At 40.9% G+C, this 487,587-nt stretch overlaps 3 protein-coding genes and 1 long non-coding RNA gene across 4 annotated transcripts; 3 read left to right on the top strand and 1 right to left on the bottom strand.

Annotated features, from left to right (window-relative positions):
- The first annotated feature begins 12,770 nt into the window (after positions 1-12,770).
- On the top strand, positions 12,771-27,550 carry LAMP5 (lysosomal associated membrane protein family member 5). The gene is made up of 6 exons (XM_070421444.1): positions 12,771-13,386; positions 13,901-14,073; positions 14,446-14,577; positions 14,697-14,802; positions 16,101-16,289; positions 26,667-27,550. Exons 1-6 carry the CDS (start codon positions 13,323-13,325, stop codon positions 26,843-26,845), a joined length of 843 nt encoding a protein of 280 aa, XP_070277545.1. The 5' UTR covers positions 12,771-13,322; the 3' UTR covers positions 26,846-27,550.
- Positions 27,551-33,968: 6,418 nt separating this feature from the next.
- On the bottom strand, positions 33,969-275,768 carry PAK5 (p21 (RAC1) activated kinase 5). Its single transcript, XM_070419915.1, has 10 exons — positions 275,495-275,768; positions 178,995-179,145; positions 118,592-118,806; positions 74,840-75,625; positions 58,172-58,663; positions 55,577-55,710; positions 52,602-52,728; positions 40,624-40,749; positions 38,539-38,673; positions 33,969-36,167 (listed from the first exon to the last, which is right to left on the bottom strand). Exons 3-10 carry the CDS (start codon positions 118,793-118,795, stop codon positions 36,012-36,014), a joined length of 2,160 nt encoding a protein of 719 aa, XP_070276016.1. The 5' UTR covers positions 118,796-118,806; positions 178,995-179,145; positions 275,495-275,768; the 3' UTR covers positions 33,969-36,011.
- Positions 275,769-353,386: 77,618 nt separating this feature from the next.
- LOC139013697 (uncharacterized) lies at positions 353,387-376,437 on the top strand. Its single transcript, XR_011472110.1, has 2 exons — positions 353,387-353,782; positions 372,777-376,437. It is a non-coding gene; the product is annotated as an uncharacterized lncRNA (long non-coding RNA).
- Positions 376,438-388,979: 12,542 nt separating this feature from the next.
- ANKEF1 (ankyrin repeat and EF-hand domain containing 1) lies at positions 388,980-410,800 on the top strand. Its single transcript, XM_070421442.1, has 10 exons — positions 388,980-389,199; positions 394,385-394,775; positions 396,994-397,193; positions 397,914-398,063; positions 399,308-399,431; positions 403,497-404,319; positions 406,037-406,263; positions 407,673-407,839; positions 409,290-409,427; positions 410,249-410,800. Exons 2-10 carry the CDS (start codon positions 394,430-394,432, stop codon positions 410,405-410,407), a joined length of 2,334 nt encoding a protein of 777 aa, XP_070277543.1. The 5' UTR covers positions 388,980-389,199; positions 394,385-394,429; the 3' UTR covers positions 410,408-410,800.
- The last annotated feature ends 76,787 nt before the right edge of the window (positions 410,801-487,587 follow it).

Raw genomic sequence — 487,587 nt, 5'->3', positions numbered from 1 at the left:
AACATATGTTAGGCAGAAGGAGACATATCTTAAGAGATTTGTTGTGAGGAATTGGCTTCTGCAAGGGTCGGGGTTAGCTAGGTTGTCTGAATTTGAAAGGCTCCTGGGAAAGACAGGCTGTCACTCACAGGCAGGGGCTGAAGCGTGTTTCAACAAGCAGATTTTTTTTCTGTAGAGAAGCCTTAAAGCCTTCAGCTGATTGGATGAGGCCCTTCATCACCTAAAAGGTCTCCCTTGCTTAAATTGATTCTGGACCACAGTCATATCTACAAAACATCTCCACAGGAACACTTAAATTACTGTTGTATGTACTACCTTCGCCTAACCAAGTTGACTCATCAAAAGACTGTCATGCCCCAACAAGACCAGCTTGCATGGTCTGTGGGAATAAAAATGAAGTGGATTCAAGAGAATGGGAAGAGAGAATGTGGAGATAATGAGTATAGAGAATTATTTCTAAGAGTCGTGCTAAGAAGGGAAGCAGAGAAATGGAGCAGTGACTGGAAGGAAATTGGACCATGGATTAAGTGGCTGATATAGGATGCTAGATGAGACCGTTAGTGGATAGGAGCTTGATGAGTTAGAGGCTACGGTGTTAGAGAGTCATCTCCATGGATACAGAAACCACCATGAATAAGTAGGAATGACAGAGTGAGAGTGAATCAGTAGCTAACATATTCAGAGATGAGACATGCTCCAGGTTTGGGATTCAGCAACAGTGCATGGTAATATCAGGAGGAGGAGTGGAGTTACAACCTGTTGACATCAAATTCAAAGCTGGGGCAGTAGGGGCCTTAGGGGGGGAACAGAAGTGAATAGTCTGGAAGAAGCAATGAGAAGCAAAGAGAACACACACCAGACTTCAGACCCAGCATCAGGATTTGGGGAGATAACAGCTCCCTCTTGAGAGCCTGCACAGAAAGGAGTGTCTTCATATGAGCCAGATCAGAGTTAGAGCAAACAGGTGAGGGAAATGTTCAGGGAAGCTGAGGGCTTAAGGAAATTTGCTGATGACTGATCGTGAGTTTCAGAAGATGGGAGGGATGGGAGGGATGGGAGATGATGTCAGTAAGGGATTTTTCAGAGCTGTATTAGGAGGACCTGGGGGCGGGGCCCTGGAGTGCCTGGCATAGGCAGGGATAAAGGGCACATGAGGATTGGCTCCATGGTTTCTAGGGGCGTGCTGGTGGTGAAACTGTGAGTGTTGAGGAATAGGAAAGGGAGGCTGAGTCTTGCCAAGAGGGCAACACGTTCTCAGTCCCTGTTTTCATTTTTACTGGTGGGGATGTAAAAACTGGAGCAGGCAAGATGTATCCCAGCACCTCATCCCTCCAGGCCTCAGTTTCCTCCTTGGAACAAGAATTGGACTGGAGAAATTCTCCTCTGTGGCTCTTTCCAGCTATGTCGCCCTGTAATTCTAAATCAGTCTTTAAAATTAGCTCCATAAATTTGGTTTGGCCTAAAGACCTTTGATTCTCAGGACATTAACTTTTTGCAACGCTTTGGCCTTTTGTCAAAAGCACATTTTAAAAATATATATATTTTGTATTGATTTTTTACAGAGAGGAAGAGAGAGGGATAGAGAGTTAGAAACATCGATAAGAGAGACACATCGATCAGCTGCTTCCTGCACACCTCCCACTGGGGATGTGTCCGCAACCAAGGTACATGCCCTTGACCGGAATTGAACCTGGGACCTTTCAGTCAGCAGGCCGAGGCTCTATCCACTGAGCCAAACCAGTTAGGGCTCAAAAGCACATTTAACCCCTTCTTGACCTCATCCCATGACAGGATTGAAAGAAAACAAATACACTACATTTGTTCTACACCAGGCTCCGCTAAGAACAAGAGGGCAAGCTTAGGCACCAAAGAAGTGGTTACTTTCTTGTTTTATGTATTTATAAAGCTACATAAAACTTCTAAATTCTATTTTATTCAGACCTCAGAAAGCTGTGTCCAGGAAATTAAAAGCCCCTTACTGCCCTTTCCCTGCCCCCTCTGATACTTCAAAAAATTCTGTCTCTTTTAAAAAGTTATCCTAGAGCCCTGCCTGGTAGTTCAGTTGGTTTGAGCATCGTCCTTATTTACCAAGGTTGTGGGTTTGATCCCCAATCAGTGTACATATACAAGAATCAACCAATGAATGCATAAATAAGTGGAACAACAAATCTCTCTCTCTTTTCCTCTATCTCTCAAATCACGAAATAAAAAAGATTGAAATCTTCGTTCTACTGAAATTAGGCCAGACAATAAATACTATAAATGAATGCATTTTGCAGTACTATATTGGGTTGATTCTAAGCCATCTAAGGTGTGTTTTTTTTTTCACTTTAATACCCTGAAGTCAGAATGAGTCTTAATAAATGACATATCATAGCTTAATTGGCAGCATTTTTTCTTTTCTTAGTAATACATAAAATGATGGTGTGTCTCAATTATGCAACACCTTAGATTTGATGAAATACAGAAGGTTAAAAAGTTATATGTTGTAAGGGAAAGAGTCAAGCTAGGAGGAGGGATGGGGAGTATAGCTGTGGAGACAGAGAGGATAGCACTGGAAATAGGATGTTCTGGGAAGACCTCATTGATAAAGTGATATTTGAAGACAGAACGGATGGAGGTGAGTTATGGAGTCATGGAGATGTAGAGGAAGAGAGAAGGGCATTCCCAGTAGAAGAAATGGCAAGGATCGAGGTGTAAAGACAGAAAAATGCCTAGTGTCTTATCGATCTATTTAGAACAGTATCTGATAAATACCCATAAATGTTTGTTTATATAATGTACCTCAACCACCAATAATGTATGAATCCTTATAAAACATTATGAATACAAAGTATTTTAATTTCATGCACATGGTGGACAATAGACTCCTGGAAGTAACAAAGTCTATCAGAAAACCTTACTGTGCATCTGTGATGTTCCAGACCTTCTGATAAGTGCTGGGGAGATGTATAAATTTAATACAGAGTTGTCCTTAAACTAGCAGGGAAAACAGAAAATTAACCACGGTATAATGTTATAAACATATAGCCGGAGATATGTGAACTGTATTATTATAGCCACATAAAAAGGAGCAATATCTGTTTTCAAGGTGTATTTCCAATTTCATCCTTTTGGAGGAAAGAAATGTTCAGCCTTTAGCAGCACTTGGGTTAACTACTAGGCTGTGAGAAGTACATCTACCATATAGTTTTCAGATCCAGAGACTATATTTTAATCATTCCCACCACAAAAAAAGAAATTATAATTATGTGACATAATAGAGGTGCTAACTATCACTACAATGGCAATCATGCTACAATATATAAATGTATCAAATCAACATCTTATACATCTTAAATTTACATAATGTTACATGTCAAATATATTACAAAAATAAATAAAAATAATAAAATGTGTCTACCAGAATAGTTAAACTTATAATTGTGGTTTGCATTATATTTCTATTGGTCAGTGCTGCTGTTGAGATTTCTACGAAAGCAGACCATTCATTTGGCATTGTGATTCTCAAACTGTGATTCCCTCAGACCAGAAGCATCAGCATTATTGGGGTTTGTTAGATATGCAATTGCTAGGCCCCTCCCCAAACCCTACAGAATCAGGACCTCTGGGTGGGGCCCTGCCATCTGTCTCTTATCAAGCCCTCCAGGATTTTTATTCAGTGGCTGCGGTGGTGAGACACAGAAATAGAAGCACACTTCATTCATGCTTCTAAAACAGGTGGACTGGGAATACAATAATTGGAAGTAGAGAAATCAACTTTCTCTGAGGATCAGGTTTACTAAATTGCTAAGTGATTTAAAATATTAGTTTTCATGTATAAAATGTTTTTTAAAATAGGTTTAAATATTGAAGCAAGATTAAGCTGTTGTGCCCTGAAATGTGGGGCAGGTTGGAAGGGAAGTGAGATAATAAGTAGTTTCCCATTATGGTTTAAAAGGAAAGATTGAGGAGCTTGACCTCATAAGTTAACATTTCTTAAATTTTATTCTAAATGTTTGACTCTAAGTCTGCACCACATCCTATGTGGTAGGCATTATTATTAACTTCATTTTACAGATAAGGAAACTGAGCCAGCAAGGTTATTAGCTAGTCAAGCCCACACCTGCTGAAGAGGGAATGAATCAGTCCAAAGAGCCCAGAGGCATTAACCTTTGTACCACTCTCTTGCATACAGCTCAGGTGGTATCTGAGCTCATCTGTAAAAGTGGGTATTTCTCCATTAGTTATTCCTGGTCGCTGTTAGAATCACCTATGGACTCCAGAAATGTACTGCTGCCTGGGCTGCACCAACTGGAGATTCTAATGTCACTGGGTCCAGGTGTGATACCTCCGAAACAACTTCCATTTGATAGATGATGAAGATGAGGCTGGGAAACGCACAGTGGGACAAGTCGGCAGTGGCTAAGGTTAGGCTCTCTAAATTAGGCCAGGGCTTCTCCAACGTAGAGGCACACCCCAGGAGAACCATTTTAAATGCAGATTCTGATTCAGTAGGGCTGCGTGTGCCCTCGGGTTCTGTAGGATCCAAGAGAAGGTGTGGTCCTGTCCAAGGACCACACTTGGTCTAGATGCCCTGACCCATGGGACGCTGTCTTGGCTCCCTACAGAGTGGTGACTTTCCCAGCAGTGGGTTGAGTGTGGGAAGGGGGTGGGGTGCTTGGCCCAGATGCAAAGTTTGGGTTTCCAATATCACAGACCTGATCCCCTGAGCGTCCTCCCAGGCCCAGCCCAGGGTGAATGCCTGGAGCAGAGTGGGAGTTCAGTTGCTGAGAAAACTTCAGGAGCTGAAAGAAAAGAAAAACCTCACAATTTTGACCCAGAAGCAGGATCCCCAGTGACCCCACCTTCTCCAGTCAGCTGTCCTCTCATCCAAGCCCAGCAGCCTCCTGCTGTCCCTGGGCTCCTCTCCCCCTCCCACTCCCGCCTGAGATGCCAGGACAGTGACCAGCAACTTTGCCCTCCCAGGACCTCCTGGCTTCCTTGGCCACGCTGGAGGGTCGCCCAGCAAGATGCAAGCGTTTCAATGTGCATTTTCCACCCACTTTTCTACAACAGCCTTCACCGCCACTGGGGCTCTCAACTCCAGTCCCGCTGACTTCCTCATGTTCCCCGCCCGCGAGAATCGGACCTTAGATGGACCCAGAATGGAGGCTGTTTGCTCCCTGCACTGCGGCTTTCACCCTTCCCTCCACCCCCGCCCAGGGCTCTTCCCAGGCACGTGGAGGCCAAGCCCTGTCCTCTCAGCCTCCCCCGGGAAAGGCTGCCCACAGCGCCGCAGGACGCCGCAGCCCCGGGGAGAGGAGGCGGTGCGCCGCCGGGAGCCGGGGACCCGCAGCACGCAGCCCCGCGTTATGGGGACCGGGGTGGAGACGCAGCGCGGTGCCCGGAACAGAGCACGGGAAAGGGATAACTGCGCCTTAGTGGAAGTAGGGTACCCGGGCCTTCCTTAGTGATATGTATACCGCCGCCCCGCCACCCCACAGACAAAATTCAGAGCCCAGAGCCCTCAACCCCATCCCCGCCCCCCGCACAGGACAATGCGCTTCCCTTCCCCCACCTCCCGCCAGCCCAGGTTCCGGCCCATCAAGTCTGGAAATGAGACGATCCATCAGCTGGCCCACAGTGCCCGCCCGAGGCGTCCCCCATCTGTGCTCCTCCACCAAGGCCCCCGGGAATGCGGCGCAGTGGCAGCCAGCGAGGCCCCCGACCTCCGGGGGGCAGGGGGCGGGCGGTGCATCGCTCCCAGTGGCTTTGGTCACCCGCGCTCCAAGGCCTGTCTGACTTGGGTTGCTGAGTCCAGAGGCTGTGGGCGAGGCGGTGGGCACAACCTCTACAGACCCAGCTGTTTTGCTGACAACTGAAAGAAAAGGGGAAAAAAGAACAAAACAAAAAACAAACAAACAAAAAAGAACGGGCCCCGGGAGATAGGAAACACAAAGAACTTCCTGGGGAAGAAATAGGTTTGGACCGCGAGGCCACCCGCAGATGTCACCAGGGCTGCTGGGCCAGGCGCAGCTCCAGCAGACAAACCTGGGGAGGCAGGGATCTGGGGCTCTCACAGGAATGGGCAAGGCTGGGGCACCCGCGAATTTGCTTTTGAATTAAAGATAACATGGAGTGGCCAAGGAAAAATCTGGATGTCGTGCTTTCATTTCCTTATTTTCAGACTTAGTGTTCGTTTTATTTTGAAGAGATTATCAGGAGGGTCCACGGTGTTTCAGGTGTGGGGCCTCCCCGAGTCCTTACCTGGCCTAGTCCCTGGGAGAAGCGGGAAGAGGCGGGGACAGACCACCTCAGGCAGCCGAGAGACGCAACCTAAGGGGGCTCCCGGGGGGGGGGGGGGGGGGGGGGGGGCGGCGGTGTGCAGGCCTGGGCCTGGGGTCAGCGTCTGTGGACTTGCCTCTGAGAGATGGATCGTTTATTTGTCGCTGGAGACCCTCATTAAGATAGATGATTGGGGTTTCCTTCCAGTTGCTTAATTTAGGGTACATAATGCCCTCCGCGCCGGTCCCGCACCCCCAGATTAAAAATCAAAACCAAACCCGAACCTCCGGCCCTGGGCCTCTTGTAGGCCAGACCTCGTCGGGTAGGTTTCACTGCCCCTTCTTCCTACCAGAGCTTCGCTGGGCAGCGGGGACCTTTACGAAGGGGCCCCGAGAGTCAGTCCACCACCTCACCGCCGGTTCCGGGGTTCCCGGGTCCGAACCCGCCTAGATCCCAAGCTCCTGGCAACCCCGCCAGCGGGGGCCGCCTCCTCCCGGCCGCGCGCACGGAGCGGCCGGCGCGCCCTGAGCCTCGGGTCTCAGCCTCACTTGAACCTATTCTCCTGGAAAACCCCGCGCGGGTCCGGGAGGAGTTGTCCACGGACCCACTGGTGGCCAGGATCCCCGCGAGGCCCTGGGCCTGCAGCGCAGCATCCCCCCGACTTTGGTCCTGGAAACTGGGCCGCTGGGAACTTCGGGGTCATTTCCTTTCCGTGTGGATACAGCACTGGCGGTTTAAACATGAAAAAGAGAGAGAAGGAGAGAAGCGATAGCGATGCCTCTGTAACCTGTCTCCTCCCTCTCCCTTGTTTAACACCCTACACCCCCACCCCAAGTTGCCTGACTTTTCTTAGGGCGGGAGCAGGACCCGAAAAGGCTCGAGGTCCAGAGAGCGGCGGGATCACACCGCCTACTCTCCCCGCCCCCAAGCAGGGTTTGTGGGGACTTCCTGGGCGTGGGCGCCCCAAAGAAAGTCTCTGCCAGGGGCTTTCTTCCTCCTTTTTCTGGTCCTTAAAAGCCCCTGTCCCTGAAGCCGGAACTTGTCCACCCAGCACCCTCGGGATTGACCCGCCTTTCCCGCGTCGGCGCCTGGGTGGATCTCTTTGCAGCTGGGCAGGGGTTTTCTCTGCCACCTCGAAACCCAGAGCAGCTGCGCGAATGTGCCGCAGAGACCACCCTGGTGCCAGGCATCAAGGCTTCCCAGGCTGAGGTCGTCTCACAGCTCCATTCGCTCCCGCAGAAGATTGCAGGCCTGGAGTCCGCGGCCCCAGCGCCCCTACAAGCTCCTAGCCCTGTGCAAGCAGGCCCACCTGCGGAGGTGCCACCCAAGGTAATGCCGCCGCAGGCCGCAGGCCATGGATCCTGACCAGCGAATACTTCTTGCACATGGAGATACTACACTGGAATTCCCAGCATTGCCTCCTCCCCACTAAAGGAATTGCTCAGAACACGCCCCAGCTAAGGTCATGCCTGGTATGACATGTAGTCCTGGAGGGATCCTTTAGGAAAGGCATGTTGAAGCCACTCCTCCCAGAAGTTGTCGCTAGTGGGGTAATAAAGGCATAACTAACATATTGCTCCTTAAGTTACTATGCCAGCCCCTTTCCAATACTGAAGACTTTCCCCATTCCTGTTCTTGGTGGGGGTGCGGGGGGGAGGCGTCTTGCAATATTTTCACAAAAACAGTCATAGAAACAAACCAAGCTTACAACATCCGAACACCCAGGGGCATCTCAGGACCTCAGCTGTGCACCAACAAAGCTTCCTTTGAAGCACAACAAACTGGCTACCCCACTCTCTCCCTCCCCGCACCTCCCCGCCCAGGGTAATTAATACCAATTTTCCTTAGTTCCAACGCATCTTTAAGTGAATATGCAGATAACTTCAAATAGATAATTAAAAGAGTAGTTAGCTGGGGACTAGGGACCCCTGTGTCACATCATAAAAAGATTTTAAGGAATTTCATTATCTCAGAATTCAAGTAGCAAACTATTTTAAATGAGCCACAGCCTCCCTTAACTTAAGGCCCATTGAGGTAGTTGTTATTTCTTAAAGAAAATACTTCTTAAAAATATTTTTTTAAAAATTCTCAATTGGCTCTTTTATTTTACAGAAAGGTATTCTGCCCTGAATTAACACTTCCGTCCCTGCGAGGAAAGCAGAAAGGATGGTACTCCATGGCCTAAAAATTTACACATTGAAGCTAGTGGTAACCAGCTTAAAACTGATCAGAACAGTAAACTAATTCCTAGATTGACAGAGAAAAATCATTTCTTTACTATTGAACTTTTCGGGAGTGATGGCCTGGCCTAACCACCTGCTTATTCAGGGTTTGTTACCTGGACATTGTGCCCTGCATTCCAGCATGTGAAGGCATTTATTCTAAATGAACTCACAAAAGGACATTTTCTAAGAATTTAGCATAAACACACTTTGACAATGAAAGAGAGATTTTCTGGCGCCTTGTCTCCTCTGCTGTTACCCTTATTGCAGAAACAGCTCTTGTTTCATTAAAGTGGATACAGGAGAGGCCAGTGAAATGAAAGGATGAGGGAAATTTCATCAAGGACATATGAGCTGAGTGCATTGGAGGCCCAAACTCCATTTTCTGATTCTTTCCAAATATTTTAGCACTTTGCAATCAGCTTTCTGATTCTTTCCAAATATTCCAGGGTTTGGCAATTTATGCACAAAATATTATTGCATACACTTATTACTTTTCAGTTCCTATCCCAAAAGGGTTTCTATCCTAGAAAGGGTTTCAAAGGCAGTGATTAAATTAAATGAAATAATTGTTCAATGATAAGCTGAACACAAGAAAATGTTTTGTTAAGTAGTAATTTTGGCCTCACAGCTGTGTGCATCTCGTCCAGTGTAAATTATCCCTGCTTCTGTTATCCATGCATGCTTCCATATTCTTTCATTTTCTCAGTCTTTCTCCCTTCCTCCCTCCCTCCCTCCCTCCCTTCCTCCCTCCCTCCCTCCCTTCGTGTGTGTGCGCGCGCGCGCGCGCGCGCGCGCGCGCGTGCGTGCAGATAATTTCAGATATCGCACACACACACACACGTGTGTGCTTGCTGGTGCTAATGGGGACAGTGGGGACAGATGCATTTTTATATTTCACTGTGGACTGAAATATCAACAAGCCAAATTTCTACTGCAACAAAGCCTAGCTTTACCCTTTTGAATCTTATAAACATGTTTTCTAATTAGCATTTGTTCCTGATTTTTGTGATTTTGTTTCTTGATTCTACAAATGCGAATCAATTGCTTGTACAATCCAGTAAAAAGAGGTATACCTAGCAATTTAAATATGTGATTTTATTGAGGATACTTTTTCACATGCTATTATTTTGCATATGCCATATGTAGGTAAATTGCCAAATAAATGGGTTAAGTAGGGGTTATGTAGTCTATAACGTATTATGGGATAAATATGGAAGGATAAAGAGTTACATTTTTGCACTGACTCTCCTATTTAACATATATTTCTTCCATCTGCATTGTCCCTCCTTGTTTTTCACACCAGGACAATATTTCTACTTCTTTCAAGGGTAAGTAGGTGACCCTGGAGTTCAGAATGCTCATGCCACCTTCTCCAAGTGGCCTTCGTTGGTTGATTCCATCCCACGCAGGGTTAGGTATCTTACAGTTTCTTTCTCTAAACATTGCTGTACACCTTGTGCCAGGCAAACCCATATCTTCATATACCTTCTTCTTTTCCCTCATCCACATTGAAGTTTTACACACTCAAGGGACTTTTCCCCACTTATATAAAGAAGCAATCATTGAATGGTATGAGATTCACAAAGTCTAATTCAATAAGTATATGAATTGAAGAGAACCCTTCAAAGGTCTTGCAGTGGTCCTCAACCTTCTGGCCCTTTAAATACAGTTCCTCATGTTGTGACCCAACCATAAAATTATTTTCGTTGCTACTTCATAACTGTAATGTTGCTACTGTTATGAATCGTAATGTAAATGTCTGATATGCAGGATGGTCTTGGGCAACCCCTGTGAAAGGGTCATTCGACCACCAAAGGGGTCGTGACTCACAGGTTGAGAACCGCTGTGACTTAGAGGATCTAGAGGAGATTCAAAAGCCAACTTGCTTGGTCATACTTACCTCTGATATTTCATCAGCAGCAATGATGAAAACTGACATAGCCATCATCCACATGAATGTACATGTTTATATCAGTTTCTCATACTTTCCTACCCCAAAAATGAAGAATGAAGCAAATTCTGAAACACTTTTTTACTATTTTAAAATATAATTTAATGGTAAGTTTTGCTCCTTTATCGCCTCTTTGGTAATTTAAATAACTGAAGTTTGTTGTTGTTGTTGTTGTTGTTTTTTCAAAGGGATGATTAGAAAGTTGTGTAATTGGTGTAGCTGAAAGTTGTAGGTATAATGGTTTAATTCCCATTGCAGCATAAGAATCACTAGGAATAAAATGAACAAAATAATGGGTAATTGTTAACTATGTTTAAGATTAAGCACCTAAAAGGTCATTAAATTAATTATGTTTGAAGACTCCCAGGAAGAAAGGGTTAAAGTTGCTTTGATTTTGTTCTTTTAACTCTTTAAAGTACTCTCTTGTGTCAGATATGAAGGAAACCATTTTCAAAGGAATCACCATTGATATATAAATCAGCTACAATAATTTAACATTAATGACCAATGCTACTTCCCATCTAATATTTTATTTTTTAAAACAGATAGTCATCAATTAATTCAGTTGATCTTTTAACAACTTATAAAGTGAGTATATCTATAATAATGTTTTACAAGAGAAACTGTCATAATCTTTTACAGATATCTCTCTTCCTTGTATAAATAGTACTTATTTATCTGTAGGTTTCCAAAGCATAATGTAGGTAGTAGGTATTCAGTTAATATTGACAGGCTAAATTGATTTGTCTTTCATTTTGAATGCTTTGTATTCAATGGCTCACTTAGCCTATCCAGCCATCTCATGAGCAATTATGCCATTTTTTAAGATGAGGAACACCAAAATCCATACAATAAAAAATAGTGAAAACTGAACTAAAATCTATTTGTTTCTTTTCTCATTAAAGTACTGGAGGAAGAGAAAGAGAGAGCCAGAGAAAATATAGAGGCTTCATTACATATGTCTCATTGTTTTCTAGTTTTTACAGAACTACAGGAAAATAATAATTGCTAACATGACAAATTGTAAGGTATATACATTTTATAGCTTCCACTCTCAACTGATGATAATTGATTTTATATCAATCACAATTTGCCTCAATTATTTTATATATAATAATTCATGAAAAGTTCTTGAAAAATGTTTGGCTGAAATATCAAAATGCAGATGTAAAATAAAGATGTTAAATTATTGTAGCTGATTTATATATCAGAGGGTGATTCCTTTGAAAATGGCTTTCTTCTTATATTACATAAATAATTTCTTTGTTGACACAAGAGAGTACTTTAAAGAGTCAAAAGAAAATATCAAAATAAAGATGTAAAAATGTGTATCTAATTATTAATAGAGGAATAGGTTTGAGAAAATAATCATATAGACATTATGGAGAAAATATTATATCAAAATATTTATTTATTTAAAACAGCATTCTATACATTTCATGAATGTGAATTAATGATAGAGTTTAGATTTCAGCTTGTTATTTGGTCACCGAGTAAAGATTTTTATTGAAATAAAAATATGGTATATTTTGGAGTCAAAGTATTATATAAGAAAAAATAAAGATGATCCCTACAAAGTCAAAGCATGTGATTTTTCTATTTTAATTCTAACTGACCATGTGACATTTAGGAAGGTCATTTAATTTATCTGAGCCTTAGTTTTAGGATATATACAACCAAAATAAGGTTTGTCTTCCCTTACCTGCCTTCTAAAGCTGTAGGAGTATCAAATTTGACAATGATCCTTTATATCCTTATTTTATGACCTTATATTACTGATTATTCACAAAATGAAACCCTATAAGAAATAAAATATTTAGAGATCACTACAATTGATGAGGACTGCATGTCTGTTGCTGAAATAACTGTATTCTGATTCTGATTTACAGGGAGAAAAAAGGTTAGCTCAGTAGTATTTCTTTTTCTGCCCCACTAGATGCTGAAGAGTCATATCAGTGTGTGTGTGTGTGTGTGTGTGTGTAGTTGTTTGTTTATGTAACTATGAAACATTACTGTCCTAAGAGACCCTAAGTAACCCTCCACAAACTTCAGAGTAAGTATTCTTCTTGGCAGAGTAAATACAATATAATGAATGAGGGTAAGTAAATGACCCTAGAGTTCAGAGTGCTCATGCAACCAGACAGCAGAACTCACAGGATGTAAGCCCTATGGATATGCTGCATTAACTGACAGCCTTGTTTGGGGAGGCATCAATTTAACTTTAAACCCATGAGCTCATTGCAAGCAGGGAAGAGAAGGAGATGTCTCCCAATGCAGGAAACGGTTGCCATAGCATTTTCCTTCCCTCTTACTGCCTACTCCTCCACTCCTAAAGCAGCAACAATTTGTGCTCTACTATTTTCTTTCAGGAGCCAGATGCATTTTCAGAAGCCAGGACTCCAGTGATGTGATTGCGATAGCTACACCACCTACTAACTGTTTTCGGTAAGGATATCAAATAAATCCATTAAGTTTCTCAGGACAGAATCCTCTTTGCGGATGGAACTGCCGAACAGGAAACAGGCTCAGAGAGAATTTCAACCCCCGCCCCCAGTCTCATTGGCCCTTTGCACAATCCAAGCCACAATCACTCCTGCAACACAACATATTCCTTTCAGCACTCGCAGCCCTGGACAGCTCCCTCGCCGCGCGGTTCATTCCCCTGCAGTGAGCAGAATCCTGTTCAGCCTGCACCGGTCCGGTGCGGCATCCGACACCAAGTCCTCCCCAGAGCTTGCAGAGCACGCGCTCCATCCCTCCTCCCTCTCGGCGCCCCCGCCACTGGCTCACCCCAGCTCACTCCAGACGCGACTTTAAGGGATTCCCTCTCGGACGGCCTCTGCTGCAGCACATCTGGCCTCATTCGCTGCAAGGCAACCATGGATCTCCGAGGAAGAGCCGTTCTCAGCTTGAATAGACTTCGAGTTCTCCTAATGCTGTTCCGTGAGTAACGTTTTGGCGATCGCGAGGGCCGAGTACATTCTTTGCAGAGAATAGGGCCAGCATAGTAAATAAAGTCCGTAGCTTAAGATGTGGCCCATAAATTTCACGTGGTATTTTAGAAGGGGGGGGGGGGGGTGAGGATAGGAGTGGAAGGAGGGGGCAGAGGGCTTCCCTGCTAGGAATTCCCCAGAGAGCCACACACACACCTGTATGCCATATCACAGAGAGTGCTGTACCGGCCTGTTCGTGGGGTCAGAGCATTGGTAAGAAAGATTTGGTTTAAAATCCCAAGATTAACAAAAAAGCCAGTATGGCTATAAATGAGTAAAGGCTTCATTTTTTATTTTATTTTTATTATTAATCAACAGCAATGGGCTTGAATTTGTTGGCACTAGGTTAGAGAAAAGGCTCGCAGGTCGCACAGCAGTCGTTGGGAACTTTGTCACCCCCGAGCCCGCAGACCAGGATCTCCAACCATGGAGCCTGGAACCCATAGGATTTTTCCCCCCCGCAGATACAATGGCTCGAGTCACGGCAGAACAAGAAGTGGAAAATCTCTCAGGCCTTTCCACTAACCCTGAAAAAGATATATTTGTGGTGCGGGAAAATGGGACGACCTGTCTCATGGCAGAGTTTGCAGCCAAATTTATTGTCCCTTATGATGTGTGGGCCAGCAATTATGTCGATGTAAGGAACCTTTTCCTTCCCAGCTTGCTCCTAGGGCTCCAGGGGCGAAGGGCACCCACCCTCAATGCCCTATGAAGGCCTGGGTCGCCTGCCTTGCCCCCTTGGTCCCTGCAGGCTGCTCCCGAATGCTGCATGGGGGTTCCGGCTTGTAACGCCTCCTGCTCGCTCTGCCTGCTTTGAAAGTAACCCCCTCTCTCTGCTTCCCTAACGGCGGGGTCTGCACGTAGAGCATCTAACCGCATGTTCCCAGACCTGGGATCACGCGCGCAAAGGAGAGCCCAGGCGTGCAACCTGGAGTATGGACGCGCCACCCTTTACAGCCCCCACTGGGGCCGGGCGCGCTGAGGGGGTGCGGGGCGTCTGTGTTCCCAGCTGATCACGGAACAGGCTGAAATCTCACTGACCCGGGGAGCTGAGGTGAAGGGCCGCTGTGGCCACAACGAGTCGGAGCTGCAGGTGTTCTGGGTGGATCGCGCGTACTCGCTCAAACTGCTGTTTGTAAAGGTAATTCGGAGCCCAGGGGGGCGCAGACTCTCCCGGGAGGGTGTGGGCAGGGGCCGCCCCTCAGTGTCTCCGCGCAGAAGCTGCAGGGGCCATTGATGCGCGCCTTCTCCGCTGGGCAGGAAGGTCACAACACCTCCAAGGGCCCCGAGGCGACGTGGAGGCTGAGCAAGGTCCAGTTTGTCTACGACTCCTCGGAGAAGACCCATTTTAAAGACGCAGTCACCGGTGAGTAGAGGTCAGCAGGGCTGGGGAGGGAGCCTGGGGGAGCGCGGACCCCGCAGAAGCACAGGCACGGAGGCCGAATTCCTCAGGAAATTCGGAAATGTTCTGGAAACAGATCCTGGCTTTGCGCTCCCAGGCGTGTTCTCCAGCGCAGAGAAAGAGCAAGCGCCAGTGGGTCCTCCTGACCTCAGGCCTGTACATGCGCGAGGAATCCGGGCTGAGGGCCAACCAGGCACCCCTGGCCTGATGCCAGATGAAAGTCTCCTCTGAGGGCCTGACCTCCCCTGGCTGCCTCGGGGCGACCCCTTAGGACCTGTCCTACAGAGGGGCGCAGGGAAGGACAAAGCTGCATAATGTTCTGCTCCCCGGTTTTCCTTCTCATGCGCTGAAACTTGAAGGGGGCAGTATGACTTTCCCGTCAGGATATGATGCCTTCGGTATCTTTTTGCGCAGGGCGGCAGGGCTCCCAGGCCCGTCTGCAGTCCTCGACTGAAGCCACCCGAGTGCATTCTGAACCGTGGCCTAATTTATGAGCTGTTTCTGCCCATCATTTTAACAACTCACCCAGATTCTCCAAAAATATCGTGGCCAGAGGAATGTCCATTCCTCAAGTAGCAAAGTTTGTACTTGCAGGCACTGTCAAAGACCACATTTAAATGTATTGATTGGTTTTCTCAGTTGTCTAATCTATTCATAATGAGGCCTTCGATCACCTGAGCACCTGGGCTGGGAAAAGATTTGTATTGATCACGTGAAGGAATATATATGTCATCTTTCCCTTCTCTCCCCCTTTATCATCACAGTAAAAAAAAAAGCATTTTTTTTTATGTTCATAAAAATTCACATTCAAGCATTTTCCCAGGGTGTCTGCCCAGGACACAAGAAATCCTGCTTTGTGAGGAAGATATTTTATTCTTTGGGGACCAGTATGAAATGTGGAAAACTGAGTCACTGTTCTGGGTCTTTGGGATCTGCGTTGTCAGGTTTTATAGAGTAAAAAGGGTTGGGTTTTTAGGTATCATGCTCCTTTTCTAAAAAGAAATTCCAAAAATTTCCCAAGTTCCAAATGAATGTTTATGGAGCTCCTGCTCATGAAGGAATAGGTGCATTTGTCTTTTGACACCACCTGATGCCGCAGGCAGAGCCCCAGCTCTGGCGAGGTGACACTGCCTGGCTGCACGGAGGGTTGGACAAGGTCTGGAGCTGACAGGCAAGAGCCATTTTCCTGGCTGGGGAGGTTAGGAGCCAGGAGGGTTCTGCCAGCCAGAGAGGCCTAACCATTGCTTTGGTCTTCCCTGCAGCTGGGAAGCACACAGCCAACTCACATCGCCTCTCTGCCTTGGTCACACCAGCCGGAAAGTCCTATGAGTGTCAGGCTCAGCAGACCATTTCACTAACCTCCAGCGATCCGCAGAAGACAGTCACCATGATCCTGTCTGCAGTCCACATCCAGCCCTTTGACATCATCTCTGATTTTGTCTTCAGTGAAGGTAAGTTGTGGGGGTGGTAATGGGAGGAGAAAGGGAGGAGGTAAGAGAAGGCTGGCATCAGGATGGATGTGGAAGGGGATCTGCCAAGGGTCCCAGGCTGCACTTGGCTTTCCTCTAGGCTGACATGACACTACTAGTATCTCCTTCTGTAATGTTTTTCTAAGGCTAAAGGCTGTAAACTGCATCATACCAACTTTCTTCAATGTCTCTTTCGTTTTTCTTCCCTCTCTCCCTTCCTCCTTCACTTCATTCTTCCCTCCCTTTCTTTAGTTCCTTATCTTTCCCTTCCTCCTTTTCTTTGCCAAAAGGGGAACCTTGGTAGGGAGAGAGGTAAGAAAATCAGCTTGAAAAAATATATACAATTTTGGTTTAAATCTTTCAACCCAAAAGCAGCTAAAAATCTCAGGTAGCTACCCAGAGAGCCATAGGTTAGAGAAGGGCCTTCGCTTCTGTGGCCTCAGTTTCTCCATGTTCTCTCAGACACTTCCAGCTATAGTTTCTACTACTATTAGTCCAAGATTATGTGTTTCTAGAATGCAATAGGTGTGTGTGTGTGTGTGTGTGCATGTGTGTGTGTGTGTGTGTGTGTGTGTAGGTTACATGGAGACCACAGAGAGAGAAATGTGAAGAACTGCCTCCATCCAGCACTCACTGTGTGGGAGGGATACCCACAAGGCTCCAGAAAGGCCTGGGTCCCAGACCTGCTCACTCTGGGTTGTAGAGGAAATGTGCTTCTCAGTCTGTGTTAGTTCCTGAGAGGGCATCTCGCAGGTCCAGGGCATCTCCATTCTCCTGGTTCTCCCAGCAGAGGCAGGGCATGAAGAGAGCTCACCTTTATGCAATTTGTCCAAGTCTAGCCACAAGTTACACTGGGCAAATGTAGGGCAAGTGAAGTCTTCAATTCATTTGTTCTCTCTCTCTTGTCTGGGGGAGGTTGTTAAAGACAGGTACATATTCTGTTGACTCCTTGTGGTTAAAAAATGGGGAGAGATTCTGATTGCTTTATGGATGACTTTTTTGGGGCTGGGGCTCCCCAGGCGAATACAGTTATTCCAATGTTCAGGATATTAGGGAGTCCCCATCTGTGTCACACACAAACCACTGTCATTTCCCAAGGAATCCAGTTTTGATAAAATGCACCTCCCACTCAAACCAAACTAAATAGATCCACCCCCCGCCCCACATACACACATACCACCACATGATCATTTAGAAGGCATTTGAGAATTCCTATGTTCTTGAGAGAAGGGCCTGCTTCTTTTTCATCCTTGTATGGTTAGCACCTAATACAGTGCTTGGCACATTGCAGATGCCCAGCTAACTTTGGCTGAATTGATATTCTGAAGCTGTGCGCTCAATTAATAGAGACTTCCAAATGCCTCCATGCCAGGCAAGTCAGAATCTAATTGATTTAGTAAAGCAGCACCACACTTAACGGTCCTCACAGAAGGATGGCCTATTTCATTTCATGTATTTTCTTCAAAATTGAAACTAAACTCTGAGTGCAGACCTTAGTGTGTTTTTTTTTAAAAAAAATCTGTTTGATTACAGAGTTATTTATACCTGTAATAATGTCTGTTTTAAACTGAAAATATTAAACATAATTAAATGTAATTGGATTTGTGATTATTGATGATCAGGAATTTATTATGAAAATATTGGATTGTGCAGTATCAGTCCCAGGCTCCCTAACATAGATGCTTTTGAGTTTATATGGGTCCTTTCAATAGTCTTTATTGCCTTTTGTTTTTTTTCTGGTCAGCTGTTCTTAGGCACTTCATTACTTCTTGGTACTACTGGTGCTGTAGTTGCTGCTTTTACTAGTTTCTTGTCAAAACCTTGCCCTAACCCACTCTGGGCTAATTCTAAGTTGTTGCTTATTATCATCCGTGCACTGAGAAATCAAATCTCAGTTCAGATTTTTAGAATTGTGTACAATGTCAGAGTAAATGAATTCTGAATAAGGACCAGAGCTACTTTCCTCAAAACTGCTGAAGTTCATGGCATGGACTTAATGACATCTTTTGTTTGAAAAGCAGTTTCTTATTCACTTCCAGTTCCTAGATGGGCGTGACAGTCTTGGAGTGTTTGTACCTAAGCCCATGTAACTTCCTAAATGCAGATATATTAAGCACAAGAAAATTGCACCTGTCTCACCAGGCTTCTCTGGGTAATAATTAGGATGTCCCCTTCTGTATGGTGCCCTGGGGTTTAAGCCTTGTAGCTTAGGGAGCAGACAAGCCCCATTCAGAGTCACTTACTGGATCGATGTGCCTTTGTATGGTAAGGGCTCTTTTGTTCCTGGCTCCTCCTTGCCAGAGCCTCTCAGGCCATTTTATTCGATTTTGTAAGACACCATTTTATTTGGTCCCCATTCCCCAGAATAGACCCTCAGGAGGCCCTGGCCATGTTGTGGATGGCTGTGTGAGTGTGAATGGAGCGTGCCTGTGTGTGTTTGTGAGTGTGTGTGTGTGTGTGTGTGTGTGGGAGGGGTTATCTGGTCATATATCTGTATGCTCACTGCAGGGTGTGTACATGCAGTTGGTCATGTGTGCGCAGGACCCACAGCATCAGGGTTTCCAATGAAGAACCTCTTCCCTGTGTAAGGGGGCATACCTGGCAGCCTGCAGTTTCACACTTGCCTGCTTAGACTGAGAAAAACAAGGAAGGAAGGGTCAGTGAAGTGGATTAGTGGACACTCGCAGAGGCTTCTCTCAGCCCAAATGTGGGTTGACATCTTTATCACACAAATCCCTTTGGAGCACTGAGCTTGGTTACTACACCAATCCCCAGCGAAAGTCTCTGAGCCCAGCAGGGTCTACAGCTGCAGTGCACACACGAATCTGCTGCAAGGTGCACAGCTGCGGTGATCTTGCTAGCATGCAGAGTCTGGCTCAGTAGGTCTGGGGCAGGGCCCATGGTGCTCCATTTCTAGACAACCCCTACTCCCCCCACCCCCCATCCCCCACCATGCTCCAGGCCTGTGAAGTACTATGGAAAATATACGACCATGGGAGGCAGTAACACACAAGCTTTACTGGTGCTTGGGCATGGTTGCATGAGAAGGGAAGCTCCTCACAGCATGAGACTGACCAGAGGGAGGTACCTAAGGACCACCATCCAGAGGGGGAGGAGTATTGAAGAGGGGGTTACCATGCCTAGGTGATGTCTGTCACTGGGTAGCACAGTGAGGAGTCTCTGGGTCGGAGAGCTCTGAGGGGCAGCGAAGAGGCTCCAAGCCATATAGCTACAAGGCCCTAGCTTATCAATGGGTAACAGCTGTTGGTTGAGGTTTATTATGCGAAGCAGGTAGGCTCTAAATGGCTAAAAATCTGCTTGTTTGGGCTGTTTTAAAAAGAATTGGATGTGTAAAAATTTGAATTTGGCACCAGCAGGTTTTTCAGCTAATGGATCTCAATCTTCAGTGGGGAAATAAACCACCCAGGGGCCGATATGCGGCAGCCACATTGACTCATTTCCATAACAAATACACTTCGTGTGCCATCTACCTCCCAGCAGTTCAAGGCACCCCTGTTGTTCAGTTGGGGTGGATTAATTTGTCCTCCCACAGTTAATTCCTTGTGTGTCCCTTTGAGGGCCCCAGGAGATTCCCGTATGTGATGGGGTGGGGGATGCGGCACTGGGAGGGGACGATCAGCCTGAGCATTGTAATGGCTTGAACTAAAGGCAACTTTCATGCATAATGACAGAAGAAACATAATGCAACACAAAGGGTACTTCTATTCCTCTTTATTAAAAATTCAGGTTTCATTTACACGGTACCCCATATAGGCTGGTTCCTTTTTAATTCTCTTTTGAGGAGAAAAAAAAACAAGCAAACCAACCCGTGAAGAAGGTACTGAGACACCCCCCCTCCCCTCTTTTACAGTGGAGAAACTGAGGCTGGGAGAAGTGAAATTATTGGTGAAGGCTGCACTCCGACTGGCTGCTGGGGCTGGGGCCAGAACCTGCCTTTGGGTATCAGGTCCTGTGCTCTTAGCCTCTGAGAGCCTCTGCTGCTTCTGCTCAGCAACTATAGCCAGCATGTGGAGGCAGGAGGCACCTTTAGGAAGGTCACCGGGTACCTTGGACTCATGAGCTCTTTGTCGTTGCTGCTAATGACATGAATGGGAGATGCCACCTGGTCTGTATTTTACCCAGAGCTATGGGAAAAACAACTTGTGTTCTAGTGGAAATGAACGAGCCTTACCTTTCTCTGTATGCCACCCCCAGTAGGTGCCCCATGGCTAGCTGCCATGCCACCAACCCACCGAGGGTTTGCTGATGCTCATCCCGGGGGATGTGTGGCACCTCCCAGTCAAGAAACAGGTCACCCTGGGTAGTTGCTCCTCAGGGCCTCCTGTATAAGCATCTGAGAGATAATTCTGTTATTATAGTAACACTACTGAGAACTGCACTGAAGGTTGGAATATGGAGCCCGATGTAGGGCCACGTTGCTGGTCTTAGTGTTCCTGGCACTGTACTGGGGCCCAGTGCTTTAGTGTGGGTTCCCCAGAAGCAGATCCTGAGGGAGTGTGTAAGGACAAGTGTTTTACTTAGGAGGTGGTTCTGGAAAGCACTGGCAGGGGATTGGGGAAGTGAGATAGGAAGGCAAGGCAGCTGCACAGGTCCATCAGTGAGCAGATTACTACTGTGGGCACGTGGGGTCACGCTGCTGGAACCTCTGGGAGAGGCTATAGGACCCACTTCATGTATTCCACCTGAGCTGGGAGGGGAAGGGGAAGTAAGGAAGGGGGCCAGCATTTACGTGCCAACTCCCACGCACTCCATTGGGGTAAAACACAGATTAGGTGGCATCTCCCAATCATGCTGTTAGGAATTCTAGAAGCCATGATAAAAACTCACGAATTCAGCGTGCCAACAATCTCTCCAATGACTGCTGGGGTGGAGGGGCAGGCATTGACTCGGGGTCATCTAACTGCCTGGTAGTCAAAACCTGTGGGAATGTGTGGCAATGGTGAATGCCAAGGGGACAAGACATGGTCCGTGTCTGCTATACCTTATTACTGGGAGATATAAACTTCCCCTGGCCTGGGGGAGCTTACAGGCTGGTGGGATAGAGTTTACACATATCCTTCTTGTGCTTGCCCTATTCCTGACACACAGAGGCATAATTAGTATTTAAGATTTCCTTCTATTATAAATGAAGGTGACAACCCACAGTAGTATCAGTAATTCCTGTGACATTGTCACAAATAGATATCGTATTTTCATCTCACATTAGTTTGTACAGATCTTGCAAATAATTATGCTTCTCACTACTTTGTAAATCACAGCCAGCATACACGTGTATTAACAAAAAGTACCTATAGTATTGTCTTTCCAATTATTTAAAAATATGTTGATAGCTGCATTTCAGTGTAATCTGTTTCCTGTAAAACCTTAAATGTTTTATTTTTATGCATTTATAAGCATTATTCTAAGAAGGGTGTTACAGTTTCATCAAACTAGTACAAAAAATGATTACAACCTATGGTCATCCATGGTCTAAATATATTAAATGGAAAATTCCATTTAGTAGGTCATGGCCAGCACTGTTTATTTATTTTATTTGTTTTTTTTATTGATTTCAGAGAGGAAAGGAGAGGGAGAGATAGAAACACGAGTGATGAGAGAGAATCATTGATCAGCTGCCTCCCGCATGCCCCCTACTGGGGAACAAACCCCCCAATCGAGGCATATGCCCTGACCAGGAATCAACCTGTGACCTCCTGGTTCATAGGTCAATGCTCAACCACTGAGCCACGCTGGCTGGGTGCCAGGACTGTTTTAAATAAAAGAGAATAGAATAGGGTATAAAATTATTTGAAGCACAAAGTAAGGATAACTATTGTTTTGTAAAATTCCGGTTTTAGTTATATATATATATATATATATATATATATATATATATATATACATCTGTTTTGACTTGTAATATAAAATTTTTTCCCTATGGGTTAGAGGCAGTTTGAAAACACTGGCTGAAGCCTAAAAGGGAAATGGGAATCCTTTATGGGTTCACAATCTCTCATCTAAAATCTTTGACAATTTTCAGAATATTGTAGATTTTAGGAAAACAGATACTGTGATTTTGCTTTCCACAATTTCAGTTACCTATGGTCAACCATGGTCTAAATATATAAATGGAAAATTCCAGAAATAAACAATTCATAAGTTTTAAATTGTGCAATGCTCTGAGCAGCATGGTGAACTATCTTGCTTTCCTACTTTATCTCACCTGGTCTGTGAATCAGCCCTTTGTCCAACATATCTACATTATCTGCCATTAGTCATTTAGTAGCTGTTCAGGTTATCACATTGACTATTTCATATCACAGAGCCCTGTGTTCAAGTCACCCTTATAGCCCACATCTTTCACCTCACTTCACCTCATCACTTGGTCATTGTATCATCTACATCATCACATGAAGAAGGGTGAGTATATTATAATAAGGTATTTTGAAAGGAGACCACATTCACATAACCTTTAGTACAGTATATTGTTATAATTGTTCTATTTTTAGTTATTGTGGTTAATCTCTTACTATGCCTAATTTATAAATCAGTTTATTATAGGTATGTCTTTAGAGGGGAAAAAACATTATCCTATATAGTAAAAGGCTAATATGCAAATTGTTTCCTAGACCAGAAGTTTGACTGGGAGTTTGACCAAGGGACAGGGCCGGCCCACCAACTTCCCGCGGCCTCTTCTCCTGGCCAGCCCAGCCTGATCAGCCCCAATCTGGCTGGCTGGACCCCACCCATACATGAATTGGTGCACCAGGCCTCCAGTATATATATTCCAAGACCCTCAGTGAATGTCTAAAATTGTGGAGAATATATATATCATATCCCCATGTATAAGAGAGACTATTGTATTAAGAAGACCCCAGACTCTGATTGCGGTCCCCTGTAATCAAATATATTAACATATCTGTATCTTGCAATGAAAAATGTGAATATTCACACTAGGTAGGATGAATGAGAATCATGAGCAGGCCAATGGTAACTCAAGTCAGGTTTTGCTGCCAAATGAGTGATAACAAAGTACTTTTGGTTTCCAGAACTTTGTGGGTTTTGGAATGGTGGATAAGGGATAGCAGGCTCAGGAATTCCCCTTTATTTGACCTCTTAGTGGAAGGGGATGGGTAAGGATGGGGGGATTCAGTATTTTTCATGACACTTTTTGACATCCTCTTATTTTCCCATGATTATTTTTGAAATGTCCATAGTTTAATACTCCCTTTAGAAACCACTTCCTGTGCTGTGTTTAGTTCATATTTTTTTTTCCCTAACGCAACAAAAAACTTTGTTAAGAAATAAAACACAGCCTGGCTGGTGTGGCTCAGTGGTTTACTATTGACCCATGAATCAGGAGGTCATGGTTTGATTCCAAGTCAGGGCACATGCCCTGGTTGGGGGCTCAGTCTCCAGTGGGGGGCATGCAGGAGGCAGCTGATCAATGATTCTTATCATTGATGTTTCTAGCCCTCTTGTCCTCTCCCTGAAATAAAATTTTAAAAAAAGAAAAGAAAAACAAAAAACACAATAGTAATTTAATTTGGCAATGTATTCATGCCAAAATACATTGTGCTTTTCTCCTCTGGAAAAAATATGGGATATAAAATGTTATTTCTCATATCTACACCAAAGTTATTATCTATTTAATAATAATATATCTGGCACTACGATTCTGACACCAAATCCAATATTAGTGTTTTTTTCCCCAACCAATTTTTTTCCCAAGCAATTTTCTGACACTAACTGGGAGTCCTACAATTCCACTCAATTCTGACATGATCCACCTGGAGATACGATCAGATCCCACAGGTTAAGAACTCAGCCCTACAAGACTACCCCCTCCCCACTTCAGACAGCAATCTGACCAACCTGCTATATATTGGAGGTTTCCTCCTTCTCCTCAGGTCTGATTAGTTTGTTAGAGTGGCTCTCAGAACTCTATTAGATCATCCATTTATCAAAGGTCAGGGCACGTGCCCTCTCTGAGTGTGCCATTCTCCCTACATATCCTTGTGTCCACCAACTAGAAGCTCTGTAAACCAGTCCTTTTGGGATTTTACTGAGGTATCATTGCAGAGGCAGGACTGATTATATCACTGGCAATTGGTGATTGAACTCAATCGCTAGGGCAGCGGTTCTCAACCTGTGGGTCGCGACCCCTTTGGTGGTCGAACGACCCTTTCACAGGCGTTGCCTAAGACCATCCTGCATATCAGATATTTACATTACGATTCATATCAGTAGCAACATTACAGTTATGAAGTAGCAATGAAAATAATTTTATGGTTGGGTCCCAACATGAGGAACTGTATTTAAAGGGCCAGAAGGTTGAAAACCACTGCTCTAGGGCCTCTCCCCTCCCAGAAATCAGGGTTTGGGGTCCAAAAGTTTCAACACTTTAATCACAGGACTGGTTCTCCTGGCAACCAGCGCCCCTCCCCCCCCCCGCCCCCATCCTTAGGTGACTGAGGGACCTTCCCAAAGTCCCCTTATTAATATAAACCCAGGTGTGGTTGAAGGGGGTTTGTTATGAATATCAAAGTATGAATTTGTGGCCAGCACATGGAAATTGAGCAAACCCCATAATTTGTGTTAACATAACATGAACAACAGTGTGTTTTAGTGAGGAAAACAACCTTTGTTGTTAACAAAATCCCTACTCCAGGGATTCCATTTCTGTTCATTGTTCTCTTCAAAGATAAAATAGGATTGTTATGGAGATTAAATGAGACAATCTTTGTACTTAGGACTGAAAATTAATTTAGGAACCAGGCATGTTAAGTATGAACTTTTAGAAAACTGTATATTTGCCTGTGATTTTCCAGATTCTTTTTATTGGTCTCGGGTGAGTTGAGAGGGAGGACTGTATCAACAGGGATTCTGGAGCATCCTGGCACATAGTAGTTGCGCAATAAGCACTCACTGGGTCATTTTTACTTAAGAACTTGGTCTTTATAAACAGATATCTAAAGCCTGTTTTATCCAGTTGTGGCTCATAAGTTTGGTGAAAGGCCAGTCATTACCCACAGGGAGCAAAGGAGCTCAAGTAAACATGTACTGTTTGCTAGGAATGCACTTCTGGTCACCTCTACTAAGTATCTGACCACCAGGTTTCCCCAAAATTGCTTTTCTGGTTCTACGTGAAGATGGAGACCTGGGGCTATGAAAGTTTTGAATTTTAAGAGAGTAAGATTGAATCACCCTGTGTGCTGGTAACATTTTCTTTCTTGATCTAGGTGCTGGTTACATGGGGTATTCATTTGTGAAAATTCACTAAGCTCTGCACTTTCTTTTGAAAATTTAGTATATTTACATATATTCAAATGCACAAATCTAAAGTATTTATCCCAATGCATTTTTATTTTTTGATTTTTTAAAATATATTTTATTGATTTTTTACAGAGAGGAAGGGAGAGGGATAGAGAGTTAGAAACATCGATGAGAGAGAAACATCAATCAGCTGCCTTCTGCACACCCCCAACTGGGGATTTGCCTGCAACCAAGGTACATGCCCTTGACCGGAATCGAACCTGGGACCTTTCAGTCTGCAGGCCGACGCTCTATCCACTGAGCCAAACCAGTTAGGGCAATCCAATGCATTTTTATCTGTACTTGCAACCAGGTGACTCTCACCTAGATCAAGATAGAGAATATTTCCATCACATCTGAAAGTTCCCTTGTGCCCTGTTTGCCAGATATAAGCACTTTTATTATTTTAATCACCATAGATTAGTTTTACCTGTTCTTAATGTCATATAAATGGCATCACACAATATGTACTCTTTTGTGTCTGAAAGGTTTCTTGGTCTTAATTAGAAACCATTAAACAGTTTTACAAAGTGTTTGTACCATTTTCCACCAATGATGTATGAGAGTTCCAATTGCTTCATATAGTTGCCAACACTTGGTACTTTCAGACTTTTTAAAGCTGTATATTTGTGTACAATTCTCTATGTGTACATTATACTTCAAGAAAAAGTTATACAATCAAACCAATAATAAAAATGATAGTGGTTGTTTCTGACACTCTGAAAATTGAAAAATTCATCTGAATATTGTTGACATTGCCCAGAATTCAATAACTGAATGTTGCCTTATTTAATTGGTGTATTTTTATTTTATATTATGCAAAAATATTGTGATTCAGCCTTAGGGTTGGTTGGAGAAATATTGTTTCTGAAAACACACGCACACACACACACACACACACACACACACACACACCACAGGGCTTCCCAAAGTTTCCTTGAAGGAGATTTTCATCTCCATTGCCTTTAAATTTTGGTCGGAGGATGTATGATTTAGTGCCTTTGGACAGGAGCTCACTGCTTTTCTTCTTCTTTCCCATTTCAGAGCATAAATGCCAGGTGGATGAACAGGAACAGTTGGAAGAAACCTTGCCCCTGATTTTGGGGCTCATCTTGGGTCTCGTCATTGTGGTAACGCTGGTGATTTACCACATCCACCACAAAATGACTGCCAACCAGGTGCAGATCCCTAGGGACCGGTCCCAATATAAACACATGGGCTAGGGGCCATCAAGCAGGCACCCCCAAACCCCTGTGCCCCACCTGGATCAGATAGAGACACAAAAGCACTTCACCACCTTGTACATGGGATACACCAACATAGCTACAATCTGGCAGTCCTGGGTATCCCAGGCTTGCTTGGCCAGCGTCCATGCTTAAACCCAGGGATGGAGGGATTCTTTTGGATGCAGGAGGTGAGTGGCAGTTGTTCTCTCTATGCTGGGGAATGGGAATAGAGGGGGTCAGCCAGCTTTCGTGCTCATGGTGGCTTGGCTTTGACTCTTGAAGGAGCAACACATAAAAGTCAGAGGGGTATCTGGCCCCAAACTTTACAGATTGGAAAGACACTCCCTTTGGGAGGACACCCCTTTAGGTTCAGAGGAATGGGGGTGCTTTGGTCCCTTGAACACAGCTGGCTTACCCTACACAATTGTCAATGCACTCGAAATACAACCTCATGCTCCCTGCGGCAAGACCCCTGAAAGTGACCCATGCTTCTGGCTGGCATTCTGCATGTCTAGTGATTGTCTTGGGAATGTTCCACTGCTACTTGCACCCAGTGACTTCGCAGCACAAGCACCTGGTCAATGCCACTCTGCAGAGCTGTTTGGACTTCACAGTGTGCCAGGTCCAACTAAGGGGACCTGAAGAATCAATCAATCCATGTGAGTTTGTTTTTCAGAATGAATTAAAACACTACAGTCTAAAGTTTGGCTGCTTTCTTGAAAGAAGAAAACAAACCTAAAATGGTTTCTTTGGCATCCAGAGGAGGGAGGGCAATGATGAAGACAGGGTATTCATTTCTGCAGGAGGAAAAGCAAAGGATGGGCAGGAGGCATCGGAGGGGATGTGGGCCTTTCCAAGTGGCAGGACATGAATTTCTTTGGCAATTATACATCGTTTAATGATGGCATCTCTTAACAATTGGTCTGATATTGCCTCTGACGCTTCTTGGTCTTGAGTTTGGTATTTCACTTTGGATAAAAAGCTGGACTGGCCCAGCTGGGTGTGGCTCAGCAGTTGAGCATTGACCCAGAAACCAAGAGGTCACCAGTACAATTCCTGCTCAGGGCACATGCCCAGGTTGCTGGCTCAATCCCCAGTAGAGGATGTGCAGGAGGTAATCGATTGATGATTCTCTATCATCATTGATGTTTCTATCTCTCTCTCCCTCTCCCTTCCTCTCTGAAATCAATAAAAAAACAACAACATTAAAAAGAGGGTCTGAAATTGGTAGCCTAGGTGGAGTTTTATTTGAAGTAAAATGTAATTTATTGAGACATCATTATTTGAATTTCCCTCATTTCCTAAATAATCATTTTTCAGAAGATCTAAGTGGGGGAAGAAGAAGTCTATCTTCTGATGTTAGGGTGGACATCCCCACCCCCATGCAGTCTCCACCACTTAAGAGGCAGCACGAGCCCATCCCCTCCAGCCTTCAACTGCTGGCAGTAGTGCATCCTTAGAAGTCCAGGATCCCAGCAAATCTTGATAAACATCAGCCAATTGCTGTTGTTCCCCATGTGTTTGCTGCTCTTTCAACCTCAGTCTTTCCCTCTGAATCAACTTTCTTCAGTGTCTGTCTGGTACCAGTGAGGAAAAAGCCCCAATTTCTCATAAAAGTTGCACATTTCACAGGGAAAAGGAGCTGCCTTTGATGCGTGTGAACATCTCCCCACGGGTTACTCCATTCTGCTATCATCTGTGATCATCTTACCCCCTGGCCCAAACTTGACAAGCCCTTTCCTTTTTAGCATCCCATGTATTTTTTTTTTTTTTTACAAACTTCATTATTTAATGGAACCATCCAAGGATTTGGGGACAAATGGACCCTTAGATATACCAATAAGTTAACCTTAATTTCTGTAACCCCTTCAGAAAAACTTTTAGAAATTTGAGCCATACATCTGAAAATTCCACATTTACTTTCACAACAGTAAATTTGTGTTGTTTTTTAAAATTTACTTTCACAAAACATAGGAATCATTTAATCATTTATTCAACCGTTTTTGAGTACCCACTGAGTGAGTGCAGGGTAAGTGTTGGGTATACAGTAGTAAACTTGACAACTTAGAGTCTATAGTGGAGGATTGACAAGAAAACAACACGCAGGTCATTCTAAAAAGAACACAGTGCCCTGGCTCTTTTCAAAAAGTTGTCATGTGGCCACATCCCTGTGTCTAAGCTGACTAATTAAATCTTTCTAGGATCCCAATTTATCATTTTATTTTGTTTTTATTGATTTCAGAGAGAGGGAGAGAGGGATAGAGACATCAATGATGAGAGAGAATCATTGATGGGCTGCCTCCTGCACACCCCCTACTGGGGATCAAGCCCACAACTGGGGCATGTGCCCTGGCTGAGAATAAACAGTGACCTCCTGGCTCATGGGTCCATGCTCAACCACTGAGCAACACCAGCCAGGCTAGGATCCAAATATCTTAAATCTCAAACTTAAGACTGATTTTTCCACCTGCAACATGCAGTATGCATAAAAGCCGTAGTGCTATGACTATCACATCGTATTTTTGTAGCTAGCTGTATACGATGAGGTCTCAGGTTCAGCCTAATTTCTTTGCTCCTCACTTTATTTCTCTCAGCCATGTCTTCCTCTTCATTATCAATTTAACAAAATTGGTGTGGGAGGCTGCTGTTTGGGCAGGGGTAGTGATCTCTGGGCAGGAAGGCCAGGAGTCCAGAGGCACTGAATCAACCCCCACGTCTCAGTCCTGGGCTCCTTTCATGGCCGGAGTCACTGTTTTGCATTTCACAGCTGCTACTATACCAGGAACAAGCTGAGGCTGTAGCTCCTCTCTCTGTGTTGCTCCCCAAGCTCAGAGATGAGAGAAAACAAACAGACAAACCACAAATGCTCAATAATCCCTTTAACCGTCATTATTCATTTTTTACTGGAGTTTTAAAAACAAATGCCTCTGGGCACAAAAGGATATTGGGTCAGGTTGCTGGTCTGCCAGCCTGGAAAAACCTGGCTGGAGGAACCTTATGCAGGTTCTATTGGGGAGCATGAGTTTCATTGAAATTCTGAGTGAGGTTCTTTGCAGGGTTCCCCTATATTTGGGAAATAGCTCCCTGGAAGCTTTCTCAGGGGCCAGAGGAGACTTTGTTCTCCAGTCTAAACTATGACCACTGTCATCTAGCCAATTGCCCAATGTTTCCATGAACAAAGAGGTGGCAAAGCCGCGTGGGTGTGGGAGGCAGCGGAGAAAGGTGGAGAATGGGAAGGGAGGTGGTGGGGATGAGCTGCAGCATCGGGTGGAGGCAGCCTGCTGTGTGGGTGCACGGGGGTGTTTTACCTGGAGGTCATCCAGGCTGGCATTGGGCACAAACACTTCCCGGGAGGAAACACCTCAGAAAGAGGCAGACACAGCTTTATGTCAGTGTTAAAGTGCAGTTTGCAAGCAGCCTGCGTCAGCATCATCCCAGGGACCACCGAAAAAGAAACATCAGTTCTAGGACATCATCCCAGACTGAGAATCTCTGGAGTTTATTACCCTCTCAGGTAATTTTGTATAACAATATAAAAACTGGTTAATGCTCGGCCTGTGTGGCTCAGGGGTTGACTGTCGCTCTATGAACCAGGAGGTCACGGTTTGATTCCCAGTCAAAGCACATGCCCAGTTGTGGGCTCGATCCCCAGTGGGGGGCATGCAGAAGGCAGCCAATCTCTCTCTCCCTTTCTCTCTGAAATCAATAAAAATATATTTTTTAAAAATCCTTTGCTATTAGCCAAATTATTGGGCTTCTCTGTGCTCATATTCTCATCAGATAATAGAGCTCATATGCCCATGGCTACAAAGTTATTTGCAGATTCATGATAGTGCATTAAGTCCCTTGCCTGGTGCACTGGAAATGCTCCATAAAAGGTATTATTGATGAAATTTTCCTAGCATAATTCTTAACACATCTATTCCAACTTTACCTTCCATACAAGCTCAAGAAAGACCCAATGGGACTAGTGCAAGGGTTTTTAATCTGGTATCCACAGTTTTCTGTGTCAGTTTATTTTGATTTTAGAATGTTTATGTGCAGGGATTTCTCCCCACCCCCAGCCAGAAAACTACTTAGGTGGAGAAGTCCATGCACTTGGATGGGAAAAAATTACACCTTTGGTTTTTACTAACCTCCTATAAAAGGTAGCATTCCCTCAGTTCTGAACACAAGCACCAAACCACTGTAGAATACACAGAAATCATTACATTACATTGGTTGGTGATATCTCAAAGTCATTTTTACTCCTTACTTTGAAATTATGGTAGATCTTCCCAAGATATTGTTATTTAATGCTTGATAACCATAACATTAAAACATTTTGATCATTGTACTTTAATTGGTTTCCTTTGTAAGCTCTTGTGTTTTACTTGATGCATTGAAAACCATTTTCTTAGAATGGTCCATAGGCTTCAGACAGGCAAGAAGGTCTAGGGTGGGAATTAGGCTCAGAGCTCCAGGCCTATTGGCTGCCTCAGTTGTCATTTAAAGTGACCATACCTTTCAGGTTGCCTGCTGGGACAGACTCACAAAGGTTCATATCACAAATGAGATAACAAGTATTTGCTAGTACTGAGCATGTGCTTTCTAGACCCTGGTATGGGTGCTAGGGACACATCAGTGAACAAATTAGGTAAACATCCCTGCCTGCATGGAACCGAAATGTGTGTGTGTGTGTGTGTGTGTGTGTGTGTGTTCAGGTATTATGATGAATGCTGGGAGCCTTGGTTAGTGCATTTAAGATGGATCATATAAGCCCTTGAAGTCCTTTCTAGCTTTACATTTTATTAAATGCTGACAATGATGAGGCATGATTTTTAAAACATTTGCTACCTGAGCAAACTTCAAGATAAGGAACAGCTTTTCTTAGAAAGCAGTACATTTTGATCCAGAAATCAGTAATTCTCCTTTTCTTGAGTCCTCTTTTTGTCCTTCACCAAGTTTGTTTATGTAGGAGATGTTGTTAGGGTCCCACCTCAGCCCTTCCTGAAAGTCACTGGTAACGGTTTCTGTATATACCCACGGCTTCCCATGCCTCCCCCTCTTCATTAGAGGGAGCAAACTGCCAGGTACAGGTCGAGATGGAAGCTCTGGGAGTTGAGGCTGTAGGAGCACCTCTCAGCCAATGAGGGATGGGAGATGGTGGACAAATATCCAGCATGTCTCTCCAGCAGGTCTCCAGTGGGAGCCCCAGTCACCCGTTGTGGTAACCCATTCATTAAAACATTTTTCCCCCCAAATTTCCCTCTCCTCTTTGTGATTTCTCCACTCTGCCATGATGAGTGAGCTTCTTGGGATCATCTCCCAAATAAATTATTTGTGTCAAAATCTTTGGTTCTCTTTTTGGCAGAACTTACATTAAGGTGATATATTAATTTGAGTGGAAATACAACTCCAGAATGCACACATTTTCAGGCTCAAGTTGACCAACTTCACTGCACAATTTCAATTTGTACGATGTTATGTCACTTTCACAGATGCTTCTGCTTGTACATTTTGTACCTACTTAAGAACAAACCTATTTTTTCTCTGGAATCACATTACATTTCTTTGATGACACAGTACTCTTTTTTGAAAAACCAGTTTGAGCAAGGAGTCTGACTGAACTCCTTGAGTTCTTAACTTCATGGAATAATTTTATTTTTCCAGTAATTTCTATTAAGTGTGTTCTTCCCAGTGGGTAATGAGTAACAACCATAACTCATGATTCTGTCTAATCCATTAAAAAATCATTTCATACCTGGCCAGCATGGCTCAGTGGTTGAGCATTGACCTATGAACCAGGAGATCATGGTCCGGGCACATGCCAGGGTTGCAGGCTCAATTTTCAGTGGGGGGAAGGGGAGTATGTTGGAGGCAGCCAATTGATGATTCTCTCTCATCATTGATGTGTCTCTCTCCCTCTCTGAAATCAATAAAAATATATTTTAAAAAATAATTTCATTCTAATTTAAAATAAATCCCCTCTCCTTTGCTTGGGCTAAACTTGTATCAGAAAAAGATAAGGAGGTAGCAGTGGATAGGTAGGGGCAGGAAACAGGATATGTGCTCTTATTATCCTTTCTTCTTTCCAAGTCCCTTCTCCAAATCATGGGGTCTCATACTAACACATGGCTTAAAATTATAGGGAGCAGTTGGGAGCAGAAGGAAGGTTCTGGTAACCCATCTGGTTTCTTTGGAGATGCTGTTGGAAGAAGAGAAGATGCGTGCATCTCATTTGTGTCAGCCTGAAACCTCTGTCATTTAGAGTGGTCTTGATGAAGATGGTGCATGTAGTTTTTAGAATCAGGTTCAGCTCTACCCTGATGCCTTCACCCTGCAGAAAAGCAGCCATACCTCCCTTTAGTTCCCTCCATGGTGTATGCCTCCAATGCATTATCTAGGTTGGGCATCCCAATGCTTAGCTAAATGGGTTGCCATGTTCCCTGTTCCTTTTCCATGGCCCATCACCACCAAAGGAAGCTGATGTCTCCTTCCATGCCCTGTAATGGTTTTGGGGACCTGCCTGGGGAAGGTTACCTCCATCTTTCTCTTCCCTGGAATACAACAACCTTTCCCATCATGCTACCTCAAGCTGTTCCCTGAGGGTTTTCACCTTCTGAAGTTTCTAGTTGAGAAATCAACTCTTTATAGACAAGTGTCCCTCTCAACTTCATGGTTTAAATATTAATGTCTCCTTTGTCACCCAATCAAGAAGGGGAGGGGGGGACCCCCTTTCAGGCTATTAGAGACCTCTCACCACACCTTCTTTAATGCAAAAAAATCTCCTCTTTATGTGTTGTTGTTGTTGTTGTTGTTGGTAAAAGCCTTCAGATCAGTTCAGCATCTTTGGAACAGGGAAATGAAGTGGGTGTCTTTAGCTATGAATCTGGCTTTCCTTGAACTTGGCTTCAAGAATTTAATAATTATTTTTCCTCAATAGTGGTATCTACAACATAGTTTTACATTCTTTGTAACCTCTGGGGATGGGAATATTTGTCTTTGGCTTATGTCATCATGATGTTACACATAACTTTATACCAACTCAGTTGCATTCCCCAAGATCATAATGAAACCATTCTTGATTACTCAAGAAAACAAACGTGGGAAAATCAGTAGTTTCTAATAACAATGCGAAAAAAGGCAAACATTTATTTTTATTTGCAAGTGCAGTTTCTGCCAATAGTTAGTGCTCACAAAACCTTAAGCTACAGTAGCTTTCGGTAAACCCAACGAGTAGTTTAAAAAATACCCAGTGATAAGAAAATTACAGAAAAATTTCCAATACACTGTCAAAATGTTTGGAATCCAAAATCCACTATTTTCTGCAATTGTTTTAATATTTGTCCTGGTTAAAAAAGAGATTTTCTTTTTCTTTTCTTTCTACTACATAGTCCTGCCTAAATTAATACAATATGTCCCATGAATTTTTAGGGCTGCCATTTTCTGAATTTAGATTGTTTTTATTCTTACATATTTATATTAATATCTTAATATTTTACATAAAACATTGACTTTTGAGTTTTATGAAATAAAATTACAGATTCTATTTATGATTAGGCATTTTCAGTTTTGGGGAAGACTGAAAATCTAATCAGTAGAAAGTCATTTTATGCCTTTTTTCCCTTTTAACTATAATAAATAATTAGCAACCTATTAATTACAAAAAAATCTTAATTATGCTTAGAGCAACCAGAGCATTTTCACAAATTTAAATTCGTATTTGTTACAGTATGTGAAGTCATTAAGAAAAGCCTCTGGTTTTCCGGTTTGGTAACAAATGGCTTTTGTCTGATGCATAATTAATGGAAACTAATGATGACTATGTAGCTCTTTCAGAGTTTTAAAGGCAAATCTACATTGGCCTACAATTAACATGCAAATTCATCCAACAAGCAACACAAAATGTAGTAGTCATTCATTGCTATCAACATTTGAGGAGACCTAGTCAGCAGCACAACTCTCCTATGTCAGAAACACATTATAACATGGTCACCACTGGAGTCAGGTCCCACCCTTCCTAATTCACCCTCTAGAGTCAGTTCAACTTCCAGCACGATACATGAACAACAGCAATCAACACTGCGGTACGAAGGTAAATGCAGACAAGAGTTTGGTGTGCTAGCATACAGAGTTTTAAACAGTGACAAACGAAACCAAACATCCTGCCCTGTTCTAGCTCCTTTCCCTTTGTGAGACTGGAAATCTCACGGCCTTACTGAAACCTTCAACATGGGGGTCCCAGTCAATGATCCTAGCACGGAAATTGTTCCTTGAAAGGGAAATTTGCCCACAAGGGGACGTCATACTCATTTGAGACAGGACACAGGGGGAAATACCCGCTGGGCAAACACTGGTTTGTGACTAACAGCCTTAAAGGGAAATGTGATTTTTCCAAACATTTAGCTTTATCCCAAAGAGTAGTTTGGTGGTCTCCTGTGGCTCAAATCTTATTATTTTTGGTTGGATAAATGAAATGCGCACCACCATCACCATCACTCTTAGTGCTTCTTCCATCACATAAGACACTTGTTAAGATAAGAAAGATATTCTACTAAAGCTGACGGTGATTGAGAGTCATTCAATATTCAAAGTTCCTAAGAATCGTTGGTTCTCTGAAAGGGATAAAAAAGTAGGAAAGGCTTTGTTCAAACTCTTGCTAGTAAACAAGTATTACTTCAACTGATACAATGGCTACGCGACATCAAAGTACTATAAATTATCAAAACTATCGTACAGAAAAATTACAAATTCATTGCAAAATACATTACACTGCTACCATTAAGAAAAAAGTGCTTTTTGTTTTCCTTCCTTTTTTTTTTTTTTGCCAGAAAAGTATTCTTTCAATATAGAAAATCCTATGTGTTACCCTGCATGTGGCTAGGATGTGTCATAACAGAGTTTGTACTGAATCCTTCTGATTTGCTGGATGAAGGGCTGAAAAATATAATGATGACTTATGAAAGCCGTGTTCCCAATGAGCATGCCAGCTGTCAGTGGAGAGATGCTGATTAAGACACAAGAAGATGCCCTGGTCTGTTAAACCCTGCTGGTCATCACACTGTCCCACCGATCAGCTGGTTAGAATGCACAGGCCTTTGCATGTTCTGTGGTTGCCTCATGTTCTCCTGAATTATTTTCATGTCCTCCTCTGGCTTTGTCGCCTGTATGGATCCTCTGCTCAGTGATGCCTGTACTGTCTCATGAGGGGAACGATGCAAGAAGGCGGACCTGCCAGTTTCAAGAACGGATGTCCAAGGAGTTCCTGGGCTGTGGCTCTCTGAGAGGGCTCCCTCACCAGCATCAGGTCCAGGAATCCCCGGAGCACAGAAGAAACCTGTGAAAACAGTGACACCATCCTGAGGGCTGACACAGAGAGCCCACCCACTTCCCCTGAAGTGGTTTCCCAGCGAATTCCCAGAAAAATCATCAAATTCCAGAAAATCAGCTTGAGGAGAAAGATGTTGTGGAAGCAAAAGCAGGTATTACCATTATTAACACATGATGTTTTCCTTACCTTCTTCATGTTTGAAATAATAGGAATGAATGGCAATGCAATGAAGAATGACAATTTATTTACTAAATAAAAATATAACAGTAAGAGTGGCAACAGCAGCTGTTATAAGTGCTTACTATGTGCAGCGCTGGTCATACTTGTTGGATAAAGTTGGTATAAACACGGACTAGTTTTATTTTTCTAACAACTACAACCATCAGGTCTTTGTGAAATCCCCTTTTGTGAAGAGAAAAAAGTTCCTGCAAGGATATTTCTCGAGGATAGCATTTTTCCCCTTGAGTTTCTTTCCATTTAATTTTGAGGAATAGCTTACATACATTCAAGTGCGTAAACATTAAGTATATATTTCAGAGTGTAGTTTTTTTAAACATATATTTACACCTATTTACTCTCCATCTCGATACAAATACAGAACATTGCTCATTTTAGGAGGGTACCGTGGGCTCCTTTCCCATCAATACCCATTTCCCTGCAGAGGCTCACCACCATCCCGACCTCCAATCGCACGAATTAATTTCACCTGCATTTGTCCTTTACAGAAATGGAGTCATATAGTTATAGACTGTCAACTTTTCTGTCTGGCTTCTTTCATTCTTCATTGTGTCTGTGAGACTCATCCCTGTGCAGCAAAAGTCCTATCCTTCTCATTGCCGTCTGGTATTCACACACCACATATTATGTATCCATTTGGGAAACGGCCTGGGGCAGTTTCCAGGTTTTGACCAGTTGGACTACAGCTGCTCTTGTACTTGAATTTGGAAAACATCATACTCATTTATAGTGGGTGTGGGGCTATTTTGATGCCATACTATTTTAACCACATTTCATTATTTAAACTTAGCCCAATGCATGAAGAGTTTCAACCTCCTGTTCAATTCAGCCTCCTTTTTTTTTCTTTCTTTTTGCCTGGTCCTCACAACCTATATGAGTAATTCCATTGAGGCTCCTCCCTAAGATTTAGGGGAGAAGGAAGAGGAAATGCTATCATTACAAACCAGTCTTCTAATCTCCCTACAAGGCAGCTCCATCCCCCCCACCCCCTCTTTTTGCTGTGAGGGAGATGGGAGGGGAAGTGCCTGTGGGGCCAGTGTTTAGAGTACTGGTGCTGTGGAATGACCCTCTCAGAAAGCCCTGCCCCCAGTGGTGGCCACCTCAGTGATGGTTCTTCAACTTAGCATCATTTTTCCTGAGCGTGGCCCTACTTGGAAAACAGAAAAGACTACATCATCCCTTGACCATGTCCTTCATTGCCCTGCATGGTATAGCCCTGCCTACCTCTCTGACACTATCCTTTCTCTTTGCTCACTTTCTCAGCATATAAGCTTTCCATCTCGGCTTGGGACTTTGCACTTGTCTCTCTGCCTGGGACATGTTTCTCCCAGGCCTTTGCTTGGTTTGCTCCTTCTTTCCAATTTGGGTGATCCCTCCCCAGAAAGGGCTGCTTTCACTCTTTTTTTTTTTTTTTTTAATATATTTTATTGATTTTTTACAGAGAGGAAGGGAGAGAGATAGAGAGTTAGAAACATCAATGAGAGAGAAACATCGATCAGCTGCCTCCTGCACACCTCCCACTGGGGATGTGCCCGCAACCCAGGTACATGCCCTTGACCGGAATCGAACCTGGGACCTTTCAGTCCGTAGGCCGACGCTCTATCCACTGAGCCAAACCGGTTCTGGCTGCTTTCACTCTTTAACCTAAACGAGCTCCCAGTGCCCTCACCTGCACACTCCATCACATCACAGTGCTTTACTTGCTTCATGGCATGTACCAATCTCTGAAATTATTTTGTTCATCCATTTGTTTGTATATAGTTTATCTGGCTTCCCAACTAGAATGCAAGCTCTATGAGAGTCAGGACATCTGGGGTTGTGCACTGTGATATCCCCAGCAATTAGAACAGTCCCCGGCATGTAGCTGGAGCTCAAGGAGGGACTATTGAGTTTCCTCTTCTAGCCAATCCCATGAGAGAGGAGCCAACCTTGCCCCATTTTACAAATGAACTTCAGAGATGGGGAAGCTGAATCCCTTGGCTAGTGAGTGAACAGGGAGAGCAGATATTTGAATCCAAGTGACTCTAATGGAAAGTCCCTGCCCATACTCCTCAAGGTGATGTGCCAGTCTTTACAACGTCAGGGAGACTGATAAAGCCAAGAAAGATTTTGAACTTCAGCAACAGATGCCGCCTCTCACCTTGTGTAGGTCCTTCACTCGAGGAGGTAAACTGTCCCGGATCCTCCGCATTGCCTGCAGGGGAGGCTCGTTGAAGTAGGGGGGCTCGCCATCAATCATTTCTATCACCATGATCCCCAGAGACCAGATGTCCACCTGTTAGGCACAACCCACTGGTTATTTCAGGCAAGGAGAACGTATTGCAATGTTGGATGTGTCCAGGGAACCAAATAGATTTATATTTATTCATAAATTAATGTGGTTTTTAAAAAATATATTTTTTATTGATTTCAGAGAGGAAGGGATAGGGAGAGAGAGATAGAAACATCAATGATGAGAGAGAATCATTGATCAGCTGTCTCCTGCATGCCCCACACTAGGGATTGAGCCGCAGCCTGGGCCTGTGCCTTGAACAGGAATCTAACTGTGACCTCCTGGGTCATAGGTCAACGCTCAACCACTGCCCAGGCTATGTGTTTTTTTACAATATTCCAACATTTCCAACACAGACTCACTGGCTGAATCACTGAGTTACCAAGTATTTGCTAATGGACTTCATTTGTTGTTTTTTTTCCTTTATTGATTAAGATATTACAAATGTGTCCTTATTCCCCCATTGTCCCCCATCCTCCCACTCATGCCCTCATCCCCCAGTGTCTGTATCCATTGCTTATGCTTGTATGCATGCATACAAGTCCTTTGTTTGATCTCTCCCCCTTAGCCTCACCCTCCCATGCTTTTCAGATTCAGTGAAGACTTTGATAATTAGGTACACATGAGTGTCCTAACATTCTGAGGCTTTGAACTTTATTTCTTTACCCTGTTGACTTTGGTGGTTAACTGTCTATCAGGGCAGGCAAGAAGAACATGCAAAGTTTTGTTTTGAACAAAGAGCAGAAAGTAACATTTAAACTGTAAAAAAAAATAAGGATTTTGGACATATTCATAACAAACTGCAAAAAAGCTACATTGCACAACACAATATATTCTGATTCTTGTATTGATTTGATTTTAAAAAATAGTTCTCCCCCACACATACACTTTGGGGCTCTTTCTTTTGAGTCTTATCATTTTGAAGCAGCAGGCACAAAACCCTGTTTTATAAAACCATTTTCAGGAAATGGAGAAAAGAAAAGGAGGCTATGACAAGCAATTCTTTCTGAGTAAAGAATGGGGAGCCAGGACAATGGGAAGCCCTAGCTGTATCATAAATCCCTGTTACAGTCTCATTACACCACTTATCAGTGAGCTGCATTCTTGTTTTAACCTTTGCAGTGACCTTCAATGAGAATTTATGCTCTTGGGACCACAGTGAGAAAAATAAGTTGAATGCTCATCCAAGGGCAAGCAAACAAGGGAAAGAGAGCAGAGCCCACCTTAGCTTATGCCAATATCCTCAGCCCATGATCCATGCCACCTCTTCTAGGCTTCTCCTCTCTTAGGATCACCTTCTGCACCATAACATGTGGGAACACTGCCAGCCCAGGAGTGAGCCCTTTGTTGTGTGTGTGTTCCCTTGCATGCTTCAGAGCTTCTCCTCATACTAGTCCCTCTCCAGAAGGTCCCTGTTGTCATGTGGCTAAGCCTGATCCCTTAAAAAAAATAATGAGCAATTGTTTCCATTCCAGAGGAAAGAGAAATTATGCCATATCTTGAAATGTCATATTCCTATATGATTTTTTTCTACAGAAAAACATTATTGCTCATCCAATTATTACCTCCATTTTGTGGAGCTTTCTCTGACCCTCTATCCTTTGAATCATCACACCTGCTCATCTGTGTGTGTATCCGGCCACTTTTCTAGTTGCATTACCTTGCTCTGTGTATGCCTGCCACGGAGGGTGGGGTCAGAGTTTGAATCAATCTCCCCCAGTGTCCATGGTAGGATCTCAATAAACTCTTGGTCAGTGTTGTGGCAATATTCTCAGTGCTGGCCATTCTCTCTGCTGCAACCTACTCTGTAACAAGTCCAGTGAATGGGGGTCACATGTAGAGTCAAAGGTCATCACCCTGATCACTTCTGGTCATTAACACCCTCAGAACTACTATATCCCATCCCTGAGCCTATCCAAGCTCTGCCTCTCTCAGTCAATGTCATCCCCTTACCTCCGTCCCGTACGGTAGTCTAGAAATCACTTCCGGTGCCATCCAGTAGGGGGTGCCAACCAATGATTTCCTCTTCGGTACCTCTTTGGAAACTTGAGCACAGAAACCAAAGTCAGATAACTTTATCTGGAAAGGAAAGGAAAGCAACAAACTTAAAAACGCAGGCTTGGAGATGTAGAAACATATAGAAACTTTCACATTCAAAACAAAACAGTCTCATTAATAGGCCCCGGGAATACTATTGGCAGAGGGGTTGTCAGACCCTTTTATTGGGAAAGCATGAGCCATTTTAGTAGAATAACTATCATGGCCCCACCATGAGAGTTTAAATCTTTACACTCCTGCTGCTTATATCTTTTATAAAATAATGAAACCAAAAATTGACTCAGAAAATACACTAAAAGCAACAAATTCGTTAAAATTCAAACACACAACTTCAATGTAATAGATGAAGTTTAAGTAAATTGCTATTCTCAATGAGAGTTTTGTACAAACTGTTACTACAGGTAAGGTTCTTTTGCATTGAACACATTTATTTTTTTTTTAATTTTTTTTTTTTCGCTGAAAGTATTACAAAGGGTATTACATAAGTGTCCTTTTCCCCCCCCCACCCTTGACAAACCCCTGCCCTCTCTAACCCCCCAGTGTCTTATGTCCATTAGTTATGCTTATATGGATGCATACAAGTCCTTCGGTTGATCTCTTACTCCCCTCCCTCCTGTCCCCCAACCCTCCCTGGCCTTCCCACTGCAGTTTGACAATCAGTTTGAGGCAGCTCTGCCTCTGTATCTATTATTGTTCAAAAGTTTGTAATGGTCTTTATTACCCATGAATGAGTGAGATCATGTGGTATTTTTCCTTCATTGACTGGCTTGTTTCACTTAGCATAATGCTCTCCAGTTCCATCCATGCTGTTGCAAATGGTAAGAGTTCCTTCTTTTTTACAGCAGCATAGTATTCCATCGTGTAGATGTACCACAGTTTTCTAATCCATTCATCTACTGATGGGCACTTAGGCTGTTTCCAGATCTTAGCTATGGTGAATTGTGCTGCTATGAAGCATTGAACACATTTAGATTTCTACAGTAACATGAGAGATTCAAATAACCAAACTTATTTCTGTATGTGAATTATTGTAAGGCCTCATTTACATAGGATGCTTTAAATATTGGCTCCCCTTTTCTTTTTGTTTTCCTCCTTTGTTCATGACAAAGTTACCAATGTGCACATCAGCCTTTTCTCTGGCTCTACATCTGCTGCTTATACCTTAAATATTGGGCTACCTAGGGTTCAGGTCCAAACTCTCACCTCTTCTCTTTTTACATACTTTCGCTGGACACACTTTTGCCTCCCATGCTTAATGCAGATTGCTCTCCTCCATTCTAAACCTATACTTCATCTAGTGTATGTTTTCATATGGGGTTAATTTTGGTGAAAGATATAACACCTGTGTCTAGATTTAATTTTTGCATGTGCATATCCAGTTTTTCTGCAACATTTGTTGAAAAGACCATCTTTGCTTCATTGTATTGCCTTTACTCTCTTGTCAAAAATTAGCTGAATATAGTTTTGGGGCATATTTCTGGGCTCTTTATTTTGTTCCATTGGTCTATTTATGTGTTCTTTTGCCAATACCACCTAGAAAGCTGACAGTGTGGCATTGTCACTGAAGGTGGGTAGTGTTAGTCTTGAGATTTTGTTCTTATTCTTCAATATTTGTTTGCTATATATTGTATTGATCTTTTGCCTCTCTGTATAAACTTTCAAATTGGTTTGTGAATCTCATAAAATAACTGCTGGGATTTTGACTGGGATTGCATTGAATTTATAGATTAAATTGGGAAGAGCTGCAACTTGACAATATTGACTCTTCCTAACCACGAACATGGAATATCTCTCCATTGATTTGTTCTTTGATTTCATTAATCAGTTTTGTACATATAGATCAAGTATATACTTTGTTAGATTTATACCTAAGTATGTAAATAGCATTGGTTTTTTTAAATTTCAAATTCCACTTGTTCATTGCTAGAATATAGGAAAGTGACTTCTGTATATTAACCATTTATCCTGAAACCTTGATATAATTGTTTATTAGTTCCAGGGGTTTTTCTTGTTGATTCTTTTGGATTTTCTACGTAGACCCATCATGTCACCTATGAACAAAATTAATTTTATTTCTTTTTTCCAAATCTGCACATATAGGGTGTCCAGAAAAAGTGTATATATACATTTTGAATAATTATAAAGGCAGTGGTTTATTAAAATGCACTTCATTTTCAAAATTGAGTTATTAGCTGTGAATGTGTATACACATTTATTTTTTCTTGTCTTATTGCATTAGCTAGTACTTCTAATATGATGTTAAGGATTGGTGAGAGGAGATATTTTTGCTCTTTCCTCATCTTAGTGAGAAAGCATATTCAATCCTTATGCATACCTAAAAGTCTACTTGCCCCAAAATTTTTCTCAGGAGCCTATATTGATCTCTCCTTTTCCAAATCTGAGAGAACTCAGCACTCAATCTTGAATTGTTTTCTGATGTTGATTTTTGTCCCTCTGGATAGAAATGATATTCCTCAAGGGCAACAGCTCTGCCTTTCACTTGTGAAGCCTCAAGAGTTGGGAAAGTAGTAGATACTAAAAACACATGCTACAAGATAGATTTGATTTTATATTGACATACCCACACACATATATATGATAGCAGGTCATTAATAGACACATTGGTGCTCTATCATCATTGATTTACTTATTGAAGACAGCTGTTTCTAGAATCAAAGTTAAATCACAGATGAATTAGGGTAATGTTTTGGAAATTATTAACATGTTTTTTTTCTTCTTCCATTTCCTTATTCATGATCTTCTCCTTAATCAGGCCAATATCAGTATGGTGTGATTTGGAGTGGAAGGAGATTAGATTACTTCAGATACATGCTAGAGAAAGCTGGTTTAGTGGAGAGATGATTTTATCAATTGCTTTGACACATCAAGAGCCAAACACAGATTTCCCTGTGGTATGAAGAAGAGAGCTCTGGGCCATGGCAGTTGGTCTATAATCCTTGTGGCCCTATTTTAAAAGGAGTCTACAATTCAGAGAAGTAAAAATTCCTACACTCCATCCCTTTTAGCCTGGGATGATTTGCAGAAGAGAACAAAAGAGCAGCAATTTGATTATGTCAGGCCTCAACTCTTTATTATACATCACTTCCCACCACTCCAACAGATGATGGTGGGCTTCAGATCTATCTGAATAGTATAAATCCCCATACGAAGAAGGAAGAGGAAAAGCCACATGCATCTGTCTTCAGAGGCAATATTCAAAATATTTACTAACCATCTTCATCTAGACCAATCAGAATCTAGGCATAAAGTTAAGTGGTATCCTGAAATTATCTTGGGCATTACCATACTTAATGAGGCAAAGGGGGTCAGATACTCCAATGGCTTGAAACAGTGGACAATAACCAATAAGCATGAAAATATTGCAATATTTTAATAATGAATATAAATATGCTAGTTAATACTAGTTGAACACCAGCCTTGGCTATGCCCAATATGACCTCCATGAAGAGAGTGGGTGGAAGTGAATCTAAAGCAATGTTACTGGTTCCCATGAAATCATCATTAACTTATTTAAGGCAGCTGTTTTGATCATTAAATATCTGAATAGCATACACCCCCACAGAAACAAAGGAGAGGATCTTTGTGTAGTGTGCAAGAATCCAGAAGCTCCACCAAATCTGTGAATGGGGAAGTGCCCAGCTCAAGTCTATGGTTGACATGAGGAGGCAGCTCCAAGGATGGCTTTCAAGTCTTGTGGCAGGAGGCTGGAGTTGTGAGGTACAACAGAGGCGCTCTCCTGGAAAGCCCAGCAGTTGATGGAACCTGTTAATCCTCAGTGGTCACTTCTCCAGGTAGCAGAATAGGCCAGTTTTGTCAAGGCAGGGACCAGAGAGGAACAAGAAGATAGTCTATCTACTTCACCCTGAGGTCCCATAATCCACATTTGTCCCTAATTCTCCCGGAACTACCTTGAGAAAGATGGGGGTTCTAGGAGTGAAGAGATAGTAGGTGGTTTTAAAGACTGAGGTTTTAAAGGTAGCACTTAAACCTTATAATAATGTGGTTGAACTTTGATAGACAATTTAAATATTTAAGCATACCAAATCTAACTGATTGAAATTTAAAAGATTTTTTTAAAAAATCTAGCCCATGGAGTTTTATTTAGAAGTCTAGGTTAGTTTTTTAAATCAATGAAATTATAATTGTGTGTGTGCCTGTGTGTGCAGTTATTTCCAAAACCTGAGAATAAGTAAATTTGTAACCCTACTACACAGATGGAAGAGGAGGAACAATTTGGCCAATACATTTTATTTGCCTGTAAATTTAAGAGATCGACATAATTAAGGAGGTGAATGCATTTGCATTTTGGTATTGGCAGTCTTTAATGTCACTATCTCTAGAGTGGTTTTCTCTTTCCGGACATAAAAAAAGGACCCCAAACCTGCCAGACTAGTAATTATCTCCCTGACAAAATGTAAGATGAGAAATGGAAACTCGGCACTTGGAAAGCTAGGCCTGTTCTGTTGTGGGAGTCTAAGTGCTTCTGCATAATTTTTTTTTTTTTTTACTCATCCAAGTACATAAAAAAGAAAATTTTCTAAAAGAACATAATTACACACAACATTCGTCCAAATAAATCTGCAAGTAGATAATGAGAACTCAACTAATGACTATAATAAGGCATTGTAAGCAGATCTTAAAAGCAAATAGCATAGACTCTAAGCTGAGCCTCATTTTATTGTACAATGTGTCTACATCAGAAACCATCTTAGTCCACTAATGCAGTTAGGCTAAGAGAACTGTAACTAGCACACTGTCTGCCCCCTAAAAGGAGAAGATGGAGATTATTCCATGGGGGCCAGACATCGAACTTGAGCTTAGAGCTCAGAGAAAGCTGCTGTTTAAGCCTGAGAACCTATCCATCTCCATGTGTCCTGGCTAGGAATCAGAGGCCCCACAAAAATATGGAAGGTGGGGCAAAAGAGTCTATTCACAAGATAGCTACAGGTTTACAACAGAAGGTAAACCCACATTCTGTAAATTGCATACACTCTACAGAATTCTTGTGGTGCAGAAGATACAGTTCCCTTCATTTATGTTTGCCTTTACTGCCTTTGCCTTTGGGGTCAAGTTCATAAAATGTTCTCTATGACCAAGGTCCATAAGTTTGGTACCTATATTTTCTTCTATGTAACTTATTGCTTTGGGTCTTTGATCCATTTTGAATTAGTTTTTGTACAAAGAAACAAAACAGAGGCAGCCAACAGGGAGATGATATTTGCAAACAGTAGCTCCAGCAAAGCTTTCAATTTCCAAAATATATAAAGAACTCATAAAACAACACCAAAAAACAAACAACCCAATCAAAAAGTGGGCAGAGGACCTAAAAATACACCTCTCTCAAGAAGACGTATGAACAGCCAATAGATATATGAAAAAAAAATGTTCAACTCACTGGCAAGTAGAGAAATACAAATCAAAACTACAATGAGATACCATCTCACACCTGTTAGAGTGGCCATTATCAACAAGACAAGCAATAACAAGTGCTGGGGAGGTTGTGAAAAAAAGGGAGCCCTCATTCACTGCTGATGGGAATGTAGATTATACAACCACTATGGAAAGCAGCCTGGCAATTCCTCAAAAAATGAAGAATAGAGCTACCATATGACCCAGCAATCCCTCTCCTGGGTATATACCCAAAAAAACTCGAAATCAGGTATGTATTTGCAAAGATATATGCATCCCTATGTTCATTGCAGCATTATTCATGGTGGCCAAGAGATGGAAACAGCCAAAGTGCCCTGCAATAGAGGACTGGATAAAGAAGATGAGGTACATATACACAATGGAATACTACTCAGCCATGAGGAAGGATGAAATAGCACCATTTGCAACAACAGGAATGGACCTTGATAACATTATGCTAAGTGAAATAAGTCAGTCAGAAAAAGCTGAGAGCTATATGATTTCACTTATATGGTGACAGGAGAAGATTTGATTTTGGGTGGTGGGTACATGGCACAATATACAGATCTTATAACTCACACCTGAAACCTATATGTTCATGTTTACCAATGTCACCCCAATACATTTAATAAATAAATTAAAAAACATTTTTGCATCTGCTCCAGGTTTTTGCAGGGATGCTTTTGAGCCTGGCTCCCAAGGGCTTCATATAATGCAACGGTACACAGTGTGCAGCGTCAGCATCCCCTGGAAATGTGTTAGAGATGCAGATTCTTGGGTACCACCCAGGATGACTGAATCAGAATCTCAGGAGGTGGGGCCCAGAGGTTTTGGCGTTCACTAAAGTTTGAGAACCGTTTTAAGAAGAGCAACGACCCAGGGACAGAGGAACAGAGAGGTAACGAAAGAGGCCAGACTGATGATGATGACCCCAGCTAAGGCCCACTTCTTCAGCTGCCAACCCCAAAAAGAGAGGGAGGGCAGCACGGTGGCTAAGCTGGAACAGCACGGGGGCCTCACCCAGTCCCTCTGCCATTTGACAGAGTGCAGAGAGCAGTAGAAACTTGCCCGATGCTGCACAACAGTATTAGAGCGAGACTCAAACCCGAGCTCCTGACTTCGCCTGCTGTGCTTCCTGTATTAGGAAAAGTAACCTCTGTGGAGTGGCGGGGAAGTGGCACAGCCAGAGGTTGGGTGTATCTCAGATTATTGGAAAAGAATGCATTTAATTTGTTACTACACAACCAGCCCTACATGATATACTAGATGAGCTTTTCAGGATGGAAGGACACTAGACAGTAACTTGTATCTACACAAATAAGGAACACTAGTAATTATGATAGATGCAAGTTAAAATACAGAATAAATGTATTTTTTTTTTTGTAAAAAAAAAAGTGATTTAACATGACCAAATCTCTTTAAGAAGATCATTTGGGAAATAACCATCAGGTCTTCTTCTAATTATACAATTCTAGTTATTTGAGAAACAAAAAACTCAAATGTCTAAGGGAGCCAGGAAAATAATATCAATGAATTAAATGGCCCATGTGGAGACAGTGGACAACAGGGGTACACAGCCTTGGTAAAGAGACACTGACTTCCAGCTGATTATCAGGGGCATAGTAAAGAGGCGTGGGGCAGTCATAAAGCGCTGGTTGCCAGTCTATGCCCCTTACCTATCCCTTACCCTCCCTTCAAATCCTATGGGAGAGAGCGCGCAGACATGGTGCATTGTCTCTGGACATTATGTTAGTTTGGGTTCCTGCAAAACACACCCCAAGTCAAGGTTTCAGTGCTGGGGAGGTACAGGGGACACTAGTGGTGAAATGGAGAAGTACAGCAGGGAAGGGAAGGCAGTCAGTCAAGGGTTAAGTCATTACCAAGCAAGTTACCACAGTGTGAATTAAATCTCAATCCTGCTGAGGAAGTCTGGGAGATGGTGGAGGACATGTGCCTCAGAGCTATTCCATCCAAAGGCAAGGCCTGTGGTTTTTACACACCAACTCCCATCATCCGTGTCTGGGCTGTTCCTGGGAGTGTTGATGTTAATTCCCTGGAATTTCCAGCCTGCTTTGAGCTAGAAAAGCAATAATGGTGGTCAGGGAAAGAGATGCAGGTGGTGGCATTTGGAGGTGGAGCTAGTGAGCACTGACATAGGAAGTCATGGGTGGGGGACCCGCAGTGTCTGCTTCAAGTGCCACTCACCCTCATCACGCCACCTCCATCATCGCCACGTGGGAATTCAGGCTCTGTTGTCAGATACTTTGTTTGTAGGGAAGACAGGAATCTGAAATTTCATAGGAAACCTCCCAATTTTTAAATTGTGGCAATCAATTCATAGTTAAAAAAAAAAAAAAGACCATAAAGATCACTTGTGTGTGTCCCTTTTCAATAGGTGCACTGGGCTTGATAGGTTTGAATTTCATTCCAGCCAATGAATTTGATAAAAGTTAATCACTCACTGTCTAGTGGCCCCTGAGTATCATCTCTCAAATGCAAGCCCCCAGCCAAGGGCAGATTATGGATGAATTTACTCAACGCTTAATTGCAAGGGTGGGGTGGGGACTGCCCTCACCCTTACTTCTGATGGTTTTACACAAATTACTTCATGTAACTCTTGCAACCACTCTGTGACATGCTATTTATTTCCCCCTTCAAACCCCAAACACCACATTCCCGTTGCTTAAGACAAAGTAGTAATTCACTAGATATTATTTCTGCCATGGAAAAATAGTGAATGATTTACTTTCAGTTGATAGCAAATAATTTCCCTTCAGATCTTTGAAGAGGCTAAAAAGAATTTATCCTTTTATTTCTGAATAATTTCACTGTCTTTATTTATTTATTTATTTTGAAAATAGAGGCCCGGTGCACGAAATTCATGCACTGGAGGGGGGGAGGGGTGTTCCTCAGCCCAGCCTGTACCCTCTCTAATCTGGGACCCCTTGAGGGATGTCTGATTGCCCATTTAGGCCCGATCCTTGTCGGGGCAGGCAGACATCACTCTCACAATCCAGGACTGCTGGCTCCCAACCACTTGCCTGCCTGCCTGCTTGATTGTCCCTAACCGCTTCTTCCTACCAGCCTGATCACCCCCTAAACACTCCCCTGCAAGCCTGACCGATGCTTAACTTCTCCTCTGCCTGCCTGATCACCCCTAACTGCCCTCCCTTGCTGGCCTGGTCGCCACTAACTGCCCTTCCCTGCAGGCTTGGTCACTCCTAACTGCCCTCCCCTGCAAGCCTGGTTTCCCCCAACTGCCCTCCCCTTCTGGCCTGGTCACCCCCAACTGCCCTCCCCTGCCGGCCTGATCACCCCCAACTGCCTTCCCCTGCAGGCTTGGTCACCCCTAACTTTCCTCCCCTGCAGGCCTGGTTGCCCACAACTGCCCTCCCCTGCAGGCCATCTTATGGCCCCATGGGGGTGGTCATCTTGTGTTTGGAGTGATGGTCAATTTGTATATTACCTCCTTATTATATAGGATCATTAGAAGGTAGCAAAGAAATGTGCACCCAACCCTCCCTAATGTTAGTATCTTATACAACTACTAGAGGCCCGATGCATGAAATTCGTGCAAAAGTAGGCCTTCCTTCCCCTGGCTGCTGGCACCAGATTCCCTCTGGCACCCGAGACCTGGCTTTCCCTCGCAGCCCTGGCTTTCCCTCGCAGCCCTGGCTTCATCTGGAAGGTCATCCGGAAGGACATCCATTCTAATTAGCATATTATGCTTTTATTATTATAGATAGTTCAATATCAACACCAATAAATTGATGTTGGTACAGTCCCTAGAGCTTATTCAGATTTCATCAATTATATCTGAACTCATGAGTGTATTTAGAATATGTATGTGTTTATATATTCTGTAATTTTATTACATTGCAGCCTTGCATAATCATGACTACAATCAAGTATCCAACTGTACCAAAACCATAAGACTCCCTGGTGCGGCCACTGTAGAGTCACATACTCCTAATCCCTAAACCCTGGCAACTGCTAATTTGATGTACATTTCTATGATTATGTTATTTCACAAAGGTTACATAAATGAAATTATGCAGTGTGTATCCTTTAGATTGGCTTTTTTTCCCCCACTCAGTATAATTTCCTTGAGGTTCATCAAGTATCCACTTACTCATTCCTTTTTTTTTTTTTTGCTGAGTGGTATTCTATAGTACAGATATACTACAGTCTGTTTAACCATTCACCCTTTCAAGGACATTTGGGCAGTCTCTTGGTGGGGGTTATTTTGAATAAAAATGCTGTAAACATTTGTGTGCAAGTTTATGTGAAGAAATAAGTTTACATTGCTCTGAAGGGTATGTCACATGATAAGTCCACTGTTAGTTTTGAAAGGTAATGCCAATTGTTTTTGAGAGTGGCTGTACCATTTTACATTCCCACCAGCCATGTATAAGTAAGCGGGGTTATCACTATTTTTATTTTAGCCATTTTGATAAATGTGTAGTGGTATCTTGTAGTTTTAATTTGCATTTCTCTAAGGGCTAATGGCATTGAACAGCTCCCAACCCTTACATCTAGGCTTGACTGTGTGACTTACTCTGACTAAAGAGACATTAGCAAACATGATGCAAGTAGAGGGTTCAAACTCGTGTGTGCATTGGGGCCTGGCTGTCTTGCTGCTCTTGGGAACCTTGCCACAGGCAGCACATGAATAGGCCTGGCCTAGTCTACTGAGAGATGAGTGATGCCAAGCCGTTACCTCCACTGCCCTGGCTGAGTACCAGCCAAGTGCCAGACAAATGAGTGAGGCCGTCAACTGCAGACTGATCACAAATAAAAAGTGAGCTCAGCTGATGCTCTCACATGGTGCAGAGATGAGCTGTCCCAGCTGAGGTCAGCTCATAGGCTGACTTGGAATTATGAGCAAATATATAGTTGTTGTTTTAGGCCACTAAACTGTAATTTGTTATGTACCAAAAGCTGACTGCTATATACTCTCTTTAACAAATTTTTTTTTAATTAAAGCAATGCAAAAGCAGAATTTTAAACTGCCCATTAAACATAATCCAAAGTTTGCAATTATATATACATTTATGTGTGTGTATACACACATACACACACACACACATTATTACAGCTGTTCATTTGGAAAATAATACAATAATTAATAAGTAATACCAGAATAAACTGTATCACATACAACTGTAATATATATATTTTATTTATATGTATGAACAAAATTCATATATATATATATATTTATATATATAAGAATTTTCTGCAATAAAATTGACAATCTTTTTACAAGAAAACCAAAGTGCTTGGGCATTTTCTTCTGGCTGCCCTCTGACCATTCATGGGCAAATTCTCATGTGACATGAATGTTTTTCACATGGCTGAGCTTGCTGGGTTGTAACAGACAGGTCATTAAAGGACAGCTGGCTGCATTCATCCCAGAACTATTACCTCTGGTGGAAGTTTCAGGGAGGTTAAAAGGACCTAAATAGTGAAAATCTATACTTCGAAACTCTTCCATTTTAGCCTTCATTGGAATATCAACTCATTCTTTTCTTGGCTGTGGAATTCTGTGTTCATTTGTACCATGGTGAGCTGATGAGTTTCATTAGCATCCCTTGAGTAGGTTGCAGTGATGAGAAATGCAGAAATCTGGGGCTGGAGAGATGCTAGTGTGATGAATTATCTTCCATGTTTCCTTCTAGATCTATTCTCCTACCTTCTCTGAGCCCTGGGAGGCCAACCTGTGTTGACTGCATGGATGACCTCTGATTTGCTTTTGCCAATAGGTAGCACCAACAGGAGACTGAACATTAGGAACAGAGGGAGGTTGGGGTCCTTATACACCAGCTCCCATCCTGCAGGTTCCCTGTGGTCTGGCTTCCACCAAAGATCAGACTCCTGCCATGCATCCCTCTTCACACAACAACCTCTATTTCCAGGTTCTCGTAACCAGTTCCCACCTCACCCCTTCCGATAAGAGTGGCGCTCCATTCTTGAGCACCACACTAATCCTCATGCGCTTTTCTCATCCCTCACTTTTCTGCATCTGCCCACACCTTATTAAACGCTCCTCAAATTGTCCACTGCAGTTTGACATCTGTTTCTTGCAGGAATTCTGATGGATACTGCAGATACGCATAGTCACTAAATAGGGTGGACAAAGCCCTAGAAAAGGTCTCCGCCAACAAAAACAGGAGCATGGAAAAAAAATTCTATAGTTTCTATTACTGCCTACACTCATTGTTAAGGTGAAAAATTATCCATCAAATTCAAGTCACAGGTAATTCTGACTAACAGGATGACACAGAGGATGGTAATTTCCTTTTTGTAAGCCTTCTGGGAAGGGCAGTGGGCGACTTGTGACTAAAAAATTAGTGTTATAAGAAGTGTTCATAGGAGAACAATACCTAAGACAGACAAAGTGACAAGGCAAAGCATGGCGGGGCCAAACAGGAAGATCTTACCCGTCCATCGCTTGTCAGGAGGATGGAGTCACTCTTTATGTCCCTGTGAATCACTCCTTGGTTGTGAAGGTAGGAGAGAGCTCTCAGAACCGACAGACACACAGTAGCTATCTGTTCTTCATTCATTCTAGAAAGGAAACAACATTTAAGGAACAAGGACAGATTTAAGAACATCCTTGACATGATCAAAAGAGGCAGCTCTCTTGAGTTCTAGTAAATCAGCCCATGCCTGGAAAACCTATAGGCAAAGAAAATGAAGTCATTGGCATCTGATTTGCAGAACCTAAGGCTGGGTACCAGGATGCCAGGGACCAAATATAAGCCAAGGGCAAGAGACCTCCATTTGCTGGCTTCTGGGTCATGACTGCAAATGCACAACCTTGGACACCTCTAGGTAATTCCTTAGGTATTGCCAAACCTCTTGGGTCCTTCAGAGGGAGTGCACTGAATAGAACCAAGGTTCCAGCTGTATCTGCTAGGTGACCTTGAGCAAGTCCTTTAATATCCTCGGGTCTATTTTTACTTACCTTGGAAATGGGAACAACCATGGTTTTCACCAAGGCTGGACTCAGGCAAAGTGGCCTTTGGATCTCTGAGACTCGCCCTGCCTCTCACTAGCCCTCCCTCATCTTCCTCCTGGAACTGGAGGTTTCTTATGCTCCAGGTCCTTCTGTCAAGGACATTGGACCTGCTAAGTTAGTTACTAATAACTGAGTGTGAATGAATGATCCTGTAATACATGGGCCATGGGAATGAGAAAGGCAAGTACAGCACCAGACCTGTGCTCTTACATATCATGGCTGCCCCCCTCTGAAGAAGGTGTCTGGTTTCAGAGGAGATTGCACAGGTGTTATGAGGTAGTTATTTCTAACCTGGGACTTTCTTGACAGAATGTATCTGAGTTTTTTCATTTGATACAAAATAGGGATTGAAAAGAACCTTGACCAAGGGAGAACTCTAGAGACATGGATCACCATCGGACTATCCCTAGGGCAAGAAAGAAAGCCTCTCTTTTAGATATATTTTTTATTAATCCTATTTAATAAAAGCCTAATATGCTAAGTGTCCAGTTGTTTGGTCAGCTATTCAATCAATCAAAACGTAATATGCTAATGAAGTGCTAAGGCCGCTCAACTGCTTGCTATGACCTGCACTAACCACCATGGGCAGACAGTCAACTGGTTGATCAGTCGCTATGATGTGCACTGACCATCAGGGGGCAGACGCTCTGACCAGTAGGTTAGCTTGATGCTGGGTCCGGCCATCGGGACTGAGCCAGATGGACCAGACACACCCCGGAGCCCTCCCACAGTCCCTCCCTGGCTGGCCAACCTCCCATGTCCCTCCCTGGCCCCGACTGTGCACTAGTGCACTGGTGGGGTCCCTTTACCTGGCATGTCCCCTCTCACAATCTGGGTTGATGGACCCCTTTCCTCGCCCCTCCCCACCCCTCCCCCTACACTAATTTCGTGCACTGGGCCTCTAGTTGTTTTATATGTAAGTCACATTTGTCTTGTTCTTAGGACTCTTCAGTATATTTGTTTCTGCAAATTAAGATGATCTTATGTATTTTGCAGGGGGGGCATGTCAATGGCTATACTGCAGAGTCCTCCCACTGAAATGTTGGTGGAAAAACTTCAGTGTCCTTTGGTTTTGAGATGGTCTACTGCAGCCAGAGAACTGCAGACATCATGATCGAAATTTTGCCTCATTTTAATGGCGAAACAGTAGCATATATTTTCTTCACAGGGTTTCCCAATGCTTGTTTGCATTCCCCCTATTGTTTTTCATCTGGATTCACTAATGATTTGGGCGCCATTTCAGTGAAATTAGCTTATATCCAATGCCTCTCCTTCATGACTATCCTCTTAACTCTTTGGCACTTTACGTACCAGCAAGACTAAACTTAAAGTTTCCCAAATGTAACATTTTTTATCTGTTCCTTAGAACATTGCTTCTCCAAATGTGGTCCATGAATGAACAGCTTGGGCATCACCTGGGAGCTTTATAGAATGCAGAGCATTCCTTCTCTCCACACTGAATCAGGGTCTGTCTTTTAGTAAGATCCACAGGTGGTTTGCATATTAAAATTTGAGAAGCACTGCCTTAGCATATACTCTTTCCTCTGACTCCAATGTCCTTTTTCTCCCACTTTCTGTCTAAGTGAACTGTTTATCTCTCAAAACCCATCTCAGATATCCCCCCCCCCACTTTTTTTAGAAATCTTTCTTGATACTCCCTGATAGAGACATTCAGGAATTCTTCTATGCTGTCTACAAACATCTTTCTAATTCTGCACAGGTAGTAAAGTATTTGTTTCTAATCTGTGACTTCCTTGAGGGAATGGTTCTCAGCCTTATTTGTGTCTTTTGTATACCAGCATATCGGAAACAGCCCGATACATTAAAATGATGAATAAACACTTGATGAAATGACCACAACTGTCATATCAGGGAAGTACATAGCAGGTAATTACAATGGTAATTAACTACTTGCAAGACACTTTAAAAACAGAATTGAAGAATTTTTCTGTGTTATATAGGTTTGCTATTATGACATAAAACTTTGATCTCCCACCTCCCCTTCCTTCTCCAGGTACGCTTGGTGTATCAACACCTAGCAATGGCATGGCAACTCAGGACAATGGAACTTAGTTTTAGATATCTATGTAGAAATGGAAAATTCTATTAGTCACCAAAACTTCATTCTCAGCAGCTTGGTGATTTTTAAAATCAATGGGTATTAATGAACTTCTGGAGGGAAAGGAGAGTGTTAATTGAATGAATGAACTATATATACAGGATATTATAATAGGCACCTAGGGAATACAGAGGAAGAGGGAAGTCATGACCTTGCCTGCAAAGTGCTTAAAATTTATGAATAGTTCATAGGATAGTCATTGTGGCTTCACCCTGGAGGAGAATAACAAATATCTTGCATTGTTTGCCTGGATAATAATAATAAAAAAAACTTACCTGGTATGAGTGACAATGTCTGTCAAGGCACCACCTTCTAGAAATTCCATGACCACCCAGAGCTCGTCACTGACAAGATAGCTGTTGTACATGTCAACCACATTGTCATGGTGGTAATCCCGCATTATCACAACCTGGGCAAATGGAAAGAGACTTTTTGACTTGTGACAGTGAAATGTGGCTTCCTGTTCGCTTGGGGTGACATTTGTGCTGTGAGTACAATAGATTGAGAGTTGCTATTAGAAATAAAGGCAATCAAGTCAGCAAATTTAGAGAAAATGGCAAGTCAACCAGGCATTGGTGGGGCGGTTGGGGAGAATAAGGAGTGAGAATAGGCAGAACCAGGACAAAGGTTGCATCCACAGAGGGGGCTGAGCTGCCTGTTCTGGGGGGATGTGGTAAGATATCCCTAAGGATCTCCTTTGGAAGGCACCATCCATATTCTATGGTTGGTTAACTCATGGCTAAGTGAGTAAATGGTGAGTCTCACAAGTGAATGAAGTAAACAGTTACTAGGGGTGGGGCCATGTGATAACAACTTAAAAATTTTTTAAAAATATATTTTGATTGATTTCAGAGAGGAAGGGAGAGAGAGGAATATCAATGATGAGAATCATTGATCGGCTGCCTCTTGCATGTCCTCTACTGGGGATTGAGCCCACAACCTCGGCATGTGCCCTGACTGGGAACCATGACCTCTTAGTTCATAGGTCCACACTCAACCACTGAGCCACACCAGCTGGGCCAAACTTCACTTCTTGGGAGAAGGTCTGGGTTGAATTTGAGAGAGGTTTGGGCTGAATATAGAGGATGGATCTTGAAGGTAAAAACAAATATGGCCCAGGCATCAAAAGGCTAACTAGAGTCTGTTTGCTGGAGAAAGCTTCCAGGAATCACTGCCCTGTGGCTGCTTCTGGTGACATTTTTGGAATTAGCATTGAATAATGAATTATAGAGTTGTTTATATGAAATTATATTTGCCCTGTCTGTTCCTGCATTGCAAGAAATACATTGCAAAAATTAGGAATGTGGACTGGGAAAAAGGTGAAGCCGACTCACCTGATGCTGTCTGCGAGGTTCAGAGCATGGGAAGGAAATGGACACCTTGGGAGCTGGAGATCTGTGGGGCGCTGGTGGCTTCACATGAGCCACCGAAGACTCCAAAGTCGCAGCTGATTGCATGTTTACAGTGTCTGTTTATTGTTCTGAGAGCTATATGTAGGTGTTACATTCTTTGCTAAAGATGGACATGTTATCTAACATTGGAATCCTGACTTGATATCTTTAAGACTTAGATTTCTCATCTACAAAAGCTCATCTCTCTCTTCAAGACCCCCTATAAAATCATTAAACATTCCAAAATGTTTTGTCCCTGGACACAAGTGCTCATTTTTCCTTCCTATGTACATTTGGGAGCTCTTAAGTGATAAGCAAGTTTAAAAGATAATCTAAGAAAGTGAAAAAATAGGTGCAACAAATAGATAGAAATGGTTAATTTCTTAATGTATCAAGATTTCTTACAAATCAATAGGACAAGTGCTACCACTCTAATTGAAAATGGTGCAAAGGCCATACAAGTCAATATAAAAATATAAATATGAACTGTAAACATTTAAAAATAGATTCAGCTTCACTAGTAATAACATGTTAATTAAAGCAGTAAGATTTATTCATGTCTATCAGATTAACAGAGATAACAAGATAGCATCCAATGCTAGTGAGGGTAAAACAGGATTATTGGTAAGGTCCAAATTGGTACAAACTCTCTGGAAATGATATACTACTTCCCTAAGTAGAAAAAATATAGAAAGAAAATACTAAAATATTATGGAATATTTATTGGTTGTAGAATTATGAGGCTTTTAAAAATATATTTTCTGTATATTCTACAGGAAAAAATCATTATCGCTACAGTTAGGAAAAAACATTTTAAAGTTCCTAAAGAGTGATAGTTAGTCCATTGTTAAACTCACCTTTGTTTCTTGTGATGTAAAAAAAATTGGCTACAAAGGATATGGAATGTAAAATATACACTGAGTGGCCAGATTATTATGACCACCCCATCAGTACTTCATTGACACTTCCAAAATTACTGAATATTGAAAACTTCCTAAGCAAATACTCTCAAGGTTTTATTATTATTATTATTATTATTTGCATAACTAATTCACTTCATTGTACTGATGAGGTGGTCATAATAATCTGGCCACTCAGTATATATCTACCTACATAGAGTAGCATGAGGCTTTAGAATCTGACATCAGCCTGCTGCTGTATGACTGTGGGCTAGCCATTTAACTAATGCGAGTCCAGATCTCCTTGTTGCTATGGTGATGACATCTTTCTGTTTCACAGAGTTGGAAGAATCACACCAGATCAATGCTTGGCACAGTGGCTTATACACATGAAGTACCTCCTAAAGGTAGCAGCCATACGTGCATAGAAAGAGACCAGAGGGAAGGATTATGGGGGACGTTATTATTTTAGTTTATATTTTCACTGTTTGCTAATGTCCTAACATGTACATGTACTATTTTTGAAATGGGAAATAAGTGTTATGTAAGTGAGAAAGGATGATCTGGACATGCCATCTACCTCATTAAAAAGCAGCTCTCGCCTCTGCTGCTTTCGAAGGTCCATTTTCTTCACTGCAACTTGTTTCCCTGTGTGTTTCTCTGTGGCGATGCACACGATGCCGGTCGACCCTTCCCCGATTTTGATAAAGTTGTCCAAGTACTCCCTGGGGTCTCCTGGGCTGACCACCAGCTGCAGGGCAGCCCGAAACTGTTCGTGGGACACCCTAGAGGGCTGCTGGTCTGAGGAGGAGCCCCAGCTGGGTGGGGGGTAGGTGCTGGATGAGATGCTGAGAGAGCTCAGGTAAGAAGCGGTGGAGATGTACTGTGAGCTGGTCTGTAGGGAGGGGTGGTGGTACAGGGTGGCTTTGTGGTACCCAGATGGGTACTGGTGGCTGCTTGAGGAATAGCCTGCTTTGCTTTGACTTTGAGGTAGTTTGGCGGGGCCCCTGGGGTAGGTGTCGGACCCTGACAGTGGAGGGCTGAGAACCATCTGTGCTCGATCGTAATCCACCTGGGGAGACAGACAGGGATGGAGAATATCCGCCTGTTACATCTGAACACCACAACCAGTTGGTTAGGGAGCTAACACACGGCTGGTCTGAATGAAGAGCGCCACTGCACACCTGGTCATGGGTGAGGCTTACCTTTCAAGGCCCCGGTCATCCCTGCTCCCACCTTTTATCTGACTTCCACTCTCCCCATCCAGCCTCTTTCTTTCCCTTTCCCTATCAAATTCCCCGGAAGCAGACTGTGAGGACTGGATTTGAATGCAAGTAGCGAGTAAACCTCTGGCGTTACGAAGTGAGACAGGAGAGAGGAAAATACCAATAAAAGATGAATGTTTATAACCAAGTTTTATAAAAAGTATGTTGGTTAATTTTATGTTTGAGCTTGGCTAGGCTATAGTACCCAGCTGCTTGGTCAAACACCAGCCTCAATGTTACAGTAAAGGTAATCTAAGATGTGATTAACATTTAAATCAGTAGACTGAGTAAAACAGATTACTCTCCTTAAGTGGATGGGCTGCATCTGATCAACTGAAGGCTTTAAGAGAAAAGGTTGAGGTCACCCAAAGAGGAGGGATTTTTTGATCTAGATGACCCTTGGACCCAAAACTACATCAATTCCCCCCAGAATTTCTAGCCTACCAACCAGTCAACAAGATAGACTTTCCAGCCCCCACAATACTGTAAACCAATCCCTTAAAATCTCTCTCTGTACACACACACACACACACACACACACACACACACCCCTTCCTGAATTCCCATACTGAAGGGTACTATATACTATTCACATACATAACCCAGCATGTATATAAAAGGGAAAACATGGCTCCTTACTGAAAGCTTTTATATTGTAGTCTCCCCTCACATTCCAAGGATACATGCTTAAAGCCCTGGAGAGTACAGAACACAGCATTTACTGTTTTCTCCTATACATACATACCATTTTACTTTAAAAAAAAAACATTTTACAGCTTCTCTTTGGTATATTCAAACTGCAGCATCACTACTCCTGCACATTGGCTTCCTTATTAAGTAAAGTAAAGGTTACTTGAACATAAGTACTGTGATATTGAGACAGTTGATCTGATAACCAGGACAGCTACTATAAGTGACGAATGGGAGTGGTGGAATATACAGCCTGGAGACACTGGACAGAGAGATGATTCATGTCCCTGGTGGGACAGAGTGGGATGGCATGAGATTTCATCATACTACTCAGAATAGTGTTCAATTTAAAACTTACAAGTTGTTTACCTCTGGAATTTTCCATTAAATATTTTCAGGCAGCGGTTGACAACTGAAACCACAGAAAGTAAAACCATGGATAAGGGAGGCTAGTGTATAGCATTAAGCTAAACATATGCAATGTTCTCACTAAATAAGTACAATAGAGTTGAGAATAACCAAGGTTTGCAGGGAGTTGTGCGTGAAAGAGAAATTTGGTCAGCCCTCAAAGAGACACCAGCAAAGAACATTCCAGTCTGATTTGAAGAGTGGATTAAGGGAATTTGCAGGAGAATGGGGAGGACAGACACAGCAGGGGTAGGGAAAGCCAGAGAGAGGCTTGTCTGACACTAAGTATAGGTTCCAGCAATCACCCTGTTTCAGGTATCAGAAGGAGCTCTAGTCACCCCTGGAGTGATTGAGATGAGGGATGGGAAATATACAACATCATACTGTGATCACCTCATTGCTCAGGGCAGAAAGTGCTATTGATCAATGAACTCTTTCTGTAAGATCCTGGTGACAACACAGTGCCAGATACATAGAAGATGCTCAAAGGTTTGTTGATGGGACCTCAGGCTCCTTCTTAACACAGTGCCTCAGAAAGTCTCCACCACTCTACTGGGATGTACATGGAATAACATTTACATACCTCCTCACCCCATCCACCCCAAAGATCTAGGTCTACTTTAATATGGTGTCTACTGACCACATGTGGCTATTTAATTAAAATCAATATAAATGAAATGAAATTAAGATAAAACTTCAATTCCTTAGTCATATTAGCTACATTTTAAGCATTTTTTAACAGTCACTGCATCAGCAGCACAGGTAGAGATTTCCATCACTGCAGGAAGTTCTATTGGGTGACACTCTTCTAGATGGATTAATTGCTCCCAGTCATTCCATTCATTGATTCATTTATTCTAGCAACTATGATGTGCTAGGCATTATTGCAGGTACATTGAGAAGGTCCAGTTATAATAAAAATGCATGGTATTTCTGCTCTCCTGGAGCTTATATTCTAGAGAAGGAGACAGATGATAAATAAGTAAACCAATACATAGACAGTATGTGGTCCAGTAGTGATAAGTGAAATGAAGAAAAATAAAGCAGAGTGAGGGGGTTGAGAGGAACGAGGTGCCATATTGGACAGGAAAGTGCTTTCTGCTCTGAGGGGGTGCCATTCAAGCAGAAACTGGTTGAAGTGAAGGAACAAGCCCCATGAATGTGTGGGGAGGGCACGATCCAGCCAGAAGGAGGAGCACAAGTAGGATCTCTGAGGCACATATAGTCTTGAGGAACAACATGGAGGCTCTCCTGGAGTGGAGAGGGAGACAGTTTGGAAGAATGAACAGAGAAGTAGCCAAGAGCCAGAAGACCATGGAAAGGATGCTGGCCAATTTTCTGAGCTAGGTGGGAGCCACTGGAGGTTGCAGAGCAGAAAGGAGCAACATGATCTTGACTCCGGATGCTGGAGAAGAGACTTTGGTGGTAGGAGTGAAAATGAGGATAGCAATTGACTGCAGTAAGCTAGTCAATGTGGGCTGAGATTAGGGTGGGTTCTGTAGAAGGGGTGAAGAGAGGTGGGATCCAGGGTAGGTCTGAAGATAGAGCTGACAGGAGTTGCTATGGATTGAATTAGAATCTGTAAGAAAAGAATTAGAGATGACTCCCAGGACTTTGGCCTGAACAACAGTCCATTTAATGATTTGAGAAGCACAGGAACAGGAGTAGGTTTTGGGGTGTGGTAATCAGTCTCCATGGTGGCTCCCAATGTCCCCTGTCTCCTGACATTTTTTTTTTATTTTTTTTTTATTTTTCGATTAAAGTTTTACAAAGGGTATTACATAAGTGTCCTTTTTTTTCCCCCCCCGCCCTTGACAAACCCCTACCCTCCCTTACCCCCCAGTGTCTTATGTCCATTAGTTATGCTTATATGCATGCATACAAGTCCTTCGGTTGATCTCTTACTCCCCTCCCTCCTGCCCCCCAACTCTCTCTGGCCTTCCCACTGCAGTTTGACAATCAGTTTGAGGCAGCTCTGCCTCTGTATCTATTATTGTTCAAAAGTTTGTAATGTTCTTTATTATCCATGAATGAGTGAGATCATGTGGTATTTTTCCTTCATTGACTGGCTTGTTTCACTTAGCATAATGCTCTCCAGTTCCATCCATGATGTTGCAAATGGTAGGAGTTCCTTCTTTTTAACAGCAGCATAGTATTCCATCGTGTAGATGTACCAAAGTTTTCTAATCCATTCATCTACTGATGGGCACTTAGGCTGTTTCCACATCTTAGCTATGGTGAATTGTGCTGCTATGAACATCTGGTTACATATATCCTTTCTGATAGGTGTTTCTGGTTTCTTGGGATATATTCCTAGTAGTGGGATCACAGGGTCAAATGGGAGTTCCATTTCCAATTTTTTGAGGAACCTCCATACTGCCTTCCATAGTGGCTGCACCAGTCTGCATTCCCACCAGCAGTGCACAAGTGTTCCTTTTTCTCCACATCCTCTCCAGCACTTGTCGTTTGTTGATTTGTTGATGATGGCCATTCTGACAGGTGTGAGATGGTACCTCATTGTTGTTTTGATTTGCATCTCTCGGATGATTAGTGACTTTGAGCATGTTTTCATATGCCTCTTGGCTTTCTGAATGTCCTCTTTTGAAAGGTGTCTATTTAGATCCTTTGCCCATTTTTTGATTGGATTGTTTATCTTCTTTTTGTTAAGTTGTATGAGTTCCCTATAAATTTTGGAGATTAGGCCCTTATCAGATATGACGTTGGCAAATATGTTTTCCCAAGAGGTGGGTTTTCTTGTTGTTTTGTTGATGGTTTCTTTTGCTGTGCAGAAGCTTTTTATTTTGATGTAGTCCCATTTGTTCAGTTTCTCTTTAGTTTCAACTGCCCTAGGAGCTGTATCAGTGAAGAAATTGTTTTGGCATATGTCTGAGATTTTGTTGCCTTTGTATTCTTCTAGAATTTTTATGGTTTCCTGTCGTACATTTAAGTCCTTTATCCATTTTGAGTTTATTCTTGTGTATGGTGTAAGTTGGTGGTCTAGTTTCATTTTCTTGCATATATCTGTCCAATTTTCCCAACACCATTTATTGAAGAGACTATCTTGGCTCCATTGTATGTTCATGCCTCCTTTGTCAAAAATTAATTGAGCATATTGGTTCGGGCTAATTTCTGGACTCTCTATTCTATTCCACTGGTCTATATGTCTGTTCTTGTGCCAGTACCAGGCAGTTTTGAGAACAGTGGCTTTGTAATACAGTTTGATATCTGGCATTGAGATCCCACCTACTTTGTTCTTTCTCTCCTGACATTTATATCCTGGTATCATCCCAGAATATGATGGGAATGATAGTAAGTGCCTTCTGAGGCCAAAAAAGTCACATGGTGTCTTGACCTTTTCTCTTGGGTCACTTGCTCTGGCTTTCTCTAGCTGGCATGTCATGAGAACACTCAAGAATCCTATAGAGAGGTCTAAGTGGCAAAGTCTCCTGCCAAGAACCAGGTAGACTGAGGCCTCCTGCCAGCAGCCATGTGAGTCATCTTGGAAGTGATCCTCCAGCTCCAGTCAATCCTCAGGTGACTGCAGCCCTGGTTGACATCTTGATTCCAACCTCAGGACAAAATCACCCAGCTAACCTAGCCATGGTGACCTGGTGCACAAAGAGTATGTGAAATAAGAAGAGCTTATTATTGCTTTAAGCCATTACATTTGGGGATAGTTTGTTACACAGCAATAGATACCGAATACATGGAGGGAAACAGAGTTCTGTTAGGATCATGTTAAGTTTGAGAGAGTTATTAAGTAAGCATCTATGTGGAGATGTCACTTAGGTGATGTAGACATGCCTGCGTCCAGAAAAGCATTGCCACTAAAGACATGAATCTGATCAGTATTTAGTTGGCATTACAAGCCATGATGTTGAATGTGTAAGAGAAGGTCCAAGGACTCCAATGTTTAGAGACCAGAAAGATCAGGAGAAGGATTGGCCAGTGATATAGGAAAGAAAGTAAGGGACTAGGGTGCCCTGGAGCCAAGGGAGGGAAGTATTTTGAGAAGAAAAGAGTAATGAAGCATGTTGACTGCTACTGAGAAGTCAAGTAGACTGGGGCATGTTGCTCACTGGATCTGGTAGCATGGTGGTCATCTGGAGAAAGGCTGATGTCCCAAGCTCCTGTGCCATCACACAGCATGACTAGAAGCTTATTCCACAAATCAGGGAGCAAGATCTGCACACAGTGGGATCCTTAAAATTTCTACCATGGCCTGGCTGGCATGGCTCAGGGTTTAAGCGTCAACCTGTGAACCAGGAAGTCACAGCTCAATTCCTAGTCAGGGCACATGCCCAGGTTGCGGGCTCGATCCCCAGTCTGGGGTGTGTAGGAGGCAGGCAATCAATGATTCTCTCTCATCATTGATGTTTCTATATCTCTCTCCCTCTCCTTTCTTCTCTGAAACCAATAAAAATATATTTTTAAAAATTGCTACCATGGCACCATTCTCAGTTCTCCTGTTCATGACCCCACACGACAGTACCGCCCTGCTGCACAGCTGGTAGTGCAGCCTTCCCGGCCTGGAGAACACCCTCGCAGGTGAGTCCCGCTCTCAGACAGCCTCCCACCCAGCAGCAGCGACCAGGGAGCTGCTAAGCCATGTCCTGTCCTGACTGCAGAGCAGAGAGAACACATGCTTTTAAGGGACATACATGTTAGGGCTGAATTCTGACTCTGATGGCTTTAGTCAAATCACTTACCCCCTCTGAGCCTCAGTTTCCTCATTTGTAAAATGGGGATCATAATATCTCCCTCACAGGGCTTTTATGAGGCTTAACTGGGGCAACCTAGAGCATCCGAGTGTTTAAGAAAACACACCCTGGGCTCGAAATCTTTTATCTGCCATTTAGAAGTTGTGTGACATTATGCAAGTTATTTAAATTCCCTGTACTTCAGTTTTCTCATCTGTAAGATGGTAGTAATAAGAGTAATTCCTACTTCCGTAGGTCACTGTGAACTCTGAAGTATTGAATACACATCAATATATTCTAGGTGGTGGTATTATATAAAGTGCTCAGCACAGCAGTGGGAATGAAAGAAAAAGTAAATAGTAATTACAATATTAATAAAATAGCTAGCACTTATTGAAGCTGTACAAGGTACTAGTGATATATATTCTTATACATTAACCCTCAAAACAATCACAGAGGTTCCTTTAATTACAATATATGAAATATCATATTACAATTAAAATGCTATATTCAAAAGCAAGCTGATTTTTTTCTAAGTCCCTGGAGTTTGGCCATACACAAGGAAAACTGGTGCATATATGTGATGACTGTAGGGGGAATAAAATTTCAGTATAAAATAAAAAATTGGGTTCTTTCTATAAACTAAGCTTGCGATTAGCCAAGCCCAGGCTAGTCACAGGCAAGTGTGTGAACAGAAGAGGGGTGTATTACTTTTATTTTGAAAAGCTGTCCTGGGAACCATCAAGTGCCACCATCTTCTAGTGTCTCCTTGGGAGATTTCTTCCTCTACTTTAAGCAAAAGTGAATTCATTCCCCATGAGTCTGGATAACTTATAATATATATATATATATATATATATATATATATATGTTTTTAAAGCCTCACTTGAGGACATATTTATTGATATTTAGAAGAAGAAGAAGAAGAAGAAGAAGAAGAAGAAGAAGAAGAAGAAGAAGAAGAAGAAGAAGAAAGAGACATCAATCAGTTGCCTCCTACACATGCCCCAACCAGGGCTGGGGATTGAACCTGAAACCTAGGCATGTGTCCTGACTGGGAACCTAACCGGCAACCTTTCTGTGTATAGGACAATACTCCAATCAACTGGTCCACCTGGCCAGGGCAAGATATATTAAAATTAAAGAAATTGGCCTGGCCAGTGTGGCTCAGTGGTCGAACATCAGCCAGTATATCAATAGGCTGCTGGTTAGATTCCTGATCAGGGGCACATGCCCAAGTTGCAGGCTTGATTCCCAGTAGGGTGTGTGTGGGAGACAGCTGGTCAATGTTTCTCTCACATCAATGTTTCTATCTGTCTCACTTCTCCCTTCCTCTCTCTCTCTCTCTCTCTCTCTCTCTCTATATATATATATATATATATATATATATATATTCTTATTGATATATATATATTCTTATTGATATATATATATATATCAATAAAAATATTTTTTTAAAAAAATAAAGAAATTGTATCCTTTAGGAATCACAAACACTACTCCACACTGCATTGGGCCGCCTTTCTTCTTTACTGAGCATCAGCAGCATTGTCAGGATCTAGGTTAACAGCAGGCATGTGGCATAAAGAAGAGACCCCTGCCTGCGTGAATGGGACACTTTTTATCAGACAGAATGCAGAGTCATTTGCTGGGAGCTAAACGTCTTTGAAATGAGGTCTGTGAGACAAAGCAGTGCTATTGTTTTTCATGCCTGCTGCGGAGTCTCCAAAAAGCGATGGATGAGAAGCAACCACTATCACAAGAGACAATTTTTTGAACCAAACTCGAGGTGTACTCATCAAAGGACAATAGACTGCTTGTCTAGACTGCGGGAACATGTGATCTTCCCTGCTGGCTTTCATCCATTCAAGGAGATGGTGGGTCAACAGCTGACTTTGTGAAGGAGAAATGCATGAGTGACCCTTTTCGCGGCCACCATGTCGCTGACCCATGTCCTCAGTTGGGTCTTGATGACCCAAATGTGGGATTCATGATGGCGAGTATTGCTGGCTAGCACATTTGTGGCAGACCTCATTCCTTTTTACTCTGACAGTCAAGCAGGGACAATTTGTCCCATGTTATTGTTGACAAAACTGAGGCTCAGGGAGGAGAAACTGCTCCCAAGTAATACAAGGCACGGGGCCCTATAGTCCTAAGATTACACACACCACCCCATTCTTTTGCTCAGATCAGTCCTTTACTCCCAGTGGGAGGGTATCTAGATGGCCCACGTGCTTGGAATACTGACACCACAGGCCTGCTTTCTTCCTGCCTTGGCACTTCTACCATTAGCTGTCACTTCCCTGATGTGTATTTTCACGGCTGGACACTCCCTCTTTAGTAAGATGCAGGGGTGTTTTATTGGGCCCCTTCTGTAAACCAAATTCTCTATAAGAAGTCTATTCTTGCAGGATGGATAGAATTCTATCGATGATAATGATACTTGACATTTGCTGAGTGCTTTCCATATGCCAGGGTTGTTCTAAGCAATTTATGTACATGGTTGCATTTAAACCTCAAGTTACACAATGAGATGGACCCCATAATTGTTCAGTTTCACAGATGAGAAAAATGAGGCACGATGGGTTTAAGTAAGCTCTGCAAAGTTCTCAAAGCTAAGTAGAGTTAGAATTCAAATCCAGACAGTGCTACTTTAGGACCTGGGCCCTTGATATGATCAGAAAGTGGAGCGGGACAGGACAGAGGTAGGCGCAGAGTGGAGTGACAACTACAGAGCTAAAGCCTGTTAGGGTGTTTCACTGGGGCCCAGATGTCTAAGCCTGGAGCAGAATGCAACAACTGAGCCAGAAAATGATGGAGGAGGGAGGAGGGAGATGTAAGAAAAAATAAGTTGTTTGATTTTTTGTTTAGTTTTGTTTTGCAAGAGAACATTTATTGGGTACATTACAGAGGTAGAATAAGTAATTCATACAAGAAATGGGCTTAGGGAACAAGTTATGGAGGTAAAGGAAGGGCCCTTACAGCTTGGGAGTGAAGAAGCTAATGGTAATGTGCAGTGTGTGTGTGTGTGGGGGGGGGGGGGGGGGGGCGGCGAGAGGAAAGGAAAGCCATATGTGTGCTCCCAGGATGAAGAGACCCTAAGTGTTTTGTGTGGTGTGTGTTTGTGTGTGTGTGTGTGTGTGTGTTTTAAAAAAAACAGTCTTGGCTTAGAGAAATAAGCTCAAAATATACAAAAAGAATAATCATCAGAGCAAACTGAAATGGTCATCTATGTGCATAATCTATCGCTTTCGTTTCTGCTTTGGCCAGGGCAGAATGCTGTGTTCAGCTACAATAATCCCCAAACATTCTCCTATGGACTCTTCCAAAAAAGAAAGCCCAAGCTTTCTTTTGTAACAAGGCTTCCTGGCTCTTATATGGTTCTTAAACTGTTAGAATTATTTAATTGTTCTGCTCTAAATAGTCTTTCCCATGATATCCAATATTTGGAAGTGAGTGAAACCTAAAGGATGAATTTGTCCATTGATACTGTTTTGCACATACACACACATCCGTGCATGTAAGAAAGACTTGCGAAGGTGTAAAGCTTGAACTATGCAACCTTTTTTACAACCTGTAGTATATTCAAGAAAAAATGGAGTATATGTGGAGTCCATATGAGCAGGCCTATAGTACCGTGAGAGAGATGTGGGGATGAATTCCACAATGCAGTGGACTTGGGTGAGCAAATGTACAGATATTTAATAAACGAATCCAATGAACCTCCCACCATCCGCACCCCAAACCATTTCCAAAAGATCTAAGCAAGTAATTTACCTTTGAAGACCTATTGCAAAGGCACAGGAACCAGAGCAGGGGTGGGAATCTGCTGCGCAGGAGTGAAAACAATGAAGAGAGACTAGGAAGTCTGTTCCCCATGCCTCCGAAGAGAGCAGCCCTCCAGTTTTGTGATAAAGTAACTTCATAGAAATGAGACCATGGTCTGCATACTTTTGAGAGGGGTTTCCATATGGCAAGATGTACTAAGAGAAGGCTGGATCATTTGGGCAAATTATCACCCAGGCTGCTAAACTGCCTAGCTGCTGTTCCAAGGCCACTAATTGTCATTGAAAATTGGATGCCTTCCGAGAAGGAATTCTCCCTACAGGGACCTTTTAAAATGCTGAAAGAATGCGCAAGCAGTCTTGGTTTCCTTTCTCTCTGAAATGGCTAATGACATCCACTCATTGTTTAGTTTCCTGGGGCCTTTTAGTATACCATATAAATGAATTCTTAAAGAACTGCGCTTTTTCATGGCTCTATTCAAACCCAATCAAAAAGTAAGAAGGACAAAAACAAAAACAAAAGGCTGTACTACATGGAAGTAAATAATTCCCGGTGAACAGCGCTGCCAAACTACCCTTCCACAATGCACACGATATCTCCAAGGATAGGGTCAGACACAGGCTTGTGATGTATCAAAATTAAACGTAATTATAGCAATGAATTCATTTAATCAATCAATTTCACCAGCGGTGGACAGGGCATAAAACTCCACACAGCTATCAATAGCTCTGATTACAGCTGGCTGTCAGCCAGAATTCCCCTGATCCATGTTAGTTAAATGCACATTAATCTGAATTTGGCAGTGTAATCAAGGACCTAACTGAACTGTGAAATTGAATTCTGCAGTAGAACATCATTTGACCATTTTATGCCAAGGCTGGAAAAATAGGGTTGGTGGGGGGAGCGGGGAGAAAGAAAAGAAAGCGGGGGGAAATCCTGCTTCAGCATCTATTTGTCACTGTGGCCTTCTGTACCGGTGACAGGGAGGCCATGGATGGATTGTTCTGGACAGAGTGGTGTGTGTGTGTGTGTGTGTGTGTTGGGGAGGTGGGGCGCGGGGGGGCTAATGCTTCAAGGTATCTACTGAAGACCCTGATGCAGTATGCTTAGGAAGCAAGTGAAGTTCCAGATGGTCAGGCAATTGCTGGATTTCCAAACTGCATAGAGCAGAAAGTCATTCACCATATTTAGTGTTTTTTGCAAGCCAGTCTCCCACACCATGACATTGGATTCCTACTTAGGCACATAGGAATTTACACCTTATGACACAGAGTTGGAAGAGTCATGCCCTTCCCTGCCTTACAAAACATACGGCAAGCTCACACTGAGAGAGTTCAGACAAGAGGCTTATGACCTCTACAAATAGGAAACCCTAGTAATTTAAAGAAATGAATAAACCTGTGACCTCCTGGATCATAGGCCGATGCTCAGTTATGGAGCAACACGGGCTGGACTGTCTCAGCTTCTTGATGGTAAAAGAAATGAGCTTTGAGTTCTTCTAAATTGGTTACTGTCTACAAGATGCTTAGCACAGTGCTGGCACGGAGTCACCCTCAGCACCACATCACAGCCGCCATCCATCCACCTACTACACACGTAGACTGATGCACATAGACTCTGTGCATTACTAACTTAACCCTCGTACAACATGATAAGACAGGGATGCTCTTTATCCCCATTGTATAGATAAAGAAGTAGAGGCACAGGCATGCAGTTTATCTACCCAGTTTTAAGGGACAATATCAGGACTCAAACCCTGGGAGCCTTAGCTGCCAAAAAGTCCTGGAGAAACAGGAGCCACAGAACAGTAGTTCTCGACTGTGGCTGCGTTTGCTCCGCCTGCCCCACCCTGGGACATTTGGCAGTGTCTGGAGACATTTTGGTTGTTAAGAGTGAGGGATGCTACTAACCACCCTACGGCGCCCAGGACAGGCCCCCACAACGAAGAATATCAGGCCCTAAACGTGCATAGTGTCGAGATTGAGAAATCCCGAAATAGAGTGAGACAGGATGATGCAACCCAAGGGAACCTCATTGCTGCAGGTGTCAAAAAGAGCCTGTAAGGCTTGGTGCCCACAGAGGGTATTCCTATGCCATTTGGGGATGTAGCCAATGTCAGTGAAGGGGCTGAACCTAGAAAGCTGGTTCTCAGCTCTGCTCTAAGCTGACTGACCCAGCTGTTGTTGAGCCTCTCAAAGCCCATTCCCTCATCTGGGTAAAGAGGACAAGAGAGCCTGCTTCACAGGGCTGCGGGGTGCAAGGCAGCACAGAGAGTGCTCAGAACTGGCAGAGCTGTGATTTTGTTGGGGGCTTTTCGGGGGTTGGAGACAGAGCAGCGAATGGATGTGCTGAGCTAGACAAGACACTCTAGCCGGCAGCTGCTTGGTACCTGGAGAGCATCAGAATGAGCAAAAACAAATGCCTGGGGACAACATCTCCAGCCATTTTCCCTCCCTATGCCGCAGACTTGCCTGCAGGGGAGGGTGGAAAGTGTTCTCCCTCCACATGTGGCCCTTTTGATAGTTCTGAGGGCTGAATGGTACTACATGGCTTTTGTTTGGCTTCATCTTTCCTTTGTAAATCCTCACCGGAGGATATGTTGTGCTTTCTCTTATTGTTGATTCTATTACAGATGTCCCTCACTTTTCCCCCTTTGCCTCCCTGCACCCTGTCTCCACCTCTCATAGTCCTTCAGCACATTATTGTCTGTGTCCATGAGTTATGCATATAAGGATATGTGGGTTTTTTTTTTTTTTTTATTGATTTGAGAGAAAGAGGGGATGAGACAGAGAGAGAGAAACATTGATTGGTTGCCTCCTGTAGGTGCCCTGACTGGGGTTTGAACTCACAGCCTGGATATGTGCCCTGACCCAGAATCGAACCTGCAACCTCGGTGCACAGGGTGATGCTGAGCCACCCAGCCAGGGCTGGTTTTATATTTTCTTAATTTTTGCTTAAGCCCCAGCAAATCATTCAAAAATAGGAAGATGTATGCCAATATCTACGGATGTCATACATCCTCAATTCCTGTTACATTAATAGAAAAATTAGGTAGGTAGAACACACTGGAGGAGGGTTTTGTGTGTTTTTTTAAATTGTGGGTTAACAGTATTTTTTTCCAATTTGGCCAAATGTTGTCAAACTCATGTCAAATACACGCCCACACACACCTCCTCATTTTTGCTCTATCTGGAGATTTACATGAGATTTGTGCTGTCTCTTATTATTGGAGATGTGAGCATCTCACACACACACATACACACACACACACACACACATACACAAATCATATTTGATCCAAAATAGCCAAAATAATCCTGAGAAAGAAGAACAAAACTGGAGGTGTCACATTTCTTGATTTCAAACTATATTACAAAGTAAGAATAATCAAAACAGTATAGTATTGGCATAAAAACAGACACATAGATCAGTGTACTAAATAGAGAGCCCAGAAATATGGTCAATTAATTTATGATAAAGGATGTAAGAATATGCAATGGGGAATAATAGTCTGTTCAATAAATAATGCTGGGAAAACTGATTAGCCATGTGTAAAAAAAAAAATAAAACTGGACCCTAATCTTATAACATACACAACATCAACTAAAAATGGGTTAAAGACTTGAATGTAAGACCTGAAATCATAAAGCTCCTAGAAGAAAACATAGGGGACAAGCTTTTCAACATTGGTCTTGGCAATAACTTTTTGGATTTAGAACCAAAGGAAAAGGCAACAAAAGCAAAAATAAACAAGTGGGACTAAATTAAACTAAAAAAGTTTTGCCTGCAGAGGAAACTACCAACAAAAATGAAAAGGCAACCTATGGAATGGGAGAAAGTATTTGTAAACCACACATCTAATAAAGATAAAACCAAATATCTGATACAAATATCTGATATTTGTATCCAAAATATACAAGTAATTCAAACAATTAGATAGAAAAACACACATACCACAAAACCCACAAATAACCAATTTAAAAAAAAAATGGGCAAAGAATCTGAATAGACATTTTTCTAAAGAAGACATACAAATCTCCAACAGATACATAAAAAGGTGCTCTTCATCACTAATCATCAGGAAACTATAAATCAAAACCACAATGAGATATCTTTCAGTTGTTAGGATAGCCATTATCAAATAGACAAGAGATTTGAAATGCTAGCAAGGATGTGAGGGAAAAGAACCATTGTAACTATTGATGGGAACGTAAACTGGTACAGCCACTATGGGAAACAGAATAAAGGTTTCCAAGAAATTAAAAATAAAACTACTGTCTGATCTGGCACTTCCACTTATGGATATATATTCAAAGGAAACATCATCTTTATGTGGAAGAGATAACTATACCCCCATGACCAATGCACTATTAACAATAGTCAAGGTATGGAAACAAGTCATGTGTCCATAAACAGATGAACGGTTCAATAAAATGTGGATCAAGAAAATATATATACAATAGAATATTATTCAGCCTTAAAAGAGAAGAAATAATTCTGCCATTTGCAATAAATGAGAGTACCAGCCAGGCATTATGGTAAGTGAAATATCACTTATATGTAGAATCTTTTTTTAAAAAAGGTAGAAATCAAAACAGAGAATAGAAAAGTGATTGTCAGAGACAAGGGTGAGGAGGGAGAAGTTGGTAAAGGGTACAAATCTTTAGTAATAAGATGAATGAAGTCTGGGGACCTAATATATGACATGATGATGATAGAATTCTACTGTATAATTGAAATCTGCAAAGAGATTAGAACTTAAATGTTCTCACCCTGATAAAAGTAAATATGTAAGGTGATGGATGTCTTAATTATCTCGGAAGAGAATAATTTCACAATGTTTACATATATCAAATCATCATGTTGTAAATTTTAATTATCTTTAAATTTTGTCAAGTATACCTCAGTGAAGCTGAAAAACATTCTTTACTGTTACATAAAGTAACCACTGCTGTTCAAAACCTGCAGATGTTACCAGGTTCAGCTTCGGTATGTGTTGATTCCCTTATTTCACTCTAGAACTACCAAGGGGTTCCCTCAGGTGAGTGATATGCACAGGAAATCTAATAAACTATCTCATACATCATGTGTATGAGTTTTTTGTGTTGGTCAATTAGACAGACCTCTTTCCAACAATTGCCCTGGTAAAAACATAAGAAGTAAAGGCAGTCATGATACTTGATCATGGGAGTTCAAATAACTCACATAGTGAGATGAAAAACATTCTCAATATTTAAATTTTAACTAGATGTATATATTTCAGGTCTTTGTTTCTCATTTTATGTATTGGAAACTAAAGTGAGAGTTTTTTCTGTTGTTTTTTTTTCCTCTCTAAAGTATGGTTAAAGTCACTACTAGCATGTCCCTAAATGACTTCAACACATTGGGTTGGGTTTATGAGAAATAGTAAGCAAAGAAAAATATTGACTATCTACAATCAATAAAACAAGCAGTCGGACATCCCCCAAGAGCTCGCCTCCCATCAAGCTGCTGAAGAGAGAGCATTTGGTACAGCATATATGATCACGCTACTAGAAGTCACGTCCCTCTCAACTAGTCTGAGACCTCTATGGAATCCACAGCCCATCACCAAATGCCCCATTTTCACTTTGCTATACAGCTGAGGAAGCAGAAACATTTCTAAGTTACCATGGGAAAATAAACCACTTGCACACTCTCCAAGGTATTTTTCCAAGTGAGTACGTTCAGGTTCAGGAACTTCTACAACAGTGGTCCCCAAATTTCAAAGAGAATTTGCAGCAGCTGACATTTAAACTTATTTTTTAACCAACAAAGGAGTTACAACAAAACAAAATAAAATAAAAAGCACAGAAAAAGGCCCAGCAACCAGCTTCTATCTATCATCCCCAAATTTAAAACAAACAAAAAAAGATATCTCAAGACAATAATAGAAAGAACATACTCTCAAATGAAGAATTGTCCCTCAAGTGGAATAAAATTAACTTTATTAAAAACTTACCTCATTATCCTGATTTTTTTTTCCTTTTCAGCAGAGCCACATAAATTTTTTTCAGAATGCAGGAACCACTGTATTATTCCATCTAACGATCTACATCATGTACTCCTTCACAGAGATGTTACAATAAATGCGATGTGCTCATGTTGTACTAAGTTCTCTTTCAAATAAACACGATTTTTTGCCTTTTAACTAGAAACCCCATAGACGATCCCCCACAGACCTTTACTTTAGTGAATAAATGTGTCTTGCCCTAAATTTTCGGCTCTCGGGGCTGGGGGATGGAAATCAGAATTTCCATATGGATTCTCACTTACAAGGCAACCCAGCACTTGAGAATCTGACTATATTAAGAAGGCGGTGCTCGCACCACCTTGGTGGAGGGTCCCCCACCCTGGAGGCAAGGAGGCAGAGGACGTTACCTTGGCAATGCACATTGTGGGCTCGGACAAGCGAGGGTAGGTGTAGGAGTTGTACGAGTGTCCCTGGGGGTGGGTTTTAAATGCACTTGCTCCGAAGGGCATCATCGGTTCCTGGAGCCCCGAGCCCGACCTGGACCTCTGCCGCATGGCGGGCTGCGGGCTGGTCTGATTCAGGTACGATGACTTTGGCCTCCGGTCGTAGTCATCGAGGCTGGGCCCCCATTCGCTCTCGCTGTAGGCCAGGCTCTCCTTGGAGCAGCCGCCGGTCCCTGCAGTTCTGGAAGGCGTGAATTGGAACGGGTAATCCAGAGGCGAGCTGCTCGAGGCTCTCTGGTACTCCCACTTGAGGTCACTGTAGTCACTGGGTTTGCTCAGTGAGTCCAAGTGTGTGTGATAATCGATGGGGAATCGGGCCAGGTCGGATTTCAGAGGCTTCATGTCAGAATAGTAGGCTTCCCCGTGTTTCATTTTCATCACGTGTCCATTCTGCTTGGCCGCATGGCTGCCTTTATAAAACGGATCCAGATCGTCTCCATAGAGACTCTTGTCGCGGTACCTGTCGGTGGAGTAGTCGGCGGTGGTGTCAGATTCGCTGGAATACTGTGAGAAGGTGATGAAGCCGTTCTCTTCCCGGTGGCCTGGGCCATGGCCCGCGGCGCCCTGGTCCGGGGTGGGCGGGCTCTCTTTCCTTAGGGAGTTGGAGCGGGTCACCGAGATGTTGTCGAAATCCTCCAGAAGGCCATTGATGGAGGATTCCTGGCAGGGTTTGTTTCCTCGAACGATTGTCTGGGAATAATAAAGGGAATACTGTTTAAAGCAAACAATTGGTGGAGGAATCCCATGCCCAACCCAATCCAATTTAAACCAGAGGAAAACAGACCCCAGAGGAACATTTCATTAAAAAATGATTTAAAGCCCTAGCCGGTTTGACTCGGTGGATAGAGCGTTGGCCTGCGGACTGAAGGTCCTGGGTTTGATTCCAGTCAAGGGCATGTACTTTGGTTGCAGACTCCTGTCGGGCCAGGGCCTTAGTCCAGGTGCATGCAGGAGGCAACCAGTCTGTGTTTTTCTCACATCCATGTTTCTCTGTCTTTCCCTCTCTCTTCCACTCTCCCTAAAAATCAATGGAAAAATAGCTGCAGGTGAGGACTAACAAAACAAACAAACCAACGAAAAACTTAAAAAGTTAAAAATCAAAAAACTGTTGATTGACTTCAGTGGTGAAATAAAATATTTAAATAATAATCTCAAATTGTAAAACTTTCCTTACCTATCTCAACAGAAAGATCAATTAAACATCAAAAACCATTTAGTGGAGGGTGGCCAGTTGGGGGGAAATGGGGACACTTGCAATAGTGTCAACAATAAGAATGAAGGGGGAAAATGGAAAAGAAAGCCATTTAGGAGACTATTTTTGGCTAGCATGATCTTATTTACCAGCTCATGGGAAATCCCTCCGCTTAAATAATCAACCCCCATCACCTAACAATAAGCTGGTGTTATCATTTTAATAGTCTATAATTGTTTGGTTGTAAAAGAAGTTTTATTATGTGTTTATATTCATTATCCAGATTATTTGCAAACCCAGTAAACATTGTTACTTGAATATTAACACACCCAGAAATGTTTGCACTTTTTGTTTTTTACCTTTTCATGGGAAACACATAACAATTGAAGTTATTAGATTTTCTAGAAGAAAACAGAACTTTCTGGACTGTAAACAGGGAGCAGAATGAAAATTACTCAAGTGATTTAATTCATGATCAAATGTGATGTTTTATTAAGTATACTAGAGGCCCATTGCACAAAGAGATTCGTGCAATAGGCCTTCCTTCCCCTGGCTGCCGGCACTGGTTTTCCTCCGGCACCCAGGACCCAGGCCTTGGCTCTGGCCACAGCAGAGAAGCCAAGCCTCTTCAGTTTTCAGTTGTCTTCAGTCTTCAGTCTTTGCTCGGGCTGGAGCCTTCAGTCTTCTCTCTGTGCCTACATATGCAAATTAACTGCCATCTTTGTTGGGTTAATTTGCATACTCATCCTGATTGGCTGGTAGGTGTAGTGGAGTGACACCAATTTGCATGTTTCTCTTTTATTTAGTGTAGATAACTGCAATACTTGTTATGGCCACAATTCTATGTAGCATCATCACTGAACTTTGGGGGCTTGGTAATGAGGTAGGTGTACCTGAATCTTGGTGACAAATTGTCAAGCCCACATGCTCCCTTTAATGGACCTAAATAGAACTGGAATACCAGGAGTAGAAGGAAGTCACAAACCACTTACAAAGCCAGTGGGCTGCACTTTGATGATGACAAGGTTTGCAGCAAAATATGTTGGGGGCGGACAAAAGAACAAAGAACAAAGTGTTGTGACTTCAGACTTCCAGGATTTTAAGATAAAAATGTCTTTGAGCAAATAGCAAGGAGTTCAACACCATCTCAGTCAGTACAATAGAAAGAAGATTTTAAACTGGGGAAAAAGCCAAAGTTATCCAGAAAATGTTTTCCTAGATCAGTGCTTATAAAACTATACATAATGGCCCAGCTGGTATGGCTCAGTGGTTGAGCATTGACCTATGAACCAGGAGGTCATGGTCAATTCCTGGTCAGGGCACATATGGTTGCATGCTTGATCCCCAGTGTGGGGCGTGCAGGAGACAGCAGATCAAAGATACTTTCTCATCATTGATGTTTCTCTCTCTCTCTCTCTCTCTCTCTCTCTCTCTCTCTCTCTCTCTCTCCCTTCCTCTCTGAAATGGACATATATATCCATTTCACTATGGATATATAGTGAAAGACAAGGTCTTGTACCATTCTCCAAATTAGCCCTGGATTAATACTTTTGGTCTTTACCATTTTCCTTTGAATAAACTTTTAATTTTTGAATACTTTTAGATTAACAGAGTAGTTGCAAAGAGAATAGAGTTCTCATTCATCCTTCACCCAGTTTCCCCATTGCTAACACCTTGCATTGCTATTAACTAAACTCCACAATTGATGCAGATTTCATTTTTTTCCTAGTTTTCTAGGGCCCCACCCAGTACACCTCATTACATTTATTTGTCATATCTCCTTTGGTCTGTGACAAATTTTCAGACTTCCCTTGTTTTTGATGACCTTGACAGTTTTAAGAAGTACTGGTCAGATATTTTCAGAATGTCCCTCAATTGGGGGTGTCTGAAGTTTTTCTCATGATTACACGGGGGTTATTGGTTTTGGGGAGGAAGACCACAAAGTAATGTGTGCCACGCCAGCACAACCAAGGGTGATCCCAAGTGGGGGGTGAAAGGATTAAGGAAAGACAGATAAGAGAATAATAGCTGGGTCTCGGTGGGACGCTGCCTCCCTGATGAGGAGACAACGACAGCGCCCACAAGCCGTGTCTTTATTTTATAGCAGATGCCACGAGGCAAAGTAGGGGCGTGATCATGTTGTTTACAGCATTCTCGTGAGTTTCAACCTCACTTAACTACATGCACCCGAACTCTATCACAAGGCACGTGGGGCTAGACCATAAGTTCAAGCTTACAACCATAGCTGTTGGCTATAATTGTGCTGGGAGGGCCTTGCCCTCCAGCTGGGACTTGCACATGGCAATGAGAGGACCCTGTCCTTTCATTAGTCGGAGGCTTGAACCTGGCCAAAACACAATAACCGTGCCCCACAGTAATGAACTAATTTCATTACATCATATCCAGGGTACACACCACCACCATGACTTACCACTGATGATGTTGACCTTGATCACCTGGCTGAGGTAGTGTCTGCCAGGTTTCCACACTGTGAAGTTACATTATCCCACACCCTTTCCATATTTCACTCTTTGGAAGTAAGACACAGTGCAGCCCATACTCAAGAGAAGAGGAGCCAAGCCCTTAAGAGGCGGGTATTTTGAATTCTTATGCACAGGGGACTTATCTATTCTCCATATTTGCTTATTTATTCAATCATTTATTTGTATTAGTATGAATGGAATCATGGATACTTATCTTATACTTTGGGTTATAATCCAATGCTATATTATTTGTTTTGTTGCTCAAATGATTCCATCTTTGGTTATTGAGAATTCTCTAAATCTGGCTGCTATGTCACTTTGACAAGCTCCCCATCTTTTTCTTTTTTTGAATACTTCTTACTTTTTGGCCCTCTACGATTCTTCAGGCTTCCCTTGTATTGTCCTTGCTTTGCCCTAAAATCAGCCATTTTCCCAAGGAGCCTTGTTATTGGAGAACGATATTAGAAACTAGAATCTGGGTGCTGGGTGTGTGCATTGCTACTGGGGTGCCATAGCTTCCTGGCCCTCTCATGCGCATGATGAGGAAATGTATACATGTATACTTACACAGGTAAAGGCACCTTCCATATTTATATCTACCCATCTGGGTCTATATTAAGCTAAACATGAATTTATACTATTGTCTCTGAACCTAGTCTAGTACTGCATGGTTCGTTCTAGCTTTCCCCTTATCTGTAACTGCCCCTCCCCCCGGTTCTGACAGTGAAAAACCTGGATCTCACCACCTGTTATTCATTTACTTATTCAATCCTAGTATATATGTACAGCAGCTTCAGAATATTGACCCATACCAGCATAGGAAACAAAAGCCAACCAGAGTATAGTTCTTATATAGAGCTCTTTTTTACTTTGGTCTTACAGTTTCCATTCAAAGCACTGTTTTCCAAAGTTACTTTTCCCCCACAGTCCCTTTAATGATATTATGCCAGTCAGCTATAGGTAATAGTTAGATTTTTGGGGGGCGGGGTGTCACAGTCTGCATTCCATCCTGGGATCCTCTGATCTTCTGGTTGACTTAAAAAATGCATGCATCAGTGCACTCTTTGTGCTGGAAAGTTCTGTGGGTATTGACAAATACAAAGCATCATGTATTCACCATTACAGTGCCATACAGATTAGTTCCCCTGCTAACCCCAAATCTCCCGAGCTTCCCTTAGTCAGACACTACCTTCTAAACCCTTGGTATCACTGGTCTTTTTTTGCATCTTTATTGTTTTGCCTCTTCTGGAATATTATATGAATGAAATTACACACTCTGGGGACTTTTGGTCTGCCTTCTTTCACTTAGCATAAGGCATTTTGAGGTTTATCCAAGTTGTTCTGTGAATTAATAGCATATTTTTTCATGATTACTTTTTATCACTGAATAGTGTTCCATTATATATGTTGTGGTTGTATGTGGGAGGGTTTAAATTGATTGGCTGATTGCCAAAGTTGGTGATATTCTGTTGGAGCCTCCCCGAGACAGCGGTATATGTATATGTATATGTATATGTGTGTGTGTGTGTGTATGCCTTTTCTCAGAGCAGCAATGTTTCATGCTCGCCCCAACAGATAAATGTAGAGGAATAATACATGTGAATGGGGAAGAGTGAGCAGCCCAGGAAGGGGAAAAGATGAAATGGGCATCTTTCAATGCATTAAATATGAATGCTAATAATTCACCCTCAAAAATATCATGTCTATTTGAGCAGCTTCCTATTGCATTTCGGGTGTATTTTACCTGTTTACAACCTCTCTTTCTATTTGCTCAGGATGCTCTCCAAACCCTCTTAGACATATGTACTGTTACTCTCTGTGGTTTTAAACAGTTGGTCTCCTCTTAACTATTATTTGCAGGAATTTTTAAGAAAATAGCATCAGTTTGTTTATATCACAGCATATCAACTAAGTCTTTTTAGCCAGAATTCTGGATAGAAATTACCCTGTGCATATTCTTATTCTCTCTTATGAACAATAGGCAGGTTATGCAAAGAAAATGACATAAGAAATTCATGGTAGCTTTCTGGTATTTTTTCATCCCAGGCATCTGCGTTAACTGATGGGCCACACGAATAATGACTGTAAGGTATGCCAAGGTCTTTAAGTATCTTCTGAATTATCAGACCTATTTGAAAAAAATCCTTCTACAAAAAATATTATCCAGACTTTCTCTGAACTTGCCAAATAATAGTTAACTATATTAGAATTTTTCATATTTAATGTTATCTTTGGGTCTATATCCTGGGGAGGGGGGGGATCATTTCTCTAAATGCTATCTGTCTTAGCATTTCAATTAATCTTTTCTGTCTACCTTCATGTTTCCCACCTCTGAATACATGAAAATGAAATATTCAGGTCTAGGACCACAGAATCATTTCCAGTATCTTAATGTTGGAAGGAATCTAGAGATCATCTAGGTCAGGGGTCCTCAAACTACGGCCTGCGGGCCACATGCAAATACAAATATTGTATTTGTTCCCGTTTTGTTTTTTTACTTCAAAATAAGATATGTGCAGTGTGCATAGGAATTTGTTCATAGTTTTTTTTTTAAAACTATAGTCTGGCCCCCCAACAGTCTGAAGGACAGTGAACTGGCCCCCTGTTTAAAAAGTTTGAGGACCCCTGATCTAGGTCATCTTCTCCTTTTACTGAGCAAAACTGACTCAGTTGACTTTGCCAACTGGTATGACACAGACCTGGGATTGAAACCCAAATCCACTTTCTCCCAGTCTAGCTTTCTTCCCAAGGTTCTCTTCAGACTCTTGAGCTAAACAAATCAGCACCAGTTGGCAATGCAAAGGTTTGATGTGTGATATTATAACCCATCAAAAATGGGTCAATGACCACTGTCAGCAGGTGCTAGCAGAGCCAGTGCCATCAGTGCATGGAAGCGGTGACAGCAGGAGCAAGGCTACCAGCAGACAGAGGACTGGGGGCCGTGGTGGGAGGGGCTGGGCAGGGGCACAGAGGACCGGCAAGACCTATCCCTGTGCCCACGGTGGCCCACAGTTCCTTTCAAGGTGCACGAATTTGTGCACTGGGCCCCTAGTGCATATATATGCATATAAATTTGTTGGTTGATCTCTTCCCACCCACCCACTCCCACCTTCCCTCTGAGATTCAACAGTTTATTCCATACTTCTATGACTCTGGATCTATTTTGTTTGTTAGTTTATTTTGTTCATTTGATTCCGTATATGAGTGAGATCATGTAATGCTTGCATTTCTCTGTCTGGCTTATTTCACTTAGCGTAATAACTCCAGGTCCTTCCATTCTGTCTCAAAGGGTAAGAGAGCCTTCTTTTTTACTGCTGCATAGCATTCCATGGTGTTAATATACCACAGCTTTTTTATCCATTCATCTACTGCACTTGGGCTGTTTCCAGATCTTAGCTATTGTAAATTGCATTCCTATGAACATAGGGGTGCATACATTCTTTCTGATTGATGTTTCGTGTTTCTTAGGATATAATCCTAGAAGTGAGATTACTTAGTCAAATGGCAGTTCCACATTTAGTTTTTTGAGGATACACCATACTGTTTTCCATAATGGCTGCATCAGTCTGCATTCCCACCATCCAGAAAAGTATGTTGAGTTCATGTACAAAATTATAGTGGTAAACTTCATAAATAGAATTCTTTATATTTGTTTATATTTATAAATATAAATTATTTATATTTATAATGTGGAAGTAGAAATATTAGTATTGTTATGAGCTAAATGCTATTAAGAAAAAAATAAAGACTATCCACTGAGGGGGAAAAACATTTTTAAAAAACAATGTAATATTTCTTATCTTTGTTTTGAATCTTGGGCTCATAGCAATATGATATTGAGCAACTTACTTACTGTTTTAAAGCCTTGGTTTCTTAATACATAAAATGGTAAGAACAAACCCTTATCTTATAGCATTATTTTGATGATTCAATGAAATAATTTGTGTGAAAAGCAGGCATGATTCTTGGCATACAGTAAGTACTAATAAATGGTAATTACTTAACAATTTTATGGGTAAAATGTACTTTTAAATTAGGCTGATAATAATTTAGGTAAAAAAAGAAGTTGCAAGCAACATATAGAAGGAATAAATCTCAGCTTCATATGTTGAATGTAAAAGGATAATTGATGTAGAAGACTTTAAAAATGACTATTAGTAATTTTAGATACAAATGTCTTAAATTTAAACAGATGTACTTCAAAACGATTATAACTGTTAATATATATTCAATACTACTCATTAGATCTAAAACAATGAAATACTTTCAAATCATGATCAACACTCTGTTATCTTTTTAAAAATGTAAAGTCTGAGTCACAAATATTAACAAAGTTAGATTCTCAATATTGAAACTACATATATATATATATAGTTTTCTATATATATATAGAAAGGTTAATAGAAATGCAGTAAAATATTGTAAGTAGTCATCTCTAAGTGGGGAGACTAGGGTGATTTATATTTTAGACAGGTACTTTTCAAACTTTAATGTGCAAATTACCTGGAGATTCTGTTGAAGGCAGATTCTAATCCAATTGGTCTCAGGACAGGGCCTGAGGTTCTGGATCTCATACAAGCTCCCAGGCAACAACCCAGCTTGTCTGTTGGTCACTGTTAACTCAATGGGGTTATTGTATTTTCCAGAATTTCTACAATCAGGATTACTTTCATAATGAAAATGTTAGACTGAGATTGCTTTTTCAGTATAGTGGGATTTTATATTTTATATATAGAAAGAGTGTAGTGTTAAATATATTTTAATATGTACATACAGTGTTGAATATATAAATACATATTATGTTAAAATTATATGATGTTATAGTTGGCTGTTGGGAGCCATACTGTTTAAGTTTCCTGTTTCCTATGAAGGTGTAATATTTATTATGTTTAACCAAAATGAAGACTGTAACAGATTTCACCATATTGGAACTCCTGCTTCTGTATCATCATGATCTTACTGTGAAGCTCTGCATCTCAGAATTATTCATGAATAAAAACTGAGTACCATAGAAGGGAGGTGTGGTTGCAGGCATTTGAAAAGAAAATTTTATCTATAATTTTTAAAAAATCAAAGAAACCAAAGCATAGTGTACTGAGGCATGGTTTTTCTTGAATCTCCTTTTTAGTGTTTGAAATGTTTACTGACGGTATAAATGGATCACTCTTAAGAAAGCACATGCCATTCCCTCTTGCAATGAAAACTATTAAGTCAGTGTTAGGAAGAAGGGCTTGCATGATGTAGGTGTTTATTAGACATAAATTGTTGACATGCCCCACGCCCTGGATTTTTAAAAAGAAGGGTCTAATAGCCTTATCTAATCAGGAAGACCAGTTAAAGGAGAGCAGAGGCAGTATTTGTTTCTCTGGCATGGGCTCCCCTTTAAGGAACCAGAAGTGGCAGACCGGTATTCATGAAATCTAAACGTGCGGAATTTTACAACACAGTTTAACCAGGCTTCAAAATGTAAGAACCGCTATTTATTACTGTCAGTATCTGATGCTTATTAAAGCAAGATTGTGCAGTTTTATAGAGACCAATAATAGAATAACTGCAAGAGGATCAGTGAATTTCATGCTGCAGAACAGCCAAGCACTACAAAGAATCAATGTAACCCAATCTATCTGAGTTGGACGCCACGGTTCTCACTGTCTTTCCATTGTGCATGGACTGGCCCGGCCGGCGTCTGTTCTGGCTCCCGGTGACAGTGGGCATATTTCATGGCGCTCCTTCCTCGGGCTGTCGGCTGGTGATAAGCTATAATGGATCAGTCCCTAAGAACAGCTGTCTCCCCTTGTTCCCGGGAAGAGATGAAAAAATGCCTCTGCTCTCACAGGCTGTATCAACCTTGACAATAACGGAGTGTGTAATTAACAGCTTTGCCCTAATAAGACCTCACATTTCTTTTCCAAAAACAGTATCTTCCACCCTCCTCCAGAATGTGTTTCATTTTGTCTTTCTGGGTAAACACTTGCCAGGAGGTCAATGAGCTAAATAGTCCCATGACTCGAGAACAAACCAGGACTCTCTCAGAAAGGATCTGCTTTTAACAATTTATCTAAACTCTTGCCCTGTTTGCGGGCAACGAATTCCCTTGTTTTTAGGAAAGAATGTGGCTGGGAACATAATCACAGCAAACGAACACACCTGATATACTTGGAGCCTTCTGGGAAGAAAGACTTACTGGTGGTTGGCTTTTTTAAAACCCAAAGACCTCAGATCTTCTATTTTCTTTCCATGTTCTACATACCACTTTTTTTGGTAACCATAGGGGGTGGGGTGAATTGGGTGAATAATTGAGAATCACATATTCCAGGAAAATATGAGACTTAGGGCAGGATATCTCAGAGTGGAGGTGGTGGTGAGGGTTTCTAACCATTAAGACCCCTTTAAATAAATCGCATAATCATGTTAATTATGTGGAATCCAAAGAAACCAACTCCTTTACTAACTAAAATTATTATGTTCTATGCAAATTACAAAAAAGTAAAATGTATTTAAGAAAGGTTTTCTAAATTTTCTAGAAATCAAGATTTCCTCATTAAGTTAATTGGAAAATGTTCTAGTGTTTGCCATTTTCTCTGCTTCTTAAAGAGCAGAGAATTCAGCACATTTACTCGCAGTGGCCAGTTCCATAGATGGACAATCCCTGAAGGCGACTTTCTATTTACTGTTAACTGGGCAAAGCAAATGTGGGCAGTTCATAGCCCTGGTTCTTGCTGCTTGGGATATGAGGCGTCCAGGCTGAAGTCAACTCAAGGCAGTTTGACCAAAGTGTTTTATGTTTGCGTTAAAAGTCCATTGGAGACTGCGAATGCCGTAGTTGGAAATTTAGCTACTGTTTGCTGGCTGTTTCTCGGTTCAGTGTCTAGGGAACAATGATATCTGCATTAGTATTTCCACTCATTAATTTACTCATTTAGTCAAACAAAAAATCATTTCTAATTGCAGGGAGATTTCTGAGATACATGAGACAAGAGTCCACAATATGTTTCTTAACTTGGGTAGTGAATAAATAGCATTTCATATTATTCTTCAAGCTTTCCATGTGCCATATTCATCTGACCTAGCCTGGGTTCCTCAAAGCAGAGCGAGACAATGGCCTGCATGTGAGTAGTATATTTTGGAAAGTGAGGTCCAGGAACAGGGAGGAGAGTGCAGCAGGAAGTAGGGAAGCCTGTTCAAGGGGGAATTATCCAGCTGATTATCTGTGGACAATCGGGGCTCAGTGTTTTGAAAAGCTGTGAAGAATGAGTCTCAGAGCTCAAGAGAATGACATGGAAGTAGTTATTAACCTGCTTCCAATCCCCTGCCTCAGAATGGCTGAGGGACACCCACAGGTGTCCCAGAGGGTGGCAGTAAAGAAATTGCCCTTCCCCAAAGAAGAGGCAAATGGTGAGACTGAGGTGAGTAGCAGTTGCCTCAGCAATGGCCAGAGTGAAAAAGGTGGGTCTAAAAAATGTGACACAGGAGGTAACCAATATACCTTTTCTAAACACTGATACGTTGTACAATAAAAAAATAAAAATGAAGTAAAACAGGGTTCCCTTCTCTTCCCCTATGGGGCATAGATATCAGTACTCTTACTCAATGTGGCAATATGCTATGAGGTGACCACCAAAGGTGTGTGCTCTCCCCACTCCCCCACCCCCAGCCAGAAGCCACATTTCCCAGAACTCTTTGCGTCTAGATGGACCACAGGACCAATTCTCACCCATGGGCTTTGAGCAGTATAAGATGTGCATCACGTTCCTGGACAAAGTTACAAAGAATCCCTTTTCTTCTCTCTAGCAGGATGGATAAGATCTAGCAGGATACTCTCAGTGCTAAGGGGATGCCAGGGCCCAGCGAAAACCCACATTGGCTATTTAGTGATTGAGAAATATACTCCTACCAGGTATTTTGTTGAGCTTTTTTACTGAGATGTAGCAGCTGGAATTACCTTAACGAATATATCATAATAACAACAACTATAGTGGATCCAGAATTCGAAAGCAGACCAGAAATAAAAGAGAATAAGCAGGGGCACACTTTATCTTACTATTTCCATCAAGTATGCCCAGGCTAATTCTTCATAACTGGCGATGGCCACAAAGCCCAGGACATCCACAGCAGCTTCAGAGATACCAAGGAATAATTTGAGATATGAACCCGACATGCACTGATAATGTGCTGGTAGAAAAAATGATATTGAGCACCTAACGCCTGAGACAGAGCACCGAGACCTTTGAATGGAACTGCTCATCCCAGCTTGATTTTAGGGTATCCGTAGAGCTGACCATGTATGAACAAATGTTGTATTTTTCCATAGTTCAGGGTGAGATATAAACTCATGCAGGGAGTAAAACAAGGCACATTCACTAAAATGTATCACATAGGGCAGTGGTCGGCAAACTGCGGCCCCTGAGTGTGGCTCATCCACAAAATACCACGTGCGGGCGCGCACGTACAGTGCGATTGAAACTTTGTGGCCACATTCAAGGGGCCAAAGAGCCGCATGTGGCTCGCGAGCCGAAGTTTGCTGACCACTGACATAGGGGCCAAGCAATGCAGTTTGGTATTAGTCTCTGTGACAGATTGCCTGTGGAATAGGCACAATTACTCCCCCTTGCCATGCCACATGACTTTGTAGGTCTTTGTATTGGGAGGTAGTAGAATCTTGAACCTGGGATGGCCTGCATACACAAAAGAAAGTGGCAGAAGTGGCCTTATAGCCATTCTTTGTCTGGTCTGCAAGAAACCTTGCTAACTGCCACCCTCTCTGTCCCCTGCTTCTCCCAGATGAACAAGCTTGGGCTGGCCAGCTGCAGGATCTGAGATGAGCCAGGGCTGCTGACCGTCCTAGATTAAGGAGCCCACTTCATCTATGTACCCCTCTCCTCCACCCAGGCTAGAGCAGGGAGATGCAGAAGAAAGGAGACATAAAGAGCTAGAACCTGGGCCCCTTTGTCCCAGCGCAGGTGAAGCTGCCTGCTGGAGGGGGGAAGGCTTGTGTGCCTGTGGTGGGCAGTGGGAAGCCTTGCTGTGGGGAGAGAAAGGGACATTATGTGAGTGGAAACTCACTAGAGATGAGTCGTGGGGTGGCAGGCTGCTCCTGAATTGTGCTAATCATTAAACCCTCCATCTGCTTTTGCCCATAAAGGATGAGTCAGCATGAAATATCAGCAGGGGCATGGCCAAGCCTTATCTTTGAGTTCGTTTTAGATTTTCTTTATGGCTAAGCTTATTTTAAACTGGCATAGCCTTGTGGTTAGACGTTTGGTTCTATTTATCATCTATATAAATGGGCATTTTAGGAATTATGCAAAGTTTCCTATCATCACTTAATTTTTTTTAATTTAGCCATTAAATATCAGTTTGCTTGAGCATATTTCAGTTGTTTGTGTGGCTTTGACCACAGGACTTGCTCTGGCCAAGAGAATGCACACAAAGTGATGTCGTGCCTATTTGAACCCTCAACTCTAGAGGTGGTGCAGCTTTGACCCTGCCCAGCTGCCATCTGAACAAGCCGGGGCTGGCTTTGGGAATGATGACACACTCGTGGAGCAGATCCCGGTGAGCCCAGCTGAGGCCATCCTTGCCCAGCCCACCTCCGGCCCTCTCAGCAGTTGAGTATACATACAGGCATGAGTGAGTCCAGATGAGACTGGAAGACATGCCAGCTGAGCGCAGCCTAAATTTGCAGAATTTGGAGGAACAACAAATGCTTCCTGTTTTAAGAGCTATTAAAAAAATATCATGGTAAGGTATCACATACCATTAACCATTTTAACTACGTTTAAATATATAATTCAGTGGCATTAGGTACATTCACACTGTTGTGCAACCATCACCATTATGTATTTCCAGAACAATTTCATCATCTCAAACAGAAACAGTACCCATTAAAAATAACTCACCCTCCACCACCCCCCATTTTCTAGGAACCGCTAATTTACTTTCTGTCTCTGTGAATTTGCCTATTCTTGGTCCCTTATGTAAGTGGAATCATATAATATTTGTCCCTGTGTCTAGCTTCTTTCACTTAGCATAATGTTTTCAAAGTTCATCCATATTTTTCCTGTCATCTGTTGATTACCTTTTGGATATTGTGCATAACACTACTGTGAACACTGGTGTTCAAGTATCTGAATCCCTGCTTTCAATTATTTTGAGTATATAGCCATAAGTGGAATTACTGGGTCATACGGTAAGTCTGTTTAACTTTTAAGGAACCACAAAACTGTTTTCCACAGCAGCTACATCAGAGTACATTCCCATCAGCAGTGCATGAGAGCTCCAACTTCACCACCTCACTGGAACATTTATTTCCCACTACAATAATGTTTTAAAATAATAGCTATCCCAATGGATGTGAAGTGGGATCTCATGGTGGTTTTGATTTGCATTTGCATTTCCCCAGTGACTAGTGATGTTGGGCAGTTTTTCAAGCACTTACGTGTATATCTTCTTTGGAGAATGTCTATTCAAGTCCCTCGCCTATTGCTGAATTGAGTTGTTTATTTATGCTGTTGAATTGTAGGAGTTCTGGATATTAACACCTTATCAGATATTTGATTTGAAAATATTCCCTCCCTTCTGTGGCTTGGACTTCCACTCTCTTGGTAGTGTTCTTTGATACACAAATTTTTAAATTTTGACAAAGTTCAATTTATTGATTTTTCTTTTTTTGGTGTCTACGTTTTGAGTGTCATATCCAAGAAATCATTACCAAATCTAATGTTACAAAGCTTCTTCCCTATGTTTTCTTATGAGTTTTAGAGTTTTAGCTTTTATATTTAGGTCTTGATTCAAATTGAGTTCATTCCTATGTATATTGTAATAAGGTAAGGGTCCAAATTCATTCTTTTGCAATGTATATCATCCAGTTCCTCCAGCACCATTTGTTGAAAGTGCTATCCTTTCCCCCATGAATGGTCTTGGAACCCTTGCCAGAAATCACCTGACCACATATGCTAGTTTGTTTCTGGGCTCTAGATTCTGTCTAGATGTTTATCATTATGCCAACTCCATATTGGTTTAGTTATTATTATTGTAGTAAGTTTTGAAATCAGAAAGTATGAATCCTCCAACTTTGTTCTTTTTGAAGAATGTCTTGGCTACTTGATGTCCCTTGAGATTTTATATGAATTTGAGGATGGATTTTTCTATGTCTGCAAATAAACATCATTGAGATATTGACATGGATTGAATTGAATCTGTAAATAAATCTGTAAATAAATCTATAAATAAGTCTTTCAATCCACTAACACTGGATGTCTTTCCATTTATTTATGTCCTCTTTAAGTTTCCTTCAGTGCTGTTTTGTAGTTTGGGCTGGGTTTTAAGCTCTTTAACTTTGAAGTGCTTTGTTACACAACCTTACTTGTGATAATAGATAACTTGATCCTTTATTGATATGAGTCCAGACCACTGACTCTAAACCTACTGATTTCTCCACTGGCTAGAAAGTTTCCAGAAAGGGACTAATCTTCCTTATTTGTAAAACAGATCATCAGGGAAACTACTTCTCCCCTGTCCTCTTGTTCCCATGAAGGGTCTTCCACTGGAATAATACTTCTGTCCTCTCTTACCTCCCCTACTCACTTGTCTGCATGTGACAGGGAACAGGGACCGTGACTTACCTGATAAGGGAGAAAGGAGAAAAGTTAGGGCACAGGCATGGCTCAAGCGTACTTGCTTCCTTTTTTCCCCCCAGTCTTTCTAGTATATTCTTGTATGGCTTACGCATTCTTCTGCCTGACTTATATATTCTTCTACTTCCATGTGACAAGGACCCAGAACTTCACTTCTAGAGGTCAGTGGCCCCACTCTGACCCAGTGCTGGCAGGTGATAAGTGTGTGTGGAAGTAATTCTCCCTGCAGCAGGCTGGGTCAATATCAGCTTTCAGAGCTCTGTCTTATATTTAAGCTGGAGGGCAAGGTGGAGGTGTGTATTGTACGAGGCCTCATTATAAATGGGGCCTCACAAACAAAAAGCCAATACTTGGATCTCAATTAATCTTTCTCATAGTCTGACGACAAAGAAGGGTCTGCAAAGATATTCACATTGCCCTAACCTCATGCGCAAGCATAATAATCTGAATCATTCCTGGAAGTGAGAAGAGGCCAAGCAAAATAATTCAGGGATCTGGGGAGGGAGGTACTACTGATGGAATGTCAGGGGGAAAGAAATCAGGATGAAAGGGGCCCAAAAACAATCGAGTCACTCTTTAATCACCCACTGTGTGCTATCCTCTAACTCTTTCTTTCAATCTTCCCAACAGTTCCAGGAGCTGAGTATTATTATGCCTCATTTTACAAATGAGAAAAGAGAAGTTACAATGATTGTCCAAGGTTCTGTAGGTTGTTAGTGGTTGTAGTAGAATAAACGATTGCTTCAATTCTTAACCCCCTTCCCTGTGATGATTATAAATTCAAGCCTTTGCATGTGACTTTTGTGCTTCTCAGAGAGGATGTGGCATATAAACCTTAATCCATTGACTTTGAGTTGGACATGTGTCTTACTTTGGCTATTGGAAAGTTGGTGAATATACACAGCAAAAACTCTTATGTGCTCGTATGGTTTGGCTTGGTCCTCTGAATTCTTGCCATCTTCCCCGAAAAGAGGCTGCTCTGGGCACTTGCTCATTCAAGAATCATCCTAAGAGGCATCTAGAACAGACTTGAACCCAACCTAAAACCTGAAGCCAATTTCAGCTGTCCTGAAGATTGAAAAAGAGTGACCCGACCAACCTGCAGACCCATGAGCAAGAAAAATATTACATCACATTTTTAGGGGTTGTTTGTTATGCAGCATATTTGCCACCATAGTTGACTAATACAGTCAGGATAAAATTCCAAGAATGTCTGAATTCAGAACCCTTGCTCCTAACTTCCCTAATGTACAATCTCAAGAATACAATGTGACTAGCCCCATTGTATTCAGGTGAAGCAGAGCCCTTTGGTGTCTGAGATGTGCCTAGTATAGATCCTCACCCACCATCACATTTATGGATAGAGATTTAGGCTAATTTGCCAATCAAGTCCTGAGAATCTAAAGGTTACTTTTGCATTTCATTCTATGCTTATCATATTGCACTGCAGGACTCTTCCATGATAGATTGGTAGCTAGTAAAAATCTTGGTTTACATGCAACATTGACAGAGCTGAAATTCAGAGCTACTCAAAATCGGTCATATGTGACCACAACATCTGAGCAAGATACAGAAGGGACCCTCTTCATCAACCAAAGTCGGGTTTCCTCTTAGGGAATAATTTGACTTAACCCAAGGACTTCATCTTGCCTGAGTGTATAGAGAATAGAGCTTGTGCAGGCAAAAATATACATTTAATTCATCTAGTCTTTAACCAGAAAACATCACAACAAAATGAAAAGCAAGCAAACAAAACAAAAACAACCTGTATCATCAGTCATGCATTTTAATCCCTGTCCCTCTACATCACAGATGGTTGAGACAGAGGTGTCTTTGATGGGAAAGCCAAATTGATTTATTTTGCCCCATTTTGTCTTGGCATAGAATCTAGGAAGCTGGGTGGGACAACTTTCAATACAGAAGCATCTTAGAGCATAGTAAGCTGGTAGGCATGGCACAGAGGCCTGCAGAGGGCATATCACAGCTGCCTCTAGACCAGGGGTGGGCAAACTTTTTGACTCGAGGGTCACAATGGGTTCTTAAACTGGACCGGAGGGCCGGAACAAAAGCATGGATGGAGTGTTTGTGTGAACTAATATAAATTCAAAGTAAACATCATTACATAAAAGGGAATGGTCTTTTTTTTTTTTTTTTTTTTTTTTTTAGTTTTATTCATTTCAAATGGGCCGGATCCAGCCCGAGGGCCGTAGTTTGCCCACGGCTGCTCTAGACAGAAGAGCAGCCAAACCTCCTCTAAGCTATCTAATAACATGATAGCTTTCTGGGTAGATGGAGCTCTTAGGGACAGATGCAAGGTATGTTCTCTCCTGGGAAGTGCTTCCAGAGTGGGAGGAAGGACATATAAGCAGCAGCCAGGTTTACCTGGTAGGGAAAAGGAAGATACCCATTGTTGTTTTATGTCTATTCAACTCTATCTCCTCTGTTTTCTTCTTCCTGCCTCTGCAAATCCCTCCTACTTACATGGTCTCATTCCCCAAAGGCTTTACATTCTGTCCTACTTTAATTAGAGAATCAGCACCTCCTGACATCTAAGAGTTTTGACCTCTCCCTGCCTGGTTTCCAACTCACCCAGGGCTTCTGCCCAGAGGAAAATTCAGGTCTATCTTTTTACATTTTTCTTCTTGGTCAGCTAATGTCCCTCCTACATGTTAGTTAGTCCAAACTGTCTAGACCCATAATCCATGACTGCGCCTGCCCTGTCTCCAAACAGCTTCTGAATCAAGTTGCTTTTCCTAGATTTATGGATAACATAGTGCTTTTGATCTGCTACCCACTATTTAAAGCTTTCTCTCCCTCTCTCCTTCCCCACTCTCTGTTTTTCTATGTGTAATCTTCCTAACAACTCTATGAGGTCTGAATTCTTATTATCCCCATTTTACAGATGTGGAAGCTGAGGCCTGAGACAGTAAGTAGAAAAGCTGTCTATCTGAACCCAAGCCATATGACTATAGAGTCCATATCTTAGCCAGCACATCCACATTGCTAAATTCTTAAAAATGATCTATCTCCTGAGAGGTATGTTAAGGGCTTTACTTGCATTTTCAAATTTAATTCACTCAACAACCCTATAGAATTGGCAAGATTATTACCACCACAGGACATGAGAAAACTGACATATGGAAGAGGGTAAGCAACACAGTCTAAGTCACACAGCTAGTTTATGTGGAGGAACAAGTTTGAAGCCAGGTTTCTTTAGATCCAAAGCTTTTGCTATTAAACAGTTATAAATCCCTATTCAAAACTGTTGCATCCAAACTTGGGACCTCTGATGATCCTCCTACTTTGTGAGTCTCTCGGATCTGATCGCTCTGCCTCTTTGCCACCCACACACCAAACTCCACCCTTTCCTCCTCTCTCCTTAGGCTCCCTGTTGGAGAGAAGAGAACAAGGTGATTGGTTGTCTGGACACTGTTTTTCTCCTCCATGGGAGTGCTGAGTGCTGAAGGCCAGGCATTCTGTGGGAGGGAGGACACTCAGCGTTCATACAGTTAACCACTGGGGTATAATCTGGAATGTACGCTGTTTGTAAGCAATAGGTGTCCCATCACAGTGAACTGCAGCGAGAACAGGTGTTCTAATTTGGTTTCTCCTGAAAACAGACCCCAAGGAAGGACGTAGGGCAGGTTCTTTATTTGGGAGGAGATTCCAGGAAACCATGTGAGATTCAGGAAAGTGTAATGGAAATAGGAGAAATCCAACAAGGGCGCATTAATGAGCTGACCCCTGTGGGGCACCGGGGCTCAGTCCAGCAGGGCCCTCTGTGGATGCACACAAAATGCACATCAGAATTATCCCCCTGAGGGACAGGGAAGTGAAGGTATTCACCCAGCAACTTCCTTCCCCTGTTGGTTAAGGATTGTCTCTGGGGGAGTTAATACCTTGGCATTTCTGGGCTGACCTGTCATGTCAGAGGAAGGCCTTGGACACAGAGCGTCAAATCAGTCCACCAGTGCTGCAGGTAGACTGAGGGGCATTCAGAGCACATGAAACAGGGCATCCGTGTGACTGCTATAGGGGCTTCACACACAGATGGATGTAGGTTTAAGTGTTTGCTCTGCCACCTATTAATTCTATGGCCAAATACAAACTGCAGAAGCCCCTGTCTAAGCATCAGACTCCTTGTCTGCAATATACACATAATGATGTATTCCTAGATTGACTGGAGGGAAGATCAAGTGAGACAGGGTATGTGTCAGCACCAGGGACAGTGCCAGATACAGCGTGGACAACCACTGTTGCTTCCCCATTGAGTTACAAGTGGAGAGACTGTAGACAGGCCAGATGGTCCAAGGTGTGTCCATCACTGCTAGTCTCTGCCTAATGTTCTGGATGCTCTGTAGCTGTTTGTTGAACAAACAAAGTAATAAAAGACCCCAAATCTGGTTGGTGGCTTGGGAGAGACAACAGTGACAATTGTATATAGTGACACTGACAGGATGAATCTTATAACCATAATGTTGACTGAAAGAAGTCAGGCCCAATAGAGCAGATTTTGTATCATTCCATTAAAGTTCAGAAACTGGCCAGAACTATGGTAGATCATGTTACCTTTGGGGTGACTGAGAACAGAAGTGGACACAAAATGGGCATCTGCTAGAGTGGGGTAATAATGTGGTGATTTTTTTTTAATCCAGAGTTTTAATCCAAGTTTCCATTTGTGAAACTTGTTGGGCTGTTCATTTATGACTTGTGCATTTTTCTGTATATATGCTAAATGTCAAAACTTTTAAAAAGTGGAAGTGAGGGCAAGTAGGGCCTGCAGCCTGAGAGAATAAGAAACACAGAGACACCAAGCGTTCACTTCCCTCAACGTGCATCAGGAATAAAAAGCTTAAGAAGCCAAGCCTTTTAAGAAAATTAAGTAAATTTTGCTGATGCATGTTTTAAAAATGAAGAACTATATTTCATATTCTCAAGCTACCTCCCCCTCCAATAATAATTATTATTAATTACAGTGGAGAAGACTGGCAGACACCACCTTTGATGAGTGGTCACAGTGTGCGCCACCAGCAATGGGACACATCGAAACGGACCCTCTGAGAGGCTTATAAAGATGCATCACCTGAACCCAGTTATGAGGAAGCAGCAGACAAAACCAAATTGAGGGACGTTCAACTCAATGACTGGCCTGTACTCTTTGGAAGTGCCAAGGTCAAGAAAGACAAAGTAAGTCTGAGGACCAAATCCAGACTGAAGGGGACCAAAGAGACATGACAAGTAAATGCAACCAGTGCTTTCCATTAGAGCCTTTGCTGTTAGGCCGTTGCGGGGACACTGCAGAACTTTACTGGCCTATTGATCTCATCGCTCATGTCCTGATCTAGGGGTGACATGGGGCTATACAGAAGTTGCTTCTCGCCCTAACTGGTTTAGCTCAGTGGATAGAGCGTCGGCCTGTGGACTGGAGGGTCCCAGGTTAGATTCCAGTCAAGGGCATGTACCTTGGTTGCAGGCACATCCCCAGTAGGGGGTGTGCAAGAGGCAGCTGATCGGTGGTTCTCTCTCATCGATGTTTCTAACTCTCTACCCTTCTCCCTTCCTCTCTGTAAAAAATCAATAAAATATATATTTTTTAAAAAACGTTGCTTCTCTTTGGTAGGAAACACACACTATGGTGTTTGGAAGTGATGGAGCCCTGGGTGACAAGGTAATCTCAACAGATTCAGGACAAAGAGTTCTTTATATGGTATTTACAACTTTTCCATAAAATTGAAACTATTTGAAATAGAAATGAAAAGTAAAGGGCTTTCCACGAATGCTTTAGCCGAGAAGACGCCTGATCTCAGAGGATGGCCCAGCAGTCCTGGGAGACAGTGTGGAAGTGTCAAGGATGTGAACTGATCAGCCAGCTCTGTCGTTCCTATGAGGAGGAGGCATTCAGACACTCTTCATCCCAAGTCATGTCCTTTTACTAGATTTTCCATGTTTTTATTGAATTTTAGAGAGGAAGGAAAGGAGAGGGACGGAGAGATAGAAACATCAGTAAGAGAAGAACATAATAAGAGAGGAACATCATTGATCAGCTCCCTCCTGCACGCCCCCTACTGGGGATTGAGCCCATAACCCAGGCATGTGCCCTGACCAGGACTCAAACCAGACACCTCTGGGTCGACACTCAACCACTGAGCCACACCGGCCGGGTTCTTTTACTAGATTTTCAATCTCGTTTTCAAAATCAGAGGAAAAATATTTTAAATATCAAATATCTTCTCTGCAAACCCTGACAGGGTATTTTTAAAAGGAGAAATGTGGGTAATGTGCACATATTTTCTTATGAAAGCAAGATTAATGGGGGGCTCTAAAATGAATTCACATGCAGGAAGCTACGGAAACACCGTTTGAATCATTCAGATGAAATCTGTATCGCTGGACAGGTCCACGTCCGCTGTGTTCCATTACCTGTGCTGGATGGGTTCTGACAACCCTAATAAATTACACTGTCCAGCTGCGACTCCTTCATCTGATGCCACGGGTAATAGAAATGAGAGTGAGAAAGGAGAGAGGGAAAACGCCAGCAATGGAGGATATGCAGTGTGATGAAGAATAAAGCGAAACATCTGCAGCATTAGCAAATTCGATGCTTCTTCTTCACCATGTTACAGCCACTGTCCAGAAAGTATGGATTCTGTTCCCTTCCCAGGACCTGAGAAGAGCTTCCCTCGGTAGCCGGACCCAGGCTTTGTGTAACCGGGTCCTGGCCACCTCCAGGTGCTGGCGGGCAGGAGGGATTCTGCTCTCCGTGGTCTCCATGGTAATGCAGAGATGCCTTCACTTCCCCAGACCCGGCCAGTGGCTGTCATTTGCCAGCTGATTACTTGGCTTTCAGGTAGAGTATGAGCCCTGAGAATGAGTCAAATGGAGAGGTCACCTGCATCGGAGTCCTCTTGTGCCACCCTAAGCAGCTGAGCTAATGCCACCTCCTTCCAGACTGAAGAGAATCAGAGAAGCACATTAACCCTGTGTAGGTGGCCACATATCCAAGCTCAAAGCCTATGTGTGAAAACATCTGATATTTTCCAGGTTAAGGCACCACAAGGGGCCGAGCAGGCACGATGCAAACCATTCCTATCCTTCTGCATGGCGGGCAGGTGTTTATGGTGAGGGATCACCCTGGGAAAACTAGCCGAGGTCCATGAACTCCGAGGCCAGCCCTTCGCCACCAGCGGTCAAAGCCACCAGAGGCGGGGACGTCAGGGCTTTTCTACATTTGGCCACTGAAAGATTTCACACTAACAAAACAAGAACACATTAAAACATGACTAATTTCAGCACATTTTTTATTCTAGGAATGTGGAAGCTGTAGCCCTAGATTAGCCAATGGATCTTTGACATGGATAGTATATCTTCCTGCTTAAAATTCAAATGAATCCTCAAAAATTGTCCCAAATGGAGTAGAAAGAAACAGATAGGACAGATGGATACGAACACATTTAAATCCAGTCCACAGAAGGTTTGTAATTAGTACATGATGATGGAAGAAGTAAAATATCAGATGGCAATGTTCCTTTGAGGTAGCCAAGTGTAGTAGGTTTTGTTTCTTTGTTTTGCTTGCTTTAAAAATTAGTCATAGCGGTTGTTTTGTAAGAATCACAAATTTCAAAAAGACTCGAGTCTGCCCCCTTGTGTTGGAGATAGACAAAAGCAACTGCAGCTGCTTACGGTTATAATGAAAGTCATCTTATTACAGGGTGAAATCGGCACCCTGCTATACAGCAAACCTAGTGTGTACAGCGGTCTAATAAATTCTACAACTGTTTCTACATTGACTGTATTCAGACCAGGCCAGCCACTGTGGAGGATACCAAAGGAATGGAAGAATTAGCCTGTGCCTTGCAGATATTCAGACTGTTATTAGACACTTCCCTTATATGCTGCCCCAGGTAGATTTGCAATGCGGCTTCACACACGAGGCCTGTGCTGTCAATTATTCCTGCTTTCTCAAACAAAACTTCTGCGTGTGGGGTGTTGTTTTGCTATTCCCCGACTGGAGAGCCAGCTTGCACGGTGCAGTGTGCTTGCAGAATTCTGTTAGCATCATATATTTATTATATTTACCTGGACAGAACACAAAAAAATATGCCTGATATTTGAATTAAAAATAGGTAGATATAAAGTGCTGGCATATTTATAAGATCCTAGGCTATTTCCCTTTGGTCTGGTAATAGCCCCTTCAGTCTTTGTAGCAGATGTTGCTGATAATCTTCTTGGATCCACTGGGTCTCTTGTACAGTTCCCAGGCATTTCTACCCAGACTCCTGTGTGCTCTGCTTCCAATGACCAGTTCCTGTAACTCGTCTTTGAAGGACAGTGCCTTAAAGGCTGGTTCACTATTAGAAAATCAATGAATGTAATCCATCACATTAACAGGTTAAAGAAGAAAAATCATACGATCATATCAAGTAGTTGCAGAAAAAGCACTTGACAACACCCGTTCAGAATAAAAACTCTCAGCAAGTGAGGAATAGGGGGATCTTCCTCACCTCAACTGGATAAAGAGCATCTACAGAAAACTTCCACTAAACATCACACTTGATGGTGAGAAACTAGATGCTTTCCTGCTAAGATCAGAAACAAGGCAAGGTTGTCCCTTCTTACCACCACTTTTCAATATCTTATTGGAAGTCAGAGTATGACAATAAGACAAGAAAAGTAAACAAAAGATATACTGATGGGGAATGAAAAAAATAAAACTGTCTTTGTTTCCAAATGACATAATTATCTGTGTATACAATCCAAAAGAATCAGCCCCAAACTCTCCCAAGTTGCATGGAATATAGTTAATATACAGAAGTCACTTTCCTATATTCCAGCAATGAACAAGTGGCATTTGAAATGAGAAACACAATACCATTTACATGAACATTCTCTTATATTTAATACTTAAGTATAAATCTAACAAAATAGGTATTAGATATGTATGAGGAAAACTATAAAACTCTGGTGAAAGAAACGAAAAGAGAACAAATAAATGGAGAGATAGCCCATGCTCAGAGATAGAAAGACTCAATATTGTCAAGATGTTCTTCCAAGCCTGACCTACAGACTCAATGCAATTCTAATCAAAATCCCAGCAAGTTATTTTGTGAATATTGGTAAATGATTCTGAAGTTTATTTGGAGAGGCAAAAGACCCAGAGTAGCAACAGAATTTGAAGAAGAAGAAAGTCAAAGGATTGACACTACCCAGCTCCAAGACATTTTGTAGAGCTATCGTGATCAATACAGTGTAGTATTGGCTAAAATGTGGAGAAATAGATCACTGGAACAAATTAGGGAGCCCAGAAACAGACCCCCATAAATACAGTCAACTGATCTTTGACAATGGACAGAATGAAGAAGAAAAATTAGCCACTTCAACCAAAGGTGCTGGAATAATTGGCCATCCATATGCAAAATATAAATAAATAAATCGAGAAACAAACCTTATATCTTTCACAAAAATGAACTCAAAATGTATTGTAGACCTAAATGTAAAATGCAAAACCATAAAACTCCTAGAAGATAACATAGGGGAAAGTCTAGAGGACCTGGAGTATGGAGATGACTTATGAAATACAACACAAAAGGCTCCATCCATGAAAAAAATAACGGATAAGCTGAACTTCATTAAAATTAAAAACCTCTGATCTGTGAAAGACACTGTCAAGAGAATGAGAAGACCAGCCACAACCTGGAAGAAAATATTTGCAAAAGATCTTAACAAACACCTCAGTGAAGAAGATATGCAGATGGTAAATAAACATATGAAAAGACGCACGTTATATGCCATCAGGGAATTGCAAATTAAAACAACAATGAGATACTACTACACACCCATTGGAATGGATTCCAAAACACTGACAACACCGAATGCTGATGAGGATGTGGAGCAATAGGAACTCTCAGTCACGGGGGAGGGGGGGAGGGGGGATGCAAAATGGTGCAGGCACTTTGGAAGACACTTTGGCAGTTTTTAAAAAAATGAAACATACTTTGGCCATCTGATGCAGCAGGTGTGTTCCTTTAACATTTACCCGCATGCGTTTAAGACTTATGGCCACACAAAAACCTGCACGTGAATATTTGTAGCAGCTTTATTTATAATTACCAAAACTTGGAAACAGCCCAGGTGTCCTTCAGTAGGTGAATGGATAAACAGTGGCACATCCAGACAATGGAATATCATTCAGTGCCAAAAATATAAATGAGTTATCAAGCCAGGAAAAATATGGGGGAAACTTAAATGCACATTATTAAGTGAAAGAAGCTCATCTGAAAGGGCTACATACTGTACTCTTTAATTATAAGATACTAGAGGCCTGGCGCATGAAATTCGTGCACAGGTAAGGTCCCTAGGCCTGACCTGCAATCAGGGCCATCTTCCCTGGCTGCCCACCACTGGCCCCGCCCCCTGCTGCCACCCACCCCCAATTCCCCATTCACCATTGAGTGATTGGAGCCTGCTGGCTGGAGGGAGGAACTGAGAGGTCAGCCGTTCCACCCACTTGCCAGCCCTGCCTCCTACTGCCACCCACCCCTGTTCCCCATTTGCTATCGAGCAATTGGAGCTTGACAACTGGGGTAAGGGACCAAGAGGTGGTCAGTGCACTTCATAGTGACTGGTCGAGCGTGTTCTTGTCATTCCACCGTTAGGGTCAGTTTGCATATTACCTTTTTATTATATAGGCTAAAGGCCCAGTGCACAGGTGGGGGCCGGCCAGCCTGCCCTGATGGGGGCCCTGGATAGGGGTAGGGGGTCCCTGCTGGTGGGTGGGGCTGGCCGGGGCAAGGGGCCGCAGGCGGTTTGCAGGCCAGCCACACCCCTGATCAGGGTGGGGAGTCCCTGCTGGGGGGTGGGGCCAGCAGGGTTGAGGGGCCATGGTTGTTCTGGTCTCTGGTCATTATGGTTCGTTCCACTGTTTCGGTCGCTGGGCTTTTATTATATAGGATTCTGGAAGAGGCAAATCTAAAGAGATGGTAAAAGGATTAGTGGTCAGCAGGGTTTAGGGAAGAGGGAAGAATGAATAGGCGGAGCACAGAGGATTTTTAGGGCTGTGAAACTAGACTATATGTGTCATTGTACATTTGTCAGAATCCATAGAATATACACCACCAAGTGTGAACTCTAATGTGAACTATGGGCTTGTGTGGTAATAATGTGTCAGTGTAGGTTTATGGATTGTGGGGGATGTTGATAGTGGGGAAGGCTGTGTATGTGTGAGGGTATATGGGAAATCTATGTACCTTCTGCTCAGTTTTGCTGAAAACCTAAAACAGCTCTAAAAATAATCTATTAAACAAACACAAAAAACAGATGGCCGGCTAGATTTGGCAGGTAAGGATAGTATGTTGACTCCTGGCCTAGGTCCTTTGTTAAAGGAATTAAGTGAAAGAATACTGTTGCTGCATCAATGAGCCCCCTCACCCCAACCCCAGTTGTTTTATTTGCTCATAACTGTGAGGGTCAGGCCTTTGGGAAGGAGTCGGCAGATGTCCACAATTGCAGTCTCATGTTGGCTAAGGCTGCAGGCACAAGGGACTGGACATCCCCGATGATCACACACGGGGCTGGCAATTGATGGTGACTGTTGGCTGGAAGCTCAGCTGGGCTGTCCACCAAGCACCTACCTACACAAGGCCTCCGTGGCATGGTGGCTCCTTACACAGTGGGGCTTTCCCCAGAGTGAGCATCCTGGAGAGCCAGGCGGAAGGAAGCTGCCTGGCCATTCCTCACCCAGTTTTGAGGGTCCCCAGGGATACTTCTTCCACGTTCCCCTGGTTATGGGGGAATCAGAAGCCCTGCCCAAGTCAAGGACACCTCTGGCAGGAGAAGTGTCCACAAAACAGTAGGGACAGTTTTAAAAATCACCACACCAAGCAAGGCTGAAACTATACTCAACCATGCTTTTACCTGGAGGGAGTGGGTAGAGAAAGGAACTAATATTAACCAAGGACGGTCTATGAGGCAGGCACCATGCTGGGTGCTTTACATTCGTCAGCCCACAACATTTCCCTGGAGTTAGTATCAAGAGTTCCCATATTCCAGCCAGGAGCCAGAGATGGAGAGAGATTAAGGAGTGAGCCCAAATCATGTGACAGGTTCTGATGCCAAAGCCAGATCTGCCTGGGGCCCATCTTCCCTGACTAGTTTACCTTCTTGGGCACCCAGCAAGGGAAAGCAGCCCATTGGGAAGGGCCTCAGAGTTAAACCTTGTGTTCACTAGGGCGGTGTGTCTTAAACGTCAGTGTGCACACGCATATCCTCTTTGTCTTGTTAAGCACCTGATTCAGCATGTCTGGGTTGGGCCTGAGATTCTGCATCTTACACGCTCCCAGGGAGGTTGCAGCTGCTGGCCTGTGTGGTAAATGGGGATGGGGACGGCTTCCCATGCTCCAAGTCCCCTCCCACCCTGTGGGAATCTAGGGAAGGCCACCTGTAAGCAGAATGTGAGACCCTGGGAACCTGGCCAGCAACTTGGTCTAAGAAGGGCCAAAGAGAAATTGCATGTAGCTGTGAGCCCGGATGTAATCAGCCAGTGTTTTGATCTCACACAGCTTGCCCATCCCCTGCCCCTGCATGCCCCCCTTTTCTCTGTTCTCTGTGCTCTATAAAACCTCCTGGTGGGAAAGGTTTGGTAGCGCAAAAGAGCAGTGTCAGCGGGTCACCCCCAGTGTGCACGTATGTCCTGATAAACCCATGACTTTCACAGCCAGTCCTCTGGGTTATTTCTTGGGGATCCACGAACAATATGCTTCCTGGGACCTCTGCACTTTGCACAACATGGCCTGTGGCCAGCACTGTGGAAATCGAGGTCTACGGTACAGTAGGTGATAGGCTGGGGTGCAGCGCCCAAACAAGGCCCGGGACCCAAGAAAAGCATGCCTCCTTCCTCAGGAGCCTGACGGCCTGGCTTTCTGTGGGCAGTCAGAAGCTAAGGATAGAAGTCCAGGTGGGTGGTGGGTGGAGGTGGAATGTCGTTGAATTCCTTATTAACAGTCTGTTGCTTATTGCCAGTGGAAATGGGAAGGGGTTAGAAATGATCATTTTTTTTCTGCAAAAGTCTTTTCTTTCATTTCTTTACTTGGGTCTTCCTAGAGTTGTGTGAAAATATAGACAATTGCAAAAAGCTGAACTACTGCAAGTGTGTGTGATTCAGACGCAAGGCTGAGAGGACATAACTGAGTTCAGGAAAAGGTCAAGTCATAAATCAAAGGGAGATCAAACCAATTATTCCAAGTGAGCTGATGGTTAACATTTGCTTCTCTCACCACGGCATCGGCTTCCCTAATTAAATGCAAATTTGATTGCATTTATTACTGGAAGCACTGACAAGTTAAAGCTTCAATATGTTCTTATCTGATGTGGCACCACCCACCATCCATTTAGTTAATTGTAAGTGAGGCTGCATAAACTATTCAGGGACGCTAGGTGGCACCTTTGCATTTTTCTTGACAAAGCCAGAATTTAAAGCTGAAACCAAGGGAAAGAAACCTATTAGTGGAGTACTATGAGTATAGGTAGTTCTCAAAGACACTGAATCAACTCTGGGGAATTAAGCCCTGGAAATCTGTATTTTTAAGTAATTCTTCTCAGATGATTTTTCTATGGGATGGCATTAGAAATAGCTGATACAGTTAAAGCCTTACTTAAAAAATGAGGAAACAGCCTCAGATTTACTCAGTTTGCAAGGATGAGATGGGCTTTTTTACCAGGTCAGGAAAAACAAAAAGTGAAAAATTTAATGTTTTAGTGATAAAGCATCAAAGAGAAATTTAAACATATAAATTGTGTCCCAAAATTGAAAAACCACCATGAAAGAAAATGTCAAATCTTAAAAATCTATGCCACTATTTTTCTTCAGTTGAGCTAATCTATATATATAAAAGCCTAATATGCAAAGTGTCCCCTTGGGAGTTCGACCGATGGGGAGTTTGATTGCTCACTATGACCTGTGCTGACCACCAGGGGGTGGCATAGAGCGAAGGAAGGCCCTGGCCGGCAGCCAGTAGCCAGGGAAGGAAGGCCCTGGCCAGCAGCCTAAGCAACCGAATGACTGAATGACCTGTCAATCAGTCACTATGACATGCACTGACCACCAGGGGACAGACACTCAACACAGGAGCTGCCTTCTGGTGGTCAGTGCACTCACAGCAGGAGCACCACCCAGTCAGAAACCGGGCTCACAGCTGGCAAGCACAGCTGCAGCGGCATGAGACTCTCCCGCCTCTGGCAGCGCTACGGAGTGGTGGGTGGCAGTAGCAGGCACAGTGGGGCAGGGATGAGCGGGAGCAGCGCCTGGCCCCTGCTTGGACTCCTCCCTGGCTGCCTGCCACTTCCCGCACTGCTACACCCCTCAGGGATCAGCCAAAACCAGCAGTCTTACATCCCCCCAGACTGCAAGAGGAGGCAGGCCACAGATTGCAAGAGGGGGCAGGCCAGGCTGAGGGACCCCACCAGTGCACGAGTCTGTGCACTGGGCCTCTAGTATTAATGTAATGAAAAATAAACCCACTGTACAAAAGATGAGTATGCTTGTAATGTGGCCTCAACCCCACTAGATGGCAGAATACTCTATCATAGGCACAAGGCTTGACACGATCAAGAATGAAGGAACAAGTCAATAAAACACCAGATGAAGCAGTAGATAATATAGCAAATACTGTATGGCTTAATGGATGAAGTAGATGCCTATTGCATAAAGTTTAAAGTTACTTTATATACATGTATAAAAAACATCAGGAAACCCAAATTTTATCTGCTTACCACATTATAATCAGATTGAAGAAACACAGCTTTGCTCAATGTGGCCACAGTATTTTATGTTAATATTCCCCTACCCAGGGTTATTGCTGAGACATATGTTAATATACATGCCAAACGATTATGGGCTAGAGTGAATTTGAATGAGTACAATCATCAAATATTTATTGAGCACCTGCCTGGTGACAGGCACAGTTCTATAAGAAGAACACACATGCAAATTAAAGAAAGCTTAGATGAATGAATATATTCATGACATAGCATATGTTTCAGGAAGAAAACTTTGAGCAGAATTATAAAAGGTAGACTCTACTCTTTATTGTTTCACTTTTGATAGACCAGACAGGAAAGAAGAAGGAGAAAAAAGTTTGGGAGAAAAAAAGCGTAGCTATATTCAACCTTAGTAATCTTGCATGTCATCTAGGACTTGGCAAGATATAATTGAAAATCAATTTCATTCTTTCCTGACTTCTCCTTGAAGGAGACACAACTGCTAAACCACGGCCACACTTCTCATATCTCAACCCCCATCCCACTCCCTCCAATACTCCCACCTCTCATGGGTGTCCTCAACCTCTCAGACACCAAAACCCTGACCAACTTCTCTACGCCAGCCTTTCCTGGCTTTTACTCCTGCCCCACCTACTGTGTCCAGGTGCCTTTTATGTATAATTGGGTCAATACTGGAATATCCCTAATGAGAGCATCCCAATGCTTTCCAAGTCAGCCCCTTCGGTTGCTAGAGAACACACAGTTTCCATGTCCTGCACAGTACTGCAGCCTGTGTGTGCTTTCTCTGCATAGCCCTTGCTATTTTTCCTTCCAGGGGACTCCTAGAAGGAATCCTAAATGCCCCTCCTACTGGGCAGCCATTCAGTCACTGAGGAAAGCCATCCTGTACCTCCCTCCCTGAGTTTGACAGAGATTACCAACGTTTCCCACCAGTTGTCAAACTGCCTCAGTTCTTGATTCTCTGTTATGTCAGCCACCTTTCTTCTAATGCATTGTTTCTCATTGTCCAAGGATGAAATGGAATGAAACTGACACCTTTCAGTGCAGTGAACATGGCAGGAAGTTTTGTCATGACAACTAGGTGGGTACTGAGAGCAGAAATGTTAACAAGGACTCGCTGCCGTCCCACCATACCTTTATTTGCCCCTTCATAACACTCCACACTGATATCTCCGGGTCACATCTACATTTATTTTCCCTCCGCAGTAAATGTTCCCAGAAGGAAGGCCTCAGGCCTCAGTTATTCACTACTGCGCCCCCAGCACAAGGCACTGGGCTTGGCCCATGGCAGGCATTTGAGGAAACAAAGTGGCCTGAAATGGAAGAATAGATAGTGAATGTGGTTCTCTTTAAAAGGAATGCAGAAGGCAGAAAGGGAACCATGCAAGAAAACACTGATGTCTTCCCTTGCAGAACCAAGCTCACCAGTGGAGTAAGGGATGGTGCAGAGCCCAGGTTTGTGGTGGGAAATTATCAAAAATAAGAGTTTCTAGAAGTTGGCTATTTTTAAAAAATATGTTTTTATTGATTTCAAAGAGAGGAAGGGAAAGGGAGAGAGAGAGAGATAGAAACATCAGGGAAGAGAGAGAATTACTGATTGGCTGCCTCCTGCAAGCCCCTCACTGGGGATCGAACCCAGCCATGTGTCCTGACCCAACCCTGACCTCGTGGTTCATGGGTCAACACTCAACCACTTAGCAACACTGGCTGAGCTGGAAGTTGACTATTTTTAACTGTCTGCATTTTTTTTGTGTGTGTTCTAGGTCAATTTCTCTTTAGTTGTTGCTAATTTACAGTCTTGTAAATTCCTCAGCTTTGTTTATATTCATTCGCTTGGAAACTTGAAGCATAGCTGATGGGCTAAAAATGTTTTCCTGTTTTAGGCTCATTGTTCTTAAAGCTGAACCAAAACCATGAAGATGGGAAGGTGGAATCAGCATTCAAGACCGTAGGTGCCACTGGCGAACTAGGCTCTCAAACTGCAAGATGAGAACATAAACAGGCCAAATAACTATGGGCAGCAATTGTGCATTCAAAATCCCATTTTTACATAAAGGAATGGAACTTCTTACCCTTTGAAGACACTGAATTTATCAATAAAAAATGAACTAGTAATCAACAAAATTCCCAACCATAAAGGGTTTTCAAATCATAGCACATCTGTCCTAATGTGGCCACTAAAAACAATGTTGCAGGCAATATGACAACATGTAGGTTCATGGTTCTCAAACTGTAAGCCCAGGTGCCCCAGAGTAATGCACAGGGGATGGCAGAGTAATTTCAATTTTTGAAGGAAACAGCAATAGCTAACCTCTGTCAGATAACTTGTAAATCACCAGCTCAAGTCAATTCAAATTTCTTTTTTTTCTTTTTTTAAAATATATTTTATTAATTTTTTACAGAGAGGAAGGGAGAGAGATAGAGAGTTAGAAACATTGATGAGAGAGAAACATCGATCAGCTGCCTCCTGCACATCCCCTACTGGGGATGTGCCCGCAAACCAGGTACATGCCCTTGACCGGAATCGAACCCGGGACCTTTCAGTCCGCAGGCCGACGCTCTATCAACTGAGCCAAACCGGTTCCGGCAAATTTCTACATTCAATTACACCATTTGCCTTTTAATGACATCAGTGAATAATGCAACACATTTGGCAGTTGTCATGACAAAAAAAGTTCTGTGTAAAAATCAATGTGGAACAGGAAATGAGGGTGTGTTATCCAACCTGGCTCCAAGGCTGAAGAAGGTGTGCAGTGCCCAACAGATGTGTACATTTTATTAGAATTTTCTTTAAAAATGACAAAAATTTAAAATCTCAATTTATGTGCATAATTGTTAAGTATTTATTAAATTGTTTGGATTGAACTACTTAATAAATGTAAAGGTTAACTATTCCTTTTTTCCTAGGAGGTGCTGTGAAGAATACTGAGACACTGGGTGCTTTGAACAAAGAAAGTTTGGGAACTACAGCATTAGGTGAAAAAAATGAAATAAAAACTGTACAGGCATCGTAATCAATCTTGCTCTTCTCTTCATGTGTGTGTGTTTGTGTGCGCACGCGCACATGTGTGTGTGTGTGTGTGTGTGTGTGTGTGTGTGAGTGTTTAAATAATGGAAGAAAGTACATCAAAATTCAACAGTGGAGCCTGGCTAGGCTGGATCAGTGGTTGAGCATCGACCCATGAACCAAGAGGTCACTGGTTCATTCCTGGTCAGGGCACATGCTTGGGTTGTGGGCTTGATCCCCAGTAGGGGGCATGCAGGAGGCGGCAGATAGATGGTTCTCTCTCATCGATGTTTCTATCTCTCTATCTCTCTCCCTTCCTCTCTATCTCAAATCAATAAAAACATATTAAAAAAAATCAACAGGACAGTGGAGATTCGATAGATTTTCCTTTTAAAATATAGTTTCCTATATTTTAAGTATTACTCTTATACACTGAAAATAATTAAAGGTTATGAAAAACATGTCCTTGGGTAAAGATTTTTAAAAGATACTTTAAAATTTAAAGATTATTACAAATAATTTCCCAAAGGAGCACATTTGCCTCCATGAATAAAAATATTTGTTGAACATACCAGAGAGTTTCATTTTGGGAGAAGGTGTTATTATACTTTGCTCCTTCTCCAGTTCCCTGCCCCACATTGCGGTTTTGAAGAAACCTGTTTCTATGTGCATCTCTCCTTCGCGTTGTTTTTTTTAAAAACACACACACAAAACACCCACTTCCCACCCCTGCAGCCTTCAGGAAGGGAACTTGGCTTGGGGTTTCCAGCAGATGGGGCTTCTCAGCCTAACAGCTGGCAGATCTAGCAAAGATGAGGAGGCGGGGAGGGGTGGGCTGCCAATGTCACAGGCACTGCTGCCGGAAGGGCCATTCCTCTGGCTCCTGCTTCATGGTGGAAGGAATGGCCTGCAGCATCCTGCAGGTCTGAGGTGAAGGAGATCACTGGAAACCTACATTGAGGAAACTTACACATGAAAGCACCCCTGAGAGCAAGAGATCTGCGGTGTTTGCTGGTCTCTGCTGCTCTCAGAGACCCAACTTTGAGAACTCACATTTTCTATAACTTAGAGAGTTATTATACAACTAGGGGTCCCTTGGCCTGGCCTGCACCCTCGAGGGATGTCAGAGAGCTGGTTTTGGCCCAATCCCCACAGGCCACGCCAAGGGACCCCACCGGTGCATGAATCTGTGCACCAGGCCACTGTAGGCATAGAAGATCTTTGGTTAATCTCTTCCCACCCTCCCGCTCCCCACCTTCCCTCTGAGATTCATCAGTCTGTTCCATGTTTCCATGCCTGTGGTTTCTGCTCCTGTGTAGAGTGTAGTGCTCATCATAGCTACCAGCCGGTCAGCCAATTGGCCAGTCGGCTGGTCATTTAGGCTTTTATATATATAGATTGAGACATCCACATACAGTCTTTGTTATATTGTGAGAGAAAGCAAACCCAAAACATTGTTCTCTTCCTAAAAAAGGCCATTTTTATTATGCTTTGTATTTGTGATCATCAGGTTTGTTTCATTTTTAAAAACTGTATTGCCCACAAATATTGTACATGTATTAGACTGTTTAGTCCTCACACCAGCCCCATGAGTAGTACTATTATATCCACTTTAAACAGACTAGGAAGTAAGCAGGCAGAGGTTGAGTAACTTGCACAAAGTCCAATATCTGGAACAGGCAGAAGAACCACAATTTGAGATTGATCTTGGAGAGTGTGGGTCCAGAGGGCTCTTAAGCAAGACACTGCCACTGTCTCTGGGTACAGTTATTTCCTGATCTCGGGATATCCTTACATCAGGTATGAAAATAAGACTCCATTCTTTCAAAATCCAAAGTTATACCTTCTCTAAATTTTCTAAGAAGTGTAGCCATTCCATTCTCAAAGCTTTCACAACAAAGTGTTTATATATTCAATTGTGTTCTCTATTCTATTGTAACATCCTATATAATAAAAGGCTAATAAGCAAATAGACCAAACAGTGGAACAACTGGTCGCTATGACACACACTGACCACCAGGGGGAAGATGATCAACATAGGAGCTTCCCCCTGGTGGTCAGTGCGCTCCCACAGGGGAAGTGCTGCTCAGCCAGAAGCCGGGCTCATGGCTGGCGAGCGCAGTGGCGGTGGCAGGAGCTTCTCCCTCCTCCATGGCAGTGCTAAGGATGTCTGACTGATGGCTTAGGCTCGCTCCCCATGGGGGGTGGGGCTAAGCCATCAGTAGGACATCCCCTGAGGGCTCCCAGACTGCAATAGGGTGTAGGCTGGGCTGAGGGACCCCGCCCCCCCCCCCCCGCCCGAATGCACGAATTTCGTGCACCAGGTCTCTAGTTTATTATATTTTGTTTGTCTATACAAATCCCTCTTCCCCACTAGCTTGTGTGCTCTGTAGAGATGGGGCCAAACATTGTTTTTCTCTATAGCTTCATTGCCTGGAATGTAGTAGGTCACAATCAATATTTGATGACAAAATGAAAGCTGCTGCTACACTGACAGGAGTTTCTATTGATGCTGTACCTGTATCCCCTCAGCCCACCCTGGAGGTCACCTGCAGCTAGTGCCTGTCCCTGCTGAAGGTTTCCTGATTCTCTCTACCTAAAAGTGTTTTCTAGCTGCTGGGGAATGCTTGGTCAAAGGTGGGGCAGGTGGATTTTACCAAAAAATTAATTCCTGGGAGCAACCTGCAGCCAGTGAGGGATGGGAAGTGACAGATGCCCTGGCTTCCCTGCTGGGACAAGTCTGAGGTGAGTTCTACAAAGTCCCTCAGGGCATCCACACTAGAACTGGGCCCCAGCTGCCCACAGCAGTTACTGTTCATTAACACACCCTTTCTTCACCGCCCTTCCTTCCTGGTCTCAGTACTCGATTTCCTCAAAGCCACATGGAAGTTAATTCTGCCAATAACCTAAATGAGCTTCGAAGCCAACTCTTCCCCAGTTGAGCCCTCAGATGGAAGGCAGCCCAGCTGAGAGCTTGTTCTCAGCCTTGGGAGAGCCTGAGCAGAGAATGCAGCTAAACTGTGCTTGACTCCTGACCTCTGAAAACTGTAATGTGTGTTGTTATAATTTGTTGAATTTATGGTAACTTGTTAAACATTTTGGTACCTGGAAGTGGGGTGCTGCTGTAACAAATACCTAAACACATGTGTATTATTAGCTGGCTATGGCTACTGCACTGAGTGGCTTATCAACAGAGATTTATTTCTTATCGTCTGGAAGGTAGAAGTCCAAGATTAAGATGTCAGTGGGGTTGTTTCTTCTAAGACCTCTCTTCCTTGCCTTACAAATGACTGTCTTCTTGCCATGTCCTCACATGGTCTTTTCTCTGTGACCGCCTGCCCCTGGTGTCTCTTCCTCTTCTTGTAAGGACATCAGTCCTATAGGGTTAGGGCTCCAGCTTTATGACCTTGTTTAACCTTAATTGCCTCTTAAAGGCCCATCTCCAAGTCACACGGGGGTTGGGGCTTCAACATATGAATTTTGGAAGGACACATGCAGTTCATAACACAAGAGTGTTTGTAACCAGGAAGTGAGTAGAGGCTGAAGGAATTTGGAGGAACATGGTAGAGAAAGTCATAATTGCCATGAACAGACTCTTTGTAGAAATCTGGACTTCGAGGATGCCGATGGTGAGGCTCAGAAGCAAATGAGGAACATGTTATTGGAAAGTGGAGGAAGGGGGTCCTTGCTCTGTGGTGGCAGAAAGTTTGGCAGAATTGTCTCCTGGAGTATGTGGAAAGCAGAAGCTGGAAGTGATAAACATGTCCACATATCTAAGGAGATTTCCAAGAAAAGCGTGGCAGGTGCTGCCTGGTTCTTACTGCTTACAGTAATTGCAGGAGGAGAGAGATTAATTGAAGGAAGAACTTACAATTAAAAAAAAAAAGAAACCAGAATCTCATGTCTCAAAAAATTCTGAGCTTCTCCAGATGGCAAAGATGCAAAAATGAAGAGCTGCCTCTCAGGAAAGCGTGTTCCGAGGATGTGAAGGTACAGCTGCTAAAACTCAGAAAGACCAGAGTTGAGATGAGGCCATCACACAGAGGCCTTTGTAAGGAATGAAGGGTGTACCTCACAGATCTCAGTGCAACCAGAGAACCTCTAGGGTAGGGGTGGGCAACCCCTGGCACACGTGCCAAACATGGCACACCAGTAACTTTTGCTGGCACAAGAAACCCTCTCTTATAATCTTCCATTTACAATTGTGAATCTTTGTTCTCAGTGATGAATTTTGTTAAGTCTCCTAATAGGAGTAGCCTGACGGATGAAAATAGTAGCTCGTGCATATCTCTGAAGGTCACGAAATATAAACCTGATGTAAAATCTCTGTCATCAGTGATGCAGCAGCAAAAGTCCCACTGATAATATCAAACGGAGTCATAAAGTTTTCTGTCGGACTATCAGTGTACATGTATCCATTAAAAAATAAATGTATTTTTCATCATCATATACTGTGTTTTTGTCGCTCGAATAAATGTTATTATTTCTTCAAGGTTCTTCACAAGGTACCCCTTAAGAGATACCAAGTAGGTGTAACATGTTCTCAAAAAATCAGGGTTGGCACGTAGAAGAATTTTGAGTCAAAGATTTTGCTGGTTTTGGCACGCACTCACAAAAAGGTTGCCCACCCTTGCTCTAGGGAGCTGAGGGGCATCTCAGCAGGAGGCCAAGGACAGAGGGTTTATCTTAAACACATCAGTGGCTCTTGCTCTTGCCTAATGGAGTGAACCACAGTGAAGTCCACACAAGGTTTACAAAGTCACTGAGAAGTTGTTTAAATAGAAACTTTGCTAGCTTGGACTGCAAGGGACAGATATTACAAAACATAAGGAGGCTGTCAGACCCCTCAAGTTCTCCCGGCTATGGAAAGCAGGCCGGTAGCACCCCTCTGCTGTGAACACAGGCTACCTTTCATGAAAAAGAAGAGCAGAACCAAGAATCCAGAGGATGGAGCTTGAGCCACAGAGGTTATTCCTGAGCCTTGACTCCTAATTGAGCGACTCGCAACATTTGCCAGGCTGGGTTTCACAAGGGCTCTGGACCGGCGACTCCTTTTTACCTTTCATTTCCCCTGTTTTGACTGGAGTGTCTGCAACTATTACCCTATGTCTGCCCCACCATCTCATGTTGGGAGGGCTGGAGGCAGATGCTCAGCACTGTAGTTTCACACAGGTCCACAGCTGGAGAGTAGCTGTGCCCCAGCAGCTGTGATTGGTAGATCACACGCAAGCCCTTTATCCACACCTGACCCCAATTTTACTTTACGATGATGCCCTAACGCAGAGGTTCTCAACCTTGGCTGCACATTAGAATCACCTGGGCATCTTTTTAAAATCCTGATTTCTGGGCCTCATCCTCCAGAAATTCTGTTTCTTTGTTATGGGGTGGGGCCACAACATGAGTAATAAAGAAACAGAATTTCCAGAGAATGAGGTCCAGAAATCAGGATTTTAAAAAGATTCCCAGGTGGTACTAATGGGCAGCCAAGGTTGAGAACCACTGCCCTAATGCAAGGGTGGGGACCCTTTTTTTTTTTCTTCCAAGGACTGTTTAGATATTTATAACATCATTCACTTAATATAAATATATGTTGCTATGATAAAAGCTCCTGGATTTATTGAATTTCAAGTTTCACCTGCAGTTGCCTTGGCAGGGCCAGACCAAATGATTTCGTGAGCCTTGTATGGCCTGCAGGCCAGAAGTTCCCTACCTTTGCCCTAATGGGATGACACTCAGGGAACCTGGGGTTGATGTATCTTGCATGTGGGAGAGACAATGGGGAGCAGAATGGACAAGCCCTAGGGCAGTGATGGCGAACCTATGACACGCGTGTCAGAGGTGACACGCGAACTCATTTTTTGGTTGATTTTTCTTTGTTAAATGGCATTTAAATATATAAAATAAATATTAAAAATATAAATCTTTGTTTTACTATGGTTGCAAATATCAAAAAAATTCTATATGTGACACGGCACCAGAGTTAAGTTGGGGTTTTTCAAAATGCTGATACACCGAGCCCAAAAGGTTCGCCATCACTGCCCTAGGGTGACGTCCCCTGCTGGTGCTCCCAGTTTTGAGTAATGCCCTTTCTATGAGCGAAGGCAGGACCTGTGCTTGCTTCTAACCAATAGGACATGGCAGAGGTGATGGGCTGTCACTCCCACAGCTATGTTCTACATGATACAGCATTAATACTGGGATATCATTTTGTGATTCTGTTATGATGAATACGTAAGACTCCAAGCAGAGTGGCTTTTGCTCTCCCGTGGTCTTGAAGAAGCAAGCTACTCTGAGTTCCTCAGAGAGGAAGTGAATTCCGCCCACAGCCTAGAGGAGCTGGGAAGTGGATGCTTCCCCAGTCACGCCTCCAGAGGGCAGTGCAGCCCAGCTGATGGCAGTCTGGGAGCCCTTGAGCAGAGGGACCCAGTTAAGCCTGCCTCCACTCCAGACTCAGGGAAACGGTGAGATAATAAATGCGTATTCCTTTAAGCCATGAAGTTTGTGGTAATTTTTTATGCAGCAATGAAAAACTAATACAAAGATTCTCAAAAGGAAGGGGATTATGTGATGATAGCAAATGCTTAGATTCGTGCCATCTCAGGCACAGTTTGTGTTTTTTTTTCATTGAAGTTTTAATGTTATTGGTAATAGCAGGAACATTCAAACACTTGGACTGTGATGTGCTGCTTGAAAATGATCAAAGTATTGATGAATTTCCTTCTCACTAGTTTATACAGAGGCAACAATATAATGCTTATATTTACTAATACAAGACAAAAATGATAAAAATTCTAGAAGTTGACAGTGCCACAAAGAAGCCTACAGTGGCCATCTTAGTGCCCCAATTTCTATAAGATGCTAAATGAGAGTAAAATTAAATCTTTCAAGTTCCACGCATGTGTGGGAGTCACAGAGAGAGCCACATGCTTTTTCTTTTGATTTAGAAGGGTTATTTTCAGTTAGGTCACCCCTGCCAGTGGAGAAGCGCTGGGGCAAATAAGGCACTCCTGACAATATCATCTCCCTTTAAATAGAATTTTCCAGTTATCAAAGCACCACCATCCTCATTTGACAAGTTCAGCTGATAGGAGGTCAGGACAGGCCACGCAGCGAGAAACCAAGAGAAGTCGGGAGAGAAGCCTGTGATCTGGAGGTTTGCTGTTTAACTTCACATACGATCAGCCCAAGGAGCAGCCAGGCCACCCTGGAGACAGGTGAGCAGCAGGCATTTGGACATTTACTCATTTGTTTCTTGGTGCACACTTTCATTGACACTTCCTGTTTAAATTTTCTGCCTACTTCACATGAGAGAACTGTGGATCACGCGCATAATGAAAGACTCTGCAGAAGGCCCTTAGTCCTCCACAACTACAAAATAGAGTCATATGGCATGCAATTTAAAGAAAATTCTGAATAGGAATAGTTGAAAACCCAAGTCAATATAGAAGAGAGAGTTGGTTGCAATCACAGATTTCCATTCAGATCCAGCCTGTCTGAAGCTCACAAATATTGGAAAACTGGCATTTGTCCAAGACATAAGGCATTGTACCCTTCTTCCATTGACTGCTTTTATGTCATGATCTCTTGTCTCATTTTTCCTTGTTCCTTTCATTTTATTTTTTTTAAATATATTTTATCGATTTTTTAAGAGAGGAAGGGAGAGAGATAGAGAGTTGGAAACATCGATGAGAGATAAACAAGGACCAGCTGCCTCCTGTGCACCCCCTACTGGGGATGTGCCTGAAACCAAGATATATGCCCTTGACCGGAATTTAACCTGGGACCCTTCAGTCCACAGGCCGACGCTCTATCCACTGAGCCAAACCAGCTAGGGCTCCTTGTTCATTTTAAATAAGGACAACTGGACCAAATTAGAATTGTTGGTTCTACTTAACTTAAATAACTGTGCCCAAATGGCTTTAAATCTGCACAATTCTATGTGTATACTCCTTTCTGTTGATTCATTCATAGCTTCTTATTTCAATGATTGTTCTAGCTTCTGATATATATTCTGCATGGTTTATAATTTGTAATTCTCAGTGACTTGGACAATTTCTCCAGAGAAGACACTTCCAAACAGTGGGATCATCCAATCTACATGGTATACTTTGGCCCCTTAAACATTTTACTTTCCCTTTTCTAAGAGGCTGGTCGAGTCAATAGAATTCTCTGGAACCACCAATGTGTCCAAGAGCTGCCAACAGTCCCAACTACACTCATGGTATTTGGAGAGAGAGAGAGAGAGGACCAGTCTGAAGAAGTTTGGTGAGAGTATGAGGTACCGTTAAAAGCATTTGAGTAACTCTACTCTTTCTGGGGGAATTTCAACCTAGTTGACCATTGTTTGTCATTTCTTGTCTGGTTTTATTTTATTTTTTTTCACAGGTAAAAACTGTGCCTGGTCTCATTTGCAAAAATACAGGACTGGATCTATACTCAAGACGTATTTTCCAGTCATCCCCCAGATGGCATTTAAGCATCTATAACAAATATTTTCATGTCATACGGACTGGATGCTCACACATTTGGCATTGGGGGTAGAAAGCGATAAAGTGAGTAAGAGCATCATGGGGCTCAGGAACTTAGCACTTAGCAAACCTTGCTCCAACTCTCAGTGGGGCTTTTAAATTCTGTCATAGAGGATAATAAGCCAGCTCATCCAGAAGATGGAGAAAATGAGCTAAATGGCCTTTTTAAGTACTATGTCCATTGAGCATGGTGGATTACCACTGAGCTTCCTCCTTCACTGCTCGCCAGGACCTGTTATGGCCTGGACAAGTGAAAAACCATGGTGAAATAAATGATACCCTGTCCTCACCCAATAATAAACATGCTCTCTAAAAGAGAGCACTTTTCCTGGGCCTTCAGCTAGAATGTTACCCTAAGACTCTAGAATGTTCTATCCTTCTAGAATGTTCCTCATCAAATGATAACTGTATCAAGGTAGTTATTTGGGCATTTTTCCTTTATCATGATGACCAAGAGCAGAGGACTTTTCTGGGTATACTGAACACTCCATTTTCTAGTTTTTATAAAAACTTGAGATATGAGAAAACTAATGAAACCAAAAAAGGAAATTCTCTCCAATCCCTACTTCTTTTCATATGTGGCCCACCCTATTATGTGGTCATTAATTAAGCATGAGCCTTCTCTTGGTGGGGGGATATGCTCAAATAGTAAGATATTTCCTATTATTAATCAGTAGAGTTGGTTAATTAGTCAGTTTCTATTAACTCTCAATCAATACCTGTTTAAAAAGGAAGGTCCTTTTGTTCCTAAAGATTTATATTTTCAAATATTCATCTTTGTATATTTTACATTTATCTGGCTTAAAAAGTTTCAAAACCCTATCAGAAAATGAAATTTACAAGGTACAGGATCAGAAGACTCTGCATTGATCTTTAGGTAGAACATACTCACATATTCAATACCAGAACAGAATGACCAAGATGATGCACAAATAATGGAATTGCAATTCTAATTTAGTCAGCTCAGATGACACCTTATAAATAAGCTTTTCCCATAATTTTATTAACTATGATCCTACTTTGCATCCTTTAAAAGAATGCATCCACTTTTGATTTGCCTATCATTTAAATACAATCTAGTCAATATTCATGTTAACATAGAATAAGGTATTCATGTTGCTCAGATGTCTACTAATATAATGAGCAAGAGATATAGAATACAATCTGATCTATTGGGATAGCATAATGAAAAATTCAGAAATGTTTAACTACCCTAGGGAGCTTTTGGGGCAATTACTTGATGATCTATGGAATTCTTATTCTGAGGTACAGAAGAAAACTGCAATGGCTGCATTTTCTCTGTAGAAACTTAATGTGCCTGAAATTTATTGGATCTGAGTTCTGCTTTAACACAATTATTTTCATGACAATTTCTTGCCAAAAAATCTACTAGGCATTTCTTTAGGGTAATTATATCTTATTCCATTACTCAAATGATTCACTTTTATTTAAAATAGCTATTTCTTAAAGTATAGCAACAAATTTGAACATATATGTATGCATACATATGTAAATATATATGATTACATATATAAAACTTGTATATGTGTATATCTATGCATGTGTGTATATATGCATATGTATAAAATTATTTATTTTAAAATACGTTAATACTAAATTTTATATAAGAATTCAAACATTCGGAGGGCAAATGCAAAACAACAAAAGATTGTCTAATATAATGTTTAATCAAAAGTTATTGCCAATATTTACCAGAAGGGGTGGGTAATATTCTTCAATATAAAGATTAGCAAACATCACTTGAAGTGCAATAAACATTTCTGATTTTGTGATTGTACTTTATGTGTCTGATTTAATAAAAGATCTCACATGTAAAAGCTGAGGATCCTTTGCATGTGCTTCAATTTACAGTAAGTGGTGAGCATTATAATCATTGAAAAATAATTATGGCTAATCTGTGGATATTTCAAAACAAATACACTGCGTAGGCATCTTATACTTTGCCTTTAAAGATGAGATGCTTCATCAAATGACAACCTGCTTCTTAAGTCAACTTAAAGCCAAATCCTCGTCATACCTTCATGGGAGCCAGCTGGATGGGTGTGATGCATGACGGGTCCACCATGGGCTTCGGCCTGTTGGCCGTATCTGCCAACAGACTATGCCACTGCTGCGGCAGGCCGGTGAATTTCTGTTCCTGTGGATCAAACCCTGTGTGAACCCTGTGTTCAAAGTTGGACGGACCAGATATTTCAATCTTTTTCTTTTTCTTTCCAAACATGATGCAAAGACCTGAGAAAGGCAAACAGAAAAGAGGCAGCTGTTTATCTGTTGCCAGCAGAAGACCACAGGGAAATGATTAATTTGTCCAGAGTTACATCTTTTCAGTAGTTCCTCTACATACCAGCTACAAAATATATAAGTTGGGTTTTCAGGGTATGTAACTTGCTGTAGCCCATGGGACAACTGAAACCACAGTGACACTAGGATGAAACGTGCTTGCACATGGGGGCTTTCCCTCCTGCTGCTCTGGGAACCATTGCCAGCATGAAAGACAGGTCATCCTGTGGGAGATGACAGACCATGTGGCCCAGGCACCCGTCAGGTCAACAGCCACCAGCCCGGGGGCAGCAGCTGGCCACTAGGAGCCCACGCAAACCAACAGAAGAACCACCCAGACGAGCTGGACTCGAAGTACCGACCTACAGAATCAGGGCACAAATAAATGGCTTTGCTTTAGGTCATTATACTTTGGAGTAAATTGTTGCATGGGAAAAAGCTAACTGTCAGAGGAATGCAAAAACCTGATTATTTTCCCATTTTTCTCTTTGTTTTTGCTGCTTCACAGTCTCAAGTAACAATGTCCAATCGGTAGCTATATTAGCTGTTATACAATCATGTTACCTCAGAAGAGTCTTGGCTATTACACTCCTGTCACGGTGGTTGAGGGCCTGCAATGTTTTTAGTGGCCAGGAAATGATGCCAAATAAGTAAGTGGCTCTGTAAACCATCTCTCCGTGTATTTAGTGAAAATAAAAATACATTGGAAAATATAATTTGGTCATGTGTTGGCTGAGTCCACTTGACATTTAAGTAAACTTTATGACCATCTTTTTTTAAACAATAATTTTAAAAAATCATTTTAGAAGAGTTCTTTTGCATGCATTCATACCCGAGCAAGCACTGAAAATGCTAAGCCAAGTGTTTTTAGAACCAGAACAGAAATGCCTTACTGTCCCCTTCCTGATTATGAATTTCCCAGTGGTGGCTATGCCATTCAAGTGAGAGTATAAAAAAGAAAATATTAATGAATTAATACTGTTCTTGTTTTTCAATAAGACACTTGTAGTGAGGAAACCCACAGATGAATTAATTTACCTATGTTGCATTCTGTGATACTATCCACCTGTAACCTAAATGCTAACAAATACCGTTCAATAGTCCAATAAGTTTGAGTTAAAGAGTTATAGAGGAAGCAAGTGAAAAGGCAAATATACAACAGTTCCAACTCCTACAGCAACAATCCTGTGAAGCTCACACGAAATGCAGAGAGAGACTCTCCATGCTGTAGTGGCAGCCCCCAGGGATGGCCATTACTCTGAGAGCAGTGAGGACCCCATACTCAGGAGAAAGGTGGACAAAGTCCTGGTGATTTAGCTCCGCGGGGCAGAGGGACACATGGCAGGGCAGTGAAGACCTGCGTGGGGGATGCTTCCTTCTCTCTGATGTGACTCTGCCTGTCCCTGGCATGGTGCGAAATGTCCAGTGTGTATGACCTCACTGAAAATTCACCACAGCCCTTGATTTGGGGTCCCCAACACCACCCAGGTTTCCTTTGCTCAGAGAACTCACAGGACCCAGCGTATGGTCATGTTCATGGCTGTGATTTATTACAGTGAAAGGACACAGAGCAAAACCGGTGATGGGAAAGGGTGTGTGGGACGAGTCTAGAGGGAGGCAGGCACAGCTCGCAAGGGTCCTCTCCCGTGGACTCACACAGGATGGGACTAATGCCTCCAGCCCTGAACGGTGACAGTACGTGTGGAATGAGGTCTGCCAGGGAAGCTCATAGAGGCTAGGGCAGTGATGGCGAACCTTTTGAGCTCGGCGTGTCAGCATTTTGAAAAACCCTAACTTAACTCTGGTGCCGTGTCACATATAGAAATTTTTTGATATTTGCAACCATAGTAAAACAAAGACTTATATTTTTGATATTTATTTTATATATTTAAATGTCATTTAACAAAGAAAAATCAACCAAAAAAATGAGTTCGCGTGTCACCTCTGACACGGGTGTCATAGGTTCGCCATCACTGGGCTAGGTGCTGAGGACTTAACTGGGGACGTGTCACATAGGCACCGTCTGCCTGGTCTGTGCCAAAAGTTCAGACTCCAGAAGGAAAGCAGGGGTTCAGCATAAACTGTACAGTCTGCAGAAACTGTTCAGCCTCAGTGAGCCATTCTAATCAGGGAATGATGGGAGCCCTCCCCTCCTAACCCCAACTTACCTGATGCCAGCCAAGGGCCCTCCAGCAAATAGGTGTTTCTTAGCTAGCAATCCCGGGCCGGCTACGTCAACTCTTTTCTGCACAAGAGGTGTTACTATCATATCTCCATTTTACAGAAGCTCAGAGCCCGGGTTAGACACTGGCAAAGCCGGACACTCAGAACCTCCAAGTACCTGCTCTTCATCACTGGGCGACGTGTTGCTGCCCTGCATCTGCCTTCTCTACTGGACACACCCCTGTCCTTCCTAGAAAACCCTGCTCCTCTCGTGTCTCTCTGGACATGTTGACCGTTTTTCTGAGACTCAGTAGACCTCTGTCACTGAGCAGGGATGGCTGGAGAACCCGTAACACAGAATGGAAGACCCTTGCTGTTTAGCATCCATGCAAACCCAGGGCATGGAATACCTCATCCTGCTCCTGAGTTCCAGCAGACCCTCCAGAACCATTTGATAGTGTGGGTGGAAAAGGGGCCACATACTAACCCTGACAAGCTCAGGGCAGGCCTGCATGGCAGCCTCACACACTCAGAGACCTAAACTAACCACATGGTCTGAAATGAAAACTTCCTAACTAAAAGCGAGTCATGGTGGGTAGTCAAGGCCTAGGCCAGTACCTTCCTTGACAAAGGTTGATCTCTACTTAACTGAGCCTGTCTATTGTCATATTGCATCTAAAATAACATACCTTTGGAAAGTCAGCCTCCTGGGGCAGAATCTCCCACCAGAGCACAGAATCCCTCATTGTTATCTTGTTCTCTGCAAACCATCTCTTTGTGCTGTAAATGCTAGTTGTTAACTCTCCTGTACCCACCAATGTAGAAGAGTTATGTGCCTATCAGCTTTACTCCTTATCCAATCTCAGAGATTTCCCTGCTTTTCTTTATCCCGCCTCCCTAGTCTACACCCAATGAATTTCACCTAACTCCAGACTTGATTCTTAAGGTCTGGTATTGACTGTTAGATTGCATCAGCAGTATGAGATTACATTCACTTTCAGTGAATTTTAGGCAAAATCAATAATCGTGTACTTGGAACCAGCCTGGGATGCACAGGTAGGCTGGTTGGGTGGATGGGTAGGGGGTTTCTAGAGCCTGTGTGACATCACAAAGCAGCAGGAAATTTGAAGATAAACAACAAAACGAATGTAACCTTGCAAGATGTAAGCTCTTAAGAAAAAAAAAAAGGATTATTCTAAAGAAGCCCATTACAACAAAAAGAGAAAGACAAACTTTGAGAAAACCAAAAACTGAAATAGAAAGACAACACAATCATAATATAATTCTTGGCTCATAATATAATTCTTGGCTCATCAAAAATCACAAAACATAAGGACCATTTACTGCTATAACCAAAAATAGCCAAAAGAATTATATTGAAAAAATAGAGAAAGTGGACAGATAACATAATAAAGCTAAATTCTATCTATTGCGGCAGAAAATAAAATGGTGGAGAGTCTTAAATTTTATATAGCTGTGTATATATACTTGGGCCCATATGTAAAAAAATGAAAAAAAAATGGCCCAAACTGAAAAAATATATGGTGGCCTCTGGGAAGCAGAACTTGGAGTTATCACGAGGCAGGTCAGGGAACCACAAGATTTCTTACACTTGTTTTGTAAACCATCTGTGGTATTTTATGTCCTAAAATATTTTCAAATCAATTGAAAGCAAAGCACTTGTCAAAATTAACGTACATCAGAATACTAATATATTCAAATAAAACTAAAAATCCATCCAATAGATTGATGTTCAGATGACGATTGCAGCTTCTAAATGGCACTAGCCCTCTTTGGTGAGAAGTGGCAGTTAAGAGTCTGAATGTTCATTAAGGTTCATTAGAATCATGGGTAGATTTCTAATCCTGTACCCTTTTCACCCTTGTTTCTCTTCTACATTACTTGCTATTGGTTTTGAGTGTTTGCAAACTTACCTAATTCTGTGGTAGCCAAATCCACTGAAAGGGATTTGTAATTGGATGAGCAGATGGAGGCATGGAAAGAAACTGCATATGACAGATAAAATGTAAACAAATGTCCCCTATTTCTCAACTCTCTAGAATGTCTCTTAGCCGTAGGTCCTCAGCTTATGGGATAAGCATTGTATAAGTCAGGGTTCTCCCAAGAAACACAGCCAACAGGACTTAGTATAGGAATTGGCTAACGTGGTTATGTTGGCCAAGATGTCCCATGATCTGCCATCTACCATCTGGAGAACTAGAAAAGATAGTAGTTAATTCAGCCGAGACCATAGGTCTGAGAATCAGGGGTAATGGTGTCAGTTCGGTTCTGAGTCTGAAAAAATGAGAACCAGGAGCATCAAAGTCCAAGGGCAGAGGACGGATGTCTCAGTTCAAGCAGGGAGAGAGCAAATTCATCTTTCCTTTCTCTTTTTGTTCTATTTGGGCCCCCCCAAGGAATCGGAGGATGCCCACCCACGACGGGGAGGGTCATCTGCTTTATTCAGTTCACCAAATCAAATGCCAGTCTCTTTTAGAAACATCCTCACAGACACACACAGTAATAATGTTTAGCAGCTATCTGGGAATCCCTTAGCTAGTCAAGTTGACACATAATATTCACCATCACAAGCATGTGGGGGGAGGGGGGAGAACTGATAAGAACGTTCTTCATGTTTACACAGAAAATGAAGTGGTTTGCAGGTAGATATTAAAACTCCTCCTGACTGCAACATGCTTACTGGCCTGGAAAATAGCCACTAGCATTTTTTTTCTCCTCAAGAAGTCAATTTCAGGACTCTGAATTCCATTTTCAACTTTCTTGCTCAAAGGCTACCTTCTTATATAAATGCCTGGTAACTACATATTTTTAAAACTTCTGGCATTCCTTATTAATTTATAGGGTTGGAATAGTCAGTAAGAACAGTGATACACTGATGGGAAATATCTGTACTTTTCCAAATGTTGGCATGCTCATCAGGGATTTTGAATGGAGTTTGGGCTATAGTATATAAATTCAAAGGTATTAGCTTTCCAGTGTACTCGAAATTATCAAAAAATATCTGGGACACATGCTACAACATGGATGATTCTTTAAGATACTATGCTAAGTAAAATAATCAGACACAAAGGGCCAAATATTGTATGATTCTACTTATATGAAGTATCTAAAGTAGTCAAATTCATGGAGTGGTGTAACTCACCTGAGTCATAGAGACAGAAAGGAGAATGGTATTGCCAGGGGCTGGGAGGAGGGGGAAGTGGGGACTTACTGTTCAATGAGTTTCACTTTGGGAAAATGAAAAGGTTCTGAAGATGGATGGTGGTGATGGTTGCACAACAATGTATGTATACTTAATGGCATTGAACTGCTTACTTAAAAATGGTTAAATGGTGAATTTTATATTGAGCACAGTTTATAATAATACTAATAAGGATAAGGATATAATCATGGGTATAATGTGGTTATGTTGGCCAAAAATATGAGTCTGAAAACATGAGTACCAGGAGCATGTTTGTAAATCGTCATATGACGATTGCAGCTTCCAAATGGCATCAGCCCATTTTGGTGAGAAGTGGTTTCTCTGGAAAGTAACCTCCTGGGGTGATCTAATAATAAATTCCCAACTGGGCAGGCCATTATGTGGCAGCCATGCCCCAGGCATAACTTCTTTATTAAGGGCTGATCTTTGCCTCAAGTAAATTGTGTCCATTGTTTCTGTGCCTCTAGGTTAGGGGTGGGCAAACTTTTTGACTCGAGGGCCACAATGGGTTCTTAAACTGGACAGGAGGGCCGGAACAAAAGCATGGATGGAGTGTATGTGTGAACTAATATAAATTCAAAGTAAACATCATTACATAAAAGGGTACGGTCTTTTTTTTTTTTTAGTTTTATTCATTTCAAACAGGCCGAATCCGGCCTGCAGGCCGTAGTTTGCCCACGGCTGCTCTAGATTAACACATCTTTGAAAATGTCTCTTTTCAGATCTCTCCCAAAATGGACAACCTCAAAAGAGTTTATAATCTTTTTTTTTTTTTTTAATATTCACCCGAGGATATTTTTCCATTGATTTTTAGAGAGAGTGGAAGAGAGAGGGAGAGACAGAGAGAAAATCAATGTGAAAGAAACACATCAATTGGTTGCCTCCAACCAGGGCCTGGACTGGGGAGGAGCCTGCAACCAAGGCACATGCCCTTGACCACAATCAAATACGGAACCCTTCAGTCTGCAGTCTGACGCTCTATCCACTGAGCCAAACCAGCCAGGGCAAGAGAGTCTATAATCTTAATTAACCTGTAGTTCTATCCCGCCTTGCTTTCTCCCACCTTCATGTAATCTTCCTTATGTCACCTCTTTAATTTCAGATGCATAAGAGGAACTGCATACAGTTACTCTCCAGAGCAGTTGAGATCTTGCTACCCAAAGTATGCCATCAATTTGGCTCAAATAAACTCATAAAAATTATCTACAGGTTTAGATGTTTCTTAGGTTGACATACTTCAGGAGCTTTCAGTGCATGGAAGGAAATATTTGGCAGAGAAGGGCCATATTTAGGATGGGATGGGGCAGAGACCAGATGAACAGAGCTGGAGCTAGTCTAGTAGACAATCTTTTTGTTCATATTCCCTCTCACCTTCAAAGCAATGTTGGTCTAAGCTTTGGCACTGACAACAACTTAGGGGTACACTTGCAAGCCTTATAATTACTTCTATAATCTAGATGCAATTACTAGACTAGTAAGGTTTGCAGCTAGCTGGACAGCTGGCTTCTTAGAATATGAGCACAGAATTAAAAATGGTGCCTTTAATGTATATCTCAGAAGTGATTCTTTTCTCACTGACTCCCTCATGAGGAGATTTTTCTTTTCTTACCCTCAGATCTATTTCGAAAGACATAGTAAATGTAATAATGGATATTTAAGTACTTCTGAAATACCTTCTTGTGTTCAGATAATTTAGCTTTAATGATCGGTCTGTCATTGGTAGAAGAAAGATGACTCTGAGGAGCTGTACTGCAGTGGGGATGGCACCAACCACACTGCCTCCTTGTTGAGATGTCATTGCTCAGATATACATCTATCATAGTCTCAGAACCAGGAACAAAAAATTCACCAGGCTTTTAGTTATGTTGTTTTTAGGTAATATATAATACTAGAGGCCCGGTGCACGAAATTTGTGCACTGGGGGGTGGCAGGGGGTTTGTCCCTCAGCCCAGCCTGCACCCTCTCCAATCTGGGACCCCTCAGGGGATGTCTGACTGCCAGTTTAGGCCCGATCCCTAAACCAGCAGTTGCACATCCCTCTCACAATCCTGGACTGCTGGCTACCAACCTCTCACCTGCCTGCCTGCCTGATCATCCCCTAACCACACCCTGCCAGCCTGATCATCCCCCAACTGCTCCCCTGCTGGCCCGATTGCCCCCAACTGCCCTCTCCTGCTGGCCCAGTCACCCCTAACTGCCCTCCCCTGCAGGCCTGGTCTTCCTCAACTGCCCTCTCCTGCTGGCCTGATTGCCCACAACTGCCCTTCCCTGCCAGCCATCCTGTGGTGGCCATCTTGTGACCACATGGGGATGGCCATCTTTGACCACATGAGGGTGGCTATCTTGTGCAAGGGCATGACGGTCAATTTGCATATTACCTCTTTATTATATAGGATACATCACATATTTGGGATGCAAAGGAAAACATTAAACACCTAAGATTGGTTCATAATATAACCTAAAAATAAAGTTGTTTTCTAAGAAAAATAATGTCATCATATCCAAAAAGATGTAAATGACATGGTTGGTTTCCCTTTACGGCCCCTGAACATCACACATGGGTTAGTCCAGTGATGGCGGACCTTTTGAGCTCGGCGTGTCAGCATTTTGAAAAACCCTAACTTAACTCTGGTGCCGTGTCACATATAGAAATTTTTTGATATTTGCAACCATAGTAAAACAAAGACTTGTATTTTTGATATTTATTTTATATATTTAAATGCCATTTAACAAAAAAAAATCAACCAAAAAAATGAGTTCGCGTGTCACCTCTGACACACGTGTCATAGGTTCGCCATCACTGGGTTAGTCACTGGTTCAAACCAGGTGCTTCCCACTCCAGAAAACCCGCTTCAAAGTATGTTGGGCCAGTAAAGGTCACTCTTGTACCCGGTCTCCATTTGTATAGCACACACTTGTGATCCAGCTGCACCTGCCTTCGCAACAGCTAGAGCCCTTTTCTCCTATTGGTATTTGTCTCCGGCTTCTGATTTCTATCCTTTGGATTTGAACTCAGCCTTCAAACTTGACTCCTTGCTTCATTGCTTCTTTTTTTAAAATTTTCATTTATTGGTTATAGAGAGAAAGAGGAAGGGGAGGAGGGAGGGAGAGAGAGAGAGAAAGAGAGAGAGAGAGAGAGAGAGAGAGAGAGAGAGAAGAGAGATGATTTGTTGTTTTAAGTATTTATGAATTCATTGGTTGTTTCTTGTATGTGTCCTGATGGGGGATTCAACCCACAACCTTGGTGTATGGGAACAGCACTCCAACCAACTGAGCCACTCGGCCATGGCTTCTGACTCCTTTCTTCTTATCTGTCCTCTAGTGTGTGAATCTCTCAGGCACTTCCCATTTAGTTGGCTGGATCTCACTATCTGCTAGTTCCTTCTCATCGTTGTTTTATGCACACTAGGAGCCCAGTGCACGAAATCACACAGCATCGTCCACCCACCTGCAGCCCTACTTTGACACCCGAACCTGTCCACGCAGAGCTCCAGCGCGCCTGGCCCAGCCCCCAAACCCTCTGGCCTTCTCTGGCTGCTTCAAGCCCCGCCCTCAGTCCCTCGAGTTGCCTCAGGCTGGTCCCGCCTTCTCCGGGTGCCGTCATACTTCCACCCTATCTCCGGAACAATGCAGTGGCTGTGCCCCGTCATGGCGCCAGAGGAGAGAGTGGAAGCCTCCCACCTGCTGCATTGTGCTCCTTCCCCTGGCAAGTGGGCTGTGGGGCACTCAGAGTGCCAGCAGTAGGTGGCAAAGGACAGGAGAGGGGGGCGCTATGGGCTCTCACCCCTTCCCTCCCCAGCACGGGATGGTCCCGCCTCCTCCAGGCACCTCCCCACTTCCGCCCTGTCTCCGGAGCAACACCCCAGCTAATATGCTAACGGTCTGGTTGTTACCCGTTACAGTGTCCCGACCATTAGCATATTAGCTCTTTATTAGTATAGATAAGCATAGCCCATGAACACAGACAATAGTGTGGTGAAGATCTGGGATGGGGTGGGAGCTGGTTGAAGCAGGGTTAAGATGGGGAAATAGGAGACATCTGTAATACTCTCAACAATAAAAATAAATTTAAAAAACAATTGGATAAAAATGTATTAAATGTTACAGTCAAACAGCCTACTTCACCAGGCCTTTTCCTATAGCACAAGTTTAGTTCCTCCTCATGCCAATGACCCAGATATGGAGATATAGCCCAGGCTCCTCTCTTGAGTTCCAGATTGGTCTCCTCTTGGATTCTTTCCACTTTTGAAACTCAGCATCTGCAAAACTTAAGTCATGATCTTCCTACTTGTTCCAACTGTTCTTTCTCTAGATATCTCAATCTTACTGTAAAGGCCGTGTTGCATCAAATTGCTGAAGCCAATTCTGGGACTCCACTTTGACTTCACCTTCTCCATTATCTTGCACATCCAATCACTGCTAATTCCTGTCCATTCTGCTCCCCAAATGTTCACTACATCTATATATCTGTCAGAATTCCCGCTGTATTAGTTTTCTACGGCTGCTATAACAAATTACGACAAATGTAGCTGCTTAGACAACATAATTCATTACAGTACAACTAGAGGCCCCATGCATGGAAATTTGTGCAAGAGTAGACCTTCCTTACCCTGGCTGCCAACACCGGCTTCCCTCTGGCACCCAGGAGCCGGGCTTCCCTCCTCCATTCGCAGGCAGGCACCCGGGACCCGGGCTGGTTTCCCCTGGGCCACCTGCAGGCACCCAGGACCCCAGCCAGCTTCCCTCAGGCCCCAGCTTTGTCAGGAAGGATGTCCGGACGGTCATTCGGCTGTCCAGTCTAATTACCATATTACCCTTTTATTACTATAGATTCTAAAGTTCAAAAGCCTTTCATGGCTCTCACTGGGTGAATACAAAGCCATCAGCATAGCTGTGTTCCTTTCCAGAGGCTCTAAGGGAGAAACCAATCCTCACCTTTTCCAGTTTCTAGAGGCCACCTGCATTCTTTGGCTTTGGACCCTTCCTCCACTTTCAAAGCCAGCATCACTATGGTTCCTTATACACATCTCTGCCTGACCCTCCTCTTCTGCTTGGCTCATCTACTTTTCAGGACACTTGTGAGTACACGGTGCCCAATTTGTATAATTTCCCTATCACAAAGTCAGTTTATGAGCACCTATAAATCCTCCTGCAATCCTAATCCCCCTTTGCAATGTCACCTAACATATTCACAGACTTTAGTAATTAGGACACAGACATCTGGAGGGGGCTACTATTATGTCTACCACACCCACTGTCACTATCATGCCACCACCATCTTTCTTCACTACAAAGTCTTTTAGCTAAGTTTTCCTTCAACTAAACTTGCCCCCCTTCCAGTAGCCCTCCAACCTCCAGGCACACTAATCTTCCTAAAATGTGAATATGATTGCATACTGCTCTCTCTCTCCTAAGACTTTACTGTGACTTCTCATTGACCTTAAAAACAAACTCCTTATCACAGCTCACAGGGCTCCCTGAGTCCACTCCTTGCATACCTCTCTAACTACTTCACTTCCTCTCCCCTCATTAAGCTTTATGTCCTTAGTCACCTCCATTACCTTAAAGGCCTCTGTCCCTCCAACTTCTGCCTCCCCTTGGCCCAGTGCCCCCTCTTATCTCAACCCTCACTCTAAGTTTCCCTTCTGGTCTCAGATCAAATGCCACTTCCTCGGGGAGGCCACTTTTGAACCCTAGAATCCCTCTGTCCTTACATTCTCCACAGCCCCTTGTATAAATACTCTGCTTTAAGAATACTATTTCACAATTACAGAAGTAATGCATGAACACGAGTGTGGGCAGTTCAAACAACAAGGAAGCATACAGAATATCACACCTGTTCTCACTGCAAAATCCCAGACCTGGACCTTTCCCTGTTTGTGTATGCATACATAAACATGACAACACTATGTAAACTGTATGGGATTAAATTTTTGTGTCATTTAACCTATTTTAGCTGTTTAAAAATAGAAAAAAAAACCCACACGCAAACACAAAACACCTTGGCTATCTTCCATATCACAACACATAACAATACTTTCTTCTTCTTTTTTTAAAAAAAAATCCTGAGGATATGTTTTTATTGATTTTTAGAGAGAGAGAGAAATATAAATGTGAGAGAAAAACATTGATCTGCCACCTCTCATAAGCGCCCCAACTAGGGATCAAACCCACAACCTAGGTATGTGCCCTGATTGGGAGTCAAACCTGAAACCTTCTAGTGTACAGGGCAATGTTCCAACCAACTGAGCCACCCAGCTAGGGCAATACTTGCTTTTTAAAAGCATTAGCATTTTAAAAATGTAATGTACTATAATTCGTTTATTGAATCCTTTACTAATGAACATTTAAGAGGGTTTTTTTTTTTTTTACTCTTAAAAACAACACACAGTGAGAGTCCTGGTGAATGCATCATTCTGCGTAAATATGAGCAGTCCTGTGGCATAGAATGTCAGACAGCATGGAAATCATGTGGTGAAAAGCATATGTATTTATTTGTTAGGGCTGCCACATAAAAGTACCACAAGCTGGGTGGCTTATATAGCTGGAATTTATTTCCTCACAGTTCTAGAGGTTCACATTCTGAGATCAAGGTGCCAGTAGGGTTAGTTTTTTCTGAGGCCTCTCTCCTTGGCTTGTAGATGGCCGTCTTCTGTCTTCAGGTGGCATTCCCTTTGTACTTGTCTGTGTCTAAATGTCCTCTTCTTATAATGTCACCAACCATATGGAGTAAGATCCACATTAATGACCTCATTTTAACTTTAATACCCCTAAAGACTATCATCAAAAACAGTCACATTCTAAGGTATGGACAGTTAGAACGTCAATATATGAATTGGGGAGGGAGGGGTACAATTCAGCCTATAACAGCGTATACCTTTAAAATGTTTAAATACTGCCAATTTGGCTTTCAAAAAGCCTGGATCATTTCCCTCTTTTACATTGTTTTCAAAAAGCAAATTTGGTCTTCCTTAGAAGATTGATTTTATTGTGACATAGGATATCAGATGTTTTGCTTCTTTAAAATTTAAATTAATTGAAGAAGAAAAACACAACAAAAAACAGTGCAATGGTAAGATCAGTGGTTTGAGGCAATGTTTTGTTTTCAACAAACCTTGATTTTAGTCTAGAGAAGCTGTGTGTTACTATGAAGCAACCTCCTATGTAAGGTTGGAAGGAAATATTGACCAGATAGTAACTTCTAATTTCTGTCTGCATTTTGAAACTGTGTCTAAAATGTACTTAGAGCAGCGGTTCTCAACCTGTGGGTCGCGACCCCTTTGGGGGTTGAACAACCCTTTCACAGGGGTTGCCTAAGACCATCGGAAAACACACATATAATTACATATTGTTTTTTTGATTAATCGCTATGCTTTAATTATGTTCAATTTGTAACAATGAAATTGGGGGTCACCACAACATGAGGAACTGTATTAAAGGGTCGCGGCATTAGGAAGGTTGAGAACCACTGACTTAGAGTGAAGTTCTGGTGAGGGTTATTTAAATAGCATTGTCATTTCCCTCTCTCAGTTATGCATAATAATAACCCTTTGAAATTCAAATCTTTGAAAAAAATGCCAAAATGCATTTCCTCTCCAATTTATTAATTTGAGTAGGTCTGTTGGAGAATGGTGGCATTTCTGGCTCTTTTACAATGGAAAAGAAGCTTATTGTTCCTACTTTCTATAATGTCTGAATTATGAAATATATAAACTCAGCAAAGACTGCCTTTCCCTTTGCAAATGTAAGGCAGAGCTGCACTCTGGAGCCTTATCCAGCGGGCTTTCTCTAAGCTCTGAAGTAAAGGTAGGCAACCTACAATACCACTGAGAGGGTCAGTTTAAAATATATTCCTTTAGTAGAAGAGGAGAGCTTTTTGAATAAAAAAAAAAGAATTTAAGCCATTGCTTTGCATGTCTTCTCTTTTATATGACTTCTCTTTCATTGCCTACTTGTTCAAGAGTCCAAACTGGGAGCTATCCATGTGCCCCTCAGCAATAGAATGCATAAATAAATTGTGGTATTTTCCCACAATGGAATGCTATATGGCAAATGAGAAGGAACTATAAAGAAAAGTTTAATAAACTTCACAATTGTCATGTTGATTGCAAAAAGCCAGATACAAATGACTGTGTACTTTATCCTATGATCAGAGAATTATTAAAAGTAGGTCAGACGCAGGCAGAAAAGTACCTTCCATCAAGGTCACCAGACAACATGTCAGAACTCTTGACTTGGAGTGAAGACTCCTCTCAGGAACTGAATTATGCCATCCGAGCAATGCTTAGAAGAGAAAATCTGTAGATCCCAACCAACGTGCAACACTTTAATCCAAACTTAAAGAAGCTCAGCATTTCCCCTTATCTCTACAAATAGTTCAGTGCATTGACACCCTCTTCTGTACTTGGCAAAATGACCACAAGAGATTCTTCAACCTCCAGTGGTTTTCTACAGTAAATCAGACTTCCCATGACCTGATTCAGCTCTAAAATTCTATGATTCTTTGATGCTGTGGGGATTGAGACTTTGAAAATCAATAAGATGTATATTAAAAGTGTTTGGAAATGGTCACTATTATGGCATAATCTAACCAGAAACAAATGTTTTGGTCAGACAATGGAACTTGTCTAGGAATCTTTAAATCTCATGGAATAAAATTTCATTCTCAAAAGAATCAAGAGAGTATTTGCTGTTGTTGCTATTATTCTTTTTAATTATTTCTCCCATGTTCTTCTACAGTTATCATCTGGTATCCGAGGCAGTACCAACGGCAATAGTCATGCATGGATGATAGTTATTGTTGATAAAAAATGGTTTGTAGCTTCCAGCTTCATGTTATGTATCATAGCCTCATAAATACAAGGCTAAGGGACATTTAAAATCAGACAAATATTCACTGAGACAGAGCACTGACCCATAAATGTCAAATTATTTTATTAAAGAATCTCTTAAAAAATGGGCATGGGTGCCAGAAGCCAATTCCAGCATGTCATAATTGCAAGAGTTTCATCAAAAGGTTGATGGAACTTGGGGATTCAACAAGGGCTGAGTCACATATGTTGTCACCTGTTGGGAATGGCTGATGGCATTTCCCCAAACCTGAAAAGGGATGATTGTTTGCTGCCAAACAGCTCAGGGCATCTTAATTTACATGTTATTGCCTCCTACTGGCCAAACACCTGAACAGCCATAGGCTAATTCTCCCCATTCTGACTCTGTAAATGAAACCCTACCTCTTTGAAGTGTACATCTCTACCTCGCCTCAGGACAATTTGTGTTAATAAAAAGGATGGGGTCCTGAGCCGAAGAGATCTTAGTTCCTTTTAGCTAAGCTCCTCGGACCCCCAAATGCCTTTCAAAATTATGCTTCCTCTCTGAGGACTCTTTAAGTTATACACAGCCTTCTACCGATGGCTGAACCCTTCTAGATGCTGGAACAAGACCCCCGGCACATGGGAGGCACATCTTTATGTGCCGGAAGCCGGTCTATCCTTGCTGCTTGACACAGTCGCTGCAAGAAAGAAACATCTGCACAGCATATGTTTCAAGGGACCTGGCATATATAGCATATTGTTCTTAATATGTTTGCTCTCCTTAGTGCTATGTGTTTTAACCAAGGTCACCTCTCTGAGAAAGGTTGTTTCCGCAGGTGGGGATTTTTCCCTGAGGTTAGGGAGGGGATACAACCCCTTAATTGCCAGGCGGGTAGTTAAACTACATAATCTTTACTCCCTGGAATGGAGATAAGAAACGCCCTAACCTTTGTAATAGAAATTGACAGGATTAAAATCGGCTGGTATAAATACAGATGTAACAAGACAATAATCATCAGATCCTCATCAGGTCCTCATCAGATCCTAACCAGAACCTAGCCAGAGAACATGGCAAAAGATCCTGGACAGAACCTGGCTACAGAACTTCACTGGAGAACCTAGACAGAACATGGCAAAAGAAACTGGATAGAACCTGGCAAGAGAACCTGACTAGAACCTGGCGACAGAACCTGACTGGAGATCCGGGCTAGAACCTGGATGGAGAACCTAGCGAGAGAACATGGACATAGAACCTGGCTGGAGAACCTAGCCAGAGAACATGGACACAGCACCTGGCTGGAGATCCTAACCAGAACTTCGCTGGAGATCCTGACCAGAACTTGGCTAGAGATCCTGGCTAGGCTGCTGATCAACTGAAGGCTGTCTCCGTGTCATTACTTCTTCGCTGACTCCGTCCACACCTTTGGGGATCCCTGGACCTGCTGGGGTTGGACCCCAGCATTTATGGTACAACTTGAAAGGTGTGGAAGAACAACTGAATAGTCATCATTGTGTGTCAGTTATTTCAAAGGTTCGGTTATCTTACTGAGCAGCAACAAATGTGGTCTACAATTGTGTCCCCACATCCCCCCTTCCAATCAAAACCACCCTCAGATCCCTTCTTCGTAGCCACATGAATGCTTGGCTAGAAACTATAATTCTCCTTACTACTTCCTATGACCATGTGACTAAATGATTAATGAAAAGTATGCGTATAACTTCTAGGTCATCTTCAAGATATAGAGATGCTTGCCCTGGATTTCTTCCTACTGCTTGGAAATGGTGACCATTGGAAGAATGTTAGAAACCACATCTTGAGGATGACTCTCAGATTGGATCCCTGAATTATGTGGCAGAGGAGAGCTTACCTCCATGCCTAGGCTATTAAGAAGAGAGAAATAAATATCTATTTTGTTGAACACATTTTATGTTTGAGACTCTATATTACAGTATCTTAACCTTTAACTAACTCGCTAAGAAAGTGCTTTATTTATAAATGAGCTAAGGAGGAAGACAAAAAGAGTTCAGCACTATTTCTTAGAATAACACAAATGAAAAGTAATCCAATATAATTTAACAGAGACAATACATTTATGCACATGTGTCTGTTTAGAGAGAATAACTTGAGTCATATACTTGAAGTTTGCCATCCACTGTATTGAAACAAGTACTACACAGCATCCTAACTTTCCACAGGAAGCTACTAATGGCAAACAGAAGCCCAGTAAGAGTAAGGAGAAGAAATGAGAGGGCCTGCATCAGTCTTCCATACTATAGGCATTTTGAGAAAATCTCTTCAGCAAAAGCAAAACCTAGTGGGAAATGGTAAATTTTGGGTTATGGACTATGTTACCTAATCAGTGAGACTCGGTTTTTTATTCTCCAAGAGGCTGCTTACTCCTGGCTATCATATCCCCTTCCCAGTCCCCACCATAACCTCAGATAAACTTTAATCTTCACCCGAGGATGTTTTTCCAGTGATTTTTAAAGAGTGAAAGACAGAAATATCGATGTGAGAGAAACACATTAATTGGCTGCTTCCTGTAAGTGCCCCGCGACCAGGGTCTGAGCCTGGGAGTAGCTTGCAACCAGGGTACACGCCCTTGACCTGAATCAAACCCAGGCCCCTTCAGTCCACAGGCTAATGCTTTATTCACTGACACAAACTGACTAGGGCTCAGAGGAACTTTAAAAAACTACAGATAGCCCAGCCAGCCAGTGTGGCTCAGTGTGTCGGGTGTTTTCCCATGAGCTGAAAGGTTGCCGGTTCAATTCCTAGTCAGGGCACATGCCTGGATAGCAGGCTTGATCCCCAGTGGAGGTGTGCAAGAGGCAATCAATGTTTCTCTCTCATCAATGTTTCTCTCTCCCTTCCTCTCTCTAAAATATCAAGTACAGATAACAGCAAACATTTTTTAGTACTTAGCATGCATATTTGTATCTGTATCTGTAGGTTGTGTTGCTTATCATATTTACCGTTAGCACAACTCCATGAGACAGTAATACATATTATCACTATTTTTAGTTTTTAGATGAGGAGATGAGAAAGTGAAAGCCTCACAGCTAACCAGTTACAGAGCTAGTCTTCCACATTCTTTTTTTTTTTTTTTTTTTTTTTTTTTTTATTTTCCTCTTAAAGTATTACAAAGGGTATTACATAAGTATCCTTCCCCCCCCCCCCCCGCCCTTGACAAACCACTACCCTCCCTTACCCCCCAGTGTCTTATGTCCATTAGTTATGCTTATATGCATGCATACAAGTCCTTCGGTTGATCTCTTACTCCCCTCCCTCCTGCCCCCCAACTCTCTCTGGCCTTCCCACTGCAGTTTGACAATCAGTTTGAGGCAGCTCTGCCTCTGTATCTATTATTGTTCAAAAGTTTGTAATGGTCTTTATTATCCATGAATGAGTGAGATCATGTGGTATTTTTCCTTCATTGACTGGCTTGTTTCACTTAGCATAATGCTCTCCAGTTCCATCCATGATGTTGCAAATGGTAGGAGTTCCTTCTTTTTAACAGCAGCATAGTATTCCATCGTGTAGATGTACCACAGTTTTCTAATCCATTCATCTACTGATGGGCACTTAGGCTGTTTCCAGATCTTAGCTATGGTGAATTGTGCTGCTATGAACATCTGGGTGCATATATCCTTTCTGATAGGTGTTTCTGGTTTCTTGGGATATATTCCTAGTAGTGGGATCACAGGGTCAAATGGGAGTTCCATTTCCAATTTTTGAGGAACCTCCATACTGCCTTCCATAGTGGCTGCACCAGTCTGCATTCCCACCAGCAGTGCACAAGTGTTCCTTTTTCTCCACATCCTCTCCAGCACTTGTCGTTTGTTGATTTGTTGATGATGGCCATTCTGACAGGTGTGAGATGGTACCTCATTGTTGTTTTGATTTGCATCTCTCGGATGATTAGTGACTTTGAGCATGTTTTCATATGTCTCTTGGCTTTCTGAATGTCCTCTTTTGAAAGGTGTCTATTTAGATCCTTTGCCCATTTTTTGATTGGATTGTTTATCTTCTTTTTGTTATGTTGTATGAGTTCCCTATAAATTTTGGAGATTAAGCCCTTATCAGATATGACGTTGGCAAATATGTTTTCCCACGAGGTGGGTTTTCTTGTTGTTTTGTTGATGGTTTCTTTTGCTGTGCAGAAGCTTTTTATTTTGATGTAGTCCCATTTGTTCAGTTTCTCTTTAGTTTCAACTGCCCTAGGAGCTGTATCAGTGAAGAAATTGTTTTGGCATATGTCTGAGATTTTGTTGCCTTTGTATTCTTCTAGAATTTTTATGGTTTCCTGTCGTACATTTAAGTCCTTTATCCATTTTGAGTTTATTCTTGTGTATGGTGTAAGTTGGTGGTCTAGTTTCATTTTCTTGCATATGTCTGTCCAATTTTCCCAACACCATTTATTGAAGAGACTATCTTGGCTCCATTGTATGTTCATGCCTCCTTTGTCAAAAATTAATTGAGCATATTGGTTCGGGCTAATTTCTGGACTCTCTATTCTATTCCACTGATCTATATGTCTGTTCTTGTGCCAGTACCAGGCAGTTTTGAGAACAGTGGCTTTGTAATACAGCTTGATATCTGGCATTGAGATCCCACCTACTTTGTTCTTTCTCAGGATCGTTGCAGCTATTCGGGGTCTTTTTTTATTCCAGATGAATTTTTGGAGAGTTCGTTCTAGATCTTTGAAGAAGGCCATTGGTATTTTAATGGGAAGTGCGTTGAATGTATAGATTGCTTTGGGTAGTATGGACATTTTAATGATGTTGATTCTACCAATCCAAGAACATGGTATGTTCTTCCATCTGTTTATGTCTTCCTCTATCTCTTTTTTCAACGTCCTGTAGTTTTCTGAGTAGAGGTCTTTAACCTCTTTAGTTAAGTTTATTCCTAGGTATCTTAATTTTTTTGGTGCGATGGTAAATGGGATTGTTTTTCTGATCTCCCTTTCTGAAAGTTCACTGTTGGTGTATAGAAATGCCTCAGATTTCTTGGGGTTAATTTTGTATCCTGCTACATTGCCAAATTCATGTATTAAGTCTAGTAGCTTTTTGATGGAGTCTCTAGGGTTTTGTATGTATAATATCATGTCATCTGCAAATAAGGACAGTTTTACTTCCTCTTTTCCAGTTTGGATGCCTTTTATTCCTTCTTCTTGCCTAATTGCAATGGCTAATACTTCCAGTACTATGTTGAACAGGAGTGGTGAGAGTGGGCATCCCTGTCTTGTTCCTGTTCTTAGGGGAAATGGTGTTAGTTTTTGTCCATTGAGTATGATGTTGGCTGTGGGCCTGTCATATATGGCTTTTATTATGTTGAGGTATGATCCTTCTATTCCCACCTTTCTGAGAGTTTTTATCAAAAATGGGTGTTGGATTTTGTCGAATGCTTTTTCTGCATCAATTGATATGACCATGTGGTTTTTTTCTTTCAATTTGTTTATGTGATGTATCACATTAATTGATTTACGGATGTTGTACCATCCTTGCATCTCTGGGATGAATCCTACTTGGTCATGGTGTATGATCCTTCTGATGTACTGCTGGATCCGATTTGCTAAGATTTTGTTGAGGATTTTGGCATCTATGTTCATGAGGGATATTGGCCTGTAATTCTCTTTCATTGTGATGTCTTTACCTGGTTTTGGTATTAGGGTGATGCTGGCTTCATAGAATGAGCTTGGAAGCGTTCCTTCCTCTTGAATTTTTTGTAGTAGTCTGAGGAGGGTAGGTTTTAGTTCTTCCTTGAATGTTTGGTAGAACTCCCCTGTGAAGCCGTCTGGCCCTGGGCTTTTGTTTGCTGGAAGCTTTCTGATGACTGCTTCAATTTCTTCCATAGTTATTGGCCTATTGAGGTTTTTAGATTCTTCCTGATTGAGTTTTGGAATGTTGTATTTTTCTAGGAATTTGTCCATTTCCTCCAGGTTGTCCAGTTTGTTGGAGTAGAGTTGCTCGTAGTATTGTTTAACAATCATTTGTATTTCTGTGGGGTCTGTTGTTATTTCGCCTCTATCATTTCTGATTTGGTTTATTTGGGACCTCTCTCTTTGCTTCTTGGTGAGCCTGGCTAGGGGTTTGTCAATCTTGTTTATCCTTTCAAAGAACCAGCTCTTGGTTTCATTGATTTTCTGTATTGTTTTTTTGGTCTCTATTTCATTGATTTCTGCTCTAATCTTTATTATCTCCTTCCTTCTGCTCACTCTGGGGTTTTCTTGTTGCTCTCTTTCTAATTCTTTGAGTTGTAGAGTTAGATGATTGACTACCATTTTTTCTTGTTTTTTGAGATAGGCCTGTAGAGCTATAAACTTCCCTCTCAGGACTGCTTTCATTGTGTCCCAGAGGTTTTGGATTGTTGTGTTTTCATTGTCATTAGTGTCCAGGATGTTTTTAATTTCTTCTTTGATGTCATCGGTAACCCAATCAATATTTAATAACATGCTATTCAGCTTCCAAGTGTTTGAGTATTTTGGGTTGTTTTTATTGTAGTTTATTTCTAACATTATGCCATCGTGGTCTGTGAAGAAGCTTTTTATGATTTCAATCTTCTTGAATTTGTGGAGACTTTGCTTGTGACCCAATATGTGGTCTATTTTTGAATATGTCCCATGAGCACCTGAGAGGAATGTATATTCCGCAGCTGTGGGGTGAAGTGTTCTGAAGATGTCAATTAAGTCCATCTGATCTAGTGAGTCATTTAGGATTGCTGTTTCTTTGCTGAGTTTTTGTCTAGCGGATTTATCCAGTGATGTCAGTGGTGTATTAAAGTCCCCTACTATGATTGTATTGTTGTCGATCTCTCCCCTGATATCTTCCAGAAGTTTTCTTATGTATGTGGGTGCTCCTGCATTGGGTGCATATATGTTTACCAGGGTTATATCTTCTTGTTGTATTGATCCCTTTAGTATTATGAAGTGGCCTTCCTTATCTCTGGTTATGGCCTTCACTTTGAGATGTACTTTGTCAGATATAAGTATTGCTACCCCAGCTTTCTTTTCCTTTCCATTTGCGTGAAAGATATTTTTCCATCCCTTCACTTTCAGTCTGTGTGAGTCCCTTCTAATGAGGTGGGTCTCTTGTAGACAGCAGATGTATGGGTCATGTTTTTTTATCCATTCAGCCACTCGATGTCTTTTGGTTGGAGCATTTAGTCCATTTACATTTAAAGTTATTATTGAAAGGTATTTGTTTGTAGCCATTTCTTTTTGTGTGTGTGTGTGTGGCTGTTTTCTTTCTGAGCTTGATATTTCTTCTTTTTACACCAGTCCCTTTAGCATTTCTTGCATGGCTGGCTTGGTGGTGATAAACTCCCTTAGCCCTTTTTTGTCTGTGAAGCTTCTTATTTCCCCTTCAATTTTGAATGATAGCCTTGCTGGATAGAGTATTCTTGGATTCAGTCCTTTGCTTTGCATCACTTTGTAGATTTCCGTCCATTCTTTTCTGGCCTGATGTGTTTCTGTTGAGAAATCATTTGATAATCTAATGGGAGATCCCTTGTATGTTACTTTCCGTCTCTCTCTTGCAGCCTGTAAGATTCTCTCTTTATCCTGAACATTTGCCATGGTAATTATGATGTGTCTTGGTGTGGGTCTTTTCGGGTTCACCTTGTTTGGGACTCTCTGGGCTTGTGTGACTTTTTTCTTCCCCACCTCAGGGAAGTTTTCTGATATTATTTCTTCGAATAGGTTTTCTAATCCATGTTCATCTTTCTGTTGTTCTGGCACCCCTATTATTCGTATGTTGTTTCGTTTCATGTTGTCCCAAAGCTCCCTTAGGCTCTCCTCCTGTCTTTTAATTTTTTTCTCCATTTGCCGTACAGTTTGAGTGTGTTTTGCTTCCTTGTCTTCTAATTCACTAATTCGGTCCTCCGCTTCTCCCAGTCTACTGTTGATACTTTCAATGGAGTTTTTTATTGAAGCTATGTCACTCTTCATTTCTTCTTGGGACTTACTTAAGTTGTTGATTTTTTCATCTGTTTCTTCTAGCTTCTTGCATAAGTAGTTGAGTTTTTCATCTGTTTCTTCTTGCTTCTTGAACATGTGGTGCATGTACTCTAGGAACCTTATTCTGAATTCTTTTTCCGTCATGTTGCATATCTCTGTCTCACTTAGCTGCTTTTCTGGCGAGTCCTCCTTTTCTTTCCTTTGGGGGTTTCTTTGCCTACCCATGTTTGATCTCGCTGACATATGTAGATGTTGAGGTGTTCAGTGGCTGCTCCCTGGGTGGCAGGGGCTCCTTGGGTTGTGGTTGCTGCTCAGACGGTTGCGGTAGCAGCTGCTTTCCAGTTGGCAGCAGCTCCTCTGGTGGGTGTTGTTCACAGCTGTGTTGGCTCTTCTGGCTGGTGGGGGGAGGCTTCACGTACAGTTGCTGTTCCACAGACAGAGGGTGTGGTGATCAGGAGGCTGCGGTGATCAGGAGGCTGCGGTGATCAGGGGGCTGCTGTTGCTTGGATCTGCTGCGTTGATTTAAAGGCACAAAATACAACAGAGCAAGGCACAACGTACCAGGCACTGAACACAAGTATATTCACAATATTAATAACTCCAAATAAAGGTGACCACCCGAATTAAGAGAATTAGGGGATAAGGGAGAAAGAAGAGAAGAAGATAAAAGAGAGAACAGAAAAGAAAAATAAGAAAAAAACAAACAAAAAAGGAGTGCAAAAATAGAATTGGGAAAAAAGAGGGGGGAAAAAAAGAGAGCGAAAAAAGAGAATGAAGTAGAAGTGGGGAAGAGACTCCCCGTATGAGGAGCAAACTCCAATAGAACTGCCACTAATCTCAACAAATTCCAGCAACAGATCCCTGGAGATGAATGCAAACTACAAACCACCAATAATATCCAGAGGGGTAAGGGAAAACAGAAGCACAAAAATAACTAGGGTGGGGTGGGGGAGGGAAGGGAAAAACCAGCAGAAAAAAAAAAGAAAAAGAAAAAGAAAAAGAAAAACAACCTCACAACCAGTCCTAAAAAAGAAGAAAAAACACAAAACAAAACAAACAAACAAATTAAAAAAAAAAAAAAAAAAAAAAAAAAAAGCCCAATATATTCAACAATCAAGAAAACAATAGAAAGATAAGAGAGAAAAAAAATGGTTGGAAAGTGAAGAAGGATAAAGAATAGGTGTATAAGGATTTAGAGCAGTAGATTGGAAATAGGATATATAAGTAGGGTGGAATTAGACAGGGGGTAAAAAGAGGGAATTGGGAAAGTCTGGAGCAGGAATAGGGTAAGAGAAACAGGACACCAAAAGGGGAAAAGTAAGGAAGAGGGTTTTAGCAAAGAGGTGGAATTGAGATAGGGAAAATTAATGCTAAAGGAACGATGAAAATAGAATGGAGAACACTAATCCCAAAAGAAAATAAAGAGAAAATAAAATGGCACTTTAAAAAATGGTAAAATGGTAGGAGTAATAATACTGGTTAAAAATAAAAATGTGGTAATTGAAAGGGTAAAATCAGGTGATGGAAAAAGAAGAAAAAGAGAAAAAAAAAATTGGTTTCTTAGTAAAAAGGTGAAAAAATTAAAAAGAAAAAGAAAAAGAAAAAATTTGCAGCAGTGATGGTCTTTCGGTTCTTCTACTCTTCAGCCTGGTTCGCCTTAGTCCTGCCAGGTATTTAGGAGAGTGTTGAGTTTGCCTGCATTACACTGTTCCTCCGTGTTGTAAATCACAGTCCTGATTTTAAAGCAGGCCGTATTTGTGATCCAGTCTGCCTTAATTTGTATTCCCCTAAGAGTCAGTTTGTGGCTCAACCTCTGGGTGGCAGTGTTTTTGGGTTGGCCTCTGAGGCTATACAGCTTCTCTATCCTTTTTTAATCCTTACCCTGCTCTGTGTTGTTGGTGGGACTGAAAATCCCTCTATAGGCCAGACCCTGGTAACTCCCAGGGACTAATCAGCTTGTTTTAGTCCTTTATCTCATACAGGGTGGAATCTGGGTGTGGCTGTGCTCCTTGCCTGGGGGGCTGGGGGGAGGAGTTCCACCCTCTGGAGGAATGGCTGCCCCAGTCCTGGGCCCAGGGGTGTCTCAGCACTCAATTCGCTGCCACCTCCTCCGGCTCCCCCTCTTTCCTCAGCCTCTCCCCAGATTCCCCTCGTCTGCACCTTCACCCTCTCTTCAGCACAGGTGAGTGTCTGTATCCGAACTGTCCTATGAGCAGGGTTCAGTGAAAACAAAGAAACAGACAAACGCCGGCCGGCCGCGGAAACGCTCCTCTCTTACCGGTCTGGGAAACGCTCCTCTTACCAGCACTCAGTCTTCCACATTCTTAACCATGCTATCATATTCTCCTTGTTGGCCAGGCACCGGATACGATAGAGTAAACTTGGCTACAATTTGTGTCACTCCTCCTATTAAGATGCAGATTAAAATTCTGCACCCCTTAAATCTGGGCTGCCAATAGGGACTGTGCCAGAGGTTCTGGTTCATGCCTTGAGAGATTGGCAGCTTCCATGTCTTGTCTCTGGAACACTTGCTCTTTGAGCACTGAGTCAGCGACCCATGAGGTCCCTTCTGACTCTATGGTGCAGGAACACAAGAATAATGTCCACTCCCTTTCTCTATCTGTTTACCTCTGTGCAGAGCCATTCCCCACACAAAAGGAATAACTACCTGGGCAAGAAGGAAATCCTAACACAGACGGACGCAGAGTATTTTCACTGCGTTTGACATCTTATTGCATTTAAAATAACTACAAAATCCCAGTTGTCCTTCCTGTGACAACAGATGGAAGGAATCTGGCACCACATCCATAATGTGTTTCCAGGAAAGAGACTCAAAGTGTGTTTATTATCATATTTATTGGAAAAGAGAAAAAGGACTCCAAAGAAATGAGCCTCTCAAATCCCCTCCCTTAAATAAAAACAATAAGCTTTTATAAAAACTCTGCTCAATAGGACCTTCTCCGGTGGAGATATATATATATATATACATATATATATATATATATATACTATCCGAGCTGTCAGTGGAAGAGCCATGAGCCACATATGGCTATAGAGCATCAAAATGTGTTAGTGAGACTGAGGCACTGAATTTTTAATTCTATTTCATTTGAATTAATTTTAGTAACTCTCAATAGCTACACGGAGCTAGTGGCTAACACTACAGAGAACTAGTGGCTCTCTAAAGGCTGGGAATTATTGGTTATCTGAGAGGAGGTCAATAATAGTGAAAATTACTCCCCTACAATTTCTCTGATTGATTTAATGGCACTTTATCTGCCTCCCCACTTTCCCAAATATCTGCTCTTACAATAATCAAGTTAAAAACTCCTGTCTGGCTCCTACTTACCCATCAGCATAGTGTATTACAAATTTATGGGACATCTCTGCCCATAGATCCCTTCCGGGCAATTTGCCTCCACTCTCAGTCCTACTGAATGGGCACCTAATTGTTGTTTACTGTGTGACTTCCCCCACCAACCCCAGGCACTGCTGGGAGGCCTACTGACCCCTGTGCTGTCTACCTATAAGCTGGCCAATTTGTAACTTCAAATCTGGTGAGAAAAGTTAAACTGGGCTAAACTGGAGACATGGGTTTGGAGTCAGAAATCTGGGAGATTCTGATAGTTAGCATGCAAATAGGACCCAAGTAACGCTGTGAGATTTGTTGTGCTATAGTAGGACCTGCATAGCATAGTGGCCCCAGGTCAATTGGAAAATGGAAGAAAAGCTCCAAAACGGGCAGGAAGTGGGACAGCAGCAATAGAATGATTAAGGTGAGGTCTTGCTGAGGGAGTTGCACAAAGCCCGCAGCTCCTGATAGGCAGGACTAGCTCTAAGTCTGCTTTCACCATGGTCACTATGTTTAGATATTCCTGAGACCCACAATTCTAACCATGACTTCTCACCCTTTTTCCTGAGCTAACCAAATCTGAGAAAGCCTGTCCACTAAGAGACATAGATTTAACACATGTGTGTGGAACGGAACCTTCCTTCCTTACAAACAAATACCTCGAGACTCCATGGCTCCTAGAGTTAGTGAACCTGAGGATTAATTCTAAAAGGATTGCCTTTTCACCCTGGCTTGAATGGTTCAGTGGTCAGAACATCAGCCTTGGCACCAAAGAGTCACAGGTCTGATCCCCAATCAAGGACACCTACCTCGGCTGCAGGTTCAATTCCTGGTGCGTACCGGAGGCAACCAATTGATGTGTCTCTCTCACATCGATGTTCCTCTCTCCCTCCCACCCTCATTTCAAGTCTCTCTAAAAAGCAATGGGAAAAATAACCTCAGGTGAAGATTAACAAGGAGGAGGAGGAGGAGGAGGAGGAGGAGAAGGAGGAGGAGGAGGAGGAGAAGGAGGAGGAGGAGGAAGGAGGAGAAGGAGGAGGACGAGGAGGAGAAGAAGTAAAAAAGAATTGCCTTTTCTTACATGCCCCTGTTTCAGGTTCTCCCTCACTGGGTATTGCTGCTGAGTCTGCTTTGGCATTGACTCTAATTGAGTCTGATATTTGAATATGAGGAAGGTCATGTGGAAGAAGCTAGGATATTCTAGTCTGGCAGACAGAGGGTGGAAAAACCCAGCATCCTTCTTGCTGTCATCGGTTGGGTTCCTAGAAGCAGAAGCAGAGCCTGGCACAGGAGTTGGGCTAATTATAATTTACTGAGGGAATGCTCTCAGGGCAGCAGCATAAGCAGGGCTAGGAGTACAGCAAGGATGTGGGTTTAGCTGGAGTCTGGTCTCAGGCTATTCCAGGGACAGCCCTGGAGCATTAGTTGCCTCCCAACAAGGGGATCAACATGTTGTACTCCAGTGTCAATCATTGCCTGTGAAGCATCTTGGGGGAGATGCTTCCATTGGCTGAGGCTAATTCTTCAGAGAAGGGGCCAGCTGTGAGCTGTTGGCAGGCAGCATTCACCACTAACAGCACTGAGGACCTGGAAGAGGGGTGGCACTTACACTATCCCCACATACTTCTTCCTAAGTAGGAACTCCAGTTCCTGGAAGAAAAGGATACATTTAAAAATTGTAAGCACTAAATTAATCAAATATGTTTCCTCAAATTGAGAAGGATCCAGGATATGGAGATCCTGGGAGATTCTTAAGTGGAACTGAATACAGGTGACAAAAAATGAAATACAGAGAGGGAGGAATCAAAACAGCCTAGCTGAACATCCAAAGATGCATGAGGCCACTGTTTTCTGATGCAAGAATGACAAAAATGAGGGGCTGTGACACTTGGCAATGACAAAAGATTCTACTTGAAATTGAATGAGCAAATAGGACCAATGGTGCTTAGCATAAGGCATGGCACATAGTAGGTGCTTTTAAATATTTGTTCACCATTTCAATATAATAATGAATAAATGAATGGATACAACACTCAACAGGTCAATAATTCATCATTCCCAATATTCATTTTTTCCCCATTCTGTGTACATTATTCAGTTCACATTTTACCAGTAAAATAAAATTTACCAGAGGAAGAAATGCTTTTAAAGAAGAAAACAACCTATACAACCATCCAAAATATTTGTGAGTAATGAACAAATGAGTCAACTGATACCATGTGTCTTGCTGCTTATTTTGTTAGTCACAAGGCTCTTTGATGACAACTTGCTATGAGCAATGTTTATTTTCCAATTCTATAACATTTCCTTGCAACACAGCTTTAAGTATAAATTAGTAAAGCAAGACAATGAAACAAATAACTGCTTTAAGCAACATATGAATTATTGAAAATTGGATTAATCCACATCTTTTATGTGACTATCTAAAATACCACATGTGATAATTTAAAAATTTTATAATTTGTCAATGTTGAAGGACCTAATAGACTGTGGTTACTATCTCCCCAGAAAGAAAAATAGGAGAGTATCCAATAGATCCTTTTTCTGGGAAGTGTGTGAACATTACTGACATCATTTTTCTATAAGCATGAAAGAAAAGGAAAACATGGTTGGGCAGGAGAGGTTGAAGAAGAAAAGGACGTGTTCTAAATTCTTACCTTTCTTTTCAACAACAGTCCCTATTGTTGTCCCAAAAGCAACAAATAAAAGAAAGCCCTTTGGAGATGATTGAAAGGGTAGATCAGTATACACAGAGACATATATATGAAACACAGTCTTTTCGTTGCAAATAAAATCATGCTAATTGGTGAAGATTCATTTCCCAGGAGGCAAAAAAAGATGTTAATTACTCTCACAATTTTTTTTCACAGCTTTATAATATTTGGTAATATTCAAAATATTTATATATTATATTACTTTTATATTTTATGTATTGCAGATGTATTTACTTTCAGCTGGTAAAATTTTATTTTTTATTGATTTTAGAGAGAGAAGAAGGGAAAGAAAGAGGGAGAGAGAAACATCAATGTGAGAGAAAAACATCAATCAGTTGCCTCCCATACACATTCCGACTGGCTCCCAGATGCACCCGGACTGGACTGGAAATCAAACCTGCAACCTGGGTAGGTACCCTGACTGGCAATCGAACCCATGACCATTTGATGTAAGGGAAGATGATACTCCAACTGAGCCAGGGCAAATTTAAGAATGGGTGGCAAATGTTTCAGGGACTCTAATATTTTACCACTGAAGAATATCTGAAGACAGAGAAAAACAAATATATCTTCCTAAACAAACTGAGAGCCACATCCTTAGGGACACATCAAAATGATATTTTTTTCCAAGGGGGAGGGGCACTTTTTTTTTTAATCATAAAGAATAATGCCTTTCATTTAATAATATATTCTACTTTAATCAATATGAAGTTCAGGTTTTGCACTGCACTTAAACTCTCTCCTCAGACAAATGTCATGTGCCTTGGCATTCTAATAACATGCTTCATGTCCATGCCTTGGTTTCTGAACTCCAACCCCAGCCGGGCACTCAGCCTTACAGGAAGGGACAGCAGAGTATAGGACTGAGAGGTTCAGGCTGGGACTCTTCTCCCTAGTTCCAGTTTGAATGTTTGGGAGTGGGCAGTCTTAGACATGACAGCACCAGGCAGGGCTGTGTGACCACACTTAGGTTTCTAAAGGTTAATACCATTTTGGCATTTTATTTATTTATGTTAATCCTTGCCTGAGGATATTTTCCATTGATTTTTAGAGAGAGGGAAAGACAGAGAGAAATATCAATGTGAGCCTGCAATGGAGATACATGCCCTTGACTGGAATCAAACTCGGGACCCTTACGCCCACAAGCCGATGCTCTATTCACTGAGTCAAACCGGCTAGGGCTTATTTATTTTTTAATATATTTCTATTGATGTCAGAGAGGAAGGGAGAAGGAGGAAGAGATAGAAACATCAATGATGAGAGAGAATCATTGGTCAGCTGCCTCTTGAACCCACCACAATGGGAATCGGCCCGCAACCCTGGCATGTGCCCTGACCTGGAATCAAATCATGACCTCCTGGTTCATAGGTCAACACGCAAGCACTGAGCTACACTGGCTGGGCTAGGCTTCTAAAAAGATGTCTGAAACACAGTGGAATGAAGTAATGGGACATGGTTACACAGGCGGTAAATTAGCAGAGCGAAGATTCCACCCCCTTCTTTGTTACCAAGGCCTAATGCTTGGAAATGTCAGACCTAAAATTTTTCAAGATCAAAGAAAGCTGGTGGTATTTAATTTTAATAACCAATATGCATATTGTATTTTGCCAGCATACTAACGGTACATAATAAATATTTTAGAATAAATCATGTAGTATCTAACTATTCTATTGCTTTTTTAAAAGGTTTTATAGAGTTTTATTATGTGGATTTCTTTTAATGGTACATGAGGAAATTGAAGCCAGGATGGCTGGGCAGATAAACAGAATTACTGGGCATCGGCAGGGCGTGATTTGAAAATTCCAGATAAGTTTCCCTTGGAAACTTGCCATTGACCTTTTACCATTGACCTTTCCCTGTGGTTAGAATTCCACTATTAAAATCTACTTTTTTTTTTTTGAATTTGCATTTCTAGAAAGGGTAAACTACAAACTCTTCCACCTAAAACACCTAATAAAGCTTAACAATTTTTTTTTGAAATTATGTTCACAGGCACCAGAAGGCTACTAAAGCAGCCAGCACTAGAGAGGCCAGGATGTTGGAGAGAAGGATGTACATAAGGTTCATTTCCTCCCAAGGCATTTACTGACGCAGAAAAACTACAGATCCCAGAACTCAAATGCCATGTACAGAGCAGTGGCCCAAAGGCTCAGACACTGAACTAAAAATGTCCGTAGTCTTATTAGTCTGGGGAATTCAAACTTGAACAAACTTGAGGACCCAAGGTCCTGAATAATCGGGAAACACATGGAGCTGAGTCCCACAGTCTGCGCCACATTATGTTCTTGAGGTCCCTCATGTGCATAAACAGGTTTAAGAAAGGAATTCTATCGCAACATACTCCCTTTACAGGAGGCAACGAGATGGTAACCATTTCGTGCACAGCTCCTCAGCCATTGGGAAGATAATGTTGTAGAGGAAGGATCTGTGGATTAAGTAAAAATTCCTAACTGCATTCAAGCTCTAGGAGGTAGCTTTATGGATTCTGTGGAAGCTGCTGCAGGGCTGATATTTACACCTCCATTCCAGACATTAGGGGGCAGCATTTAAAACTCCATTCTTAAGGAAATTGCAATCACCGGACTTGAGCGCTAACAGCAAAGCTGATAGTCTTCCTTTTCGGGGCTGATTTTATCCTACATTGTTCCTAGAAACTTCTAGAGCTTTCACAAACCTACTGAGGAATTCTGTTCAAATAGTCACATTTTCTCTCAAACTTCTATTTAACCAAAAATAACTCATGCTACAATTTAGGCTCCTGCTTCCCATTCTGTTTCCACACTCTGTGAATAATTATATTTTTATACAGAAGCCTCAATTATCCATTCTCTTGGGAATAAAGTGCCCATAAACGAACTCATTCATGTTGACGATCATTTTTATTTCTCGGAAACTTCAGAAAGCAAAGCTGCCTGTGTTTGTAGCTGCAATGTAGTTTCCATTAATGGGGACCCAAATAAAGGTTCTTTACCAGATACTGTGGAACATAGGTGGTCTATGTTCCGCCTATTTTTCTTTTGGACATTTGTCTGCTCTGAGATTTTCAGTTGTGACAGAAGCTCTTTCCTTTTTCTCCTAGGCACACCCTTAGATTCCACTTCTTAGCCACGCTTGCAGTTAGGATTGGTCATGCGATTAGGTTCAGGCCAATAAAATATGGGTGATAATTGATTTATCTCACTTCCAGGCATGACCCATAAAATTCCCGAGTGATTCTCAGCTCTCTCTTTTTCCTCATATGTTAGATAGAGAAACAAGTGGACTTCAAGACAGAAGCAGCCCAGGTCCCCATGGAGCATGAGGAAGGCTGCCAACCAGGACCATTCACAATGGATTGTGATGTCAGTGAGAAATACACTTTTATTGTGCCAGGCCACAGGGAATTTAGATTTTTTTTTGTAATAGAAGTTAGGCAGCTACCCTTACAGAGAGGCTGGAGCCAGGGTCTGCAGGTTATTAAGTGCACATTTACTCCCTGGAAATAGACTGCCTGGGTTCAGGTGACAGCTTTGCCACTTGTACCAGTTACGTGAACCTGGGACACTCTCTAAGGATTCTGGTTCCCGAGTGAGTATGCAGAGGCTGTTGGACCAGAACTCCTGTGTGGGACTAGGAAATGAAGGATAAACAAACACCTATTGCATCAAGCCAATGGGAGTTTTGAAGCTGTTCGTTACAGGGATTTGCCTACTCCGACTAAATCAGAAGGCACTGAAGATATGAAAGTCATGGGGGCATGGAAGGCTCCCAGGAAGGGAAGCACCCAAGGGTTGGAAATGTGCAGAAAGGAAGCTATTGGCAATGTGTCAGTTTTCTTTTTTATGAATCATCTGGGCATATAGGTTGTCTAAGCAACATGTCGACCCTCTTTTCCCCCCTCCCAGGGACATTCACTCAGCATCCCGAATGGCCTCTGTTGCTTCCTATAAATACACCACTGTTCTCCACCCCTATCAAAAACTGATGACCGAACTGATTAAACTCGTGCATGTCCAGTGTCTCTTCAAGCAGGTATTAGTTTTTTAAGCCTCTTAAAGTATGGAGTTTCCCCATTTTCCAGTAAATAGGTAGTTGTTTTTTTTCCTGACTATAAACCAGACCTGATGGCAATTTGGGGACATTTGGGGTGGGGTGGGGAGCATGCATGCCATGGCAGACAACCCTCTCTCTTGGAAGAGCTGCTATACAGAAGGTCTAACTTGACTTTTTCCTTCCTTTTCAGGATCTGCAGACACATACTCCCCTCCAGCCCTGCATCTGATCGCTCTCCTCCTTGGGGACAGCTTGGTCCTAATATCTCTAATCTCAATCTGACTCTGTCCTGGCCTCCCCCTAACAATGGCCCCATGCTTCTGACAAATGTGGCTTTAGAGCACACTGGATAGCGTTTAATAGCATCAACAATAAAAATAAAGGAAAAAATTCTAGTTGGGCAACCTTTATGTTACTTAAATTCTTGCTGACACAATTATCTCATCTGACAACGGTATTATGGGTTCAATTGTGTCCCCCCCCCCAAAAAAAAAATTTATATGTTGGAAGACCTAATCCCAGTGCCTCAGAATATGACCTTATTTGGAAATAAGGTTGTTACAGATGTAACTAATTAAAATGGGGTCAGTAGTGTGGGCCCTAATACAATATAACTGGTGTCCCAGAAAATAGAAATTTGGACACAAACACACATACAGAGCAAACACCAAGTAAAGAGGAAGACAGGGAACTAGAAGCCAAGGAATGTCAAAGATTACCAGGCAACCACCAAGGTCCTGGGACAGCTTTTCCCTCCCAGCTCTCAAAGGGAACCAACCCTGCTGACACCTTCATCTCAAAGAATTCTGGGCCCCAGAACTTAAGACAATAAATTTCTGTTGTTTAAGGCACCCACCCAGTTTGTGATACTTTGATATGGCAGCCCTAGCAAGTCAACTCAAAGGAGATAATAATATCCATGCAATTGGGCTGTTTTGGGAACTTCAAGAGGTAATGCTTATGGTGCTCATCTCATAGTGTCTGGCACATAGCAAGTACTCAGTAAATGCCAGCTGTTAATGCTCCTTCTGCTACTACTTACTTACTGAACATTTCTCCTATCAATTGTACCATCTATGTTCTGAAGTGCAGCCCCATTCTGCCTGAGTTACTTCCATCTTACACTTGAAGTTTTCGATTAAAAAATCTATTATGTTGGAACCCATTTCTTTGATTAGCAAACTATTGCTACATGCAATGGACAATATTAATTGATCTTTCAGGTTTTTTTTTGTTTGGTTTTTCTTGTTTTTGTTTTTGTTTTTTTTTTTTTTTTTGCTAAATGAGCTTTGATTTTTCCTTAATGGGTCTTAATGCTTTAACCCAGCGGTTCTCAACCTGTGGGTCGCGACCCCTTTGGCAGTTGAACGACCCTTTCACAGGGGTCACCTAAGACCATCCTGCATATCAGATATTTACATTACAATTCATAACAGTAGCAAAATTACAGTTATAAAGTAGCAACGAAAATAATTTTATGGTTGGGTCACAACATAAGGAACTGTATTTAAAGGGCCAGAAGGTTGAGAACCACTGAGTTTAACCAATTTTTTTAAACCTTACCAGAGACATGTTCATTGATTTTAAGAGCAAAAGAGAGAGAGAGAAAGAGAGAGAGAGAGAGAGAGAGAGAGAGAGAGAGAAACACTGATTGGTTGCCTCCTGACCAGGGCTGGGGATCAAACCCACAAACTAGGTATGGGCACTGATTGGGAAATGAACCCGCCACCTTTTGGTGTATGGGGCGACACTCCAACCAACTGAGCCACACCAGCCAGGGCTTAATGCCTTAACTTTTAAGTCAGCTCTATAGTGACTAAGAAAGGCTCCTTTGTTCACCAGTAATAGAACTCAGAATCTGACATGGTATCAGCAGGAGCCAACACTCTTATGGAGTGGTTCTCAACCTTCCTAATGCCGCGACCCTTTAATACAGTTCCTCATGTTGTGGTGAGCCCCAATTTCATTGTTACAAATTGAACATAATTAAAGCATAGTGATTAATCACAAAAACAATATGTAATCACATATGTGTTTTCCGATGGTCTCAGGCAACCCCTGTGAAAGGGTCGTTCGACCCCCAAAGGGGTCGCGACCCACAGGTTGAGAACCGCTGCAAATGTGATAAGTAGGACTACCACATGAGCTGTTTATTCTCTGTATGCTCTGCCAAATTCGATATCTGCCCTTCTCTGTCCTAGGAGGCTGACCCTTGTGGACCACTTGGCCAGACTCCCTTACTGACTGGTGTCTGGATGGGTCTGGCCCTGGGGAGACACTGGTGGATGACAGGAGGGCAGGAGGAGACATAAGTTGGGGTATTTTTATCCTTCTTCCTTCCTGCTTTGGCACTTCGCCTCTGTAAGTAGCTGTATTCCTCCAGGATCACAGCGCCTGAAAAAAACACTTGTACTCCTTGTCCCTTAAGGCCTAGGGACAATAACAGCTTCATGCTGTTGCCAGTCCCTGGGGCCTCACCAACTTTTGCTCGCTTCCTTAACCCTTCCTTGCATTGAAGTGTCTTCCTTTGAACCACTTGAAGTGAATTATCTCTTACCTGTGCCCTGACTGATGCATGCTTGAAGTTAGAGATTGCCCTTGAGGCAAGGATTAGGTGCAAGGGGTTTACCGGGGAAGTACAGGGACCACTATTAGGGAAGTAGGGAGTGTTATGTGCAGGGGAAGATAGATCTTTAGGGCTGAGTTAGTTAACCAGTTAAAATGGCATGCGACTGAGGCTCCATCCTGAACTCAGGAAAAGAGTAAAACGTGCCTCAGAATGATTTCACCTAAGGGGTGAAGGGGCTATCTGTCCCCTCCTGAGAGATCCGTGGGTGGAGAGCTACTCCTGGGGATGTGAATTCACCGGAACCGCCAGCCTATCCTGTCCCCAGGCTGTACGGCTTTGCTCAGCATGGAAAAGAGCCACCAGCCCTGGAGCTGCACCAGCTGGCAGCTGGAAGCAGGTGGAAAGGCTCAGTGCGTGTGGGTGGTGCTCAGAGCCCAGCTCCTGCACACAGCAAGTCTACATATTTTCCCTGGAAGCTTCAATCACGTCATCCCTACTGGATAGAATCGAATGACACTTCTACCTGCGGGTTATCATTTGCCATCTCACAAACTGTTTCTCTTCCCCACTCGGTTCCTTGTGCTTGTCTTCAGTGAATTTATTCTGACACTCCCGATTTCACCATGCCATTTTAAGTTCTGATTTCCTCCGCTGCATACTGAAAATGTTCCTTTATGTCATCCGCATTATCCGTGGGCTACTCAGGAGAGTCATCGGGTTAGGATTTCCCCAGGTTTCATGTTTTGCAAAGGCCTAGGGCTAGACATATAAGTGTATGGCGATTAATTTCAAATGCAGCAAACTGGCTCCAGATGTGGCCAAATATATTTTCTGGGTCACTTAGATGGGCCACTTATCCATTCAACAAACATTTATGCTGCTTCTATCATGCACCCAGGACTTAGAATATCTTGATACACATAATAGGGTCTTTGTCCTCATGAGCAGTCAAACAAATAATTATATGATTGAAGTAGAGTGACGAGTGCTTGAATGAAGAAAAGCCTAGGCATAAGTATGTGCCTATGAGTGTGTGTGTGTGTGTGTGTGTGTGTGTGTGTGTGTGAGAGAGAGAGAGAGGGAGAGAAAGAGAGAAAGAGAGAGAGAGAGAGAGAGAGAGAGAGTGTTATGGAGAAACAGAGACAGAGAATGTGTTCTGAAACCAAGGGTTGGATCAGTGAAGTCTGAGCTGAGATGGGGTATGTGGATTTGGGGTGCTGGGACAGCAGGGACTTGGATCAGGGTGTTCCAAATATTTAAACAACACCAAGGCGAGACGAAGTCAGTGTCTTTGGAGAGGTGGAAGCACAGCCATGGTAGGGACCAAGGGCACGGGAGGGGAAAGAATGTAGAGCTGGCAGAGGGCAGACTTTGCTGGCTTCCTGCTTCCAAACTAGACTTCTGAGAGCTCAGGAAGAGCCAGAGGGAAATGTCTTGCTTAAAATTCTGTCGTCCCCCCACCCACACACACACACGCGCGTGCACTTTGTAGCATTTAGGACATGATAGCACATTCTCTTTGAACTTGAGCAGCTTCTTCAGAAGAGAACTGAGATGATTCCAAGTCTTTTAGGAACAGAAAGAAGATGCCTGTGTTTACTTGATTGGTAACCAACCTTCCCTCAGGGCATCCCCAGTTCTGCTGGCAGCTACTCTATCCAGGCGGGCACCAGGCTCTCACGGTTGGGGTTTCTTCCCAGGATCACCTTGCCTCAGTTTCTTCATTAGCAAATAATTACCCAGGGTCACTATTAAAAGTGTTATCATCAGAAAGCAACTTTGCCAGGCAAATACGAATGCTATCTAAATTTTAACCATTTTCCTAGTCAGTACTACACAATGATTGCCAAGTGATGCCAGTCTCAAGTGGGTACCACTGTGTCCATGGAAGACATGCCACCATCCCTGCAGGTGTAGTGAAAGCGCAGACTCAGTCCCTTCACTGAGGATGTGCGACTGAATCCTTAGAAAATAGTTCCCACAGACTCACCACTTCATTGATACCCAAGTGATATTTCCCACTGTTCTTCTTATAATGAAGGGCTATCGTTGCATATCCCTCCTCTCAGGTGCTGCTTCATTTGTCTTCTGAGTCAGGAGGTGTCACTGCTCTGTAAACACCCTCCTCTGTGGAAGCCGCGGTGGGGGGTTCTGTCTGCCACATCCCAGGCCTCACGCTCCGCTTCAGAACAAGGAGGAAGTCGGGATGCAGAATAAACTCGCCAGTCCTCTGCTTCCCTGCATCCTGGGGTCAGCCTGATTAGCCACTCAGGCAAACACCAATTTCCTGTAATCGGTGTTACCATGAAGTTCAATAGCAGATGGACATTCAGTTGATTTCAAACAGATTCTTAATTGTTTCTCTTTCTTTAGCCCTCTCCTTCCTTTGTGTCTATATCTGGCAGTGTACCTCTCTCTCTTGGGTTCTCTAACCTCCCTTGCAACTTCATCCAACCAACAATTAGGCCTTTCCCCAGCTTCATGCTTCAAGCGTTTCCTGATTTGGAACCTAGCAATGAAGCTTCCGACAAGCAAGGGGCAGCGTGCAAACTGGCTTGCAGAAGCTATCTTTGGTAACTTGCACTAGATAAACTGATTGTTCAGGTTCTAAGTCTTTATCCAAAATGACCTTTGGATCCCTTGTATCCCATGATTGTTCCTTTTGGGCTTGAAATACATTGGGACTTAGGGTGAAGATAGTTTAAACAGCCAAATCTCTCTTGGGTATTTCTATGCACACACATGAATATGTGCATATTTATAGTCACGTGTAGAGATAACTAGAACACATCTGAGCTTCTAGGCCATTTCTAGGCCTGTGGGCTGTAAGAGCTTACAGGGATCTTTCCATGCAAATGGCCCCCCCCCTTTTTTTTATGTACAAGATTCTCTATACTAGATCTTTGAAAAAGCACACCTGATTCCACCCTCCATAAACTGTCCTCTTGGCCCAATGAGTCAGCCATAGTATCATATAAATAGGTGGCTATTTATAAGTGAAACACTTGGTCAGTTGATAGAAGTTTGTCAGTAGCTGTGACCCTGGTCAGAAAGACAAAGACGAGCTGTGCTCATGGAAGGAGGAACGCTGACAGCAGCCAGAGTCCTGTGGAGGGCAGGCTGATAATAGCAGGTCTAAAGCAGCCCCTGGCCATTTGCGGTGGCTGCTCAGATGGTGGAATAAAATACAAGGTTGATATGACATATCATATTATCTTTGAAATGAAAAATAGGTTTTTGAGGTTGGGTTCCCCCAGGAGGAAGCCTCTGGGACAAGGATTTGAGTGTAAGTAGTTTATATGCAAGGTAGTCCCAGGAAGCAAGGGAAGTAGGATAATGACTCAGGGAAAGGGAGGCCACCAATGAAGCTGAGTTTATGTGCAAGCTACTGCTGTGGGAAACTGGGTCTCGGTCCTGCTGGGGACCCCTGGAAGACAAAGAAAAAGTTACTTCAGCTTTGTCTCACACCCCTGTCCCCTACATCACCCAGGAGCTAGGAAGCTGCAGTATTAATCCATCAACTCTTATCCATCCTTGGCTGAGAGATGCTGCCAGGGGTATTAGTTCTTCCCCACGTCTTTCTGCCCCCCAGATAGGGGCGTTGTAACCAGAAAAAAGCCACAGGGATACAAGCAGGGCATTAACAGCATTTGTGTGCCCTACAGCTGCCTCACAGGAACATACGCTCAGACATGCCTAAGAAGAAATGAACTTGTAGATGTTTCAAATACAGGGGTACCTGAGTCACCAAGGGAAAACCCACAGAGTTACAATGAACTGGGTAACATGCACTCAGGCGGTGGTGGGAAAGGCGAGGAAAGGAAGAGTGAGTGTAGAGAAGAAATGCTGTTCTTGGAGTTACAAGTCCTCCAAAAGGCCTCAGGGAACTCTGTCACCAACATCATAGACTGTATGGACAGAAAAGGACTTATGATCAACTCTCAACCACCCATCCAGTCAGTAGCATGTTGATTGAATGGCTGCATTTGGTAGGGTTTAAATGGGAAACCACATAATTTTCTATAACCACTGCAAAGATATGTTCTTTTACATGAATCTCCTTTCCTGTTCTGGACAAAAATTTGTGAAGACCCCCATAGATTTCTGGTCACACTCAGTTATAAAAAATCATCTAATTTTAATAATTAAGATTCACAAATTAAGTCGCAAATCTCATTCTATTATTTACAAGGAAAGGAAAAATGAAACTACAAGTGTTTGCACAGAACTGGTCCTCTTATAGTCTTCATATCCAAAGAATTTTGCTTATTATTTCATGGTAAGATTCTTAACAGAACCTCATATTCAGTCTTCATTTTAAGATATTTTATTTGTATAAACACTTTTATTTGTAGTTTTGATCTTTGAAAACAACACTTTTTTTCAAAAGGTTTGAAAGGTGATCCCAAATCCCAATTGTGCCTTCCCTTGAAATGGGGCTGCTAATCCCTCCCTATAAGAGACTCTAAGATTGCTAAGCCAATATTGCTATGCACAATCAAGTTTAAATTCATGTGCAAAGAAATCACTGAACCTGCCCATGCCCATGCATCACTCATTGTTCAAACTCTGCTTATTATATATCCTCCCAGGAAAGTAATATTTAGTAATCATTCATTCTACTAGAGTTCTTGAGCATATATTAAAAATATCAACTATAATAATAAAAGCATAATATGCTAATTAGACCGGACAGCCGGACAGCCTTCTAGATGAAACCGCGGCTGCGAGGTCTGAGCCCCTTGTATGAATTTTGTGCATTGGGCCTCTAGTCCTATATAGTAAAAGGCTAATATGCAAATCGACTGAACAGCAAAACAATCAGTTGCTATGACGCACACTGACCACCAGGGAGCAGATGCTCAATGCAGGAGCTGCCCCCTGGTGGTCAGTGCACTCCCACAGGGGGAGCGAGCACTGCTCAGCCAAAAGCTGGGCTCATGGCTGGTGAGCGCAGTGGCGGTGGTGGGAGCCTCTCACGCCTTTGTGGCAGTCGGACATCCCCCGAGGGGTCCTGGACTGCGAGAGGGTGCAGGCCAGGCTGAGGGACTCCCCTCCCCCCAAGTGCACGAATGTCGTGCACCATACCTCTAGTGCAGTGGTCAGCAAACTCATTAGTCAACAGAGCCAAATATCAACAGTACAATGATTGAAATTTCTTTTGAGAGCCAAATATTTTAAACTTAAACTATATAGGTAGGTACATTGTTATTAACTTAATTAGGGTACTCCTAAGCTGGGCTTTGCTAAAAATGTCCTCAATCTGATTGAGGTACGTTCACTGAAGTCAACCCCTTCCAACTCTCCCATCCACACTCGTCTTGTATACTCGTCTATCTCCTTTTGTTCATCCTCTCTATATGTCCAAACCATCTCAACATACTTTTCTCAATCCTCAACACTACATCTTCTTTCACTCCACAATGAAAACCAGCTTCTGCACATGGACCACAAAGTTTCAATCGCACTGTACGTGCACACTGCACATGGTATTTTGTGGAAGAGCCACACTCATGGGGCCAAAGAGCCGCATGTAGCTCACGAGCCACGGTTTACCGACCACTGCTCTAGTGTAAAATAAAACAGCCAGATTACAGGAACTGTTTTCCCTAGTATTAAACCTAACTTGACATTAAAGTAAAAAAAACAATAAAGCCACATTTTTTGTGTGAAAGCAACCAGGAAGTTAAAGATCATTGTTTCATTCCCCTTCTTAAATTACTTGTTTGGATAACATCTTTCACACTAAGAGGGAAATACAGTTCCAGAACATGATTCAGAAGTATAAAGACTCCAAATTGCCACTGTACGGGTAGGCATTTTTTTTTAAAGGCACTATTTTCTTTCTTTTAAAAAATATTTTTATTTATTTCAGAGAGGAAGGAAGAGGGAGAGAGAGATAGAAACATCAATGATGAAAGAATCATTGATCACTGCCTCCTGCACACCCCCTACTGGAGGTTGAGCCCACAACACAGGTATGTGCCCTTGACCGGAATCCAACCAGGGATCCTTCAGTCCACAGGCCGACACTCTATCCACTGAGACAAACCAGCTAGGCCTGGGTAGGGATTTATCTATTAAGAGTCGATCATAATTTTATTTCAATTGGAAGTTAGGCTGTTTTATTTCATGGATACACTTCCATATAATATGACTAAAATGAAGGTATTTGGTAACTAAGGGACTCCAACTCAGTGATTTTTTAAAGTAGCTGATTTAACTTCATTTATGTAGTTGTTTTGAGGAGGGGAATAAAAAACATTGAGAATTAATCATAATCTTAGTTCTTATGAACTCATGATGCCTTTTTACATAGTTGTAAAATATATATTAAAACATTGGAAATGTGTAATTATGGCATTCGGAATGATTTAGGTGTGTGTGGTATTGACAGAGCTCTGAAACGGGGAGCCTGGTTGTTATCCTAGAAAGAGTGTGAGTTTTCCAGGGGTCAATACCAGCTTAGCAGCTGTGTGAACCTGGCAGACACCTGATTAGTTCTTCATAAAAAAAGGAACTACTTTCTCCCTCTCCCTCCAACACTCCAACACACACACACACACACACACACACACACACACACACATACTCCCCAAAAGTCTGTCTCATAGGTTTACTAACAGAAGCAATGCTAGTTCCTCCCTTACCACCAAATTGGAGATCAATCCCATAACATATTTCTACCTTAGTGAATGCACCATGCAATTTGAGAGAATTAACATCTGGTCTCATGAATGACAAATGAGTCCTTTACGAGGAGAGAGTGTAATTGACCATTTGTGAAGGTAATTGATATTCCTTTTTCAGAAAAGGAATAAAAGCCTCATTCTTTGTAAATCTAACATTATTCTTGATAATCTAAAAGTGAGATAAAACTTTAATGCTCTGCAAGTGATGCTCTGAAATAGTATGGCAAGGAGATTGATTTGACTTTTTAATTCACCCAAATGAGGAAATCAATGTAGAAATGAGGTCGTAGCCATTTCTCTCTCTTTCTCTCTATTCCATTATCTTTCAATCTCTCCTTTACTCCTCCATTTCCATCTTTTCCTCTCTCCTTGTCAGTGTGCGCCTCTCTCTCTCTCTCTCTCTCTCTCTCTCTCTCTCTCTCTCTCAGTCTTCAATGTGCAATCTTAATAAAGCCAAAGAACAGTTCATTACAGTCATTTCTAACTCAAAGGGCCATATAACACATTAAATTATGGAAACTTGACAGTAATGTAGCATTTCAAAGTAGTCATGTGTAGATAATATGTTACCACAATGCAATCATACACTTATAAACTAAAACCAAAAAGTGCATTTGAATAAATGAGTCACATAACTTTTCAGTCATATAACTTTTAGCTCATTAGTACTTTATAAAAATATATATTAGGACCAACTTCCTATGAAGGATATATCAGTGCACTCACTCATGAAGGCTTTTGAATCAGCTGTAATGAACAAATTATATTTTCTAAGTAATGCCTCTATATAATTTATAGTTTTAATCTAATGCAAATAACTAGATGACTGTTGTATAAATTTATGATTGTCATAAATCTTTGAGATCATAGATCTTTCAAATCCCATCATATATAGACCATGCCTGACATCAAGAACCTGTATTTTTTATGTGTTTCAGGACAGGTTAAATCATATAAGGTCTATTAGCTACATGATATCCAATTGCATATAGAATGCACTGTTTAAACTTTAAAGTTCTATAATTCAGTGGTCACATTTTTTTATTTGCAGTGATATATGTTTAATGAGGAATTTAAAATAAATAAGATGAACTGAGCCTGGCCAGTGTGGCTCACTGGTTGAGTGTCAGAGCATGCACTGAGAGGTCACCAGTTTGATTTCCAGTCAGGGCATATGCCTGGGTTGCAGGCTAGATCCCTAAGATGAGGTGTGGTTTTATTTTGCATTTCTCTCATAACTAATGAGTCTGAGCCTCTTTCACATGCATTGGCCATTTGGATATTCTCTTTTGTGAGGTAGCTGCCCAAGACTCTTGTCCATTTTCCCATTGCATTATCTCCCTTTTCCTTACTCACTTGATGGAGTTCTTTGTAAATTCTAGATAAAAGTTCCTTGCTGAATATATATGCATGCAAATATTTTCACACACTATGATTTTCTTACAATATCTTAATCATGCTTTTGATGAACACATGTACTCAACTTTTAATTAGTCCAATTTAGATATATTTGCATTATCTCTATTACTTTATGTGTCCTGTTTTAAGTCTTTGCCTCCACCAAGGTCATGCATATATTCTCCGAAGCTTAGATATACAACCATCTGTATCAGATTTATGTGTATTGCAAACAGGGTCCAAATGCATCCAGAGGAGGGAAGTTCAATGGCTTTCTGGCCTTTGCTCCTGAAGGACAGCATATCTTAGCAATTCCAAGGAACTAAAAAAAAAAAAAAAACTCTAGAGAAACTGATCCATCAGCTATAGCAGTTCAGGTCTGGAGATGGTCAAGCATCCATTGAAAGAGTCTTTCTAGCTAATATTTTCTTGCGAACTGTTATTCAAAACAAACTGAATAAAACGGGCACAATTAAAACGTATACCATTATTTACATAGAAAGCAAAATATCTACTTTTTCTCTACTGGTAACTTTTCTAAGAAGTTAATTTGTTGATTTTTAGAGAGAAAGAGAGAGGGAAGGGGGAGAGAGAGAGAGATGTCAATTTGTTATTACACGTATTCATGCATTCATTGGTTGATTCTTACATATGCCCTGACCAGGGATTGAAACCACAACCTTGGCCTATCCGGATGACACTTTTACCAACTGAGCTACCCTGGCAGGAGCGTTGCTGATAACTCTTATATTCTAAAAAAAAAAAAAATTAAATCCAACTTAAAAAAAAAAAAAAAAGAAACAAAAGATACCCAAACCCTCAGCACATACATTTAGAAAAACTCTATAGACCAGTGTTGTTCAGTAGAAATATAATGCAAGCCACATATGCTCATTCAAATTTAAAACTAAAAACAAATCAGGTGACATTAATTTTAATATATTTTATTTAATGTAAAAGATCCAAAATATTTTTATTTGGACTGATGGCACTAGCCACATTTCAAGAGCCACATGTGGCCCTAACTGGTTTGGCTCAGTGGATAGAGCGTCGGCCTGTGGACTGAAGGGTCCCAGGTTCGATTCTGGTCAAGGGCATATACCTTGGTTGCGGGCACATCCCCAGTAGGGAGTGTGCAGGAGGCAGCTGATTGATGTTTCTCTCTCATCATTGTTTCTAGCTCTCTATCCCTCTCCTTTCCTTTCTGTAAAAAATCAATAAAATATACTTTAAAAAAAAAAAAAAGAGCCTCATGTGGCTAGTGGTTGTCATATTGGGCAACCCAGTCATAGACAGTTCCTGGAACACAATGGCCTCCTTCATAAATATAATTTACATATATAAGATCAACCTATTTTATAGTTACATAATTGCCACATATTTAAAGAATAATGCAGTGGGTCTCAGCATGTAGCTTCTGGACTTTTCACATAGGCATCACCTAGGATTTTTAAAATTACAAATTCTTGACCCTACCACAGAATCAGAATCTCTGAGGACTAGGACTAACAATCTGTGTTTCTATGATTTTGATGTATGCTCCAGAATCCTGGGAATAACACGGTTATTTCTTTTTTATACAATGACATTAACTCTACAGTACAATGTTATAAATATACTGTCCTGTCAGAAGCAGAAGCATTGGGTGGGGGGTAACCTCATGGTCAGGTTACCATATCACACATTCCAAATGAGACCTCCCATGGCACAATGGTCTAATACCCTCTGCAATAGACATGTGGGAGACAGATTTTGTTTTGTTTACTGATGATTCCCAATTGCCATAGGCATCTATTAAATTTGCAAAAGCAAAGACTTGGGCCCACACAGAAATAATCAGAGCAAAAAAAAAAATGGTATTATAGAGAAATAACTGCTTTCCCCTTATTATCTCTGTATGAATCAAGTGAATATATAAAGAGGTGCTTGTAGAACCTTTATTCTTTAAAAATATTCATTTCTTTGCTCAAGATATATAATATGGGAGACCCAATTTCATCACATGAATGTCTCCTCAGAGCAGGGAGTTTTCCCTGTTTCTTTGGGGGTACCTCCAGCTCATAACACTGTGCCAGACACCTAGTAGGTTCATAACAAATGTTCGTTGAATGAATGGATGGATGCTTGATCAACCCTTCTCCATTTCTCAGATCTTGGTTTAGAAGACCAGTTAGCTTAATTGCTGGATTTCCCTTATTGTTTTAACACAAAATGAGTCATTCTGTTTCCTTCTTAAGTAGAATTCCCCTTCTTGTCAAAAGAAGTCTTGCCATCTAAAAGTTCACATGGAAGAGATGCAGGTTTTATTTATTTATTTTTAAAATATATTTTTATTGATTTCAGAGAAGAATGGAGAGGGAGAGAGAGATAGAAACATCAATGATGAGAGAATATCATTGATTGGTCCCCTCCCCCTGCCTACTGGGGAATGAGCTGCAACCCATGCATGTGCCCTTGACTGGAATTGAACCCAGGACCCTTCAGTCTGCAGGCCAACACTCTATCCACTGAGCCAAAACAGCTAGGGTGAGATGCAGATTTTAGATATGCCCCACAAGGGTGAGGATTTTGCTTGGTTCACTGCTAAATCCCTAGCATTTAGGACATTGCCTATAATATTAGAGGTGCTCAATAAATATTTGTTGAAAGAATAGATTTTATCTTTTAAAAATTCCTTTATAGCTCTCTTCCCTCTGCCTTTTATACACAGCCATGGAAAGCCAGCTATTTTTTTGTTTATCCAGGCTATTCTGTTTGCCTGCAATGCCTCCCAGCCTGCTTTCTCCACCTGTCTTCTCCAACCAGTGTAAGTCTTCCCCTCCCAGAAAGGTTCCTCAGAGACTCAAGGTTGTCTGAATCTTCATATTCATGTCTAAGTCTCCTAACTTCTACTCCACTCAATCCAACACTTGCTAACATGATGCCTTTCATTTATTATTTTTGCATCATTGAATTTCATAAGCTTTCTCTTGCCATATAGACAATGGCTTCTTGAAGACTAGAACCATAGTATACACTTAGTTTGATTGAGGGTTTTTTAAATCTTTCTCACACTTAGCTTAGTGCTTAAAGCATATTAGACATAATTATGAGTTGACTCAAAAGGGAAGCTTTTAAACAATATTTGTTGGCCCAGAACAGTCCTACTTTATCTGGGAATAAATATTAATAGCTCTCTCATTTATTCTCAAACTAATCCTGGTTTGAACAATAAATTATGTTTTTACAAGTGATGGCCAACATTGACACAATTAAACATTGGCCATCAAGGGTCTCCAAGTGCTTGACAATAGCCCATGAGGTGAGAACTGTTTGACCATTGTGATCAATTGACATGCGCAATGCCTTTGCTACTTACTCTATTATTTGGATTTATAAAAGAAGATATCAAATCAAATAGTATGGCAAGTTGGATAAGTGGCTTGATTAATCTTTTCAGAACGTCAACAGATTGCTTATAAACCTTTCTAAGAAGAGAAGAAAAAAAATTGTCTAAACCCTAGTTGCATGTCCCCACTTTATACTTCTACAGCCTTTCACATAGGATTTCTTTTGATGTTTACAAAAGAAACATCTCCTCTCCTCTTAAGTAAATCGTGGTGGTAGATACTAATTTCTATTTTAGAAATAAAACAACTCCATGGACTTTAGTGCCATTCGGGCAGCCAGAAAGAGCAGCTGTATATCTCCTCTTCCCCCATTAAAATCCATGCTCTTTAGCTATCCTTCCACACCTGAAGACACTCACTTCCCTTTCCAACAGAAATGAAAACACTAGTTACAAAAATCAAAAAGAACTTCATCCAAGAAATGTTTGCAGACATGACATTTGCTATGCTTCCTAAGCACAGGGGTAATAATGATCATACTTCCCACTGACCTCACACTTTCCACTTTCTTAGGAATAAGCAGAGGAGGTGTTTTCACTTTGCTTCACTCTGTACTCGGCAACATTAAGAAGGGAGCTCAACACTGCCTTGCAGCCTGAAAGGGAGGCAGCCAAAAATGACTGAGGTCACCTGACTCCCAGGTCAGGTACGTTTGATTCTGCCAAATGAAAATTTCATAAAATAAAATGCCAAACTTCCCATGAAGGTTACTGTCATGAAATTTAATGTGCCTTTAAAACACACACATAAAATAATTGGAAGTTGACACGAAACCATCTTCTAATTTTCCCTATCTTTTCTTAAGTTATAGATGAGCAAGGTACGTGCTCTCTAGAGATTCTGAGTAGTTTTATGTTTTGAGCACTATTGGGAGGACAGGACTAAAACCTTCCATTAGGAACAAAGCCATTAGGAAGAGGCGAGAGTGTCAGCCGTGGGCTGTGACAACACAACACCCTTCTCTGTGTCCCCTGTATTTCAACCAGATCTCAGGCTCTCATATTTCATGCCACGTAAGCAAGAAGCTGCAAGAAGCAACTAGGACCACCTACACGTGTTTGGAATGCACAGTCTTGACTGTATCCTTAAAAGCCCTTACAGGCTCAGGGGCTCAGCACATGCTTCCACTTCTTCAGTTACTCCTCTGGTTTCCACTGCAGACACTTTCTCCTTGGCCCACATTCTGCCATGAAGAACAGGTGCCAAACAGGCTGGGATCTCTGATGGTCCATCCCAGTTGCTTCCTGTTGGGGCTGCACTTGTCCTGGGGCATGAGAAGTAGCAGAGAAACAGACTGTGGTACCTATTTTCCTCCCCTAAGTCTATTTAGAGAACTTTAAAGAAATATCTATGTAAATGAAGGGAAAAAGGTTTGTCTGCTATGATTTTTTTCTTAATGTGCAGAGATTGGGATACTGCAGGGAAAGGTATGGGACCGGTATAAACAGTAAAGCTCCCCAAAGCTCCACTCTTTCAAGATTTTAGGGTTTCTAAAAAGCTCTACATGTCTATGATAGTTATAAGAACTCCTGTTTCATACTTGGAGAACCTGGAAGACTTGGATAAATTGGACTATCATGCCAGCCAGAAAGAGGAAGCAGAATGCCTTCATCTCCATACACATGTGTATTTGCCATGGAGACATTGCATGTTGGGGAAGAATGGGAAGAACCAACTTTCAAGCCCCCAGTTCTCTCACACCTGTGATAACAGGGATACTTGGAAACCTCCTTTAAGTTGCTCAGAGGTCATCCCTGAGCTGCAAACTCACTGCCCAACCATGGCTGCCCATTGAGTTATTTATGTGCTATTTATTGCACATAGAATACAGAAATCTCCACTGTTTACAGACATCAAACCACACCCTGCCTCCTGAGACAGACCACTGCCCACACCCTAGAAATCTTCTGTGCACCCTCTAGAGTTCTAGCACCATAAACTAGTTTTTTTTCCAGTTTTCAAACCACAATATAGTTTTGTCTATTTTTGTATGCCATGCAAATGGAGTCACACATACATACTTTTATGTGTCTGGCTTCTTTGGCTCAACATAATGTCTGTGAGATTCATCCATGGTGTTGTATCAATAGTGTGCTCTCTTTATTGTTGCACAGTATTCCATTGAATGAATAAACCAATATTTGTTTATCATTCTTTTGTTGTTGAACATTTGGCTTGTTTTCAGTTTGGGATTGTTATAAATAGATTCGTTATGCACTAATTTTTCTTGGATATAAACCTAGGGGGTCTATGGATGAGTCATAGCGTAGTTTTGTTGAGAGTTTAAGTTGTTTCCCTGTTACACACACAGAATCTTTGCTGTGCCTGTAGCTTGTCAATATAGTATCCATTAGGCTTGTAAGTTTTACTAAGGAGAAAAAAAACACCAAGCAAAAAACCCAGAAAGCAAAAGCAAAAATAAGTAAGACATGAAAGTTATTTTCTTTGACACACAATAATCAAATTGCCATGCAGATAGGATTTACTTTCTGAAACTCATCAATTGCAAGCTACATGTCGTTTATTTGAACCTGTCTGCAGGCTAAATTAAGTTTGCAAGTTGCCTACAAATGTGTTTTGATTCATTACACAATCGGGTTCTTCGTTGCTTGTATATTTTTGTTTATTATAAATAAATCAATGTTTAAAAAATGGCAGATATAATATGAAAAAAATCCAGCTTTCTAGTTTCTCTTTTAAAAAATTAGACATCTAGTCAACCTGTGCTACATTCCCATCGAGAAATAACAGACTTGGTTTAAGTGCCACTGCATTTCGAAAGGCATAGCTTTCCCTGTTTACACAGTTCCCACCACCACCTACTGCTTTTTATACTGCTTGGTCTCTGTGGGCATGAGAATGCCATGACTTGTCAGTCAAGTTCATTCACATTTCTCTCATTGAAAATACAGGGACTTGGCAATACCAAAGATGAGAGTGTTTGTTAAGAAGTTGTCTTTTTAGATCTCAAACTATGAAATATGAGGAGATTGTTCTAAAAAGTACTATAGACTAGCCTGCTTCCAATAAATGGCTGAAGTAAGAGGGACAGCTCAGCATATGTTGTGTCTCAGCGTTAAATGTCCAAGAGGAAATGCATGGAAAGAAGAGCCAGCTGAGCTTGCTTCACTGAGGAAACTTCACTCAGGATATGTACCCACAGGCTCAGCATTCTGATAAAATCTATTAACCATGTGAGCAGGATATTTGACAGTGAGAAAAGCAGTCCTTCTGATCTGTTCAATTAAATACTTCCTGGACCAAACCCAATTCCATTATGATTGGTGCACTGGGCAGTTTCTAACTGCATTTAGTAATTTTCATGCTGCCAAAGATGTTAGGAGGGAGCCAAAGTGACTTCATTTTGATATTATGCAGTCTAGATAATCTGAAGATTCCTTATGCTAAAATACAAATATATCCCGGATACATTTTTAAAATGAAAAATTAGGTCACTAGATTGTTAAGGAACTATCTGAACATCCCTCGACCCACCAAAATACATGAGAGAGAAATGGAACCGGAGAACCCATTGAGAGAATAAACTAATGCAAAAGGCAGGAGAGACCTAAGGGAATGTGGCGATAACAACACTAATCCAGAGACCTGGCCTTACCCTTCCCAAAGTAAGGCAGGGCAATTAAGCAAGCCTGAGAGACAGAACCTGGAATGGAACTTTGAAAGAAGGTGAAAGTTACCCCTGACTCTATTTATAGGAAACAAAGCAATACTCTCCATAAAAACATCCCCAACTTAGGCCCTAAGGATTCCCACATATATAATCAAGCATTAGCTACCACACAAGGAAAAACATCACCAATAATAAAAGTTAACAAACTGGCTTCTACATCATGGTACTTCGTGTCTTATAAGTAGCAGATAAACACAAAATAATAATGTATAAAGTGTAAAAATTACTAAAAATGGAATAAAGATGAACATGAGCTGACTGTCATGATTCCTTTGCCATCTGTGAAGTGAGTTAGATGTGGGAACTTGGGAAGGGACAAGGATATTCCATGGTCATATTTTCTGGATTTTTTTTCTTCTGATTATTCAAATTGTGCAGCATCCCAATCAGCCATACAATTATTTTGTTGCAAAGATTTCCAGGCTCTCTGAGCCATTGTCGATCTTTGTAGTCCAGGGAACCCTGACTGGCACTTTAAATTTGCTACCGATTATGGTAGTAACGTCTGCTTTATCGCTAACAGTAGTGCTACTACTCAGTCTCTGAGTAGCAATACTAGGAAGCTCACCCCAGCAATACTAGGAAGCTCAACTCCCAGCTTCTCTAAACATCTACTGATGACAGCCTTTAGCTTTTCAAAGGAGCCAACAGCCCTCTCCAGAGAACACCTTACTGTTTTGAGGAATGAAGTGTCCTCTGGGCCTTCATAGTCAGTTAGGCACATACTCAAGTGATAGGTTCTGAGATTGTACCTAAAACCATCCTAACATCCATTCTAACTCTCTTCCCTAGGCCATCTGACCCCCTTTTTCAAGGCTGTGTCAAAGAAGTTGTAGAACTGTCTTCTCCATTTGCTATGGGTTATCAAAGCATACAGGCTTCAAATAACCATCCTAAAAAACTATCAAGTGTCTGACAAATTGATTGAATCTTGAGTTATGAATGAGTGCCCCTGTATCAATAAATCATCTCTGACCCATCTTTAGTTTATTTTGCCTTCCCCCAAATACATTCCAAGTCCACTCTCATGTGGGTTTCCTTGGCTCTGAGGGCACATATCAGCCAGGTACTTCCATTTTTCAATGGGTAAGCAACTTCTTCCTGGACAAGGGCTGATATGATATTTCTTCCGCTGAGATACTTCTTTTGGAGCAATTGGGAGTAGCAGAAAATGTCTTAAGGAGAATAAGAATCATCTTAGGAGGCACCTGCTCTTAAGCCATCAGGTGTGGGAGGCTGTTCCTCTGTCAGGGGAGAAAGCATTGTTCCTGTCTTCTAAGATGGTTTAGGGGAATTTAGGAGCTCAAGGTTCTCAATATCACTGAGCCCATGAACTCAACCTAGGTCTCAGCATCCTTGTCAGGGCCATGAGTTTGACATAGGAGACCTTAGAAAGCTGTGCAGTCTCCTTGGCAGCTCTGCCAACCTTAAAGCGGATCCTGGGCCTGGATTTCATCACAGTCTGCCCTGCAATGACCAGAGACACATCTCTTTCAAAGCTGCCATAGACTATGGTGATGGATGGAAACTACCACCTTTTGTTGGAAAGCACAAATGTCAAATGATAATGTTGTACATCTGAATGCTGTAAACCCCTGTTACCTCAATTTAAATAAAAAGCTGCCACAGATGACCTCTGGCTTTCAGAGCAGGCCTGAAGTTGGCAATTAACTACCCTCAGCCTAACTTTTTTGTTGCAGGTCAAAAGAAAGGAGGAGAGTAGTCACCCTACTCCACAATCATCATTGCAATGATCATTTATATTCATCGTTGATATTCACTGTAAACTGCAGCTACTAGATCTCCCAGCACCTGACCTTCCACTTAAGTCTTATCTCAATTTACTACAGGTGAGAGCTTAAATAATTGTGGTGACCCCACCCCATAACAAAGAAACAGAATTTCTGGAGGATGAGGCCCAGAAATCAGGATTTTAAAAAGATTCCCAGATGATTCTAATGTGCAGCCAAGGTTGAGAACCACTGCTGTACAGGGACATATGCCTTGGAATGGGCCATCAGAGAGAAACACGGAGAGGGAATGCATCTGCTTTACTTCTCTCTCTCTCACAGGACAAGCTACTAAGGATCTTTGTCAGCAGTTCTCGGCCAGGTACAATTTTGTCCCCCAGGGCGACATATGAATAAAGCTATTTTTTTGTTGTCACAACTGGAGAAGCTACTGGCAAGTAATGGGTAGAAGCCAAAGATAATGGTAAACATACTATGATGCACAGGATAGTCCTCACACAAAAAATTACTCCGTCCCAAACATCGTTAGTGCTACTGTTGACAAACCCTGTTCTAGGTGCTGGCGATGCCAGGAGAGCATGAGAGGTGCATACGATGTGCCTGACAAAGCAACCCAACAGAAAGACGACACAGAAGCTATTTCACAGGCAAGATAACACAAAAGGAGAACAAAACACGAAGAGATACAGAACCTCATTAGCAACCAGGGAACTCAAGTCGTGGTGAGATACCATTTCACACTCAATTGAGTGGCAAAAATTCAGATATTGAGAACACCATGCACAGGGAGAATGGCTCTCAAGGGGAATTCCCATCTACTGCTGGTTGGGAGTGTAAACTGCTTCCATGTCTTTGGGAAAGATTTGAGCACACACTTATTTATGGTGACTACTCAGCACTAAATACCTTGCAATCTAGGAAACTCCTCAGATCTAGGAAAACTGGGATGATTGGTCACCTGTCTATCTCGTATCCTAGCAACCCCTTTCTGTCTATGTAAACCTGAAAAACAGCTGCACGGGCACCGGGAAATATAAAGACAAATGATCATAGTATTTTCATAATACAGAAAATGGAAACGATAGAAATGTCTATTTACAGGAGAATAAATAAATTGTGATATAGTCGCACAATGGGATATTATTTAGCTAGAACATGAACTACAGCTATATGTAGCAACATAGGTGAACTTTAGACATGTAAGTGTTCAGTGAAATGAGCAAATCTGCAAACTATATGAATATGAGATCATTATCATAAAGCTCAAAAGGAAGCAAAAATTAATAACATGTTCATGTTTGGTTCTTTTTTAAGCCAGGAATTGACACAAATGTAGGATAATGGTTACCTTTGGAGGGGAGGTGGGGAAATGGAATGGGAAGGCATATGCTCTCCAAAGAAGAACTAATAAACTAATCAATGACTAGGTTCCTGGAAAGTGTTCACTGGATTTTGTATCTTTGCTATTGGCTTTAACTTTTATTTACCTTTAGCTATGTTGTTTTTGTTTTTTGTTTATTTTACCTCTTTAAAAAGTGCAACCTTTATCTCACTTTTTAGAAATAGGGAACAAAGAATCACCAACATTTCCAACAACAGTGGCTATTTGGGCCCGGGTTCTCCATTTGCAGGTCTTGCCAGCATTTATTTCTGCAAGTTCCCATTTTGTCTCCAGGAAGCCGGAGATGCTAATGTCAGTCTGTTCAGCCTCACACTAAAATCTGCTGCACCTGGTGACCTGGGAGCACATCATACTTCAAACGCAGGGCCAGGAGAACAGTAAAAGTCACTTAGGAAAACTGTACAATAAGGCTCCTATTTTATTCACACAATTCAGTCTCAGAGTGAAAATAATCCATAAACTGAAAATTACCATTTCACATACACATCCCGATGGAATTGCATGTGCACAGACCCAAATAAAAACCTGCCCCATAAACTTGGTCTTGTGAGAGTCCAGAGCCTTAGAATTTCAGTATGGGACCATAATGCAAAAATCCTTGATAGGTTCCCACAGAAACCCACTCACTATGCTTAGCCTGCTCACGGAAGGTGCCTCACACAAAAAGATCCTATCACATAATCTGTACCTTTGCATTACCCCCTGAAGCCACCAACACAGAGGCTGAAAATCCTTGCATTTAGACCCACTCTCAACCTCACATTTTTCTCCAGGGTATTTCCTTCCTCCCTTCCTCCCCTCCACCTCTCCTCCTTCTTTTCCTTTATGAAATCCTACAAATCCTTTCATAAGAGAAAAATCTTAACCATATTGGTACAGTAACCTGTCCACACAACCATTCGCTCATTTATCTTTCCATTTGCTTATCACGTTTTCATAAGCATATTATTCTGCCTGCAAGTTCATATTTATTTTCCTGAATTCTGATACATTTATAATAATAAAAGCATAATATGCTAATTAGACCAGACAGCCAAACGACCTTCAGGATGTCATTCTGGCCATCCTTCTGGATGAAGCCGCGACAGCAGGGCCGAGGCAGAGGCAGGTAGGGGCAATCAGGCAGGCATGCAGAGTGGTTAGGGCGATCAGGCAGGCAGGCGAGTGGTTAGAGGTGATCAGGCAGACAGGCAGAGTGGTTAGGGGTGATCAGGCAGGCAGGCAGGCAAGTAAGCGGTTAGGAGTCAGCGGTCCCAGATTGCAAGAGGGATGTCCAACTGCCAGTTTAGGCCTACAGGGATTGGGCCTAAACCAACAGTCGGACATCCCCCCGAGGGGTCCTGAATTGCAAGAGGGTGCAGGCCGGGCTGAGGGACCCCTTCCTCTTCCATGCATGAATTTTGTGCACCGGGCCTCTAGTTTTATATATTTCCTGTTATCTCATGGTGCTTGACCCTTCTCTTTCCCTCACCACTATATGCCTTAATTGCCCAGTCACCTGACAGCATTATGGGACATTATGTTTCTGTGTTTGAACGTACTTTCTTTCTTGTCTTACATGGCTTTCTACTTTTTCTGGCTCAGGAACACCTATTCACCCCATGAAATTTAATCTGGATGTTTCTATTCTTGGTAGACTGCAACCTAGATCTTCCTTTTCTTGCTCAATGCCCTTCCAAAATGTGACCCTGAAGCTCCTCTCACCTAGAGGTAGAGAGTCTATTTCCAGGTAGCCCTGTGATTTCCTTTGCCTATACAATGCTGCAGAAGTAATTGTTCTAAGCTTAGGCCTCAAGAAGCTTGCATACTTTTGTTCTCTCTCTCTCTCTCTCTCTCTCTTTTGTTAATCCTCATCAGAGGATATTTTCCCATTGATTTTCAGAGAGAGTGGAAGGGAGGGGGAGAGACAGAGAGAAACAACAATGTGAGAAAGACACATAGATTGATTGCCTTCCACATGTGCCCCAACCAGGGCCCGATTGAGCCTGCAACCCAGGTATGTACTCTTGATGGAATCAAACTTGGGACCCTTCAATCCTCGGACTGATGCTCTATCCACTGAGCCAAACTGTCTAGGGCTAGTTCACTCTCTTAAACATTCTTTGGCCACCGTGTGAAGAAACCTAGGCTGCTGGAGAACTGAGCTTAGCTATGTCTAATCATGTAGACTATTCAGTCCTCCAGCCAATGTTCCACTGATTGCAAACGAATGAGTGAACCTGGCTAAGATCAGTCAAAAACCTGGCCAGATGAGACCTACTCAATTCAATCCATGACTCAAAAGCAATAATGCTTATTGTTTTGAGCCACTAAGTCATGGTGTTACTTTGTTAGGCAGCACCAACTGATCATCCCTTTCTTGATTCTACTGACAGCTACTAGTATAGCATACTTCCATTATAGCCCTTACATCACTACACATTTTCCTGTATTTCTCTTCCACAAATGTGTGAGCTCCTTGAGAATAGGGACAAAAATATAAGTAGCAACTGCCAACTCTTCAATCAGAAAAATATCAATAATTAATTGCTTAATTAAGGGTTACAATGATGCCCAAGGGATGATTTTGGAGGCACACCAGAGTTTGAATCCCAATTCTGTTTCCTATATGTGTTATTCCAGAGAAATAGGTTAACCTTGCTTGACCTTATCTTTTCATCTATAAACTGAAGACTAGAATAGTATATGCTGCAGGACTGTAGTGATAAGATATATATATATCCCCACCTCCCTCAACTTGGCATAGAGTGAATGCTCAACAAGTAAGAATTAAATGATAAAATGCACATAAGCATTTAGTATAGCACATGGCTTACAGTTACTCAATAAACAACAGTTCTAGTAACATGATCTTGATTATCAGCATTGTTGTTGTATCACTTCTTATAGCAGAAAATATTAGGTGCTCCACCCACATCCCCTTGGAATTTTTAATTTCTGTGCATGCTGACCTGATGGTGGCTTCCAATGGCAAATACTCAGGTCTCTTTGCCTGAGGGCTTCCTCTGGTTGCTGTAATCCCCTTGGTCTACATATATGGTAGATCACAAATACCTGGGAGTTAACATCATCCACATCCTCCTGAGGGGAGCAGCCCTCATCCAAGTCAGATGGGAGAAGATGGCTACAAACCCGTTTCCTTGTCTTTAGTTAGGATAAATCCAAGATATTCTATACCATATCCCAGAATTGTCCAATGAGACCATATTCCTCTTGATTACAGCAGTGACAATGCACCTTTTCTATCTCCTCTCTTTTCCCTTCTCACATCCCCACTCCCTACAAAAGCATACTGGCATCACCTTCCAAATAACATTCAAATTTTTTGTCTTTTCATCTGATTGTAGGGAATCCAACCTAAGACACTACTACTCTTTGTTTTATTTTATCCTTATTGCTCCAGAAACAAAATACTTCTTCCTAGCCTTTTAATGATCTACCCAGCTAATCAAAAGGTTGTATCCAACCTAGTATATGACAAGACCAACCACAGAATATGGTATAACATTTTTAGGTCTTCTCAGATGTATTCACATGGCTCAATTCTCTGAATATGTGAAGACAGGGTTAAATTGCAGTTGATCTTGGGTACCTCTGTGCTTATCTTAAAGGGCACCTGGAACCATGGTATTGATTCTTGGCCAAGACAGAAGTGAAATGCACCAGCTGGTGATTTACAATATGCTGTTAAAAGTCCCAAACTCCCCCAGAGGCATCCTGTACCCGCTTGTCTACACTGTTTAGTGAACCTGTATGGATTGATGGTTTGAACCTGTTTACCTATTCACAAAGCCTGCTTTTAGCTACTGGAGCTGTGAGATATAAAACACCCCTCAGTGAGCCTGAGCCTTGGCTCCCCTGAGATGAAGGTGTCGCACATGTATTTCGGTGGTTCGTGACCAGAAAATGAAGTGCATCCTGTGTGATGGAGAAAGGACCCTGGGAGCTGTACCAGCAAGCCTCAGTCCTCTCTGATGTTTGCCAGGCTTGCTTTCTCCTGCTGTACCATATCCTCTATCCTTTGCCTTTATCACAGCTTTACATGTTTTCTGTTGTTGTCTTTTTAATATGATTGTTCTTTTTTTAAAATATATTTTATTGATTTTTTACAGAGAGGAAGGGAGAGGGATAGAGAGTTAGAAACATCGATGAGAGAGAAACATCAATCAGCTGCCTCCTGCACACCCCCCACTGGGGATGTGCCCGCAACCAAGGTACATGCCCTTGACTGGAATCGAACCTGGGACCCTTCAGTCCGCAGGCCGACGCTCTATCCACTGAGCCAAACCGGCCAGGGCGCTTTACATGTTTTTTAATTGCCTGACTCTGTAGAATTGCTGCACTGAGGCTGGTTTCTGACAACTAAAGCCTTTTTATAGGGTGTAGGGTAAAGGGAGGGAGGGTTGTTATAGCACCCCAATTTAGTGCTATTTCAGAAAGTTGTGAGTACTAGAAAGCAGGGCTCTGTACTTTGCTGAGCTCTTTGGCTGAGTTATCATGAAAATTCTTCCGAACAAAGATACTGTGGTTGTTTTATGCTCCAACAAAGGTTGCTGGATTATTAAAATGTTGGTGCGACCTGCTAAGGTCATCACCTAATTTCTTATCCTCTCACCCCTCCTCTTGTACAATGGGCACATACTTCAGCATAGGAAGCCCTCACTGTGGAGGGGATTAGTTTCTCTGGCTAACATTGTTTAAACCCACATATTCTTGTCTTTTTAAAACACCAATTTTAAGTAGTATCTTAGTTTTTCCCGCAATGTCCCACTTAGGAATAATCCAGTATAAAGTTTCACTCTTGAAGTCTAAACCTCTAGTCCTTGAAATACTTACTCACAGGTTTCTTATCAGAAAGAACACCCTTCACTCTGCCTACCTCTCCTCTTCTGGGCAACAATGCTCTCAGAAGTGAGAAACCAGGCAAGGAGGAGGAGAAGAGTTGCAAAAGCTCTTGGAAGGCTCCAGTTGCCATGTGTTATATTACAGCAGTTCTCAACCTGTGGGTCGTGACCCTTTTGGCAGTCGAACGACCCTTTCACAGGGGTCGCCTAAGACCATCCTGCATATCAGATATTTACATTACCATTCATAGCAGTAGCAACATTACAGTTATAAAGTAGCAACGAAAATAATTTTATGGTTGGGTCACAACATGATATTCAAAGGGCCAGAACCACTGTTATAAGATAACTTGCCTAGAACACAAGGTTTCGGGGAATAATTTTATTTCTTTTCACAATTTGACATCAACCCCCTCTAAGTTTCAAAAGCAAGGCCACAAACATATATACCATAAGCTGTTCTTTGAAACAGCAAAGTAAATTACCATTTGAGTATTGTATATTGAAACACAAATGAACAGCATACATATCATATGAAAATTAGAATTATGTTGGGGATTCATAGAAAGCATTGGCAGTTACTTAGTTTAACCTACCTGAAGTAGATGCAAAATATTCAAAATCCATTAATCCCCAACGTCCCGTCCCTAAGCCAACTACATTATCTCTTACATAGGTGACAGCAAATGAATGACTCTCTAAGGGTTCTATCTCCTTTGAAGTAAAATGAACTTCACATCTCAAGGGCTCGTCAATGTCATCTTCTACCTCATGCTTCTGCAAATCCCATCTCAAAGCAACACAGGTCTGCTTTTTGAGCCTTGCACATATCCATCCAGATCCCGGTTCATGGCACATAAAGTGTCCGATCTTCACACCTTGACTCAGCTGGCTCTTCTTCATCATTCAACTCTCAGCTCAAAATTCTCTGAGTGGCCTTCTCTGACCCCTGAACTAATCACCCACTATCTCATTATCTGTTCACCATGTTCATAAACTTTATTAATGTCTGCATGGATTTCCAATTTTTTTGGCATTTACTTACTTACTCTTCTCCTTCCACTAGACTGTCAGCTCCTTCAAGGCCACACCCTTGCCTTTTTTTTTGTTCACTCTCATATCCCTAGTGCTTAGAACAATTTACAGGCACATAGAAGTCACCCAATAAATATTTGTTGAATAAATAAATGTACTTTTCTGCTTTTTTGCTATTGCATAATTTTACTGTGAAGTAATCACAATAAGTCTAGTTAACATCCTTCACCACATATAGTTACAACTCTTTTTTTTTCTTATGATGACAACTTTTAAGATACACTCTCTTAGCAACCTCCAAATACACAGCCTGGTATTATTAACTACTAGAGGCCCTTGCACAAAATTCATGCACGGCAGGTGGAGGGTGTCCCTCAGCTTGGTCTGAACCTTATTGCAATCCAGAACCCCTCAGGGGATGTCCAACTGCCAGTTTAGGCTCGGGATCGGGCCTAAATCAGAAGTTAGACATCCCTCTCGCAATATGGGACCGCTGGCTCCTAACCATTTGCCTGCCTGCCTGACCACCCCTAACTGTTCGCCTGCCTTTCTGATCGCCACTAACCACTCTGCCTGCCTGCCTGATTGCCCCTAACTGCTTGCCTGCCTGCCTGATTACCCCTAACCGCCTCTGCCTCAGCCTCCGTCTCAGCAGCTTCATCCAGAAAGATGTCCGGAAGGTCATTCTGCTGTCTGGTCTAATTAGCATATTATGCTTTTATTATTATAGATTGTCACCATGCTGTATATTACATACCAGGAAATACTCACTTTATAACTGAAGTTTGTAACTTTTGACCCCCTTTAGCCATTTGGCCCACCTCTTATGCCCTCCCCTGCCTCTGGCATCCACCAATCTGTTCTCTGTTATCTATGAGTTCAGTTTTTTAAAATGTTATTATTTTTTTTTAGATTCCACGTTTAAGTGAGATCATATGGTATTTGTGTTTCTCAATCTGACTTATTTTACTTAGCATAATGCTCTTAAGGTCCATCAATATAATAAACAGACAAGTTTCTTTTTTATGGTCGAATAATATTCCATTGTGGTATATATGCAAACTTTACAATAAAATTTTAAAAGGCAACATGATAGCATAATTTATTCCCCTACCTTTTTACGATGGCTGTGGATGAATCAGACTCCAGAGGAGTGTGGCTCTTATTTGTGTTGTGCAACTCTTCGGTGGAGCTCTTCAGTGTTCTTCATTTTTCCCCCGTGTCCATTTTGGCAAGAGGTGGAAGCATTTTGCCACAGTGTATTTCTGTAACAACATGGTACCTCCATGAGTCAGAACCCCGCCAACATTATGCTCAGTTTAAAAATAAACATATGACCTCATTTACTTCACATTCTCCTGCATGCTGTACATCCTTTCCAAACTGTCTCTATCACTTCCTCTGGCGTACAGCTACTGCTCTGTATATCATTACCTGACCACAGCCAGGCAGTGTGAGACTCCCCTCAGCACCTTGCCTGCATCTTTCTCTAGTTATCCCACAGTGAGTCCATGTCTCCAACATGGGGAGCCCCATGGGGATGGGAACTGTGCCTTTGATTCCTGAATCTCTGGGGCCTCGTCCACTGACTTGCAATCACACATGTTTAATACAGTCATGTCTCATTGTCTGCAGTAGCTATGTTCTATGAAGTTGCCAAAAACACTGAGCCATTGCTTTTAGGGGAAACTGGGATTAAGTTTCTGCTCGTCTCTGGCCCCCCAAATTTCCATCAATGGACCAATATATAACCGTGATTTGTGGTTTTATGTGTGCTTCTTTTGAGAGACACCTTATTTAATATATTGTTGATTCATTAACATCCAACTCACAGCCAACAGCACTATAACGCATGCCTGAATGAAACCTATCTAAGACATATCTATTCTCTCTGTAAGGCACACCACAGCCTCCTTTCAGTTAGAACACTAGGCAACCCTTCAGCACTAGGCTGGGGAGCCATTTCAAACAGCAGAATCACCAACAAAAAGAACAGGAATGCAAATAACCTGAGAAGGTGAATTTGCAAATAAAAATCCATCTAGAATAATAAAAGTATAATATGCTAATTAGACCAGATGAACTTCTGGACGACCTTCCAGATGAAGCTGGGGCTATGAGGGAAGCCTGGGTCCTGGGTGCCAGAGGGAAGCCTCTACCGACAGCCAGGAGAAGGAAGGCCTACTCTTGCGTGAATTTCGTGCATCGGGCCTCTAGTAAATAATAAAGATAGACTGTATGCACATTGGCTGAATCAAGGTTATATGTAGATCCATAAGTTCCCAACTTTGCTTCTAGTTCAGCACAGCACTGCTATTTAAATGAGTAAATAACAAATACTATGGATAGGGTAGAAAGAGACTAAATCCAGATTTTATGGGTTTATGAAAGGTCCAAGAACTGAAAGCACTTATTTTCTCCTAACCTATTAAAAGGACACATTCCAGATCCTAGTTCTTTTCTTCTTCCTGATATTAATCACTGCTCATCCAATTTTCAGACAAGTGCATAGAAACTTTCCCGAAAATAATTATAGGTTTATAGTCCACCTATTCACTATGGGAAAACGCAAACTGCTCCCAGGAGACAGCTCCATTTTTCTCCTTGGATCATAATAAGAAATACCTGCTTTTATTTTATTATATGCATCAGTTGACTGTAGGCACAATGTACACACCTAGCACACTGGCATTTTCTGCAAAAATGCCAATACTCTGTGACATAAAAAATGAAGGCTTTACACTTTAAGTATCTACTTTCTAGTGCATTTAAAAATATTTAAGAGTTCCATGGGAATTCTAATTTTAAAGCAGATTTATGTTTTAAAGCGTTTGCAAAGATTTTCCCATTAAGTTTACTTCTCGGTATGGCAAAGTGGTTATATTTAACCTCGATTTATTTGTAGTTCATGGAAAGGAACTTGTTGGTAAATCACCTTCTTAAAAGCCTGCCCTATGTGTCAAACTACCATTGCTACGATCAGTAGGACTTGCTTAAATGCAACGTTGTGTGTACGTAACAAGAAATCTTAGGAGAGTGATTCTGAAAGCTCAGTCTTATGCGCTTTTAATTTAGTTCAAAATGGGTTGCCAGACAGGGGGATGGGTGAAAAAGGTGAAGGCACTAAGAAGTACAAATTTGCACTTACAAAATAGTCACTGAGATGGAAAGTACAGAATGGACAATATAGTCAGTAACATACAATGTATGGTGTCAGGTGGGTACAAGACTTATTGGGGGCATCACTTTGTAAGTTATAAATGTCTAACCACTATACTATAAACCTGAAACTGATATAATATTGGATGTCAACTATAATTGGAAACAAAATAAAAATTTAGTTCAAAATCAGCTAAAATATAGACATAATTTTCTTTTAAAGTCCTATGATAGTCTCTTCATATATTTCAGAATATCAGAAGAGAAGTCACCTTGTCAAGAAATACAATTTCAAGATTGATATAGCCATATGGGTCTACTGCATAACAATAACATAATACATTTTACAAAAATAGTCTTGATCCAGAAAAACAAAATGAAATGAATGCATCTTATTTTTATATTTCATTAATAATACTATTATTACACTTTATATAGAATTAACCAATATTTGTTTGAGCTTATTTTGCAAGAATTAGCATTACTTTTAATTTTCTATTTATTCTATAAATAACCAAGTTAATAATAAATCAAATGCCATCAACTTACTTTAATATGTAGATCACCATTAAAACTCTCCTGTCAAATTTCTTTCTCTTTAAACATTCCACTAAGAAACCATTATCTACATATCTCTGATAAAGCCTCATTGCCACTACTAACTTAAAATATAGCAATCTGAGTATTCAGGAGGCTGTGTTCAGATAATAGCTATACCATTCTTAAGCTATTAATAAAGTACATCTTAATATGAGGTGCAAATGCCACTTGAATTTCATATGTAATGTTAACAATATTTAATATTTCTAACCTTTATGAAAAAGGGGTTAGATTTAGAATTGACAGAAGTGGCTCCAACGTATACTAGCTGCATGGTTTGGGGCAATTCATCTGAAAACTGGAGAGGCACACCATTTGGAGATAAAGTGAAAATGGCTTATGTAACATTCCTGGCATGACCTGTCACCTGTGCATAATTTGAAAAAGTTATACTTCACCCACATTTTGACTTACCAGCAAAATAAGCATGTCCGGAGCTGTGACATGTGTGTTATAAGAACAGAGATATCCCTATCAAAGAAACACAACTAACTTCTTCATACATAAGTCTATGCCATTTTGCACATTTTTTCCCCATGGATTCTCTGATAAACCAACCCCTCAATATTGGGCACCTTGATCATCAACTCAAACAGAAAAACAAGAACTTCATTACAAATGGCATCTGACTCTGAGATATGCATATATTACTGGGCTCACTGGTAAATTACTAAAAAACTCTAAGATTCTACTATGTACGACAGAACAGAGTTACCATCAACCATAAAGTACAAATAGTTTGGCCCAGTGGTTCCCAACCTTTTTTTGGTCATGCCCCACCTAGGCATCTCTAAAATCCTGATGTCCTCCCTGCCCTCCCGCCCATGACATATAATTCTTATTTTTCAAAAAGTGAATTCTATTCATGTGGAGGAAGCCTAAAAGGCCATTAACTTGGTCTAAGCTTTCAAAGAACATGGCATCCATGAAAGAGAGAAATAAAAGAACAAAAGGACAGTTGAAGTACTGAGAAAGAAATTATTAAAAAATAATAGTAATATGAAGTGATATGAAAAAATAGCAAATTAAGTTTCAAAACATATAATAGAGAACAGAAATGCTTAAATGTGCCACAATATATATTTATATACTGTATATGAGGCCCCTAGAATAATAAGAAATGCAAAAAAATTCACTGTTAACAACTCATTCTAGAATTGCCCCCCGTAAAAATCAAATTGCCCCCCTGTAGGGTGTGTGTCCCATGTTGGGAACCACTGGTTTAGATCCTACACACCTTTCCCCCCACACACATTCAAGGATGAATATCTGATGCAGATACATTTTAAGGTGTTATAGACCCAGGATGAAATGGGGCCCATCAGTCATGCAATCTTAAAATGTTTTTTGCATTATTCACCCTTTTATCCACTTCCCTTTGTACTCAGAGATGCAAATTTGTGAATGGTAGTTTTGATATGTGGTCTGCATTATTATGTTAGAAAAACAAGACTTTCTCTCTCTCTCTCTCTCTCTCTCTCTCAAAGAGAATAGGCTCTGTCCTTGGCCTCATTAATATTGAGTTCTGGCCAAATGAACTCCAGAATGGGTATAAAATCATGACAGATGCTAAACTGTCTAGGTTAAAGTCTTCCAACAACCCTGACACAATGGGGGTAAGAGGAGGAAAAATGAGTTTTATGGAGAAGACCTAATACACAATTTAGCTTTTAACCTTTTTATTATTCTTACTAAAATGGAATCTTTCAAAAAGAAATTAATATGGACCATCCTTCTTGAAAATACTACTTCAGCGCTGTGCCGTTTTTATAATAGCTTTCTCTTTGTGTATACTTTACAATGTGGGAAATTCTAGACCCTCAGCCAGAGGCTGTGCTCCGCTTCTAATAGGCAAACCCTAGATACACAAAGGGTTTCATTACCAGGTTTGACAGAGTAAAAGCCAAGCAGAGAACAAGCCGTCAGAGACAGTTTAATATAAACCTCCTCCGAGGAATTGGAAACAACATCACATTTGTTTCCTGCTACTTGCCTGCCCCTCTGTGATCTTTGTCTCTCTCTATAATAAAATATTTACAGCCAGAGCTCAGCATCCCTTCCTCTGTCCTCGGGGCTGGAATAAGGTATGTTCTGCTTCCGTGGGAGAAAGCAACATCACAGAAACACTAAAAACTTGAATAAATAACTTTGGGGCAGTTGAAAACCTAATCCACTCAAAATGGATCCATTCGGAACAAGATAACTGTGACACATGGGACTTCATTTTGCAGTAATTATTTATGCACTTGTTGACGACAGTGAATTCTCTCTAGGGAACCTTCTTAGGAACCTACTGAACTTGCCGTCTGTGGATTTCCTCGCATATGGGTTGAGAACTATTTTGTTTTTCTTTTCAAATAATAATGAAACTTGATTTTTAAAAACAATCTCACCTCTTCCTACAGGAAAATACCCTGTTTAGCTATCATGCCTCTATGAGACATTCCCCTTGAGACAAGGAAAGAATTTAGCCTTTTGGGATGGTAAACTAGAAGTAATGCTTTCACATGAATGCTCTTTTCATCCGGAAGAGCAGTTTGTAACATATTGGCTTACATTTTAGGAGTAACTGTTCCTTGTATTGAAAAACCAAGTGAACAATTAAGTGTGGATATACTGGTTTTCTGGTTGAATAGAAAAGGCACTTAAAATTTTTATTTGCTAGCTGCCCCCGGTTCTAACTCTATTGGTATGTACTTGCTTTTTAAACTTGATTGACTAAACCATTCTGTATCTGAGCTTCCTCATTGTGAACCCAAGGTAACAACAGCATGTACTCACATGATAGCACATACCCACCCAATTTTTAAAGGATTAAGTGAGATGATGTGTAAGAACTTCAGAAACTCTGAATCACGACACAACATTAGGTTCAGAAAAGTTATTTTAATTCCTACGTGTTTGAGTTATACAGAAATTAACTGAAAGTTAATCTGATACAGAAACCAGTAAAAGATAACTGCTCTAAACCTGGTGATGATATCTCTGGAACGTGAAGCGTCTCTAATCTCCACTTCAATGAATCTGTACCTGTCCATGCTGATCCTGCTGAGCTTAGATTTCCGAAGACACAGGGGGAGATAAAGGAATGGTGGGGAGACAGGGTAAGAGAGAAAGCCAGAGAGAGGAGGGGCTACCATGGAGTCCATTCTTATAATCAGTCCCCTCTTTAAAGCAAAGATTCCTAAGTGGGGGTCTGAACATCAAGTCCATGGGCTCAGGTAGATAAAAATTAGTAACAGAACCTGAATTATAAACAAATGAATGAACCACAGAACCTAGGCTCCCGAACCTGCACAGGCCTCTTTCAAGAAAAAGCCAGCCTGATTGACTAAAAAAAAATTAATTCATAGCTTAAAGGTTTATTAAAGTTTTGGATCCTAGAGTATGATCTTTTTAAGGATTATTTGCAAATTTGAGAATCTTCTCTCAAGTGTAAGATTTCAGGATCTCTGAATTGCCAACACTCAGCTACTGATTTGTCATCAATGTCCTCATTGACTTTGCTTCTGATATTTTTCCTGCACGTTAAGGAACAGAGATAAATGTATCATGAAGCCACTCACGTGTTCATGGGCATCAATGCCGGGCAGGGCCTTACAAAATGTTTACACGGTTATATATTTTTAAAATATGGGAAAATGTAAGATATTTTAACAACTGGTTAAGACAGCTGTCTCTTTGCATTCCAACTTCCTACATTATGCTTTCTAGGTGTTGCGTGGAGTTGGGGTGGCTACAGCTATTCTGGGGCTCTAGCTGAAAGAAAACTTAAGTTGGGGGTGCTTCTGGGTTTGTAATTAGTGGGACATATTTATGTGTTGTGAAGTCAATTTCCATTACAGTTCAGTTTTGCTAGTCATCCCAATGTAGCAATAGCTTCCAGGTGTTCTCTAACGCCCCTCCCCCATGTCTTCACTGATCCAGCCTCATGCACAAGGACTTGCTCCATACCCTGCAGCTTCAGCTATAATGTGTATGGAGGAAGTCAGACTCTTATAAAGCCCCTTAAGCCTTGCAACATGGGCATATCAACATGTTAAATATGCTAAACTGTAGTTGCAAAGATTCACAAAAAGTTTGTTTAAAAAGTCAACAAGGTTTGAACATACCGTTTTGAAGGTCTCATTAAAACAAGGAGCCCTAGCTGGTTTGGTTCCGTGGATAGAGCGTCGGCCTACAGACTGAAAGGTCCCAGGTTTGATTCCGGCCAAGGAGTGTGCAGGAGGCAGCCGATCAAGGATTCTCTCTCATCATTGGTGTTTTTATCTCTCTCTCCCTCTCCCTTCCTCTCTGAAATCACTAAAAAATGTATTTTTTAAAAAAGGAGAAGTTAAACTTCCTTGCTTTGATTGTTTAAGAAATGGAACCTTTTAATACCATCTTTATATTTATTTATTAAAGAATGAGGAGAAATTTGAGATCAAAGGCAGTGGTGGAGTAAATGGAAGCTACACTCATCTCCCAGAACAATACTGGAATTACCACTAAAATATATAACAATCAATCTGAATAACCAACTGACTACTAGATGAAGACAAGCCTTATAATCAAGGATTTACAGAGGAAGACAAATCAAGACTGGTAGGAAGGGCAGAGACACAAGGGCTGGCCCTGCACCCACAGGAGGCAGTTGAGATTCTGAAGGGCTATCTCTGCTGCAGAGCTTCCCCCTGAGGAGCGTGGGGTCTCAACTCCTTGCCAGGCTCCCCAGCGGAGAGCACCAGAGTTAGAAAGAGGTGTCCTCATAACACCTGGCTGTGCAATAAGTGGGAATTCTGTCCATCAGGGAGAGATGGGAGTTGGCTAGAGACGCAAGCACCCTCTTAAAAGGCCAGCACACAAAATCTTATTCACAGCCACTCACCCTGGCTCTGGCCGAGGAAGGGCAGAGTGGACTAGAGTCATTTGAGAAGATAAGGGAGTTTGTGGTGTTGGAGAGAGAGCTGAAGGGTCAGCCGCAAGATCCCTGTGCTGAGTCCCTCTCCCACATCGCAGACACCATCTTTCTTGGGGAGAGCACTCCTCTCCATGTGGCATCAGCCTGGGGGACTGCATTAACCCCACCCTCTGGTCTCCCAGTCATCCTATCCTGTGGAGCTCACACAGTTGTGGAGGAGTCAGCTGTCTGAACTAGGAAGCGGAGGTCCAAGCAGACTCAGGGGTTTTAGTAACTGAGTTGTGTGGCTGTGGGGTGGGCCAGTCACCTCACTTTCCTGTAAAACTGAGATCCACTAATCCCACCTTTCAGGCTTCAAGAAGCCCCATCCTTCCAACTGCTGATAACCCCTCCATGTGGAGAAATTCTGGGCAGAATCTGGGACAGACTGAGTTGTGTGGCTCTGGAGCAGGGACCACTCCTCCCACCCTCTGAAAGCCTGACCAATGTCTCCCCCTTACAGGAGATCCACTCCCCGTGGACCATCCTGCTGAGCTCTGACTCCCGGCAGAATCTGGGACAGACTGAGTTGTGTGGCTCTAGGACTGTGGTCGGCAAACTGCGGCTCTCGAGCCACATGCGGCTCTTTGGCCCCTTGAGTGTGGCTCTTCCTAAGCCTTAGGAGTACCCTAATTAAGTTAATAGCAATGTACATACCTATATAGTTTAAATTTAAAAAATTTGGCTCTCAAAAGAAATTTCAATCATTGTACTGTTGATATTTGGCTCTGTTGACTAATGAGTTTGCTGACTACTGCTCTAGGATGGAACCATTTTTCCCTTGCATGCCAGACTGGTGCAGATCCCTCCTTTCACAGGGCCAAATCTTGGTCTGTTTGGGTCAGATAAACCCTGCTGGCCTCACCCTGATAACTGCCTGAGACCCCACCCCACAACCCCCCCTGTGGGCACCTGATGGATGGCAACTAGACCTGGTATTCCAGGGGACTTTTGCTGAGTGGCCTCAGACCCAGCAATGGCACCAAGATGGAACCTGTATCAACCTCTTGAAAACCACTCACCCCTACCTGGTGACTCACTGAGAAACTTCCTCATGCAACTCGAGTACTAGCAGAGGCTCTTTCAGGGACTGAGTGTAACAGACAGCTGGCAGGCAAAGCAGGATCTCGGAGTCCCTTGGGCCTTTTGCTGGCCCGATCCCAAGCTTGGTGAAGGCAGAAGCCAGCCTTGGTGTGCAACTTGGTCCTTCCCACAAACTCTTTAGAGGATGTAAATATCCTGTTCCCCACAAACCTTAGCCCACTGGTTTTAGCAACCTTCAGTGGATTGTGTCTGTAACAATTATTACAGTGGCATTTGTCTAATGATATTTTTTATTTCCTCCCATTCTTTCATTGGAATTTATTTATTTTTATGTATTTAATTGGAATTCTTCCAAGTACTTGGGGATATTTATTTTATTCTAGGGATTACAATCCAAAACTCATTACATATTTTGTTGCTCAACTTGCCTCAGTTTTGGCCATTGGGAACTCTTTCAGATGGGTTCATGTGTCCTTTAGACATGCTCTTGTTATTTTTTTGAGTGCTATCTTACTTTCTGACAACATAAATATTCTGGGTAATTCAGATATAAGGCTAGACTTCCTATTCTCTCATTTCCAGGAGTGGTCAGTAATGTATAAGCATAAGTGTTTCAGTGAGACTTTAAGGAAAGCTCATTAGATAGGTCAGAGGGTAGACACGACCCCTATCTGCTTTCTCCCTTTCTAATGCTGCTGGCCTGGACATTCAAGGTGCTGGCTGGAGTTACAGCAGTCATCTTAGACCCTGAGGTAAGAAAGAAGGCATGCATCCATCCTCTCTTCAAGTAGAGGCCAAAGTAGAAGAAAATTGTGGTAGACTTGCTGTGGCCTAATTTTCTAAGCTACCTTTTCTTATTGATGCAGTTTGTAATATCAAGATGTGGAGCCTGTTTTCCAATCCTTTTAATCTGAGCTGGCCTTAGGACTTGACTTGGCCAAGAGAATATGGCAGAAGTGACAGAGTATCAGTTCTGAACCTAGACCTCAACTGGCCCTGAGGGTTTACTCTCTCAGAAACCTTCCCCTGATACATGGAATATTTCAAGCTAGCGAATGATGAAATACCAGGCAAGATCAGAAAATTATCCCAGCTAATATGTAGACCTATGAGTAGTAGTACATACTTCTTGTTTATGACACTATGATGATCTGCTATGTGGTGTATAAATCCTGCATCTCTGATGGCCATGGAGTCACCACTATGGCCTGAGACTTTCTGCCTAAAGTCATCTTTTATAAGAAATAAAAATGCCATTTTCCTAAAACACTCTTACTTTTAGTCTGTCTTACTTGCTACCAAATAGGACTCTTAAATGACATATAAAGGGCATGAGCTATTTACTTTTTCATAATCCCAACTCATTATGTGGCACCCACTTTTGTCAGCTGCCTTGTCCCTGTGCCACCTAATGTGTGACTTCTACACAACAGCCACAAGTTTTAGAAAGAGAAAGAAATATGATCTTTCCATCTCACCTTGTACTTTGAGGCTCATTAACTTTTTTTAGTGGATTTATTAAAGGGGCGTATGAAAGGACAGTTATATATTTTACTTTGTAAACTCATATTATACCCAAACCACCTGAGCTGGAAACCTGTGGCTCAGGGCAGCGGTGAAAATACCCGTGGGAGACCTAATAAATAACTAAAATGATGTTTTTAGAGCATTTTAAGCTTATTAAGTTCATGCTAGACTCCCTATATTGTCAGGTGCTGCTAAATTTTTGATGAAATCCCTTTAAAGATGAAACATTTCTTTTAGGAAAAAAGCAGTATAAATCTAGCTTCAACCATTGTTAGAGAAAATGTGGAAATCCATTATACTATTCCTTTCACATACATACATATGGCTATAGAAAGAGATTTGAAGTTTCAAACACTAATAACATTCTTCTAAACACAGTCAAAATAATGTACATGTAAAATAGTGACACATATATCATAGCAGACTTAAATAATTATTAGCATAGTGAAGATTAAAATATGTGACAACTTATCAATTAAAATAAGTAAAAGCTATTAATAGTTCGTAACTCCAATAAAACTACTACAAATCAATTTGACCCTTTTATAATTACTATCCTATATAATAAAAGCCTAATATGCTAAGTGTCCAGTCATCTGGTCATCCATTCAACCAATCAAAGCATAATATGCTAATGATATGCTAAGGCTACTCAACCACTTGCTATGATGTGCATTGACCACCAAGAGGCAGACACTCCGATCAATTGGTTAGCTTACTATTGGGATCCCGCAGATCAGGACTGAGCGAGACAGCCCGACATGCCCTGGAGCCCTCCTGCAGTCCCTCCCTGGCCCCAATCATGCACTGGTGGGATCCCTAGGACTGGCCTGCATCCTCTCGCAATCCAGGACCCTTCAGAGGATGTTGGAGAGCTGGTTTCGGCCTGATCCCGCAGGCCAGGCTGAGGGAGCCCACTGGTGTGCAAATTTGTGCACCAGGCCTTTAGTTTTAAAATAAAATAGCAACTTTCATCAGTACATTACCACAAGGAAGGATACTTCAAATTATAACTGGCACTGTTCTGCTATGTTTTTGGAAAAAATGAAAAAGAGACACTTCTCCTATAGAGACCTATACTTTATAATCATTACCTTTGTTACATAAGAAATTTAAGAATATCAAGCCCATGCTTTGAATTTATGTATTTATTATTTCATTCTGCATCACAAACCTTTAACAAAAAAGTAAAAATATGTGCATTCTTAAAAGAATTGTAGGCTTTAAAGATTCATTCTTAGTAAAAGGTAAAAGGTCTTAGAGAAATCTGGAAAATATATGATGATGGGAGTGTGTTCCAACATGACATACCAAATCCCTAGGAATGAATACACATGCACATCCACATTAAACTGCAGACACCAGCAACCACTGTTAGCCCAAGCAAGTGATTGTCTATTTCATTAAGCTCTTGATTGCTGACTTCTCATTCCTGTCATCTGGTTTTCTGTGCTAATCCTTGATCTATTATATAAGTGTAGGGAGCAGCTCTAGAGTTAAGCCTCGGATTGACTTGTGGCAGAGCCACAAACAAGTCCCAGCTTAGAGGGCAGAGCCCTCTTAGCATAATTAAGCTTGACCTTGTGGCCGCCTCCTAGATCCTTCCTGGGTAGCTAATGGGCTGTGGGAGATACAGCAAATGCTGCCAAAACAAGGGAAACTCATAAGAACATTGTAACTATGTTGGCCACTACATTGTTTTTCTCTGATTATAAAATGAAGCCTCAGCTTGCTGGCGGGATCCTTCTCTGTGGCTTCATCCAGGCACAGGAGATCCACAAAGCCCCAGCTATATTCTTTGTCTTTTCTTTAATCCTTCACCACCCCTCCTCAGGCTCACCGAACCCTTGGCTGTGCTGGCATGGCACAATAAGGACTCAGCTTCACCCACTGAAAAGTAACTGGGATTTATGTGTGTCAATAGTTGATAGCAAATGTTCCCTGAAAACAAAACTCAAAGGTCAGGACAAGGAAAGTTACTGTCCTACAATACACAGCAAGAAATACCTTGATGAGGTCCAGTGGACACTGACATCATGGCAGAGTCTGGTGGATACTAATTTGTCAAGTCTTGATGTTGTATATAAGGAATGAGGGCTTCATTCATCAACAAATTTGGGTTGAACAAATCTCCTTGAAGAAGAAGCAAGCTCTAAAGCAGCACTGACCAACGGTGCAATATAAATATGAATCACCAATATCAGTCACATATGTAATTTAAAATTTTCTAATAGCTGCATAAAAGAGGTAAAATTAACTTTAATAAAATATTTTACTTAAACCAATGTAGCCAAAATGTAATGGAAATATGTACCAATGAAATATTCTGATTCATTGAGAATGAAATTTTTTCATAATAGATCTTTGAAATCCAGTGTGTATTTAATGCTTATAGCACATCTCAATTTGGAGTAACCACATTTCATGTTCTCCATAGCCATATCTGGCTCCCATATTGGGTATTGTAAATCTATGATTTACTGTATGATTTCAAGATCTTAGGAATGACAGTAATCAAAGAAGAAAAGAATGAGATTTCAGATATAATAGATTATATCATTTTTTCTGAAAAGAATCTTATAGAAGTTATATCAGCAATACAAAAGTTGAAACCACCTAGTTGGGTTTTTAGTTTTTAAATATGTCAGTTTTAAAGCAGAGACTTTGCAGTGCAGAGGAATATATCATTGGAAATTGTCTCATTTATAACTCAATTATTTTGCAGGTAGAAAAATTGTTGGGACATTAATGTATGCCACAATAAAATTCATTAAGCTGTAAACATCCCAAGCAAATGATGAAACACACATATATATTCAGCACGATGGAAAATAAAACACAATAATATAGAGTTTGAAATGACTGCAAAATGTCAAAATTAATAGCATAATTTTATAATCGACTAATTATTAGTCTTTATAATGTGTTTCATTTACATTAAAAATTGACATATAAGGATTTTCTCCATAGTCAAATGAGCTCATTAAAATATCTATAGAGTCATTAGGTCAAATAGAAAGTTGCATGTTCATAAGCCATAAAACCTCTAGACAAAAAATTGGTGCTGTGCAGAAAATTTAAAAAATACTTTTCTAGAAATGTTTAAGTAAAAATATTTATTTTTAAATTAGCTTATGTACCCTAACATCAACAAAACATTGCAAGCCTTAAGGCTGTTAAATTGACCTGATAGCTCAGCAATACTTACAGTGTGTGCTTCTTAGAGTAGCTTTTAATTTGCATTCTATGAGGTTGCAAAACAAATAGTTTTCACCAAATATACATGGCAAAAGCTATGCCTTTAAAATCTCTCTGATTATATATTGTTCATTGTAAGAAAAAATAGAAAAACATATGAAGCACAAAGTAGAAAAAAGTAAAACAAACAAACAAAAAAAAACCCCACCTCACTCAGTATCCCAGCACCCAAGACATGGTTGATATTTTCAGTCTACGTGTATCCTCCGTGCTTATACTAGCATAAGTATTAATCCAAGTCTTGGTGATATAATAAACTCACATAGGCTCTCTCGTAGATCTAACTCCTCCAATAGACCATATAATGCTACTTGGTACATATGTACCCACACACTTGCCCTCTCCTACACCGCCATCTACACAAGGTTGTTCTGAGTTCAGGGGCTCATCTATCAGTGACTTCTCTCATGTCCTCCTCCTTCCATGCACACTCACACCCACATCTCTCCTAACACACCTCTGTGTGAACACATTTTCTTCCAGTCAGCTCAAAGCTTTTTAATGCTCTCTTATTTAAGAAGAGATGCATAAAGACATAAGTTACCAGCTTTACTTATTAATAACCTTAGAATAGTAGTATAATTTGAAAGAGACATCTTCTACCTCTTACTCAGTAATAATATTGGTACTGGCTGACAAACATAATCCTTTGGTTGTATTTTACTGGGCTTTACTTTGTGTTTAAAAGAACATACTTTCTCGGAACTAGATTCAACAATAAACACTTATCAAGTGCTTAAAAGGGCAGACATTGGGTTCAGCACAGACTATTGAATTGTACATGAGTCAAACATATCCTTTAGCCTCACAAAAGTAACAGTTTAGTAAGGAAGATGGTTCGCAAGCGATTAAACAAATGAATACATGCTTACGTACTAGGATCAAAGTTGTGAAGGCAATGGCATTGATGTTGAGATGGAGAACATGACATTGCCTATCATTGTTATTAACCTGATGGCCTGTTTGAAAGACTGGCGAGACTTCAGGAAGTTTCCCACCCACTTCATCAGAACTGCCCCTTTTTACACACACCACTGCGGTAAAAGAGGCCAAAGCAAAACTGTTTGCACCAAGAATTCCTACAAAAATTCCTGTTTGGTTTTATCAAACAGATTTTGAATGACTTACTAAAGTAGAGTCATTTACATGAGGGTGGTTCTCCTTTTAACAAAAAATGGAAATCCTTCCAAAGACCACCATGGACAAACAGGTTTGTTAGAAAGCTTCTATTAGATTACCTATTGTAATAGGGGAATGTCTCCCTTTAACACTACTGAGGGCACCCCTGACCATGAAATTGATCTCAGATATGTTACAAGAAGCATGTAATCACAAAGCGTATGACAGTGTTATTTTGTGTGTGTGTGTGTGTGTGTGTGTGTGTGTGTGTTGTTGTTGTTTGTTGTTTTTGTATTAGGAAAGATGGAAACCTGGGGAAATGTTTAGATATTTTTTTTAACAGAAGCACTACACTTAATGTCTATTTATGCAAAAGTAGGCCAAAGGTAAAGCAGGGATAAGGCAGACAGCTAGTCTGGCCTCTATGGAAGAGTAAAAGAAATTTGGGAATAGTAAGTAAGTAACTGGATAGATCAGAAAAAGGATAATGAGAGAAGAAGGGACACAGACAGAGAGACAAACTAGAGGGCAGAAGGTAGGAGTGGGAGAGAATCCCAGGACCTGGCCGAGACAAGGCCAACAAGGCAGCACACAGCCAGATAGAACTCCCCTGTGGCTGAGGATTTCTGGTGCATGTACAAATATTAATAACTAACACTGAATTTAAAGTTTTCTCTCATTGTCTGCTACAATTTCTCTCTGTGAATCTTTAGTAAAGTCTGCTAGCAAATATCCCCTTAGAATTACAAGTGTATTGCAGAAATGAAGAAAGCGTAGAGCTAACCAGCCTGGGGCAAGCACAGCTGGTGAGAAGACGCTATAAAATCCGGGAGCCATGGAACAAGGAATGGGAGAAATGAGCCTCCCAGGGGTGGACTCAGGATTGGTGAGTGAACTGCCATTTCCCAAAATTAATCTTGAAGAAAATATATATAATATATAATACTATATAAGGAAAATGGAATTTACATTTATATTCCTCTTCTGTATAGATACATCATTCTTCAAAAACAACCCTACTGACTGGCTCTAGGTACTTTGATTTTTCTCACATAAGAAAACTAAGGCTCAAGAGGGAGTTTTCTAGGCTTTTATACAGGAAAGGGGGCCCCAGGAGAGAACCAACAGATGTCCTGAGTTATATAGACTGAGCTGAGAGACCAAAGCAGCTGGAGTTGTCAGGATAGAGTACCAGAGTGGGAGAGGAGAGGGGGTAGGGGACAGGAAGGGGGAGGCAGAGAGAGAAAAAGAGAAGACAAACTCCAGAGATTTGTAGAATATATTCAGCTGAGTACCGACCAGTGCAAGCGCATGACTGCCTCTCGTATTTAGTAATTACTATCCTCCTACCCATACCTCTTGCCATATGATTTTTGGAGTTGCTCACAAAAAGGTGAGGTATATTTCTCCACCCCATGTGATGTGCTTTGTCCAACAGAACAGTAGCTTACTACTCCAAGGCTAGGTCTTTGGAGAACTTGTCTGTTTCCTCTTCTGCTCTTGCTCTGCCGCTGTACTCTTGAGGATATGCCTGGGTTAGCCTGCTGGAGGGTGAGACAAAAGGAGCTGCACAGTGTTGTCCCAGTCTCCCCAGCCAGGGCCAGGCTAGATCAGCCAACAGTCTGCCAAGCGCAGATATATAAGTGAGCCCAGACAAGCCAAGATCAGCAGAGATGCAGAGCTGTGCCCTGGCTGATGTAAGACTCATGAGCCATAAACATTTATTGAAATAAGCTACTGAGGGTTGGTGTGTTTTATGCAGCATTATTATGGAAGTAGTTAAGTGCTATAACACCCACACTCCCTAAAATGCTTGAAAATGAGAGTTTCACTAGATGGTCTCTCACGTCCCAATATGGTTCAGCCTTTTGCAATGGAACCAACACAAGGCCTTGGGCTGACCATTCCAGATCTTTCCCAGGTCACATTGAACATATCTATCACAGACTGTACTGCCAAATGCTACCCCCAATTGGCCTCTAGTTAACCTTATTTATGCAAGGTTCCCTGCTAAACAACTACCCTTTATCTTTCTTTATCTTTCAAATTGTCTGCAAGTTTACTTTATCTTTTAAATTGTCTGCAAAATTGAAAGACAAGAGTGACAAATGTATGGCTCCTTGAGACCCAGTAGGGTTCCAGTCTTACTGACAGAGAATGGAAGGAGGGAAGCAGAGACGGAGGGAGAAAAAGACTGACAACACAATACCTTAAAAATTGTTCACACTTTATTAGATCACCTCTGAACCCACCACTCTTTCCTTCCCCCTCCCAAGCTCACTCAATTATATTATCCAGGAGGTCCCTGAAGGAATGTGTGTCTATCTCGGCTGACAATAAGGATTAAGCTTCTGGAGCAACGAACTCTAGCTCCACTCTGTTGATTAAGAATGATATGACTTTGAGCAAGTTACTTGACCTCTCTTAGCCTCAATTTTCTCATCTATAAATTCAAGATTAATATCTGTCCCGTCTACTTCAGAGGGTTATTCTGGAGGAGAAAATGTGATAATATCTATAAAATTGCTTTAAAAACCCTAACATGCCCTACAAAACATCAGGCTCTATCATAAGCACAGTGCTAAGGGCAAAGGACTTTGTTGGGGGAGTGATAAGGCCACTAGTTAACACCTGGGTATCTCCTGAGATCTTGTATGACATCGTTGATACTAGTATACGCACTTCAGGTAACACTAAGTAGGATCCCAAAGATCCAGCAAAGAAAAAAAAAATCCTCCCTCTTTCCTTTCCTGAAAGCAGTACTTTGAAAAATGTCAGGCCAACATTAGAAGTAGCCACTTGGAGAGTCTGTCCTTTTGCCCTTACTTTAAATCCTACCTTTAAAAGATATAAAGGGAGGTTGGAGGGCAGCAATGGTCCTATGATGAGCAGGTCTTCTTAAGGCACAGAGCAAGGAGAGCCGAACAAAGCAATGTGTCATCCAACCTTCACGCCCCAAGGGCATTCAGAAGCCACATAGAGTTGACCTTCTTAGAAAAGATTCGAATAATGATTTCCTCCCCACACCCACATGATGCTGTGGATCCGTTCACAGCAAGGAAACCAACAGACAGATGGCACTGGAAATATCAGGTGCCAAGTATACACTGTTTCTTCCATGCAAAAGCCAAATAAATAAAAAGCGAAAGAGAAAACCATCTTACTTTGATTATTGTCTTATAACAAAGGTTAACTGTGAAACCAAGGCAGGTCTGCCCGTTAATAAAAATAGGAACCCCATTATTCCATTCAAGTCATTCTTTCATTCATCAGATAGAAGTAGGATTTAATTGTTTTCAATCTCGTGCAATAAAGGCATCTAAATATCCCATAAATAAATTACACACACTGATGATCATTCTCTTAGCTGAAGTCCCTGAGGCATCTTCAGTATAAGCAAATATACCACGTTCTGTTCAAACAGCAGACATTATGCTGTTATATAGTTCCCTTTCATTTCTGTTTGTTCTATACTCCTGTTGTAGAAACACAAACACACACAGTCATTTCACAATGGATTGAAGAAACTAATTTTATTTTTATAGATTTACTTATGTACTTCATTTCTACAGAATAAGGTTTCAAAAGTGCCACTAATATCTGGATATAGTGTTAAATAAATGCTCTCTAAAACTAAAACATAATTCACTTGTGGAAAAAAGAGAATTAACCCTGGGTCAATCCTTCCTTTCTCCCTCCCTTTTTAGGGCATCCCCAAGGAAGTATTGACCTTGACAAGACCAGACCTCCTTTGTAAACACTGGGATGGGACTCACTAGCATCAAGATAACCCAGGAACTTCTCATCTAAGGTTCTAGCAGTTTTCTTCTGGTCTGCCTTGATGACTTTATACAATTGACCTGGAATTTATGGCTTTACCAGATACAGCTTGTTGGGAATGAACATATAGACGTGCTCTCCACCTGTGTGACTAATAAAATATAAAAACATGAGAAGCCCTAAATCTAAATGGCTTCACCTGAACTAACTTGTGTCACACCTTTAGGTAGCATTTGTTGCTTATTCCTAAGCCAAAATACATTCCAAGGCAAAAAAGGGAGTTTTAGGAAGTTGTATGAGAGGTTCATGGCCTCTTTAGAGATAGGGGTTGGGATGCTGAGATTGTACTTATGTTTTCATCAGATTCTTCATTAATTAGTAAACTTGATGTTGGGTAAGGTCCATGATCTTTTGTGGAACGATGTGTTAGCTACAATATCTATTTTTAAAGAATAAGTAACATTTTAAAGGGTAATGCCCTAATTCCTTGAAGTCTGTGGTAGGCTGAGAAATGGCCCCTAAAAGATATCCACATCCTCATTCCTGGCACCTGTGAATGTTACCTTATATGGAAGATACTTTGCAGATGTGATCAGGTTAAGGATCTTGAGATGGGGAGGTTATTCTGAATTAGCCAGATGGGTTGTAAATGCCATGGCATGTGTCCTTACTAAGAGAGAGACAGAGGGAGATTAAACACCCAGAGGAGAAGGTGATGTGAAGAGAGAGATTTGAAGATGCTGGCCTTGAAGACTGGGGTGATGTAGGCGCAAGTCAAGGAATGCTGGCAGCCACCAGAAGCTGGAAGAGGTAGGGAACAAATCCTCCCCTAGAATCTCAGGAGAGGGTGTGCCCTGCTGACACCTTAATTTCAGCCTCTTGATACTGATTTCATATTTCTATCCTTCAGAACTGTGAGAACACCAACTTCCACTGTTTTTAGCCACCAAGTCTGTGGTAATTGGTTACAGCACTCACAGGAATTTAATACATACATCTTTAGGTGTCCTGAAACATTAGAGTTTATTAAATAGAAACAAAAAAAATTGAGAAAGTGATATGGCTTTTTCTAAATAATTTTGCTTTAGCTCATTCAATCGGCCACGTGGCCTGTGCTCTTTATATAAAAGCTGCACCATATAAGCTCATTAAAATCAAGGACTTCTCTATGCACTAACATCTCCAGTATAAAGTTCTTTGTGAACATTTAAAATATGTCCAATGAGCCCTGACAGTGTTGGTTGGAGCGTCGTCTGATACAACAAAAAGTGACGGGTTCAATTTCTGGTCAGGGCTCATACCCAAGTTGCCAGGTAGATCCCTGGTAGGGGCATCTGTGAAACGCAACTGATGCAACTGATCAATGCTTATCTATCTGTCTGTCTATCTATCTATCTATCTATCTATCTATCATCTATCTATCTCTCTGAGGTATCAATAAATATAAAACATGTCCAATGAATGGATAAAATATTAACAAATTAAATTTTGGGGGGAAATCATCAACGTCATGCTGGGTTACTAAATGTGTACATAGTAGGTTATGGGTTGGATAAAAGACTGGCAGAGCATTTTCACTATGTCCCTGAAAACAGGCAATACCACAGCCGAGCTCCTTTATACGTATGAGTTGGTGTGGTGGAATGACCTTCTTGGATGGTGTTCCAAACACACTCAAAGTTATCTCCATCTTGCCTTTGTGTTTAATGAGTTGCACATCCATGGCACTCAGCATTAGTTCTCATTTCTTTCCCACATAACTCTCAGTATCGAGTTTTACTTTCCATGCTTCTGTGATTTGAGCAAAATCAGCTCATTGCAGCTATTTTGAGAGGCTTTTCTGGGAATGCACAACTTATTTGCCTATGGGTGAGCTGCTGAAGAAGTTTCAATAGCAGGTTGATGGGAATAAAGTGGAAACTAGACAGGCTCTTTGTTCCTTCCAGGTCAGGTTATCAGAGTATTTCCTCAGTATTTGGTTTATTTATTTTTTAAAAATATATTTGTATTGATTTCAGAGAGGACGGGGAGAGAGAGAGAAAGAGAGATAGAAACATCAATGATGAGAGAGAATCATTGATCGATTGCACCGAGCCTACACCAAGCCTGCAACCCAGGCATGTGCCCTTTACCGGAATCGAACCTGGGACCCTTCGGTCCCCAGGCCGATACTCTAGCCACTGAGGCAAACCAGCTAGGGCCTCAGTATTTGATTTAAAATAAAGTCATCCCCAGTCAAAAGTGAGCAGAACATACCTTACAAAGCTAACTATAAGTAACATTAATTATCTGACATTTGGGGCTATTCATTCTTTTCTTCTTACAGAGATTAATTGAAAGCTGTCAATACCAAGTTATTTCTTATTAAATTGCCATCTTATTAAACTGCCATTGCCTTAGTCAAAGTCTTAAAATGGTACACTTATCTTTTTATATGTCATTTTTCACTCTGAGTGACACAACATCAAAAAGCAATTTTCACTTTTAATATAAAATACATTTGACAGCCCGCATGCAGTTATAAGAAAATGGACTTCAACCTTGGGAACTTAGTTTCTTTGTGAGATGCAAAATCCCAAAAGAAGGAGATCGCCCTCTACAGCTGTTACATTTATCAGACAATAGATGGCCAATCTAATATCTATAATTCCTCTGGGATCCTGGGCAACAAAATAATCAGCCTCATTAGCTAGTGTAGTTATGCAGTGTTCTGAGTGGCCTATAGTATATACATCCATTAATTTTAGATCCTACATCAGCACTCCTCTAGCTGCAAGGTGCACACAAATCTTTTCAAAGGCAGGTGCTGGCTTTGTGGGTGCGGGGCGGGGCCTGATAACAAAGCTCTGGGTGAAATCCATGCTGCTGGTCCCTGGACTGCATTTGTGTAATAGGTCTTGCATCAATTAAGACTAAAACATTAGTTAACTCTGCTAAAATCCTCCAAACCTGAAAAATATGAGGGGGGCGGAAGAAGGGGGAACTGTCAATCTAAAAAACATAAGAAAAAAGAAACTGTGGATATAGTTTAATAGAATATATTGTTTTCTCACTGGCTTTTCCCAGCTTCTGTCCCCACCCCAGAAATCAGTGATAAAGAGATCACCTGCATTAAGCAGGAGCAAGGTTTTAAAATGACGAGAGCAAACCCAACATGAATAAGAAGTATGTCCAAAACTTTCTGATCTCCCACATAGAGAATAGGTCTTCCCTTCTCTGGTAATGATCTTCCAAAAACTGACATTATTATTTTACTTGGTGTCCCTGGCACCCCCTTTTGGCTGGTGGACCCGAGGCAACCCCTGCCCTGCCCTTCCCCACACACTTTTTTTTTTTAATACACTTTATTGATTTTCTACAGAGAGGAAGGGAGAGGGACAGAGAGTCAGAAACATCAATAAGAGAGAAACATCGATCAGCTGCCTCCTGCACACCCCCCACTGGGGATATGCCCACAACCACGGTACATGCCCTTGACCGGAATCAAACCTCGGACCTTTCAATTCGCAGGCCAATACTCTATCCACTGAGCCAAACCGGTTAGGGCTTCCCCACACACTTTTGACACCTGCCCCATGGAGGGCCAACTCCGCCATGGCAGTGCAGGTCTCAGAATGCATCTTCTTTTTATTGGCTAAGTCCCTGCCCAGGCTTCCCAGTGCCCAAAAGAGACACAGACATCCCTTTAGCTGAAGAAGAAAAGCAGACAGAACCAAATATCTAATTTTTCTTTATTTACTTTTCAAATTGACAAATAACTTACTACGATAAGTACACAAATCTTAAGTGTACAACTCAATGAATATTGACATGTCTGCACATCCAGTCATAACCCAGACCATGATGTAACATGGCACCAGCCAATAGGACTCTGCCATGATGGAAAGGTTCCACAGGAAAATGTAATTATACACTGCCCAATTTATTCACCAGTGTCACTGAGCATGACAAATGTAGCTAGTACAAATGAGGAACTTAATTTTTAATTGTATTTCTCTTAATTAATTTACATTTAAGTAGCTACAGTGACTGGTAGCTGCCATATTAGACAGCCCAGGCCTAGAACATTTCCAGCACCTAGAAGTTTCTCTCATGCCCTCTTCCTGCCAATATCCCCCCAAAATAACTCCTCTTCTGTCCTCCAATACTGCAGGTTAATTTTGGCTGTCTCTAGTTTAACGGTGATCAAACATTTTTAGTTTTTAGATCTGGTGCTTTATTTGAATGAATGATTAAAAATATTAGGAAATAACCCCTTAGCTATTCACAAAAAAGCCAACATCTAATTTTATTATCATTATGATTGTTTTTATCTACAAATACCTTTTAATTCTCCCTTCATCAGGGGGAAATGACTTTTAAAGATTTCTTGAGATCTATTAACTCACACACACATATACAAAACTGAGATGAATAATATAACAGTTAACTGATTGAATATTTATTAAAAATACAGTACAGACAGAGCTTTAATTCTCATTAAAAACACTCTGGAGCTTTTAACCATATCTGGCATTTGAATGTATACAATTGTTTTTATGTCTTTTCCTTCTTTTGAGGTTGAAAAATCCCGATGACCATGGTTATCTTTGATGTTTTTGCAAACCTGACAAGATCTAGAACAGTTTGTATATGCTAACACATGTCTGAAGTTCACTTATGGGAAGAAGATCATAAATGAGGGCTCTAAAATAAGTAATTTAAATGTTTGCTTTGAAATGAATGTTAATGTGAGGTCATATTTTGCTGTTCCATTTTAAATTACAAAGTACCCAATAATACAAAGTGTTTGTTATGATCAGTGATAAGATAAAGAACATCCACAAAGGTGTAAATTAAGTCACTTTCTCAAAAACAAAACAAAGCCTTAAACTAGAGAAACATCAGCTGGACTAAGCCATGTGAGGAATGACAGGTGTTCTGCACAAGTCGCTTAGTCCACTGTTGACCAGTAACAAACCGTCTGCAGATGGCACAGGTTCATGGACCATACTTGGAGTACCATTGTCCTAGACTATAAGCTCTTAAGAGCTGTATTTCTTTTCTTTTTTAAAGGTTTTTATTGATTTCAGAGAGAAGAAGGGAGTGGAAGAGAGAGATAGAAACATCTATGAAGAGAATCATTGATCTTGATCAGCTGCCTCCTGCACATCCTCTACTGGGGGTTGAGCCCACAACAGCAACCAGGGCATGTGCCTGGACAGAGAATTGAACTGTGACCGTCTGGTTCATGGGTCGATGCTCAACCCTAAGCCACACCAGCCGGGTGAGAGCTGTATTTATTAAAGAATTACATAAACATTATTTAGTTATGACTCTCCAGTGCTTTACAATTCCTGGCTTTCAGCAAGTATCCAATAAAATATTTTAGATAAACAAATAATTGTTGAGCCACACAGATCTTCACCTATTTTACACATTAACCTTTATCAGTTTCTGCCCACCCTGTCTACCAGAGGGAATTACTTTCTCGGTGGCCACAGCAATTGTTTGACTCCCTGTTACCCCCCAAAACATACACTAAGAATAATCATGCTAGTAGAAAATTGTTAAATAGGCTAATTCCATTTAATAAAGCCATATTTTTTTTAATGACATCATTTTTTAAAAGACAGTGTAAAGCATAACATCGACTAAAGAGAATCTAGTTCAAAAATTAGTTCTAACTTTAATGAAAGAATTGGGAAACCAATTTAACAAAACTTTTAAATCCTCCTAAATAAGAATCTCATTACTTGCATGGTGCTGGGCAACATTAACATATGATTATGATAATCATTTAAGGGGCTGTATATTTTTGAGGACATAGAACTACTCACTGCATGGTTAGCATTTTCTATAAGATTGAGTTAGTCATGGTTCTTCTCTGTAAGCAACAAAAAGTGACCTTGTTTATTGAAGAGTAAAAGGATTTATTGAAAGGGTAGTACGTAACTCAGCACTGCTGGGAACCCTGGAAAAAGATCCAGGGAGAGGCAAAGGAGGCTAAAATGGGCCATGACTAGAATTCCACCCAGTCTGTCCATGAGGACATATTTGTGTTGTCACATAGCTTAACAAGCCACCACCATCTTAGTTTCTATTGATCCTATGACCCCCAACTTCCAAATACTTAGGTCTACCATAAAACAGCTTCTCTCATGCTCCGCTTCTTTACATCATAGTCCAGGGTACTTTTATCTGATTGCCCAAGCCTGTGCCCTAGCTGCAAAGGAGGCTGGGAAACTGAGTGTCAAGCTTCCCTGACTTCTAACAACTCTGAAGGAAGGAGTTCTCCCCAAAGGTACTGCAGCTTTTTGGCAGCCTTTCAAATTACAAATGTACATCACCATGTCTCTAAACTATTCATGTTAAGAGATATGTAATTACTAATGTATAGATACAAATCATTACTAACGTACAGCAGACATATAAGGAAAAAGGTCCTCTAGCATCTTCAAAACACCAGATGTCACTTGTTCAAAACCTATTTCTTATGACTCAAAACATTTTAGCATAAACACATTTAGATGTAATCCACCTAGGGAGATTTGCAATATACCACTTCCCCCTCCATTTCTCCTTCTCACGATGTATTTCCCAAGGCCATCATCTAGTTAACAATCACAAAGCTTCCCACAATACAACCGCCTATGAAATGACTGGCTTCTTCATTAGCTTGCTTCTCTCCTCTCATCTCTTCCGATTAGCAGCTGATAAAAGGAAATCAAAAGCACCTGATACCCATTTTTCATGATGGAGAGATTTCATTTCTCTCTCAAGCATGAATAAAATTCAATTTCAGAGAGCTCTCTTCTCCAGTTGGGAAATAAGGCTCTGAGTATTGGGGCCTTTCTCTGGAAAAGACCCCTTTCTGAAAATGTTTACTTGCATTGTATTAATTGAGCAACATATTAATATATTTCTTTTGTAAATGGCTTCACAAGATATGGAGCATCAGATGCATCAACTTTTAGTTCATTGGACCATCCTGATTCCATTTCCATAATAAAAGATTCTTTGTCACAATCAATATTTATTATGTGTAACTGAGAATATGGCCATAAGAATGTGGAAAATAAATACACAAAAGGTTATAAATATTCCTCAGTTTTGTTATTTAGCAAACATTTTATTTAGAAGCCTGCTCTATAGGAGATCAACAAACAATTATTAAGTGACTACTATGTATAATGCCATGCATAATCACATACTATCTTCGATTTTTTAAGGCACACATTCTGGTGAAAGAGATAGGCAATAAACTGTAAACTAAAAAACCACACAGTATAATTAAGTATGCAAAGCAATATGATAAGAAGGTAGAGTCCTACTTGACATAGGTGGTTAAGGACCCTCTGCGAGAAGTGGTTGTATGAGAAGAAATAAATAATATGAAAGTTGGAGAAAGAATACACCAGGAAGAGGGTCCAGAAATTACAAAGTTGCTGAGGCAAAATGGGCTTGATACACTCCAAGACTTCACAGAAAGCAGGTAAGGCTAGTGCTGGGCAGAAGTCAGATCACTGTGGGACATTTCAGGCACAGAAGAGAGTATAGACTTATTCTAAGAGTGAGAAGTAAAAAGAGATGATTTCTATTTTTAAAGGATCTCTATGCCTGTTGTATAGAGAACAGATTAGAGATGACCAAGAATGGATTTACTAGTAGGTAGATAAGTTAGGGAGCTACTATAGTCAATCAGGTGACACAGTGGCTTGGGTTAGTGGTAGTGAGAGTTGGGTGAATTAAAAAATATATTAGCCACAGAACAGATAAAAATTGTTGCCTGATTCAACATGGGGAATCAGCATGTGGAAAACTGCAACAATAACCACCACTTTTCCACCCCTCCCTGTATCCAAGCCCTTTGCAATGACATTGCAGCTCTTTCCATCAGGAGGTGGAGTCTGTTTCCGCATCCCTTGAATCTGGCTTGGATATATACTTGCTTTGGCTAACTGAATGGAGTAGAAGCAACACTGAGCCAGTTCTGGGCTTTAAAAAGCCTTGTAGCCCTAGTGGGTTTGGCTCAGTGGATAGAGCATCAGACCACTGACTGAAGGGTCCTGGGTGTGATTCCAGTCAAGGGCAAATACATGGGTTTTAGTCTCAATTTCCCAGCCCTGGTCGGGGAGCATGTGGGAGGCGACCAATAGATGTGTCTCTCTCATATCAATGTTTCTCCATCTCTGTCTTTCCTTCTTCCTTCCACTCTCTCTAAAAATCAGTGGGAAAATATCCTTGGGTGAGGATTAAAAAACAACAAAACCTTGTAGCTTCCAGAACCCTGCCACCCCCATGAGAAAACACTGGCTAGTCTTCTGGAATATGATACATTACATGGAAAGAGACCCCAGTCATCCCAACATCCTAGCAAAGGGCATCCTAAATCAGCCAAACCCAAGCTGATCTCCAGCTGACCTCACACAATAAGGGTCAACCAGCTAAAAACAACCAAGCACAGCCTAGATCTACATAGCTGCCCAGACAACCTGAAGACCAGTGAGTGAAATTAATGCTGCTTGTTTTAAATCACTAATTTTTGAGGTATAGTGTGTTACACAGAAATAGCCTATTATTACAATGGGAAAGCAAATACTCAAGTATATTTATAAAATATAAAAGTGCAACACCCAAACAAAAATTTTTGCATTTGTTTTTTTTATTCTATACATAGCCCTCAGGTAATATTTCTTATAATCAGAGAAAGGTCATGTTACTTGAGCATAGTGTATCATTGGTGGATATGTCAATATTGATGTATGACAGACCAGGAAATGTAAGTGGTGGGCAAAAGAAGGTTTACAGTTGTGAGTACATGAAACACCAAGTTTATTCTTGTATTACTTATTAATTTGTATTACAACTATAAACCTAGTTTTGCCCACCCTTGTCTGATAAATTACTTTAATTTTGCCAAGCAAGAAGTCAGTAGTTTACATGCTGCCAAGTTTCACAGAGAAATATATATATATATCTACACTAATAAGAGAGAAACATGGTAATTAGTGTACGACCGCTACCCTTCCCATTGGCTAATCAGCATATCCTTATGCAAATTAACTGTCAGCCAAGATGGCGGCCGGCAGCCATGCACTGAAGCGAACAGGGAGGCTTGCTTGCTCCAGTGATGGCAAACTCCAATGTTCCCCGCCTGCCGCTGCCGGCCTCTCAGCTGCAACTCTAAGCAACTATGTTGCAAATATAGAAGCTAAACAAAACCCCAGAAACCGGCTTTCAGTCAGCCAGGCTTCAGCCAGCCAGACCGCAACATTGTATCAAATACAGAAGGAAAAACAAAGGCCAGAAACCGGCTTTCAGCAGCGAGGCCTCAGAGCTAAAGCTGGAAAAAAACAGAATAAAAAAAAAAAAAAAGAAAAAAAAGGAGCAGTTGGGAGCTTCAGTCACCCGCCAGCCGGAAAATGGCCCTCAGCCCCTCAGCCAGACTGGCCAGGCACCTCTGTGGGGACCCCCACCCTGATCCAAGACACCCTTCAGGGCAAACCAGCCAGCCCTCACCCGTGCACCAGGCCTCTATTCTATATAGTAAAAGGGTAATATGCCTCCTGACACCGGGGTCAGCGGAGCAGCGAAGCCTCCCTGCACCGGGATCAGCGTGACAGGGGGCAGCGCCCAAACCCCCTGATCGCTGTGTGGCTCTGTTCGTGACAGGGAAAGGTGCCCCAACCCCGTGATCAGCTCTGCTCTGTGCCTGATAGGGGAGAGCTCCCCAATCCCCTGATCGCCCTGTGGCTCTGTGTGTGACAGGGTGTGGTGCCCCAAACGCCCCCCCCCCCACGGGCCCTGCTCTGTGTGTGACAGGGTGTGTCGCCCCAACCCCCCCCACTCCACGGGCCTTGCTCTGTGTGTGATGGGGTAGAGCCATAACCTCCCCATTGGCCCTGCCCTGAGTGTGACAGGGTGCAGCGCCCCAACCCCCTGATCGGTCCTGCTCTGTGCTTGACAGGGGGGAGCTCCTCAACCCTCCTGATGGGCCCTGCTCTGTGAGTGACAGGGGGCAGTGCTCCAACCCCCTGATTGGCCCTGCTCTGTGAGTGACAGGGGGCAGCGCCCCAACCCCCTGATTGGCCCTGCTCTGTGCATGACAGGGGGTGGCACCGCAACCTCCCCATCGACCCTGCCTTGAGTGTGACAAGGAGTGGTGCCCCAACCCCCCAATCGGCCCTACCCTGATTGTGACTGAGGGTGGCATTGCAACCTCCCGATCCGCCCTGCTCTGTGCATGACGGGGTGGTGCCCCAACTCCCCAATCGCCCTGCTCTGAGCCTGACCAGGGGCTGCACCTAGGGATTGGGCGTGCCCTCTGCCACCTGGGAGCAAGCCTAAGCCAGCAGGTCGTTATCTCCCGAGGGGTCCCAGACTGCAAGAGGGCACAGGCTGGGCTGGGGGACCCCCTCTCCCCCCACCAAGTGCACAAATTTTTGTGCACCGGGCCTCTAGTATATATATAATCTGGGTGTCAATTAACAGAGTTATCCACTATTTTAACACAAGTAAGGCCATTACACACACACACACACACACACACACACACACACACACACACTTATCTGCTTCTCTTAACTGGATCATTTCATGAAAAGTGATACTCCATAAAAGGAAACCCCAATTTAAAAATCATGAAGAGCATATCATATTTTTCTTAGTTTGCCAAGGCCTATTGAAAAAAAAAAGGTCCCAAATAGGTACTATTACTGATTCAAGATTTGTGTGCCTAATGCTTCTAAAAGCCAATGAAAGTCAGAGTTTGAAGTAAGAAACATTCTTTAACATTCTTGATAAAGAATGCACCAGTTTGAGAAGGTGAAGGACTAGCCTTAAAGCTCCCATAAATCTATCTTAAGAGAGCCCAGAATTCTGGCTTGTTTTGTCAAAAGAAAAAACAATGGCTAGGGCAGGAACTGTGTGACTCCTAGGCACCAATAGAAATCACAGGAAGAGTACAGAATCTCTAAATCTCTTTGTCTCCTCCACCTCCCCAGTCCCATGACGCATTCTGACATTAGTCCAGTCTCAGGCTCCTGTGAATCTTTGTCAAATGCTCAAGACTCAAGCAAAATTCTTGTAATAATTAGCATATCTCTAGTAGGAGCTGCTCCCCGAAGGCCCTAGAGAAATGCAGGCTAGAATTAAGACAGTGTCAGAGAGAGCCAGCATTTCACTCTGTTACAGTGCTATTTGTAGACTGTTGTAGAAGAGTCTTCTACGGGAGAAGGACCAGAGAGATAAGTACTTGGGACATAACGTGTCCTTGGACAGGTTTACCTCATCTCTTTGTACCAGTTTACTCATCAACAAAAATAAAATACAGGATTGATTGCCATCTCAATCTTTTGTATGACCAAAGAGGAGGGCTCTGTGGTTTTTAGGTTCCCCTTACCCTGATCCACCTAGCATAATGCCTAAAAGATAGATATGCTCATAGTCTTTTAACTTTTCCACCCATCAATAGTTCATTCAGGATGCAACATAAAGTCATCAAAAATTCCATAGTCAAATCTCAAAGTCTCAGAATATTGTTTCAGTTTAATCTCACCATAAATTCAAGTGAAATGAACAAGAAAAAGATTGAAGAAAAGTTAGATTCTTACAAACTTTCCCGAAGGCAGAAAATGTGGATGTGATGAAAAAGGAGTCATGTCATAACCTTAGGGTGTGTAGAGTAGGAGCAGGTACTGAACTATCAGCTGGTGTGGGAGTAACACCTAAAATTCATATCAGTCTTTGAATCCCTTCTCTATATAACTTAAGTTCTAGCCACACATATTTCAGTTATATGTCTGATAATGCCTTCTCCAATGACTTTTCATTTTTATGTTAACAACTGTCATCAGCAATATATTATCTAAACATTTTTATACTACATTTGGGTTTGTGTTCAGAGGGAATATCTGCTGCCCTGGTTCCCACCTAAATAATCTTGACTACCATAGACAAGGAAGGGGAACTTTTTAAGTCTGCAATGAAGACATAACCAAGATCAAAAATCAAAGAAGAGAGGACAGCAGTTAATAAATTCGTGTTCAGGTATAGAAAGGTTACCTATTGCTAGATTAGTAGAGTAGTTTGCCATTCTGGTGTATTGGGTTTTCTGTAAAAGTGAGAGCTTTCCCATCAAGTAACAAAACTTCCTCATTTTAACCATGAATTCTGGGAAGTACTGAGCAGTGAAGGCCTCCTTACTCTAAAACTCTCTTCTATGAATTAGCATTTCTCTTGCCTGGATCACAGCTGAGTTGAAAGTGGCTGCCAAAACTCGTTTGAAACTCTCCTAATGCAATTTGATATTTATAGGTTGTTTCTTTATTGTCAGGGATGGTTTTGTTCCTAAAGAGATGTGATCCTCACTGTTGGCCTGATAGTTCTACAAGACTGATTCCTGGATAACTCAGGTTTCATGGTAGTAACCAGTGACAGAGCAAGAAGAACTGAGAGTTTCATATCATATAGAATACAGTCAACAGGAAATGCTAATGTTTAAGAAAGTGGTCTGGGATAGAGAAAAAATCTCAGCCTCTGGAGTCAGAAGTAAAAGTCTGAACTTTGTCATACCTCAATCAAGTCACTTAATGACTTTTGCTTCAGCTTCTCTACATAGGAAATGAAAATGAAAACATACCCCCTTACAGGATTCTGTGACATTAAATAACATAAAAAAAGCATATCAAATAACTAAGCCACCATATAAAGGGAGAATAAATAATAGAAGTGTTTAAAGTCTCATGTAATAATGACACCACAAACAGGTGGTTTCAAGTTCATCTAACAGTACAACATCAGGGCTGCAAGTAAGATTTTCTGGGATTTTCTTGGCTTTCCTCTCACTATCACAAAATGGCTACCATAGTTCCAAGCATCATGTTCTGACATGACTTCATTCAAAGAAGGAAGAAAAGGTGTTGGAGTTTTCCTGTTTTTATAAGCAAGGTAACTCTTTCCACAGAAGGCTCATCTCCCAAAAAACCTTTCCTCAGGACCCATTGGTCAGAATTGGGTCATGTGCCTATGTCTTATGTGCAAAGGATCTTAGGAAAACTGACATCTGGTATATTTTACTTCTTTAATGGTATTAGGATTCTGCCACCAAGGAGGAAGTTTGGGACAAAGGTTGGTGGGGAAGCAAACAACAGTTTCTGCCACAGTATATAGAGTAGCTAAAACAGTTGCTGGCAAGTAACTACTGTCATTAAGTAAAAATAAATGTTAGTTCCTTTTGTTACAATTGCCATTGATGCTGTGGATGAAAAAGGGGCCACATACTAAACCTGACAAGCTCAGAGGAGGCCACAACGGTGGGCCCTACAAACTCAGAGACAAAGTAATCACGTAGGATGGCCTGAAATTAAAACTTCCTAACTAAAAGTGAGTCATGTGGGTAGTCACATCCTAGGCCTGTAGCTTCTTTGACAAAGGCCAATATTTACCTCAAAAGTGAGCCTTTCTTTTGTCTTATTGCATCTAACATAACATATATTTGGAATGTAGGAGCAACCCCCTTTTTTTCAGACACCTTAGGGCACAACCTCCCACCCTAGCATAAGATCATAGAACCCTTCTTTGTTATCTTGTTCCCCCATACCATTGGCTACATGCTGTAAATGTTAACTATCTTGTACCCATGAATGCAAAAGAAGTATGTGTCTCTCTGTGTAACTTTTTATCCAATCTCAGAAATTTCCCTGCTTTGTTTTCTGCCACCCCCCTAATCTACCACCAATGAATTTCATGTACCACCCATTACGTCTCCTCCTTTGATTCTAATGTATAAAATAAACTGTAAAACTTCCCAGCAATTGTCATCAGTTTGGCTCAAATATATTCTTATAAGGCTTTTTCTTAGGCTGGATGTTCTTTTATTGACAATGCTATATTGCCCACACTTCCCATCAGTAAGAGTTCCTTAGGTCCTTTTGTGGCATAACAACTCCCCCCAATTTTATATGGCCTTGTAGAGTTAGTGCTTCCTTTCTACTACCAAAGCACAGTGGACTAAAGCTTTCCTCATACCTTCCTGGTACAACCAAAGCGGGGCATGTAACTTAGGTAGGACCAACATATACCTTCTCAAGGACTCCACATATTGAGTGAGTGATACAACAGCAGTTAGTGATGACTTCATCAGGGGGAGCCTGCCTGCTGACAGTCCTGTTCCTACTGTGTGATGCTTGCCACGTTCCCTATGTCACATCAGCCTCTAGTAGATAGTTCCCAGATCTTTGTTCATGGGACAGGGTACCTATTCCCAGTTGCTGTGAGTTTTGTCCGATAACAGTTTACAGGTGACCCTTTTTTTACAAAGAACTGCCCTCAACAGACAGGAACCCCCTCTCCAGGGGACGCCTGGAAGCAGTGATTTCCTGGAACCAGCTCCTACTAGCTCATACTTATTGTGAAATTTCTTCCCAACTCCACTTCCAGTCACTTCACATCGGTAGCTTGAAAGAGCCCATGATGGGAGTATTTACACCATGGAAGTTGGCAAGTGCTATAGAGCTGGTAACTCCCTCCCCCAAAAGAGCCACTTTAGCAGGACATCACTGACTGGAGGCTATCCTCCATCCAGAGGCAGTCCATACAGATACAGGAGCACAAAAGCCTGGCCCTTTGGCTGAAGATGGAACAACTCTCTGATGAGATTTAAATTCTAGAACTCCTGGTGGAATCAAGCTGAGGCTAAATTTCACTTGAACCTTTATTTTTGCTTGACTCCGTTTCCTGCCCTATCCTGTAACTCTCACATCCTTATATCTTTCTCCAGAGAACATTCCCTCAGTAAGTCACCTGCACAAGAATTTCCGTTTCAGGCTCTGCTTCAAGGGACCCCCAACCTAAGTTGCCCCTAGAATGTCCTTGGCTCCTGCCTATTTGCAAAGCCTGAGACTTAACACATCTATCAATTCTCTTAGTTCCACTATCTTTCCAATAAGTTTCTTTTTGCTTAAGAGAGCCAGCATTAGTTCTATTGCATTCACATTGAAAAATTAAGAAATTAGATGTATAGTAAGGGACTCAGTAACCACCTTTGTCTACTGGGAAATGGCTTAAGAAGTTTCAAGAAGCAATATATCCCAGAAAATTAAATCGGTGAAAACAAAATGTATGATCTCAAGCACGGACCCAATCTGATGTGTTAAAGATGTTTTAAAAGTTAATATAATCTTTTCAATCACAGTTACATTAGCATGATTCTAATAGCCAAATGAAATACCCACACCCATGAAAGCCAATTATTATGTAATAAAACACTATTTTATACCCAGTCAGTTAAACCCTACTGAAATCATCTTCCTCACATAATATATTATAACCCCGGAAATATCCTGCATATGCAATCAGCTGCAGTAAAGTCTTCGCAAGTACCTTTGCTTCAAGTTAACATGTTTTCTGTAGTATCTCAAAAGTCAATTATGCTGTGAAAATATTGTCTTTAAATTATTAAATGCTTTCACAGTTCATCCAATGAATAAGACAACCTTAATAAACACAGAAAGCAGAGCCTTGTTCACATTAGCAACTCCAAGAAATGTAAAGTCTTTGACCCGCCCTGCTGGCAGCAACTTTTGTAAGGTCTTTAAAGTTTACACCAATTGGTGGCACAAATAGTGATTCCCCCATGCATCTGACAGCCCGCAGGGAAGTATGAAATTGTGAGCTGTCCATCAATTAGGCACCCGGGGAGGCAACATATGCCAATGCAGATATCTTGCTTACCAGACTCACTGTAACTCATTTCACAGTATAGCTAGATCCCCAGAAGTCCCCTGTAAATTAGTTCAAAGAAAGAATCTAAATCAAGGCTCTCTATAATTAGAGGAGCCTTGAGCTGAAAACTTCTGAAAAGTGAGAAATTCTTTTTTAAAAGAGAATTTTAAATAACCACAATCCAACTTATTTATTTTTGCATATGGTATTAGATTTGATTAAAATAAGATAAAGCTTAATAACACATTGTGAAAACATTTGTTAAGTACCTGTTTTTCTTGATGTAAACTACGGACTTTGGGTGATTATGATGTACTGATGTAGGTTTATCGATTGCAACAATTGTACCACTCTGATAGGAGATACTGATAATGGGGAGACTGTGCGTGTGTAGGGATATATGCACAATCTCTGGTACCTTTCTCTTAATTTTTCTGTGAATCTAAAACTGCTCTAAAAAAAAATAAAGTCATGCCAGGCTGGTGTAGCTCAGTGGTTGAGCATCAACCTATGAACCGGAGGTCAGGTTCGATTCCTGGTCGGGGTACACGCCCTGGTTGCTGTCTCCATCCCCAGTAGGGGGCATGCAGGAGGCGGTTGATTGATGATTCTCTCTCATCATTGATGTTTCTATCTCTCCTCTCCCTTCCTCTCTCTGAGATTAATCAATCAATCAATAAAGTCATTTTAAAAAACCTGTTCTTCATGGCACTTGTAAATATTTATATGCTGTTCTGTATATTGTTGGCCTTTTCCATCAAAATGTAAACTCTATGAAGACAGAGCCTTTGTCTCTTCACTGAAGGGCCACAGGGCCTATAACTGTGCCTGGCCAAGGGTGTTCAAGAAATATTTGGTGGGTGAAGAAAGAAAGAAAAAGTGGGCAATGCAATATACAGCCTGGTGTCCATAGTTAATAACATTGTATTGTGTGCTTGAAAATTGTTAAGAAAGTAGATCTTAAAAGTTCTCATCACAAGAAAATAATTGTAACTGCGAGACATACAGGTATCAAATCACTATGTTGTATATCTGAAACTAGTATGTTATATGTCAAATATATCTCAATTTAAAAAAGAAAAGAGAATATATCAGAACCCAATTTTTACTAGTAAAACTCTATTCTGATAGATAACAAAAACAGCAGCAAATATATTGGCAAAGACACTTAAAATGTTAAAGTTGTCAAAATATCTATAAGCAAAATATTTCTGTAAAATAAGCAGAAGATAGCTTTTCCTAAGTTTTACGTCCTGATAAATCAGAGGAACATAATCTAGTTGAGGAAAGAAAGCATCAGTTGGCTTAAAACTTGAGCTATGTATTTGGTTCCTTGACATACTGGGTGAAATTAATTTGTGTGGGTTACTTGGAGAGCAACTGATGCATGTCCCCAAATGCAGTAAACAGTAAGTCAAACACAGGGACATTCCTAGACTATACTGCCCAGTATACTAGCCCCATGTGGCCTCTGAGTACTTGAAAAGTGGGTAGTTTGAATTGAGATGGGAGATGTGCTGTTAAATGTAAAGTGCACACAAATTTCAAAGATTTGGGTCAAAAAAGTAAAGGATCTCATTAATAATTTATACACTGTCTGTATGTGGGAATGATAATATTTTGGATATACTAGCTGGAAATAAGAGTGTTGCTAAGTCATGTATCCCAAACCTGAGGTGTGATATCCTTCCTAGCCTTATGTTTTGTGGTGAACTCATCATGCTGTTAACCCAGGGGCCAACACATTCACATGGAAAGGATTAGGGTCAGACACAAGAATATTGCTCATCTACTGAAGACAAATAGGTCTGTCTCCTTCCCCAATGTCAAGCCTGTGCATCAACAATGACTCCTTCCTTCTCTCTATCCATGGCCACTAAATGACAGCACAATTTCTACTTTATTTAATCTCATAGGACTCCAGGCAGTGTGAGCTGGCATAGCATAGTGAAGCTGACTGTCCCAGCTTCACTCCACTGACCTCACATTGGTAGCTTGAAACTGGCTGCTTGCTGAGAGTATTTATACCATGCTACAATTCAGGGCTTTGCATACACTGAACTAAAATGAACATATCTGCTTATTAAAATGAAATGTGTTCCAACCAGACAAGAGAAACCCCTGCCCTAATAAGGACAAGAAATGCCCCAGTCCAGTCCACAGCCCCCTTCTGCATGAACTGTCCACTTTGTCTTTTGCCTGGAGGCCACATCTAAGGAAAAGAAATGTAGCAATAGTTTTTTCAATATAGAACCAGGTCCCAGGGATCATTGAATTTAATTCTATATCTGCTTTCCAAAGGGACCAAACCCTTTGAGACTCCCGTCACAACACAATCCCTTGACAAGTTACTCACGAAGGTAATCTTTGCTTAGCTCCTAAGAACTCTTAATGAGAAAATAAGCAAGCATTCATGATAGAAAAAAATTCAAATGAGAAAGATTTCACTAACACCATGTCCTTTAACAGGGAAACCCTGAAAAAAATAAATCAAAAGGGCCTACCCAGAGTGGGTCAGTGGTTGAGCATTGACCTATGAACCAGGAGGTCATGGTTCAATTACCGATGAGGGCACATGACAGGGTTTCAGGCTTGATCCCCATTAGGGAGTGTGCAAGGAGGCAGCTGATCAACGATTCTCTCTCATCATTGATGTTTCTATCTCTCTCTCTATCCCTCTCTCTGAAATCATTAAAAATATATTTTAAAAAATAATTGAAAGAGTATAGGAGTTATGCAAGATGCTGCAAAATGTAGCTTTGACTCTTTATTTTAACATCTCTTTTCACTGCTAAATATCTGATAAATAATACCATGTTTTAAGGAAATTACTTTGTAGCACATTTATATTTTCTAAGAAGCTATTTCTAAGTCATATCTTATAGATAAGTGTGCTCATCCCTTTGCATTTTGGGAAACAACTTTTCTTTGGCAGAGTGAACAGATTGTCATGATTATCTTTGGAGAAGTGTTCAGCTATCTGTCTGATTGTTGCCTCACACCTGTTGGAAGCCTAAGGTTGTTCGACTTAACCAAATTATTTGAGAGAGCTTTTTAAAACACACATTCCTGGGCCCCAGCTTAAGAGAACTTGACTCAGTAGGTGGGACCCATAACTTAGCATCTCTAACAACCTTCCAGGTAAAGATGATGCCACTGGACTGTGAACGGAATTTTGAGTAACTCTGCTCTATACAACACTACACCTGTCCCTTGTATAGATGCATAGATGCTGTCCATTGTACAAGGTCAAGAAAGGAGGTGCTTCTGGTCCCGTGCATAGATCCTTGGTTAAACCCACAGTAGTGCCTTTACAATGTTTACCCAAACGCAGCTGGGAATGATTTCATGGAGGCTGGAAGACAATGATACCTGGTGACAGAATGTTAAGTCATTGAAAAGAGGATCTTATAAGACCCTAAGGGACCATTTTAAGCTCTAAGTCTAAGGTTACATTCAGGTCATAATATAGATCAACCAGCTCATTCTCTATTCAAAAGCCATCTATGAGCCTTTTAGCCAAATAAAAACTTTTAGGTAAGTATACAGCTTTATACTGTAATAAGCTGCCCCCTACTGGCAGGTGTCCCCCTACCCTCATTTTTTCCAGGACTTGTATTGAAAGGTATTTAAATATCTAATTAAATCAAACAGCCTGGATGCCCTTTCCATGTGGTTTCAGTGAGAAGCTTAGCAGACAGTGTTCAAGCCACCTGAGGCATATTTACTACAAATAATGACAAATTCATTTTTTTTATATTTCAAAAAGTAGAACCAAAAAGAAAGAAAAAAGAGAGAAGCTTAAAAAGCTCATTCTAGCGCAATGAAAAAAATAATGAAAACATCATAAAACATTATCATGTATTTCTCCATGCCATTCACCATTAGCCCCATTACTGAGAGTTGAATGATTAGTTTGATCAACAATCCATTCTGGGAATAACCAACAAAATGGCTCTTGTTTTCAACTCTGAGCAAAACTATCCCACACATATCTGCTGTGCTCCCATTTGGATTTGGACTCATAACATGCATACTAAGTGTCAATATTGCTTCTACAAATCCATCAACCTACTCCTGACAGAATGGCCAGAAAGTGTTCCAGAAGTTCCCAGCACAGAATTTCAACATTTTTGAGGTTTTAGAGAAAATGCATATTTATCTGAATTCAGCTTCTTTTTGAAGTTCATCTGACATTGCTACTCCTCCCATGAAATTACAGGGCCTGTTCTAAAAAGACAGCTCATTCATTTAGCACTCCCAATCATGCTAAGGAGTTCTTATACTATAAGCATATGAAGTGCCACTAGTGTCATTCAAGAATTAGATGAAGATGTTTCCCCCCACTTTCAGGTAATATTGCAGGCTGATCTGAACTGATAGAAATGATAAGGGGGAACTTAGCCTCATCATTGTTTCTCATCACATTCCAGGCATGATGCCATATTAAACACACCCACAGAAGGTCTTCTCTGCTTCTGGGTGGGATCTTTCCCTCGTTTCAGACACCTTCAGGGTAGGGTGGTGGTTGCTAAGAATCCTTCCTCTAAAAGTTCAATTCTTACCTGATCACTAGGCAAATATATGTATTAATCAATGCCATAAAATTGATCACAATAAGATGGACATTTTGCAAGAATATTATAGAATGAAGCTGTGAAACTGCAGAATAATTGGAATTTACAGTTTTTCCCAACTTTTTATTGAAACATTTCAAAACTATTGAAAAGTTGCAAGAGAAGATTCATGCCCATGTAATCTTCACTTACGTTCAAAGTTTAACATTTTGCCACAGTTGCTTTCTCTATCTCATTCTTTATGTATGTTTCAATGTACACATAATTATACAGATACTTTCACGTATATGTGTATGTAATATATGCATAGACATTTTTGGAATCTTTCGAAAGTTACTTGCAGATATGACATTTCACTCATAAGTATTCAGCAAATTTCTCATAAAAACATTCTACCACATGACACAATATACTGAATGTGCATCTAGGAAATTTAATACTGATACAATATTGTTTTCTAATATATAGTCTATAATCAAAGTCTCCAAGTTGTCCCAATATTGTCCCTTTATAGCTTGATTTTTTTTAGGGTTCAGTGCAGTACCACCCTGCACTAGTCATCATGGTTCCTGAGGTTCCTTTGATCCAGGACAACCTGTTCGCTTTCATGACATTGACATTTAAGAGGACAGCTGAGTTTTTTCAAGGATGGTACTCAATTTGGTTTGCCCAATTTTTTCTCACAATTGCCTTCAGATTTAACAGTTTTGTCAGAAATAATGCGGGAGATGACGTTACATCCTTTCTCAATTCATCTTATGAAGCACTTGGTTTCAGTTTGTACCATTATTGGCAATATTAAATTTTAAAAAGGCAATGTCTTCCAAATCTCTCCATTTTAATGGTATCTTTTCCCTTTTGTCAGCAATAAATAATCTGCAGGTGATCTTTTTTGTTGTTGTTAATCCTCAGCCAAGGATATTTTTCCATTAATTTTTAGAGAGAGTGGAACGGAGAGAGAGGGAGGGGAAGAGAGAGAGAGACTGGTTGCCTCCCACACAAGACCCAGGTATGTGCCCTTGAGGTATGTGACCGTGACGAAAATCAAACCAAAACCCTTCATCCATAGGCCAAGGCTCTATCCACTGAGCCAAACTGGCTAGGGCTGCAGGTGACCTTTTAAAACTGTGTGAATATTCTCTGACCCAAGAAACTTTAAACCAGTGGTTTTAGCATCTATTGATGACTCTTAGATCAATCATGAGTCTGGTGTCTGCAAAATAAGCATTACACTTAAAGCATTATACATACTGAAGTCAAAGTCCAATACTAAAGACCATTAACTCACATACAGAAAATACTCTTAATTAGGCTTAATCCCATTATTGCTCAATAGTTTCCTTTATTTTCTGGAAAAAGAAATGCATTACTAGTGGATAATTCTTTGAGTATAGGTGTCAGTTATTTTCTAGAATAATTCAGATGTATACAAAGATGGAAATGTATAGAAATGAATGAGCCTTTTAAAAATTAAAAAATGGTGCCCTGGCTGGGTAGTTCAGTTGGTTATGGCAGCATCCCAATATGCTAAGGTTGCAGGTTCAATCCCTGATTGGGGCACATGCAAGAATCAATCAATGATTGCATGGGAGGATGGAGTAGCAAATCTATGTGTGTGTTTTTTCTCTCTCTACCTCCTTCCTCTCTCTCTGAAATCAATAATAATAATAAAATAACAATGACTGAGTGGATGGTCTCTGTGGCAGAGGGACCAAGTAACTAGTTCTGGCCAATAAGTAGAAGTGACAAGTCACTTCTGAGCTGAAGCACCTATAAATCCTTGAAAAAATCCTATCTTCTTTCCTTTGCTTCAGCAAAGACCCTGGAGCCTGAGTGTTGAAATGAGGAGTCATAACCCAGAAGCATCCTGGGCTGCTAAGTCATTGCATTGAGAACACTGAACAGGAGAGATGCTTGAGCTACAGTGGACATAACATGAATGAGAAATAAACTGTTAAGCTGCTGTAATTTGGGGTTATTTATTAATACAGCATAAGTCTAGTGTAGCATAACTAATACACTTTAAAAGGCAATTTTTATTAATAGTCAAAATTTTACCAAAAAAATCAATGGATTAGAATGGTAGTGTATTAATTTATCAATTGCAATAGCTCAATAGTTGATGCAGAAACTTTGTCTACAGAACAATCTTCTCTACCCTTCCCCCATCCTCTTCTTTTCTGGAAGAGCCAAACCTCAAGTACAAAAGGCAAAAATGAGAGTTAGTGGTATCCTGGACCCACTGGTACTAGTTTAGGAGAGCTGCTTTGCTAGCTGGTGCTATAACATTGATACCTTAAATTGGCCAAGGCGGGAGTATTTACACCAGGGAAACTGGCAAATGCTATATAAATCAGCCCCACTGCCTGAATCCTCATATAGAGAGCTTTAATAGCGCATCATTGGCTATTTTTCCCCAGGTCCTGCTGCAAATAGGAGCTGGGCATATGATTCAAAAACCCCAAACTGGTTCTTATTCAAGGATGGATAATAGAATACTATAAAGCAATGAAAATAATTTGCAACTACACACAAAAAAACTGGCTGTTAATCTCACCAATAAAGGAGTCAACACAAGACAGTACATAGTATGTGGTTCACTTAAAATTCAAAACAGGGAAAATTAATCTCTGGTGTTAGAAATTTAAAATTATACAACTAGTCACACTTGGAGAAGGTAGTTAAGGGAACTATGAGAGATTTCTTGGGTGCTAATTATATTGTTACTTGATCTGGCTGCTAGATGCCAAGTGCATTTAATTTGTGAAAATATATCAAGCTGTTCACTTAGGATAGGTACACCTTTCAGTATGTATACTTCAATACAATTTTATCTTTTAAGAGAGAAAGATGAGAGAGAGAAGAGACTGGTGGCTTTCCCTTCCTACATTAAGACATGGCTATGTGAGAACCATGGCAGCCACCTTAATCAACACACCGAGGGAAGCAGGACTGCATCCCCGAAGGCAAGATTAAACCACTGCAAGGTCTTGGAAACCCCTCTTGGTCTCCTGTTTTGGAAATAATAAATATCATTTTTGTTTGGCCAGGGATAGTTGTGTCACCCAAATTATTCATTCTTATCTTCGATGGAGGCAGCCTTTGGTATTACATGAAGAAAAAATGTAAGTATCAGGATCTCAACGCAGAATGATTAACCTTTTTAAGTAAATAATTTGCAATATTGCATCAAATAATCAAAGAGGTTGTCTTAATCCATTTGGGCTGCTGTAACAAAATACCACAGACTTCGTAGCTTATAAACAACGGAAACTTATTGCTCCCAGTTCTGGAGGTTGGGAAGCCCAAGGTCAAGGTATCACAGCAGGGTCACATTTTGGCGAGGTTCCTGGTTTACACGCTGGCACCTTCTCAATGTCCCCTCACATGGTGGGAAGGGCGCGGCATCTCTCTGGAACCTCTTTTCTAAAGGCACCAGTCCCATTCACGAGGGCTTCACCCTCATGGCTTAGGAACTTTCCAAAGACCCTACCTACTAACACCATCATCATTGTGATTAGAATTTCAACATATGAAGTTTTGGAGGGACACAAACATTCAGACAATCGCAAAAATTATCCCAATCACTTTATTTATTAAATGGTTCCCCTAAGACACACACACACCTGTTTACTCAGATTTATTTATTTATTCTGTAGTAACAAAATTTCCTAACCCTAGTCACCTATTTCCTTCCTGTTGCCCTCCTTTGTTTTCTTTAGCACACATATGCCTCTGAAGTTGAATTATTTGTCTATATGTTTTTCTTTTAGTACATAAAGCTCTACATAAAAATAAACATAGGAGCAGACAGACCTTTTCCATCTTATTTGATAAGGTCTCTCTCGTCTGTAAAATTGAAACTGGCAAAGTATAGACAATCAATAAAGGTGTTTTTTTAATGAATAAAGGAGGAATGCATATTTCCAGGCAATATGTGAGCATTCCACTGAGTACCTGTTGGTTAGTTTCAGATTTCCCTATTCTCTCATCCTTTAGCCACAACCTGGCTTCCCTCTCTTTCTTCCTGCCAGTGATGGGTATTAGGCAGGTCTTGTGGGGATGAGGGGCTTTCCCTGTCCTACTTATTTATATTTGGGATTCAAGGGTGCCTTGTCACCTAGTTTTGTTCTTAACATGTCCATCGGTTTTCAGTCTTGACACCTAATTGTCCTCTTTTTGCAAGAGGATTTTAAAAGAAAATAAACTAAACCTCCCAAACTGCTGACACCTTCTCAGAATTCTCCCTAACTATAATTTTTAAACATTTTCAAAATAATCCAATGACAACATCCCTCTTCACACAGCATGAAAGCAGAGCTATCATTTATTAGGCCTGAACTTCAGACTCATCAGAAGTACAACATAATAAATCTAGCTCAATTAACATTCAGTAGATAAGTGAACATACAGGCATATGGGACATGATGACCCACGGCATAAATGAATTGACATCGAAGCAGGACATGTTTCCAAGTGTGTGGTGCTAAAGTGTCCCTATTTCACAATCAATGGAGGGAACATTATCTGTAAAGTCTGCTTGTGGAATAAAACATGCCATCAAAACACAAGGCAGAGTTCTAACAGTTCCTCTCCATCCCTGCCAGTCTGCATAAGTACGCAGGTGGCCCTGTGACATGCTCTGCCCCTTAACTATGAGCACTAAAAATACTTCTTTGCCACAGGGTGAAGACTTTGACACCATTTATCAGATTTGGCTCTAACTCTCCTTCTCTGCTTTACTTCAATGATGCTCTAAACTCTTCCCTCAAAATTGAATCTGACAATTGCAAGCAAAAGTGATTTAAAAGAACACATGGTCTCCAAGCTTTCCTTCAAGCCTGGTTAGACAGACTTAATGTACCTTTAGCTCAGCTGTGGGCTAGAGAGCATATCTAAGGTACAGAGTAAATTGAAATGCTTCACACAAAGATGATGAAATGGAATGGCTCCCTCATTCTCTAAATATTTGGCTGCTTTTTCTCTATTCTTTGTCTGTTTTAAAACACCAACCAGCCATTTCCCATGAGACATAACCTTTGGTATGGAGAAGACATATTTCTAGAGGAAGAAGCTCTTGAAAAGCTGAGTATGGTACAAAGAAATCAGGAGTAGCTAGTGGAGGAATGTAGAACCAGGAGATTATGGGATGATGTGATCCTGCAGAAATGTATGAATAATTCTATTGAGGAGTTTTACTCTAAAGGGGAGTAGCAGAGGGTCCTGAAGTCAAGAGAATTCCCTTTTTAAAAATAATTTTTTTCTTAAAAAATGAGAGTGTATGTGTGTGATGTGGGATGGTAAAGCTGGTGAACCAGGATGGGTGGGAAAGTTACTAGAACAGGCCAGAAAGAATGCCACTCTACTTCCTACAAAGTAGGTTTAACCCTGGGACCCTAGGAGGAGCATAGACAGCTCATCCTGAGAAAAAGGAACAAAGGCAGAGAACATGGGTGCAGATGCAAGGTGAGTAGTGTGATGGTGAGGAGCATTGGGGTATTCTATTCTGATGGCTTCTCTTGTCTTCATGAAACAGGAAACAAGAACATCAGCTATAAGTTAGGATGAGAGAGGAGAGGGGAGAAGGCATGAAATGCTTATGTAAGAGAACAGGAGACTTAATGGACTCGGGAAATATAAGCAGACTGCCCAGCAGCTCTTGGACCCATGAGTGGGTTGTGGTCATGAACGTAAAGTGAAACTAGCCAGCATGATGGTATATTTTTCTCCAGCTGTGTTTTGCTGGGTGTGTGCAGGCAACAAGTGAGTGAAGAGTTGAATGCAATCAGAGGTACACTTTTGCCAAGTGAATAGGAACAAGAAAGGGACCATTTGTGCAAAGAATAGGCAAGAGAGCAATTATAATTAGGGAGACTAGAATCTCAGTTGAAACAGAGAGCAAATGAGGACATGAAGGAACGAGGGACATTGAAAAGGTGGTAAGATCAATGGATTTGGGGCCACAATGTGGCGGAAGAGTTGTTAAAGGTGAGGTCCTCCAGGGAACAAGGGCCCTGGAGAAGGCATCCTCATTGCCAGAGAGGGAAATGTTAGTGTAAATGGAAAAGCAAATTGTCAAGGATAGATAAACAGCAGAGATCACCCCCTGTGATTGAAGGCTGCCATTCGAACAGACAACTCAGACAAAAGCTGTCTTAAGGGTAAGACAGCATGGTCTAGTAAGAAAGAGATTAGAAAAAGATTAGGGAAAGAACAAGGAGCACTCCTAAGTATAAACATATACCTAGGAACACACTTTTCCCCGATGAGATTGTAGATATAAGAAAGCAAAATGTCAACAAGAAGGAACAAACATTCTTGAAACAAGATTTCTTGTGGCAGTCCAAGCAATGACTTCTGAGAGCCTTCTTGTCTCCTTTAAGAGTCATAAAACCAGAGAGTTATTCTTGAAAAGCTTCTTAGAATTTTTCCAGCCAAACCCATTTTACAGATGAGTAGTAACAAAACCCAAAGAGGTGGAAGGATTTGCCTGAAAGCCACACAGCTATAATAGAAACATCTTGACTCACTTTTTAAAGGGGGAGATTATCTTTATGTCAGCTGAACAATATACAATGGACATTTTATAGGTCAAAGTGGTTGAATGTTGCCAGTTTCATGTTGTTCAACCTAATGTACTCCAGGGTCCTTTCCTCTATAGCAGAGTGTCAGGAATGAGCAGATATCAATGACTTTTTTGTTGTTGTTAATCCTCACTTGAGGATATTTTCCCATTGATTTTTAGGGAGCGTGGAAGAGAGAGGAAAAGACAGAGAGAAACATCGATGTGAGAGAAACACATGGATTGGTTGCCTCCCGCACAGGAGCTCCGACCAGGGCCCAGGTCAGGGAGGAGCCTGCAACCAAGGTACGTGCCCTTGACTGAAATTGAACCTGGGACCCTTTGGTCCATAGGCTGACGCTCTATCTGCTGAGCCAAACCAGCTGGGGCAATGTTTTTGTTTGTTTTTTTTCTTAACAAATTATTGCTCACTTGTTCTTCACGAATTCAAGTTTTATCAGTTTGCAGGAAGCAACGTGAAGTTAACAGCAAAGAATCTCAGTTTTAAGAGAATCTCAGTTAAATTCAACCTCAGGTAAGGAAATAAATTTTTAAAAATCCAAAGGCAACCAATAAGAGCATCCATCTGGAGCTGTGACTAAGAGATTACTGGTGACCCTCCAAACTAAATTAAGGTGACCAAGAGAGGTTTAATTTGATTATGATTATAAATATAATGCTCATGGCTAAGGAACTGCATTGTGTATAAGGAGAAGAATGATAGCAAGATATCTATAAAAGAAAAAAAATCAAATCCAAGAAAGGGTTTAGCAGGAGTTGCCAGTCCATCCCCATAAAGAAATATGCCCCCTTACGGACGGATGCCATTGGTCTACAGAGCACAATAACATCAGCCAAAAAGCTCATGCTCCAGTTCTGAAAGCCCCAAACTCTTTGTGAAGATAAGCTGGCTTCTCACTAGGATATGACCACAAAGAGAGGCTATCACTGTCAGCTCACACATACTTGGGTTTCTTGGTGGTTATGTTTCTCATTGAATATTAATAAATCAGAACTATTACTTTTCATACATTTGTCTCTGTACCTGGTGAATGTGGTGAATGTGCATTGATGTTTGAGAAACAATGAAACAGATGCTGTCAGTGCCCATGCATATCCCGTGGGCCCACCCTGGGGACAGCAGCAGAGACTTTCCTCACATGCTCCCCTCGGCTTAAGGGTCAAGGAGAAGTGCTCAGCCTGTGTGCAAGGCAGGCTGGACACACCAGGGAGTTAATACCACAAGAGCGGTCCTCAACCAAGAAGGTGTTCGACAAATATCCCAACTTCCTGAAAATTCCATGGGAAAACTGAGGCATAGCCTATGCTGACTCCCCAGGTGTCTATAAAAAAAACCAAAAAAACAAACAAACAAACAAAAAAAAAACACCTCAAACTAAGATAGGTAACTCAGCATGCTGAGCAATCAGGTTCCCTTCCCTTCAAAATCAAACAAGGGCTATGGTGCATTCAAAAAGGTATGGAAGATCACCCAAGAAATCTGTCTAGGAGATGAGCTGGCTTTGCCCAAAGAATACAACCCCATCCCAAAGCTCATGGGAGTGTACCATAACCCACCTGAATGATATAGAAAGGGGCTTTTCCTTGCATTGATTCTCTTTAAACCCTATTGTTTCTCTTTAAACTCTTTGTGATAAGCATTAGTCAGTGCATGTGAGTCTGGTAAATTATATCTCCCGGTCTCCTCTCATTTGTCTGGAGGTCACACTTCTCATAAATGGTTTCATAAGTGAAAAAGAAAAGCCCAGGACCGAACATTACACATTGGCTTGATGTGGTTAGGAAGCAATGAAAAGGACAGAGAAAGAAAAGAAGGTAAAAGCATGTGGCAAGCAAGGGAAGAGGGTGGTAAAGAGCCAATTAGTAGATACCAGGAGTGACAATAGAGATGTTACTACAGTAATCCTCCCTTATCCATGGGGAATATGTGCCAAGACCACCAGTAGATGTCTGAAACCATGGAGAGTACTGAGCCCTATACTAGTATATACCATGTTTTTGTCCTATACATACATACCTTTTCACTTAAAGGAAGCACTTATGGCTTCTCTTTGGAACATTGGAATTGCCACCATCATTACTCTTGTACTACAGAGTCCCATAGTACACTATATATAGTATGTTTTTGTCCTATACATACACACCTTTTCACCTAAAAGAAACACTAATGGCTTCTCTTTGGAACATCGGAATTGCCACCATCATTACTCTTGTACTTTGGGGTCATTATTAAGTTAAATAAGAGTTACTTGAACATAAGCACTGCAATACTGGGACAGTTAATCTGACAACCAGGTTGGTTTCTAAGTGACTAATGAGCTGGTAGTGTGTACAGAAGGAAGCTACTGGACAAAGGGATGATTCACATCCCTGGCAAAGCGGAGCAGGACAGTGAGAAATTTCATCATGCTACTCAGAGTGGCACACAATTTAAAACATATGAATTGTTTATTTCTGGAATTTTAGGGAGGATGTAGAGCAGCTGGACATCTCACATGTTGCTGGTGGGAATATAAAGTGTTATCACCACTTTTACCTAAAAGAAACAAAAGATGAAGCTTTATTCATGATAACAAAAAAAAGAAAAATAGCCCAAATGTTCTTCAACAGATGAATGGATAAAATAAATTATGGTATATTCATACATTGAGATACTGCTCAGAGGAAAAAGGAAGGGACTACTGGCAATAAACACCAATAAACCTCAGAGGCATAGTAATAAGCATGGCTGTATATACTTTCTAAAACAGGCCAAACTAATGAATGTTGACAGAAATCAGATTGGTGATTGCCTTGGGAGTGGTGGTGAAGGACTAGCATGGGGCATAAATAATATTGCAGGGTAATAATGTCCCATCTTGATTGGGGTGTAGGTATTCATCCTATATAATAAAAGGCTAATATGCAAATTGACCAACCGGTCGCTATTATGTGCACTGACCAACAGGGGGCAGACACTCAACACAGGAGCTGCCCCCTGGTGGTCAGTGCACTCCCACATGGGGAGCACCGCTCAGCCAGAAGCCAGGCTCACGGCTGGCGAGCACAGCGGCAGTGGTGGGAGCCACTCCTGCCTCCACGGCATTGCTAAGGATGTCTGACTGCCAGCTTAGGCCCGCTCCCCATGCAGGCCTAAGCTATCAATCAGACATTCCCCAAGGGCTCCCGAACTATGAGAGGGTACAGACCTGGCTGAGGGACCCCCCACCAAGTGCATGAATTTCATGCACCGGGCCTCTAGTATCTATATATGTGTGAAAATCCATAGAACTATAAATTTTAGATCTGTGCCTTTCACTTAATATAAAATATACCTAAAACATATATTTGAGAAAATTTAAAAACTACATCACACACTCACTCATATGTCATCACATTTCAGTACAGCTGGGTGAAGCCTTTGTTAGTTTGTGATTCAACTAAAGTTGTTGAGTGGTGCTTTTGCATGTATGGAGTCCCATGGCCTCATTCCTCCCCCTCCCCCAAAAATAATTTCCCAAATTCATACAACTGTCATTTTCCACAAGGATAAATGCTATAACTACAGAGGAATTCTTTGTTTTTCTTAAAGTACCAAATATTATCAGATTCATTTCTTTCAGATAGAATATTGGGCCTAAATTGCAGCTATGCTCCAATACTGAAGAATTCTCTTTTCATCTGGCACCTTTGTTATTTTCCCCCTATGTACATATAAGAATTCTCTTAAGGGAACACTGAATTACAGTGCACTAACTGCTAAAATAACTACATTGTCTCAAAGGAGGCCCCCCAACCACATCATTAAGCACTTCTGATGCTAAAGAGGGTAGGTATGGCTGTCTACATTTTTCTTTTTGCCAAACTGTGAAAATGGGACAAATCACAGTATTGATGTAAGAAGCACTAAGTAATATATTCAAGTAAAGTATCATTAACATATGTAAATATATCCAAGTTTCCCCAGTGCCCATCCTGAAGTATGGACTCAGGAACCAGGTCCTTCTTCCATTCCTGCCTGTAAGCATTGTGTGATGTGCTGAAGTTCTGTTTCAGCAATTCTAAACAAGAGACCAGGAACTATGAGATCCTCTCCACCTCAGCATCTTGGATTCCATTATTACCTAAGTAAAACACTCAAGGGTTAATTTTACTCTAAAGAAAGGAGTCTATTTTGTTTTTTTCTACTAGTGTATATTTTAGAACAATGTGTTTAAATAATGTCTAATGATATTAATTTCACAGATATATATACATATATAATCTAATCTAATAAAAGAAAGAATGCAAATTGACCACACCTTCACTACACCCCAAGCCATGCCCACCAGCCAATCAGAGCCTGTATGCAAATTAACCCAACCAAGATGGCAGCCGGCAGCCACGGAGCTGGAGCAAGCAGGAGGCTTGGTTGCTCTGGCAATGGAGGAAGCCAAGCTTGCCGCCTGCCCTGGCCGGCTGTGGCCTCCTCTCAAGGCAGCAAAGTTTCAATTATAGAAGACAAATAAATCCCAGATACCTGCTTCCAGCCAGTCTCCACTGGGAGCTAGGGTGGCTGGGGGCCATGGCCAGCCTGAAAACGGCCCTCAGCCCCTCACCCAGGCTGGTCAGGCACCGCAGTGGGGACCCCCACCCTGAAGGGGCTGTGGCCAGCCTGCAAACAGCCATCAGCCCCTCACCCAGGGTGACCAGGCACCCCAGCAGGACCCCCCTCCCTGAAGGGGGTGTGGCCAGCCTGAAAACGGCCCTCAGCCCCTCACCCAGGCTGGCCAGGCACCCCAGCGGGACCCCCATCCTGATCAGGGACACCCTTCAGGAAAACCAGCCAGCCCCCACCCATGCACCAGGCCTCTATCCTATATAATAAAAGGGTAATGTGCAAATTGACCCTAACAGCAAAACAACTGGGAATGACTGGTCACTATGACACACACTGACCACCAGGGAGCAGACGCTCAATGCAGGAGCTGCCCCCTGGTGGTCAGTGGGCTCCCACAGGGGTAGCTCTGCTCAGCCACAAGCCAGGCTGACGGCTGCCAGTACAGCGGTGATGGTGGGAGCCACTCCCGCCTCCTCAGCAGCGCTAAGGATGTTCGACTGCAGCTTAGGCCTGCTCCCTGCTGGCAAGTGGACATCCCCCAAGGGCTGTAGGGCTGCAAGAGGGATATCTGACTGCCAGCTTAGGCCCAATCCCCCGGGGAGCAGGCCTAAGCCAGCAGGTGGATATCCCCCAAGGGGTCCCAGACTGCGAGAGGGCACAGGCCAGGCTGAGGGACCCCTCAAGTGCACAAATTTTTGTGCACTGGGCCTCTAGTGTGTGTGTGTGTGTGTGTGTGTGTGTGTATTCTAAATTAAGTCTAAATGTATTAACTCTAGGACTCAATTTTTAATTCGTAATTCAACATTATACTCTCTGTAAGAAAGAAAAGAGTTAGAAACAGGTTGGGTCTCATTTAACATGACGCTTTCAAAGATCCCGAAGGCCAAAACAGCTTTCATCTCCTAGTTTAATAGATTTAATTATGCTAAGAATCCTCCATCTGTTAAATTATTCTAACTATATCAAATGCCCTTCCATGCATGAATCAAATTATTTATAACATAGGACTTTGGCAAGAAATGGGGTACATCAATCAACTACAATTCTACAATAAAATCATAATTTAAGTCTCACCAAAAAAAGGTAAACAATTAAATGAAATAGAGGATGCCAGTGTCCTCTCAATAACCAATCACAGGAATCTCAGGTTAAACCAAACACACAGATAATACAGATTTTTCCTGGTTTAAATTTTAATTAAAGGATATTTCGGATGCTGTTGTTGTATTTTTACAGGAAGATTCAGTAGCTAGTTTAATTTTTTGCTTTGGGACTGCCACTGCTGAGATGCAGGAGTGGGGATGGGAAACTGGCTTCGAGGATGAGAGAGGGTGGAAGGTAATTTTAGTTTGGGGTGTATTTTTAAGATATCACCCAGATGGAGACAAGTTGGAAATACAGCCTTGATGCTGAACGGAGAGATTATAGTTAGGAGACACAGATTCGGTGATAACTATTGCAGAGATCATTGTGAGAGCCATGGCGCTGGATGCAATTATAGAGGGACAGAGTCACTCCTGGACAAAAGCAAAGAAAAATCTCCTTAAAGGGAGTGAAGAAAACTACAAGGAAATGATGAGGGGAGAGAGAGTCCAAAAGGCATGATCGAGAATCTTCAAAGATCAGGTGGACTAAGGGTTAAAATGAATTTGTTGAGTATTTATTTATTTGTTTGTTTGTTTGTTTTAGTAAGAACTTTACCATTAGTGGAGTTCTGGGAGAAGGAAGAATGAGATAAACCTTGTCCTACGCTAGAGAAAGAATGGAAGAATACATGAGCACTTCAAAATGTCTGGAAGAAAATTTCTTGAGAGGGCAGCTGTTCGAGGGGAAAGGCATTGGTGACAACCTGTGGGTTAAGGATAAGAAGGCAAGAAAAAATACTTTGCTTAGACCAGCAAAATATGAAGCTCACCTGGAGATGCAAAGTCCAAGAGCGGTGGGAGTCGATGAGATTAAGGGCTCACAGCTTGCAGTAAGGTTTTATAAATATGTTATAAATATATGAGCCTCCAGATGGGAGGGAGAAAAGCAGAGATGCAAGTCACAGATGGACTGCATTCTCTGTGAAGTAGAAGGCAGGACCATATGCAAAAAGCAAGAGAGAATATGAAGAGAGAACAGACATAGCCACACCATCGCTTGGAATTTCACAGTCCTCCTGAACTAACCTCTCTTACTCTTTACTGACAAACACAGAAATAACTTGATCAAATTCATGTTAAATTAAACTAAATGCAGTTTCATTTCAAATAAAAAGTACTTTCTTTATTTCAGTATAGTAACCCCTGTCCAATAACTTCAGTAAGTTTTAATATCATATTTGCTTCACTTTATCTTTCATTGTATTTCTGGCTTTCAAGACACATACCAAGTTATAGCTTTAACTAAATATCACAATCCCTAGATATTTTCCAGTCTGTATCCTATGATCATTATGAGAATTCCTGACTTTAATAAATCATTTGATGAAAGGATGTAAAAATTCACCCATAATAATTAAATAGATTGAACCCATTTTTCTCTTCAAATTTGGCAAATTAACATATAAACATATTTGTGTTATTTAAATTATCACTCTGTGTTAGTACAGTAATATATGATTTGTATGATCACAAATGCAACAACAAAACGCAAACAGAAAAAAGTTTGATGACAAGTGACAGTGAGCAAAGAATTTTAATGTCACAGCTTCAAAATGGCTGTGATAAAATGTGCTAGCTCCACTGAAAGAATCACAATGTCTGTTTTGTCAGCTTTCAAGTTTATCAAATTCTTTCCCAGTCTCTCCATTTCCCTCTGAGTGTATTTTCTTGGAAAATTATCAAGTATCTAAGTAAAGATAAAATGTATTCTCTCCAGATATGGAAATGTTGAAAATGTTTCATTGTATAGAAAATTGCTCCAAGACTAGTATGACATAAGATTAACATCTGAAGAGAATAAAACTAAATAGACCTATGAGGAGAAAAGTGTTTGAATCAGTAAAAAGTAACTTTGAAAACGTTGGCAGTCAACAAAACTGGTTTATTTGATCACGTGTCACTCACAAGAATATGTCCAGTATGTTAAAAGAAATACTTAACTGTTGGAGAAGTATGTCTTGGATGATGGTGTCAGTATTTCCAAAGGGCAATTTTTTTAGGCAGCCTCGAGGTCAGGATAGTGTCCTAGAATGTTCTGACCCACACATCCCTGACCTACCCAACCTGCCTGTCAAACACCCCAGCTGATAAGAAGCACTGATCCATAGTACTTTATTCTTCTCATCTGCCCATCCTTTTTTAAAAACTTTTCTTTATTGATGTTTTAGAGAAAGAGAGAGAGAAGGAGGGAGTGAGGCATAGAGAAAAAAGCAGGGAGTGAGGTAGAGAGAGAAAGAAAAGGAGGGACGGAGGGAGGGGGAGGGAGAGAGAGAGAGAGAGAGAGAGAGAGAGAGAGGGAGAGAAAACACTGATTTGTTGTTCCACTTATTCATGCATTCATTGGTTGATTCTTGTATGTGCCCTGACCAGGGATGGAACCCACAACCTTGGTGTATTGGGACAAACCTCTAACCAACTGACCTACCCGGCCGGGGCCATCCTCCATTCTTAGTATGTAGGCCTTTGTCCTAATGCTTGTCATATCATGGTTGAAAGATCACTGACCTGCTTCTGGGTCTTGCAGGATAAGGAAAAAAGAAAGAAAAAGACAGAAGGATTAGGGAATCTATCCACTGAGTCTATCTCTTTTAAAGGCTTTTCCACTCAACAAATTCAGATTGTCATACGCAGCTGGAAGAGAGGCTCAGAAAATGAGTATTTGAGCTTTCTAACTTTGATGAAAGAGGCAGGCAAGAGAGAAGTAGCTTGTGAGTGATTTTAGGGTCCCAGCCCATAGCTTCTTCTGGCTGAGACACAGTAAGTGCTCAGTGAACATCCACATGTTGTGGAATGATCCGACCCCTCTCTGTGACACACACATGCCATATTTATTTTAACTCTAGCCTCATCTCATTTTGTGTCTTACTTCCTTGGTTCACTAGAACAAAAAATTTCCCTTCTGTTGAAACCCTACTCATTCTAAGAAACATTTTCTTAAAATTACAGTATAACGCACACATAGAAAAATGAGCAAAATGTAACTATAAAGCCTATTCAATTTTAATAAATTTAATACACTCATGTAAGAAGAAGCAGAACATTGCCAAAGCCATAGAAGCCCATTATGTTTATATTATACCTTTATTTAATAACTAGAGGCCCAGCGTATGAAATTGTGCAGCCCCGCCCACCTGCTTGTGCCTGGCCTTGCTTGCAGCCCCACCCACCTGTCTGCTGCCTCGGGGCACTCTCGACCCGCCCACCCACCCACCATGCTGGCAGCTGTGCTCGCAGCCATGCCCACCTCGCTGCACCCACCCGCCTGCTACCCTGCCCGCCTTGCTGATCGGAGCCTGTGGGTCGAGAGGGAGGGCCCGAGAGGTGCTCCCTGCACCTCATGGTGACTGGTCATTTGGTTGTTTCACTCGTGATGCCTCTTGGCCTTTATTATTATGATATTCTATGATATACCTGTGTAATCTATATGTGGATATGGGGACTTGGTAACCTATTTTATGGGTAATGAATGACTGGTAAAAATAAAAAGACCTGGATTTTCAAAACACAGAATGTATTTCAATATATTTTTTGTCTTTTGTGATCCATGAGACCGGCCACATGAAAAGTGAAAATGAGGGTTCTGTTGGGATTCTACCACTTTGTCAGTAAGATAACTAAAGATAAGCCTAGTAATTCCAGATGAATTTAGGTTGCATTACACTGTGGATTTTATGTAGGTTTTAAATAGGCTAATAGGTACTTCTGAGGGGTATATTTAAGTATTTCTTAATCATTCATCATGCAGCCGCTAAAGGTGGCAAGAAAAAAATTCTAAAGAAGAATAATTTTTAAGTCAAAACAAAAAGAGCATTGATGGAGCCATAGTGATGGCTTAGTTTTACTAACAATTATTTACAGTGAATTCACATATATTACCATCGGTTTACTCTAACCATATAAATAAGGCACACAAGCCACAGAAAGGACAGTTACTTGCCTGGTTTCATAAAGGTAATTAGTCATCTGGCCTTGTATCTCTCATCTCTTCAAATTCTCCCCCTCCCATTCTCTACTCCAGCCCTACTAGTACCCCTCCTGTGCTTAGAAATGGAAAGCATGATCCCGCCTCCAGGCCTTTGCACAGGTTGTACCCTCTATCTGGAATGCCAACTCCCTAGGTTCCCACACAGCTCTCTGTGAGAGTCTCTTACTTCCTTCAAATCTCTGATTTCTATTTCTATTCCAGTACAGCTTCAGTCTTTCCTAAATAGTGCCCATAAGCTTACTTCTGAGTTTAAATTTTTGAGACTTAGGAGAAGTGAATCATGAATGCAATCCCTTGGAAATTACTTAAACTAAGTTTTAGTTTCTTCATCTATAAAAAATTGACACCTACTCTGCATGGTTATGAAAAGGATTTGCATATATAAGCAGATGTGTGTGTATGTGTATGTGTGTGTGTGTGTATGCTTGCGTGTGTTTACATTTACAGTGGTATGGTAGTATATGTTTAACACTGGCTACCCCTCCAAAAAATAGATATTGCTAAAATAGTTTTGTGAATAGATGTCCAGTAACACAACATCATATAGTATTTTCCACATACATACAATAGATTTAGATAACCACAAGAGCATAAATAATAATAAAATGAAGTAAAGTATACTTCTTAAAATGAAATTGTTTAATTGTGTGTATATCATTTTTAATAATGGCCAGAAATTAGTTGGCTCTACCACACGTGTGTGTGTGTGTGTGTGTGTGTGTGTGTGTACAAACACAAATCAAAGCCAGTGCCATTTATGGGAAAGAAAACTACAACATTCGCTTTGTTTTTACTAAACAGACATACATTCAAGGAAGCATCGCCTCTGCTGACTATGATCTTATACCAGTAATAGTTAATATATTTAGTTACAGGGCTGTAGCGATGACTTTGATGCTAACACACAGAAACTCTGAGATGTATCAAACGAAGGATTACAGAGGGATGTCAATCAAGCAACCACAGAAAAAGTGAGTCCAAAAACAAGGCAAGGATCTATCACTGGTGAGCAGTTTGTCACAACAGACACCTGTTCTTTTTACTGAAACCTCACCCTGACAGATTTCCAACAAGCTTGTCAGGACACATGCTCTAGTCATTACTAACCCAGACAAACTTTAAATCAAGGTCAAGGTGAAATTATTTCACACCACCATCCAAATCCTAAACTGCTAGCCCCCTTCAGTTGTGTTAAAATCCCAGAGGGGCAAATATGGTCAAAATGGGGGAGGGAAGCATGAGAAATAAAGGTAAAGTGGCCTATGTTAAAAGGTATTGTCTGGCAGCTGCAGTACAGAAATAAACCTTCACCTTGCAAAAAACAAAAGGCATCATACAAAACATCTTGTGTTCTCTTATAATCTGCTCATATCTAAGCTACTGCCATGCTTTCACCTTTGTGGAAATTAGATATTTGGGACAATTTATGCATGCCTCTATTCATCATTGAAAGTCCCTTTTCTTATTCTTCTTGTGTTACATATCAAAGAGGCACCAAGACTCAGCTTCATTCTAGAAGTATCCCATCACCAGGAGCAGTGAGAAGAGCAGTTAAATCAGAGGGGCAACTTACCTTGAGCCAGCCAACAAGGGTCTCAGAGCTTTTAATAACCAGTAAGCACAAACTTAGGCTGTAAAAGGACGTGCAGGTGAATAAAGACCCGAACCCAGTCTTCAGAATTCTCTTGGTCTATTCACAAAGATGTTCCTACTAGAATTTGATCACCAGAATGGAATGCATCTGGTAAAATAAGGCCACTGAAGGCCTTAAGAGCATTTTTTTAGCCTAGAGTAGTGGTCGGCAAACTGCGGCTCAGCAAACTGTGGCTTGCGAGCCACATGCGGCTCTTTGGCCCCTTGAGTGTGGCTCTTCCACAAAATACCGACTTCTGCACATGGGCCACGAAGTTTCAATCACACTGTACATGAGCGCCTGCACATGGTATTTTGTGGAAGAGCCACACTCAAGGGGTCAAATAGCCGCATGTGGCTCGCGAGCCGCGGTTTGCCGACCACAGGCCTAGAGTATTAGAAGCTCTTAGTATGCAATTTAGGCGGAACGAATCAATTACAGTGGGGCCTTGACTTACGAGTTTAATTCGTTTCGTGACAGAGCTCATAACTCAAATTACTCGTATGTCAAATCACTGTGACGTTCACTGTGCCAACTAGCAGTGGGGTATCTGAAGCTGGCTCGTAACCCGAATTTTTTTGAGCTTGCAACTCAAAGCAAAAAATCGGCTGAGAGATGGCTCATATCTCAAAAAAACTCGTTAGTCGGGACACTCGTAAGTCAAGGCCCCACTGTATTTGTAGAAGTATGAAGGCAAGGTCTTGGTTACTCAAGTACATCTGAACATTTCTGTAAAATCTCTGCTTGGCGTGCTGCTTTCTTTAGAGAGCACTCTATGTGTTGAAAGTTATGCCTAATTCACAACTCTTGGTCCAAGCAGGTGTCATTTTGGCTTCATCTTGCTGGCAGAGCTGCGTTTCTTGGGGACAGATGGCTAACAAACTGCTCTTCCATTCGCAATACACACCAGATGCCCTCACAACTCAAAGTGAAACAGTAGGCCCTTGAAGGTGTGAGCACTTACACTCTAAGTTTAAAGACTCACTTGATTTCTAAGTCTTCCACCAGGAAGGAAAAAAGCTTCCATTACGCCATTTTTTTTCTGTTTATCCTAAAACATTGCATATGCAGTCTTTACTCTTGCCATCATTAGGAATTAATATTAAAGGTGACTTCAAGAGCATCGCAGGCTTGACCTCCTTTGGATAAGCAGGGTTCATGATAGTGCAGGCACCATGCCTGAACCCCCTCTCCTGGCCCCACATATGGTGGTGAGGCAAAGACTGGAAAGACCAGGATTCCTCCAGGAAAGCCAAGGAGCTGTCTCCTGAACTTCTTGCTGAGGCTCCGGGACAGGCTGAAATACAGCATCCCCTCTCCCTTAATCCCCAGAGATGTTACAAAGTCACTGCTGAGGACCATGTGGGCTGGCATCAGTCAAAAACTACCCCGGGAATGACACCAATAAGACTGATTCCCCCCTAATCCTAATCGTATGGCATGGGTTTGCAATAGGATGCTGATGCAGATCAGGAAAGGGGGTTGTCCTCTCCATGCCCAAGACACAAGCAAATGAATAAGCATCAGCTTGAATAAGTTCAGGAGGGAGCTGTCAGAGAATCTAACTGAAGGAACTTCCTTCCCCAGCACAGCTTTCCACTCCAACTCCCCAACTGCTCCCCCGCGGTAGCTAAAAGAGCCTGCCTCTTGCGGAGGCAAAGCTAACTGTGCCCCCCAAACTTTCTCTACTAGTTCTGCTCTTGCACTTGAAATTTCTGCCATTGAGAACCGAGGTGAAGAGACAAAGCAGATCGTGCCATGATTAAGCCACAGCATCTTCTACAAAACAAATAATCAAATTTGTTTGCCTGTCACAGAGCAAATGGTGCAAAAGAGGCCCCAGGAGAGATACGTTTTTATGTTGAGGTGAAGCGTGGGAAGAGGAAGAAAGGGGAGAGAGAAGCCTATTCCAGGGCACGAGGGGGTGGGAGGACAGAAGGTTTGGGTGGGAACGTTACATAAAGGGAAGAGGGTCACTAAAATAAGCCACCTATGACGAGTAACATTATAGTCTGATCTTGGATCAAAGAGGAGGGAAAGAGGAGAGGGTACCTCTGAGTATAAACTCATAATTCAGAGTTGGTCTCAAATCCAGTCAAGGCTAAGAGGGAAATGGGGAAATAAATGTGTCTAAACTCGTACTGAAGAAGAGTGCCACCGTCTGCAGCTACCAAGGGGCATCTTCCAACGGGATACAACCCGCTACAAGTCCAAGCACTGACACACTCAACTTCCTTTTAGGTTATAAATCAAATTTTTTATTTTCTCCAAAACCCTGTCTCATCATCCCTCCACTTTTCCTCCCTTTTATCGTCAAGCTCCACAAAAGCAGAGCTTTCACTGCGGGATCTCCTTCTGCATCACCCACTCCCATGGCCCCTCTATATTTCTCTTACAATAGGGTTGATTCTGATTCCCTATTTACCAAAAGCAGTGGGGTCTGTCCTCAACCTTCCTGGCTTCCCTGCAGCACTGGGAATGGGTGGGATGCATTCTAGAAGTCTTGTTTTTGCTCCTCCCCCTTAGAGATCAACTGTCAGGCCCATTTCATTTACATGATAGTAAGATCCAATATCCTGTACTTAAAATAGCAAATTTTTAGATGAAGCTTCCTAAAGAGTCTCTTAATCATTTGAGAAATTTCTATGAAATTCAGCTATATATATATATATCCAGAAAAACTATGTCTGCCAGCTAGAAAAAAAAATCTCTATCCCCACCATGATTTCAAATACCTTTAAATTAAATGTGATACTGGCAAGATTTATAATTCAACATTTGATTATAATAAAACCTAATTTTTTCAGACTAGTTGTAGGAGAGGCCAGTATAAATTAAAGCACCTCAATTCTGAAGCCCTTGAGATAACTTAAAATTAATTCCACGCATAAAAGTAACCCAAACTGAAGGCTACCAAAATACTGTGAAGAAGGGGGCCCTGAGGCAAACGTTTGTGTGCTGCTTGCTACTTTACCAGGGAGTGGATCTCAGCAAGCAAGAGTGAGGGGTGAGAAGCTAAAACAGGGAAGCAAACGGAGCCAATACCAAAATGCTTACAGTGCCAGTCACTACTACAGTGACTGATTTCTCTTGATCTCCTGGGGCCATTCTCTGAGAAATCGTAAGAAATGCTTCTTAGGACAGTCAGGCTGGGAGAAGAATTTTTTAACTGCCACTTGCTCCTCACCGGTCAAAGATTAACCTTGTGTGGGGGACATTAATTGCTCCTATTCTGGGAGTGTGCAGTCAGTAGGGTCTCATGGAGTCCCATGCTTTGGATATAAACAAAGAAGGCAAAATGCATATGGCTCATGCTTAACATGGGGTGGCACCAGGCTGGACTTGTGAGATGATGGTTGGAGGCCAGAAAGAGCTGGCGGTCATTGCAGTGACTGAAGAGACAAGTGAGGCCAAGGGGCTCTGCAGTGTCATATAAACAATGTTTAATGCAGGCATCGCTGTATATATGGGGGATGCAACTAATGTGTACACATATCTTTTATACGCATTGTTAGCATCTGGAAGGGCATCCCAGAAGTTATTAACATGGGTTACATATCGGGGGGGGGGGGGGGTAGTTTCATAAATGGGGGCAGAGAAAGGAGCCTTAACTGCACACTATTGTATGTTTTAATTTTTGAACCATATAAATGTGTCCTATTCAAAAAATCAAATAATTTGATAACTTTAAAGTTAAATACAGAGCCCCCCCAAAAGATTTCAAATCAGAAAATCACCAGTGACCCTAGGACACTATTATTTAAAGAGCACCAAAGCTTCCTAAAACATTTAGAGAATAATGAGGGACAAAGACAAACAAAAGGATCAAGTCTTTTAACTTAGAACATTGTCACTGTTCTGAAAGCAAACACTGCACAAGAAATGCTCATTTTAAAAATGTGAGTTCACTGGAAATTGACATCCAGAATTAATAGCAGCAGTTGCCAGAAACTACAAAACCCCTTTACCAGGAAATCAATAACCACTTACGACACCAAGCCCAGATAGCATGGAATGATATGCAAGGGCACGGCCCAGCACACATTTGAGGACTGTAAAGTGTAAGGCTCACCAAAGTACTTAAGCAACAGCAGCTTTCCTGAGAGAGGAAAGGAGCAATGCCCCTTTCCGTGAAAATGGATATATTCCACATCCAAACAATTTGGATGACTTATGACAAACAGTAAGAAAGGAAAACACATTAGGGAGATTCTGAGTATAACACATGGCCTTCAAAATAGACCATCCTATATAATAAAAGCCTAATATGCTACGTGTCCAGTCATCTGGTGATCCGGTCATCCGTTCAACTAATCACAGCATAATCCTATATAATAAAAGCCTAATGTGCAAATCAACCAAATGGCGGAATGACCAGTCGGCGGGGGGTGGGGCTGGTGAGTGGGGGTGCCAGGCAAGCCGAGGCAGGTGCCAGAGGGTAGAGGGAAGGGACATCGATCAGGGGAAGGCGGTGAGTGGTGGTGGTGGAGGGACAATCAGGGGGTGGGGCCGGCCCACGGGTCGCCTCCCACAGAGGGGAGCAGGCCTAAGCCATTAGTCAGACATCCCCCAAGGGCTCCTGGTCTGTGAGAGGGCACAGGCCAAGTTGAGAGACCTCCTTGAGTGCATGAATTTTTGTGCACCAGGCCTCTAGTATGCTAATGCTATGCTAAGGCCGCTCAACTGCTTGCTATGATGTGCACTGACCACCAGGGGGCATATAGTGGACCGATCGACCAGTCGCTATGACCACCATGGGGCAGACACTCTGACTGGTAGGTTAGCTTGCTGCTGGGGTCCAGCCAATCGGGACTGAGCAAGACAGACCAGACAGGCCTCCTGCAGTCCCTTCCCGGCTGGCCAACCTCCTGCGTCCCTCCCCGTCCCCGATCATGCATTGGTGGGGTCCCTCGGCCTGGTCTGTGCCCTCTCACAATCTTGGACCCCTTGGGGAATGTTGGAGAGCCAGTTTTGGCCCGATCCCACAGGCCAGGCCGAGTGACCCCACTGGTGCACGAATTCGTGCACCGGGCCTCTAGTTTCTGAAATCAAGGCAGACCAAGTGGATATTGGAAAAACTGATGTAATCTAGAACCTGTGATTTATCTAAACTGATTTTTAAGCAAAACACGATGCAATTTCTATATTGGCATTAATGTACCACATATAAGAGAAAAATAACCTGCCCATAGACATCTTCAGGAAGAAGAATTAAAATAAATGGAAACATTATAGTTAGTAAGTTGTCCAGGAACCAATAAGTCCCTTTCTCAATTAAACATTCCTAACTCCACCTGTTTTGTTTTGTTTTTCTGTGCAACCCACAATTAAAATCCTGAAGCCTTTTCAAAAACCATCCCCCAAATCTGACATATAAGGGCACCATATACCAACTGGATAAGTTCATCATTTTGGTAGTATTAAAGTAAATAAAGGCAAAGACTAATATGGAAAAGAATTTATATATACAATTAAGCTAACTCTGCCTTATCGGCCCTCCCTGTTGTGGGGGACCGCCTAGTCCCTTATCACTAATAAGTGTGGTCTGGGGACCAGCAGCAGCATCGCCACCAGGGAACTTGTTAGAAATGCAGAATCTCAGACCCTAAGCCAGACCTGATGAATCAGATTTTGCATTTAACAAGAGTCCTAGTGAGTCATATGTTCATAGAAGTTTGAGAAGCACTATCTTAACTGCACAGTCACATGGTGGCGCTTATACATATAAATGCAGATTTCTGAGAGCCTTCTCACACTTGCTGAATCTCAGGGGTCAGCCATGTAGATACAGTAAGCCAGCACTTCCAGTAATCTTTCAAATCAGGCACAGAAGATAGACATACATCAATGAAAGTAAAATGAGAGTCCAGAGAAAAACACATACCTCTATGTTCAGTTCATTTTTTAATTAAAACTTGTATGTTTTGACATGTCCAATATTTTTTATTGAGACATGGCAGGCATACAGAAAAGGCTGTATATTTTTAAGGTATGTTTCTTGATCATAAGTACACACCTGTGAAATCATCATCATATATAATGCCATAATTTTAACCATCACCTCTGAAAGTGCCCTCCCTCTTTTTAAAAAATAACATTTAGCATAACATCTACCCTCTTGAATTCTTAAGTAGATACAATACAGTAGTGTTAACTCTATGTACCATGCAATACAGTATATCCCTAGGACTTATTTATCGTGCATGAAACTCTATATCCTTTGACCAATCCCTCCCCGAGTCTCTCTCTCCCTCACTACTTTAGATTCCTGATATAAGTGGGATCATGAAGTATTCATTCTTCTATGTCTAGCTTATTTCACGTAGCATAATGTCTTCCAAGTTTGTCTATATTGTAGCAAATGGCAGGATTTCCTTATCTTTTAAGGTGGAATAATATTCCATTGTACATAACTACCATATTGTCTTTATCCATTCATCTGTTGGTGGACATTTAGGTTTCCATACCTTTGCTACTGTGAATAATGCTGCGATAACACAGGAGGACAGGTCTCTCTTTGAGATCCTGATTTCAGTTTTGTTGAGCATTATAGATGCTAAGATAGTTCAATGGGGGAAAGAATAGTACCTTCAACAAATGATGCCAGATGACTAGATATCTACATGCAAAAGAATTTTTGACTTCCACCACCTCTCACTATATATATATATAAAATTTAACTAAAAAATGGGTCAAAAACTTAAATGTAAGAGCTAAAATTATAAAACCCTTGGAAGAAAACGTACAGGGTAAATCTTCTTGACCTCAGGCTATTTGACAATAATTTTTTAGATACAACAACTAAAGCACAAGCAACCAAAGAAAAATATAAATAAATTGACTTCATCAAATTTAAAAAACGTATGTGCAAAGGACACTATAAGAGAATGAAAAAACAATCTGTAAAATGGGAAAAAATACTTGAAAATCATGTATCTGATAATGGTCTGGGATCCATATATATACACTAGAGGCCTGGTGCACAAAATTCATGCACTTGGGGGTGTCCTTCAGCCCAGCCTGCACCCTCTCACAGTCCAGGAGCCCTCAGGGGATGTCCGACTGATGGCTTAGGCCCACCCCCCATGAGGAGCAGGCCTAAGCCGTCAGTCGGACATCCTTCGCGCTGAAGCAGAGGCAGGAGAGGCTCTTGCCACTGCCGCTGCGCTTGCCAGTCATGAGCCCAACTTCTGGCTGAGCAGTGCTCCCCCAGTGGGAGCACACTCACCACCAGGGGGCAGCTCCTGCATTGATCCTCTGCCCCCTGGTGGTCAGTGCATGTCATAGCGACCAGTTGTTCTGCCGTTCGGTCTATTTGCATATTAGCCTTTTATTATATAGGATATATTACTCTTATATATGTATATCCATATCTTTTATTTTTAAAATAAATGAGTTATAAGAATTCCCAAATGCCCAATTTAAAAATAAGTATACATTTCTCCAAAGAAGACATACAAATGTCCAATAAGCACATGAAGAGATGCTCCATATTTTTATGACATTTTTATGTCACCAATGACATAAAAATAAAAAACACAATGAGATGCCACTTCACACCCACTAGGATGGCTAGAATCAAATAGATCATAACAAAAAGTGACAAGAACATGGAGAAATTGGAACTGTGGTGGGAATGCAAAATGGTGAATTTCTTCAAAAACTTAAACATAGAGTGCAAATGATCTAACAATTCCACTTCTAGGTATACACCGAGGAGAATGGGAAACCTATGTTCACATAAAAATTTGTACTCATGTTTTCATAGAAGAAGCATTATTCACAATAGCCAAAAAGTGGAAACAACCCAATGTCCATTAACTGATAAATGAATAATCAAAATACAATGGAATATTGTTTGATCACAAAAAGAATTTAATACTGATAGATGCTATAACATGGATGAACCTTAAAAACATTATGCTAAGTGAAAAAGGCTAATCACAAAGGGCCATAGATTGTGTGATCCTATTTATATGGAATGTCCAAAATAGGTAAATTCATACAGACAGAAAGTAGACTGGTGGTTGCCTAGGACTTAAGAATTTGGTGGGGTGGGGAAAAAAGGAATGACTGCTAATAATTATTATATTTCTGTTTAGGGTGATGAGAATGTTCTAAAACTGCTTGTGGTGATGGATGTACAACCCTGTCAATATCACTAAATTGTGTATTTTACTTGTATAAAATATTAATTCTATCTCAATAAAGCAAATAATTAAAAACTCACATGAGTAATTATCTCTAGGGGAGAGAAGACAAAGCAATTTAGGGATAAATGCACAAAATGATTTCAACTAAAATTAGGGTTATATTATTTCATATGCCGGGTGGTTGGTATATGGTCATTCATTATATTACTCTTTGGACCTTGTATGTGACTAAATTATTTATAATAATTTGTTTTAAAAATGTTCCCAGGAGGAAGATTTGTGCTCTGACCGCCTCTATCACCTCCAAGTTCTCAAGCAATATTCTAAATTAGGGGTAGGGAACTCTTTTTTTTGTCAAGGGCCATTTGGATATTTATAACATCATTTGTGGGATATATAAAATTATATCCTTAAAAATTAGCCTGCTATATTTGGTCAAAAATTGAATTAACTTACCCCTAATGCTTTGGAAGGTCCAGACCAAATGATTTTGCAGGCCGGAATTCCCCACCTCTGTTCCAAACCTTTAAGTATGTACCAGATACACCTATGATGCTTACATAAAAATAGAGATTCAGGGCCACACACCAGATCTATCGAATCAAAGAGTCTGGGGTGGTAAACTAACCATGAAAAATGGCCAGTGATTTTGGTGAATATTGATACTACTTTTCTGTTAAGGCAATCAAAAACTGTTATATTTTTGGTAGCCTCATATGATGATGACTCAGATTCCAGATTTGGGGGATCACCCTTTATTGAAAAAAATAAAAAAGCGATAATAAGAGCTTGAGGCCACAAATATCACTGTTTTTAGAAAGAAAAGTAACAGCTGAGACAACTAAATGATCTTGCAGGCAAATATTTCTTTCCTCCCATCAGGAATTTAATTGGGTATATAGTTGGATCTTGTCTTTGTCTAATCCATGTTGGACTTAGATTGGGTTCTAGTTCATTCTACTTGCTGAAAAATCAGACATGAATAATTTAAATTGAATAGTTTTGACTTGAATAGTTTTGATTTCTTCTGTTACCTCTATCTTCTATCATTTGTCTCTTTAGAAGTAGGGTAATCCTTTTCGTGTGTGTGTGTGTGTGTGTGTGTGTGTGTGTCACTGAGAACATCATTTCTTCAAGCTTTTTTGTTGTTTTTGTATTGCTGAAGTCCAGGCTCTTCCCAGTCTTTGGGCCAGCTGAAAGTGCTCTCGAAGGTCCCTGGCATGCTTTTGACACTGATTTTTGGTCACTTCACATTTGAAAACCTGAGCTCTGGAGTGTTCATGCTGTTATTTCATGTTTTAAGATGCATTGTCTTTACTGGACCAATGTTTCTCAGACATCTTACATTTTATTCATATCCCACATCCCTTATTTCTGTCACATAGCACTTGTACAATCATTAATTTATAATTTTATTTAAACCAATTTCAAATTGACTCATTTTTTAAAGTTATTCTCACCTATTAAATATAAATTCATGAAAACACAGGTTTAATGTGCCTCTTATATGTTTAGTACATATTAGATAATTGCACCGTTGCTAACAATTTGTAAAAGTTTATCTGTCAGTGCCCTGGCCAGGTGGCTCAATTGGTTAGAGCATCGTTCCACACATCAAAAGGTTATGGGTTTGATCCTGGTCAGATCACATTCCTGGATTGTGTGTTCAGTCTCTGGCAGTGGCGCACATGGGAAGCAACCAATCGATGTTTCTCTCTCACATCCATGTTTCTGTCTCTCTCTCTCTCTCTCTCCCCCCCCTTCCTCTCTTTCTAAATTTAGTTTTGTTTAAAATCCTTGGGTGAGAATTTTTTTTAAGTTTATCTGTCAGCTATTTAATATCATAATGCATACCACACCTGGAACAGAAGGCACCCTTTGGAAAACACTGCCTGAAAGACTGCCAGGTCAGAAATTTGTTCTGAGGGAGCCTCCTCATCCTTTTAAGTTGTCAAACTTTGGAAAGGCTCTGGCCATGTGGTCCTATTTATCTTTCCTCTGACTTTCCATTCTGCACACATTTTCCTAACACTGCAGCTCTACCTTCCAATGCTCAGATAACAGATGCTTCCTCCCAAGACTCTCTGGCTTTATTTGACCACCTTACTCTTTTGGGGCAGAGTTAAGTCCAGGGTCAGAGAAGCTTCCACCACCTTTTGGTCAGTGGTCTTCAACCTCCACTGTACATGGAGGGCTTTCAAAAATCCTGGTATTGAAGCCCTGCCTCAGAATCATAAACCAGGATCACTTGGAATGGGGTCCAGACATCAGTATTTTTAAAGCCCCCCAGGGGACTCCAGCATGTAGTCAAGTTGACAACTGCTCCTTTAGAAAGACACATATCAGCAAGGCAAACCAAGAATCTGGCAAAGGCAGCATGTAACTAGAGTTAATTTAGCAGATCTTTGTTTTCTTGACATCTCCAGACACTACAATTCCAACTCTGCATTGCACTGATGATTAGAGACACTGAGCATCTTCTCATATGTCCTCTTTGAAGAAGTATCTATTCAAGACTTTTACCCATTTTTTAATTGGATTGATTGTTTTTTGGTGTTGAGTTATAAAAGTTCTTCATAAATTTTGGATAGTAACTCCTTATCAGATGTATTGGTGAGTATGTTCTCTCATTCAGTGGGTTGTCTTTTCTTTTTGTTGATGGTTTTCTTTGCTGTGCAAAAATTTTTTAGTTTGATGTAATCCATTTGTTTATTTTTTTCCTTTGTTTCCCTTGCCCAAGGAGATATATTGGAAAAAATATTGCTATGAGAAATGTCCAAGATTTTACTGCCTGTGTTTTCTTCTAAAATTTTTATAGTTTTGAGTCTAACATTTAAGTCTTTAATCTATTTTGACTTTATTCTTGTATATCATGTAAGAAGGTGGTCTAGTTTCATTTGTTTCACATATCTATCCAATTTTACCAACACCATGTATTGAATAGACTAGGAGATATCATTTCACACCTGTCAGAATGGCTATCATCAATAAATGTACAAAAAACAAATGTTGACGAAGATGTGGAGAAAAGGGAACCTTCATACACTGTTGTTGGAAATGCAGATTGGTGCAGCCACTGTGGAAAGCAGTATGGAGTTACCTAAAAATATTTAAAATGGAACTGCCTAATGACCCAGCAATCCTACTTCTGGGAATTTATCTAAAGAAACTCAAAATACTAATTCAAAAGAATATATGTACCCCTATGTTCATTGTAGTGTTATTTTACATTAGCCAACATATGGAAATAGCCCAAGTGCCCATCAGTAGATGAATGAACAGGAAATCTGTGATACATTTACACAATAGAATACTACTAAGCTGTTAAAAAAGAAAGAAATCTTATGAAATCATGGACCTGGAGATCATTATGGCAAGTGAAATAAGCCAGTCAGAGAAAGACAAGTACCATGTGATTTCACTCATATATGGAATCTATTAAACCAACAAGAAAAACAGAGACAGACTGATAGAGAGCAGGCTAACAGCTCTCAATGGGAGTTGGGGGACTGGAGGGGATAGAGAGATAGACCAAAAAGAAAAAAGAGAGAGAAAACTCATGAACCTCATGTAGGAGATACAGTGGGGGGAGGTGGAGGAGGATAGGGGGGATAAATGGTGATAGAAGGAGATTTGACTTGGTCTGGTGAACACACAATATAGTGTATAAATGACATGCTGTAGAATTGTTCACCTGAAACCTGTTTACTTTTGTTCACCAGTGCCACCCCAATAAATTAAATAAAAAGAAAAAATAAGAAAATATAAATAAATAAAAATATAATTCCAATACTGTGATACCAAATTTGAAATTATGCTTTGACCAGTAGCTGTTAAAATTATCAACTTGCAAAATGTACTCTACTTGTGCCCTGGCCAGTATTTCTCAGTGGTTATAGCATCTACTCGCACACTGATGGGTCATGAGTTTGATTCCTGATCAAGGTCATGTACTTGGGGTGCAGGTCCCATCCCCAACCCCAGTTGGGGAGCATGCAGGAGGCAACAAATCTCTCTGTCTCTCTCACACATTGATGTCTCTCTCACTCTCTCTCTATCTCTCTCTACCTCCCTCTCTGCCTTTCTCCCTTCTGCTCTCTAAAAATCAATGGAAAAAAATATCCTTTTGAGGATTAACAACAACAAAAAAAGTATTCTACATGCTACTACCGCAATGGATAATCCATTTCTTAACATAGACTAATAAAAACTTACAAAGTCAGGTTTCCCCATTTTTTGACATAGGCAAATAAAAGATTTGCAAAGTTAAGTTTCACTACACACACACATTTATATACATATATACATTCAGACATTCATGAAGCAAGTCTTCAAATAACTGTAGTGATATGGAAAACACCATGGTAGTCAGCTCACGAAGGACACATCTGGTGGACACATCTCGTGGACACATCTCGTGGCCACATCAGCAATAGAAGCAGTCTAACAGTTTATATAGATTGCATGATTTGCTGCAAATTTTCATATATTCTGTGCTGCCTAAGCATTACTTGAATATCTCTTTAATGACTGTGGAATATTTAAATTGAGTAAAATGAGCACCAGATTATTTACAGTGTGCTGACCAATGATCCCCTCTTTACATATAAATCTGTATTTCAATATCTATCTAAACGTATCTATACATCTATACTATTTATATATAGATATTTATATCATTCTCTCTTCCTCCCCATCCATCTCCCCAAAAAAAGTAATGTGTTCCTAGAATTTAAAGGAAAAGAAAGGAAGGAAGAAAAGCTTTTTGGGGTTCATTTTACTAATAAAGAATGGTCCAGTGCAAAATTACCATGTGGGCCAGTCCAATTCTGGCATAGAGAAAACTACCCTATATAGTAAAAGCCTAATATGCAAATTGACCAAAGGGCAGAATGACCAGCAGAACAACCGGTCACTATGATGCTCACTGACCACCAGGGGGCAGACACTCAATGCAAGAGCTGCCCCAAGCCCTCAAGCCCCTGGCCAGCCAAGGCAGGTGTGAGCAGAGGGGCCCCCGATTGCCCCACTGGTTGCACCACAGAGGGAGGTGACCCACGGTGGTGGCAGGGGGTGGGGCCAGTGAGCAGGCAGCACCAGGATGGCCAAGGTGGGTGCCAGCAGGGACCCCCTGATCACCCCACCGGTTGCCCCACAGATCGACCCTGATTGCCAGCCTGGCCTAGGGACCCTACCCATGCATGAATTTCATACACGGGGCCTCTAGTTTGTAATATTTAGCTATCAGGTCCAACAATGTGGAGTGAGAAAGGAAAAGGGAGTGGTGGTACTCTCACCAGTGGTGCAGGCTGCATGACGGTGAGGCTGGAGGGCCCCTCAGGACCTAAGGACCATGCTGCAGTTGTCCCAGCTGGTCTCTATGACTAGACACTCAGCCGATCATGTCTATCTATGTATTTACATTATACAGTCCAACACCTGAATACATGTAATTTTAAAATATTATGTTTAAGAACCCTTCAAAAGTGTAAAAGTTAACATATGCTCACACAGCTGGTGAAACAATGTAAAGTGGGTAATGGAAAAAGTGACTGCGCTCCCTCTAGCCATCCTTCATCCCGTCTGCACATCCCACCCTCCATGGGGTAAGGAGTCAGAATGCTTCATTCAAACACTGGATTTACCAGTTTTCCTCTTGGTGACTGTGGAAAAGGTGACTTCATCTCCATCAGTCTGTTTCCTTACCTTCATAACAGGGATAAATTATAGCAATTATAGCACTGATCTCACATTTTGTTAGTTTGTTTGTTTATAAATAAGAAATTCTTAGACCAGGTCCTGGCATAGAGTCATCAAAATATGTTAGCTATTATTATGGCTCTATTATATCAGGAATTGTACACCTGAATCCTACATAATTTTATTAACCAATGTTACCCCAATAAATTCAGATTAAAAAATAAATGAATTTTTAAAATTCCAGAAATAAACAATCCATAAGTTTTAAATTTTATGCCATGCTGAGTAGTGTGATGAAATCCCGTGCTGTCCCTCTCCATCTTATCCGGGATGTGAATCATCCTTTGTCCAGAGTCTCCATGCTGTTTACTCTACCCACCTTAGTAGCCCTCTAGGTTATCATATTGGCTACCAGAGAGAAAGAGAGAAACCACATTCACATTTCTTACAGTATATTGTTCTATTTTATTATTAGTTATTGTTGTTCATTCTTACTGTACCTAATTTATAAATTAAACTATCAGATATATATAAATATAAATATAAATATAAATGAAGAAATATAGCATATATAGGGTCTGGAACTATCTGCACTATCAGACATCCATTGGGGGTCTTGGCATGCATCCTCCACAAATAAGTGAGGGGCTACTCTACTACATAGCAATGAGAACGAATTAACTACTACATATTAACACACAAAAGAATCTCACAAATGAAATACTGAGCAAAAGGAGCAAGGCCAAATGAGGATTTCCCTTATGATTCCAATTTTGGTTAATGCTGATATAGGTCAGGATGTAGGTTACCCTTGAGGTATAGTGGCCTTGAGCAAATATTAAATGAAAACTTCCAGAAATAAACAATTCATACATTTACAATTATACACCATTCTGAGTATCATGATGAAATCCCACCTGTCCCATCCCAGGAGGTGAAATCATCCCTTTGTCCAATGTATCCACACTGTACACAACGCCTGCCCATGACTCACTCAGTAGCCATCTCAGTTACCTGAATGACTGTTGTGGTATTGCAGTGCTTGTGTTCAAGTAACCTTTATTTTACTTAATAGTGGTCCAACGCCACTTACATAACTTTTGTTGCAGTTTATTGTTGTAGTTGTTCTATTTTATTATTGTTGTTGTTAATCTCTTACTGTGTAATTTATAAATTAAAGTGAAGTCTATATGTATAGATAAAAACAGTATATATAGGGGTTGGTGCTATCTGTGATTTCAGACATCCATTGTGGGACTTGGAATGTATCCCCTGAAGATAAGGGGGGGTTACTGGAAAAAAAAAATGATATAATCACTATAAAGGACTTAACACAGTGCTTAGCATACTTTCAAAAATTGCTTTTGGTTAATATTACTATATTTCATTGAATTTAAGATACAAGGAATTGCAAGATGCACCATCCTATACAATAAAAGGCCAATATGCAAATCGGCCAAACGGCAGAACGACCAGTCGCTGTGACATGCACTGACCACCAAGGAGCAGACACTCAACACAGGACTGCCCCCTGGTGGTTAGTGTGCTCCCACAAGGAGAGTGCCCCTCAGCCAGAAGCTGGGCTCATGGCTGGCAAGTGCAGCGGTGGTGGCAGGAACCTCTCCTGCCTCCGAGTCTGCTCTAAGAATGTCTCACTGCCGGCTTAGGCCTGCTCCCTGTGGGGAGTGGGCCTGAGCCATCAGTCAGACATCCCCCGAGGGCTCCTGGACTGCGAGAGGGTGCAGACCAGGCTGAGGGAACTCCCCTCCCCCACCCTCCCACCCCCGAGTGCGCGAATTTCATTTGTCGGGCCTCTAGCTATTTTATAAATCATTGAGTGCACGAATTTCATTCACCGGGCCTCTAGCTATTTTATAAATCATTGAGAAAGAGAAAAAATGTTGCCAACTAAAACCACACTATTGATTTATCAGTTTGAATTTTTAGTTTACTTTGTAAAAGGGTTATTTTGGATTTATTGAGTCAAAGCTGGTTATCATATGTCATTCTTTAGGAATATATAAAAAGTAAAAATATAAGTTCTTACTAGAATGTCTTCCCATTCAGAGTCTCACTGTTCTGAATCATTCTTGGAGCCAGAATCCCCTAAAACTCCGTTTTGAGCACCTGGGTAGGCATCAGCAATGTTGTGAGGATGTCCACCTGGAAGTTGTGTGTTACTTTGCCATCTATACTGCTAGCCATATAAATCTGATTTAATATCTGCATTGAAAACAACACTATGAATACTTTCCACCATTCCTCAGGAACGCCAGGAGTGATAACTAAAATGCACTGTGGAGTGCCTGAAGTTTCTTGGGAAAAAAAGATACTGTTGGGGTCCAGGTGATGTTACTGGGCCAGCTCTCCCTCCTGGAGCTGCTCTGAAAATTCATACACTCAGGTGTAGACCATACTCATGGCTCCATCCCTGAAGCCAGACCCTCCCCAGCTCTGACATGGAACAGGAGTTACTATCACATGTCAAGTAACTGTGCAGGTATAATTTTGTAATGGTCCTGTTTCTGTTATAATTCTCTGTGCCCTGAATTATTTGTTCTTACTGTGACCCCTAGTGATTCAACATAAGTCCTTATTATGATTAAAAGTCTACTGTAGCAATTCCTTTTGCTTCTATTATTTGAAAATTTTCCTTTCTCTGCTTACTGAAATGATAATTAAAGCTGAAGAGAGTAAAAGTGGTCAAATATGTGGTGGCAGGAGGCTAGACTTTGGGTGGTGAGCACACAGGATGATGTATTATAGAATTGTACACTTGAAACTGATATAATGTTATTAACCAATGTTGCCCCAATAAACTTAATAAATTTTAAATTATTCTCACCAAGCTGGCCAGCGTGGCTCAGTGGTAGAGCATTGACCTATGAACCAGGAGGTTCAATTCCCAGTCAGGGCACATGCCCCAGTTGCAGGCTCAATCCCCAGTGTGGGGCGTTCAGGAGGCAGCCAATCAATGATTCTGTCATCGTTGATGTTCCTATCTATTTCTCCCTCTCCCTTCCTCTCTGAAATCAATAAAAATATGTAAAAAAAAAAAAAAAACTTTTAAAAAATATGCCCCACCAACTTCCACAAGGGAGAATAAGAGCCAATAAGCTCTATTTCACATGCCAGAGGACAACTCCTGCCTGACTCGCAAACAACTCAACCCAACAAGCTGCTTCTCTGGTGTTCCCTTCCTTGAGCCAGACACATAGCTTCTCATAAGACACTGTGAAGACTGCTCTTACAAGGACAACATTCAGGGAGCTCCAAAGTCACACTGCAGTGGCCCTCGCTGGTTCTGAGTAACTGGAGTGTGAAGGGCAGTCGGATTTAATGAAGTTCTGAATTACAAGAGATTGGCGGTGTGCAGTCAATATTGCTTTGTGGTTGTGAGGACAGGCTCTGAAGAGATTTCACTGGGCTCAGAAGTGGCAGTGGGACCTTGTGCAACAATTTCTCTAAAGCCTCCGTTTCACCATCTGAAGTATGGGCATTACCAGAGTACTAACCTATGGTGTTATTGTGAGCATAGTATCTGCCATATTAAGAGTGAAATAAAGGTGGACCACCATGACCATTACTGGTTTCATTATTCCACTATAACTGCCACTACATAGACATGCAGCAAGGGGAGAATGACAGCAGATAGGACAACTGAACTCTCATCCTGTACCTGCTTATGACTGAGCACAACTCCTGGCTTCTCTGGTATTTCTTTTACTGAAGCAAAATCATGGTAAACTATGAGTTTAAGAATATACAAATAAATAATTCAACATAATAACCCTTTGTAGTAGAAGTGGAATCTCAAGACCACTAGCTTCAAACTTCATTTCCATGATTTTAAATATGTACAATAAAAAAAAATGATCCAAATGAAAGACTTTCAAGTCCACACATAAAACAGCCTTGGGTGTCAGCAAATAAAATAATGTGCATTTACTGAGTGCCTACTGAGGGTCTTGTTCTGTGCTAAGTATGATTTATTCATTATTTCATTTAGCACATCCCTTATATGTGCCAGGCTCTCTTCCAGGCTGGGGAGACAGAGAGTTGAACAAAATAGACAAGGTCCCTGATCTTGTGAAGAAGATGTTTTATTGGTGGTGAAAGATAATTTAAAAAAAAATAGATAAATGAACAAGGTAATTTCAGATGGTGAAAAATGTGTAGAAAATAAACCAGAGTCACATTTTGAATTTGGGATGCTGGTAACTACCCACAGCAACCCTAATGAGGAACCTATGAGTATTAGTATTTTTTAATGCTTAGTAAATCAATGCTCAGGGTAACTAATAAATTTGACCAATTTTTACAGCTAATAATGGTCCAGACAGAATTGGAATCCAACATCTTACCCACTACACAAATTGCCTATGTAATAATGAGGTTTTTCTTATTTAACTGTCATGGCTCACACAGAGTTATACACCAGGTTAAACCATATGAATTATATCAAATTCCAAAGCTGTTAATTCTGAATTAATGAGATCAAACCAAGTGAAGGCCAGACACAAGCAGACTCCGGGGTCTCGGAGCAGCTGGGGTCAGCAGCTATGTTTGTCACATAAAATCCAGTTGCCATTTCCAAGACAAATATTCAGCTTCTGTTGTAAAAATCAAAGAAGACTGAACTTATTTGAGAAAAAAATAAAATTCAGAATAAACACTTCATTCAAGTTCAATTTTGTTATTTCTGTCTTTTGGTCTGGAGGTAAAATTGTTCTGGGGAAAAATATTATTTTTACTGGAAGGAGAGGAAGACTTAAATCTTTTCTGGAGGAGGAAGTGGAGGAATATACAGATTTCTCAAGAAGGGAACCCAAAGGAGGTCAAAGGAAGGGAAAGAGCCCTAACCGGTTTGGCTCAGTGGATAGAGCGTCAGCCTGTGGACTGAAAGGTTCCAGGTTCAATTCCGGTCAAGGGCATGTACCTTGGTTGCGGGCACATCCCCGGTGGGGGGTGTGCAGGAGGCAGCTGATTGATGTTTCTCTCTCATCGATGTTTCTAACTCTCTATCCCTCTCCCTTCCTCTCTGTAAAAAATCAATAATATATATTTTTTTAAAAAAAGGAAGGGAAAGAGAGGGATCTAGGATTGTCAATCCATTAACATGGGAACAGCAGTTTGTGGAACAGAATCTTATAGGAGGAGGCAAGAATCAATGACCCACACCATATCAGGGAAAGCAAATACCGTATTTTTCCATGTATAAGACGCTATTTTTTTCTAAAATCTTTAGACTGAAAATCGAGGGCGTCTTATACATGGAAGTCAGCCTAGGAGGAGCCACGCGGGTGCATAGCTGCCTATTGTTACTGACATCAGCTGATGCCATAATTGGAAGTGGAGGTGGAGAGTGTGCAGATGTAACAGGAACTGGAGCATTCTGAGCCCATAAAGATGTCAAAAAATAAAAAGGTAAATACCAGTAAGCAATTGTCTTACTCTGAAAAATTCAAACTAAATACGATCAGCTATGCAAAAGAGCATGGAAATAAAGCTGCAAAGAGACAATTTGGACCTCCTCCCACTGAGTATATGATCAGACAGTAGAGAAAACAGGAAGAACAACTCCTTAAGATGCCAAAAAAGAAGGCCCTAAACGGAAAATCAGCAAAATGTTTAAAATATTGATTTATTCATTTGGGGTTGGAAAAGTGGGGGGTGTCTTATTCATGGGGGCGTCTAATACACAGAAAAATACAGGTATACCATCTAGGATTGTCAATCCATTAACATGGGAACAGCAGCTCATGGGACAGAGTCTTATAGGAAGAGGAATATCTACAAGAACGAATAACCCACAACATATCAGGGAAAGCAAATATACCTGAACAGGTGCACAGAGACACTGATGTTCCTAAAGTCACTAGTATTTAATCTCTTAATGGACAGATGAAATTATCATAAAGTATATATCTGATAATATTCCATGAAAAAGAATGGAAACATTATGGTTTCCAAGGATCTGAAGGCAATCATTAAACAGAATTCTAAGTATGCCACTTTCTTAAGAATTCATGAACATCCAACCTCAAACAAATTGATAGGTGTATACTGTTCAAATAAAACATAGACTGGCAGATAAGACTAGAAATACTACAAACAAAGGTATTGGACATCACTTAGACTAAATAAGAGCCAAAATAACAGTAATTACTAAAAGTATTTTTCCTGTCCAAAAGTTGACCTGACCTAACAAAACATGAAATTATACAGGGAACATGATACCAAATTACTTAAATCACGAGGAATCATACTCTGCATGGGAAAGCCAAAGAAGGACAATATTAGGAGAAATTGAGAGATTGGATGCATGCTTTTCATGTTAGTTTGGTATGACAGTATGTCCCCACTGACCCACATAAGTTCATTCCCAGAGAAACATTTAGGTGGCAATTATCACTGATTTTCCTCCCATTACGTGAGGTTCTAAATATGCTAATGATTTTTCATTTTAATTTCATGCTAAATCAGTATGTCCACACAAATCTATTTCCTACCAAGGTTCCAAAATAGAAGCAGCCGTACAATGGCAAAATTAGGACACAAAGATAAAAAGTGACGATCACAAGAGGATGATGAAAAAGAATCTATGTATAGTGTCTTTGGAAGCTGCTAATTCATTCCTAGGAAAAATAGGTATTTTCACATACAAACAGTCCAATAAATTAGGGTTGCCAAAACTATGTGACCAGAGAAATTTCACTGGGCCAGAAAACTTGGTAGAGAATACTAAAATTACATCAGGCAATTTTACTGTTATCCACACTAAGAAAAAAAAATTTTTCATGATTACATCTATTGCTCCTGCTTGTGATAATCTGTGTGAATCCTCTCTCCCTCAACTCTTATCCAGGTGATTTGAGAGAAAGTTAAGTCCACTCTGACTATGACACCAGGACGGGGTTTGGACTCAAAGAGCAATAAGAACATTCACCAGGCTAGACTACTAAGACAAGGAATGGGCACTGTCATGTGACCCATAAAAGTAATACCTGAGCTACTGAAATTCATTCCTAAGACTTTTGTTGGAATTCTTGAATCCCTGAGTATTTTCTACTGGATTTTGAAATCAGTAGGATATAAACCTAGAGTAGCAGAGTGAGGGGGTGGTGAGGAAGGACATCTGTCCAGAAAAGTATAAGAACCTTTCTGAAAATGAAGCCCACAGAGAAATATGTAGAGCTGAGACATGTGGAAGAAATGGCACCATGGTAACATTTTTGAGCTCCTGATACAGTTGTATTTCTGGACTTTTTAGCTCAATAGGTCAATAAATTCCTAGTTTTCTTGTATGCTTCAAGTTGGATCTCTTCAAGTTTAGTCTCTTTCAAGCAAAAGAATCCAATTGAAGACACTCACTCTCCACTTTCCAAAGCATCTGGCTACAAATACAACTTTAGCTTACAGAATACACTCAGTATATCCTCTTCCTAATGCCAACTGTCATGAAAATGAACCAAGAGGTATAAATCAGGAGAAGGCTTACTTTCTTTAAATTCAAATTTCCCTTATGTACAGAAGGCACTCTTATTTTATATTCTAATTAAATTAGGCCAAATTTCTTTTTCAGTACTTAGACTTTAATTTGCAGCCATGATTTTATTAATATAAACTGATGGAAGTACCTGGAAATGCTAGGGTCTCTAATCGATTGACTCAGTCTCTCTAAATCTCTGCAGAGACAATTTCATACCTTCTCCACTCTCCTTAAAAATGCCCATCATCATTGCAGGAAAACTACAACCTTCCTCCTCAAAGTAAACAGATGACTTTGGCTCCTTCTTTAAAGATAAAATGAAAAGGCTTCAGACAAAAACTTTTTTAGGTTCCCACCACCAATTTTTCCTGAATCCATCCCACCTCTCCTTTACTCTTGTTCCAGAACAGGCTCCTGCCTATTCTTCCATGTTTCTGTCCTCTGGGTTCATCTCTGCATGATTATCAATCATCAGTTCTCTCAACTACACGTTCCATCTCCTTCTCATAACTGCTTCCTTCCCATCAACTTTTAAACATGCCCAAGCCCATCCATCTATATATATAAAAGCCTAAGCGACTGGCCGACCAGCCAGTAGCTATGATGCGCGTTGACCACCAGGAGGCAGATGCCCAATGCAGGAGCTTCCAATCTGCAGTGACTTGGCAGCTGCAGTTCTTGGGTGACACACCTGGAACCAGAGAGGAGGGAGCCCGATTTCGGGGTGGGTGCATCACCAGAGAACTGCCCTCTTACAATCCAGGACCCCTCGGGGGATGTCAGAGAGCTGGTTTCGGCCCAATTCCCACAGGCCAGGCCGAGGGACCCCACTGGTGCACGAATCTGTGCACCGGGCCTCTAGTCTTTATATAAAATTCTCTATTCCTGACCAAACATCCTATTTCAGTTATACCTTCTATTCTTAACTCTTCCAGTCCTTCACACCAAAATTCTTGAAAGAATTATCTTCACTCAGTGTTTTCAATCATGCACCTTCTGTTCTCCATCTCCACATCCTGAAAGGAGAAATGAAGGCAATGTGCACCTCTACGGGGTTACTGTTTGGATAAGGGACATACACAGATAAAATAATTTATACAGAGGCTAACACGCAGTTAAATCTCAGAAAGTTCCAGCATTATTATTCACTCATTTATTTAGTAAAGATTTATTGAGCAACTCAGTGAAGGGTATCATGTGAGATGTTTTATTATAAATACATAAAACCTAGCTTCTTCTCTCAAGCCTCTGACAGTCAGGAGAGAGAAGGAGAAAAGATAACACAGCATGGTGATCCATTTCACAAAGTTTGGACCGAATCAATGACAATGCAAGCAGAATCAGTGCAGATGGCCATTCAGGCTGTGGACTATAGCATTTCAGGAGGCAACATTCTCATGGACCAGATTATAAATCATCAGTTCTCTCAACTACACAATGTGAATGATGTTATTTGAAGTTTTACAATACTTAGGTCCTGAATATAAAAGAATTGAATAGTGAGCCCTGAAGTCCTGACTAAGGAAGAGCAAAACTATAACTCTCAGGTTCAACAATTAGAGCAATCAAGATGGTAAAAAAAAAAGGGTTCAGTGTTGATGATTCAAAGACACTCAAGACCACTCTTATTCTGACTCTAATAGCTCTTCCCAAATTTCTTCTCTTCATTCCTTTAGGAACACCAGAAATTTTGAAAGTATTCTCTACACCTTTCTGGCATTCCAGGTGGGAAACTCCAGCATCCAAGGTGTTGTCTGGTATGGAAAATCCAAGGTTTGTCTAGAGGGCTCCTTGCAATATCAATAATGATGCCTTTCTTAAACCCGTATCTCAAATGTTAGGCTTATTTTTTAAGAGCACAATGATTTGGGGCCTGCTAAGGCTAAATAACTTACTGGCAATCTTGATATGACCTCCTCCGCTTTGTATCCCCTTCTTGCTCCACAATTCTTTGAAACAGATGGCCAATTTTAAAACACTTTCCCTACTATCCTACTCATACATTCTCATCAAGGGAACCATCTGGGTTATTTTTTAAATCTCACTACAGGCTGCTAACTGCCTGTCCAATATCCATTCCTCACTTCTTGCTGATCAAGTACATTTTGATACCCAATGTTAAAATTCACTAACATTTACTGTATTCACAGATATAAATATAACTAAGACTTGTGTCTCTGCTCTCATCAGACATATTATGCACTCTTTTTTCTCCATTGAAAACTATTTTTAGTTTGGGGTTTCTAGCAGGCTTAGACTCATTAAAATCATTTTTATTATCTATGCCAATAGATATAACTTTTATTATGTTTTCTCCAACTTTCCCTACTTTCTAGTTATCTACACCTAAAAATGATCATAGCAGGAGCCACATTACAGTAAGTGCTCACTTAACATCCTATGTAATAAAGAGGTGGTATGCAAATTGACCATTATACCTTCACACAAGATGGCCACCCCCATGTGGTCACAAGATGGCCACCACAAGATGGCCAGCAGGGGAGGGCAGTTGTGGGCAATCAGGCCAGCAGGGGAGGGTAGTTAGGGGTGACCAGGCAAGCAGGGGAGGCAGTTAGGGGTGACCAGGACAGCAGGGGAGGGCAGTTGGTGGGGACCAGGCCTGCCAGGGAGGGCAGTTGGGGGGGGACCAGATCTGCAGGGAAGGGAAGTTGGGGTGACCAGGCCAGCAGGGGAGGGCAGTTAGGGGTACAGGGCCGGGAGGGGAGGGCAGTTAGGGGCGACCTGGCTGGCAGGGGAGGGCAGTTGGGGGTGACCGGGACAGCAGGGGAGGGCAGTTGGGGGCAATCAGACTGGCAGCAGAGCAGTTAGGCATCGATCAGGCTGGCAGGGGAGTGGTTGGGGGGTGATCAGGCTGACAGGCAGAAGCAGTTAGGGGCAATCAGGCAGGCAGGCAGGCAGGCAGGCAGGCAAGTGGTTGGGAGCCAGCAGTCCTGGACCGTGAGAGGGATGTTCAACTGCCGGTTTAGGGATTGGGCCTAAACCGGCAGTTGGACATCCCCCGAGGGTTCCCAGATTGGAGAGGGTGCAGGCTGGGCTGAGGAAGCCCCCCCCCGCCCAGTGTACAAATTTCGTGCACCGGGCCTCTAGTCATCAAAATGTTTTTGGAAACTCCAACTTAAGTGTAATAATGAAACCAATTTTATTATAGGCAAATTAATATAAACAAGAGTTAAGTTCCTACAACATATTTACAGTCACAAAACCATCACCAAACTTCTAAAAAAGACTCAAAACATTTGTAATTTAAACACTGAAATAAATGGAGCTATATGGACACTTAAGAAAAAAAAAGTAATAAAAAACAAATAAGATAATTATTTTCCAACCTGCAGATAGTAGTTCAGAATGGTAGGTGGCCAGTGATTGGAGCCTATCTCAGCAGCTTAGCTCACAGGATGGGACCCACCATTGACAGGAAGCCTTCCATTGCAGAGGGCACTCATGCACACACCCACACTCACTCAAACTGGGACAATTTAGACATACCAATTCACCTCACGTGCATCTTTGAGATGTGGGAGGAACTCAGGGTCCCCAGAGAAAACCAAAACAGACAGTGGCCCCAGATGGGAATCGATCTTTTTCCTAATCGATATTATAATGAAACACTATTAAATGAAATGATAATATTCAAAGGACTGCTGTATTTGGGACACAGAGTTCCATTAATGCCTTGGAGGAGATGGCGTACCAACTGGCTCACCAGTGCCCTAAAAGCATGAAATTGCATCACATGGGCAAATGACTTACTCCTGGGGAATATTTTATCCTTTCTGTTTCATCACAAGGTCAATTGTAGCCTTACTTCTGTCCTATTTTTCAACATTAGCTGCATTTAACAGCTGCATGCTTAATTATCTAAGGCTCCAGTTCAGCACCTGCGGTTATATTATCTTATTCATTTGGAAATGACTTTGAGTGCAACTTATTCAGGCTCAATGCCCTTTTACCCATTGGACACAGGGTGTCCTTATCTACACTAACATAGGGTCCAGTTAATGCATGCAGTTATTTAGCAAAAGTTTGGATTTTTTGCAACTTCTGAAGAGTTTTGCAGGAACACGCTAAGGGAACAACAGTTACGGTTATAGCAAGCCCCATTAGTGTCCGCCCAGATGTTTACTGACTTCCAACTGCCAGTATACAGTTACTCAACATCTCCACTGCAAGTAGACAGCCACTGGAATCTCTAATGTCCAAATTAAAGTGCTGATTTACCCCCTAGAAACTTACTTTTTCCAATATCTTCCCTTCCTTAGCTGAAGGTAATTTCACTCTTCTAGTTGCTCAGGCCAAAAAGCTTGGAGTGAGCCTTGACATACTCTCTCTCTCTCTCTCTCTCTCTCTCTTTCTCTCTCTCCCTCTCTCTCTCATAACCCATACCAATCCTAAAAAAACACTACCTTAAAAATATATGAGAACTGTGTCACTACTCACCACATTCACTGCTACAAGCCTGGTAAAATCATCATCATGATCTCTTATCTGAATTATTGCAATGTCTTCCGGATCAGTCTCCTGCTTTCATACTTTCCCCTTCTTAATAGAGAAGCTAAAGTGACTCCTAGGAACTATGTCAGATCCTGTCCTCTTCTCAAATCTCTCCCTCTTGCTCAGAGAAGAGGCCAAGGTGTTAATTTCTGTCTACTGGATCTGACTGACTGCTCACCCCCCTGACCTTGCCTCCTTCTGCAGCCCCCTCATTCACTTTGCTCCTTGCACTTCCTCAAATAGCCAGGTGTTCTACCTTGAAGCCTTTGCACTGGGTTCTCTGCCTATGAAGCTTTCTCATTGCTATCACAGGGTATTTCTACACAGGTAGTTCCCTTCCCTCCTTCAAATACCACCTTCTTAGTGAGGCATATCCTGACCACTTCCCTCCCTATTTCAAACTGAACTTTTCCTGCCATCATCTCAGCACTTCTGATCTCCCTGATGAGCCATTTTACTTTTACAAAGTACAGATCACCTTCTTACATTCTATATATTTACTTACTATGTTTATTATTTATTATCTGTCTCTCCTTGCATAGGAGAGGTTTTTATCTATGTTTTTCGATGTGCCTCCACATGAGTAAGTGCCATCCCAAACAAACAACACAGTAGCGCCCAGTGAATGTCTGTTGAATGAATGATTACTTGGGAATGCTCATTGTAATATGTTTCCTATTTTTCTTATCTGGCCTATCAAAGGACAAAGCAAAAGCAAGCAGATATCACCCTAGTAGACAGATCCAATTATCTTAATTTTAATCTTACCAGTTAAGTGATTTACTTCGAACCAAAAGATTTTCTATTTTACAGTGAGATCTATAGTCATTGCATACCCTGGTATGTGCAGAGAAAAAAAAAAAACAGCTCCCTTCACTGGGTGGGCTGTACTCCGTGTTTCAAATAAAACTGAGGTCTGAAAAAAAGGGGGGGTAGTGGGAATCACTTCCTAAGATCTCTCACTCTTCTAGCTCAAGAAATAAAAACTCTAGGGACAACTCTGGAATTTTCTATCTCATTTGTTTTTCATTAATTTTAGTAAGGTACAGTGATATCATTATTCTCAGTCGCCCTGGGTGACTCCAATATTGATTTTGAGATTTTGCCAGCCATTCTATAGAATGCATGTCATTATAAGGTTCTACTTCACTTCTGTGGGCATATTTGCATTCTGAATGTTTTATACTTTCCAGATGATAATGTCATGTGAAATATGATAGCATACTTTTCAGTTCTAATCATTTCTACCTCCAGCAAACTCAAGACCCTTTGGTTTCTTATTCTATTTCAGTTTAATTCAAATGTAACACAAGAGGAAATTCTTCATAATTATCTAATGTTGAAAAAATAATTTAAAAGTTTAGTTACTGAAGCCAAACTATGAAAATATTCTCACCGAATATTCCCAAACTCTATATTTTAAATTATTTATTATATTTAAACAAACTGACTCATTTTCAGAAAATGGTAGATTAAGAAGGAACAATATATAAGAATAAAATGATCCAAAACTAAAGAGCAAGCCTCTCCTCTAGTGTAGAGGTTACAAATTGAAAAGACTTCAAGGACTAAGAGGGTAACATAAACATGTAAAATGGGCCAATGATAGACAGCAGGGAGTGGTGTGGATTGTGGCAAATTGACTCCATTACCTGCCTATGGTGGCAGCAGCTGCTACTTAGCCAAAGTGGATGGTTGTCATGAGGAAAGGTGGTCAGTGTTGTCAAGTTTTTATTTGTGTATATGATTTTTTAAAAATATATTTCTTTATTGATTTCAGAGAGGAAGGGAGAAGGAGAGAGAGATAGAAACATCAATGATGAGAGAGAATCATTGATCGGCTGCCTCCTGCACACCCCCTACTGGGGATCGAGCCCGCAACCCAGGCATGTGCCCTTGGCCGGAATCGAACCTGGGACCCATTGGTCCGCAGGCTGACGCTCTATCCACTGAGCCAAGCCGGCTAGGGCTGTATATGATTTTTTTAAAGAGATGTCCACAATCTGGATTTTTAAGGGAAATTGCACACTCTGCATGGCAAACAGAACACATCCAGGCCACAAGACTGGAAACTCTAATTAGCACCGTCAAATGTTAGTACCTACTAAAACTCAGTGTTCTATAGCTTCCAGTTTCGACAAGATATCTTGACTATATTTCATAGATAGTAGGAGTCTCCAGGTGGTGTTACTTGATTCCTGGTTGTTAGCGGAGTCTAGATGGCAAGTGTTTCTTTCAACCAGTATAGACGGCTAATATGCTGATATAGGTACCCACCTCAGGAATCAAAGCTAAAGAAAACACAGTAACCTCTTTCATAGAATCTATAAATTGCCTTTAAAAAGATCCTCCCAGTTATCATCCTAGAATCTTCTCTGAGAATCCTGCCAAAATTCATATGACCAAAAGCCTAAAGAGACCCTGGGTCCTACACTGGGGGACCCCTTTCTTAAACCACTTACTTTTAATCATTTCCCTCCCAAGCCTTCCCACTTTTTTGTTTTGTTTTGTTTTTTCATTTTTTAGAGCATCTGTTACTATGGAAGCAAGGGTGCCAAAGACTTGGACAGAACTGAATAAAACCCCAGCTTCAGGATAAAAATCAGCTGATGTTCAAGCAAGGGTCACACCACCAACCAAGCACATTCATATCAGGTGTGGGACAACAGAGCACCAGGTGTAAGTTGCATCTAGTAATCAACTATGTATTCTTAAAGTGTTTTTTTTAAGAAGCTCAGTTTATATACTCTATTTTTTTAAATATATTTTATTGATTTTTTTTACAGAGAGGAAGGGAGAGAGATAGAGAGTTAGAAACATTGATGAGAGAGAAACACTGATCAGCTGCCTCCTGCACATCTCCTACTGGGGATGTGCCCGCAACCCAGGTACATGCCCTTGACCGGAATCGAACCTGGGACCTTTCAGTCTGCAGGCCGACACTCTATCCACTGAGCCAAACCAGTTTCAGCTACTCTATTTTTTGAAAACTTGCTCTGAGCTTATAGTTTGCATCATTACTTTCTCTCTTTTTAGTATACTTAGAATAGGTACATTATACCCCTACCTAATATTTAGATTTTTTTCTCTAACCAGGAACAGAGAGCATTCATTTTCCCTGCCATGCTTTTCCTTGTGTAATGTAGAAAATGAACACTGGTGTGCACTTATTTTCTAAGGAAATAGGTTAGATCACTGATAGTTCCCATTCCAGAATTTTAAACTATGGCCTTTCCCTTTGACATCTGGGCTCATTTTCTTTAAATTTTTATTTATGATTAGAGAGTGAGAGAGAGACATCGATTTGTTTTTCCATTATTTATGCATTCATTAGTTGTGAAATGGCGAGGGCTAGGCCCTCCACCTTGCCCCAGGGTAAAGGCTATGCCCTCCATCTTGCCCCAGGGTAAAGGCTACGTCCTCCATCTTACCTTGGCCACGTGCTTGGCAAGGAGCTTCTTCCCGGAAGTCTAAGACTCTGCTAGCCACACCCAGGAACAAGACATCGACTTGCGCCTGGCCAATCGGCAGAGCACAGTCCTTTCTCCTCCCCTTACTCCAACCCCCCCTTTAAAACCCGTCTCTAGGCGGGGTTCTCTCTCTCAGCCACTTGGCTTTCCGTTGTGTCAGTGAGTCTGGTGGACCGGGAGCTCAAGCTAGCTTGAAATACAGATTCTTGTGCTTTTGCATCGGATTGGCTGGCTCCCTGATGTGGTTTCTTGGGGATCTTGAAATCTGGGCATAACAGGTTGATTTTTATATTTGCCCTGAACAGGAATCAAACCCACAACCTTGGTGTTTCAAAATGATGCTCTAACCAACTGAGCTACCTGGCTAGGGATGGGCTCATTTTTTAGCTTAGGTAACATCAATTCATCCACAAACATTCATTAAAGACCTGACATGTGTATGCATAAAGCTAGGTACTGGGAACACAAAGACCAAGATACAAGATACCTGCTGTAGAAGAAGGGAGTCTAGTACAAGAAGGGAGTTAAATAAGAAACATCTACCAAACACTGTGATGAATGCTTTAAGAGGGATAACCCAGAACCATGAAGAATATTTTTTTGGGGGGGAGATGGTATCTGGGTAGGGACTTTTCAATGAGAGGGTGATAATCAGATGATCAGATGTTCATTTTCGGGTTGGAATGAAGACAATGAGAACAGGTAGTAAGTTGACACAAGGTCTAATTGAGAGAGGCTAAGAGGAATGGCAGTGGGTACAGGGAAGGGCACATGTGAGAAAATTTTAAGTTGATGAGATTTAGGGAGCTCGTGGCTATGAGGACAAGGGAGAGTGGAGTCTACCTGGAGCAGTAAGAAAATAGGACACAATTTGGAAGTAGCTCTTATCTTAAAAACTCTCAGAAAGTGTAAAACAAACTACTACTTAACTCAGGTTATGAACAGCTGTGATTCAAATAGTATTGGAAAATTCTGTTTACTATTTGTTTCCATGTCTCTATAATCTAGAGAAGGAACAACATTTTTCTAAAAATCATACAGATGAGGATCACTCTACATTCAGTTTCTGTAAGGTGTATTTTTTTTTTCTTTATCCCCCTCTTCCATCAGTGTTTATATATTTAGAGATTAAGTCATACCCACATAGTAACTGTTCTTACTTTGGGGGAAGAATCTCTCTTTTAAATAAATGAATACATTTCTACTCTTCTCTTCCAGGAAGTTCTCTCCCTGGGTCAGTAAATTGCAGTGGAGCTAAATCAGGAAAGGGAGCAACTCAGTTGACAGTAAGAACAATTAGCTAGAAAGTCAGTGTTTTATGCACATCCATTTGGGTAAATCAAATGACCATGCTTAGAAGAAAGGGATCAAGTTCCACCCAGAAAATAACTAAGAGTTTCTAAAATAGTGTGTCAACCTTGAATGTGAATTTGAATTGAAAAGTGAGGCTAACAGCTTTTGAATCTATCTATTATAGATCTTATATTTGGGACCTAATGTGTGAGTGAGCTCTTGCCCCGCCCCCCCCCCCCCGACCCCCCATAATGTGTTATATGAGTGATGGAACCAATAATGTTTGCATAAAATCATCCTGACAATGGAGTAATGGAGGCCTGGGGGATGAAACCGTGCTTTAAGGAAAAACAAAGATACTCTCCTTTGCCAATTTACCTTCATCACCAATGGCACAGATGGCAATGCCTTTGAAAACTGGCAGAAGCATTCCTATAACTGACATCTGTTTTAAAGAGAAAGTTAAATTTGTTTCTTATACAAGCCACCGAATATTGATTTTTGGCTTTGATCATTCAGTTAATCATAATCCTGAACACAGCCAAGCAGTCAATGCATTTACTTTCCCTTTCATGAGGAAATTTGCATGAAGAGAAACGCTGAATCAGAGGATTTGAGAGTCAGGTGGGTTGATTAATCCAGCAATTTTTAAATTATTGAAGGTTGAAAGGACTCCAAACAAAGCTTCCCTTCTCACCTACTGAATTGCCATAAGGCACAGTGTTGATGGACAATGGGATTCAGATGAGCCAGGATTTGACTGCTCTTTGTTACCCTGTTTAGCCTGCATGATATATTGCCTTGACTGAACTATTTTATAGAGCTCTATGAAGACTAATTAAGACTCGCAGGTCAAATAGGTGGGTAAGGGCTTAACACATCTTGTTCAATATGTTAGCTATAATTTCAGTGTAGTCTACTTTTCTTATAATCTACATTGCTATTGCACAAGCAGCTAAAGTGTGTGTATATGTGTGTGTGAACAACTGAGTGTTGCCTTTCTAAAATAGCTACCCACGCAGGCCTGATTTTAACATTTGAGGAGGCAAGAGCACAAATGGAACACAAATGGAGTCCTGATTATTATATATCTTAGATATTTAAATATGATAATTCAAGCTACAATTATTAAGTATGATCCATGTGCCTAGCCTAACAAATATGCCTTCATAACAACCCAGAAGCCAGGTTTAAATATAGAACTCTTGAATTTCAGACATAACAAAATAAGGAAAGCCAACCTCCTGCCCCTCCCCCTTGCTCTTTCTACCCTGGCCTCCAGGACTTGTGTGTGGACTACAACATCTGTAAGTCCAAACTCCCATTATCAGTCTTTCCTCAGCCCCACTTGGGCCCATGAGCCTTAGAAGCTGGGAAGTCCAAGGTCCTGGGTATGTGGAGCAGGACCCAGAGGGGGCCAAGGTGGCACGTGGGCTCTTAGGTGCAGGAGGGTGTGGCCCAGCTCAGCTCCTCATCATGCAGTGTCCACAGCAAGGACCCTCTTAGTAACTTAAGATTTCCTCTGTTCTGTTTTTAGTGCAACAGGAGAATAATTGCCCTTTTCCCTTCCCTTTGCACGTTTTCTTTCCTCTGGGAAAAGTTTATAAACAGTTATCAAAGCAACCCGAACCTGCGCATTAAATTACCTGGTTAGCCACAGATGTTTCCTACTTAGGATGAAAACTATAGGAAGAATACACACTGGCCCATGGATGATTTTTCAGTATTATGGACCAACAGTTATTTAAACCAAGAGCCCAGTGTTCTCAGTGGATGAAACTCAGACATTGCTATAGGACCTGCTAAATGCCCCACCTCGTCCTCAATCCTGACAATTCTATTAGCTACCTGATAACCAACCTTCTAGTAAATTCTCTTTGCTGAAGATACTAGTAGACAGTTTATTTCATTTGCATGCAAACTAAAGTCCATGCCGATATACTTGGCAGAGCCCCTGACATGAGATAATCAATGAACGTTGGTTACATAAATGAATAATCACAACCTGAATGTGTATCCCTGCCATATTTGTAAAATAGTGGGGTTTTATTCTGTTTCATAAAACAGTATGTTATCATTGACTAAATTTTGAAAAATTTGGAACAGTATAAAAAAAAAGTAATTCATATTTCTACCACCCAGGCATTGCTTAACTTTGTTTGGGTTCCAGTTTTTATATGTCTGTGTGATATTTCTACTTCACAAAACACATATTGAAATGCAGTAGTGCATTTGGTTATTTTCACTTAAAATTGTTGTTCCACATCATTACATAATATTCAAAATGATCAATTTCAACATCTATGTAATAGTCTATCATTTGGAACCCTTAGAATACTTTTAACCAGCCCCCAATTTTTAGTTACATAAGTTTATTGTTTCTGTTATGCAAATTATGTAAATAATACTCTATATAAAATTTGTCTGTATCTGCAAACACTAAAATAAAAGTAAAATTAAAAGCCAGAGAAATAGCCTGACCTGAGTGGCTCAGTAGGTTGAATGTTGTCCTGTGCACTGAAAGGTTGCTGGTTTGATTCAGAACAGGGTGCACATGTGGAAGGCAACTGATCTCTCTCTCTCTCTCTCTCTCTCTCTCTCTCTCTCTCTCTCTCCTCTTTCTCTTTCCCTCTCTTTCTCTCTCTCTCTCTCTCTCTCTCTTTCTCTCTCTCTCAGGATTTTTTAAAAAGCCAGATAAATAGTTGTGTCAAATAACTTGAACTTTTAAAGCCTCTCACAAATATTTTCAAACTGTTTTTCATGAAAGTTGTATCATGTATGTCTCCTACCAGTACTAATGAGAATATCCTTCTCACAGCATCCTTGCCAGTACCTTACTATTTTATACACACACACACACACACACACACACACTGTTTAATACGTGAAGCATAGTATCTCACTTTTGTTTTAATTTGCATTTCTGTGATTAATAATAGGAATATTTATTAAATATGTGTATGAGCCTTTTTATTTCTCCCTTTTAAATTACTTATTCAGATATTTAAACAACTCTATTAGCATGTTATTTTCTGCTTACTAATATGCAAGAGTTCAGTGTAACTATTACATTATCTGTTCTGTCATTCGAGGTGTCAGTACTTTTCTCCATGACTGTTTTCTGCTTTAAACGATATTTTTCTACATGAAGAGGTTTAAAATATCTTTAAATCTATCTTTTGCTTTTTGATTCTTTTCATTAACTTTATATTAAAAAGCCCTTTCCCGAAATGGTTAAATATCTCCTTCTAGCCTTGTTTCTTGCTTGGCAGGTGAATGTTCCAATTTATTTGGAACAGTTGGGCAGTGGTTCTCAACCTTGGCTCCACATTAGAATCACCTGGGAATCTTTTCAAAATCCCGATTTCTGGGCCTCATCCTCCGAAAATTCTGTTTCTTTGTTATGGGGTGGGGCCACAACATTAGTAACAAAGAAACAGAATTTCCGGAGGATAAGGCCCAGAAATCAGGATTTTGAAAAGATTCCCAGGTGATTCTAATGTGCAGCCAAGGTTGAGAACCACTGGTCTAGGCGGGAGTCATGTAATTAGAAGTTCTTAGTGGAATGTTTTCTACATAGCCAATTTCCTTGACTCTTGTCAAATACTCTCTATTTCAAAATGCTTTTCCCATCACATTTCTTTATCCAAAAACTACCTGAGCCTATTTCCAGGCTCTTCTATTCCATTGAGCTATGGATTGATTCTTACACCAGTACTACACTGCTATGATTATAGCTTGATGATTAGATTATTTTTTTTTAATTTCTGGAAAGATTACTCACCCACTCCATATATATTCTTTTGAAAAATTTTCTTGACTTCTGTCATATAGTTATTTTTCCAGACAAATTTTAAAATCATTTTTTCAAGTTTTCCCAAATCCAAATGCAATAAAACTAATTAATCATGAAGAAATAACCAATTCATCATTTTCATCTTTCTACCCAACAATAAGGTATGTTTTCATTTGTGTGTTTCTTATTTTATGTGTCTATGTAAAATTGCATAGTTTCCTAAGCCTCTAGATATTTCTTATTAGTCCCCAGTGTTTTATGTACATTTACTATGTTTTCTAGGTAATTTATATTTTTGTGGACAGAAGCATTTTCTATTGTATTTTTTAGTTGGTAAATGCTGGCATTTTGGGTAGCCATTGTTTTTTGAACATGTATTACATAACCATCACCTTACTAAAATCTCTTATTAGTTTCTTTAGGTTTTAATTTATTCAATTGTGTATCCATCGCTTTTAAACAAAATCAAGACACAATGTCTGATTTTTCATTACTTAGGTAAAAAGTTATACTTAACCGTATGCATTAGCAATTTTTTTGTTTTTAAAAATCACCTCTTATGCAAAAAATAAAATGACATGAAATTGAGGACACCCTAGAAATCCCAAATGTAACCTGTGTTCCTGTGTTGAACCACATTCACTGCCCTCAGGCACTCAGTCTTGCTATTCAAAACTGCCAAAAAGAGCTCTGAATGAGAAACATTGTCACTTCTCACTTGGATTAAACAGGACAAGTCAAATAATTCAGCTGGTTACTAAGAATTTTGACACCAGGAACATGTTCTCATACAAGGAGCAATCTGTCTCTTATTTTAAGCCCAGAGACAATAGGCAGGATGACTTTTAAAACAGAACAGAGCCCACTTAGATGTATTCAGAAAGCAATTGCATGGCCTTATATATATGAGCAGATTCTCTTTTCCCCAGATAAACATGTTTTCTATTTTAAAATATCAGGATAATAATATCTACTAATTATCAATTCATCAAATATTTGTTGTGCATCTTATTAGATTCTGTGTTGAGAAACATTGGAGGGCTATCTATAGCAATAAGTAGGGATAGGGACTGATGAGAACCTGGGGTATAACAGAAGTTTAATAAATAATGTTATTGATTATTAATTATTATTACTTATTAATCTTTAAAAGGCTAAAAGTCTAGTTCACCATTGTCTTCCTAGGGCCTACCATGGCAAATATAAATGTCCAACAAAATATTTCGGTAATATTTGTTGATTGACTGATATATTTTTACAAAATCCTCAATTGCCAGAAAATATTTGGACTCAATTATTAACTGCTCACTTAAAACCAATTCTTAATAGATGCTTTTGTTAAAGCCAAGAATACTCCTCTTTTGAAGTCATAATGAGGTTCTTAATTGCTCTTTTTATACAACATAGTAAATTTAAAATTTTCTAAAATATCAGATCTTTAAAATGGCCCAGAAAAAAATGGCTATGAGGAAGAGTATTCATTCCTTCACTCATTCACCAAACATTTATTAAACATCTTCTACATGTAAGATACAAAATAAACTGCCATCACAGAGCTTACAGACATTAAATAGCCAAACAAATAAATAGAAAAATAAGTGCTATGGAAGAAAAGCAGCAGGGCGATGAGAGATTTGGGTTATGGGGAAGGGAGATCAAAGAGGCCCAGGGGGTGAGTACAGCTTGAATTGCAAAGTATAGGGGGCAAGTGCCTGGGATATCCAAGAAACAGACAGCAGAACAGGAAGGGAGCAGCAAGAGGAAGAGATACCCAAGCAGGCCAAGTACCCAAGACTCTGAGGGTCTCTGGAATTTGTCCCAGGAAAGTGGATGTATTTTATGTAGGGGACTGACATGATCCTCTGTTAATGGATAAAGTATCAGAGGGGCCAAGCAAGGAACCAGGGGTCTTGTTAGAAAATTATACAAATAATCCAGAGGAGAGATGAGGACTTGAAGTTTGATGGTGGTGGTGGTAGGGATAGAAAGAAGAATATATCAAGATATATTCAGAGATATGAATAGAAAGACTGAACGTTTAAGACTGTGTGATGGTTTTGGGTGTGGAAGACAAAGGGAATGCAGGTTTCAAAGATGATTCTTGAGTTTCTGGCTAAAGCATCTCCATGAACAGAGGTGCCATTTACCAGGATAAGAAAGATTAGAAAGGTGTTAATGAAATATAGTAGCAATCATCTCAGGTAGAAACTATAGTTTAACTTTAACCTTGCTGTTTGGTTTCTGTACTTATTTGTTTGCTAAAATAATAGAAAAGTTATTTTGATTTTCTGAATTATATAAATTATCCCATTTGATTAAATACCCTATTGATTGTAATGTGAATATCCCATGGGTTGTGGTCATACTGGTCTTAGAAAGCACATTTTCCTTTACCTGGAAAGGACAGCAGAATTATCCCAAGGTCAGAGGGCTCCAGTTAAGGTGTCCCTGTTGACTCAGTGTTCTGGAGACCCAAAACTGTGATTTAGATAACATGCTGCTTCTGCTTCTGTAAACTGCTTTTTTGCAAACCATGTTCCTCATTCCTGACCCGAGGGCTCTAGATAATGTGTTTGTGTCAATTCAGTGATCTGGAGATCCAAAACTATAATTTAGATAACATGCTGCTTTGCTTCTGTAAACTGCTTTTTGCAAATCAGGTTCCTCATTCCAAACCCTGGGATGTAATCAATACCTTTGTGATCTTTGCCTATATAAATTCAGTATTGCGGCCATCTTATCACTATGAGATTTGGGGAATGGCCCCTCATAGTCCTGGATTGCAATAAATGTGATTCTTTAATTCGACTTCTTGAGGCGTCCTTCTGTGATTTGCGGGGTACATTACAACAGTAGCAAAAAGAGAGGAAGGCAGCATTAATAAATCTATTTGGGACAGGGTGTTTTAGGTATCTTTTCAAACTCAGATCCTGGATTGTCTGGGTTTCCAGGAAAATGACATTTGTATAAGTGAGGTATGTTTGAATGCTGCTCTTCCCTATCATGTTTGGGTAAATGAAACCTCAAATAAATTAAACTTTAAATAACTTTTAAAGTCATTCCTGAGCCCATACGACTCTGACTTTACCTTCTGCTTCTATGCTGACAAATATTAAAGTAGTCATCCAACACAGATCTTAGGGATGTTGGCATACTGGGCCAAAATTCATGTCCTACCAGAACCTATAAATGTGATCTTATTTGAAAACAAGATCTTTGCAGATGTGATCAAGTTAAGATGTGGTCCTACTGAATTAGGGTGGACCCTTAATCCAATATGAATAGTATCTTTATAAAAAGGCGGAACTCTGCCATGTGAAGATAAAGACACAGATTGGAGTTATGTGGGTGCAAGTCAGGGAACACCTGGGGCTATCGGAAGCTAGAAGAGGCAAGAAAGCCCCTCCCATAGGGGCCTCAGAGGGCACACAGCCTTGGCTGCACCTTGAATTATGGACTTCTAGCCTTCAGAACAGTGAGAGAATACGTTTTTGTTTTAAGCCACTTCGTTTTTGGTAATTTGTTATGGCAGCCCTAGGAAACTAATACAATTGGGAAGATTAAATGAGATTGCATATTTGAACTTGACTAGCATGATACAAGGTACCTAGTATAGGTTAAATAACATCCATTTCCCTTCCTCTTATAATGGTCACCACTGTTTTCTTGGTGGTTCATATCATGAGTAACACACACACCACACGCACATACATTTAGATAAGTCTTACTTACCTAAAGTCTCCCTACGCTTCTTTTACAGATGAGGAACCTGAGGCTGGGGAAAGTTAAATAGCCTGCCCCACATCACAAATCTAAATACGAGAGAGTCAGAGCTCAAACTCAGCTCTGCCTCATCAGCAAGATGAAACCACACCCTAGCACACCTGCCTCTCACACCTGCAGTAGTTCAGCAAACTCTGACACGGTGAAGGAGAGGCAGTGCCAAACTGTGTTTTCAATGACTGCAATTAAAACTCACTTTTATTTACAAAATGAAAAACTGCAGGGACCTAGTACAATCATTCTCTACCCATTCACACAGGAAGAGAAACATTTTATTCTAAGACCAATACTATCCATGAACTTGTCATCAACTTGTACTGTTTCCATCTGCTTTGCACATATGTATTCCAAGTCAAGGTATCATCAGATTGGACATTTGTAAGTTTAATTTCCTTAAAGGCATTTTTCCTTAAGCATTCCCCATTTCATTTTGCTGATACTGACTCATTTTTGCTACCTAAGGAGACCATAAAATAAATACTGTATGTATGGCGAGAAGTGTCTCTCAACTTTGTAGTCAAAGATGGGCATCCTTTAAATTATAAAGCAAAAACAAAACAAAACATATTCTAAATCTAAATTGATTTCCGTCTCTGGGTTATACTGCTGAATATAACAGATATACTACTATAAGGGGACAGGGCTGTTATTATGGGGTGTCAGTTTCATAGGCTCTAGTGTGGTAGGGGCTTGTGAAGAGCATCTAGCCCTCTGGACTCAGGTGAGAGTGTCTACATGTCACCAGACCCCAGAAGAGAAAAGGATGCGCTGAGAGGTTCTGTGAGTTACCTAAGACCCTGTGGAATGTCAGGTTTCCTGATTGCCCCCTAAGTGCATTCAGCCTTCTAAGCTATCAGCAACTATTAACTATGACACTTTCCTCTGGCGTTGTGTGAACTTCTCTTTTTCTTTATTAATTTGGCCTAAAAGTGCCCACCACTGATAGCCCCAGTCCTTCAAATTCCTTTAATTGGTATCTAATGTTGAATTCACTTGTGCCCCAGGTTTAAAGCTTCAGATAGACACGCATGGGTTCAAGAAGGGCTAACACGCTTCTCCAAACTGGGCACTCGTCTCTGGACTTTGCAAGTTTACCCTCCAGGAGGCCCACAGAGCACTCAATTTTGACAAGAGTTTGGCACCGAGGTCCTCTTCCATGCTCTGCCCACACGCGTGCCATGAGCAGAAGTTCTCTCTCTCTCTCCATTACAACCCACCACGCACACACACACTCCAACGCGAGTAACAAAGAAAAACACAGCCCCATAAAGGCTCAGCTATTGCATCTTGCAGTCCACACCTGCCAAGAGACAAAAGCCATAAGGGAATCCTGTCCTGGCAATATGTCCAACACTCCTTGGGAGATGCAGGCACCGTGGCACCCCTGGGCGGGCACGCACGGCTGTATACACAAAGAACTGCTACTGGGCTTGCCAGTGGTCCGGGGACCAGCGCACTCCCAAGACTGGATCCGGGGTTCCCCTCCACGCCCTCCCACCCAGCAAAAAGGAACTATCCTTTATTCAACCCGTGGAGAGCCCAGTCTGGATGGTAGCGCATGGGTGTGTGAGAGAGGGGCGGGGGGCGGTCCCCGATCGCCAGCGGATCCCCAGCCCTTGACATCTCCTAGGAGATGCACAATCGCGCGCTGTCACAGATGTCCGCTTCGCATCCTCTCGCGGCAAAGCCAGATGCCCCCGGTCCCAGCCGTGCACATCCCCGCAAGCGCCCCTCCCCGCGCCCAGATCCACCCAGGCAGCCCCTCCGGGCGCGCCTGCCTACCTGGCGGCTGGCTGTCAGCGAAGCGGCGGTGCCTCATCCCCTTCTCAGCCAGGGCTGCTACAGGGCTGGGAGCGCCATGTTCCCGGTGTCCACCGGCGCACGCTGGGCAACTACTACGGGCTGGGGGCAAGGGGTGCGGGAGGCCGTTGGGAGGTGGGGGGAGCAGATCCAAAGCTTTCTACTCTCCACCCAAGCCTCCCCCAGCTACTGAGCATGCCCAGCTGCCCGGCGTCGCCCCTCGGAGGACTTTCCGTGAGCTCACGCAGCTATTCCGGGTTTTCGTGGCAGCCGGCGGGAGGCAGGCGGGAGGCAGGCGGGAGCAGCTGCGGGGGGTGGGGGTGGAGAGGTGTCGGGGGAGGGTCGGGGGAGTGTCTACTCACCGCGGAGCCGGGGCAGGAGAGAGCCTCCTTTCGCCCATCCAATCGCACCATCCTCTGCCCGCCCCGGAGGGGGCAGCTCCTGCACGCCCCCTCCCCACACCCTCAGGTTTTGCAGAAATTTTGTCCAGGACTAATGCAGGGTGAGCTTTGCTCAGAGGCGAGCTCAGAGTGGGAGGCGGCGGGGTTGAGAGGCAGATGTTTCCTCTATCCTTAGCTCTTCTTCCGCCCAGAACCGCGTTTCTCAAACTTCAATGTGCCGGTGAATGAACATGCAGGTTTGATTTCAGTTGGTCCGACCTGGGGCCTGATATTCTAGCCCAACTAGCTCCCGTGTGATGTGCTCCTGGTCCTGCCACCACGCTGATTAGCAAGACTCTGGAGCACCCCACACTGTGACCTCCCAGGCGCCATCCTTCAATCAGCCAGCCCAGAAATGCCTCTGGCACCCACAGAGGCCCCACCTGCCCACAGATGGTGTGGCTGCTAACAAGCTCCCCTTCCCCCCCGCCGCCCCCCCCAACACCTCCCCCCTCCTGGGTTGCTGTGCTCGCCCTGGGAGGAATCTCAGTAGGGCAGTAGGGCTTGACTCTGAGCACCCAGCACAAACTGGGTACTGACGGAATCGGAGGCCTAAGGGAATACGGGTTCCTTGACCTTTCCATACTCCCTTTGTAGGTAACTAGCAAACTATTAGTAGTTGCTAGTTGAGCCTCTACTCAAATCAAAACCAATTTGCTTTGGCTTGTTTCCCTGCCTTTCCAGAACTTGGAAAAAAACTAAAACTAGACTTCAAAGGATCAATCTGTAGCACTTGGAATGGTTAAGACTGGGTTTGCCCACCTAAGAAGACTGATACGAGCAGAGTGATTATGTCCCAAGAGTTGACAGGTCTTTCTGGTGAGTGATGTTTGAGCTGAGATTTGCAATATCGTGGGATTCATCTTAAATCCCCCAGTTATTCACTCTCTTCCGAACCCCCAAAGCTCCAAAGGCTCTGGAATTGTCAAGAGTATTCACTGTCTATGTTACAAGCGAGAGAAAAAAAGAGAGACACTCACAACACTAGTCATGCGTTTCAGCCTTCGAACAGAAAATCACAACCTTGTCTGTCCTCAGGTGCCAAACAGCACCCTCATGAACTAGTTATGATAGGGTGTCTGGTCCCATACCTGTATAGCAGATTAAAAATAAGAGTTTGTATCTATTGGTACTCTATTATACTCAGTAACTCTAAACTGCTTTCTAACATATATATATATATTATATATATATATAATAAATATATATCACTTCCCTCTTGTTTGTTTTCCGTTCACTCAGTGCCCTCAATGTAGTAGCTGTCATATGAAAACAGGAATCATATGATAAACAAATGATTACTTTTCTCCCTCAATATTCCTACATATAAAGGAAAAATATATCCTGGTACATTGTATGCTGTTTTCTGGTTAAAGGAATAGGAGTCTTTAAATCCATCCTTTTATTCTCTGAGCCACACAAGTAACCACCACATCATCCTCACCTTTATTTGCATAAATATTTTCTATTTTTTACTTTCTTTTATGTGTGCTGGCACAGATGCAAAGCCAGAAAATATTTTATAGAGGTGTTGCTTATTTGTGATTGATTGGTATCAATTAAAATTTTGCTTTGGAATACTGAGCTCTAATCACTTAAAATATCTTTACTGTTATAAAGCTTATGTTTGTGTGGTTGTTCCTACTGGTTAAATACTATGATTATTGTTAGTTGCCTTAAATTCACTTATGATTTAGGCAAGGTAAACATTATAAATGAGTAATAAGACTACTTCCATAAATATCACATTAAACTAAGTCATAAGGGTTTTCTTTTTATATAATGTAGTTTCTTGAGAGTTTACCAGCAGGATGGTAACTAAGGATCAACATCTGTGTGTAGGAGATACAGGAAGCAAGAGTGGGCAGTGGTAGGAGTTCAGCTATGATGCAGGCCAATGACATTCTTGACCACTATCCCTCCAGGGAGTTCTGGAGCTACGATGACCCTTCAGAGTTGTTCCGGGATAGTTTGAGTTGTCCAGTCCTTTTTATATTAATATCAGTCCTTGTAGAGGTGCCTTGGAAGGTCATGAACTTGAGACAAGGCAGCTCTCTGAAGCTGAGGCAATCCCTGAAGGAGAGAACAGCCAAATGCATTTATCCCTGCAGCTGGGGAGACTGGTCTTTCACTTAAGAGGAATCTGGGCAATACATTACTTTGTCTAACATGCTAATACATTTATTGAATATATCACTTTTGAACACACAAAACAGGACTGATTTGTTAGAGGGATTCAAAAACTTTGTTTTTAAATAAGTAATAGACTTTCTCCATGGCTCAGAGATTTAAAATGGGAAAATAACCTGTAATCAGCAATTGGGAGTTGTTGGAGGAGGTCATGGAGAGGACATGACCCCCTGTTGATCCATAAGCTGGATCTGGATAATTGGTGACCCCTTATCCCCTACCTTGTCCTTAGAATGTACCCTCTGCCCATCGTTCCCACAGTAGGAGCCAGTTTCAAGGATGCAACCTTGAAAGAGTAAGATATTGTTGAGACCATCTGGACCCAGTTAAGGCCTCTAGATACACTTTTAAGATTCGGGAGGGTGTGTGCAGAGATCGATCCGTCTTGTGACTGCCCAAGACAAGCCTCGTATGTAAGCTCCCTTGCTTATTAACTTTGACACCAGTCAGTGGATTCGTCTGCATCTTTCTTTGGTCTCTCCTTTCCCTCCTTGTACAGGGACCAATTTCAGATTTCACCCAGAAGCTCCTGAGTTTGCCTCTTTTACACAATCTCCCCTAGAAAATAGAAAAGGAGTACTTTCTAACTTATTTTACGAGGCTGGTATTACCCTGATAGTAACACTAAACAAGCACAGTAGGGGAGGAGAAAACTACAGGCAAATAGGTCTTTTGAACCTAGATGCAAAAAATCTTCAAAAAAGATTTACCAAACTAAATCTTACAATGTATAAAAAGAATTATACATGATGCTCATGTGAAATTTACCGCATTAATATAGGGCTGGTTTAATATTTTAAAAATCAGTTAATATAATCTACTATATTAACAAACTCAGAAAGAAAAATAGGATTATATCAATTTATGCAGAAAAAAATCATGACAAATCTAATACATCTCTGATTTAAAACTCTGAGCAAGAAAAGATTAGGGAGGAATTATAAAATTTGACTTAAAAGGTCTACAAAAAACCCAGCTAACATAAAGCTTAATAGTGAAAGACTGAATGCTCTTCCTCTAGGATGTGGAACAAGGCAAGCATGTCTGTTTCCAATATCGTATTCAACATAGTATTAGAAATTCTAGCCAGTGCAATGAAGCAAGAAAAACAAATAAAATATATTTGATTGAAAAGGAATAAATAAAACTGTCTCTATTTGTAAATGACATTATTGTCTACATAGAAAATGCTAAAATATCTACAAAAAATAATTCCTAAAACTAATAACTGAGCAAGCTTGTAGAATACAAGATACATACATTCAGAAAATAAAATGTAAAACACAATACCACTTACATTTGCTCCAAACAATATGAAATATTTAGGTATACAGTTAATGGAACATGTACATGATCTATATGTTGTAAATTATAAGATAACAACTAAATAAATCAAAGAAGACCTGAAATGGGGAGACATACTTGTGTTCATGAATTAGGAGACTTAGTATAATAAAATAGAAATTTCCCCAAAAGTTATATAAATGTTTACTAGAATTTCTATAAAAATTCTAGTCAAATTTATTGGAGCATTTATATGGAAAGGCATGGGCTCTAGAATAGCTAGACAATTTGATAAAGAAGAATAAGGTAGGAAGAATTACTCTTTCCAATAGTAAGACTTTTTCTACAGCTAGAGTAATCAGAAAAATGTGGTATTTGCAGAGGAATAGACACATAGATCAATGAAATTGAATAGAGAACCTAGAAATGGACTCATAAAAATATGACCAACTGATGAGAACAAAGGTAAAAAACAACAACAATTCAATGGACAAAGACTAGCTTTTTCAACAAATGGTGCTAAAAAAATTGGATATACAAAAATGAACCTTCCCACAACTAACAACATATTCAATAGTGAATGATTGAGATCTTTTTCTCTAAGATTAGGAACAAGGTGAGGATCCCCACTTTTGCCCTCCTGTTCTACACAGCATTGGACATTCTAGTGAGAATAATTAGACAAGAAAAAGAAATAAAGATAAGCAAATTAAAGACGCAGAAATCTCTCTTTGCAGAAAATGTGATTTTCTATGTAGAAACCCCTAAGGATTCCACATTTTTTAAAAAAAAGTTAGAATAGATGAATTCAACAAGATTGCAGGAATAAATTTAACACAAAAAAATCAGTTGTATTTCTATACACTAACAATGAAAAACCCAAAAAAGAAATTAGGTAAACAATTTCATTTTAAATAGTATAAAAATAATAAAATACTTAGGAATTAATTTAACAAAGTGGTGAAAGACTTATATGCTGAAAAGTACAAAACTCTGTTGAAAGGAATTAAAGAAGACATACACAAATTAAAAAACTTTCTCTGTTCATGAACTGAAAGACTTACTATTATTAAGATGTCAGTACTACCAATGCAATCCATAATAATCTAAAGATGTGGGGGTTTGTGTGTGCATTTTCTTGTTGTTGTTGTTTTTTGTTTTGGGGGCTTTTTTACAGAAACAGGAAAAAAAACTATCATGAAATTCATAAGGCATCTCAAAGGACCCAAAGAGCCAAAACCATTTTCAAAAAGAACAAAGCTTAAGGACTCAAATTTCCTGATTTCAAACTTACTACAAACCTACAGTAATCAAAACATGTGTTACTGGGCCTGGCTGGCATGGCTCAGTGGTTAAGCGTCGACCTATGAACTAGAAGGTCATGGTTTGATTCCCGGTCAGAGCATATGCCTGGGTTGCTGGCTGAATCCCCAGTATGGGGTGTGCTGAAGGCAGCTAATCAATGATTCTCTCTCATTATTGACGTTTCTATCTTTCTCCCTTCCTCTCTGAAATCAATAAAAATATATTAAACAAACAAACAAATATGTGTTACTGGCATAAATACAGACATAAAAACCAATGGAACATGCCCTAACCGGTTTGGCTCAGTGAGTAGAGTGTTGGCCTGCAGACTCAAGGGTCCCAGGTTCGATTCCGGTCAAGGGCACGTTACTTGGCTGTAGGCACATCCCCTGTAGGGGGCGTGCAGGAGGCAGCTGATTGATGTTTCTCGCTCATTGATGTTTCTAACTCTCTATCCCTCTCCCTTCCTCTCTGTAAAAAATCAATAAAATATTTTTTTAAAAAGAAAAAGAAATAAATAAATAAAAAATAAAAACCAATGGAACAAAATAGAGAGCCCATAAAAAAAATCCTCACATATATGTCAAATGATTTTTTACAGGGGTGCCAAGATATAAAGAACATTTCCCAAATATTGTTGGGAAAACTGGATATCCATCTATAAAAGAATGAAGTTGGACTTTACCTTACTCCAAATACAGGAATTAATTTTACCTGGGTAAAAGAAACATAAATGCTAAAACTACAAAAATCTTAGAAGAAAACAGGGCAAAATCATCATGAGGTTGGATATGGCAATGATTTCCAGTTTATGATGTCCAAATCACAGAGAACAAAAGAAAAATTAGATAAATTGGACTACATAAACATTAAAATCTGTGCAAAGGATACAATCAACAGAGTGAAAAGAAACCTCACAGAATGAAAGAAATATTTGCAAATGATATCTGATAAGAGGTTGATATGCAGAATATATAAAGAACTAAAATTTAACAACAAAAAACAAAAAATCCAATCTAAAAATGAGCAAAGAACTAGAATAAACAGTTGTCCAAAGAATATATGCAGATGGCCAAAAAGCACATGAAAACATGGTCAGTATCACTAATTAGGGAAATGCAAATCAAAACCACAGTGAGATGTCACCCCGCACCCATTGGGATGGAGTTGTATACAGTGGGGCCTTGACTTACGAGTTTAATTCGTTCCGAGACCGAGCTCGGTTTAAGGAGCTCATTAACTCAAATTACTCTGTCAACTCAATGCAAAAAATCGGTCAGAGACAGCTGGTATCTCAAAAAACTCGTTAGTCGGGACACTCGTAAGTCAAGGCCCCACTGTATATGAAAAGAGAAGTGTTTGGCAAGAATGTGGAGAAATTAGAATCCTTGTGTACTGCCAGTGAGAATGTAAAATGGTTTAGCCACTATGGAAATAGTATGGTAATTCTACAAAAAATTAAACATAGAATTACCATAGGACCCAGCAGTTCTACTTGTCAGTATATAATTAAAGAATTGAAAGTGGGAATTAAACTGATACTTTCACACTAATAATTACAGTAGCTTTGTTTAAAGTTGTCAAAAGTTTGAAACAATCCAAAGGTTCATTGACAGATGAATGGATAAATAAAATATAGTATATACAGACAATAGAATATTATTCAGCCTTGAAAATGAAATTCTGATAAATACTACAATGTGGAGGCACATTATGCTAAGTAAAGTAAGCTACACTCAAAAGAACGAATATTGTGTGGTTTCACTTATACAAGATATATAGAATAGGCAAATTCATGGAGACAGAAAGTAGAATAGTGTTTACCAGGGGCCAAGAGAAGTAAGGGGAATGGAAATTATTGTTTAATTGGTACAGAGATTCAGTTTGGGATAAGCAAAAAGTTCTGGAGATTGATAGTTGTTATGGTTGCAAAAGCAAGCTGAGTGTTACAAAAATTAACTCAAAATGGATCATGGACCTAAAGTAAAAGTATGAAACTCTTAGAAAAAGACATAAAAGATCGAACATGGCAGCAGAACAGATGAAACTTCCTCCCAGGACCAAACTGGAATTACAACTAGTTACTAGCTGAAGAGGAGTCTTATAAGGAAGAATCTACAGAAGAAGCCACATCTAGACTGGTAGGAAGGACAGAGACATGAAAAGGGCTGGCCCCACTCCCACAGGTGGGCAGCTGAGGTTCTGGAGGGATACCTCAGCTGCAGGGGGCTTCCTCCTGGGAAGAGTGAGCTCTCAACATCTAGCTGTAAAAATCAGCAAGATTCTGTCCATCCTGGAGATACAGGAGTCTGCTAGTGGCATAGGCACCCTATTAAAGAGCCAACACAGAACATTTCATTCATAGTCACTTGTCCTGGGCTCTGGCAAAAGGAGGGCAGACCAGTCTAGAGTCACCCGAGGAAAGTCTGGGGTTTGTGGCTTGGGGGAAAGAGCTGAAGGGATAGCCATCAGGATCCCTGTACTGAGTCATTTTCCCATACCTCAGGCACCATCTTTCTTGGGTGGAGCAATCTCCTTCATACCACATCAGCCTGGGAGAAAGCAATAACGCCTCCCTATGGGTTCCCTCTCACCCCACCCTGCAGAGCTTGTACCTTGGTGAGGAGTCAGCTGCCTTGGCTTGGTGTAGAGGATTGGGAAGACTCATGGGGTGTCGGTAGCTGAGTTGTGTAGCTTTGGGGTGAGGGCTATTCCCCCACTTTCCCAAGAGAATATATTTGCCAATTATAAATTTGATAAGGGGTTAATATACAATATTTATAAACAACTTATAAAACTTAACTCAAAAACACACACACAAATAATCCAATTTAAAAATGGGCAAAGGACCTGACACTTCTCCAAAGAGGACATACATATGAAAAGATGCTCAACAACACTAATCATCAGAGAAATGCAAATTAAAACCACAATGAGATATCACTTCACACCCATCAGAATGGCCATCATCAATAAATCAACAAGTAACAAGTGCTGGTGAGGATGTGGAGAAAAGGGAACCATTGTGCACTGTTGGTGGGAATGCAGAATGGAGCAGACACTGTAGAAAGCAATATGGAGTTACCTCAAAAATTAAAAATGGATCTGCTTTATGACCCAGAGATTCCACTTCTGGGAATTTATTCAAAAAAGCCCAAAACACTAAATTGAAAGAATATATGCACCCTTATGTTCATTGCATCATTATTTACAATGGCCAATATTGGGTAGCAGCCTGTGTCCATCAGTAGATGAGTGGATAAAACGGCTTTGGTACATGTACACAATGGAATTCTACTTGGCTGTAAAAAAAAAAAAAAAAAAAAAAGATGGAAATCTTACCCTTTGTGACAGTATGGATGGACCTGGAGACCACTATGCTAAATGAAATAAGCCAGTCAGAGAAATACAATAGCATATGACTTAACTGATATGTGGAATCTAATGAGCAAAATAAACTAACAAACAAATTAGAAACAGACTCACTTCTACAAAAACCAGACGGACAACTGTCAGAGTGGAGGGAGATTATGGGACTAGGTAGAAAAGGTAATGGGACTAAGAAAAAAAGAGGCCTCATAAACAGAGACAACAGTATGGTGATTACCAGAGGGGAGGAGAAGTGAGGAGAGGTAGAAGAGGTTGTAGGGGGATAAATAGTGATGGAAGGAGACTTCACTTGGGATGATGAACACACAGTATAATATACAAATGATGTATTATAATATTGCACACCTGAAACCTATATAATTTTATCAATGAATGTCACTCCAATAAATTCAACAAAAAATAATAAAACATAGAAGATGATCTTCAAATCTAGGTTTTTGGAAGAGTTCTTAGACTTGACACCCAAACCATAATCTATAAACGTAAAGATTGATAAATTAAACCCCATCAAAATTTAAAATGTACTCTCTGTTAATGCCCACGTGAAGAGGATGAACAAACAAGCTACAGACTGTGGGGATAATGTTTGCAAAGCATATTTTTTACATCTAGAATATATAAAGAATATTCAAAACTCAACAGTTAACAAAATGAACAATTAGAATTTTAAAATCCAATTATAAAATGGTCAAGAGACAAGAACAGACATTTCACTGAAGAAGATATACCAATGGCAAGTAAGTAGAGGAAAAATGTTCAATGTTATTAGATATTAGGAAACTTTAAATTAAAACTACAATGAAATATCACTATGTACCGATCAGACTGAATAAAATAAAAGTGACAACACAAAATTCTGGTGACTATGAGGAGAAACCATATAATTCATATGTTGCTGGTGGGTATAAACAATGGTACAGCCATTTTGGAAAACAGTTTGGTAAATTTCTTATAAAACTTAATATGTGATTACCATATGACCCAATAATTGCTCTCCTGGGCATTTATCAGAGAGAAATGAAAAGTCACATTCAGAAACCTGTATAAGAATGGTCATAGCAGCTTGACTTATAATAGCCGAAGTCTAGAAAGAGTCTAGATATTCTTCAAGAGGTGCATGGTTAAACAAACTCTGGACACACATAACATGGAATAATAAAATCAACAAAAAGAAACAGATTATTGATACATGCATTAAACTGCATGAGTCTCCAGAGAATTATACTGATGGGGAAAGTGCAATCCTGGAGGTTACATAGTGCTTTATACCATTTATATAACATTTTAGAAATGACAAAATTTTATTTTTATTTTTTAATATATTTTTATTGATTTCAGAGAAGAAGGGAGAGGGAGAGAGATAGAAATATCAATGATGGGAGAGAATCATTGATTAGCTGCTTCCTGCACACCCACACTGCAACCTGAGCATATGCCCGGACCAGGAATCGAACCGTGACCTCCTGATTCATAGGTTGATGCTCAACCCCTGAGCCATGCTGGCCGGGCTTAAATGACAACATTTTAGAATGCAGAATAGATTTGTGGTTACGGGGTTAAGGGAACAGGTGAAAGATACAGAAGGAAGTGGGTGTGACTTTGAAAGGGCAAAAGAGGGATTCTTCTGCTTATGGAAATGTCTTGATGGCAGTATCTTGACTATGGTGGTGAATGCATGAACATATTCTTATTATTTACTAAATATACATATACAGAGAAAGGAGTACAAGTAAAACCAGAGATATCTGAATAATATTAGTGATTTGTATCAATGTCAATATCCTGGTTATGATATTGTACTATAGCAGTGGTTCTCAACCTTCCTAATGCCGAGACCCTTTAATACAGTTCCTCATGTTGTGGTGACCCCCAACCATAAAATTATTTTCGTTGCTACTTCATAACTGTAATTTTGCTACTGTTATGAATCGTAATGTAAATATCTGATATGCAGGATGTATTTTCATTGTTACAAATTGAACATAATTAAAGAATAGTGATTAATCACAAAAACAATATGTAATTATATATGTGTTTTCTGATGGTCTTAGGCGACCCCTGTGAAAGGGTCGCTCGACCCCAAAAGGGGTCGCAACCCACAGGTTGAGAACCGCTGTACTATAGGTTTGCAAGATAATGGGAAAAACTAGATAAAGGGGTAGACTCATCTCTCTGTATTATTTTTTACAATTACATGTGAATCTATTACCACCACAATAAAAATTTCAATTAAAAAATAATTCATATGTTTTTATCTTACCAACACTTACTGAGCATTTCCTAAATCAGTGCTGTCCAACAGAACTTTCTGTGATAATGGAACTATTCCATGCTACATTGTCCAATACAGTGCCAGATAAACTGGGGCAGAGTCAGTGTGTCTGGAGAGCTAGGAAGGGGTTGGATGGTGAAGGACTTTTGATGCCAGTTGAAATTTGGTACTTGAGATTCCATCATGGAGGTCATGGAGACATACTGCAATAGTTTCAGCATGACCTACTTAGGTTTATATCTGTAAAATATTATTCTCCCAACAATGCATTGGAATCAAGCAAGACTCCAGGTAGGGAGCTATCGGTGTAGCTCTGAGAAGCACAATCAAAGGCTCAAATGTGGCAGTGGAAGTAAGGGTGGGAAGAAGAAACTAGATTTGACAGGCATCAAAAAAGTAGAATCAGGAGGATGTTGCATCCAAATGGATGTCGGTGATAAGGATAACAAGTAATTGGGATGGTTTACAAGCAGTTGAGTGGGTCTACTTCATAGATGGTAGTGCTATTAGCAGAGATAGTTAATGGAAGAGAAAGAATGGGTTTGGCGTAGGAAATGTATGGCTCAACAGTTTTAATAGGGCCTGAGAAAGCCCCCGGGGCTCAGTCAAGGAATCAGTAAGAAGATTAAGCCTGAGGCTCAATAAGGAAGTGTGGAGGGCATACCAGGTTGGATTTCAGCTGAAAACCTAGTTAAGAAATCCATATCAAGTGAGAATGGTCAAAGCATGGAACTCAGGCAAACACCAATATGAAAGGAGTGGATGGAGGAAGAAGCGACTACAAAGATGAGAGAGATGATTATATGGAAAACCAGGAGGCTGCTGGAGAAGATAATAGAGCAATAGCTTCCACATTGACAAATACTCATGGAAGTCCTCTTCCCCCACCCCCCCACCCCCGGCCTGAAGGAAATAGAAATTAAAACATTTTGTTACCAACACATGAAATAAACAGACATCAACAGAAGAGGTCAGAAATGACACAAATCTATAAAGGAATCCTATATCCTATATAATAAAAGCCTAATATGCTAAGTGCCTGGTCTTCAGTTCAACCAATCAAAGGGTAATATGCTAATGATATGCTAAGGCCGCTCAACCACTCGCTATGACATGCACTGACCACCAGGAGGCAGACAGTCGACCAGTCACTATGACGTGCACTGACCACCAGGGGGCAGACGCTCCGACTGGTAGGTTAGCTTGTTGTTGGGGTCTGGCGGATCAGGACTGAGCTAGACAGGCTGGACATGCCCTGGAGCCCTCCCCTGGTCCCTCCCCGGCTGGCCAACCTTCCACGTCCCTCCACGGCCCCTCAACCTGACCTGTGCCCTCTTGCAATCCGGGACCCCTTGGGGGATGTTGGAGAGCTGGTTTTGGCCCAATCCCGCAGGCCAGGCTGAGGGACCCCACTGGTGCACAAATTCATGCACTGGGCCTCTAGTCTCATATAATAATGGTGACATTACAAGTCAGTGCAGAAAAGGAGGATTTCTATTGGTGAAAAAGAACAGCTGAAGTTCTGTAGAATTGGGCTGTAAGGGCCAGTAGCCTTAAGTAACAGTAAATTATCCAATTTAGTGAGCTCTATCCTTTTTCTGAAAGGGAAACCTATGTACCTTGAAGGTCACGGGTTTAGTGAAATTTGTATGAAATCCCCTTGAATGATTGAGGTTGAACTTCACTCCAGAACAAGCAAGCTTAAGAATTTTGAATGAGATGCCAGATTTTGGAAATGAAAATATTCACTGTTTACATATAATATATACTCAGAAAGTACAAGGCATGCCAGCCAAGCAATTAAGGCCTTTGGCTTGTGTAAGTTGCTTATATACAAGTGTGTATAATTACTTCTATTCCACTGAAATCCCAGTATGCTGATGAATATCTGTGCCAGATTTTTTCTGTAAGAAGAAAAATCTCATCATCAACACCACTATATAAAGGCTACCTCTCAATTCATTTGCACACCGTCATTTAATATTGAGGTTGAAGATGGGAAATGGAGTACACACTCATCCACCATTACTGTATTTACAACAACTCAGTCATGGTCCCTGGGCCCTGTTCATGTGATAGATGAAAGGCTGTGGCTCACTTGTCCTTGAGTAAAGCTGTCAGCTTGGAGAGCAGCATGGATTCTTCCGGAGGGATTATTGGCCACCCCTCTTTGCTTTGCACAGACTTAGTGGGTTAGACAGAATCAGAGAGGTAATCAGATTTGAAGAAGACACCACATGTTCACAAAACAAACAAACAAACAAAGTTTCTTTGCCAGTTAAAACCACCCATCTTCATTTTAATTTGCTTTTTTATTTAAAACTAGGGGCCTGATGCATGAAATTCGTGCATGGGAGGGGTCCCCTCAGCCTAGCCTGCACCCTCTCCAATCTGAGACCCCTCAGGGGATGTTGGACATCCCTCTCACAATCCGGGACTGCTGGCTCCTAACTGCTCACCTGCCTGCCTGCCTGATTGCCCCTAACTGCACTCCCCCCTGCCGACCTGGTCACCCCTTACTGCTCCCCATGCCGGCCTGATTGCCCCTAACTGCACCTCCCCCCCCCCCCCCACCAGCCTGGTTGCCCCTTACTGCTCTCCCTGCCGACCTGGTCGCCTCCAACTGCCCCCCTGTGCCGACCTGGTCACCCCTAAATGCCTCCCCCCCCCCCCCCCCGCTGGCCTGGTCACCCCATGCAGCCTGTTGTTCAGTCATTTGGTCATCCCTCACTAACCCCCTGCCGGCCTTGTTTCCCCACGCAGCCTGCTGTTCGTTCGACCGTCCAGTTGTTTCGGTCGTGACAGCGCCTGGCTTTTTAGATATTAGGATGCATCCTCAATGAAGCCACCTAGAGCCTCAGTTACCTATTTAATAAGCTCTCCTTTTTCTTGAAAACCCAACTATCTTGCAAATATCCAGAAAGTATTTATTCAGAAAACAAAAACAAAAACAGATGAGACTGTATTGCAGTTTCTTTTAAGTATCTGGTATTGTGAATTAAAGCAAAAGCCGTTGCCAGCATCAAAGCCAGCACCATGTGATCATACATGCTTGATAAAATATAGTGGGAAGTCTATTTTTACAACAGGGACAAACTTTATTTTTATAAGAAGAGCCACTAATAGAACATTAGAAAAGTTTTGAAGGATGATGAAGCCATTCATTTCACTTTAAGAACAATATGACTTATGCAATAGTAAATTTTAAATATGAGAGAATAAGAGAGAGAGAGAGAGAGAGAGAGAGAGAGAATGGGCAAATTTTAGCCTGAGTAATATTTAGCAATTATATGACCTTGGGCATGTCACTTATGCTTTCTAAGCTAGTTTTCTTATCTTCAAAATACAGATGTCAGTTCTGCTATTTTTCATGAAGTTATTGTGAGTATCAAAGGAAGGAACTTTGAAGCAGGAGGGTTGTTCTACAAGCAAAGGACATAGGCCTAGGCCAGAGTCTTTACACAAGGGTTTTAAGTGAATATCTAAAAAAAAAAAAAAAAAAAAAAAAAAAGTTATTAAACGTTTATGCATTAAAATCATGTTGGAAATGTATTTATAATAAAAGTGTCTGGTTTTATTCCATTTCTACCCAGAGTGAAATCTGGGTCTTCGAAGGCCCCTGGGTGATTCTAAAGCACCAATTTGATGTGGCGAACACTGTGATGCACCACCCAGCTCCGCCTTCCAAGAAGAACTTGTTGGCCAGCTCCTGGGAATGTGGTTGGCAGAAGACCTGCAGCTCTAAGCACCTTCAGGGATTGCCTCAGCCACAGAGAGCTGCCCTGTCCCAGGCCACAGTTCTTCCCAGGGCAGCTCACATACAATGACTGACTGATCAATGTGAGGATATTAAGACCCAGACATCAGCCCAATTTGGTGCAACTCTGGAGGACCATTCTAGATCCCAAACTCCCTGGGGCTGACTAAGGCTTCATTGGGTCTGCATTACTCTCACTTTCTTCCCCTGCCCTCTCCTACTTCCCTCCCTTTCGTCCTTAGATGTTGTGTCCCAATGGCACTCTTTAATACACATCCCAAACACTAAACTCTGGCTCAGAGTCTGATTCTTGGGGAACCCAGCTAGTGCAACTAATTAAATTCCCATTAAAATGTATCTAAATTACAATTTTTTTCTAAATTTGGTTATTTTGATCACTTCAAACACATTAAAGAATAGCCAAAACATCCAAATGCAATTCTTTACAAATTTATTATTATATGCCTACTTAAACATATTCTAAAACTCAACATCATGAACCTTCTCATTCTCTTGACATCTATTTAGATTTAGAGTTACCCCTCTTTTTGTTATTCCCCTAATAGCTTCCTAATGTTATTTTGATAACTTCCCAGGGTTTCAGTAATCTTACAAGAATGCGGGGAAAAGTATTTATTTTCTCAACTGAGCTCTAATTGATGGCTCTGGATAGCTAACTGTCTAATTTTTTTAAACTTTGAAGTATAATATTTATACATAAACACAAAATAAATATAACCAGTCCCAGAGTAAGAAAGATAACATTACTAGTGAGAACAGAGTTAATGAAGCTGGTCTGTTTTACTCAGTTTTCATTTATCTCAGTAGCCATGGTAATGATCCCTGGTCAACTCTGAGAACTAAAACACTGGAATGTTCACATAGTGACTGGGTAGAGATACTAGTTTATTTTCCCAAAGCAATGAGTCAAAATAAATCAGGTTGCCAGCATGTTAAAGTAAATATAAAGGTTCATAATGTGCACCCCAGGTCTGGTTTGGGATTCACACCATGGCTAGTCATATGGCTAGCATGTGATAAACTGCACTTAGAAACTTTGGACCCCAAAACTCAAGCTGACTTTCCTGGGCATGGGCATCTCATACACGTCCTTGCACTTCACAGCTGGAGAAGATGCATCCATGAATTCCTTGCAGAGGAAGGACAAGAGAGCCTGCATTTGACCTCCCTAGTCTTTGCCTATTATCTTTTTTTCTGTTATTCCTGCACTCTCACCTTTGCTGCAATAAATATTAACCATAACTAAAACTTCAAGGTAAATGGTGTTAGTCCTCCCAGAAAATCCTCAAACTGGTTAGTGGTTGTGTGACAGCTGCAAAAACTAGCACCACTGTAGTCCCCCTCTTGCTTCTTTAAAATTAGTATGTCTTCCAGAAATAGCTACCATCCTGACTTCTAGCAGCATAGAAAAATTTGGAACCTTAAGTTTGTACTCTTTGATATGTGACTTCTTTCCCTCAAATATTACTTTTGTGAGAGTCATGCATGTTGTGTGGGCAGTTGTAGTTCATTCATTTTCATTACTGTAAAATAATCCCCTGACTACCCCACAATTTACGTTTTCATTCCTCTGTAGATGCACATCTGGGTTGCTCCAAGTCTGGGATTATTGTCAATATTATTGCTATGTGTATTTTGATCCATGATTTTTGGTGAATGTGTGTATTGCACTTCAGCTGGTTATATATGCACAAGTGGAAATTTTGCATCAAAGGGAATGTAAATGTTGAGCTTCAGTAAATATTGCCAGAGAATTTTCAAACTGGTTGTAAAAATTTGTCCTTCCACCAGAAGGTATGGAAATCCCAGTTGTTCCACGTTATTTGCCAATACTTGGTATTGTCTCTCTTTTTATTTTAAAACAATCCAGTGAAAAAAATATGGCATTACATTATGGTTTTAGTTTTCATTACTCTGGTGACTAACAAAGTCAAACATATTGTCAAGTCTTTATTGTCCATTTAGATATAACATGTGAAATTCTTCAGGGCCATTTTTTCTATGGATTTGTGGTTTGCAATTGATTTATAATTTTTTCATACTCTAAATTGAAGTCCTTTATTGGGTTCCTAGGGGCCCAGTGCACGAATCTGTGCACCTTGAAAGGAACTGTGGGCTGGGATGCTGTGGTGGGCACAGGGGCGGGTCTCGTCCCATCCTCAGCACCCCCTCCCACCATGGGTCCCAGTCCCCTGCCTGCAGTGATTGAGGCTGGCACCAGCAGCGGGTGCAAGTGGTGGCTGCTGCCCTGATCACCCCTCAGAAGCAGGGGGAGGTGGAGAAGCCCTCAGGGGCAATCAGGGCCAGCAACCTCTACTAGCACTCACTGATGGCGCCTAGTGATCGGGACATGTGCTGGGCACCAGCAGCGGGTGCAAGTGCCAGGGAGGACTATGGAGAGCAGGAGCAAAGAATTTTCAGTAACCACCAGAGGCTCACCCTGATAATAGTGACCGGCGCCCTGCCTTGGTCTGGCACCCCCACTCACCTGCTCCACCATTCCACCACAGTCGACACCCACCATGTTCCACACTCTGCCGCCTGCTGCCAACACCTACCAGGTTTCGCACACACCCCCTGGTGGTCAGCATACATCATAGCGACCGGTTGTTTGGTTGTTCTGCTGTTCTGGCTATTTGCATATTAGGGTTTAATATATATAGATGTATTGCTAATTCTTCACTAACTCCACTGCCAGCTTGCCTTTCCTAATAGTGTGATTAGCTGATCTGCTAACTTTACTCTATTTCTCTCTCAAACATACTTTTACTCAACAAATATTTATTAAATAACTGCTATACAGCTGCACACTTTTTAGTTACTGGGGGGAAATAATAAGCACAATGATTCCTGTTTATACTATTTCTAAAGAGATTAATGTAGCTTGCTTTTACCCTGAGCCAATTCATCTTAATTATTTAAAGGATGTAGGAACATACTCTTCCCAATGTTTTAGATTGTATTTTCCAAGTACATTATTTACTAACCTTTTTTTTTTTTTGGATGTGTTAATGCCTTGCTCTGCTCTACCATCGAGGACTGAAAGAAAAAGAGAGGAAAAACACTCCTTGGCCTACTTTGCAATTATGTCATGTTATTATATCATTCCCCTGCCCACTCACATGGTATGTAAATATTATGTCTTAGTTCCAGTACCCCAGAAGCAGACTCTGAGATAGGGATTCATGTGCAGTAGTTTATTTAGGATGTGAACTCAGAAAACAATGAAAGGAGAATGAGTAAGTGAGGGAAGGAAAAGCAGAAAGCCAATAAAGGTTGTATTATCAAGCTGGTACTACTCTGGATAGGACTTTAATCCTAGTGGGAGATGCTGGGAACCAGTGTAGACAAATGCCTTTGAGTTAATCCATCAGATAGGGCAAAGGAGCTGGGATGTTTATAAGTGATCTTTCAGTCATTGGTTCAGGGGTGGTCTTGAGTTAGGGATGCTTTTTAATTCCTTAACACATCCAGCCTGTCCCATCCTCAGCAAGAGCAGGTTCCATTGTTAGATTAAGTGCTCAGCAAAAAAATCAGAGGTTCTAGCAGTTGGAAGTAAGATTTTTTTGATGCTTAGTTACATATAAGTTCAATTTCATTAAATTGAACTCTAAAGAGGATCTTTAAAAAAGAAATTTTAAAAGATAAAATAACTATGCACAAAACTTTCTTCTCTGTGGGTCTTTTCTTTATGTAAAAAGATCTTGCCTGCCCTGGCCAGGTGGCTCAGTTGGTTGGAACATTGTCCTATATACCAAAAGGTTGCAATTTCGACTCCCTGTCAAGGCACATACCTAGGTTGTGGCTTCAATCCCCAATCAGGGTGCATATGGGATGCAACTGATAAATGTTTCTCACATCAATGTTTCTCTCTCTCTTTGTATCTGTCTAAAAATAATAAATAAACATATCCTCATGTAAGGGTAAAAAAAGACCTGACTAATTATTTTTCTTTAAAATTTCCATTACAATTGTACATATCACTACTTATATCTTTGTTGGGAATAACATCTGCTAGAATCTTTTATTAATAGGACACTATCTAATTTTTTAAATATATATAATAGACTATGAGTAATAGAAAATCCCCAAATAATGCTATAAAAATATAAATTTATTTTGTGCTCACATTCAAGAATTCTGATTCAAAAAGTCAATCATTCCATAATTAACATGGTGCTCTATGGTCAAAGAGACCTAGTCTATTGCTATCTTGCTGCCCTGTTAGGCACAGCTTCTATTCCCAAAGTAATCTTATTGCCCAGCATGGCTGCTGGGGCTCCAGCCACTCCAGTCTCTCACTGCTGCCTAGAGGAAGGAGGAAGTTTTGAAAAAGAGACACCATGCACTTATCAGAAGTTGCACACTCTACCTCTGCTTATACCATATTGCCCAGAACTTGATCACATGACGAGACTTAGCTGCAAGGGAGCCTGAAAAAAGGGCCTTTATTCCAAGTGGCCACATGACCAACCAAAATGGAGAAGAAGTGGGGAAAGAGATTTTGAAACAACTGTCACTTTTTTCTTCACAAATTCAAAAATATTCAATGTGAATTTTTAAAAATTGAAAACATAAATAACCTCTAGTAGAAAGTGTTAGCTTGTAACCAGTAGTTATTTGGACTTAAGAGAAAAACCAATGTTTTCCTTACACCCTTCGTAAATTTATACTGAGGTAAGAATCTTATCAACTTATAAAATATGTTAAATCAAAATGCAATATGCAAACAGCATGGACCTATTTCAAGGAGAGAGAGACAGAGAGAGAGAGTCTGTGAATGTATAAAAATTGGGATATTACAGGGAGTCCTTTCCTTTTGATACTAGCAAGTTATAGAGATGGTCATAGAACTTTAAGCAGTTGGAAAAATAGATGATATAAATACTATGAGCATTTGGAGAAATCCTCAAACATAAATTTTTTAAATAAATTTTTATTTCTCACCAGAGGGTTTTTCAACTCAAGCCTTTTTATTTGACTCCTGAATCTGAGGTACTCTTAAAGCCATACTAACATAAGTATTTTAAAGTCCCATAATTGCTGGAAGTATAAATAATTCCTTGGAAAACTAAGTAAAAGATATTGAAAAAGAATAGGAGAAACATTTCCAAGCTAGGCCTTTCTATCACCATAAGAAATAACCCCAAGGAAAAAGAAACCATTGGTATTGTTATTGCTCATAAATTTAGAAGCAGACTTCATGGTTAAAATTAAAACCTGAGTCTCTTGACAAGAATGAGTAGAAACCAAAAAAAAAAAAAAAAAAATTTCAATTCCCCTGGGGTGATTGTGATGGATAATCAAAGACAGCTTTTTCCTATTGATTGGTACCATCTTTCTAGAGACCAGAAATGGAATCCACCTGGACATTTGAGGAAGGACAGCAGATGGTGTAATACCACGTGACATGAGCTATTCCATCATAATCAGACAAGGGTGCTCTTTGTAACAGATCTGAAAGATCACTTTTTTTCCTTGTGCTTTAGCTCCAGGTTTGTTATGGCTGTGCATTCCCATACTGGGGGGAAGGTTTCTTAAATATTCTCAGTACTTGCCTTTCCAATATTTTGAAAACAAGAAGAGACCAGCTAGCACAACTTTGTGTTTGGACAGATTCTGGAGCAATTCATTAAAGGCTCATTTGCAGGATCCTTGAAAATAAATGTAAGTTAATGAGCAGCAACAATAATTTTTCTTAAGTGAATTATGCCAAATGAAACAAATGAAACTCACTTGCATAATACATTAGTTATCATACATTAAATATAAAGATACTTGGTTTTACCTCTTTGCAATTATCTCCTTTCCCAAATCTTAATTGTCATAGACCCCAGATCTATATTTACAGTAGTCTTCAGGACCTAGCTAATATTTTTTACTTCTTTGCTATATCTCATGTTTTCATCAGCTTTTGTCTTCATCTTTAATATTAGTTGCATTGTTCCTATTTCCTTGACTTCCAGCTTCACCTTACATATGGACTTGCCAAATATGTCAGCCTATTAACCAGTTAGTTCCCTCCAAACCTTACCAAAAATATCTGTATCTACTCTCTTTCCCATTCTTCCAAGTAGCTTATTTCAAGTTGACACCCATTCACTTCACCAAGACCCTTAACCTTTCTTTTGAAACTTCTTTTTTATGGTGACCAAAAGGGCCAGATTTAGTTTTATTCATTCAACAAGATTATAAAGACTCATGTAACCTTGCGCAAACAGAGCTGAAGAGAAGTAGATGTGAGATATATTTAGAAGGTAAACCTGCAGAACCTGCTGATGATTTGAATATAAGATGTGAGGAAGAGGGGATACCAAAGATAAACGTTAGGTATTTATTTTAGAGAATTGGGTAGATGGCGGTTTAAATGGATATAGACTAGATTTATAAGGAAGCTAGTCTATGTTAATGAGTTTTATTTTTTTCTCTTTTGCACAGAAGTTGGTTTCTCTGTGTTAGGCTCAGTTCCACTGGAAGCTGACCTTAGGCAAGGATTTGACTGCAAGTCATTATTTTGGGGAAGCAAATGTAGAAAATGAGTCAAGAAGGAGGTGAGAAAGGGAATGGAAGGAATCCATTACCTGTTGATGGAGAGGTTATCATTGTGGGAAATTGAGGCTCATCCTGCTGAAAGATGTGTTAGAACATGTCTCTGAATTGTCCCATCTGGGGATGAGGAATCTGAAATATTTATAGACCAAATTCTATCCATTATTGATTGAAGGACTCTCCCAGGGACATGAATTCATGGCACTCCTGTACTTTAGCCAATAATGCTCTGGAAGTAAGAGAAAGCCTTAGGCTTTCTCAGGAGGACATCAGAGTGCAGTGTAAAGATGAATGCTAAAGGGATGTTGCTCTTGAATTTCTTCAAGTATTTCAAATTCACTATTTCTCTAAACATATTTTCTCTATCTTGATGCTTTTTCCTTTTTCAATTCCTGGCCCATTTTTCAATTTCTTTTTGACAAATCTTAAGTAAATGTGGATCCATGCATTCCTTGAACTTCTATTTAAGATGGGTACTTTCTGTGACACTCCACATGCATAACTTTACATCTTTTTTATTAGACAATATTTTATTAAGTATAAAGCCATGAATTGTTGGGGTCCAACCCCAACGGGTCCAGGGATCCCCAAAGGTGTGGACGGAGTCGGCGAAGAATGAATGACATGGAAACTGGTTTCAGTTCATCAGCATAGCGAGGTTCTCCCTCCAGGATCTCCAGTGAAGTTCTGGTTAGGAACTCCAACCAAGTTCTGGTTTGGATCTCCAACCAAGTTCTGGTTTGGATCTCCAACCAAGTTCTGGTGCCATGTTCTCTCGCTAAGTTCTCCAGCCAGGTTCTCCAGGTTCTCCAGCCAGGTTCAGTCACCAGGTTCTTTAGCCAGGTTCTATCCAGGTTCTTTTGCCATGTTCTGTCTAGGTTCTCCAGTGAAGTTCTGTAGCCAGGTTCTGTCCAGGATCTTTTGCCATGTTCTCTGGCTAGGTTCTGGTTAGGATCTGATGAGGATCTGATGTTTATTGTCTTGTTACATTCGTATTTATACCAGCCGATTTTAATCCTGTCAATTCTATTACAAAGGTTAGGGCATTTCTTATCTCCATTCCAGGGAGTAAAGATTATGTAGCTTAACTACCCACCTGGCACTTAATTAAGGGGTTTTATCCCCTCCCTAACCTCAGGGAAAAATCCCCACCTGGGGAAACAACCTTTCTTGGAGAGGTGACCTTGGTTAAAACACATGGCGCTAAAGGGAGCAAACATATTAAGAACAGTATGCTATATATGCCAGGTCCCTTGAAACAGCAAGAATGGACCGGCTCCCGGCAATGAATGATTCCATGAAAGCTGCAATGAAAAGCTAAGGATATGGACTCATAGTCAAGCATACAAAATACAGGTTACAATGAAGTAGTGCTATGAATAATGTTGACTTAAAATGCTCAAATGTAGCTTCCAATGCTTTGGTAAACCTGCAGAACCTGCTGATGATTTGGAAAGAGAGAGCAAGTTGGGTGCCCTAGGACCCTAAATCCTAAGTTATGCCTTATTTGTATTAGTGACTTCTATAGAGAACACATTTTACAACATTTGCTGATATTGCCAATTTGGTAGCAATTGCCAGCACTCTGGAAGTTTGAAATATAATATCTCATACATCATTGGGCATAGCCTAGGTGCTGCATAAATACTTGGTGATTGATGGATTAAAATCTAGCACAATCTTTGAAGACATTCCTCAGAGATCCTCTGCCAAAACTTCCCACTCTCTTGGGCTGCCATCTTTGCCTCCTCCATCTTTGAAGATGATTTAATGCCCAACTTGATTAATTTCAGTCACTTGATTTGAGCTCTCTCCATTTTCACTTTCTTCACCATAGGAATTTCTGCATTAACCCACCTTTCTTTCCCTCCAAGCCTCCCTGTCCTGCTAACCATCCCTTCTTCTCCCTCCATCAATTGTTTTTCTCCTACCCTTCTCTTGCACGGTAAGCTTTTTTTCATCATGGCTTTATTCTCCTGACTGGACACCTGCTTAAATGTCTTCTAGATTGAAAATCCACCTGCTTTTCAGCATCTTATTTCTCAGAGTCTCTAAGTGCTTCTCTGGAGAGTAAAACCTCCACTTCCTCCTCCCCATTTATTTGTTAATCCCTCTTGCTTTAGAATAAACTGCATGTAAGAACTCTGGCTTATAATTCTTCATATCCAGCTCATGGCACAGCTCCAGTCACTTCAGAGGTGATGACTGAATGCTTATTGAGGGAGTGCCAGTCAGCACTTTGCAATTTCTCTTCTTTTCATTCAGTACTTCTTGAAAATCTCCATTGCTTTTTTTGGATCTGCTGATTCAGAGACTTTCATCTTAAGTCTTTAAAAAAAAAACCTTTAGGAGTTTATTCTAAAGTGTTCTTCTGTCCTTAGCCCTTTGCTTTCTTTCTCTAAATTCTTTCACTTGAGGAGTTCTGCTCTAAGAGACTCCATTATCACCCCATTGCCCAGCCTCAAAATCTCAGTCACCTGTGAACTCGTCCTTGTCCTTGCTTATCACACTTTTAGCTCAGTGCTACTGCTTGTGCAACCTACACTCTCCTGAAAATTTAACAGCTTGCTCTTTCTCTAGCATGCCTTCAACTTTCTTACCTCCGCGCCTTTGCTCATGCATCTTCCACTGCCTATGGTGCCTTTTTTGCCCTTTCTCCAATATTCACATTTCCATTCTTGAGCATAGGAAAGCCTAATACAATGATTACTTTCTTCATGAAATCTATCCAGCATAAAATCTTTCCAGTTCTCCTTAACACAGGTATGTGCCTTGACCAGGAATCGAACCCGCAACCTTTTTGGTATACTGGATGATACGCCTACCGACTGAGCCATGAGACTGAGCCAGTCAGAGGCATTTATCCCTCTGCTACATTATCTGAACTCCCTCCAGTATTGATTACTTTATTTTTCCCTATATTTGAGTTATGTGATCATGTGACATTTTATCATACTTCAGCCTATTCCAGGCCTTTCAAGTGAGCACATATCCATCACACAGATACACACTAGGAAACAGTAAAAATGCACTGCACATGGAGAAACTCATTTATGGATTTTTATGGCCAGACCACGTACCTCTCCTGCCCTAGTTTGTTCTCCCACCTCCTGCTTTCTAATCCCCACTTATTTTATCCAATGTGCTCCTGACACTGCTCACTGCTGACCCTCCACTTTTTAAGTCTTATTGGACACACTTGTCTACTTTATTTGGATATTATTTATATTACTCATAAGAATAATGAGCCCAGGGTACTTCAAACCCCACTTCAGGATGGTTTGTGGGTTTGAAATGTTGTGGGTTTGATCCCAGGTAACGCGCATGTGGAAGGCAACCAATTGATGTTTCTCACATCAATGCTTTGGGTTTTTTCTCCCTCTCTCTCTCTAAAAATCAATTAAAAAAACATATTCTCAAGTGAGGATTAAAAAAAAAAGAGTTGCCTTCTTCATAATTTTAGCTAATAGAAAACTTGTGTAGGGTCTCCTTTATATCCATAATAAAATGATGGGCATCGTTTAAAATATACCAGCCACCTAATCCGTTACCTAAAGAACCTAGGCTCTGAAGAGAGAATGGTCCTTGTTCTTACTGAATTTTGGTAGACTTTCTTGAATAGGCATTTATTGCTGTGTGCCCTTACCACTTCTAGAGACATTAAAGGTTTACATATATATATAAATATATATAAACTTGGTGTACATATATAATATGTACAGTTGTAATACAAATAAATAATACAATAGGTAATACATAATAATACAAGAATAAACTGTTTCATGTACTCACAACTGTAAACCTACCTTTGCCTATCCTCTTACAATGTATTTTTAAAGATATCTATAATAATAAAAGTGTAATATGCTAATTAGACCGGTTGACCTTCCAGACAAAGCCAGGGCTGCGAGGGAAGCCCGGGTCCTGGGTGCCAGAGGGAAGATGATGCCACAGCTGGGGGAAGGAAGGCCTACTCTTGCACGAATTTCGTGCATTGGGCCTCTAGTATAATATAAATAAATATGTATGTGTGCGTGTGTAATTTTTACCAATTTCCCTGGAGAGCAGGTCCATAGAGCTCCTCAGCTCCTCATGTTCTCATGCCAGAAAATAACCTTCTTCCTATCTAGTACTTTTGTCTGTAGTTTCAACTTTAGAAGATAGCAAGACTGTGATCTCTGATTTTCAATTAAGATCAGCATTACCTATCTTATTCTTTTGCCCTACTTTTTTGTTATTCTGTTTCAGATCTGTCTCATGTATTCTGCAGATAGCTGGATTTTGTTTCTGATTCTAACATATGATCCTTTATATTTAAAATGTCCTCTTTATTTTCAATGCCTGGGTCAATATTGAGCACTCATTAGATATCTGCAAAAGGAAGTTTGCTTTTTCTCTAGAGGCCTGGGTGCAGAGGAGTTACCAAAGGAAAATACCTCTCCTGCTGGAAGTTGTTTAGCTATGAGGTTACCAAGATTAACCTCACTTTTCAAAAATCCATGGCTTTATTTGAGATATAAATGATGTACAACAAATGGTCCATATTTAAAGTGTATAATTTAGTAAATTTTGATATAGGTATACACCAGGAAACAAGCACCATAATCAAGTCAGCTAACATAGCCATCACCCCCAAAAGTGTTCTGGTGCCCTTTGTGTTTCCTGTGTTCCTTCCCAGAATAAACCATAACCCCTGTCCTCATTTAGCTTATGTACTAGTGTTTATTAACTATGACACGGCGCGTGTCTAATCAGGCCCACCTGAAGGGAAATTCAATCAGACATATATGAGGCCCTTCACTGTCTCATGATATAATTGTTTATCTTTAGTCAGTCCTAAGAGAAGGACTGACTTTTCTTAAGGATTCAGATTGTATCTCCCAATGATCTTGCTGAACACTGCATCAAATAAACAATGGATCTGTTCAAATCAGATCTAGGAAAGCCAGATCTCATATATGTGATCTTAGTGTCTCCTGACTTTTCCATAATTTTAATATTTTATTTTTTGTGTTCATCTGTATGATTCTTTGGAAGAGAATTTTTTACTGGGAGTAGGTAGGGAAAAGGAGAGCCTTATTAGGTGTGACCAGCTGCTTGCTCCAGTTCTCCAAAGCCTCCACAATAAATGTATTTCTGAACATATTCGTTGTGAAGCATCATGGCTGGCTAAACTTGCCTGGTTGGGATAACAGATGTTGATTTGTTTACCAAGAATAAAGTAAAAATCTAAGTGTATTTTTCATAGAATGTCCCATATGGATGATACAAACATTTTAATTAGTCCAAACAGAGTGAGCCAAACTGGCCAGGGCAGAATTTGGTTATTTGTATCTGAAAATATTACCTAGTACATTTTGTGTATGCTCAAATATTATAACTTTATGGAATAAAATATTTTTTAAAGTAAAGGAGTGTGTAAAGTATCTTCTTTAAACCAAAACTTCTCTGTCGTGCTTAACTAATTTCAAATCTTGGTGGGAGTGGAGGAGCAAGCTAATATTTGAATTGGTTAAGAGCACAGACTTTGGAACAAGACTTTCTGGCATTGAATAATTACCCTATTAGCTGTGTGATCCTGGACAAATTACTTAACATCTCTGAGGGGATGATTTTATTATTTTTAAAATAAAAATAATAATACCTACCTCAAAGGGAAATGGTGAAAATATACAGAGAGGGGTAAAAGTAGGTTTACAGTTGTTCATATGGAAAAAATACAATAATTAATCAATAATACAAGAATAAACTCTGTTTCAGGTATTCACAACTGTATAGTAAACCTACATTTGCCCCCCACTAACAACAGTTTTCTGGACCATATGTGCTTTTATGTTATTATTTTGTATATGAAAATAATGCCACTCTAAATAAATGTTTTCCTTGACGTAATTTTTCAAAAAACTAGGCAGGTGGGTCATAGTGTTGCTGAAGGTTTGTGTTGGTGGGATTCCTCCATCACTAGTGGGAGTGGGGCTCTTACAATATCTTTAGAAAAGGAATTTTCTTATACTTGCATGGGAGAAAGAGTGGTATTTTATTGGTGTGGAATGATATTGCTCAGGCTGCAAAGACTCATGTCTCTTCATCCAGTCCTGAAAGAGTTCAGCTGGGGATCCAGTGGAGCCGAAAGGAGGGCCAGTGTCCACAGTTTCCGTTCCATGGTGGAACTGGGTCGGATGTAGCATTAGGGTACATTTAGTTCATCAGTTGTGGGCCTTGTGGGTGAATGCAGGGGAGCGAGTCTCCTGCAACAGGAGAGCCAGGAGCCCGGTGAGTAAGAGAGCAAGAGAGAAAACTCCCTTTGTTCAGGAGTTTGAATATTAAATCTTCCCATGCTTGCAGTGGCCACGCCTATTCTGGCCACTGACTTTTTCCCTAGGTGTGACTGACAGATAAGTATCTTCCCATGTCACCCAGGCCTCACTGGGCATGTGTCTATGGTCCAGTCCCATCCCCCATCGATCTGCAGGGCATAGACCTGGAGAGTGTTAACCTGCAGCTTCCTGTATAAATGGCGTGTATAAAAAGCTGTATAAATGGCATGCCTCTATTTTTTAGTCTTCCCTTTACTCCTTTCCTGTTATTTAATAACAATGTTAACAGTATCAATAGATTTGAACTTGAAATTTAGCTTTAATGGAAAAAGTAATGGCCTGCAAGAGCCTACATTACATGAAGTAGAGGTGCCAGAAATACCATGGCAAATTGTGAGGGAAGGATTCAGAAGGAACAGAGATACTGGCATGCCAGAATGGTCCTAGAGTATCAGAACACAAACCCACAGTGCCTGGAGGAAATGCCATTGTCCAAGGCAAGAAGACATGCACAGTTGAGGGGAGGCACTGGCATCTTTGAGAAGCTTAGGAGTGACTCTTCTCTGGTCTGGCACATAGTGGGACACAACAAAGTAAAAGGTAAACTTTTGTCCCTTTCATCTCCTATTGTTAAGAAAGAAGCCTGGCCCTTGCCAGTGTGTCTCAGTCCTAGAGCATTGACCCTATGCTCTAAGGTTCTTGGGTTTGATTCCCGGTCAAGGGCATGTACCTGTGTTGCAGGTTCGACCCCAGTCCCAGTTGGTGTGCCTGTGGGGCAACCAATTGATGTGTCTCTCTCACAATGATGTTACTCTCTCTCTCTCTCCCCCTTCCTTCCACTCTCTCTAAAAAATCAATAGAAAAGAAAATATCTTCAGATGAAGATTAAGAAAGAAAGAGAGAAAGAAAGAATAATACAATTTAGCTTTAAATATAATGACACTCAGATACGATGATATAGTTTGCATTATTTTGTTGAATATTTTTTCATTACTTTGGGACAAAATGATAGTTCTAAAAACGTTAAGCAACAAGGGTTGAAAATAGCTCAAGACTGTTTTCAGAGAGCTCTGCCCGAGAATGTTGAGAAAGCACACATTCATTGTGTCCCTTATTCTTCCAAATACTTGTTACTCGAGAGATTGCTCAGCCTTGTGAAAAGAGCCCTTTGTTTTAGGGGGATTTGGCTATTTTTTCTTCTATTCCTTCGCCTAGTATATACACATAAAGGGCCTTCTGCAGTCCTCTGTAAATTAAAGTGAAAAAGAGTAAAACAACTACTCCCCCTACCATGTTGCTATGTTCCTTGATCCCCCATACCTTTAAACCCATGTGGCCCTGCATAAATGGGCCAGAGGAGGAGGTGTCATGATGGAGGATGCGGGGCAGTCATGTACATACATGTGGGCTTGCTAATTCCTGTGATGATCATGCTCTGGAAATGGTCTCCTAATTTATGAAGGCAGATAAATAGAAACGTACCGGTGGCCAAAACCACAAGTGCTCCCCTGTATCCATGTTCTCTCTTTTTTGTTCTTGTTACATCCCACTGCCTCCCTGTAGGCTGGCTGCAGTCATGTGATGAGTTCTGGCCAATTGCATGTGAGTAGAGACTCTGAGTGCCACTAGTAGTCCTCACCCATAAAAAAATCTGGTACTCACTCTATTTTCCCATCCACTGACTGAATAAGCAGATTTCAATAGCCATATTTGTTTTATTTTAATTATGAGAAATTATCAGCATTGGCATTTTCCTCTCCTATTGAGACTCGATTTTATATTTTTATAATACTAATTAAGTTAGACCATTTAAAGGGAGTTTGATAAGCTCTTTAATTTATTTCCTCTTTTTTGTACATATTATTCAGGAAGCCCAGCTGGCCATATTACCATATGTCATCTCATCAAAATTCTTTAGAGGTGTGTGTGTGTGTAAATTTTTTTCATTGTAGGTTCTTTTTTTATTAAAAAAAATTTAATGTTAAGGAGGTGGCAGTGGGTTGGTGGGGGGTAGTGGGTCTTTTCTCTCTGTTTCTGTCTCTCCGCTCCTCCCACTTTTCTTCCTCTCTCCTCTTCTTCCGTCTCCTCTCCTCTCCTCCCCTCCCCTCTTCTCTCCTCTTCTCTCCTCCCTCCCCTCTTCTCTGCTCTTCTCTCCTCCCCTCCCCTCTTCTCTCCTCTTCTCTCCTCCCCTCTTCTCTCCTCTTCTCTCCTCCCCTCCCCTCTTCTCCCCTCCCCTCTTCACTCCTCTTCTCTCCTCCCCTCCCCTCTTCTCCCCTCCCCTCTTCTCTCCTCTTCTCTCCTCCCCTCACCTCTTCTCCCCTCCCCTCTTCTCTCCTCTTCTCTCCTCTTCTCTCCTCCCCTCCCCTCTTCTCCCCTCCCCTCTTCTCTCCTCTTCTCTCCTCCCCTCCCCTCTTCTCCCCTCCCCTCTTCTCTCCTCTTCTCTCCTCTTCTCTCCTCCCCTCCCCTCTTCTCTGCTCTTCTCTCCTCTTCTCTCCTCCCCTCCCCTCTTCTCTCCTCTTCTCTCCTCTTCTCTCCTCCCCTCCCCTCCCCTCCCCTCTTCTCTCCTCTCCTCCCTTATCTCTCGCTCCCTCTTTTTGAATCTGAAAAAACATATTTTTAATGTTGATGGAGTTGCAGGTGTCCTCCTTTTCCCCACACTTTCCTCACCTCTACTCACCCCTGCTTCCCCCTCCCTTGGCCTTCCCCAAACTATTGTCCATGTCCATGGGTATGCATGTCTGATCTTTAGGTAATCCCTTCACCTTCTTTATCCAGACACCCCCACCCCCTCCCCTTGGACACTGGCCATGTATCCATGCTTCCGGTTCTAGTTTGTTCATCAGTTTATTTTGTTCATTATATTCCACATACTAGTAAGACCAAGTGGTATCTGTCTTACTCTGACTGGCTCATTTCACTTAGTATAATACTCTCGAGGTCCATCCATGCTGTTGCAAAGGATAAAAGTCCTTCTTTTTTTACAGCTGCATAGTATTTCATTGTGGGTTTCTTATTTCTCTTTTCTCTATCACTGAATTGGCAAACTATGTCATATAGATAATATTTCACCCCTAGGCCAACCAGGGATTCATTCAGAAGCCAGTCAAATATCTTTATTACTTTGTGATTCTTATCTTATATCCTGGCACTGGACCACATGCTATTGGTGACAAGGTTAATAAATACCATGGCTCTAAGAATTGCCAGAAAATGGTCAATATGCTTTCTCCACTTGCCTCCTCTTCTCAAGATGGGGTCATTTGACTCCACTTTGAGTCCTTTAGAACCACCTTTGACCTCAGAAAGGAGAGATTTGAAATGTTCAGAATTCCCTGGTGCTTAGGATGAAATCCTTCCTGTTCCTGAATGGTACTAGGCCCCTGAAATTTTTTTTCCTAAGGCAGGTTCCCAATTTGCACCTGAGTTCTGCTATTGAAACTCATGTTGTTCCCTGACATACAAACTGCCTGATATCCAAGTCTCTTCTTTCTCGCTTTTATTGATTTCAGGCAGAGGGAGAGAGAGATAGAAGCATCAATGATGAGAGTGAATCATTGATTGGCTGCCTCCTGCATGCTCCCTACCAGGGATTGAGCCTGAAGCCTGGGCATGTGTCCTGACTCGAAATCAAATAGTGACCTCCTGGTTCATAGATCGACATTCAATCACTGATTCAAACCGGTGGGGCTGCCTTTCTCTTATAAGTCAACTTCTCAGGGACTGGAAACCACTTCCCAGGTATTTTCTCAACTCCTCAGACACCTGGTTGAATTTCTCAGAACTGCTAAGAACATCGTATACAACACAAAATGTGTTCAGATTCTAGGAGATGTACTTTCATTTCTACTCAATTCAATTCAGTTCAACAAAGATTTTTAAAACAACTTCAGAACCAGGAGACATGAAAGCGAAGGAACATAATGCTCTCAAGGAGTTCCTAGTCTTATTGAAAAGACCAAGCTGTAAACACACTACCACAGTGAGTGCTAAGAACTAGACATATACAACTGGTCAGCGACAAGAGCGACTCTGAGGATGGAACAGTCAAACACCTGGGAGGAAAACATGGGGATCACAAAGCTCCCATGTTTAGTGGCTACACAAGGATCACGCCTGGGTTTTGTCCTTTGGGAGGTAGGAGCTATGGTATACTGCATATTAGCCCCAATTTTACTTTTCCGTGTCTATATATTTGACATGACCTGTTAATATCCCTTAACTCTGGGAAAATAGGGGGCATACGCCAACAGGGGTGTGCAATGGATTTGCACATTGGAGCTTGTGTTTTTTTGCTGCTACCATTGCCATAAAGAGATGCTCAGGTCAGTCTGGCTGGTCCTAGGAGGGGATTGAGAGACACGTGGAATAAAGTTGCTCCAGCTAAGCTACCTCACCTAAACTAGCCTAGAACAGCACCCCTACTGACCCACAGGTGCATTAAAAAGCCCATCTGAAATTAGCACATATCTAGCCTCACAAGCTATAAAAATTAATTACTGTTGTATTGAAACCCTTAGTCTTTGGTGGTTTATAGTGCAGCAAGAGCTAGCCAGACAGGAATCATTGAAGCTGCTGAACAGCTTAACAGATGTATATTTTAGAAAGATCACTCTGGAAACCATTTTGATAGTAAATTGGAGGTAGAAGAGATTAAGAAGTGGACAGATAGACCAAGAGATCTGGCTTATCACATTTAGCTGAGAGATTATAAAGGCTGGAACTATGGTGACAATGAAAAAAAATGGGTTCAAAAGTGATATAGGATGTAGGTCATAGTGATTTATTGGATAAAGATAGAAAGGAGAGAATGGTGTTAAGAAAGCTTGCAGATTTCTGGGTTAGATTAGTAACAAAACTAAGAGTGATAAATGAAAATTATAGGAGTTCTAGCAGGTTTCTTAGGGGGCAAATAACAACAGCATGCCAGTAACCATTCCCTTCTTAGCAAAGATATCCTATATAATAAAAGCGTACTATGCTAAGTGTTTGGTCATCTGGTCATCTGTTCAACCAATCAAAGCGTAATATGCTAAGGATATGCTAAGGCCACTCAACCACTCACTATGACGTGCACTGACCACCAGGGGGGCAGATGCTCCAACCAGTAGGTTAGCTTGCTGCTGGGGTCCGGCCAATTGGGATTGAGCGAGATGGGCTGGACACCCCCTGGAGCCCTCCCGCGGTTCCTCCCTAGCTGGCCAACCTCCCGCATCCCTCCCGGGCCCCAATCGTGCACCAGTGGAGTTCCTTGTCCCGGATTGTGACCCCTCAAGGGCTGTTGGAGAGCCAGTTTTGGCCTGATCCCGCAGGCCAGGCCAAGGGACCCCACTGGTGCACGAATTTGTGCACCAGGCCTCTAGTCTAGAAATAATGAATTCAGTCAAAATCTCCATGTAAATGTAGTAATGACCTGAAGAGAAGACCACTTGGTAAACACACTACTGGCGTTTATTGGTAAAATGATACCAAGGAGTTCTTACCTATAAATTTTTTTCATGGAATATGCCTGGTCTCTCTCAATTACTTACTGTACACAAAACTGGAATTTGTGGATTTCTAGGTCATAGAAAGCTGAATAATGAATAGTTGTACTGTAGACTGTAATTACCAGAGTATAAAATGGGCTTTCCTAAAATGGGAGTGGATATATTTGTGAGTGGTGTTTCCACATACATTGCTCAGAAAGAATCTTCTCTGTTAAATATGAAAACAAAATTCATTTAAATAAGGGGAAAGATGGTCTTTTGAGGGGTCTGTGTCTCACAGTCTCTGATTTACCAAGAAATGAATGTTTCACCTGTGACTGGTGACGTCCTTCTTTCTTTGAATTACTAGTAAGTTTTGGGTGTAGGTATGATCTCTAACAGTGATAATTCAACATTTTGAGTTTTCAAAATGTGCATGTGGAGCTGGGACAGGGACAAGGAGTGTGCAGAACATCACAAAGACAATGCTAACAAAGCAAGCAGAAGCCACCAACAAAGACCTGGCAATTCTATAATTAATGAGTATTCTTCAAAAAACAGGCTCCTCCTTGTATGTGCAACCTCCCTGTGTTAATGAACAGTGTTGGCTAACTTAAGATAAAAGACTTTCTTTCATGATGATACGAGGACAATGTGGATGGATTGAGAGCCAGAAGTTACCAGAGGGAGATGGTGCCGTTCTCAGGAAAAGAAAGGAATATTAGGAAAACAGTAACTGTTCCTCATGAGATTCTCTCAGGTTGGCACACAGTTTTAATATTCAGATAGGTTTATTACAAGCCTCTTGTTCTCCTGGAATCACTGGAAATGTTCTGTGCATTTACTGTTTTATTCATTTTAATGGGTTTATATTTTATTTCTCCCCAAATATTAACTTCTTGAGAGCAGGAGTGTGTTGTATACCAGTGATTCTCAAACAGATCATACAGATTTTCAGGTGATCCTGATAAAATGTAGATTCTAATTCAGGAGTGGGGTGGAGCCCGAGAATCTGCACTTCCCACAACCCATCCAGTGATGCTGATGCTGCTGGTCCCTGAACCACATGAGCAACACTGGTCTAGCTCTACGTAAATCATTTACCAGAGTAAGAGTCTCTCACAGCTGTTTGTTATGGGTTCTTAATTATAGGAGTTATTCCCCTGGCTGCCTTCCATAAAGAAATTCCCCATTTCGGTAAATCTTCACTGTCTCTTTTTTTTCCTGCCTTCTACAGAGCGAAATAAATCAGAGAGAAACCCACATAGCAAAACAGTACTTTCCTCCCTACCCACCACAGAGTGGCTGCTAACTGGCTTGGAATGAAGATGTGACTCCCATCAATAGCAACATATTAATTGTCTTCAGCAAACTGAATTACAGTAGCCTCCCCCCCACCCCAGCCCCCGCTTTATCTGCAGTTTCACTTTCTGCAGTTTCAACTACCTAAAGTCCACCAAAGTCTGAAAATGTTAAATGGAAATTCAAGAAATAAGCAATTCATAAGTTTCGAACTGTTCCAAGTAGTGGAAGAAATCTCAGACCAACTCACTCCCTCCTGCCCAGGATGTATACAGTACCTCCCTTTGTCCAGCTTCTCCATGCTGTAGATGCTACTCTACCATTAGTCACTTATTAGCCATCTCAGTTATTAGATTGATTGTCACCATATTGTCGTGCCTGTGTTCAAGGGACCCTTATTTTAGTTAATAATGTCCCCCAAACACAAGAGTGGTGATGCTGGCAACCTGGTTATACCAACGAAAATTCATAAAGTGTATGTATGTATGGAAAAAAACCATAATATATATATAGGATTGGTACTATTTGTGGTTTTAGGAATCCTCTGAGGGTCTTGTACTATTTGTGGTTTTAGGCATCCTCTGAGGGTCTTTCAATCTATCCCCCACAGATAAGGGAGGACTACTGTACAAGCATAAAAAGGCTTTTTGAAAAAACACTTTTGAAGAAATTTCAGGGCGCCTAATTTCTCTCCCTTTTATACCCTGCTTTCTTCACAGGGCACAGCTAAAATCCTCCAACCCCACGCTCCCTGCTCATATCTGTAATACTCACCTGCCCTATTGATTTAAAGACACCTTCCTCTACTGAATTTCACTATCATTTATGTATTTCCCATGCTTGACTTGTTTCCCCTAGAAAATGCTACACTCTTGGAGGTCAAGGATGGTAATAATAACAATAACAACTATATAAAATATTTACTATTTGTCAGGCATTGTGCCACAGAATTTATATCCATTATGTTATGCAGTGCTCTTGACAATTCTTTTACTCCTGTCTCACAGATGAGAAAACAGAGGCTTAAAGAGATAAAGAATTTACCTGAGGCATGTCAAAGACTACAAGTTGCCACCCAATATCTGTTCTCCATTTCTTCTCTTGCAGTACAACCAAAATTCCATTTTGGGTGGCAATGTAGTTCAATAAAAAAAAAATTGCCTTTCTCAGCCTCCCCTCTGAAGCTAGGTATGCATGTGACTGATGCATCTCCAATGAAATTTAAGTGTAAGTGTAGTATAGAACTCGAAGATGCATAAACAGAGCTGAGAGTATGAGGGGAGAAGCATTTTTGAAATAAGCACTTGTTGTCCTGGCCAGTGTGGCTCACTGGTGACAGTGTCGGCCAAGGACCAAAGGGTCTCGGGCTTGTTTCCCAGTCAAAGGCATGTACCTGGGTTGCAGGTTTGATCCCCAGCCCTGGTCACAGCGTGTGCAGGAGGCAACCAATCAATGTTTTTCTCCCTTAAAAAAAAAAAATCACTCTCCCTAAAAAAAAAACCACAATGTAAAAAAAATATCCTGGTGTGAGGATTAACAAAAAACAACAACAACAACAACAACAAAGAAATAAGCACTGTGACCCTTCTGACTTCCTTCCTTATTTAGGCCTTGATGATCCTCCAATGCAGCGGTTCTCAACCTGTGGGTCGCGACTCCTTTGGGGGTCGAACGACCCTTTCACAGGGGTCGCCTAAGACCATCGGAAAACACATATATAATTACATATTGTTTTTGTGATTAATCACTATGCTTTAATTATGTTCAATTTGTAACAATGAAATTGGAAGTCACCACAACATGAGGAACTGTATTAAAGGGTTGTGGCATTAGGAAGGTTGAGAACCACTGCTCCAATGGTTTTAAGCTGTGGCAGCCAACTTGGACCACAAGGTGAACTTGAGGACAAAAGCTACACATTAGCATGCTGGAGCCCAAAGTAGGAAGAGCCTGGGTCCCTGGTGACCTTGAAGTGGCACTTTGAGCACATGAGAGAGAAATTAATATGTACTATTTCAGACATTTTGGATTTTCTCTCCCTCTCACCCTGGCCTTACCCTAAGTGAGGCACATCTCACAGCTGATAAGAGATATTGCTGGGATTTCATCCTACACAATTTCATATCTTCTCCCTACCCTCAGTGTCTAATCACTTGACATGCACATCATATTTTATGCTTAGTTTGGCAGCATGAATAAACTCTCTATTGAAAAGGGGAAGAAAACCTATATATTTTATGTATTAAAATAGCCTTTCATAGGGTTCCTTGTAGATCCAGCAGATAGAATATTGGCACTCCCCTAAATAATTAAAAAATGTGGTAAAGATATTTCTTGAATATTGGAAATGCTTTTCAATATCCTTATTTTATTTATTGGTGTTCTTGCACTCAACTCTCATTTGCAATTCATACACTTGAAGTTGCCATTATCACTTGTGCATTCATTTGGCAAACATTTATTAAACACCGATGATATACTAGGAACCAGTTAGTTGCTGAGGACAGAGAGGTGAACAAAATAGACAATATGTCTAACATCATGGTGTCTGTATCCTTGTGGATATGTGGAGGGGAGATATGGAGATAGGACAAATAATAAACAAACAATTGAGTTATGTAGTGATATGTTTAGTGGAGAAAATTCAAGAGCAGTGGGGGAACCCATGTTGCCAAGATTGGGGTTGTTACCTGAAAACACGTAAGAGAGCCCATCAAGAAAATTTTGTTTCCTAGCTAGGGCTGTCGGCATGTTTTTAGTTTGGAACAAACACCTATTTTGGTGACAAAGATTGATACAGTTCAGAAAAGGTTCTACATTATTCCTGACAATTTGAAAACTCTCTGTGGACTTGCCTGAGCATCTGGTATCCAACAATCCCAACTGGACAATAACTGGTTTGCTTTTTTTATTATTTCCTTTCTACTGTGAATGTGATATTATTCCATGAGGAGTCCAATTGCTTCTTTCCTCAAATGGGACTGTACCTGGTTAAACCAACTTGGAGAAGAGAATGTGACTAAGGGAGTACTAACTGAGTGTGCATGGGAGTGTGGGTGTGCCTGCAGATGTGCAAGTATATCTCAGATGAGAGCTGCAACAGACAGGATAATCTTGATATTTATTTGGTCAAAAGGTTGATATTCCTAACTACCTAACCCTCATTCCTCTTAGTCCCCTTAAAATGTGAACTTGCTCCCAATGTTATGTGGTCTGAAAATGAAGCGGAGATTAAAAGGGAACAAGAGGCTGTAGCTGATTTGGCTTAGTGCAGCGGTTCTCAACCTGTGGGTCACGACCCCTTTGGCGGTGGAATGACCCTTTCACAGGGGTCGCCTAAGACCATCCTGCATATCAGATATTTATATTACGATTCATAACGGTAGCAACATTACAGTTATGAAGTAGCAATGAAAATAATTTTATGGTTGGGTCACAACATGAGGAACTGTATTTAAAGGGCCAGAAGGTTGAGAACCACTGGCTTAGTGGATAAAGCGTCAGCCTATGGACTAAAGGGTCCAGGGTTTGATTCTGGTCAAGGGTACATGCCTAGGTTGTGGGCATGATCCTCATTAGGGCGTATGCAGGAGGCAGCCAATCAGTGATCCTCTCTCATCATTGATGTTTCTCTCTCTCCCTCTCCCTTCCTCTCTGAAATCAATAAAAAATATATTTTTTAAAAGATTTAAAAGTTTAGCACTCTCTCTCCAGGGAGTACATCTATGCCTTTCTTTCCTCTCAGGCTTTCCATATCTCCTAAGGGTCTCCACAACGGGAGGAGCAGTGGGCAGTGGTAAATCATCCCAGGATAACCCCCCCACCCCCAACCTGCCTCAAAGGTCGCCTTTTCTCTGACTTCCCAGTGAGCCAAAGCAGCCCGCCTTCGCTCTGTCCTGTTGCTTCTTCTATTATAAATCCTTCCTTGTTTCACTGTCCCCAGTTTAATAAACAAACAAACAAACAAAACCCCACAAAATTTAAAGGTTTATGGAAGCCAGGCCGGTAATGTAAGTGAGTAAAAGAGCTGTGGCCAATTGGAGAGCCCGTACAATATCCACAAGGGCAACAACTACTCAGACAGTGGAAACTGGTTGGGACTGTTGGCCTACATGTTTTGGTTTTTTTTTTTCAAGAAAATATAGAAATTTCTTTATTTTAAAATATTGACAACCAACTTAAAAAATACCAAATAACTAGCATTGTTAGAACCAAGCAATACATTTATTAACTAAATTTCATCTGGTGTGTTTCCTGTCATGAAATATGTCCTGACAGACGACTGCCATTTTTTCTTGTTTGTGCGAACAACGAAAGGAAGAACTAGAAAGTGATGCTCTCTGTCACCTCCTACTGATCTAAAGTAGCTCAGCCGAGAGTATCTTTTGTTGTTTCCCTATTGTGGGGCGCGGCTACAGTGTTTTGGCCAGGTTCAAGCCTCGGACTAATGGAAGGACAGGGTCCTCTCATTGCCACGTGCAAGTCCCAGCTGGAGGGCAGGGCCCTCCCAGCACAATCATAGCCAATAGCTGTAGTTGTAAGCTTGAACCTATGGTCCGAACATGTGGCCCCACGTGCCTTGTGATAGAGTTCAGGTGCATGTAGTTGAGTGGGGATGAAACTCACGAGAATGCTGTAAACAACTTGATCACGCCCCTACTTTGCCTCATGGCATCTGCTATAAAATAAAGACACGGCTTGTGGGCTCCGGCGCTGTCTCCTCATGAGGGAGTAGCATCCCACCGAGACCCAGCTTTAATTCTCTTGTCTGTCTTTTCTCAATCCTTTCACCCCCCACCCCCCACCCCCCACCCCCACTCAGGATCACCTTTGGCCGTAACACCCTGTAAAACTCAGTTCTGAGCCCTTTCCTGTCCTAATGACAGCTTCTTATTCTACCCTCTTTATTCCCGTCTACAGGTCAGTGTGATTGTTCTAAAGGCTTCCATTCCTTAATCCTCTTGTCTTCTCACTCAATGTTTGATGTTCCTAACTGCTCTTCTAGAAACCTTAAGATGCATGGCCATGCTTTAAAGTGGGTCAGTGAACACCTGTAAATTCCTTTGCAAAATTGTGGATGTGTTTATGCGCAGTTTTATGTGGAGGTGATTGTAATTTTTATCAGATTCTAAAAGTAGTACCCCCTTGTCATGGGTTATTTCATTCACTCTTTAGCCTCACCTGCATTTGCCTGTACTTTATGCTGGATCATAAAATGTTCCCTTTCCCTCCTTTTCAAAATATTTCAGTGGATCCCTACTGTCTTTAAAAAAATGCAGATTTTTTTAGTTTAGCACACAAGATCCCTTATCATCACTTCCAACCCATGTAGCCTATGTTCCATCAATTGTTCACTATTTGGTCTCAAATTCCCTCATGCTTCCATGTTTGTGCACATCACCAACACTCCTCCCACACCTCCACCTATCTGCACATGGACAGCTTATGTTTATTGCTAAGTTGAGTCCCCACCCCCCCCACCCCCGCCCCCAGTAGTAGACCCCAAGGCAAGGACTTGAGTGTTTTCTTTGAGAGTTGCTCTAGGAACCAACAACAGGGAAAAGGAAAGTGAAGCAGAGAATGGGAAGACTCTAGTTTATTAGCCAGTTACCACTGTGGGCAATTAGAGAAACTCTATCTCATTGAGGAACTGTTAGAGACAGTGTAAAGCAACTTCAGTTATCGCACTGGTAAAGCAACAACACTGGGGCATTTTCCCCCAACACCTGGATGTCACAGGGTTTGAAGGCTGTTCTTAGGGGACTTCCAGCAGCAACTGGGTAAATATAAGACCAGGAAAAAAGCCCTCAGGTATTGAGTCTTAGGTGTTCTTAGTAAATTGCCTATACCTTAGAAGTGAGTGGTGAAGGAAGGTGGGCAGGAGAGTGTCAGTTTCACTATAAAATCCCAAATGTAGAGATTATTCTGTACACATAATCAAAGGAAACTGCCAGGTTCTTGTCCCAGCATCAAGAAGGGTTCAGGAATTTGGAAAAGGCTGTGCATAGATGACATAGGAATCCAGAGACTAATAAAGAGTACAGAGACAAGATATAATTTTGAAAGGCATTAGGGGTCAGAGGACCTTCAGCTAAAGGAACTGAAGACTCCCTCCTTGTCTAGGACCCTTGCTTTTATTAACTCAATTTGTCCTAAGGCAAGGTGGAGATAATACACTTCAAAGGGTTAGGTTTCAAAGGGTACAGAAGCATGGTCAGTTTGGGGGAATTAGCCTACGGCTTTTCAGGTGTTTGGCCAGTAGGAGGCAATAACATGTAGATTAAGATGCCCTTTAACTGTCTGGCAGCCACAATCAGTTTCCTATTCAGGTTTGGAGAAATGCTTTTAGCCATTCCCAGATGCAGGTGACTACATGTGTGACTCAACTCTGTTGAGTCCCCAAGTCTCATCAACCTTTTGTTGAAACTCTTGAAATTATGACATGCTGGAATTGGTTCCCGGCAGGAAACTAACCCAAAGGAAGTTCTCCAAAGGTTGTATTCCATCCTTTGAATTATGTAACTGTTCATTGTTCATAATTGAGAAAATATTTATTAAGTAGATGCCATGGGCTGGGCACTGTGATGGGCAACGAGGGTGTGGCAGTGAAAACAACAGGCATCCGCCCATCACATACAGGTGTGATGAGTATCACATAACTAGAGCATGTTGACCTCTTGTCTGCCTCCAAGTCTAAATGATATCTCTTGTGTCTTAACTCTCAGGCCTTACTCATTAGCTGGCACAGAGTGGGCATTCAGGAAATATTTACCAATGATCAGTGAATAAAAGTATACCCCTCAGGCTTGTTTGGAGCCCTTTATTTGGAAACTGTGAGACCATGGAACAATTCCAAGCTGAAGTGGGCATTTAAACTCTGTCTGGGAAATCAGTGCCTGCTTTGAATCCTGTCACCTTGACTGGGTGGGGGTGGGGCATTTGCGTGAAGTAGTCGTGCAGGCCTAGCTGTCACCCAAAAAGAACACTCCGTACAATTTCAAACAGCAAGTTCTTTTTCAGCAAACTCAAAGCAAGCTAACTTTGCAGCCAGAATCACTGCAATTGATCAGTTGAAATTAAATCCAAGCCTACAAGGCAGCTTTTTAATCTTTGAAGTAATTCCCACTGTTAACCTGTAAGGCTACCTATCCTTGTGAGCCCAAACCAGAGCAGAGTGAATCACTTCCTGACCTCTGTTGAAGTCAAGTGCTGTATAATGCACAGAGCATTTTATCTTGACAGAACTGGATTTTTATTAAGAGGAAATACAGGTAACATAAAAAATTCTAGTCTTTTTATTTTCATATTCTACATGTGTGTCTAGAAGACTTGTTAGGAGTCATACATTAAAAAGCATGAAAGAGAATTATTCTTCAGAAATAACTGTAGTCTTTCTATTGACTACTTATTTCTTTGGCAATGCCTTGATATGCAAATGACTCATTTCCCTAAATGGTGCTGTGATCCAGAGAGCCACCTGTTGGCCACTGCTGACAACTGCACTATAATTAATATGTTCTTTTCTTTCATGCTGGAATATACTTTTAGAGCAGTGATTATTAACTTGAGTGTGTCTCAGAATCACCTGAAAAGCTAGTAAAGAATACACATGCTCAAGTTTCTTGAATCAGGAAAGGGGGCCTGGGCCTTTGTATTTTACCAAAATGAATTTTTACCCAAGTTTGAGAATCGCTGCTATAAATTATATACACCAATTTTTCTCAAAAATTTTGAGCAATTATGTTATGCAGAATACCTATAAAAATGTTTTTAAATTTATATCATGCCCAAAATTAATAAAAATGCAATGACAGAAGGAAAACAAAACATATATAGCAGTAACAAATGAAAACAATTTTAGTAATAGTCTAATGAAGAAGTAACATTTTCATTTTGTTTTAATTTCTCTTCTAGCCCATCTTTCTTTTTCTGAAAGAATAGTTAATTAAATTTAAATTATTTTTATTTACAGGGCATTTATTTTCTTTCCATAACATTGCAAATTATTTAAAATTACATGATCTAAATAATTAAAAATAAGTGAGTCAGGTCATAAAGTAGAAAGAGACTGCAGCTCAAAGATGATTTCCATCTGTATAAGACTTCTAAAAAATTAAATAGAAACTTCAGAATTAAATAACTTGGCTGAAATATGGATAATTTCAGGTCAGCATGCATTGAAAAACAATTCTGCAAAAATAATAAATGTTACTACTTCAAACCCACCAGAATGGTTAAAATGAAAAAGACTAGCCACACCAAATGTCAGTGATGTTGTAGAGCTATGGACCTCTCATACATTGCTGTTTGGAGTGCAAAATGGCACAATCAACTTCAAAAATTATTTTATTAAGTTCAACATTATGGTTATGCTATAGCCCTCCTGGGAGAAAGTGCACCCCCCAAAAATGCAAAGTCCACAAAAGGACTTGTCCAAGAATCTTTATAAAGCTTGACTGATAACAGTCAAAATCTGAAAATAACCCAAATGACCATCAACATAAAAATGGAGAAATTCTGTTGTATTCAAATAATGAAATGATAAATACTCAGGAACATAAAAGAATAAACTTGTGAGACACAACAATATGGATGAATCTCAGAACCATTATGCTGAGCAAAAAAAACAGACACAACTGAGAACACTGTGTGATTTCATTTCTATGAAGTTTAAGAACAGGCAAAACTAATATGTGGTGATGGAGATCAGGACAGAGGTTGCCTTTTGAACTAACTGAGAGAAGACATGAGAACTTTCTAAGATGATGCAAATGTTCTATTTGATTCTATTTTGTCAGAACTCATCAATTTTTGTACTTCAGAGTTGTGCATTAAGTGTACCTCAATAAAAGTGAAAAATAAAGGATTTGAGTCAAGTGAAATGTTTAAATAGTTCATTCATTGTCCTACACCGAAAGCCTGATAGAAGCCTATGACTTGTCCTTTGCTGTGAGCAGTGTGGGTGTGTGCATGTGTGTCTGCACATGTGTGTGTGAGTGCTCAGGCATGTGCATGCACATGTGGAGGGGGTGTTAATACACCTGAAGCTGAAAAAGCGCTTGCAAAAGCTGTAGGTAAAGAGCCACTTGGGTTTGGTTTGGGGGGTAAAGATAGAGGTATTGATCTGAGACAAGATAATACGTTCTTTGTTGACCAAGAGAGTCTGGATATTTTAAAACTTGAATGTCCAAGTCTTCCTTAAGAGTCAGAAGGCAAGTTTCTTATTCTGGTTAAAGGTAAGGTAATTTACTTAGGTCTGGAAAGAAATGCACAGCAAAAAACAGAGGTAGAAGGAAGAGTGAAAAATAGGTGAGTTCCCCAGGCTTCAGGTAGAAGTCCAAATGGGCTTCCTCCTGTTGGTGAGATCATGCTGGAAAGGTGGAGAGGGTAGAAGGAGAGGTGGCAGCTTCTGGCACCAGAATTAAAGGCATGAACTATCATCAAAGTGGCTCCTTGAGTTTCTCAGTGAAGCTTCATCAGAATTAACACAGAGGCGGTTACCATTCCACTGACACATCAGAGGACTCCCTAAGACTAGGTGGAGGCCCATGCATTGGACTGGTTCGTTTCTGGACAAATCTCTTAGAGAAAAGAAAAACATCAAAGGTGAATGTCATCATCAGGGATGAGAGGTAATACGTTGCCAATTTCAGTGCATTGGTAGAGAAAACCCCCTTGGCCCACTGCAATGGTTCTCAGCCTTGGTTGTGTTGAAATCATCTGAGAGGCTGCAAAAAAAAAAAAAAAAAAAAAATAGCAATACCTGAGCCCCACACGCAGAGATCCTGAGTGAATGGGTCTAAAAGTTGCCAAGGCAATTCTAACATGCACAGTTTTTAGTGTGATCCTCAGACCAGTGGCATCATCATAACCAGAGAACGGTTGAAATGCACATTTTCAGGCTTCACCCTAGATCTACTGAATCAGAAACTCAGCCTTGGGGCTCAGCCATCTTCGTTCCAACAAGCCCACGATATGATTCTAATGCACAATGCAGTTTGCCCATTGATTGATTTATTCACTTATTTGAGGCCGTTTAGGAATCAAATCTTCCTGGATTTGGTTTTAGAGTTCCTGGTTTTTGAAGCATTGTTCTTCAGCAGTGATAGGCTTTATTTATTTATTTATTTTAATCAGGAATTGCTTATGGATATTTTGATTTTCTGTCATTCTTCCCTGCCCATCCAATCACCCCATTTCTTGAATTCTCTGCCTGTAAGTTTTCATCTCCTCTGCGGCTGATTGCTTTAGCTGTTTTTTTGCCCGTTTTTTCTTTTCCTGAATCAGCTTCTTTCACGGAGCCCTATCTTTATGTGCTTTCAGGATCCCTACATTGTGCTGCAAGGTTTTGCATTCATTTCCAGCCGAGCTTTGCTGAACGCAGAGAGCAAATCTCATACTCTTTATTTGTTCTTCCAGCTCATGCCTGGTTGACACCTCATCACTCAGTGTGGATGGGAAATGGCCTCAGTCTTTTCCAGCTATTGTTAACAAAGATTATATCCAGCAGATATATATCATCTGTCATTCCTGATTTATTTTAGCTTCTCACTCCGTTGATTCGCCAGTTAGTTCAGCTGCCTAATGCAATTATTCAAAACTTCAAACTCCTTTTTTTTTTTTAATAAACAAGAGTTTCCTTGAGGTCTTTCTGAGTTTTATAATAAACTGCAACTAGAGTGGTTCTCTCAGCTAAGAGTTTTCCTAATTCTGCTTTTCTGCTTCCTGAGGTAGCTGCTCCATGCTCCCCTCAGGTCTTGATTTTTTTATTCTTGGACTTGCTAGAGATGAGACTTCATCATTTTGCTGAATTTAGCTTTATTGGGCTTTTGTCACTTGGAACATTTTATAGAATTTCTTGAATATATTTGCAATATTTCTGTAGACCTCTCACCTTCTAAAACCTTGTTCTGTTTGTTTGATTTTGTTGCCTTTTTTTGTTTGCTTTTGTGTCTTATGCTTCCTAAGTTTCCCCAAACAAGTATGCTTTCTACCAGCATTTCATTTATTATTTTATTCATTTTTTTAAAGATTCTGGTTGGAACCTTTACCTACTTTTTTCCTCAGAGAGCATTTACTTTGTATATTGATTTTTAATCCCCTCAAAACAAAAGTCTTTGTGCTTCAATTTTCTGTTCATATGTCACAACTTTTATTTATTTTAAGGTATTTTTAAAGTTCTGTAAATCTGTTAAGCTGTCATTTATCCTCATCTCATCATGGTAAGAACGCTGTCTGAAGAAAATGGCCAATGAGCAATTGATCAATAAAGTATAATTAAGGACTGAATCATGAGGCCCTGCATGAAAATCAGCATTGATCCCACAGTCTCCAGGGAACGTTGCTCCAGGCCTGCTTTGACTGAGAGAACCACATTCTCCACACCAGAAATACTAGTACATCATGGCTTTTCTGGATATGTCACAAAGAATCTTCTTCCAATAAGTCTGAATAATCTTTCAACTACTAAGAAGCTTGATATATGCACTTTCTACAGCAGCAATTTTCAACTGGCATGTCACAGCAGGCTCACTGGAGGGTCACAAGAATTTTTAAAACATGCAATACCTGCTATTAAGTTGGGGGCACTGACTTTTTTTTCCTTAAACTGTCAAATAAAAATGACAATAGCCAACACAATAGCCATCCAGTGTGAACGAATCAAAAATTATATCTATTTTTTGTCAGATCGGCAAAATATATATTTGTTGGTGTGATGCAGAATTTTAGTAGTTAGTTTATGTGTGCCATGAGATGAAAAAGGTTGAAAATCACTCTTCTCAAAGTCTCTTATTTATTTCTCCTGGGGAATTATTCTCATGCACCTCATTCACTGGAGTCTTCAATTTCAGGAGCATCTTGAGTTCTTTTTTCCTTATTCCTCAGTGACTGTAAAAATTTTTTCTTCTAGGCTAGGGGTTGGCAGACTACAGCCTGTGGGCCCACAATCTATTTTTGTAAATAATTTTTTATTGGAATGCAGCTATGCAGCTATGCCCATTAGTTTATGTATTGTCTGTGGCTGCTTTCCTGCACTAAGGACAGAGTTGACCAGTTGTAACAGAGACCACATGGCCTGCAAAGCCAAAAATATTTACTATCCAGCGTGTACAGACTCCTGCTCCAGAGTTTAACCGATAGCATGTGCAACTCTTTGCTCCAGGAATGAGGGTTGGTATCTAACCTTACCAGGTAATCCTCTGATTTCCTATGTGCCCCCTCGGGCTTGGTCTCATGGACCTCATCTTCAGGTACATAGCAGTTTTTTCTTTTCTTTCCTAGTTTCATCTGTGGGTTTTTTCAATCGGATGCCCATTGAGGGATGGTTTGTTCTGCCCTTCTTCCTATCTAAATTCTATTTTTTCTTTCCCCAAAGAATCAAAGTCTCATTTCCTCTATGAAATGAAACACAGTCTTTACTGGTTGACGATATTGGCATGAAATCTCACACTCTTTCTTCCTCCTCGCCCCGCCCCTCTTGTACTCCATATTTAGTTGGATTAAATCATTAAGAAACTTCCCAACCCCAAACAACTCAAGGCTCCCACTAGCTTGTAATGCACATGCAGTTCCCTTGTTTTTAACATTATAAACTACAATCAGCATTGGTGAAACCCTGAAGGACTTTACCCTTTCATGTGAATATTTTGAATTTACTAATGGAACAGTGTTTCAGCCCAGAAATGCCTAATCCCACTCTGCGGAAGTTAGTAACTAGCAGCCAGCATTGTAACACTAGCAGCAGCTAACCTAGAGAGCCTGCAATCAAGGGTGGGAGGAAGGAAGGAGATGGAGATGGAGATGGAGATGGAGATGGAGATGGAGATGGAGATGGAGATGGAGATGGAGAAGAATTGGGGTGAGGTTGGGGGACCATAGAAGAGGCGACTGGGGCAGGGAGGAGGAGTTGCATCCAGAGGAGGAGTTGCATCCTCTGTGGCCTTAGCAAAGGCATTTTTAGGAAATCTCCAGGACTGTCTAGGCCAGCGGTTCTCAACCTGTGGGTCTCGACCCCTTTGGGGGTTGAATGACCCTTTCACAGGGGTCACCTAAGACCATCGGAAAACACATATATAATTACATATTGTTTTTGTGATTAATCACTATGCTTTAATTATGTTCAATTTGTAACAATGAAAATACATCCTGCATATCAGATATTTACATTATGATCCATAACAGTACCAAAATTACAGTTATGAAGTAGCAAAGGAAATAATTTTATGGTTGGGGGTCACCACAACATGAGGAACTGTATTAAAGGGTTGCGGCATTAGGAAGGTTGAGAACCACAGGTCTAGCCTGTCCCGTTCATTTGCATGAGAGAGTGGAATCTACCTGAGTGTGAAAGGATAATGAGGTAAGTCCTAAGGAATTTCAGCCACGTGTCCCCCTTTCTTCTCTTTTCTCTTAGACCCATCCCACCTGCCCTCCCCTCAGGCCCTGCTTTTAGGACCAGAGTCAGGTGTCATTCTTCTTTCATATGTTGTGAGAATATTGGAAAGCTAGATGAAGCTGCATAAAACTATAGGTTTATAAATGGTCAATAAGACTCTAGGTATTTATTCTACTAAATACACTTTAAAGTTTTTACAGCTAGCATGTAGTGATTATCATATCTTTCTGGAAGTATCTTTTGTCAAATTAGGGCAAATTTCTCTACATCTAGTTGACTAATAGGTGTGTGGGGGAGGAGTGTAACAGGTATTATATTTTGTCAAAATTTGGTATCTATCAAAATTGATACCTATTTCCCCTTCAATCTAATAATTAAGATATTTACTAAGAATGGTAATTGGTGATTTTGAAGCAATATCAGAGTAAAATTTTCAAAACTTCAAAAGCACTACTTTCTCGCAAATATATATGGAACTTGTGTCAGTTAATAGCAGAAACCCATTACTGGCAGAAATAGGATGGGAAGGCTGGTTAAAAGGAGAGTTTAAAAGATTGAAGCACATATTGTCAGTGAAAGAAGAAATATTGAAAGAAGATTGTTAATTAATGCGCTATAGGGCAATAAAACAGTTTTATTGCCCTGTAGTACAGGACAGAACTCATTTGCAACTTATCAATCTTTCAGAAGTTAACATTTAACTTTGGAGAGGCTGGGCCCTAATCAATAGTAAATAGTAACTCAAACCAAAGTCCATTATACTAGAGCTGTTCTATCCAATATGGTGGCTAAGTCTCATGTGGCTACTTAATTTAAATTAATTAAACTTATATAAAGTTAAAAATTATGTTTCTTAGTTGCATCAACCATATTTCAAATGCTCAGTAGACACAAGTGGCTATCATAGCAACGAGCTCAGATACAGGACAGCAAGTTCACAGTGGACTGCACGTCCCTAGAACCTCAGGTGCACCTCAGGCAGGCTTGTTAAAGAATACTCGTCTAGCATGACACAAAAGGGAAAATTTTGCATAATTTTCCTTAGCCAGGAATTGTAGGAACTGAAGTATTATAAGAGCCATGCAAGGTAAGAGGTTAGCTGTGCTGGCAGCCAGCATGACAAAGGATTTTTCTGAGATATTTGTCTGGACTTCTACCACGGCCCATCCTACCTTCAAAGCATCCTTACCACTTGCCGCTGGGATGCTGCGTGGCCCTTCTGCTGCCCGAACATAAACCTGTTTCCCTAGCAGTGGAGTCCCAAGACAATGGCCTTAAAATGTTTTGCTGCCAAATCTCAAAACTAATTTTGAAAAATAACTGATCCCCTCCTAAGTTTTAAATTGAATCCAACGATATAATAACACTGTTGCATCATATTTTAAGTAGATCCAAAGGAATCTAACTACAAATGACATTTTTAAATTTACCATCATTCATTAAAAAGAAGAAATGTTCCAATGAGAGCATCTTTTCATTATACATTTTACTGCATGAAATCAAATTTTTATTATGGTTCTCCTACAGAATTTTATCCTAAAATAATCTATTTTATATTTGAAATTTTTTTTTGTTTTTTAATATATTTTATTGATTTTTTACAGAGAGGAAGGGAGAGGAATAGAGAGTTAGAAACATCGATGAGAGAGAAACATCGATCAGCTGCCTCCTGCACACCCCACATTGGGGATGCGCCCGCAACCAAGGTACATGCCCCTGACCGGAATTGAACTTGGGACCCTTGAGTCCGCAGGCCGACGCTCAATCCACTGAGCCAAACCAGTTAGGCAATTTTATATTTGAAAGTTTTTATAGTTCATTTGGCATTCTTCAGAGCCCCAAAAATATGTATAGTAAATTGAATTTTTTTCTACTGCTGATGACCATCAAGGTTGATATGTTTTAAAATGTACTGAAACAACACTGCAATTATTGGTAATTCATAACTGAATTAAAAATTACAAGTCTATTACAAATTACAAATTTTGATAAATAAGTATTAAAAATAAAAGTAAAGTTTTTTTTGCAACTATATCTCTAAATGACATCAATGAGACTATTTCCCAACTCATGTATTTGTGAATATTTATGAAAAACATATATATTTCTTTAATTATTATAAGAACATGAGGCTGATCATGGATTCTATTTCTGTTCTTTTTTGCATATATAATAACTGTGAAATCTTATTTTCATAAACAAGTACACAGCATTGGAGGAAGTTTAATTATAGCCATGTCATTCAATTATTTGAACTTTTTAAATATATCCCAAAACACACGGTAATCTATCATAAAATTATTTTAATAATTTTATTAGCAATGAACTTGACAAAGCCCTCCTCAAAATAGTGTTAATTTCTACATGCCTTGAAAATAAAATATTTTTCTAAAATACCTGAAGATATTACTTGCCTTTAATACATTTTTCTTTTTTATCAAAAATCAGAACTAATCAGAACCCTGAGTGACTTAATTGGCAAAGCCGGCCCTCATTTTTAAAATCATCAGCCAAACCCATCTTATCCATCTGAAAAAAATGAGTCATAATTTTTCCATACAAATAGATGTTATAATGCACATCAAAATATCCATATTACAGAATACCTCTTGTAAGGTGTACTAGTGAAAACAAGATAAAAATTTAAAAATTCCTGGTAAGTTATAAAAAAGATAAATCAATATTCTGCTTCTTATTATTTAATTTATATTTATTTAGCATATCTAAAATAGAAATTATTTGTGAAGCAATGAATATGATAGAAAGTATAGTATTCCTTTGAAATATATGTTTGTATATGTTTGTGTGTGTGTCAAGTCTGGTGTTCTGTTTTTGAGAATAATAAAATAATACTCATGTATGAAAAATTGGAAAGAATTTTGAAATTTCATTGGTTATGATTAGATTATCTCTATGTAGTTAATTTAAAAGAATAGCATAAACTGCTCAAAACAAATGGTCTGACAACCAGCACTTGATTTAATTTTTTTAATTGCAAGGAAAACAATGTGACATTTATAGGATGAAACCAGGTAAGATTACTGTAATCAAGGTAAATAGCTGATATTATTTGATAAAATAGGTTTTAATTCTCTTATTTAATAACAACAAAGTGAAACAAGCCTCAAACTTTCATGTCTGATTGGTATCCAGAGCAAGTGACACTCCCAGAAAACAGTTTAAATGACTTAGAGTCACTAACCTGTCATCTTTCACTCATTCAGAGGTTTTCTTCTTCTCTTTTCCAGGGATGAGGATTGATAATAGCCATCGCTTACATTTAAACACCTGAAATAAAATGGTTTGTTTTCAGTATTTCTTACTATACCTCACCAGGGATTCCTTCTCAGGACTCCCACTTTCTTATGCTGTAATACAGCTGAATTTCAAAACATTTAGAAATGAATGGTAATGAAACACCTATGACATAGACAAGGGCCTCTGATCCCATTTCCTATCACAGAGCTCCCAAAAGCCCTGGATTCTCTGAAATGATAAGTGTCTTTGTATGCTAATAAATGGCTGGCAGCTGGGGATCCCAGGTAGCAACAGGGTGGGGCTGGTTACCAAGGGAACCAAGGTATGATTAAAGGGTTGGAACTTTCAGACCCTCTTGGGACTGCAGGTTGACTTAATCACCAATGGTCAATGATTTAATCAATCATTCCTATGTAATAAAGCTTCCATTAAAAACCCTAAATGAAGGAACTTGGAGAGTGTCTGGGTTGGTGAGCACATGGAGATCCTGGGAGAGTGGCAGGTCTGGAGAAGGCATAGAAGCTCTGCAACCCTCCCCCCATACCTTGCCCTATGCATCATTTTCATTGGCTGTTCCTGAGTTGTATCTTTTTTATAATGAATGGATAATAGTAATGAAAGTGCTTCCCTGGGTTTTGTAAGCCACGAAAGCAAATTGTCAAACACAAGAAGGGAGTTGTGGGAACCCCAGATTTATAGCCAGGTGGTCAGAAGTACAAAAGATCTGGATTTGTATCTGAAGTGGGGGGGCAGTCTTGTGGGATTGAGCCCTTGACTTGTGGGGGGTCTGATGCTTACTCCAGGTAGACAGTGTCAGAATTGAATTGAATTGTAGTGTTATGATTGTAACTAGCTAGTTATTAATATTAATAATAAGAAGAGAGCGAAGGGGAGGCCAGGCATTACCAGCATGGTATCTGGGCAGCTTCATGCCCCCCAGCAAACCGCCGTTCCATTCCCTGCAGGTCACTGGGGGAAGGGATTGAACAAAGGGAGAAATGAGCACAGGTGCAGTGAAGTTGGGGTGATGTAGGGCAGGTGCTTGCCTGGGGAATAACGGATTGGCAAGGGGATGGACCCCATCAGATGTACACGAAATCTCGGAAGGTTAAAATCCCCAAAGAGTCCCCTCTCTCTTGTTGACTTTGCATGCTCTCTTGCAACTTGTTATTATCAATCAACATTTAAAATTCTTCCACCCAACAGTACTTTATCTAGTAATCTTTCTTCCAAAAATACTTAGAATATATATATATATGAGTTTACTATATTCTGGTTTAATATAACAGTTAGAAATAATCTAAATGTTCATCATACAGGCAATATTGAAATTGTACAATTATGTTAGGGAATTTTATACAGATTTTTTTGCAAAACTATATTTATAAGGACTGACATGGAAGAGGCTCATGACAACTAGTAAATGTAAAAACAAAAAAAAATTTTGCAGAAAAAAATAGAGCCATTTTTGAAAGATAGAAAATGTATATGTAATTTATCCATCCCATTTCTCTACCAAAACCAAAAACAGAAACAAAAAACACACACCTCAGTAATATCTACATTGCTGATTCGGTATGTGTTTGTGTGCATGTGTAAAATGATTCTGCAATAATATATACTGTACTGTTAACAATGACTTCAGGATAATGGGACTAGAGAAAGGGAGACTTTGGTTTTCGCCTGAATATTTTTAGATTGCAAGTTATAATGCTCCTTTAAATTTAAAAAGACACAATGTACCAGGGAAAATGCTGTCAACACTCATTCAGACTGTTACGCTGTTCCTTAAAACCCTCATTTCACATGCTGTCAACAATAATTTCCCGGATTATCTTCATAGAATATCCTTGAGGCCTACAAACTTGCCTAGGAAATCTTCTGAGATTTGTCTGTCTGATAATCATCAAAACTTCCAAGTTAAATTAATTAACCTTAATACTATTCCTAGGGCTTGCCCATGCCACACACAATCTTTGCCCATGATACATTCTGTTCCTGTTGGCAATACATGGTAAGTGCTAATGGGTGCTGCTGCTAATTCCGATCTAATAAAATCTTGTCAGAAACTTACCAAAAAGAATTAAAATAAAAATCTCAATAAAGAGTGGAATTTTTTTTGCTACTCCTTGACCTAAGAAAGTAAACATGACCTGAGACTGACACTGTGCTAAACATTTAAAATTAATAACAATAGTGAATGAGGCTGTGCTTAATTTTGCTTTATATAAGATGCCTGATTTCCCTGCAGCTCACCCTGATTTATTTTTGGCCCTAAGTATTTATTGAGAGTGAAAATCATATAATGAAACTTTGCAGCCACTTGCTCCTTTAAGTTACCAAACCCAGATGTCACTGGAAATGACATTATCTATTATCATTACAGGCAAATGTCCTGCTCTCATGAAAGCCCAGGGGAGCAATCCAAAACTGAAAATATTTTTTCCAAGAAATATATCCAGTTTTATTTTGCACAAGTCTTTACTCTGAAATCTATTAGAAGAGCTGTCAAACCATTTAGTTTAAGATATACTGGATAATTCCAGCCCATAGGTATAAAACTAGAGGGAAAAAACTCTTAATAAGTTAATCTCTAAAATGGATGGAAATACAAAAAAACGTTACAGATAATTGTCATAGCAAAAGGAAAGGTTAAAATGAAAACATTATTATTATTATTATTATTATTATTATATATGTGAGACCAGCCACATCATCCTGCATCATAAGGTGAGCTGACATGTGGGTTATCCATAAATATTTGGTGGATTAATGCATCTTATTAGCACAATGTTTGGGGTTATCATAGAACAGAACATTTGTCACAAGGATAGCAGCTTCCTGTAATGCTAACAATTTTAGGCTTTATTTCCTTATTAAAATTACATTATATTAGTATCAAACTCAAGTTATTTCATTCCAGATAATAGGAATGAATTATGCAAATATATTTTGGATAATGAGGCTTGAAAAGGCCCAAGATCAATGAAGAGGAAGGAAAAGGATTTTTCTGTTGACATTTTAAACTGACTCTTTAATAATTTAATTCTCTCTGGCTTATAAAAGAAAAACAGATGAGGTGTTTGAAGATACAATGTAAAAGAATGCAAAAGATACAGAGAGGAGAGTAAAGACATTTTAAATCCTTAGGTTAGTCATTGGTATTTCCTAGCTATAGCTTGTATACAAGTAGAAAGGAAAAAAAAAAGTGAGAAACAATTTATTCTTACTAAATCTTGTAAAGTTTAAGTTTAGGCAAAAATGCTTTGCTATGGAAAAAATAGTAGAAAATTAAGATGTATAAAAAAATTTTATATTACATATTTATTTAACTGACTTCAGAGGTAAAGCCTGACACAGCTTGCAATCACATACTAAGAAAGCGGAATTTTTGGACTAGAACATGTGGTGTTCTCCCTGGGCAGAATGGTTCCCGGGTTCTTTGTCCATGGGAATCAAAGAATGAAAATCAAGGATGGAAGGTGGTATAGCAAAGGTGGAAATTTATTGAAGAACAAGTACATATTCCCATGTGGGGAAGGGAAAAGGATCTCACAGCACAGACTCCCATGTGGGGAGGGGGAAGCGTCCCACTCAGTTCCTTTTCCCTACAGCTTATAAAGGCTGCAGATCTTTGTGCCTTGATATCCCCTCTGATTGGTCACTATTCTCTTAGACTGGTTACTATAGTAACTTCTGAGCTCAAAGGTCAAACCTCACAGGGGATGTGTGAGGGTTTTCCTCCCCTCCCTCCTTTTATTTTGTAAATATAGACCTTTTGCCGTTTTCAGCTCCCTCATTCTATGGAAATGTACCTATTGCAGCTTTTCAGCTTCCCTATTCTATGGAAATATACCTTCTGCTGCTCTGCAGCCCTGTGCTTCTTCCATGGTCCTCTTAATTTCTAAAATTCCCTAAACCTGTCTTTTTCACCCCTAAAGATTTCTGTTTCACTAATAACAATCAGCATCTGTAAACCAAAGCAGCATTGACCAGTGTGTTATTAGTGGAATGTCAATGACTTGATGATGGCCGGTAGCTTCATGAAAATTCACTGTGGACAAGGATTCCAGAATTGTACATCTTTCATTGGTATCCCCATTTGCCTTATTCCTTGACCAACAGACTCAGTTTACTTGGAGTATAATTATTATTAGCACCCTTTTTAATTCTGGAAAGTGTTTCAGTGTGGGTGATAAATTATTTGGTTACCCTAATTTTAGATAGAATTAGGGGGGGGGGAGGAAGAAAACCCAGTCAGTGTTGCTCAATGGTTGATCGTTAATCTATGAACCAGGAGGTCACGGTTCGATTCCCTGTCAGGACACATGTCCGGGTTGCAGGCTCAATCCCCAGTAGAGGGCGTGCAGGAGGCAGCCAATCAAAGATTCTCTGTGAGCACTGATGTTTTTATCTCTCTTCCTCTCCCTCTCTCTCTCTCTGAAACCAATAAAAACATATTTTAAAATTAATGAAAAAAAATTTGGAAAGAAAAGGCTGATAGATCTCAGCTCTTCTTGCCACCTTGACCCATAGGACATAAGGCAATTTGAAGTAAATCATTCAAAGCCTTCGCTGGACTCCATATAAATGCAAATTGGACCAATCAGCTGCATTTTACACCAGCTGTAACTTCTGGATGGTCTTTAAAGAAAGCTCCACTTAGAGAGTATTTCAATGATGCAAGGGAAATTTCACAAACTGCTAAACTGAGGGTGGGAGGTCTGCAATTCTATCAAGACATGGGCAGCAGCAGAAAAGCTTTTTTCGCTACAGCTGCCACCTGAAACTTTAGCCCTAGTTACTCGCCAGTGTATGTTGTTCATAGCATTCTACTATTTCCCTATAATATCTAGATAAATTCTGAACACCATGCTATTCAAGATGGCATCATGAATGAAAATATCATTTAGCACTCCTTCTTTGTTCACAGGATTTGATGTTGACAAAATATGCTACCAATGTTGCCTTTTGTGCAACGAAGGGAAAAGGAGCTTTAATAGAATTTAATACTTCAGATGTATAAAACATTATATTTTTCCCAAATAGGATTTTATTTTACCCCCTGGAATTCTTCAATATAAATAAACATACTTTCCAGAAATGTTAACCCAAATACATAGTTTTTTAAAAATACATTTTAATTTTGACTTCAGAGAGGAAGGGAGAAAGGAAAGAGATAGAAACATCAATGATGAGAGAGAATCATGGATTAGCTGCCTCCTGCATGGAGCTGGAAACTGTTATGCCCAGATTTCAAGATTCCCAAGAAGCCACCAGGGAGCCATCCAATCCGATGCAAAAGCAAAGAGTCTTTTATTTTAAGCCCGGGCTTAGCTCCTCTACCTTCCTTACTGACGCAGCAGCAGGTGGCAAAGAGAGGGCAGTCTGCTCGAATCAGGGGTTTCATAGAGGGTTGGAGTAGGGGCGGGAGAGGGGGCTGTGCCCCCCGCCGATTGGCCAGGTGCAAGCTGGTGACCCATTACATAGGCACTTCCCTTGATTTCCATTGGTTAGTCCAGAGAAATGGTGGGTGTGGCTAGCAGAGGCTCCTTCCGAGGGGGAAGGAGCCTTCGCTGAGCACATGGTTCCATACAAAATGGAGGTCCCTTAATGGATGGGAAGCCAGCCACTCGGCTCCCATGCAAGGCCTGCCGCCGTGGGCGTCACCGGGAGGCGGGCCGCCCACCACCCCACCTGGCCCTTGGGTCGCCCGCTGCTCGGCCCGAAAGTGACTCGGAGGCCGAGGAGGGCGGCCCAGGTCCTTCTGGGCGTCCGCGGGCCTGCGCCTATCTGGTCAGGCGCTGCCTCGGCCATGGCTGCCCGCCATCCTCCCTGTCGGATGCCTGCGGGGCCACGTGCCCCGCCGGCCCTTTCAGAAACCTGAGCAATGCCCTGACAGGGAATCCAACTGTGACCTCCTGGTTCATAGGTCGATGATTAACCACTGAGCCAGGCACCAAAATACATATTTTTTCCTCTTTTGCAGCTGATAGTCATCTCAGGTAAAGAAAACTTGATCCATTTTGATTTCATAATTATGATTTTATTTCTTAGGTTGCCCCCAATAAATTCTATTAAGGTTTCCTGCCCTCTATCCAATCCAATTACCTTTCTGATTATTACCACGCTAGGCCCTGCCCCATTATTTCGTCACCCTGACTACCGTTGCACACGTCCAAAAGTTTCATTACATCATCTAGTTTTCATTGCACATGCCCAAATGCCTGGAGTAGGAATTTCCTCAGCATGTCTAAGGAAGTTTCCGGTCCCCATTGGGGACAAGTGGCAGCCCCCCTAGAGTGTGTTAATGGGTCTGTTTTCTAATAAGCTAGATGGAAATTCTGTTCTGTTATTGGTTCCTCTTCCCAGTTTATGAAAATTATTTAATTCCCTTTTGCTTTCTTCCTTATATTAATAACTCTAACTGCTTACACTGACCCTTTCATGATGTTCACTCCCTCCCCCCACCTCCCCAACTCCCCACCCCCAACCCACCACTAATAACCTGGATTCAAAATTTGCAACAATCTATAATTGAAACCAGACAACCAATGGGTCTGGGCTGCCTGTCACTACTTGAGACATGGTTGAATCACATATGAGTGGTTATTCCAATCATGCCAGCAGTATGGGAGAGCAGCAGGTCATCCACAAAAATCTACTTTGCACACAACCACTCCCCCCCCCCTTCATAAACCAGCTGCTTATGCTGGGTAAGACAAAGATTACCTAGAGAAGTAGGCAAAAGGAATAAGAATGGGTACAATGGATATAGATTACAAACAATGTAGGCTGGGGGCCTGCGCCTCAGGGACTCCATGGTTTGGGCAACAAGGTTGTTAATCTTTGCATGATAGGCAGTTCTAAAGTCCCAGGTCCCAGAGTGGGTATACAACTCCCAGCCAGATCAAAATATGCTTTCTTTAATCAGAGCAAAATAATCACAATTAACAGAGCATGGTTAATATTTCTTATAATTATAGCTAATCCCCAATATTCTACTTCTGCCCTTAACATAATTACTTATATACTGTCCAGTCACATGAAAGCATGAGTAAGTATTATAGATTTTGCTGAAAGTTCATAGGAACCATAAGCCGTAAGTGTGAAAGTATTACATAGCTCAGTGAAAACAACTAAAAATTACATCTTAAACATCCCCGTCATTTCATGGAATCCTCACTAGGACACTCACCATTCTGAATTGTTTCTACTTTTGTTTATTGAGGAGTTAGTCTTGTTAACCTCTGTCCTACCCTAAAGCAATTTTTCTCCTAGTGCAGGGCAGCTCGGCTCTCTCTGGCTGCTCTTTCTGATGGTGCATATTTAGGAAAGCAGAATAAATGCTTGTCTGTCAGGATTATTTCCCCTGCTTGGAGAGTGTATGACAATTTCTTCTTAAGGATGTATTTTTATTTTTTCTAATTAAATTAAAGTTATTTGAAGTTGAATATTTATTTATGGTACAAGTTGGTATGTCAGTGTACCAGTTATCTAGTATTGTGATCAAACCACCCCCGAATTTAATGGCTTATGCAACAAACTTTTGTTATTGCTCATGAGGTCTCAGCTGAGCTAGGCAGTTCTGGTCTCAGATGGTTTTTCTCTTGTCTCTACAGCAACAGTTGGTTGAGCTGACAGCTCTGCTGACCTAAGCCAGGGTCCCTCACATGCTTGGCTCTAGGTTGTTTTAATATGACCTTGGCTAAGACTACTGTTCTCATCCGTGTTGTTTCCCATTTTCAATCAAACAGTCAGGTTTATTTCCAAGAGAAAGTGTGGAATTCCATGGCATTCCATTGGCCAAGCAAATCACAAGGCCAACCACGATTCCAGGGTGGAAAAATAGACTCCACCTAACAAGGGAAGTTTCAACAAAATTATATTACATAGAAAATGTATAAAGGAAAAGTGAAAAACTAAGCATATTTTAGCAATCAATGCACCACACTTACAAAAATCAGACTATTTTATTAATTAGAAGATCTAATATTCCTATACTTCTAAATAAGTAAACTTTGCAGTTTATTCATCTCATGAACACAAAGCTAATTAAACCAAACTTCCCACTTCATTAAAAAATGTTGTACTTTCCCCAATGAAAAGCTAAGATTGCATTATTGGATTCCTTTCAGTTTAATCAACTACACATATAACCTAAAGCTAAAACAGGATCATTATGGTCTCCTGTCAGTTATTTTAATCAATACCACTGAATCCATTTAATAAAGACATTTAAATTGTTGTATAAAAAACTTAAAATAGAAAAAAAATACACATTTAAAAGGAAGCTACTAATAACTTAGAATTCCCTAAAATGTCTTTTTTTTTTAAGGATGGTAATTTTATGAAGTTACACATGTACATAATTTAAAAATTTTTTCCAACATTTGTTATGAAAAATACCAGTTCTTCATAACTTTGCAGTCACTGTTCTCTTCCAACAAGCAAGTATTTTCAACCTTTTACAGCTTTTTTTTTTGTTGTTTTAGACATACATATTGCTTAAAATTGTGTGCTTATCTTGCTCCCTCTTAATTTTTAGTCTTGGGCATTATCTATTGTCTTGCTTTTATGGAAACTGATGATCTCTCCAGCATTTTCCTGCTCCCTTATTCCCTACCAAATGCACCATTTTCCTCTCCCCATTCTCTTAGGACAGTCATATCCCAATTTGGGTTAGAACAACTTATAATTATTATATGAATGCCATCCACAGCTGATCCATGTGATATACTATAATTAATTACAAACAAACCATTTCTTGCGAACTTTTAGTTTTATTTATAATTAATAATTGTCTGTTTGTTTCCTTAATTCTTTGTGGATTTTTTCTCTCAACTCAAATCCAAATTCTCTGCAATTACTTTTTATCTCTTCTTTAAATATTCAGATATATTATTATTCTAAGAATTTCATTTTCTCAAATAAATTTCTCCCAAAAGCCTACTGGCATGCTTTCATCGGGAGACTTGTCCTGTGCCTTGTGAATCAACACCTCCCTGGTGATTCCCTTTATCTCTTCCCTCTATTGGATTCTATGTTTCTTAAACCCTGTATCTATTTTTTTCTGGATTTATTTATTCACTTTGGCAGTACACATCCTCCAAAAACTTCCTGAAGAACAATTTTAGAGACCTTGTGTGTCTGAAAACATTCTTTTCTCCCATTAAGCGGCATATTGCTAAGGTATGGAATTCTAGGTCAAAAATAAATTTCCTTTGGAATTTTGAAGGCATTTTCTTGTCTATAGTTTCTAGTGTTAGTCATGAGGAGTTCAGGATCATTCTCAACTTTTACCCTTTAATTGTGACTTTCTTCATGTAGTTTCTTCCTTTTTTTCCCTACCTTTGGCATTACTCTAGTCTAGTGTCTTGGCATAGGAATATTTTTATTCAATGTGCTGAGGTATTTCAATCTGTGAATTTATGTCCCTCCCATCTGGAGAATATCTTGAATTATGGTTTTCTTCTCTCTGCTCCCCTGATTTTTCTATCTGAAGTTCCTTTATTTTTTACTTTTTTTTTTAAGATCTTCTGGACTATTATTCTAGCTCTCTCTCTCTCTCTCTCTCTCTCTCTCCCTCTCTCTCTCTCTTACTTTTTATCTCTGCCTTTATATACTTCCTTTTGTGGAGATGTTCTCAATTTTATTTTTTAATACTTTGTTACAGTAATAAGTTTAGTGAGTATAAGATAGTATAATCAAATTTCATTTCTTTATTAGAGTGAATTTTAAACTTTACTTAGAAGTGAAACTTAACTTGTGTGTGTGTGTGTGAGACCCTGATAAGTAACTTGTAACGCCCTGCAAGCTAACTCCTGACAAATTACTTGTAAACAACTCCCAGCATGTTAACTCCTGATAAGTAACTTGTAACCCCTTGCATGTGCATCCTGATAAGCCCAGAAGGCCACTGGAACACACAGACAGGAGACACTGAAGAAGCCTGTTATAGTAATAAGTTTAGTTAGCATAAAGTAAACTCCATTTTGTATTAGCATAAGTTAGCATAAAGTAGACTCCACTTTGTATTAGCATAAGTTAGCATAAAGTAGACTCCACTTTGTATTAGCATAAGTTAGCATAAGTAGACCCCATTTTATTCTTAGATCAAAACTTGTAAACAACTCCAAAAATAAGATGTATGTATGATTGATAAGCTTTGAACATGGTCACAACTTTCCCGCCTGAGTGTATACCTAGATAACAGGGCGGCACCCGTGTATGGCACCCGATATGAGACACTGAAGACGCCCAGCTTCAAGGATTTAAGGAGAGCAAATCCGCTGCGGTTCAGAGGCTTGTCTGCCCTCCACAGACAGAATGCTCTCCTCCCCCTTGGAAACTGCCAAACTGCAAAACTGCCATTCTTGCTTTGCCTGAGCCCAAACTGCTAGAGGCCTCTCTTCGAGTCAAGAGACCGAGCTCCTTGCTGCAGCGTATTTTGACGACCTCCGTGTGTCTCCTCTGTCAGCGAGTGTCTCCGGGTGGCCTGCCAAGGACTGAAACCCATCAGCTCTCTGGTAAATAAACCTGTGTGATTTCTTGCATTGTTTATCTCCTGTGTCTCTCTCTCTCTTCTTAGTTTTTGGTTAAGCTCGGCCATATTAATTAATAGTAAGTACCCTTTGACGTTTGTATTGGTATATCCAAATGAAACGAATTGGGTCACCTGTGCATACATTCCTATAGATAATTGGAACATACTTCCATGGAATTTTTCTATCTGTTTTCACATCTTCATTTCTAAAATCTCTTTTTATTATTTCCTTATTACTTATTATTCCTCTTTGTAATATTGGTTTTTTTGTACATGAATATATTCTCCTATGATTCTGAAGATACTGATATAGATGTTTTAAAATTTCTTCCTCTGGTGCAATATGTTACCCTCTAAAAAGTTTTTTTTTTAATTTTCCTGTTTCTTTTGGTCATAATCTTTCATGCAAAGGATTTCCTCAATGCCTACTGATCCTTGGCTATCTGCTTATAATTGAGCCTGTGTCCCAAACAGGCTTAATTATAAGCCTTGAATGTAGAGGCATTCAAGGGCATTCTCTGGGGAAATCATTAATGTCAAAGTCTTTAGTTCTTTCTTCTTGGGGAGGTCAGATTCCCCAGAGGAAGACTTCTAGTTTCCTGCCTGGAAGATAGGCCTTGCTGCTAGCACTCTAGGAATTAAATGGGGGGAAAGTTTGGTATACAAATACAGTACCACACTTAAGCCTGGTAGCGTGACCAACCACCATGGTTAATCCAGGACTGAGCACCTTCCTGGGCTGCAGACTTTCAATGCTAAACTCAGTACAAGACTGTTGATTACTTGAGCCTGGGCAACATTCTCTAAAGAACACTGCTCCAGCCCTTTTCTGGAGTGCCCTTCCCAAGGTCAAGGGGACCTGTCCTTCATTTCTAGATCCTGCTTCAGAATTCCTGCCCAAATCACCTCAAGCCTGCCCCCAGAGACTGTGTGGGCCTCTTCTCTCAACCTGTCTTCCTTAGGGTTACTAATTCTACCCACCAGTGTAAGTCTCCCCACCCTACCCCACCAAAACTGAGGGATGAGTCAGGAAGGCAGTTCTTGAGGATTTAATAGAGCTTGAACAGGAGGGCTGGGTCTACACAGTGCTTATTTGAGGACCTTAATGGTGAGGCAAGAGACCAGGGTAGGAATAGAAGAGACAGTAGGTCAGGAGCTATGGCCCATGTGGGCGCTCTTGCTCTGGGCTCTGATAATGCCAGCAGAAGGCCTTGAACCTCACTGATTTCACTGTGATATCTACCCCACTCCCAATTGTGCCTAGAGCCCTTGCCAATCCAGAGACCTCTCAATTGCCCTCTTCCAAGACTAACATTCTTATATTTTACCAGGATGCAAAAGGGCAATTGTCCCGCTACATAGCGTAGACAATAGGATCTTGGAATAAACTCTCTTTAAGAGACTTCCAACCAATCCCCTGTCTTAGCCCCTTCTTCCCACCTACTTTTGGGATTACCTAATATTGCTCATTTCAGAGATTATTGGAGGTTAGTAGGGGTGTTAATTGGATTATTTCAGATTTATAATTTAACATTTTTGGTTTTCTAGGTCAGGATCCTCTCATCCAGCCATTTTCCACATTTCAATATTTTATAGTGTAGTTGCCTTTCCTGTCATTTATACTATCTAGAAAGTTTGTTGTTGTTTTTTTCATTGATTTCAGAGAGAGGGAGAGAGGGGTAGAAACATCAATGATGAGAGAGAATCATTGATCGGCTGCCTCCTGCATACTCCCCACTGGGCATCGAGCCCGCAACCGGGGCATGTTCCCTGACTGGGAATAGAACCATGACCTGATGGTTCATGAGTCAATGCTCAACCACTGAGCTGTGGGGAACTGATATAGGGTTAAGCCTCAGACTGACCTGTTGGCAAAGTCACAAACAAGTCCCAGCTTAGAGGGCACAGTCCTCTTAGCATAATTAGGCTTGACCTTATAACACTCCCCAGATATTATCTGGGAAGCTAATGGGCTGAGGGAAGTGCAGGAAGTGTAACTATGGTCAAAACAAGTGAAACTCACAAGAACTGTGTAACTATGGTAACCGCTGCCTTGTTTATCTCTGACTATAAAATGTTGGTACGGCCTGAGCACAGGTGGAAGTCTTTCCTCTTGAGTTGGACTTACCCACCTGGCCCCCAATATTCCCAAATTATCTCTTGTCTTTTCTCTTTCATTTGTGTGCGGCTCCTCTTCCAGATCCTGAACCCTGAGCCACGCAGGATGTGGAGGGAAACATTTATGACACTGAGCCACACCAGCTTTGGAGGGAGAAAAAGAAAATGTTTATGTTCAATCACCCATTTATGCTAGGAAGTTGAAGTGTCAAAATATTTCTGGCAAAGAAGTAAGTATGAAGAAAAAGAATACATTTGGGGTCAGGAAATGGGTGAGAAATTGGGAAACAGTCAAGTCCCCACTTGATCCACTAATGAAACGATATCCTGAAATTATATGAGATAACATCCACCAGTTTGTTTGCCACCAAATGTATTATATCAGGCAAACAAGCACGCAGCTGCTTGGAATGGGCTGAGGAAGCAAAGGGAACTGGATTTCTTTCCAAGACATTTTTTCCGACCTCTGCTGGCAATGAGCTATAGTGATGATGCTACTTTATATATAGGTGGAGGACAAAAGCAATTGCAAGCTCTGAAATGGTGAGACATATATTTAAACAATGTTTCTAAGAAATTAAATATTTTGGAATGGGATTAAAACAAAACTAAACAGAACGTAGCCTCCTTTCAGCCTCTACTCTTAGTCACGCTGCATTTGCGGATCGTGACGGCTGTTGGCAGCATGTGCAAAGCTAGAATGTTTGTGAGTGTGAAAGGATGGGGCGTTCTGCCTGGGGAATCTCTGCAGTCACTACAGCTTGTTCCTTTTGACATGAAGGTGACAGCTGGCCAAACAGAGCAGCAGGTGTTGCCATCAAGACCAAGCCAAGCTTGCATTAGCTCAGGAAAAAGGCACTAACCTTGACTATATGCCCAATATGGATTCATGTAATGCATTGGTTCATTGAAGCCTTCCAGTAACCCTATTTACATTCAAGGAAATGGAGGACCAGAAAGGTTAAGTAATTTACTCATGGCCCAACTAGCTTGTCAATGGTGGAACTGGGAATCCCAACAATTCTGTCTAGTCTTTTAAATTATATAACAACTAGGGGCCCAGTGCATGAATTCATGCACCTTGAAAGAACTGTGTGGGCTGCGAGGCTGCAGCGGGCACAGGGGCAGGTCTCCACCCATCCTCCGCGCGCCCGCCCAGTCCCTCCCACCGTGGCCCCTGGTTCCCTGTCTTTCAACAGCACTGTTCCCGCCATTGCCACTCCCATGTGCTGACGCCACTCACCCTGCTCGCACCCGCTGATGGTGTGGAGCAATTGGGGCCAGTGCCAGCATCAGGTTGGAGCAGGGCTGGTGCCGTCAGTGGGTGTGAGTGGCGGCTGCTGCCCCGATCGCCCCTTAGGAGCAGGGGGAGGTAGAGAAGCCCTCAGGGGCGATCGGGGCGGCAGCTGCCGCTCACACCCACTGATGGTGCCAAATGATCAGGACTGGTGCCGGGTGCTGGCAGCGGGTGTAAGCGGTGGCTTCAGCGCCAGCTGCGGGTGTGAGCGGGGCTGGTGCCGGCAGCAGGTGCAAGCACTGGGCAAGACCACAGTGCGCAAGAGCAAAGAATTTTTAGTAACCACCAGAGGCTTGCCCTGAAGACAGTGACTGGCGCCCCGACTTGGTCTGGCGCCCCCGCTCACCTGATCCACCATCCTGCTGTGGCTGACACCCGCCATGTTCCATGCTCTGTCACCTGTTGCTGACGTCCGCCATGTTCTGTGCGCACCCCCTGGTGGTCAGCACACGTCATAGCGACTGGTTGTTCGGTTGTTCCACCATTCGGTCTATTGGCATATTAGCCTTTTATTATATAAGACTAGAGGTCCGATGCACAAAATTTGTGCATGGGGGGGGGGGGTTCCCCTCAGCCCAACCTGCACCCTCTCCAATCCGGGACCCCTCGGGGGATGTCCTAAACCAGCCCGATTCTGATCGGGCCTAAAGCGGCAGTCAGACATCCCTCTCACAAGCCAGAACCACTGGCTCCTAACTGCTCACTTGCCTGCTTGCCTGATCGCCCCTAACTGCCCCCTGTGCTGGCCTGGTCACCCCCATCTGCCCCCCCTGCGGACCTGGTCTCCCCATGCAGCCTGCTGCTTGATCGTTTGGTCACCCCTCACTAACGCCCCTGCCAGCCTATTTGCCCCATTTTGCCTGTTTGGTCGTCCATTTAGTTGTGATAGTCACTTAGGCTTTTATATATATATAGACTAGAGGCCCGGTGCACATAATTTGTGCACTGGTGGGGGGGGGAGGGGGAGTCCCCCAGCCCAGCCTGTGCCCTCTCGCAGTCTGGGACCCCTCAGGAGATAACGACCTGCTGGCTTAGGCCTGCTCCCGGGTGGCAGAGGGCACGCCCAATCCCTAGGTGCAGACCCTGGTCAGGCTCAGAGCAGGGCCGACTGGGGAGTTGGGGCGTCGCCCCCTGTCATGCACAGAGCAGGGCGGATCGGGAGGTTGCGATGCCACCCTCAGTCACGCTCAGGATAGGGCCGATTGGAGGGTTGGGGCACCGCCCCCTGTCACACTCAAGGCAGGGTCGATGGGGAGGTTGCGGCGCCACCCCCTGTCACGCACAGAGCAGGGCCCATCAGGGGTGTTGGGGCGCTGCCCCCTGTCACTCACAGAGCAGGGCCCATCAGGGGGGTTGGGGCTCAGTACCCTGTCACACACAGAGCAGGGTCGATCAGGGTATTGAGGAGCTCCCCCCTGTCATGCACAGAGCAGGGCTGATCAGGGGGTTGAGGAGCTCCCCCCTGTCACTCACAGAGTAGGGCCGATAGGGGAGTTGGGGCGCCGCACCCTGTCACACACACAGCCGCAGGGCGATCAGGGGGTTGGGGAGCTCCCCCCTATCAGGCACAGAGCAGGGCTGATCAAGGTGTTGGGGCGCCTTCCCCTGTCACGAACAGAGCAGGGCAGATAGGGAGGTTGTGGCCCCGCCCCCTATCACACACAGAGCCGCAGGGCGATCAGGGGGTTTGGGCGCTGCCCCCTGTCACGCTGATCCCGGAGCCGGGAGCCTTGCTGCTCCACTGATCCTGGTGCCAGGAGGCATATTACCCTTTGGGGGCCAGCTGGTTTGCCCTGAAGGGTGTCCTGGATCAGGGTGGGGGTCTCCACTGGGGTGCCTGGCCAGTCTGGCTAAGGGGCTGAGGGCCGTTTTCAGGCTGGCGGGTGACTGAAGCTCCCAGCTGCTCCTTTTTTTCTTTTCTTTTTTTTTTTTCTATTCTGGGCCAGCTTTAGCTCTGAGGCCTCGCTGCTGAAAGCAGGTTTCTGGCCTTTACCTTCTGTATTTGATACAATGTTGTGGTCCGGCTGGCTGAAGCCCGGCTGACTGAAAGCCGGTTTCTAGGATTTTGTTTAGCTTCTATATTTGCAACATAGTTGCTTAGGGTTGCAGCTGAGAGGCCGGCAAGTCAGGCGGGGAATGTTGGAGTCCGCAGTCACTGGAATAAGCAAGCCTCCCTGTTCACTTTAAGCTGCCTGGCTGCTGGCCGCCATCTTGGCTGACAGTTAATTTGCATAAGGATATGCTGATTAGCCAATGGGAAGGGTAGCGGTTGTACGCTAATTACTATGTTTCTCTTTTATTAGTGTACATAAGCATGAATCTGGGCAGAAGCAAGGACTTCTGCATGTGGTTGCTACTGTGGTTTCGCAGGCAGCAAGGTGAGGAGCCTTTGGACACAGCTTTTCTCCTCCCGGTGGGCAGGTGCACTGGGCCTGACCTTGGCAACATGATCCAGGCCACAGATGTGTCTCTGGCAGATGCGTGCCATCTCCTTTACTGTGCTGTGCATGTGGCTTCCCTCACTTGCAGGGCCCAGCTCACGTTCAGATTGCAGGTCTGCTGTCCCTGGGTGATAGGGGTCGCTTTCCCATTTTCAGGGGAAAGGATTCACACTATTACATGGTTCTTGGCATTCTACATTTTTTTGTTGTCATTTCAATTGTGGGATAGGTGTGTTTGTTTCATATTAAGAAACTCAGCCAATTGAGATCAGATGGGGCCATATTGTAAGATTAAGTAATATTTTCCTTTTTGGATGTAGGGTTTACTTTGAATCATTTTGAACTACTTTAAGTCTAATTCTGCCCCTTTCCCCCAACTCACTGGGTTGGGGTTTTTCCAGGATAAGTTCATTGACATTATGTTAAGTATAGGAAAGCAATAAAGTATTTCAGATAAGAATGCCCACGGTCATAGCAACAGCATTCGCTCAGGCCTTGAGAAGGGTATCATGCCTGAATGAGGCCATGCTGCATCACAGTTCAAGGACTGCAGGATGAGGCAATTCTCCAGAAAAGAGGACAACCGTGAGCTGTTTGCAGCCAAAACTTGCAAGGAAAGGTGATGGGTGCACTGCCTAGCTGGCAAAGGGATCCAGGCATAACCCCAACAGCATTCGTTTTCTGCACAGTCAGCAGCCTGACTCAGCTCTTCTCTGCTTCTCTGTGATGGTCTTTCCCAGCTGCTTCCACTTCCAAATAATTGACTTCTTTTTTATTCCTTTATTTTATAAATTAGAAGTTTTGGATATGATTTAAAAAAAAAAACAGGGGAAAATACACTCATATGGTCATCATCCAAAATTAATTATTGTTAATATTTAGTTATATTTACTTTCAGAATCAAATAAAACATTACAAGCAGAAGCCCCCTGGTTCCCCCACAGAGAGGATCCAGACTCTATAAAAGAATAACTGATGGTTTTGTGTTAAGACCCTTCTCCTTTCTAGCCCTCAATTAACTTGATCTGTTGATTGATTCATTCTATGAAAGATGAAGTTGGAGAGTTTTGAAGAAAAAATTGTTCATTTCATAATTCTTCTAAATGGTGGTTTTGATTGGCATGGTAGTGACAACTCCAAGGAGAGAGGGAAAGGCAGGTACATATTGGCTAGTGAAAAAAACACACAAAACAACACTAACTCTTTGCAGCCACCATCTGGCCAGTCAATTCTCATTGAGTGTTTACCACTGAATCCCTTGTCACAAGTTACAGAATTTAAAAAGTGGTTCATATTGTTTCTTACTCTGATATCTACTTAAAATCCAATAACTTATTTAATCATATTTTGCAGAAAAACAAATATCCAGATTTTCTTGCCCCTTCACCTACTCTGATTCACACACACACACACACACACACACACACACACACGTTAGTTCTGACTTTCATCTTTATTCCCACTAATCTTTTCATTGCAACACCTAAATCTAGCCTTCCACCCACATTTTACCTCTACAGTGGCCAAGCAAATATTCTTAGATATATCTTACTCTTCTGAATAGACAACCAAGTTATATAATCTTAAAATAATATCTAACTTCATTGCTACTTCCCTTTATTACAATTAATCTATTGCAAATTTTTATTTAATTATAATAAAATAGCTTCTACTGTTTTAGCCAGTGTCCTAGCAGGAAACAGCACTTTCTTCAGATGGTCAATGGAGAGACTATTTATAGAATATGGGCAGCATAAAAGAAACAAGGAGGAAGGATGAGACATGCAGAGATGAGCAAGAGCAGGAAGTGGCTATCTCCCATAGATTTGAAAGGATGTGGGGCAATGATAATGGTACCAATGGGACCATGGAAGATGGGCTGCCAGATGGATGCTATAATTATTGATGGACTCAGACATTTCCAGAACTGAAAACCTGGAGCTGACAGGGAGTATGGAAGAAATGCTCTGAACTCTTTTCTCACTGTGATCTCTGGCAGAGCTCCCCATTGGCCAAATCCAAAAAGGCACCAAATGACAGATGACAAGAGAAGCAGCTAATGCAATTGGGAGTGAGCAGCCTCCTGTGGCAGAGAGCAGAGGAGAGAAGGCAGGGAATAGATGGAGAGCAAACAATAGCCAACACATCTACCTTCCTAGTTCCATAGATCTCTACCATCAACAATGGCCCCACTCCAGCAAAATCCTGCCTTCCAATGTCTTTATTCATTCATTTACTCATTTGACCTGGGCTCAGTGACTTCATTATTAAATTATGGTAAATAAAAATAAATTTAAATATAAGAACAAACTTTACTCATAGAAAACATATGATCTAGATAGGTGAGAAGACATAGCTGGTTAATATACCTTGGAATCTTTTCTCTGACACTCTTGCATTCTGCAGTGAGCTCTCTGTTATGAAATTCATTTTCATAAAAATATGACTGCATTATCTCCTAGTAATCTATAGAGGGACTTTATTGTGGACCACATTTCAGTCAGTGATAAAAACCTAGATTTCTGGCACATTTGAGGGAGTTCAGTTTTGAATCTATTGACCTGGAAACCCTCCAGTAGCAAGTAAGTTTGCAGACACTTGAGGCCCACATTTTCAGGAACATGACAATTCCTCACTAGTCTACATCCTTGAAACTCTATCATTATGCTGAGTTCATATATCAGAAACTAGTCCTCCTAGGCTACTTTAGCTTAGCTCTCCACGGAAAAGTTGTCATTAAGCCACGGTTTAATACTTTGGGTTTAATTGAAGGTCAGTATGAGAAATGACCATTTGAAACGTGTTTCTGCGTTTTGTATAAAACCATGTTTATAAATGACACCTATTGCATTTTGTGACGTTCCTGTTATAAGAAGCCATATAAATTCCTCCTAGAAGAGTTTCTCTGAAAATGAGACGTCTAGTTTTGTTTCCCTATTTACCATAATTGCTGAAGCAAGTATACCATATCAAGTTTCTAGAACATTGCTAACATAAAACGGTTCCTCCATTTTATCAATATTTACTCATAATGACCTATTTTATATCATTAAAAACTATGCCGCCTCAAATTCTTTTTAGAAGTGGAATATAAAGTAAAAATTAGAGATAATGGGTACTTGCATCCTCCCACAACCATATCAAAATTATAATTAAACTACAGATAACCATCATTCGAAACCACCTGAAATCTAGCTGAATAGAAGTCCTAAAACTAGGGACTTAAAGAAAAAGCCACATAGAGACTGGTAGGAGTAGAGATGCAGAATGGGCTGATCCCACACCCCTATGTGGCAGATAAAAACGGGAGTGATATCTTGGCTGCAGAGGTCCCCCTGAGGAGCGAGGGGTCTCAGGCCACATGAGTCCCCCTGCAGGGTTCCAGTACTGGGAAGAGAAGTCCCCATAACTTCTGGCTGTAAAAACCAGTGGGGATTGAGGCTGTGAGTGAGGCAGAGAGCTGCTGGACTCTCAGACAATTCCTTTAAAGGGTCCACACACAGACTTACTCTGATTCACTCTTTTTGAGCTCCAGCACTGGGGTAGCAGTTTGAAAGGCACGAGGAACATATGGGGAAGAACTGAAGTGTCTGGCATCAGGGCAGGAGTTTGGGGGGCAGCTTTCTCCCAGAAAAATAGTGCTGGCAGAGGCCACTGTTCCAGAAGCCCTCCCCGCACAGAGAGGACAGGTGAGCTCCATATCTGAGTCTCCATCAACCTGGCTATCACTGTTTGCCCCACCTTGGTGATTCCATGAGAGCCCACCCCACCGAATTTAAGGGCCCACCCAAACAGTTTCTAGTGCCGTTTCCATACAATTGGCCTGTCTTGGACTTCCTAAAATCTCTCAAGCAGCATCTGGCTTCGGTGTGTCCCATACCTCTCTCTGAGTGGCCCCAGGTTCGCCACAAGCAGCAGCCAGCTATACAGGTAAGCATCTCATAGGCACATCCAATCCCAGTACAATTAGCAGGCAGCTGCATATCACTTTGTAGCTCAAGCTGGGTGGCCCTCGGCAGAACACAGGTGTGGCTGACCTTGATCTTTACCTCAAAGAAGGTCCCAGAGCCAGCACAACTGGTGGACAGCTTCAGACCACATCAAAACAGCCCCAACCACCTCCACAGCTACACACTCAAGAGGCACAAGAGCCCTGATGAAGTAAGTCCTGCTCTGTGGGGTGGGCCCCTGCACAGTTGATCCTCCATAGTGGTCACAGCCAATCCTTGTAGGGGACTGACCTGAGGGTAAATTCCTCCCATTGATGTGCCAACAGCAATCAAGGCTCAACTATAACAGGAGAGTGTACAAAGCCCACATGGGGGCGGGGAGGGGGACGGAGGGAAGTGGGGGGAGCACAACTGAAGTACCCAGTTTGGGTGGTTAAAGAGGCTGTGTCACCGGACCCTAAGGACACCTACTACATTAGGCCACTTTACAAAGCCTGGGAGATATGGCAGCTCTAGCTAATACACAGAAACAAACACGGGGAGTCTGCCAAAATGAGGAGACAAAGAAACATGTCCCATATGAAAGAACAGAACAAAACTTCAGAAAAAAAAAAAAACAAGCACACAAAACTAAGCAAAGTAGAGACAAGCAATCTTCTAGAGCAGAGTTCAAAATACTGGTTATAAGGATGCTTGAGGAACTTAGCAGAAGAGTAGTTGAACTTACTAGTATAGAGAACTTCAACAGCATTAAAAAAAAGATAAGAAAACCGTAAAAAAGAACCAGTCAGAAATGAAGGATACACTAACTGAAATGAAGAATAATTTACAGGGAATCAACAGTAGAGTAGATGAAGCCAAGAATAAAATCATTGATTTGGAATATAACAGAGCAAAAAACACCCAACCAGAACAGTCCCAGGCCCCTTCCTTTATCTTCAAAGCCAGCAATGGAGCATCTTCAAATTTCTCTCTGATTCAGTTTTCATCTTCACAGCTTCTCTGATTTTTTAAGGACCCCTGTGTTTAAATTAGACTCACATGGATAATCTAGGATAATCTCATCATCTCATGGTTCTTAATTATATCTACTAAATGCCTTTCCCATCTAAAATAACAGGTTCAAGGAATTAGAATGTGGGCATCTTTTGTGGGGGTGGGTGGGGAGTATTACTCTGCCTATAAACACCAGCATATATCCTGATAAAATTACAGAAGTTCAAGGATACAAAAATCACATGGGAATCCCAGGTAGGAAAAGTCAGTGATCTACAAGAAAAAAAGTTTATCTCTACTTCTCTTAGGAAATATCCATACCAGAAGATTAGAGTCATATTTAGAAACTGCTGAGAAGAAAAAAAGTAGGACTCAAGAATTTTACACCCCCTAAATTGTCCTTTAAATGTAAAGACAAGAAAAGCATTTTAAATATACAAGCTGTTATGCTCATGAATTCTTTGGAAAAAAAAGGAAATCCTTGAGGATGAAGTCCAGTCAACTTAGATTTTAATAAAAATAAGGAACTCAGGAGTAGAAGTGTCAAACAAATGGCTGATGGTGAATATTGAATGTATTTAAACATGAGACTAAGACCAAAATAACAGAGTGTGGAAGCACACCTTTAGAGCCAACCCAGGTGCCTTTTACCCGGGTGCCCCAGATAAGCCCAAGTGTCCATCTTCCAGTTGCTGTGAATATTAGACACCAATGACCAGCAGCTGCTCCTCCTCCAGAGCACTGACCTTGGTGTGTAAGAGGTACTTTGCCAGGGAAGTCATGTCTTCTCCTATGCAACCAGGGACAAACTGACAGCCAGTGATAGGGAAACACAAATTTGTGACATGGTCTATATCAGGGGTCCTCAAACTTTTTAAACAGGGGGCCAGTTCACTGTCCCTCAGACTGTTGGAGGGCCGGACTATAGTTTAAAAAAAAACTATGAACAAATTCCTATGCACACTGCACATATCTTATTTTGAAGTAAAAAAACAAAACGGGAACAAATACAATATTTGTATTTGCATGTGGCCCGCGGGCCGTAGTTTGAGGACCCCTGGTTTATATACTCCAGAACTCTCCCATGGGATTGGGCTGAGGCTAGACCTTACTTAAGACCTCATCCTTGCTATCCTGCTTTACCCCCATCATTATGGGTATTTCCCAAAGAGTTCTTTCTTAGTACATCACATACTCATGGATCCCTGACCTACACGCATTATGGTTTGATAGTCCTTGTGCTCATTCCTTCTACCCTTCCCTTGGGTTTTAAATATTTATCAATCCCTTATTGCATGAGAGTCATTTGTTTTTATGTAGCCAAACATCAGGTAGCTATGGTAAAACTATTACTACTCAATTTAATTATTCCTTTAGAAGTCAGTCTTGGTCTGGAGATCTTTACATCCAACTTGAAAAAAATCTTGACTGATATTTTGTCTGGTCAATCAGTTTAACAATTCAGAAAAAAAGATAGAAATAAAGCAGAATTTACATACTTTTGCAAATGGGATCTTTAAAGGAGTAACATATTCATAAAGTCCTTCCAAGATTCTACTGCACACATGTACCAAATGCACTCTAGTTCCATTCAAACAAGAAATTAGTATGAACTCATAACTCTAGGTTTATTATGTATATTTCTGCAAGCAGAAACAATACTTGAGGTTAAGAAAATAAAACTGAATGAGGTTAGTAAATTAGCCAGTGTTATTAAACAGTTAACATTATGTGCCTCCTAAGATGGTTCATTTATTCACACCGTACTGTAACAGAGAAACAGTAAAAATTTGTTATTTATGGCACTTATACAACTTATTTTGAATAAGGGGAAGTTTAGGAACTAAGAAATGGCTTATCTTAAATTTTCCTTTTAACACTGGTGAGCTATTGAACTAACCGTAAACTGCTGCGCCAACAAAGCTACTCAGTAGAAAACAAGAGTAGGTGATATACTGGTAAGTGAAGCTGTAAACTGAATTAATTCTCCATATCTTTCAGGTATTACAGCAAATAAAATAGAATATGCCAATAGGTGGTGCTATTGCTATGTGGAATACCCCAAAATGACAAGAGGAAGAACTTTATTGAGGAAAATATTTGTGCGAGAGAACACAAGACAAAAACATATCCCTAGCTTCTGAATGCTTCAATAAATGGCAGTGTCATTTCTTCATGTCTCCTGTTTGGGCTTGAGCCATCACGTATCATTATCTCATTGAGTCCAATTGAAGTGTTCAATTTATGTGTCCCAGAACAAACCTATAGCCAACATCTCCATTACATAGGGATATTGCAAGGAATAATATCTACTCAATAAATCTCTGATATTTCTCAACTGGCTTGAAAAGACATCTTAACCACATTCATAATACCCAATGGGACAAAGGTCTTTAAAAATAGAGGAGAGTGAGTGCATCTGATATCTATATCATATAGTAGAATGACTCCACAGTAATCTTTTTGTGGGGGGGAAAGTTAGAATGAAATACCTTTAACTTCCTAAACTAAAACAACACACTTTGCAGTAAAGTTCTGTAAATTTCAAAATAGCTCTCAAAAGGAACATTAGTGATGCTAAAGGAAAGGGGAACAATATGGATAGCTAATAAATAGCAAAGAATCTTTAAAGCATCGTTTTGTGCATGGAAAATGGATTCTTGACATTTATTTTTTATCTGTGATGAATTAATCATCTTAATGTTAATTTTGTGAAATCAGTCTTTATGGTTTGAAAAGAGGTCCAGGTGTAAAAACAAAGTCACTTTGGGATTAAAAATTTGACACAAATAATCAACAAAACTGAAAATTTTACCTCATTCAACACGCATTTTAAGACTGATTTGTGAAGACAGATTGTTTTTGACCCCAATGGTCTTCCAAGAAGAAACTGGGCTCATCAAGTGAACCCATTAAGCATAAGAAATTATTGTTGCCCCTCAAAGAATTGCAATCAAACAAAATAAATCATGTTGTACAGAAAAGTGAAAAATAAAATAACAAAACAATACTTCATAAATTTTATAAAGTTCTTTCTAAGTACTTGATAGTCTTGGCAACTTTTTGAGATCAGTAAGATAGCTAATGGTGTTAGCTTATATTAATTGGCCAAAGCAAGTCACATGGCCAAGTTTGATGTTAATAGGTTTGGAAGGCTTAATCCCCTTATGGAAAGAAAGAGTCATCTAATATTAGAAACTATAATGCAATCATCAGACAATGAATTATATTATATTAGGCTTAGGGAGGTTCCTATTTGAGTAAATTAATAGAGTAAAAATTCAAGGAAACTCTACCAGTTTCATCTTAACATCATAAAAGATATATTAAAGAAGTTCAAGCATTGAAGCTTCTCTCAACCTTTCTCAGCAGCAATCATTTCAGGATGTGAAAGTTGAGTTAAGGGGTAAGCAGCAGAACACCAGGTGCAACCACTCCTTCACCAGCTACACAGCATGAGCCAAGTCACGCAGCTTCTTATCTTTTAATATTGGCAAAAATCCAGGCCTCATTTTTAACTCACTGCATTGCAGTTCTTTTCTAGGACCTTATAAAGATTGATAGAGTGCTGGGAAGCCATTGGGTTGAAAGTCCAGATGTGCATAAATCAAGTCATAGCATCCTTTAATTCAGAATGTTTCTGCCCAAGTCATTAAAGGGTATAAATGGAGAGATTTAGAGTGAGTCTGATGGGATTTGATGATCTGAAAGGTAAGAGATATTAAATATATATTTTAGTTTCATGAGTCACTGCAATAGTTTCACATTAGACTGAAGCCTTGGTTGCTGCTGGTGTAAAATGTATTTTAAATAATTGGAGATATATTTTGGGGACATTAGAATGAATTGAGTGTGATTTTTGGTGCTCATAACTAAGATCTGATTTGCATAAAGAAAAAATCCTATCCATTAATAAAAATGCATGTCAGCAAACCTCTTTATATATTAAAGCTCTGATCTGTACTATGACTAGTTCTAGATCTAATGATTTTTACATAAATCTATTTTAGGATAAGAGCCCAAGATTCTTGTGTTTTTTGAAAGAATTCCCCTGATCCTTTGGGTTTGAGCCTGAAGTCAGTCTACATTTAAAATCATCTTCATTTTTATACTGAGGGACATGAAAAGCCACAAACCCAATTTATGCCCCCAGGGTCTCACACAATGGAGGCATATCAGTTTTAAGCTTGTAAAGTGGGTGAGGTTTGCTATAATCTTCTGTGAGCCCAGCCCTTTCTGCATTCCTTCCTATGTTTCAATCTTTTGTTCTCTAATGACTCAATCTCACTTTTCCTATCAACACCTATTTTTCTAAAATAAATAATTTTTATTAAAATTTACCAACAGAGCTCAATACCTGAACACGGTGAATTTAATCTGTTAGCATAGGCCATGGTATGCAAATATCAATAGAAAACAAAATTCTAGCCAAAGAAAAGACGTTCTAATGGGAAATTAAAGACAACTAAAAATGTAAGTGGGATATATTCCTCTCTTTTGTAAAATCACAGTGTAGAAAATTTAAAAACAATGATTCAAAAGGATAATTGATTCAAACTGATGTTACATTTCTGTCTACCCCTCTGAAAATTTTACAGACATTTTTGATGAAAAAAATTCTTAAGGGAACAAAGAAGTTTCCTTCTCAGTGTGACCTCTGAAAATATTCTCTGTCATGAAAGAAAGACTAAATTCATATTTTTTCCAATTAATACTAAAATAATTTCATTTTATATAATTAATATATTGAAGAAATTTTGAATATACATTTTATTTTATTAAATAATGTATGCAAATTTAGTTTTATTAAAATTTATTTAATTGCAATTATTATAGAAAATCTGAATTCTTGCCCTGATGATGTTACTTCTCAACTTTATAAAATCAAAGGGTTGAATTTATGAGATAATATTTAAGGTAGTCTGATTCTTTCAATAAATATATTCTATTGGATTATATCTTCCAGTAATTTCTTTTTCAAACACATGCAAAAAAGGCAAACTTTCTGAGTCTTTACATATTTGAAATGACTGTGTTTTCCTTTTATACTAGACTGGTATACTTTAATTTTATAAGAAACATCAGATTTCTATAGTAGTCTTGCATATTATAAATGCATAACTTTAGTGTGTTCCTACCCCTTGAAAATTACAATCCAAGTGAATCACTTACACGCTTAGGGGATAAAATAAATTCCTGGACTTCTCTGAGGGCTGTGATACATTAATTCATGTAGGACACTGTCATATTTGGGTTTCTGATTAAAAATAAGATTTTGAATGAATTTTTAAGTCATTATAATTTGAGTTTTAAGCCCTTCACTCATGAGCTTTGCCCATCAGAGTAGCTATAGTGAAGCAATAGCCCATGCCTTACCTTTAGCCACTGTTTTGTATCAGTTGGGAAATCAAAAATTTCATTGTACAGACTTCTTGGTAGATACTTGGAAGAATTGCAACATATTTTAGCATGTCTGGAAATGTCTTTTTTTTTTTTTTTTTTTGCTGCCCACATCTTACAAAGACATAATTCCCTGGTGGGTGCCTTTTGGGATTTTTAAGTATCTTGTGTGAATAAGGAGAAGTGCAGACATGTGGGCAGAGCTGGTCATTTTCATTGTGGATCTCATGCTTGCTTTGGGCATTTTTGCTATCCTATATGCTGTTTACTTAATAGCAGCCACGGGTATTTTGATCTTAATCCTTCTCTATATTTTCAAAGGGGAGATGGGAAAAAACTATGACTTCAACAAGGGCAGAATCTGGGTACTGGATTCTGGAGATGCTTCTGGAAGCCATTCGCAGGCAACATAGCGAGAATCAGCTCCAGGATGGTTCCTGTTCATTTTCCAGCCTCAAGAGAAGGGCCTTCTTGCCCAAGGACAGTGGTTCTCTCTTCTGAAGAGTGAGGAGCTCTCTGCAGTGGAGGAGACCCATGGGAAGACTTGCTGGAACACTGGACCCACCCATCTGAGAGGTATCTTTTTAAAAAGATATCCTGGCCCCCAAATCATATAAGCTTCTGGTTCCATTAACTCTACATTCACTACTCCAGAGTAATACCTGCTATTGAACAAAGAAAACTTGTGTACAGTGTTATATCTTATTCATCAGATACCAACCAGTATCTTTTTTTTCTATAAAAGAGATATTTTTTAAGGTGAGCATGTGGAATGTTTAGTTTAATTCTCCTTTTGTGAATAAGATAATACGAGGAACATGCATGATTGAGGTCAGTAGAGGAAAATAAACTAATGCTTTTGATCACTATCTTCCTTTTTTCAAAAATGGACTTGGCAGCCTCTATGGGGACTACAAACAGTTCTTGTTTTCAGCTGAAAAGTCCCAATTATTCAGTAAACCAGGGAGTCCTACTGGTGTTATTTTCTCTCCCAAGCATTGGTTAGAGTGACACAGGTTGAGAGGTTGAAACTTCTGTTCACTCTTCTCTTAGCAGTTTGACTAAAGCTTGGGAGAAGAGAAGAGTTTGAGAAAATGGATGTTCCTTCCATCTATGGGTTGTTGTTTGTTGTTTTTCCTGGACTCCAAGTGGCAAAAGTAGTTGTTCTCGAGTGGACAGTGTATTTTCAACACAGTCCTTGGAGCAAAAACAATGTTTGAACATGTGAAATGGCAGAAAGGAGATTTACTGTCTTTTGAGTCTAGTGTCCTGTGAACAGTGGAGATTGTAAGGAAAAGTTTTAGGGTGATCTAAAAATAACACTTCAAACCCTGAAACTGGACTAGTTTGGATTTACCTGGTATCTTGTTTCTATTTCATTGCTTCAGTGCAGTGGAAGAAAATGGATCAGTTTTGTCTTAGTTCTTGTCAGAGAAATGACCACACTATGTGTTTGTGTTTTTATGGTAAAATTGTATATTTTTATAGTACATAGACACATTTTTCTCAGAACAATATCTGTCCAATTTGCAGAAGAACTGGTAAATTGATTCCATTTTAGCCATTGTGATTACTACTTCTTAGACCAAGCCCTTGTCCTCAGATTTCATCTCCACTGCTCTGTGGATTTTTGACATCTCAACTTTTTGAAGTATTTCTTCCCAACAAACTGAAAAAATTGTTTCAGTCTGTATATAAGGTAACACTTAAATAAGCTTCTTACAAAAAAAGTAGCAAAATTACTCCATAAGAAAAGTAATTAGCTTAGTCCCATAGACAGTAAATACTTAAGCTTTTAGTAGATTTTGTGTTCTAACTGCAAAAAAAAGAGAAGAAAATGGTAACTATATGAGGTGATAGATATGTTAATTAACTTGTGATGATTACTTCACAATATATATGTATATCAAAACATTGTTATATACCTTAAATATATACAAATTTATGTATATATATATTAGTATAACATCAAGTTATGCACCTTAAATAACTATAACTTTCAATAAAAAAAGCTGAAAAAAGAAATAGAAAAAATGTGTCAAAAATAAAAAAAAAAAGCCCAAGAAAGAAAAAAGAAATACTTAAACTTTTAGAAAATGATGAATTAACTTTAGCATAATTATGTTTCCCATGTTTTAGCCATGGCATTTGTTCGAGTGTAATAAGTGCTCCACAGGAGAAACTGATAAGTTTTGTTCAATGAGTACAGATTGTAGTAAGGAATTTGAAAATAATTTACCATTACATATTTTCCCAATTTATACACAGCTGTAGAGGGGGTGACTTATCTGGTGGGATGTGGGATATACAACTAGTCCAGACCTTAAACTATTGCCCCTACCTGCTAACTACCTGCATGGAATTTACAATTACAGAAGCATTATTTTGTGAAATGGTTTTTCAATTCTAAGAAAACTTAAATATTATGCAAATATCATGGAAGAATTACACAGATTTTTGTTTCTTTTTGTCTTTAATTTTTAATTACTCAGTGACTTATCTAGAAGGCCTAGAGGGATAAGGACACAGCTTAGGTCCATTTTGATTCAGAGGTGACAAAAGAATAAGTCCTAAATATGAGACACTGTCTGAAGTCAGGGATCCTAGGGAAGAACTAAGGGGCGAGGGTATGAGAGGGAAGTATGGACAAAGGGTGAAGGGGCATGACATGCAAGCCTTGGGTATGATCAAACATAACATGTTGCCTTGTGTAAGTGTTTGGATACTTAAGAATCAGCTACACTTGACTGTGTAAACAGTCAGGGCCGATGGGCCACAGTTGCACCCCAACAAAGATTTCTTGCAACAGTCTTTGCCGTTTGTCCCAGGGCTCTCTTACCTCCTGTCTGCTCCTAATGTCAATAATTAGGGTCTATGATAATGACTCGGTAAGAAAAGAAACCAGTACTGCTTTATATTTTGAATATCTTTGAGGTTTGCCTTCAACCTCCCCTGTGTACCTTACTGCTGCCTTCACAGCGCCTGCTGGCTCTGCAGGGCACTGGGGTAGCATGCCCCACCTGGCTCCTGCAGCTCCCGTGAGGTCCTTTCTGCACCCAAAAGCTATGACTGTCCGGTGGGTGGGTTCCAGAAACCTAGGTTTAGGTCTGATACATTCTAAATGCTATTTTGTGAGAACTCATTTCTAAGACATGTTCTTTATCAGAGAGATTCAGCTAGGATTCCTTTTGGCATTATTTTATAGAAAGTAGCAACACAGTCTTAAAAGCCAAAAGGACCTTGAAAGTTATTGAGTGCACTTCTTATCCAATTAAGAAGTGTCTGCTACAATATTCCTGAAAGATGGCTGTCCAAGTTCTGCTTAAGCATTTCTCATAAGCTGTATAGGGCAGCCTGTTGTTTAGAAGTTCTCTGTAATATCCAGTAGAAATGTAAGTCCCTACAACTCTGTCCTGTTTGCCCTATTAAGCAATTTAGAAAATAGTTGACTAAGCACAATGACTTCACTGGACTCACAAATTCTAAGAAGAAAGAGAATCTTCTCTCCTTATGAATTTTCTATTTGCTACTCACACCATTAAACAATGTTGCCCTTTTTAGTGTAAATAGGCCTTATTTAAGATCATAACTCCTACGTTAAATCTCAGCTTTATGGTGGACTTTAATAGAGGATTCTTAATTTGTCTCTTCTGACTTCTTGTACATATTTGCTAATCAGAAATTTTGAAATTCATTTCTTCTAAGCTTCCTAAAGTCTGGGAGTGTCGCCAATTTGCACTGAAGAATAGCAACTTATTAGCACATTCGTAACGATTAAAATATAATTCTAATGCACCCTGACCCAATTTCACAGCACATCAAAAATGTAATTCAACCCCAGATGACTCTCACAGATGTCCAATCATTTTCCAGTGGATGTTGTTATTTGGAAAGTCAGATGAATTTGAACATTTTGGAAAACTGGCAATCCTATCAATACAATTGTATGTGAATACAGGAAACAGCAACACTTAGAATATCCTAATCTTCACAGAATAGCCCCTTTTATGAAAGAGAGCTGAAAGTGGAAAAAATGGGAACAGGCTCATTGTCCCGTATCTGATGGCAGTGGAGCCAGCTCAGGTGGACTTAGGGCTTTGCAGGGAAGGTCCCATGGCCCATGGCTTTGTTACTAGGCTTGGGGGCTAGAGTGATAGAAGCCCTAGTTTTTCTCACTTTGTGGATAGCTGAGGGAGAGCAAGACAAGGAGGGAACTCAAGTCCCAGAACTTATGCCTATTGTCCCCCTTTTTCTTGTTTCTGCTTCTGGTGACATTTCTGAAATATATAAGCTTTTGGATCTGGGAGTTCAGATAGGATCTTGGCCACACCCACTTTGGGAGTTTATTTGTGTCAAGTCCCTGCCTTTGTAAGCTTCCATTTGAAAAGAAGGGAGTACGGACCCAATGACTTAGAAGGCTTCTTCAGGTCTCAAATACTGTAAACTCTACAGAATAAAATGAGTTAGAATTAGAAACACAAAACTTGGTCAGCCACGATGGCAATTTGTACAGAGGGTTTCTTAGGGTCTCTCAAAATGTCTTGCTAACAATTGGGGGACAAGATGTGGGAGCCCACACAGGACAAGGTGACAGTTTTCAGGAGCATTTATAGAATTGAAGGAAAGACTCCTGAAGTAAACTTTCTTAGAGACCCAAAATGTATCCCCATGTTCCTATAGCAACACCTGCTCACAATTAAATAGTGACATCATATACACACCTGCATCCCAGAGGCATCAATTATCCCAGTAATTCAGACAGGCTGTCCAAACTTCTAAACCCATGAAATTTTGTTGTTTTACGAGCAGCACATGTCTTTTGTATTCAGTATTGATCACTTAGAGTACTTTTCCTTCAGGATCTCAATTTGTTCACTCATGAACAAATGAACACACAGTGTAAATAATATCAATAGCCATTCCCGGGCTAATATTTTAGTATTTTAAGGGTCAACTGAGTAGATGCTTTTTGCTACCCACTGTACTAGACAGTTTGGCAAAACGAGGAGACACATAATGCACAGAATTAGGCTTCAAAAGGGTTCCCATTATGTTTCAATTTGAAATGATCCATGAACTAGATCATTAATTAGAAACCTCAGACAAAGTAATCAACTCAATAAATTTAATACTTTTCCAAAAGTTACAATTTCAATAAAACCTCAGAGTTTTCCAATTTTAATGTTATTCATTAATATCCTATGATTTGAATGAGCAAATTAATCCAGGTAATCCAACTAATTTGTGTTAAAAATCATCTTAGTGCCTTAGAAGACAAACTCTGCTAAAAGTAAAAAGATTGTTTTGCAATAATTTCTTGAATGTGGCTCCAAACATACAGGCAAAAGTAGTAAAAATAGATTAACTACTTTTCATCCCAATTAAAAACCGTGCATCAAAGAACACAATCAACAGATTCAATAAGCAACTCAAGGGATGGAAGAATATATTTGCTCATCATATATCTGATAAGAGGTTAATATCCAAAACATATAAAGAATTTTTACAACCTAAAAACAAACAGCCCTACACCTGATCATAAAATGGACAAAAGAGTTGACAGACATTTATTTAAAGAAGATATACAAATTATTAGTAAGCACATGAAAAGATGCTCCACATCACTAATTATTAGGGAAATACAAATCAAGACCACAGTGAGATACCACCTTATACTCACTAGGATGGCTACTATTGACACCAGGAATAACAAGTGTTAGTGAAGATATGAAAAAATTTGACCCCTTTTTTAAAAAAATGTATATTTTTATTGATTTCAGAGAGGAAGGGAGAGGGAGAGAGAGATAGAAACATCAATGATGAGAGAGAATCATTGATTGGCTGCCTCCTGCACACCCCACACTGGGGATCCAGCCGGCATCCCGGGCATCGAACCGGTGACCTCTTGGTTCCTGGGTCGATGCTCAACCGCTGAGCCACACCCGGCTGGGCAAAATTTGACCCCTTTTGCACTGTTGGTAAGGAATGTAAAATGATGCAGCCACTATAGAAAACAATATGGGGGTTCCTCAAAAAAGTAAAACTAGAACTACCATATGATCCAGCAGTTCCACTTCGGGGTATATTTCCAAAAGAATTGAAGGCAGACATATTTCAAAGATATATTTGTACACCCACGTTTACAGCAGCATTAATCACAACTGCCAAAGGTTAGAAATGTCCATTGAAGGTGGATAAACCAAATGTGGAATATGCATACAATGAATATTATTGTCTTAAAAAAGAAGGAAATTCTCGCATATGCTACATCATGGATAAACTGAGAGTATATGATGTTGTGTGAAAGAAGCCAGTCAGAAAAGGATAAATACTGTATGATTCCCCCTTATATGAGGTACATAGAATTGTCAAATTTATAGAGACAGAAAGTAGAATGGTGTTGCCAGAGATTGGGGCTGGGTGGTAGAGAGTTATTACATAACTAGAGGCCCGGTGCACAAAAATTTGTGCACTCGGGGGGGGAAGGGGGGGTCCCTCAGCCCGGCCTGTGCCCTCTCGAAGTCTGGGACCCCTCGGGAGATAACGACCTGCTGGCTTAGGCCTGCTCTTGGGTGGCAGAGGGCAGGCCCAATCCCTAGGTGCAGCCCCTGGTCGGGCTCAGAGCAGGGCCGATTGGGGAGTTGGGGCACCGCCCCCTGTCATGCACAGAGCAGGGCGGATTGGGAGGTTGTGATGCCACCCTCAGTCACGCTCAGGGTAGGGCTGATTGGGGGGTTGGGGCACCGCCCCCTGTCACACTTAAGGCAGGGTCGATGGGGAGGTTGTCGTGCCACCCCCTGTCACGCACAGAGCAGGGCCAATCAGGAGGTTGGGGCCCTGCCCCCTGTCACTCACAGAGCAGGGCCAATCAGGGGGTTGGGGCACTGCCCTCCCCCTCGCCCCCCCCCCCCGCCCCGTCACGCACAGAGCAGGGCCCATCAGGGGGTTGGGGAGCTCCCCCCTGTCACGCACAGAGCAGGGCCGATAGGGGAGTTGGGGCACCGCCCCGTCACGCACAGAGTAGGGCTGATAGGGGAGTTGGGGCACCGCCCCCTGTCACACACAGAGCAGGGCGGATCAGGGGGTTTGGGCGCCACCACTGTCACACTCAGGGCAGGGCCGATGGGGAGGTTATGGCTCTACCCTGTCACACACAGAGCAGGGCCCGTGGGGGGGGGGGGGGGGTTGGGGCGCCGCACCCTGTCACACACAGAGCCGCAGGGCGATCAGGGGGTTTGGGCGCTGCCCCCGTCACGCTGATCCAGTGCCAGGAGGCCTCGCGGCTCCACTGATCCCGGTGCTGGGAGGCATATTACCCTTTTACTATATAGGATAGAGGCCTGGGGGCCGGCTGGTTTGCCCTGAAGGGTGTCCTGGATCAGGGTGGGGGTCCCCACTGGGGTGCCTGGCCAGCCTGGATGAGGGGCTGAGGGCTGTTTGCAGCTGGTCACACACCCTTCAGGGTGGGGGTCCCCACTGGGGTGCCTGGCCAGTCTGGATGAGGGGCTGAGGGCTGTTTGCAGCTGGTCACACACCCTTCAGGGTGGGGGTCCCCACTGGGGTGCCTGGCCAGTCTGGGTGAGGGGCTGAGGGCTGCTTTCAGGCTGGCGGTTTTGACTGCTTTCAGGCTGGCGGAAAGCTCCCAACCACTCCTTTTTTTCTTTTTTTTTTTTTTCTTCTGGGCCAGCTTTAGCTCTGGCTCTAGCTCTGAGGCTTCCATTGCTGGTTTGTTTGCCGTTCTATAATCGAAACAATGTATAACTTCAGCTCTGAGATCCCAGCCGGCTATATTTGTTAGAATGTTTCAAACTGCCACCTGAGAGGCCGGCAAGTCAGGCGGGGAAAGTTGCAGTCTGCAGTCACTGGAGCAAGGAAGCCTCCCTGCTCGCTTCAGTGCATGGCTGCCGGCCGCCATCTTGGCTGACAGTTAATTTGCATAAGGATACGCTGATTAGCCAATCAGAAGGGTAGCGGTCGTACGCCAATTACCATGTTTCTCTTTTATTAGTGTAGATGGGTATAAAGATGCAGTTTTGCACAATGAAAAGGAATTCTGTGAATGGATGGTGGTGATGGTAACACAACAATACAACAATGTAACTGTACTTAAGGACACTGAACTGTACACTTAAAACTGACTAGGATGGTAAATTTTATACTATGTGCATTTTATCACAATTAAAAACAATAATAAAAATAAATGAATTATAACAGCAAAATTTGATAATAATATTTAGTTTCTAAATCAATAGGTAGAATAATTTTCAAATTAAAGTTGTTTTGTTGTTGGTGCCTGGGTATAATAACTAGGCTATAAGGAATGGCACCCTTCATGGGGAATTTTTTGTATAGGTAAATTATCCAGATTATTTGGCTTTTAAAAATTCATAAAACATACATGCCCTCTCTCAACTCTGGCTGCACAGTAAAAATCACCCAGAAAAACACTTAAAAATAATAATTTTTTCACCTGGGGTGAAGCCCTGATATGTTTTTTAATAAATATCCTCAGGTGATCATAACGTGTGGGCAGAATTGAAAATGACTGCCATAGGCTCTTTACCATTGAATTATCTTTATTGGCCATCATTTCCTTTGCACTTGGCACTAATAACCATGGGTGTCCCCAGTAATTAGCTAGATTTTCATAATGAAAAATTCTATATTGGTGAGCCCAACATAGAAATCCTACAAATAAGTACTGCCAGTTCTTATATAAATTGAAAACAACTCATAACAGGTTTTTTAAAAATATATATATTTTATTGATTTTTTTACAGAGAGGAAGGGAGAGAGATAGAGAGTTAGAAACATCGATGAGAGAGAAACATCGATCAGCTGCCTCCTGCACATCTCCCACTGGGGATGTGCCTGCAACCCAGGTACATGCCCTTGACCGGAATCGAACCTGGGACCTTTCAGTCCGCAGGCCGACGCCCTATCCACTGAGCCAAACCGGCTTCGGCAGGTTTAATAGCATATTTATCAAATTTGGTTTTAGTCTTAAAGAGGACAAGTCAATAATTTGATCTCACATGCTGTAAATTCTTAGGAAGGCCATTCAAATATTTTTAAGAAGATGTAACAATTAAATGAAGGCTCCTATCAAGAGAGATCAAGGTAGCTCTGGCCAGTGTGGTTCAATTGGTTGGGCATCATCATGTGCACCGAAAGGTTGCTGGTTCAATTCCCAGTCAGAGCACTTGGCCCCGATTGCAGGCGGTGGTGTGCAGGAAGCAGCAGATGGATGTTTCACTCTCACATTGATGATCTTTCTCTCCCTTCCTCTTTCTCTAAAAATTAGTAAACTATTCTTTAAAAAAAGAAGAGAGAGACCAAAATAAGGACAATAAAAAACAATTGCAGAACATTTACTGTGTAATTGTTCTTCTGCAAAAATCCCCAACTAGGTGGCAACCATATTTCCAGAGGTTCAGGAGGGCTCATTATTTTCTTTGGGTAAATTTCCAACCCTGAGTTCTTCACAGAGCTCCAGCCATGCCTCATATTGCCTCATTACAGATTAAAGTCCTGGCACCAAATTGAAATCATGTTTTATCTTTCCTGTGGGAGCTATAGGAGTAGACCCCATTTGAAGTATTTGTCCTACACATGGCTGCAAGAAAGAATGATCTTGGTAAGACATAACATGGGCATTTGTTTTTATGCCCAAAGACTTGCTGTAGCTCCCACTCACTGAAGGAGAGTAATGTGAATACCTTAATTAGGTAGTCTTAGCCTTCTAATCACTTATCAATAGTGATTCAACCATGGGCTGGCTGAGATTCAGCTGATCTAGGCTGGACATGGCTGGGCTGGGCGCCAAGCTGCAGGTTGGACCCATGTCAGGTCCACAGGTCCCTCATCTTCCTTGGACTGGAAGCTACTTGAGGCATGGTCTTCTCATGGCAATGGCAGGAATAAAAGAAAGATAGAGAGACACTTGTGTTGACTCTTAAGGTGTGGGCTTGGAGTTGGCACACTGTCATTTTGTCACTTTGGGTCACATTCCTTTGGCCAAAGAAAATGACATGAGATCAATGGGGCAAAGAAGTACACTCCTTCCATGGAGGTCACAAGGAGGGTGAGTATATGCTGAACAATAATTTAATATATCCACAAGGCATAATAGAACACAAAATTTTGTAGCCAATAACATTATCAATATTATAAATTGGCCCATATTTTAAATGAAATAAAATGCAAGCTTAACATTGACAGAGTGAAGTTTAATATAGGAGTTGAAATCCACATGTTCTACTTTTTGAGATTTTCCATTACTCCAATTAAAAGAATTGGGTCCATTTTCTGAGGGGGCTGGGTGCGGTTGGCAGCTGAGTCCACCCTTTCTATGAACGTTTTTGAAGGCTGGAAATTGTTTCATTGTGTGTTATTTGAATTCCTTCCTCTATTTCCCTTTACTGGTGGCTCAGCTTCCTAGAAGTGTACGCAGATGGGCCAGATGCCAGTGCTGTCTTGGTAGAGAGAACAGGGGCTTTGAGGCGGGCAGCATCCTAGGTCCATCATGGACTGGCTGAACTTGGGCAAGTCATGGAAACACAAGTTCACAGTTTATTTGATAAAACATGCCCAAACTGACAAATAGGATGCTGTATTGATTAAATGAGATAAAATATGGAAATGCAATTCAAAATATTAGCCAGAAAATAGATATCATATCCTTATTTATAATTTGTCCAGACTACAGTCTCTGTTGGTTTGAGTTTTCTTTCACTGTGTTTATTTACTTAGTTTAATATATCTTTATTAGGCAGGTGTTAATAAGAGCAGAGCAACATTTTTCATTTATATATAAATAGCTAATAGAATTCCTATTTTAATTAATTTTTCTTAAAGACTACTGACAGAAATAGGATATAATAAAGATGCTCAGTTAGCTAATTATTTAAATTTGGTTTTAATAATATGAGCTACCATAATTGTTTCAAATTTTCTATTTTATAATATTACCTAATAGATTTGACCACAAAGAAGATAACTTACTGAAGCAAGAAATTTTACCCTTCTTTTTATTACATGTTATTTATATATTTGTTATTCAAATATATATCTCAAGGCTGACTAAAACCCAATCAACTGGCACTCTTAAAGTATTTAAGAATGTCCCAATTCCCCATTTCACTTGACATGTGAACGGTTTGCTGAATAAGGAAAAAATGATGATGCATATATTTTGGATATGTTTTATCTCAAGTTTTGATCTCTAGCAGTTTTACTAAATAATATCTCTGAAACACTACATTTCATGTTATTGTTAGTCATGCCAAGAACAAGAGGACCAAATCACAGATTTTTAAAACACGGCTTATATTTCTAAAGTAGGCTTGCCAAATTTAGACAAATATATTTGGAAAGACTTTTTGTTTCTAAGGGTTATGCTCTTTATAGCCAGGTTTATTTAACTAAAGAGTGCTTGTAGTGTGATTGAGAAAAATAATATAACTTTCATGGACTCATGGGACTGTGTTTACATGCTCACAAATTTCAGATATATAATTAATCATTCAGAGAAAAAGAACAATAGTTGAAAATAGCCATGACTATAATAAGACCTATTGGCAGCTATATAAAAGCCATCTTTTAAAAATTATATAGTGTTTTCTGAACGCCAATACATGAATAAGTATTAAATTTGTCCAATTATTTTTGGTCTAAAAAGTATCCACTCTTGGAAAGCCTAAGTTACTATATAAACATTTTCAGTATTTCTAGAGTTTAGACAAGCTCAAAACTTAAAGTGGAAATGCGGACCTCCGGGCACAGGGCAGCACATTATGAGAGTCCCCAAATGAATTGCTGCACAATAGACATCATTCTTTTTTTTTTTTCTTTAGTGATGAAATAGTCTTTCTTTCAATCAAGAATCATCAAGACCCTAAGAAAGCTTGGGGTGCATCAGATGGATGCAAAAGGATTTTAATTCCAAGTAGTAACATATGGAACATCGATCGCCAAAGTGTTTGCGTTCTCCAACCCTGCATGCTCTTGGCAACTGTTCTCATCAGAATGTGACTGTGTCTGTTTTCCCACCTCCTGACTCTGGGCTCACCTTTGGACTTGGCTAGGCCAATAGAACATGTCAGAAGTGAGAGTGAGCCAGTTCCCAGCCTGGGTCTCAAGGGATCTCAAACTTTGCTCGCTTTTGGAGTCCTGCCAGCACCTTGGGAATAGGCCCTGGTCAGAATGCTTGAGGATGAGAGCACATACAGAGGGGAGCCCAACTGTCCTAGCCAAGGCCATGCTAGACCAGCCTTCAGCCAGCTGACCCCCAAAGATAGGAGAGAGCCCACCTGAGTTCAGCAGAGCTGCCTGCCTGACCCACACCTGGCCACAGATGCATGAGGAGCCCACTAAGACCAGAAGACCCAACCAGCTGACCCATAAACTTTTGAGCAGTCATAATTACTTAGTATTCTTAGTCACTACTTCCGGGCTGCTCTAACACATGTTAATAATGCTTTTTTTTTTAGAACTAAATGTTTTTTGCTTTTGTTTTAATTTTGTTTTTTCCACCATAACTATTTTCATGCTAGATTTCCTCAAACTCTCATTGGTTTTTGAGAAGAATTTTAAGTAGAATTCATTGGCTTAAGCACATTTTCATAGAAACTCCTCTGTAATTAATGCCTTTTTTTGTCCTATACCTGAGACTACTATAAGTCTGACTCTGCCACTGGCAAAAAAGAAGCTAAATAACTTTTCTAAATAGCACTGACTATACCACAAATTGAAGTCCAAATCCAAAAAACGCCTAGTAAAATGAATATTAGTTTGCAGATTTAAAAGCTCGTTGAATTGAACTGAAAGCAGAAAAGATGACAAGATGACAGAAATAAACCTAAATATAACTGTCACTCAAAAATGTCAATTTATAAAGTTAAAATGAATAAAAATATTATCATGGATTTGGTAAACTGCAGCAAACACATATTGTATAAAACATAGATAATATAAAGTAAAGGAATACTAAAAGGGTAAACTCTTTTTTTTGTCTATTTCTTTCTCTCCTTTATTTTTTTTTCCTTTTTTTAAAAAATTTTTTTTATTGCTTAAAGCATTACAAAGGGTATTACATATGTGTCCTTTTTTTTCCCCACCCTTGACAATACCCCGGCTTCCCCTACCCCCCAGTGTCTTATGTTCATTGGTTATGCTCATATGCATGCATACAAGTCCTTCAGTTGATCTCTTACCCCCCTCCCTCCTGCCCCCCAACCCTCCCCGGTCTTCCCGCTGCAGTTTGACAATCTGTGTGAGGCAGCTCTGCTTCTGTAACTATTATTGTTCAAAAGTTTATAATGGTCTCTATTATCCATGAATGAGTGAGATCATGTGGTATTTTTCCTTCATTGACTGGCTTATTTCACTTAGCATAATGCTCTCCAGCTCCATCCATGCCGTTGCAAATTGTAAGAGTTCCTTCTTTCTTACAGCAGCATAGTATTCCATCGTGTAGATGTACCAAAGTTTTCTAATCCATTCATCTACTGATGGGCATTTAGGCTGTTTCCAGATCTTAGCTATGGTGAATTGTGCTGCTATGAACATATGGGTGCATATATCCTTTCTTATTGGTGTTTCTGGTTTCTTGGGATATATTCCTAGAAGTGGGATCACAGGGTCAAATGGGAGTTCCATTTCCAGTTTTTTGAGGAAACTCCATATTGTCTTCCATAGTGGCTGCACCAGTCTGCATTCCCACCAGCAGTGCACAAGTGTTCCTCTTTCTCCACATCCTCTCCAGCACTTGTCGTTTGTTGATTTGTTGATGATAGCCAGTCTGACAGGTGTGAGATGGTACCTCATTGTTGTTTTGATTTGCATTTCTCGGATGATTAGTGACTTTGAGCATGTTTTCATATGTCTCTTGGCTTTCTGAATGTCCTCCTTTGAAAGGTGTCTATTTAGATCCTTTGCCCATTTTTTGATTGGATTGTTTATCTTCTTTTTGTTAAGTTGTATGAGTTCCCTATAAATTTTGGAGATTAGGCCCTTATCAGATATGACGTTGGCAAATATGTTTTCCCACGCAGTGGGTTTTCTTGTTGTTTTGTTGATGGTTTCTTTTGTTGTGCAGAAGCTTTTTATTTTGATGTAGTCTAAAAGGGTAAACTCTTAAAGAACAAAAAAATCCCGACTAGAAAAATATTACTATGCAGTTGAGAGTGTGATATTAATATCAGAGAAGAGAAGCTTAAAAGAGATAAAACACATAAAGATGAAAAGTCTAATTCACAGCAAAAATTTTCCTAAAAAACAATACAGCAAAAAATGGTAACCAGTAAACATCATAAAACAAAAAATAGAACCATAATCTATAAAAATGCTAGGAAGCAAAAATAATTATTGATGTGTAAGAACTTTAAGTTCTGAACAACAATTGAACTTAAAGTTATAAAAATATATAAATGCTACATTCTTATAACAAAGAATATATTTTAATCTCACATATTCAAAATCTCATATATACTCATACATACCAAAATGTTTCCATGTATTAGAACAAAAGTAGAAATATTACAGACAACATTCTAGATGTGTATACACACACAAAACAAAAATTAAAATAAAAAATAATAACCAAAATTGAAGAGAAAAAGTGCAACTACCTAGAAATTTTTCATTTTCCTCCCATAAAATATCTGGGATCAAAGAAGTAATAAATTGTAGTTGCAGAGTAACTAGAAAGTTATTATAATTAAAACGATAAACATTAAAACCTGAAAGCATGGAAAAATACATAGCCTTACCTACCTACATAACTAACAGGAAAGAGTGAAAATAAAAGAATTAACTACTGAAGATCAAACATTAGAAAATAATAACAAAATAAGCCCAAGAAAATGTAAGAAAATAAGGCTTAAAGCAAAATAATAATAATAATAATAATAACAATAATAATAAATTGAAAGACAAGTGACTAGGGGCAAAATAGTACTATAATAGTAACTTACCAAAAACTTAATCAAAAAAAGGAGAAACACAATATTAAAATTTGAAATGCAAGTAACCAAAAACAGAGAGGAACTTAAAACTACCTAAAGAAAGTATTTTTCAAACTGCACATAAATTGAGAATTTGGGTGACACCGAGGGTGGTCTTGGAAAATAGAATTGACAAGATTGACCCTACTCAGAGAATAAAGCATATTTATACATTAGTTTCCCTGAAAGGACATCACAAGAAATTAATTTTAATACTTACCCTTTGGGGAAAGATATCTATAGGGAAAAGAGAGAATTTCACTTTTTATTTCATCTCTTTCTGAACTGTCTGAATTTTCTAGTATTATCCATTTTTTATTTTATTTTTAATCTTCTGCGCTCACTGGGAAATGAGATTTTGTATTATTTTTTATTAATGCAAATGGCAAAACAAAACAAAAAATAAAAGGGACAACTGCAGACAGGGTGCACAGGTTGGAGAGCAAGGAGTCAGGGGTGTGTGGTCGTGGGTGGAGAGTCGGGGGACAGTACCCAGAGACCTGATTCTGGGCAAGGTTTATCTGGAAGCAAGGGGAGGGCCGTGAGATCTAGTCTAATGGAAGAGGCGACTAGTGAGGGGTCAGCAGCCAAGCCAAGGCAAAGAAGGGGACTGCCCAGAGCAATGTTCCTACATGAAAGTGGATCCTGGGTTGGTCAGGGAGTCAGTCCTTCAGAGCAGCCAAGCTGGCCTGCACCGGGTTATCTCTGTAGCTTCAGATGTTAGAACACTTCCTCAGGTACCCCATTGGCCGTCACTCAAAATCTCTTGTAGTTCTAAAATTCAAATTGTTTGTTTGTTTTTCAACATTTACTCAAATTTATTTTGGAAAAAACATCCCAATAACACAATTGAGCATGAGCACTCTTTGGTCTGGTACTCACTGTTTGGGGCATGCATATCATACCAACAGGAGAGTTACTGATGCAAACCAGTTAGGTCCTTCTACAACAGATTAGAAAAGGTAGGATCCTCATTCAGAAAGAAGCAAGTTAGCTGAATGAAATACAATTTGTTTTGCTTTGTCCATTCGAAAGTACATTTAAAACAAGCCAAATAGATACCATCCGGCCTGTCAGTGGCTTGACATTGATGAACAATACATGATTTGTGTTCTAGCTCCAATTTTCACACAATGAGTGTTCACTCTTCCCTACCCTTACCCTGGCAGTTTTTCATGGGCAGGATATTTATTTATTCATTTATTCATTTATTTATGTATTTGTGTCCTCTTTTCTCTACTAGATAAACTACAAACAAGTTTCAAACTAAAATACCTCCATTTTAGTAAAGGTTTTCCTGCTGACCTCAGGCAAAATAAGTCTCTACCATTGCTATGAGCTCATACTGTTTTCTTCATACCCTCAGCACAGCACTAATTTTATGTTGTGGCTGTCTTTATGCTCCTGTCTCCTCCCATGAAACCATAGGCTCTTCAAGGGCCAGGGCTAAGAATCTGTAGCCCATAGAAGGTTTTCTTAAAAAGGTTGAGATAAATGTATTCGAAATTAAAAACTTAAAAAATTTTTAGGTCAAACCATTTACTCACATTATAAACTTAGGTTCATATGTTCAATTTTGGATTGCAGTAATGATAATGGTATGTGGCTTTGCTTGGTCAACCCTAAGTATTAGCCAATTAAAGTAATTATTTTTAAAGCACAGATTTATTCTGTTTGGTTTTTAATCAAACAATAGATACTTGAAAAGTAAAATGTCCTCCATTTCCCCACCATACCACTTCTCAGAGGCAGCCACTGTGAAAAGCTTGGTGTTTATCCTTTCTAGCACTTTCTATGCATAGACCTATATCTATATCTATATCTCTATATATATATCTATAATCTAAATCTGTATTTGTAATCTGTATAAATATCTAAATCTAATTACATATCTTGAACAGCAATGTATCTTTTTACTAGTGTTGATAGACATCTAGGTTATTTCCAGTTTTCATGTTTATATAAAAAGGCTCAGTGAACATTCTAGTACATATTCTTTTATAAACATACTAGAGGCCCGGTGCACAAAAATTTGTGCACTGGGGGGGGGGGGGAGGGGGGTCCCCCAGCCCGGCCTGTGCCCTCTCGCAGTCTGGGACCCCTCAGGAGATAATGACCTGCTTAGGCCTGCTCCCGGGTGGCAGAGGGCACGCCCAATCCCTAGGTGCAGCCCCTGGTCAGGCTCAGAGCAGGGCCGATTGGGGAGTTGGGGCGCCGCCCCCTGTCACACTCAAGGCAGGGTCGATGGGGAGGTTGCAGCGCCACCCTCTGTCAAGCATAGAGCAGGACCGATCAGGGGGTTGGGGCTCTGCCCCCTGTCACTCACAGAGCAGGGCCAATCAGGGGGTTGGGGCGCTGCCCCCTGTCACTCACAGAGCAGGGCCCATCAGGGGGGTTGGGGCTCCGTACCCTGTCACACACAGAGCAGGATCGATCATGGGGTTGGGGAGCTCCCCCATCATGCACAGAGCAGAGCCCATCAGGGGGTTGAGGAGCTCCCACCTGTCACACACAGAGCAGGGCGGATCAGGGGGTTGGGGTGCTGCACCCTGTCACACTCAGGGCAGGGCCAATGGGGAGGTTATGGCTCTACCCTGTCACACACAGAGCAGGGCCCGTGGGGGGGGGGGGGGTGGTTGGGGCGCCGCACCCTGTCACACACAGAGCAGGGTCGATCAGGGGGTTGGTGCGCCACACCCTGTCAAACACAGAGCCGCAGGGCGATCAGGGGATTGGGGAGCTCCCCCCTATCAGGCACAGAGCAGGGCTGATCAGGGGGTTGGGGCGCCTTCCCCTGTCATGAACAGAGCAGGGCGGATAGAGAGGTTGTGGCCCTGCCCCTTGTCACTCACAGAGTCGCAGGGCGATCAGGGGGTTTGGGCGCTGCCCCCTGTCACGCTGATCCTGGTGCCGGGAGCCTCGCTGCTCCGCTGATCCCGGTGCCGGGAGGCATATTACCCTTTTACTATATAGAATAGAGGCCTGGTGCAGGGGTGGGGGCCGGCTGGTTTGCCCTGAAGGGTGTCTTGGATCAGGGTGGGGGTCCCCACTGGGGTGCCTGGCCAGTCTGGGTGAGGGGCTGAGGGCCGTTTTCAGGCTGGCGGGTGACTGAAGCTCCCAACTGCTCCTTTTTTTCTTTTTCTTTTTCTATTCTGGGCCAGCTTTAGCTCTGAGGCCTTAGCTGCTGAAAACAGGTTTCTGGCCTTTACCTTCTGTATTTGATACAATGTTGCGGTCTGGCTGGCTGAAGCCCGGCTGACAGAAAGCCGGTTTCTAGGGTTTTGTTTAGCTTCTATATTTGCAACATAGTTGCTTAGAGTTGCAGCTGAGAGGCCGGCGGGGAACGTTGGAGTTCGCCATCACTGGAGCAAGCAAGCCTCCCTGTTTGCTTCAGTGTATGGCTGCTGGCCGCCATCTTGGCTGACAGTTAATTTGCATAAGGATATGCTGATTAGCCAATGGGAATGGTAGCGGTCGTACGCTAATTACCATGTTTCTCTTTTATTAGTGTAGCTGGAAATGCAGCTGTAAATTTCTGAAGTGAAATTTTTCTGTCCAAATGTATGCCACCCACTGAAAAGTTGGTAGATGTGTCCTCCAAAGAGTTCCAGTCAATTCATATCCTGATCAATGCTACATCAGGCTGGTTTCCCTTCCCAACCCCTGGAGTAATGATGACAATCTTTATTCAATCTGGTGGATAGAAAAAAATTATTTTTAAAAAGTAGCTTAAAATTCAAAAATAGTATTGGACATAACTGAATAATCTGAGCAAATACAAAGATGTTATTTCACTCCCCAAGAAATACATCCAATAAGTGACTATTAAAGTGGTTCTAAAACTTCGCCCTGAGAACCAGTAGTACATAAGTGATCAGCACATGGAAAAAGTACTATTTTAATTAAAGATCCTTTAAACTTATAACTGAGCTTGTTTGAGGAGGAGCAAAAATCCTTTACTAGAAATTAATATTTCAAATATATTTATACTTTCTAAAACCCAAGTACCATAGTCACCAGGCATCTTGAGAGTTCCCTTTGTGACAGATATTATTGCAATTAAAGCCAAAATTAGCTCTTGAAACTTGTAGAATTATACTTGTAGAAAACAGATTAGAGCTTTTCAAACTTTAACATCCTCATGAGTCACTGGACATCTTGATAAAATGCAGATTCTGAGACAGTAGTTCTAGGTAGGGGCCCAGGATTTGGTATTTCTAAAAGCCTGTAGGTGATGTTGATGCTGCTGGTTTGAAGCCCACCTCTGTGTTAGGAAGGTTTTAGACCTCAACTAGCGTAGCTCTTCGTATTATAGGTACACACACACACACACACACACACAGATCAATAACATACCCCGATACCAACCTTTTCAATTTAAAGAAACACACAGAATTTGCTTAAGAGTGTCAAGCTAACAAACATGTTATTTGTGTGACATAACTAATATGTGAACAGACTGTTATGAGTAATATAACATCTGTGGCTCTTAGAAAACAATACATAGTTCATTAAGGATGGCATGAATTATGTAATCATTATTTTTAATGTTTTGTTCTTTCTAGGTCAAACTACCATCTACACATGAATAACAATGAAATTCTCATAAACAAGCAGAAATATCCAGGAGGCATGAAGAGTTGCAATGCTTCAAAAATGCACATATTATGACATTACAACCTCAGAAAAGATAGATTTTATAACTAAAAGCTCAACCGTGAAGCGGATAAACAAGCTATTCAATGGCAGAATACTAACACTTGTTGAAATACGTTTGGAGCTTTAACTATATAGAGTCACCAAAATGTTCAAGAATTAAATTGAAAAATTTTTCTTCAAAAATGCCTTAGCCAATCAAACATGAACGTTTTTGCCATTATGGCAAAGCCGACCATTGCCTCTGCTGGTATCAGTGTGGTCCATGGGGAAGCATCATCCTTCACTACCTGACTGAGGAACAGCGTGCAGGTCATGCTATCTTACAGTTTTGACTGGATGTAATTTCTCTCTCCACCATAACACCTTATCAATATTTGTCACACTTATTGCATTCTGTATTTTACTTGCTTTGGTTATTTGTAAAGTTTCCCCTATTTCATCTTCAAATTATCCCTAAATTTTCACAACTGCACCTCAGCTTCTCTCTATTCTCAGCAGTGACTTTCCAAATGTCATGAATAGTAATAAATATTTTATGAATTAATGAATCCCCACAGAATCTAAATTCACATGTATAAATACTGTACATTTCCAGGAAAGGTGAAAATTAATGAAGAAGGACCATCAGCTGAGAAATGAGCTTATCAGAGTTTTCAAAATTCAATAAGAAAGTCCAGAAATTAGGGTTCTCAACGTTTGTTCATATCTTTACTAATGGTTAATTCCTTAAGAGTAGTTAATAAGTGGCAAACGCTAGTTTTTGGGCATCCACACTTTGTTCATTGGAAGCCAAGGTGAGGCGATGACAGTGTCAGAAGAGTAATTGGGCTGGGCAGGTATGTGAAGAGCCATGGGAAAGGAGAAACAGGGGAAGCTTGCCATTCTGGAATGTGGATCTAAGCAGTACTTGGTTCTCCGGGAAGCTGAGCTGGACACAGTATGTGCATTCAGGAAGTCTACTTTAGGCAGTTCCATCCCAAACAACTGGAATGGAAGACTGGAAAGAGCTATTAATCTAAACAATAGTGGGCAGTGGGGGCTCAATCCTCTAGGGGGTGCTCTCTAAAGCTGCATAGAATATACCTCAAAATTGTCCACCCGAAGGACAAACAAGAGAATTAATTACCCATGCTTTCTTCTCTCTTTGGTCAAGAGTTGCCCCAGGGAGTCTTCATGACCTTCCACTTCCAGGATTGTACATGCTTTAGAACAGCTGAATGGTTTCCATAGGCATCTTAAGAGATGGCAAAAGAGAAGCTCCAGGACAGAGAGCAAGGGATAGGTGTTGCCCTGACAGAAGGTGCTGTCAGGAGACACTGTCACCAAGCTGGCTGCTGTCAAAAGGCAGGCCAGAGGAGGTGATCTGGGGCACAAGAGAGTGACTGACACCAGCTCTTAGGGGTGGTACATGCTTCTAATGTGAATCTGCTCTGGAAATAATGAGCACAGAATCGTATCCATCCCTTCTGGACAGAGAAAGGGGCACTCAGACCAAAAATTAGTCAGAAAGAGAAATAAATTAGAGATCAGAGGACACCAGGGCACCAGGACATCGGCGGCATTGCCTTTGCCGAGAACCAAACTCCCCCTCCTCTGTGCTTCAAACACAGACCAGCACCTGGGTGGGAGTTTGTCTTCCTATTCACATTTTTTTATATTTGGTTCCTACTTATTTTAATTTGCCGCCCCTGACAAAGCAATGCCATCTGCCAGACACTTCTTACCTGCCCATAAATTTATCGCTTTAGGTGCTCTGAGTTTTATGCTTGTTAGGAAAAGCTGCGCTCAGCTTTTCCTACTTATAACTTTAGTTTGAGTTGCTTCAAAAACTGACCCTGAGGCAAGGATGTGAACACAAGTATTTATTTGGGAGGTGACTCCAAGAAGTGCTGCAACGGAGTGGGGCATGAGGTAAGGAAGGAAAGGCTGTGTGTGTATGTGAGCAGGTCATTGGTGTCTTATGCCTTCTGATCGTGTGCTCCATTGAGTGGTAGGAGCTGGGTGTCTATGCACTGGCTCCAGTTCCTCACTCACTGAAGGTTACTATTGGAAGCCTTATACCTATGGCACTTCCAGGAGGCCTGCGTGCAGGAGAGAAGCAAGCAGAAAGGTGTAGTTGAGGTGGAGGGGATGGATGAACATTACAGCTGTAGTGAATCCAGAAGTTGGCTGAGGGCATATATAGATTGGGGCACCCTTCTACTATGCACCCTGATTATTTTTCACAGGACAAAATGTCCCCAAATTGGAGAAAAACAATAGCAACAACCTCCTTCTGGAATCTAGGTGGAAAGAATAGTTTATTAGTAAAGGGTTAGAGCAACGGTTCTCAACCTGTGGGTTATGACCCCTATGGGGGTCGAATGACCCTTTCACAGGGGTCACCTAAGACCATCGGAAAACACATATATAATTACGTATTGTTTTGTGATTAATCACTATGCTTTAATTATGTTCAATTTGTAACAATGAAAATACATCCTGCATATCAGATATTTACATTACGATTCCTAACAGTAGCAACATGACAGTTATGAAGTAGCAACGAAAATAATTTTATGGTTGGGGGTCACCACAACATGAGGAACTGTATTAAAGGGTTGTGACATTAGGAAGGTTGAGAACCACTGGGTTAGAGGCAATTAAAATTAGCTTTGAAATCAAGATTATTTATTTAAATTTGCAGACAAAAACCTACAAAACGGCATTAGATTTCCTTAATGAAAATCATCTTGGCTGTGACTGAAGAACAAATTGGGAAAGAAACCAACATGTTTATATATCTGGCCTATAAACAAAGGACCTCACCAAACTGTGTTAAATAACAATTGCTCTGCTCTGTTCCGGTAGGAACACATGGAAACCATTGGGGATTTTTTTATTCTCTTGTGTTAGTCATTGCTCTGGACCATCACCAAGGTGGAGTCAAAGAGGAGATGGGTTTTGGCCTTCTTTTTTCCCACCAGTACTTTCTGGTGGAAAAGCCAGAGGACAATGTATGAAAATTTGCCTTGAACACAGTTGACTTCACCGAGGATAGAAGACTGAACAGAGCACAGAAGAGAGGCTTCATAGACTAAAAACTCACCACAATTCTTCATTTTCTTCTAATGGCATTATAAACACACCCTTCTCCCATGGCCTTCGGGTGGGCTGAGTGAACAGCTCTGATTCTGGACTTGGCCACGTAACTTGCTTTGAACAAGGTTTGCAGAGATCACAGGAACCTGAATGTTGGGCTAGTGTTCTTGGTAATTGTGATTCTCTTTGAAAAGGACACATCCCAAGTAACTGCTCCTCCTTCTCCTTCAACTTAGGCTTAGAATGAACTGTGGAGCCAGCCTGAACCCAGCCCCCTGCTGGTGTTCCTATCTCGGAGCAGAGCCTGAGCCAGAGCTGCCAGCCAAGCCTGTTCAAGATGAGGCAATAGCCATCAGCCTGAGACCCCAAGCATGAGGCCAAATTCTGGCCATTGTAAACCGCTGAGTTTTTGGGTAAATTTATTAGGTAGCATTGTGGTGGCATTTGTACAAGTTGTCAATAAATACCAATGTATTCATTATGCTATTTCTATTTATTTTTATTTGTATAGACAAATAGTTTATTATCTACAAAGTATTTATTATCTACAAAGGAGAGAGACTGAGGGAGGGAAAGGGTGGAGAATAAAAATAGATTTTTCTTTTACTCCATCCATATCTGTAATTAGTGATTTTTTTATTGATTTCAGAGAGGAAGGGAGAGGGAAAGAGAGATAGAAACATCAATGATGTTGAGAGAATCATCAGTTGGCTGCCTCCTGCACGCCCCCCACTGGGGATCAAGCCCACAACCTGGGCATGTGCCCTTGACCGGAATTGAACCTGGGACTCTTCAGTCCCTAGGCCGACGCTCTATTCACTGAGCCAAACCAGTTAGGACATGAATTTTTATAACTATGCATTACTGTGTAATTTACAAAGGGAAAATCTGACCAAAAAATTTCTACTAGTGGAAAAAAGTTCGTGAAACAAAAATATGGTATTTGGCCAACAATTAGCTACCAAATTACCATTTATATTTCCTGGTAACTACTATTAATGAATTGAAATCTTGCCCCTCAAAGTGAGGTCTTTACACCAACAGCAACAGAATTACTGGGGAGTTGGTTAGAAATGCAGAATCTATAACAAGATCCCCAGGTTATCCTTCTGCACAAGAAAGTTTGAGACACACTCTATAAAACATATAAAAGCTCTTTAATTCTGCTTTAATCACTAAAATAGAAACTTTAAAAAGTAAAATACTGTATTTAAATTTTTTTCCTAATATGTGAAAAGTACTTAAAAGCATCTTCAAATATCACAGATAATTTGTAAAGATAATCCTTTCACAATATTTTTTAAAACGTTAAAGCATTAAATAAAAAACTAGAAGTTTTTAGTAACTAGGGAGGCAGGACAACTGAGTAAGAACAAAATAAAAATTGGCTTTTACATATTTTAAGAAGGGCAGGGTGAATTTTGTATGTTGTGATTTTTCCTTCTGCATCAAAACTCAATGTTTGCACTTCCTGAGTGGACAGCCAGCCAAGCCCCTGCTGTCTGGGTTCTGCATGCCCAGGTGAGCTTGCCCGTGCAGTGCGTCAAGAGGCAACAGGAGAAGCAGCCGCCTGCATAACTCCTCATTACCCAGCATTCAACAGAGGCTTCAACTGTTGGCTTTCACATGTAAAAAAATCCATTTTCTTGCAACCTCTCACATAAATCCCACCCCAATTCCTATCTAGTCTTTCCCTAAGGAAGCTCCCTGGACCAGGTATGACTTTACCGCTAATGATTCATGACTATATTTGCATGTTATTTGCATGTGGTTTTACTCATTATACTGTCAGTATGAGGGAGAGGCTCCTGTTTCCTGGGCAATCAGAAGCAGCACAAATAGTGTGTCTATTGATGGGACCCCATTTCTAAGTTTTCTATTATGCTCTGGGATCCTCTCATTTTTATGGTCAAAAGAGGGCAACACTCTCTCCAGTTCTGCCTCTTTTCTTGTTTTGTGGCTCTGTCTGCAATGTCTAGCTGATCTAATTTTTTTTGGTTTTATTACCTTAATTTCTCTTGTTTCCACTTCCTAACACTGATGATTTTCTTTCCTTCAGTCAGACACTTCCTTTGAATTGCTGCTCTGATTATGACAGCCAACTCAACACTTGGCTTTTCTTCTATACATCTTTCTAAATGTTACATTCACACCCAACCTGCATGGCTCAGTGGTCAACCTATGAACCAGGAGTCAAGGTTTGATTCCCACTCAGGGCACATGCCCAGGTTCTGGGCTCGATCCCCAGTGAGAGGTGTGCGGGAGGAGGCAGCCGATCAATGAGTCTCTTTCATCATTGATGTTTCTATTTCTCCCTTATGCTGAAACCAACAAAAATATATTTTAAACATAAAAAAATGTTACATTTACCATAAAAACAAACCCATTGGTGAACTTTTCTTGTTTGTCCTGCTTATTTCCTTCCTTTCCTCTCTTGTTCCAGTTATTTTTCTACTGTCATACCAGGCTCGTAGAAAAAGGAGGCTCTCTAATATAATTCCTAGTAGTAAGATACATAAACTATCATCTGCCTCATCTCTTTTTCTAAAATAGTTTTTTCTTAACATTGGCTGCATATTGGTATCTCCTGGGAAGTTTTAAAAAAATATATATTCATGCTTTGGTCCCAGCCCTAGAGATTCTGATGTAATTGGTATGGAGTGCAGCCTGGCAGGGGATTTTAGAAACCTTCTCGGGTGATTCAAATGTGCAACCCAAACTGGGAAGCATGAAGGGTAATAGCTTGTCAACCAAGTCTTCTGGTTTTGTTATTTTTGCTATTCCTTGGCATTTATAATGACAAATATACTCTTCCCCTAAGGCATATGCTAGTCTTTGGTCCATTTTCCATCCACTCCTTTCCTCTTCTTTCCCTGTTCTGGGCTGTGCATTTCAGAGGGGTGATCTCCATTGGCTGTTTCCCAGGCTATGTGTCAGCTGGCTTTCAATGAACTTCAGCCATGGGAGGCCCTTCCAGGTCCTGGAATACTAAGGACTGAATGTTTGTTTCCTCCCTAATCCTTTATGTGATGGTATTTGGAGGGGGGGGCCTTTGGGAAGTGATTAAGTCATAAGGGTGGAGCCAAATTGAATGGAATTAGTGCCCTTAACACTCCGGTGTGGGGTGAATTTCCCGCCAAAATATAAGATGGTGCGGGCAATTATTTAGGTTTCCCGCGCAAAATCAGGGATTTTTATGATACCTATTACCCCAATGGGTATGAAACGGTTCGCATACGCAGGTAGGTATCTTTGTGAACGGCAAACAAACAAATATTTGGTAATACGCAGTTACAATCGGCCCGAGTTTACACGTTTCCCGCACTCCACCGCAAATCTATATGAACCGAGTTAAGACGGCTCCCGCGGAGTACGCGCAATTCACGCGAGCCGACTTAACTCGTTTCCCCCACTCCAAGTGTTAAAAGAAGAGCAGGAGAGAGATGAGCTTTCTCTCTGCTTTGTGAAGAAACAGCAAGAAAGAAGCTAAGAAGAGAGCTCTCATCCGGAGCCAAATGGGCCAACTCCATGACCTTGAATTTCCTAGCCTGCAGAACTGTGAGAAATAAATTTCTTATTTTAAGCGACCCAGCCTGTGGTATTTTTGTTATAGCAACTCACAGTGATGTGCAGGGTGGGAGTAAGGGAGAAGCCAGGTTGTTTCTCTTCTCCTTCCCACCTGTGTGTGTCTCCAGCTGTGTCCTTCTGTGTTTCCAGCTCCTGCCAGACACTGAGACAGACTCACTGTTTTCAATTTCCTGGGTATGACCTGGCTCTTGGACTTTGTTAATACAGCCTCTTTACTTAACAGCCAAAGCATGTTAGTGGTTTCAAATTCTGGGGTGTCTCACTATCCCATTTGGCATCTTATTCATCCACCACCTATGCAACCAGTTCCTAGTAAATTTTCCTCTGTATTTAACACTTTGAATGGTTTCTGTTTCCCTGATGGGGACCTGCTTGATTTAGTTCCTAACATACTGTCTAGTTTCCCAGAGGTAACACCCCTGATGTTTGTTCCACTGGAACCCACTCTGATTGACCCTCAGGGGACAGGGTGGGTGGGATGCTAAGATTTGTAATATACACACCATCTTAGAAAGGGAGCTCCATGTCTCTTGTGAGAAATGTACATCAGATATTGACCCAAGATTTGTTGTTCAGTTACCATTTTAACATAGGAATATAAGAGGGATGCCCCTTCCCAGCAAAATACAACTACACTGCTGGTATTATGAGTAGTAGAGTGCTGTATGCCCCACCCAGACCTTGGAAAGAGTTCTCTAAACTCTAAACAAGTGTGATTTGTGAACCCGGTGCATAACATCACCCAAGAGCTTTAAGAAAACCAGAGCTTTAAGAATGCTGGCTGTTATGCCCAGATTTCAGGATCCCCAAGAAACCACACCAGTGAGCCAGCCGTGTCCGATGCAAAAGCATAAGAGTCTTTATTCAAGCCCGGGCTTGGCTCCCCTACCCTCCTTACTGACGCAGTAGCAAGTGGAAGAGAGTGAGCTAGCCCTGTGGGAAGAGGGGTTTTATAGGGGGTTGGAGTAAGGGGAGGAGAAAGGACTGTGGGCCCTGCCGATTGGCCAGGCGCAAGTCGGTGTCTTGTTACACAGGATGTGGTCATATCTATGGTGCGCACTTCCCTTGATTGTCATTGGTTAGTTTAAAGAAGTCCTGAGTGTGGCTAGCAGAGGCTTGGGCTTCCGGGAAGAAGCCTTGCCGAGCACATGGCTGCCCAAAAATGGAGGATCCAGGGTAAGATGGAGGGCGTAGCCCTTACCCTGGGGCAAGATGGAGGGTGTAGTCCTCGCCCTTTCACTGGCCACACTCCAGCATTGCCTTTTTATTATTCACATACCATCAAATTTAACCATTTAAAGTATACAACTCAGTGGGGTTTTGGTATATTCATGACATTGTGCAACCATCAACACTTTCTAATTCCAGAATATCTTCATCCCTCCAAAAAGAAATCCTTAGGAGTACAAACTGCCAGTTATAAAACCAGTCATGGGGGATGTAAGGTACAGCAGAGGGAATATAATCAATATTATTATAATCACTATGTGTGGTGTCAGATGGAAACGACTATTGGGATGATCACTTCATAAACTAATGATCACTGCTGTACACCTGAAAATAATATAGTAGTATTGTATGTCAACTGCAATTGAAAAGTAAAAAAAAATAACAAAACACAAAAAAAACCCCTGGACCATGAGCAGTCACTCTTCATTCTCTACTCCCTGACCCCTAGACAACCACTAACCTACTGTCTCTATGGATTTGCCTATCCTGGACATTTTATGTAAATAAAATCATATGAGATTTGATTTTTATGTCTGGCTTCCTTCACTTAAAATAATTGTTTCTAGGTTTATCCATGATATCGCATGTGCCAGTACTTTATTCCTTTGCATAACTGAACACTGTATTTTGTAGGCATGTCACATTGTGTTCGTCCAATCATGAGTTGATGGACATTTGAGTTGTTCCATCTTTTGCCTATTATGAACAGTTGTATAAAAGTTTTAATGTTCACATATGTTTTCAATGTGTGTAGATATAGAACTGGGAATAAAATTGCTGGGTCGTATAATAGCTCCATGTTTAAGGGTTTGAGAAAGTGCTAAACTTTCCAAAGTGGCTGCACCATTTTATATTCCCATCAGCAATGCATAGCAGTTCCAACTTTTCCATACCCTCACCAACACTTCTTTTTGTCCATGTTTTTGATTATAGACATCCTACTTTGAAGTGATGTTTTATTGTGATTTTGATTTGCATTTCTGCAGGACTAATGATATTCCTTTCATGTGCTTCTTGGACATTTATTTATCTTCTTTGGAGAAGACAATCAAAATCTTTTATCTATTTTTTTAATTGTGTCGCTTGTCTTTTATTATTGAGTTTTGGAGGTCTTTATACATCTGGATACTATAACCTGACCAGATATCTTATTTGCAAATATTTTCTTTGAATTCCATGGATTGTCTTTACACTTTCTTGATAGTGTCCTATGATGCATAAATTTTTTCAATTTTTTATTAAAACAAATTAATCTATTTTTTTTCCTGTGGTTGCTTTTACTTTAGGTATCATACCTAAAAAACCATTGCCCAAGAGTTAATCTTATGTTGTTTACCAAGAGTTTTAGTTTTTATATTTAGGTCTTTGAACTATTTTGAGTTAATTTTTTGTATAAGATGTGAAGTAAAGGTCCAATTTTATTCTTTTCCATATGGATATCCAGTTTTTTCAGCATTTATAAAATAAAACAAAATTCCCTTCCAATAAAAAATTGGAAACCTTATTGAAAATAAATTGATTATACATATACTGGTTTATTTCTGGGCTTTTGGTTCTATCCCATTGACCAATATGTCCATAATTATACCTTTTTCACAATCTTTTGTTTACTGTAACTTCGAGGTAAGTTTTGAAATCTAGAGTGTTAGTACTCCAACTTTGTTCTTTTTCGAGATTGTTTTGGCCATTCTGAGTCCCTTGCATTTCCATATTCATTTTGGGATGAGCTTGCCAAATTTTGCAAAAAGACACCTGGGACTTTGATAAATATTTGGGGAATACTGCCGTCTTAACAATATTAATCCATTATATTGATTAATGAATTCTAATTATATGGATTCTAACCCAATAATATGGAGTTTTTCCCCCATTTATTTAGGTCTTGTTTAATTTCTGTCAACAATATTTTATAGTTTTCAGTTTCAAACCTTGCATTTATTTTGTCAAAATTTTCCAAAGTATTATTCATTTTGTTGCTACTGTAAATAAAATTGTTTCCTTAATTTCATTTTTGTGTCCCTGCATTTTAAAATCTGCATTTTTACCAAGGCCCTCCCTCCCAATGATTTTTGTACATTAACAGTTTAAGAAGTCCTACTTTATTCAACTAAGTCAACCTAAACAACATTCCACACAACACTACCAAAATCTGTCCCATATAGATGCTTGCTCTACCAAAAGAAGTGACTTTAGGCAGCACAGTTACAGGAAACAGCTAAAGCACCAAAGATACTAATTAACTGGATAAATTAAATGTTTTAAGAGGAAGCAACTAGATAATATAACTAGGAGGCTTTCTTTTTTAATTTCTACTCAATGGAAAATTAGGGCTAGTATTCATTTAACTTAGAAGAAAACTACAATGTTGACTTTTACATGAATTGTGTATATAAGTTAACCATTTGAAATAATTATATTGATAATGATCAATTCTCCATTTCATTTCCATGTATTTTTTTCATTTTTTAAATATAAGAATAATGATTACAAGTTATACCTTATAATGAACATATTTACTACATCCTACTTTCTAGTTCCAAATATGACACTAATTAACTCCATGACTTTGAATAAATCATTTAATCTTTTAAGTTGCAGTTTCCTTGTTATAGTAATAAGTTTAGTTAGAATAAGTTAACATAAGCAAACTCCATTTTGTATTAGTATAGGTTAGCATAAGCAAACTCCATTTTGTATTAGAGTGAATTTTAACTTTACTTAGAAGTGAAACTTAACTTGTGTGTGTGTATGTGACCCTGTTAAGTACTTTGTAGCTCCCTGCGTGTGCACTCCTGATAAGTACCTTGTAACCCCCTGCGTGTGTATCCCGATAAGTCCAGAAGACACCACTGGAGCACACTGATATGAGACACTGAAGAAGCCCATCCATCGCATATAAAAGAAGGACCCTCACACCAGCGGCCAGACACCTGTCTGCCCTCCACAGACGAGACGTCCTCCTTACCCTCCTGGAACCTGCCACTTCTGCTCTGCTCCTGAGCCCAGATTGTTAGAGGCCTCTCTTTGTGTCAAGAGACCGAGCACCTGCTGCGGCACATCTGACGACCTCCGTGTGTCTCTGTCAGCGAGTGTCTCTGGGTGGCCTGCCAAGAACTGAAACCCATCAGCTCTCTGGTAAATAAACCTGTGTGATTCTTGCATTCTGTTTGTCTCCTGTGTCTCCTCTCTTCTTAGTTTTGGTTTAAGCTCGGCCTAAATAATAAAGTACCCTTTGACGTCTGTATTGGTATATCCAAATGAGGTGAACTGGGTCACCTGTGCATACGTTCCCATAGAAGTGGAACATTCCTGAACTGAGTAATGTGGAAATTGGACTATATTTCTCTAGCTTCTCTTTAATTTGGATCTACATTAGACAATTTTGAATTTCTATCATATCCAAATATATCATTTAATTTTATGAGCTATGTATTATAGAGTCATTCATAAATCTCAATAATATGATTTAGGATGAAGGCTGACAGGTGTGATATTTTTATTCATAGTTACAGCTACAGCTCAAGTACAACACAACATTTATAGTGATAACAACATATTCTCTCCACTTGCAATGTGCTTTTAACAAACAATAGTTAATGAAACAAATTAAACAAAAATGCAGTTCAAACAACTTATACTGAGAACCACTCGGAGTTAGTTAAAATGATATTTATACATGTCTTCCCAAAATTAACTGTTTTCTGCATATTTAATACTTATTTTATTTTTTCCCAATTTCACACTAATAATTTATAAAAATCACTGTATTGGCAAGAAAAGCTACTAACATGATGCTTCCCAAAGATGAAGTAAACATTTTAGTTAAAAAGCCACAATTAAATATACCATCAGCCACTAGCATTCTATACCAGTTACTAATTCATATTTCACTTATCTTCACATTTAAATGAAGAAATATAGCTGCTGTTATGAAACTCTGGCCTACTTTTCAGGCCAGTAAATTCTTATTTAAGAGCTCTGGTAGCTAATGCCATTTATTACTGGATTTTAGTGACAATTTTTATAATGATGTGTGAGACAATTCAACAAAATTACTATTGTGTATCAAGCATTTTGCAGGAGGTCTGGGGTCAATGTAAGAAGTACTAAATGTACGATCTCTTGGCACAGTTATAGTTTAAAGATATAATGTAATTTAATACTAGATAAAGATGAAAGCACAAGTTAGATCATTGGGGGAGAATTTAGCCCATGTGTTTATCTGTCTCCTAGTTTGTGTTGGTAAGAACTGAAAAAACTTTTCTGTCACTTCTCTTCGTTTTAAGCAGTGATGGCTATTACTGCCCTTTACTCCCATTCTTCCTTTGTGTTGCCCAAGTTCGAATAACTGTACTGCCAAAGGGCTAAGGGCAAATTAAACAAATAAATAAAGTTCAAGTAAAAAACTTTGCAGTGTTTTTGCAACCTTGGTGAAAGAGGGGAAAGGTTGTGTCTGTTTACTAATTTGTAGGATTTCTATAATTTTACCCAGGTTATAGCTGTTTCCTCCTTAGTAGGAAGTTGGTAAATTTAAATAGCTCAGCATAACTAGCCTCCATAGGCTACCAAAAGGTTGAAATCAAATGTAATGATCTATTGTGAAACTACATTTCAGCTACCTGCTCATAGCACCAAAGAGAGTTTTTAGGAAACTGAGAGAGTAAATTTCCCTGAAACCACATTAGGTGAGTCAGACTGCTTTGCTTATCTCCAAGGTCTCAATCAACTAACAAATGTTTACCCAACTTCTCAAAATATTTGCACCCACAATTCTGATACATCCAAGCATAACTTGCGCATTGTTAATCTATTCCCTTCAGTCTTCTAGGTGTGTTTCTTCCCAGATCTACCAGATCCTCCAGTAACTTTAGGAACCTTCTCCAGAGTTAAACAATGCTACCACTGCTATTAACTTTGTCTCCGAATGAGAAAGAGCATCACTTTAATATACACTGAAAAACCTCTAATACAGTGTTTCAACTATTCATCTATAGAAGCATTCTTCAAGAATCAATCACATGTGTCTACCAGAGCTGAGATGAGATCATGCATTGTTATGCCTACTTCCTTTATGGCTTCTAAGGGCAGTTCATATTATCCTGATTTTACAAACTGAGACCCACGTAACCTGAGTGACTTACTTTTCTTCATTATCAAACCCCACTAGGTCAACAAGCCAAATTCAAATGTGAGACTTGTCCTACACAAAGAGACAGTAATTCAAGAAATAGTTTTCTGATTCTGTTAAAATAATCGAAGAGTTTTGTGGTAAGTACTTGAGGGTGAATAGTGTGACTTGCAATAAAGTTACACTCAAGTATCCCCGAGGAACCAAGCTCTCAAACTAATCATCAGTAATCAGAGCATGTAAAATAAAATCACGAAATGCCAATTTATACCCACTAGATAGGCAAAAAGTTTAAAGTGTGGCAAAACCAAGTTTGGGCTAAGACATACACTGTTAATGAGAGTCTAAATTGCTATATATACTTGGAAAGCCTGTTCACATTATCTTGATATTATTAATAACTATGACCCAGAAATTTCACTTCAAGGCATGTACCCTAGAGAAATTGTTGAGCTTGTACCAGTACATCTAGAGACATGTACAAACATGATCATAGCAGCACTGCTTTTACTAGCAAATATCCATCTCAAATGTCCATCAATAATAGAATTTAAAAGGGGTGTGGAATTGTGAAATGGTAACATAATGGAACAGTGTTCAGCTGTTAAGATAAAGAAACTATATTTAAACATAAAGTTACATTTCAAAAATATGATGTTGAAAGAAAAAGAACCATCAAAATAATACACATGTTTATAAATTCTTAAAACATGCAATACGAAATACACATATTTTAAGAAAGCATTCCTATGAAGCAAAAACACTTTTAAAAGGCGGAAGAGTGATAAATATAAAATTCAGAACAGTGGTTACCTCTGAGGGCAAGAAAAGGAGGACAGTTTTGGGGAGAAAGACACGGAACCCAGAGCAGAGGCAGCCTGAATTTTCTTTAGCCCTGGTGTCTGTGCTTTGCCCCCTCATACTTTCCCTATGTTAAATACAGTGTATTCTTCTATGTTCATGAAATAGTCTTTAACATTTTTTTTTAAACAAAGTGTCTGGGTAGAAAATAGAATAGAATGGAGTGAGGGAACTATTGCTTTTATTCAGAAGCTATTGCATATTATTTTTAAAAGCAGGCATGTTTTACAACCATATAAAAAAAATAAAAGCTTTTAAGAACTTGCCTCCCCAATACTTTGGAGCAGTAAAAAAAGGATCCCTTAGCCCCTGAGGCAGCATGGAGGGACCTGGAGGGTATTATGCTAAGCAAAATAAGCCAGTCAGAGAAAGACAAGTATCACATGATCTCACTCATAGGTACAATCTAAAGAACAAAATAAGCTGATGAACAAAATAGATCTAGAGACATAGAATCATGGAACAGACTATTGAATCTCAGAGAGAAGGGAGGGGTTTGGGGGTGGGTGGGAAGAGATTAACCAAAGAATTTATATGCACATATGCAGAACCCATGGACACAGACAAAACAGGGTGAGGGCTTGGGGGGTGTGGGGGGGAGGGCGGGCTCTGGGCTAGAAGGGGTCAATGAGGAAAAATGGGGAAATCTGCAATACTTTCAACAATAAACTTAAAAAAATAAAATAAAAAGATTAAAAAAAAGAATTTGTCTCCCCAAAAGTGTGTATGTTGGGGGTTGGGGTGTTACGGCATACTTGTAGGCCTGAAAAGAAAATGATATATTTTATATATTTGTTCCCATTTGTATATAATATTTTTAAGCATATATGCATCCTGGAGTATGCAAAGAAAGTTTCTGGGTAGATGTAGAAGAATCTACAGCATTCATCTCTGACAAGTAGATTCACTTTTCATTTTATTATATAACTAGTGGCCCGGTGCATGGATCCATGCACATTGGAAGGAAATTAATTAGAAGAAATATTTTAATATCGCTATTTGCCCTTTCTCTATAATAGAAGTGTCAGAGATGAAAGAAAATTAGTAAAATGTATGTGAAAATAGTATATAAATTGATTAATAAACAATAACATGATGTAAAAACATCAAAAACGACATAAAAACAACAAAAACATGATATAAAAACAACATTGATAAAAACAATGACTGATAAATTGATTAAACCTATTCTAATATCTCCTTGTATACCACATTAAGACCAAAAACACTTTCAGGTTTCCCTTGTGATGAAGTATTTACAACTTTAAAGTCACACGCTCATCGAACTCAAGAGAAAGCAACATATAACTGACCATGTCCAAAAAAGGGTTCAGTTAGAAATGTTTCTACTTTGTCTAGAGTTTGTCCTTGTGATTTATTAATAGTCATTGCAAATGCTGGCATCACGGGAAACTATCTTTGAATTAATTTAGATTGGAGGGCAGTGTCAGATGGGACAAATATTGTGCATGTGCGAGTCAACGTTTAGTTTTAAATTTCCAGTGCGCATCATACATACCATCCGGTTGGTCAGTCGATGGTCGGATGGACGTACAGTTGGTCACTCAGCCTTTTATAAGTATAGACTTATTGTCCTTTCTTTTTAACTTTACTTTTTAGATTATTTTATTATTTACTTTATTTTACTATATGACCTTTATGTTTCTAATTAAATTATTTTTTTTCATTTTTTTTCTCTTTATTGATTAAGGTATTACATATATGTCCTTATCCTCCCCCCTCACTCCCATACCCCCTCCCCCCCCCCACACACACACACTCATACCCTCACCCCCCTGGTGTCTGCATCCATTGGTTAGGCTTATATGCATGCATACAAGTCCTTTGGTTGATCTCTCCTAATAAAATTATTTTTAATGAAGTCGGACGTGGGAGAAGAGGATGAAAGAAAGGAGGACTCCTGTCCTGGTGACTTTAGCATTGAGCGCACCACCCCTGCGTCCACCAGGTTTGGAGTGTTGAACCCACCTCCAGCATCCCGGCATCCTGGCGGGACTAAGGGCGCTCAACGGGACTAGTGGAGAGGGGTGGGCGGAGACAAACCCCGCCCCGCCCCGCCGGGTACCTGGGAGATTGCCTTGGCAACCGAGCCTGGCGTGGCCGAAGCTCACAATCGACCCGGTCTGGGTGGCTCCCGCCCCGTCCCCTGCGCTCACCTGGTCGCACTCGCGCTGGGCGGACCCGGGCCCATGGACACACACCCACCCTTGCCTGCAGCCCCGCGCGCCTGCTCGCCTGCTCTGCCCTAAGGGACACCATTCACCTCTGGCTGCCCAAGCCTGGCTCCGGGAGACCGAGGTCGTGGCTGGGGCCGGTGCCAGGCAGCAGAGAACCAGAGCTGGGTCCACCGTAAGCCCCTGCAGGCCGAGGCGCAACGGGGTCGGACATCCGCGGCGCCTGATCACCCCCAGGACTGAGAGGTGAGCCGAGCCTAGCATCTTTCCCTTGAAATTAGATTCTACCCACCCTCCCCTCTGGATTCTTCTGAGACTTAAAACTGAAAGGGACAGTAAAGACACCCCCCCCCCCCCCAATGTGGGTGTGGGTGAGTTGAGACCCAGGGAAGTTTGATTATTCATAGCGAGCCTGTATTGAGAGACTTTGCTAAGTACTTTACAAAATCAGCGCATTTCCTCTTCACACATCCCTGTGAAGTTATTCCCATTCCACAGATGAAAAGACTGAGGCACAAACTCCGTAGGTAACTGTCCACGTTTGTCCAACCAGTTTGTACAAATTATAATGCAGAGAAGGACAGATCACAAAAATAGATTCCTCCACCGCCACTCCTACACTCTTTCTACTCTTCCAAGTATGTCTCCCTCCATTCCTTTCTAACAAACACCTCTATCTCACAAACTCCTCTGAGAAGTTTATGAGCTCCATGGGTCTCTCTCCCAGAGGAAAAATGCACCTGCATACCCTCCCTCCCCCTGCCCCCCCCCCCCCACAGATGTTCATATTTAGAGTTTTCAGACCCAACATGGACCACAAGTGAAGAAATCCTGTTCTGTTCCACTCTTCTGTGCTTGGCCACATATATGGCCCTAAGTGCCCCAAGGGCCATTAAAGTAGGCATGCTGGGGTGTGCATATATGCCGCCACTCTCCTAGGATCAAAGATGCTACACCATTTACAAGGAACCCAGCACTAGAGGGCAGGATTTCTCTTATTTTCTTCAGTGGGGTGAGGCTCTTGGTCAGTAGTGGATGTTGGTTGTGTAGGACAGTGCATAGGGCACTGTTCTCTCCCCAGCATTTTGGGATTTTAGTTGGAAAGGACACAAACCACAGAACTAGTTCACAGATTGCTGAATCATCCTTGTAGCTTGATTAGATAATGCCACATGCTGCTAATTCTTTGGGATGGGAGCTGTCCCATCCCAGAGAAGCAGTCAGAGACAACAATGAAGTCACTGATTTGGAAGTCTTTGTCCACACCAATGAGGTGGCATTGATTTAGTAAGCTATTGGGGAACATCATATTTTATTCTGTGTAGGATGTACAGTATGATGACACTGCACCTAACTAGCATCTGACTGATAATAAAACCAGCTATAAATAGTAGTTAAAATAAATGTCACCAAGCATGCAGAAGAGGTCAAGTAGATGACTTCTGAGGCAGTTTAGGACTTATTGGGGGCCTATTTATACACAGGGTTCTAATAGGCTTCCTTATCTGGTTTCCTAGTTCACCACACATTATAAACAGATTAGAAGGGAAGAGAGGGGCTACAGCAAACAGGGCATTAAAGCTAAAAGTCACATGATGGCTGGTGTCCCAGCAGGAAAGGAAGGAGCACAAAGAATAATCAGCAGGCAGAAGAGTGAGGAGAAAGGAAGGACAAGACAACAGCACACATTTGATGTTGATGGTCACAAGAAACTCCTCTTTGCTCTCACCCAGTCTCATGTTTCCCTGCAACCACCTCATAATTCCGCATAGACCAGGCTCAGATTTCTCTCCTGAATTATGTATCCTATTGCCTTGTGGATTCTAATTCAGCATGCTCAAAGCTCAGCCAGCTACACACTCTAACTAATCTGGACCCCATCCTGAGCTACCCATCTCAGGTATAGGTAGCCAGTTGCTCAAGCCAGAAACCTAGGAATTGTCTTTGATTCCTTTCACTGCTCAGTCTTCTAACTTTTGGTTATCTATTGAGCAAACATTTATTGAATGCTGCATATGCAGGTTCTGACTGGTGTAGAAGTAATCCTATTTAATAAAAGGCTAATATGCAAACTGAACAGATGGCAGAATGACCAGTCACTATGCCATACACTGACCATCAAGGGGCAGACGCTTAATGCAGGAACTGCCCCCTGGTGATCAGTGTGCAGCTGGAAAGTGCAGTGGTGGTGGCGGGAGCCTCTCCTGCCTCTGTGGCAGTGGTAAGGATGTCCAACTGATGGCTTAGGCCCACTCCCTGCTAAGCCGTCGGTCAGACATTCCCCGAGGGCTCCCGGACTGCGAGAGGGCACAGGCCTGGCTGAGGGACCCCTCCCCACCCAGCCCCCAAGTGCATAAATTTCATGCACCAGGCCTCTAGTGGTCAGTATAAAGCTGCTGTTGCATGGAGGCTACATACTAGTGGGGAAGATACGCAATATATAAATTGAATATATCTATACACATTGATAGAAATGTTATATAGAGAAATGTTTCATTTTATTATGAAGAAAATAAACCCAAGGAATGAAGTAACATGGTGGCATCAGTTTTAGTGGTGAAAAGTGCCAATCAAAGGAAATTCTGAGCAAAGGGCACTCCAGGCTGAGGGAACAAGACGTTCCAGAGGCAGGAGTGAGCTTTTGTTCCATAAACAGAAAGAAGGCCAGTGTAGCTGGAGATCACTACGTCAAGGAAGATTGAAGTGAGGTCTGAGGGTCTGGAGAAGGGACCTGAATAGGTCATCAGAGTGTGTGTGGTTTTTTCTGATAATAATGGAAAGATATTGAAATGTTTTTTTAAAAGGTGGTCTGGAGAGAATGTTCTGGCATGAGGTAATGTTCTATATCTTGAGAGGAAATTGGTTTACACAGACATATGCATTTTTCAAAACTCACGGAATGGTACACTTAATACTTATAGATTTCATTGCATATTCAAAAGGTTAAAAAAAGAACTATAAACAAATATTAAACAAAAATTAAGGATATCTGTGCTGAAACATGTCTACAATTTATTTTGAAATGGATCAGAAAAATACAATGGCTAGAGATGCAATAAAGCAAGTCAGGCATTAATGGTATGATCTCAATGGTAGATACATGGTGTTCAGTTTTTCTTTATGTTTAAAAATAGTTATACTAAAATGTTGGGCTAGATGTTTGTCTGGTCTTATCTGATCTACATTTAAAAAGATGTTTCTGGGTCTGAATAGAGAATGAGCCATAGAGGGCTGTTGTGGAAGCAATGAGACAAATTAGCAGCTATAGCAATGATTTGGCCTAGGAAAGTACCACTGGAAGTTGATGTCAGGAGGGAGAGTTGACAGGATAATAGGGGATCTGTGAGGGAAAGAAAGAACAAAGCGTATCTCCTAGTTTTTTACCTGAGTAGGTAGATGGATAGTGATGTCATTATTGGAAATGAGGAGAACTATTGGAAGTCTGGGTGATAGCAAGAGTTGTGTTACATTTTTGATGCCTATTAAATATCCAAGTGACAATGAAGAGTTGACTGGTAGATACATAATTTTGGAGCCCTGGGGAGAGTCAGAGATGGCTGTATACATTTGAGTGAACAATTAGAAACTGCAAATTGGAATAAAGATCTCATCACATTGGACGAGAACACGGGGTGGGGAGGGGTGTTTGAGAATAGAGAAGGGTCCTGAGGGCTTAGCCCTGGGTACTCCAACAACTAGGCTTCTAACAGAAAGAGGGGGAACCAGCAAAGGACACTAAGCAGTGGATGGGGAGGTAGGAGGGAAACAGGCAATGGAGATGTTATGGTTGCCTAGAAAGACACAGTTAAAGATGAAACAAGTCGTCAATGGTACCACTCTTTGCCATAGGGAATGTCGATAAGGGAGCAGGTTTGTGGTAGGGTAAAGAGAGTACAGTTTCAGATTTTGTAGTAAGATTGAATCTTTCCATTACAAATAAAAGGAACCCAGCTAACTGGCTTCTACCAAAATAAGGTTGGGGAAGGGTATTTTTGCTCATGCAGCCCTGAACATTTAAGCGGTAGGCGACTTCTAGCACAACTGGGTCCTGGATGTAGCTGCTGCCATCCAGCTCAGTCTCTCCTGCAGGCTCTCTGTGACAGCCCCAGCCCCACACCCCCCTGCTTAACAACTAGCAGAAAGAGCTGCCTTTCCATACAGTTCTGGCAGAATGGTCAACGGGATGCTGATTGGCTGATGTCTCTTAGCATATTCTTGAGACATTCACTGTTTCTGGGGAGAGTGTTCCCTCACACAGGCTAAGCCTGGGTTGCAGACCAATTCTGATCACAGGAGATGAAAGGGGCAGCCCCTTCAAAGGTTGAGGTGAAAACTTGTCTGATCTTATCTGATCTACATTTAAAAAAAATTTTTTTTTCTGGGGATTGAATAGAGTTTGGACTAGAAGAGCTGTTGTGGAAGCAGTGAGACAAATTAGGGGCTGTGACAATGACTTGGTCTATGATAGTACCACTGCACCATCTGAATGGTTTTCCTATATGATAACAGGTTCCTCCAACCCCAGAAAAAAATATGGAGGAAAGCATGCTGGGAGTACCTAGTCTGGCCTACCCCTCGGTTCAAAAGATTGTTATCTCATTGTCACATAAGATGACAAAAGAACTGTCTATCTCTCTTTGGTATTTCACAGAGCATAGTAGATTCCTGTTTATAATGAGCATCTCAAAATGCTGCATGTTCTTTATCACATTTTTTAACAACTAAAACCCATATGGTCTCTACATTGGGGGGACATGCTAGTACAGAGCTATATAGTGGGGAGCTCAGTTCCTTACCTTGGCAATTTATTTATTTATTTATTTATTTATTTAAAATATATATTTTATTGATTTTTTTTTTACAGAGAGGAAGGGAAAGGGATAGAGAGTTAGAAACATCAATGAGAGAGAAATATCGATCAGCTGCCTCCTGCACACTCCCTACTGGGGATGTGCCCGTAACCAAGGTACATGCCCTTAACCGGAATCGAATCTGGGACCCTTGAGTCCGCAGGTCGACGCTCTATCCACTGAGCCAAATCGGTTAGGGCTTACCTTGGCAATTTAATTAGCCTCACCTTGTTCATATGTAAATGGGACGTTTGCATTGAGGAGGGAAAATTAGAGATAACAGGAAAACCGCATAGTATTCATTATGATGAAAGATTAGTTTTGAAATATTTTAACTTTATACTAGTTGAAGGTTTTTGTATTTTGTAACTTCTATTTTCATGAAATCAGTTGCAATAAATTATGGTAATCATATTTCCATATATTATTCCATAATAAGAAACAGCCTCTCTTCTTGGAGAAGCTTTAAAATATTATCATTTAAGCAAAATCAAGGTGACATAATTAACTCTGAGTTCCATGTTTTGTTTTTGTATGTGTGGTTTTCTTTGTTTTTGTTTGTTCGTTTGTTTCTGCTTTAGTATTTGCTTTGGTCCACAAAAGCATTTTCAAGAAGTTGGTCAAGTATGGCTTTAGCAGATAAGAGACTTGAGAACCTGCAAATCTACAAATGTCTTCAGTGTGTTCGGAACAAAGACAAGAAGCAGATAGAGAAGCTGACCAGACTTGGTTACCCTGAACTAATCAATTTCACAGATCCTATTGATGGACAGAGTGCTCTTCACTTAGCCTCGGTCTCCAATGACACTGACATGGTCAGCTTTCTCCTTAGCCTTGGTGCCCACCCTGATGTGAAAGACCGAATGGGCTGTACTCCGGCAATGAGGGCTGCAGAACTGGGCCATGAAATGTCCCTGGAAATATTAGCCAAGGCAAAGGCGGATATGACTATAGTTGATAATGAAGGAAAAGGTAAAAACCCCAACATTCTATCTAGCAGATGCAATCCTTTTTATAGCCAGAAATCAATAAAGGGAAGTTTTTTGCTTTCCAACTTTAGAAGTGAGTTACTCCTGCACCTAAGAATACCAACTCCCTATAATTTGAAAATGTTGTAGGTAAATCTTAGGGAAACCAGATCTGATAGTTTTTTCATATAAAAAATTAGATTAATCTGTTAGGTGGTTTTTCTAAATGGAGAATTTTCAAATGACACACATTAATATTATTGCCATCATAATCATTCATAATAAAATATTGTTTAGACCAAAAGAGGGAGAGCATTTCTTATTCTTTTTTACAGTTTAGAACTGGGAGTAGTACTAGACTTAGGACTTCAGAAGGATTTTGTTTCTTCTTAATAGTCTGATGTAAAAAGGAGTTTGTTATACTTGGGGATCTGAAGGACTAAGGTGGATTCTGGCATAAACTCCAAATTTCTAGGGTCATTTTAAATAATTTGACTTCAAACCTGACACATGGCATTTCTATGATTGTTCAGGTGAGACAGTCCCACTCCTCCACATTGTTCCCTCCCTCATCCCATCTCAATACCATGGTCCCGGAGCTTCTTGCACAGATCACCCCAGGTTCCAGCAAGAGTTGACATAACCTCACGAAAATCACTAAGAAAATTACTACTAGGCTTAATATAAATTGGTAGATGTCATCACTTGTCCCAAAGAGTTGCATCAAGTACAAAGCCATTATCATCAGCCCACAGTAGAGAAATGAATCCAGTTTTATAATGTTAATGTTTTCTAACAGGAACAAAACGTGTTTTTGTAACTCTCTCCAAACAGTCACTTGCTTAAGAGAAAGGAGAGGACAGAGACAGGAAGAATTATTTAATTGCTTTCTGGCACCACGTAATAAAATAAACTTCAAGTGCATTCCGGGGTCCAATGTAATTTAAAATGTCATATCCTAAAAACAAAACAAAACAAAACAAAACAAAACAAAAACAGAAGTTCTCAAAGCTCTATTGAATATCATTTTCCAAAGTGTGTTTCACAGACCATTGAATCACTGGGATGTTGATAGGTGGTACATGCAACATTGGTTTCACTGTCAAATTCATTGGAGAAACATTGGATGAAATATATTTAGGCATGTTGATTTCACATTTGTCAGACAGACTAAAGATGGTGACGTTATCCATATATTTTTGACCATAAAATAGTTTTTCCTTATGTCATCTTATTTACCTAGAGTTTTGTTGAATACACTTTGGGAAACACTGTAATGAAACATGTTTACCTCCCTGAGTTTGAAAAAGAGAAATCACAAGGAAAACAGGTGGAGAAATTGTATAGCATAAATATTTAAAATGGCAAAATTATGGGGGAAGGTCAATTAAGAAAAATAAAATAAAATAATAAAATTGTAAAATTAAAACTAATCAAGGTGAAATTAGAAATAAGGTCAAGTGAGTATTTACAGCAAATATTAACAGCCATTAGGTTAAAATTTGAGCTCATGCAAATTAATATTAAACTTATCAAGGTTCTGGAAGTTGAGCGTCTGAGAAAATGATATGGCAAATCACATAGGAAAAATTAGAAGTAGAAAATGGAACTTGAAACAAATATAAAATCTTGTCTCACACATACCCTTTTAGTACTGCCCTATATTGCTTTGATTCTAAAGAACCCATTCTGTGCTCACAGCACCAAGTGTCTCATCTTTCCCACATGAATGAACCCAGTCCACCTTGCACATCCCTCAGTTTGACTGCCACTGGCCAAACTGTTTTGCTTATTCCACAGTAGTCTCTCTGCCATTAACATCCTATTTTCCAGAGACTGATGTTTAACTCACTGTACATTGTTTCTAAAGGATAAACAAACATTTAAATTATTAAAAATACTCACTGTATCCTTAGAAGCATGTGGGACATATTCTACCCCCACATTGTATTTTCTCTTTGAACCACTTTGCGGAATATGAAGAAGGTAAGGCTCTAAGCCACACCTGCTTGTGACTGTTTTCTATCACAAGTTGAGTTTCTTTTTTGGTTTTTCTATCCTGGTGTTTCAGTATATTTCAGAGGGAAAACAAAGACAGATATGCCTTTGCTCTATCACTTTAGCTAGTTATGGATTTTAAAATTATCATTTTTCCTTTTTATCTGATTGAAATGTATAAAAACTATTCATAAGTATTCTTTGGGGATTCTATTTTTCTACAGGTATTTTGTTTTACTGCATTTTACCTACTAAGAGGCATTATCGCTGTGCATTGATTGCCCTGGAACATGGCGCAGACGTCAACAATACTAGCTATGATGGAAAACCGGTGTTCCTTAAAGCTTGCGAAGCAGCACATGATATTAAAGAAATGTGCCTGACACTTTTGGAAAAAGGAGCCAATCCAAATGCTATCAACACAGTATGACTATTCCTGTGATTATAAATATTCATTTTTTTCAATTATAGAGTCTTATCAGTGTAACTTTGGCATTTAGATATGGCAAAATTATTCTATTAGCTTATAGACTGTTCATTTCAAAATGCTTTAAGATTCTTTACTTTCAATACCTTTATATTACCATAATCCTACAGTTTCTTTCCTAATTATGTTTGGAAAATTGGTATTTATTATGCATAAATGTTAAAAGATCATTATAGAAAACACACAAGATATCACTAAATCCTAATAAAAGTTTATCTTTTTGAAAAGAAAATATGTAGTTATGCTGTATTTTTTATTAATTTTGCTCCCTCTTCTCATTTGGCTAATTTTATTGAATTTTCTTATGTTTTCATAATAATTTTGAGACAAAATCAGATTTTTTTCTTAATAGAAAACACCTAAAATCTAATTTTAGCATATATTTCACCCCCTTTTTTCCCCTTTTTGCTCTACAATCTTTGCAAGAACTGCATTTTTCTCATAAGAACATCTGGTGTGATCCACTCTGACTTTAGAATTCTACATTTTGGATATTCACCCATTGCACTGGCTTCATTTTTCCTATTTGTTTCATGAAACTAATAAAAATGAAGAGAACTAAGCATGTCTGTGACTCTAAGGCCAAATGGGTTTAGATCATATTTATATCAAATATGTCATAAAACATAAACAGCATTTCATCTGCTTTATGTCCAGTCCACAGGTCGCACGGCTTTAATGGAATCGGCAAGAGAAGGAGTGGTAGAACTGGTTCGAGGGATATTGGAAAGAGGAGGTGAAGTGAATGCATTTGATAACGAGAGACATCAGGCTGCACATTTTGCTGCCAAAGGAGGCTTTTTTGATGTAATAATCTACTCTTCACTTTAAAATTTGTTGCTAAAAATGTTCTCTCCTTTTTCTCAAAAATTTTAAATATTAATGTGGGTTACATTAGGCAGATTTTTTTCTGCATTACTATCTTGATTTCCTTGAATAATTCTAAAATTATATTTTATACCAACTATTATTTTTAAAAACATACAGCTCTTCAATTTTATCTGCTTGCTAATTTATACATGACTAATATTAGTAGTGTTTTTTTCTGTATTCTTAACTATGACAACTTAAAAGTTTTGCCTACTGGGTCTACTGTATTTTATGCACTCCATTACATATTAGAATCTTCAAAATATATTATGATCTAATTGTGGGGAAAACAATGCCAACATACTCTTATCACCATGATATGTGTGTGTATCTTATGACAAACCTAAATTGTAAACTCTATTCTGATTATCTGGACATTTCAGCAAAGGTTATCTCATAGGTACACTGACATTGCAGCAAAAAAAAAAAAAAAAAAAAAAATTAAAAAAAGGAACCAAAGATGGCCTTATTTTTTAAAATGCTGAATTGTATAAAAAATTTCTTTACTCAATTTTCTCTGAGTTTTAACATAATTACCCTTAGTTTCTTCATTGAGTCTCTTCTCTACAATAAAAATATGCATCACAATAGAAGTTAAATTTGGTAAAGAATTTGCTCCTCTGATGATGTTTGCCATAGTCTGATGCTTTTTAAAATGGCCTAGATTTACCAAAATGCTAGTCCCCCAGCTGAATATAGAGTTTCTTAAACTCTAGCCAGGGGTGGGGAACATCCGGCCTGTGAAATCACTTCGTCTGGCCCTGACAAGGCATTAGGGATGAGTTAATTAAGTATTGGACCAAAGATAGCAGGCTAATTTTTAAGTTGATAATGTTGTATGGCCCTTTGAATAATGTTATAAATATCCAAATGGCCCTTAGCAGAAAGAAGGTTCCCCACCCCTGCATCAAGGTTTGAGAGCAATTTTGGCAACGATAAAAATGTTGTGTGTCTGTATTGTATAATAGAGTACAATACAGTAGCCACATGTGGCTTTTGAGTACTTTAAATATGGCTAGTGAAACTGGATTTTTAAGATTATTTTCTATTTAATTCATTTTGATTTCATTTTAAGTAATCACATGTGGCTAACATAATGTATTGGCTAGCGCAGGTCTAGGAGCAATCTTCATTCACTAAATGTACATTCCTATTCCCCTACATTATCCACTGTTTTACAGATATTGAAGCTTCTTCATGCTTACAATGGAGATATGGGACTGATTGGAATGAATGGGAACACACCACTTCATTATGCTGCCATGGGTGGTTTTGCAGATTGCTGTAAATATATAGCTCAGCGAGGTAAAATTTGCCTAGCAATTTTATGCTTAAAGTATTTATGGTTTATCCATGTTGTAGATAAGTAGGGAATTTGGGCCTGTCACTTGTTAGTTGCTTATGTTTTTCAGTAGCCCCAATCCCACTCATGTATATAGAAAGAAAATTGAATTTATTTTCTTACTCTACTTTCTGTTAACTCAGGAGTCTGGTCTTAAAAGTGATAAGAACCCATTTTCCCAAATATTTTTAGATAATTGTTCAAAATCTAATCATGAGTCAACAGATTATTATAAAATGGTTATAGTTATTAAACTCCTTTTTAAAATATATGTGAACATCAATCTAAGCAAGGACAAGCACTGGAAACCATGTCTATTAATCTTAATCCTTAATTATTTTATTAAAAATATTCTATTGTGCCAAGTGCAACGATAACTTCTGAATGATTTGAAATTATGAGGAAAATATTTTAGGGAGAAATATGAAATAAATTGAAAATGTTCATGGAAAATTTGAAATGTAAGTAATATTTATTATTTTAGCTTTTCCTGTAGCTTTTAAGTAACTTAGTTAACTTAGGAATATAAACTATGTTATATATAACCTAATGATAATATTAACTAATTAAATTTAAAGAAATGGATCAATTTTTTATTAATTGCATGCTAATTGAATATACATTAAAATTTTTAATTCTTTGTTAGAGATGGGACAGCATTCTGCTGAACTGTATGGTAGTTTTCTTTTTTTCCAGTTTCTGAGAAATAGGCAAAACTTAAAGTCCTATGACTCTATATTAGATCAGAGAAAGTGCTTTTGGGTTGTTGCTTTTTTTTCTTTACAAGGGCACAGAATTTCAGAAGTCACTGGGACCTAGAGATTCCATATGTAGTCACTAATATTACATATAAGTCTAATGTGCTGCCATAACTAATAGTGTACTAACTGATTACTCCTTCATCCTCCGAAATAATGAACACTTTTAACGAATAAAGAAAAACATATCAAATGCAATGTTTGCCCTCATAAACCATCTTATGAGTCTTGTTTTCAAATCTGTTGCAATCGGCAGTTTATTCTGACACTTCATTTTTAATATAGTGTATCTCTAAAAACTAAACATCTGCCCAGATTGAGACAAGCTTCTTCAACTTTAACATGTTTATTGCTTTCTTATTGGGACAAACATCACCAAACATATACTCTATTGTTCACACACACATAGAAAGCAAAGGGCCAGAGCTTGGGCCATGCCAGAGGCCTTCCCCAGCCATGCAGAAAAGATTTATCTTCCTGGCCAAATCATAAAACTAGACTGTAGTTTTAAAACAAACATCTGAAAACGTCCTGAATTCTGTAACGGGTTTGGAAGTACAACCACGTCACCAGATCCTATGAGGGGGGCTCAATTCCATAGCAGCAGAATTACCAGTTACATTTCCACCTTTAACATCTTAGATCTAAGTCCATCAGAGCAGCAAGAAACCATTAGCAATAAAATGCTCATTTCTGAGTAAACTGTCGGTTTAGTCTCGTCTATACTTCATTGTAAAGGCTGAATTTTTTCCCACATGAAACTATCTTCCTTAATATCCTCCTCTTTTGCCCCTAGTCCTGACACAGGAGGGGAGTTTGGAGTAGTTCTACCCCATGGAAAATTTTCCCTTTCATGGGCCTTTGGCTGCTGGTGTTCTACAGCACCAGCCCCACAGAGGAACATAAGTCACAAAGGGAATGGATGGGTCTTTAGTTATAATCATAAAGGAGGAGACAAAGTCTCCCAGGTCAAAAAGGGGAGAAAAAATACCTTCAGATTTGTTTTCTAAAAGGAGTGCTGAGGAGAGGAGGAAGGCACGTCTTTGGGAAGGCCAAAACAAAGGGTCAGTGAATCTTTAAGTGGAAGGGTTAGAGACCTTTTAGGAAGGCTTCACAGAGTGAAGATGAAGGGCAGATGAATGGGTTTGTTTGTTTGTTTGTTTGTTTTTTATTTATTTGAAACAGAGGAAGGGAGAGGGAGAGAGAAACATAGATGAGAAATCAACATCAACTGGCTGCCTCCTGCATGCCCTCTGCCCCACCTCAGGCCCCCAAGCCCACAACCCAGGCATGAGCCCTGACTGGAAATCAACTAGTGACCACTTGGTTCATGGGTTGGTGCTCAACCATTGAGCTACACTGGCTGGGCTACCTTAAGATCTTTAAGCTGAGATGTCTTAGTCTTTTATCCACATAAAGATTTCTAAGTAGGAGAAAACTGGGAACAGAAAATAAAATAGTAAGCTAAACAGCTTTAATAATCCTTGGATCCATAGTGCTGAAGTGAATATAGGAGTGGATTGGGAGGTAGTAGATAACCCCAGACACCCTGAATAAGCAAAAATGTTCAGTAAAAAAAAAAAAAAAGCATACTCAGAATTACTATGCAATTATTATGTTATGGAATTTTACTATTGAGACCCCTTCCTAATAAGTCACTGTTCTTAAAACTGTCCAATATAGAAACTTTAGAATCCTTATTGTCTCAATACACTTTTTCTATCACTAATAAACTTTCAGCCTGAGTATAAATTTTTAGTTTTTGACAATACTAAAGGAAATATTAATCTTGTAAAGCATCAGTGATTAGTTTTCTTTTTGACAAGGGATAAAACTATAAAGTGTTAGAGAGGCATGTTTTATGTTAGCTGCCTATACAATTGGTTGCTAGAAATACTAATTGGGCAACAACTTTTTAATCATGTGATTTTGGCAAAGCAATAGAAGAGTCTTCTAGAATCAAAACACTAGGAAGAACTTCATAGTCTGACATTTATATACGTAATGGATTTTTAATGCCTCAAAATACTTATTATAGACAACATAGCCTTCCTGGTAGCAATAAGTAGAGCCCCACCACCGCCATCTATTCAGAAACTATATTTATTTATGTAATGTTGGTCTCATCATTTTAAGGAAGAAAACAAAAAAAAATGAATTTTAATATATAACTTGGTCAAATATAATACTGAAATCCTTTAGACTTGATGAACAAATTACTTCTTTTTTCTGTTAGGTTGTTCACATGGCTTTACTAAAGAGCAGATCTATATAAATGACATTAATTTCACAGAGTATACAGATAAAATATCATTTAAGATTGCATACTGATTTATAGTCATAATCATTCAAAAGAAACAGCTGTCCTTCAGCATTCTGAGTGCCTAAGGGCCCACATAAGCTGCCTGAATCCAGTTTTCCAAATTCAGTTGTCACCCTTACTCTTTTCTGTTTGACATGAAGAGTCCTTAGCAAGTATCCTAATATAGTATCTATAGAGATTAATGTCTTAGTCCTTTGGGGGCAGATAATCTAAATTGGAAATATATCTCCCTTAGAAGTTACCAAAGTAAAGTGCAAAATAAATAACAGCTTAACTTTGTAATTATAATAGTCTAAATGTGCTCATCTCTATATATGAACTAGAGGCCCGGTGCATGAAATTCGTGCAAGAGTAGGCCTTCCTTCCCCTGGCTGCCAGCACCGGCTTCCCTCTGGCGCCCAGGCTTCCTTCCAGCACCCAGGACCCAGGCTTTGCTCGGGCCACCGGCAGGCACCTGGGACCTGGGCTTCCCTTGCAACCCCGGCTTTGCTGGAAGGTCGTCCAGAAGGACGGCTGGTTTAATTAGCATATTATGCTTTTATTATTATAGACTAGAGGCCTGATGCATGAAATTCATGGAAGAGTATGCCTTCCTTCCACCATCTTCCTTCTGGCACATGGGATCCAGTCTTCCCTCTGGCCAGAAGGATGTCCAGAATAACATCCACAAGGACATCCGGTCTAATTAGCATATTATCCTTTTATTAATATAGACAAGCCTTGTGTCCCCCATCAAGCCCTGCCTCCTGCTGATTGGTCATTACGCATGAAGATGCATGAAGGTGTGATGACCATTTGCATATTGGCCTTTTATTATGATGATGATAATTTGGGGAGAAACTTTTGACTAAGCATTTGAAATTAGAAAAACAGTTGAATGAATGTCATTTGTTAGAGCTATGCCAGTGCCTTGGAACCATTCATAATAATGATGCTTCACATTTTAGGATGTGACCTGAAATGGAAGAATTTAGAACATAAAACAGCCAGGGCTGTGGCTAAGGAAAGCGGTTTCAAAGCAGCAAGCAAAGAAATACGGCGGGCAGAGAGAACAGCTAATAAAATGGCCAAGCCAGGAGTCAAAAATCCGAATCCACTCTGGGCCCTTCGGCTTCATGATTGGTCAGTAGAAAATGAGGCTATACTTCGGGAAGCCTTTTCGTTTGTGGACAAGGGCGATGGGACAGTCAGCAAGGAAGATTTTGTGTTAGTGCTGGAGGAGAGGCAGGACTTCGTACCCTCAGATCAGCTGATCTACATCGCTCAACTTAGTGAAAAAGTCCGGGGAGCAGGGGTCAACATTAATGATTTTTTTAAGGGAACCCGATATTTAAGCAAGACTTATGTCTTGGGATCCTATGGGCCTAAGAAAAAGAAAAAAGGAATAGCCAAAAAGGGGAAGAAAGGCAAGTTCGTTTTACCCCTCCCGGTCTGCGTCATCCCTGACAATGCATTTCCACGCCGGAGTGATGGTGGGCCACCATATTACATGATTGAAACCTACAAGAATGTCACGGATTGCAATCGGTTTAATCGGGATCATCCACCAGAACATCCCATTCAGGACGACTCTGCTTGGTACATTGACGATTCAGGGAAGATATTTTCAAATATTAACTTTCTCACCAAGGCAGGAGACCTAGCTTCTCTGAAAAAGGCGTTTGAATCAGGCATACCGGTGGATATGAAGGATACTTATTACAAAACACCACTAATGACTGCTTGTGCAAGTGGAAACATAGAAGTGGTCAAGTTTCTTCTTGAAAAAGGGTATGTTTTTGGTTGGGTGAGGTTTAAATTTTCATGAGTCTTACTATTTCTTCTTTTTTTTTTTTTAATATATATTTTATTGATTTTTTTACAGAGAGGAAGGGAGAGGGATAGAGAGTTAGAAACATCGATGAGAGAGAAACATCGACCAGCTGCCTCCTGCACACCTCCCACTGGGGATGTGCCCGCAACCAAGGTACATGCCCTTGACCGGAATCCAACCTGGGACCTTTCAGTCCGCAGGCCGACGCTCTATCCACTGAGCCAAACCGGTTTGGCGAGTCTTACTATTTCAAGAAAGTGATAGGAAAGCTAAGATACAATCAACTGCAGAATTTTAATAGCACAAGAAAGTGCTTCACCGCTAAAGCCTAGACTGCAGGTAGATCTTACTATTATATGGGAAACCAAGCTCATGGGAACATAGGAGTGTGTGTACATGAAGATGTTTTGCCAATAACAACTATGCACAAAGTTAAAGTCAAGAAGTTTTCACTCTGATGGTAGAAGAACTGTTCTGATTGGGTATCACAAGAAAAGTTAATTTAGTGTCAGATCTTTACCTAGTTGATGTGGAGTTGCTTTTCATTTTACTTTAAACTTAAAAAAAATTTATTGCAGTAAGAATATTACATGAGGTCTAGCCTCTTAACAAATATTAACTATCTGATATAGTACTATTGACTATAATTATACAGCAGATCTCTGGAATTTATTCATTTTATGTGGAGTCGCTTTTTAATCTGCCGTGTGTGTGGGGGGGGGGGGGGGGGGGAATCCCAACAAATTCCAATAAGTGAGATGTTGGCTATAATGACTAAAAACATTTTCATACCCTTCTCCAGAAAAAAAGCAGTCTTTCCCTTGGTTCATTTATAAATATATTTAAAATCTCAAAGCATGATATTTTCATTTAGCTTTTTAAAAATTAAATCTTTATTATTGAAATATTACATATGTACCCTTCCCCCCCCTCCATTGACCCCTTCTAGCCTGCCCTGCTCCCGACCCCTAGCCCTTCACTACACTATTGTCTGTGTCCATGGGTTATGCATATATTCATACAAGTTCTTTGGTTGATCACTTCCCACTCACCCCTAACCCCCTACCCCCACCTTCCCTCTGAGATTCATTTAACTTTTTAATCTAAAACAATTCCTTAGGTTTAATTCCTTCTTTTACTATTGCTAAATAACCTGGGGTTAATTTCTTAACCTTTTTGTGCCTCAGTTTTCTCATTTTTACAATGGGACCCTAATGGGACTCTGCTCACAGAATTCATTGAAGATAAAATTAGTTATGTAAAGCACTTATTGGCACAGTAATTACATACTTGATAAATTGTATCATTATTATTACTATAAATGCAGAAATAGACTCAAAATGGAATAATATAACTCATATTTCCTGTCGGCTTTTATCTTTATTGGATTCAGGTTTTTCATTTTCCTTGATTTTAACCTTTGCAAAATTATAACCGCTAGGATCTTAAGTGCCTTTTAAAGCCAAACAAAATGTATATGTATACACAAAGATAAGAGTGTCTGATAATGCAAAACACTTGTCAAGAAAATCATGACATAGAGTTTAACTTGACTCAGAGCTTCCCTGGTTTACAGTTGAACAAGTTGATAAAACTATGAAGTCTTAGTGTTTTTAGCCTCCAGTGCTTGAAACAACCCATGTTTTTAGCTTGTGCATCTATTCTATCTTGTAGGGCTAATGTTAATGCAACAGATAATTTTCTGTGGACCCCGCTTCACTTTGCGTGCCATGCAGGCCAACAAGACATTGTTGAACTTCTTGTTCAATCTGGAGCCACGATAGATGCACTTTCAATCAACAACTCAACTCCTTTGTTTAGAGCCATTGAGAGCTGTAGACTCGATACTGTCAAATACCTACTTGATATTGGTGCTAAATTCCAGCTGGAAAATAGAAAAGGTATGTGTACATATTATTGGTGGTTAGGGTTAGAAAAGGAGAATTTATGTTCAATTCCAAACCCCTTCTGATTCTATTCTTGCAGGACCACCTTTCCCCCTGAAACATAAGTGCTTTGCAAATCACTGGTGTTAAAGGGCTGATTCTCTGTGTTGCAATCTTTCATGAACTGATATTTTTGCAGAATACAATAAAAAGTGATTTACTAGAAAAATGAAATGGGAAAAAAAAACACCCACAAAATACAAGTACAAACTTTTTTACTAGATCAAATGACAGAAAACTCTTCTATGAATTTGCTATAAAAATTTCCAAGTACTTACTCTTAACTCCTGTGCTTATTTCATGGTGGCCTAGTAACCTTTAGTTTGTGGACTTCACCAGTGTGCAAGTCATACCTTGAATTATCACACTGTTTAACTGTCATTTTCTAATAACTGGCATAGTTTACAGTCTCTGGATTTGGATTCCTTCTAAAGCTAGACAAAGTCATTTCTGAATTGAGGCTCTCTCTAGAAAATAAACAGAAGGCCTGTTTTATAAATATCACAAGTGAAGAATAAAAAATCACTTGATTTAATATTTTAGCTTCTTGCTTAGAGTTATCATTTTCTTATAGTGGAATCCATTCTTTTTTTTAATTTCAGGGAAGAAGAGAGATAGAAACATCAATGATGAGAGAGGATCATTGATTGGCTGCCTTCTGCACACCCCCTACTGGGGATTGAGCCCACAACCCGGGCATGCACCCTTGACTGGAATTGAACATGGGACCCTTCAGTCCGTAGGCTGATGCTCTATCCACTGAGCCAAACCAGCTAGGGCCCGTTACTTCTTTTTAAAAAAATATATGTTTTGATTTATGAAAGAGAGGATAAGAGAGGGAGAGAGAGAGATTATTTTTTGAGCAGAGAACATTAAACCTCTGGCTGCTTCAGGCTGCCTCTGAGTCATGGGTAGTATTGTGCTAGGCCTGCCCAAGGACATTACAGGTGTCACAAATCCTAGCCACCTGATTATAGCACTTGTGAGCATCAATTTCCCCAGACCTTTTAGAATATACCTCCTTACATAATGTAAAGGGGAGGACAACAGAAAGTTGTCACTGCTTGGAATGAGAACCAGCAATCAGATATTCAAAATGTAATCTACCAATATTTTCTATCAACTTTTTAAGAAACATGCTTGAAAAAATTGTTTAGCCAGTAAATGGAATTGTAATTATAAGATTTTAGAGTTGGGTCCACCTTTGAGAATATTTGATCTAGCTCTGTGATCTTACACATACCATTTGCTTTAGAAACACCTTTACTAGCCCATGCTAGGGCTGCTGTGCTGAGATAAGATTTTTTTCTACATTACTTATTATTAACTTGTTTATTATAGCTCTGAATTTTTGTTTTAAACAGGGCACACTCCCATGGATGTTGCAAAGGCATATGCTGACTCTAGAATAATTGGTTTGATTAAAGAAAAGCTAGATAACTTGCCAAAACCAACAGAAAGCCAAAAACTTGTGAAACCCAAGCCATCTATTAAAGTGAAAACTGAAGTTTCTGAAATTAAGAAAGAAGAGGTAAGAAAAACAATGATTACCCATTAGTAACTAGAATGCCTTAAAAACTTGTTGGGGAATGGGGCAGTGGTACTATTTACATACTGTTACACAACATGGGCCGAATAATAGACAATTTATATTTTCAGCACCATTTTGCAATACTTTTAAAGAAATATCTAGCAAGGGAATTCCTGCTACTGAAAAGCTTAAGAAATATTTGTTGCACATAGAATCCACACAAAAAACACATTGATTCAGCCAAATATAATTAGAATGTTGAAAACAGAACTGGTATTGGATAGGTGCATATCTGTAATATATATATATACTAGAAGCCCAGTATACGAAATTCGTGCATGGGTAGGGTCCCTCGTGGCTGCTGGCTGCCGGCCAGGGCCTCCTTTCCCTGACTGCCAACTGGGGCCTCCCTTCATTCCACACTGCCCCCTGGTGGTCAGCACACATCATAGTGAGCAATTGAACTCCTGGTCAGTCGAACTCACGAGAGGATACTTTGTATATTAGGCTTTTATATATATAGATTTTAGTCCTGAATTACACGGATTTTATGAGATAGCCCAAAAAGGAAGAAGAATAACCCTTATGAGGAATGAAGTAAAGCATAATTTTCCTTCATTTTGGTCTTATACTCTTCATTACTCATTTTAAACCACCCCCACCCAAGGAATTTTAGTGATTACTGCTGAGCCCTGGAACATGAGGCCACTTGTAACTTGGATATCACACAATATAACTCTAGAAGGTTTAAAATACCGCACTGACTGATCCTGCTTATCTGGAGTGGTATCGTTGCCTCTGAACTACCAGGAGAAAGTTGAGGTTGTTGCCTATGGGGATTTCTGAGACATCAGGCTTTGTCATGAGCAGGGAAGCTTTACGTGCATTTCTAGGCTAGAAACTTTTAGGGAAGCAGAAGGATCCCTGGAGATTCTTGCAAACACATGACAAAGAATTAAATTTAAGAAGGAAAAGCTTTATGGTTATCAAATGGAAAGAGGAATGGCATTTAAGAAGAAAATGCTTTATTGTTACCAAATGTAGGTGGGTGAAGTGGAGGGATCATAGGCAGACAGTAGAGAATAACAAACATAGATGACAAGAACAAGGATTACCAGAGGTGAAAGAGGATCAATCAGCTAAAGCTCCTACTATGTGCACCATTATCATTTCAGTAAGAATGCCTCTTTCTGACTAATGAATGGCCACAGGTCAAAGATGGATATCTTGAAGACTTATGAGATCTGCTACTGATACTACTAATTTACTAGACTTAAAACAAATCATTTCTCTCTACCCAAAGTTAAAATAATATTCTATTTCATTTCAAGTTCTAATTTATGTAGTAGTTATTATTTTTCTAGCTTCAGAGTGAGATATAGAACAACAAATAATATTAGAATGTATATAGGTTTATGGAGTTAATAGTTTTATTTTGTCTTGTTTCCAGGGACCACTTTCATCAATTTATACTGTACCAATCATATTGGAGGAAAAGAAAATACATAAGGATAATGTGGTTCATCTCAATTCATTGATTACCAGTGGTTATACCAAGAAAGTGAATATCACATTTACTCCACGGAGGGTAAGTACTTTGGAAAGATTTTTCATAATGTGGTATAAACTAATGATGTCATTTTTCAAAGACTTTTTATGCAGAACACAAAAACAAATATCCAAAGGTTATTTTTCATAGTTACTATTTAAAGGTGTCCTTTTGCTGACTCAATAAGTCCAACTTGTTTAGCTCCCAGTATCTTGTTTTCTCGATTACAATTTCTATATTGACATTTTAATTTTTCTTGAAAGATTAAAGTCTTCTTTGGTCAATATCATTCACCATTTAGTCAACAAGTGCTATAGATACTTTTTCTTGGTACCTTAGACCTAACCCTTCTTTGTACTCAACACCACCAATTCCTTAATTATTAGTAGTAGATTTATTCAGTAGCTTCCTAAAACATCTACAATTAAACAGGTAAAGACATTTTTGGAGGATAAGAGTGGTCTTGCAAATGCCCATCAAACCATGCCGAAAAAGAGACCACCAGCTCCCTCTGCCTTCTACTATGAAAATAATTCTGATTTCTCCATAAGACATAATGGTAGTAATCCCAAATGATCTTCTAATTCCATTGAGTACTGGTTTTGACATCCTAAAAATGAATAGCAGCTGGCCCAAAGGTCATCAAAGAGGTAACTAAAGAGCATTTCAGTTGTCCAAATAGCACCAAAAATAGTGATGCCCATCTAACCACTGATGCCATATAAGAGGAAAAGACAAGTTCAAATAGATTTAGAAGTAAATTCAGTAGTTTTGAATTAACCATATTAAAAAGTATCTTGATATAGCATGCGTGCGGCTGTCATACTTATACCTGCTCTGGCGGTGATTTTTCACTTAAGACATGGAGTCCTGAAGCCACAACAGCAGAGCTGATCAGGAAGAGGGAGCTGCAGAGGGAGAGGTTCACTTATGAGGTGGACTTTGAAGACTTCATGATGCCCTTTCAGAAGAACATTACAGAGAAAGCTCGCGCATTGGAAGCTGCTTTCAAGAACTAAATCACAGAGGTTTCGTCTTGGGTTAAACATTTCAAGGCCCAGGGACCAAACTTTGGAGAAGGTAGATATTTCCATCAAAACAATCCACAAATTAAGTATTTGTAACCAAACATTTGTTTTTGCTTTAACAACTATAAATATTCTGAGCTGTCTAGAGAAGGTGTGTTTTATTTTGCAATGAATCACATGTCATTCTGGACAAATCCCCTAATCTTCTTTAAGATTGTAGTGGAATAAATGGCATTTTAGTTATAAACATAACATTATTGTCAAAAAATTTACCAAATGTCTACCATTATGTTTGCTAAAGATATAATTCTGGGAATTGATGAAAACATTTTAATATTGGGGAAGGGGAGTTTTTAGCCCATTAAGGGAAGTGTTTGCTTCTCACGCATCATCGTAAGTGATGTGTGTGAGGTAACTAAACTTTGAGACCTGTGGCAGACACTGTCAGCGCTTCACCCATTCTCCTCTGCGGTGGGGTTGTAGCATTCTCAGGCCTGACTGCAGATGCTGGAAGGCTGCCTCTGACACTTAAACGTGTACAGTAGAGGCCAAAGTATGTGGGCATGAGAGTCTTCTGGAAGCAGCCCCCAAGTAGTGACTGAACAGATTCAGTGTATGTTACCGTTCTGGTGGGAGCCTTCTAAAGTGCATGTTCTCACTGATTTCTAGAGCTCCCAGCAGGACTAAGATCAAGATGCCCACAGTGGAGATTTGTGTGACAGCACACCCTTCCTTGACGCCCTTCTCTTCCCTGTCTTCTCACTTTCCTTTCACCCCTCTGGTCTTTATTGAGATCACCTCCCAAATACTCACACCTCAATTCTTGTTTCAAGGTTCTTTCTGTAAGGACCCAAACTAAGACAACACCTATGGTATTCCGATTCTGAGGCCCCTAGCAAATATCTTACAAGTGCATTCTCTTACCTTTCGCCTGCGACAAAACAAGCATTTTCCCAACTTAGAGGATTTGTCCCCAAGGTCTTAAGCATTTGAGCAGTAGTGCAAGTTGTATTCATACACTACTTCATACTTCGTACTCATACTTTAGACAAAATTTCCAGATGTCATAAAAATATATATGATAGAGAATGACTAGATATTATATGTGAATTTTCCTTAAGGCAAGTATGTGTGGGGCAAGAGAGAAGGGTGAATTTAAGAGACCCACCATAAAACCTTAAAAGTGTCTTTTGGGCCTGGGGCCTGATCATACTTGGAAATGAGTTATGTCAGGGTTCCACCAGAGACATAGAACCAGTAGGATGGATGGATAGATAGATGATAGATAGATAGATAGATAGATAGATAGATAGATAGATAGATAGATAGATATAAAGAGATTTTTTTGCAAGGAGTTAACTTACATGATTATGGGGGCTGGTAGGACAAGCCATCAGGAAGGACAGGGTAAAAACTGTTAGACAAGAGATGTCCCTGCAGTTTACAAGTGGGATTTCTTCTTCCTCAGGGAAACCTCAGTTCTGTTCTTAAGGCCTTTTAACTGACCCCCTCTACCCCCCGATTATTAAGGATAATCTCCTTTACATAAAGTTAACTAATTGTAGTTGCATGTACATAATTCCTTCACAGCAACACCTACAGCTAATATCTGGGTTCTATGGCCCAGCCCAGCCATAGGCAAACTACGGCCCACGGGCCGGATCCGGCCCATTTGAAATGAATAAAACTAAAAAAAAAAAAAGACCGTACCCTTTTATGTAATGATGTTTACTTTGAATTTATATTAGTTCACACAAACACTCCATCCATGCTTTTGTTCTGGCCCTCCGGTCCAGTTTAAGAACCCATTGTGGCCCTCAAGTCAAAAAGTTTGCCCACCCCTGGCCCAGCCCAACTGAGACATAAAACTGGCCACAGCTAGAGGTGTACTACTGAGTAAAAAGCTAGCTCACCCACACCAAGAGGTACAACGAGTGCTGGGGAAGGCCTCCAAAAATATCCACAAAAAGCCCACTGACAGCAAGAGTCCACTTTAGACTCTGTCTTACCAGAGGGCACACCTTTAGGATACAACTCTGGCAGCCGTATACATGAAAACCCTTTTCTTTAAACCCCTCCCTCATTTGTCACTCATGGAGGCCTTTAAGGCAGCTAGTGAGTCCAGGAGAAGGCTGGGTGAGTGAGTAAATAAGCTAATCATGCCCATCTTCTCCTGAGGCAGGCTTGAACTGGGGTTGCTTATATATTTTATAATATGGAGCCTGGAAATTAGCTATTAGAACTCAATTTTGTTTGTTTTTTGAGGTTTTTTTGGTCTGTTTATTTTTTCATTTTAACTTAATGTCAGATTTACAGAAAAATTGCAAGATTTTTACAAAGAAACCCTGCATATTCTTTACCCAGATTACCAAAATATTAACCATCCACTTTCTCTCTTTATGTCTCTGCATATACATATGTGTATGTGTAACTTTTTTTTCTGAACTATTTGTCAGTTGAAGACCTGTACACTTGCAGCATGTTTTTCCATAAAACAAGAACATTCTTTCACATAACTATATTACAATTGTCAATTAGGAAACCAATATTTGAATTAATTACATATTTAATCCACAGATCTTATTCAGATTTTGCTATATGTCCCAATAATATTCTATGGAGCAGAAGAAAATCCAAGATCATGGGCTGCATTCAGTTGTCACATCTCTTTGACCTCTGATGTAGCTTGAAACAGTCTGTCCATCTGTCTTTGTTTTTAATGACATTGGAATATTAAAAGAATTCAGGCCGATTATTTTGTAAAATGTCCCTCAATTTTGATTGTCTCATATTTGCTCAAGAATAGATTCAGGAGATGCATTTTAGGTAGGAACACCACAGGGCTTCTCAGTTCATCTTATAAGAGGCACCTGATGCTGATATGCGATGTAAACTTTGTAAACCTTAATCCCTTGGTTGAAGTGGTATCTACCTGATTTCTCCACTGTAAAGTTATTCTTTTTCCCTTTGTACTTACATGGATAGATTCTTTGAAATTACATAAATTTCGTTAGTCCCACAACTCTCACCACCTAATTTTAGCATTTATGGATAATTCCTGCCTGAAATAAGTGTTCTAGTGATGGTTGCTATGACATGATTTTCTAATTTGATCATTCTGCATTTCTCGGTTGAATTTCTACCATTGGGCAGAACTTCCTCTTCTTCCCTATTTATGTGTTTAAATCAGCATAGACTCGTGCATGCCATTTTTATTTAATGGGTTATAATCCTTTGCTCTCATTATTTATTTTTGATCCTCAAATTGTCCCAAATTTGGCCAGGGGGAGCCCCTTCAAGCTAGTTCCTGAGAATATGATATTTTGTTGCCTAAATTAATTAGGGGACTCCTGAAATTGAGGGAGAATGCCTGCCCATGGTTTCATTTAGTAACACACCAAAAAAAAAAAGAAAAAATGAATCTGCAACAGTATATTTTCAGAGGCTAGAACTTTCTGTTGTCACCCTAGTGAGTACTTTCTAAATGCCAGTTTTCTAGGTAGCAGGGTTCTTTGGTCACCTTCAGCTATTTGCAAACATAAACTGAGAGAAAGTGATAATGTCAAGTTGTATTAATTCTCTTTTCTCTGAGTTTAATACTAAACCCAACCAGAGCAAAGTCAAAGTTTTTTGGTGGCCCTATAAGGCCATCAGTGATATTCAAAAGTGGTCCGTAAACCAGCAGCATCAACATTACCTGGGTGCTTGGTCCCACCTCCTCAAAAAATTATACTCCAGCCCTAGCTGGTTTGGCTCAGTGGATAGAGCATCAGCCTGCGGACTGAAAGGTCCCAGGTTCGATTCTGGTCAAGGGCATGTACCTTGGTTGCGGGAACATCCCCAGTAGGGGGTGTGCAGGAGGCAGCTGATGGATGTTTCTCTCTCATCGGTGTTTCTAACTCTCTATCTCTCTCCCTTCCTCTCCGTAAAAAAATCAATAAAAAATATTTTTAAAAAATTATACTCCAGAATTCTACATAAGCATAAAGAGATTTTGTAGAGGAAATTTTTCTGCCATAAAAAGATAAATGGTGATGAAAGGAGACTTGACTTGGGATGGGGAACATACAATATACAGATAATATATCATAGACTTGTTATCTAAAACCTATGTAATTTTATTAGTTTCACCCAATACATTTTTAAAAATAAAAAAGCCAATCTGTCAAAGTTTCATTTTAAAAGTCATTATAAATAGTATATATATAGTAATCTCAGATTTGTAAATATGCCACACACATAAATAGTAATTTTTGGGGGGGCCTTAGAATTATGAATTGAGTTTTATTGTCTTGTTTGGTTTATCCATATTTTCTTTTTTACAGTGAACTTGTATTACTTTGTAATAAACAACAATTTAAAAAAATACAACCTGACCCAAAAGTCTAAAATACTAAAGTGATTTTATTAGTATTTGCCTCTTTCCCCACCCCCCCTTTATATATCTTGACTTAGTTAAGAGTCTCTCAGAAGGAGAGATGGGGCCAAGAATTCAAGAGCAAGGGATTTGTTGAGGAAATGCTCCCAGGGAGAACAGTGAGGAATAAAGGGTTGAAGCAAGACAGGGAAGTGAAAGAAACCAAACAAGGGCAAGCTTTCCTATGAAGACTCCGTGGGGAGCTGCAGAGCACAGGCAAAGGCACTGGGCGTCTGGATTCCTACATCAGTTAACAGCTACGAGCTATAGGGGTACTGGTAAGGCTATGCCAGTGCTCAAGGACAATCCAGTGAATTGAATTGGTGGGTCATCATCGTGGGAACTATTGGCTGGAAAGCATCCAGAAGCTGGCCGTAAGTGCATAGTATGGGAAAAGGGGAGCCAACAAGGTATTACAGAAATGTATATGCAGAGATAAACTTGAAAAGGAAATACTCTCCTCTAAACATGTCCTTATCTTTAAATGAACACTTTGGTGAATTGGTTAAGAGTGTGGTTTTTGCACTCAGCAGACCTGGATTTGAATCCTCACTCTGCCATTTACTAGCAGGATGTCCATGGATCAGCTACAAATTGTGTCTGAGTCTCAATTTCGTCGTCTATAGCAGTGGTTCTCAACCTGTGGGTCGCGACCCCTTTGGCAGTCAAAGGACCCTTTCACAGGGGTCGCCTAAGACCATCCGGCATATCAGATACTTACATTACGATTCATAATAGTAGCAACATTACAGTTATGAAGTAACAACGAAAATAATTTTATGGTTGGGTCACAACATGAGGAACTGTACTTAAAGGGCCAGAAGGTTGAGAACCACTGATCTATAGAGATAATAATATGCTCCTTAATAAGCTACTGTGAGACTGAAATGGAGTAATATCTGTAAGGCTTCTCGTTTGGTGCCTCCATATAGTTGGTGCTCAATAGTGATTTGTTTTTAACCTTCTATCAGCCTCATGTTGCAAGGTAAGGAGAAAAACAAAACAAAACAAAAAAAACACAGGGATGATGACCCAGAACCAGACAATTAGAAGAATGAAAGTTCCTTGAAGCAGATTCACTTTCAGACTATCAGGTGAAGTGATTTAAACAAGTAGACATGTTCTTTATCTAGTTTCTATAATCAGAAAAAAGAGTAGTACTCATTTGATATGGGAAAAGTTACTAACTCCAGTCACAGTGATTCTAGTGGATAGAAGACCAAATGTTTATTTTTATTTTCTCCAAAGCCCAACAATTTGTCCTAGAGTCTAAATAGTTAGGTAATTAAAACAGTGCCTCAGGTAGAGCTCCCCAAAAAACAGAGCCCTGGATAGGGGACTCTTATGTAAGTGCTTTATTGAGGGAGTGCGCCCAGGAGAAGTTTCTAAGGGCACAAGGGAAGCAGGATAAAAAAGGGAGAGGACTTGAAGAAGAGAAAGTTAGCCTCAGCCTGGTTCCATGGGAAGCTATAGAGAATGAAATGTGCCACAGAGATTGCCTGCCCAGAGGGCAGGGGCTGGCTGTCATTGGTCAGCCCCTTGTGGAGGCAGAAACCTCACAGAGGCAAGGTGGCTCCCATCAGCCTAAGGCAGTCCTTCTGAGCCAAAAGCAGCCACCAACCACAGCAGCTGAACAATGGAGGAGCCAGATGGTAAAGGGGATCTGGGTAGGGCACCAAGAGTATCTGCTACAAATGATATGCGTTTGGGTGCAAGGTTTGGGTACAAAGTTTTAGATAGTGACTTCTTGAAGATTATTCTATATAACAAGCTTTCTCTTTGAAAAATAACTTTTACAGACTTTCAAACTTGTCTAAAACACTCTTAAAGTATAAAGAATGAGCAAGAACAGCAATGAGGACTGACTCAGCAGCTACTTAAAAGGAGAAAGCAATTCACCAACCCCACTGGCAGTTTCAGTTTCTTCAAACTTGAGTCGAGTGTGGTATCAACCATTGAAAATTATAAACAAGACAGAACGATGCATTCAACCCCACACACAGGATAAGGTCATGTCTAATTGGTACAAATGAATCAACCCCAGTGCAATTAGTTTAGCAATTTTTATTGAATTCACAATTTAACAAATTCACTGTGTAGCTATGAAGTCTGCCTAAGAGAACCACTCAGCCTATAGTTTGTTTTTAAGGAGGGTGGCATGAAAAGAAAGAAGAGATTTCAGACGCCTCTACACACGAACATAAATTTGAAGTAAATAGTCCATTGAACTGTGTTGTTATTTTCTAAATATTGATAAAAGGCATATTTTTTTTTCCTGGAGTTGTGTTTAACAGTGGATCCTGGGGACATTTTACAAATGAAGGTAGATGGGGAGTTTGTTCAGGTCAAATAAGCTCATGCTAACATTTTTAGATCCTTAGATTATTGTTACATCATGAATTTTATTTGGGCAATAAGGAAGAACTGAATATTCTATCAATATTCTGAAACTCACTGGAGATTTTTTATCCCAGATCAATAGTTGAGCATTATGTGATATATGTTTTATTTGGGATTAATAATGATGGTCTTTCCCTTTTATCTTCAGTAAGTCAGTCTTTGGAGAGGCACTAACACACAAAAGATGATTTGATTTCCATAGATTTAATGACTTTTTTTTAACAAGATGATATGAAATATCCATCTATGTCTCTAAACTTGGGAGATGGTTATGTTTTTGTGATCAGGACATGCAGGGCCCAGTATGATGTTTCCCTCATAAAGAAGTTGGAAGAGAAATAAGTATTCCCTCACAAAAATTAAATAATTAAATAAACACAGACAATAAATGCAATGGCGTGGCTGACATCAGGACCAGATGCACTGAGCAAGGACTCCCTACCCTAGCGCCAATCAATCAGTAGAGACTACGACCCTGACCATGACCCTGACTCCACGTCACCATGACTAATGATTTTTCTCATATATAACCCATCCCCTGAAAGCCATCGGGGAGCCAGGTTTTTAGCATTAACTCACCTGTGTCTCTGAGTATGGACCACTTCCTAAAAATAAACCCTTTCTTCGCTGCAAACTCCTGTTCATGTCTTACTGGGCTTTGATGAGCCCAGGCGAATGGACCTCTTTTGTCGGGTAACACTGGAGTTTATTAGCTTTCCCTTTTGCCACTCACAGCATATCTATTTGTATGAGGCAAGCCTTCTCAATGGCTGCTTCTCATCTGTGTCCACCCGTTGAAGGGCTCCCTTACCCCACTGCTCTCCTATTTAAGCCTCAACTCCACCTCCGCACCCCCATATGCAAAAAAATTGTCAATCAGGCTGAAGAAGTGAAGGGATTGGAAATAAACAAGGCACAAGTAGTCTCAAATACTCGTTGCAAAGGACTTTGCAAGAGTTTTTCTTTTTTTGGAGGGTGTGGTGGGAGACAGAACTAACAGGATAAAAACAGTGTTCCTAGACAGAACATCAGCAGATAAATGTGTTCTGCAGCATTACAATTACCCGTGTGGTGCTCATTCCTAAATGTGCCACATGTTTTGTGATGTAAATGAGAGCACAGCCCTTACATTTTCCTGTGGGTCCTGGACTCAGAATCGCAGCAGCAGAAACTGGCTGACAACAAAATTCTTCCCATTGCTTAGTAAAGCCTTTGGCTTTTCTTCATTCGATATGTGTGAGCAGGAATGCACAAAAAAACAAGAACAGATGATATTGTCTAAGAATGTCTGAAAAATAATGTAAAATGTACTTATTGATTCAAGTGCAGCCATTGGTTTGGTGGTTTTCTATACCCTTTCTACCTACTGAAATCATCTGAAAGAGAGCAAACTGTTGTTTTAGACCTCTTTCTAAAAACCAATAGTCCAAAAAGGTTAACCTTTTTCAAGCTTTTGGACAAAAAAATTTTTAAAAAAATAAAATAAATAAATTACCAGAATAAAGAGGACAAATTTTTTTATTTTTATCTAACTTTTCTGATAGTTTTTGGTTTTCCCATCTCTGTTTTCTCATCCGTAGCATTGAGGTTGTTGGCAAAGCTTAAAAGAAGAGAAATATAAATTGACTGCCCTAGCAGGTTTGGCTCAGTGGGTAGAGCATTGGCCTGCAGACCAAAGGGTCCCAGATTCAAAACCGGTCAAGGGCATGTACCTTGGTTGCAGGCTCCTCCCTGGCCTGAGCCCTGGTTGGCTCAGGGCTCATTCAGGAGGCAACCAAACAATGTCTCTCTCTCACATTGATATTTCCCCCTGTCTTTTCCTCTGTCTTCCACTCTCTAAAACTCAGTAGAAAAATATCCCCGGATGAGGATTAAAAATAAAAAATTAATAAATTGACTAAAAGTCATTTATTCAGTCATTTGATTCAATAAATTTTAAGAATTTGCGAATTTTGCTGAACAAAACATAGTCACTGCAGACAGTAATTAAACAAAATATCATTATACATTGTGACTACTGTTATAATGGAAAAGTACTGGGTGAGGTTTTAGGTTGGGAGGCAGGGGTGATCTCTCTGAGGAAGCAGCCAATCTAAAGAATGAGTAGAAGCAGCAGCATTGAGGGAAGGATGGAAAAGCAATCTAGACACAAAGAAGCACCTGCAAAGGCTCTGAAGTGGGAAAGAGCCTGGGTTGGTGAATTGCTGGAAAAAGCCAGAGCGGCTTTAACAAAGATGGCGGTGAGGGGGAGAGAGCTGGGCATGTGGTTGAAAGGGAGGCTAGAGCTAGATTTTGAGAACCCTGCAGGGAAGAATAAAGAGTGGTGCCGGAAGCCAATTCCAGCATGTCATAATTTCAAGAGTTTCATCAAAAGGTTGATGGAACTTGGGGACTCAACAGGGTTGAGTCACACATGTAGTCACCTGTTGGGAATGGCTGATGGCATTTCCCCAAACCTGAACAGGATGCATTAAATTGATTGTTGGCTGCCAGACAGCTCAGGGCATCTTAATCTACATGTTATTGCCTCCTACTGGCCAAACATCTGAACAGCCATAGGCTAATGCCCCCATTCTGACAATGCTTGTGTAAACCCTTTGAAGTGTATATCTCTGCCTCACCTCAGGAAAAATTGTGTTAATAAAAAGCATGGGGTCCTGAGACGAGGAGACCTAAGAACTTAGAACTTAGATCTTAGCTCCTTTAGCTAAGCTCCTCTGACCCCCAAATGCCTTTCAAAATTATATTTCCTCTCTGGACTCTTATTTAATCTACGCACAGCCTTCTCCAGATTCCTGAACCCTTTGTAATGCTGGAACAAGAACCCCGGCAGAGTGGGAATCTTCAGGTTCCATCTTAGCTCTTTAATAGCATCCTACACTTAATAGCTATGTGGCTTGGCTGGCTGACCTCTCTCCAATTCTGTTTCCTTGTGTGTAACATAGGGACACACGATAGCAGTGACTAGTACTGTTTGCCAAGTATTTCCTGTTCCCACCACTCCTGGACACATGGAAGGATTGCACTCCTTGCCCTTGCCCCTGGTCGTTGGGTGGTGCCAGCTGACCAGTTTCCAACAATGAGTTGTGAGCAGCAGTGATGTTCCCCATTTCCAGGCCGGAGCTTTGCATTGGAGGTGGGAGAATCTCTGAGCTCCCCTTCCCCTTTGCTGCTAGCTACTCTGTCAGCCTGGGGGAATGTAACAGGGTCCAGAGCTGCCCATCAGTGAACAAGGTGGGTTGTAAACAACTGAGATTATGGGTTGTTGCCTATCCTGATTAATAGGTTTACTTCATAGGTTTGTGGTGAGGAGACAATGGAATAATATATACTAGGCAATTGCTCCCTTATCTGCCACACTATAAAGTGCTAAATACATTCATCTTTCAGGTAAGTGTTATTGGACTTCTGTGTTCAAGTAATAGCATTTGTATAGCTTTCAGGATTTCATTTTCATGCTTAAGATTGAATGATACAAGTTACCTTTAGAAGTATCTACTATGACATTTACTAATACATGAAAATTACTGATCATCAAGTTTGTAAATCATATTTTCAGATTGTGATAATTGACAATATGCAAGAACCTCTAAAAACATCACTTTGCTCACAAAAGTAAACTTTTAATGGCTAAAAATATACCTAATCTCCTTTTCAATAAATACCCATAAACAATGGATTTATTCAGCTCTTGCTACATGCAATTAAGAGAAACCTTTAGTGTTTGATAAATATTTAAATAGTGTTTAGTTTTAACCTGTAATAAATGCAAAGCATATAGCTTTAAAGAAGAAAATCAAATAATATTCTAAAATAATAATGGCTTCTTCCTTTTTATTGGTGCAATTTGTTCAAACATTTATACTCTACCTATAAATATGCACCTGTATAAGTTATGGCTAAGCCTATTTTTACTTTTTCATGGTAGATCTTTTGTTTAGTATGTGGATTCTTAATCTCCAGTGCATTATGTACTAAAGAATAATAGATTTGGCAACAGAAATAGAGTTACATTCCATTAAAAGCCAGCTCTATAACTCACAATTGGACTTAGGTTCTTCTCCCACCCCAAGGACACACTTACTTCCGAAAGTTCTAAATGAAGTTTCCAGTTGTACAATTTCCAGAGTCATATTTTCATCACTAAGGAAAAGATTCTATACATAGATTGTTTTCCATGAGTTCTCAAAATAAAACTAAAATAACTTGACAGTATGATTTGAATAAATTCAGTAATCTCGTAATAGGGGTGGTTTAATTATTTGACTAATCAAATTAATAAACATGTAATTTACTTAACTTTTATACTTATTTGAAATAAAAATATTCCTTATAAAAAGAATACATAATCATACAGGGGAAAAGTGACAAAAGAAAAAAGAAAAAAATCATTTATTTTTCCAACCGAGAGAAAAACATTGTTAATCACTTTACCCCCATCCTTTTGCTCTGCACATTTGCCATAAAGGTAAATGTAATACAAAATATAATATACTGGGGTTTTTTTCAAATATATTTTTATTGATTTCAGAGAGGAAGGGAGAGGGAGAAAGAAATAGAAACATCAATGATGAGAGAGAATCATTGATCGGCTGCTCCTTCACACCCCACACTAGGAATCAAGCCTGCAACCGGGCATGTGCTCAGACCGGGAATTGAACCCCTGGTTCAGAGGTTGACACTCAACCAGTGAGCCATGCCAGCTGGGCAATATATTGTGTGTGTGTGTGTTTTTAAACTTTATTCCTGATTATAACTACCACCTATGTGACTTCTTATAGAGAATTTTGAAAATATAAAAAGTAAGACCAAAACATAACCCAGGGAAAAACCATCAGAGATCACCATATTCTTATTTTAGTGCTTCCACTAAAAGCAACCATTACTTAGCTTCTTCAGAATTCACTCAAAAGAAGTCTTCTGTAGAACGGTCCTCAGTAGCATGCTTATATTTTCTAAAGTGCTCAATATTTATTCCCGTCTGAGTTGGAGCACCTGCATTCATCATGCATTTGCAACATGGGGCAGCTACAATGTTTTACATCCCAATGTTATAGATGTAAAAGATCCAGCTGTTCTTGCCAAGAGCTTCAGATATGGGGAGGATGTACTAGTAGACTAGAAAACCATAATAAGGAGTGATGAGTGCTAGCATTTGAGATAAGCTCAGGATGCAATGGAACTGGTAGGATGGAACACAAACGTATTCTGCTTGGGGATAAAAGAGTGCTGGAGAAGAACAAGCTTCCCGGAGGTGATGTAGTAGGGCCTCACTCTGAGGGACGGTGCAGCTAGAGACAGGGAAGTGGAGAATCAGCAGGGAACACACAGTTCCCAGGATTAAAGGTAACCCCACCTGGCTGGAGGATAGAAAGATCAGGACAAGAGAAGAGGAGGAAGAAGTTGGCACAGGCTTTGCATTCCACAATAAGGAGTCTGAGTTTTAAGCAAAAGGCAATGAGGCAGGTAAGCAACAGAGTGACTGAATCAGGTGTGTGTTTAAGAAAAAGCACTACTCCGGCTACAGGAGAGAAGAGAGACATGGCAAGGCTGAGACTGAGGGGAACAATAAGCCATGGCAGTTATGCAGATTGGACATGAAGAGGACCTGAGTGAAGGCAGTGGTGATAATGAACACTAGAGAGATCGAGGAGGTTTAGAATATTCCTTACCTACCACATGCCACTTAGAGATTGACCTTAAAAGCCTACCAAATTACTAAGAAAGTATCTCAAGACTCACCTCAATAATCTCCTTTCATTGAGGTTATACAAGGCAAGTAAGATTATATTTTGGATCCTACATTAAAGGGATCATCATATAAGACCTGAGTAAGAATTTGACACTATCCTCCAAGTCAGAAGACAGGGACCTGTGCTACATCACAAATGGGGAGCAGATGGCTCAGGTTGATTAACTCAAAGATCCTTCTAGGGCAATGGAACCACTGCAGAAGGATCAGAAAAACACTCCTTATGCCATGGTGATTTATCAGGGCTATAGGTTGAAAGGAGAATAAATCCCTTCTGAATGACATTATTACGAAACCATTGGCATTCATAGTAAGTCAATGAAACAGTTGCTCAACTAAATACACATTTGCTGGATAAACAAATATGTTGGGTAGAGGATGAGGACTTTATAGGTACCAGGGGGCATGGAGGTTCAATATTACTTGTTTTCTTTTCCCATTTGGGTTGCTAACATGGGTTATTTGTATAGTTCCCTTAATCAAGATGAGTGACACAAAAAGCTATCCAAATTTATATATATATATATATATATATATATATATATATATATATAGTATTGATTTTTTACAGAGAGGAAGGGAGAGGGATAGAGAGTTAGAAACATCGATGAGAGAGAAACATCGATCTGCTGCCTCCTGCACACCCGCCACTGGGGATGTGCCCGCAACCAAGGTACATGCCCTTGACCAGAATCGAACCTGGGACCCTTCAGTCTGCAGGCCGACGCTCCATCCACTGAGCCAAACCAGTTAGGGCCCAAATTATTTTTAGGAAAGCACTTATAACAGTCCATAATTTGGCTCCTGAGTACTTTTTTGTCTTTAACCATTGGAGCTTTATGAAATTGGTCTGAATAACCTTGTGAGGGAACCAGACGTTTGATGACACTGTAAGCATTTTTTTAAAGGCTGCAAACCATTGGTGGAGAGGTTTTACAGCTTTAAGTTTTTTCCCCTGCTGTAGTTATATAAAGATATGCTTATGTATTACTACTTTTTTTCTTTCTTGCTATACAATACCACATAAACAAATTCAACTTAGATGATATAAAGTTTCAGATACAGGGTAAGAAAACCAGAAAACCTAGAATTCCTTTAACACACATTTTAAGTTTGCATATGGCTTGACTAGGTTGGATCTTATAAAGCAATGATTTAAGTTTTTTATTCATTCAACCTCATTTAAGAGCTAATTTTGTGTTGCTACATATGAAAAATAGGTCATAAATAAAGGGCAATTGAAATTTATATCAAATTACAAACTGATTACAGGTGCCTACTTCCATTGTAAAGCCTTTGCAAGGAAAGAAAAGTCGATGAAAATAATCCATAATAGTACAGAAAAACAATAAATGGAACACACATTTTGAAGGATCTCTGGGAGGAAGAAAACAGTCATGTGCAGAGAAGATAACTCAAAATACATGTAGGAGAAAATGATTCTTCTAATAGTCAGAAATATCAGAGAGGCCATTGATAAGAGAGTATAATGGATGGGGACACTGTCATTGTGTGATGGCAAGTGACACTGTTTCCATCTGGAGGATTTTGAGAAATCATTTATAATATGAGACCTGAGCTTCATAATTCTTTTTTTTTTTAAATATATTTTATTGATTTTTTACAGAGAGGAAGGGAGAGAGATAGAGAGTTAGAAACATCGATGAGAGAGAAACATTGATCAGCTGCCTCCTGCACATCTCCTACTGGGGATGTGCCCGCAACCCAGGTACATGCCCTTGACCGGAATCGAACCTGGGACCTTTCAGTCCGCAGGCCGACGCTCTATCCACTGAGCCAAACCGGTTTTGGCATTTCTTTAAAGTTTATAGTATCCTTTCTATACTGCTTACTGAACATGCTCAGGAGTAAGCCACATGTCCCATAGGAGTGTGTGACACTGAAAAGAAAAAAGATGTGACTCAGGCCTTTGGAGAAGACCTTCTTCACAGATGCATCTAAATCCTCTCAGTGCCACACAGTTACTCCCAGAATATTAAGATCCTACAACACGCTTCAGGATTAGCATTTGAGGGACATGGAATTACCTTTTAGCTGGAAGGCAGGACAAAATGGGAATGCTTATAACCAGAACAATTTGAGTAAGTCCAGTCCCTGGTGTCTGACTTGGCCTCACCATCTTTAAAGGAGACTGAGGTTTTCTGTGTGTCAAATAAGATGTTCTTTTTTTTTCCCCCTAAGGAACTATAATTTCCCTGTAACTCTAAAAGGATTAGAGAAACCTAGGATGATGGATGAAAATTGTCCAGACAGTGATTGGTGAAAATGGGATCGGGTGAGCAGAGAGAAACTGACCAGAGGAAAGGAGTGTGCACGGTAAAATGGTAGCAAATGAAAAATTTGGAAGTTTATCCTGTAGGAGATAGCTAAAAAAATTTATTCTGAATGAGAATGTGATTGCTAAAAATCATTCTGCAAGCAATCCAAGATTTACATTTTCTGTTCTACATTCAGAATTTAAATGGGAAAACTGATGCCGAAGATTTTAAGACCATTCTCCTCTTCACAGGATTGGCTTCTTCCCATCCTATGGGTTTCCCCTTAAAGACTACATCCTTGCACAAGGCTCCCCCTGACTACTTAGTAACATGGGCTTCTATAGCTGGTTGGAATGCAACAAGTGTTTCAGTCAAGTGATTAGAAAACCATGGGCCCCTAATACAGTTCAGGAAAATATGCATCCAAACCAGACACTATCAGATCCCCAGTGCCCTGCCCAAATCTTCTGATTCCCCTCACTGGCAGGCTTGTTTCAACCCTTGAAAATCTCCCAGAGAGCTCAACCTTGGCTGCAGGGCAGGCTGGAGATGTATGAGTTAGTGCCTCCAAAAACAACCCTCAAGAACTGTCTCATGGGAAGCATAGGATAATTATCCCAGACCTCACCTTTCAGGTGGGGCAACACTGAGGCATGTGACACAAAGTTTCTGCAGAATCCCCCAGGGCCTGAGCCCCAGCTGCCCACAGCAGCAATTCTGCTCATTAGGACACCCTGGATTGATTTTCCTGCCTTCTCTTTCTTTCTTCCCCACTCACCTTCCAGTGGCTCCTGAAATCACCCCCTAGATAAACTACTTGTACTCACATCCTTGTCTCAGAGTCTACTTCTGCAGAGATCCAGACTAAAACAGCATACTTTCATATAAGAAAATAAACCAAATATTTTAAAAAGTAGCTTAGGATGAGTTTGAACTAACAATGACAAATAATTAAGAAGCAAGAATAGCAACAATTAAAAACTATAGATGCACCACTAGGGATGATGCACTGCTCAGTGCTCTCCTCAAGCCCCGTGGGAATTCATACCAGCTGTCTGTGTGCACATTTCAGAGTGCCGTGAAGTATTTACTGCAAGCCGAGTTTCACTGGAATCCTGAATTACCATTCTCAACAAACTCCCAGATTGTGCTATTTAAAATGTACAAATGCCAAATTTTAGTAATAATGAATTCCTCATATCAAAACTTACTTATTCATATGTGAAAAATGAAATATCATAGGGCATATCATTTGCTCATTACAAAGAGAAAGCTCCGTGTTTTAACAACATTAAGCCATTAAGACACCTGAAAGCCTTGTGGATGCTGGTCCAGCCTTCACAATCCCTGCACTAAATAGAGGTCACATCGGGTAAAACCCCACTACTGCAAGCAAATGCCTGCTGCTTTCTTGGCAGCCTGATCTCTGGACCAAAAAATACTTTAAACAATATGTTCCTAGTCCTTGAAAGAGCAAACATGCCTTTAGGGGAAAAAGAAAAAGAAAAACACACAAAGTCTTATCGACATTGCGTTTGATATTTACTCTTCTCTTTCTTGAGTCAAGGCAGAGTAGTAAGTGGGCTCCTGCCAGGTTCTTACTACATTCCTTTCTTCAACAGCCATTTTTCAGGAAGTTCAGTTTTCTGGAAGAGATTTTTTAAAAAGTTCCTGGGAGAAAATCAGCCATGCTTATGTTGTTGAGATTCTAATATTCTTTCTTTCTTTCTTTCTTTTTTTTTAGGAGGTTGGTGAGGGGAGGGCAGAATACATGACACATAGATGTTAAATTACTCACTTTTCAAACAGTACTTCCTTTGGGTGTAGCTTTTGATATTCTCCACCACCCAGAAGCCATTTTTTCTAGGTGCCTATATGTGTTTGCAAGCTTATCTCCCTCACCTAGACTGTAAACAACTTGAGGGCAAGTTTAGCTCCATTGCCCAGTTTAGCTCCATTTGCCAGGGACATGCACCTAAGCAGAGGGTGAAAGCCCAGCTCCCTTGCCTGGGGGTAAGGAAAGAGGATGGCGGGACTTCCACTGCAGCGCCCTCTACAGGCTCCGCCGATTCAGTCTAAATTCACCAAGATTCCTTCTCTCCTTGCAGTGGTTCTCAACCTTCTGGCCCTTTAAATACAGTTCCTCATGTTGTGACCCAACCATAAAATTATTTTCGTTGCTACTTCATAACTGTAATGTTGCTACTGTTATGAATCGTAATGTAAATATCTGATATGCAGGATGGTCTTAGGCGACCCCTGTGAAAGGGTCATTCGACCGCCAAAGGGGTCGCGACCCACAGGTTGAGAATCGCTGCAAGGTCTCCCTGAAGCCCTTACTCTGCAACATAATTCTGGTCTCAAGGCTTTCTTCTGGGGATCATTAGCTATGACATCAACCAATAGGACTTAAAAACCGACCACTGGCAATATGCAAGTTAATGGGTACCATTTGCCTTAGTTGAGGGTCCTTGATTTCCAGGGAGGAGAAATCCACACAAATTAGCTTGAATGGAAAGTTTACACAAGACTGTAAATTCCAAAGGTGCACCATAGCCTTGGGGGAATTAGAAAGTCACCTTAACTTGCTGGGACACATGGTCTATCTTCTCTAATACTCTCAGTACTTTTTCTCTCTTTTTTGCTATAGTTCAATATTCCCTGTGATTCTTTACTCTAGTGTAATATATTTGCACGTGGCTATGGCTTATGAAGAGAACAAAACTCTTACCCTGGCTCTATAGAGAACCAACTCAGTCTCTTAGTGCCCTAGGTTCAAATGCCAGAGGGGAGAAAAAAAAAACAAAAAAACCACCATCTGGGGTCAGGTGTCTGTCCCTCTCAAAGAGATGTGGCTTCAGAAGCAGGGTCATCTGCCATGACATGGCTACTTTTTCAGCATAGGTGGACTTTTTCAAAAGGGATTATGGGCTTAAGGCAACTTCTAATATCTCTAGGACAATAACAATGCCAGACTTTTTTATTTTGTCTTCAAACATCTGTGTTGGCCCTTCCTTACCCAATCAAGCTTGAAGATTCTCACTTCCCTTGAACATGTTTCATCAACTCTCATCTAATGGGATTGCTCATTGTCTGTCAACGTGCTAGGTTAACTTTGTCTCAATGCTATCTCTCTCACTGTTCCTCCAACTATCTGAGATTTGTCTCTGTTTCTGCCCTTATTTTCTACCTTCTCCAAGAATTCCAATCCTCCCCTAATGCCCATAGTTCAGGGACCTGAGGGTTGAAAACCCACTGTGGATTCTTGGCTTTGCGCAGGAAAGAATTCAAAAAACAAGCCACCAGGGTTTAAAGTGAAAGTGAGTCTATAAGTGAAGCTGTGAGACAGAAAATGGGCTACTCCACAGACAGAGAAGGCTCCCTTTAGTGAAACTGGCTTCCTTTATTAAGGTTCCTTTCGTTGGGGAGTAGAGTATTCAACAAGGAGGAGGAATATTCAGGATCTTCCTGGGAAAGGAATGGAGACTTCTCAGAGGCGATCTGTGGGCCATTTTGTGTCCTTATATGGGCTTTATGTTTCAGATTATTATGTCATTTAGTATGCTAATATATTACAATGAGCAGATAATGAAGCAGGATTACCATCAGGTGAAATTAGTTGCCATGTGGGGTGCAGCTGGTCTCTGCCTGTTCTAAGCCATAAATCTGGTGGGAGGTGGGGGGAACTTCCTTCTTCTTTACAGTTTATGTAGCTTTTATCAATTGCAGCTGTTCTGACACAAACCCTCTTTCAGTAGCACCATCATATTTTGTCCATTTGCCCATGTTGCATGGTAAAGTCAGAGTAGTCTCCCTACATAGGGAATAAAATCTGGGAGAGACCAGGCCTCCCTCCTACTTCTGCTGCTTCCCCTGCAGCACTTGGCATCATTCTGAGCACACAGGCAACAAAACATAGCTGTTTCTGCTTTATGTGCTGATGGAAGAAATTTGGCTTTTCTTCAGCCCTGTGTCAATGCCTAACTTAGGCTAGAACTTTGTATTACTGGCCCTCAGGCCTTACCACTGCAGTGTGAGTTTGCTCTACTTTCAACTGCCAATATCTGCATCTCTTTGCCAGAGGGCTTCCTTCCAAACAGCAGAAAGCCACTCTGGCCTCAGCATAGTAGACTGGACAGAATGGGAACTAATCTCTGACAGCCCTCATCCACTGATCCTTGGAAACTGGTGGATATATAACCCAGTTCCTCCACCCTCTATAAGTCAACTCTGGTCTTCTACACTGGCTCCCAGAATTCCCCAGGGTACTTGAGCTCCAGTTGCCAATACTGGTAACTGACTTATGGCTGCCTTTCCTTCCTGTCTCATTTCCGTGCGTCCCTACTAGTGTTTCCTGGGTCACCTCCCAAATAAACTGCTTACTCTTGTTTCTTAGCTCAGGGTCTGCTTTTGAGGGAACCCAGACTAAGACAACATTCAATAAATTCTTGTGGAATAAATGAGATTTTCCCCTTTAACTTCACAGGCAGAGAAGCCAAGCCAGGGATGGAGCTGGCTGACTCAGAATGGTGGGATAGAAGATTCAACTCACACTGTACCTCAATAGTGCAAGCACCCAGAAAGGGGAGACTACATGGGAATTAGTTTAAAACAAAGGGAATGCTTTCTTGTGGGCAGTTGTGAAGTTCAAAGTACCCAGCTAGGCCTAGAGAAGGCAGGTGCTGACAACACAGTGGCCCACAATTTACTGGCCCAATTTGGGATGGGTAATATGTATCTTGACAGACCAGAAGCCACACCCCATTTGTCCTGGTTTCCTCTATTCAAAAAAAAAAAAAAAAAAGAGGAAAAGTCTGGAAAAAATAATAACTACAGTATATTAGACTTCTTGTTATCTTCATGAGCAACATTTGACTTGAGCTCTGAAATCAGAGAAATGTCCCTTTTCCTGCACCTTAAATTTTGGAACAATTTCTACCTGATAAAGAAACAAAGCATTACAAATGCTTGAAAAATGATGGGGAAAAGCTGTTACCCTTTGATCAACTGAAAGAGCAGCTTAAGTATTTCTGATAGTTGATTACATAATTCAAATTCTTGAACTTGTAATGCATTGTTTCTTTGTATGCTTGCGGTGTACAATTGCTCAATGAAATGTGGAAAGACTTGACAAGGAATGTTTTCATGATTACCTACCAAGTTCTTGTTTTTACTTGTTTGCTCATGTCTATTTGTGATCTCTGGGAGGTTCTTAATTTCATTAGCTCCTTTCTTAAAGAAAAGTTAATCTACTAAGAAGGAAGGCTTATTTATTCTAGGTCAGTGAACATTAATACTTTCTAATAATTAGTTCCAAGCCCCAGTTTCTAGACAACGAACCGGTTCAGCAAAATCGTGATTCACAAGAAATTGACCTGTTTTCAGCAGAACTGCTGCAATCCCATGAATACCCCACAGAATCACATTAATTTGTCATTACAGCCAAAACAATTTGCAATATAGCAAAGCAACGGTTAGAGCAAATGATGCTTATCTTTTCATTGGGGAAATTCTACAAGACAGCTCTGTCATAATTTTAATTTGAGATCTGCCTAGCTATTCTGGTAAAAACCATCTTAATGGGCTTGTAGATTTCTCATTGTCTTCCATTATAAAAATGTATAACAAATTTCCTGATCAGCTACGCATAATCAAGAGATGAACACCCTCACTGCTGTGGACTTGAACTTGAACAAAAAGTTCTCTGAAATATAGCATCCTAGATGAAGAAGGGGCTTACAAAGCCTTTACTTTACAAGGGAAGGATGTTTTCCTACTGTAAACTATCATGGTAGCCATAATAGTAGGACTTTCCCCCCAAATGCCCACATTCCAATTCCTGGAACCTGTGAATATGTAACCTTCATGGCAAAAGGGGCTTTGCAGATGTGATTAAGTTAAGGATCTTGAGATGAGCAGTTATCATGGATTATCTGGGTGGGCCCAACCTAATCATGAGTCCTTAAAGTCATAGAACCTTTCCCAGCTGCAATCAGAGATAACTATAACTATGGAAGAATGCTCAAAGACAATTCATCCTGCTGGCTTTGAAAACGAAGGAAGGGGCCACAAGTCAAGGGCTATGGCTGGCTTTTAAAAGCTGGAAAAGCCAAAGAAACATATTTTCTTCTGGAGCCTCCAGAAAGGATCGCTGTCCTGTTGACATCTTCATTTTTACCCAGTGAGACACTTGTCAGACTTCTGCCCACCAGACTGTAAGATAATAAATATGTGTTGTTTTAAGCCAATAAGTTCATGTATTAAGCCAATGATTTGTTGCAATAGCAACTGAAAACTAATAGTTATGATATTTAAATAATTCTTGGAAAAACTTATGTAAGAATGTGTGTGTGTGTGTGTGTGTGTGTGTGTGTGTGTTTCTTTTCCCCAAAAAATGTATAAAAGTGTGGTTTTTCTTTTTTCTTTTCTTTCCTTTTCCACCATCTGGAATTAACAGCTATTAACACTTTGCATTATGAACTTTCATTCTGTTTTATAAAAAAGTAAAATCTTCATTACAGTTGTACATCAGGTCCCCTTTAGCCATAAGCCCCAGTAGCATTCCTGACCCATTCCATCAACCATAGTTATATTTTAATATGTATTCTTATAATCTATTTAAAACATTACTTATACATTATGCTAAGCAAAATAAGCCAGTCAGAGAAAGATAAATATCACATGATCTCACTCATTTGTGGAAGATAATGAACATTATAAACTGATGAACAAAAATAGATACAGAGACAAAGAAGCATTGAACAGGCTGTCAAACTTCAGTGGGAAGGCAGGGGAGGGGTGGGGAGTGAGGGTAAGAAATCAACCAAAGGACATGTATGCATGCATATAAGCATAACCAATGGACTCAAACACTAGGCGGGTAAGGGCATGGGCGGGGGGGGGGGGGGGGTGGCTGGGGGGAGGTCAATGGGGGAAAACGGAGACATATGTAATACTATATGTAATACTTTAAACAATAAAATAAAACTTGAAAAATAAAATTAATCATAGGGGAAAAAAGAATAGCCAATAGAAGCTATGAAAAAATAAATAAAATATTATCTATAAATACATAATTAATTCATAGTATGATTTTGTGTGCACTTTCTACATCTGTACATGTAATGTCATAGAATGAAGGGCCATTTGACAAGAGCTGAAAAAAGAGGACGCAAAGCCACTACCAAAGATGATGCATCTTAAAAAAGAGAGGCCCTGGCTTCTCCCTGGCTTCCCTTTGCTGTCCTCTCTCCTTGCTTCCCATGGGTTGAATCCAGCCAGAAGGCAATTGGCTGGGAAGTCTGAGAAACTCAGCTTTCAGATGAGCTCCCTGCAGTGCAGAAGAGAACAGAGGAGTGTGCGGAATGGACCTGAGAGCAAGAGGCTAATGTCTGGCACATGCTTTACAGGGTATATTTACAATCCTGATTTACAAAGAAGGTTTTGGTTTTGGTTTTTTAAACCTGCAAGTTTTCAGCTTCCAGGATGAAGATCATTTAGTTTTGTTGTTGATTTGGGTCCAAGGATCTTTGAGTGCTTAAAAAAAATTTTTTTTTATGAGATTCTGTGCTTCAGAGTTTCAATCTGTAAATTAGAAACAATAGCACCCACCTCAGATATTTATAATAAAGATTAAATAATTTTATATTTGTGAAATACTTGCAATAGAATCTGGCAGATGACAAGTGCTAAAAATAAATTCATTAGATAAGTATGCAAAAATGTGGTCATATATATTTTCTTAGGAAAGATGATCCATTGGTTTCTCAAATGAGTTCATATATGCTTCTTCCTGTCAAGGTGGCCTTCTGAGAGAGATGAATAATCTACTGATAATGTTTATTGAATGAATAAGTAAATTCCACTTTCAAAATAAAGGGTGTATACACATTTTTCAGGGACACAACTATGTTCTTAAATAGAGTTTGCTTGTATTGCAGTTTCCCTCTGTGAATGTGTTAGAATCTAATGAAATGGATTGCCAGGATGCTCTGATTAATATGATGGCACAACAAACAATCCAGGCATCGTGACCATTATGAGGAATTGCCTCATAATTCTATTCTTATTACCATCTGGGGAAAGACTCCTTGAGAAAGGAAAGGAGAATATCCAGTCATACTGCTGGTAAAGCAGAATTCGGTCCATTCTTGGGGTATGAAAACTCCAGCACACATAAGGAGGCTGGGGCTAGGAATTGCTTGCTCCTGATAATGGCACATGGCTATGTGGTAGAAACTGAGCCTCAGCAGCCTTTTCATTGGATATATTCCATCAGTAAAAGCCACCTATGACAAGTGACTCAAAGCACAACATGCTCTGCCTTCCCTAAAAGACTGCTCTGCTGCATCCCTCCCTTCTCTCACACCTGGTCTAAAATTATAACCCTGTGGTCACTTCACTGATTGGGCATGACCTTCAGTAGGCCATTGCCTGTTACAGACACATTTGTCTTCTGCAGGGATACACAATAACCTTGTACCATCACCACCACTTCCCATAGCTAATGTATTAGATTACCCAGCTGGGGTAGGGGAATGTGTCCCATACTTCACACCTCCCCATCCCTACATCCTTCCCCGAGTAACTCTGCCAGTTTTTCCACTAAAAAGTTTGCTTTGGGCCCATGTGGCTTGCTTTGGCCAGTGAAATATGGACAAAAGTAGCAGCTACATCTGAAGAGACAGCACACATTCCTGCTTACTCCTCTTATGCTTCTGCCACACCATTCTGGTTCCAGAGAATGAAAGGCACTTGGAACAGAGTCACCCCGCCAATCAGCAAAGCTGTGAGCATGATAATACATGCTTATTACTATGTGCCACTGAAATTTGGGGTTGTTCATTATACAGTGTGTCTGTGGTAATAGTTGACTACTATACCAGCTATCAGCTAAACGGGAACAAGGCACTGAGAGTCTTGGCCACAGCAGGTGAAGGAATTTCATTGCAGCCATTCCCTGTCGCTCTTTCTTGCTTTCTATACTTACAGCATAAGAAAATGAAATGTCCAAGTTTCCAGAATTTTCTACATCTAGGGGCAGCCATATGACCCAGACAATCCTATATAATAAAAGCCTAATATGCTAAGTGTCCGGTCATCCAGTCAGCCATTCAACCAATCAAAGTGTAATATGCTAATGATATGCTAAGGCTGCTTAACTGCTCGCCATGACGTGCACTGACCACCAGGGGGCAGACAGTCAACCAGTCACCATGACGTGCACTGACCACCAGGGGGCAGGTGCTCTGACCAGTAGGTTAGCTTGCTGCTGGGGTCCAGCCAATCAGAACTAAGCAAGATGGGGCCGGACATGACCTGGAGCCCTCCCCAGTCCCTTCCTGCTGGCCAATCTCCTGCATTCCTCCCCACCCTGATCATGCACCGGTGGGAGTCCCTCGGCCTGGCCTGCACCCTCTTGCAATCTGGGTCCCCTCGGAGATGTTGGAGAGCTGGTTTCGGCCCAATCCCACAGGCCAGATCAAGGGACCCCGCTAGTGCACGAATTCGTGCACTGAGCCTCTAGTGAAATATAAGTATAGTTTTGCATGCCCTGGCTGGTGGTGGCTCAGTTGGTTGAGTGTGGAGGTTGCTGGCTCGATTCCCAGTCAGGCACATGTGCAAGTTTCGGGCTCAGTCCCTGTTGGGGGGCATGATGGATGCAGCCAATTAATCTCTCTTCTCTCCCCATTTCTCTCACTCTAAAAAATATCAATTAAAATATATTTTTTAAAGTATACTTATGCAGGAGACTCTTAAGGAAACATTTGTTGTCTTGGTAAGAGAAAAAGGGACTCTGTTATTGCCCTTCTCCCTTCTTCCTCTCTCAAAGACAGCCGTGATGCCTGGATCCATAGCAGCCACTTGCAACCAGGAGGTGAGCAGCATGAGGAAGGCAGAGTAGGAAGATGCAAGACAGCGGGTCATATGTCTGGGCAGCCATATGATAAAAGCCTAATATGCTAAGTGAGCTTGATGTTGCTGAGTAGCTAAATCTGCAGCAACAAATGCCTATCTCCATGGTTTTTTTAAACATGAGGTACAATCAGTGTCTATTTTGCTTAAATCCCTGTTAGATGGGGTTCTGATATCAAAAATGAAATATATTGCTAACTGGTTTTAAGGTTTGCTTATTTTAAGGTTTGACTTAGGTCTGGCCCAGTCTTTTTACATCAGAAAGATATCATTTCCTCAGGGATTACTTTAGAAGCTGAGATAGAAGGAAACTGAAGTTTTCATAAACTACTGTGGGGAGGTGGGAGGAAGCAGCAGTCTCACTTTTTAACATCAAAAAGAAGTCCCCTAGGAATTGAGATGGGAAAGCTTGGTTACTTCTCTCTCTGTCTTGATCTATTTGACCTACTAAATTTCAATCCACCCACCATTCTTAGCCTATTCCATGAAATGCTCTCAAAATCCAGCCACAATGAATCAATATTTTTCTTTAAGTCCTAGAGTTTGTTTTGCTCTATGTGTGCCCTCAATTGATACATCACACTTGGTCCTGCATGAGTCCAGCTATTTTCTTCCCTACCAGGATAGTGTCTTCTTAGACCCTGCAGAATCTCTTGCAGAACCTAGTAGAGTGCTCAGCACACATCAAACCTTTCATAACTAGTAGTAAATCCTATATAATAAAAGGCTAATATGCAAATTGACCGAACAGCAGAATGACCAGTCACTATGATGTGCACTGACCACAGGGGGCAGATGCTCAACGCAGGAGCTGCCCCCTGGTGATCATTGGGAGCCTGGCTGACGGCTGGCAAGCACAGCAGCAGTGGCGGGAGCCTCTCCCACCTCTGCAGCAGTGCTAAGGATGTCTGACTGCTGGCTTAGGACCAGGGAACAGGCCTAAGCTGTCAGTTGGACATCCCCTGAGGGCTCCCGGCCTGCCAGAGGGTACAGGCTGGGCTGAGGGACTCCCACCCTCCGAGTGCATGAATTCTGTGCATTGGGCCTCTAGTACTAAATAAAATTAATATGAACTTGCTTTCATATCATATGCCCAGCGCTACTCCCAGGGTTGAGGGTGTGTCTGGAAATCTAATTAGGGATTGGCAGCAAAAAATGTTCATCTTAGGAAACCTTCTACTGCAGAGGAAGCAGGTTACGAGATAAATGAGGGACAAAAGAGAGGAGGAAAACACAACAATCCAGAATCACCTCCAAAGAGACCAGAGTCTCTTTATAATGTATTCCCTGTTGGGAGCATTTCTATCACATGTTCTGATGACAAAGAGTCGGCAATGGCATGCTGTGGCATTTTTACCCTGTTCCTGAAAATATAAGTTGGATCGGTTAGACTTTTTAGCTTGCACTAGTCAAAAAGAAGATGGAAACTCTAAGCTGAAAAGTGCTAGAACTTATCAGTAAGAAGTGGTGTGATGGGGTGTCTTAGACTGGGTTCCCCAGAAGCAGGCTCAGATACAAGGATCTGAACCCAAATGATTTATTTTTGAGATAATCCCAGGAAACACAGCAGAAGAATGTGGAAATGAGGCAGGGAAGGAAAGGAAGTTAATATAGGTGCATTAATGAGTAAGTTATGCCTATGGTAACTGACACTCAGTCCTGGTGGGGAGCTGTGTGTAGAACACATCTCCACGTTGTTCCCCAGGGGCAATGAGGAGCTGAGGTATTTGTCCACTAATTCCCATTCTCATAGGTTGAGGGCTGTTTCTGGGGGATGCTCCTGCAGCCAAAGAAAGTCCTTAGGCAGAGAATCCAAGGTGCTGGCAGTAGAGAACCATTGGCATGGACTGGAATGCTGATGCTGTGAGTGTGTGGGCAGGACCTCAATAGTGTCTGCTACCTGGGGAGAAATAGAAGATGGAGGAGCAGGGGGCTGAGGATGAGGGAGTTGGGAATGAGGACCACTCACTTGGGTAGGCTGAGATCTGGATGGCCAGGGTGTTATGCCAATGAATGGAGGTGGGTATTTCATGGAAACAACTGGAAGAGTCTGTAATACATCTCCCATTTATCTTTGTTGCCTTTAGGTTTTAAAATGTCTTCAAAATCATAAGGGTCAAAACTCATATTTATCAACCTTCATGTCCCATAAGGGGGGAATGATAGAATACAACCACACGTGGAACATTCTGGGGCTAACTTTTTATAATGAAAAGTATTTATAACTTAATGTTAAATGATTTTAAATGAAAAAATCCACCTTAGCCAAGGTGGCTCAGTGATGGAGCGTGAGCCCCCATGCACCAAAAGGTCCCAGGTTCAATTCCTGTTTAAGGACATGTACCTGGGTTGCAGGTTCATTCCCTGGCCCCAGTTGGGGCGCATGCAGGAGGCAAACAATGATATGTCTCTCTCACATCAATGTTTCTCTTTTTCTCTCTCTCCCTCACCCTTCCTTCCTCCCACTCTCTCTAAATATCAATGGAAAAAATATCCACAGATGAGGATTATCAACAAAAGCAAGATCCAACATTGTATATCTAGTAGGGTTTCTATGTAAAAAATAATAATAATAATAATAGCCTACCAAACCAATGTTAGAAGAACATATTATTTTTTTAAAGCCTTTGTTAGAGTAGTGGGCTTGTAGTTACTGTTCTCTGCATCCTTATAATTTTCTAAATTTTATATATTTCCACAATGAAAATATACTACTTTACAACTTACAAATTCCTTGAGAAAATATGTCACTTGTTGCTAATAATGACCCTAAAATGATTTTGTTGATTTGGCTCATCTGAGCCTCTGCTGTTAGATTCTATTTAGGACTTTGCTTAAAGGTACCACCTCTTAGGAGATTAACATCCTCAACTGTGTTCTCCTAATTCCCCAAGAAGTCCACATCACATTCCAGTTCAACATCCAACCAACAAGTACTCACTCATCCAGATAAATACTTAGAGTTCCTACTATCTTCCAAGCACTGCCCTAGGCACCAGATAAAACCAGACATCGTCCCAGCCCACACTGAGGGAAGTGAGTAATAAAATAAAACAAATTAAATAAAAATGTATCTCTTTGAGGAGTACTATGTAGGAGAGATATGTTTTCTGGGAAAACTGTAAATTTGGATCTAACGGGGGAGGCTGCACCTAGGAGTGAGGTTCAATCTAAGATCCGAAGGATGCATGGGAGTTAACTGGGCAAATGTTAATTGGGTTTCTAATGTATGCATGGGGTCGCCATGCTGGGGACTAGCCATCTAATTGTCAAGCCACAATCAAGTTCCCTAAAATAACAGAGTGAGAGAAAAACAAACAGTATTAGATTATGTCCCTCAGTGTCTATAGGGAGCCGTGAGAGTTCAAAGGAAGAGATAATCAATAAGGGCTAAGTAATCAGAAGAGATACTTTGGAAGAAATGCAGCTTTGGTTCAGTTTCTTTTCCAGAAAGAAGGAAAGGTGTTCCAAGCAAGGAGAACAGTGTGTGCAAACACCCAGAGGGATCAATATCCAGGATCTGTTTACTGGACAGTGAGATGACCAGCAGGATGAGACAGGAGAGGATGGGTGTCAGGTAGAAGGGATGGGCTGCCCCTGGAAACCAAGGAAGATAGCTTGGACTTGATGTGATGGGAACTAGGGAGCGAAGAGTGACAGATGAAGGCGGTGCCTGAAGGAGGATTGATGTAGCTGATTATACTACCTGGAGTAAGAGGAGCCAGAGGGGGTGGCAACAGTGATCCAGACAGCAATAGAGAGTCTCACAGGGAAGATGTTCCTCCTTTTATTTGTGGGAGGCTGGGGGAAAAGAGGTTCACTGGGAAATTTCTATCAGAAAGGGAAATATTATATTGCTTAATATAGTCAGTTTCATCTCATTTATTTTATCCATCTGTCTCCTACAACCAAAGAAATATACTAAAACTCAACCTATTTCTTTGCTTTTCTAGAAGCCCTCTGCATAGAGAAGACCACATTTGCAAGTTATCTGGGACTCAGCTCTCCTAGAGTGAACCCATGAACTGGGAGACGCTTCTCCTGCTGTAGGGAACCCCTCTCTCCTACCCCAATCCTCCTGACTCACAAAGCTGCTGGCAGCTGTGGTGGGGTGGGAGTGAGGGTAGGAAGTAAAGGGCCTCCTTAGCCAAGTGCCTTGCTGGAAAGGCTGCAGAGGCGTGAGCGTGGGGAGAGAAATGCCTTCCCTGGCAGGTGCTGGCAGATGAAACAGTGCACATTCTGACCTCACAGTTCCCATGACCACAATTCCTCTGGCTAGAACATACCTTGGTAGGTCATATTCTAACATGTCCTCCTACTTAGCTGCTCCTGTTTTCTAGATCTCTCCAGGAAAGGCGCGTTTCTAAACTTCTATGATCTGCAGTCCCTGAGAAAGAAGATATCTACTAAGAAGGGATCTTGGTGGCTAACTGGGTTCAAATTTTTAAAAACAGAGCCTCACAGCTCTCACACAAACTGCACTTCAGGGAGAAGCCTCGCTGACCTCCTTGCCTGCATTGTGTTCCTGCCATCTGAGTCAGCCCGTAGAGAGTTCTTGAAATAGTATTTCAATCAATAGAACTGAAGCTTTCCCTAGCCAATTGGAGCTTCACATCTATATCCCTATCAGCATCTTCACTGACCAACCAGAGCAACTCCATTCTGACCAATCGGGACAGTGTCTTTTGGACCAATCAAACTTTGAGAATCTGGAGTTTTTATCTGCATGAGGATGGACCAATCAGGGGTGAGGACTTCTGTCTTTATAAGGCTGTTCCACACATGAGCTGCTTCATAATTGAGCTGTAACACTATTGAGCTGTTCCACAGCCATGCTGTTCTCACAGCTGTGCTAGGTCACAACTGAGCTGTTTGCACTGAATAAAGTTTTGTTCTTCATCACATCCAAAATTGGGGATCCCTTTTGGTGTTGAATTGACACCAACGACCATCAGTTGGCAGGTATCATGTCTTACTATATACTTTAAGGGTTTCTCAGCCATAATAGAGAAGTCACTTTTGTTTCTGCTTCAATATACATTGCAAAGCCTCAGTCAATATAGCACTAAAATTTCAATACAGGATGGATTAATATGTGGCAATCTACTTATCCAATGGGACTTTGTTCAAAGCTGTATTTGCATAGCAAAATGCTGTTTTTATTTTTATTTTATTTTTACTAGGGCAGAAATGGAAGTGATGGGTTACTAAAGTCCACAGCAGCCAAGCCTGTCCTTCATACCACCACTGAGCCCTAAGACTAGGTTTTTTTCAGTTACAGACTCTTTTATAAAAGTCCTACACCCTCGCCTTTACTGTCACACCTAGGACAGAACAGGGTCATGGATGCAAAAATCATTTACCAGTGAATAAATTGGTAAATTAGTTATTTAACTGCCCTAACCGAGCTGACTACTTCTTTCTCCTGGGAAGGTGAACACCTTCTGAGAAAGTTCTCAGGGATCAGGTTCATGCTAAACACCAACCCAGACCAGACCTGACAGCTCTCAGGCTCCCCGCTGGGAACACCATGCAGTTTTCCTGGTTCTCCGAGGCCCTCTAGTGGCTGTCTTAGGCTGAACTCCCGCCTGAAATCAGCGGCGTTTCCACCTCCTCCTAGCAATTCCACCAGCCCTGAATTTAAAAAGAAAGAAAAGACCCTTTCTATTCTTTATTTATTTGATTCATCTAAAAATCCAAAAAGCAAAATTAGGGATGTCTAGTTTCTGATACCATCAAGGTTCATCTGCCTCCTTAACATTGGCCTGGTTGGTTTGTATTGAATGAGCTTTAATAGCATCTCCCTGCCTTCTCTGTACTCTCCCCCTCACCCCAAATACATACTTTAATTTGGTCTTTATGTTTGTTTTAGAGCATCCTGGACTGTCTTTTTTCTCAGGAGAACCCAGGAAGGGGCCCTGGCCTATTTGGCTCAGTGGACAGAACGTCAGCCCATGGACTGAAGGGTCCCAAGTTCAATTCAGGCCAAGGCCATATACCTCCATTACAGGCTCAGTCCCGGCCCCTAGTCAGGGTACATGTGGGAGGCAACCAATTCATATGTCTCTCTCATATCGATGTTTCTCTCTCCTGCCCCCCACCCCTCTCTCTAAAAAATCAATGGAAAAGTACCCTCATGTGAGGATTTAAAAAAACCCCACAAAGGGCCTAACTGGATCCTTTATGTGGAGGACAGATTCCCTGCCTGTCCAGCCAAGGTGCCCTCGCAAAGCCTCCACGTGACTCCGGGCTCCAGGACATCACAGAGCTTTGGCAAGACCAGTGACTGCTATTGTCTTTTATGACTTCAGTAGGTAGGTGAACCCACAGTGTGGTTTGAAATTGGCTCCGTTGGTCATTTTTATGAATTGATTTTTACAAAGCCTTGGGAAGTGTTCCTAACATAAACAGCCTGAGTTATTGCTGTATCACCTTCATCTGACCCCCGGGAACCTTAAAAGAAAATCCCATCGTTCTCACCTGGCCTTCTGCCCAAACCAGGCAATTAGGCCACTGGCCAGGAGGAGACTCAAGGAGGAGGAGAAGCCTGTGAGTCTGATGACACTTGCTATTTCCTTGGCTGAAAGGAAGAGTGCATATTTGCTGGGCTTCTTTTATATGCTGACCATTGAGTGTATCATCTAGGGGGGCCGGTATGATCATCTTCATCTTACAGATGAGGAAATTGAGACACAGAGTCAAATGTATTTGCCAAGATCACACAACTATGTAAGTGGCAGAGTTAGGATTCGAACCCAGTTCCCTCTAAAGCCCACTCATTAGCCAGCACCTGCCTCTTATCTTACTTAGCTTTAGGTTTCAGGTTTTGGACTCATAGTCTATGTGAATGGTGGCTCCTGGAGCTGAGAGAGTGTACAGCCTGCACGCTTGTCCAGAGTGGTTCAAAGCAACATTGATTGTCCTGAAAGCCTGTCGGCCAAGATTCTGAGCCTGGTCTGAAATCTAGAGCCTTGGTACTCAAAGTGTGGTCCCTGAACCTCCACCACCAGTAATATCTGGAAGCTCTTTAGAAATATCAATTATTGGGCCCCACCCCAGATCTAGTGAACCCCCATCTTCAAGAATCGAGACTAGGAATCCACCCAGGGCTTCTCAACTTTGATGTGATCAGATTACCTACAGGTCTTTGTTAAATGCAGATTCTGATTCAGGAGGTTGGGGAGGTGGTGCCGAGCTTCTGCTTCTCTAACCAGCTCTCAGATGATGCCGATGCCATGAGCCACATTTGAAAGAACACAGCTCTAGACCAGTCATTCTCAAACTTGGTCCTGCATTCAAATTCCTTGGAGGTCTTGTTAATGCAGATTGCTGGGCCCCATCCCAAGAGATTCTGATTCAGAGGGTCTGGAATGGAGTCTGAGAATTTGCATTTCTAACAAGTTCCCAGGTGATGCTGATGTGGCAGGTACAGAGACCTCACTTTGAGAACTGCTGTTCTACCCTGCTAGAATTCCATTAAATTAGACAACTAACCCCAGGCTGCTTGGCTTTGCATTTGCATGAAACTCTACTCAGTCCTCAAACCCTGGCATTTTAGAGCTAAAAGGGACTTCAGAAACCAGAAGCAAAGCCAGGATTAAGCATCAGAACGCACTCTAGGCGATGCTGTTTACTCTGCATCCTGCTGGCTCTGAAGCACCATGAATTTTCCCGCATCCAGAAGCTGCAGTATTTGTGGTGAGCTCTCCATCTCAGACCAGCTCTGCAGGCACTGGCATCCCTATCAGGTACATATGTCATCAGCACAATCCGTGAAAGCACAGTGGCTTCTACCTCACAGTTCTGTGAAAAGAGGGCTTTGGAAAAAACCAGCAGCCCGGCTGACAGCCGTGGAGGAGAGAAAATGCAGCATCTAGCAGCAAACCCAGACAAGGTGACTCAGCACAGAGGCCCTGAGCAAAGGCATAAACCAGGAAACTGACAGCAACTGGCACCCTCACTCTGCTGGGCAGTGCTAAGAAGGTCATTTAACCTCTCCGTGCCTGAGAAGATGCTTTTTCCTCAGGGAGAACAATACTCTCATTCCAGGAGATACACACAAAAGAGGGTCTTACCCATGGATGTGACATGGGGCTTGGATCAGTTCATTTCTGTTGCATGACAAATCACACAATACTTAGTGGCTTACAAAAGCAATCATTTATTATTGCTCATGTGTCTTTTGAGGAAAAAGAAGAAGTGGCCAAGGCCCCTTGAAGCATAGGCTTGGAACTGGCATGCCATCACTTCTGCCATATTCTACTGGCCAGAGCAAGACCCAAGGCCATCCCACTTACTGATAGAACTCTCTATAACAGTGGTTCTCAACCTTCTGGCCCTTTAAAACAGTTCTTCATGTTGTGACCCCCAACCATAAAATTATTTTCGTTGCTACTTCATAACTGTAATTTTGCTACTGTTATGAATCGTAATGTAAATATCTGATATGCAGGATGGTCTTAGGCGACCCCTGTGAAAGGGTCGTTTGACCGCCAAAGGGGTTGCGACCCACAGGTTGAGAACCGCTGCTCTATAACATGACGATGTACAAATATAGAGAAGGGGAAAGATTTATGGCTCTTTCTACAATCTATCTCAGAGTTTTCTAAATTCAAGAGACCTTGAGACAAAGATTCCAAAGCAAATGGTTTACTTGGTTACTTGGGAAGTGAAGGAAATAGAGGAGGGGCGATTAAGACATAGAGGGAAGCAGCCAGTACAGTGTGTATAACCAAGCCAGCTAGCCCTTGGGGCAGCTAGAGCTTAATTCCACTGGGAAACTCTGGAAATGTTGGACACATGCCTTTTTGTTATCCTACCTGAGGGAGGGAGCTAGGATATTTATACATCAATTCTTATCAGTCATTTGTTGAAGGCTGCTCCCAGAGGACACTATTCACCATCAATTCAGCCTCTCACACTGGACAAAGTAGCTTGAGAGGTCAGGGCAGTCCTTGGCAAAGAAACACAGGTCCTGGCAGCTGGTGGCTTGGCTGCTCTGCGCTGAAGAGGTAAGGGTAAGACCCCCACATTATCTCCTGCCGTCCAATGGTGATAAAAATAAAAATCTCAAGCTTCAGTTTTAAGTTATTTTAATCAAGACTTTAAGAAATCTGTTTGCTTTATTTGGGATGATGCCTCAGTTCTCTTGCTGGCAAAGGTTGGGACACTAGATGGCATCATTTCAAGTTGTCTTATGGCTCAGGAAATGAAATGCCAGGCAATGTTCTTAGTTGTCCTTGGAATTGAACAATTACCAGCCTGAGCTGCGAACGAAGGATTGTGCCTGCCACAGCAGTGGTGTGGTGGCCACTTCAGTCCTATCAAAGCCACTGCACAATACCACAAACCATGGGGCAGGCAGATCACTGGCATTTTCTAGGGAGTGGAATTCACAAAATCCCTGGAAGGAAGCAGTAAGGAGAATGAAGTTTTCTACCTCCAGAAAGGTCTTTGAAATGTATGAAAAATGGGCTAGAAGGAAAAACACTAAACTTATAGTAGAAATTTATCCTTGGAGGTGGGAGTGCAAAGGGTGAGCATGAGGTTGAAAGTGAGGGAGAGTCAAAGATATTTAACATTTTATTTAAAATATTTAAACAAATGAGACAAAATGCTTTATAATGTTTATGAGGAAATTTCCGTATCATCTCTTTTTTTTTTTTTAATTTCAAAAAAGTGTGTTTTTGTGGGGGTAGGGCATGCATATGATGCTGTTCTCCTATAATTATCAAGTTTTGGTAGGGTTCAAGAAGTTACACTGATTTATTTCTTGAGTAACCCTTGACAATACTTTCCTTTCTTGAGTCTTCATTTCCTTGTCTATAAAGTAAAGCTAATAACAGTAGCAATGTCAGAGGATTGTCATAAGCCTCAAATAAGGTAATGTACCCATAGTGCCTAATACAGTGCCTGAAGAAAGATGGTCGCTCAAAAAATGCTCACTGCTGTCTTTGCCCTTCCTCCAGACCCTCACCATCAAGGGTACAAGGCTTAGGCTCCTCCCTCACAGAGTCAAACCAGATGATGGCTGGTAGTCTAGATGTGACTAGAAACAAAAAATCTTAAATAAAACCTATCCTTACTCCTCTGAATCCAGGGACAGAGTTTGGTCTAAGAAAAAACATGTTTCCTGTAAATATAGCTAGAGGGACATCTCCCCTTATGTAAATAGGGATTATAGGATTTACAATAAAAAACTTTTTCAAGGCTTTAAAATCTTCTACCTTGAAAGGGTTCTGAACTTTTCCAAAATAAACCTATGTGTTTCATGTGGTTTGCAAAGAGATACTGCCCTTCATCTTTGAGTGAAATGAGAATTCTTTTATTTAACGATTTAAAAAAATCTTTATTGTTGAAAGTATTATATATGACCCCCCCCATTGACCTCTTCTAACCTGTCCCCACCCCGCCCCAGGCCTTCACCACCCTATTGTCTGTGTCCATGGGTTATGCATATGTGCATACAAGTTCTTTGGTTGATCTCTTGATTCCTTATGCAAATGAAAGAAATCCCAGTTAATCTTGACAACACAAAATGCTATGAGGAAAAGAAGGGGGTAATGTATCTCTAAGAGTGGAAGATATAGAATGAAAGGAGAACTAGACAAATCTACAGCTATAATTGCAGACTTCAACACCCCTCTTTTAATATTTGTTAGAACAATTAGACAGACTATCAGAAAGGATATATGAGACTTCAACAAATGATCAACCAACAGGATCTAGTCAATATCCAGAGAAGTATCCTTTGCTTCCCTCTCATCCCCCAACAGCAAAATATACATTCTTTTCAAGGCCCCACAGAGCATATACCAAGATAGATCATTTATTGGGTCGTTAAACAAACGTCAACACATTTAGAACTGAAATCATACAGAATGTGTTCTATTGAGAAGGCTAAAAGGCTAATTCCAATGTAACCCTGATATTGGTGTGGGGGGCGGTGGTTTGAGGGGGGTGCAATCTGAATCTGTGCCAGCAAGCCCAGTGTACATTCTTTTTTTTTTTTTTTTTCTGTACATCAGGTTATTTATTCACTTGATTCTTAGATTCATTTGTTGATAGATGTATATTTGTTGTTCATAATTTGTATCTTTACCTTTTTCTTCTTCTTCCTCTTCTTAAAGGATACCTTTCAGCATTTCATATAATACTGGTTTGGCGGTGGTGAACTCCTTTAGCTTTTCCTTATCTGTGAAGCTCTTTATCTGACCTTCAATTCTGAATGATAGCTTTGCTGGATAAAGTAATCTTGGTTGTAGGTTCTTGGTATTCAGCACTTTGAATATTTCTTGCCATTCCCTTCTGGCCTGCAAAGTTTCTGTTGAGAAATCAGCTGACAGTCGTATGGGTATTCCCTTGTAGGTAATTGAGCCTCTTTCTCTTGCTGCTTTTAAGATTTTCTCTTTGTCTTTTGCTCTTGGCATTTTAATGATGATGTGTCTTGGTGTGGTCCTCTTTGGATTCCTTTTGTTTGGGGTTCTCTGCGCTTCTTGGACCTGTAAGTCCATTTCTTTCTCCAGATGGGGGAAGTTTTCTGCCATTATTTCTTGAAATAGGTTTTCAATATCTTGCTGTCTCTCATCTTCTGGCACTCCAATAATTCTGATATTAGTCCGCTTAAAGCTGTCCCAGAGGCTCCTTACACTATCTTCACACTTTCGAATTCTTTTTTCATTTTGCTTTTCCAATTGGGTGTTTTTTGTTGAATCTTTGGTTTGATTCTTGAGCTCCTCTGGTCTGCTATTGGGTATAATATTCTTTATTTCAGTCCGTGTATGCTTACTTTCTAATTTCTTTATCGTAGCATCGAGGGTCTCATTAGTTTTCGTGAGGCTCTGCACAAATTTATGGCAAGCCCTCAAAATTGCGATTCTTAGCTCCATATCCTCCATTTCTGTCATGTTTTTTTGTCTCCGCATCTTTTATGCTTTTTTGGTGCACCCCCTTGTGGTCTCTGTGCGCAGTCTTGTTCTAGCCAAGCCTTAATTGTTGTAGTTAACACTAGAGGGATTTGACCACCAGGCCGACTGGCTGTAGGAATCAGCTGTGCGGAAAACGTCTGTCTTCTGGGGAGGCGCTAATCCAGCCTTTGCCTGAGGCGATCGGCAAATGGCTCTGCGCAGGGCCTGGGCGGGGCGGGATCAACAGGGCGGGGGGAGGGAGCCGCTATGGCCGCTCTCAGTCCGTCCCCAGGGGTTCTGCCTCTCTGTCCCAGCAACCGCTGCAAACCTCGGAGGGGCCGTAGCCAGACAGTCCCGCTTCTCCCGTTTGAGTCTGGGTCCCTAGAGACTCGCCCGGATCTGTAGCCCAGAGTCTGAGACTTACTCCTTTAAATTTTCCACACTACGCCTCCTCTGAGCGTCGGAATGCTGTTGTTTTTGCTTCTAGTTGAAGAGTCTCTCCTCAGCCAGCCTTCCTGTGGTTCTGGTTGATGTCCGTTCCGACTTTTAGTTGTATTTTTGAAGTGGTTGTTTACGGCGGCAATCTCCGGTGTTTACCTATGCCGCCATCCCAGTGTACATTCTTGATAACCTATAATTAAGTCATTGCCCCTTTCTCCACAAACTAGTCTTGCAAGACCTGTTACCTAAATGCTCACATTTTACAGAGGCCATAAACCATGACATGGCCCCCAGAGGGGGGTTATTAGTGCTGGCGCCAGGCCAGGCCCTTAGGTATGGTCTCAAGACCCCCAACACCTGGGGCTTTTTGCAAAGCCCGAGAAAGGTCTGAAGTACAATCCATATTTGGGGGACAAAGACACCAAAAGGGGATAAAAGAGGAGCTTCCACCATATTGGTTTGCTCAGAATTTGAGAGGCAACCTCCTCTGAGTCCACCGGCATAATAAAGCTGTGTAACTCCATTTCTCTAAGCATTGCTTGGTTTTTCTCTGGTCTTCTATAACACTATCACAATAGAATCAACCTAAAAATGAAGTTGTTCTCTTCGTCCAATTTTATTTTTATCTTGAAATTGACAAGATCTGCTGCAGTTACCTTTCATAGTTAATAATAGGCATAAATAACTTAATTGAAAAATTGAAAAAGACATTTAACAAATATATGGATGAAGTCTATATATAAATATTAGGTACCTGAAAGTTTTATTTATATAAGTACCTCAAAGTCCATTTCTACTGTTAGTTCAGGAACATAATTGCTGGGCTAAGACTACCAACTAATTTTATTTCCACCATCATTAAATCCCTGCAATATAATCAAAGAATAATCTTGGACAGGGGATAGAGGAGTCTAATCTCAAGAAGCCAGAATATGCCAACTGTTCCCCCTTCTGCTGCAAACCATACTGTCGAATAGCCTCACTTAGTCTGTGTTGTAGAGCACAGACTACTTTAAGGCTAAGATATCACTTCCAACATTTTTTATTTAAGGGCTGGTTTGGAGAGACTGCACAGAGTTCATCTCATGGTCCCTCATGTAAGAGAGAAACCATTTGGCCATTTGTAGCCTAAGGAGACAGAAATAGAAGAGATAAAGCAAATTGGCTACCTTTGAGGTAGAGGGTAAGAATTATTTACTTTATTGGAGACATTTGGAAATACTAAGATGCTTTATGCAACCATTAGTTTTTTCAATACACCCCCAGTGGATGCCTGAAATCACAAATAATACTGAACCCTATATATATATATGGTATTCCTATACTTACATTCCTATGATAAAGTTTAATTTATAAATTAGGCACAGTAAGAGATTAACAACAATAACTACTAATAAAATGAAACAATTATAGAAATCAATATAAGGCTAATATGCAAAGTGTCCCCTCGGGAGTTTGACTGGGAGACAGGGAGTTCCATCACTCACTATGATGTGCACTCACCACCAGGGGGCAGCACGGAATGAAGGAAGGCCCCAGCCAGCAGCAGGCAGCTGGGAAGGGAGGCCCTGACCAGCCAGAAGAAAGGACCCAGCAGGCAGCTGGAAGGCCCTGATTATCAACCAGGCCTAGGGACCCTACCCATGTAAGAATTTCATGCACTGGGCCTCTAGTATACTGTAATAAAAATTATGCAAATGACCTTCCTCATTCAAAATATCTTATTGTACTATACTCAGCCTTCTTGCAAGGATGTGAGATGATAAAATGCCTATGTAATAAGATGCACTTGCAGTTTGAGGTACAATACCAAAACTAGCACAAATTTCTTTTTCCTGCTTCACAATTTTATGAATACAAGATTTGTTCTTATCATAGATCTTAGCAACCTCAGTATACAAATTTTATTTCTTTCTTTAAATAATTTTTTACTTAAAGGAAGCCCTAAACAGCTTTTCTTTGGCATATGTGAATTGCCACCATTATTAATCTTGCAATTTGGAGCCATTACTACGTAAAATTATATTACTTGTGTGCAAGCACTGTGATACAGAGACACTTGATCTGATAACTGAGTTGGCTACTAAGTGGTTAATAGTTTGGTAGCATTCCAGTATGGACACACTATAAAAAGGGATGATTCACATCCTGAGCAGGCCAGAATGGGATGCTGCAAAATTTCATCATGCTACTCAATGGCATGCAATTAAAACTTATGAATTCTTTATTCAGTTGTTTATTTCTGGAATTTTTTACTTAATATTGTTAGACCATGGTTGACTGTGGGTAACTGAAACCTGAAAAGCAACACTTAAAATAAGGGGCAATATTGTAGCTTTTTAAATGAGTGAATGTATACGCTCATTTAATAGGAAATTTAATAAGGAGTTAGTTCAGTGGTTCTCACCCTGTGGGTTTCGACCCCTTTGGGGGTGGACCGACCCTTTCACAGGGGTCACCTAAGACCATCGGAAAACACATATATAATTACATATTGTTTTTGTGATTAATCACTATGCTTTAATTATGTTCAATTGTAACAATGAAAATACATCCTGCATATCAGATATTTACATTATGATTCATAACAGTAGCACAATTACAGTTATGAAGTAGCAACGAAAATAATTTTATGGTTGGGGGTCACCACAACATGAGGAACTGTATTAAAGGGTTGCGGCATTAGGAAGGTTGAGAACCACTGAGTTAGTTGATCCAGCATCCCAATATTATTATCTGAGGCTTAGGTTCTCTGCAATTCTTGGCTTTGCTATTCACATGGTTAGCTTCATTTTTAAGGCTGGTTCTCACCAAGAACAATTATAATACATACCTTCATTCAAATGTGGAGAGAGAGAATAGCTTACTTTTAGGAGCAAGGCAGAACTTCCCAGAACAGGTACCAAAATAATCTCTCATCACTTATGATTAGCCAGAACTGCATCACATGACTTTTCAAAAGCCAATTACAGACAAGAGGGTGAGATCCATTCTAGTTAGATTTATTCCTGAAGCTGAGGGGATTGTCTGAGTCCTATGGGCTACATAAAGATGGGACACCTGAACAAAACTGAGGTTCTGTTAGGGAGCAGCTCAAAGTCTCACTCACACTCAGTTCTGGATGTCACGGGGCCTCTCCATATGGCTTGGGCTCCCTCACAACATGATGGCTGTGTTTCAAGAGCAAGCATCCTGAAAGAGATTGGACACATAGTGCCTTATAGGACCTGACCTCAAAGGTCATTCAAAATCACTTCTGTTGCACTCTACTCTTCAAGGCATTCATCAACACTGTCTGGGTTTAAGGGAAGGGGAAATAACCTGATGGAGGGCAGCAAGAGCATGTGGTCCTTAAAATATTTCCATGGTCACCCTGGCCAGGTGGCTCAGTTGGTTGAAGCATCATCCTATACACCAGAAGGTATCAGGTTCAATTCTGTCATGCCTAGGTTCCGTCCCGGGAAAGGAGAAACCAATAGACCTTTCTGTTTTCTCTCTCTCTCTCTCTCTCTCTCTCTCTTTCTCTCTCTCTCTCTCAAAATCAGTGAACATATCTTCGGGTGAAGATTAAAAAATAAATAAATTAAATAAATGAAAATAAAAATAGTGCCATGGTTATTTTTGAAAAATACAATCCTCCATTTATCCTTACCTTCCTACACAAAGACCCTCCTTCTGGAGCTTTCTTCCATCAAACACGGTTGGGTTTGTGATTTTGGATCTTTATCTTATAATACTCAATTCCCAGGGATTTGAAGATAAAATGGTGCATTTGGTAGAAAACATTTGAGAAGAGCTTTATAAGAGAACTCCCAAACAAAGTTCTGGTGTGCACTATGATCCTCTTCCAACCAGGCACACAAAGAAAGGGGTTTGACTTTCTGATTTCCCCAATGATATTTACTTTCTGTGGCTCTAGACACAATCATGTCTCAGCACTGCACAGGGAACTCAGATTTTCCTCTCTACTGTGAAGGCTAGAGATGAAAAAGACCCACAATGCCCTTACCAGCTCTAATAGTCTATGAAAACAGGAGAAAAGGGTAATGAATTAAGAAAATTTAAAAGCATTATGCTGGGTTCATCAAAGGAGAAGCTGAGCTGTTGCTGGCTTTATATTTGAATGTGGTGCCAGGTTTTCATGATGGCAATAATAATTTATTGACAAAATGCTTTTCATTGAATTGCCTTTCCTGAAGAGGCCCTACATGCTTTTTCACCAGCTTGCTCCAATTAAAAGCAGCAGTAAACAGAGCCTTTCTATTTAGATTGAAAAGCAACAATTAAGCTTGCTCAGTTATAAATAAGAGGCAGCTTCACATCTATGGCCCCAACTACACACATTAAAGACTCTAGCCCCAGATGCCCCCAATTCATTTCTACGGGACAAGCCAATAAATTGTCAAACCCTAACCTTAAAACTGACAATTTCTTAGAAAGTCGAAGGAGGTACATTATGCATAATTCTAGACAATTACTGGGACGTCCACGAGGCCAGGAAATCATAACACATGTTGAAAATCTAAATTTACAGGCTTCTAGCCTTTTCATTTTACCATCGTCAAGCCATGTTTTGCCTTGGGCAGCTATCAGAACTTTATAGAAAATATAGTTTTGTTTTGTTTTTTAATATTTTCCCATTAGTTTGAGTGATTCAGTAAAGAGACCAGAACGTGGGCAGTCACTGTTGAATATTTTTTAATTTAAAAACTGCAAGTGCCATCAATGTCATCTATACGCCATAAATACTGAGAGTGGTAAAGGCAAGTGGTTCAACCTCCTCATTATCTGCAGGAGGAAAGTGAAGACTCCAAGGTCACAAAGCTTGACAGTAACAAACTGGAACTCAATAGCTTTTCTCACTGCTATTTTAGGTTCCACTGAATGAAAAAAAAAAGTGCCTTCTCTCATTCTTTTCAGTACAAAAGACTAGATTAATGAGACCTAGGTAATAAAATGTCCAAAGCATACAATTTTTCTTTGAGTGCAAGACAACCTTTTGAAGGGAACAGGATTTTCCCACTTGGAGATACTGTGTCCCCTCTGCTTCTGTATCTTCCAATTGATCCAAGAGTTGCATATTTCTTAAAGCCCCGAAAGAGTGATTTTCCAAAATCTGTCTTCAGTGACCACCCCTTTTTAAGACTTGTGAGTCTTGGTTTTCTATTTACCTATGCCCCATGTCTCCCATGATTGGCCAACTGCCTCTGACACCCTTGGGCCCTGTGCTGGATAGTCTCTGTTGATCCCTCTGTCCTTCTCTACCCAGCTCTGTGCCCCAGGGAATTGATATTTACGACTCATCAATGGTACCCTAGTTCTTTGGCTAATGGGGACTGGGGGAACAAATAGGAGACTAGATAGCAAGAGGATAAAAAGTCAGGATTTTCAATCCCCCATCTCATTTCCTGCAGTGTGAAGCAGCGTTGACCAGCTGAGCCCATTGCAAGGTAGCCAAACTCCAGCCAAACCCCAGAAATGTGAGTGGAAATATATGACTACTATAGTAAGCCACTCAGTTTTTAGGAATTCGATGTTATGCAGCAATAGCTGACTGATACAACATTAGATACCTAAAGAGAGAAATTTAAGATGACATAGTCACCCTAAAAATTGAGACAAATATCTCTGAAGGCCAGAAATGGAAGTGAACACAAAGGAGTGACTGGAATTGAGTTTGCAGACTCAATCTCAAATGGAGAAATCTGGGTTCCCATAAGCTAGCAAGACTAAAAGTGTCCCATGGAAGTAAATGACTCGCTCTTCAAACTTACTCTTTGAAATCAGAGAAGCAAGTGTGAGGTTTTCTCATCTATTAAAGGAGGCTAAATAAACTTTTCAAACCACTGTCTGAGCTACCGTTTCTATAGAGCTGTGTAGCAGGAAACTGTAAGAAATCAAGTCTTTCAACCTGGACTTAGGCTTAACTGCTGAGTTGGTAGCTGAATATGTAATAACTCCAATATCAGTGTAGGTTTGAAGCCCTGAACTACCAATGTAAGACCTGGTTTTGAACTAAATGTTCTTAGGAGGTGGTGGGAAAGGAGATAAAATATAAATCTGTAAAACTTTAAAAGATAAGGTGGGTGGGGGTGGGGGAGAGAGAGACTGGGACAGAGAGAGCACTCAGCCTCCATTCAATAATAAAATCCTATAATGTGAAGAAATAATACAAAGAAAGATAGTAACAAAATCAATGACTGGAAATAAATTCCCTCCAGATGAAACAAAAATAGTAAAAGAGATTATTATCCACAGATCTTTACTGAAGTAACTACTGAAGAATATAGTTTAGGCAGAAGAAAACACCCTGAGAGACAGAAGTGAATGGAGTGGAGTACAGAGACAATAGTTTGTACAAAATATAGTAAAATATGTTGATAAATTTAATTTACTATTAAGTCTTTAAAAGAATGGTATTTTTCACGTAACTAGAGATAATTCAGATAATACCAAGAAGTTGAGAAACTCACCCAAGGTCACAAAATTATATGTCAGAGCCAGGGCTAACACATCTTCTAATGTTAAATCCTCTGCCCTCTCATTTCATACAAAAACATATACAATAAGCTGCATATTTGCAGAAATGACTAGCCCTTTCCATCCCTTAAACTAATCTTCAGTGTGGTAACCCAGCCATCAGTGTTCCACTCAGATTCCCTTGGGTCCCTTTGAAAAGTGTGCCTTTCCTTGGCTTTTACGTGTTTTGCTTCTCATTGTCCATTTTTGTGATGCCCTTGGAGAGCCACACTTGAGCCAATGGGGTAGCTACTGAGAAATAGAAGCTCCTGGGATTTGATGTCCTTCACAGTAGCCCTTATCCAATGATTGACTGGGGCAGGAAAATGAAAGACCAGTTCCCTTACTTTGGATTTAGGCCAAAATCTGAGGTGCAATTTACATTCCAATCTCCTCTGTGAGATCAGGCTGAGGCTGGAACTCAGCTTGGCTTCTTCCTTTCTTTGTCCTGTTTTTCACACCCAGTGTTTCCCAAGAGAACCTCCTTAATAAATTGAGTTGCATGTGAATTCTTATCTCAAAGTCTGCTTCTTGGAAACTGCTCCTAAAGTAAGGGCCATATCACACTGTATTAGGAGAGAGAGAGTAGGGAATTGACCTAGGGCAGTGGTCAGCAAACTGCGGCTCGGCAAACTGTGGCTCGCGAGCCACATGCGGCTCTTTGGCCCCTTGAGTGTGGCTCTTCCACAAAATATCGGCTCTTCCACAAAATACCGACTTCTGCGCATGGGCCATGAAGTTTCAATTGCACTGTACGTGCGTGCCCGCACGTGGTATTTTGTGGAAGAGCCACACTCAAGGGGCCAAGCATGTGGCTCTCGAGCCGAGGTTTGCTGACCACGGCAGGGAAAAAGCATTTGAGTGGCTGAGAGTTCCTGATGCTCTTGTCTTTGGGAATTTCCAGCTTGATCTAAATACTGAGAATCTGGCATTGTGATTGTAGTGTCTGCCAAGCTGAAGAAAAACTCTCTTGCAATTTCAGACTTGGAAGTCAATAACTGGCCAACTTGCTGTCCCCAACAGTCCCTCTTGGGTCCAATTCTGATTGAAGGGTGATCAAATCTGGAGGATTTTTGGCTTACAGCTGCCTCTCATTCTTCCTCTCCCTCTTCCTCTCAAGACTGGTTCTGAAGATGCAAAACTGGCAACTCAGGACTCTGGGCCTTCAGATCAGAACCATGGGCAGCAATACAAGCATCACCATGCCCTTTCATGGCCATTATTTCAGCCCCTACTTTGTCATTTCTTTACTTTCCAAGTCTAGCTCTATAGGTGAGCCCTATGTAGAAATCCAGGTCTACCACATAGCAGGCAAAAATTCCACTACTCACCATGACTTAGAATAATATTTACATAATTAATAAAATAGATATAATTACTTGAATGCATGCCATTTTACAGATGAAGAAATTGAGGTTTAGAAAAGATTAACTTGCTAAGATTCACATGTCCAATTAATACCTAGGTCTTGCACTCACAGACCAAGACATGAGCCCTGAACCTCCATGTATCCTACAAGTCATAGTATTTTCTTCCCTGGCTTTGCTGACCCAGGCTCTGGGCTGAGTTTGTCTCACTATCTTGCTGAGTACTCTACTTGTTCTTTCCTGGTTAAAGCCTTAATATCCATCCTCTACCCATTCATTTTCCCTGGGAGCTAACACCTGCTCCTCATAATTTGTCTTCAACCTCTACCCTCAATTTCCCATCTATGCACATAGCTGGAGATTTTTCCCTAAATACATATCACTGGGGACTTCTCGCCTCAAAGCTCTGCCCACTTCCTGCCAAAATTAGCTGTGGAAATGGGGACCTAAAACCCTCAGTGTCTTCTTAGGTCAGATTCCCCAGAAGCAGAGCCCAAGACAGAGAAAATCATAAACCATGATATGTTGAGGGAGGACTCTCAGGAGAAGCATCTAAGGCAGGAAAACAGACAGGATATGGGAAGAAGCCAAGTAAACTTGGCTGATTCATGAAAGGCTCTGGAGCATAAATCACAATGTTGACACAATTGTCTCCTTCTTAAGGCAAGGGAGCTGGCCTTTTGTACCTCTATGCAGTGAGTCATTGCTCTAAGTTTCTCCTTGTGGGGGGCAGGGTACCGGGGTATAACTTCCTAGGCATCAGTTGAGGACAATTCTTGGGGGAGGGGGGGCTTTGTGAGTCCTTAGCAGTCAACACTCACAGATGGCCTCCTCCTGCTCCCCACCATCCTGCCAGCCGGTGTGGCTGGCGTTCCTCCATGCCAGCTACTCATTCACAGGTTACTTGACTTCAGTACCTGCACAGAGTCAACCACATTGGCGCCTAACACTTGATTAGTGTTCTAAATCTTTGTTTACAGTTACTAAGACTCCCCAGGTGGCAGCATAAAAAGTCAACAAGGAAATAAAACAACGGCCAGCTGGCATATTAGTTGGGGATAAAACCACCACATAGGAAACAGCTGGGAATGCGCCCACAAGCCTCTGGGCATTGCTGGCCCTGAAGGCTCATCTGGAGTTGCATGTTTGAATCCCCCTTTTCCAACCCGGCCTGTTTGTCCTCCACATCTTCCAGTTCCTTGGCACCATGTGAGCCTCAGTAGTGAGCTTTGAAGCTGTTCTACTGCCTTTGACAGCCATCTGTCCATTCTTGGATGCAACTTCTTTCCTGGTTAAAGCCCTAATATCCATCTTCTACCCACTTAGAATAATAAGCTGCATATTTGTATCTTCCAAATACAAATGAACCTGATTGCTGCTACCTCTAGTCATCCCTTGGCAAAATCTGAGCCACTACATCCCACTGTTTCCTTATTCTAAAACTCAACTCTGATGCTAAAGCCTATGTGCTTCCCATTGTTTGAAATTAACACTTTAATGTAACTCCCTCCCTCCCAAAAATATCTAGCCCATCTTCTCTGGGACTAGAGAAATTAGGGTGGGTACAAAGAAAATCATACAGAAGAGCCAAGAAAAATATGCTAACATTGTCAACTCTAGCTTCTGCCTCCATGGTTTGAGTTCCCTGCCCACATGCATGCAACCCAGACTAGAGACCCCCTAAGGGTGGTACAAAGCTTGGGATTTGATGCCTATGTTTGAATCCTGGTTCCAACAAGTCAGAGCTAGGTGACCTGGGGCAAGTTACTTACAATCTTTATGCATCAAATTTCTTATCTGTAAAATAATAGTAGCTACTATATAAGTACTATGAGGATGACATTTGAAAATACATGTTAAAACTCAGCCTTAAGGCTGTATCTAGATTTGATGGAGCCTGAAGTTTATGCAAGTATACCCTCCCACAAATTTCTTTTCTCCATTGTTTTCCACCTCTTTGCTTTTGCTCTTTTCACCTTTGATGAAGAACACAAACACCTTACTTGTCCCCACTCCCTTCTTTGTAGCGCTTTTCATATTGCAAGGGTTTCAGCCTAAATTAAAGTGGGCCTTTAAAAGAATTGTGGGGTTTTTAACCATTAGACCCCCTTAAATTCCTTCTGAAACATCTCTGAGAAATACAGTCGATTTAAGGGTTGGTTAGTGTGATCTTTAATTGACCCTTCAATTGACCCTTCAATTTCAAATAAATGTGAAGGAAATTATGAACCTCTTCAACAAGATCACGACAATTTAAGGAGAATGAGACCTTGATTAAAACCATTAGGAACTTAGAAACCAGACTAGAATGCTTTCAGATGTGGTCAAAGAAAACACCCTAGGAATTTTTAAATTCTGTCTTATTTTGCTTTTAATGAAAAACATCAAAACAAAAAACTAGGAGAGATATTATCCCAAATTAAACAGATCAGATGCAATTATTATAGTTGGCATTGAGAAATCCTGATAACCAAAATTTTATATTTTTAGAAATAAAAATGATGGTCCTCACCTAGCCTGTAGGCTTGAAGCTGGGAAAAAAATATATTTCAATATCCTGCTACATATGCTGAACAACTGACAAAATTGGCCAAATTCCTGATCAGATGGGCCACCTGCAAACTCCAGAGAACACCCTCTTCTATCAACCACATTTTATTTATTCCTTTTTCAGATTTGTGGACACAAGTAGGGATACTCCAAACTTGCCCAAAGGTAGGTCTGCAAACAGGCTGAGGGTTTGAAGACCACCTTGGCAAGCAGTCAGCTGAATTAGAAATAAGAATGAAGAAACAAGAAAGAAGAAACGATTGTGTGTCAGATGCTGCGCAGGAGCTTTTTCTGAAGCCATCACATTTGCTTCTCCAAACCTTATGAGAGGTCAGCATTACCAATGGGAGTCATGAAGCTAAGTAATCTGGTGAAGATTACAGTCTATTAGTAGTATTTTTAGGACTTACGAATTTATTCATTCACTGATCGTCTACCAGTAGCCAGGCACCTGACTATACAAGTGCTTCTCAAAATTTAAGAATCACCTGCAGGGTTTCTGGAATGCAGATTCCTGGGCCTGGCTTTCAGAGATTCTGCATTAGTAGGTCTGAGGTGAGGCCTAAGAGTTTGCCTTTTAACAAGATCCCAGGTGATGCTGATGCTGCCGAGTGAGAACCCATTTTGAGTGTTACAGTCATACACAAGGGTGAACAGCAAATATCACCACCTCCTTCTCAGAACTCACAGAGGCAATAATTTAGCTCACAAGTGTTGATGGGTACATGGGAAAGCAGGGAGGTGGCAACCTGTGGGAGGAGCCTCCACCTGGAAGTTTGAGAGTCAGCTTTCCTGGAGGAAATTTCAGGATAAGCTGAGAACTTCAGATTGAGGAGAAATCTTTGTCATGTGCAGGCAGCTGGGAGGCGGGGAAATGGAGTAGGGAGAACATTCCAAGCAGGAGACATTTATAGAGTCATTGATGGAAAGGCATATTCAAGAAGCAAGAAGTCAGAGTGGCAAGAAAAAAGACAGAATATGTAAAAAAAGAATCATTAACTATTATTTTAAGGCACTTGGGATTTATATTGGAAGCAAAGAGAACCCCTTGAAGGAATTTAAGCAGAATAGTGTCAGCATCAAATCTTTGCTTTATATAAAATAAGTCTAGCTGCATTGCAAAGAAGGAATAGCAATGTTCAAAACAGCAGGTGAAAAGGGTTTAAGAGACTGCTGAAGTTCTCTCACCTTTAAATTCAGGTCTGCCAGTTTCCACATCAGTGAGGCCAGACCCCCTTTGTCTTCCCCCATAGAGCACCCTCCGTCTATAGAGAAGGTGTCCCTGTGGTCTACACTCTTTTATTATAAAAATATTCAACAATCTAGGAAAGAAGAACACTTTCTCAATCTGATAAAGACCATCTATAATAAGCACACAGCTAACATTGTACTAACAAAGGACTGAAAGTTTACCCCCAAGATCAGAAACATTATAGGAGGGATCTACTCTCACTACTGTACTTCTATTCAAAATTATACTGGAGATTCTAGCCAGAGCAATTAGGCCAAAACAAAGCAACAAAGTAAGACAGCAAGCAAACCAATGACATTCAGATTGAAAAGAAAGATGACATGAAGTTGTACATGGAAAACCCTAAAGAATCCACAGAAAAACTAATAGAAAAGTTTACCAATGTTGTAGAATAGAAAATCAATATATATTTAAAAATCAATTATATTTTATAGACCAGCAATTAACAGACTAAAATTAAGAAGATAATTCCATTTCTAATAGCATCCAAAAAATAAAATATGTAGAAAAAATTTACGTGAAAATATGCAAGACTTAAACACTGAAAAACATGAAATATTGTTGAAAGAATTTAAAGAATATCTAAATAAGTAGGAAGAAACCTCATACTTATGGATTGGAAGACTTAATATAGGGTATCCCCCCAAAAATGTATACACTCTTTAACATCTGGTAGCTCAATTGATGTTTCTTTCTTTTTAGATTTAACCTATTGGAATTAATAATTATTCGAAGTGTATATATTTCTTGGGACACACTGTGTTGTTAAGATAGCAATACTCAAATTGATCAAGAGGCTAAAAACAAGCCCTATCGAAATCCTAGCTATGTTTTTGCAAAAATTGACAAGTTTATTATAAAGTTCTCATTAATATGAAAGGAACTGAGAATGGCTAAAACAATCCTTACAAAAGAGGAATACATTCAGAGAACTCATACTTTCTTATTTCAAAACTTACTGTAGAGCTACAGTATTCTTGAGTATTTTGTACTGGTATAAGGATTGAGATATAAATCAATAGAGTCAAATTGAGGATCCAGAAATAAACTCTTGAGGAGATTCAAAATGGCAGCCGAATAGGCAGATGTATCCTGTGCCTTGTCACAGAGCAGATAGAAGGAACTACTAAATCGAATAACATCCACCCAGAAATAAACTCTTACATTTATTGTCAATTGATTTTTGACAAGGATTTCAACACAATTCAATGGAGAAAGAATAGTGTCTAAATAAATGCTGCTAAGACCACTGGATATCCACATGCAAAAGAATGAAGGTGAACCTGTATCTCACATCATATGTAAAAATAAATTAAAAATAGACCCACAATCTACATGTAAGAGATAAAATTATAACAATCTTAGCTAAGAACCTAGGCATAAATACTTGTGATATTGCACCAGGCAATGAGTTCTTATATATAACACTAAGCATAAGTAAGAAAAGAAAAAACAGATGAATTGTACTTCATCAAAATTAAAAACTATTGAGCTTCAAAGGATACCATGAAAAAAATAAAAAGATAACCCATAATTTGGACGAAATATTTGCAAATCATATATCTAATAAGGGACTAGACCACATAAAAAACACTTAAAGTCAACAACAAAGGGAAAAACAAACCAATTTAAAAATGGACAAAGGATCTAAAAAACATTGCTCCAAAGAAGATATACAGAAGGCTGATAGAACATGAAAACAGGTTCAATCTCATTAGTCATTACATACATGCAAATCAAAACTACATAAGGTACCACTTCACATGGATGACTAAAATAAAAAAACATAGACAATAACAAACATCAGTGAGAGTAGAGAAACTGAAACCCTCATACACTGCCAGTGGAATTTTAAAGTAGCCAACTTCTGAAAAATAGTCTGGCAGATCCTTAAAAGTTAAACATAGTTACCATATGATTCAGCAATTCCACATCTAGGTAAATTAATAATATGTTCATACAAAAACTTGTTCATGAGTGCTAATAGCAGCATTGTTTATAATCACCAAAAAGTGGAAACCGCCCAAATATCCATCAGGTGATTTAACAGATAAACAAAATGTGGTATATCCATACAATCCAATATTATTTGGCCATTAAGAGGAATGATATATTAATACATTCTAAAATATGGAGAAACCTTGAAAACATTATACTAAGTGAAAGAAGCCCATCACATATGATTCCATTTATATGGACAAAAAGTAGATTAGTTGTTACCAGACACTGATTTGGGAGGAAGGAATAGAGAGTGACAGCTAATGGGTATGGAGTTTCTTTGGGGGTTGATGAAAATGTTTTGGAATCAGATAGTGGTGATGGTTACGCAAACCTGTGACTATATTACAAACTGTTGAATTATACACTTTAACTGGCTGAATTTGATGGTATGCAATATCTTAATAAAACTATAATAAGAACTACATGCGTTAAATATCACATTTTATAAAACACCTTATAATCAATACAGTATGTATTATATATCTCATATATAGTATATGTTGTTAACTATACATATTATATTATTTTAAACATTTATATGTGCACTTGCAGATATAATTATATCATATAAAATTATGATAAATAACTAGGCATGTTATCATTGTTAATGAGCCTTGTACCTCTTCTTGTCTAATGTCAAAGTTGAAGACACCTAAATTATTTTGATCCCCACAAAACTTCCTCCTTAGATAAACATGTCACCCCAACATCCTCCATAGGTCTAACAGTGAAAAAGACCTTCAAGACTAGTCCTCCTCTGTGGCAGGCTGTTTTCTATTTATTTGTTTTCTCTTGTTTTGTTTTGGTTTGTTTTGTTTTGCTCAGTGGTTAATAGTTCTGCAGTCAGCCTGCTGAACCTCTGCCTTCTGGCTTCTCCATTTTAATAGCTGTGATTAAGATCAAGTTAGCTCCCTTTCCTTGCCAGATTACCCCTCTGCAAAATGTGAGGAATACTTTAATTCATCACACAAAGTCATTAGGAGGTCTAAATAACTTCCTAAAAATTCAAGGTTTAGTAATTAAAACAGGGACGTATGCTCAATAAATGACAGTAGATGTATTATTTTTATAGTTATTGTCCTGTTCTGCAGAGTGACAAAATCATCTTAAATTTTAAACTACTTAAGCCTGATAATTGGAGCAGGGTCAGCCTCATCCCTAATTGGGGAATCCCAGGGATCGTGAAGGGCAAAGGCTCAAGAGTCACAATCAGGGTACAGGGCCTGAAAACCCAATTTTGGGGCATCCCTTTTTGCTGCTCTGCAAATAGACTGTTTTTGGTTTTTCTATCTAATCTCAAGATTAGTTGCTGCATTAGGGGAAAGACCTTGAAGTTTGCTCATACAGTTTCTGTGTTTAAAGGAAGGTTTTTATCACTGAATTTCTGCAGTGAGCATGAGGCAAGGAAAGTGACGCAGGCCATCCTCTCAGAAGAGATGGCCATAAATCAGTTTTTGCAAAAAATTAATCTCCCCTGACTCCTTTAAAAAGTTAGCAATTGTTTGTAGACAGAGTGAGAGTCTTCAAAAGGAGAATGATAAGACAAGCTCACCTGGAGCTTCTTCTAAACTCAATGAAATTAAAGAAAAGTGGTTCCCTCAGTAAGCATTGGGGAAGAGTCCCAGCAGGCAGATACAGCGAAAGGAATTGTTGGTGCCTGAAACTCACTACATGTATAAACTGGATCCAGAAAAATAGCCTGGTATCTTCAGGGGAAGATAAGATGTCATGAAGTTGTCTGACCCAACAACAGATTTTTTCTACTCACTGTTGAATACCTAGAACATTTTGAAAATATTTACCCAACCAGTTTGACCAGCGGCACCCAGCAGCTGAATCTGGATGACACGCAGGCCTTCTGGCCAGTGTAACAGAGGCTCAGAACCGGAGGATTCAAGAAACAGACACTGAAGTGTCACCCAGTCCAAGCTCTCGCTTGAGGCAGGGTCACATTGGAATCAGAGCCAGGCTTTTCAAGTGCGGTTCCCAGACCAGCAGCATGGACATCCCCTGGGAGCTTGTTAAAAATACAAGTTCTCTGGGCTTTCCCCAGATGTACTGAATCAGAATATCTAGGGTTGAGACTCAGATGTTTGTTTTCCAACAAACCCTTCAGATGATTCCAATGCACACTAAAGACTGAGAGTTACTGCTCTGCTCTTGCCCGAAAAAGGGCTCCTTTAAGGAAGTAAATGAATATACCAGTTGGGATTGTTTTGGGCTGCAAGAAACAGAAAGTGGACCATGATGGTCTATCTAAATAAGGATTTTTAATTAAGTTATTTATTTATTTATTTATTTATTTATTTATTTATTTATGTCACAAGAAGACTGGAGGTCAGCAACCCCCAGCCGATGCTACAAAACCAGGATGTTAGCATGATCTCAGGCTCCTTCTTACCTTCCTTCTTACTATGCCAGCGTTGGCAAGTGGCTTTTGTCCTCAGGTGCAACACTCCGAAGCCACGGGATGGCCTCTCATCTGTGTTGGGCAGGATGAGATAAGAAGGATGATGAAAGGCAAGGATAGCAGGTACCTGCGAGCTGGGTCCTTCCACTGCTGAAAGGTTTCCTGGAAGCCTCGCATTTCACTGGCCAGGACTGCCAACTGTCCAGCTGCAAAGGAGGGTGATGTGGTGAGCATTTCAGTTGGGTGTGTTGCTGCTCTGAAAAAACACACACAAAAGAAACAAGGTTCAGTTAGTAACAGTGGAGAAAGAATATCGGTAGAAAAGTAACAGCTGCTAAGTTGGGTTGGTAAAGAAGGAATTGTTAACGTAAAAAAATATTCAAACCTGTAAAGAATTTTTGTGAGTTTATTTGAGCCAAACTGTCGACAATTGCCGGGAAGCAGAATGGCAATGTATCAAGATAGTGCTCTGGACTGGCGTTTTTTCACCTTGTTTTATACATTACAATCAATCAAAGGAGGAGATGTTACATGAAATCCATTGGTGATAGATTAGGGAGGCGGGAGAAAGCAAAGTGGGGGGGAGGATTGGATAAAAAGTAAAATGATAGACACAGTTTTTGCTTAGGTGGGTGCAGGATAGTTAACAGTCAACAATTAACATGACAACAATAACAATGAAGGAATTTGTGGTCTCCCTCCAGGCGCCCTGGTGCATTTGGTTGTGCCCTGACGGGTCTGGAAAAAGGGAATTTAAAACCTACCCTGACATTCCTCACGTATGTTATCTTAGATGCAAAAAACTATAGGCTCAGTAAAGATCAAAATTAAATTGAAGGTTTTAGTTTCAGACAATCCTTTGTGGTTACTTTAGGTCTCTTGAGTTTGCAAGGCCACCAATGCAGACCTTCCCTGAGTTATTCAGGTTAGCATGTGGCCCTTTTTCATCCACAGAATGAATGATTCAGATCTAAATAAATATTAATTGTACACACTGAATCATCAAGGCTAGAAGAGAAAATAAAAAGTACAAAGAGCTTTAAAAGAGTGATTAATAACTTGGATAAGAGCTAATTATGGCAAAATGTTTATAAAATGCTGACTTTACTTTGAAATGTTATCCTATTAAATTAGGAAATGCAACATTTGCGATTGTATTTGAGACTTCCTTTATTACTGCTTCATCACTGGATGATTTTCATTCTTGGAAAATTTTTAAAAGCTGAATGGTTAGCACCAACTGTAATATTTGCTGTAATGCTGAGCTGCTGTAGTTGAGTAAGATGGCTTTTGTTATCTTTTCCTGACTGACTTCATTTTACTTAATTGTGGAATCTGTCTCATGTCATAGTGTTACTTCCTGACCAGAAAATGTTTGCTTTGCAAATAAGCCAAACAATAATATCTTCATCCTATAGAAGAACTCCTAAATCAACTTACTTTGACATACATTCAACTTTCATCAGCCACTTTTCTTGGCAGCAAAGGTTTCAATTTAACTGAGAAAGTATCCCACTCCCACTTACATCGGCAGCCAGCTTTATTCTAGTCACAAACGAGGTCAGTTGGTACTAATCACTGCCTATCAAGCTTCCCAACGGGTTGATGTTCCTCTCCACCATCCCCAGCCCCAGGCCCTAGCCAGCTGAAAGATAAAGGTGGGATGGGATGAGGGACAGTGGAAGCTAAAACGAGTCATCTCCAAGTGTGGTCTTCCCACCATCAGCATCAGTATTCTTAGAAATGCAGAATCTCAGGCCCATCCCAGAGCTATTGAATCTGACTCTCCGATAGGGGCAGAAATAGAATATTGGGGACCAGCTGTCATTGTAAGAAATATTAATCATGCTCTGTTAACCATGGTTGTTTTGTTCTGATGAAAGAAAGTACAGTCTATCTAACCTGGTTGGGAGTTGCATGTGGGACCTGGGAGCTCACCTGGAAATGCAGCCCATCCTCCACATCCAGGAGCTGCCTATTATCATGGACAGATCAACAACCTTGTTGCAGAAACCAGAGGCACCAGGCCTTTGAAAACCCCCACTTTGCAAACCCCCAGCCCTTTGCAAACCCCAGCCCGCATTACCTGTAAAATGCCCGTTTGACATACCATTTGCCTACTTCCCAATGTAATCCTCATCCTTCTACCCAATATAAGCAGTTGGTTTATGGGGGGCTGCAGAGGAGATTTTTGTGGATGACATGCTGCTCTCCCATACTGCCAGTATTATTGGAATAAACGCTCATATAAGATTCAACCCTGTCTCTGCTCAATTGGCTCAAATAGTGACAGGCAGCCCAGACCCCTTGATTCTCTGGTTACTTCTCTGAGGGTGGAACACGGTGTTCTGTTTAAACAAACCCTCCAGGTGATTTTGATGTAAACTAAAGTCTGAGAATTGTTGCCCCTAGAACAGTGGTTCTCAACCTTGGCTGCACATTAGAATCACCTGGGAATCTTTTTAAAATCCTGATTTCTGGGCCTCATCCTCCGGAAGTTCTGTTTCTTTGTTACTAATGTTGTGGCCCACCCCATAACAAAGAAACAGAACTTCCGGAGGATGAGGCCCAGAAATCAGGATTTTAAAAAGATTCCCAGGTGATTCTAATGTGCAGCCAAGGTTGAGAACCACGGCCCCTAGAACAATAGTCTTCGACCTTAATTAACAATGAAATCACCTGAGAAGGGGGAGGGGGAGAGAGTAAAAGTACTGATACCTGTCTCTTGGTTGCAGAAATTCTGATTTTGTTGATTTGGGGAGCAGCTGGACAGTGAAATTTTTTTTAAATCTATTTTTATTGATCTTAGAGAGGAAGGGAGAGGGAGGAGAGAGAAACATCAATGATGAGAGAGAATCTTTGATTGGTTGCCTCCTGCACACCCCCTACTGGGAATCAAGCCCGCAACCCAGGCATGTGCCCTTGACCGGAATGGAACCCGGGACCCTTCAGTCCACTGGCCGACGCACTTTTTGAAAATAATTTTATTGTGAAAATGATTTTATAGTCAGACAGGAGGCAAGAGAAACTCCACTGCTCTCAGCCCCACAGAGAAGACCCACATATTTGAGGGCAGTATCTCAATCAGACTCAAAGCCAGTACTGGACCTTGTTGCTGTGAAGATAAATAAAGGAAACTGCATTTAAAATGGAGTCAGAAAGCCCTGAGGGGAACATTTCCCACAGGTCCCACTCAGTGCAGCCAGCGTAACCAGCCGGAAGGGGAAGAAAAGAATTATTTTGACAGGGAGGACATTACTGTAATTGCATGGGAATTTCATCTGCTTTTAAGAAAAGGAAGAAGGAGCTCTCCCTGCTCCAGGAATACCCACTAACCACCACTTGCAGCCAATGAGAAGCCACCACAACCTTGAACTCTTGCTCTTCTCCAATGAACTTTTGTTCAAAACAACCCTCCCCAATTTCCTCCCAAAACCTAATAAAAGCAAGCTCTCTTTTGTTCTCTGGACTTGCCTATGGTTTTGCCATAGCTGGCTTCTCCGTATTGTATTTCTATACTATCTCTGAATAAGCCCATTTTGCTGGTAAATTAACCAGCTGTTTTATTTTTAGGGTTGACATTGCTTTAGGAGGGATTTACACAATGGCCTTCTTCTTATGGTCTATCTTGGCTTTTCTTTTAGAGCCTACCTTTCCCTTCTCCTGTGTAGCTGGTGCTATGTGAGCACCAGGGCTCACTCTGACTATAAGAAGGTCCGGTATATCTACCTCTCAGTTGGCATGTGGTCCAGCCAGCCAGAGCTGGGGGTGATGAAAGGGGGATTGAGGCCTGTATTAACAGAAAAAGTGTATTTGCCCTGAGTGAATGTCCCCTTTGCACATCTCCTTCTTGAATCTCTGGCCAGAACATCAAAGACTCAAGGATGTGGGTTCCTAGCTACCATCTCTCTTTCTGTCTTTCTGGAACCTAACTAATGTCCTAAGCTATCATCCTGCCAAATGGAGCCTAGTCTATTTTGTGGAGATTCACTACTCCCAAGGCATTCCTTTTTATCTTCAGATTGCTCTAATTATGCAGTGTTTTCCCCTTATGCTAAGCCCAAATCTGCTTCTATGGAAGTCCCAATTATGGATCTTAGATCAGCCTGCAGAATGGGTTCCTCCACATGACATTACAACTCATCAAACTTTTAAACACAGTTATCAGGCCTCCTCTAAATTTTCTCTAGTTCTGAGTTCAGAATTCACTTTCTACATAGTTCCTCTCTGCAGGAAATGCTGTGAGGTCCCTCGCAGACGCCCCCCCTTCCTGGACAACATTCCCATTTCCCAGCTGCTCTGCATGTTGACTATTAAGAGCTCACAGCTACATCCTCCTATAGAAAACTGCACAAGACTGATGGGAGCCATAGCAATGGAAATGTGTGCCACTGCTCACCCAGGGGCAGCCAGGGCCAATAACAGACTGAGATGGAAGCAAAACAGCTCCAGGGGAAACCACATCTATACCTCCTTAGCCCCTCCCCTTTTCTTGAGAGGCTTCCATCAACAAATCACTTGATAAGAATCCCCATTTCAGGCTCTTCTAGGAAACTTGACCCAAAACATCTCTCCATGAGCAGAAACATTTAAGATTGCTCTCTTTACATGCTCACCCACATTGCACACGTTTGTTTGATCAGTCGAATTAAACAGCCTGCTGAGCCCCGAAGGACTAATGTATAAAGAGGGCTGGAGAACCGGTTTGATTGGTACTGTGGGGGCAGGGCAAAGGCTGAAGCCTGGGAAGCCTGGATGACAGCTGCTACCTCACAGATGCTCTGCAGAAGGGAAAAGGCCCAGTTCTCAGTGCTACTGTCTTAATGCCCCAGCTACATGTACATTCACTATTTAAAAAAAAAAAATGGCCCTGCTTTTCTAATCCTCCCTGTATGCACACTCATTGCAATGTGATTTGGCAGTTCCTCTAATCCAGAGGTAGAGTGTTTCCAAGCCCCTGAACATGGGCTGGTCTGTGACTTCTTTTGATGGATAAAATGGAACAGAAGGAATGGTTTGCCAGTCCCCAGCCTGACCTCTAGAACACTTGAGTACCTTTATCTCTCAGACCCTTAGCTACCACCTTGTGACAATGCCTGGAGTAGCTTGCTGGAGACATGATGAGAGACGCATGACCCAATCAGGACATGCCTTCAGACAACAGGCAGCTGACCACCAAACATGCATGAGGCCATCCTGGAGCAATCACCCTCCAGCTGACCACCAACTCACAAGAAAGCCCAGCTGAGATAAGCAGAGGCTGGACCAGAGCAGAAGGGACACTCAGCTAACACATAACCTTGAGAACTAACAATGGTTGTTGTTTGAAGACCCTGAGTTTGGGGGTGGTTCTTTAGGCAGTGTTATTGTGATAACAATGAACTGATTGCCCACAACTTTCGGACCCTGCGTGGGGACAGCCAGATATGGGACAGAAGCATTAAACTACAAACTACAAACAGTTCTGCAAAACTGATGTGGACTTGCTGGGGTGGGTTTGCAGCTCAGAGCCATGGAGAGAACAGGGGTTCTGGTGGCCAGAGACACAGCTCCTGAGGCAGAGAGGGGCAGGCATTCAACTTAGAGGGGGGCCTGTGAGTGGCAAACTACACAGCCTGAAGCCTTCTGTGCAGTCCCAGGGAAGTGATGACATGGCACCTTCTATTTTTGTTCCCTGATCTAACAAAATACCTGGGAAGCCAGCAGGGAACACATCAGGGAAGTTGACTGATACAGCCAACAGGGCTTCCATTTTATGAAAGGCGTGAAAGGGATAGAGAAAAAGAGAGAGAGCAGGGCCCAGAAATGCAAAATTCAGGAGCAAGATTAGAACTAGGCTTTCTCTTTTTGTATCTTTAACACTTATTTATTACATTATAGCAAACATACAGTAAACTATATAAATCTTAAGAATCCAGCTCAGTGAATTGGGGGTACAAGCTCTTAGAGCAACATGAAAAAGCTGGCCACACCCAGAGGCTCCTCCATGCCCATTGCCAGTCAACACCACCCCTTCATAAAGAAGAAACCTTGTTACTTAGCTTTGCCCATTTTTGAACTTCACATAAATGGACTCATACAGCATATACTCTTGTGTCTGTTTTTTTCCTCTCATCATTTTGCCTGTAAAATTCTCAGAGGAGGGAGCATGTTATAGTACTTTGTTCTTTTTATTGTTCTGTAGTGTTTCCATTGTATGGATAAACCACCGTCTATTTATTCTGTCCTACTGCTGCTAGATGTTGGCGTTCTTTCCGGCTTTGACTGTATGAGTAGCGCTGCTACAAACATTCTTGCACGGGCCTTTTGATGCACACATATTCCCTTTCTCTTGAGAAAACAGTGGCTTTCAATCAATCCCTCTTTATGTCCATTATCTGACCCAACACCCTTGGCCACCTGTGGACCACAGGTTTCAATAACAATCTGCCTTTGCGTCGTCTATGGGAGGAGGGAGAGAAAAGAAAAAGGGAGAAGAAAGGAGGAGGCAGCTTCACCGACAACAGAAAGGATGATCAGTTCCTCCCACCTTCAATTTTTCTCTCCAATCACTGTCTGAGAAGCCTAAAATGATGACATTCATGTGAATTAAACATGTAAAGGACACTTTTAAGATGCAAAGGTGTTTTTTAAAAGGGCAAATACATAAAATAATTAAAATGTTCCTGTTTCCTGGTGCTTGTGATGTTTAGATTGTCCTCTGACTATTGGAGTGGTCCCACCAGCAGCGTCCATTAACCTCGGAGCCTGGTAGAAATGCAGAATAGCAGGCCCTGCCCGGACCTGTGGAACCAGGACCTGCATTTGGACGAGACCCCAGGAAATTCCCATGTACATTAAAGTTTATGAAGCCCCCTCTTATCTCACTTGATACTCACAAGACCTGATAATACAGGGAAGGGAGGGGTGAGTGTTCTCTTTACAGATGGGGAAATCAACGCACTGAAAGGTGAACTGGACAAGCCAAGAGCACCTGCTGGTCCCGTGCCAGGGAAGTGTCTCTAGATGGAAACTCTGATTTTTCATCACGTCACCCTGACACCCAGTGACATGCCTAGCACGTCATTGGGTCAACCAGCCTGTTTTTCCCCGGAGAGCTCTGTCCTGAAAGGATGCACTAAGATTTGGGTCACTTTGTTTGGACGTTGGTCTGAGGACCCATCAGAGCACACAAATATGACAGCGTGGAAAGGAGGGGACAGGGTGGAGGAAAGGAAGAGGAATCAGAAACTGCATAAAACAGCAGAGAGGCAGGGAAAGAGAAAGGAAGCAGTGCCAGAAACATTTCAAGTCCCGGCTTTGCTGCCTTCCGCCTCCCTTGCCCGAAAGCCAGAGGTGCGTGCTGTGACGCAGTCTGCAAGAGGCTGTTGGCAGCCATCCCGGAGCTGGCCTGCGCCCTCCTCACTGCAGGGAGACTGGAGGCTGCCCTGCGCACCTCTGCAGGCCCCCACAGAGCATCAACACCATCTGCGCCAGCGGGGACACAGCTCTGCCGCAAACAAAGGCATCCAGACTGCAGAGCTGGCTGGGAGGCTGGGTGCAGTAACCGAGCAGGTCAGCTCAGGACATGCCCGTATACACCGGCAGGGTTGGAGGACCCTAGGGTTTTGCCATCCCTTGCTGCCCCTCCAGGAAGTGGCTCCAGGTTTCAGACTTGCTCTCCTGACCTGAACACATCTGGATGCTCCCCCTTGACCCTGAGCCCTGTGACAGTCCCACAGCCAGGATGACTCTGGCTCAGCAAGGCTCAGGGCTCAGAGCCGTGACATTTTCCTAGACGCGGTGGCCTCCCCTCAAATCCAGCTCCGAGCTAGAGGGAGGCTGAAAAATACCCAGGGCTCTGCTTGCCTGGGTGCTGACATAGGAAGACTCCAACGACACCCTCACCCCCCCTCTCCATCCCCACAGTTGCCAAATGTCAAAGATACAGTTAACAGTAGCCTTTCAACATTGATTTGTTTCCTAAGGCAAAAGGATGGATCTCATGGCAGGAGTTCCGGAACAGGCAAAGGGTATGGGGGGTACCACAGGCTGGTGAGAGAGCGACTCAGGCGGGTGAGGAAGCTTGTGGGGCTGTAAAACCGAGTGTCCTGAGTTGTCCCCACGGAGTGTGAGGTCAGTTAGCTCCTTACTTCCCTGACCTTCAGCCTCACTGGTTCTCTTGGCTGCCCAACTTATGTCCCTACATTTCACCTTTCTGCTGCCAATGGTTCTCCGTCCCCAGTGTTGGGAGGTGACTACCCCTCTACCATAAACAGCTACAGCCTGGTCATTCAGTCAGGGTCCAGTCAGCGGCCAGGGCCCTGACCCAACCTCCCAGCAGATGAAGCTATGCAAGAAAGAGGGCCGGGTTTCCAGGCCAAGGTCAAAAACTGGTGTGTGTGTTGGGGTGTATGTTGGTGGGTGGCCAGTCGTAGGAAAGAAGGAGGCAGAGGTCATTTAAAAATATATGTCAAAAACCACTGTTGGAGGATTAGCTGCTTCTCTGGCCGCCCTGGACTTCCCGAGGAGCTTTGGCAGAAAAAATGCTACTCTTTCCTATTCCTGCTGTGCACCTCCACTCAGCCCCCACAGCAGGCCAATCAGCGAAGGCACTCAAAACCCTGCTGTAACTGTAGAAATGTTTTTAAAAATCTTCAGAACAGAAGTGATTTAGCAATGCATACGTTAGATGCAACATGACTAGCATGTTAATCAGTTAACTCCAGGCACTCTACCATCTGAATTTACATAGATATTTTCCCCATTTTTTTCATTGAGACAAACAGAACTTAAAAATCCTTCTTAGATTGAGCCTTTCTTGTTATTCTCCCAGCAGCCTCATAGATACTCAAGTCATTCATTCATTCAATTAATAATTAATCAGTTTATGTCATATGTGAGTCATTATGTTCATGGAGGAATTGACAGAGTTTCTGCCATAGAGGAGCTTCTTTAGTCTGCAAATATGTATTGGCACAGCCTGCTGACATAGCACTGTGTGAGGTGCTGGGGTTGGGGGATAAAAAGGAAGAGGGCATACACATTCTCAAGAAGCTTCGGATATATTGGGAGAAATGTGCAAGGTCATAGACAGCCCATTTTCATTGTCACAGAAATGGATCCCTGAAAGCTTGTAAGATATGCAATCTCAGCCCCCCCCCCCCCCCCCCCAGACCTGCCGAATAAGAACCTGCATTTTCACTGAATGTCCAGGGGGTTCCCAGCACATTGATGTTTGAGACCCACAGATCTAGACAATCGAAGCTGTAGGCATTTAGGGGAGAGAGTGATTATTATGCACTTCAGTGGTCAAGAAAATATTCATGCAGGAGTTTGCCTCTGAGGAATGACTAAGCTTTGACTGAGTACAGAGACTAAAGAAATAGTAATTTCCCACCCCCACAGAGTTAGAAGGGGAAAAAAATGTCTGCAAACTGCAGAAGGCAGTAAAATTTTGCAGATCCATTTTCCACAACAGCAAAAGCTGTGAGTCAGGTAGGATGAGTCTGCAAATTCTTATAGATGTCAGGATCCCCAAATGGCGACTTGCCCGGATTGGACAGCTTCAAGGTCAGTCTGCCTGGTGTCCTGGAATGGACCTGCCCACACAATATTCCTGGTCTTGTCTAGCCTGCCTGTCAGTGAAGTAAATCAACCAATGAGAAACAGGCTCATTATTGTCCAGCAGTTACTCAGCCAATTGTCAGCTTCCAGTACATTGAGTTCCGTAGTGGCATCCTATGAATGTCGGTGGCGTGGCTGCTTTATCAAACTAGCCCAGGAAAGCAGATAAATCACTGTGAAGTTGTGATTACAGGCCTGTGTGGGTGGGTGACTCAGTCTTTTTTTCACTCACCCTTCCCACATTCAATTGAAGAATTACAGTTTTTTGTTTTAAATGGAAAAACTAAAACAAATGAATAAACAGATCAAAACATGACTGTTTGCTGTGATGTCCTGTTTCTACCCACTGCTCAAAATGTGTATTTGTCCAAAAATTTAATCAGAAAAAAATGATACAGAACTTCACAACTCCACTGAATGCATAGCTTAAAAACCAAACCTATGCTCCATAGCGATGAAATGTGCCCATCATTGTACAAGTCATGCCAAGAAGAGTCTACTCTATAGCAGGTAAGCTCTAAAGACAACATGGCCTCAGTCATCTACCACTGGACACATTTCTCCTTGAAATTACTTTCTAGCAGAAAATAACAACATATAAAAGGTCCTTCTATACCCTCTAACCTTTGCAGCCATGGTTTGTTTTATGAGGCAGCTGCCAGGGATAGAGGCTGAGACTGGGTAGCAGGACCCAACTGGCTGGCTCACAGGAATTGGTACCTAGGACTTGTGACTCATCAGTTCTATTCCAATCCCATTGATCTGATGCTTCATTAATAAAACAGCAGCAAGATCTCTCCTGAAGTCACCTCCACTCACTGCCACTCCCAACACTTCCTGCTCTGTCTTCTTTCTTCTCCACCCCAGGGTTTAGGAAACTGGAAGTCCTGGGCAGTCTGCTAGTTCTCTTATCCATCACCATAGATTTGCATTCAAGTTGGTACATGCTGGGGCTCTACCTAAGCAAGATGGCAGGAAGGGGAAAGCGCAGGCTGAGAAGAGTAGACAGGCTCTTCTTTATCTAGGGACTCAGCTTTTAAGAAGGAGTTTCTGAGCGGGGGAGGTTCAAGTCTCAGACTGAGCATATTGCGCTGCATTTTTTTTAAATGATCAAATGAAAGTGTGAGAAATCTGGAAGCCATACAAGTAAGGACGCTTGAAGGAGCTGATGGAGCTGAGGTGAAAATTATTTCGAATGTTGGAGGCATTGTCCAAAGAGGCAGCAGGTGGGTTCTTTTTGGTTCCTGTGAGTAGGATGTAAGTTCAATGGACAGAGGAACTTCTACACACACAAAAAAAAAAGCCTCCCAATAGTGGAGGCAAGGCCTTACTTCCCGAGGTAGGACAGCCTCATCATGACAGATAAGCAGAAGATCCATGGTCTTTTTTTTTTTTTTTTTTTTAGAGATATCAGGATTATAAGGGGAAGATTGGGAAGAATTTTATCATTCTTTCATCTCTGAGATTCTATGATACATGCAGAGTTAACCTTCCAGGTATAGTTTCTATGGTCTTATTTTATACATATTATTCCATGGAATTCATACATCACTCCAGTAGATGGGCACACTTATTATGGGCACACTTTCATTTTCATTTCTGCTCTCTCTGTCTGATCCTGTGTAGTTCACCTCCTTCACATTATTCTTGTGTTTTATCTCTTCTAGTAAATTTTGTTTTCTGCCCTTCTCTAATGTAGCCATCTCTTCCCCTATCTCTCCATCTCCTACCCTGCTTCATTTGACTTAATGACATTTAGCACAATCTAAAATTATGTTGCAAATAACTCTGTTTATCACCTGTCTCCACCATGAGGACAGAAGACTTAGTTGGGTTTGCTCAGTGCTCCATTCCAGCATATGGAATCAAGTTGTGACACATGTCAGAACATATATGTGGAATGAATACATGCGTCTGTTTTATAGATGAGGAAATTGAGACATTGAAGACGTGAAAGGAACATCCCCAGGGTCATAAATAGAAGAATCAGGATTTGAGCAATGTGGTTCCAGAGTCCAGACACATTTCTACTCTAGACCATTGGACTCTTTGAAGAAACCATGTTTTCTTAAAGAAACAAAAACAACAAAAAACTGTGACCCTTGATTTTCTCTTTAAATGTCAAACCACATTTCTTGTTAGCTGCTTTCTACTCTTTCTGTGGCTGGGTACAAAAAAAGCATGATGTGAAGAAGATATTGGGATTGAATCCAAAATACCAAAGTTGAATTAGCAAAAAGATCTGAACATTCCAGTGTGTTGTGGCTAAGAAAGTATCACATTTGTGTATTGTCTGCATCTTCAGATCTATGGGTCAGGCCCTGAACTGTCTTCTTGCTCAAGTTCTCAGCTCTCCACACCCTGGCTCACCAGGCTGTCCTTCACTGTGGCTTCAAAGGGGCAAAGCAAAGAGAGTGAGGAGGGAGGAGCTTTCCTGACTGGAGAATGCCCTGGCCACGTCCTCTCTGGAATCTGCAGTGGGAACTGGTGACATTTTCACTAGGTTAGACATGTTTGAGGACCCAGGTGGGCCTTGGGTCTGCCAGAAACTCCTTCTCCTTCAGATGAACAAAAGCCTGCTGCCCATCAGTTTCGGGTTCAACCTAATATGTTCTCCCTTGGGGTCACCATTGTTCTTTACTTAAATATCACCATCATTCACCTAATGGTATCAGATCTGCTGGTATGCTTTTACTAACAAAGCATATGGAATATTTGTTTATAAAAAAGATACTAACATAAAATACACTGAGAAATGAACTATACTAAATAAAATACACAACAAGGTGAACCTGTGCTTACAATCCTACCACTAAAACTGTTGCACCTACCTTTAGCCTTCACCAAAATCCACTAGGTTCTAATACAAAGTCCTACATAGTTGTGCCTGATAAAGAAGGTGAGAATATGCTTCTCATATATATCTAGTGAGGGGTAGGATCTACTTTCTTTCCTAACTCCTAACATAGGAAAAGGTGTTCAAAGGTGCAGTGTGAGCAGAAAGATTATATTCACTATTTGTGTGCTTTAAAATAAATGTGAACTTCCATGCACTCTTATGTACTCAGTTTGAATCAAAACAAAACAAACACAAAATTAAACCTGACATCTTGGGAATGAGAAATCCTAAGAGTGCCTGCCTGGCACATGGCAGGTACTCCATAAATAATCTGAATGAATGAGAGTAAATGAATAAGTAAATCACGAGGTCTCTGATGTTGAGTGGTACAGAATTCTCCTGAATTTCTGGTGAAAACAGAAAGCCTCATGGAGACATTAAAGTTCAATTAAAGTGTCTTTAAATCTCAAAAGGAAGCAGATAATTACTTTTGCTTTCCATTTTTTAATGGATAAATAAATAAGAGAAGAATTATGCTTCCTTCTCAGGCTATCTGACATGACATATATACTTGGCCAAGTTTTCCTATTTGTTCCTAATGAATGATGTGGGAACTGGGGTCATTTTCACTAGGTTAGACAACTTTAATGCTCTGCTATCCAAATATAAAATTTAATATACTCTGAGAGAAAGATATATATGCTTAGGCCAGGGCTTTTCAATCTTGACACTGTTGACATTTGGCACTGAATAATTCTTTGCAGTGAGTAGCTGCAGTAGAGTGGTTAGCAGTGTCCTTGTCCTCTACCAACTAAATGCCAGGAGCGGGACCCCCATCCTGAGTCATGGCAATCAAAATGTATCCAAACATAACCAAATATCCCTAGGAGACAAAACTGTCTTTGGTTGAGATTTAGACCTTAAAAATGGCCAACTGCTATAAAGGTAAAATTAACATCTGAGCTTTAAAAAAATGTGAACTCATTTTTCTCTAATTACAGCTCTGTCTTGATTTTTGGCCCAGGTCAATTAGGCCCCGAATAGAGTAGTTATAGAGACATCTCAAAGGGCATTGAATCTACAAGGAAGGTTGTTATGCTATAAATGACACAGTTTTCAATTAACTATTGACACAATCATGATGCATTATACACCAATCTGCAATTCAGAGATTTACAATGACAATAATTTATTTTCATGAGTCAGAGTCTACAAGTTGGCTGGGGCCACTCTGAGTCTGCAGGTTCATTGGGGCAATTTTGCTCCATTAGTCTAACTTTGGGACTCAGACTGAAAAGGGAGCAGTTTCTAGGGGGAAAGTCCTTCTCACAATGGAGGAAGAAGCTTCTAGAAACACTAACAGAAACATGCATGGTCTCCTTCAGTATAAGACATCATTTCAAATAGGTGAAAGTCAACAGTGTCAAATGTCAGAAGGATATCAAGCAACAGTGACACTGTTATTTCCACCCACATACCATTGGCCTGAGCAAGACGCATTCAAGGCCAATATCAGTTGGGCAGGAGAGTCCATACTTCCCTTGGATGTTCGGGGGAAGGAGTGGAGATAAGCTGAACAATAATCTACTACAGTTAAACACATGAACTTCAAAGACCCCATTTTTAATACCACCTTGGAAAGAAACCAAGGTTTTCAATTCTCATTGGTTCCATTGCTTTAAGAGGCACAAAAGGAGAATTATCACTGGCATTAGAATCACGTTTGCAAAACATCATAAGATCTTAGTTGGGAAAATGCACAACATAAATACCAAAATTGTCTCGGCTTCCTTTAAGAAATCGTACTATAAAACCCATAGACTGCTGGTTTTATTGTTGTGTTTTCTTTTCAGGACTCTTGGTGAACATTGTCTTGATTTGGGCTAATTACTTTTAAAGGGAAACGTAAGTATCGATGAAATGATTTAACCTCGTTTCTGTGCAACCAGAATACTAAATAAATCACTAGCAGTTTCACAATAGCCAGCAGCCTACGACAGAGGAATACAGGAGTCTGTAGTTTGTTCCACCTTCTTAAATATTCTCCTGCATTAGTCATGATCACATTCCAGAGATCTGTGTACTGTTTAGGTGCTATGTGCTTGAAATAGAGAGGAATTAGAATGAGTCCAAAAGCACAATTATTATTGGAAGGGAGCAGAAATTGGATATTTGCAGGATCTTTAATAAATATATATTGTGAATTTCTTTAATTCATAATGTTAAAGCTAAAAGATTGCTCACCTACCCCCGATACATATTCCCAGGGAACAACCCCATAATTTTATAGATGAGGAAAACTAAATCTTAAAAAAATTCTATGTGTCCCCAGCCAGTTTTTGCTCAGTGGATAGAGCTTCGGCCTGTGGACCAAGGGTCCTGGGTTCAATTTCAGTCAAGAGCACGTACCTTGATTGCAGGCTCCTTCCTGGCCTGGGACCTGGTCAGGGCTCCTGCAGGAAGCAACCAATCAATGTGTTTCTCTCACACTGATATTTCTCTCTGTCTTTCCCTCTCTCTTTCACTCTCTTGAAAAATCAGTGGAGGAATATCCTTGGGTGAGGATTAAAAAAAAAAATCTATGTGTTGTTCAAGGTCACCAAAGCAGATCCTAAGCTAGATCAGCCCAGGTTTTCTGGCTCTAAACCCAGAATTTCCAGGCACACCATGTTCGTTAATAAAGTAAGGGAATTGTGGGTATTTTGCCTGAAGGAAACCATAGTAGTCTCAGATTTTAAGTAAATAAATACCTTTTCCATCAACCAAGGTGCAGAACTCTGGGGTCTCAAATGGAACATGCAAAAGGCTTCTGAATGGGGCCTCTCCAGTGGTCCCATCTATGGAGAGGTGGGATGAGAATGCAAGTGAGGATCTTCAGATTTCAAGTTAGAATGTCCGTTCTGTCACCTGGCCCTCCATGTGCCAAGTCCAACGGGAACATTTCATTCTTTGTGCTGCATGATACCTTTCTGACATCTGATGTGGTTGGCTTCTCCCACTTTCAAACATTTCCCCTGGTTTTCTCCTGCTTTTCTGATCGCTCAAAGTTCTCTTTTCAACTCTTCTTTCTTTGCATTTATCCCAAACTGTAGTGCGCCCCTTGGCCCTCCCTTTTCCCTATTCTGCATGCTGGTCTTAGAGCCTAAGGTTTTGGCTCTCAAATCTTTATCCCCAGCTGAAATTTTTCTTCTAAACCCAGAGCTATATACTCAATCTCCTGGTGAACATCTGTTGTCCCATAGGCACCTGACAACAAATTCTCTCCCCGTGTTTTTCCTTCAAACAACCATTCCTTCTCCAGTACCCCTATCTCAGTAAACATCACCATCATCCACTCAATTGTACCATCCAGAAACTAGGGATTTGATGTAGATTTTACCTTTTCCATCACACCTCATATGTAAGGCCTGCAATGCTATATTCCCAATATTTTCCAACTGTCCCTTTTCCTTCAATCACAGGCACTGAGTTAATTTACTTTGTCATTTCTTGCCTGGATTATGTACTGGCCTCCTAATTGTTCTCTCAGCCCAACTCCAGCCCTTCTGTACAACCCATCTGTACAAAACACACATTCTTCAGCAAGTTTTCTCTAATAAAGAATAAATTTGAGTTTTATGTGATAGCCTGGTTTATATCAGCACTTGTATTCTGAGCAGGGGATGTTTATTCATTCAACATTATTTATTAAGTGCCCACTATGGGGCAAGCCCTGGATAGAAAAAAAAAGACTAAGAAAATTATTTGATCATCTCTCTCATGGATCTTAAAACCTAGTAGGGGGTGACGAATAATACAAAATTAAGTTGATACCTATAATAAATAATATAAATTAATGAAGTATATATTTAGTTAGAAAAATAAAAGCACTTGTGAGAAAAAATAAAAGCAGAGAAGGAGAATGAGCAGTAGAGAAGGGGGGGGGGGCTGAAAATGTCACATAAGATGATTGTAAAGGACCACACTGAGAAGATGACATTGAAAGTTCTTCCACATAGTAGGCACTCACAAACTGCTTCTCAGGTGATGAAATACATGGATAAGTGCCTAATTTTATATGACCCATGCAACTAATGGTGAATGAAGCAAAACGTAAATCATCCCTATTTTATAGGGAACTCAGGGAATTAAAGTAACTTGCTATCAAGAAGATGGTGGAGTCAGGTCTCCACCCAATTCTTCGTCCTCTAACACAAAAGAGGAAGCTACCAATGTTATCTCAAAACTGAGTTTACAACAGCATGAAGGCCTCTGTGCAGTGCAGGTGGTCTGGAGTTTGAGTGCATTCTGTTGTAAATAGTTTTGATCCATCTGGCATTCTGTGAAACACAGTATGGTCTGAAGGGAGGCTGAGCTGGGCTTGGGCTTCTTTCTGGGGTTCGCCTGGCTGAGCCAAGCAGGCTGACAGCTCACTCACCCAGTTTTTATTTGTTCAACCAGTGGGAGTTGAGTGTTTGTAACAAGCAGTGCTCTAGATGCTATAGATTCTTCTGTGAACAAAATAGACCATCGTGGGGCTTTTTGAAAGGCAGGCAGTAATATGTAATGAAGCTTGTAGTAACTAACCTGAGGAAAAATGAAACAGAGTTGGGGATGGAAGAGTAGGGGGTGTGCTGAGCAAGGTGAAGTGGAGAAAGCTATGGTCCTCGGGCAGAGGAGGGTTTGGTCAGCTGGTAACAGGAAGGATAGACCCAAAGCACCAGGCATGGAATTGGGTTAAATGAGTAACTCTTGTCCAGGGTTTGTGGCTCAATCTGCAGGAGAGAGCCCGGATCCCCCAAGCCCGCCCTAGACAAAGGCAACAGGCCCTGCTTTACACTGACTGCTGGGTCTTTTTTTCACTCCCTGAAATCCCCTGAGTCATCTTTCCTGTTTTTTTTCTTTTCTGGATTTGTAACACCAGGTTGGATTTTTAAAATGTGAGGTCCATCCTTGAACTTAAGAAAAAAAGGAGATCAAAGGACCTTTGAGGTGCTTATAACTAACAAAATATTCCCCAAAGTGCATTGATGTGCACTGCGGGTGGGACCAAGAGGTTCTGTGTGGTTCTCTCCATCCCTCCACCAGGGGAAAAAAGTATTGATTATGACTTGCATAGAAGCCTGTTTTACTTCAGACCTCACCTATAGTTTAATTGCAAATATTGGCTTTTGGCTCACACAAAGTGGATAGATGGCGGCAGAGTGGGAAAACAGTGCAGTTTGGGGATAACCTGAGAGAAGAGCCTTTTTAGAATTACTCTGTTCTCTCAGCGAGGAAAAATATCTATGGGAAACTTAAGGGGAAAAGAAAAGAAAAGAAAAGAAAAGAAAAGAAAAGGAAAGGAAAGGAAAGGAAAGGAAAGGAAAGGAAAGGAAAGGAAAGGAAAGAAAAGAAAGGAAAAGAAAAGAAAAGTCCTTGCATTTACTTTGACAGATACCTACTCTTAGTGGCAAATGATCCTGGATTTTCATTTACAGTATAAATATAAGGTCTCCGTTTTAAATAACTTTTAATTTGTAAAGTGAGTACAAGTGGAATATTGTTGGGTTGGTTCTCTCAGCCTCCTGTTTTCTTTCCAAGAGGTTGGAAGTCTTAAAATTACACCTTCTAGACACCCTGGCTGTTAGGGTTCTGGATATGAATTACATTGTACCCATTAGATGAAGTTGCCTGGGTTTTATAAGGGAGAATAAGGTGGAGGCAGTCCTGCTGCAGTAGAGGCAGCTGATTTGTGACCTTTGAGAGGTTCGAGTGCGTGCAGGAGACAGAATCAACAATTTATTCTGTAGTCAACAGTCTCGTGGGAATGGTGTGACTATGGAGGCAGCAAGTGTAGAAAATGTGGTAACCATGGTTTGTTTTGTTTTGTTTTGTTTACTTTGACATTGAAACCAAAATTCCACTGGTGCCTTTTACTTCCATTCTTCCCCCCATTTTGTAAGCACTTATTTCCCTGTATTAAATCATCTTTTGCTTGAACTACCTAGAGTGCTTTCTCTCTCCTTCACTGAGCCCTGGTGATATGGCTCATATGACAAAAACTGTGAAGGTGGTAAATTCTGGTCTTATGGATCTATAACTAGAAACATATTCTCAGAATTTACACACAAAAAAGGGAGAAATTAGTGGATTTCAGAAATGTTACAACTAGGGAGGAGGCAAAGTAAAGCTGTACAAGCTGAGGCAAACATCCATTAGCTCTGTAACCTCAAATAGTCTATTTAATTTCTCTTATAAAATTTGTCTTCAATTACTGAATAAATTGTGGTATAGTTATGCAAGGGATTACAATAAAAAACAAGAATGAATTATTTACAGCTGCATTCAATGATATTAACACACATTACAAACATAGCATTGAGAGAAAGAAGGGAAACAACCAATCACTAGAATATATACTAAATAATTCTATGTGTAAAGTTCAAAAACAAGCAGACTCATCTAGAGTGTGAGATCAGAATAGCAGTTACACTTGAGGGGTTAGTGACTCATAAAGGGACATGAAAGAGCCCCTGGGTGCTGGTAGTGACCTATGACACTATGGGTGCATGTTCCCATATTTATTTTATATTTAAATAAAAGTTTATTTAAAAATTTCTTCATGCGTTTAAGGAATTTTAATCCAAGAAAATTAAGAAAGCCTCTTTTGCAAGTACTCACAGATTGATATGCCAATTTTCAAACCCCTAAGAAGCATGTGTTGAAAGGAAGTTGCATCTTTAGCTGAACCTCACAAAAAAGAATCTTTAGCTGAACCTCACATTTTTTAGAGAGAAAATGGCTTGGTTTTCAGGATCCCAAGGCATACATTTTCTGAAATCTCACACCTTCTCTACTGGTCATTCAGCAAATCATATTAACCTCCTTAACAGACATCTTTTTTTTTTTCTCCTAGCTCAAGTCATGTAATGCTAAGAGAGTTCTGCATCTGTGAGCATGGCTCAGCAAGGAGTTAGGAGAAGAAGGGCAGGAAGTAGCTGTCAGAGTAAATGAGGTAATCACCAAAGAACAGAAAATAGGACAATGTCTGAGAGAGGTGGCAGTTCAGATATTGTTCTCTTAGCCAGTGTATAACCAGCCCCTGAAGTTTATACATAGGTGACTAGTTTATAAATTACACTAGCTCAAGACTTCTGCCTCTAATAATGGGATACAAGGTAATTTGGATTAGCATTATTGCTAAGAACAACTAGAAAAAGCTGGAAAAATATATTTTAAAAAATTAATACTAAAAGTCATCTTGAAAGCATAAAATAATAAATAATATAGTGAAAAATTGTTAAGTAAGCATCCAGGGGAAGTTGGAAATTCAGAGAGGTGAACCACTATTTTGTGCCACTTTTTGCCCAGATGGAAGACGCATCCCAGAGACAGTAAAGGATTTTGTTAATCTCACTGTCCCAGGAAGACAAAACTTGGAATCAAAGTCACTGAGCTCTCATATACAGTTTAGCTTTGAGTCATGTGGGTTGTCCAGATAGTTTCAATTTGTTAATGGATTATGGTGACCTCAAGTTGCTGGAGTCCCAGGCACATGACAGAAAGAAATAAAATTTCTTTCTAGAGAATATAACATCAACCTAGGTTGAAATAACTTCCACAAATATTTTTTCAAATATAATGTCTTACATTAAATAAAATCAGATGAAAATAGAAGATCATTAAAAAGAAGCATCAAAAACTTCAGACAACCAAAAAGTAAACCACGGGGGCAATTTACATAGGAATATAAGAAACAGACTTTAAATTTTACTATATAAAAATTAAAGTTGAAAAATATGACAAAGGATTGTAAATGTTTTTTAAAGAACAAAATGAAATTCTAGAACTGAAAGATACAATAGCCAAAGCAAAAAGTAATGAATGATTGTAACAGCAGAACAGACAGAGCTGAAGAAAGGATTTGTGAACTGAAAGACAGTTTTGGGGGGGAAATAACCCAAATGAAGCATGGAGAATGAAATGATAAATCACACTAGTTTACCAAGAAACATAATCCTTTGTAGCAAACTTCCCTACATCGCCTCCATTCTATTCACCACCTCCTTCTTCACCATCATTACCACCAGTACCTTGAACTAATATACATTCACTCTGTAACTTTTCCCCTCACCAACACTACCTTTATAGCAATTTTACTAACTTTATGGCAATTTTCATTTGATTTGACTATGTGAAAATATTCAAAGATAACAAACTTAGAAGAAAGAAGGAAATTGTGCAAAAAATAATATAAAGAGAGTCCCTTTAAAAGGGAACCAGTGCTGCCATCCCAGAGGAGCAGCCTTGCACAGCTTAGGCCTCCAGCTTTTGGAATATTAAAACAGGGCAAAATAACTTTTGGACCAGGCCTAAGACTCAAAGAACTGTTTGAGGAGATAATGAAAAAGCAGATACTATGACTACCAGGCTGATGGCTACCAGACAGAAAATAAAAACATTCTTGAGAATAACTGTCATTATGTTAGCTTATCTGCACCTACAGAAAAGCCTTCCTTCTATTGATGTAATTGCTCCCCTTCCTTTTCTCATAAATACCCTGTCCTTTATCTCCTAATCGTATCACTATTTGCGCTTCTGTCTGAATCAGTGCTTTCCAAGTAGCTATTTTTAAAATTTCAAATAAATGCTTGCTGCCTCTCACTTTGGCCTTTTATTTTTAGGTTAACAGTGGCTAGGAACTTCATTCCACCTACAATTAATTAATTACTTAACTAACTTATGTATGTATGTTTGTATGAGTGTATGTAGGTCTTCACAAAGCATTTTTTAAATGTTTGAATGTCTTTAGGCTCATAAAGAGAAACAAGCCTAACCATTTAGAATCACCCAGGTCCAGATTTCAACCCTACTAGGGAAATGATCAGATGTGATTATACCACCCTTCCCACTAAAACTGTCTTTGGAAGAAAAGCCACTGAGGTAAAACCACTTATGAGATTCCACTACTCATAAAAAATATTATAATATTGAGAAAATATTAACTCTAAACATGAACCAAGTTGGTGATAAAAAGAAAAAAGAAAAGGACGGAACCCCATGCTATGTCCTGGCTGGGTGGCTCAGTTGGTTGGGGCATCATCCTATACGCCAAAAGGTTGTGGGTTTGATTCCCAGTCAGGGCACATATCTAAGTTATAGGTTAGGTCCCTGGTCAGGGCCTATATGGGAAGCAACCAATCAATGTTTCTCTCTCCCTTCCTCTTTCTAAAGATAAATAAATAAATAAATAAATAAATAAATAAATAAATATCAATGCAATGCTTGGGTGAGGAGATAGAAAGAAAGAAAGAAAGAAAGAAAGAAAGAAAGAAAGAAAGAAAGAAAGAAAGAAAGAAAGAAAGAAAGAAAGAAAAGAACCCCATGCTAAAATCCAACAACATGAAATAAGCAAGCACCTTGAGTGTTGCCTTCATCAAGAGCTTCTAGAAAAGGAAACAATGGTCCACTCCCCTCAATTCAGACTGAAAATGTTTATCTCAAGCCCAGACAACCTGGTCTAAGAAACTGGGTCCCGGTTCTCTATGGGGGTTCATAGAGAGTTCATGATTGTCTGTCAGTAACTGCTGTATGCCTGTATAAAACCACTTGCCAATTCTAAGCCTTAGGCTTTTCATCTATAAAAGGGGTGCAAACCAGGTGATTTTAGTCCTAACGGTTGCTTTCAGTTCTAAAATTCCACTTTCTAAAATACATCATTTTATTTCTTAACCTAGGTAGAGGTTACACAAGTATTTGCTTTGTAATTATTCTTTAAGCTGAACATATACGTTTTATAAAGCCTTCTAAATAAGTAATGCTTGAAAATGTGTTGAAAGAAAAAAAAAATGCTACCAGAGGAAGCCAGTCTCGTACCATTCTTGAATTCATAAGTGGGTGTGAAAATTGAATGTCAGGAGGCAAAAAGCCAAGAGCAGATTGAAGCTTGTAAAACTCCTGAAGCTTCAAACCACTTTAGCAATAAAATAGAATTGAAGAAAGTGGAATGAATGGGAAGTTGCAGGACAAGTAAGACTGTTAGGAACTCATAAAAGTCCCCACAATGGCCCTTGGAGGAAATTGAAATTCAAAGGTTGTTACTTAATGGCTAAATTTCATCTTAGCCAAAGGTGACCTTGGACATTCATTGCATAGCCTAGGAAACAACTTTTTTCTAGTTTATAATCAGAAGCATCTTAATATGCTCAAAATAACTTGGTTGTAAAACTTTTTTGCAGCATTTATTTATTTTGCCAAGCACTATTTTGGGCCACATAGGTATGTATATCTGTTCTCAAGGAGTTTGCAGAACTGGAAATCTCTATGTCATTGAAAAGAAATTCCAAACTCCTTCCTCCTCTCTGACCTCATCTAAGAAATCTCTCCCAACCCTCACAGGCCTGTTTTTGTTTTAGCAAGCTCCCACCTCAGGACCTTTGCACTTGCTGTACCCTCTACCTCACATTCTCTCTCCCTGCCCCCCATCTTTACCTGGCAAATCTTTCTTACCATTAAGGTTTCAATTCAAATGTCAGAGATTCTTTTCTGACATTCCAATTAAGAAAAAAACAATGTTCTTTTCCTCTCCCCCAATTATTTTCTACTTCATTTTTTAAAGTAATGTTCTTCCAAATACTCAATATTTGTAAATATCTGTTTAACTTATTTCTAGTCTTCCTACTCTCAATATAAAGTTCCAGATAGTAAGACCAACAGACTTATGGCTTAGAACAGTGATGGCGAACCTTTTGAGCTCGGCGTGTCAGCATTTTGAAAAACCCTAATTTAACTCTGGTGCCGTGTCACATATAGAAATTTTTTGATCTTTGCAACCATAGTAAAACAAAGACTTATATTTTTGATATTTATTTTATATATTTAAATGCCATTTAACAAAGAAAAATCAACCAAAAAAATGAGTTCGTGTGTCACCTCTGACACGCGTGTCATAGGTTCGCCATCACTGGCTTAGAACCAGCAGAAGACCAGCTTGATTCAACATGGTGACTAATTTCACTTTGTAGTAACCCTAGCCTCATTATACACATATTATAATACATTAGCATACTAAACAACACATGCACACAGCCAAGATCAGAAACAGAAAGCCCGTATAATAACACAATATGGCCAATGGAGCTCTTCCAAGAAGTCTCCACCCCTTTCCTTGGAAATATCTCGAAATTCATCCCCCTTCTTGAATGCCCTACCCCTTGATTAAATGGGGTACAGTAAATCAGAGTACAATAAATACCACTGGGGAGGGGCTGCTCTGTCTGTGGTTTGGCCTTCTTCCTGTCTTATTGCTTCATTAATAAACTCTCTTTCCCTTTAAACTCTAATAAAAGGTCCATGAGAGCAGAGGCTCTATCTGCATTGTTTACTCTTTTGACCCAGTGGCTGGACCAGTGCCTAGCATCTAACAGTTGGACAATAAATTTAAATTCTTATTATTATCTGCATATATAAAATCCTAAGTGACCGAACGACTGAATGACTGGTCACTATGACGTGCACGGACCACCAGGGACAGATATTCATTGCACAAGATGGGGC

Source organism: Myotis yumanensis, unplaced genomic scaffold (assembly GCF_028538775.1).
Source record: "Myotis yumanensis isolate MYYU_CA2020_CCGP unplaced genomic scaffold, mMyoYum1.0.hap1 SCAF_7, whole genome shotgun sequence".
NCBI classification, from domain to species: Eukaryota; Metazoa; Chordata; class Mammalia; order Chiroptera; family Vespertilionidae; genus Myotis; species Myotis yumanensis.
Note: the sequence above shows the minus strand (reverse complement) of the source record. Positions and strands in the feature narration are given on the sequence as shown.

What these genes read in the sequence shown, in the direction of transcription:
- LAMP5 (XM_070421444.1), top strand. Translation starts at nt 13,323, where the DNA reads ATGGATCTCCGAGGAAGAGCCGTTCTCAGCTTGAATAGACTTCGAGTT. An exon ending in AGTTCTCCTAATGCTGTTCC is followed by an intron (nt 13,387 to 13,900) that starts GTGAGTAACGTT and finishes TCCCCCCCGCAG; the next exon opens with ATACAATGGCTCGAGTCACG. An exon ending in TGATTTTGTCTTCAGTGAAG is followed by an intron (nt 16,290 to 26,666) that starts GTAAGTTGTGGG and finishes TTCCCATTTCAG; the next exon opens with AGCATAAATGCCAGGTGGAT.
- PAK5 (XM_070419915.1), bottom strand. Translation starts at nt 118,795, where the DNA reads ATGTTTGGAAAGAAAAAGAAAAAGATTGAAATATCTGGTCCGTCCAAC. An exon ending in TCCAGCTGGCTCCCATGAAG is followed by an intron (nt 75,626 to 118,591) that starts GTATGACGAGGA and finishes TATTATTCCCAG; the next exon opens with ACAATCGTTCGAGGAAACAA. An exon ending in GACATTGTCACTCATACCAG is followed by an intron (nt 52,729 to 55,576) that starts GTAAGTTTTTTT and finishes TTTCCTTTCTAG; the next exon opens with AATGAATGAAGAACAGATAG.
- ANKEF1 (XM_070421442.1), top strand. Translation starts at nt 394,430, where the DNA reads ATGGCTTTAGCAGATAAGAGACTTGAGAACCTGCAAATCTACAAATGT. An exon ending in TAAATATATAGCTCAGCGAG is followed by an intron (nt 399,432 to 403,496) that starts GTAAAATTTGCC and finishes TTCACATTTTAG; the next exon opens with GATGTGACCTGAAATGGAAG. An exon ending in CCAGCTGGAAAATAGAAAAG is followed by an intron (nt 406,264 to 407,672) that starts GTATGTGTACAT and finishes TGTTTTAAACAG; the next exon opens with GGCACACTCCCATGGATGTT.